The 477,839-nt window shown below is 38.2% G+C and overlaps 1 protein-coding gene, 2 long non-coding RNA genes and 1 pseudogene across 5 annotated transcripts in view; 2 read left to right on the top strand and 2 right to left on the bottom strand.

The window, feature by feature from the left end:
- The first annotated feature begins 23,709 nt into the window (after positions 1-23,709).
- On the top strand, positions 23,710-363,793 carry LOC141580838 (uncharacterized). Its single transcript, XR_012513211.1, has 4 exons — positions 23,710-23,783; positions 252,150-252,262; positions 312,240-312,389; positions 361,615-363,793. It is a non-coding gene; the product is annotated as an uncharacterized LOC141580838 (long non-coding RNA).
- Positions 72,451-73,708, bottom strand: LOC101038389 (lysophosphatidic acid receptor 1-like; annotated as a pseudogene).
- A 21,681-nt stretch (positions 363,794-385,474) lies between the features above and the next one.
- LOC141580948 (uncharacterized) lies at positions 385,475-391,262 on the bottom strand. The gene is made up of 3 exons (XR_012513374.1): positions 391,210-391,262; positions 387,014-387,047; positions 385,475-385,546 (listed from the first exon to the last, which is right to left on the bottom strand). It is a non-coding gene; the product is annotated as an uncharacterized LOC141580948 (long non-coding RNA).
- Positions 391,263-403,739: 12,477 nt separating this feature from the next.
- NRG1 (neuregulin 1) overlaps positions 403,740-477,839 on the top strand; it is a 1,133,076-nt gene continuing 1,058,976 nt past the window's right edge. For all 3 annotated transcript variants that reach the window (XM_039463389.2, XM_074383889.1, XM_074383887.1), the window contains exon 1: positions 403,740-403,945. In XM_039463389.2, the coding sequence (XP_039319323.2) occupies positions 403,825-403,945 (121 nt within the window). In that variant the 5' untranslated portion in view covers positions 403,740-403,824. The remainder of the gene's footprint in view (positions 403,946-477,839) is intronic.

Genomic DNA, 477,839 nt, shown 5'->3' with positions numbered 1-477,839 from the left:
CTTGGTCTGAAAGATGATCAAGTAATGGCTGCAGAGGTTACGGACAAGGCTTGATGTCCAGGCCCAGTGTCCATAGCCCCTTGGTGGTGCAGCATGAAGCCAGGGGAGGAGGAGTGGGTTGTGTCCATGGGCTGATCCTCCCCACACCAACAGCACAGAATCCTAAGGAAGCTGAGCATTTGAAATTCAAATCTGGTCTTCTAGGTTGTTACATATTTGTCTAGGTAGGAGGATAGACTGTATTTAAAGGTGTTAGCCTGACTTACGCATTTCATATTTGGGCTCCCATTTTGTTCCTTTGTCTTGGGTCCCAAAGATATATTAGAGCCGGGCCTGTCTGTTCTCTTGGACACAAGGACCTCAGCAAGCTTCCACTGTTCTCTGAATGTTTCCTTCCTAGTTTTCTTTGTACTGTTATATACAATTTTACTTCCACTTTGTAAACACTAACGTAGGATTTTTTTTAAGTCAACAGTGATATAGTGGACCAATATATTTTACCATTATTTTTGCTTACTGGTTTTTCATGCCCTCCTCATCTTCTCACTAAGTTTGTCTGACTACAGCCACACACCATTCATTCAATACCAACTCTTTTTTGGCGGGGAAGGGTGGGGAAGAGGGTCTCACTCTGTCACCCAGCTGGAGTGCAGTGTCATGATCATGGTTCACTACAGTCTCAAACTCCTGGACTCAAACATTCTTCCTGCCTCTCAGCCTTCTGAGTAGCTGGGACCACAGGTACACACCACTATGCCTGGCTAATTAAAAACAAAATAATTTTTTTTTTTTTTTTTTTAGAGATGGGGCCTCACTATGTTGCCCAGGCTGGTTTTGAACTCCTGGGCTCAAGTGAGCCAATACCAACTCAACAGTTGGTGAGACCCAGTGGTCTAGACAAGCAGCCACATAGCAATATGTTTTTCTCCATGATTAATATCTATGTTCGTTTGTTACAAAATCACAGGCGTGTATGTACATTTTCTTCTTCAGAGAGGGAGATCCCCACTTATCCATTAATTACTCATTTGGTATCCATTCCAAACTATTAAACTTTGCAAAAGCAGACATGAGGAAAGAAACTTCAGTCAATGTTTTTATCATGTGTTGGTGCCAGCCTCCGAGAGTGGTGCTAAATTTACGAAATTGCAACAAAACAAAAACCCAAACAACTCAACAACAAAAAGCTATTTAATGAACACTGTGACTAACAAGCTTATTAGAATTGCCTATCAAAGCCATGTGTGGATTTTGTAGGGGGAAAGATTTTCTTCCCTCCTAGCCATTTTGCAAAATAAAAGTAAAATATTAGCTTTATGTATGTGGTAGATAGAATTTCATAGGCTTCAAATTCAACATCTCAAAAATGTTGCTTTTGCTTTCTATATCTCAGGAGTCACTTTTATTTATTTTGTAGAGCTAGGGTCTCACTCTGCTGCCCAAGCTGGAGTTGTAGTGACGTGATCATAGCTCACTGCAGGCTTGAATTATCTCGGCCTCCTGAGTAGATGGGACTACAGGCACATACCACCACTCCTGGCTAATTTTTAAATTCTTTGTAGACATAGGATCTTGCTGTGTTGCCTAGGCTGGCCTTGAACTCTTGGCTTCAAGGGATCCTTCCATCTTGGCCTCCCAAAGTGCTGGGATTGCAGGGATGAGCCACCATACCTGCCCAGAAATCTCTAATTTAAACCCCAATTCCTCCTGATAGTAAAAAAAAATGTCATCATGGTTTATTTTGGGTAAACTCGATCCTTTCAAGGTTCCCCCTCCTCCTCCTTTTCCTGTGAGTAAAACCTGAAGCCCTGACAGGGGCCTGCAAGCCCTGCTGGGATCTATACTCAGTCCCTCTCTCACTAATCTACTGTCTTGCTCTCACTCCTTCTCCCTCCCCTTCTCTCTGCTCCAGCCATACCAGGTTCCATATTGTTCCTTGTTGATACTCACTCAGGATGGCTGGCAAAATATTAGGGAAACACTAGAGAAAGTTATAGATTATAGTCTCAAACCTTTTGGAAGGCTGAAAGGTTTTATTGGGTCAGGCCAAAGGTGGCTGGTCCATTATGTTAGGGAAAAGATAGGGATGATAAAAGGCTTTCCCAGTTTAAATCTGTTTACCCCACATTCCTTTGTCTCTAATTTGTTTGCTTATGGAAATTTTGTGCTGGATGGTCCTCTCTCGGGGAGGTCAAGGGAATTACCCATTAATAGTGTTTATTCTGGACCCCTGAACCTAAAGCTTTTATCATTCATAAAACCACTCTTTCAACCATGTTAATTAACCACAAGCATGTTGACTTAGAACCTCTGTTGTGAAATTTATACTGAATAAATGTGAGTATGTGGAGGGAGTCTTGGTCAATTGGCTGCAGTTGCCCTCTGAAAGCAGCCAACAACCATCCCTAGCCCACTTGAATCACTGAAATAGGTGTGAGAGTGCATTTATTCATCCGTCATTGAGTCAGGGTCTGCAGGACAGACCTCTGCGGGTGGTGATAGTCATCTTATTCCTGGAAGACACCAGGCATGCTATGTCTTAGGGGAGAATGTGATTTCACCAAGCAGTGGTCCCCCCAGTAACATGCGTTTGTCCTGATTGCTCTTTTCGCCTGCTATGCTGTTCTGCAGATAACCACAGTCAAACTCTGTCAACTCTTTTCAGTCTATTCAAATGGTACTATACTGTGAGTAATTTACTTAAAATCTCCGTGCCCTGTCCCATTCTCTCATATCTGTTCCAATACTTACATATTTGACCTCTCTCTGCCAGACTGTAAGCTCCTTGACAGCAGGGATTCTTGTCTGTTTTGTTTACTGCTATATCTTTAGCACCTGGAAAAAAATCCTGGCACACAGCAGGAACTCAGTAAATACCTGTTGAATAAATAAACACATGCATAGATAAATGAATGGTGATGCCTAAGTGCTCCAGGATTCCGGTCAAAGCTTTGGCATCTGGGGAGGCACGGGTACCCTCGTCATCTCTGTCTCCCATGCAGGTATCCACTGAGATCCACAATCCCATCTGGTCCTTGGACCCAGTTACCTTTCATGTTGCCCTCTGTTCAGATGTCCAAGTTATATCTGTTTTCCAGTCCTATGGACCATACAACATCCCTTTATTACTACCCCTGGACCTCAGCAGTCAGCCACACATTCAGTAAGGTCCCATCTCCTAGCTGGGTGACTTTGGACAAATTATTTAGACACTCTGAGCCTCGTTTGTAACATGCAGAGACGTTGCTGGAATTAGACATGATGCCTATAGACCGTTTAACAATGGCTGTCACACATGGTTGTATTCACTCAGCTGTCGCTATGGAAATAGTGGACAGAAAAGGCACAGCATCAGTGGCTGGGTGTCCAGAGGGAAGCAGTCTCTCTCTCTCTAGATAATACTTGGCAGGCAACTACTTGGCAAAATCACTACTTGTCAGTCTGTTGTGTGGCCCTTCATTGTCCTTGGTCAGAAATCTGGGGTGTCAGCACCCCAAAGTGGGATCCACTGATCTGATTATCCAAGTTGACAGAGATGGAAGTAAATATTCAACAAATATTTATTGAGCACTTACTATGTGCCAGGCACTGTTGTAGGTGCTGGAATACAGCAACAAACAAAACAAATGAAATATTCTTCCTTAGATGGTAATAAAGTGGTAGGAGGACACAGCAGGGGAGGGGACTTGCACTGTTTCCGTTTGGGACAGGAAACGCCTTGCTGAGAAAGTGAGGGTTGAGCTCTGGAATTAGCCCGAGTTTCACAACATGTAACTGCAACTTTGAGCAAGCAGATCCACTCTAAGTGTCTTTTGTTAACACCATTGTGTGGAAGAGGAAATAGATGCATAGCTAAAGCCGTTGGTGAATTGAATACGGTGCCGCATTTAGCACAGCTTAGGAATAATAAAAGCCAGCTGTTCTCATCCTTTGCCCATAGAAAAGCTATCGAGCACGGGGCTAGATTTCTTGAGGTGCCAGAGTAATGCTTGCTTTTCATTAACAACGGATTCAAGGTATAGGCATTCCAGAACCTTTAAAGAAAATAATTGGAATAATCAAATACCCGGAAGTTTATGCAATATTCTGGTTCATGAATTAGTTATCTGGTAAATCACAGTCTGGAAGTCACAGAATACAAATCACTTTAAATTTCCTCCAAGGCTTACTGAATAAGGGGAGGCACATTTAAGATGCGGAGGAAGCGCTGAACTTGCAAGCCAGGAACAGGGAGGAAGGCGGCTGCTGGAACTCTAACCCTTAGAGAAGAGGCGGGTGGGACTCGGCAGGCCCCCTAAACCTTCTTTGTTTTGGATCCTGATAAGGCCAGTCTATTATTTTTAGTGACTCACGTGAATTGTATACTGTTTTAAGCATTCACCAAAAGCCTATCGGCTTTTCCCCTCATTTGACTCATTCTCACATAGGGAGGAACCGAACGTTTTACCTCATTGGTTCACGAGCACCATCTACTGGTGAGATGTGGTATTTTCGGGTTTTATGGCCCTGGAAAATCAAAGACCATTTTTATTTGGTTGTGTTTGGTTTTGGTCCATCCACTTATCAATGCAGGATTTTTGGAGAACAAAATAATGTGAAAATCAGGGGGATCAGATGGGGCCATTGGATGTCTTTCTGTCATAGACAATGGGGATCTCAGTAGATTTTCAGCTTGTAACCTCAGCTGGTCTGGAGAAGAGCAAACCCGACAACCAGCACAAAGAAAAGTAGCTCTGCCTCGGCCTCTGTAGTGTGCTGGGTATTCTGGTTACATAGACGAGAAGACGAGGCCCTTTTCAACAAATATGCAAATCCCCCAAATCTCCAAATTTGGTAGTTCTGGGCCTTAGGGTAGCTTCTGGAAAGAGAACTCAGACCTAGCTTGCTGGAACAGGGAGGACTTCCGAGAAGATGATGTCTGGACCTTCTGTGGGATGTGAATAAGCCATCAGGCAAGGTGGCTCACGCCTGTAATCCCAGCACTTTGGGAGGCCGAGACGGGTGGGTCGCTTGGCAAAGTTAGGAGTTTGAGACCAGCTAGGGCAACATGATGAAACCCTGTTTCTACAAAAAATACAAAAATTAGCTGGGTGTGGTGATGTATACCTGCAGTCCCAGCTACTCTGGAGGCTGAGTTGGAAGGATCCCTTGAGCCTATGAGGTTGAGCCTGAGTGAATCGTGATGGCCTCACTCTACTCCAGCCCAGGTGACAGAGTGAGACCCTATCTTAGAAAAAATAAAAGAAAGAAAGAAAGAAAAAAGAAGAGGTCAGGAGTTTGATACCAGCCTGGCCAACATGATGAAACTCTGTCTCTACTAAAAAAAAAAAAAAAAGCCGGGTGTGGTGGCACACGCTTGTAATCCCAGCTACTGGGGAGGCTAAGGCACGAGAATCACTTGAACCTGGGAGGCAGAGGTTGCAGTGAGCCGAGATCACACCACTGCACTCCAGCCCGAGAATCCAGCTAAAAAATATATATATATATATATATATATATATATATATATGTATTTATATATATATATGTATTTATATATATATGTGTGTGTGTATATATATATATATGTATATATATACATATATATATATATATTTTGCAAGGTGGAGAACAGGTGAAGGGCATTTCTGATGCAGGGGCCAGAAGAGCAGGGGCATGGAATGGCATGTGGGGAGTAACAAGGTTTTTTTTTTTTTTTTTTTAAAAAAAAAAAAAAAAAAAAAAAAAAACAACAGAGTCTTGCTTTATTGCCCAGGCTGGAGTGCAGTGGTGCGATCTTGGCTCACTGCAAACTCCACCTCTTGGGTTCAAGTGATTCTCCTGCCTCCTGAGTAGCTGGGACTACAGGCATGTGCCACCACACCCAGGTAATTTTTGTATTTTTAGTAGAGATGGAGTTTCACCATGTTGGCCAGGCTGGTCTTGAACTCCTGACCTGAAGTCATCTGCCCATCTCAGCCTCCCAAAGTGCTGCGATTACGGGCGTGAACCACTGTGCCCAGCTAGTAGTAACAAGGTGTTGATTGAACCAGAGTGTGGTGTGCAGGGTGGGATGTGTCAAGATCGAGAATCAGTGAGCAGCACAGGGGATGTGCTGGGTGGGGGGTCAGGCCTTCCCATTATCCCGCTACTCACCTGCACACTTAATTAGTTTTCTTTCCCCTCATTCTTCTGCCTTGCCCAGACTTCAGGTCTACCAGCTCCACTTCGTGATTTCTTTGGCCTTCAAAATTCAGTTCAATAAGGAAAGTTTTAGCATTATTTTCATGTAGGTCCTTGACATTTCTTGCTAAGGTTGTCAGTAGATTTCTTTTTTAAATGGTGTAATCATTCAGGCCATTGCTCATATGTCATCTCTCTAGAGAAGCCTTCCTTGACTAACATACCAAAAACGGTTCCAGCGCCACTACCCTGTATCCCAGCCTGTCCTCTTGTGTCCTGTGGTCCTGATGTTCTGTGATAAAGCTATGTAATTGTCTGCTGTCCAATATGGTAGCCACAAGCCACATGTAGTCATACAGTCACTATTGAGCACTATATAATGTGGCTGGTGCAGCTGACACACTACCATTTTAGTTGAAGGAAATTTAAATGAATTTACATTGAAATAGCCACCTATGGCTGGTGGCTACAGTATTGGACAGCATGGCTCTGTTTCTCCACTAGAATGTGGAGGGTGCGGATTTGGACTTATCCACATCCAAATACGTAGAATGTTGGAAACAGGTTTATAACATTGGGAAAAGTCCACACCGAGGCAATGGATTACTCAGCAAGGCTAGTTTACTTCCCACAGGAAGGGTGCAGCTCACTGGCAGTCTTGCTCACTGGCAGTTCATACCTGAACAAGGGAGACAGGGACGTCTGTAACTTCCATAACCTGATGCACGCACCATACTGCTGTGTCCAGTTTCCATTTGCTGGAATGGAACCTCACATTCTATGCTTGACCCGCTTGGCTAAAAACTTGGAAATTTCCTGAGTAGATAAAGGGAAAGAAGACAAGGAAAGAGAGGAAGCCAGTCAGGAGAAGGTCAGGAGGGTTTCCAAATAAGGAATGGCGGGCACCAGGGTTTGGAGCTTGTCCAGTTCTGTTCAGACATGTCGGAGCCAGTCAAGGTAGCTGATTCAAGAAGTAGCTGATTTACAGAATATATATACATTTTAAGATACAAGGTCTCACTACTTTGCCCAAGCTGGTCTTGAACTCCTGTGCACAGGCAATCCTCCCACTTCAGCCTCCTGAGTTGCTGGGATTACAGGCAGGAGCCACTGTTCCTGGTTATTGCATATTTCAAAATAACTAAAAGACTGAAATTGGAAGTTCCTCACACAAAGAAATGATAAATGCTTGAGATAATAGTTATGTTAATTACCCTGATTAGATCATTACATCTTGTATGCTTATATCAAAACATCATATAAAGTATTTATATATTTTTAAATTGTTTCTATTTATGTGATATTTTGATATATTTTATAATGATCACTGTGCATATACATAAGAAATCATATGTATTTATATATATGTACATATGTACAAACCAAATAAACTAGGATATGGCTATCCCAGTTCTATTAAAAAACTGAGATGTTTTTTGTCTTTTTTCCCCTCAAGTATGCCCTACATATTTGCATTTTCTTCTTTATTGATATTTCCTACTGTTCTTTTGTTTTCGAAAATAATTTCTTCTTGAGTCAGTTGTGATGATTTATACCCGTATAGAGATTACTAGTTTGATCAAAATCATCTCATTTATTGTTAAAAATTGTTTGGTAGTATTATCTCCTAAATGAAGATTTTCCTCTCTCTGTGATTATATTCCATTTCTCATTCATTACTTGTTTTATTCCAGTTTTCGTTGGTTTGGTTTTCCTGTGATTTGTGTCTTTTACTTTCTTTACAAAGAACAGCCTTGGTATTTATTTATCAATTCTATTTCTTTTTAATTTCACAATTAATTGTTTTCTGCTTTTACCATAACTAATTCCCACTTCTGCTTCCATGGATTAATTCTGTGTTCTTTTTCTGGTTATTTCAATTAACTTATTTATTTTCATTTTTAAAAACTTAATAATAAAACTATGTAAAGTCTCAAATGTTTTTCTGACTACTGTGGGATTCTTTCCATGTGTTTTGGCATGTAGTATTACCACTGCCGTTGGTATAGATGATGTCACAGTTCTTACTTCCTCTTACATCCAGGGATTACTAAGGAGACTCATTTTAAATTTGCAGGAGGTTTGACTTCTAAAAGTGCTATGCTCCTTTTTGATGCATAGTCTTACCCATTTCTTCTGTTTTTCTCTAGGAACTGAACTCAGGTTTTGTGGAAGGTAGCAAACTGCCTAGCTAAAACTGCTCAATGTTTTCCAGCTAAAATTGCTCAGGTATTCCCTGCAGCTAGTTAGGGCATGTTACCCGGCTCTGACAAGAGAGATGGAGGTGCAGGTCCTTGAAGAGAGTCCCCTCGGAACAAAAAGGCAAAGACTTACCAGCAGAAAACCCATTTGCTCTTTCCTTCTCCTCCTCACTGAAATGCAGATAGTATGTCTGGAGGTATGGGAAAAAGAAAGCATAAAGATAAAAATCTAACAGGCTAAGAATGACAGGGCAGAAAGATAGAAAGGATCTGTGTCCCTGATGGCATCGTTGTACCAGCGAGACTCATGGTGATGTAAGTCAAATGAATACCCAGCTGCTACTGGCTGTTTTTTGTTATTTGCAGCTAAATGCATTGCTAATGTAAACATTACCCCATAGCGAGAGAATATGGCTTGTCAAAAGTCTACTTTTCTATATTAATCAGATATGCCAACCAGATGCATTGGCTTACACCTGTAATCCCAGCACTTTGGGAAGCCAAGGCGGGTGGATCACTTGAGGTCAGAAGTTCGAGACCAGCCTGACCAACATGACAAAACCCTGTCTATCCTAAAAACTAGCTGGGTGTGGTGGCTCCTGCCTGTAGTTCTAGCTACTTGGGAGGCTGAGGCAGGAGAATCTCCTGAACCCAGGAGGAGGAGGTTGCAGTGAGTTGAGATGGTGCCATTGCACTCCAGCCTGGGTGACAGAGCAAGACTCGATCAAAAAATCCCAAAAACAAAAAACGAAAAAAATTATGATGTGCCAATTGCTATAGCATCTAGACTGCAAATGTACATCACAGTAATCCAGTTCTCTGTTCTCTTTGTTTCGGAGTGGGCATGGAGCTTAATTCTGACCAATGAGACAACGAGAGAAGTCCATTGGGTTAGGAGTGCTTCTCGGCAAGGTTTCTTTGCTTCTAAAAGAGGAATGCGAGGAAAAAGTCCCAATCTTGGTGTAGATATTGGTGCGGGGGGATGTATATAAAGCCTATAGCTGTTGAAGCCATCTGGCAAGCTTGAGGGGAACAGCTGACTCTCTGATCTGACAGAATACAGAAATGGAAAGAATGTAGATCCTGATATGGTTGTGAGGCTGCCCTACCTTGGGACTTCTTTTTTTGTGAGCTAACAAGTTTGCTTATTGTTAAGTTGCTTTAGCGGGTTTGCTATTACTTGTAGCTAAACAATCTTCTTTATCACAGCACTATCTACTTCATTCTCTCATTCTGCTATCCTTATTACAAGTGTATTTACAAGCTCATTGTCACTCATACCATCAGTTTCATCGGCACCAGCAACAGCATCATTAGTAACATTTATTGAGTGTTCTGTTTTTCTCTCTTAAATCTGACATCAATCCCTAAGGCTCAGATGCTATTTTTAAAAAATTATTTTTTTTAAGGGACTGGGTCTTGCTGTGTCGCCCAGGCTGGAGCACAGTCGTGTCGTCATAGCTCACTGCAGCCTCAAACTCCTGGGCTCAAGTGATCCTCCTGCTTCAGTCTCCCCAAGTGCTGGGATTACAGGTGTGACCACTATGCCTTGCCCTATATTATTGATTCAGATTTACAGATGAAGAAAATAAGGCTTAGGAAGGATACATAATTTCCTAAATTGCTTATTTAGTAAGTGGCAGAGCCAGGATTGAAACCCAGATCTGAGTGACTCCTGTGATATGACCTTTCACATCTCCTCTTTCAGCCATCATCATGATATCTTTCTCTTCTGAGTTCCAGGGAAGTTTCTCAAGTTGGACTACCAATTGTCTACAGGATTTTCCTGTGATGTCCAGCTCCTTCATTTACTGCTTCCATTATATTTCATATCACCTGCAATTTCCCTTATATCTAAAACCAATTGCTCCTATATCTAAGATGCAACATCCTTCCGAATTATAGTGATAAAAATTCAGTAGGGTGTTTTGAAGGTTTCTGTATGTTTCCTGTAGAAAAGTTATCTCATAGGGGGATGTATACTTCCATTTCCCAGTAGTCTACTTTTAAGCCACAAGTATAGCACTTTCCCTTGTTAGTTCAATCTTACAGGTATATAATTTTCTGTATTTCCAGTGTTAGAATTTGAGATTCAGAGAGCTATGAGTGCCTTTTTTAATCTTTCAGTCCTAGGAAAAGGAGAAATAGGGCTGCCTGTCTTTTCTGTGGTTTTATTTTGCCAGTTTAATTTCTAATTGACTGTGGAACCATCAAGAGAGCTCTAGCTCAAGGCAGTTGAATGGCTAGAACTTCACAGCTGAGCCAAGTCACTTCTTTTCCATGTTTATTGTGGATGCCAAGGTCAGCAGAGGCCGTACCTCTTGCTCTAAGTGCCCAGACCACCCCCATTAGGAGCCTCCCACAGCAACGACTCCACTCAACCCACAATAAGTGAGGTTGGCACTGTGTCTCTCTCTTTGTACATTTTGCTTTCTGAAGTTGCTTGTAGGGCCAAGCTTTGAGTCCTTGTTACCATCAGCTTAAGCTCCGGCCTCTGAATTGGAGGATTTTGTTTGTGTTTGATTAGAGCCTGTTGCCAGAAGAAAGTGCCAAAGTCAGACATAAAATAGGGAACTTTGATGTGGTGTCAAGTCTTTTCCTGATGTTATTGATCCTCTTTTCCTTTTTTTTTTTTTTCTTTTTTGTTATTTTTGATCCCCTTTTCACTTCCCAAAGATTGACCTTTGCTGTCCTGCAGGGCAGTACAAAGATGGGGTCTTCCTGTCTCTGCCTCTCCTGCCCTCAGACTCCTATCCTGGGTCTTTTCTTTTTTTATAGAGATAGGACCTACTTTGTTTTTTCTGTTTTGTTTTGTTTTGTTTTGTTTTGTTTTGTTTTGTTTTGTGAGATGGGGTCTGGCTTTGTCACCCAGGCTGGAGTGCAGTGGTGCGATCTTGGCTCCCTGCAACCTCTGTCTCCTGGGTTCAAGTGATTATTTTGCCTCAGCCTCCTGAGTAGCTGGGATTACAAGTGTGCACCACCACACCCAGCTAATTTTTGTATTTTTAGTAGAGACAGGGTTTTGCTATGCTGACCAGCCTAGTCTTGAACTCCTGACTTCAGGTAGTCCACCTGCCTCGACCCCCCAAAATGCTGGGATTCCAGGCATGAGCCACCACACCCAGCAGGGGGTCTCACTTTGTTTCCCAGACTGGTCTTAAATTCGTGGCTTCAAGCAGTCCTCCTGCCTTGGCCTCCCAAAGTACTGGGATTACAGACATAAGCCACCATCATGCCTGGCTTACCCTAAGCCTTATATATGCCCTCTTTATAATTTGTATTTGGGTAACACCCTGTTCTCCCTCACAAAATCCATACCCATTCTACAAGAAGAGATCTTTCCTGGTTCCTACCTGAGTACATCTTGGATGTCCACGAGCCTACTGAAAAAGATGATGTTTGCTTTTGCAGAAGTTTTCAGGCTGGAGACTGGGCTGGAGTTCAGGGAAGGTAAGCAGTGGTTCACGTTTAGTATAGTTTTTCTTTATGGATAACTGCTAGGAAATCAACAAATCAACTGTCTATAGGGCAATTTTTTTTTCTTTTTTTCTTTCTTTTTTTTTTTTAGATAGAGTCTCACTCTTTCACCAGGCTGGAGTGCAGTGGCACCATCTCGGCTCACTGCAACCTCCACCTCTTGGGCTCAAGTGAGACTCCTGCCACAGCCTCCTGAGTGGCTGGGATTACAGGCTTGTGCCACCACACCCAGATAATTTTTATACTTTTAGTAGAGACAGGGTTTCGCCAAGTTGGCCAGGGTGATCTCCAACTCCTGACCTCAGGTGATCCACCCACCTTGGCCTCTCAAAGTGCTGGGATTCCAGGTGTGAGCCACTGCACCCAGCCTATAAAGCAATTTTCAAATAAACATTGCAGTCTAGTCCTATATAAAGAAAAAATATTTCTCTTATTAGCAGGACTCAGTCTCTGCTCTTATGAAAAATGATCTCTCTGTTGTGCTGAAATGTATTGGGCCATTTCTTGCTCTGTGTGAATGCTAGGACATTCAGCTGGGCCTCACCTAATTTTAATTTTTACTTTACTTATCAACAAACAGTATTCAATATGCTGATACTGCTAAATATGATTAATTCTTTTAATGCATAATCTCCTGAAGATGGAAAGATTTTTTGAATTTTTTCAAACTCCTCCCTTCACACAGTGTATCCCAGATGCTGGAGGATCACTACCCTCTCCTGCGTTTCCTCAGTGATCTCAGTGTAATTAACTTGTACTCTCTGCTGAGTGCATGCTGGAAAACTGGAGAACTCTCCTCATGACTTTTTTTTTTTTTTTTTTAAAGAAATCCCAGGATCTTGGGTGCCGTGACTCATGCCTGTAATTCCAGCACTTTGGGAGCCCGAGGCAGGTGGATCATTTGAGATCAGAAGTTCGAGACCAACTTGGCTGACATGGTGAGACCCTCTTCTACTAAAAATACAAAAATTAGCCAGAAGTTGAGCATGATGATGTATGACTGTAATCCCAGCTACTCGGGAGGCTGAGGCAGGAGAATCACTTGAACCCGGGAGGCGGAGGTTACAGTGAGCCCAGATTGCACCACTGTACTACAGCCTGGGTGACAGAGCAAGATTCTATCTCTAAATAAATAAATAAATAAATAAATAAATAAATAAACAAGCCAGACATGGTGGTGCACATCTATACTCTCAGTGACTTGGGAGTCTGAGGAGGGAGGATTGTTTGAGCCCAGGAATTCCAGGCTGTCATAAGCTATGATGGTGCCACTGCAGTCCAGTCCAGCCTGGGTGACAGAATAAGACATTGTCTCCAAAAAAAAGGGCATGAATCTTCTGTTCACCACATGCCCCACACATTAGTTTGAATGGAGAACTTACCATCCCTCAAGAGGATTTATTTGCACAGTAAGAATGTAAGAGCCACGTGGACTTTTCTAAAGATTTCTGCAGGGAGTGCGTATTCATGTGTATGGGTTTCCACTGCACGCTCCTTGCCAAGTAATCCCATCTCCTTGCTATTCCTGTTTTCCCCAGCATCTCCTTAGGCCGTCACATTCCCAGGGGTGTATGCGTATGCTGTGCCTTGCTTGAAGGCTCCTTTCCTTCTTCTTCTACCTTCATTTCTCCGGGGAACTTTAGGTTCTTCCCCTAAGTGCAATGGGCCCTTACTCTTTCTTTTTTCTTTTGAGTTGGAGTCTTGCTCTGTTGCCCAGGCTAGAATTCAGTAGCATGACCTGAGCTTACTGCAACTAAAAAGGGAGTTATTTTCTCAGCACCTCTGCTATCTGTTAACCTAGAAAGAGCTGCAGATGAATGCTATCTCTGCTGGCTGGAGCCCAGCACTGGTTCACGCCCTCATGTCTCCACAGACCAGTCTCTCTCCTGGAAACACCTCTGCCAACAAACAGCTTGTTGCTCTTGTCTTATTTCTGTAAGCCCCCTCTCCTGCTGGTCCCCACTCATGCTGCATATAAATTAGCAAATCAGTAAAGACAAAAGATTATAAGATCAAACATCCAGCAAATAAACAATAACATAGTTCCACCTCAGTTTCCCCTTTAGCATTGTAAGCCTATGAAAGGGGAGAGAAGCTGCAGCTCGGGGAGCTCGGTGAATGAGGCTGTAGCACCCATGCAGCTCCTGGCCAAGTAAAAAGCCACTTCCTTCTTCAGTTCCGTGTTCAAAAGGTTTGTTCCCTGCCGCTCCTACTTCACAGCCTCTGCCTCCTGGGTTTAAGCTTTTCTTGTGCCTCAGCCTCCTGAGTAGCTGGGACTACAGGTGCTCACCAGCACGCCCAGCTAATTTTTGTATTTTTTGTAGGGACAGGGTTTTGCCATGTTGGCCAGGCTTATTTGTGTATGTGTATGTGCATGTGTGTAGATTATATCTTCAGTTTTAGATGTGTTAAGGTTGATATGCCTGTGAAATAATTGAGTAAAAGCTGGAGATATGAGTATGGACTTTAGGGAAGAGGTGGGTTGGCAGGATAGAGAAAATTACAGGGTCATAAACATAAGGGTGATATCTACATACTGAGAAATAGATGGGATCACTCAGGCAGAGATTATCTGTAGAGAAGAGCTCTCTATACAGAAATGGGCTCTGAGATTTCCAGCACAGAGATGGTGAATAGAAGAGGAAGGGCCTAAAAAGGACACTGAGAAGAGCACCAGTGAGGCACAAAAAAACCTCGAGAGAACAATGGCAGGCAGGAGGAGCTTCAGGAGAAGCGGTCAGCTGAGAACTGCCGGAAGCACCCCCCAACCAAGAGCAGAATGCTATCTTCTTACACACACTAAGTATGTTTTTTAGAGGGTGTTAGTATTCTTGACCATAAGAGAGTATGAAAATAAGCTATCGGCCTCCCATTCTTTTCATGATTAGTGGTGATTTCATCTGGCTCCATTAGGATCAGGAAACATTACTAAAACTTATTTATAATATATATTTATTTTAGCAATTGTGGAGTTGAACCAAGTTGACTGTCCTTCACTGAGACCAGAATAACAGCCCCGTTAGAATTTCAGTGTGCCTAGGTTAGAAATTAAATGTTAATTTTTTATAGGCCAATATATAAGAATGGGTAACATCCCTCAGAAAAATGTTCCAAAAAACGTTTTATTAAAGTTTTACTTAAAAAAAAATTTTTTTTTGAGATGGAGTCTTGCTCTGTCACCAAGCTGGAGTGCAGTGGCACAATCTTGGCTCACTGAAACTTTCGCCTCCTGGGTTCGAGCAATTATCCTGCCTCAGCCTCCTGAGTAGTTGGGACTACATGTGTACATCACCATGCCCAGCTAATTTTTGTATTTTTAGTAGAGATGGCATTTCACCATGTTGGCCAGGATGGTCTCGATCTCTTGACCTCGTGATCTACCTGCCTTAGCCTCCCAAAGTGCTGGGATTAAGGATGTGAACCACCACACCCAGTCTGAACTTCTACTTTTAATACTATTGTATATTCAAATCTCGTGTCCTCTTTCACACAGTTTCCTGTAATGGGGGCATTTTACAAATATAATAACCAGGATATTGATATTGATACAGTCTAGTGACTTTTTCATCACCACAAAGAACCTGGTGTTACTCTTTCATAGCCACACCTGCCTCCTTCTCCCCACCCCCATCCCTCGCCCCTGGCAACCCATTAATTTGTTATCTATTTGCACAATTTTATCATTTCAAAAATGGTAGATAAATGGAATCATATGGTTTCTCATTTCTGAGATTGGCTCTTTCCTTTTTTTTTTTTTGAGATGGAGTCTTGCTTTTGTCACTCAGGCTGGCATGCAATGGCGCGATCTCGGCTCACTGCAACCTCCACATCCTGGTTGAAGCGATTCTCCTGTCTCAGCCTCCCAAGTAGCTGGGATTGCAGGTGCCCACCACCACACCCAGCTAATTTTTTTGTATTTTTAATAGAGCCAGGGTTTCACCAGGTTGGCAAGGCTGATCTTGAATTCTCGACTTCAGGTGATCCACCCGCCTCAGCCTCTCAAATTGCTGGGATTACAGGCGTGAGTCACTGCGCCCAGCTGGGATTGGCTCTTCCGCTCAGTATAATTCACTGGAGATTCATCCGAGTTGTTGCATGCATCAGTAGCTTGTTCCTTTTCATTGCCACCTAGTTTTCCATGGTATGAATGCCTCATTGTTTAATCAGTCACCTGCTGGAAAACATCAGGGTTGTTTTCAGTTTTTAACTATTATGAATAAAGCTGCTATGAACATTTCTGTACAGGTTTTTGTGTTCACTAGTGCTAATGATGTTGAACATCTTTCATGTACTTATTTGCCATTTGTATATCCACTTGGTGAAACACTTCATGTCTTTAAAGACATGGTGGGGCCAGGTGTGGTGGCTCACGCCTGTAATCCTAGCACTTTGGAGGCTGAGGCATGTGGATCACAAGGTCAGGAGTTTGAGACGAGCCTGGCCAACATGGTGAAACCCTGATTCTACTAAAAATACAAAAATTAGCAGAGTGTGGTGGCACACACCTGTAATCCCAACTACTTGGGAGGCTGAGGCCGGAAAATTACTTGAACCTGGGAGGCAGAGGTTGCAGTGAGCCAAGATAGCACCATTGCACTCCAGCAGTCTGGGCAACTCTGTCTCAAAAAAAAAAAAAAAAAAAAAACTGTTGAGTTTTGAGAGTCTTGAAAATATATTCTAGATAGTAGTACTTCATCAGATACATGGTTTGTAAATATTTTCTCCTAGTTTGTAGCTTCTCTTTTCATACGTGTTAAGGTTTGTCTGCCATTTTGTTATTTGTTTTCTCTTTATTTCTTTGTTTCTTATTTCTCTATTCTCACTTTGTATGGGTTATTTAAATATTTTTAAGGTTTCATCTTGATTTATTTATAGCATTTTGGATACATCTCTTTGTACAGTTTTCTTAGAGGTTGCTCTAGTGTTACCATATACACATGTCAAGAGTCACATTCTGCTGTTGTCAGTATTTTTCCTGTTGAAGGCAAGTGTGGAAAACTTACCTCCATTTAGATTCCTTTATCCTTCCCATTTTAAAACATGTGTCTCAAGTGTTTCCTCTACATTCATTGATTACCACACCAGAAAGTGTTATTTTGGCTTTAACCTTCAAATATAATTTAAGACACTCATTAAAATAGGATCGTCTGTTATGTTTACCCCTATCTTTACCTGTTTTGATGTTCTTCATTCTTTCCTAAAGTTTCAAGCATTCTTCTGTTATCATTTCCTTTCTGTTTGAAAAACTTCCTTTAGCCATTCTGTAAGGACAGATTTGCTAGCAACAGATTCTCAGTTTTTCTTCATCTGAGAATGTCCTTATTTCCCCTTCATTCCCAAAGGATATTTTCACTGGATATAGAATTTGTGAGTGATAGTTCTTTTTTCTCTAAGTACTTGAAAACTGTTATGCTACTTTCTGCTGTCTTTTATGGTTTCAGAAGAGAAATCCACTTTCATTCAAACTGGTATTTCCCTGTAAGTAATGCATGCTTTCTGTCAAGTTGCCTTCAAGACTCTGTCGTTACTTTTTACAAGTTTAATTTGATATGTCTTGGTGGTAATTTGTTTGAGTTTATCCTGCTTATGATAGTTCATGTAGCGTTTTGAAACTGTAGGTTTATGTGTTCCACCAAATTTTACTTAATTTTTTCAGTTCTATTGTCTTTCTCCTCTTCTAGAATTATTCCAGTGATATGATGCTCTCTTTGTTATTGTCTCACTAGTCTTTGAGATTCTCAGTTCATTTTATCTCGGTCTTTCTTTTCTCTGTTGTTCAGATTGGGTAAATTCCATTGATCTATCCTCAAGTCCCCTGATTCTGTCCTCTATAATCTCTACTATTGAGTTTAACCACACAGGTTTTATTTTGATTATTGTGTTTCTCAGTTTTCAAATTTCCATTTGGTTATTTTTCAATAACTTCCATTTTTGCTGAAATTTTCACTTGCATCAAGAGAATTTGTAATTTCTTGTTGAAGCATTTTTATAATATCTGCTTTAAAATACTTGTCAGATAATTCCATTATCTAATTCTTCTTGGTGTTGACATCTGCTTATTACTCATTTAAAAATAAAAAATTAAAAAACCCCAGACTTTATTTTTTTACAGCAGTTTTGGGTTCACAGCAAATTGAGAAGAAAGTAAAGAGTGTTCCCAGAAAAACAGTACCCCTATGCAGAATCTCCCAGATATGTTTTGGCTGTGTCCCCCACCAGTTCTCATCTTGAATTGTAGCTTCCACAATTCTTATGTGTTGTGGGAGGGACCTGGTGGAAGGTAATTGGATCATGGGGGCGAATCTTTCCCTTGCTGTTCTCATGACAATGAATAAGTCTCATGAGATCTGATGGTTTTATAAAGAGGGGCTTCCCTGCACAAGTCCTCTCTTGTCTGGTGTCATGTAAGAAGTCCCTTTGCTCTTACTTCATCTTCCGTTGTGATTGTGAGGTCTCCCCAGCCATGTGGAACCGTAAGTCCATTAAACTTCCTTTTCTTTATAAATTACCCAGTCTTGGGTATATCTTTATTAGCAGTGTGAGGATGGACTAGTACACTCCCTATCCCCCTCCAGAATGGTATGTTTGTTACAATCGATGAACCTGTGTCAACACAGCATTATTTCCCAAGCTCCATAGTTTACATGAGGATTCCCTCTTGGTGTTGTACATTCTGTGGGTATTGACAAATGTATGATGAGATATTGGCCATTACAGTGTCATACAGAATAGTTTCACTGCCCCCCAAAAATTCTCTGTGCTCTGTTATTCATCCCTCCCTCTGGTGTAAGTCCTGACTTCTTTCACTCAGTAATAGGGTTCTTCCATGTCTTTTCATGGCTTGATAGCTAATTTCTTGATAGTGCTGAATAGTATTACACTCACTTATAATTCCTCAAATCCAGTGTTTGGAATATCTTGCAGAGGATATGCTATTCCCTACCTTTACACATCTTCACTCACTCACAGGGTTGTTTTTTTCTCAGCAATGCTTATTTATATAAAAACCAAATCAACAACCAAATTTTACACATCAAAAATTTTCAGACTTCTGATGACTCCAAAGAAGGAATGACCCCATTCTTCTCAGGTCCTCCTTATGACTAAAAAACTCTGAACAAAGCACAGAAATTTATGGAAGTCTCTGAAATGTGAAAAAAGAAGGTAGACTACCTAGGGATCTCAGGAACTGGAAAACAACACAGTGGGCAGTTCCCTGGGTTTCCTTATCACTTCCCTTATATCCTGGACACAGAGCTGCAGAAGGCTCCAACCTGCAGTCTCCAACAGGCATAGAAGAAAAACTCTACAAGAAAGGCCTGTTCCTCCTAGCCAGATGACTGGGCAAGGGTGGCCTGACAGCAGAAATCCACAACTAGGAATTACATAACTCCAGAGAGGATCAGCTTGGGTGGTTTAACCAAGTACATGGAAAACAAACAAACAAAAAACAGCTTTTTTTTTTCTTTTTTTTTTTTTTTTGACTCAATCTTACTCTGTTGCCCAGGCTCGAGTGCAGTGGCATGATCTTGGCTCACTGTAACCTTTGCCTCCCAGGTTCAAGTTATTCTCATGTCTCAGCCTCCTGAGTAGCTGGGATTACAGGCATGAGCCACCATGCCTGGCCAATGATGTCCTTTAACTAAAGACTTCTGGTGTATGTTACCTTAAAAATCTAAAAGGATGAAGAAAATACAACTTCCATGATTTTTTTTTCCCAATGAATCTAGAAAAATACAAATTGAATCAAAATACACAATAGGGAAGCTGTAATAAAATGACTTGGGGATTCATCGAATTCATTTAAATATATATCTCTTACTAAAATCACTAAGAGCCATGATTTGAGAATATGAAGTGGCATAAATCTTAACAATATACCTAAAAAAACTGAAGTAATTTGGAGAGAGGGTATGGGAGGATGTATTCTTTCATAGTAGGGAGTTAGTTATTTATCCTTAAAATGGAAACATTTAAGAAAAAAGATCCTAATGACTGAAAATTCAGTTTTCCTCAACCTTTTTTGTTTTCCTTTGAAGGCTATTTTAAGAAATAAAATCTAAAGAACATTGATTTGATGTTCACAATTCCAGTTGATTTTCGTTCTGTGAAATTCAAATGAAATTAAATAAATATGTGTTGTTAAAAATTGTGTGATCCCATGTAAGTAAATATCCTTTATTTTACCTATCTATCAATGGATACATGTGCACAGATAAATGCCCCCTTTGGTGAAGGGCTGAGAGGGTATTGCTTTCCTTCCTTCCTTCTCTCTCTCTCTCTTTTTCTTTTCTTTCTTTCTCTCCTTCCTTCTTTCCTTCCTTTTGATGGAGCCCTGCTCTGTAGCCCAGGCTGGAGTGCAGTGGTACCATCTGGGCTCACTGCAACCTCCACCTCCCACTTCCCTGGTTCGAGCTATTCTTCTGCCTCAGTCTCCTGAGTAGCTGGGACTATAGGTGTGTGCTGCCATGCCCAGATAATTTTTGTATTTTTAGTAGAGACGGGGTTTCACCGTATTGGCCAGGCTGGTCTCGAGCTTTTGACCTTGTGATCCACCCACCTTGACCTCCCAAAGTGCTGGGATTACAGGATTGAGCCTGCGCCTGGTTTATGTTTTCTATTCCCAACCCGTGAGGACTTCCATGAGGCCAGTGGAATCATTGTGAAATGTGTTTACCACAACAGGGAGACACAGAAGATTGGGTCTCACGCCTGTGTGGGAACTCGAGAGGGCGAGAGAAGGGCCAATGAACTGCTCCTGTGACAGAGCACGGACGGGGCTGCTGTGCTGGGGGTGGCCTGCCTTCCTAGAGAATGTCAGGGAAAGGGATGTGGGGTCATTTCCTGTGGACACATTTAAGCCAAGTCAGGTAAAGGTCTGGTGTGGGGTCTTCTTGGGGCCTGTTGTACAAGGTTGACCAGCAGAGAGAGGAAGCCAAGGGTTGAAGGAGGAGTGGCTAAGAGGTTTCCTAGGTTGTGGGAACTTCTGAAGTTCCCGTGGAAAGCACCACCATAATCTACATGCAATGAACAGCCACACACACGTGGGAAATCTAGGCCAGCAAGAATCCCGTACTTCCTCACTTGCTGCCACGTGGCTCTGACCATGGAGGGGTCTAGAACTGTAGCTTCCCAGTGGGGGAAGAAGTAGGCTAGGAGAGAGGAGAGACAGAGGAACCACACACCTGCTTCCCCACCTCCAAACAGAAGCCAGTAAAAGTTAAAGGATGGAGAAAAATCTAGGGCTAAATTAAGTTTTGGAACTTTGGCACAATCAAGGCTCACTGCAGCCTCAACCCCTGGGCTCAAACAATCCTCCCTCCTCAGACTCCCAAGTAGCTGGGACTACAGGCACATAAAATCATGCTTGGCTATTGTGTGTGTATGTGTGTGTGTGTGTGTGTGTGTGTGTGTGTGTGTGTCTGTGTGTAGAGGTGAGGTATTGCTATGTTGCTCAGGGCTGGTCTCAAACTCCTGGGCTCAAGCAATTCTCCTGCCTCAGCCTCCAAAAGTGCTGGGATTATAGGTATGAGCCACCAGCCCTGCCAAGTTTGGGAACTTTTACTGTTATAAGAGACTAGATATTTCAATTATTATTATTATTATTATTTAGACAGAAGAGTCTTACTCCGTACCCAGGCTGGAGTGCATGACGCAGTCTTGGCTCACTGCAACCTCCACCTTCCGGGTTCAAGTGATTCTCCTGCCTCAGCCTTCTGAGTAGCTGGAATTAGTAGAGATGGAGTTTTGCCATGTTGCTAAGGCTGGTCTCAGACTCCTGACCTCAATTGATCCACCTGCCTTGGCCTCCTAAAGTGCTAGGATTAGATACTTTTTGAACAGAGGTGATTTTTTGTGACTAAAAGTGAATGAAGGATATTTTGTATCTTCCAGGAGTTTGGAAAGTCAAGTCCATCTGCACCCAGCCACGTGCTTGCCATGGTGCCTATGGTCTCTCACTTTCTGACCTTTGTTCATGCTGCTCTGTCTACCCAGAATGCTCTCATCTTGGGAAATCCTTCTCTCCCTTCAAGGCCAAATTCCAGCATCAACTCCACAATGAAGCCTTCATAGATTTACTCAAGTGGCAACTTCCTGACCCCTCTAAACTGTCTTAGCATCTTGGTTATAGTATTGATTTAGCATAGCACAAACTCTACCCAAAATTTCACTAAAGTCTATTCTAAGCAAATCTTGGATAATTCGCTAACACTAAAATTAAACCTGTTCTCTTTTTGTTTTTTTGCGAACAAAGAAACAAACCTGGTCTTACTCTTTCACACAGGCACACCTGGAGTACAGTGGTGTGATCATGGCTCACCACAGCCAGGAACTCCTGGACTCAAGGGACCATCCTACCTCAGCCTCCTGCATAGCTGGGACTACATGTGTGCATAACAATGCCTGGCTAGTTTTTAATTTTTTTGTAGGGACAGAGTTTTGCTATGTTGTCCAAGATGGTCTTGAACTCCTCACCTCAAGTGATCCTCCTACCTTGGCCTTTCACAGTGCTGGGACTACAGGTGAGAGCCACCACACCTAGCCCATTCTCTCTTTTGCATCTTAGTCTCTCTGTGCTCTTGGGAAAAGTGGACCAATATTATATCAAAACTTGATAAAAAAGAAAATTAAAATTTTATCCTTGGGAACTAAAATCACAAACCACCCAGCAAGGGTCCACACCTCTGAGATTGGCATTTAGAAAACAGGACCACAGCTAAAGCAACAGTTCTTTCTTTATCCTCCCTTCCTGTGACAAACTGCATGCACTGATCATCCCTGCATTTTCTGTGGAGCTTGCCTTCCTGGTGATGCAATACTTTATTTTATTTTCAGGGCCCCTTCCTGCCAGGGGATATCTGGCAGGGGATACATCATACTGCACAGAAAGGAATGAGTTATAGAAACAGGTCATATAAAATTTCAGGACATTGTTGAGATGGAGAAGTTGTTAAATTGGAGACACCAGGACGTGAAATCCCAGGGCCCTAGAATATTGATGGAACTAGTGTTTTTCTTATGTAATATTTTATGGTGTCTGGGAAATGGAGTTGCCTAAGTGAACCCATTTTTTATGTCTAGAGGAATAGCAACATAACTATCATGTAACACTAAATAAAGAGAAGCAAAACGTGCTACATTTAGAAAGTGATGGTATTATCCCCAGCTGAGGCAGACTTAGTGATGGTGTTAGAAATAAAGTAGGGTGGGAGGCTGAGGCAGGTGGATTGCTTGAGCTCAGGAGTTTGAGATCAGTCTGGGCAACATGATGAAATCCTGTCTACAAAAAATACAAAAATTAGCTAGGCATGGTGGTATGTGCCTGTAGTCCCAGCTAGTCAGGAGGCTGAGGTGGGAGGGTCACCTGAGCCTGGGAGGAGGAGGTTTCAGTGAGCAGTGATTGCACCACTGAACTCCAGCCTGGGCAACAAAGAAAGACTGTCTCAAGAAACAAAAAGGTATGGTGTGAAAAGGAAAAGGGATTACGAATTGTTGACATTTTTCCCCTTCATTGAAAACTTTGAGCCTATTCTTGGCTATATGCTTTAATCTTACAAATTTATTTAGTGAAATTTCTAGTTTATATATGTAAAGAACCCTTCAATGGCTTAATAAGAAATATCAAAGTTCCCCTGCAAAAAGGAAAGAGGGTCTTGATACGGTTTGGCTCTGTGTCTCCACCCAAATCTCATTTCAAATTGTAATTCCTGTAATACCCACATGTGGAGGGAGGGACCTGGTGGGAGGTAATTAGATCACGGGGCAGTTTCCCCCATGCTGTTCTCATTATAGTGAGTGAGTTCTCACGAGATCTGATGGTTTTATAAGGGGTTCTTTCCCCTTCTCTTTTTCTCTTGCTGCCTTGTGAAAAAGGTATCTGCTTCTCCTTTGCCTTCTGCCGTGAGTGTAAGTTTTCTGAGGCCTCCCCGACCACGTGGAACTGTAAGTCAATTAAAACTTTTTTCTTTATAAATTACTCAGTCTCGGGTAGTGTGTTTATAGCAGGGTGAAAATGAACAAATAGACTTCTAACACCAAAATAAAGGAAAACAGAAAACTTCCAGAGGTGACCACAATTAACAACTTGGAATAAGTAATATTTAATTGGTTGCCAAATCTTTGACATGTCTGAGTTACTTTTAATTGTTGTAGGGATTCATCATATATTCTAAGCTTTTATAAGCTGAACTCCAAACAATAATACTAAGAGGAAGAAATTATCCTGTTGCATAAAACGAGTTATAAACGGTTCTTCTATACTTCACAACATTGTTCCAATGTGTGTGAGTTTCAGGTTGTCTGAGTTTTAGCTAAATCTGTGTAAGAATGACATATTACAAATTAATATGGGATTAACTGTTTCGTAAGTGAAAAAAGCAAATTTCTGAAACCTGCCTTAGCATATAAAGGCTTCAGCTGTCTACTCCAGCAGGAGGCCAAGAGAACCTGAATGTTTTGCTAAAAGACCTGTAAGATTAGAAAAACTCCAATTTTAAAGTCGTGATTTTGGAAGAAACATATGCTTAACATTCTGAAAGCATCTTTCAGAAAATAGAAGGATTTTCTATTAGGATGTTTAAAAAATCTGAGGTGTATTTTTCAGGCTCTGCAACATTTGAAAAAAGCCTATTTTCTTCAACAAATGGTATACAGTTTTTATAATGTTTTGAGAAAATGAAAATACTCCTATGTGAACTTTCAAAGCTATTTTCTGAGCTGTTAACCATTTTTTTGGTGCATGTTTAACACTTTGTTAAAAAAGAGAAAATCACTTGAAAAGAGGATGAATCTTTTTCATAGTCTTACTACCAGTGTGGGTTGAAAAAGACCTTCAGCTTTCATTACTCAGTTCTTATGGGGTGTCACTCTTCCTGGCTTGTCACTTAGCCATTTTCTTATTCTTTGACTTTTTTTTTTTTTTTTTTTTTTTGACTTGGAGTGTCCTTCTGTCACCCAGGCTGGCTGGAGTGCAGCGGTGTGATCTCAGCTCACTGCAAACTCCACCTTCCAGGTTCAAATGATTCTCATGCCTTATCCTTCCAAGTAGCTAGGATTACAGGTGTGCACCACCATGCCCGGCTAATTTTTTGTGTGTTTTTAGTAGAGATGGGGTTTCATCATGTTGGCCAGGCTGGTCTGAACTCAGGTGATCTGCCTGCCTTGGCTTCTCAAAATGCTGGGATTGCAGGCATGAGCCACCATGCCTGGCCTATTTTTTAAATTATATGCAGAGAGGGTGAGTTAACAGTTTGTAATTTGTGTCTTTCTGCAGATTAGCTGCTAAAAGGAACAGAAAACAAGCATTATAATGCTTTGCTGTGTTCTTTAGTGGGAGGATGCTGGTGGGTAGAAACATGCTTTGTTTCCCAAATATACAACCGGCCTTGGTAGATAGGGAGAGAGGCGTGTGGTCTCTACTGGAAATTACTTGCAGAGCCAACTTATTGTTAGACTTACGAGGATGAAAGAATCTTGAAATGTCACCTAATCTGCCCCTGTGTTCAGGCAGAAAAGTGCCAAGCATCAGGTTTTAATGTCTTAATTTCCTTCTGTTCTCCTTTTCTCCTCTTAATCTCCCCACTCCCTTCTTCCTTCTGCCATTTCCTTGTCCCTCCTCCTTCCTCTCAGGGAGATTCTCAACCTGTTTTCAGATGGCCCCTGAGTTGGCCAGAGTTCAAGGGAGAGGACCCTGGCTCAGGGATCACAAGATTTAAAGCCAGTGCAGGTAGAAAAGTGGCTCTTTAATGAGATCACAGATAAGCTGCACAAATTACAAGATCATTGATTGGCTTATGCTCTGGTCTAATTTCAGTTTAGGAACAAAGTTTCATGCACTTGTGCTGGTCGTAAGGAAATCACTGTGTTTGTGGTGTGAGTGAGGATTAAACTGGTACCCAAAGCATCTTTGGAACAGGCTGGGGCAAGAAGCCAACTGGCCACTCGACCACGCCTGACGTTTTGGGGCTTATACTTCCCTTGGTTCACTCACCCCAAAGGGAACCACATCAGCACTCAGAGATTGCCTCTGTCTTAGTGCTGCCAAATACACCACCAGGAATTGGTACTTTCTTTTTATTAGTTGTAATTTATGAGGAGTAATTATAGTTTTTCTTTCTGAGAATAATATTTTCAGGACATAAACATAAACTCCACACCTGTTTCCTGCAGTGGGTGATACGATGCCGATTCCCTTGTAGGGTAGGAGCCCTGACTCCCCCTGCTGCTGAGAGTGTTGTCAGAAGACAGATTTCAGCTGGCAGCTCCCTCTGGAAATTGTCCGTGGCTGTTCTTGGTGGGGGCAGCCTGCATTAGTGACTAATTTAGGAGCAGTCTAAGGCCAGGCACTCCTGCTGCCATGCAGGACAATTGTGAAGGTCCATCTTAGCTTCACTGTGCCTTCACGCAAGGCAGGACAATAGGGTCTGGAGGCAGGGAAACTGAGGCCAATTCATGCTGACTTCCTAGAAACAAAAGGAAAACCCTGACTTTCCCCACCTAAGTACCAAAAGGGCCAGAAGTTACTCCCTTTGCAAACCTCCCCACCCACCTTTTCTGCGTGGCAGATTGAAAATTGAAAGTATCTCTGAGTGGTTGCTTTCTGCAATCAGACATTTGCATAGGAGTGTCACTTTGTAACTTCACTTTGGCCTCTGATTGGTAGCTTTCCACAACCAGTCAGACTCTTGATTAGGGTATAACCTTTGTAACTTCTCGTCAGCCTCTGATTGGTTGCAGAAAGCAACCAATTACACTGATTGCAGACCATTACTTCATTTTTACTTTACCCTAAAGTAAAGATTGGTTGCTTTCTGTGAACAATCAGGCTGATTGCTGGTCTCTACTGGAAAACTTTCAGAGCCAACTTATTGTTAGATTTAAGAGGATGAAAGAATCTTGAAATGTCTACTAATCTGCCTGTGTTCAGATAGAATATTGCATAAGCATCATCTTTTAATGTCTTATTTTCCTTCTTTTCTCCTTTTCTATGACTTCATTTTCTCGTTTTCTACTTCATTTACATAAGGTGCACACCAAGTAACCAATGGGAAACCTTTAGAGGGTAAACTCCAGAAAGTTCTGTAAGGAGGACTCTTGAGCTGCTATGCTTGGGCTGCTCCCACACAGTGGAGGGCACTTTGGTTTTCAGTACATCTCTGCTCTTGTTGCTTCATTCCTTCCTTGCTTTGTTTGTGCGTTTTGTCCAATTTTTTGTTCAAAATGCCAAGAACCTGGATGCCCTCCACTGGTATCACATGGAGGGGGCTGAGGCCTTTGTCGAGGCTGCATCCTGCTCGCTTCTCTCTCAGTCCTGGTCCCTTCTCCTTCCTTCCACAGGGCTTGATCCCACGAGCGTTCTCTAATAAACGTACTGCATGTGAATCCCTGTTTCCGAGTTTCTCCAGGGAACCCAACATCTGAAAATAATCTTTTCTTAATCTTGCCAGGGAAGACGATCATACACAAAATGAAAACAAAACCCCCCCAAACAGAAAAAGTCGCATAAATTACTGGCATTACAATACATTACTGATGCTAAAGGATGGGTAACATACAATACATTACATGCTAAAGGATGGCGCTTTAGCATGCCAAGGGAAAGTTCTCATCCTCTTTGGCTGGGCTATAAGAAGGGGTGGGTAGAACTCCAAACAGCTGGGTAGAAGAACAGAGATTCAGACTTTCTCATAAAAAAGAAATTTCCAGAACACACTCAATACCAACCCACACTGGAGGCACCTTCATGCAGGGGCTAAGGGGATAGACTCTGGACAGAATGCCTTAGTTTGGGTCGGCTGTGCTATTTCCTGTGTCTCTGTGCCACATTCCCCTCATTGAGAGACTGAATGTACAAATAGACAATGGCCAGACCATACACAGACATAGCACTCTTACAGTCTGCAGCAACCAGCCCAAATCTCAACCCACTAGGTCCATGAAGCTAGCCTGCCTACAAGTCAGCTTTGTATGAAATCAGAACACAGTCTCTTAACAAGCAGTCCAGGAAGTCAAACAATAACCCCTGTAACAATTGGCCCCAAGCAGCCAGGACTTGATTAATGACTGACAGGTTCCCCAATTTTTGTCCCTGCTTCTAACACGCAACCAGCCAGGGACAGCTACATATGTTCCCCACAGGATGCTCTGCTCCTAGTCAGTTCACTTGCAGCTTCCCCTTACCAACATCCTCCAACTGGAGCACACCAAAAGGTGTCCTTTCTTTCTACTATGAAGCTTTCCCATTTCTCTGCCTGCCTTTGAGTCTCTGCCAAAATACAAGTGATGGTGGTTGACTTCCTTGCTATAGCAAGCTTTGAATGAATAGCTGTCTTTTTTTTTTTTTTTTTTATCCGGATAGAGTCTTGCTCTGTTGCTCAGGCTGGAGTGCAGTGGCATCTTGGCTGTAACCTCCGACTCCTGGGTTCAAGCAATTCTCCTGCCTCAGCCTCCCAAGTAGCTGGGATTACAGGCATGCACCACCACACCCAGCTAATTTTTTAAAAAATTGGTTTTGGTAGATTTGGAGTTTCACCATGTTGGCCAAGCTGGTCTCGAACTCCTGACCTCAAGTGATCTGCCCGCCTTGGCCTCTCAAAGTGCTGAGATTACAGCTGTGAGCCACTGTGCCCAGCTAGTATGTGAATTCTTAATAGTCTAAGCAAAAGAGCATGTGGGTAACAAGTTTCTAATGAAAGGGACTAGAAAGAGGTAATTAGACATGGTTTAGAACAGTGATAGCGTGGCTTGAAAGCCATGGCATGCAGCTGGTAGCCCAGTGTTGCCAAGAACCATCATCTATTTGGAATCGAACCCTTTCTCAGAGAGACCTGTTGGAGTCTCCACCTATGTAGAATGTAGAATCAGCTTGTAGAGCTGATTCCTCAAAAGAAAGCTTTGCAATGAATCAGAAGGACCATTTGAAGAGAAAGATGCTCTGCTAGTGACAGCTGGCAGCAAAAAGGAGACCAAAGGACTATTTCTTTAATATAACAGGTGACTCTGAGTCATTAAGAAAAATAATAAATTATATTGTACAAGTTCTAAGAATACACCAGTGGGATGCACTTAGAAAAACTGGATGATTACAAAGAATTCAAGTAATGATAAGTTCAGTAACCTAGAGAATTCACTGACATGGAGCACCATCTCTAAGTATCACAGTCTGTTACAAGGACCATAATTCCATCAAACTAGTTCAGGTTGAAAGGGAAATCTCAGGGAATGCGAAAGTAGGTATGGGCCTCATAGCTGCTGAGATCAATAACTAGACGGTCAGAAAAGAAAGACGGTCAGCCAGATAGTCTCCCTTCTTTGCTTTTCTTAATCTCCCTCTTTTACGATCGGCATTTTCTTTTCTTTTTTCTTCTTTTCTTTTTTTTTCTTTTGAGACAGGATATTATTTTGTCACCCAGGCCAGAGTGCAGTGGCAAGATCATAGCTCATTGTAACCTAGAACTCCTGGACTAAAGCGATCCTCCTGCCTTAGCTCCTGAGGAGCTGAAACTACTACTCAGGCAGGTGCCACCACATCCCGCTGATTTTTGTTTGCTTGTTTGTTTAGACAGAGTCTTGCTCTGTTACCTAGGCTGGAATGCAGTGGCACAATCAGGGCTCACTGCAACCTCCACTTCTTGGGTTCAAGTGATTCTCCTGCCTCAGCCTCTTGAGTGGCTGGGATTATAGGCATATTCCACTGTCCCACTCATTTTTTTCTTTTTAAGTAGAGACAGGTTTCACTATGTGGGCCAGGCTGATCTTGAACTCCTGACCTCAGGTGATCTGCCCGCCTCGGCCTCCCAAAGTGCTGGGATGACAGGCTTGAACCATCACACCCGGGTCTTTTTTTTCCTATTTTTTTATGGAAACAGGGTCTTGTAATGTTGCTCAGCCTGTTCTATCTCTTGGCCTCAAGTGATCCTCTTGCTCTGGCCTCCCAAAGTGCTGAAATTACAGGCATGAGCCACTGCCAGGCCCTAGATCCGCATTTTCTACGTTAGCATGCACATGGCTGTCCCATCTGAACTGCATGCAGCCTTCTTCCATAAGACCTCAGTACCAGCTGTCTAGTCCTCCTGTCTTTTGCATCCAGTTCTCTCATGACATCATCTGCTGGGCTTATGGTATTGGTATTGGCAGGTATTGGTTCTTCTTGGGTCTGATCCCCAGCTCTGGTCCAGTCAGCTGTAGTCTTGGGGGCAAAATGACTCCAGGAGGAGTTTTATTTACTCATTAATTCAATAAATATTTATTGAACACTAAAAAATTTTGTTTTGGCCAGGTACTCTGCTAAGCAGCTGGAATTCAATCTTGAGCAAAGCATACATACATGGGTCTTGTTGTCATGGGCTTATAGTGTAACAGGGAAGACAGATATTAATAAAATATTTTAAAAATTATTTCTTTATTAGAGACAGTCACTCTGTTGCCTAGGCTGGAGTGCAGTGGTATGGGCATAGTTCATGCAGTCTGACCTCAAAGGGTCCTCCTGCCTCAGCCTCCTGGGTAGCTGGGACTTCTGCTGGGACCACTGCTGGAACCACTAGTTATTTAAATTTTTTTTTTGGTAGAGACAGGGTTTTGCTGTTTTGCCCAGGCTGGTCTCCAACTCCTGGCCTCAAGTGAACCTCCTTCCTCGGCCTCCCAAAGTGTTGGGATTATCAGTGTGAGCCACCAGGCCTGGCCAGGTATTAATGCAATGTTAACACACATGAATATGTAACAAGATGAAGCAGGGTGCTGAATGTGATCCTGTTTTCTCAGTTTGATTACTAAGGCTCACACTGAGGAAAAACCACAGCAAGCATTCTGTACTCTAAGTTGGCGGGACAATTAGGGCTCTGAAACAGCCACACCACTCAGGGCTTCCTGGGAAGCACTCAGTTAGAGAACAGACCCGACTGCCTACCACACTCCCTGACCCCACTCTGGATATGAGAAGAGGACCTGGCGGGGGAAGAGGAATGCTGCCTTTGGGAGGGCAGCAGTGTTTGAGATGTGAAGCTGTTTTTGTCCTCCTCCTCAAGCTGGAGGGAAAGTGGGTGCTTTTTCTTTCTGGAGCCAAGGCAGGGAAGCCCCCAAAAGAACCATTAGTGAAGGAGCTGCCTTACATTCTTACAAACAGTTCAATTAATAGCAAGTTAAGTAACCCAGAGTAGGGTCTCTAAGCTGGCATCTACTTATCTAGCAGACTGGCTGGGCTGCTGCTGTGCTAGTGGAACAGGACAAAGGCTTTTTGGGGAGAGATCTGCGGCAGGGGCCGAAGGTGGGAAGGAAGTCAGTGTTTGTCTGCCTCAAGCTTCAGGTTATTGCCAACTACAGAAGCTGGATACTACAAGGGCTTACTGGTGGGAATTGGCCATAAGGTTTGAAGAGATTGGGGTTACAGAGGCCCTGGGCTGCTGCATTATGGGACAAATGAATGCACATGCCAAAGCCAGCAGCGACTGACTCAATCTCTCTAATAGCCACCATCTGTTTGGGAATGAGCCCTCCCTCTGAGGAGCCTTGGGAGTGTCTACCCACCTATCTGACACTAAAGACCAGAGATCGAGGAGGGCACTTCTAGCCACTGGGAGGGAACATCAAGTTCACTCTAGTTCTTCTTTCCCCAAGCCAAACGAGCAAGTACAAGGAAGAGAAAGAGGGAAGGAGGGGTGAGTGAGAACAGACCCGGACTGTGCCTCCTACAACCCCCTCTCCCCACCACCACCCTCTCACCCTCAGCCACTGGAACCACAAAGGGCAGAGAGAGATCTCATTGAATATTGCCTGAGATTCTAAAGTGAACGGGACCAAGCCTTTAAGAAACATAATGCAATTGTTTTTGTCATGGAAACTGATCAACAAGATTATAAAGATAGTCAGTGAAAAGGGATTTTAAATAAGGGAATAACTAAGGGGTTCGGGGTTTGGGGAAGGTGAACAGAAAGCAGAAAGGTATTGCAACCATGTGATCAGCTCCACCTGGCCAAAAACCTAGAGGCAAGAAATCAGTGTGCAATGAGTACTTTCTAGAGAGACGTAAGGAATCTGCTGTCAGAATACAAAGAACTATTTGGGTGTGTGGCTACAAAAATTGTAGCCACATATTGAATTAGATCTTTGGTGCACCTTTCAATCTAAGGAGAGAAAAATAGGCCCAGGGAGAAGTCTTTCTGTGCTCACAGGAGGACTATGTTTTCCAGTTTTCCTTTTAGTTAGGCCAGTGGGGCACAGGCTGTTGGAATGTCATGGACGTGATGTAATCTGTTTTGATCTTCCAGCTTTCCCTTCCCCTTTGCATAGATCTTGGAAGGCAACTTTTTTTTTTTTTCTTTGAGATGGAGTCTTTCTCTCTGCTGCTCAGGCTGGAGTGCAGTGGTGCAATCTCAGCTCACTGCAACCTCTGCTTCCTGAGTTCAAGCGATTCTTCTGCCTCAGCTTCCTGAGTAGCTGGGATTACAGGCATGTGCCACCATAACTGGTCACTTTTTGTATTTTTAGTAGAGCCAGGGTTTCACCATATTGGCCAGGCTGGTCTTGAACTCCTGACCTCGTGATCCTCCTACTCTGGCCTCCCAAAGTGCTGTGATTACAGGCGTCAGCCACCGTGCCCATCTGGCATCAATTTTAAGTAGTGTGACCTCCGACAGACTTAGGACTTTTCATGAACAAGAAATAAATCATTAATTTATTCAATCACAAAGATTTTGGAGTTTATTACTGCAGCATATTTTAACCTTTCCTGATGAATAAGAGCCGTATTGTAAACCCATTTTAAAAATCAGCCAAACTGTTCATCATGCCTTCAGTCTTGTCACCCTTAATCCACTCTTCACACACTGTCTGGGTATCTGTCTTTTGGAGAGTAGTGGGAAATGAATTTTTTGAATTCGGTAGCACTAACCTGGTCAGTGGCAGACAGGATTATTACAACACAGTCTCTGTGGAGATGCGTTTTCCCTTCATCCTGTGCTGGCAATAGCTCATCGGGCTGCTTCAAATCTTCTGGAAGCCATGAAGTCATGACAAGTCTTGATTCTCTGCTTATGATTTTTGGTCCGTTCTATGGTAATGATTATAATTCGCTGCAGATGTGAAAGAACATCCAGCAACCTCTGATTATATATCAATCTTTCTATTTTTTTTTTCCTTTGGTCGTTGTTTCTTTGAAAGCACTTCAAGATGCAATGAAGTTTCCTTTTTTTCCACCGTAGACAATGTCTTTCTCTGTTGCAGTGCAGTGGTGTGAGCATAGCTCACTGCAGTTTCAAATTCTTGGGCTCAAGGGATTCTCTCACTTCAGCCTCCTGAGTAACTGGGACTACAGGCACATGCCACTGCATGTATATATATGTGCGCGTGTATGTGTGTGAATACATATTTTTTGAAGACATGGGGGTCTCACTATGTTGCCTAAGCTGGTCTTAAACTCCTGGCCTCAAGAAATCCTCCCACAGTGCTGGCATTACAGGCACAAGTCACCATGCCTGGCCTGAAATTGCTTCTTTTTTTTGAGACAGAGTCTTACTCTGTCACCCAGGCTGGAGTGTGGTGGCATGGTCTCAGCTCACTGCAACCACTGCCTCCTGGGTTCAAGCAATTCTGTCTCAGACTCCCGAGTAGCTGGGACTACAGGCACACACCACCACGCCCGGCTAATTTTGGTATTTTTAGTAGAGACAGGGTTTCACCATATTGGCCAGGCTGGTCTCAAACTCCTGATCTTGTGATCCACCTGTTTGTACCTCCCAAAGTGCTGGGATTACAAGCGTGAGCTACCGTGCCTGGCCTGAAATTGCCTCTTTAACATCCGCCATAATTGTCTTCCTTTGTTTCTTTCAGAAGTGTTGAGCATTGCCTCTTGCACTGCTTTTGTCAGGGTCAAAACTTCATTAGAACACAAAGTAGATGTGATAGCAATACAGAGAGGGTTCTCATTGACTAAAGGGTGCAGTGTGCTGTGCTAGAGCTCATTGGCTGAGAATGGACGGTACAGGGAATTGGGCCAACTCTTAATTGCCAAAGAATTTATCATAGCATGCAGAATGTTGGGAAAATACATGAACTGTATCCTAGAGCAAGTCATTTATACTTTTTTTTTTGAAAAATATTTCAGAATCAGGAGGTTTATAACACACGTGCTGATCAATAATTTGTTAAATGAATATTATAAGGAATTTTGTGTAGCTGCTTATTAGAGCTTTCAAAGCAAGTGGCTGGCACAATGCCACAGCACAATTGAGTGTTTGTCATTCTATGAGGATTAAAGGCGATGTGGTCCCGGTACCTCGTTCTCTGATTATCAGGAAATAATGGTTTATTTATCGTCAGCAATTACTCATGAAATCATGCTTTGAAACTGAGCTCGTGATCAATATTCTGGGTGGCAGAATAATCAGATTATACTCTTACAAATTCTCGATGGAGGGTGTTCTAAGTTTCCAATTTGGGCAGGATACATATACTTTATATTAGATTGTTGCAGTGGGCATAGCCAGATGTCATATTTAGAAAAGTCGTTGTCATAGATGAAGCACAGAGTTTATTCTGTTTTGATACAATGTTGTTATTCTTTATTTCTATAAAATAAAAAATACAGGTGCTTTTCCAACACAAAAACAAGTGGGACAATGAATTCCATGTTTCTATATAATACAGTATGATCATGATATCCTCTTTCCAATATAAGTAGGAAAAAAGAAGACACCTATCTTAAAGTAATAGTAGTTTTTGGTGAATCCTTGAAGGTAAAGTGATTGTACTAAATACTCCCCAGTAACTAAATAGACTCACAGTGTGGGGTTTTTAGCCACGGAACCAAAACCTCAGCTTTTGTTTCAGAATAGGTTATCCTGAGTAACACCTTCTGATAGCCATATATAGCAGGGCCAGGTATATATCATTGTCACTCCTGCTCTGTGGCATTGAAGCCATACAATTCACTAGAGGGAATTCCTTTTTCTTTTTTTTCCTATTGAAAAAAGACAAATGTTTGTGCTGATGTTTTAATATCTGAAAAAAAAAAAGGTAAACTTCTTGCTTATTTAAGTAAAAGAATCATCAGGACTCAAAGAGTTACTTTTTTTAGAAAATTGCCACCAACTGCTTTGTTCCTGTTAAAGAGAAAGGATTAGATTCTACCTTTAAAAATTGTTGTTTGATAATTCTGAAGGAAGATTCTCTTTCTTCGGTGCTCTGTTATAATTATTATTATATTTAAAAACAAAAAACCCAGAGTATGTTAATTAAAACATTTGACAAGGCCCTACGGCTTTCCACCTTACCTTCTCTTTTTCACTCTTTTAGCTTTTCTTTTTGCTGTTTACCCCAATTTCTAACATCACTGTTTCTTTGTCTTCCATCCCCTGCCAATTTCCATGATGGAAGGTGAGAATTTCACACTTTTCCACTTTCCCCTGCCCCTCCACTCATGTAACACCCTGTTCTACCAATATTACTACATGTTTGATAAATCAATATTATTATGGCTATGTAAATAGTGTCTGTCCACTGCTGTGCCTTGTAGTGTATTATAATTTCATTTATTTTTTAATACAACTTTTCCCTTTCTATAGATTAAGTATACTATTTGTTTTAAATGTTTTATCTTTTGCAAGCTCTGTCTCCTGGGTTCAGGCAATTGTTCTGCCTCAGCTTCCTGAGCAGCTGGGATTATAGGCATCTGCCACCACCCCCAGCTAATTTTTATATTTTTAGTAGAGATGGAGTTCCACCATGTTGGCCAGGCTGGTCTTGAACCCCTGACCTAAAGTGATCAGCCAACCTCAGCCTCCCAAAGTGCTGGGATTACAGGTGTGAGCCACCTTGCCTGGCCTTACCTATTTAGTTTAATCCCAAACTGTATCTGTCAAAATATAAATGTCCTCATAATACATTCAAATGTAGTAGGCCGGCCTTTGCTCCCTCCCTCCCTTCCTTCCTCTCTTCTTCTACCCTTACTCTTACCCTCCCTTTTTTCCTGTCTCCCTTCTCTCTTTTCCCTTCTACCCCCTGGTGACATTCTTTCTGTAGCCCCAGATTACCCTGCCCCAACCTGGATGAACTCTCTCCAAGAAGATGTCTAAGTACTGGTTTTCCTTTTACTGTCACCAGGGAGATTTCCTTCCCCATTCTTGGTTTACTGCTCTGCTTGGTCAAGCACATCCTCCTGAAACTTTTCGTAAAAGGGTACACAAAAGGTTATTTTTTTTGAGATTTTGCATGTTTGAACATATTTTCATTTTACTCTTAAACTTGAATGAATTTCAGCTCAGCATTAGTCAGCTTGGGATCCCTTAACAGAATACCACAGACTGGGTGTTTTAAACAACAGACCTTTATTTATTTTCTCACAGTTCTGGGGGCTGGAAGTCCAAGATCAAAGTTCCAGCTGATTGCATTTCTGGTGAGGGCTCTTTTCCTGGCTTGCAGATGGCTGCCTTCTTGCTGTGTCCTCATGTAGCCTTTCTTCTATGAGTGGGTGCAGGGACAGAGATAGCAAGAGTGAGCTCTCTGGTGTCTCTTCTTATAAGTATGCTAATCCTATCACATCAGTGCTCTATCTATATGACCTCATTTAACCTCAGTTAGAGGTTAAATCTTCTTAGAGGCTGAATCTCCAAATATAGCCACACTGGGGTTAGGTATTACAATTATTTTTTCCTCAGAATTTTGAAGGCCATTTTCCATTACCTTCTAGCATTCAATATTGTTGAGACATCTGAGACCATCCTCATTACTGATCCTGTGTATTGAACTGTTTTGTCCTTCTGGAGGCTTTTAGGATCTTCTCTTTATCCTCAGGCTTCTGAAATTTCATGATGATGTGACTTAGTGTGTGTTTTCCTAAAAAATACACTGTGTGGGTGAAAAATTGTGGATATTTTAAATTGAGAAATTCATGTTCTTTAATCTCTACATTAAAAATATTTTTAAAATTTATTTTCTATTTCCTTTTTTATAAAGAATTTCTATTTTTCTGATCTGATTGATCCTTTCATTTTTTTACTAAATTGTATCTGCTATATTTAATTTCCTTGTCTTTTTATCCCGTCTATTGAATGTTGACATCTATATATCTCTATAAATATATATAGCCCTGATGCAAGAGAGTAAAGGTATACTGTTCTTTCTACTATATAAAGGCAACTACGTCTGATTATATTGCTAATAAGGATGGAAAGAATTGCTAAGTGCCTGCTAATTTCCAGTAGCTATATTAATTTTCTCTAGTGAAGATACCACGCTTGAATTGCAGCTGTATTAATTTTCTCTAGTGAAGATACCACGCTTCAATTGCAGTAGTGGTCGGCGTCACCATCTGCTACTGTTTGTGACAGTCTGCAGTCATCTTTGTGCCCTTTCTGGCTTTGGCACTGGGAAAACAGATGCACTTAATGGTGTTACATTGAGAATTATCACCCTGGGTGACTAAAGTAGTCAAATTCACAGAAACCGAAAGTAGAATGGTGGTTTTCAGGGCCTGGAAGAGGGGCAGATAGGGGGTTTTTATTTAATGGGTATAGAGTTTAATGGGTATAGAGTTTAATGGGTATAGAGTTTGCAAGATGATAATGTTCTAGAGATCCATCACACATTGTGAACATACATAACAAGAATGATCTGTGTGCTTAAAATGCAGTAAGATGGTAAATAACGTGTTTTTTTAAATAATTTTTAAAAAATCAAAACAACAGTGAAAGACTTATCACTGCATTTCTGTAATATTTGATGGCGGAAATTATTGCTGCAATTATTATGAGGATGTAGCATTGTGTTTGGTTTACTATCTCAGTAAAGGCTGAAGCCGTTCCAGAAGTTTCCACTCTTCCCTTCTTACCCAAATAGCCCTCACTTTGCAGACCAGGGAACCAAAGTAGAGAGTCTACCAATTACTAAATGTATCTTTTCCTACGCTACATTCTGGGGTTAGGGAAATGACTGTACTTAGAATAGGTCGCTGGTCTTCAGAGCCAGTATCTAATAATGCAGAAGGTATGATATTTCACTTTCCCCAATATCCAGATAGTCTCTTAAATGGCAATAGGACCCTCTGGGAAAGCCCTGGGGAATGATTTAGGGTGAACATCTGTGGCTGCACTGCAGGATCCTTCCTCAAAGTTCTTTCTCAGTTAAAGGGTTTTGGGTCTATGTACTACATATTTGTTTTTTAGAGTCAGGGTCTCCCTCTGTTACTCAGGCTGGAGTGCAGTGATGCAATCAAAGCTCACAAGAGCCCGAAACTCCTGGGCTCAACTCATCTTACTGCTCCTTGGCCTCCCAAAGCATAGAGATTACAAGTGTGAGCCACCGGGCCAGCCAGGTGAACTAACTTAGGTGTGGAATCTAGTTAAGAGGCTGTGAATTCCTTGCTGCAGCAGCTTGAGTGAGATGTCTGCCCAGCAGACCTGGAATGTTTCCATCTATAAATACCAAGCATCATCATCATAGTCTGTACACCCCTTTCATTGACAGGGATTCCACAATCTATTAGACAACCCCAGAGTCCTGTGAGTCTAAACTCCCTGATAACAACTTAGTTCCTGTGGCTTTAGTGATCATTACCCCCCTGGCCTGTGGTGGTCAGGGCTGCTGCCTGCCCTCCAGTTCACTAAGGTTTCATTTTCCCCACTAAAGCTGGGGAACATTGGTTTTTCTGTAGCATTTCCCTCTATCATAATTAGCTTATGGAGAAGAGCTAGTGAAGGCCTTTAAAAGATACTGATTACTCCCTTTCCCACCAATAAATGTCTTCCCCTCTCATCAATGAATCACTTAATTTCCTAATATCTAGGTGCAGGCACTGTCCTGGGGTCCTTCTAGTGGATACGGGTAGGAGTAGCTACATAGGTCGCTCATAATAGATCTGTTTCAATATCTCCACCTCACTGAGCTTTTGGATTCCTTCTTCTACAGTAAACCAGAGGATTTTTAGCATGTTAACCTCATTGACAGCTCCTCACTGTTGAGTTCAGGCTTCAATTAACCAACCCAGTAGATTGGTAACAGCACTCCCTGGCACTGAAGCCAGTTTATTAAATTATAATTCTGGGTTACTTACATGCAGTCCAACCCAGCATTGTATATTTCAGTTTCTTGGTGCCACCGCCTTCAAATCACTCCCACACGTACCCTTCGGAATCCTGTAGGGGACATTGTACTTCTTTGTCTTGTCTCTTTTGGGATCAAACTCTCATCATTAACTTGGAGACAAGAATGGTTGAGAGTCTGGCCAGGTCCTGAGGAAAAGAAACATTCAGTTTTGAAGCAACTACCCCAGTACCATCATTGAAATTCCCCCCGCTCCCCACCAGGAAAAAGGCAGCAAAGCTCAGAGAGTGGGGCAGGAGGAATTGATTCCACTTTTAAGGAAAGTTCAGAAAGATCTGGGGATTCAAAGCATTCAACCTCATTTCTGATTGCTCAGATGACCTCCTCCCAATCTCAGGCTCCCTCTCCTTTGTCACCAACCAATACCTTTATCTTGGTGAACAGACATGATGGTGCTGAGCACTTAGTGGGATTTTTGACTCTGTCTCCTAAAATCAGGCTTGCTCTTGGGCCTCAGCTATTCATTCTGTTACTATATAAGACAAAGGACTCTTAAGCTCTGTCCTTGGCTGGCCTCCTGCCTTGCCCTGCCCTTCTTACCCCCTTCTTCCCTTCTTCCTTTCTTCCTTTCTTCCTTCCTTGACATTCTTGCTCTGTCACCCAGGCTGGAATGCAGTGGTACAATCATGGCTCACTGCAGCCTCAAACTTGGGCTCAAGCAATCCTTCCACCTCAGCCTCCCGTGTAGCTGGGACCATAGGTGTGTACAACCACCCCTGGCTAATTTAAAACTTCTTTTTCTTTCTTTCTTTCTTTTTTTTTTAATAGAGCCAGGGTCTATGTTGCCTAGGCTTGTCGCGAACTGCTGGGCTCAAGTGAACCTCCTTCTTTGGCTTCCCAAAGTGCTGGGATTACAGGTGTGAGTCACTGTGCCTGTCCTGGTTTTCTATGTTTGTTTTGAGTTGCGTGAACTCCAATTTCTTCTTTCCCCTAGGTATCCTCTCTAGGGAAATTAGAAAAAGCCAGCTGTCCCCATAATCTTTATAATCAGCCCTACACATTTTATAAGTACTGTTGTTGCCATAGCAATGATACATCCCAGACAGTTTTTCAGCAACTTGCCACCTACCTGCAGTTCATCCCATCCTGACCTGTGATAATCTGAGTAATCATGATGCCGGCACGTGCTATGGGTTACTAGTGCCCCACTTCCTTTAACAAGGAGGTAAACAAGGAGGTTATTTGCAAGCTTCTCGAATATATATGATAAGCTCAACTGAGAATCCTGTTTTGAAAGTCTTTTTTGTAGTTTCACTCCAGGCAATAATGACTCTATCAGCCAGGGTCCTGTTAAGAAACAAATGGCATACCCAAGGTAGTTATTTGGAAGAGGATTTAATAGGGTACTGTGTCTGGAGGTGCGGGTAAGGTTTGAGGAAGCCAGCAGAGGCTAATGTAGGACTGCAGGTTAGGAACTGTGGGGAGTTGACAGCACCAGGCTGGAAGAGGCAAGGGGAGGACAGTCCTGGATCTGGAGATGGAAACTCTGGGCAGACACCTGCCTGTCAAAGGCTGGCCTTTGGGAGAAGGAGGAAGCCACTCAAAGGAGGGAGTAGGGAAAATAAACGCTTTGACTTTCTTTTCTTTTCTCTTCTTTCCCTTCCCTTCCTCTCTGTCTCTTTCTGTTATATATTTCTTCTGTTTATTGGCAGTATGTGTTTTTTTTGTGCTGATTAACTGCGTAGGCCCTTTGATCCATCTTTTTAAAGTTTTTATTTAATTTTACTTTAAGTTCTGGGATACATGTGCTGAACGTGCAGGTTTGTTACATAGGTATGCCTGTGCTATCGTGGTATGCTGCACCTATCAACCCATCATCTAGGTTTTATTTATTTGTTTATTTTGCGACTGAGTCTCACTCTATTGCCCAGGCTGGAGTGCAATGGCATGATCTCAGCTCACTGCAATCTCTGCCTCTTGAGTTCAATAATTCCGCCTCAGCCTCCCAAGTAGCTGGGATTACAGGTGCTCACCACCAAGCCCAGCTAATTTTTGTATTTTTAGTCGAGATGGAGTTTCACCACATTGGCCAAGTTGGTCTTGAACTCCTGACCTCAAGTGATCCACCCGCCTTGGCCTCTCAAAGTGCTGGGATTGCAGGTGTGAGCCACCACACCCAGCCCCATGTGTTTTCATGGTGCAACTCCTACTTACGAGTGAGAACATGCGGTGACAAACCCCTTGACCTGATTCCTCTCCACTATTGCTCCCCAGGGCCGTCCATGGGTCACATCCTCTCATAAGCCTGAAGGCAAAGGATCCTATTGATTTTGTCTCACGCGGGTCAACCTCCTGAGCTCAGATTGGGATGGGGAATTGAGAGTAAATTCAAGGGGACAAGTGGAAGACATCCACCTGGACCCTGATTGCAACATGGTATCAAGTGCTGGCCTGCCTGGTAGAAATCAGTGCCAAATTTCCTCCAGACTCATGATTTGTGGTTGACCCTTGAACAGTGCAACTTTGAGCTGTGAGGGTCCACTCATACTTGAATTTCCTTCTGCCTCTGTCACCCTGAGACAGTAAGACCAACCCCTCTTCCTCCTCCTCCTCAATGTGAAGACAGTGAGGGTGAAGACCTTTGGGATGATCCACTTCCACTTAACGAATGGTAAATACATTTTCTCTTACGATTTTCTTACTAACATTTTCTTTCTTCTGGCTTGCTTTATTGTAAGAACACAGTATATAATACATATAACACACAAAATGTGTTAATGAACTGTTTATGCTATCTGTTAGGCTTCTAGTCATACTACTGCTAGTACTTCGGTTATTGGAGAGTCAAAAATTATATGTGGATTTTTAACTGCATGTGTGGTGATGCATGTCTGTAGTTTCAGTACTTTGGGAGGCCGAGGTGAATGATCGCTTGAGCCCAAGATTTCGAGGCCAGCCTGGGCAACATAGTGAGACCCCGTCTCTGCAACAAACAAAACAAAACAATCAAAACTCAACAATCCTCCCTGACCAAAAGAAATCCAGATAGCAATGTAGAAGAGACTGCCTTTGGAAACAGGAGAAATAATTGGGAATTCAGGAGAGTTCCAGGCTAGAGAAGGAGATTGGGACTGGAGCTGTTCTTGTAAAGTGCATAGAGGTAGAAGTTATGTCATATACATATATATATATATATATATATATATATATATATATATATTCCCCCCACCCCCAGAAATGTACTAGCAATAAAGCAAACTAGAAAAGCCCTGTATCTCAGGTGAGGTGAGCTACTGTTCTATTTCTGCTGAGGAGCCACAAGCAGGAGGGAAAGGGCACTTTGGGAAGATATGAGGGGCACATGTTGGTAACAGTTTGGTCTTAGGCTATTCCAGATAGTGCGGTTTCAGGGTCCCTGAGCTGCCTCCCAGGGCGGCTACAGCAGAGTGATTCACTTGTGTGATAGCCCAGTGCAGAGGCAGAGAGAGCTGCCTCCCTTCAGGGCTGTAATTAGCAGAGGCTTTCTTGCCGTTTGTCATGATGAACGTGCCTGCCATGACTTTCCTTGTGCTAAATGTATGAGAGAATTGAGTGACTCACTTCTCTTTCTGGGACCACTTTTAAGGCACTCAAGTTTTCTTAAGCAGATTTCAGGGGATCCCCTCGGGCTCTGTCTGAAAGTCATCTTTATTTCTCAGTGACTCACTTTCAAACCAGTTCCCTTTTCCTGGGGAGGAGCAGACTTCTGCCTTTTAATTCTTGTTTCTTGGGGTTTTTTGTGGATGTCTCCTATTTTCCAGGGTGTTTGTGTAGCATAGACTAATGTTCTCCTAGATTGTGGTAAGTCACTAACCTCCACATCTTTGAAACCCACCGATTGTTCAATAGCTTGTGTGTATCAATCCAGACTCCAAACACTCCTCTCGTAAGGTCATGAGGACAATGTGAAGAAAATCTGCAGAAAAAACATCTATTTTGGCACCCGCTCGGGTCACCGGAAGGTTCACTTCCCAAGAGCTTTGGAACTTAGGTTTCTTGAATGGACACTTTGGTCTCTGAACTGATGACTGGAACAGCCTTCACCAGTTGTGACATTGCCCAGACAATCTACCTGAAGGTTGAACAAGCCATGCCTTACAAAGCCAGAGCTGTGATCTCTAGCAACACACGGTTCTAGGTCGCCTTCAGCTACTCCTGCTTGTTGCTTCAGAACAGCAGTTGTGTTACAGGAAAGGGGTCCTGATCCAGATCCCAAGAGAGGGTTCTTGGATTTTGCGCAAGAAAGAATTCAGGGTGAGTCTGCAGTGCAAAGTAAAAGCAAGTTTATTAAGAAAGTAAAGTGGTAAAAGGACGGCTACCCCAAAAACAGAGCAGGAGGCTCCTGAAAGTAAAAGGAGGAACTATAGGCACAATAATCACATATATGGGAAGATGTGCTCTGCTACAAGGGTTTGTGATAAAGGATTAATTTTCTTAATGATTATATTTTGCAAGAATTGATAATATTATCTTTAAAGCAAAATGAGGAATGCCTTTGTTCTCCAGATACCGAAATATCTGGACACTTCCAAGTCTGGGTCTGTTGGAGTAAACATTATTAATTTGTTTCCTTTTTTTTTTTTTAAAGACAGGGTTTCACCATGTTGTTCAGGCTAGTCTTGAACTCCCGACTTCAGGTGATCTGCCCACCTTGGCCTCCAAAGTGCTTGGATTACAGGCGTGAGCCACCACACCCGGCAATTTGTTTCCATAACCATAAACATTGAGAGGCTAGGAATGCCTGATTTGCTGAGAATACAGCCCAGCAAGTTTCAGCCTCATTTTCCTAGCCCTGACTCAAAATGGAGTTGCTCTGGTTTGAACGCCTCTGAAAATTGCAGCAGTAAAACAGTAGACTATCAGTGCTATAAAATAGTTTATTATTACTCTTATTATCAGTTTATTTTTTTGAGACAGAATCTCACTCTGTGACCCAGGATGGAGTGCAATAGTGCCATCTTGGCTCACTGCAACCTCTTCCTCCTGAGTTCAAGTGGTTCTCCTGCCTGAGCCTCCTGAGTAGCTGGGATTACAGGTGTGTGTCACCGCACCTGGCTAATTTTTGTATTTTTAGTGGAGATGGGGTTTCACTATGTTGGCCAGGCTGGTCTTGAACTACTGACCTGGTGGTCCACCTGCCTCAGCCTCCCAAAGTGCTGGGATTGCAGGCGTGAACCAATGTGCCTGGTTTATTTTATTATTATATTTTTTTGAGATAGGGTCTTTCTCTGTTTCCCAGGCTGCAGTGCAGCCTCCTGAGTAGCTGGGACTATAGTTGCACGCCACCACACCTAGCTAATTAACAATTTTTTTTTCTTTGTGGAAACAAGGTCTTGCTATGTTGCCCAGGCTGGTCTCTAACTCCTGGCCTTAAGTGATCCTCCTTTGGCTTTTCTATATTTTCTTACACTTAAAATCCAACCAATTTTCTCTGAGATGACTGCCAGCAGTGGAGGATGAGAGAGATGGATTTTCTTTTGTTGTCTGAGGTCCTAGTTCATGATTAGTTCTTATTTTTTAGTCATACAAACAGGCTTCACTTTAATATCTTAGTAAATAAACATAGAAATTTATCAGTGGTATAAATTTAGGAACATCCTTGTATCACAAATTATAGGTCTTTGCTTTAAAAACAAAATCTTCTCGTGAGACCAACTAAAATGATTTAATTATTTGAAACTTGATTGACATGCATGCAGATATAACTAACATACAGCATAAGAATTAATTCTGTTCTACTCATTTTGTAAAAGGATAAGGTGTGTACTTACAAGCTAAAAGAAAAGAAATGGCTGGGCATGGTGGCTCACACCTATAATTCCAGCTCTTTGGGAAGCGGAGGTGGGTGGATCACGTGAGCCCAGAATTTGACACCAGCCTGGGCAATGTAGTGAGTCCTTGTAGTTGGGCATGGTGGTGTGTGCCTGTAGTCCTGGCTAGTTTGGATTATGAGTGGGAAGATTGCTTGAGGCCAGGGGTTCAAGGCTGTGGTGAGCTATGATTGTGCCATAGCACTCCAGCCTCTGCAACAGAGCAAGACTTTATTTCTTAAAAAAAAAAATAGTGATCAGCTTACTTATGATTGTAACACCATTAATATTTGAATATTAACTTCATTGTTTTATATCCAGTTCTATGATACATGTGTTAACCAGTTAATAAGTTGTAAAAGAAATTACTTTTCCTGGGTTCCTCAGCCAAGAATAGTTCAAACCATGGTGTTATTTTCATAAGCAGCCTTAAAGATCCTACCTCCAGCATTTGACTGACTTACCAGGGAGGGAGTGAAGTCAAGTCCTGAGTGTTTTGCACTGATGTGCACTGGTTGAGGGAGTTGCCTGCGAGTAGCTGACAGAGTCCCATGGATATCTGTGTGTTACTCATGGAAAGCATGGAAAGAACCCAGCTGTATGAAGGTACCAGGAGGAATCAATATCATAATTGTGTTTTCATACCAGATGGCAGTCACGTCTTTGCAGCTGGATGGGACACGAGGAAGGTGTTGAGGTTGTGGATGGATATGCAGTTGGGTAAGAGTTGGTGTGGGATTATTCCTGTGTGTATATTGGTTAGTTGCACATGACTGTGTGACTTTTTATGTTTAGAGGGTCTATTGCTTTGAGGGGCTCTTAGAGTGTTCTGTTTAGCATTTTTCCTTTTTCCTGTCTCACAGTGAAAGCCTTCATATGAAGAGTCTCATCTAACAGGTATTCCTTCCAAGTGACCCCATCTCCTATATGGAGAGAGATGGTTTTTATGTTTGTCTTGGAGTTTCCATCAGAGTTTTAGGAAAACTCTGTATGAAGTCTAAAGCTAATGGAAACCTCTTCTGTTGAGAAGTTTTTGGTTATGATAAGAAATAATCTAGGACACCAAGTTGAGAGATATTGGTTATATGGGAAAAATATAGTCTGATTTGTTGATGAAGATGAGGGACCTATGACTTGAGTATTCAGTGAGGTTTAAAAGAACACCATTCAGCTGGGTGCAGTGGCTCAAGCCCGTCATCCCAACACCTTGGGAAGCTGAGGTAGGAGGATTGCTTGAGCCCAGGAGTTCCGGACCAGCCTGGGCAGCAGAGTGAGGCCTCATCTCTATAAAAATAAAAAAAAAATTGCTGGGTATGGTGGTGCACTGGTAGTCCCAGTTACTCAGGAGGCTGAGGTGGGAGGATCACTTGAGCCTAGGAGGTCAAGGCTGCAGTAAGCTGTGATAGCTCCACTACACTCCAGTCTGAGTGACAGAGACCGTCTCACAAAACCCAACCAAAAACTAAAACACCATTCAGTGTCCTCAACGTTGCAATAAGAAATAGAATAATTAAAAAAAATTTGGAACACCATTTGGTGCATTTATCAGCAGCTAAAATGTTGACTGGTATAATCTAACTATGTAAGTGAAATTGGTGGGATTTAGATATTTTGTATTTGTGTGTGTATGTGAATGTTTGTGTCCATGTCTGTGTGTTTGTGCACGTTGAATATGGTGAGCAGAATTTGGGCCTATAGATTAAAAACTACTAGAGTTCCTCCCTGGGAAACTTTGTGAATGTGATTGAAGAATTGATTTATTGTTCACTTCTCAGTGATACCCAATTTTTCTTTAAGCCCGATCCGGTTTCTGTTTGCTCTTCTTATAGAGTATTAAGGTTTAATTCCTGATCTTGGCTGTTGGATAAATGTGCCATTAACCCTGCTGTTTTATAGACTCAGGCCCTCCAGCAGTCGCTAATAGCTTTTCTCCCCAGTAGCCCCTTTGATACCTGAACCAACAGTGTGCTATGTGTTTCCAGGACTTGTGTTTTGAAATGCAGTGACACCTAGTCCTTTGTTGGAAGAGAGGGCATTCTCACCAAGGTGGGGCATTTGAAAGTCCAAGGAAGCAGATATGCTCTGAGAAGCCCCATGGATATTAGTATGTCAATTTATAGAACACTTAGAGAGAACCCAGCTGTGTGAGGATGCCACCGTGGGCTGAATTATTAAAGGCAACAGTCGGATCCAATAAAGTGCAGGAACTCAAGACAGAAAAGCAGAGCTATGAAAGAATTACTGACCTACCTAAAGACAGAAGGAAGGGAATCTGCAAATGGTAGCTTCCTGGGTCATGCCAGAGGTAAATAATCAGTTTGACTTCCTCTTGTTTGCAAAACTGAGGCTGCCCCTTGGTAGACTTGTGCCAATGTGAGAATGGCCTAGGTCTCCATTTCACCTTCTCTGAGAGCCTCTGCCTCTTTGAATAAATCTTCTGAAGCCCTGAGGGACTCAGGCTGCCTGCTCTCTGCCCACAATTCTACTGAAGGGTACCCAGAGAGGCACAAGATTCATGCACCAATTTTCCCTACTTTAAACTCAGCATTTCCCTGTCTAATAACATAAGTACTTTTCGAACCTCTGCTAATTGCTCTATGGGAACAAACAGTAAGTTAGTTCTTCTGTGTGAATTTCACAATGACTTATATTCTTCCCATAGGTATAGTATCTTAGCTGTCAAAATGCACACTTCTGGCCGGGCGCAGTGGCTCATGCCTGTAATCTCAGCACTTTGGGAGGCCGAGGCGGGTGGATCACTTGAGGTCAGGGGTTTGAGACCAGCGTGGCCAACATGATGAAATCCCATCTCTACTAAAAATACAAAAGTTAAACAGGTGTGGTGGCACATACCTGTAGTCCCAGCTACTCAGGAGGCTGAGGCAGGAGAATCACTTGAACCCGGGAGGCGGAGGTTACAGTGAGCTAGCTCAGTACTGCACTCTAGCTTGGTAACAAAGCAAGACTCTGTCAAAAAAATAAAAAATTACACACTTCTTTAAAAGATGGAAGAGTATTTCTTATGGCAACACAGAGCTGGAAGAGATGTTGGAGACAGCTCAAGTTCCATCTGCTCTTCTTATAACTGAGGCAAGAGAGCCCTGCTGAAGTGAAAGTACCCTCAGAATCATGCGGCACTTACGGTCAGGGCAGAAAGCGGACCCTGCCGGCTCAGAGACATGTGCAGGGAGAACTGGTCACAGAATACGGGGCTCAGATTTTGTTGTTAGAAGGCCTAGGGGTGCTTCCCACAGAGTCCTTTCTTTTTTTCTTTTTATGTTTTTGAGACAGAGCCTAGCACTGTCAGCTCACTGCAGCCTCAACCTCCTGTGCTCAAGTAGTCCTCCTACCTCAGCCTCCCAAAGTGCTGTGGGCTGGCCATGGTGGCTCACACCTGTAGTCCTGCTGTGAGTTGCCATGCCTGGTCCACAGAGCATTTTTTTTTTTTTTTGAGACGGAGTCTCACTCTGTCGTCTAGTCCGCAGTGCAGTGGCACAGTCTTGGCTCACTTCAACTTCAGCCTTCTGTGTTCAAGCAATTCTCCTGTCTCAGTTTCCTAAGTAGCTGGGATTACAGGTGCCTGCCATCATGCCTGGGTAATTTTTGTATTTTTAGTAGAGACAAGGTGTTGCCTTGTTGGCCAGGCTAGTCTTGAACTCCTGAACTCAGGTGATCCACCTGCCTCAGCCTCCCAAAGTACTGGGATTACAGGTATGAGCCACTGCGCTTGACCCTACAGAGCCCTTTCTATATATAGGATCTTATGCTTAAAGCTGGAAATAAAAAAAGGGAAGATATTGTTTCAGGAGAGAGTATAAATATGCTTAAGAGATCCATCAATTTTAGAGGGAAAAAAATGCACAAACTGATTTGTAGGGCAAAGAACTACCTCTTAAAAAGCTAGGTCTCATGCAAACCACATACTTCCTTTCATTACTGTTACCATTGCATTTTACAATTGTTTTGTGTCAAATGTTATAAATTCAAGGGTCACTGAAGGCCATCGAAGTGTAGGGGTTACGTCACATTTTTATGCTAAACTTGAGAGTAAATATTTTAAAATTAAAATTACAATTTTTTCAAGAGGCAGAGTCTTGCTCTGTGGCCCAGGCTGGAGTGCAGTGGTGCCATCATAGGATATTGCAGCCTCAAACTCCTGGGCTCATGTGATCCTCCTACCTCAGCCTCTCAAGTAGCTAGGACTACAGGTGCGTGCCACCATGCCTGGCTAATTTTTTATTTTTTGTATAGACAGCATTTTGTTATGGTGCCCAGGCTGATCTTTAACTCCTGGCTTCAAACAGTCTTTTCTCCTCAGCCTCCCAAAGTGTTGAGATTATAGGCATGAGCCATGATGCCCTGAAGAGAATAAATTCATTAGAATTACTCTGAACTCTAAAACTTAGAAGGAAATGAAAGGAAATGAAACAACAGGTTTGTCTTGAAACACAGGGAGAAATAGAATGGTTTAAAAATCAAGTTGTGGGTTTGACTTAAAATGGAAATACTTAGGAAGTGAAAGGAAAACTATGGGAAGGTTGTTAATTGAGCTGGAGGAAGGAAAGAATTTCCTTAGGAGGCAAGTTGAGATCTGAAAAGTCAGGTCAGAGAGAGATGAAATATGTCATATCTGTTTCTTCACACCTGGGGCCTGGGAAGGGGGGGGGGGTCTCATAATGGTTAATAGATTGTTGTTTGAAGGGCATCCCGTTTATAAATATCATTGTTCCTTGTCTGAATTGTGAACCAGTTAGGCATGAAGACAGCTTGAACACAGGCTCAAAGGGAAACTGGACATTAAAAGGCTTTAAAATTGGCCAGGCATGGTGGCTCACATCTTTAATCTCAGCATGTTGGAAGGCTGATGCAGGCAGATCACCTGAGGTCAGAAGTTCAAGAGCAGCGTGGTCAACATGGCAAAACCCCATCTCTACTAAAAATACAAATATTAGCTGGGCATGGTGGTGGGTGCCTGTAATCCCAGCTATCCGAGAGGCTGAGGCAGGGAGAACTGCTTGAACCCAGAACGCAGAGGTTGTTTGCGCCACTGCACTCCAGCCCTGGTGACACAGCAAGGCTCTGTCTCAAAACAAACAAACAAACAAACAAACAAACAAACAAACAAAAGGCTTTACAATAGATAAGAAGGGCATTGCTGGGAGGGGAAGTCTCAGAGAAGACCTGGAAACTTTGGAGGCACCATCTTAAAAATTTCTGTGTTTTGCTAGAAGGTAGAGGTGTCTCAAATGTCCTTTTGGGAGAGGGTGCAGTATGTATGGGTGAATTATTTTTCCTAACAAAAGGTATGCATACCATCACAATTAGCTTTTTAAAAAGTTATTTTTTGTAGAGATGGGAACTCTCTATCTTGTTCAGGCTGGTCTTGAACTTCTGGGCTCAAGTCATCCTCCTGTTTCAGCCTCCCAAAGTGCTGGGATTACAGGCGTGAGCCACTGTACCTGGCCCCAGTTGACTTTTTATGGTATATTTCTTCTAATGTGATTCTGGATTGTGTTAAATACCGGATTTGGGGAGGATAATTTGTTTCGAGTAAATACGGTGGGACTTGGTTGATTGTGTTCTCTACAGTTTGTGCCTGGGGTGTTAATGCTTGCTGTCTTCTTTTTCTATTTACTTTGATTCTTTGGTTAAGTAGTGTAAGGGAGAGACTTGGGGAAGTGATAAAGGCTTTTGTTTCGTGAGATTTGAGGCTGTGACTCCTGAAGAGAGGCCTGACCCTCCCAGGCATCAACGTGAGACTCCTGGTCTAAGACCAAGCAGAATAAGAATTTTGGAGAGGGTGAAAATATTGGGATTAATTGTTTTCAGCTATAACATATAAGAGGACTTCATTTCTGGAGCCCGATTTCTCTCTCTCCACTTACTATTTGCAGGGCTTCATTTTGTTTCAATGTGGTGCATTTTGTTGCATAGTTGCTGAAGGATTTGGGGCTTTAAAAACGTCCTTTGTGTTCCTCACACACTTTTCGGTGAGGTAGATTAGATAATGCAGGAGGGCATGATTTGAGATGGGAAGGAAGCAGGGTGAGTTTTGGCTCAGGGTACAGTTTTGCCTTGAAGTTAATTTAGTAAACATTCAATGTGGCCCACTTCAGAGCCTTTAGTTAGACAAATCTCAGCCACAAGATCTCGACGAATCAGGGTGAGGTGTGGATGGAGAGGTCAGTTGAAAGAGGAAGCAGGAATTCCTTGACATGCTGTGAGCTTCCTCCTCTGAGACAGGCAGCCATATTGGATTTGGTTGTTAATGGTGCTGAGGTAACAGGGGAGAAGCTGTGTGTGTGTGTGTGTGTGAGAGAGAGAGAGAGAGAGAGAGAAAGAGAGAAGTTGGAGGTGCTATTGGTGTTCCCTGTGAAGGGAAGGCTTCTCCATTGTAATTTTTGCTGTTATGAGGGGAATTTTTCCTCCACCATTCCTGCTTGCAGGGAGGGGCTCATCTGGCTGGCATCAAGTGTTTCTGTCAGGAGAGGTTAAGTTAGCCAGAGGTCACTACTCAAGCCTGGCATGGTTTCCTCTCCTGCCTCCCCCGGAGCTTTTTACCAAGCTTTGTCTTCTCAGTTTGGTGTCGTAGGTTTCCCTGTTCTGGGCTGTCCTGTGTTTTAACTTCTCAGTGCTATGTCTGTGGGTGGTTAAGTCAGGTCAGGCCTCTGCTGGGGCCTTCAGGGCTCGTGGAGAGGTCGTTTTTCAAGCGAATAATTCGGTACTTGTGTGAGGAGACTCTTTCTGGAAAAATCCTGCATGACCAGGGCATGCAGGGTTGGCCTTTTACATTTCTTGGCCTTATTATACATTTGACAGCCTTTTTTCCCTGGAGAGAGTCTTCATAGGCTGTCATGTTTGTTCTCAGAGCAAGACCTGAACAGTTTCATTCTGAAAAGTCAATTTACTCAAGTTATAAGAGGAGAAAGGAACAGAACAATAAAATAGACTTCAAATTTCTAAAGTCTTTTGCTCTTTGTCTGAAGAATTATCACTCTATAATATCACTGTTAGAAAATTGAGTAGGCTCAGGTTTAAGTGAGCCCAGTAAGAAGAGCTATAATTTCATCTCATACTGCATTTCCACTTGAATCTGAAAGGGAGTTGGGTAACTTCACTGTTGGGTAAGAAGAAACCACTCTCATCCTTGGAGCTTGCGTGATGGACAATCCTCTCTATTGGTCTTAAGATGGGCGAAAGGAGATCCCTACCATTCTACGTATCAATGAAAAGAAGCAGCCCCCCTCAGCAGAAGTTTGAGAAAGCAGCTTTTGTGACACCTGACATTGCTTAATAATAATTTGAGTAGATATTCATCATTTGAGTACTAGATTTTGACTGATGCCTTTTGAAATTCTGATTTTTTTTCTTACTGCTGTATGTTTATGTTAAAATGTACCAAAGGAAAGGGAATATCTTTGATATTTGGCCAAGAAATCCCCCACATATTTTTATTTTATAATTTTTCTTTATTACAATTTAAAATTGGTCTGTAGTCAAGTTTATTAATCATTTCCTTATGGCCACTGTATTTGTATTATGTTAAGAAAGGTCTTTTCCACTCTGATACACTTATGTGTGAGTCTGTGTGTGCGTAGGTACAGCACATACACCCATGCATCTATGTCATTTACATTTTCACTTAGCTTTTGGTTAATCTCATACATATTATAAGACATATTTTGTTTCCCCCATTAAATTATGCCTAACTTCATTGTCTAATACAGTTCACCAAAAAAGTTGGGAAGGTACACATATTTGCACAGTTTACTAGATAGCAACCTAGAGAACAGAGGGAAGGATGCATATGGGAAAGCAATTAGGGACAGAAAGATCCTTTAGGGCTTTACCAATAGTGGCAAAAGAGAGGGATGGGGGAACTGGTGACAGTCAAGTGGTCCCCTGGGCTGGACTTGTGCTGGTCAGATGGGAGTGCTGTGGGGCAGGGAGATGTCTAGGTCATGGGCTGACCAGCTGTGGTGCCATTTGCTGAGAGAGCAAACCTTAGCGAATGAGTGAGTTTTGGGGAAAAGATAATGAGTTTGGGGGATTTCAGTTCTGTGTGCTTAAAAGGAACTGAGTGAGGGAATGATTGGGCAGCGTCGGCAGTGGTGGGTGGAGGTTGGTGGTGGGTGAAGTTTGGCAGCAGGTGGAAGGTTTTGGACAGAAAGGCATCTGCTGGCACCCTCGGTGCATGGAGATAACAGAAGTAAGGGAGGTGTATTATTAGTCTGTTCCCATGCTGCTAATAAAGATGTATTTGAGACTGGGTAATTTATAAAGAAAAAGAGGTTGAATGGACTCATAACTCCACATGGGAGGGGAGGCCTCACAGTCACGGCAGAAGCGGAAAGGCACAGCTTACATGGTGGCATGCAAGAGAGAATGAGAACCAACTGAAAGGGGTTTCCCCTTATAAAAATCAGATCCCATGAGACTTATTCACTACCATGAGAACATTATGGAGGAAACCACCCTCACGATTTATCTCCCACAGGGTTCCTCCCACCACACATGGGAATTATGGGAGCTACAATTCGAGATGAGATTTGGGTGGGGACACAGCCAAACCATATCAGGAAGGCTTAGGGCAGAAAGGGTAACCTACAGCGTGGCACTGACCGTCTATCCACCGACATCTCTACCCATTAAGCCCCAGTCTCCATCTCTTTCCTTTCTTCCTCTCAACAAAGTCAAAGGTGCATGCACTTGAGGATTAAATAAACTATTTTCCAGAAATGGTTTCTTGTCTTGGAGGTGGAAGTTGCAATTAGCAGAGACAAGGAGAAATGGCTCTGGGAAAAGCAAGCTTAACCTCTCATGCCCTAAGCATGTCCTATGCACTGTGCGTGTCTGCAGTTTCTATGTTCACCACTGGAGGGCAGGCTCAGTTCACAAACACGCAAACCGACTCAGCAGAGGTTTGCTTCTCTGACATTGTTATCAGAAGGAAGCAACATAGCAAGGAAACAGAATAGAAACATATGTTCTATAAAGATATGTATATATAATAGAATAGAAAAAGGAGGAAATAGAAGCAAAGATTAGCTTCTGTGCATAAATGAGTGGGATAGAAACGTAAAAAGAATTATCCTTTTTTTGAATAATCAGTTTGGGCATTTACTGTGTGATGTGTGTCTTCCACAAGCTTAGTGCCTTTTTATCCCCTCCTCCTCCAGGACACTTGATTTGAGCTAGCAATCAATAAAGATTCATTCAGACGACCAGGGCCAAATAACTACAGTGATCCGATTTTGTTTCTTCATTAGGCAAGTTGGTTTTTTCCTTGAGGCCCCCGTATCTAAAGTGCCCCTTAGCCTGCAGTGAGGTGAGGGAGAGAGGAAAGAGGGGGCAGGTTGTAGATGCAGGAGTCTCCGATTCTTTGTTATAAAATGATCTAATGCGTAATTCCTGAGGTGGTTCTGGCGCGTGAGGATGAAAGGTTGCGTGCATTGAATGCTTGAGTCTCAGTAAGGGCAAGTCATGCTGAAGGTGATGATGGTGATATCTCTAAGCAGAAGAAGAAGAGAAGATGCCAGTATTCTAGAAGGCCGATCTTTTCCACTGTAACTGAGAGCACCCAACATTTTTCTGTTTAGAAAAATTTCTAGACGTTGTAGCAGTGCAGAAAACGATACAGGCCAAAGTTGTGTCCAAGGGCAGAACAACAGGGTTTGTTTTGCTGAACATTTCAAGATTATTTCAAAGATACAGACTGGGGGAGTTGAAGAAATCCTACACAGAAGACTAGGTCATATATTTTTTTCTCATTATTCTCGATTGTCCTGAAAACAAACAAAAAATAAAACTTGTCATGAATATGTATTAAATATTGTTATTTAGAGAATTATTAGACATCTAATTGCAGAGAGCCAGAGAAATATGAGGTGATCATTGATGACAAAATGTCTGGAGTCTTTCCTGTCAATTTCTACATATCTTGGCCTAAAATTCCCTAACTAACTAGGAAAGAGGCTGTTTATTCCACAGTTTGGAATGAGCCTTAAAATTAAATATCCTAGAAACATATTAAGGTAAAGTATTTGGAATGAGCCTGAAAATTGAATATCCTAGAAACATATTAAGGTAAAGTATTCTCTTAAATGTATACCAAGGTGTAAAAGATGGATTTTTAAAAAATTTAAAATGTTAATTTTTTAGAGGTGGGGGTCTCACTTTGTTGCCCAGGCTAGAGTGCAGTGGTGCAATCATAGCTCACTGCGGCCTTGAACTCTTGAGCTCAAGTGGCTTTCTTGCCTCAGCTTTCTGAGTAAATAGGATTAGGTGAATTCTTTTGCATGTAGATGCTTCAAGGAAATGAATCTGGGTTGGGCTAAGAGAAAAGGATAAAGGTGAGGACAGATGTGGAGGGAGATATGAGGGTGAGCTCTCTCCGTGATTACTAAGTCCAGGTTTGCTTAGCCTCCAGATTTTGGTTTTTATTTTTTTCTCACTTACAAAAAAAAAAAAAAAAAAAGACTCTAAACATGGAAATAATTCAGACTTTGGCTTTAGGGAGATCAGAATTTGAGGTCTGATTTTGTCATTTACAGCTTTGGGGAAGGTGGTTTCTATCTTCTCGACTGTAACATTGCCCTTCTGTCTTCACATGGGGCTGTCTGGAGGCATGAATGAGATGATGCCGTCAAGCCTTTAGACTCATGAGGCACAGAGCTGGAGCTTGGGATTATTTGGTGGGGACTGGGCAGCAGATTTAAGAATGTAACCTCTGGGGTCAGACAAATGTAGCCTAAATCCAGCATAGTCACTTACTCGCTGGCATTTTTGGACAACTTACTTTATGAGTTTCCTCATCTACAAGCTACTGATGATCATAATTTACCTCCTGTTGTGGTTGGGAGGCTCTGACAGCTTGTATCAAGCTCTGTGCCCATTGTAGACTGCATAGTAGGAGCTCCATAACCAGTAGCTGATCCTGTTACCCAGTATGCCCTGGACACTGCTTGGCCTTAGGCAGGATATGGCGGATGGGCAGCTGCAGGAGCTCTCCTGAGCTCAGTCCTGTGCCCTTGCTTTGTTGTTATCCCCCTCTCACTTAGATTCGAGTGAGCATTGATGTATTTATGCGAAAATAGGAAATGCAGAATTTCTCAGTTTTTCCAAATCGTGACTCCTTTTGATTTTTTTTAAAAAAATACCTCATAATCTTTTCTAGAGTTTGATTCCCTGCCTCCCTGCTCATTTCCCACTTCCTGGGCATTGCCTGGAGGGGAACTTGTCCCATCCAAAGGCTAGTCATTGCCGAAAGCACGACTTCCCAGCCCTGTGACAGGGCACTTTGGGACTTTTGGTGGCTCTTAGGGGTGGAAAGAAAATGCTTCTGTCAGCAAACTCTGAGCAACTTGGTGGGGTCTGGGGAAGCTGGAGCAGCTTTCTCAGTCCTGTTACTCAAATGTTATTTTCTGTCTTTGTCACAGTGAGAAAAATGGTGGGGAATACTGGTCTAAATAACAAAGTCCAAGCTCTTTGGTCTGAAGGCAAAGTCCCCCATAACTCGGCTCTGGTTAAATTGTGTGCCCTCCCCTCCCCTCCACTGGAGTGCAGTGGTGAGATCTCTGTTCACTTCAACCTCTGCTTCCTGGGTTCAAGCGATTCTCCTGCCTCAGCCTCCTAAGCAGTTGGGACTACAGGCACATGTCACCGTGCCCAGACAATTCTTGTATTTTTAGTAGAGCCATGGTATCTCCATGTTGCCCAACTTTTTGCTGCTGTTTGAGAAAGGCATAGGGAAGACCTTTTCAAACTGTGTCTTCCTCTGCTCTCACACTGTCCACAACAATCATCAAAATAGAAGAATTCTGTGACCCAAATGTAGGGGAGTTTCTTCCCACACATCACACAGTGGACACCAGCTGGGTGTCCTCCAATTCAACACAGCTTGGGAGCTCACTGACTGGGATCTCAGTCACCAAGACTGCCCCCCACCACGTCCTGAGACACCTGTTACAAGTTCGGGCCTCCAGAACTTCTGACCAACTAGCTTAAAGTTAAGGTTCCCATGATCCTTCTTTGGGTTCAAGTAATTTGCTGACGTGGCTCACAGAACTCAGGGAAACACTTAAGTTTACCAGTTTATTAATGTGACAAAGGATATAGATGAAGAGATGCCTAGGGTGAGGTGTGGGGAAAGGAATATGGCGCTTCCATGCCCTCCCTTACCCTCCAGGGACCTACATGTGTTCAGTTTTCCAGAAGCTCTCCAAACCCAGTCCTTTTGGATTTTTATGAAAGCTTCATGATGTCAGCATTCTTTCCCCTAGGGTATGAGGAAGGACCCTCTCAGGGGAGGGTCTTAAGACCCACAATCAGAAAGGTGGGGAAAGATTAGAGTCCTGCCTTGGGGTAGGTGAAAAGAAGGCAGAAGGCCCAAGAGATTCTTGAGGTCTGCCCCTGAGGCCTGATACACTCAATGTTATAACAACAGACTGTAACAAGGGATATGGGAATTATGAACCAGGAACTGTGGACAAAAACCTCTCTCTGTTTCTCTGTCTTATAACACCTGTCTCCCCAATAGAATGCTTATTTTTCACCCACATTAAACTCTTCTGTTTCATAAGCAATAGAACCATATTTCTTTTTACCTTCTAGTATTTTAATTTGCTGTTATCTCTATCTACAGTCTTTCCCTTATTTTCTGGTTGTATTAGGGTTCTTCACAAAAGCAGAACCAATAGGATATGTGTCTTAGCACATTTGTGCTGCTATAACAAAACACCTAAAACTAGGTAATTCGTAAAAAACAGGCATTTATTTCTCACAGTTCTGGAGGTCCGGAAGTCCAAGGTCAAGGCACCAACAGATTTGATGTCTAGTGAGGACTGCTCTCTGCTCTCAAACTGATGCCTTGTTGCTGCATCCTCCTGAAGGGAAAATGGCCATGTCATCACATGGTGAAAAGGACAGAAAGGCAAAAGGACCAAACAGCTCCCTTGCACCTCTTTTATAAGATCATTAATCTCATTCCTGAGGGCTCTTTCCCACCTCGTAATACTATCACATTGGTGGTAAAGTTTCAACTTCTGAATTTTGGGAGGAAGCAATCAGGCTATAGCAACGTATGTATATGAAAGCTGTATTTTAAGGAATTGGCTCATGTGATTATGAAGCCTTACAAATCCAAAATCTGCAGCACAGTTTGGAGATCCAAGGAAGAGCTGATTTTGCCATCTGAAGGCCATCTGTTGCAGGATTCCCTCTTGTTTGGAGGAGTCAGTCTTGTTCTATTCAGGCCTTCAGCTGATTGGATAATGCCCATCCACATTAGGGAGGGTAGTCTCCTTTACTCAATGTCCACTGATTTATATGCTAATCACATCCAAAAAACTCTGCCCCAGAAACATCCAGAATAATGTGTGGCCATCGATAGACACTGTAGCCCAGCCAAGTTGACACACAAGTTAACCATCAGACTGGTGAAATCTCATATTCATCCTACAAATTTACCATAAAAAATCATTCCCTAGGAGGTCTTTCCCAGTCATGGCTCTTGTGGTTGGCAGCATTCCAAGGCAACTCCCAATTGAGGTCCCTAATCAGTTGACTTTGAGTTAATCAAAAGGGAGATTATTCTGAGTGAGTCTGGACTAATTAGGTAGCCTTTAAAAGAGACTAGTAGCAGCCAACACTGTCCCACTGACCTTGAAGAAACAAATAACCTAGTTGTGCAGTAAGAAATGTGGAGAGAAGAATGTGCAGTGGCTTTTAAAGAGTAAGATGCCATGACTTAACTGATTACATGGATATAGGGCAATGGTTTTTTAGTCCTGGTCTGTGAACAAAAAACCCATGATAGAAAGCATAGTCCTGGTGCAATTTGTCCTATTAACCCTGTAAGGGAGTGTTTGGTGGGAAAGAAAGACAAACAATTGAACTAAATAGAGTGGGTCTATGCAATCTAGCTGACTCTGGGAGATAGCAAGCTCTATTTCTTTAATCTCTCTTATAGGTGCAGGAGTTAAATATCTGTGAGAATCCAGGGTTGTATTGCCTTTTAAGATAGAAAACAGGTTTTGCAATGTATCTGTGTTGATCATCAAGGTGGGGAAGAGCCAGTTAACATCATCCAGAAATTTTTGATAATCACTTAAGACACGTAAGTTGCTAGTATTTAACTTAATTCTTTGAGTCCTTACTCATCAGTAAGTACGTATCCAAGATATTTCCAAGGAGGGGACATCTGTACTTTTTCAGGTGCAATGATTAAACCTCTTAGCTGTGTATTCTTTATGACAGAGGTATATAAATTTAAAAGTACTGGCTCTTTTGGGGCTGCCAGTAATATGTCAACCACAAAATGAATAATCTGACAATTGGGAAATTCCTTTCTACTGGGGAGCAAAGCCAGTATTATGATCTGCATGATACCGACACATGGCAGGACTGTTTGGCATTCCTTAAGGCAGCACTTTCCAATGAAAGCAGCAAGCTGGCCTTTCATTATTAATAGCTGGTAATGTAAATGCAAATATTTCTCGGTCCTGTTCTGCTAGGGGAATTGTATAAGCAATATTTTAAGTCAATAAAAATCATAGGCCAGTCTTGAGGAATCACCTTGGTGGAAGAGAGCCCCTACTGAAAAGGTCCCATAGGCTGTGGATTAGCATTAATAGCACCTAAGTCATGCAAAAGCCTCTGTTTACCAGACTTTTTGGGAATAATGAAACTGGGCAAATTCTGAGGACTATTACATGATTCTATATGTATGGGTTTTAATTGCTCTTCAGCTAATTCATGGGCCCTCTGTAATTTCTCTCCCTTCAGAGGCCACTGTTCCACCCAAATTGGATCTTGAGAGAGCCATGTCAGGAGTAGGGCAGGAATAATAATAGTGGCCATTATTAGAAAAAGGTCTTACAAATTCTTAAATTTTACTTAAATCTTAGCAGAGAATTATAACCTGGGACATTGCTTGTAAACAATGAACATACAAAATTTTGCCATGGGCCACCTTTGGAGCCAGAGGGCAGTGGCATGAGTCCCAGGGCGGTGACTGTGTTGTACTTGCCTAGGCACTGCCTTTTTACTGTGCCCTTTTTTGTTTGTGCTGTTCCCTCCTCCCACCACTGGGTGGCTGCTTCTGGCTCGAACGATTCTTCTTAGCCCAGGGTTCTGCGAGCTTCCCTGCCACTGAGCGTTTTCTTCCACCTAGTGCCCACTTGACCTCGTGGTTTCGACCTCTAATGCTTTTCTTCTTATCTTTTTATAGCCATACACCTGATTGCCTTGTTGATCTTGCATTATCAGGTGGGCCAAGAGCTCCCCTTCTAAAGCTGCTTGCCTAAGACAGGGTCCCATAGCTGCAGTGTATACCTTGTCGTTTTTCTTTTTCTTTTCTTTTCTTTTTTTTTTTTTTGAGACGGAGTTTCGCTCTTGTTACCCAGGCTGGAATGCAATGGCGCGATCTCGGCTCACCGCAACCTCCGCCTCCTGGGTTCAGGCAATTCTCCTGCCTCAGCCTCCTGAGTAGCTGGGATTACAGGCACGTGCCACCATGCCCAGCTAATTTTTTGCATTTTTAGTAGAGATGGGGTTTCACCATGTTGACCAGGATGGTCTCGATCTCTTGACCTCGTGATCCACCCGCCTCGGCCTCCCAAAGTGCTGGGATTACAAGCTTGAGCCACCGCGCCCGGCCTTAATTTTTTTTTTTTTTTTAAGATGGGGTTTCAGCATGATGGCCAGGCTGGTCTTGAACTCCTGAGCTCAGGTGATCCACCCACCTCAGCCTCCCGAAGTGCTAGAATTACCGGCGTGAGCCACCGCGCCCGGCCTGTTTTTCTTATTTATTGGAGGAGGGGCCTTAGGCAAAACCTCCATTTCCTCTTTGTTATTTTGGCCTGGTGATAGTGGGGCTGAGGGAGTTCCTGGCAATGTAGGTGACAATTCTCCCTCCTTCCCCTTTTTAGGCTCTTCTGTGTATAATGGGACCAACACTGCCCTTACTAGAGCCCATAGCATTAAAGATGATACTGGGACCCATTGCTCTTTCTCATGATGTTGTTTAATATTTTTTCCCACTTGTTCCCAGAGCTCTATGTTTAGCGTACCTTCTGCCGGGTACCATGGGCATTGGGAAATAACAGTTTGCATTAGGTCCCTTAATTGAGCCTGTGAAACCAAGGCTCCACTGGCTTTATTAAGCTGTTTCAATACTTTTACATACTGTTTCTGTCGAGCTGGTAACTGCTGTCCCATGATGAAACCCGAGCCTGAACAATCTCCTTCAAACTTGGCAATCCCAAGCAGGTACCAGTGACTTACTTGTTCACTGACTATGCAGTCCTTTTCACATTTATTTTTGGGTGTTCTGTCATGATCCATTGTAGCATTCCTTGTCACATTGGGGTCACCCCTGCTGGTGTCTGTCCTGCAGACTCCAGCTGTATCACAGATGAATACTGTACTCAAACACTGATATTCAGTGAAAGAGAGGGCTTAGGGGTCCATAGCCACTCACAGATACTGGAGGAGAGCACTGTCAAGAGTTAGCAGCTGCAGCCCTGACTTGCTGGCCCTCCTGGCATTTATTCATCACAAATTAAATGACAAAGTTTTGATTCAACACCATTAGAGAGTAGTTTCCCTGGTCAACCTCTCCCCAAGAGAGCCATCTGGCCCGTGAATGATTAAAAGTTAGTTTTAGGACCACATGAGTAAACAAGTTATTTAGATAAACTCCCTTACATTCCTCTTTATTTACCCTTGCTATTAGCTCAGAGAGGATTAGCTTGCGTTCAGCCACAGCTCTACTCCGAGGCTTTTGCAAAACCTTCCAGCTTTCCAAGAAGAGTTTTGACTATTTTCTATAACTCTCTTTATAATTGCACTTAAAACTCTTCCTGCCACTAAACCCCCACAATGTAACTACCACTCATATAAAGAAATAGAATGTTACTAGCACCCTGGAAATGCTTGCCATTCCCCTAACAAGTTGCTAATGCTCTTTAAAGTAACCATCACCTGACTTACAACACCATTGATTAATTTCACGTTTATGGGTGCTTTATTTGAATGATATAATATAATATGCACTCTTTACTGTTTCATTTCTTTTACTCAAGTTTGTGTTTTTGAGATTAATCTATGTCATTAGGTATAGAAATAATTCATTAATTTGCATTGCTATTTAGTGTTCCATCTAGCAATATACCACAACCTATTTTTCTTTTTTATTGTTGATAGACATTTGAGTTGCTTCCAGTTTAGGCTACCACTAATGAGATTGTTATATAAGCATGCTACATGTGTTTTGGTGCCCTTACAATAAATTTCTGTTGAATATAGGAGTAGAAATACTGAGCATTAGGTTGTGCATATGTTCAGATTTTATAAATTCCACATGGGAAGGAAAGAGTTGGCAGCAATTCCGCAATCAGTTTTCTCCCTTTATTGGGGAATGCCTGGGAAAAATGGATAAGTGATCCAGGTAAATCATCTAGTAAATGTACTAAGGAAAGACTTACTAGCAAATACATGAATAGTAATTACTAGTGTCAGAGTCCTTATCTAGAGAATGCTTTTTAGCCGGATATACTAGAACAGTTTATTTTGCTTTTTGTGAAGGTACCTGGAATGCATATCTTTACAGGTCATAGATCCTAGGAATACGTCAACAAAGCAATATAATTATTAGAATATAAGGATAGATGTTTCACAGATGAAGTAGCTTCCATTTGTAAACATGATCCTTCATATACATTGCTTATAGATCACCCTAATGTGACAAGAAAGAAACTGGAGAGAAGCATTGGTAATCAGCCATCTTGACTTGCTTTTCCTTTGTCTCACAATTACCTGTATCATTGTGATTATGTTGATGGTGGGGTAAGCTCTCTGAATTTTCAAAATGCAATTTTCAATTCTTTGTGTTACCGCACTACCAAACAATCTTCCACAGTGATTGTTCCAATTTATCCTTCCAACAGCAGTATATGAGGGCTCCACTAGCTTCCATTCTTGCTGATGCTTGTCAATGTCAATGTTTTTATTTTAGACATTGTGGAATGTGTGTAAGCTCTTTGACTTTTTCTTCTTTCAAATTGCCTTGATTATTCTTGGCTCTTTTATTTCCATATGAATTTTAGAATTATCTTGTCAATTTCCACAGCAAATCTGTCCCAATTTTGATTGAGAGAACATTGAATCTATACACAAATGTGATAGAAAGGCCATATTTTCAATTAAGTATTGTGAGTTTAATGGTGTTCCCCCAAAAGATATGTGAATGTTACCTTATTTGAAATAGGTTATTTGCAGATATAATTAAATCAAAATGAGGTGATATCAAATGAGGGTAGACCCACAGTCCAATGGCTGGTGTCCTTGTATGGATAAAATAATTCATTTTTGGTCTCTTTTATTTTCTGATATTTAAGACTAAAATTTTCCTTCTAATTATGGTTTCAGCTGTTTGTCACAATCTTTATTATGTTCACACTTTTGTGAACATAATTTAGCTAAATGTATTTTCTTTTTTTAAAAAAATTATAAATTGATCCCATATTTCTTGGAGCTAAAAGTATTTTCTAACTTTGTCATTTCTTCTTTGACTTGTGGGTGGCACTGATACATGTTAAGGCTGCAGAAATGTCAGTGCCTTTCCTACGCATTGGCACCTCTGAGAAGATCGAAAACATCTGTTCATCATTCTATGCATAATAGGCCATAGAATAATTTTGATTACCTAATTCCCACAAGACTCCAGTGAGATGGGTTCATCTTATCATGGTTGGATGTGTTTTGGGGGAACACAATTTGGTCTGTAACAAAAGAAGACCCTATATTCCTGGTGAGGAATGTAGGCGCCATCTAGGGGTCGAGGGTAGCCCCTGGCTGACAGTCAGCATAGAAACGGAACTTCAGTCTTAAAGCCACAAGGAACTGAATTCTGCCACAACTGTGTGAGCTTGAAAGATGTATTAGTCTGCTTGGGATGCCATACCAAGATACCACAGACTTGGTGGCCTGGACAACAGAAATTTGTTTATTCACAGTTCTGGAGGCTGAAAGTACAAAATCAAGGTGCTGGCAGTGTTGGTTTCTGGTTAGGCTTCTCTTCCTGGCTTTCAGTCAGACACCATCTTGCTATGCCCTCCTGAAGCCTTTCTTCTGCATACAGCATGTGGGGGTGAAGGAGGAGAGATTATTTTTGGTATTGACTCTCTTCTTTTTATTTTTATTTCTAAAAAGTATGAATATTTATTTTTTTTATTTAGAGGCAGGGTCTCACTCTGTCACCCAGGCAGAAGTGCAGTGGTGCAATCATAGGTCACTATAACCTCAAACTCCTCCTGGCCTCAAGTAATCCTCCTGCCTCAGCCTCCTGAAGTGCTGGGATTACAGACATCAGCTATCACATGCAGCCGCCTCCTGTTCTTATAAGGACATCAGTCCTCTTCATTAAAGTTCCTACCTCCCAATATAGTCACATTGGGAGCTGGGGTTCTAATGTATGGGTTTTGAGGGAACATAATTCAGTCCATAGCAAAAGACGACCAACCCTGAACTCTAGATTAGAATTCAGCTTGGCAGTCCAGGCTGACACCTTGATTTCAGCTCAGTGAGACTCTGAGCAGATAATCCAGCCTTGCCAAGCCTGGACTTCTGGCCACCAGAATCTGTGAGGTAATAAACTTTTGCTGTTTGAAGCTGATATGGTTTGGCTGTGTCCTCACCCAAATCTCATCTTGAATTGTAGCTCCATAATCCCCATGTGTCATGGGAGGGACCTGGTGGGAGTAATTGAATCATGGGTGATGGGTTTTCCTGTGCTTTTCTTGTGATAGTGAATAAGCTTCAGGAGATCTGATGGCTTTATAAAGGGCAGTTTCCCTGCACAAGCTCTCTTGCCTGCTGCCATGTAGGGCATGCCTTTGCTCCTGCTTCACCTTCTGCCATGATGGTGAGGCCTTCCCAGCCATGTGGAACTGTGAGTCCATTAAACTTCTTTTTCTTTATAAATTACACAGTCTTGGGTATGTCTTTACTAGCAGCATGAGAATGAAACTAATACGCAAGTCATTAATTTTATGGTAATCTGTTAGGCAGCAATAGAAAATGAACACAGGGCACCTAAAAATTGTAGGCCAATCTCATTTATTCATGGAGAACATCGTGTCCAAAGAAACACAAATGGTAAAGTGATTTGTTGAATTTTATTCTGTCAGTAAGAGTTGTTGGGAGACAAGAACTTCAGCAGCGTAGTTCTCACTCTAGACCTCTTTCCACTATGATTTTTACTTGGCCTCTTGCTGATGTAGCTAATTAGGTTTTATTCTAAAAAAAGAGCCACTTTGAGGCTGGGCGTAGGTGGCTCATGCCTGTAATCCCAGTGTTTTGGGAGGCCCAGGCAGGAAGATTGCGTCAGCTAGGGAGTTGAAGTCTGCAGTGAGCCGTGATGGTGCCATTGCACTCCAGCCTGAGCAATAGAGCCAGACCCTGTCTTAAACAAAAACAAAAACAAAAACACTGTGTCTCAAATCCCCTTCCTCGGCTTTCTAGACACTGTGCAGGTCACCAGGAAAGCTCCAGAGATGTAGCTCCTAACTTCTAGAAAGTTCTTCCTTCTGGTTCACTTATATGCAAATTTTATACAAACAGGATCCACAAATCACCTCTATTGGAGTCACCTATGGTGTCTGGCAAAACATGTGAACTCCTGGGCCCCACCCTGAGAGACTGACTCTGGGGGTGGTGCTGATGCACATTAAGTCTGCAGAAACGCAACTGCACGCTGTGTGTGCCCTTTCCTACAGGCTGGCTCCTCTGAAGAGATTGAAAACATCTGTTCATCATTCTATGCATAATAGGCCATAGCATAATTTTGATTACCTCATTCCCTCAAGACTCCAGTGTGATGACTTCATCTTATCATCATTGGAAAGTGTCCAACTTTGGGATCCTTCCTGGTTTCCCAGGGCATCATCACATGTCATGTTTCTCCTTGTTCTGCTTGCATTAGCCAAATCCATTATTACCAAAGAAACAATCATGTTTTATTGTGAGATTGATTGATTTTAACTTCAACAAATTCAGTTTTTAGAAAACACTCTGTATGCCACTCAAAATATCTCTGTGGATATCATGGTTATTAGGAAACACCTACCCGAGGAGAAAAACTTTACTAGTCACTGTTCGGGGTTTATATATAAAGATCCTGATGGCTTGTTTTTATTTTTTTCTTTTCTTTTTATTTATTTATTTTTAGAGACAGGGTCTCATTTTGTCACCCAGCCTGGATTACAGTGGCGTGATCATAGCTCACTGCAGCCTTGAACTCCTGGGCTCAAGCAATCCTCCTGTCTTAGTCTTCCCAGTAGCAAGGACTACAGGCACACACCACCATACCCTGCTAATTTTTAAAGATTTTTTTTATTATAGAGATAGGAATCTGCCTGTGTTTCCCTTGCTGATCTCAACTCCCAGTCTGAAACAATCTGATCTGGCCTCCTAAAGTGTTGGGATTACAGGTGTGTGGCACTTTGTTTTCTCAGCGCCAGAGATTAATTAATTTCAAGAGATTTGTGTTTCAGACCGTGGTCAAGGTTTTGAACTTTGTTCTTTTCTGTGATGAGGGAAGAAAATCCTATGCACTGTTAGGACTAAAAGTAACCACAATTTTCCCTGTCCACATTAAGGGGGCTGTTTCCTGATCCCAGTCTTAAATGATGGGAATCTCTGCTCACCATTTCTTATTTGGTTACCCTGTCATTTAAGTGTGATTGCTTTTAACATTTAAATTTCCTTTCGACAAGGTGCTTGCTGTCTGTTTGAGTACATGGTCACTCAAAATTCATTTGTCAACTGTATATATTATGCAACACAATTATGAATCTCAGGGATCTGAAGCCCATAGCATGCTTTGGGTCCAGTGGTAACCTTCCTTTGAGCAGGAGGATCGTCCTACTCCTCTTTTCATAAAGATGCTTACTTTAAAATGGAAAGGTTCTTACAAAACACCTTTTAATACTAAATGGTAGGGCGGGAGATAATTTCTGGGGGATATTAAAAAAACTCTGGTACAGAACCTAGCATTATGGATATAGCAAAGTTAATTTCTATATCTTACTACACTTAAAGGGGGATATTGCAGACTGTCCAGAAATGTGATCAGTTCTCTTTTAACCCCTGGCATGTTGCCACAGCCTCTGTCTGTTTACATGATTGGCCGTTAGAGATTAGAAGTTTTAAAGAATTAGATGGATCTAAGTGTTTGCAAATTCTATTAGTGATGTTTTTTAAGCCTAGGAAATAAAAAATATATATACTCCAGGCTCTTGGCTGCTCAGTGGTGCAAATTCACTGCAGCCTGAACCTCTGCCAACTCTGATCTGTTATGCCCTGGGAAGTCAAAAGAGCTTTCATGAGTAGGGACTGGCCAGCTTGTCTGGGTGCTAGCCATTGAGTATAACACTGGCGAGAGGGCAGCCTACTCCTGAAAATGTACTTTTGTTGGACCAGTGTTCTAGAGCTAACGTTTTTCAAGAGAAATCAACAATTATATTTTATTGTGAGGTTGATTGATCTTAACTGCAACATATTCAATTTTTAGAAAACACTCTTGTGTGCCAATCAAAATATCTCTGTGGACATCTTTGGACTTTTAAGGCACAAATGTGTAATCCAAATACCCGAATTCTTCATAAAACTGAAGTGAAAGTATATATTCAGAGAAGGTCCAGGAGACAGGAAAAACTAAACTGTTTTTGCTACTCTCACACTAAACATAACACAGAGCTGGATGTATGGAGTTTTTCTCCCACACCAACTGATTCTCTTTACCAACTGAATGTCCTACAATGTAATTCAGCTCTGACACTGTCTATCTGGAGAGTGAGACCCCACAGGTTAAGGGATTGGTTCCCATAATTCCTTCCTTGGATTTACATTTGCTAGAGTGGCTCATAAAACTCAGGAAGACACTCTACTTACTATTGCTGATTTATTACAAAGGATATTTTAAAGGATACAAAGGGACAGCCAGATGAAGAGATATACAGGAGAAGTTCAGAAAGGGTTTCTGTCCCCATGGAGCTGAGGTGCACTGTCCTCCTGCAATGTGTTCAGCAACCCAGGAGCTGCTCTCCTGGCCCTGCCCTTTTAGGTTTTAATGGAGGCTTCTTTGCATAGGCATGGTTGATTAAACCATTGACCGTTGGTGATCAACTCAGACTTCAGCCCCCTCTTCTCCCCAGGGGTCAGGGAGTGGGACTGAAAGTTTCAACCCTCTAATCACTTGGTTGGCTCCCCTGGCGTGTGAGGTGGCTCAAGCCTGTAATCCCAGCACTTTGGAAAGCTGAGGTGGGTGGATCATGAGGTCGGGAGTTCGAGACCAGCCTGGCCAACATAGTGAAACCCCACCTCTACTAAAAATACATAAATTGGCTGGATGCGGTGGCACGCACCTGTAGTCCCAGCTACTCTGGAGACGGAGGCAGGAGAATCACTTGAGCCCAGGAGGTGGAGGTTGCAGTGAGCCGAGATCACACCATTGCACTCCAGCCTGGGCGACAGAGTGACTGTGTCTCAGAAAAAAAAAAAGACAAACCAACCAACAAACAAAAAACCAGAAAAGAAAGCAGGATGAATGATCAGGAAGTCCCATACCAGTTAGCCCAATAAAATGTCACTATTCCTGCCCAATTTTTGGATGGAGTCACTTCCCAGACAGTGACTGAAAAAGGTCTTTGCTGTGAGCAAGCATGCTGAAGTCCCATGACAGGTGTATGTACTAATTAGTTTCCAAGTTCTTTTCCAAAAAGACTGTGGCTATTTACTCAGGTAATGCTGCACTGGGAAAATACTACACTGTGTAAAGGGGAATACCTCAACATTTTGAAGACTCTTGGACAAAGGGTCTTGACATTGGTATCTGGGGACCAAAAGCATTATTATGTCTCTCAGAATGATGGCATATGGGAACTAGGTAGTGAATGGAATCTCAGCCAAGTCCAGCTCAAAAAGCATTCACAAGCCCACTCAGTAGTCATTTCCCATTTCTCAAAATAATTAATTGGAATGGACACACTTTGAAGGAATTGATGCATTAAAACTGAAATTACAAGGAAAGTTAGGAAATGTTTTAAATGGAATAATAAAAAAAATGCAACATCAAATTGTAAGATGTAGTGCTTAGAGTGGAATTTGTAGCTTTAAATGCTTCTATTAGAAAGGAAGAAAAGTCTTAAAATGGACAGATAAGGAAGTTGGTAGCATCCTCATATTGGTTTCTTGGCCTCTGGGTTAAGAGTTGTTATAGGGAAAGGCAAACTGGAAGCCTGAGAAACTGTCCTACATCCTGGTCAAGAGAGTAAATGAATAAATAATATTGCAAGATCGGTATATTCCAGAGTTAATGCCCCTATGCAAAGACTGAAAAAAGGTAGAAGTGGTCACCCCCACTGTATTTCCATTTACTTCACCAGTTTTAATCTTTCAAAAACCAAGTCATTTCTGGTGGACTACCATCAATGTAATCACATAGTAGCATCATTTGTGGTTGCAATGCCAGATATACTTTTGCTAGAACACATTAACATAGTGTTGGATAAATGGTCTACAGCCACCAGTATGGTGAATGTATTCTTCCCATTATCAAGAATAAAGTTGAGAACCAGTTTTAATTTTTGTGGACTGAACAACAGTATGCATTTATGGTCTTTCATCTGGACTATGCTGTCTTTCCCTCTGTTGTAATACAGTCTGAATTACAGACTTGGATTATCTGGACATTGTTCAGAACTCCATATTGGTCTATTGCATTAATGAGATGTTAACCAGAGAAAATGAGAAGTACATGGTGATATAGTTTGGCTGTGTTTCCACCCAAATCTCCCCTTGAATTGTACTAATTCCCACATGTCAATGGTGGGTCAGGTGGAGATAACTGAATGATGGGGACAGTTTTCCCCCTACTGTTCTTGTGTTAGTGAGTGAATCTCACAAAATCTGATGTTTTTTTTTTAATTTTAATTTTTTTGATCTGATGGTTTTATAAATGGGAGTTCCCTACACAAGCCCTCTTGCCTGCCCCCATGTAAGATGTGACTTTGCTTCGCCTTTGCCTTCTGCCGTGATTGTGAGGCTTCCGTAGCCATGTGGAACTGTGAGTCCATTAAACCTCTTTCCTTTATAAATTACCCAGTCTCGAGTATATCTTCATTAGTGGCATGAGAACAGACTAATACACATGGCAAATATATGGGAAAACACATGAGTTTCAGGGTTAGAGATGAACTCTATTTATCTCCATTGGAGAGTGAAACCAATAAGGAAGAAGCATAAACAAGCAGAACCAGAAGGAAAAATGAGGAGGCAGATGAACCCGGAAGGGAGAGGGAGTCCTTGAGTGTGCCTTGCCTCCTGTTAGACTTCCCAGTGATTTGAGTCAAGAAATTGCTTTTTTTTTTTGTCTTAAGCTGGGTTGAGTTGAAATTTTGGCACATGTAACCACTGACAGTCATTGACAGATTGCCCAGATTAATTCATCATTTTCATGGGCAATGTTCCCTTACAAAAAGGACACATTCTAGCTTTTCTTCTGTATGGCACATGTTTCTTAGAGACTATACCACCTTCAAATAAGGTGGACAAACTGCCCTTTTCCCTGCTTTTCCCTCTTAGAGGGGAGAAAAAGTTAAGCATTCTTCCTATGCAGATTGCATGCTTTCTTACCACAGACTAGAAGAAATCCCAGTACACAGCTGGCTTTGCGATCTGATCATTGGCAAAAATTATGACCCCAGGTCAACCATTTTAACTAATAATGGTTGTTTTAGTAAGTAGTATAATTTATCCAAAAGTTTACAGCTTAAATAATCGAACAAATCAACTTATTTAATTACCTGGGGGATATAAAGTTTATTTTAGAGGATTCACCAGAAAAATACTATTCTTCTTTTTTTTTTTTTGATATGACAATCCTTTATTCACTCAGCACATTTGGTTTCTTTGCGTTTTCTTCAATTTTACATTGCAGGTGTGGTTACCAAGAGCTGGATAATGAATCTCTCAAACAAAATTTGAAATGCAAGACATGTTGGAGTACCTTGGTTCTTGAAACAGTTGAATGCTTCTAGTTGATCTCGTTATATTAAAAAGTCACTCTCCACTGAAGTAGCCGCTGTATTTCTTTGGTGAAAAGGTCATTTGACTGACTTTTACTCACAACTGCTACCCATGCAGTGTAAAAGCAGGAAATCCCTTTTTCTAAAAGGTTTTACAAGTACAAGATGACATTTCACATTTAAAAAAAAAAATCCTTCATGGGACTATGTACTAATAATTATATGAACGAAGTTTTATGTACACAAAATTTCTGCAACTTTATAATAATGAAAATTAGAAATAACCTAAATAGTTAACAATATGGGAATGATTAAATAAATGGAGTTGCATCCATTATGTGGGAATATAATATAGCCATTAAAATGTTTTTGTAAAATTTTTAATGTCATAAGAAAATGTGGCAATTTTGCAATGAAAAAGCTCTAGTTATAAAACTGTTTACAGTATGTTTCCAATTATGTAAAGAAAGTATACAATACACATATAGGCATACATGGGGATTGCTTTTTAAAGGTGGTTACTTCCGGGTTTGATATTATCAGTAATCATTTTTGCTTTTTTATACATTTCTGCATTTTTCAAGTCTTCTATGATGAGTTTATTATTTTACAAAGACTATGAACATTTTCCTGTGATATACTAGTAATTAGAATGTACTTGGGTATTTTAAATATGTGGGAACAATATTACAGTGCTTCATCTTTTATGACTTTTTTGGAATACACATCATTTTGGTAATAAACTTGCATTCCTGTTTTAGACTTGTTACAACACTTTAATTAAACAGTTAATATTGTGATCAGAGCATTGGTCGCTTCAGAACTTAAACAAATTCTGGCTCTGAAGTCTAGGTTCCATTTTCCACAGGACTTAAAATCAGTATCCTTTTAAGTAAGGCGTACTGCATACATACATTAAGTGCATACTCTCCAAACAAAAATAATTCTCATTTACAGTTTTCCTATGGAAGGAAAAAATGGAATTACAGTGGTTTAAAAACAGTCCATAGTGTCATCCATCACAAACATGCCGATAGCCATAAACATGTTTATTAAGTGAAATGTATCCTTTAAAAATAAAAAAGGGGAAGCCTGTATATAGATGAAGTTGTGGATTCAACTAGTCAGAAATTTTTTTCTGACTTGAACCGAACCACACAAAATCTTTTTAAAAGTCTAGTCAGTGTAGTCTAAATAGACAGTCCAGAGTCTGTTCTTGAATTCCATTGCAAGAGCTCCACTGGGTTGTCACATAAGCTAATTTTCTTTTTTCTTTTTTTTTTTTTTTGAGACGGAGTTTCGCTCTTGTTACCCAGGCTGGAATGCAATGGCGCGATCTCGGCTCACCGCAACCTCCGCCTCCTGGGTTCAGGCAATTCTCCTGCCTCAGCCTCCGGAGTAGTTGGGATTACAGGCATGCGCCACCACGCCCAGCTAGTTTTTTGCACCTTTAGTAGAGACGGGGTTTCACCATTTTGACCAGGATGGTCTCGATCTCTTGACCTCGTGATCCACCCGCCTAGGCCTCCCAAAGTGCTGGGATTACAGGCTTGAGCCACTGCGCCCGGCTGCTAATTTTCAATATATATCAATTCTTGTGGGGTCTAGAACAAATACTGTCATTGGTTAGTGTTTAAATATACGAGTTGACTTTTCTCCTCTCTCACACCCCACCTTGCCCTGGCAATTGGATAGGGGGAGGCTGTTTATCCTCCAAGAGAGAAGTGCTGGTTCTTATCTCAGTTTCTGTTTTAAACCACAGAGTGGTCTTTGCTGTGAACTCCAGCCAAGATGGTGTAGTTGAGGTAGGAAGCTGAGCAGTCTGAGCCTTCCGTGGGGCCGCTGGAGTTTTCACTGCATTGGCAGCAGAGGATCTACCTAAAGGTGGTACTCATTTCTTTGCCATGGTAGGAGTAAATGATGGGGTTCATGGCAGAGTTGAATTCAGCAAGGAGAAGGAATAATTTTTCATAGGCCAGCAGCATGCTGCACTGTGGATAGCACACGTCTAGAATGAACAAAACCAATCCAGAAGTCCAGCAGATGACAAAGGCCCCAAGCACAATCACCAGTCTTCAGAAGACTCATTATGGTATCCCGATTCCACTGGGGTCCAGAACTATGCTGAGACATTCTCATAGTCCTCTGACAAACATAGCCAGAGATGTGAGCACAGAGAACCACCATTACCACAAAGGTCACCAAGTTGAAAATGGCCCAGAAGACTAAGAGTGGCTGTAGAGAGGGGTGCCATGTTGGAACAGTTTTCAGTATCACAGATACAGTTCCAGTCCACACTGGGTATAGCACTCATAATGATGGCCATAGTTCAGATGACCACAATGACCACCACCACCTGCCAGTTGCTCATCCGATGGCCATATTTCAGATGACCGCAATGACCACCACCACCTGCCAGTTGCTCATCCACAGAGCTGCATGTGGAAAACCGTGATATGCCTGTTGATTGCAATAGCCAGTAAGTTGGCCAGAGATGCCATCAGGCTGTTGTCAATGAGGCCCTGATGAAGAACCCATGTGCTAACTTTCAGTCTCTGAGTATTGGGTCCAGTGTTGAACATGAGATAGAAGTAGGCCAACCCAGCAAAGAAGTCTGCAGCAGCCAGATTAGCCATTAGGTAGTAAATAGGAAAATGGAAGTGGCAGTTGACATAGATTGCCACCATGACCAGTAGGTTGGCCAACACGATGAAGATATAAACAGTGACTCCAAGTCTCATCACCAGCTTGCTGATTGTGTTCCATTCTGTGGCAAGATGCTTTCCACTTCTGTTATAAAAGAAGACAATGGACTGGTTATAGAAGCACTGTGGTTTGTTCATGGCTGTGAACTGGGGCTGTGAAATTACAGGTATGGAAGTAGAGATGGCAGCCATGACCACTCTGTGTTTGTAGATGGCGAATGGGCCCCAGAACTACAGGAGGCAAATTTTCTTGTTTGTGGATCAGATCGAAGTCATGCTAGGAGGAACTGTGTAACTGATGCTGTAGGAGTCAGTCATGAGAAGTCAGGTACTCAGACAGGTAGATGGGGAGCCCTTTCTTTCCTATTACTCACAGGGAGACTGAAATCCATGCTGAGTGCCCACAGCCCTAGGCAGAAGCTGTTTCCCTGGTGTGGCGCCCCCTGAGCCCCTGACCTCTCCGCTTCCTCCTCTATTCATTGGCTCAACAGCCCATGGTGGTGGCGGGGCAGGGTGGAGATGGCCTCAGCCTCCCATTCATTATCTCAGAAAAATAATGCTCTTAAAATTGGATGCATAATGAGGATTTTACAGAGATTTCTTTTACATGAGTGAGCATTTGCTAATACTTAAAAAAATTTTGTGGTTACAATTATTGTGGCTAATTTCTGTGGCACTAACTAGTTAGCAGTTAGAATAAAAAAAGATTCTATTTGTAATAGCAACAAAAAGAGAAAATGTCTATGAAAATAACACTTAAATGAAATATGTAAATCTTTACAGAGAAAAATGATGAAATTTATCTGAGAGACTGAAAAGAATTTGAATAAAGTAGACACATAAAATGTTTTTGAAGAGGAGTATGATTAATGTGGAAATGTCAATTCTTCCTACATTAAAGTTTTAATGTAATTACAATAAAAATTAGAATGGATTTCTTTTTGCTTTTGGAAATTGCCAAAATTTTTTTTGGCATCACTTAGAACAATAAACAGGTGAAATATAACAACACTAAGAAAACGCTGAAAAAAAATAAGAGGCAGAAATAAGCTTACTGGATTGTAATGAAAATATTATAAAGCATAGCAAATAATATCTGCACAGTACTGGCAGATAAGTAGATAAATAGATAATTCAGAAGATTTTGATACAAATAAAATGTAATACTTGATAAATGATATTAATAAGTAATAAAGGGTAGGATTATTTAATGATTACTTATAAAGTAATTAGAAAATAGTCTGTTTAGAAATTACTAAATACTTGCCTATTTTTTGATGGATTAAAAGACTGTGAAAAACAACAAAACATAAATGATGAATAGTCATCGGATCCAGAGATTGGACAGAATATCTAGTCCAAAGGCAATGAGAGAGAAGACTGATTTGATTTGATTTCTTACAAAGAAAATTAAAAATTCTTTTGAGTTAAAAATTTAAAACAAAACAATACAAAGTAAAAAACCGGTAACAAAGAAGGAAAGTATTTTTAACAGCTCTCTAAGGGAATATCATGTTTAGTGTATAAATAAATCATACAAATCAATAAAAATATATTGAGACTCAAGTTCAGTAAAAGAGAAAAACTTGTAAACAATTCAGAGAATTACCCAAGAAACATTACAAATTTTACTCTTGAGTGGTGACTCATCCCTGTAATCTCAGCACTTTGGGAAGCTGAGGCAGGAGGATCACTTGAGCCCAGGAGTTTGGGATCAACCTAGTCAAAATAGTGAGACGCCATCTCTACAAAAAAATTGGAAAACTTAGCTGAGCATGGTAGTCCCAGCTGCTCAGGAGGCTGAGGCAGGGGAATAACCTAAGACTAGGAGGTCCAGGCTGCAGTGAGCCCTGATTGCAGCACTGCACTACAGCTTGGGTGCATGAGTGAGACCTTATCCCCCATTAAAAAATAATCAGATGAATCTAAAATAAAACAATGAGATACCGTTTTAGGTATGCAATTATCAAACAGCAGAAGTCTAATGCTTGAGCACACTTGTTTAAATTTTAAATTGAGGTTACATGCTTATATTACACTTTGATTGTATATATTGAAAACTCTCAAACTGTTAATATTGTCTGATTTGGCCTTTCCAGTTCTCAGAATCTATCCTAAGGAAATGACCCAAAATGCAGATTTACACAAAATATATTAATTACAGCATCATTCATAGCTGTGAAAATAGAAACAATTTAAATGTTCACTGAACAGGAAATGATTAGGGTAAATTGTATTAGATCCATATAGAAGAGCCATTTAAAATTATGCTTAGAACTTTCATTGTTTGTGTTACAATGTTAAATGAAATTATTCATATTTAAATATGCATTTAGAATTAACATAAATGGTTAAATATATTCTGTTTATCTCCAAGTGCGGGGGGCATGTACACCCCTTGAGGACCTCACCATTTCTCCCCCCATCCTTCCACCTCCACACCCCGTGTCAACTCTTTAAGACTTCTCTATTTTCTTTTTATTTTTTTGGGACAGAGTCTCACTCTGTCACCCAGGCTGGAGTGCAGTGGTGCGATCTTGGATTACTGCAGCCTCTGTCTGCCAGGTTCAAGAGATTCTCCTGCCTCAGCCTCCCAAGTATCTGGGATCACAGACATGCGTCACCACGTCTGGCTAATTTTTGTATGTTTTGTAGAGACAGGGTTTCACCATGTTGGCCAGGCTGGTCTCAAACTCCTGACCTCAAGTGATCCACTACCTCGGCCGCCCAAAGTGCTGGGATTACAGGTATGAGCCACCATGCCCAGCAGCCTTTTCTATTTTCAACCATGCCTCAGAAAACCTGCTTTTGTTGTGGTGTTTTTTTTTTTTTTAAACAAATATCCCTTAGATCTACCATAGGGGTCATAAAAGCCCAGAACTCCCAAACAGAAAGGCCTTAGATAGGTATCTTGATGAGATGGCTACCTGATGAGTCCACGTCTAAGAAACCAAAATACAGCCAATTTCTCAGACAGATGCTGGTAATATATACAGATAAAATAACTTTAAAAAAATAATTGATAATTCGATAATGAAAAGATTACCAGAGCTAAAGTTTGCGGTACTGAGAGCTTGGTTTGGATTGTGTTAGGAGATAACCATTAGACAACCAAGTAGAACTGGAGAATAGATAGTCACATACACACACGTTGAGGCCAGTACTTTAGAAGTAACTGTGTCAGCTACCAGCGTAGAGGTGGCACGTAAAAGCATAAATGGGATGAGGGCACCTGTGATAATAGAGGAGATATGCATGCATGTGGGTATATTGTAGTATGTGCATCCAAGGACCCTTTTAGAGATTGGACCCTGATATATAATGGGATTAGTATAATGTTCCCAAATGAAAGTAATTTCAGTAAGAATTCCAGAAAAGTTTGCAGTCTTCAATACCCTGTTAAATGACAACAGAAAAAGAAGTGAGAACCCATGGGAATGGTTACCAGGGAGGTGTTAGCATTCCAGGAATGAGAATGAATTGCATGTCAGCTGGCTGGACCTAATTGTGACCTAGGAGCCCTGCCTGATGAAGGCATGGTGGGCAAGCTACTGAGCCTGACTTTTTCCTGAGGACATTGAGTAGGGAAGTGGCCTCACCTTGCGGGAAGGAGCCAGATGACTTTTCAGAGAAAAACCACCATATTCAAAATATTCTCAAGTTTCTTTTGTTTCTTCTTGTCTGCATCTGAGGTGCAGGACATTATTTCACAGGAAAAGGTTAATAGGAGATCAAGATTGGCCAGATGAGGGAAGAAAGGAAGTGGGAAGTTGACTACATGGGTTAGAAGGGGCACACACAGGTACATGGGTAGCTGAGAAAGGAACTGTACAGAAGAAAGGGTAACTTTGGTACACCTTGATTAAAAGGTAAGGAGAAGAGGGCTGTTAAATGATGGACTGAAGACTTTCTTGTGTCTTGCTGCCCTTCCCAATTCTTACTAAATTGATAGTAAAATAAAGTAAGTCAAACCATAAGATTTTAGAGAAAGAGAGAAGAGGCAATAATGGATGGGAGATGTAAACACATTTTTGTAACACTGAAGCAGAACTGAGGAAGATGGAAACCCAGGACTGCTGATGAGAATTGAGACCTTTTCAGGATTTGGTAGCAGCAGGCTCCATGAAGGATGAGATTAAGTCATGGGACTAAAAGCAGAGGGGGTTACCTGAAAGTTTCTGTTATATTTTCTGATTCTATCCACCACGCCCACCTCCCCACCTGAGAAGCCAGCCAACCACCTTTTTCCCCCTCAGGAGTCCAAAATCATTCCCTAACTACAGAGAATTTAAAATGGAGAGGCTTTGGTTTTAGAAACATAGATTATCTGATGCATTTGACCACATAGAAAATAGTTTTGATGAGGTTATGTGAACGTGTGGGAGACCCTGAGACTTTCTAATTAGAAAAAAAAGCAAGAGACATAATTTTTCCAAAACCCAGAAAACAGGACAAGAAAGAAATGTAATTACAAGACCTTGCTTAATGCACTCCTAATGATGGAAACACTATATCATGATTTAATTTACAGCTGGGCTAGAACTACACTGGGAGGTTGGTGGAGAAGAGTACAGACAGGTGGAGGAGAGATGCCTCTTTTCATGATTAGCTTTATATTATTTTATTTCATTATTATTTTTTTTTTGAGACAGAGTCTTGCTCTATAGCCCAGGCTAGAGTACAGTGGTGCAATCGTGGCTCACTGCAACCTCTGCCTCCAGGGTCCTGGTTCAAGCAATTCTCCTGCCTCAGCCTCCCAAGTAGCTGGGATTACAGGCACATGCCACCATACCCAGCTAATTTTTGTATTTTTAGTAGAGATGGGGTTTCACCATGTTGGCCAGGCTGGTCTTGAACTCCTGACCTCGTGATCCGCCCACTTCAGCCTCCCAAAGTGCTGAGATTACAGGTGTGAGCCACTGCACCTGGCCTGTTTGCATATTGTTGTGATAACAATAAAATTATAAACACTAACAAAATAATAAACTAGAACTACAAAACTGTAAAGAGGAAAAAGAATTGTGTGCTGTTTCTAGGCTCCTCCCATGCCACCTCAGTTTGCTCAGTATCTCTGTATTTACTTTGCATTGTAGCCATTTTTGGAATCTCCCACACCAAGTTTTGAGGAACTTCAAGATTTAAAGGTAGGAAGAAAAAGATGAGCATATCAAAGAGTCAGAGAAGTGGCCAGAAATGTTAAGAGGAAACCAGGAGACTGAAATTAAGGAGGAGGAAATTGTCAGCAGTGAAATGCTGCAGATGAGTCAAATGAGTAACTTTCTCTAAGTCTTAGCTTTTCCGTAAAGACTCTTTCTCCAAAGCCTCCCACATGCTGCTCACCTGCTTTCATCCCGGTGTCAGGCAGGTGCCACATCATGTACTTTCATGGCAGCTATAATCATTCTATATCTGAGTATGCCTCAGCGGCTCCTACAATTCTAAGCTACTTAAGAGAAGGTGCCGTATTCTCTATCTATTCATAACGAAGCTTTACATAGTTAATTTTTCTATGTATTCAATTTCACATTCTGCTTTTTCTTATACTTTTTTCTGATTTAAAAAGTAACACACCTTTAATTTTGAAATTTAAATACCATTTAAATATAAACTACAGCAGGTCAAAGTTCTCTTACCACTCTACTACCTGCCTATGACTGTTGTTAAAAGTTTATCTTAAAACTCCGTCTCAAAAAAAAAAAAAAAGTTTATCTTTTTCTCAGATAGTGTTAGGTAAAATACTTAGGTTAACATTTTTTCATAAACATTTTTAAAAGTTGTATATACATATGATCATTCACAATACCTAAAATTATGTATTGCTGAAAATTTAAAGCCAGGGACAGTAGTATACACCTGTGGACCCAGCTAATCAGAAGCTGTTACCTCTGGGAGAAGCACTTGAGCCCAGGAGTTCTGGTCCAGCTTGGATAACATAGTGAGACCTCCATCTCTAAAAAACAAAAATAAAAAGAGAAATTTATGTTACATCTATTTCTTGCCATTTTAAATGAAGTTAGAGGGATATTTTGTGTTATAGGCTTGTTCATATTTATGATTCTTTAGATTCCTAGAAATAAAATTCTTTGATCAAAATGTGTACTTTTAAGGCTTTTAATTTATAGTACTAAAGGGGTGGATAGTGTTTTTTAAATATTTGATACCTTTTGTGACATTTTGCCTAATCATTTGATTAATTACTATAAGAGGTATATTAAAATATTATTTTGAATTCTCCATTTATCCAATGTTTTGTTTTATTCCTTTCACATATATTCAGCTCTTTTATTAGCTGCATATACCTTACCATTTTTTATATCTCCCTGATTTATTAACCTTTTTATCATTATAAAATTACCTTTTGGGATCTAATAATTCTATTTGTCTTAAAATTTATTTTTGCTGGCTTTATTATGATTAGTATTTGTATGATATTATATCCTTTTACTTTCAATTTATGCCTTTGTGTTTAAAGTGTTTCCTGTAGACAGTAGACAGGTCTTTCTTTTTGAAATTAATCTGACAATTTCTGTCTTTAAAGATATCTAGACCATTTAAATTTGATGTGATCACTGATACAGTTATGTTTAGTTCCATCACTTTGCTGTTTTTCTGTTTGTCTTATTTATCTTATATCCTTTTGTTTTATGTTAATCAGGTATTATTTTAATTCCTTCATTAGCTTTTTAGCATATATATGTGGACAAAATATTGGCTATTTCCCAAGAAATGGGAAACAGTCACACTTCAGACCATTTTTTCTTTCTGAATAAAGTGGGCAACAACATGCTGTTGGAAATTCTGGTTTACTCTTGTATAATCCAGAGCTATCTGGTAGAGCAGGAAATATTTTCCTTCTCAATCAACTTAGTGTAGGGGCCTTTTTATGAAGTCATACAGATTTTTTTTTGTTAGCAACGTTACATTGCATTATGAGTATTCACGCTGGAAATAGAAAGCAAACTCATATTTTGTGCCTTAACATCTATTTGAATTCAATTTCATATACATATCTCTTCCACTTGATTATGAAGTCTTACTGGGCACTCTAGACTTATGGCTTAGTGAATCAGCTAATACCCAATCCAGGATTGATAACTCCACTTGCATGTTCCTTGGGTGTCCCACGTTGAAGCATGTACTCTCTACAAGGTCCGATAGCCACCCAAAAGTTTTAATCAAAAGAATAATTACAGCAAAATCCTCTAGGAGCACTCTACTGGGGCTTGCTATAATTTTCACACAGTATCCTGATTGTGCACATCTGAGAACTGCTGACTTTGCTGGGTCATAAAGTTCAAATGGCAGAGTTGCATGCTCTGCAGTGAACAACTAGAGAGCCTTCTCTTGCTCTGAGCCCATTCATGTTTGGCAGTCTTTTAGAATATGCAATAAATAGGTCAGCATATCACACCCAAGTATGGTACATGTTTTTCTTAAAATTAAAGTGAGCCACAAAAATTGATCAATATTCTGTTGGTGAGATTAATGTGCAGCAAATTGTCTTTCATATTGAAGGAGATATTCTAGTATGATTCAGACCATTGGACTTTGCAGAAACTTTACTGACCCAACCTCTACATTGAATTTATTTTTCATCTGTTGGCATGCATCTGGGTGTCTGCTATTTCCTGCTTATCAGGTCCAATTAGCAGGATACAGTAGACCAGTGCAATGTCATATGAAATGGTGAAGCCATTGGTTTTGGAGAGGTGAAATATCTGTGTGTCAAATTTTTGAAAAGTTGTGCTTCTGACCTTACCAAATGAAAACAGTATGCTAAGAGCTAAGACATGAAATCAACCTAAATGCCCATCAATGATAGACTAGATAAAGAATGTAGTACATATACACCATGAAATACTGTGCACCCATAAAAAATAATGACATGACATTTGCAGGGATATGGATGGAGCTGGAGGCCATTATTTTTTAGCAAAGTAACACAGGAACAGAAAGCCAAATATTACATATTCTCACTTAAAAGTGGGAGCTAAATGATAAGACCACATGGACATACAGAGAGGAACAACACACACTGGGGTCTATTGGAGCATGGAGGTTGGCACAAAGGAGAGTATCAAGAAAAATAACTAATGGGTACTTTGCTTAATATGTGGGTGATGAAATAATGTGTACAACAAACCCTCATGACACAAGCTTACCTATGCAACAAAGCTGCACATGTATCCCTGAACTTAAAAGGTTAAAAAAAGGTTGCTTTCTAAAAAAAGAAATAATAAATGAGAGGGATATACTAATTACCCTGATCTGATCACTACATATTATATGTCTCAAAACATCGCTATGTACCCCATGAATATATACAATTGTTATTTGTCAGTTAAAGATAAAAATTTTAAAAAGTTAAAAAAAAACCAAAAACCAAAAAACAAAAAACCCACATATGTGTGATAATTTTTGTTTCATGGGATAGAAAAAAAACATTTACCAGGATAATATCTGCCACTAAGTAATAGCATTTTTTTTTTCCTTTTTAAACTGTGATTTGATCACAATAAAGAGACCACATGTGGAATAGCAGCTCCAATTAAAGTTGTCACCTAATGGAGTTACCGGTGATCTAATGCTGTCTCCCAAACTCCTGTTGTCTTCTGGCATAGACCAAATGGTGATTCAACGGGGATTCTGACAGGAATCATCAATCCTGTATTTTTCAAATTATTCATGGTAGCATTAGAGTCAGAATTTTCCATGAAGATATGTTACTTTTGGTTTAATATTTTGATAGGAAGAGGGAGATACACCAGCTCTTCTTTGCAATAATAATTCTTAATGTATTAGGAAGCCAATGTGGATGTTTTGTCTGTTGCTGACTGTTTATTCCAACCACATACATAGAAACTAAAAAAAAAATTTGAGACATAGGTTCAGCATCCCATTGGGCCAACTATGTGGTGGACTTTGGTTGTAACTCCATTTGTCAGATGACTTCTGTAAACTTCCACTATGATCTGAAGATTGCACTAAGTGTCCTAGATTCACCAGGATTGGTATTAGGTCAGAACTGTAGATAAGAAGATTTAACATTATACAAATGTCAATGATGACTCACATATGTGGTCATTTGACTGGTGACCATATTGATGGTCAAAAGTTCTTCATTGCTAATAGTGTTGGTTCAATTGTATATCAATATAGAAAAGTGTCTCTTGACCCTTGATGCACAAAAATAAATTTCAGATGTATCATAGATCTTGATAGGCAATGTGAAACAATAAAGCTCTTGGAAAAAAAAATAGACTGTTTTCATCTGAAAGGGGGAAAACATTCTAAACAATTTGCCTAAGAAATCTAGGCAAAAATTTCTTATAGTATTCAAAATGGTACACAAAAGTTTCAATTATAAGGAAAAATTATTAATCTATTCATCAAAGTGATTAAAATGAAAAGGCTGCCTCAGTATGGGACTTGTATTCACAATATATAAAGAACTCCTACAAGTTAATAAGAAAAAGGTAGAAGGTCCAATAGAAAAACGAATAAAAAATGTGAACCCAAAATAGTGTATCCAAGGAGTAGGAAACATATAAAATGCTGTTCATATTTACTAGGCATCAAACAAATGTAACTTAAAACCAGAAATTGATACAAACACACACACATACACATCATAATTGTTACATTGAAAAAGTAGCAATTTTACTTTTTCAAAAGTAGCTACTGTAAAAGTCAAGTGTTATGAAAGATGGGGGTAATTGGAACTCTCTCATACACTGCTGATGGGAATGCAAATTAGTGCAGCCTCTTTGGAAATTGTTTGATAGTATTTACTAACATCAAATGTGTATATACCCTGTAACCCAGTGATTGGTTTATATACCAAATGTGCATATATATTTCCATCCAAAGACATGCAAATAATAAAAATAGTGAAAACTGATGAGTAGACATGTATGCCCCCGTGAATTATCAGAGTAGAATCCTAAACTCCTGCATATCCGTCTGCATCTCATGACATTTTTCATTTTCATTTCATCTAATTTTGTATACATTTTTACCATTTTTATCACATTTTAAATTTCTTGTTCTAGCCTGTTCTCTCCAGATAGCAGTACTCTATTATTTTATAGTAGAAAATTTAAAAATACATTTTATTGAGGATACTAAATAGTTCTCTGAAGTTTCCTGTTGGATCCCGTAGTAAATAACTTCCAGATATTTGCTCTTCATTTGATCTTTCAGAAAGACTGTATCTCTCACTGTCTTGCAATATTATCCCCTAAAGCTTCCATGCTATTTTTTTTCATTTCTATTGACTGTCAAATATTCTGAATCCTTTAAAATTCACTGTATGACATCATAACAGTATGTGGAGATTGTACTTGCCCCTGCTCTCTGCACTTGGTTTATGGTTAAATTCACCTCTAGAATCTAACATTCAGTGATCCTCCTCTACCAAGAAAGGGTTCAAAACCCACTGCTAAATTAATTGCTATTTTGGGCCAGTGTATATATGATACACTATAAGTCAGAGGAGATACAGTACCACAACTGGGCTGCTTTATATCCTTCCCTGCCCTGATACCTCACTTGACATGAGCGTGGGATATAGCTAACAGCACTTTGATATGCCTACATTTCTGACTATCACAATACAGCATGTAGCCAATAGCCTTTAATTTTATGGCTTTAGAAAGCTATCACTTTCTTAGCCTTTACTTTTTTTTTTTATTGCTTCTATCACTAGCACTAGCAGGTGGCTTTCCTTGGAGAACTATTTTTATAATCAATTTTTCAATGTTGCTTTATGTAGAAGGTGAACTGAGAACTATAAAGCTATTTTGAGGTGGAAGAACTGGGCTGTCAGATATGCTCATTCATTGCTTAAAGGACTAATTTCAGTTCACCGAGTCTATATGCAGTACTGATTTGTGCTTCAGTTAATTTTTAAATTTGAGAATTTCAGGGGTACTGTTTTGAAGGTAAAAATTCAGTCATTTCCTTAATCACCTGCCAATCTAAGTTGCTACTTTCTCAGTGAAATCCCAAAATCATTCAAGAATAAAAGGGACTGAAGTATTTTGAAATATAAGTGTTGAAGACTAGATTCTCAGTAGAAAATTATAACCGTCTTTTAGGATCTGGTTTATTTATTTTAAGTGCTGTCTCTTTAAGTCTTTTCTTCATCTCCTGCTTAGACCAAAGAATCAATCATATTTTCTGTTTCTTACTTTTAAGATCTGCTCTCAGCCCTCATAGAAGACTTATTTTACATGGTTTCTTTTTTTTTTCACAGCTTTTCAGTAGAAAAAAAGGCATACAAATTTACTTGATCATAGTTTTGTGTGTGTTTTTTATTATACTTTAAGTTCTGGGGTACATGTGCAGAACATGCAGGTTTGTTACATTGGTATACACACGCCATGGTGACTTGCTGCACCCATCAACCCATCATCTACATTAGATATTTCTCCTAATGCTATCTTTCCCCTTGTCTCCTACCCGCTGAAAGGCCCCAGTGTGTGATGTTCCCCTCCATGTGTCCATGTGTTCTCATTGTTCAACTCCCATTTATGAATAAGACGTGGTGTTTGGTTTTCTGTTCCTGTGTTTGCTAGGAATGATGGTTTCCAGCTTCATCTATGTCCCTGCAAAGGACATGAACTCATCCATTTTTATGGCTGCATAGTAGTCCATGATGTATATGTGCCACATGTTCTTTGTCCAATCTATCATTGGTGGGCATTTGGGTTGGTTCCAAGTCTTTACTTGATCATAGTTTTATGTGACATGGGAGCCTTCAGAATGAAACACCAAAGAGAGCCAGAAAAGTATCCATTTGAAAGCAAATTGATACAAAGTATTTTACATATTGATGGGCTAAATGTGAGTATTTGCTACATGCACAGAATATGTAGTGATCAAGACAGGGTATTTTGAATGTCCATCACCTTGAGTATTTATCATTTTTATGTATTGGTAACATAACATTTCAAGTCCTCTATTCTAGCTACTTTGAAATATACAATACACTGTTGCTAACTTTAGTCACCCTACTCTGCTATAGAATATTGGAGCTTATTTCTTCTATCTAGCTGTGTGTTTGCACCCACTAACAAACCTATTTAATCCCAGCCACATACCCTTCCTAGCTTCTAGTATAATTCTATTCTCTATCTCCATGAGATCAACTTTCTTTTAGTTCCCACATATAAATGAGAACATGTAATATATGTCCTTCTGTGCTTGGATTACTTCCCTTGATTATCTTCAGTTTCATCCATGTTACTGCAAAAGATGTGATTTTATTTTTTTATGTCAGAATAATGTTTAATTGTGTATACATACCATATTTTCTTTATCTGTTCATTGATTCTATATGTTTGCTACTGTGAATAGTGTTGTGATAAGCATGGGAGTGCAGGTATTTTTTTGATGTACTGATTTCTTTTCCTTTGGATAAATACCCAGTAGTGGGATCGCTAGATTATATGGCAGTTCTGTTTTAAAAAATTGTCCATTTTCATTCTTAGGTTCTACAAAGTATGGACAACCATGTAGAAATGTGATTGGACAGAAGGGGTATGATCTAATACTACTATACTACTGAGGGGAACACCCAGCAAGGCCTCCTGTTTCTTTAGGTTCTTCTTGCCCTCTCTATTTCCAGACACTTTTAAATAGAATTTCATGGACGGGCCTAGACATTGTGATAAGATAAATATGTCTCCAGTGCCCTCAGATGTGTCTTCTGTTATGCCTGGCACCCTTTCTTTCTTTCTCTTCCCTTCTTATGTCAATAAGTACAGTTTGTTATAGTGGAATACTTCTACTGGGAGTATTTAGGTGTTTGACAGTAGAGTTTGAAATTTTGTTCTTTGTTATGGGAGTGGCACTGTGACTATCTGTTAATAGAACTGATGCCATTTAGAACAGCTCATACTCTCCCTTTTCCTCTAGTTCAATATGTGAGTCTCCAGATATTTAGTTTGCAGTTTCTTAAATGAGATACAATGGGTAACCTCATCTGAGTATCTCTGCTTTTTTCCTTTAAAGATAAAATGATAAAAAATCTTATAAAAACTTCCAAAGAAATAAGTACATTGAGCCTTCCCATTCTCTATGCCTTAAGCCAGTGGTCACCAAACTTTTTATGTAAAGGGCCATATAATAAATATTTTAGGCTTTGCATATTATATAATCTCTGCCATAACTACTCAATTCTGCTGTGTCCTATGAAAACAGCCATACACCAACAAATGGATGTGGCTGAGTTCTAATAAATCTTTATTTACTAAAACAGGTGTCAGGCAGATTGGTCCACATACTATAGTTTGCAGACAGCCCTGATGTAAGCCTAAGATTCCCTACTTTTTTGGGTAGTTCTAGTTTCATCTTTCCCATGTGCTTCAGTTCCTCTAAAACGAAACACTATAAAAAAACGAGTGTTCCACTGTCCAGTGATATAAAATAGAACTCTGTGAAATTTTAGGCCTCTTAGGGAGTAAGTTACTCTCCTGCTATTGCATCTAAATCTTAACTTTTGAATTATTTAAAGCTATTTCTAAGGCAGCATTTCTAGTCCCTAAATATGTCTTCTGGAATTAGAGACAAGACATTCTCAAGAGAGGACAGATGCTCCCAAATTGTCCTCACCATCTGGTCAAACAGAGTGGGAATCAATTGTCTTTGAGGGCAAGGTGTGAACACCTGTTTTTTCTTTTGGATGGAGGATTTACTATTTCAGGTAAATCTCAAAATGTGTATTTGCCCACCACTATGGAATTAAGTCAATTTTTAAAGCTTGAGCAAATACATCCTCAAGTCGGGTCATGGTTGGTTGATTTATGACTCAGGAATGCTGAATTCTCACGTTTGAAGCTGACCAACAGTTACAATGTTTTGTGTGCTGCTGGCTGCCTCCCACACAGATAATTACCAGAGACTAATTTACAGATGCCAGTGGGAATGGAAATGGAGTGAATAGCTGCCTGCAGAGCTAGGAATTGGATTTTATCAGGAGTCATGGAGAAGCATGTTTGTTCTCAGAGAAAAAAAGTCCAGAAAAGTGACTCGTTGAGAAACTTGCCAGCAAACTGAGTTATTCAAAGGGCAGTGCAGTATTTAAAGCATTTAAAGTATTTAGAGTAAGACAAGCTGGGCTAAAATCCTTATTGCTTCACTTAATAAGTAGAAACCTTGAATCAGTTACTTAACCTATCTCCATTTCTCCCCTGCAACATCAACACAATATTAGAATCTATCTCAAAGCTGAATAGGTTAAATAAAAAAATGCATGTAGAGCATCTAACACCATAGTTGGAAAATAGTAAATGATCAATAAAAATTAGCTATTATTATATTCTAACTCACACTTCCAGTCTTGTGGTTATCACAAATTTTGTTCTCTATTCAGCAATCATGAATATATATTTTACCTTTCTCATTTGCTTAAGGTTATTTGAGATTTTGAGAGACTTTGATTATGTATTTTGTGGAATGGAAAACTGAGATTCACGAGTTTAAGTGAATTCCCCAGTGTTAGAGATGAATGAAACCAGAATTAAAACTCACCCAACTGATCTGCTTATTAATCTAGACTTTCCCAAATTTGAGCTTCTCCAGAAGCTACGCTGATCCTCTTCCACTCAGCTTACTTCTCATGTTATTCCAGTAACCTTAGCACCAAAAATTGATGCTATAAACAGAGTGACCTTTGGCAAATTATATCCCCCAATCTCAATTTTTCATTTATAAAATAAGCAGCTTGATATATAGAGATGATCCCTGTAATTTCTTCCAATTCTAGAATTCTCAACCTAAAAGTTTTATAGAGAAACTCATCACTCAGGTGAATAATCAGAGTAATGGAAGTTGGTAGGCCATCGTTGACCAATGCCACCATCTTCATGAGGATGGGTAATCAGAATTAAAGACAAACTCAGGATTGTGACTATTACCAAGACCAGGCTTCCTGCACCCACAAAAAATCATTGCTGTTTGTATTTGGTGACCAGTATGGGCCTGGAATTTGTATCATGCTGTCACAAGAAGGACCAGGGATTTTAGCATTTGAGGAAAACTTAAAGTAGGTAATAAATCAACTATGCACATAGCAAAGTATGCAAGTGTATTAGTCTGTTCTCATGCTGCTATTAAAGACATACCTGAGACTGGATAATTTACAAAGGAAAGAGGTTTAATTGACTTACAGTTCAGTATGGCTGGGGAGACCTCAGGAAACTTATAATTATGGTGGAAGGGAAAGCAAATACCTCCTTTTTCACATGGTGGCAGCAAGGAGAAGTGCTGAGCAACGGGAGGAAAAGCCCCTTATAAAACCATCAGATCTTGTGAGAACTCACTATCATGAGAACAGCATGAGGGTAATTGCCCCTTTCATTAAATTACCTCCCACTGGGTCCCTCTCATAACACATGGGGATTATGGGAACTACAAGATGAGATTTGAGTGGGGACATGGCCAAACCATATCAGCAAGTAAGTGCCTTTTTTCCCCACTGAACTTAGGCAAATTTATTTTTACCTTGAAAATTAAAGTCACATAGGTTCTTGAATTAACAATAAAATAATATAGTTTAGAATTTAATCACACACACACACACACACACACACACACACACACACAAACACACAGAGTCTACTTATTTTGCCTTTTACGTTTCTCAATGTGCAGGACTATTAAATTGAAGTACCTCATATTTTAGGAGGAATTAAGTAATGGAGCTAAAGAGGGCTACCTAATTTCCTAAATTCTGGTATGATACACGAACCTCTAAATTAAGATACTTTAAAAAACAGCGTGGGGAAAACAATACAAATATTTAGCAAGAATGTTACTATAGAGCTGTTTAGAATTGTTAATTGGAGCTGGGTGTTGTTGATGAATTTAAAACGTAATTAAATAATTTATAAGTGGTTCTACTATAGCATATAAGAGCAACCAAAGTTTATATTTGGAATAAACATTATCCTTAATATACACACTTCAACAGATTTTTAGATATTTATACTTTTCTTTTTAAAAAAGATGAATAATTATCTCAAAAGGTAGGTCATTCTTTTTAATGGGAGATGCACTATTCTACAAAAGAAGATGTATGAGTAGCCCGAATTAGGCAGTTGATACTGAAGCGATAATTTTCTATGATGGAGGCCATCACATTTGGGTAATATAGTGTTTTGGTTAGGAAAAGTAGACTTTGAAATTAGGCACACTTGCATTTGATTTTGTTCTTTGCCTCTTACTGTGTGACCTTGATAAAGTATTTAACCCATGTAAGCCTCAGTTTCTCCATTGTGAAATATAGAGGGTGACAGTAACTAGTACTTCACAGGTGACATTGAAATAATTGAGATAATTACATGTAACTTGCTAAGCCCAGCATTTGCCAAGTGCTTCATGCCTTTCTCACTGACTGCCTGGCTTCTGGAGAAACATCTCCAGCTTCTTTTTTACAGCAGCCTTCCTGCAGGGAGGGAAAGGGGGGCTTTGGGATGCTTCTGCCCACTTTGTCATTGATGGTCAGAAGCCAGTGAGCAGTTAGCAGGTGACTGTCGTAAGCAGGCAGGTGTGGTGGTCCTTTTGATGCACTGATCTGAGCTTGTCAAGTTTGTATTTGAAATGACATTTTTTTTTTAATGTGGGTGTAGAATTCATTTCTTGGGTTTTGTGGATATTTTAAACCATCTGTATTTGCCCACTTCTTTTTAATTTCTCTGAATCTCTGATTAATCTCAGTAGGGATATGTCTTAGAAAATTATATCTGATGGAAATTATGTTCTTGGAATTTTAGCTATGGAGTTCCTGATAGAGTTTCAATTTTTGGCAGAAAATATGATTACTAACTTGAACCATTAATTAGAAGTAGTATATGTTTTTATCTTTTTATATAAAGATAGCCATTCCTGAATTTTCTTTGAAAACTTAAATTCAGTAATTATATAATATTTTTAGCTCAATTAACCTACTTACTATGATGGTGATAAATTATACTTTTTAGTTAGTTGAGTTAGAGTTTCCCTCTGTTGCTCAGCCTGGAGTGAAGTGGGCAGTGGTGTGATCTTGGCTCACTGTAGCCTCTGCCTCTCAGGTTCAAGTGATTCTTATTCCTCAGGCTCCCAAGTAGCTGGGATTACAGGCATGCACCACCACACCTAGTTAATTTTTATAATTTTAGCAAAGGCAGGGTTTTACCATGTTGGCCAGGCTTGTCTCAAACTCCTGATCCACTCAACTTGGACCACCAAAGTGCTGGGACTATAGGTGTAAGCCACTGTGCCCACCCACTCTTTTAATTTTTATAGATAAAACTTGAAATAAACTTGGAGTTCTTTGGCGTTCTTGACATAAATATATGTCATTTCATTGTACTGGGGTGGAATGCTTTTTTTGTCAGTCAACCAACTTGACAGTTTATTCACAGATGATGAGGACATATGCTTAATTTGCCATTTTAAAATTGTAATCATGCAATCAAGCAAGTTCAGAAAAAAATCCAGTAGGCAATGAATGCATGCTAGGTTACAAAAATCATGGCTTTGGATAAGTGTTATTACTCTTGCAAAAAAAAAAAAATGGTCCCTTTTTATTGATGTCAGTGCCACTTAGCTTTCTATTACCTTTTGATACATTACCCTGTGACTTTATTTTTTCCAGCTTTATTGAAGTATAACTGATATTTAAAAATTGCATATAATTATGCCATTTGGTGAGTTTGGACATATGCATACACTCATGTTGCCATCTCCACAATCCAGGTGATAAACACATCTATCACCTCCAAAAGTTTCCTAGTAACTCCTCCCTTTATCCTTGTGTGTAAGAATACCTAACATGAGCTCTATGTTCTTAACAAAATTTTATTTTATTTTTAGTTCTGGGGTACATGTGCAGGATGTGCAGGTTTGTTACATAGGTAAATGTGTGCCATGGTGGTTTGCTGCACCTATCGACCCATTCACCTTGTTATTAAGCCCAGCATGTATTAATTATTTTTCCTAATACTCTCCCCAGAACCCTGCTTTCCCCAACAGGCCCTGGTGTGTGTTTTTTCCCTCTCTGTGTCCAAGTGTTTTCATTGTTCAGCTTGCAAGTACAAGAAAGAACATGTGGTGTTTGGTTTTCTGTTCCTGCATTAGTTTGCTGAAGAAAATGGTTTCCAGCTTCATCCATGTCCCTGCAAAGGACATGATCTCATTCCTTTTTATGGCTTCATAGTACTCTATGGCGTATATATACCATATTTTCTTTATCCAGTCTACCATTGATAGGCATTTGGGTTGATTCCATGTGCTCGCTATTGTGAATAGTGCTGCAATGAACATATGTGTGCATGTATCTTTGTAACAGAATGACTTACATTCCTTTGGGTGTATACCCAGTAATGAGATTGCTTGGTCCAATGGTATTTTGGGTTCTAGATCTTTGAGGAATTGCCACACTGTCTTCCACAATGGTTTAACTAATTTAGATTCCCACCAGTGTAAAAGTGTTTCTATTTCTCTGCAAACTCGCCAACATCTGTTGTTGCTTGACTTTTTAATAATGGCTGTTCTGACTGGTGTGAGATAGTATCTCATTGTGGTTTTGATTTGCACTTCTCTAATGATTGGTGATGTTGAACTTTTTTTTTCATATGTTTGTTGGCTACATAAATTTCTTCTTTTGAGAAGGGTCTGTTCATGTCCTTTGCCCACTTTTTAAAGGGGTTGTTTGTTTTCTTCTTGTAAATTTGTTTGAGTTTCTTGTAGATTCTGAGTATTAGACCTTTGTCAGATGGATAGATTGGAAACATTTTCTTCCATTCTGTAGGTTGCCTGTTCACTCTGATGGTAGCTCCTTTTGCTTTGCAGTAGCTCTTTAGTTTGATTAGATCCCATTTGTCAATTTTTGCTTTTGTTGCCATCACTTTTGGCAATTTCATCGTAAAATCTTTGCCCATGCCTATGTCCTAAATGGTGTCACCTAGATTTTCTTCTAGGTTTTTTTTTTTAGTTTTGGGTTTTACTTTTAAGTCTTTAACTCATCTTGAGTTAATTTTTGTATAAGATGTGAGGAAGGGATCCAGTTTCAGTTTACTGCAAATGAATAGCCAACAAAATTTTAAGTGCACAATACCTTATTGTTATCTATAGGTAGTCTGTCATACAGCAGATTTCAGGAACTTCCTCATCCAGTATAACTGTAACTTTATTGAGACAGAGTCTCTCTCTGTTGCCCAAGCTGTAGTGCAGTGATGTGAACACAGCTCATTGCATTCTGGATCTCCTGGGCTCAAGTATTCTTCCTGCCTCAGCTTCAAAAATAGTTGGAACCACAGATGTGTACTACCATGCCTGACTAATTTAAAAAATTTCTTTTGTAGTGGGAGAGTCTCTGTATGTTGCCTAGGCTGGTTCTGAATTCCTGGGCTCAAGTGATCCTCCCGCCTTGGTCTCTTGAAGTGTTGGGATTACAGGCATGGGCCACCATGTGTGGCCTATCTGTAACTTTATACCCATTGAACAGCAATTTCTCATATCCCGCTCCCCAATCCTCATGATTCTACTCTCTGCTTCTATATCTTTGATGATATTAGATGTCTCCTATGAGAGGAATCAAATGTTCATCCTTCAATCACTGACTGACTTTACTTACAATAATGCCTTCTAGATCCATCCATGTTGTCACCAGAGGTAAGATTTCTTTTTATAAGACTGAATAATATTTCATTGTATGGATATACCACATTTTCTTTCTTCATCCCTCAAATCTTGGCTATTGTGAATAATGTTCAGAATGAGAATGTAGATATCTTTTTAAGATCCTGATTTCAATTGTTTTGGATATACCTCAAAATGAGATTGCTGGATAGTATAGTAGTTATGTTTTTAACTATTTGAGCATCCTTCACACTGTTTTCCATAGTGGCTGCACCATTTTGTATTCCATCCAGCAGTGTACAAGGTCAATTTCTCCATGACCTCACCAACAACCAACACTTAATATTTTTTGCTTTTTTTTTTTTTGATAATAGCCATCCTACAAAGTATGAGGTAATATCTTATTGTCTTATTTATTTATTTATTTATTTATTTGGAATCTCACTCTGTTGCCCAGGCTGGAGTACAGTGGCATGATCTTGGCTCACTGCAGCCTCCACCTCCCAGATTCAAGTGATTCTCCCGACTCAGACTCCTGAGTAGTGGGGACTTCAGGCATGTGCCAATGGACCTGGCTAATATTTGTATTTTTAGTAGAAACAAGCTTTCGCCATGTTGGCCAGCCTGCTTTTGAACTCCTGACCTTAGGTGATCTGCCTGCCTTAGTCTCCTGAAGTGCGGGGATTAAGATATGAGCCACTACGCCTGGCTCTCATTGTCATTTTAACTTATACTTCCCTGATAATTAGCAGTGTTGAGCATCTTTCATATATCTTTTGGTCATTTGCATGTCCTTTTTGGAGAAATGTCTATTCAAGTTCTTTGCCCATGTTTTGATTTTTTTTATTGCTATTGAGGTTTAGGATTTCCTTATATATTTTAGAAACTAACCCCTTATCAGATATGTGGTTTGCAAATATTTTCCTTCATTTGGAAGGTTGCCTTTTCACTCAGCTGATTGTCTCCTTTGCTGAAAGAAACTCCCTTTTGATGGTAGGTGAAAACATTTCTCATTCACCCTCAGATATGGCAAAATTGTAGACAAAACAAAATATAAAGTCATAAAAAGAAAATTATTCCAAGTTAGCTAAAATAGGAAGTTGTTCACAGTATATACAATACAAGTGAGTTAATATGTGTGGAAACCTTTAAAGTTTTCTGACAATTTGTGCTTAGTATGTGCCAGGTGACCAGGTGATATGATCATGTCATAGGTGGATGCAATTGCTAGTAATGGATTAAGATAGGAGTGGGTCTTCCTATTTATTGAATAACATGACTTGCCTTTCAACTTGATCTTTGCTAATACTTAGCAAAGGATATTATTAGAATAACAAAATCAAGAGTCCTAAATTATTGTTAAGAATGCAAGAACTGGCTGGGCATAGTGGCTCACTTCTGTAATTCTAGCACTTTGAGAATCCGAGGCAGGAGGATTGCTTGAGCCCAGGAATTCAAGACCAGCCTGGAAAACATAGTGAAACCTTGTCTCTACAAAAAATAAACAAAATTAGTGGGGTGTGGTAGTATGTGCCTGTAGTCTCAGCTATTCAGAAGGCTGAGGTGGGAGGATCATTTGAGCCTAGGAAGTAGAGGTTGCAGTGAGCCAAGATCATGCCACTGCACTTCAGACTGGGTGAGAGTGAGGCCCTATCTCAAGGAAAAAAAAAAAGCAAGAGCTAGCATACTTAGGGGATTTGATATTTTTAAGTTGATAAAGAAAATGAATATGCATTCTTTTATTTTTAAGAAATTTAACCCCTAGGTTGTCCAAAAGGACAGCAAGTATATTCTACTTATGAATATGATAGACTATTTTTTTCAAATAAATGTAGTTGCAACTGATATGTTTATTGAATTCATACACTGTAAATTTTTCCATGTTTATGAATTTTGAGGTTTATGAATTACCAGAGGTTTAGGAATTTGACTTTTTATCTGGTATAAAACCAATACAAAATAGTCTTTCTCTACCATAACTTTATGCTTACTATTCAATTTTCAGGAAGGCAACAAACCTGTTGTCGTGATTCTTAACATTTAGATCAGGCTCTAGGTCCAAAAGGTGCCGTCCCGTCCATTACCCCATTTCTACATGAGATCGGCTGTGTGAAAGTGATTCTCATCTTAGCTGTGATTCAGAAGTTACTCATCCCCCATCTCTCTAGGGGCAAATCCCTGAGATCACTGCTCTTCGTACCATGTCACAGCTTCTTTCAAGCTACTGTGCTTGTATTTAGATGTATCATGGCAACACCTAAAAATAAGCAACAGCATCTAACAGACTTGTATCATTCAGCAACTTCAGCTAAGTGTACTTTTCTGTGCTTACTTGGCACTTGAGAGCACAGGCTGGATCCTTTCACTTTCTCCCCTCTAATAGTATTATCTGAGGGTGGAAGGATGAAGGCTTAGGGACATAAAGAACAGTGCCCTCCTTCCCCGGCTTTTTGAAAACAGAACTTGATTGCTCTCTTGTGGGAATATACACTGGCATTCAGGTAGACTGTGAGAAAATTAAGCAAGGAGCTGGGATGCTGTGACAGCAGCAGCACCCAGGAAGCTGGCATTGAGAAGGAAGACACTGTATTTCCTTTTTCTTTTCCTTTTTATTTGGAGATGGAGTTTTGCTTCAGTTGCCCAGGCTGAAGTGCAATGGCACAATCTTGGTTCACTGCAAACTCTGCCTTCTGGGTTCAAGCGATTCTCCTGCCTCAGACTCCTGAGTGGCAAGAACTACAGGCCACCATGCCTCCATGGCTGGCTAAGTTTTTGTGTTTTTAGTAGAGATGGGGTTTCATCAGTTTCTGCTGGCCAGGCTGGTCTTGAATGCTTGACCTCAAGTGATCCACCCACCTTGGCCTCCCAAGGTGCTGGGATTACAGGCATGAGCCACTGTACCTGGCCCACACTGTATTTTCTAGCAGGATGGTCAGCTGAGAGTGAAGTCTTAATTGTTTCTTCATTGCAATGCTCCTCTTCATTAGGGGAGTATCTTAGTCCATTTGGACTGCTATCACAGAATACCATATTCTGGGTGTCTCTTAAACATAGAAATTCATTTCTCACAGTTTTGGAGGTTGGGAAGTCCAAGATCAAGGTGCTGGCAGATTCAGTGTTTAGTGAGGGCCTACTTCCTGGTTCATAGACTGCTGTCTTTCTGTATCTTAACATGATGGAATAGGCCAGGGAGCATTTTGAGGTCTCCTTCAAGAAGGGAACCAATCTAATTCATAAAGGCTCCAACCTCATGACTTCCCAAAGGCCCCACCTTGTACTATCATTACATAGGAGGTTAGGATTTCAGCTGAATTTTGGGGGCACAAATATTCAGGCTAGAGTAGGTAGCAACTTTTTTTTTTTTTCTGAGTTCTTTGCATCTTCTAGTTTTGTTTGTTTTTATTATGTATGTATTTATTATTTTTGAGATTAGAACCTCACTCTGTTGTCCAGCCTGGATGTCAGTGGCATGATTGTGGCTCATTGCAGTCTTGAACCCCTGTGTTAAAGCAATCTTCCTACCTCAGCCTTGTAAGTAACTGGGACTACAGGAGTGTACCACAACACCCAGCTAATTTTTTGTTATGTTGCCCAGGCTGGCCTCAAATTCCTGGCATCAAGTGATCCTCCCTCCTTGGCCTCCCAAATTGTTGAGATTACAGGCATGAGCCACTGTGCCCAGCCCATTGGTTTTTAAGCTTCTCAGTCATATACAGTAACCAAGTGAGGAAAGTTAGGGGAGTCGTTCTGGGCTTCTTAACAGTGAATTAGGCCACTAGTTAATTTACTCTAATAGACTCTTATGCTACAGTTATCATCTGTTTTGGGAAAAGTCATTTAATCAGTTGGATACCTAATAACCCTGCTCTCCCCTTATTCTGCTAGCTAGACTAGTTCTTTGCTAAAGAACTATTGTTATAAACATGCCTCAAAGCCACCAGTTCAGATTACTCCAGAGGCTTATCTGTTCCTTTATTTTACTTGAATAAATATGTATTAAAAGCATATATATTCAGACAATATTCCAGGCCTCATGGGATACTTATGAAGATGAACAAATCAGTTTCTATCCCTCAAGATGCTTATAATTTACTAGGCATGCTGTATACAAAGTTGTTTTACTCTAGGTCCAATGGTGTTAGGTGCTGTGTCAGGGCTGCCGGAGAACAGTGGAAGGAGTTATTAACTTCTCACAGATAGGACAGTGAACTCCATAGGGGATGTGGCATTCAAGAAGATAAATGGGTTTCACTGTGTGGAAGAGGAAAGGAATTCTAGTTTGTGGATATGGTTTGAAGAAAATTCAGAAAGATTTTCAAGTGCATGTTTTAGCAATTTTTTTTTTTGAGACAGAGTTTTGCTCTTGTCACCCAGTCTAGAGTGCAGTGGCACAATCTTGGCTCACTGCAACCTCTGCCTCCTGGATTCAAGCAACTATCCTGCCTCAGCCTCCTGGGATTACAGGCACCCTCCACCATGTCCAGCTAATTTTTTTTGTATTTTTAGTGGAGACTGGATTCCACTATGTTGGCCAGGCTGGTCTCGAACTCCTGATGTCAGGCGATTCACCTGCCTCAGCCTCCCAGAGTGCTGGGATTATAGCCATGAGCCACTGTGCCTGGCCTCAAGCGCATGATGTTTTAAAGAAATGGTAGGAGGTAGGCAAACAGTGTATGGCAGTACATGGAAATGGAGCTTAAAAACGAGATAGGAACACTGCTTAAAAAAAAAAAAAAAAAAAAAAAAAAAAAAAAGGTAGAGGACCAGACCGGGAATAGTTTTAAAAGCCATGGCGAGGAGTTTTAGAATTTTTTTTTGTGTGTGGGTAATTGGAACCCTTTTTAGAAAGAAAATAAACACTATAAGATTTAGTATTTTATGAAAGGTAATTTTGTGGGTAGCCTAGAGAATCAATACCATCGGGTAGAAAATGACCCATTGGGGGCCACTTTAGATGTTGAATACTTTGAGACAGGAAAGTGAGATGTAGATTTTAGAGACATTTTAGAGATAGAATGAAAAGGCTTTGGTAGGCAATTGAATATGAATTAAAAGATTCCTTATTTGTTAGCACAAGGTAGATGGTTATGCCACTTAACTAAAACAGATAATTTAGGTGGATGAGCAATTTTGGTGAAGAAAGAAAGTGAGATGAATTTGAAACTGTTGAGCCTGAATTATCTGTGGCATTTTAATTTATTTAAAATTATTTGTTCATTTATTAACAAATGAATAAGTGACAGGCCCTCTTCTAGGTGCTGGGAATACAGAGGTGCTACAGTTTGGATATGGTTTATTTGCTCCCAACAAAGCTCATGTTGAATTTGATCCTCAGTGCGGGGAGTGGGCCTAGTAAGAGGTGTTTGGGTCATGGGGGTGGATCCCTCATAAACAGCTCTGTGCTGTTCTTGGGCTAGTAGTGAGTGAGATCTTGCCCTTGCAAAACTGGATTAGTTCTCTCAGGCACAAGTTAGTTTCCAGAATACTGGGTTGTTGTAAAGCCGAGTTGCCCCCTCAGGTTTCGCCTCTTCACACATATCTGTTTCACCTTTAACTCTCTGCCAGGCTGTGATACAGCATAAAAGCCTGCACCAGAAACTGGAGCAATACCCTTGAACTTCACAGCCTATAGAACCATGAGCTAAATAAACCTCTTTTCCTTTTAAATCATACAATCTCAGATATTCTTCTGTAGCAATATAAAATGAACTAAGTGGCTTAAAAAACACAGGTAAGGCCTAGCTCTCAAAGAGCATACTTGCTAAAAGAAGACCCAGGCAGAAAATAGATGATAATTTCAAATTTCAGATTCTAACAAGTGCCAAATATAAAATAAAACAGGAATGGAAAGAAAGGGACTAGGGTGGGGGAACTGTGAATTAGAATGGTCAGGAAAGGTCTCTCTCAAGACTGTCAAACAGAGACTTGAGTGATGGGAAGCAGTCAGTCACAAAAGGCACAGGAGCTCCACGCAGAGGAGATAACAGGTGGGAAGGCAGTAAGGTGGGAACCAGCCACGCATGTTCAGGAATCCCCCAGTCAGTAAACCTGAGGGTGACAGAGGGAGAGGATGCGTTCACACTGGGACAAGCAGAGATGTGAACTTGGGTTTTTTCAGTGCAAGTCAGTTTGAGCACATGGGAAGACACTGGAGAGTGGTAAGCAGGAGAAAGAGATTATCTAGTTTACATTTTTAAAAAGTTACTCTGGGCTGGGTGCAGTGGCTCACGTCTCTAATCCCAGCACTTTGGGAGGCCAAGGTGAGTGGATCACCTGAGGTTGGGAGTTTGAGACCAGCTGACCAACGTGGAGAAACCCTGTCTCTACTAAAAATACAAATTAGCCAGGTGTGGCGGCACATGCCTGTAATCCCAACTACTCTGGAGGCTACAGCAGTGAATCACTTGAACCTGAGAGGTGGAGGTTATGGTGAGCTGAGATTCTGCCATTGCACTCCAGCCTAGGCAACTTCTCAAAAAAAAAAAAAAAAAAAAAGTCACTCTGGTCACAGAAGAGGGTGGACTCAATGGAAATGAGAGTGGAAGTGTTAAGGCCAATGAGAAAACTCTTGGAAGTGATGGTGGTGGCTTGGGTTAGGGAGCTGGTGATGGTGGTGGCAAGAAATGGTGAAATTCTACATAAAGTTTTTGGTGTAGAGACAGTTGGATTAACTGACAGATTGGGTGTGGTAGTAGTAGAGATACATCAAAGGTTTGGTGTCTAAGCAACTGAGAAAAAAGTGGTACCGTTTGTTGAGAGAATGGAAACAAATGCAGTGGCATGATCTCAGCTCATTGCAACCCCTGCCTCCCAGATTCAAGTGATTCTCCTGCCTTAGCCTCACAAGTAGCTGGGATTACAGTCACCTGCCACCATGCCTGGCTGTTTTCTATTTTTAGTAGAGAGGGGGTTTCGTCATGTTGGCCAGGCTGGTCTCGAACTCCTGACCTCAGGTGATCCACCCACCTCTGCCTTTCAAAGTGCTGGGATTAGAGGCATTAGCCGCCATGCCTAGCCCATTTGTACATTTGAAAGAGTCCTGACAAAAAACATTTTCTCATGGCATGGCTGTTGCCTAATATAAATGAAAAAATTGCCATCTATCTAGAATAAAGTGCTTGCTGTCAGACAACAAAAATAAAAAGTTGAAAAACAAACAAAAAAATTGTCCCAAATGTTTACACTGTTAACAAAATTCTTGATTTGGATATGCCTTACATACCTTAAATCAACATGAATAAATTACATTCATGATTTTAATACCCTGTATCCTACTCCTCCTCTTATTCTTTCAGCTCAGTAGATGGCGCCATGCCGTTGCTCATGGTATAAACTTCACGGCCAACCTTACTTCCTTTTCTCCAGGGTCTTCCACATCCTTTCAGTCACTGATCCAGATGTGCCTCCCTCCCAAACACTCCTCTGTGTACCTGACTCAGCTCCATTCCTGCAGCCACCCCTGCAGCGAAGCCACCTACTGCAGCTACCGCATCAGTCACTGAGCTGGTTCAGGGCAGTGGTTCTCTGAAACCAGGGGATATTTGGCAAGATCTGGACATTTTTGATTGTCACGACTAGGGCAAGGTGCTACTGGCACCTCGTGGGTAGAGACCTGGGAGGCTGCTAAACATTGTACAGTGCTCAGGAAAGCCCTACACCAATGATCTGGCCCAAATCATGTCAACAGTGTGGCCCCTGGGAAATCCTGGCAAAGGAACGTCCTTTCCCATCTGCCTGATAAAATGTACCGAAAGCACTGTGCATCGTCTAGAAAATACAAAGATATAATTACCATTATTTAAAAATGAGAGAGATTTCTGCGTACCACTAAAACTCAAAGTGGGCACTCGTTTTATATGAGAATGACAAATCTTATTAAATGAATCCAACAGTTAATGATGATTTTAATAGTTAACATCAGGATAACATTGGTTATGTTAATGTATACAAGTAAATCGTTTTCTTTGCCTTAATCACTGTCATACGGTTGTGTGGCTGTTCTTGTTGATTGTCTTGTAATGATTATGTTCTTTACTTTTAAGAGTATGCTTACCACTGGAGCCCACACAGGATATTCAATGGTTAGCAATGAACTTAAAAAATCCCAACAAAACGGTAAATACCAAGGAAATAAAAGCAATGCAAACAATCACATTCACCAAAAAAAAGAAAAGGCATTGTGTAGGGAAGACCAAATGAAATTATCACTGTTATAAACTGTGCAACTAAAACTAGGTCAACATGAATACTGTGAAAGGACGTGGCAAGTTGTGCAATTGTGAGGTTAACTGCATCATGGCTTTGTTAGCTGCATCATGCAACTCTGAACAGTCAGTTTCTCCTCATGAAAATGGATCAAGTTAGGGCATGACTCTATTAAATTTATGTTGTTTTTACATTAAGCAACGACAATCCTAATCGTGCCATGTCTCTGCTTAACATCCTCTAATGGTTTTTTTTTTTTTTTTTTTTTTTTTTTTTTTTTTTTTTTTTTTGCAATTTGAATTAAGTCTAAGTTCTTGACTAAAGTTTAAAAAGCTGTGCAAGGTCTGAACTCAACACACACCCCTCTCTCCTACCTCTTCTCTCTCTACAATTGGCCTTCTTGAACATCTTTCAGATCCTTGTACGTGTGATGCTCACTAATCCTGTTACTTCCGCTACCTTTCGTGTGCTAATTTCTTGGTCTGAAACATCGGTTTCCCTATCCCCAACCTTCCTGCTGGGCTTCTCCATCCCACTGACCAAACTTGCTTTTTAGCTTTCCAGTGTCCATTTTGTTGTGTTGCTAGCAGTCCTAAATTCCCAGCTGTTTTTGTGAGGCTTATCAAAGTTTCCAAAAAAGTACAACCTCCCTTCCCCCACCAAATCAAACAAACAAACAAAGCTATTAGAAGCAGAGTATGGGTATTTCATCAGTTGTTAAATGTTGTGCTCCATTAACATTGACTTTTGGTCAGAATGCAATATTCTTCTGTTACTCATTGATCTTCATTTAGTTTGTGTTTTTCATAGCACAATGATGCTAGTTTACACCAGAATAGAGGCCCCACAAACTATCTTTAGTAGTAAAAGAAATGAAATCAATAAAAAAATGGGAACAGAAGAATGTATCTCTTGGAGGGGAGGGTTCAGAATATGAGTTTAAACTCCTTGAACACTTTATGTAATTTTTTTTTTTTGAGATGGAGTTTTACTCTTGTTTCCCAGGCTGGAGTGCAGTGGCGCAATCTCGACTCACTGCAACCTCTGCCTTCCAGGTTCAAGTGATTCTTCTGCCTCAGCCTCCTATGTAGCTGGGATTACAGGCATGTGCCACCATGCCCAGCTAATTTTGCATTTTTAGTAGAGACTGGGGTTTCTCCATGTTGGTCAGGCTGTTCTTGAACTCCCAACCTCAAGTGATTTGCATGCCTCGGCCTCCCAAAGTGCTGGGATTACAGGCATGAGCCACCGTGTTTGGCTTTTTTTTTTAAGACAGGGTCTCGCTCTGTCTCTAGGCTGAAATGCAGTGGAGCAATCTCAGCTCACTGAAACCGCTGCCTCCTGGGTTCAAGCCATTCTTGTGCCTCAGCCTCCTGAATAGCTGGGACTACAGGCACCCACCACTGTGTCTGGCTAATTTTTGTATTTTTAGTAGAGATGGGGTTTCATGTTGGCCAAGCTGTTCTTGAACTCCTGGCCTCAAGTGATCTGCCTGCCTCATCCTTCTAAAGTGCTGAGATTACAGACGGTGAGTCACTGCACCCAGTCTTGTGTAAAATTCTTGATCATCCCTGGAAGCTTCCATAAAATCACTTTCTATGTGTGGTATTAGATCCCATAGTTGAATAAATCTATTTGTGCTGTTATCTCTATGTTAATTACTCCTGTATCATTTTAAAAACTAGCTTTTCAGAGGTGAAATGTAATTTCAATCTTTAGGATAGTGCTTTGACCTTCTCTTTAGAAGAAAAATGTGTTAAAATCATCTTAACACTTAGTGATTGGGAGACTGTGTTGCAAACTCACCCTGTGAAGTCAGGAAGTCCATTTTGGCTCAGCTTGAATTCCAGTTTCCAACAAGGCTGTGCCCTTGCTTTCTAAGTCCTCTGAATCCTTAGCTGATACTATTAGGAAGTAAATATGATAATATGTCAAACTGTCACTGAATGCTTTCCTTAAATATAATAGGAGCTTTATGACTAAGGGCCAATACTGTTTGGATTTTATTTGACCCAAACAGCAAGTCTGCATTTATGCATAAGACATTATGCTGTATATATAAATTCTAGTGTCTAAATAGGTGCAGAAGCTTTCTAGAGGTTAGTAGCTTAGGAAGTCAAGTCTTAAAGTGTTTGGAGAGGAGCATTTTAAATGAGGATTCTGAAGGATGTAGATAGTTGAAAGGTTAAAAAGCATAGCATCAGAAATAGGGTAAGTAATTGTGTGGAAGCTAATTCTAACTGGAATATGGCCATAGTCATTAAGGATGTTCACCAATCATTCTGCCTGTCTTCCAGGCACTCAAGTTAGACATGGATCTGTGATTTGATTTGGCCAGTAGAAAGATAGCTGTAGTGATGAGAGTCTTTTCTGGCAGAAGGCTGTTGGAACGAAACTGGGAGTTTCTGAGTCTCTTAATCCCTGTTGCACCGATGGGCAATGTTCCAGATGGAGGAGGCCCCATCAGCCTGCATCCCGCAGTGAAGATGATGAAGGTGTGTTGAAGTAAGCCTCTATCATTTTGGGCCAAATGATTCTGGGGCTATTACAACAGCATAAACTAGACTATCATGACCAATGGAGTAGACTGTTGCCTCCTTATCTAGATTGAAAAAAATTCAGAATGTCAGGGTACATCTGATTCTCTGGAATTGTCACCACCTTATAGGAGGCCATGGGGAAAGTGTATGAAGGAACAGATAATGAAACATCACAGAGCTATGATTCTATATATGACACCTTATCCGATTAAGATGAATGGAAAGAGTTAAAATTAAATAGGTTTGCAATTTGCTCTACTAATTTGCTCTATTAATTTAATAATTGCTTAGCATAATTAATGATATATTTATTTATTTACAGACTGTAAAAATCATATCTCCCCCTGTGTTTGACTCATACATCTTGAAACTCCCAGGCTATTTGATTAAAAATATCCAAACTCAGGGTAGAGTATAAAATGACTATGGTGGGAATTTAAAAAAACAAACTATGAATCACCACGTTCTCTCTAATCTTAAAATATATGTTGTTTAAGAATTTTTTATGCTCTGATTTATATTATAGATAAATATACCTGGATACTCAATTAGACTTCATTGTTTTGAGAGTAAAACCTGTCTTATGTATTTAAGAGAGTTTCTGGTCCATAGAGTGAAATGTTTTGAATATTTGAATGTTTAGAATTAAATGAATTAGCAAGTGATAGCAATCATACCATGTGAATGGTGATCCACAAAACTGCATTGAAATTCATGTCAGGGAACAAATAATGTTGCTTTCTGGAATAAATTGAGGGATAGCATCAATCCATAGTTAGAAAGATAGTCACTGGGAGATCATTTGGAATAAGCTCTCATTTAGTCATAGAGAATACAATTCTGTCTAACAGCATGATTTTTTAACCTCAGAGAGGCATACAGTAGCTATGAAGGTTGGAGAGATGTCAGAATGGAACCTACCAGGATAATTGTCTTTCAACTGTGGCAGTTGCTTAACCCAATGGAAAGAAGAATATTTAGTCTGGAGCATGGGCCTTTGTATCATTAACATTAACATTAAGCAGATGGTGAGCCTGAGCAACATGCCCAGTTGTTAATAGTTTTGCCTTGTGAGATGAGCCAAAGCAAATTCTACTGTAACATTTTTTTTTTCTTGTTTTTGTGACCTAATCTTGCTCTGTTGTCCCAGCTGGAGAGCAGTGGCCTGGTGCAATCTTGGCTCACTGAAACCTCCACCTCTGGGGTTCAAGTGATTCTTCTGCCTCAGGCTCTCAAGTAGCTGGGATTAAGGCATCCATCAGCATGCCCAGCTAATTTTTATATTTTTAGTAGAGATGGGGTTTTACCATGTTGACCAGTCTGGTCTCAAACCCCTGACCTCAATTGATCCGCCCATCTGGGCCTCCCAAAGTGCTGGGATTACAGATGAGAGCCACTGTGCCCAGCGCTATGCCAATATATTTATGCATGAATACCATTAGTTTAGTGTACAATAGAGTTCAACACATAACTGGGTGCTTTATTTAAATTTTTTTTTTCAGATTTATGGAGGTATAATGAGCAAATAGGAATTGTATATATTTAAGGTATACAACTTGATGTTTTGATATGTGTACACATGATGAAATGATTACCGCAATCAAGTTAATTAAGATATCCATTACCTCATATAGTTACCATTGTCTTTGTGTGTGTGTGTGTGTGTGTGTGTGTGTTTGTTAAAAACACTTAAAATATACCCTCTTTGCAAATTTCAACATACAATACGGTATTGTTAATTATAGTCACCATGCTGTACATTAGATCTCCAAAACTCATTCATCTTGCATAACTGAAATTGTATGCCTGCTGATTAACATCTCCCCATTCCACAGTCACTGGCAACCACTGTTCTACTCCCTGATTCTATGAGTTTAACTATTTTAGATTCCACATATAAGGGAGATCCGGAAGTGTCTTTCTGTGTCTGGATTATTTCACTTAGCATAACAATCCTCCAAGTTCATGTTGTCACACATGACAGGATTTCATTCTTTTTAAAGGCAGAATAATATTACATTGTGTGCATGTGAGTGTGTGTACACACACACACACACACACACAAACACACACACACATACCACATTTGCTCTATCCACTCATCTGTCAACTGGCATTTAGGTGGTTTCCATATTTTGGCTTTTGAGAATAATGCCGTAGTGAACATGGGGTATAGATATCTCTTTGAGATCCTGATTTAATTTCCTTTGGATATATGAGGGGACTTCAAAAAGTTTGTGGAAAAAAGAAATTGGAAGATAAAAAAAATCATAAACTTTATTTCTCAACATAAGCACTATCAAGTTCAAAACATTTTTGTAAGTGATGATGCCATCTATTTAGTTCATCCCTAAAGAACTGAGGGTCCTGGGAATTTAACAATGTCCATGTGGTTTTTTAGATTATTAACTGAAGAAAAATAGATGCCTTTTATAGATTTGCTTTATAGATTTGCTAGGAGGCAAAAAGAATTCTGAAGAACTTTGGCTAAATCAGGACTGTAATGTAGCTGCCTAATATTTCTGACAAATGCTTATAAAATTGTCCTTGTTTGATGAGAGGAATGAGCAGGAGCATTGTCATAGTGGAGAAGGATGCTCTGGTGAAGTTTTCTGGGTGTTTTACTGTTAAAACTTTGGCTAGCTTTCTCAAAACACTCTCATAATAAGCAAGTGCTGCCATTCTTTGGCCCCCTAGAAAGTCAACTAGCAAAATGCTTTGGGCATCCCAAAAAACTGTTGTTATGACCTTTGCTCTTAAAGTTCTTGTGCTGTGTTTTCAGCTTCATCAAGTTGTTTATATTCTTCTCTAAGCTGTTTGTTCTAGTTAGCATTTCGTCTGACCTTTTTTCAAGGTTCTTAATTTCTTTGCATTGGGTTAGAACATGTTCTTTTAGCTCTGAGAATTTTGTTGTTACCCTCCTTCTGAAGCCTGTTTCGGTTAATTTGTTAGACTCGTTCTCCATCCAGTTTTGTTCCCTTGCTGGTTAGGAGTTGTGATCCCTTCGGGGCAAAGAGGTGTTCCAGTTTTTGGTGTTTTCATCCTTTTGTGCTGGTTTCTTCCCATCTTTGTGGATTTATCTACCTGTGGTCTTTGTAGTTGGTGACTTTTGGATAGGGTCTCTGAGTGCATATCCTTTTTGTTGATGTTGAAAGGTGTTTCTTTCTGTTTTTTCAGTTTTCCTTCTAACAGTCAGCCCCTCTGCTGCAGAACTGCTGAGGTCCACTCCAGACCCTGCTTGCCTGGGGATCACCTGCAGGGGCTGCAGAACAGTAAGGGTTGCTGCTGGTTTCTTCTTCTGCTATCTTTGTCCCAGAAGGATACCCGCCAGATGTCAGCCTGAGCTCTCCTTTATCAGGTATCTCTTTGGATATACGGAGGTTGGGGAGCTGCTTGAGGAGACAGTCTGTCCCTTATAGGAGCTCAAGTACTGTGCTAGGAGCTCTGTTGTTCTGTTCAGAGCTGCTGGGCAGGTACATTTAAGTCTGCTGCAGCAGAACTCATAACCTCCTGTTTTCCCAGGTGCTCTGTCCTGGGAAGGTGGGGCTTTATTTATAAGTTCCTTACATGCTGCTGCCTTTTTTGAGAGCTGTCCTCCCTAGCAAGGAGGTAGTGTAGTCACAGTCTGCCAGCAGAGGCATTGCTGAGTTGCCATGGGCTCCTCCCAGCTGCTGTGTGAACTTCCTTGCCATTTTAGTTTACAGAGGTACAGTTTAAACTTCCTTTGTAATGGTGGCCTGCCTCAGTAATGGAAGACTGCCTGGGTAATGGCAGACTGCCTTGAAAGTTGTAGACTGCCTTGGGTAGTTGGGGATGCCCTTCCTTCCACCGAGGTGGACTCTCCTGGGTCCAGCTGCGCTTGCTGCGAAACTCTCAATCCAGAGTGTTTCAGATTGCTGGTCTTTGTGGGGGAGGGACACCCCTAAGCCAGATCACCTGGCTTCCTGTCTCAGCTCCCTTTTTTTCAGTTGAATGGGTGGCTCTGTCTCCCAGGTGTTCCAGGCACCAGTTGAAATGGGCACCCAGATTTGTATAAGTTTTTGTGTGGAAACCCACAGCACAGGCTAAAACAGCCATGCTGGGAGCTCATGGTGCTTTTGGCCCTGGAATCTCCTGGTCTGTGGGCAGTAAAAACTCGTTTGGAAATGCTATGATCACTCACACTCCCCATCATTCCCTTTGGGAACTGCACTCCAGAGCTGTTCCTATTTCTTGGATCTTCCCATCCTGTTCAGATATCTTACAGTGAGTTAGTGCAAGTTTATTTTGGTTCAAAATAATTTTGAAATCCATGCATTTTTTTTTTCAAAATATGCATTTTCCATGAACTTTTTGAAGAATCCTTATATACCCAGAAGTGGGATTGCTGGATCATATGGTAGTTCTATTTTTAAATTTTTGAAGAATCTCCATACAGTTTTCCATAAGGGCTGAACTGATTTACGTTACCACCAACAATACGCAAGTGCTCTCTTTTCTCTACATCTCACTAACACTTCTTGTCTTCTCTCTCTCTCTTTTTTTTTTTTTTGATTAATAACCATTCTAACAGATGTGAGGTGCTATCTCACTGTCATTTTTATTTTCCTAATGACTAATGATTTTTAGCACCTTTTTGTGTAACTTGATTATTTGTATGTCTTCTTAGGAAAAATGTCTAGCTACATCATTTGCTCATTTAAATTCTTTTTTTTTGTTTTTTTACTATTGAATTGTATGAGTTTCTTACATATTTTGAATATTAACTCTTATCAGATATATCATTTGCAAGTACTTTTCTCCATTAAGTTGCCTTTAACTCTGTTAATTGTTTTCTTTGCTGTGCAGAAGCTTTCTAGTTTGATGGAATCCCACTTGTCTATTTTTGCTTTGCTGCCTATGCTTTGGTGTCATGGCCAAAAAATCTTTTTAAGACCAATGTCAAGAAGCTTTTTTCCTATTTTTTTCTTCTAGTAGTTTTATAGTTTCTGGTCTTAGACTTAAGTCTTATATACATGTTGAGCTGACTTTTGTGTGTGGTAAAAGATAAAGGTCCATTTTCATTCTTTGGCATGTGAATGCCCAGTTTCTCCAATACCATATATTGAGGAAACTACCCTTTCTCCATTGTGTGTTCTTGATACCTGATTGAAGATCAGTTGACCATAAATCCAGATTTATTTCTTGGCTTTCTATTCTGTTTTATTGGTCTATGTGTGTTTTTATGTAGTTGGGTACTTTTAAAAATAATATTTTGCTTGTTAATATTACAACTTGTCCTCAGTTAATTTTTATGTTTACATAATTTTTCTTAAATTCTAAAGCTTTATGGACTATGCACTCTGATTATTTCTTAAAAGCATCCAGAATAGTGTCATGTATACAACCAGACAGCCGATCTTTGAGTGAGTCTGTGTTCTAAGCACTGCATTTAGATATTTTACTAATGTTATCCCATTTAATAGTCTCAATAACCATATGATGTACATATTTATTCTTTCATTTAATAAATATTGATGAAATACCCATTACTGTTTACCCATGATATTCCCACTACTATGGGCACTGGTATGATTACTTCCATTTAACAGATAAGAAAACTGAGACTAGGAAACATTTATTTAACTCTTCTAAAGTTACTGTTGTAGGTTCTTACTAAAATGTCTACATCTTAATTTCCAGAGCCCGTGAATATGTTACCTTACAAGGAAAAAAGGATTTTGAGGAGGTGATTAAGGTTAAGGATTTTAAGATGGGGAGATTAGCTTGGCTTATCCATGTGGCCCCAATCTAATCATATGAGTCCTTAAAAGTGAAAACTTTTCCAGCTGCAGTTATAGAGAAAGATGTGAAGGTCAGAAATATGCAACACTGCTGGCTTTGAAAATAGAGAAAGAGGGCCATAAGCCAACGAATATGGGTTGTCCCTAGAGGTTGAAAAAGGCCAGGAAACAGCTTCTGCCCTAGGGCTTCCGGAGATGAATACAGCCCTGTGGACACCTTGAATTTAGCTCAGTGACACAAGAATTACATTTCTGACTTGCAGAACTTTAAGATAATAAATTTGTGTTGCTTTAAGCTACTAAGTATGATAATTTGTTATGGTAGCAATAGAAAATGAACGTAGTTACATAGATAGTGTTATAGGCCGAATTTTATACCAGGTCTATCTGACTCAAAAAATGTACTCATTTTATTATTGTACTAATGAATGTTATTACTGTCAAGGAACTACCTTTCATCTACCTCCTGTTTCTTTTTTTTTTTTTTTTTTTGACTGAATAGGCTTTATTTCCCCTTCTCCTCATGATAACTGCTGATATTGTTTTGAACATTTAACTCTTATTTATTGGATATGGTAGAATTGTTAATTAAAGGACCTCACTTTCTTCTGGGCAAGGAGTGGGCATACCACACAAACTAGGTCAATGGAGATTTTTTCCTGAGACTTTGAATCTTGGCTGGCATATCAGTTAGAATTGTATTTATATGGCAGCAAATTAGATGTCCATAGAACCGTTTACTAATAAAAATTTATGATGGATATAAAGAAAAACATTTTTGCATGTATATGCTGTCAGGAATGTAAAAGTTTTAATCTGAAGCAACAAATCAGGAGAAAGATGAATTGAAATGGCTAAGACGGCATTGGAGCCTACATTTGCTATAGGTTATTTGTTCATTCTGGGTGATCTAGAATGTGTGTTTAATAATCATACCTGTGGAGAACAAAATAAAAAGTTCAGTCCAGTGTATGAAGTCTGACTGGAGACACCTTCTTTGCCCCAAAGCAGAGTGTTTCTAGAAGTGGCAGTGTTAGCTGACAAATCAGAAAAACAAAACTCACCTCATCTAGGGAGATATAGTCAAAGCTATCTATCTATCTATCTATCTATCTATCTATCTTAGCTTTGGGTCTAGGAAAGCTAAAAAAGGAAAAATCCCCTGGGAGCATGAGGCTGAAATTCACACTGTATGTATGATCCCAAAAGCTCTAAGCCGAAAATGTAGTTTAAAGTGGTCCCAGGTTATTGGTGTTTAATGCACTTGTAAGAAATAAACACAAATCCTGCTTGAATAAATTTATCATCAGCCTAGACCTCAAAGAATTTCCACAAAAGGCATTTAAAGGAACATAAATTTATGATAAAAATAATAAATAAGATAGGAAACAAATCCTCATATCAGCAAAACAGAAGACCAAAGAAACAGGCATGCAATGATTGTTGATATTACAATTATAAAATGAATGTATTTAATATGTTTATGAAATTAAAAGAGTGTATGGAAGTATAATATGAGGAACAATACTATCAAACTTGACCAGGTAGATCAGAAAATAAATAAAACTTAGATACACAGAAAATATAATAACTGAAATGCAATGACTGGAATATATCGTAGATTAGATATAAAGAAAGTATTAGTAAATTGGAAGATAGAACTGAAGAAATTATATGAAAGCAGTTCAAAGTGGCAAAGAGATAGAAAATAAGACATGTTAAAAAAAATGCTGGGTGCAGTGGCTCATGCTTGTAATCCCAGCACTTTGGGAGGCCAATATGGGCAGATAACCTGAGGTCAGGGGGTTTGAGACCAGCCTGGAAAACATGGTGAAACACTATCTCTACTAAAAATACAAAAATTAGCTTGCATGGTGGTGGGTGCCTGTAATTCTAGCTACTTGGGAGGATGAGGCAGAAAAATAGCTAGAACCCAGAGGGCAGAGGTTGCGGTGAGCTGAGATCATGCCGTTGCGCTCCAGCCCTCCAGCCTGGGCAACAAGAGTGAAACTCCTTCTCAAAAAAAAAAAAAAAAAAAAAAAAAAAAGATGAATAGCATTAAAAAAGTCCAACATGGAATATAATTAGTTCCAGAAAAAAGATAGATAAGAGACTGGTAATACAAAAAGAAATATGGTAGAATTTTCAAAGACTTAGGTCCTTATATTCAGGAAGCCCTAACAATTTGAGCAGTAAAAATACAAAGAAAATAGTATCTGGATATATTTTAATAAATTGGAAGTATAATAGCAAAGACAAAGATAACATAAAAAGCAGCTAGAAAATAGTACTAGTTTACAAAGGAATAACAAGTAGATTGAGACAATAGAATCATAACTTCAAAATACTGAGAGAAAAAAACCGTTGACTTAGATTTCCATACCTATCAAAAATCTCTTTCAAGAAGAAGAGAGAAATAAAGACTAACAACAGACTTACTAGGAGAACTAAGGGATACTTTTTAGAAAGAAGAAAAATAATTTCAGATGAAAACTCTGAGATGCAAGGAAAGGTATGTGTATCATCTCAGATTCCCTTATGTCCACCTACTTCCCAGACCCTCAGTCACTTGCTCCACCTTCACAGCTGCTGTATCCTATGGACTTCTCTCTGGCTTGTGTGGTTTTACTGCTTGGAGACAGCTAATGACGTACCCTTCTTGGATGCTGTTGTACCACCAGAATAACCAGCTGTATTCCTGGTGTCTCTGGCTATTTCCACTACTTTCAGACTTGGATAAAATTCTGCATGGCAGGGTGTGGAATCTGCATCCTAAGGTGTTACTCAAAGGGCCAGATGAGAAACTTGGAAGTGCAGGGGGAATTAATTTCCATTAGGGTAAAGTTAAGCTACTATAAACAAGAGATATAAAACAGCTGAGTATGGCTGGGTGCTGTGGCTCACGCCTGTAGTCCCAGCACTTCGGGAGGCTGAAATGGGCAGATCACCTGAGGTCAGGAGTTCAAGACCAGCCTGCTTATCATGGGGAAACCCTGTCTCTACTAAAACTACAAAAAAATTAGCTGAGTGTGGTGGCAGGCACCTGTAATCCCAGCGACTTGGGAGGCTGAAGGAGGAGAATTAATTGAACTGGGGAATCAGAAGTTGCAGTGAGCCAAGATTGTGCCATTGCACTCCAGCCTGAGTGACAAGAGTGAGACACTGTCTCAAAAAAAAAAAAAAAAAAAAAAAAAAAAGAGAGAGAGAAAAAAAAACCCCTGCACACAAAAAAGAAAAACAGCTGAGTTTACAAATTTTCTCTTTTCCGCCTTTTCCATGCACTATTCCACAGGATGATCACTTCTTGAAGCCGTTTTTAAAATGGAAGTCAATCTGATACTATATCATTTTTGTATTTTCTCATATCCTTTCTTTCCTTAATTTCTTTTTTGTTCATCTTTGTTTTATGAAATGTTCACTTAAGAGACCATGCTAATACATGAGTGATTAAGATAATCGATGCAAAGCTTACACAAAATAATAATTATTAAAATAAGTTCTTAGAAAAGTTAGGCTCGATGAGGTTAAATAAATAAAATAGAACTAAAATCCTGGGCAACAATTGAGAAGATGGTGAGTGGAGTAAAAAATATTCTAAGGTTCTGGTTTTGTTTAAAATTAATTAACTTTAGACTTTGTAAATATAATCGAGAATACTAAAATCTCTAGAGCAACTAATAAAAAATTTGGTAAAATAAGGCCGGGCGCGGTGGCTCAAGCCTGTAATCCCAGCACTTTGAGAGGCCGAGGCGGGTGGATCACGAGGTCAAGAGATCGAGACCATCCTGGTCAACACGGTGAAACCCCGTCTCTACTAAAAATACAAAAAATTAGCTGGGCATGGTGGTGCGTGCCTATAATCCCAGCTACTCAGGAGGCTGAGGCAGGAGAATTGCCTCAACTCAGGAGGCAGAGGTTGCGGTGAGCCGAGATCGTGCCATTGCACTCCAGCCTGGGTAACAAGAGCGAAACTCCGTCTCAAAAAAAAAAAAAAAAAAAAAAAAAAAAAAAAAAAAAAAAATTTGGTAAAATAATTACAAAAGAAGTAGAGAAAAAATAAAACAAGAATAAAGGGTATTAAAGTCTATCCAAAAGAAGGCAAGAAGGAGTTGTGGAAAACATGACAAATAGTAAAATATAAGATGAGCTATTTATAATTACAAGTATTGTAAATGAAACTCTTAAAAGACAAAATCACAAGCTTGATAGTGTATAACCCAGTTATCAATGTTTCTATCTATGAAAAACATAGCCAAAATGTAAAAACACAGATTGTAGGTCAAAGATGGAAAAAATAATATCATTTAAATACTACCCCTTTGTCAAAGGTGGCATGAGTATATTAATGTCTGACAAAGTAAAATGTTAAGGCATAAAGCATTTCTAGAGACAGACTCAGCATTGATAAAAGTTTCAAGTAATCAGGAAGTTTTCATATTCTAATTTTGAATGCTCCTAATAACATGATTTTGAAATATATAAAATAAAAATTTATACACTATAAGGAGAAATTTAAAAAATCACAATCTTACAGAGGTTTTCACATATGCTTTTTGTAAATAGTAAGATAAGCAGACCATCAATAATAGATTTGAACAACATAATTGTTATAGATTTCAAAATTTCAATGGCTTAAAACAATCTAAGTTTATTTCTTGTTTAAATGAATAGTCTAACACAAATGTTCCTAATCGGTAGGAGAGGGTGTAGGTGGTATGTAGGGCTTCTGTGCACTGTGGTCATTCAGGGGCCCAGGCCAACAGATGGTCTCAGTGTACAATTTCCAAGATCATGCTGAGTATCAAACACTAGCTGGTAGACAGGGGAAAAAAGCATGAAAAATCACATGGGGAGTTTATCTGACATACAGTGAAGGTGGCTTTTTTCACTTCCATCCATATTTATTTTCTGGAACTTAAACATATGGCTACACCTAACTACAAGAAAGGCTGAGAAATAGCCTATCTAAATATAGGATCAATATTTTAAAAGTGGAATCCAATTTTATGTAGAGTATTAAGAGTTAGAAAATTCAATCAAAATTATGGTATCATTTACAATAGTAACAAGAATGTAAAACACTGGGAACAATTTTAACATCAGATGTGCAATTTTTTGGAAGAATTATTGAAGACCTGAATAAATTGATATATTATGTTCATGGATAGGAAGAGTCAGTATCATAAAAATGTCAGTTCTCCCCTAATTGACCTATAGATCAAAGAAACTAAGTTAAAATCCTAATAGAATTTTTTTAGAATTTGACAAGCTGACTCTAAAATTTGTATGAAAGAGCAAAGATTGATGAATAGTCAAGATGCTCCTTGAGAAGATGAAGCATGTGGTGGTGGAGGTGATGAACTGGTCTACTAAAGAGCAAGAATACTGATTCTTGCTCTCTAGTAGACAGCTACACCTAATGAAAATGGTGTGGTATTGGCATAGGCTATAGAACAGATAGATGGGACAGAATAAAAGTCCAGAAACAGATCCAAGTGTAGTTGAAAACCTGATGTATGGCAGAGCTATTCAATAAATGTTGCTGGAAGACTTAACTGTGGGAAAAAAGTGATGTAAATTCTTACATACTGCCATATACAAAGATCAGTCCCAGACAAAGCAAAGACATACTGTGAAAAACAAATACATATAATGTTTACAAGAAAATATAGGAGAATATTGCCAGAGCATGATCCCAGAGCATGAAAGGGCTTTTTAAAGCAATATATAAAAAGAACAGCATTTATATATATATATTTTTATATACTGCTTTAAAAAATTCTTTTCCTGCTCTGGGATCATAGAGAATTTTCCTATAACCATGTTAATTAACCATGTTAAAACATGGTTTTAAAAGCATCTCTGGTCATCAAAACATACCTAATGCAGATAAAAATTTAAGTAGTAAACTGGAAGAAGACAACTGATACACACATATTTGTTAATATTTATAAAATATAGATATTATCTGTGATTCAATAAGAAAAGATAAATGATCTGATACATAATTGGGTAAAAGATCTATATAGACATCTTACAGAAGTATAAATGTAGACCTATGAAAAAATTACAATCTTTTGAGACAGTTATACCAATAGTTAGAACTCAGGAGACAGTAAGGCTTTAAGACGTTAACTTTCTTTTCTTAAATAAGTTTTTTTTTTCACTGCTATACAGCATCATCCTTTCATTCTTTTTTATTAGCCATCTTCATCTTTCTCATCCAATGCTTAGTATGACAGGCTGGTAAGTGCAATGTAATTTTGAATGTCTCAAGTGGGTTTGCTGCCTTTCTTAGGGTAGAGTGCTGCTTCAGACACTATTTGGGTCAATTTCCTAATGGCTGCCTTTATCTCAATTGAATGAGTCATGCTTGTCAGTTCAGCAGAGAAAAAAGAGGAAATTGATCAATTTTCTTTGTTTAAAAAATCATCAGGTTTGTAATTGCATATCTTGAGCTATCTGATTTTTAGCAATAGAAAGGGTGACTTAGGTTAAGAGAATTATTTGGCTTAGTCAATTGATTCATGCCTCTGGCCTTTCATATACCCAGTTATGTTATTATTCCAGGAAACTAGTTTTCTGTGCCACCATTTGTCATTTTCTCTATGTGAGTTACCAGTTCACTTCTCCCAAGTACTTGAAGTTTCGACACAAACCTGACACCATGAAAGCCAGTTTGGTTTTATTGTCAAGGTAAAAAAAATTCCGACCTAGCAATGAGAAAATAATGTTTTCATATTAGCTTACTGGAAGAGTTCAAGTTCGCTGGAGTGCCTCCTCTTACTTGCTCAAAGCCCCTGGAATCGAGGAAACCCCTGACCTCCAGAGTTACTCATTAGCCGCAAAGAGTAAAGGTGTCTGTTGTCACCTACACGCTAGGGGGAATACTGTGAATGTTCAGTTATTTTGAAGGAGAAAGAGTAATGAGATCACAGATAAGTTCTAGAAAGAAGAAAAACATTGTAATGCAAGACCCATAGTCAAAAATCAAAATAGGCTGGTTTTCTTTGTCTTATGTGATGTGACTTCTGCCAGTTACAAGTTCTCTTTCTAGCTCTTTTTTTTCTGATTCACCAATCATTTTTCAACACATTTATTGAGCATCAATTGCATGCCAAGTCTCTCCCAGGTGTTTGCGATGCATGTATCAGCAAAACCAACAAAAATCTCTGCCTTCATGAAGCTTCCATTCTAATAGAGGAAGACCGATGATAAATAATAAGTGTAATCAATAAGTGAATTAAATGGAATGTTGTGAATTGATAAGTATTGTCCAGGAAAAGAACAGAGCAGGATGGGAGACACTGAATTGTTGACGTGGGGTGGTTGTAATCTGGAATGTATTTTTCAGGAAAAGCCTCCATAGGATGGTGACATCTGAGCAGAAATTAAGGCAGGAGAGGGAGCATGTCAGGCAAACCTCTGGAAAGAGCTCTAGAAAGAGGGCATAGCCAGTGGAAAGGCCCCAGGGCAGCAGCGTTCCTGGGGCACTTGGGGGACGGCAAAGAGACCTGAGTGGCTGGAGTGAAGTGAGCATAGGGAAAAGTAACAGGACAGGAATTCTGAGAGTTAATTGCAGGGAGTGGAGGGAAGGCCAAGGGTAAGGGAGAGGCAGGCTCTTGGAACTTAGTAGACCATCAGAATTAACATTAGCTTTTTGATCTGAGTTCAATGGGCACCTATGGTGAGATAGCCTACTAGGGAGTAAGTAAGCAAGAAGAGAGACCAGGTAGGATGCTATTGTGTCAAAAAGGTGAGAGCTATGATTAACTTTGGCCATGTGTGAACAGCAGAAGGGATTGCATTTCTTGACGGACTGAATGTAAAATTTAAGAGAAAGATGGAAGTCAAGCACGATCCCCAGGGTTTGGGTCCCAGCAGCAAAGTAATGTAACAGAAATGGGGTGATGTCTGCAATGGTGATGACTGCATGCAGAACAGGTGTTTAGAGGAAGGGGAAGACCAAAATTCGGTTTTGGATGTTTTAAACTTGTGATATGTATGAGAAATTTATATGGAGTTGAAGAGAGCGGTGTGGGCTGGAGTTATCAGTTTGAGAGCTGACACATACCGATTGCATTTACAGTTGTGAATCTAGTTGAGATGGCATAGGGAGTGATTAAAGATAGAAAAGAGGCTTTGAAGTGCCTGTGGTGTACCAGACTAAGGGAGATCAGAGTGAGGAGAAAGAGACTGAGAGGCCAAGGAATTAGGATGAAACCCAAGAGAAGGTGGGGATCTGGTAACCTAGTGCAGAAAGTGTACCTGGGAGGGAGAATTCAACTGGATTATACACGCTGAGAAAAGTCAAGTACAAAATCAGTTAATAGGGTAGCTAAAAAAAGAAAGCAGGGGACTGAGAATTGGCCTTTGCATTTAGCAGAGTGGGTGGTTCTGGTGACCTTTATACAGAAAAGCGATTTCATTTGCTTAATGGGTGAAACCGTAAAGATACAGGCATGTGTATGTTCATTGCAGTACTATTCACAATAACAGACATGAAATCAATCTAAATGCCTGTCAAGAGTAGACTGGATAAAGAAAACGTGGTCTGATATAACCCATAGAATATTATGCAGCCATGAATAGAAGCAAGATCATGTCCTTTGCAACAACATGGATGGAGCTGAAGACCATTATCCTAAGTGAACTAACACAGGAACAGAAAACCAAATACTGCATGTTCTCACTTATAAGTGGTAGCTAAACAAATAGAACACATAGATACGTGGAGGGGAACAACAAAGTCACTGGGGCCTACTTGAGGGTGGAGGATGGGAGGAGGAAGAGGATCAGAAGATATACCTATCGGGTACTAAGCTTATTACCCAGGTGACAAAATTATCTGTACACCAAACCCCATGACATGAGTTCACCTATATAACAAACTTGCATATGTACCCCTGAAACTAAAAAAAAAAAAAAAAAAGATTAAAAAGTAGGTTGAAAAGAGAGCGGGGGAGAGGGTTTATAGACAGTGAAATAGCATGTCAGACAACTCTTTTGAAGAGTTTTGCAAGTTAATATGGCTGTGGCTGGCAGGGGAAGGGTTTTTGGTCTATTTTTGTTTGCTTGTTATTAAGAGGAGAGAAATAAGCAGGCAAAAGGAATAATCCAACAGACAGGAAAAAATTGATGATGCAGGAGAGAGTTTTTAATTTCTGTTTCAGTTTGCTTTTCTGCTTCAGATTTCACTATTTCCTCAGGTCATTGTCCTTAAAATGCATTTGTTCCTCAGCCCACTGGACTGGATCTTCACCAATAGCATCTCTGTTCATAATAGAGCAAAAATGATTCAAAATGTAAAAAAGGAAATCTGTGGGAAACTGACAGCAGGTACTGGATGAAACAATTCAGATGTTGATAATCAAACTTTGATTAAACATAAAAGCCCAATTTTTAGAAGTTTAGGGAGTTTGTTTGTTACAATAAAATTCTAGAAAGAAAGCAGAGGAATAACTAGGTTATTTTCTCATCCAATGATCTAGGGAGGTTTGGAAGGGCCTGGAGGAGTTTACTTTCTTGGGTCAAATATAGAACAGTAATTTGCTGTAGTGTAGAATTCACCTGCCAATATTGGCGATTTCTGTGGTCATTAGTTACCAGACACTGTAGACAGGATTGACTGTCTATGGGAAATGCCAGAAGGTGGAAAAGTGGAGGCAGAAATGCCTAAAAGATTCTGATGCAGTCTCTGCTTTGTAGCCTTTTCTGTGACCTTCAACAAGTTAGTTAACCTTCATGCTGAAGAATCTATCAAGTTTACTCTTAGATTTGAGTTATCCAAGCTTTCACATCCCTGTTGTTTGATTTCCCACATTAATGGTGCATGACTGTCTGCTTTCCTTAGGACACCATGGCTTTATCATTATGACAGGCTTTTAGGTGTAGGATCTCTAGTGTTTGGGTCATCTGATAAAATGTAAAAATAAACTTCACAGATATTTTAAGAGCGTTTTGCATGGGTATAGGGATTTGCTGTCTTTTCTGTTTCTCTCCTCATGAGGAAAATAAAAAAAAAGTAAGTAGAGAACTCTACTATGAAAGAGTGGAAGTTCAGTTACTGTGCATGTAGGAGACACCTGGTAACAGGTATTTTGGAGTTTAAACCAAATCTCAATTTCCATACCTATTTACGTTTAAACATCTTAAACTTTTGGAATCTCAAAGTCTCAGAGAATTAGCCATTTCCTGATGCTATTTACTGTAAAAGTAAGGCCTGAAATCTTAAGCTTGAGGTTTGCAAGTACTGATTACAGAATAAAGATAAAAAGAATAGGAAGAAGTAAGAGTAACTCATGCTAATTGAACTATTGGTAATATTATTTTTGGGAAATAAGTTTAATGAAGCAGTATCTATTCCTCAGTGATTATTTTACTGTTCAGGTATGCTGGGAATATGGGACCCTTAATAACCTTCAGTGCTTACTGATTCAGATGCTTATAATTTGATGCCAGCAAAATACATCACTAGAGAACCCAGCAGCAAAGTCATAAAACCTCTGATTTACATTACTGGAGCTATCTGAAGTGAAATCGCTTTTCCTTTGTGGGCTGGCATTGAGAAAGAGACCTCATCATTGGTAGGAAAGAGATTTGAGCTTTGTCATTTGCAAGGTGGATCAATTTTCATTTATTAATAATATCTCATTATGTGGTACTTAAGTGGAGGATAAATAATTCCTTTTTGTATCATGGGCATTCTACGACACTTTAAAGTGCTTTTGTTAAGTGTTTTCTCATTTAGTTAGAGAAAGGAAAGTAGCTGCTGAAGAATCCTCGTTTTAAGACCGGACTATAAATTATTATTCCTCTGTAGCTTTTCTGGGCATATGCTCAGAGAAAAGGGGGTGGTTAAGGAAAAATGCAATTATGTTTTCTTTCCTTGGCTAGGAAGCACCAGTATGAAAATTTTCTTATAAGCCTGATTCTTAAAAAAACAAAAAAGCTTTGTGGCAAAGTAACTGATTAACAGGGAAAGTATTGAGGATGATGACCTTTCTAAAATGACAGAGAAGGATGAAATTGGTTCAAAGTTAAAAAAAAAATACAGAGATTCATTAGATAGTCTAAGGTTACTATGGAAGGTAACTTTTTCTTTTCTGAGAGAGGCTCCTTGGCCCTTCTACCATGTGGAGATACAGCCATCTATAAACTAGGAAACTGACCCTCACCAATTGCTGAATCTGCTGGTGCCTTGATCTTGGAATTCCCAGCCTCCAGAACTGTGAGAAATAAGTTTCTGTTCTTTATACATTTCTCAGTCTGTGGTATTATGTTATAGCAGACTGAATGGATTAAGATGGAAGAACAAAATGCTTCATTCTGGTTTTTCCCAGCTCAGTGATCTTGTTTAGAACATTAACCTAGGTAGACAGTATACTTAACTTTATAGAAAGATAAAAGAAATGGATAGTGAGAGAACAACCTCGATTTAATCTTTAGATTAAATTTAGAGGAATGGGCTTTCCTTTCTGTTGCCCCATATGACCCTAGAGTTTTAAAACTCCAGGTTGAAGGAGGCAACTTGGAGTGAATATTGGTGTCTGTCTACACTGGGAAAGATTCTGAACTCATAACAATTTCAGTGGAAAGACAGTCCATGGTTGATTAGTAATTTCAAGAGTAAAGGTCTACCAGTCAGATTCTAGACCAAAGTTGTCAAACTTTTTCTGTAAAAGGCCAGATAGTAAGCATTTTAGGCTTTGCTGGTCATACAGTCATTGTTGCAACTACTCAGCATGGGCATTGTAGTGTGAATGCACCAATATACATCACAAAAATACTGTCATTTGAAAACAAAATGAGTGGCTGTGTTCCAATAAAGCTTATTTACAAAAACAGGCAGAAGGCTGGATTCAGCCCATGAGCTGTACTGTGCCAACCTCTGTTCTGTAGACCGTTAACCAAATCCTACTCAAGTCAGAGTTCTTGGCTATCTGCTAATGCCATCATATTTTCCTCAGGCACTTTGATCTTGGTGGAGACACACTATAGAGTCGATGAGCTTTCACCAGGATTGCTTGACAACACACGGTCCCAGGGGTAAACACTGCAAAAGGAGGAAGGCTGTGTTAGAGTCAAAGATGATGCTTTGTCAAGAAAAATATTTAGGCATCAGGACTTGAAATTATATGTACAACTCTGGTTATGTTGGAAGCAGATTTCTGGGGGAATTGTCAGAGCATAAAATTAGGTCTAATTGAGAAGGAATGCAAGCCCCAAGGTATGGCTAAGCTGAGGCAGCAGGATGGAGGAAATTAACACTGGCATAACTTATGAGCTTCAAAAGGTCACTGTTTTTCATAGAAACCATGCCTCTTGAGAAAGATGTTTTATGTGTTTTATTCAATCTTTATTGCTTGAGTAGATTAGAAACCCATCCTCTACAATGTGAGTAAAATGACTCCAATTACAATGTCTCCCATTATTATGCCTCCCAAATCCTGCCAAGTCACACTTGCACAGACCTGACTCTGAACAGAGTGCCATTGTGAGCATACTTTCTAGAAAGAAGACTTTAATCCATTCTTAGTCAAAAGGAAATTCTATTTTACTGCCAAGGCAATAATACACTTTGGCCTAAGTACAAGCCAAGTTGATAAGTTCCCATGTTGCAAGATTTGAGTAATGGAATGGTCAACCTATTGAAAATCTTTTTCCTTTAAAATTTACATAAATGCCTGAGATTTCAAAAATTATGATGTCTTGAAAGTACTATATTGTAAATATGTGAAACAAAGATGTAGAAAAAAAGGAAAGCAAGAAAATATAATATAGGAAAAATATTGTTTTAGCCAGGAAAGAATGGTAAGTATAATGGGGCTATGAGTTAGGCATGCCAGTTACAAGACAGATGCCAAGAATCCTTTTGAAGGGGGGAAGGCTTCCAATTTTTATGATGACTCTGATAATTACAATCTTTGGTGTTACGTTTTTATGGCATGATCTTTCCAATCTCAGTAATTCACAGTTGTGAAACAGAAATCACTTCTTGATTGGAAGGCTATATTTAGTACTAATTCAGAGAACAATACATGGTAAAGAAGGTAGAATTGAACTTCATGAAATTGTGGCAGGGTTTAATATTTTTTTTTTATATTGCAACTCAAATGTGCACAAAAAGTAATGTCCTTTATTATAATTGGGAGTGGCAGGGAAAGGTAATCAGAACCCTTATTGTTTGTTGCTCCTGGGAAAATTAAACCCCAAAAATCCTATCCCTGAAGGGGACATGGTCTCCAGTCAATTTCAAGTCAATTTAATAGCCAGTTTCCTTATCAGGGCTATTTTTCTTCTCCAAAAAGTCTCCCCTCATCTTGCAGTCTTTGCAGTTTGGCGTTGTGTGCATGGGGAAACCTGTCAGCCTGGAGGGAGGGAGACAGCCACTTGGTACAAGTTCTCTTCCTCTCTCCTGGCTCCTGCTGATACATGGTTTATCTCTGGTCTCTGGGTGACTGTGACTATTTTTACTTGAGCTCTATACTCTCTGCATGGCTAGAGACAACTTTCTTTGCCCCACCCCAACTGCTAATGTGAGCTCATCTGGATTTTTTTTTAGTATCGAGCTTCCAAGTCTTACCCAGGTTCTCTCTCCAGGCCCTCAACTCACTGCCTCACTATGGGGTACAATCGCCAGGCCTCACTTGTGCCTACCACACTGCTGTTTCTGTTCTGATGCAGCTGCTCCACCTTAGCCCAGAGTTAATTTGAAAGGTGCTCTCTTCCCAAGGAACCAAATGGGAGGTAGGGTACAAGCTCATCTACTTTATTGGCCTCAACTCTCTAGGGCTTCTATATTCTTAAATACCCCCTCAATCCACATCTTAGCGCAGAGACTCTAATGTTAGGGATACTAGATACTGAGAGACCTTGACATAGTCCTAAACCTCATTTTCACTTCTAAATCTCTTTGTCTTCCTGAGGATAGGATTCTACTTTCCCTACTTTCCTGCTAGGGGCTGCCTTCGTCTCCTTTTCTTCAAGCAGACGTTTGTTGTTTTTGTTCTTATTGTGCAGGCCCTGTAGACTTAGAATGACCTGTGGACTTAGGATGACCAACTACCCTGGTTTGCCTTGGACCATCCTGGTTTTAGAACACAAAGTCCTGTCTCCTGGGAAACGCTTCTGTTCTGGGCAGACTGGGATGGTTGGTCATTCTACCTGCAATAAATTACCTCCATGGCTAAGCTTTAGTGTCCAAAATGCTTTAGGGGAAGAAAAAAAAAGAGATTACTTAGAAAGAAACATGGCAAAGTACAGAACTACAAAATATTTTCCTTCACTATAGAAATAATGGCAAATTTGTTTCTATTACACCTAGCAACTAATTTGTTGAAAGGAGCTGGTGTCACTGCAGAATTAAAAATAGGCCAGAAAATGACTTGTTGAAAGTAAAGTGGCTGCCACATTTATGGAAACTTTCCACTCATTGTAGAAGTTTTCAGTCCAGAAAACTAATCAAATTCAAAATTTTGTGCAACTTGAGTCATTTAAGAAACTATTTGACTACATAATAGCTTTTAAGCCATCTTGAAATAAATCTCAAACATGAACATACAAATCAATATTTTCATTGTGACAAAACAATATTAATTCAGTTTCTATTATGATAGTATTTGAAATTGAATTAAACAAACAAGGAGAAAAATGAAAGCTATTGGTAGATTCCCAAAACCACACTTGATTTTGGGCAGTCCAGGGAAGCCCAGAGGGTTTATCCTGGGTGTGGGCATGATGAGTCTACGTTAACCAGGGCAGCCAACCTGAAGAGTGTCAGGTAGGGACAGAGAGGCAGACAAGCTGGGTCAGCTTCTCAGGGTCTCCAGTGTCTTAAAGGCACATCTCAAGCTCAGGAATGATTTAGGCAACAGAACCTTAGAAGTTTCTAAGAGAAGGTAACAGCGTTCTGACAGGTGGGTGTGGAGGAAGCTCAGGTGAGAGGACATGGATATGGAGGAGAGGGATAACCGAGCAAGTGAACAGCTGTCACAACAACAAGGCTGCTCTCAGGGTACTGGGCAGGGTTGCAAACAGGAGAAGACCAGCAGGAGCAAGAAGAGATCATGTACCTCAATAGAAGTTTGATCCTACAAATGGGCATAAGAAAGCAGAAAATTGATAACCCAAGAGACCATGTGAAATCTCAGTGGCCTTTACTGGGTTGTGGGCACTGGGTATGAACAGGAGCTGTAAAGACTTAGGATGCAAAGTGGGTAGACCTGTGCTATAGCATAACGGGATATTAGGCTACCATGTTTAAATACAGTTTAGTCTTGACCCTGGGACTGGATAAACCTTCAGGAGGGAAGAACTTTAAAGAGCAAAGGAAGGTCCAGTCAGGTAAGTAGGATTAAGGGACACAGATATCCAAAGGTCTTTTCTTAAATTGGCTTAGATGCTGCTGCCTGCAACTACCAGAAGCCTGTTTTGCTGGTGTGATTGAAGTATGAATTTAAAAGCTGGAAGAAATCCATTCATTTGCTCATACATTTTAAATAAATAAATCATTTATTAAAGTTTATTTATTAAATAATTTAATAAATGCAAATAAATCTATTATTTAATAATTTATTCATTAAACAAATTAATAAATTTAGATAAATTTATTTTAAAATTTATTTTTTAAAATATTGAAAAATTTATTAAATACATATTTTAAAAGTTAAAATTTATTATTCTTAACAAATAAATATTAATTTATTCTCTATAATTGGCTTGTGTTGGATGCTGGGAATGCCTTGATGAGAAATTAGAGCAACCCAAAGAAGTCTTGTGTTCTTGAAAGAGGAATCAGGCAAATACACAGGTATGCACGTTTCCATGATAGAAGTGTCAGAAAGGGTGTCAGAGCACACTGGAGGGGCATCCAATTAATCTTGGCTGGGACACCACGGTGGGCTTTCAGCTTGTATAACCTTCTCATTTTATGGTGGAAGGACAGAAAGATTAAATTATTTCATGTCACATAAAACATCAAGGCTTAAGTCTTCTGTGGGGAGAGCATTGCCCTGGGGATGATCCCAGATTCCTGGTCAGGCAGTCAGCCGAAGTTGTAGAAGGAACCAGTGGCTACACTTCCTCTCTCTGCCTGGGAGGGGCTGCACATAGTCTGTTGCTTCTCAAGGCCTCCAAGTAATATAAGCACAGGCATGCAACTCTTGTGAATGGCTGGCATGAAAACTCATTATTATTTCTCTATTGCTTGCTTGCTTGTCATATATGAAATGGTGGAGTTTCAGAGGGGCAGGGGAACCCCTCCTGGAGCATAGCCCACAGTATGTCTCGACCCCCACACACCTCTCCATGGGTTACCCACAACATGGAGAACTGGGTATCTCTTTTTATACACTTCCTGCTTGTAAATTTCCCTAATAAAATCGCTTCCTGCCTGCCATGCCCAATGTGATGTTTGCTTTCATATATCAGGTTGCAACTCCATTTGCATCTGCCGTGCATTCGGCACACTGGCAAATTTTTGGGATACACCTCTGAATGTCTGTCTCAGCAAAGTAACACAAATCTAGGATTTGAGAAGCACTGCTCAGTATTAGGCACAGATTGGAGAGTAGAGGATCATGACACTACTTCCATATGGTAATATCCACTAGGAAATTAAATAACCTGCAGAGCACTGTGTGAAGTGTTCTGGTCACCTTAGGTGAGAGGACCAAGTAAAAGGTGTAACGCTCATTCTCTCAGAGTGCAAACTCTGTTTAGTGAAACAAGTATTCAAGCCTGGAAATAGGAGGCCTATGATGAAATTTCAATTCTGCCACTCTGAGTTTTAGCAACTCACTTTACCTTTTTACATCTTTAAAAATTGGTGAATCTTATGAGTATATTAAAGTTGTGATAAAAAAAACAAATGAACACAGTAGCATAACAGAGTCTGCAACAGAATGGTGCTTTGTAAACGTTTACTGAATTTGGTAATGCTAACACACATGCATTGATAGTAAAAAGCCTCAAACAGCACACAAGCAGCATGTAATCAAGCGCTAAATTGTGTGGAACGCAAAGGAGGAAGTCATGAAGGCTTATTCACAAGTGGGCTTGATGAAAAATTGGCTGTCACATTGGGGTAATGAATTTCACATGGACTCAGTCACAGGGTGCAGCCATTTGGATGCTGAATTCATAATTTTAGTTTTACATCAGATAAAACGTATGTTTTTTCTGATTTTAAAAGCAATATAGACACATTGTAGAAAATAGCAACAGAAATGGCTATAAAACTCATTTCTAGAGATAAATATTAATATGTACAAAATGTACATATATTCTATATGTATCCTGGTTTTTTATATGCTGTCTATTTTTAACTTACACTATGTAGTGAGAAATTTCTCATTGCTTTTTAAGCTTGTGGAAAATCATGTTTTTAATAGACGTGAAATATAGTATTTCATTTATGGATGTGATATGTTGTATTAATAAAGTTCTTGTTTTGTTGGAAATGTTTTTTTCTCTCTCTCTTTCTTTTTAAAACCATTTGGCATTTTTATTTTATATTCCAGTGTACATGTGCAGGATTTGCAGCTTTGTTACATAGGTAAACATGTGCTGTGGTGGTTTACTGCACCTGTCAACCCATCTCCTAGGTATTAAGCCCAGCATGCATTAACTATTGTTCCTGATGCTCTCCCTCTCCCTGTGTCCCTGTGTTCTTATTGTTCAGCTCCCACTAATAAGTAAGAGCATGCAGTGTTTAGTTTTTCATTTCTTTGTTAGTTTGCTGAGGATAATAGCTTCCAGCTCCATCCATGTCCCTGCAAAGGACATGATCTCATTCCTTTTTATGGCTGCATAGTATTCCAAGGTGTATATGTACCACAATTTTAAAATCCAATCTATCATTCACGGGCATTTGGGTTGGTTCCAAGTCTTTGCCATTGTGAATAGTGCTGCAGTGAACATATGTGTCAATGTGTCTTTATAATAGAATAATTTATATTTCTTAGGGTATATACCCAGTGATGGGATTACTGCGTCAAGTGGTTCTAGGTCTTTGAGGAATCACCACACTGTCTTTCACAATGAACTAATTTACATTCCCATCAGCAGTGTAAAAGTATTCCTATTTCTCCACAGCCTTGCCAGCATCTATTTCTTGACTTTAATAATGGCTATTATGAGATAGTAGCTCATTGTGGTTTTAGTTTTGATTTACATTGTAATAATCACCATTGTAAGATGGTAGCTCATTGTGGTTTTGATTTATATTTCTCCAATGATCGGTGATGTTGAGCTCTTTTTCCTGTGTTTGTTGCTCCATAAATGTCTTCTTTTGAGAAGTGTCTGTTCATGTCCTTTGCCCACTCTTTAATGTTTTTTTTTTCTTTTAAATTTGTTTGAGTTCCTTGTAGATTCTGGATATTAAACCTTTGTCAGATAGATTGCAAAAATTTTCTCCCAATCTGTAGATTGTCTGTTCTCTCTGATGATAGTTTATTTTGCTGTGCGGAAGCTCTTTAGCTTGTTTAGATCCTGATTGTCAAATTTTGCTTTTGATGCAGTTGTTTTTGACACTTTAATGAAATTTTTGTCCATACCTATGTCCTGAATGATATTGTTTAGATTTTCTTCTAGGGTTTTTATAGTTTTGGGTTTTACATTTAAGTCTTTAATCTATCTTGAGTCAATTTTTGAACAGGGTATGAGGAAGGGGTCCAGTTTCAATTTTCTGCACATGGCTAGTCACTTCTCCCAGCACCATTTATTAAATAGGGAATCCTTTCTTCATTGCTTCTTTTTGTCAGGTTTGCCAAAGATCAGATGGTTGTAGGTGTGCGGTCTTAATTCTGAGATCTCCATTCTGTTCCATTGGTCTATGTGTCTGTTTCTATACCAGTAACATGATATTTTGGTTACTGTAGCCTTGTAGTAAAGTTTGAAGTCAGGTAGAGTGATGCCTTCAGGTTTGTTCTTTTTGCTTAGGATTGTGTTGGTTATTCAGGCTCTTCTATAGTTCCATATGAATTTTGCTTTTGTATACATGCATGACAGGATCTCACTCTCTGACACAGGCTGGAGTGCAGGAGCGTGATCACAGCACACTGCAGCTTTGACCTCCCTGGGCTCAGGTGATCCTCCCACCTCAGCCTCCCCAGTAGCTGGGACTACAGGTGCACATCAACATGCCTAGTTAATTTTTGTATTTTTTGCCATGTTTCCCAGGCTGGTCTTGAACTTCTGGACTCAAGTGATCCTCCCACCTTGCCTCCCAAAGTGCTGGGATTACAGGTGTGAGCTGGCTTCCGTATGCATTTTAAAATAATATTTTTCTAATTCTGTGAAGAATGTGATCAGTACTTACGTAGAAATAACATTGAATCTGTAAATTGCTTTGGGCAATATGGTTATTTTAACACTATTAATTTTTCCTGTCCGTGAGCATGAAGTGTTTTTCTATTTGTTGTTTGTGACCTCTCTGATCTCTCTGAGTAGTGTTTTATAATTCTTGTTGTAGAGATCTTTTACCTTCCGGGTTAGCTGTATTTCTAGCTATTTTATTCTTTTTGTGGCTATTGTGAATGGGATTGTGCTCTTGATTTGGCTTTCAGCTTGGATGTTATTGGTGTATAGGAATGCTCCTGATTGTTTGCATATTGATTTTATATCCAAAAATTTTGCTGATACTGTTTTTCAGATCAAAGAGCTTTTGGGCAGAGACTATAGGGTTTTCTAGGTAAAGAATCATAGAGTTTGCCAACAGGGATGGTTTGACTTCCTTTCTTCCCATTTGGCTTTTATTTCTTTCTCTTGCCTGATTGCTCTGGCTAGGGCTTTCAGTACTATGTTGGATAAAATATTTGTCTTCACTTAATTTCAAAACCTTAAAAAACTGTTTTTTTTTTTTTTGTTATTGAGAAAGGACTTTTCAAATACCAAAGATATAATAATATAAATAATGTAATGTCAATAGAATATACACATAAATCTTACTATGTATAGAAGTTTAGTCTATAATAAAGTTGATGTTAGCCGGGCGCGGTGGCTCAAGCCTGTAATCCCAGCACTTTGGGAGGCTGAGGCGGGTGGATCACGAGGTCAAGAGATCGAGACCATCCTGGTCAACATGGTGAAACCCCATCTCTACTAAAAATACAAAACATTAGCTGGGCATGGTGGCACGTGCCTGTAGTCCCAGCTGCTCAGGAGGCTGAGGCAGGAGAATTGCCCAAACCCAGGAGGCGGAGGTTGCGGTGAGCCGAGATCACGCCATTGCAATCCAGCCTGGGTAACAAGAGCGAAACTCCATCTCAAAAAAAAAAAAAAAAAAAAAAAAAAATAAAGTTGATGTTTCAAATCAATTTTTTTTAGTACAATTTTCTTTGTTTCTGTCTTCTGTTTCAGTTATTTTCTTTTTGTATCTTATCCTATTTACTTGCTTCATTTTATCCATTTTTTGTTTATTTTTTCTTCTTAGTTTTTTTTGCTATTATTTTTTATGTTTCTGTATATTTTCATGAAAATTCTAAATTTCATTAGTGATAAATTTAGTGATTAATACACACAGTTAACATCATGCACACAGTTTATATTTTCATTAGTCACAAATGAAATTATCAATTTTAACTTTCAAAAGTATCCTTTTGTGAAATTAATAGTGACAAATTCAGTGATTGCTTTTAACTTTCAAAAGGATACTTTTCTCCATATTTTTTGTCAGTAAACTATAAAATATTATCTTTGGAGACCTCTCTATTCAAGACAAGAAAATTATACTACTTTTGTTTCCTTAAGCCAAATGTGGAATTTATTTTATAACATAAGGATTTGTCAAGTTTATTTTTATCATTTGTTACATTTTAGATATAGAAAATAAGTTAATATGTATATTTTTATAACATGTATATGTTTATATACTTATATACTTACTATGTATACATTATTGAAAATCTTCATTTCCAAACAAATTTTATGACCATTATTTATTTGTTCCATGTTTTTATTGTGTTAAAATGTACTTTACATAAACTTTAGCAGTTTAACCTTTTTTAGTGTACAGCTCAGTGGTTTTAAATACATTTGTAATGTTCGGCAATCATCATTACCTCCATCTCAGCACTGTTTTCATTTTGTAAAACTGAATTCTACCCATTAAATAACTTCTTTCCCTTTCATCCCAGGCTCTGACAATCACCATTCTTCTGTTTGTCTTTGTGATTTTGTCAACTCTAAGCACATACATAAGTGGAATCACAAAGTATTTTTTTTTGTCACTGGCTTATTTCACTTAGCATAATGTCCTCAAGGTTCATCCGTATTGTAATTCGCGTATTAGATTTAACAGTTGTTCTGTGAAATATTTAGGGTTTCTGTATATAAGACCACAGCATCTGTGAATAGAGGTCATTTTGCTTAATCTTTTCCAATATTGATGCATTTTATTTCTTTTTCTTACCTATTTGCTCTGCCTAGAACTTCCAGTATTATGTTGAATAGAAATGGAGAAGTAGAGCAAGCAGGCATCCCTGCCTTATTCCTGGTCTTAGAGAAAAAACTTTCAGTTTTTTATCATTGAGTACAGTGTTTGCTGTAGGCTTTTCAAATGTGAATTTTATTATGTTGAGGTAGTTTCCTCTATTCTTAGTTTATCCAGTGTATTTTTAAGTCATGAAAGGATATTTTGTCAAATGCCTTTTCTGCATTCACTGAGATGGTCATGTGTTTTTTTTTCCCTTTTCATTCTGTTAATGTGATGTATTATATTGATCTCTTTTTGTATATTGTGCATAAAAATTCCTTCCAGGAATAAGCATCTGCATTCCAGGAATAAACCACACCTGGTCATGGTATATAATCCTTTTGATATGCAGCTGAATTTGGTTTGCTAGTATTTTGTTGAGGATTTTTGCATTAAGGTTTATAAGGGATATTGGTTTGTAGTTTTATTGTAGTGTCTTTGGCATTGGTATCAGGGTAGTGCTGGCCTCATAGGATGAATTAGAAAGTGTTCTCTACTCTTCAATTTTTTGTGGAAGTTTGAGAAGGATTGGTGCTAGTTATTTTTTAAATGTTTGGTAGAATTCAACAGTGAAGCCATCAATACAGGGCTCTTATTTGTTTAGTCTTGGCAGGTTTTTTGTTTTTGGGAATTTGTCTGTTTCATCTAAGTTATTCCGTTGGTTGGTGTAAAATTGTTCATAATAATCCCAGTGCCCGACTCACATGTATGATTTTAGTTATTTGTGTCTTTCCTCTTTTTTTCTTAGTCCATGTAGCTAAAAGTTTGTCAGTTTTGTCAGTCCTCTCAAAGAAACAACTTTCGGTATCATCAACTTTATGTATTGTTTTTCTCTTCACTATTTTATTTATCTCTCCTTGAATCTTAATTATTTGCTTCCTTCTACTAGTTTTCGGTTTAGTTTGTTCTTCTTTTTCTAGTTTAAGTTTATAAAGTTAGGTTTATGATTTGAGATCTTCCTTGCTTTTTAATATAAACATTTATAGCTATACATTTCTGCCTTAGCACTGCTTTCATGGAATTTCATATATTTTGGTATGTTGCATTTTCATTTTCATTTATCTCTAATTTCTCAATTTCTCTTGTGTTTTATTCTTTGATCTATTGGTTGTTTATGAGTATATTGTTTAATTTTCCAAATAAGCCCATTCAAAAGTGGGCAAAGGATATGAACAGATACTTTACAAAAGAAGACATACATGAGGCCAACAAACATATGAAAAAATGCTCATCATCACTGGTCATCAGAGAAATGCAAATCAAAACTACATTGAGATACCATCTCACACCAGTTAGAATGGCGATCATTAAAAAATCTGGAGACAATAGATGCTGGAGAGGATGTGGAGAAATACGAACACTTTTACACTGTTGGTGGGAGTGTAAATTAGTTCAACCATTGTGGAAGACAGTGTGGCAATTCCTCAAGGACCTAGAAATAGAAATCCCATTTGACCCAGCAATCCCATTACTGGGTATATATCCAAAGGATTATAAATCGTTCTACTGTAAGGACACATGCACATGAATGTTCATTGCAGCACTGTTTACAATAGCAAAGACCTGGCACCAAGCCAAATGCCCATTGATGATAGACTGGACAGGGAAAATGTGGCACATATACACCGTGGAATATTATGCAGCCATCAAAAACTATGAGTTCGTGTCCTTTGTAGGGACATGGATGAACCTGGAAGCCATCATTCTCAGCAAACTGACACAAGAGCAGAAAATCAAACACGGCACGTTCTCACTCATAGGCGGGTGTTGAACAATGAGAACACATGGACACAGGGAGGGAGGGGAGCACTACACACTGGGGTCTGTTGGGGGGAAATACGGGAGAGACAGTAGGGGATAGGGAGTTGGGGAGAGATAGCATGGGGAGAAATGCCAGATATAGGTGATGGGGAGGAAGGAAGCAAATCACACTGCCATGTGTGTACCTATGCAACAACCTTGCATGATCTTCACATGTACCCTAAAACCTAAAATGTAATAAAAAAGAGTATATTGTTTAATTTTCAAATATTTGTGGATTTCCCAGTTTTCCTTCTGTTTTTCACTTTTAACTTCATCCTGTTGTGGTTGGAGAAGATATTTCATATATTTATCTTTTAAAATCTATTGAGACTTCATCTGTGACGTAACATGATAGCCTGGAAAATATCCATGTGCACATCCAGTAGCCATGTGTACTTGAGAAGAATGTGATACTGTTATCTTTGAGTATGGTGTTCTGATGTGTCTGTTAGATCTTATTGGCTTATTGTGTTGTTTAAGTTCTTTATTTTCTTACTTATCTTCTCTCTGATTGCTCTATCCATTATTGGGAATGGGCTGCTGAATTCTTCAACTATTATTGTAGACCTGTCTATTTCTCCCTTAAGGCTGTCAGTTTTTGCTTTATGTATTTGAATTTTTGACTTAAACATTACATAAGTGTTTATAATTGTTATATCTTCTTGCTGTAGTGAACTTTAAAAAGTGTATATAATGTCCTTCTTTGTTTCTTGTAGACTTTTTTGACTTAAAGTCTACTTTGTCTGATACTAGTATAGCCACCCCTGCTCTCTCTTGGTTACTATTTGAATAAGATGTCTTTTTATGTACTTTCACTTTCAATCTATGTGTGTCTTTAGATCTAAAATGAATCTCTTGTAGACAACATCTAGTTGGATGTATGTTTTTAGGGATTCTGCTGATTTCTGTCTTTTGATGGAATAGTTCAGTCTATTTACATTTAAAGTAATGAATAATAGGAAGAACTTCTGTCATTTTGCTATTTGCTTTCTATATGCCTTGTAGTTTTTTTGTCCCTCATTTTCTATTTAACTATCTTCTTTTGTATGTAGTTAATTTTTGATTTTAGTAAAATGCTTAAATTTCTTCCTCATTTCTTTTTTGTCTATATTCTATAGCTGTTTTCTTTGTGGCTACCATAGGGATTACATTTAATAGTCGAATGTTATAACATTCCATGTTGAATTTATACTATCTTAACTTCAATAACATATAAAAACTCTGCTCCTTTACAGCTCTGTGCCACCTTTTTTAGTTGTTGAAGTCACAGAATTACATCCTAATAGATTATACCACAAAACACAAAATAGTTCTTTAAAATGTATTGTCTCTTAAATTATGTAACAGTCAAAATGTGGAGTTATTAATACAAACCAAAGTTACAATAATATTTGATTTTAGACTAATAATTGTTTTTCTGAGAAAGTATTAGTCTCTCAAATCATGTAGAATGCAGAAAGAAGTTACAAACCAATGTTATAGTAATACTAGCTTTTACAGTTGCCCACATATTAATCTTTATTGATATCTACATTTCTTCATATGGCTTTGAGCCACTGTCCTTTCATTTTACCTTATATAACTCCATTTATAATTTTTTTTTTTGAAATAGAGTCTTGGTCTGTCACCAGGCTGGAGTGTGGTGGCATGATCTTAGTTCACTGCAACCTCTGTTTCCTAGGAATTCAAGCAATTCCCCTGCCTCAGCCTCCTGAGTACCTGGAACTACAGGCATATGCCACCAAGACTGGCTGATTTTTTTATACTTTAGTAGAGATGGGGTTTCACCATGGCCAGGATGGTCTCGATCTTCTGACCTCCTGATTCTCCTGCCTTGGTCTCCCAAAGTACTGGGGTTACAGGCATGAGCCACTGCTCCTGGCTCCTTTATAATTTCTTGCCAGGAAAGTCTACTGCTAATGAATTCCCTTAGCTTTTGTTTATCTGGGAACATCTTATTTTCTGTCTCACTTTTAAAGGACAGTTTTGCCAGACATAGTAATAGAATTCTTGGTTGACAGTACTTTGAGTATATGAGCCCACTGCCTTCTGGCTTCCAAAATTTCTAATGAGAAATCTGCTGTTAATTTTATTGAGTATCTCTTTTATGTGACAAGTAGCTTTTCTCTTGCTGCTCTCAAGGGTTTCTCTTAATGTGCCTTGGTGTAATTCTGTTTGAATTTATCTTTCTTGAAGTTCATTAAGCTTCTCTGATATTCGTATCTTTCATCAGGTTTGAGAAGTTTTCAATCATTATTTCTTCAAATATTTTCTTTACCTCTTTCTCTCTCCTTGTGAAATTCTCATAATGCATATGTTGGTCTTTTTGATGGTGTCACATATATCCCTTGGGTTCTATTCAATTTCTTCAACCTTTTTTCTTTCTGTTCTTCATGCTCAATAATTTCCATTGTCCTATGTTGAAGTTCACTGATTCTTTTTTATGCCCTCTAAAATCTACCTTTTAATTGCTTTAGTGAGTTTTTTTATTTTAGTTGTACTTTTCAGCTCCAGAATTTCTTTTTAGATTTTCTACATCTTTATTGATATTTCGATCTTGTTAATAACATGATTTTCTGGACTTTCTCCATATATTCCTTAAGTTCTTTGAGCATCTTTGTGTAGTGAATCTGTCATCAGGTCTTTTCAAGGCCAATTTCTGCTGATTATTTTTTTTTCTCCTTTGAATGTGCCATACATTGTTGTTTCTTTGTATGTCTTGTTATTTTTCTGGTTAAAAATGATATTTGAATCTCATAATATAAAATCTTTGGAAATCAGATTCTCCTCTTTGTCCAGGGTCTGCTGTCTTTTGTTTGTTTGTTTATTGTTTTTGTTCTTTGATTGTTGTAGGCTATCTCTGTGCCAGTTTAACTTAAGGTCTTCTCAAGCCTTTTCTGAACCTGTGCCTTTCCATGGGCATGTGAGATCGTTTTATATTTTTTCCTGTTTTTTGATATCCTAGTTCCTAATATCTGGTTGTCTAAAGGGGAAAAATGAAGGGAGGAAACAAAAAAGGTGTTAGCCCTTTGAATCCTCTGGAAGTCACTTCAGCCAGATGGGAAGGAGCCTGCAACAATTCAGGGAGGTACAACAACAAAGTCTGCCTACCTTCTTGTCTGCACCTCCGTGATCAGAAGTAGCAATCAGTGATCGAATGCAGATCTCTGATATTTGGAAGACAACATCCTTTTTGCCCACCCTGGATCCTGTAAGCTTCATGCACGTTGCTCCAAGAACTAGGTGATGGGTAACTGCTACTGTTCTAAGAGCTGAAATTAAAATTAATTGTGCTTTAACCATTCGTGCCTTCCCCTGGAATTTGCGAGCATAGAGTAGATGCTAGAGTTGCAAAAATAGTTACACTAGACAGATTCAGCCTGCACAATTGTTGTCTAGGACCAGTGCTGGGCTTCTGGTGCTTTCTACTCTCCCATCTTCCTCAACTGCTAGTTATTGAAACTTACTTTAATACAGGCATGTAGACAGTTTACTTTGTGTCTTTTCATTTTCATCACTTAGGAATAACTCAGCTAGTGAAATACTTCTTAGATTAAATCATTTTTCTGCCAAAATAGTGGTGACTTTGCTTTGTTGAAATCCAGTGTTTATTTCAGAGAAGTCTGAGGCCAGTTTGATTTTTATTTCTTTTCAGATTATCTATCTCTAAAGATCTGGATGCTTTAAATACTTTTTCCTTTTAATCAATAACCATGAAATATCTGGGTGCGGATCTTTTCTCATTAATCTTTTTTATTCTGTGATGGGCTGTTTTCATCTATATGCTTTGTATTGCAGATATTTTTCCTCCATGCTTTTTAAAATACCTGTTATTGGCTTACAGGATGGCTAGAATTCCTTCTGATATCTCTAAATCTCACTTTTAGCAAATAGTTTCCAGAAGTTTGTGTGCTAGGATTATAGATACCTAGTTAGGTCTCCTTGTTTGGACGGAAGATTTCACCTCAGAGAGTCAGGCCTGTGTCCTCATCAGGATAGGTCAGGTGCCTGGGCAGAGAAGGAAACTGAGGCAAAGGCTGGTGGAAATCTCTAGCCTTGAGTTGTCTGTGAATTACTATCTAACCTTCCTCTACTCAGTTGATAATAGGCAGACAGTGATGGCAAGGACACTTGGTCTCTGTGTACAATTGGGCAGGGCATAAACAGGGAAAATGGTGTTAGTTTCCTGGGTAGAGGCTGATCAAGGAGCTGGGAAGATTTGAAATGGCTAGTTGAAAAGAATCACTGTAGAGACAAAATAAGATCCAAAGAAAATGGGCTGGGCATGGTGGCTCACACCTATAATCCCAGCACTTTGGGAGGCTGAGGAGGGCAGATCACCTGGGGTCAGGAATTCGAGACCAGCCTGGCCAACATAGTGAAACTTCATCTCTACTAAAAATACAAAAACTAGCTGGGTGTGTGCCTGTAGTCCCAGCTACTCAGGAGGCTGAGGCAGGAGAACTGCTTGAACCTGGAAGGTGGAAGGTTGCAGTGAGCTGAGATCACACCACTGCACTCTAGCCTGGGCAACAGAGCGAGAATCCATCTCAAAAAGAAAAAAAGAATTAGCTTGGTGTGGTGACAGGCACCTGTAGTCCTGGCTACTCAGAAGGCTAAGGTAGGAGAATCACTTGAACCTGGGAGGCAGAGGTTTCAGTGAGCCAAGATCATGCCACTATACTCCAGCCTGGGTGACAGAAGGAGATTCCATCTCAAAATAAATGAATAACTAACTAAATAACAAAAAAACAAAAACAAAATGTTTTGCATATGGCATATACAAAAAGGAGTGATCAGGATTGAAAGGTAGAACTCACCCAGATCCTGTTCTGAAAGTATGGCTGGGTAATAGAGCCTCAGGTGATTATGGACATGTTTTATATCTGTGCTGTTGAATGCGACTTCCACTAGCCACTGTGGATATCTAGTACTGAAGAACTTAACTTTTAATTTTATTTAATTTTAGTCACTTTAAATTAGAATTTAAAATGCCACAGGTGACTATTGGGTACTGTATTAGACAGTGGCTTTCTCTGAAGAGGGGAGCCATTGAAGCTGCAGGGTTGGCTCTGGCACCATTAGCTTCCTAGACAGTGAAAGTGACTCCCATAGTTGGCAATACGTTGACAATCAGCCTCATTATTTGATATTGGTAAGTTTTATCTTTTTCTGTGTCTTTTTAGGTACTTTGGTGGAAATTTGGAAGGAACTAAGTGAAGGAATGATAAACACCATTTGAGAACCTGTGATGATTAATTTTAGGGGACAACTTGACTAGGTTGAGGGATGCCTCCATGGCTGATGAAGCATTGTTTCTGGGTATGTCTGTTTCAGACAGTGCTTTCAGGGGAGATGACTGTGTGAGTCAGTGGCCTGAGAGGAATTCCAGCTCTTAATGTGGGGGCATCACCCAACCGGCTGGGGACCCTAGTTGGGAGAAACATGGAGGAGAAGGGGAATAATCATTGTGTGCTCTCGCCCTCTCCCTTCCCTGCTTTTTTCTCCTCCTGCCTTTGGACATCCGACTCTAGGTTCTTCTGCTTTTGGACTCTGGGACTTGCACTTGCAGCCTCCCAGGGGCTTCTGGACCTTCAGGCACAGACTGAGGGCTTCACCGTTGGCTTCTCTATTTCTGAGTCTTCTAGACTTGGACTGAGACTTGCTACTGGCTTCTCTGGTTTTCCAGCTTGCAGATAGCCTATCATGATCCTTCTCCACCTCTGTGTTTGTGTGAGGCAATTCCCTGATAACCCCCGTCTTTCATATCTTGTTGGTTCTGTCTCTCTGAAGAAAGCTGACTAACTCAGAGCAGAAGTCTAGCATGTTCTTCTCCCTTTCTTCTCCTATCCTTTCCTTCCTTCTTTCTTTATGTTTGTAAACAATAGTACCTATCTTTTGGCAAACTTTTATAATCATGTATCTTTCCACTTTGGCCCCTTTGGGAGTCCATTTATGTTGTTTAGGAAAATGGGTGTTGAGTTTGTCGTAGCAGGTGAATAGCAGATTGCATAGAGAAGTACTACTCAAGAGGCTGAGACAGAGTCGCTTCAACCTGGGAGGTGGAAGTTGCAGTAAGCCAAGATCACATCAAATTTTCCAAACTTTCAGTCCAGAGGTTGTCTTCTTAGCCATTTTACAGCATTATTTTCTTCCTTACGGGTATTTTAAAATGAAAGAATATTTGAGGGTTCTAATTAAAGAGCTTCTATACAGCAAAAGAAACTATAATCAGAGTGAACTGACAACCTACAAAATGGGAGAAAATGTTTGCAATCTATCCATCTGACAAAGGTCTATATCCAAAATCTACAAAAAACTTAAATTTATGAGAAAAAACAACCCTATCAAAAAGTGGGCAAAAGATAGGAACAGACACTTCTCAGAAGGTGACATTTATGCAGCCAACAAACATATGAAAAAAATCTCATCACTGGTCACTAGAGAAATGCAAATCAAAACCAAATTGAGATACCATCTCATGCCAGTTCGAATGGTGATCATTAAAAGTCAGGAAACAACAGCTGCTGGAGAGGCTGTGGAGAAATAGGAATACTTTTACACTGTTGGTGGGAGTGTAAATTAGTTCAATCATTATGCAAGACAATGTGGCAATTCCTCAAGGATCTAGAACCAGAAATACAATTTGACCCAGAAATCCCATTACTGGGTATATACCCAAAGGATTATAAATATTTCTATTATAAAGACACATGCACATGTATGTTCATTGCAGCACTATTTACAATAGCAACGGCTTGGAACCAACCCAAATGCTCATCAATGATATACTGGATAAAGAAAATGTGGCACATATTCACCATGGAATACTGTGCAGCCATAAAAAAGAATGAGTTCATGTCCTTTGCAGACACATGGATGTAGCTGGAAACCATCATTCTCAGCAAACTGATGCAGGAACAGAAAACCAAACACCACATGTTCTCACTCATAAGTGGGAGTTGAACAATGAGAACACATGGACAAAAGGAAGGGAATATCACACACAGAGATCTGTCAGGGGGTTGAGGGCAAGGGAAGGGTGAGCTTTGGGGCAAATACCTAATGCAGGCGTCCCCAAACTACGGCCTGTGGGCCGCATGCGGCCCCCTGAGGCCATTTATCTGGCCCCCCGCCACACTTCAGGGAGGGGTACCTCTTTCATTGGTGGTCTGTGAGAGGAGCACAGTATGTGGCGGCCCTCCAGCAGTCTGAGGGATAATGAACTGGCCCCCTGTGTAAAAAGTTTGAGGATGCCTGACCTAATGCATGCAGGGGTAAAACCTAAGTGATGGGTTGATGAGTGCAGCAAACCACCATGGCACATATATGTATACAGATGTAACAAACCTGCACATTGTGCACTTGTATTCCAGAACTTTAAATAAATAAATAATTTTGATTTATGCTTTTTAAAGATGGGAATGAGTTTTTAGGGAAGTCATCTTATAACACATCTATCTACGGATTGGTTAATTGGTCAATTAGGTAATCAATAAACATGGAAAACTGTTCTTTGCAGGTCTCTGTGCTGTATACTCTGGAAGAGAAAAAGGGGATAAAGTTGTAGAGTCTGAACGATAAGATATTTTTTTAGCCTGATTTTTAAAATAAAGATCTAAGAGAGATAAAAATTAAGTAACCCAGCGTTAAGCATAATGATGTTATGGAAAAGAATGCAAGTGTATGAAATCTGGACAGCCCTGGGAATCTGGAGCACATGGTTGTTATGAGCATTGAAACAATTCTTGTCTTAAAGAAGTTGATACACAAGCTGATGAAATAAAAATGATGCACAGAAACATAGGTGGCCTATCCAAGGAGAAATGCTGAGTGCTAGTGGATTAAAGTGATTTACTTTTATTTTAAAAACTGTTAATTTTCACTGGGCGTGGTGTCTCACACCTGTAATCCTGGCACTTTGGGAGGCTGAGGCTGGTGGATAGCTTGAGGTCAGGAGTTCAAGACCAGCGTGGCCAACGTGGTGAAATCCTGTCTCTACTAAAAATGCAAAAACTAGCTGGGCATGGTGGCAGGTGCCTGTAATCCTAGCTACTTGGGAAACTAAGGCACGAGAATAATTTGAATCCCAGAGGCAGAGGTTGCAGTGAGCCGAGATAGCACCACTGCACTCCAGTCTGGATGATAGAGCGAGACTCAGTCTCAAAATAAAAAAAGAAAAAACTGTTAGTTTCATGTTATTTGTTAGACCAACTTTAGCTAAACAAATAAATAACTAAACAAAAAAACTTATTTGGTACCCCTTCACCTTCTCTTCCTTATAATTAACTCACATTTGTACCCTTACTATTTTCTTAATGAAAGTAAAGATGGAGAGTAAATCAGAATTAATGCTATGTTGAATTCTTTCATTTCATACATACTTATTGTATCCAGTACATGCTAGTCACTGGGCCAGGTCCTGGTTGAGGGAAGAGATGCCCTTCAATTGGACAATACTGCAAAAGCTGAGAATGGATTTACACTTAATAAAAGTGGTTTCTGCTTCAGAGAGAAAAGAAAGTGTGAGTGGGAATTGAGAGGGACTAGCTGTCGCAAGACTAATGTATTATTCTGAAGTAGAATGGGAAAGTTTTGGTGTCATTTAAGTTCTTAAAATACTTCTATTTTGTCTGCTTTTGCCTTGGTAAGCCTTAGTGTCAAAGTGAGGCAATTTTATGTTTTGAGAAAGGAGTGAATGGAGGGGAAAGAGATGCTTCAAGGTCAATCACACCAATTCTGCTTCTCCAACCTCTGTGGTAAGGGCTGTCAATTATTAAATGTTTGAAAAGGTTTGCTCTTGACTGTAGCTTGCTTTCTCTGTGTTGCTAGTCAGTGGTACTTCTAAAGCTCTTGGGAAACAATTTGATACAATATGGTGTTTTTTACTTTTTTTTCCCTGAAAAGGGGGAACTAACAATCTAACTAATACATTTTTTAAAATTGCCATTATTGATTTGTCAATGGATCTATGTGTCAGCTCTTCAGTATCCCCTAGGGAGAGTCCACGTTATTTCTAAGGAGACAGGAGAGAAGTAGGGACGAAAAAACATGCAGATCAAAAGGCCTCAGAGAAATACAAGGTGGGATGAAATACTGGGCTTTATTCTGTACAACCTCAGCATTTTCTATCCTTGATTAGTCGAGTTGTCCTTATTTCTTTATTTTATGGTTAGTGATGATGAAGAGAATAATACAAATGGCTGGCTTGTTTCTACAGAAAGAGGAGTGTAATTCAAAGTGGATTACAGTGGGAAGTTTAGGGTCACCATGTGGCAGGACTGGTGGATGCTAGGGTGGGCAGTGGTTGGAGGATGACCCCTAATGCATCAAAGACTGAGAAAGATTTAAAAACATGAATTAATTACAAAGGTTCTGGAAGGCAAGTTGAGACTTGGATTTTATTGTCGGTCCTAGCCTTATTTTTGCCAGTCTGGTCTAAATCACAGTAACTGTCATGTGTGTGGTGTATTAGACTATGAAACAGAGTTTTTGAATATGTCACTCCATTTTCCTGTTACACTTGATTTTTCCTTACGGCTTTAGGGGCCTCACTCAAAGTCTTCTGCTCTCCAAAACGATGGTGGATGTTCTTTCCTCTAGAGTGGCCACTGATTTAATCACTCAGGGGTGGCCTAACCATAGGCTAAACAGTGAACTGTGATTGGCTTTCAGCTGGAGGAATCTTCCCAGAGATGGTAATCGTTGGCAGAGACAAATAGGCTTGATCTCTCACAAATTTGAATGAATATGTCCACAGGGACATTGTTAATTGATGATGGTTGCTGAAGCTAAATGTCTTGTAGACCTGGTTGGTGTGGTCTTTCCTTGAGCTGGTTGTTTGCAACCAAGTGAACCTGAGCAATAGAAAGACTTTGTAAAAATTTATTTGATTTCTTCTCCTTTCGTTCCTACCTTAGTCAATGAAAGTTGTTTACTCACTTGTTCCCCTTTATGAAAATTTTATTAGAACAGAATTTCTCAAAGTTTTGAATCTCAAGAACTCTTTACACTCTTAAAAATTGAAGATCTCAAAGAACTTTTGTTTATATGCATTATATCTATCCATATTTACTATATTAAAATTAAAACTGATAATTAAAAATATTTTTGTATTAATTTATTTAAAAATAACATTATATGTTAATATAAAACTATGTTCTTTAAGCAAACAAAACGCTGTCTAGCAAAACAATAGTGAATAGGGTAGCATTGCTTTATTTTTGCAAATATTTTAAATATTTGTACTGATAAAAGACAGCAGAATTCTCACATGCATAGTTAGTCTGTTGTAATATGTCCTATTGATTGAAGAAATCCTATATTGATTCTTCAATCCTATATGAAGAAAGTTCAGGTTAACACAGGCTAAAGGGGGAAAAAAGGAGAATTTTAATAGACTTTTCAGACAGTTGTGGGTATTTTCCTTTGGTATTACACCAAAATTTGACAAGTTATAGTTTCTTAAAGATTAGTTACAAAATAAACTCTAAAATTATATCAATGAGCTGTTTGTATTCTGTCATGTAAAAACTCATACGTCTACACTACACTTTGGTCTTTTTACCCACACATGACTTTGTAATATTATGTCTTGATCATTTGGAAAATACCGATTCAACAAGTTATACAGATTTTCAAAATGTTGACATAATTCATTAAAAAATATGAAAAAGTCACTTTCATTGATAACAACACTGATACCAGAAAAATCTCTAAATCTTAGGAGTTGTCAAACTCATTATGGCAGGCAATGTTTTCCATAATACCAACTTTTGATAGAAATTTCAAGTATTTTCATTAGCAACAAATGCAATTGGTTTTCCTCAAAGTAACAGGTTTCTTTCACTTTTTTTTTTTTGAGAAAATGTTTTGCAAAAATCCAGGTCCAAATAATCATTATTTGTCTGTCATCATTCTTTCTGATAAAATTGGTATTCCAAGAAGAAATAGGTAGTTCATGTTAAAAATCAATTGCACAACAGTTTCCCTCAGGACTACCATTGAACTTACAAATGCGTACTTCGCATTTTGGTACACAAACTATTAAAGAGTGTACTCAAGGGTTGAGATTTAATAATATTAAAAGTCTTGCTTCATCAAGGACATTCTTTTTTTCTTTTTCCTTTTTTACAAATGCATGGTGATGAAGAATACAATGACACTAGTGCTGCCTTTCTTCTGTAAGGTACTGGCAGGTTTGTCCACCATTACTTTTGCATCATCAATGCAAATATCAATATAATGAAAAGGAAAATAATGTCTTAGTATTATTATGAAAGTAATTTTGACCCTGTGGACCCTCTGAAAGTGTTTCTGCAGAGTCCCTGAAAGTTTCCTGGGGACCCTTGGGCTCTGTGTGCCACACTTTGAGGACAGCTACCCTAGAGGGTAAGTATAGGTTTTATAGCACACTGGTCCTTAAGCTTTTGTGTCTATATCATACTTTCAATTATTGGAGTTTAGATGATATAAACGATGGGATTAAATAAAGCAAACACTAGATTTTACAAAAGCACATTACTGAAAAGTTAAAAGAGATGCTAAGAGGCCAAAGGGACTTCCTTGAGGATTCTGTTTTGATCTTTGCTAAACCACTCTGTAATTTTAAGTCAATATCATGTCAAGTGCTCCATTAACAGAGAATATGGCCCCACAAACTTAGGAGTAAGATTGCCTGCCAGTGGGAGAAAAGAATTAGTGTAAAACAGACACACATATTTCAGATTCATGTAGTTTATGCTTTGGGGGTTTGGGGAAAAAAGAGCTGTAGAATTTAAAAAAAAATGTGATTTTTGTGCTATGGAAGTATTACTAGAGAAAGCAAATGATTAAGCAAGTAGGGAAATAATCACAGTGTAGTCAAAAGAAAAAAGTTTTCTAAATTCTAGGAGGGCTTAAAGCCTAGGAATGAACTCTGAAAGATTGAATGGATAGTTAAGGTTTGGAGGGAAAGGAAGATCAACTTGAGCTCATTAATTAGCTCATGCTGGCTAAATTTACAATGTTAGAAAAAAGAGCCCTTAAAATAACACTTTATAAGAAAATGCCAGTACAACAGTGTATTCATTAGAGAAAAATGTCAAGCATGTGGGTGGATATTAACATTTTATTTAAAAGAATGATTTACTTTAATGTATGTAATTGTATCTAGACTACAGAAATGGTGATTTTTTTGTTTTTAAAAATAAATATCCTTGAAGTGACATTCATCCTATTAAAACTGTTAAATTTAGTTTTAATAGGATGAATGTCACTTCAAGGATCTGTGAAAACCACAGAATGTGGCATTCATACAAAATTAGTTCTATCCTCACTCTGGAAATAGAAGATATTTTTGAGAAATCTTACTTCATAATAATATTTTATATGAGAAATAAAGCTATAGCCTATTTGTATACTTTGTTCCATTGTAAAGTACAACTTTCTAATAGTTTTCCTACTATAGCTGTATAAAATTTTCCTATCTTTCCTATCCAAAAGAACTGCCACATTCCACAGTGGCTTCAATATCCAAAGAATTTCTGACACCATTAGTGATAATGGCATACATTATAGTCATTAAAAAGAATAATGTAGAATATACTTGTAGACTGAAAAAATTAAATTGTATGCATTCTCACTTAAACAAATTATATGTGTATGTATATGTTAGTAATGCATTAAAATATATATTTATACTAAATGTTAATTGTGGTTATCTCTGATCGTTAGCAAATATGATAGGATACAATTGCAGATAACTTTCACTTTTTACTCTTTATTTCTTTGATATTTGATTTCTTCCAAGTATGCATTCCTTAAAAATTCAGGAAAAAAACATGGAAAAAAATAAAAGTTACACTGTATTTCGCTTATAGTAGAAAATTTGAAAAGCCAGAAGTTTTTTGAGAAGAAAATAAAAACCTTTATCAAGTTAGAAAAATAAGTTATATAAAAATAACTAGAATTTAGAATAGATGCATACATTTATTAGAATTTCAGTGACACACTTTGGTATCCGAAACTATTTCTGACTGCAAGAGTAGAAATAACCTTATACCACCTTGGAATCATAGTGCCAGGACAAAATTCCACTCCAAAATTATTTGTTGTCCTTATGAATGAATAAGGGTATAAAGTAGGGATAGAACAGTTAAATGCTCAGGTAAGTTTCCATTTATGCTACTGGTAAACTTCTTGTTTGTCTTTCAGGAGAAACTCACTCTGAAGGCAGTCAGGTGGGGAGACACCACCCTCATTTTCTGTAAATGACACAAATGTCTAATTTCTGGAATCTCTTTGTCTTGTGGAGCACTGTCATCTTCATTGACACAGGCAGGATGACAGCTAAATGAAAGGCAAGGACAATATGTACTCTAAAGGCTTTATCTGCATAAAAACTAGAGGAGAAAGGGCCTCTGAGCATTATTTGCCAGATAGTCTGTTATCATTAGGATATGTGTCCCCTCAAAATCTCACGTTGAAATTTGATCTCCAATGTTGGAGGTGAGGCCTAGTGGTAGGTATTTGGGGCCTCCCATTCATCAGAGAGGATCCCTCATGAATGGCTTCCTGCCATTCTCATAGAATCCAGTGAATTCTCCCTCTTAGTTCTTGGGAGATATGGTTGGTTAAGAGTCAGACACCTCCCTTCCCTCAGTCTCTTTCATTCTTTCCAGCCATGTGATGCTGCTTTCCTTCTCCTTCTACCATGAGTGGAAGCTCCATGAAGCCCTCACCAGATGTGGATGCTGGTGCCATGCTTCTTGTATAGCTGGCAGAACCCTGAGCCCAACCAATCTGTTTTCTTTATAAATTACCCAGCCGTAGGTATTTCCTTTTTAGGAACACAAATGGACTAAGACATGGTCATAACAAAGGCTCCCATAGAAAAGTGGTCTGGCCTTCTCCCAAACTGAGGGCAGGTGGAGGCATAAACAGAAAAGGACATTGGATAATACTGGGTTCAGCTTGAGAGACACTCCTCACTAGAGAAGCAGATTTTCATTTGTCCGATCAAGCTGTTAAAGAAAGAGGGGCTCATTTCTCAGATTATTTTGTCTATGACTAGGGTAGCCATATATGCCAGTTTCCTCAGGGCAGTCCTGGTTAGCCTCTGTTTTTTGGCACAATTCTGAACAGTCCCCTCTTTTATTCTAAAATGCGTTCTGAAATAAAAATGATTCTTGTGGCTGAACTGTTCTTCTTCTGTTCTTATGGCTGAACTGTTCCGTTCTTCTTACGGCTGAACTGCTGAGGAAAACATCCTGGACATGGCAGACTCTTGACTGTGTTGGCAAAAGAGTCATTCCCAACCAGCTTGTCTTTTGTCACCTTTCATGACAGAGGCCAGGAAAGTAAAATACTTTTGCAGCCACCCTTGAAGCTAGGATTGGCTATGCTAAGTACTTTTGGCCAGAGAGTAGTTTCTGGGGAAGTTTAAAAATATTTTAATACTGACTTCTCTTCTTCCTCTTTTGTGTAAGACATGATACTTGGAGTTGTAACAGTCACCTTGACACTCTGAGTGAAGGGCCAAGACAGTTTCAAAGACCGAAGTCCTAATAGTATTGAGCCGCTAATCCTTTGCTAGCAGTCAACTAATCCAAGAACAGATTACGACCTTATTGGTTAAAGTTTCTTTTAGGTTGGTTTTCTGTTACTTGCAGCTAACATAATTCCCAATGTACACAATGAGTTATTTTCTTTCCTTACTTTAGATTATTCAGTTGGTTGATTTAGGCTTGGAAATCAACCTCTCTATTTGGCATGCAGCTCACTGCCTTTGGGGACATGAAATCTATTCTGTGGCTATCTCCCATTCACAGGTACTGTATACAAATACTGAAACATTAAACAATGGAAAAAGCAAAGAGGAAGTAGAGTAAAAATGAGGGGAACTGAGGGGAAGCCACAAGTTTATCTTTAGATAGTTCTTATTTTGGAGACACGATATTTATTTCCTGCAAGCTCTAAGGACTGTGCATTTAGCAAGGACTGTTCATTTTTCATCTTCCTCACTAATATCTCAAGGGAGGGAAAGATAAATTTGAATGTCATCAGGATACATATGGAGCTGAGGGCCACAGTTGCTAATTAAGTCCTCTTCAAAGACCTATTTGGATGCCTCAGCATAGGTGATAAAGATACCTATGCAACAATCTTGCATGTTCATCACATGTACCCCAAAACCTAAAATGCAATAAAAAAAAAGAAAAAAAAAAAAAAAGAGATTACTCAATGATGTGTTTTTTTCCAAGCACCAAAAGACTCCAAATTACCTTGTGTCAACAAGAGTGGTTTGAGAGAGCTGAGATACCACTACAATCTCCCCTTACCCTCTACCTAGTGCTAGCTAAGTGGTATGGTCTTGGTTTTTGATAATTACTACTTTAAGGAAATAGGCATTTCGTTGCAGTGTCACCGAGGAAACAGAATTCCAATCATAACAAGCCCTGAAGCAATTTAAGTGCTGCAAACTAAACCCAAATAGAATTCATTTAAACCTTACCAGAAATAGGAATATCACTTTCTTGAAGCTTAAGGGGAGAGAAAAGTAATTCGGGAAACCAACAGTACATTACAATGTTCTCCTTTGCCTTCCTGATATTCATATGTTCACTGACTCTGACTGGCAATTTAAAGAAATCTGTTTATTTTATTCTGTGTTTTTCCAAAGGATTTCCTCCCATTTTTTCTAGCTCCATTTCTTAACCTACATGGAGAATCTGGCAGGAAATTATCAGTGCTCTTTCTTAGTCTGGTTCTGTTCCCACAACATTCCCTGCCAAAATCAAGCCAAAGTGACACCAGAATCCTTCTATGAGATGAAGTAAGAGTGTCTTTCAGTTCACTTTCTGGCAGCTGGATTCCAGCTTTAATGGCTGGTGAGCCAGCAGAACAGATAGAACTATTTTGTTTGTTAGTTTCAGACAAGGTCTCTGTCACTCAGGCTGGAGCACAGTAGTGTAATCATAGCTCATTGCAGCCTTGACCTCCTGAGCTCAAGCCATCCTCCCACCTCAGCCTCTCAACATGCTGGGATTACAGGCATAAACCACCATGCATAGTCTTTAGGGTTATCTTTTTAACCTGAAAGCTAGATGTACACTAACAAAGATTGTCCTGTGTTTCTTTTGTGTGTTTGTGTGTGTGTGGTGGGGGGAGTACTTTCATTTAGATACACAGATTATTTCCCCCAAGAAAGGATATCAGATCAGCAAATGGCCTGTTTCTTTGAAATTTACTTTTAAGAAATGGATGTAAGTACCTAAAAGTTTTCCAAATCTGGTCATGGAAGATGTAGCCAATTTAGCCCAAAGTTTCTATCACCCCATCTTCTACTAGTTAACTTTGTTTTTCAGGAAAAGTTAATAATCAGTCAATTTTCTACGCTGATTTACAGGTCTAAGGATTCTCACATTCCTATGAGATCCGCCTTTCTGCTTGGTTAAAAGTAAAGCATTTACAATTTTGGATAGTCCTTGCTTAGACTAGAGGGTAGTAGAATTGTTCTGTGTTACTGGAGGCTGCTAGCCCATGAAGATTAAAAATGAAATTCACTTAGCAATATCTGACTAAATACCAGAATGGAACAGGCTGCTAATCACAAGGGTAAAATCGAGTCCTGTTTTAGCAGCAGATCAAATAGAGACAAGAAAGTAAATTATTTCAATATTGCCCCAGGATAAAAGCAAACATTTATTTCATTGATTTTTTGCAGGGCTCAGGTGGTATTCCACACTTTTTTCAGTTTCTACAGCAAATTTCTAATACTAGCTGTATATCTATAAAATCATCAGATCATTGGAAGGTAATTACTTTCTATGTGGCTGGTGGAGTTCTATTAGGTTTTTGTTGAGGTTTCAATAAATAATGACACAATTTCTCAATAAAAAGAACTCATTAGGTAAATTTTCCAAGACAGCTATTTTCTTGCTCACTGAAGACATGACAAGCAATATAAGTTGAAATAGAAACTAAATTTGTCTTAATTGTATCTAGGAATTCTAGGAGCTTATCTCCCAAAGTGTTTGCCATTATTTCTTGTCCTTCATCTGAATTACTAATGGAAACTAGGAATAGGTAGAATATGGAAGTTGAGTTACTTAAGATAATAAAAGTTAAGATTTACTGGCAGGTGTTGAAGGAAGGTGATTTTGTTTGGATCTGTGTCCTTACCAAAATCTCATGTTCAAATGCAATCCCTTATCTGGAGGTGGGACCTGGTGGGAGGTGACTGGATCATCCAGGGCCGGGGAAGAGTGCAGAGAGGGGGCGGTTTCTCATGAATGGTTATCACCATCCCCCCAGTGCTGTTCTTGTGTTAGAGTTCTGTGAGATATGGTTATTTAAAAGTGTGTAGCCTCTCCACAACCTCTCTCTCTTTCTTCTGCTCCAGCCATGTAAGATGTGCCTGCTATCCCTTCATCTTCTGCCATGATTGTAAGATTCCTCAGGCCTCCCAAGAAACAGAAGCCACTATGCTTCTTATACAGCCAGCAGAACCATGAGCCATTTAAACCTCTTTTCTTTATAAATTACCCAGTCTCAGGTATTTCTTTATAGCATTGCAAGAACAGATTAAATACAGAAAGAATAAAAAGATTCAGGAAAGTGGGAATAGGATAGTGAGTACACCACTTAGAGCTAGAAAATCCAACAGTTTTTTGTGGGAGAACCCAGAAGACACTCCACTCAGTTTAATCAAGTAATAAGAATGTGTTGCTGGGAGGAGCACTGGAACCACTGAGAAGCTCAGATGCTATTTTAGAGCTGGGCTCCTAAAAGCAATGAGTTGATAAAAATCTGAAATATTAGAGACCAGGTGGCATTTTAATCCTTGGAAGAAAGATACAAACAATATCGTAGTAAGTGACAAAACCAGAGTTGCAGCCAGGGGTCTCAATCTGCAGAAAGCTTGGAGATACGGAATGGCACACTGTATTCCTAGAGGCAGCAGAGTCAGGCAGCCAAAAGGGCACTAGTTAATTTATGCAATCAAAACAAACCAAGGATGGATGATCAGGAAACTAAGGGCAATCACCCCAATAAAAGTCACGATCTATTGTTCAGTTTTTGAACTTGAGCTAGTTCTCAGACTGTAAACCCATTGGTTGAAGGAGAGGTCAGGACCCTATAAGAACGCACCCTGTAATGCCATGTAATCCTCTGTGTCTTTCCCCAAATAGACCTAGGACATTTACTAGGAAAATACGCACTGGGGAAAGGTGAACACCCGGATTTGTGAGGACTGCTGGGCACAGGGTCTGACTTTATTAGTACCTGGAGACTCAAAGTGGCACCCTGACCCCCAGTGGGTGGTAGATGGAGTCTTGACTCAGGATTGGCTAACTGTGAGTCCATCTAGCCCATGGACCTATGAAGATGCTATTTCTTTGGTCCCCTAAAGTATAATTGAAAGTGTCAGACTTAGTAGTTAGAGAATACTCACATTGGTTCCTTGACCTGTGGGGTAAGAGATCTCATAGAAGTGAAGGCAAAGTGAAAGGCCCTGAATCTGACCCCTCTTCTCAATTTATCCCTGGCCCAGATAATGAATCAAAGTAAATACCATGTCCTGCAAGCTTGGACATTTTTAATGCAGAGGAAAGATTAATGGCACTCTTTAAAATACTTAATGCAGGGATGGTGGTCTCTGTCAAAACTAGGGAAATTGCATTTTTCCTTGATTGCATGACAATCAAGACCCTGAAACCTACAGAGATTGCAGAGGCAGGAAATAGAAATTTCCCAAGCAAATCACTGGGGAAGTCCACTAGTCTGATCCCTGCAGAAACCAGACGGTTCAACTGCTGCAAACAAGCAAGTAGTAATCTCAATTGCAGCTGCTATGCTGGATGCAATACTTTTATTGGAGCAGATTAACACAGCCTCTGGCATATGATATGCACACATTCACCTAGCTTATATATTACTTTTTGTCTCTCTTAAAAAGGAGACTCAGGAGCAGTTTTCATTCATATGAGACAGAGGAGAATATATTTTCATAGTTTTTCCCCACATCTATGTTAACCTTTCCACCTTCAGTCATGGTATAGTCCAAAGGGATCTGTAATCATCTATAAATTCTGTAGCACATCAGATTCATTCACCAGGTTGATGACATAGTCATTGAGCCAGATGACAAGAAGTGACAAGTGCTTGGTAAGACACATGTGCTCCCAAGGTTGGGTGATAAACTTAGGGAAATTCAGGGATCTACCATCCCAGTGAAGTTTTTAGGGGTCTAGGTCTGCTGCCTTGACACAGTGACAGAAAGATTTCTCAGAGACACAGCTGAGATACCAGCTTGGAGATGACCTCCTTAGAGGACGGGGCACCATTTTCCAGGATATGTCTGGTCATTAGACCATCCATCTGGTGGTAAAGGCCAGGAGTTCAAGACCAGCCTAAGCAACATAGTGAGACCCTGTCTGTACAAAAAATTTTCAAAAAAAGGCATGGTGGTGTGCTACAATGGTGCCAGCTACTCAGGAGGCTGAGGTGGGAGGATCACTTGAGCTCAGGAGTCCAAGGTTGCAGTGAGCTATGATTGCTCTGCTACACTCCAACCTGGGTGACAGAGTGAGGCCCTGTTTCTAAAATACATAATTAAAAAAGAAGTAAATAATAGTGGTATAAGTGTGCATTGTAATAGATAGTGGGGTGCTCTGCCCATATCCCCTCTTCAGGACTGAGATATCCATCCTTCAACTGCTGGAAATATCAGTTGCTGATATACCACTCATAGCTCATGTCTTGATGGGAATTGTACTCAGCCACAAGTAACTGCCTCATCCAGTTTTATTCCTCATACACCATCAGATGTTGACCAGTAACAAATTACTGGTGGTTGTAGGATTACAAAATCACTTGTCTGTTTGGGACACATCTGTAGGGCCATGCTAGTTCTGGATCTCAGTGTAAGATCAACCATAGCACTAGCTGCATTCACACTGCAGTTCAGCCTCTCCCCTCTGCCCATTCCTGCCTTCCTGACTTCCTCACAGGTTTAACTCTCCTGAAATCACTTCCCAGTAAAACTACACATATGTCTCAATCCCAGGTTTTGTTTTCCAGGGAAACCCATGTAACACATGTTAATTCTGTGCATTCATTATCTCCTACTATAGAAAAAAGATTCAAAATTGTCCCTGACTGCCCCTGATGTCCAGATTCTCAAAATTCATTAGTTATTTGGTGAATAGTGAGAGATTACAATTGCCCTGGGCTTAGAAGAAATACTGCTACTGCAGTCATTTGCTCAAAACTGCTGCAGGATTGTCTTTCTGGGGAAGATCAAAATTTCTCTTGGTTGATCATTTGAGAAAAGGCTGATTCAGCAAAGGTTTTATTACTAAAATGAGAGGGAGGGATCTGCTTACAATGGTTAAACTAATGTTCAGTATGACTTACAGGCAATAACAAGGTGTGCTGATGTCATCAAGCAGGGGACTTTTTTTTTCCTGTTTCTGAGGTCTGATAGAAGCCTGTAATCATCGGAGCTTTAAATGTGATCTTCCCCAACTCACTTACCCACTTATTTGCAGATTGGGGATATGTTGGTAGAAAACCTTTTTTGAATCACATATTAGGGACAGAGTTTCAGCTATTACTGCTGTAACAACTAACCCCAAACTTAGTTGGGTAAAACCTCATGCTCATAGATTTTGTGGATCAGTAATTTGGACAGAGCGCAGTTAGGATAGCTTGCTTCTGCTCTACATTTTCTGGTGCCTAAACTGAGTCATTCAAAATGTTACAGAACAAGGCTGGATGCGGTGGCTTAGCCTGTAATCCCAGTACTGTGGGAGGCTGAGGTGGGTGGATCACCTGAGGACAGGAGTTTGAGACCAGCCTGACCAATATGGTGAAACCCCATCTCTGTTAAAAATAGAAAAATTAGCTGGGTGTGGTGGCGTATGCCTGTAATCCTAGCTACTCAGGAGGCTGGAATTGAATCCAGAAGGCAGAGGTTGCAGTGAGCCGAGTTTGCACCAATGCACTCCAGCCTGGGTGACAGAGTGAGACTCTCTAAAACAAAAACAACAAACAAACAAAACAACAAAAAACAGTTGCAGAACCAAACTGGGGTCTGCTTGCCTGTTACAGTAAGATCATATATCTACACTGAGGTTTGCGTTGGTAGAAAGGAAGGTATTTATTTGCAGAGCTCCAAGAAGGAAGAACCAGACAGTTAATGGTTAAATCCTGACCTCCCCAGTGACTGACAGATAAGGGTTTTTAAAGACGGGTAAATTTCAGGAAAGCAGAAATTACAGGCAAAATTGTAAATCAATACGTGGAGAGTACACATTGGTTTTGGCTTAAAAAGGTGGGATATCTTGAAGTGGGGGCTTACAGGTCATAGTTAGATTCAGAAATTTTCCGATTTGCAATTGGTATAGGATGATAAGCTTTGTTTAAACATTTGGAGTCAGCAGGAAAGAATATTAGCTCTAGCTCACAGGTGTGACTTTCTCCAGTCCCCTCAGGAAGAACAAAGAATCGCAGAGTTCAGTCCCCAAATTCTCTTTCCTGAGGTCTCCCTGCAGATGGATCCATTTGTTGGGGGTCCACATTTCTGAAATACAACTCAGGTACATACATTAAGATGGCAAACCACACTGCCATGTGTGTACCTATGCAACAATCTTGCATGTTCATCACATGTACCCCAAAACCTAAAATGCAATAAATAAAAAAAAAAGAAAGAAAATTCAGATAAAAAAAAAAGATGTGTTTTAGTTTCTATATAGGAATCAAACATCCTGTGACTCTACCTTCCTTGGTTATTGACTTAAGCTACTATTACCTTTTTTCTTATCAGGTGGCTTATTTACTTTTCAAGGCTAGCTAGGTGCTTGGAATTTTCCTCGAAAGAACTCAAGATTTCCCTTTATTTCCATGATTGAAGTGGGGAGCTGTAGGCCCCTAAGAAGGGTCTCTGTTTCATCTCTAAAGTTGGGAGTGACTCAGTAGATGGAGGTTAGAAACATCTAAAGCGTGTTACTCATGTGTCTGGTGGTTGATGTTCATGTTTACCTGAGATCTCAGCTGGGCTGTCTGACCAGAGTACGTACATGCGGTGTCTCCACTGAGTCTCTCTGTGTGGTAGTGTGTGCTTCCTCATAGCATGGAGACGATTTTGCGAATGAGTGCCCCAGGAGAACAAGGTAAATGTGATGGCATTTTAATGATCTAGCAGATAGGTTTATTTTTGTTGTACCCAATTGGTAAAAACTATTGTAAAGTTTCACCCATATTCAACTGAATGGGAACCAGCAGACCCACCACTTAATGTGATGATTCCATAGTAAGAAGGGAGATGAGATAGGAGACACTGTTGTGGTCATCTTTGGAAAATACTATTTGCCACAGGTGGCTTACAAATGATATTAGTCCTTGATATCTCCTCTCTTCCTCATATTCCTGTTCAGTGTGACTGACAGGTTGGCTGTTAGGATGAAAGACTAAATTCTCCTTATATATATGTTGAAATGAACCAAATTGAATCTGTGGGATTCCCAAAGGCCCTGCACAAAGCAAATGCTTGTGGTGAGGAAAAATGACATGATATTTCACTCCTCAGTCCTGTTATAATTTGTGTTGCTCTGGGCTCCAGTCCAGACTCTGGGGAATAAAAGAGACCTGGAAAACGGGAACCCTAGTGCTGAAGTATATCTGGGAGGGCAGAGTCTCTTCTGTGGAGGGTCGCAGGGAGGTCACATGTACTAAATCCCCTCCATCTGAACTCAAGCCTGATTGAATGTTACAGCACTTCCTGGGATAATGGAAGGTGCTTTCCCTTTATAAAGGAGACACAACGGCTTGAAATTACTGGGCCAGTAGTTAGGAGAGCTGAATTCTAGCTCTTGATCTTTTGTTTTAACAATTGCAATGATATGAAACCAACCTTGATAGTTTAAGAGACCTAGTTGCTACCACCTGAAAATGGGCTTAGTGATCTCTAATGTGAGATTTTATAGGATTATTGTGAAGCACAAACAAAATGTACTCATATAGAGTCCTAACAGTTGTAAGGCACTGTATAAGTGAAGGTATCAAGAAAGGTTTACTTACTAGTTTTTATCCAGGGTTAAAGTCTTCATTGGGTAGTGGTTCCTCAACATGCTGTCTTGTAATACACGTGCTTTTTGGGGTATAATCAAGCTTAGTGAAGCTCTTCCTAACTACCGAGTGGTTGATCTTGAGCCTGCTGTTAGCCTGCCTAATACCCACAGTACCAAAATAAGATTAATCCTTGCCAACCCTGTGCTGTATCCAGCTAAGCTCTCCTCACTGTGTGCCCAGGTTTTCCTACTTAATATGACCAGGATGAATTCATATTCATTTCCTGCTTGGGCTGATTTCTCACTGTGACTAGGACATTGCCTTGATGTGAGTCTTTAATTTTACATGTAGGCATTTAGTATTTTAAGAAGATTCCAAAGACAGTTGTTGTCAGTGGATTATCCCAAATAACTTTAAACTTTGATCTTGAGGGCAATGAGAAGGAGGACAGGAGTTGGGGCTGATTTTCATGAGTCAACATAGCAACTTCATAAATTTAGTTATGCCCTGTGAATATCACTACCGCACCAAAATAGAGAAAGAAAGAAAACACTACCATGTCATCTGCCTCTCTTGTGCTAAGCACCCTCCTCTGTCTCTCCTTCTGCCAAATGGAACAAAACCAGCATCTGGGAATGAGTAAACATTCTTAAGAAAATCAAGAACTAAATGTTCAGTCTGTAGACAGAAAAGAGAAACTGGGTGCTGGAGAATGATCTTCCCAAAATCTCAGTATGAATAAAATCTACACTTGGCAACAATACTGGTCTGTTGCTTTGGTTCAAAGAGGCAGTGCACATTCCTGGGCAGGATGTGATCATAGGTAAGTTTTGTGCCGTGAGCTTTTCTTGTGATTCAGGAAGACTTCTGAAGCTTTGGTCACCTTGAGTGTGGCGTTTGGGGCCTGCTCTTGCTCATAGGCAATAATTTTTGTTTGTAAGTGAAAGAGAGAAAATGCTTTAGTTTTTGTCCCCAAGATAATTTTGTCTTGAGATAAAAGCAAGATAACAAACCTTGTCATCCTTGCCTAAGTAGAAATATCTCTGCCACCTATGAGGTACACCACTGCAAAGTTATAAATTCTGACTCTTAAGTATTTTAAAATGATTTATTGTTTTGCTCTACTTAGAACATCTGTAAACCAACATTTATCTTTATATAAACTGTTTCAAATTCTCTTCCACTAGACAGCGTGGAGGTTTCTCAAAGAGCTTAAAGCAGATTACTACTGCACTCCAGCCTGGGTAACAAGAGCGAGACTCTATCTTAAAAAAATAAAACAAAATATTCTCTTTTAGCTCCTTTGAAATATACATTATTATTAACTATAGCACTGTGATGTGCAGTAGAACACCAGAACTACTTTCTTTTAACTGTAACTTTGTATTTGTTGACCAGTGTCTCTTCTTTGCCTGTCCCACCCCTATCCCCAGCCTCTGGTACACTATTTTATTCTCTACTTTCATGAGTCTGACTTTTTTCAGTTCTGCATATAAATGAGATCATATGGTATTTATCTCTCTGTGCCTGATTTATTTCATTTAAAATAATGTCCTCTAGGTTCATCCATGTTGTTGCAAATGACAGAATTTCCTGTTTATTTCAAGGCTGGATAGTACTCCATTGTATATATATAACACATTTTAAACTCCACTCATCTACTCATAGATACCTAGGTTGATTCCATATCTTGGCTATTGTGAATAATGGTGTAATGAACATGGAAATGCAGGCATGTCTTTGGCATATTGATTTCAATTCCTTTGAGTCTATACCCAGTAGTGGGATTGCTGAATCATATGATAATTCTAATTTCAGCTTTTTGAGGAAACTTCATACTGTTTTACATAATGCCTATACTAATTTACAACATCACCAAGTGTTCCCTTTTCTCCTTGTCCTGGCCAACATTTGTTATCTTTCCTCTTTTTGATAATAGCGATTTTAACATATATGCGATGGTATATCATTGTGGTTTTAATTTGAATCTCTCTGATGATTACTAATATGCATTTTAAAATATATCTATTAGCCATTTTAATGTCTTCTTTTGAGAAGTGTTTATTCAAGTCATTTGCCCATCTTTTCACTGGGGAATTTGTTTTCTGGTTATTGACCAAATGGATTTCCTTATATATTTTGGATATTAGTCCATTTTGCAATGTATGATTTGCAAATAGTTTCTCCCAACCTGTGGATTGTCTCCTCTTCCTATTAATTGTTTCCTGTGCTGTGCAGAAACCTTTTAGTTTAATGCAAGGTCATTTGTCATTACCTGTGCTTTTGGGGTCCTAGCCAAGAAATCTCTGCCCAGACCAATGTTAGGGAGCTTTCCCCTACGTTTTCTTCTAGTTTTGGGTTTTACATTTAAGTCTTCAGTCAATTTTGAGTTGATTTTTGTCTGTGGTGAGAGGTAGAGATGTAGTTTTATTCTTCATATGAATATCCAGTTTTCCTATCATTATTTATGGAAGAGACTGCCCTTTCTCCATTGTGTGTTCTTGTCACCAGTGTTGAAAAATCTAAAAATTTTGTATAAATAAGGAAAGTAAAAGTGATATCAGGTTGTACTCCTGATTCTTGAAAAAATTCTTCCTGTAATTCTGATGTAAACAGTAGCTTGTATTTTTGGAGCATTTACATTGTGGCAAGTACTTAGTTAAACTCTTAAATACAGTGTTTCACTTACTTTTCATTATAGGTCTACAAGTAGGTGCTATAGTATCATTTTACGGATGAGAAAATCAAGTTTCAGAGAGGTTAATAAAATCGATCCAGGTCACATATATAGTAAGTGGCTGAGCCTAGATTTAAGTCTAGGTCTGTCTGATGTCAAAGGCTCTTTCCACTGTAAGATATTGCTTCTCAAATCATGAAGTTATAACGTTCATTCCAAATCCATGAATCTCCATATCATTGACAAAGGTGAGAGATTCTTTAAATATGGCTCTTTTTCCTTCTGGGCCATGGCCAGACTATACTTCTAAACCTGCCAAGAAGTTAATTATGGCCAGGTAATGGAGTTCTTACTTATAGACTATATAGAGATAAACTATGCATATAATCAGATCTGGTCCATAAAATCTTCTTCATAATCCTCCATGTTTTCTTCCCAATATTCCAATATTCTAGGGGATGACGATACCCAGGACCATCTTGGAAACCGTGCAAGCTGTATATACGTAGAAGAGGGCAGGACCTTTTTCTATCTGGGCCTCGAATGACTCTATGGAATGGAGTTTCCTCCTAGCAACAAGTACATTTTATGTGACTGAGAAATAAGCTTTGGTAGCAAGATTTTGGAATTTACAGGTTAGAGCAGCTGGTGTTGATTTTGAGTTAAATTCTTATATTATTTAAGTGACATACTTTTGTAACAAAAACCTGTAATATATGGCATTGGCTTAGCAGTTGGGTTGTGAGAAAATTGATGTCACAGGCAGAAAAACTGGAGTTCCGTCATATTCAGTGACAATATTTTCGCTAGAACCATCAACCTGAGAAAACTTGAAGTCAGTCTTGTGCTTATTGAGCCTGTAGTAAAGCAGTATATTAGGAGAGTGAATTGGTTGTTACTCACTGTCATTAGTAAGATATGCAAGAGAGAGATGAGTTCAGGAAAGAGTTGGAGAAAGTGGTGATAAAAAAGCCCTTAGAGGAGTGGAAACATTTTTTACTCTGCTAAACAGTAAAAGACAGAAATGTTTGAGTGACAAAGATTCATTAAAGTTCAGCCTTAGGTAAGAACTCTTTCCATAACAGCCATCATTTGCATATCTAAAAACTCACTAATGTGCTGTGCTAAATTTAACTAAATTGACTATTAGCCCTGAGTTACCATTAATAGTATAAAGAACAGCCAGAAACTATGAAATATGAGTTTTATAAAAACATGTCCTGGATCAAATTGTTAGGAAGAGTCCTCAGTTTAACTGAAGCAAGCCACAGTGGTGATTGGGGGTAGCAATGATGACGACTTTTCCCCCTGCTTAACCAAAAAGCAATACATGGGTTAATATACCCAGCTATTGAGTAACTACTACAAGCACAGTGTTGGGTATGTCAACTGTAATAAGAATCAAATCAGCTGTAGAAAAGGAGAAGTCATATACCAAGAGTTAAAATACTGTAGCCCCCCCCTTATCTAAAGGAGGTAAGTACCAAGATCCCCATTAGATGTCTGAAACTGTGCAGGTTGTATAAACACAATTATATAGTTCTTTATGACGAAGATACAAATCAGGGTTTAGTCACCAACTTGTGTGGCCTTTAATAAGTAATTTCATTTCTGTGGGCTTCATTGGTAACTGGAGGGGTTTTTGTTATATGATCTCAGAGGCTAAAACAAATACCTCTGTATCAACTAAGATGGACCCTAAGGTTAAAGAAACAAAAGTTAGCTCTGAGTGGAAAGTAGAAGATTCAGGGATTGACTTGCATGGCAACTTCCTAAATTCCTTTGGCCAGAATAAAAACTATACTCTTGCTAAACTCCCTAGCAATGGAAGCTATCAGGCCAGTCGATTATCAGATTCCTCCTAACTCTAATTTTCAACACAGACCCACTAAAGAGGAGTGGCCTTACAAACATTCTTTCCTAATAAGCAACTGTAGCCCTTAAGCCAGGTCTGGCCAGCTTGCAGAGGCTATGCCAGAAACTGTATTTCTGTCCTTTAGTAAGCCTTTTGACATACAGAGCCAAGTTCCACCTCATTTTAATGGTAAAACCCTGCCCAGGTGAACATGGGATGTATGCTGTACATATGTTTGCCCATTGGACATATGCTCAATTCCTTTCATAAAAGTGTGTAACTTTTCCCCAAACCTGCTGAATATGTATGTCTCTGTTGTGTATTACAGGCCCTGTGAGGCATAAAATCTAGTCTACCCTTTCTCTCCTTGAGGAGAGAGTGTCTTCTGTATACACTGGAGATTCTCTCTTCTTGGTTTGCAAACTGATATCACCAATAAAGCTCTCCTTTCTACTACCTAGCCATCCTCGTGGTCTTTTGGATGACAGGTAAAGGATTTCTAAAGTTATTTCCAGTTTTATTTAATGTGACTATGTTCACTGGACTACCTGCTCTATCAAAGCAAAAATCGTGACTATTTTATTTGCCATTATTTCTAAAATCTAGCACTGTACTCTGCATTTTGCAGGCTATCGAGAAATATTTATTGCAAGAATATTGAATAGTGTAGTTGCACTAATGCTATCTAATGAAGGGACTCATCAATTAGATTATCATTTTTGTTACAAAGTGGACTGTTATGACTTGGGTTTATGCCTTATGAGTTCTTTATTTCCTTTTACAAAAGAGAAAAAGGTAATGGTACCCTCATAACACCACAGAGTAGGCACGGGGTGAAAATTAATCAGTGTATTGTAATTGACTATTTAGGTAAAAATGGTAGATCAAGGTGAATAACTATCAGGGGTATTTTTCAGATAATGGTTATGGGATTAGCAGTTATTGGTGTCTGCGCCTGTTAGCCAAGAAGAGGCAAAAGACCCCAGACTGCAATGCTGCAAGACAAGACATTTTTTTTCAAAAGATTAAAACATCATGATTAAAAGCAGATTAGTTATCTAGGCTTCTCAGATTTAGAAACCAAACAATTGAGCAATCATCCCAAAAGGTAGCTTTGTGGTACCTCTGCTGACCCCACATGTGACCTGGGCTGTCCCTGTCCCTGCCCTGTCCCTGCTGCAGCCTGGGAGAGTCCAGCACTACAGGGCCCAGCCCTGACAGCCAGGCCTTTGGCTGGGACTTGAAAGAGGTGACTGCCACGCCTTTGGTGGGGCTTGAAAGAGCAGTGGTGTTGGTGGCCCTGGCTGAAGCTGCTATTTCCACAGGTAGCGCTGTGCCAGGATGGCCGTGTCCAAGGAGGTCATGGGCTGTATGTTGTGGCCCAGCCATTGCATTGGTGGCATGCTACCAAACTGCTGCTTGGGCACCCAGCTTAGTCTTTCTTAAGGCATTTATTGGTGTCTTAGGAATTGCAATTTGGGAGACACAGATTCAGCTAAAGGCCAAATTGTGTTTCAAAGGGAGGAAAAGGAGTAGGGATTTTTAAAAGGAAGCTAAGGGTGATTACACAAGTTGTTCTGAAAGAATTATCATTGGTGGAGGTGACTGGCTTAGTACATGAGTCCGTAGTTCACGGTCATTCGGGAATTGCAGTGCTGGTAAAGTTTAGTCATTTCTCAAGGTGTGATCATGGAAGTTTGGCCCAGTGAAAAAGTTCATGGCAAGTTCTGATTCTTTTTATTTTTTTTGCAAGGTTTTTAAATTCAAATGAATTTTTTTATTACTTGCATGGTTGTAGGTCATGCATATAGTCATTTTTAGAATGGAGTCCTTCCCATCTCCATTTCAGAGCTCTCTGAACCAGAGTGATGGGATTTTGCACATCACATTTTACACATATGAGAATATGTTCACATTCTCAGCAAACCGACCCAAGAATAGAAAACGAAACACCGCATGTTATCACTCATAGGTGGGTGTTGAACAATTAGAACAGGTGGACACAGGGAGGGGAGCATCACACACTGTGGTCAGTAGAGGGGGCTAGGGGAGGGACAGCAGTGGGGTGGGGAGGGATAATGAAGGGAGAAATACCAGATATAGGTGATGGGGGGATGAAGGCAGGAAACCTCCTTGCCATGTATGTACCTATGAAATAATTCTGCATGATCTGCACACGTACCCCAGAACCTAAAGTACAATAAAAATAAATAAATAAAAGAATATATTCATAAATATTCTTAATTTAAAACTTGAATAGAAGTTTATTATACACAACAGCCTCATGTTAGAGTTTCGTGGCAATGAAAGAGAAGGGGATGTTTTCATGCTTGGATGAAGGGTGAAGGCTGTAGGAAAGAACATTAACTATGGAAAGTGAAGAAGAGGGAAGTGGTCAAGAGGAAGCTTGGAGCTAGCGAAGCTGCATCCTTTGTCTAGGGTAAATACCCAAGGTTCGTTGTCTTACGCCAAGGGAGTCAAGGATGTGGACATACAAGAAGTGAGTTTGAATGGAGGTTTAATAGGCAAAAGAAAGAGAAAAGAGAATTGCTCTCTCTCCGCAGGAGAGAGAGGAGTTCCTGCGTGAGTTTTCAGGTTTCAAGGTGAAATGCATGGAGTTTTACAGACGAGCTTGAGGAGGCTGTGTCTAATTTACATAGGGCCCGAGAGATTGGTCAGACCAGGCGTGATAGCGCAGGAAGAAACTGGCCATCCCACTGTAATCTTTTATTATGCAGATGGATTCTCTACCTGGCTGACACCATAATTTCTGTTCCTTACTGTACCTGTGGTTGACAAAGAAAAGGGAAGATGGAGCTGCCATGTTGAACATGCCTGGCCCCCAGGTAGCCTTTTCTATTGGCACAGCTGCCGACATTTACCTTTGCAAGCTTTTAGCTTGTCTATGCCTGCAGCTTGATTTTTCAGGCTTCTTTTTGTTAGATAAGCAATGATTTTGGGCTGCTTTTTATTAAAAGGGAAATCTTGCCCAGAACTTTCTTACCCTGACTAACTGCCTAAATAATTTCTCTTTAGCTCCTGTATCACTAGCATTCAAGAAAATGGACTGCAGTTAGCAACAAAGGAAATGAAAGGCCTTGCCACTAGGGAATCGTCAGAAATACTTGATATGGGTCTGGGCCTACAATAGTTACGTGGAATGGAAACTTGAGTCCTTTTGTTTGAATAACAAAGTAACAAGTGATCCCAAAACACTGGAGGACATAAGACATACAAAATTTCTATGAATTTCAATATAGTGAATCTTCACTTTTGGACAGCAACTTTATATAGTATAGTTTGAATACTTAACACTGCAAATCAGGCATTATTTTGTACTTTTTGTGATGAGAAAATTGTAGTTCTGAGTTGAACAACTAAATGTATTTTAAAAAGCAAAGGACCTAATTTTGAACTTATTTCTGTTTTGTCTTTTTAAAAGAAAAACTTCAGTCAAATTACATTTAAAGGAGTTTAATTGAGCAATGAATGATTTATGAATTGGGCAGCCCCCAGAATCACAGCAGATTGAGGGAGACTCCAGGGAAGCCCTCATGGTTAAAACAAATTTCTAGACAAAAAAGGAGTGACGTACAGAAATCAGAAGTGAGGTACAGAAACAGTTGGATTGGTTATAACTCAGTGTTTGCCTTATTTGAACACACTTTAAACATTTGGCAGTGTATATCTGGTTGAAGTATGGGTGCTGGGATTGGCCATGACTCAGCTGTTGTTACAGAGGCGTATTCCTAAATTAGGTTTTCAATCTTGTCTGCATGTTAAGTTAGGTTGAAGTTCATCCGCAAGGACTCCGATGTAGAAGAATGGAGTCCTTCTTAGGCCATATTTAGTTTGCTTTTACAGTCTAATGCCGAATTCTAAAATGTTCCCTTTGTAGAATAGCATGGGTTATCTTAGATTCTCTTTGTTGTGACAGAGCAGCTCAGTGGGAGACATATCTAGGCTTACTATGGAAAGGTCACAAACTATCTCTAAATTCAATATTTCAAATTTCAATTGTATTTTCAGGGGGGTAATGACTATTAAGATTTGGAACACCGTAACACTGAAAAATAGCAGATAATATATTGTTGTTAAGGATTTTCTAACATAATCTAGAACTATTTTGCCTTATCTACACCATTTTTTTTAAACCTAGGAATTATAGTTTGGCTATCATTTTTGCTGATACGTTTGTGTCCATTTGGATGCTAGAAAAAGTTGGGGAGACAGAATTTAAAATGTGGAAAGGTTTGGATGGTTTGTGAATGAAGTAGAAAAGAGTATTTGAAATAAGGACAACTGTAAAATCGATGACTTTTGTTCCCAATTGAAACAAAATTTTTCTGAAACAGTATACTTGGTGATGATAAATATGCTCCCTCTCTTTCCCCCCCATCCCCTATCAATGTTTTTTTCTTCACTTAAACATGAAAATGGAAGTTAACTTCTAGGAGTTCTGGATTTGGATTTTTGAAGCTAACATTTTCTTTCCTAATGACTGCCTGCCTATCTAATCGATTGCTACAATAATGTCCTCAATAATTAGCTAATGGTGGCTCATTCCGATGCTTGCGTGGCAATTGAGACACTTCTCTCTCATTTTGACAATGAAATATGCTTACTGCACTTTTTTTTTTTTTTTTTTTTTTTTTTTTTTTTTTTTTTCTGTGACAGAGTCTTGCTCTGTCACCAGGCTGAAGTACAGTGGCACAATCACGGACCACAACCTCCACCTCCCGGGTTCAAGTGATTCTCCTGCCTTAGCCTCCTGAGTAGCTGGGACTACAATCACACGCCACCGTGCCCAGCTAATTTTTGTATTTTTAGTAGAGACGGGATTTTACCATGTTGGACAAAATGGTTTCGATTTCCTGACCTTGTGATCCATCCACCTCAGCCTCCCAAACTGCTGGGATTACAGGCATGAGCCACTGTACCCGGCCGCTTACTGCACTTCTAATTAATCAGTTAAAGGTGAATTCTCATCGACCATTTTTTAGCTCACTAGGAATTTTATTTCCAAATGCTAAATGAGAAATGAGTACGACTCTACAGTCTCCCTGTTCGTCCACTGTACCTTATGGTCAGTTTGTTTTCTAAGTTCTCGCTTAAATTCTATTACGGGGGCAGGGCACGGTTGGCTCACGCTTGTAATCCCAGCACTTTGGGAGGCCAAGGCGGGTGGATCACTAGGTCACGAGATCGAGACCATTCTGGTCAACATGGTGAAACCCCGTCTCTACTAAAAATAAACGCTGGGCATGGCGGCACGCGCCTGTAATCTCAGCTACTCAGGAGGCTGAGGCAGGAGAATTACCTGAACCCAGGAGGCGGAGGTTGCCGTGAGCGGAGATCGCGCCATAGCACTCCAGCCTGGGTAACAAGAGCGAAACTCCGTCTCAAAAAATAAATAAATAAATAAATAAATAAAATTTTGAGCAAACAATTATTTTTTAAAAATCAAGTCATAATAAACGTTGCTCTTAAGTATGACAAAGAACTATTTTAGCATAGAAGCAGAATAATAGGTTTCCAGAATGTATCATTTTCTTGTTGGTTTTCTTTTGTGTGCATAGAAGTGCTTGTAATAGTCTCTAAGGGTTTTTTTGTGTTTCTTTGGGGTCAGTGGTAAAGTCTCCTTTGTCATTTCTGATTGAGTTTATTTGGATCTTCTCTCTTTGTTTTTCCTTATTGGTTTAGTTAGTGACCTCTCAATCTCATTCTTTCAAAGAATTACCTCCTGAATTTATTAATCTTTTGCATGGTTTTCTGCATGCCAATTTCATTCAGTTCAGCTGATTTCAGTTATTTCATGTCTTTTTGCAAGGCTTGAGGTTGATTTGCTTTCATTTTTCTAGTTCCTATAGGTGTAATGTTAGGTTGTTAATTTGAGATTTTTCTTTTCTTTTCTTTCTTTCTTTCTTTCTTTCTTTCTTTCTTTTCTTTTTTTTTTTTTTTTTTTTTTGAGATGAAGTCTCGCTCTGTTGCCCAGGCTGGAGTGCAATGGCACGATCAGTTTGAGATTTTTCTAACTTTTGGATGTGGACATTTAGCATTATAAATTTCCGTCTTAACTGTTTTAGATTTGTCTCAGAGATTCTGGTATGTTTTATCTTTATTCTTATTGATTTCAAAGAATTTCTTGATTTCTGCCTTTTATTATTTATTCAAAAGTCATTCAAGAGCAGGTTGTGTAATTTCCATGTAACTATATGGTTTTGAGTGATCTTCTTAGTATTAATTTATATTTTTATTGTGCTCTGGTCCAAGAGTATGGTTGGCATGAATATTTTGAATTTGCTAAGGATTGTTTTATGGCCAATTCCATGGTCTATTTTAGAGTATGTGCCATGTGCAGATGAGAAGAATATATATTTTATTATTTTTTCAGTGGAGAGTACTATAGATGTCTGGAAGGTCCATTTGGTCAAGTGTTGAGTTCAAGTCCTAAATATGTTTATTAGTTTTCTGCCTTCATGATCTGTCTAATAGTGTCAGTGGGGTGTGCGAGTCTCCCACTATTATTTTGTGGCTACATGTCCTCTTTGTGGGTCTCTTAGAACTTTATGAATCTGGGTGGTCCTGTTTTGGGTGTATATATATTTAGGATAGTTAAGTCTTACCGAGCCCTTTACTGTTACGTCATTAAGGCCCTTCTTTGTCTTTTTTGATCATTGTTGGTTTAAAGTTTGTTTTGTCTGAAATAAAAATAGCAACCCCATGTTTTTTCTGTTTTCTGTTTGCTTGGCAGATTTTTCTGTATCTTTTAACTTTGAACCCATGGGTGTCATTACATGTGAGATGGGCCTCTGGAACAAAGCATATAGTTGGGTCTTTCTTCTTTATCCAATGTGTCACTCTGTGCCTTTTATTTGGAGCAATTAGCCCATTTATTGTTAAAGTTAATACTGATACCTGTGAATTTGGTACTGTCATTATGCTCTTAGCCAGGCGTCCCCAAACTTTTGACACAGGGGGCCAGTTCACTGTCCCTCAGACTGTTGGAGGGCCGCCACATACTGTGCTCCTCTCACTGACCACCAATGAAAGAGGTACCCCTTCCTGAAGTGCAGCGGGAGGCCGGATAAATGGCCCCAGGGATAGTCTGGGGACGCCTGCTCTTAGCTGATTATTATGCAGACTTCATTGGGTAGTTGCTTTATAGAGTCAATGGTCTTTGTACTCATGTGTTTTTGTGGTAGCCATGATGGTCTTTTGTTTCCCTATTTAGCACCACCTTAAGGATGTCTTGTAAGGTTGGTCTGGTGGTCATAAATTCCCTTAGCATCTGCTTGTCTTAAAGTGATCTTATTTCTCCTTCACTTACGAAGCTTAATTTGGCTGGATATGAAATTATGTATAGAATTTCCTTTCTTTAAGAATGTTGACTCTACCGCCCTAATCTCTTCTGGCTTGTAGGGTTTCTGATGAAAGGTCTGCCATTAACCTTAGGGGGTTTCCTGTATAGGTGACTTTCCCCATCTCTCTAGCTGCCTTTAATATTATTTCTTTCATTGGAGAATCTGATGACTATGTGTCTTGGTGATAGTCATCTTGTATAGTATCTCACAGTGTTCTTGGCATTTCTTGAATTTGAATGTTGGTCTCTGCAGTAAAGTGGGGGAAATCTACATGGATGTTATCCTTGAATATGTTTTCCAAGTTGCTTGCATTCTTCCTCTCTTTCAGGGACACCAGTGGGTCTTAGACTTGGTCTCCTTATATAATCCCATATTTCTTAGATGTTTTGTTTATTCTTTTTAATTCTTTTTTCTTTATTTTTATCTGACTGAGTTAATTTGAAGAACCTGTCTTTGGGCTCTGAGATTCTTGCCTCAGCTTGATCTATTCTGCTGTTAATACTCTGCGATTGTGTAATAAATTCCTGTAGTGAGTTTTTCAGCTCTATTTTTATCAGTTTAGTTCTTTCCTAAAATCACAATTTTTGTCTTTCAGCTCCTGTATCATTTTATTGTATTCCTTAGATTCTTTGGATTGGGTTTAGACTTTCTCCTGAGTATTGATGATCTTTGTTCTTGTCCACATTCTAAATTCTATATCTGTTATTTCAGTCTCTCTAAAAACAATTACTGGGGAACTGGTGGAGAGGTAACCATGATCTCATTTGGAGGTAAGAAGACACTGACTTTCTGAGTTGCCAGAGTTCTTGGTTCTTTCTCATCTGTGTGGGTTAATGTTCCTTTAATCTTAAAAGTTGCTTGTCCTTTGGATGGGGTATTTTGATTTTATCTTCTTTAATGCCCTTGGGAGTTTGATTGTGATGTAAGGTGGGTTCAGTCAACTGTCTTCATTTCTGGAAGATTTCAGGGGACCTAGTCTGAGCTCAGCACTCCCTTGCTGCATGCTGTCACTCTGGGGCAATGGTACCAGGCCCCTTGCTTTTTTTCTCTGGCCCCTCAAGGTTAGGAACCTGCTCTACTGTAGGGGCTGAGGTGTTCCTGGTCCACTACCACGTTTTGATGAGGGGAATGGTTATGAGGAACCAGAGACAGCTGTGATTCTAGCTATAACTGTAGGAAAATGCTTCATGACAGGAAACTGAGGCCTTCATTTCTGGCCTTTACTTCTGAACTCCAGTAGAGGAAACCAGCTACTGTCAACCTGTGGCAGAGCAGAAAGGAAGTCGGGGAATAAACACTGTTACTTTCCTCTTCTCCTGCCCTGCATTTTTTTCCCTATTATCTCTCATTGACTCAATCCAACTGGAAACCATAGGACAAAGAAAATCCATTTATATGAGCTAAGGAGGTCAACTGCCTGGGTGCATAACATGGTAGAGAAGGGTGAAGAATGGATTTGGAGAGGAATGTAAATATTCAGAACAATATGACTTTTAGCAAATCACTTACTGAGTATTTGCTCTTCCTATCTATATAGTTATAAAATATTAGGATAATAATATTATATTGGAGAAGAGCAAGAGACAAAGTTGAGGATTAAAAAGTTTAACCACATCCTATTTTTCAAGAGCATAAAACATCTAATAGGTCTATGAGATATTTTATATAAAGTTTCATTTATGTTTTATATGCTTATTTCTTGAATTTAAAGGTATTTAGTGCACGATGAAACTTATTTTATTTCTTCTAAAGTCTGTGTCAGTTATCCAGGGGTAAATCATTCCTTTGTCAATTAATTTGGTTAAAAAAGGCATATGCTGCCTTGGTGAAAATTTTGGAAAAATGTGTATTTGAGTATGCTAAGTGTTTAGAACTATGCACTTAACCAAATTATGCTACTTTACACATATTGCAAGCTACCTTGGCATGGCTCCCCTCTCTTATAATGCAGTCCCTTCTGAGCGTGCAGGAACACCTGTGGCTGTGGGTATGTGCCGTAAATGAGGACAAGCTGCATGGAAAAGTAGAGACTCAAAGAGAATGTGCAGGTAGCACTGCCTTTGCCAGTGGGTGATATGACTATTTTAAAAGCTAGGAACTTCTGGGCAATTTTTCTGGCCAAGTAATTTATATGATATTTAGTTTTTATAATTTTTTTTGTTCCATTAAGTGTATCTGAAAGCGCATTTTATGAGTGCTGGATATAAATTAAATTCAGTTTGAATCTTATTTTAAAATTGTTTTTTTGTTGGTTGTGATTTTTCTTCTCTACGTGACCACCCTGCCTTCTCCACGTTACCTAGGACAAGTCATTTCCACTTAATGTTTCTTGATAAAATAGGGACTTTTATTCTGAAATCTCAAGTGGTTTAGTAGGAAGGAGATGATCTTTGTTAAACTGTGTAGCTTCCTACAGAGACAGTAAATGTAAAGCAAATTATATAGGTTTCAAAATTTGCTTATAAAGTTAAACCTGTCAGTAGACATCAGGCAAAATTATTCTTGAATGTTATTGAATTGAGTGGTGAAATTAGCAACAAAGGAATTGACTGTAACAGATGGATTTAAAAATTAAGGTAAAAACTTTTAGTGCTATTAGCTATGCCTCAATATTTGAATTCCTGACAATTTCATAAAAACTTCCAGTCCATTTAATTGACCAAAGATATAAAATACTGCTTACACCATAAAGGTGGACTATAAAGTACTGAAGGCAGCCTTAAAAAGATCTTATGACTTCAAAGAATTAAACTGTTTTGGAAATGACTTTCTGACTCAAAGCAGTCTCTTGCTTCTAAATGCTTGTGAATAATTCAATTTTTTTTTCTTTTGCAAAGGAAAAAAAGGCTAAAAATTTGAAACTATACGGACATTGAACAGTAAAAAATAATTTGGGTCTCTACATTTCCTAAGAACTCAGATAGAATATCAATTTAATGTATTTACTTAAAAATATATTGAATCCTCACAGTGCTAATGTTCTTAGGAACACGCACATTTGCTCAGTGCCAACTGAGTAAGTAATTTGTGCCAGGAAAGAAGCAGCCCCTGACAAACTGGTTGACTAACCTTGATTACTCTATTGCATTTGTTGATTGACATTCTTTTTTTTTTTTTTTTAATCTTCAAACTCTAAATGCAATTGTTGTACCTTTAGATATGACTAAGGCAAAAAAAAAAAATGCAGCCACACATTTAACACTTCCACTGGAGTCTTTAATAGTGTTTGAATAAAGGATAATTGATTTCAAGGTCTGATTTTTTTTCTTTCTTTTCTGTGTCTCTCTGTTTATAGAAGAAGGAGGCTTACATGGTCATTCTTTTTTTTTTTTCTTTTCTTTTTTTTTTATTGCATTTTAGGTTTTGGGGTACATGTGAAGAACATGCAAGATTGTTGCATAGGTACACACATGGCAGTGTGGTTTGCTGTCTTCCATCCCCTCACCTGTATCTGTCATTTCTCCCCATGCTATCTCTTCCCACCTCCCCACCCCCCGTCCCTCCTCCATTTCCCCCCAACGGACCCCAGTGTGTAGTGCTCCCCTCCCTGTGTCCATGTGTTCTCATTGTTCAACACCCGCCTATGAGTGAGAATATACGGTGTTTGATTTTCTGCTCTTGTGTCAGCTTGCTGAGAATGATGGTTTCCAGGTTCATCCATGTCCCTATAAAGGACGTGAACTCATCGTTTTTGATGGCTGCGTAATATTCCATGGTGTATATGTACCACATTTTCCCTATCCAGTCTATCATCGTTGGGCATTTGGGTTGGTTCCAGGTCTTTGCTATTGTAAACAGTGCTGCAATGAACATTCGTGTGCGCGTGTTGGTCATTCTTACAGTTGTTAGTGTTTTTGTTTTTATCCAGAGGCCTCTGGCTTTGGAACATTGTGCAAATCAGAGATTTTTTTTTTAAATCTTTGGACCAGGATATACTTTAATGAGTCATTTAAAAATCACAAAATAGGTGGTAGTCTAAGCCTAGGTTCCCTAGACTCACATCCAAATTAAGGATGCATGTAAAAAAGGAATTAGGAAGTGTTCCTGGGGTGGTGGCTGCAGAGAGAGACTCCTGCTTAAGAAAAAGAGAGGGAAGAGTCAAGGGAACTTTGTCTTGTACCTTAGGTACCAGCTCAACCACAGTGGAGTAGAGCACCAAGTGGTTGGGTCCTTGTGATTCCTGATTCCAGGCTTTATCTCTTGGATGGCATTTTTGGACCTGCCCTGGACCAGAGGGGAGCTCATTTTCCTGAAGAGAGAGAGCTAGGCCTTGCAGTATTCACTACAGCTGACTGAAGAGCCCTTGAGCCTTGTGTGAATGTTAACAGTAGCCAGGAGGTACTTCCTGTGGACCTGGGACAGTGGTGGCCAGGAGAGACTCTTCTACTTTAGAAAGGGCAGGGAAGACTGGGAAAGATTTTGTCCTCTGGCTTTGGTGCTAGCTCAGCTACAGTAGAATAGAGGACCAAGTAGAGTCCCAAAGTTCTCCAGGCTCTTGTTCCTGGACAGCATCTCTAGACCCCCCCCTCCAGGGCCGGGGGCATGGGGAGGGAACTTGCTGCCCTAAAGGGAAAGAGACAAGCCTGGCTAGCTTTACTGCCTGCTGATTGTAGAACACTAGAACCGTGATCAAACATAGATGATAGCCAGAGAGTGAATACTGCAGGCCTTGGGCAAGACCCAGTACTATGCAGGCTTTAGGTCTGACCCAACACAGTGGTGGTGACCACAAGGGTGCTTGTGTCACCCCTCCCCAAGCTCCAGGTAGCTCAGCATAGAGACTCAATTTCTTTGGGAGAAAGTAAGGAAAGAGAACAAGAGTCTCTGCCTGGTAATCCAGAGAATTCTTCTAGATCTTACCCAAGGCCACCAAGGCAGTACCTCTATGAGTCTGCAAGAGGCCTGGGGTGCCCCCCAATGCAGATATTGTTCAGTGATTAAAAACTTAGATCAAAACACCCAAGTCTCTTCAAATATCTGGAAAGACTTCCAAGGAAAGATGGGTATACAAACCCAGACTGAAGACTATATCAAATACCTCTTCAATGCCCAGTTACGAACAAACATCCAAAAGCATCAAGACCATCCAGGAAAATATGACCTCACTGACAAAACTAAATAAGGCACCAGGGAACGATCCAGAGACAGAGATATGTACCCTTTCAGATGAAAAATTCAAAATAGCTGTTTTTAGGAAACTCAACAAAATTCAAGATAACACAGGAAGGATTTTAGAATCCTGTCAGATAAATTTAACAAAGAGATTAAAATAATAAAAAAGATTCAAGTGGAATTTCTGGCATTGAAAACTGCAGTTGCAATACTAAAAAATGCATTAGAATCTCTTACCAGCAGAATTGATCAAGCAGAAGAAAGAATTAGTTGCCTTGAAGACAGGCTATTTGAAAATATACAATCAGAGAAGACAAAAGAAAAGAGAATAAAAAAGAATGAAGCATGCCTACAGAAAATAGCCTCAACAGGACAAATCTAAGAGCTATTGGCCTTAAAGGAGAGGCAGAGGGAGAGACAGGGATAGAAAGTTTATTCAAAGGGATAATATTAGAGAACTTCCCAAACCTAGAGAAGGATATAAATATTCAAGTACAAGAAGGTTATAGAAGATCAAGCAGATTTAACCCAAATAAGACTACCTCAAGACATTAATAATCAAACCCCAAATGTTAAGGATAACACAAAGGTTCTAAAAGCAGCAAGAAGAAAGACACAAGTAACATCCAATGGAGCCCCAATATGCCTGGCAGCAGACTTTCAGTGGAAATCTACAGGTCAGGAGAGAGTGGCATGACATATGTAAAGTGATAAAGATCAAAAACCTTTTATCCTGGAAGAGTCTATCTAATATGCAAATATCCTTGAAACACAAATGAGACTTTCCCAAACAAATAAAAGCCAAGGGACTTTGATCAATACCACACCTGTCATACAAGAAATGCTAAAGAGAGTTCCTCAATGTGAAAGAAAAGAATGTTAATGAGCAATAAGAAATCATGTAAAGGTGCAAAGCTTACTGGTAATAACAAGTACACAGAAAAACACAGACTATTATAACACTGTACCTGTGGAGTATAAAGTACTCCTATTTTGAGTAGAAAGACTAAAGAATGAACCAATCAAGAATAATAACTAACAACTGTTCAAGATGTAGACAGTAGAGTAAGATAACTAGAAAAAACAAAAAGTTAAAAAGCAGGGGGATAATGTTAAAGTGTAGAATTTTTGTTAGTTTTCTCTTTGCTGCTTTGTTTTTTTTTTTTTTGTTTTTTTTGTTTTTTTTTTTTGAGACGGAGTTTCGCTCTTGTTACCCAGGCTGGAGTGCAATGGCACGATCTCGGCTCACCGCAACCTCCGCCTCCTGGGTTCAGGCAATTCTCCTGCCTCAGCCTCCTGAGTAGCTGGGATTATAGGCACGCGCCACCATGCCCAGCTAATTTTTTGTATATTTTTAGTAGAGACGGGGTTTCACCATGTTGACCAGGTTGGTCTCGATCTCTCGACCTTGTGATCCACCCGCCTCAGCCTCCCAAAGTGCTGGTGCTGCTTTGTTATATGTGTATGCAATCACTGGTTATCAGGACTTCAAACTTATGGGTTACAAGATATTTGTGAGCCTACTGGTAACCTCAAATAAAAAAATATACAACAAATACACAAAAATAAATGCAAAAATTAAAACATATGACCAGAGAAAATCACCTTCATTGAAAGCAAGACAGAAATGAAGAAAATAAAGAAGAAAAGACCACAAAACACCCAGGAAACAACAAAATGGCAGGAGTAAGTCCTTACTTATCAAGAATAACAATGAAAGTAAACAGACTAAACTCTCCAATGAAAAGATGTAGAGTGGTTGAATGAATTTTTAAAAAGACCCGATGATCTGTTGCTCACAAGAAACACACTCCACCTATAAGGACACTCATAGACTGAAAACGAAGGAATGGAAGAAGATATTCCATGCAGATGGAAACCAAAAAAGAGCAGAAGTAGCTATACTTGTATCAGACAAAATAATTATAAGACAACAACTATAAAAGTGACAGAAGGTCATAATATGAAAAAGGGGTCAATTCAGTAAGAAGATATAAAAAGTTTAAATATATATGTAACCAACACTGATACACCCAGATATGTGAAGCAAATATTTTTAGAGCTAAGGAGAGAGAGAGAGAGAGAGAGAGAGAGAGAGAGAGAGAGACCACAGTACAATAATAGCTGGACACTTCAGTACCCCACTTTCAAAATCAGACAGATCTTCCAAGCAGAAAATCAACAAAGAAACATGGGACATAATCTGTACTGTAGACCAAATAGACCTAACAGGTATTTGTAGAATATATTTTGTAATGGCTACAGAATACATTACATGAGTAATGTATTCTTCTCCTAAACATGAGTCATTCTCATGAACAGACCATTTTTTAGGCCACAAAACAAGCCTAAATTGAAATTATATCAAGTAACTTCCCTGATCACAATGGAATAAAACTAAAAATCAATAAGACAAATTTTGGAAACTATACAAACACGTGGAATTTAAACAATGTGTTCCTGAATGACCAGTGGGACAATGAAGAGACTAAGAAGGAAAATTTAAGATTTCTTGAAACAAATGATAATGGAAACACCACATACCAAAACCTATGGGATACACAAAATGCCAAAACCTATGGGATGAAACCAGTGTATCATTTTTTAGTCTTTCTACTCAAGCTAAGAGTAATTTATACTTCACAGGTATAATGTTACACTATTCTGTATTTTTCTGTGTACTTGCTGTTTCCAGTAAGCTTCGCACCTTCAGATGATTTCTTTATTTTTTTTTTAATTGTACTTTATGTTCTGGGGTACATGTTCAGATCATGCAGGATTTTTGCATAGCTACGTACATGGCAAGGTGGTTTGCTGCCTCCATCCCCCATCAGCTATACCTGGCATTTCTCCCCACATTATCACTCCCCAACCTCCCCTCACAATGTCCCTTCCCTAATCCCCCCAACAGACCCCAGTGTGTGATGTTCCCCTCTCTGTGTCCAAGTGTTCTCATTGTTCAACAACTGCCTATGAATGAGTGAGAACATGTGGTGTTTGATTTTCTGCTCTTGTGTCAGTTTGCTGAGAATGATGGTTTCCAGAATCATCCATGTTTCTACAAAGGACACAAACTCATCATTTTTTATGGCTGCATAGTATTCCATGGTGTATATGTGCCACAGTTTCTTTGTCCAGTCTATCATTGATGGGCATTTGGCTTGGTTCCAGGTCTTTGCTATTATAAACAGTGCCGCAGTGAACATACATTTGCATGTGTCTTTATAATAGAATGGTTTATAGTCCTTTGAGTATATACCCAGTAATGGGATTTCTGGGTCAAATGCAATTTCTATTTCTAGATCCTTGAGGAATCGCTATACTGTCTTCCACAATAACTAATTTACACTCCCAACAGTGTAAAAGTGTTCCTATTTCTCCACATCCTCTCCAGCATCTGTTGTCTCCAGATTTTTTAATGATCGCTGTTCTAACTGGTATGAGATGGTATCTCAATGTGGTTTTGATTTGCATTTCTCTAATGACCAGTGATGATGAGCATTTTTTCATATGTTTGATGGCTTTATATATGTCTTCTTTTGAAAAGTGTTCATATCCTTCATCCACTTTTGTATGGGTTTGTTTGTTTTTCTTGTAAATCTGTTTTAGTTCTTTGTAGATTCTGGAAATTAGCCCTTTGTCAGATGGGTAGATTGCAGTATGTTTTTTCCCATTCTGTTGGTTGCCAGTTCACTATAATGATTGTTTCTTTTGCTGTGCAGAAGTTCTGAAGTTTAATTAGATTCCATTTGTCTATCTTGGCTTTTGTTGCCATTGCTTTTGGTGTTTTAGTTATGAAGTCCTTGCCTATGCCTATGTCCTGAATGGTTTTGCCTAGATTTTTTCGAGGATTTTTATGGTGTTAGGTCTTATGTTTAAGTCCTTAATCCATTAATCCATCTTAATCCACCTTACACTAATTAATTTTAGTGTAAGTTGTCAGGAAGGGGTCCAGTTTCTGCTTTCTGCACATTGCTAGCCAATTTTCTTAGCACCATTTATGAAACAGAAGATCCTTTCCCCATTGCTTGTTTTTGTCAGGATTGTCAAAGATCACATGATTGTATATGTGTGGTATTGCTTCCAAGGCCTTTGTTCTGTTCCATTGGTCTATGTCTGTTTTGGTACCAGTATCATGCTGTTTTGATTACTGTTGCCTTGTAGTATAGTTTGAAGTCCGGCAGCATGATGCCTCCAGCTTTGTTCTTTTTGCTTAGGATTGTCTTGGCTATACGGGCTCTCTTTTGTTTCCATATGAAGTTTAAAGTGTTTTTTTTTTTCCCTAATTCTGTGAAGAAGATCATTGGTAATTTGATGGGGATGGCATTGAATCTATAAATTACTTTGGGCAGTATGGCCATTTTCATGATATTGATTCTTCTTAACCATAAGCATAGAATGTTTTTCCATCTGTTTGTGTTTTCTCTTATTTCTTTGAGCAGTAGTTTGTAGTTCTCCTTTAAGAGGTCCTTTACCTCCTTTGTTAGTTGTATTCTTAGGTATTTTATTCTCCTTGCAGCAGTTGTGAATGGGAGTGTGCTCTTGATTTGGCTTTCTGTCTGTTATTGGTGTATAGGAGTGCTTGTGATTTCCTGAGACTTTGCTAAAGTTGCTTATCATTTTAAGGATATTTTGGGCTGAGATGATGGGGTCTTCTAAATATACAATCATGTCATCTGCAAATAGAGACAATTTGACTTCCTCCTTTCCTAATTGAATACTCTATTTCTTTTTCTTTCCTGATTGCTCTGGCTAGAACTTCCGGTACTATGTTGAATAAGAGTGTGAGGGAGGGCATCCTTGCCTAGTGTTGGCTTTCAAAGGGGACGCTTCCAGTTTTTGCCCATTCACTATGACATTGGCTGTGGGTTTGTTGTAATTAGCTTTTGTTATTTTGTGATACGTTCCATCCATACTTACTTTATTGAGAGTTTTTAGCATAAAGGGCTGATGAATTTTGTCAAAGGCCTTTTCTGCATCAGTTGAGATAATCATGTGGTTTTTGTCTTTGGTTCTATTTATGTGATGGATTACATTTATAGACTTGTGTATGTTGAAATAGCCTTGCATCCCTGGGATGAAGCCTACCTGATTGTGGTGGATAAGCTTTTTGATGTGCTCTTACAATTGGTTTGCTAGTATTTTATTGAAGATTTTTGCATCTTTGTTTATCATGGAGATTGGACTGAAGTTTTCTTCTTTTGTTGAGTCTCTGCCTGGTTTTGGTATCACAATGATGTTGGTTTCATACAATGAGCTGGGGAGGATTCCCTCTTTTTGTATTGTATAGAATAATTTTTGAAGAAATAATACCAGCTCCTCTTTGTACATCTGGTAGAATCTGGCTTTGAACCCACATGGACCTGGGTGTTTTTTTTGGTTGGTAGGCTATTAATTGCTGCCTCAACTTCAGCCCTTGTTATTGGTCTATTCAGGGTTTCAACCTCTTCCTGGTTTAGTATTGGGAGGGTGCAAGTGTCCAGGAATTTATTCATTTCTTGCAGGTTTACTGGTTTATGTGCATATAGTTGTTTGTAGTAATCTGATGGTAGTTTGTGTTTTTGTGAGATTGATAGTAATATCCCCTTTATTGTTTTTTATTGCATCTATTTGATTCTTCTCTCTTTTCTTTTTTATTAATCTTGCTAGTGGTCTACTTTGTTGATCTTTTCAAAAAACCAGCTCCTGGATTTACTGATTTTTTGAAGGGTTTTTGTGTGTGTGTGTGTGTGTGTGTGTGTGTGTGTGTGTCTCTATCGCCTTCATTTCTGCTTTTATCCATTTCTTGTCTTCTGCTAGCTCTTGAGTTTTCTTGATCTTGTTCTTCTAGCTCCTTCAATTTGATGATAGGGTGTCAATTTTAGGTCTTTCCTTGCCTCTCATGTGGGCATTTATTGGTATTAATTTCCCTCTAGACACTGCTTTGTATGTGTCCCAGAGATTTTGGTACATTGTGTCCTCGCTCTCATTGGTTTCAAAGAACATCTTTATTTTTGCCTTCATTTCATTGTTTATTTAGTTGACATTCAGGAACCACTTGTTCTGTTTCCATGAAGTTCTACAGTTTTGAGTTAGTTTCTTAATTCTGAGATCTATTGTGCTGTGGTCTGAGAGACTGTTATGATTTCCGTTCTTTTGCATTTGGTGAGGAGTAATTTACTTTCAATAATGTGGTCAATTTTAGAGTAGATGCAATGTGGTGCTGAGAAGAATGTAGATTCTGTGGCATTGGAGTGAAAAGTTCTGTAGACGTCTATTATGTTTGCTTGTTCCAGATCTCCTTTCAACTCCAGGATATCCTTATTGGTTTTCTGTCTCATTGATCTCTCTAATATTGACAATGGGGTTTAAAGTCTCCCACTACTGTTGTGTGGGAGTCTAAGTCTCTTGGTAGGTCATTACGAACTTCTTTATGCATCTGGGTGCTCCTGTATTGGTTGCATACTGTACTGGAAGTCCTAGCTAGACCAATTAGACAAAAGAAAGAAAAAAAGGAAATCTAAATTGGAAAGGAAGGCTTTAAATTATCCTTGTTTGCAGATGCTATGATGTTCTATTTTGAAAAACCTAGAGATTCCACAAGAAAACTGTTAGAACTGATAAACAAATTCAGTAAATTTGAAGGATACAAAATCAACATACAAAAATCAGTAGCATTTCTATATGACAACAGGGAGTCTCAAAAAGAAATCAGGAGATTAATCACATTTACAATGTCTAAAAACAAAATAAAACACCTAAGAATTAACCAAAGAAGTGAAAGATGTCCACAATGAAAACTATAAAACAGTGATGCAAAAAACTGAAGAGGACATAAAAATAGTGGAAAGAATCCATGTTCATAGATTGGAACAATCAATATTGTTAAAATATTTATGCTGCCTAAAGCAATCTATAGATTCAATAAAACCCCTATCAAAATACCAATAACATTCTTCATAGAAATAGAGAAAAACAATCCTAAAATGTATATGGAAACATAAAAAACCCAGAATAGCCAAAGCTATCCTCAGCCAAAAGAACAAAACTGGAGGAATCACATTATCTGACTTCAAATTATTCTACAGAGCTATAGTAACCAAAACAGCATGGTTTGGTTACTAAACATCATTTACCCTGATGTGATTATTATGTGTTGCATGCTTGTGTCAAAATATCTCATGTACCCTATAAATATATGTATCTACTATGTACCCACAAAAATTAAAAATTGAAAAAAGATTAATTATAATAAGAGATTGCCTACTAAGAGGCAAAGAGAACTCCAAGGAATATAGGAATAGCAGATATAATGAACAGCTACTAAACCTAGGACTGAGGCAGAATACCCAAGGAAAGAAAAACCCCGCAGTCATCAGAGTCCACTTTCAACCCCCTACCTGCATCCAGACCTCATTGGAGAGGGTGTGGGTGTGGCCTGTTTGATGGAAGACAAATTTTCTCAGATGACGTTCTGGCAAAAGTCACTGGGAGGCTGCCCTCTACGGAGCTGGGGGATGCTCCCTGTGGGGAGGTGCTGTGCTGCTAAGCTATGCTCTGGTGGACATGGAGAAGTCATTTCCAGGGAGATGCCATACTATGGAGCTTATGCTAAAACTGCCCATGGGGTAATGTACTGGGAGGTAGCTCTGGTTTATCAAGAGGTGATGCCACTGAACCTTGCTGAGGGTAAGCACTGGGAGTCCCACATGCCCCTGGCTACTGAATGCTAGAGGTGCAAGCGCAGAACAAGCCTATGTGATTCTTCCTCCCATCTCCTTTCCCTCCCTCCTCCTCTCCCTCTCTCCTTCCCCTTCCCTCTCCCTCTCCGCTTTCCCCCTCCCTCTCCTTCTTTTCCCCTTCCCCCTCCCTTTCTCCCCTCCATTCCCTTCCCTTCCTTCATCTCCCCACTCTGTTTCTGTCCCTGACTTTGTCTTTGTCTCTTTCTTTCTCTCTCTCAGCCTGACTCCTCTAGACTCCTTTAACCAAAGTCAGTTTCCTTAGAAGACTCAGAACACTTCTTGTGAGTCTGGTCATGGCAATTTGTTCATCATTTTCCTACGAGTATATTAAAACATTAGTTACAAGTATGAAAATGTAGAGTTGATGTGTAGTTAGCCCTTATACCATATCGGCTGATGGGAAGTAAGACTGAAAAAAAAAATAGAATAATGTCTTTCATTAGGAGATTAGATTGTCTCTGCTGTGTGCATTTTGTATCATGTTTTCTTCTTTGCTTTTACATATAAAAGGCAGTATTTCTACATGAGATTTGCATGAGTGAAAAGAACAAAAGGTTAGGAGACATTATCCTGGTTCTGTCCCCAAGTAGCATTATGTCCCTAAGTAAATAACACTTTCTTTGATTTCAGATTTCTCATCTTTCTTTCTTTTTTCTTTTTTTTTTTTTTTTGAGACGGAGTTTTGCTCTTGTTACCCAGGCTGGAGTGCAATGGCTCGATCTCGGCTCACCGCAACCTCCGCCTCCTGGGTTCAAGCAATTCTCCTACCTCAGCCTCCTGAGTAGCTGGGATTACAGGCATGTGCCACCATGCCCAGCTAATTTTTTTGTATTTTTAGTAGAGATGGGGTTTCACCATGTTGACCAGGATGGTCTCGATCTCTTGACCTTGTGATCCACCCGCCTCAGCCTCCCAAAGTGCTGGGATTACAGGCTTAAGCCACCTCGCCCGGCTTAGATTTCTCATCTTTCAAATAGGAATAACAATTATTCATTCATGTATTTGTTAATCTTGTCTGTAAACATTTTTTGGGTGCTTACTTTTTGTCAGCTGTTTTGCTAGCACTGGAGATTTGTAGCTTACTAAGTCATTACCCATCTCCTCAGGGAGCCACCTCATAGTCCTGAAAATAAAATATAATGTCCCATTGTAGAGAGTTCTCATAAAAATCCAATGAGATGATGGATTGTAAGCACTTTGAAAAAGATAAAAAATCACTGTTCAAATGTAAGAGGTTGTACTCATATTAATATCACAGTCATCACAACCCCAGAATGGCAATTAACTTACCGTATTTTTTATTTCATTGGCATTAGGGCTAAGAGGAAGATTGTAAGTGATTCAGGTAAGGACCAAAGCATCTATATTCCCAAAGAATATTTCCCATAAATTAACAATCATTAAAATTAACCTGTGAAGTTAATTACAGTGTGTGACATGGATGGCTTTTGACTTTATGCAGTTATGTTCTTGACCAGTTGAGGTCTTCCTTTTATTAGTTTATGAGTCACAGGGCAAGTGTGATGGTGTGCTAGGAATACTTAATCAGGATCAAGGAGCTAGAGTTGCTTCTGGCATTGGGGAAAATAAACCTTTTCGGCCTATTCATTTTTGCTGTTTATTGTGAATAAAGGCACTCTTTAATGCTGCTCAGGATGCAATAAACCTCTCAAATACTTGGGCCCTGGATCTCGTGTGACCTGCCCTTTCATCTCTGATGCTTTTGCTTCTGGAGTTTTGACAGAGTGTCGGATCTCCTTCATGCGCTCTTGCTCCTCTTTGCTCTCTCTCTTTTCCATTATCAAGGTCTCACTAGCTCTCTGGGAGGAGGATTGCGTCATCCCAACCACAGACTACCCAGAGCTTTGGGTACTCTGTAGCTGCTCATGTCCTTTCCAGTCCCTGCAACCAAGGAGAAGAATGACAGATTGCTGGCTGAGAGTATCAGAATGGCTGTTGGCTAATGATTGCTATAAATTCTGATAATAATAATAGCAATCATAAATAATATAAAACAGTAGCACTGCAGCAGCTGGTATTCATGCTGCTCAGACTCTTATTTAAAGAGTTTAAAATTTTTTTTGGAGGAGACTTACAAGAATCTTGGGTCACATGGTGCCAGTTGGCTGCAAGGACTTGACAAGTGGTAATGAGCAGGGTTTCTTGAAGGGCAGACAGAAAGATAGGGACAGCTGCCCTGGAGAGTCACTCATCCTGCATCAGAACCGAATAAGTGAGAAATAAACCTTGGTTGTGTTAAGCCACAGAGGTTTTGAGTTTTGTTCGGTACATTAGTGTAGCATGACCTATCTATACTACAGTCACTCATGTCTCTGCCGTTATGTTTTTTAATAAGCTAAGTGCTGGAGACCTCATGACCGAGTTAACTCTACTTAAAAATATGTGTCATTCATTGTGTTTTTTTAAAAACAAATTCAAGATAGGATTTGTGTTTTGAGATATTTGCAGTAATACAGTCACTCTTAGAAGCTTATACTATGAGCTTCAGGGCACTTGCACATATTGTAATTCTACATTCCTAAGAGAAGGTTGTGGTACTGAAAGAGCTAAGCAGCTTCCCACCTCCCATGCAAAGCTGACTCCCAGGGAGTTAATCCTACATAAGAAAAATCTTGTTCCTCTGTTGCATTTCAGAAGCAAAGCTTATTTGATCATGAAGCATGACAGTGAAAGAATTTCCTGAAAATGGAAGGAGGAGATGGCTTCACAGCAAAGCTACTAACCTGAAACAGTAAAAACTACCAACAAATGCCCACTCCCCTTAGGTAACCAGAACACAATTCTTGTGAAGTATGAAGACAATTAGGTATATGTAACACAGGAGTTTGTACGATAAGAAGATACACTGTTATTCAAACTTAACGTTAGCCATGGGGTTATTACTTTTTTGTGTGACAAATTTCTTTGTGGGACTGATAGATCAATAGCATTGGTGAAGTGAAGCAGGCATGGGCACCGAGAATTCTGCTGCTTCATACTGCCCCTATCCAGATCCCAGTGGCCAGGAGATGCCCCATCAGAGATTCGGGGCTCTCAGATCATTGTTTGAAAACTACTCATCAGATGCCTCTTTGAATCAGAACTTGGATTTCTGATGCATCGAACATTGAAACTCTCCCCTGTTTTGCTACCTCACAATGAATTAACCTAAAGCATAAAGGGAAAAAACAACAATAAAAAGTCAAAAAAGACCTAACAATCAAAAAAGGAATGCCAAAACCTGTGTCCTCACCTATTCAGTGTCAGGGGACCAAAAGAGGTAAAAGAATAAATCCTAAGCAAAAGCAACTTTCCATCGAGATGACAAGTAAGATAGCTTCCTCTCTTTATGTGAATTGCAATTTGGATTTATGATCTGTGACATGATAATCAATCAGTCTTAACTGCATTTTTGCAGATAGTAGCAGCTGTGGATATGGGTGCTGAAGTTAACGTTGCCCAGTGATTATGTCATTTCTGGCAAACTCCACTCAAATGTGCTTTGAATGATGTGGTTGTTCTTTCCTTTGCTAAGCTGACGTGTACTTAACCCCAGTCAGGAATCATGGTCAAGTCCATTTAGGGGTCAGATCCTCTGCAGCCGTGGAAAGCTGGAGATTCTCAATCCTGTCATCCCTTGATTTTGCTTTTCTGGAGGCTAAGTAAAAAAAAAAAAAATGAGAGGAGAAGGAAGGGAAGCAAGGGACAGGAGTAGAGGAGAGACTGCTGGTGTCAAGGACAACAGGGTGGAAGGCCACATGGAATATCACAGTTATCTTGAGTACCACTGCATGTAAGGACAGCTACCTGAAAGTCAATGATGCATTTAAGATTTTTCTTCCTTGTTCTTAATTCTTGTTTAGTCGAGAGTACAGCTGCATTAAGTACTTGGTAAATATGCTGCAGGTGGCCCAGACAACCTCCCCAGTGCTGACAATCAGTTACCTCTCAGGACAGAAGCTGCTTCCTATGCAGGGAATAGGAGATCTCTGCTCAGTGACAGAGGCTCAAGAATTTCTTAGGACCTATGGATCTTCCAGTCCAACCGAGTGCAGGAAACTCGAGGTTTTATCTTCCTCCTTCTCTGCACCCAAAAATGTGAGACCAGGACACAGTGTAGGTGCTTCAGTTGGGTGATGATGCCAAGAGCCGCAAGTGAGGAAATGGTAATGTGGGTCAGAAGAGAGAGAAAAGCCAGTAAGGGTCTATTCATCAGTGGGTTACCACCAGGAGCAGTTGTGGCTCAGTCCCTCTGGGGCCCTCACAAAACTGTGTATCTCATGAAAGGACATGGAAGCTGGGATATTTGTCCAATCATTTCCTTCTCTAATGTGGTGAAGTGTGCCTCAAGTGGCATTAACCCCCACACTTCTGTTACAACAGTGTAGCAGGGAGTTCTCTTGGTGTCAGAGAAAGCCCAGTGACTAAGAAGAGAGACCCAGCAGCTACACAGAGGTGGGATGCTATTTAAAACCCAGGAATTGTTTACACCGGCGTTCAGTTAAACTCATCTGGGTCAAAGTGACAGGAGGCTGTGGTATCATCAGTGGCTGCCATGGCCTTATACTTAGAGTAGGGCCTAGGACCTAAAAAGGACTCAAATAATATAAGTACATAACATTCATAGTTTTGCATTATTTTTACACAGTAAGAACAAATAAAAAAATATTTATTGTAATCTAAAGTAGTTTACAACTAGGCGATCAGTCCAAAGTGGACAGAGGCTGCTAAAGTGAAAAATATAGAGGCAAGCATAGAAAAATAGGAAAAGAAAATAAACATCTATAGATTTAAAAAGGTTGGCTCATTGAGAGTGTCATTATTGAGCATGACTTATGTGCAGGAGTCTGCTCTAAGTTGAAGGTAATAGAGCAGTGAATAAAAATCACTAAGTTCTGTGTCCTCATGAAGTTTATATTCCAACTGGAAGTAGACTGATCATTAGTTAGATGAGTAAGTTTACAGAATGGTTGATGGTCATGAGTGCTAAGAAGAAAAACAGCAGAAACTGGGACTAGGAGGTGTGGGCTGGGGGAGAGTGTTAAAATCTTAAATGGGGCTGGGTGCTGTGGCTCATGCCTGTAATCCAAGCACTTTGGGAGGCTGAGGCAAGTGGATCACTTGAGCCTAGGAGTTTGAGACCAGCCTGGCCAACATGGTGAAACCCTGTCTCTATTAAAAATACAAATAACCAGCTGGGTGTGATGGCATGTGCCTGTAATCCCAGCTACTAGGGAGGCTGAGGCAGGAGAATGGCTTGAACCTAGGACACAGAGGTTGCAGTGAACAAGATTGTACCATCACACTCCAGCCTGGGTGACAAAGTAAGACTCATTCTCAAAAAAAAAAAAAAAAAAAAGTAAATGGGCTGGGCAAGGAAGGCCCACTCCTCCTAGGTAAGGAGGACTGAAGTGGGGAGGGTGGGAGGGAACTCTGAGGGTACCTAGGGAGGAGCATTCAAGGTGGAGGAACAGTAGGTACAAGACCCTGAGACTCTGGCCTGTGGGTGTGACTTCTTCCAGCACCCCCCAGGATGAAATCAGAACAAAGAATGGCAGGGTTCAGTCTTCAGTTCTTCCTTATCTGAGGTCTACATACCAGCAGACAGCATTTATTATTTGGTTGAGGTCTGGGTTTCTGCAAAACAATTCAGGGACATGAGATAAGATATTATTTGTAATTTATGTAGGGACCCTACGGAGAGTCTCTGTTTCCTGAGGCAGGAACATGCCTAGCAAAGTTGGGAAGCATCAGAGGCGGCTTACATCGCTGTAGCAGCACAATCCCAGTGCAAGCAGGAGGGCTTGGATCCAGAGAGAAAATTGCAGATTAGTAACGTAAGCGATTCCCAAGTACAGGGCCTTGTGTACCTTTTTAAGGATTTATGTTTTTACTTTATGTGAGATTGTTACCAAACAGAACTTGGTTTTGCCCAGCACAGCAAGGTCAAGCACTTGGAAAGTGGGGCCTTTACTGCAAAGTGCCAAGCAAGGGGAATTGGGCAGCTCATGCTTAGGGTAGGGAGGCAGAGGTTACAGGCAAAGTCATAAATCAGTACATGGAGACTATACATTGGCTTGACCTGAAAAGGCAGAACATCTCAAAGTGACAATCCACAAGTCATAAATGGATTCGGGGATTTTCTGATTTGCAGTTGGTGAAGGAGGCACAGCTTTGTCTAAAAGTTTGGGATCAGCAGAAAAGAATATCAGCTCTGGCCTTTGGGTGTGACTTCCCCCAGTCCCTCAGGGTGAAATTAGAACAAAGAATGGCAGGTTTAGTCCTCAGTTCTCCCTTACCTGAGGTCCACATGTCAGCAGACAGCATTTGTTACTTGGGGTCTGGGTTTCTGCAAAACAACTCAGGGATGTGAGTTAAAATATGATTTTAATTTCTATAGGGGCCCTATGGAGGGTCTCTGCTCCATCTCACCCCGAGGAAAACATTTTGTACAGGGGCTTGATTTCTAACCAATTCCTGGCCAGCTGGAAGATCTGGAGTAACCTGGGCATGGATCACTCCCACCAGCTTCTCTAAACATTTATACTCTATGAGTATTTTTCAGATTCAAAGATAAAATTAGCACGTTAAATTTCCATTTAGACACAGTAGAATAATTCTAGAGATTTCTCACCCTCAAAGAATCCTGGAAGACCTGTGAAACGTGCTCTATGCATTCATGTGACATCTGCTTTGAAAGCACTAATATTTTGGTATTATATTGTTGTCATACCTATTTGTTAGGCTATTTTGTTGTAAGCAATGGGAACTAATTTAATAGACGAAATGTGAGTGGCCTATAGATAAGCAATTATTGAAGAACTGGGCTTTGAGAGGGTTGGGAACTAGGGAAGTCCAAGAGATCCAGGTAATGGGAGTATGAATTAAGAGTCTCAGGCCAGGTGTGGTGGCTCACGCCTGTAATCCCAGCCAAGGTGGGTGGATCACGAGGTCAAGAGATCGACTATCCTGGCCAACATGGTGAAACCCTGTCTCTACTAAAAATACAAAAATGATCTGGGCATAGTGACGAGTGCCTGTAGTCCCAGCTACTTGGGAGGCTGAGGCAGGAGAATTACTTGAACCCAGGAGGCGGAGGTTGCAGTGACCTGAGATTGAGCCACTGCAGTCCAGCCTGGCGCCTAGCAATGGAACGAGACTCTGCCTCAAAAAAAAAAAAAAAAAAAAAAAAAAAAAAGTCTCAGACGTACAACCCTTTCTGGGTTGAATCAGTTCCAATCACTTTCTGTTTTTTTCCTGTTTCTGAAAAATATGACTCAAAATTCAAAATCTTGGCAGAGGGTCTCTAGACTCATTGAGGACCCATGTTCACTGGGCTAGAGCAATGAATGATGGTCCTTCAAAGACTGCACTCAATGAATGAGAGATAATTCCTTCATGTGGAACCTGAGTTCTGTCACCAGAGAAATACAGAATAGGTGCTAAGCAGATCCATACAATAAATGTCCCCTGGTATATATTTGTGCTATCTAATACAGTAGCCACTAGCTAAATACAGCTATTAAAATTAAGTCATGTAAAAGAAAATACAAATTCAGTTTCTCAGTTGTATCAGTCACATTTCAGTTGCTCATTGGCAACCTGTGGGTTAATGGATTCTGTGTTAGACAGCATATATATAGAATATTTCTATTGCCATAGAAAGTTCTTTTGGACTACACTGGTATATGTAGTAATAAATCTGCACACATATTTCTAATTGTCCAAGCACTGTATGCCACTTTTTATAAAATAAGCTCTCACTTTCATTACATTATTTAACTCATATTTCTGCCTTGTGTTGTAGGTAGAAAGTATATTATTATTTCGACTTAATAGCTGAAGAAACTGAGTCCAAAACAGGTTGACTAACTGGCACTAAAGGTCACCTAGCCAGTCTGAGATCACATAGCCAGTATTAGGACTGAGGCCATGTGTCTTCCCGTGCAGGGTCCCTCACACCAGTCATGGCATAGAAGCCCAGATAACACATGACTTGATATAAAAACAACCATTTTTGTTGGCCCTGTTTGAGTCCTTATAAATTTCCCCCATCAAAGAAATAAACATGCAACTCTCACAAATTATCTTTTATGGAGCTTTTAAAGGCCACTTTGCCAAAGGGAGCTATAATACCCATGACATAAATATGAAGATGAATTGACAGAAAATACGCTTTCACAAGTTGCAGGAAATATTGAGGGAAAGAAATTTTCTCAGATTGCCCTTCTGACGTGGCATGGATCATGGAGGTCAGCTTTTCCAACGTGTGCATAGAGATCTGTCTACCTCAGCTGTGTCTCGTGATTGGCAGGAGGATAGTTTCCCAGGGTGTGATTTAAGGTGGAGCTTATAGGTTCACAAAGCTCAAGCTCTTATCATCAAGCTACTAAGGCATTATGATACAATTATAAAGAAAGTAGACTTGTTTCTTTAAGCTATGTATAAAATCAGGCCCCCCCCTCTAACATTTCTGGCACCTAGGCCAAGAGTGTAGGTAGAGTCTCATATACCATATATCTAAATATGTCAAAGTTATTAACCAAGAAAGGCCTATGTCCCAAACTGTATTCCCACCCTGGGCCTGGTAGGGACTCCTCTCAGATGTCCTTGGACTCCCTCCAGGACTAGCCCTGCTGCCTGCCAGTCTCCATGATCACCCGGATGTGCTGAGTCAAAGGCTGGTGGGGCTGCGCAAAAGCTTGTGGTTTTTGGTGAGGACTGGACATTTGCAGATCTGGGATTGGAAACGGACTCGGTCAAGCACTCGAGGAGCCAGGGTGCTCCTTGAGTAGGTTCCCCTCTTCCTCATCTCAATTTTCTGATTAAGAACTTCCAGACAGTTTAAAGCACCTTTCATACAACATGCCTCCTTAGTAAATGGGAGGGAGAAAACTCGGTCATGTTGGGAATAGTCCTGCTCAGACACACACTTCAGAGCCATCTGGAGTGGCCGGTCCCAAAGCACCGGCTGTAATTTCTTGCTTCCCTGTGTCTCCCTGACCCCCATACCCACTCATCAGCTCTTAGTCCAGCACACTCTGGCCTGCGGGTCCAAGTGTGTCCCATGTCCCTTTCCTATAAACTCTTTTTGCTTAATAAATTACTGAATCTTCCAAAAACACTTTTTAAAAATAAGACCAAAACCACAAAACAAAGCAAACAACAGTGGCCTGGTGTCTTGGCGTTTGTTCTGTGTGGAGTCCTCCTCTAAAGCAAAGAGTCCTGGAGGAGCCTCTTCAGTCCAGTGGCTGCATTACTCAAAAGCTCTTTCATTGCTTTATAACCGCATGGCAGGACATCTCAGTTCACCTATGACCTGTGGTTTTAAAGTAAATTCTGTTTAAATTTATCTATAGAATAGATTTGTTTTTGTTAAAATAGAGCCAGATCTTCATCTGAGGGAAATCATACTGACTCCATTATAAGCTACATTCTGGAAAATAATCAGTGCACTGCTGATTGCTACTTGTGAGTAGCTCATCCAACCTATAGGCAAAGTAGCAAAGAGAGAGGCATAGCAACCCCCAAGGTGAGGGGATTGTAGACAACCCACGGTTCTGCAAATGTCAGTGCAGTGGGGCAAATTTCATTTCCCTTACAGCTTGACTCTGGGAACCATTGGACACATCTCTTTCCAATGGATAATTAGAAGTCCAGCTGTTCAAATAGAGTTGATCTTAGAGACCATGGTGTCTACTGCTAAATTTTTCAGATAAAGTTAGTAAAATCTGAAGTTCACACAGATGGTTAGTGGTAATATAAACTCTGTGTTAGATTGTCTGATGTCAAGGATCTTAGTCATCAGCACAGGCTGCCATAACAGAACACCAAAGACCAGGTGGTTTAAACAGCAGATATTTACCTGTCCCAGCTCTGGAAGCTGGGAAGTCTGGGATTAAGCTGCCAGTATCATCAGGTTCTGGTGAGGGGCCTCCTTTTGGCTTGCGGGTGTCTGCCTTCTTGCTGTGTGCTCACACGGTGGAGAGATCTCTTCTTACAAGGGCCCTTAATCCCATCATGACCTCATCTAACCATGATTAACTCCCAGAAGCCCCACCTCCAAATACTAACCCATTGGGGGTCAATGTTTCAACATAGGAATTTTAAGAGGACACAGACATTCAGTCCATAACACCAAATCTGTATTCATTCTAGTTCACTAGAGAGCAGAACACCTACCCAATATCCTTTGAATACTATTTCTGACCCTAGTCTTTGTAATTTAAAAGCTCTACAGTCATGTTTTGAATTACATATGCAATTCATACTTTTACTAGACAATAGGAAAAAAAATTAAACTTATCCTTAATTATGCCAATTGGAGACTAACACTTTGTTTCTTTTCTTCCAGACACATATGTGTATATAAATATATGCATATATACTTCCATAGACAACATAATTTTTAAAATGAAATTTAAGTCACACTATGGAGGTTTTTTTAGATTAAAAAAAATCTACTTCTTTCAACATGCTTTAAATAGTAAGCTTTTCCCCTTGTCATAAAAATACTTTTTTATTTCCTCATCTTCAATGTTTTGGCTATATGGACCATAAATTATCTGCATTTATATCTTACATTATTTAGAAAATATATATCTGGTCTTAATCTCCTAGTTTTTAACTTTTAATTTTTCAAATGGATTTTGAAAGCTGTGTTTTTCCTGAGTATCAAGTCAAGAAGGAAATGTTCTCTCTTCAGTTCTACCTGTGCTAGATGAAGAATGTGGCCCACCTCTCCTCTCACCACCCCTTTATGTCAAGGCCTTGGGTTTGAAGGGTTTTGGATGTTGTGATTATTATTTGTTGAAATAAAAATAAATGAATAATTTCCTGTATATATTTTTCCTCTATATAGAAAATTATTATGAATATAAACCATGCATTTTCATCACAAAGGATTTAAGTTGGCAGTTTTTCTGGATTATATTAGTTATTTTCACAAGGTGGAAATACAGAGGATTGATGGACTTGAATCCTGAATCCCTACATTCTTAATCAGCACCCAGGGTTCTTGCAGGTTTTCAAAGAAGCTCTCCCTGCTATTAGGCTAAAGCTTTAGATTCAAATACCCATAGAGAATCTCAGCCCAGTCTTCTTTAGTTCTGATTTCTGGCCAACATCATGGAAAGATGAATCCTTTAGGAAATGCTGTAGAGAAGGAGCACTTTTGCTAATGCCTAGAGCTCCTCATCCCCACCAACCACCCCAAGTTTGTCTCTCTCTCCTTTTTAATTTTTTTGCTGGGCCCAACCCTTGTTTCTGTTTGAGCAAAATGCATGAACTTAAAACAGGCATTCTTAAGCCATGTGCTGCATTACACTGTTGTACCATGAGCATCTGACTTATTTTTGCTGTAACCATGAATATGTCTTGAAAGTTTGTTGCGTGAAACACTGAGCTAAGCAGAACATACAATGGGCTGTAGAGTAGGAGCTCCAAACTGGAACTAAGGGGCATAAAAGGTGGCACCATATCCACTGGTGTCAAAGAAGAACTAAGCATTCAGTGGAACATGTGAAGGCTTTGCCTTCTGACAGTGTGGCTCTGGCCATACAGGTATTTTTTAAAGTGACATGATAGAAGAGTGAACTCATGGACAGTGTAGTAACTATATGCTTCCAAAGAGTATGAGATGCTGCTGTTCTCTATTAGTATTTGTGTTATAATTATTTATGGCTTATTGACCTTTAGTATTTTTTGAGTGCCAAAAATTATAGCCTTCAAAAACTGTGCCACAAAACAACAAAGTTGACAATACTGATCTGGAACCTTTCTAAATGTGACCAGTCAGAGACCACGGCTAATGTTTTCTATTGTTGATAGAATGGGATGAGCAGAGAAAACAGCCAACAAAAAAGGAAAAAAAAAAAAAAAAGCAAAATGTTTCATGGTTTCGGCTTTGCTAGCATACCAGTCAATACATGCCAATTGTTCTGGTTCCATCACCTTTGAATCCTGTGAGGGTGAACTCTCCCATCAGTAGGTTCATGGTGATGCCAAACTTTCCATATTTTGGAAAAACATTTACTCACCAGGCAAGCTGCCTCCTCTCTTAGAGTTCATGGTAGGGAACTACAAGCATAAGAACCTTTCTGAGGAAGTTTTCCTTTTTTTATTGACTGTCTCATATATTTACAACTTCCCAATTTACTTTTTCAGACTGTTAACTCCTGTGTTCCCTGATTCCAAGTTTTCAGTTGATTGTGGACTCTTTCTAGGGATACAGATTTAATTTCCACCAGAGTAGTGGAGTGTTCCACGTCATGACCCTGTACATTCTAACTCTAAACACTCTTTATTTCTGTATGTCTCCAGACCAGCAAACTTACACAGTCTTCTTGGTATTGATTTTTGCTCTTTGTGTGTTCCAAGAGTATGTCATCCCCCCAGTGTAAGATTTTGGGATCTTTATTTTTAATTATTTACATTATGCATCGTCACATAGATAACCATTTGTTTTGCTGATTTCATTGCTCACTTAGAATTCTGGACATAACTCTTTCTTGGAGTGTGGGAAATCACAGATTGATATTCTTAGTTTTTGATGTAGTGCTTTTTATTTTTAACCTTCTTGGACAACTTGTGAGTGAGAAAGTCAGGAACTGCAAGCCACCTGCCATCTTAATTTGACATCTAGTCTCACTACTTTCAAACTCCTCCACTTCAAAATACTCTTACAAGTGAATCACTATTGTTAAATGGATCCTTGAAAGGCATTTAGACAACTAGACTGAAAGCAATCTAGACATCTAAGATATTTGTGACTTCACAGAAAACAAAATAAAAACAACTCTTTTCAGCATCAAGTTATATTTTCCATAGCTTAAGAATCTGGTGAATAACTGTGTAACCCATTCATCTAGGTAGTTTGATACTACCTACTCATATGGGAGTGGAGAAGGGAAGTGCTGGGAAGGCAAGAACATGGTCCCTGGCTAGGGCTCCACCCCTGGACCTGTGCCAGGGACCTAGGTGTGGACAGGCATTTCTGTTTTGGCCCAAATGTTGCATTTCCCAAGACCACCCTGGCCCACCAGGCCCCATCCTGTGCCCGTAAAATCTCCCGATACCCTAGCAGGCACGCACACAGCAACTAAATGTTGAGAGGAACTCAACAGCAGAAGGAAACACAAGTGGCTGGAAATCGAGAGGACTGCTCTGGCATAAGAGCACACTGACAGATGCCAGCAGGCCAGCAGACCATCGACCAGCAGAATGAGGTAGAGTTCAGCTGAGGCAGTGGAAGGAGAGCTCCATGGCTGAGTGGCCAATTCCAGGGAAAAACCACTTTCCTACTCCCTCTCCCTTCTGACTCCCTATCTGCTGAGAACTACTTCCACTCACTAAAAATCTTTACACTCATTCTCCAAGCCCACATGTGATCTGATTCTTCTGGTACACAAAGGCAAGAACCCTGGGATACAGAAAGCCCTCTGTCCTTGTGATAAGGCAGAGGGTCTAGTTGAGCTGACTCATGTGCTGCCTGCAGACAGCTAAACTGGAAGAGCACACTGTAACACATTCCCACTGGGGCTTCAAGAGCTGTAAACATTCACCCCTAGACACTGCTGTGGGGTTGGAGCCCCACGACCTGCCCATCTGCATGCTTCCCCTCGAGGTTTGAGCAGTGGGGCACTAGAGAAGCGAGCTACTCTCCCTGTGGCACACTCCGCGAGGGGACAAGGGAATTTTTCCCATTTCACTACCAAGGCAAGTGACAGGAATAATCAAATAATAACCAGCTACATTTTATTCAGTTTAAAATTTCTTTTAGTAGTCAGAAGATTTTATTAACTATAAGCCAGGGAATGGACTGACTGATTTCATCCTGCAAATCAATGAAAACAAACAAACAAACAAACAAACAAACAAACAAAAAACAACAACAACAAACAAACTCTTTTAGAAGGACACACACCCCTCCACCCCACACACGCACACACAGTTGTTTGTTGAGAGGCAGGTCAGAACCTTGGAGAGCTCAAGATAAAGGAGGGGCAGAACCACAATCAAAAGTTTCCAAGGCTGTCCTCCACATGGATGCATTTTATTTAATTTTTTCCTTCAACTTTTATTATAAGCTCAGGGGTACATGTGCAGGATGTGCAGGTTTGTGACATAGGTAAATGTGTGCCACGGTGGTTTGCTGCACAGATAATCCCATCACCTAGGTATTTAGCCCAGCATCCATTAGCTATTCTTCCTGATGCTCTCAACCAGCTACATTTTAAATCCTATTTTCTCTAAAGATATATCAAGAGATTAGCTGCTTGTTCAGTCCTGGATCTAATATAATTTCTACACTAAAGTGAAGATAAAGTTTATTCAGATTATTTGTACAAGTGCTTTTTCATCAAAGTGCAGCAGTCTACTTTTTGTTTCCTTTTGGTAATAGGAGATAGGGTTAATGAAACAGCAGTAATTTGGAGACCAGTTTTAGCTGCATATTGTAATCTTTCTTTAGAACTATCCTAAAAGCTGTCTGTTGCTTTGAAATGAATCTTACTTCCATTTCCTCCTCTTCTTTTGGACCTGCTCAGGAGCAATAAAATGGAGCAAATGTAAACAGCAGAAATGAGATAGAAGGGGACTTGGAGATAAAAGAAATCTGTTTCTTCTGCATTCTTTACAATGCAGAGTGGTTCCTGGCAGAGAGTAGATGCTCAATTAATGTTTGTCTAATTAACTGTATAACCCAAATATTCAGGATAGAAATCTAGACATTTTTTACTTGCCTGAACACAGGGGCGTTACTCCTAGAAAATTTGGCTGGCTAGCAGAAACAACTTTAATTGCCTTGAAAAAATAAGTAACAGATGATAGGTTGCTTCTAACTAGAGGTTGGTGCAAGACAATATCACGTTAGGACTAGGGGAGGGATATTACTTGGAAAGGTCAGCTTGAGTCAGTGATGGGTTGAGAGGATGCAGTAGTAACCCAACAGGTCAGCCAAGACAGCAGCCATCGGGGTGGAGCCAAGTCAAACTTCAAGCAGACAACACTGGATACAAACCATGTCTACCTTCTCAGATTGCCTCCCACCTGCCTTTCTCTTTGTGGATTGGTGTAATAGCTATGCTGAGTAGCCTGTCTCCTTCTGGATGTGGGTGAAAGACCACATTCTAGAGTTTAGGAACTGATTTTTTAAGTGGCACCTGAGATTAAATGACACAACCCGGAAGTGTGAGGAGAGTGATTAGCTCCCCGCATGTAAAACTTGATCAAAGAAAAATGAAAGACAGGCATCCTCTCTTCCTTCTCCCTTCCAAGGACCACTCCAAGGTGAGATTTCACTTTGCACATTTTCTTGAGATGTCCTGAGAGCTGAGCGGAGATGGTTACTTCCTGACCCTTGTGTTACTCCTTTCTCCTCTTACCCCCATTCTTCCAGCATTTCCCTTCCCAACTAAAGGTCAGCCCCTTTATTCTTTTTTCAGGTTTTGCTTTCTAAGAAACCAGGAGTGAGGTATTAACTACCCCAGAGCTGTCTCACCTGGAGCTTTTTCCCTCATGCTTTTCTTTTTAGTGTTTTGTGTTTGTCATTCAAGGACATAAAGAGAGAAGAGTCCTTTCTCAAAAACCATGCCCTCAGTCTTTTACATTATGCCTTTTAAAATTCTGTATAATATTTCATGCTATAATAAATATTAGCTATACTTGCTACCATATAGGTGCAGAGGAGGATGAGGAGGTTCAAACAGTATTACCAACATCATAACTTTCTGTTAGATCCAAGAGCTGTTGGAGAATATCAAGTTTCCCAACATATGTGTGATTGGAATACAAAGAGGAGAAGAAAAGGAAACAGTTCAGAAAATAATATTTCTAGAAATAATGGCTGGGAATTTTCAGAAATTAATGACACAAACTAAACGACAGATCAAGGAGTCTCAGAGAACAGCAAAAATGAAAAAACAAAACCACTCACTCCTTTCCCTTCATACACATGCTGTGACACAGCATACTGAAACTACTGAAACCAAAAAACAAAGACAAAATTTTAAAGGTAGAGAAAATAAAACATTACACAAAGACAAACAAAGGTACAGTGGTGCAAAGAATTAGGGTAAACTTTTTGTCAGAAACTATGCAAGCCAAAGGACAATGGAGTAACAACTCTAAAGTGCTGAAAGAAAAATATTGTTCACCCAAAATTCCATACCTTGTGAAAATACCTTTAAAAACTCAAGATAAATAAAGATATTCTCAGACACATAAAAATTGTGAGAATTCATTTGCAGCAGACCTACTGTACAAGAAATGTTAAAAGATGTTCTTCAGGCAGAAAAATAAGATATCAGACTGCAATGTAGACATATATGAAGAAATAAATTTCATTCTTTCAGATATGAACCACCCTAAGGTTGTCTCACCTAGAGCCCTTTTCCTCAACCCTTCCTCCCTCCCTCCCTCCCTCCCTCCCTCCCATCCTTCCTTCCTTCCTTCCTTCCTTCCTTCCTTCCTTCCTTCCTTCCTTCCTTCCTTCCTTCCTTCTTTCCTTTTTTCCTTCCTTCCTTTGACAAAGTCTCACTCTGTCTCCCGGGCTGGAGTACAGTAGTGTGATCTCAGCTCACTCCAACCTCTGCCTCCAGGGTTCAAGCAATTCTTGTGCCTCAGCATCCTGAATAGCTGGAATTAGAGGCACATGCCACCACGCCTGGCTAATTTTTATATTTTTAGTAAAGTTGGGATTTCACCATGTTGGCCAGGCTGGTCTCAAACTCTTGACCCCAAGTGATCTACCTGCTTTGGCCTCCCAAAGTGCTGGGATTACTGGTGTGAGCCATTGTACCCGGCACTCCCTCAACCATTTCTATTTAGTGTTTTATGTTTTAATTCAAGGATCTAACAAGAGAAGCGGTCTTCCTCAAAAACTATACCTTCAGTCCCCTTTGTTATTCCTTATTTAGTTCTCTTACTCTGTATAATTGTTTCACACTATAATAAATATTAGCTATACTTGCCTAGGTATAGGGTGTAACAAGGGATGAGAATGAAACAATAAAGGCAAAATTAAATCTATTATCTGAAAATTCTTAATCACTCTAAAACAATAGTTCTCAACTCGGGGAAAGCCCTTTCCATGACCATTCTTCCCCCTAGGAACACTGGCAATGTCTGGGGACATTTTTGATTGTCACAGCTGGGGTGATGCTACTAATGTCTAGTGGGTAAAGGTCTGGGATACTGCTAAACATCCAACTATACATGGGAAAGACTCAATCAAATAGCATTCTCCAGTTCAAAATATTAATATTGACGAGGTTTAGAAAATCTGCTCTAAAAGGTAACTTCTGAAGCAAAATCAGCAACACTGTATTGTGTATTTACAGCATATGTAAAAGTAGAGGATATGAAAGCAATAGTACAATTAATGGGAGGGAGGAATTGGGACTAACTATTGTAATGTGCTGACATAGCACAAGAAACAATGTTATTTGAAGGTAGATTCTTGTTAATTAAAGATGTATATTTTAAAACCTAGGACAACCGATAAAAAATAATGACGATAAAATGGAATAATAAAATACATTCAATTAACAAAAGAGGAGGCTGGAAAGGAGAGCAGAAACTAAAGGATAGAACAAATATAAAACAGCTAGCAAGATGGTAGATTTTAAGTGAATAATTTAAATAACCACATAAAGCTCATTTAATGAGACCTGAATTCCCTTAAAACCAAATCGAAGGCATGATAAAAGAAAAATGTCTGTCACTATCACTCATAAAAATATCTACCCTCAGCAAAATACACTTATTGATGGGGGATATTTTTCAGGACCGTCAGTGGATTTCTGAAACTGTGAATGATACCAACCCTATGTATACTGTACATAAATTTCTTTTTCCTTCTTCACAGAAGATAAAGTCACAGATGGAAAATTCATTTTCATCATGGATCTTAGTAATTTCAGCGTACAGTTTTTCTTTTCTTTCCATGTTAAGTCAAGCATTTTCACCTTTTCACTTAAAGGAGGCACTGATGGCTTCTTTCTTGGCAGATCTCAATGGCCAGCATCACTGCTGTTGTGCTTTAGGGCCGTTGCAAAATAAAATGAGACTGACTTGAAAACAAGCATCACAGTACCAGCTACTATGACAGTTGGTCTGATAGACAAGACAACTCCTAAGTGACTAACAGGTAAGGGGTACAGACACCTGGATCCCCTAGACAAAGGGAGGATTCATGTCCCCAGTGGGACAGAGTCAGGCAGTACGAGATTTTAGCATGCTATCCAGAGTGGTGTGCAATTTAAAACACATGAATTGGTTCTTTGTGGAATATTGCATTTAATATTTCCAGACCATGGTTGACCACAGATAACTGAAACTGTAGAAAGTGAAACCATGAATAAGAGGAGACTACTGTATTGGCAAGTTGAATATAGTAATATATTAAAAAACTGCTAGGCTAGGCACAGTGGCTCATGCCTGTAATCCCAGCACTTTAGGAGGCCGAGGTGAGCAGATTGCTTGAGGCCAGCAGTTGAGACCAGCCTGACCAACATGGTGAAACCCTGTCTTTACTAAAAATATAAAAATTAGCTGGGTGTGGTGATGCGTGCTGTAAACCCAGCTACCTGGGAAGCTGAGGCAGGAGAATCACTTGAACCTGGGAGACAAAGGTTGCAGTGAGCTGAGATTGCACCACTGCCCTTCAGCCTGGTGAGAGAGTGAGACTCTGTCTCAAAACAAAAACATAAACATAAAACAGTAAAATACTGCACAGTGAAGTGAGGCTTATCCTGGGCACAGTGATGTGAGGCTTATTCTGGTTCAATACTAAAACAAATTTAGTTTTTGAGAGGCTGATGCTGGTGGGACTCGAGGTCTGGAGTTTGAGACCAGCATGACCAACATGGCGAAACTCTGTCTCTACTAAAATGCAAAAATATTAGCCAGGTATGGTGGCATGTGGCTGTAATCCCAGCTACTCAGGAGGCTGAGGCAAGATAATTGCTTGAACCCAGTAAGTGGAGGTTGGAGTGAGCAGAGATCGTGCCACCGCATGCCAGTCTGGCCAACAGAGTGAGACTCCATCTCACACACAAAAAAGAAAAATTCAGTCGATGTAACTGAATGATGCAAAGAAGAAAAGCCACTTGATCATATTGACAGATGCAGAAAAAGCATTTGAAAAATTCACCAGCCATTCATGATGAAAAGTCTCAGCAAACTACTACAAGAAGGAACTTCCTCAGCCTGATAAACAGCGTATAAAAAAACTGTTCAGCTAACATCATTTTTAATGATGAAAGACTGAATTCTTACTCTCTAAAATCAAGATCAAAGCGGAAACCCCACTCTCCCCACTCCTATAATTTACAGTATGAGATGTCTTAATCAGTTCACTGAAGCAATAAGAAGAAATAAAAGGCATAGAGGTTGAAAGAAGAAAAAAATACTTCCCCTATTTACCGACAACATGAACATTTATAAAATCTAGGAATTTATAAAAAAGCTCCTAGAATGAAAAGTAGGTTTATTAAAATTGCAGGACACAGGCCAACACCCAAAACCAAATGTTTCATAAACCAGTAGCAATCAATTGGAAATCACAATTTGAAAAAGATATCATTTACAGCTCCAAAAAATGAAATACCTAGGTATAAGTCTAAGAAAACATGCATAAGATCTGTATGCTGAAACCCACAAAATGTGATGAAAGAAATCAAAGAAGGCAAATAAATGAAGCGACACATAGTATTTATGGATTGGAAGACTCAACATAGCAAAGATGTCAGTTCTTTTTCAACTGATCTATAGATTTAATGCAACACCAATCAAAATACCAGTGAGTTTTTTCCTGTAAGCAAAGACAAGCTGATTCTAAAGTTTATATGCAAAAGCAATGGCACTATAATAGCTAAAACAACTTAGAAAAAATTCAGTTAGAGGAATCTCATTACTAGATTTTAAGACTTACTATAAAGCAACAGTAATCAAGGCAATGGGATAGATGCATAGATCAATGGGACAGAAGAGATTCTCCAGAAATAGACTTCCACAAATATGATAAGTTGATTTTTGGTAAAAGTGTAAAGTAATTCAATAGAGAAAGGATGGTCTTTTCAACACATGGTGTTGGAACAATCTGTCATGTAAAAAGAAAGATGCAACCTCAACTTTATTCCTCATGCCAAAAATTAACTCAATTCACCCATAGCTCTAAATATTCACTGTAAGACTATAAAATTTTTAGGAGAAAACAGGACCCCAGGGACCTCTTTGCTTTGTTACTTGAGTCAGAGAGAAGTACTTTCAGTTTCATGCTCAATATTGCTGGGCGCCTAGTGCTGTGTCTGTCTGTTTTGCTGCCTTGAGAATGCAGCTTCATGACTGGGACTTGCTTCAGTGTGGGGCAGGGAGAATAAAAAGAAAAACAGTGAGGATTTGCCCCCACATTCTCCATCCCACAGGGACCCTTCTTTCAGGTTTCCTGGTTAGAAACAGTGAATTTCTCTGGGAACTTTTTCTGCCCACAATTGCCATACAGTTCCTGGATTTGCATTGTCTTGCAATCTAAGCTGGAAAATATGGAATGAAAAGATGTCGGGAAATTCACTGCCCTCTGGGTTACTTTCAGGATTTGATTTTCCTCCCAAATATGCCTGCTATTATTTACTAATCAGTCTCCAGATGCTCACTTTATATATTGTGTCCACGGATTTTTACTATAATTTGTGAGGGCAGTAGGGTGGAGTGCACTTATACCATCTTAGTAGAACTGAAGCCACTAATTCTTTTCTCTTATCCATTTTTTTTTAAAAAATCAAATTCTCACTCTGTTATCCAGGCTGGTGTGCTGTGGTACAGTGATAGCTCACTGAAGCCTCACTTCGAGGACTCATGTGATCCTCCCAATTTGGTTTCCTGTGTAGCTCGGACTGCAGGCATAAGCCACCATGCCTGGCTAAGTTTGCTACTTTTTGTATAGATGAGATCCTGCTATATTGCCCAGGCTGGTCTTGAACTCCTGGGCTCAAGTGATCCTCCCACTTTGGCTTCCCAAAGTGCTGGGACTACAGGAATGAGCCACCATGCCTGGTTAAGTTTTTCTACTGTTTGTAGAGACAAGATCCTTCTATATTGGGCAGGCTGGTCTTGAACTCCTGGGCTCAAGTGATTCTCCCCCTTTGGCCTCCCAAAATGCTGGCATTACAGGCTTGAGCCACTGTGTCTGGCCCCACCAACTTTTGGACAGAAGAAGTCAGTTTTCTCTTATGGATGATTGAGTAGAAACAGCATCAGGTTCTAGCCAACAATACATAAGGGGGCCTTCTGGGAGAACTATTTTGTCCTAACAGAGAGATCTGTGGAAAAATTCTACCTCCCTTTCTGCCATTGGGTGTTATTGTATTAGGACATGATGTTCGGAAGTGTGGCTGTCATCTTGTATCCCGAAAGAAAAGCAAAAGCATCATAGGGAAGCAAAACTGGAGCCCAGGTGTGTTGAGCAGTCAGTTAGACAAACTTGAGCCACTTGCCTTTAGACTCTGACTTGTGTGGGATCGTAAATTTTCAATATTTAAACCATTTTTAGTGAGTACTTTTAAAATTGTGACCCAGGTCATTTTAAATGATAAACTAATATTATGGGGATTCAGCCATTCACCAAAATAACTGGGATGGAACTGATGAATATTTCTCAATAATTAAATTTGGTTTTAAAAATATGGTTGAGTTTCTAGTTTATTCACGGGTTTGACATATGAGTGAAGATCATTTTGATATGTTAGAACAATAAAGCTAAAGAGGATATATAGCCTCAAAGTAAATATGGATTACAATAGAATTATTCTTGATTTCTTTGTGGAGTTGGAGATGTTATAATTCTGTTCATTTAAAAAAATTGTTTAAATGTTAGGGTACAAATGCAATTTTGTTACATGTATAGATTGTGTAGTGGTCAAGTCAGGGCTTGAGGAAATCATATAATTATATTATTTATTTTCCTTTATTCACCCTTAAGAAATCTTAATTGGGTATCCATTATGTACTGGAAACTCATTCTAGTTACTTGCGGCACTAAGAAGAATTAGAAAAAGTTGATGTTTTTAAAGAGCTAAGTGTATAATAGGAAATATAGACATAAAAACAAATGCTGTAGTTAAAATGCAGAGCCATACAAACTAATACATGGACATGTATAAAATTATTACAGGAATATGAAGAAAAAACTTTCTGAGATATAGTGTTTCTTTTCTATGATCATGGATTTATATATCTTATACATGAGTACAGTCCATTTTGTTTGCTTCTAGATTACTGGGCAGTATCATATGCTTCAAGTTTCATAATGTAAGACTTTGAAAGGAATATTTGTTACAGAAATGAGCAAAAGATGGCCCCTGTATATTGGCTCCTACATTGTTTGCTTATTCACAGCATGGTAGGATGGTTAGCTCAGAACCGGACAGAGCCAAACAAATTCTTTCACAGCCAATTGCTTAAAGGTAGCCCAAATAAGCATATTTTCAGCCACTCAGCAAACCTGCTTTGCATCCTCTGCACAATTGTATTTAACATCTGCTAGCCACAGAGAAGATAAACCTTGTAGCTTTAAAAGACTATAAACTGCTGCAGTTATTTGGAGCTCCCTGACCCAGAGACTCCCCGTATTGCTTCTGAGCAATATCACCTGGACGCATGTGCCCCCTCACCAATCCCCATCTCCCCTGGGATTTCCCTTGCCCTCTTCTTCTTCTGGGTGTCTGGAAAGTCTGCTGCTGTGAGGGACTTTCCTTTTTCTGCTATCCTGCCCAATAAAGCTTGCAATTGTGCAATATTGCCTTCTTGTTCTTTGATAAGCCCCCAAATCCGCAACTCACCATTGTTCTCTGCTATTATTTTTCTTTTAGTGCTCATTAATATATATATGTATATACTCACATGTCCTTCAACTGTCTGCCCAAACTTTGCCTTCTCAATGATTTCTTCCTTGACCACCCTTTCTGATACTGTAACTGGCCCTCTGTTTTACCTCCTTGCATTTCCGAATTCCTCTTCTCTTGCTCTATTCCTTCTTATTTCTCTGCTACTTGTCATCTATTAACATACTGTACACTTAACTCATATATATTTATTGTTTATTGTATGTCACTACCTACTAGGATATTATTTCTTCAGAGCTTGAAGATACTGCTCCATGGCCTCATCACATTCAGTGTTGCTAATGACAAATCAAGATAAGAATATTCCCTTAGATAGCCTTGAATGTTCTCCCTAGAAACTTTTAAGTTCTCTTGTTTATCTGTGTAGTTCTGAGCTGCACCAACTTTTTAAGAGAGCAGTCTTGTTCTTTCCTACCATTTGATACTTAGTAAGCATTTAATCCTGAAGATGTGGGTCTTTTTTCAGTTCTGGAAGTTTTCCTGTGTGTATACCCAAACACACACACATACACAGAGAACTCTCTATAAACATAATACACATACACATAGAATTCTCTGTGTGTAAATATAATACGCATCACACACACATAGATGGAGACATAAACACACAATTTTATATCTTTGTGTATTTATTTCTTTTCTGCTATTGTAGAACTTGTGGATCTATTTTTTATGCAACTGAAGGTTTATTTCATATTTTCCACCTTTTGTGATTTTTAATGTTTTATTAAGAATTATTTAGTTCAATTTGATTTTAACCTCTCCATTTTCCCCTTCAGCTACCAGTTGAGTTTTTAAATATAACCATATGTTTAATTTCTAAGATCTTCATTTGTCATATTTTTATAGAAGTCTTTTTTTCTTTCTCTGAGGGTATTAACTGTTCTTATTTTAAAACTTTCTTTTCCCTTGTCTTCTAGGTTATTTGTTGAGTTTGGCTCCTGTCTTTTGTGGGTATTAATTTTCCTCAAATATTGTGTGATTCTTGTTTGGTTGCCCATATTTTTATTGGAGATTCTCCTTTTGCCTCTTGGTGGTCTGAGTACAGAACCCTGTCTCAGGGGGTCTAGCGGGAGGTGGGGATGGTTGCCAAGCAGGTTGTGTGAGACCATAATCTTCTGGGAGTAAATCGCTCTTGGGGATTGTGAAGCTGGAATCATTCTCATTGATAGGCTTTTCTTACACTAGTTATCCCTGAGTTCTAGGGGTCAAATCTCCCCCTTCTGAGAGCTGTGATTCTTGCTTTTACTTAGGGACTAAAGCCAGAGCCTCTCTTCCCTTTCAATATTTTTGTTCCTTTGTTGTCCACGTGGAAGTTGAACAGTACTTCGGTCTTTGCTCTTCTGTTTTCAGCCCCAACATTTCTACAGAGGCTATGGCTCTAAACTTCGTTTGCTCATTGCAATCAACTGGGAAGCTTGAGAAACTATTGAAGCCTTGCTCTTACCTCCACCCCACCCCGAGATCTTAATTTATTTGGTTTGGGGAGCAGCCTGGACACTGGCATTTTTCTAAATTTTCTAGTTGATTTTAATTTACAGCCAAGATTGCTAACTACAGTGCTAGGAAATGGTCTCAGACAGATCTTTCCTCTAAATGTAGAAAAAGTTTCTGGAGTTTATCATAGGGCAGAAGACTTCTTTATCTGCTGCTCACAGTAACAAGCCGATAGGAAGGAAGGGGGGCTGCCTATGCAGCCTTTGGTGACACAGTTCTTTAATTAATCATCTTCTTGCTTGACCAATAGCCTTTCCTTCTTTTGTATCTCTTAACCTTAATAACTGAACTTGAAATACTTAGAATTGCCTTTACTTCCATATTTGTTTTTTTTTTTTTAGTTGTTTTAGGTTGAAATTTCTCTTTCCATTTTTTTTTTTTCCCATCACTCTCCGCTTAGTGATGTACCCTTTGCCAAGATTATTTAAAATTTCTGGTGCACTGATTGGTGCTATCACTTACTTTTCAGCACGGTAGTACATTTATGTTTATTTATTTTTCTTGTAAGATTATTTAAAATTTCTGGTGCACTGATTGGTGCTATCACTTTTCAGCACGGTGGTACATTTATGTTTAATTATTTATTTTTCTCGTTATTTGCATGGTTTTGAAGAGGAATGGATGGACACATCTGTGATCATACTACCAAATTTATTCCATTTCCTAGTTCTATCTCCATTTGTCTTTCTCTGCTAATAGATCTATAAAATGTGGAAAGAGATGTTTTACAATCTCTCATAGCAATCCTATTTGTTTTACATAATTTCATGTATTTACATAAAGCATAAAGGTTCATGGCTATTATAAATTTTAAGTAGATTTTGCCTTTCATTAATATAAAATGACCTTCTTTTCTTAGGAAACCATTTTTTGCCTTATATTAAGTTTTAATCAAAGGGGCCATCTTTTCCTGTTTTTAAAATTTCATTTGTCTGATAGGCCTTTGCTTATTCTTTCAAAACATTTCTCATTTTAATGTGTCTCTTTAAGCTTAAACAGCATATGCCTAGATTTTTAAAATCTTCTTTTAAATGGGAAGTTGAAATAACTTAAATTTATTATCATAGCTTATACACTTGGCCTAGTCTTTGTTATCTTGTTTTATATTTTTAAGTTTTATGCTTTCTTGTAGTTTTCTGGATTTACGTTTTTTACTGTGTGTAAGATGCTTTATTTGCTTTTACCTTTTCCAGTGTTCCGAAAGGTAAACATTCCTTTTAAAATTTTAGTCTTTTGGTTTTTGGAAAATGATACTTAACCTATTATTAAATAAAATTAAAATTTCCATCAGAATTCTTACTTGCAAACAATAGAAAGTGGCTTTGGCTCGATTAAGGAAAAAGGAATCTTATTTCCTAATAAATAATTAAAAATAAATGTACCACCATGCTAAAAAGTAAGTGATAGCGCCAATCGGTGCACCAGAAGGATAAGGAGATGTTCACAGAATTGATAGGAAGGAAGGTTTTACATGGGGAGAAGCCACTGGTGGCTGCATGGCAGGGCCGGCTTGGCCACCCCCAGGAACGGCAGGTCTCTGATTGCATCTGTTCCTCTGTGGTCTTTGTGTTTCCTGGACACAGCTACCAGACACTTCCTCAGCCACCTTCCCCACTCCTGCTCTGGACACCGACCTCCACAGCTGCCACTGCCAGACTTCTGAAGAGTCTCTGCTACTGAGTATCATTTATTTCACATGAATGTCCCAAATAAGACCACATGATGGGCTCAGCTTAAGCCTCCAGCCCATGGCAGAGCCGAAAGGGGTTTGAGAGGGCCAGCTTCCGGCTTCTCAGCTTGAAAGTGTGCCAAGTTCTTGCTTGGATCCTTCCCCAAGTCCAAGATCTCTGCCCAATATTTATTCCTCCTCTAATTTTATTGCAATCTCTTGTCAACATTTTATAAATGATGACAAAACTGGAAAGCGAGATACCTCCCATAAACGATATATACCAGTGGTCCCCAGTCTTTTTGGTAGCAGGGACCAGTTTTGTGGAAGACAGTTTTTTCATGAATGTGGGTGAGAGGGGATTCAAGTTTATTACATTTGTTGTGTGCTTTATTTCTATTATTATTGTGTCATAATATATAATGAAATAATTATACAACTCACCATAATGTGGAAACAGTAGGAGTCCTGAGCTTGTTTTCCTGCAACTAGATGGTCCCATCTGGGGGTAATGGAAGACAGTGACAGATCATCAGGCATTAGATTCTCATAAGGAGCTCGCAACCTGGATCCCTTGCATGTGCAGTTCACAATAGGGTTCGTGCTCCTATGAGCATCTAATGCTGCTGCTGATCTGACAGGACGCGGGGCTCAGGCAGTAATGTCAGTGATGGAGAGAGGCTGAAATACAGATGAAGCTTGGCTCACTAGCCCAGCACTCACCTCCTGCTTTGCAGCTCAGTTCCTCACAGGCCCTGGACTGGTATCAGTCTGTGGCCCAGGGGTTGGGGACCCTTGCTATATATAATACAGGGGTAAAAAAGGAGGGAAAAAGAGGGAAATTGGTTAAAATATCTTCATAGAAGGAAGGAAGTGTGAAGAGAAGTCATGGCCCCCATTGCTTCCATAGGTTATGTGGTTGCAGTTCCATGCTGCCCAGTGAAAGTTCCTGTAATGATGCAAATGGTTTGTACCTGCACTGTTCAAGCCACATGTGGCCAGTAAACACTCAAAATGTGACTGGTGAAATGAGAAACTAATATTTTAATTGTATTGAATTGTAAATAATTTACATTTGGATTTAAATAGCCACATATGGCTGGTGGATACAATGTTGTACAGGATAGCTGTGAATAGAATGATAACCCCTTGTCTTCAGCCATACTTCAGTGAACCGGGGTCTCTCCCAGTCTAATTCTTTGCTCAGTTTTAGGACAACCCTGAAACACAGCTCATTTTGCCTCTATGGGACGTCAATAGTCATTCAGTCAAAACTCATCATTGAACATGTTAAGAAAGGGTCTAGGCTGGGCGCGGTGGCTCAAGCCTGTAATCCTAGCACTTTGGGAGGCCGAGGTGGGCAGATTATGAGATCAAGAGATTGAGACCATCCTGACAGGTGAAACCCTGTCTCTACTAAAAATACAAAAAAAATTAGCTGGGCGTGGTGGCATGCGACTGTAGTCCCAGCTACTCAGGAGGCTGAGGCAGGAGAATTGCCTGAACCTGGGAGGCAGAGGTTGCTGTGAGCCGAGATTGTGCCACTGCACTCCAGCCTGGCACCTCGTGACAGAGTGAGATTCTGTCTCAAAAAAAAAAAAAAAAAAAAAAAAAAAAAAAAAAAGAGTCTAACCATATTTTTCTTTTTGGAGAAAGAGCAACCTTATTTCCTTTTTGATAATTCATGTCAATTACTAGGCAATCCTGTAACACTGCATTTTTATCTTTTCACTTGACAGCAAAGGGAATACAGACAGTCCAGGGTAATTCACTGGGATGGTTACCTCCTTCCTTGCAAATAAAACTTCAAAACTAGTGGGTGACAGCTATAAGAATGTGTAAAGTTTTTTATAAATATATTATCAGGTTTAATTCTTAGAGGTATCACATCCCCTTCTGCTCCATTGTTTCCTAGACCCATATTCTTGACTGCAGAAGAAACATAACATACCTAGAATCCTTCAGGGCTGCAATCTGACCTGTCTCTTAGCTGGAGTGACTCATTTTTCCACAGCTCATTGCAATGTTCTATAAGTCCAGCTCCAGCTGCTTTTAGATGATAGGATACATAATAAAACTAGTGGCTGGTTTATTCATTTTTTTCTTATCACTGTAAAGTAAGTTCCTAGGTCAGAAACAATATCCTTTGGGGGCACTATGCCTGTCATGACTATATATAAGGTATTCAGCAATCATTGCACTTGTAGAAGCATAGTTGAAAAGGAAAGCATATCGAATCCAAATAATAAGTAAAGATAAATTGCACCTTTATCAGGAAGGAAGGTTGCCAATGCAATTAACCTTGTGCTAGGTAGCTGGCTGCTAGGTAGCTATCCCCCAAAGGCATGGTATTATTTTGGGGGCTCCAGATTGGTCTTTTAACAGGGAAGTTGAGCAAACAGCAGATGTATTAGCTAGGGAAGAGGGGTTTGGCTGACAATAGAGAAGGTCATTTTGTCTACCTGATTATTAAAAGCATCCTGCACTGGGTATTCACGTTTTATACAAATATTTTCTTCCTTTGGGCCCCTTCTGAAGGCCCTCTAGAATAGGTGGAAATTGAAGTTAAAAGCTGCTTAAGTTTCAATAGTCTGCTTTAATTCTCTCAATACCAGACATCTTCACCAGGTTATTCCTTTGATCTTGTGTCCTGATGTTATGACCATGCCTCTGGCGTTTATGTGCCCCGTGTGGCCTCTGTCACCCTCAGATCTTCCCATATTCTTTAAAATCAAAGAAACAATTCACTGCATCATGTTCTGCTGGTCTCCCTGTCCCATAGGGAACTGCTCAAGCTGTTACAAAGAATACAGAGTGTCAGTAGCGAAGTCTATATCAATAAATACGGTCTTATGTGATGTCTTTTCCCCTCCTTGTCCAAAACTATCTGAATACATTCCCATATATATTCACCGTATGTTTTGCCAGCATAAACAAGTGAGGCCCTGCAGTGTGTGTGTGCGTGTGTGTGTGTGTGTGTGTGCATGCATGTGTGTGCATGTGTGCATGCGTGTGTGTTTGTGTGTGTGTAAGTTTCTCCTGGGCTCGATTTTGATTTAGTGTAATAGTGTAATAGTGTCCCTGGAGCATGCATCATTATTATTAAAAAATAATAAGATATGCTTCTTATTAAAGGTTTAGGGACATTGAGGCAGGGAATTCTCTCATTTTAAAAATGGTGTATGTAGAGTCACATCACACTGGGAATCAGGGATTTTTTGGCCAGCAGAAAGTCTTACTGGAAATTGAGGGTTGAAGGTATAGAATGCTACACACACACACACACACACACACACACCCCTCCCAAGAGAATCAGTTAAAAAAAAATTAGTTAAATTACAGGACAAATGTATAATTGTTCCCTTTTGTTATCTTACCTAACTTAAAAAGCAATCGTTAAAAAAATGTAGATAATGTATTACTTAGCCTATAACGTATAGGAATGTGTTATATCTGTCAATAACAGCAAAAGTAGGTGAGTGGCAACAATGCTATGCTAGGAAAGTGATTCCAGATGGTTACTTGATCAAAGTACAAATGAAGGAAACCAGAAATAATAAATAGGAAGGTTAATACAACAAAGGCTACAAATAAACATTTGCTTTCTTTTCTTTACTCTGCTCTTTAAAAATACGTAAAATCATATAAAGAAAGAATTTTAAGAAAGTATTATTGGGTTTGTGATATTGCCAGATGTACAACAATAATACTGCAATAAGTAGGAAAAGGAAATAGAGCTATATAGGAATAACATTTCTGTATTTCACTGGAATTAAAATGGTATCAATCTGAAGTTGATTCTGATAAGTTAAGATGTGTCAGTAGGTCCTACAAAAGACATTAACAAAATGACTCAAAAGTAAAAAAATTATTAAAGAAATTTAAATGCATTCATAGAAAATATTCAGTCAATACAAAAGAAAACAGTAAGAAAGGATTAGAGGAATAAAAATACATAAAATTCATAGAAAAGTGTGATGGTGAATGTAAATCTATACATAATATTAATGTTAATAGAATATACAATCAAAATGCACAAATGATCAGACTGGATAAAACAATAAGATCCAATTATATGCTGTCTAAAGGAATACTTTTGATTCAAAAACACAAATAGAATGAAAGCAAACAAAGGGAAAACATATAAAGCAAATGGCAACCATAAGAAAGAAGAGCTGTACTAATAGACAAAAATAGACTTTAAAACAAAAAAGTTACTAGAGACAAAGAGAGGGACTTTATAGTGACAAAAGGGTCCATTTGTCAGGATATTCACCACCACAATCAAGATAAGGAGGATTTCTACTCTCCAAAAAGTTTTCTATACTTTTTTTTGTAGTCAGTGACCCCAACATCATTCTCATGCAACTACTGATACGATTTCTGTCATTATAGATTAGTTTTGGCTGTTCAACAATTTTATAAAACCAGAACCATCTGGTATGTACTTTTCTTCCTAGCTTCTTTTGCTCAGCTTAACATTATTAAAATTTACTAGTATTGTTATGCCTATCAGTAGTTTGCTTCTTTTTGTCACTTAGTAATATCCCATTGTATAAATATAACATACTGTGTGTATCCATTCTTGTATGGACTGAATGTTGTACAGACAAAATTTATAGCCTAATCCCTAATCCCCATTATGATGGTATTTGGAGGTGAGGCCTTTGGGAGGTGATTAGGTTTAGATGAGACAATGAGGATGGGGCCCCCATGGTGAGGTTTGGTGTGCTTCTAAGAACAGGAAGAGAGCAGAGCACTCTCAATCTCTCTCCCTCTCTCCAATGCCTATTCCCCCAAAACAGGCACTGTGGCTGTCTGCAAGTCAGGAAGAGGACCCTTGTCAAAAACCTGACCATGCTGGCACCCTGATCTTAGACTTCCCTGCCTCCATAAATGTCTATGTTTTTGTCACTCAATCTATAATATTTTGTTTTATCAGTCTGAGCGATTTAAGACAATTCTCCTGTTGATCGGACTCTTGGGTTGTTTCTAGTTGCAACAATCATGAATAAAACTGCCATGAACATTTATGTATCAGCCTCGTTTTCTTCTTGTGTATGCTTAACTATATATCCTTGTATATAGTTACAGTAACTGTTATAAAGACCCTGCTTGTGAATTCAATCATTTCCGTGTTTTCTTTGTTTATTCCAATTAACTGATATTTCTCTTGGATATCAGAGACATTTTTCTGCCTTTTGTATGTGGCATAATCTTCATTTGAATGCTGGTTGTTTCCGAGTGTTTTTTTTCCTCCCTGCCTTTAAAGATTTTGGAGTTTTTCTGTGTGAGGTTAATTTATTTTCTGGATCATTTTCATACTTTCAAGATTTGTTTGTAAGTTTCTTTTGAGTGGATCCAGAGTACCTTCACTCCATAGCTATTATGCCTTACTCCGAAGGTGTGGACGTTTTAGGGTCTCTCTATGACTGTTCCAATGTTCAGTGGTACCTCTCCATTCTAGGTTGTCGGAACTCAGATACTTCCTGTGCTGCCTTAGGAAGTTGCTCAGCTTCCAGCTTCCCAGTAGTTTTTTCCTGGAAGCCATTCTTTGCCTGATTGCTCCTATGTTGCCTGTTGTTCAATGTCTAAAAATAGTTGTTACATATATTTTGTCTAGATTTCTAGATGTTTATGGTAGGAAGCCTAGCCTGGTACTAGTATATCATCATGGCTAGAAGCAAATCATATTGTATTATTTTCTTTTTAAATTTTTATTTTTTGAGACAGGGTCAGGGTTTCACTCTGTCACCTAGGCTATAATACAGTGGTGCAATCGTAACTCACTGTAACCTCAAAATCCTGGGCTTAAGTGATCCTTCTTCCCCAGCCTGCTGAGTACTAGGACTACAGGCACTCACCATCAGGTCCAGCTAACTAATTTTTGTTGTTGTTGTTAGAGATGGGGTCTCATTATGTTATCTAAGCTGGTCTTTAACTCTTGGCCTCAAACAATTCTCCCACTTTGGCTTCCAAAAGTGCTGGGATTACAGGCATGAGCCATCACACTTGGTCATTATTGCATTATTTTCAAGAGTTATTTTAAAATTCATTTTTCTATTTGATTATTTAAAGATGAGAAGAAATTATCTGTATTCACTATCTTCTTAGAGTCTGTGTGAATGGTATGCTTTGTAACACCTTTGTCCTTTTGGAGGTGATTGAAATCTCTTTTCAAATATATAGCTAAGACAAAAAATTAATTTCTTCCTATTCTTAGTGGAATTCTCAGTGATTACTTGTACGTCAGCTAATGTTGCTGAGTTTGACTACATGGAATACTTCAATCAACAGGTCCAGATCTTTGACACTGTGAATAAATCTGCTGTGAAAGTTCGTGACACCTTGTATGCCCTATAATCAGAGATCTTCATCTTTTCATTCAGAGGATACATTTGTTGCTTTTCTTTGAGAGTTAAGAAATAAGACTCTCCCTTTCTCTCTTTCTGGATAGTGTAGTCCAAAGATGTTACATCTAATATTGCTTCAGCAAGTTTAACAGCATGACTGTAGGTAGAAGGATGGTTGTTCAAGGAGAAAATGGGATCCTACTTTAATTTATACAAAAATATTTATTTAATATCTATTGTGCATCAGACACTCTTCTATGAGCTAGAGATACAAAAATACCTGAAGCTTCCATTCCATTGAATCAAATCATGGCATTACCTAACCTTGAAATGCATACTACCTTTAGCTTTTTGACGTTACGTAGTCATTTTCCCATCTTTATTGTTTAAAGCCATTTAAGTTTTATGTACTTGCAAACAAAGGCATTCTAACTGAAACAGAATATTTCACTGGATGCATGCTCACACTGTAGTCTACCACTGCCAATTCCCCCTCCTCTTCTAACAAAACTCTTGGCTGGTGATATTTTTGATAAGAATGGCAGCCAACATTAATTGGGCCTTTACTATGTATTGGACACTTTTCTAACCACTGTACATGCATTGTATCATTTAGTCTTCCAAACAACCGATGAAGTAAGTTCTACTATTATCCCCCTTTTACTACCATGGAACTGTAAACTTTTTCAAAGCTACATTGCCAGTAAGCATGGAGGATTTGAACTTAACTTGTCTGGTTGGAAAGTCTGAGCTCTCAACCACAACACTCTTCTACTAAACACTTGCTGGTTTTTTTTGAGATAAAGTCTCTCTCTGTTGCCCCGGCTGGTTGGAGTACAGTGGCATGATCTCTGCTCACTGCAATCTTTGCCTCTTGGGTTCGAGTGCTTCTCCTGCCTTAGTCTCCTGAGTAGCTGAGATTACAGGCACACAGCACCATGCCCAGCTAAGTTTTGTATTTTTTAGTAGAGATGGGGTTTTGCCATGTTGATCAGGCTGTTCTTGACCCCCTGACCTCATGATCTGCCCGCCTTGGCCTCCCAGAAGTGCTAGGATTACGGGCGTGAGCCACCGTGGCCCAGCCAACACTTGCTTTTATTCACTGCCTGTATTGTGAATGTGTTTGCGTGCATTTAAATATCCTCTTACAACTGTATTACCATTTTGCTCCAACATATTCAATTATATAAGTACCCTATTGTACTTGGCCTACATCTCCTTTTACAGCATTATGTTTTTCTAATATTTCACTTGAATAATGACATTACTATATATATATCCTTGCATTATTCTTTTTAGAAAAGCACTCTATTTATTTCTTTTCTTTTTTTTTTGAGACAGAGTCTCTCTCTCTCATCCCAACTGGAGTGAAGTGGTACAATCACCACTCCCTGCAGCTGTGCCCTCCTGGGCTCAAGTGATCCTCTCATCTAAGACTCCTCAGTAGGTGGGACCACAGGTGTACACCACTATGCCTGGCTAATTACAAAAAAAAAATGTATAGATGGGATTTCCCGGTGTTGCCTAGGCTGGTCTTGAACTCCTGGGATCAAGCAATCCTCTCACCTTAGCCTCCCGAATTGTTGGAATCACAGGCCTGAACCACTGTGCCAGGCTACTCTAATTAATTTCTTTAGAAAAATTCCTAGAAGCAGAAAATCTGGAACCTGACTTAATGCAAGGCACCCTTTCTTGCTCTGGGCCTTTCATTCTATTTTAAGTTTCTGATGGAATATGCAATGTTGCCCTCCAGAAAATGTTAGTCTCTACTTCTACCGAAAGTGTGTCTGTCTCAGTATTTTAGTAAGAAATGTGGTAAGCATTAAAATTTAAACCAAACATTCTCTGTATTCCTTTTTAGCCCAGATTTGTCTGTTCTGATCACTTTATTTCTCAAGGCTATCAGTGCTTATCTTTTTTTCCTCTTGGGCAGTATCTACTTGAATTCTGTATTTTTACCATGTGTTTTGACTCCTCATGTTCCCTAGATTTAAAGAATTAGTCTGTGAACTTGCTGTGTGTTTTTTCCTGAGATTCTGAGACCTCACTGAGATTTTTACTTGACAGGGTTAAAGGGTCAAATAAATACTTGTATATTGTGGCTGGAAATGCTGTTTGGAAAGTGAAGAGGAGGCTGGGTGCAGTGGTTCAGGCCTATAATCCCAGCACTTAGGGAGGCTGAGGTGAGTGGATCTCTTGAGCTCAGGAGTTCAAGACCAGCCAGGACAAGGTAGTGAGACCTAATCTCTGCTAAAAATCCAAAATGTTAGCTGGGTGTGGTGGCACATACCTGTGGTCTCAGCAACTCAGGAGGCTAAAAATGAGGCAGAAGGATTGCTTGAGCCTGGGAGGTTGAGGCTGCAGTGAGCTGAGATCCTGCCACTGTATTGCAAGCTGGGCAACAGAGCAAGATTTTTTCTCAAAAAACAAAACAAACAAAAAACAAAGAAGGAAGTTGGCTTGGAATCACTTAATTTGATAACTCATTTATATCTCATTAACTAGTTTCCTGTTTTTATTTTATTAAAATCTAGATATCACAGTGAAATTTAAACTTATATTCATAAAGGAAAACAGTTTACAAAATCCAATCTAGTTTATATCATTAGTAAAAATAATAGTATGGTTTAAATAAGATCTATATATTTTTTTACTAATATTTGTTCTGCTTTCACAGATACATTGTTATGTATGGACTTCTCCTTCATACCAGGAGTTCAGTTGGCACCATGAATAGTTAAAAAAACTAATACTTGTGATCACAGTATTGGTTCTTAATTAAACCTACAATTTCCCCCCACACACTATTTATGGATTGCTAAAACAATATTTTCACCTTTATCTTTGGCTGTCAGAAAGTAAGTTGGAGAGTGAAGTAGAACTGACAGAAACAAAGGTAACTACAAAGTTAACATTGATTCTCCCCTTCCCCCCTCTGTCTTTTGAGATTGTTTCTTCGCATTTCTCATATCTTTTCTTCTGACTCATGCAAGGCACCCTTTCTTGCTCTAGGCCTTTCATTGTTTTGAAACATAAAAAGGAACATCAAAGACTTTCATCATGTGAGTTTTAGATCTCACTCTACATTGACAATATGGAGAGGTTCACCTTTATACCAAGCCTGTGGGTTCAGTTCAGCAGTGCTCCCCATTTGTCTCTACTGACCGTAACGTTTCAACCCTTCTTGAATCTTTGAAGATGGTTGCTGAGTGACTTTAGAATCATCCTCAGAGTTAGAAAACCCCAGAAAGCAAGTTTACTGGTGGTGTTTTATTCTACTTCTTGAAAATATTCAGAACAAATGCTCTTCTCTGGGTATATAATGACTGGGAATGGAGACTATACTAGGAAAATTGACAGGAAGAGCAAAAAGATCCACTCAAATTGTTCTTTTGCACTATATGATGTGCTACAGGTTGTTTTCTTCTTAAAGTTAAGAAGAAAGCTAGTCAAAATATAGTGTTGTGTCTCAGATAGCTGGACTTCAGAAATTGAGACAATCTGGTCACCTATCTGGCTTCAGAAGGTGTTGTTTATATCCTAATTAATTCATCTATTATTTACTATTGTATATATTTCAGGTTTTAGAAATAAAAAAGTGTTATAAGAATTCACTGTATACAAACATTGATTCAAATGTTTTTACAGGCTTAGTCAAAGCCTGACTTCTTTACAATATTAGTTCTAAATTAAAATAGCAAGAGTTTTTGAACTCCTCCCAAGGGAGTATTCCCAGGTAACATTATTCATTTACTTTTCCTTATAAAAGGTTTTCTCTGCTTATAATTTGTGGTTTATGTTTTCATAATTGCAGAGATAGGAAAATAGTCCACAAAATCACTTCTGATACCAACTGCAAGTTTGGGGGTTCCCAAGACCTCCCTCCCTTCTGACACCAACTGCAAGAATGAGTGTCTATAAGACCACTCTTGGGCTTGATAATTGGCTAGACTCACTCACAGAACTCACTAATAGTGATTATCCTCATGGTTACAGTTTATTGCAGCAAAAAAATACATATATATCAAAATTAGCCAAAGGAAGAGATGCATGGGGCAGATAATAGGAGAATTCAAAACACTGAGCTTCCAGTTGTCCTCACCCAGTGTAAACTCCACCTGGAATGATGTGTAACAATACTCACTTAGTATTGCCAACTATGTGTGTTGTCACATGGCACTACTTAATACAGAGCTGGGTGACTAGAGTTCTCAGTTGGGTTTCAGACACATAGAATGGTTGGCTAACTCAATCTCCAGCCCCTCTGGAGACAGAGCTGATACTGTGTAACCCAAAGCTTCTACCATAAAGCACATTACTAGATGATCTGGGATGGCCCAAGGCTCCTGAGTAAACTAAGACACTCCTATCAGACAGAACATTCTGAGGGCTCAGATATTGTCTCCCAGGATCCAAGGACAAAGGCCATACCTTTCTCTGAGCAAGATTAAATTCTGTGTTACACAATACCAGATGAGCATCTGCCTTTTGATGGCTGTAAATGGATAGTGAAGGATATCTTCAATATATTTTGGGTAGGAGTAGTGATTTATCATTACAGGAAGGTTATAGGAGTGTAGATTTGTGTCCGTCAGGATGAGAAAGCTGCTGTTTGAACCTGTAGATAATTCTGAGACCACCGATAGGAAGCATTTATTCTTTGGCCAATATTAGGTTGGCTGCCATCAAGCATTAGCAGCATACAACAAGCTTAGATTTTCTAAAATACAAAAAGATCTTTACTGAGAGCATATTAGAGGAAACTAATTCTGTGGAAGGAGAAGTATATTTGCTTCAGGATTACAGAAAAAGCAGCATCAGTTCTATATTCTACTTAAGTATATTTCCATTTTCTTGAGAAAACACATGCATTATTTAGTTGGGAATCAATTTTTGAGTGAAGCAGTGAAGAAAGACTTAGACAACAGTCTTTCTGAGAGCTTTTATGGGTAGAATTCTACAATAGACACTTGATTGTTCCTCATTGTCCCCTCCAGTTCCATGTGGATTTTATGTCATCTCTCCTAAAGTTCCCTTTTATCTCCTCCGTTAGATGAGAAAATGTATACCAGGCCATCTCCTGCACTCTTCCCCATCTTGGCTAATCTTCACTCCATCCATCGATTTGCTCAGGACAAAACCTATGTAGACAGCTGTATTAGTTATTACAGTTGTGTAACAAACTACTGCAGGTTTAGAAGTTTAAAACGACACCCCTTTATTAGCTCACAGTTCTGTAGTTCAGAAGCCTAGACATGGCCTATCTTGACTCTCTGCTCAGGAACTCATAAGGCCAAAATCAGGGTGCTATTCTGCTGCCTTCTTACCCAGAGCTCGGGGTTTTCTTCCAAGTTCATCCAGACTGGCAGAATTTAATTGCTTGTGCTTATAGAATTGAATTTTCCATTTTCTTACTGGATATGGGCTGAAGTTTACTCTGAGCTTTTTGAGGCTTTTCTCAGATCCTGGTTGTGTGGATTTCTCAAAACTTGGCAGCTTCCTTTTCTGAGCAGGCAGGATGATCTTTCTCCAGTTGGCCAAAACAGACTTTTATATCCTACTACCTTTGTCAGTTACACAACCTAATCAAGGGAGCCACTAACCCTTCATGGTTACAGGTCCTATCCATTCCCATGGGGAGTGATTAAGCAGGAGTTGGGGATCTGGGGACATCTCAGAATTCTGCTTACCGCCATGTCTTTGTATTGTATTACATTCTTCTTCTTATTGTTTCATAGAGACAGGGTTTTGCCAGGTTGTCCAGACTGGTCTTGAATTCTTGAACTCAAGCGATCCACTCACCTTGACCTCCCCAAATGCTTGTATTTTAGGTGTGTGTCACCACAACCAGGCTACGTCATATTATTTAATAAAATAATTGTGTATTTTTTGTCATATTAAAAAAGGCTTTAAATGAATAAAATCTAGAAAGAAAAAAAATAAACCAGAGACTTTAAACATCCAAAGAAGTGGAGGAAAACAAAGAAGGTTTACAAGTTTAATACATGCAAAGTGTTAAGGAAACAGAAAAAGAGAAGGAAAGGAATTACATGATTAAAAAATAAAATAAGATGGTAGAAATAAATCAGAATTTATCAATAATGCAATAAATCTCAATTGATTAAACATGCTGTCAATAAAGATTCTTTCGTTGGATGAAAAAATATAATCCAACTACATGCAGTTTAAAGTGCCCCTTAAATATGGTGAAACACAAGTTTTATCCACTAGATGATTTAACTGATATTGTTTTTGTTTCTAAGGGGTCTTCCGGGAGAAAATAAAAGTCTCTGTGCTCATGAAGCTCACATTGTAGCATGGGATGTTGATAATAAATAAAAAGCTATGTAATGTTGTAGAGAATGATCAATGCTACTAAGAATGGAGCAGGAAAAAAGGGTAGAGAGTAGTTTGGTGGGTGGGAAGGCCTGGATCTTTTAGATGGGCTGTTCAGGTAGTAGAGATCTGTATAGTGTGATCTGAGAGACCAAAATGTGATTTAATAGATGCTCCTTTATCAACTAAGATGGTCCCTAAGGTTAAGAAAGCAAAAGTTGCCTTAACCTTAGGGCTCATCTTAGTTGATAAAGATCAAGGTTCAGAGATTGGCTAATATGACAAATTTCTAAATTCTTAAGTCTACAAGAAAAAACCCATACTCTTGCTAAATTCCCTAAAAACAGGAGCTATCAGGCTCCTCCTAACTCTGATTTACAACCCAGACCACTCCAACTCTGAATGGACAGAGGACCGGCCTTACAAACATTCTTTCCTGATAAGCAACTGTAGACCTTAAGCCAGCTTCAGCCAGCTATAGAGGTTGTGCACAAACTGTCTTTGTGTCCTGTAGTTCGCCTTTTTGAGACAGCCAGGTGGGAAGGGCTCCCCAGCAGAACTTCCCATGGACCAGTGCACTGGGAAGAATGCACACAGGGTGGAATCTTGGGAAGTGTGCCCTTTGCAGTGGGGAGGAGCCTGGCCCCTCTCTTCCTGGGTGTAACCTAGGATTTCATCTGGCGGGTGAGGGAAGCATGCTAGCAGGACTCTGGCCTTGGGGAGGGTCCCTGTTTCCCTTTTTTTCCTTTTTGGCCCAATAAATTTCATTTTTCTCACCCTTCAAAGTGTCTGTGAGCCTAATCTCTGATGGCCATGTGACAAGAACCCAGCTCTTAGCTGAACTAAGGAAAATGTTCTACAACATTTTGACATAAACAGCCAAATTCCATCTGATTTTAGTACTAAAATCCTGCCCAAAGTGAACATGAGTTGTATATTACATATATGTTTATCCATTGCACATGTGCTCAGCTCCACTTGGACATACGTATGGCTTTTCTCCAAAACCCGCTGAATATGTATGACTCTACTGAGTAATATGTACCCTGTGAGGCATATAAAACCCAACCTGCCCCTTCCCTCCTTGAAGCAAGAACACCTTCATTCCACACCAGAGACTCTTCCTGGTTTGCAAACTGATAATCACAATAAAGCTCTCCTTTCTGTTATTTAGCCCTCCTGGTGGTCTTTTGGACCAGAATGGATTGAGGGAATGAGCCACGTGGGTATCTGCATGCAGAATAAGTGTGAAGACCCTGAGTTGGGATGTGCTTGGCAGGCTTGAGTAGCAGCAGGCTGGTAAAAAAGCCACTAAAGCAGAGTGTGCAAGGGAGGAGAGGTGGGGAAAGGAAGTAGCAAGGGGCAAGTGATGTAGGTCTTTAACAATTATGCTAAGTGAAATAATCCAGACATAGAAAAAAAAAAAAAAACAACAACAGCATGTGGTCTGTCTTATATGGTGGAATTTAAAGAAGGTGAATTTGTAGATGGAGTTAAAAGGTGCTTGCCAGGCACTTGGTAGCAGGGTGGTTTAGAGGGAATTGGATAGCTGTTGGTCAAAGGGTTCAGGCTTTCAGTTATTAGAGGAACAAGTTCTGGGGATCTAATGTGCCATATGGGTGGTGATGAATGTGCTAATTAATTAGATTATAACTATTCACAATGTATATGTATATCAACTCATTATGTTATACACCTTAAGCATATTCAATCTTTGTCAATTAAATATTTTAAAATAAAGAAATAGGTGGGGAAAGATATTTATTGAACACTTATTTTGTACTTGGTACCTAGGTTTGCAAACACAGGATGGACAAAACAGATATGAGTCTTGCCACCTTGAATCTTTTGCTAAATCATGTTCCCCATGAAATATTACTGTCATGACACTGACCGAGGCTCTTTCCTTGTCCTGACTCTGATCAGGCTCCGTTCATCCTTTGTGGTCTCAACCTTGGGCTCTGGTGTCTATTCTTGTAGGTTTCAGTTGCAGCAAGAATTCTGCTTAAAGTCAGTTTAGTTAGAACTCCAACTCTTGATACCTAGTCACCCTCAGTCTTCAATTAAATTCCTCATCTCTCGCCACCCCCCAGATAATATCTGATCATCTTAGCCTGGTCTCAGCAAGAATCTTGCCAAATTGGTTTAGTCAGAATCTTATCTGATGTTTCCTGTTACTTATTTTGCATCCACTGACCCCTGCCCTGCTCCTTGGCTATAAATCCCTACTTTTCCTTGTATTCTGAATTGAGCCCAGTTCCATACTCAGGTCTCTTTTCCCCTGTTGCAATCATTCCTAAGTAAAATACATTTTTATGATTTAACTCCTGACAGCTCTGGTATTCTTTGACATCACAAATACATAAACAGCAACAACAACTTGCTCTTCTTGAAAATGAGATCACTCAAACCCATCTAAGACCATGAAAATAGCTTATTTCCTTATATCCTTCCCTTCACCTTCTTTAAAAGCTATGATCTTTCAAGAGTTACATTTAGAATCTTACATGGCTGGGGAAATTTTGGTCTATCTTTTGGTGAATGAATCACTGACTATTTAACCGTATAACAGCTTCTGGCTGCATTGCTACCCAGTAGCGAGAGTTTGCCAAACAGCACTTTGCATGACAAACTACACTGTATCTGTCCATATCCCAGCTTTCCAAGTAATCTTTGGAAAGCATTTATTATATCACAAAGTTTCCAAATGTTTATTTCAATTGCTTAGGGGAAGAAGGATTGGTTTTGAGGGCAGTGAAATTGGTTGTTTTCCTACCCATTTTCCATGTGTTTCACTCCATTAGATCTGGGCTTGCAAAGTTTAGGAAGCGGTTTATCTGTCACAATTCAACTGCTAATACAACATAGAAAATTCTCTTGTGAGTGTTTTGGAAAATGTATGGTGATCTTTTCGATGCGTCATCAGGCTGTGTAGAGAATGTGAAACCCCACAGCTTTCAGAGTTTTGCAGTCAGAAGAAAGCCTCTTTTGTTTCTATTACTGAGCATTTAAAACTCGTAAGAAAAAATGGAAGCCCTAGACTGAAAGTGTGTTGAGAGAAGCCTAAAGGTAGCAGCGAGAATGGCTGTCCCGATTTTGGGTCAAGACAGTGACAACTAACAAGACAGAGAACATATGTATGCTTGTGACTTTAATGCTTGGTCTCATTATCATATTAGATATATTGAATGATATTTGTAAATAGGTAGGGAAAATTGAAACTTTGTGTATGTATGTGTGTGTATGTGCATATGTGTGTCTATTTTATTACAGGTAGCTTTTATAGCATGAGATTTCTTTTCTGTATAAAGAGTTATTAGGGTAACTCTGCCCCTTATCTCATTTGTCCTGGTTATATGTATGAAATAATATCCAATTTGCTAATTAGATGAATAGGAATTAGTGATTAGATTAATTGTGTGTGTTTCACTCCTTCCTGGGCATCTTCCTCCTAGGAGGAAGGCTGCCCTTGGAGGGAAAATGTTCCCTCTGTTCCTTTCATCAGAGAGCGTGACACTTCTTTCTGCCTGGCTCAGAAGTGAGCCAAATGCTGGTATTCATCAAATGTGTCTTCCTACCCAGCTATATCTTTGTAAATGTTGATCTTTTAGTTTCTATCTTTAATCTTTTATTTTTATTTTTCAAATTGTTCAGAAGCTTATTTGGGAAGAAGGATATTTATTGGGGCCAACTCGGAGACCTCAACTGTAACCCAAAGATCAGTTCTTTGAATACAGAATACAGAAATTCAATCATCATTGCAGGAGAGAGTGCCAAGTTCAAGCCAACTAAAAGGCAAATCTCAATGTTTTGTCTCTCCAAACAATCTCTGCATAAAGACCTTGGAAACATTAACCAATAGAAAAGCTGGTCAGGGCCAGGCATAGTGGCTCAGCCTGTAATCCCAGCACTTTGGGAGGCCCACGTGGGAGGATTGCTTGAGGCCAGAAGTTCAAGACTGGTCAAGGCAACATGGCAAGACCCTGTCTCTACAATAAATTAAATAAAAAATTAGTAGGGCATGGTGGCATGCACCTGCCATCTCAGCTAGTCAGGAGGCTAAGATGAGAGCATTACTTGATCCCAGGAGGTTGAGGCTGCTGTGAGCTGTGATCGTGCCACTGCACACTCTAGCCTGAGTGACAGAGCAAGACCTGATCTCAATTAAAAAAAAAAAAAAAAAAAAAGAAAGAAAAGAAAAGCTAATCGGCATTAAACCTACAGAAAGGAATCTGAGTAGAAGAAGCCGGTGGTCAACAATAGGGAATTCTGATTGTTTACTGAGACCCAAAACACTAATCAATCTCTTAATTGTGTACGAGTTGCTGTTACCTTGCCCAGCAGCGAGCAGTTCTGTATGGCAATTGCTCACTTAGCTCTCAACTTCCTGAACAGCAGTTGCAGTTATTCAGCCTTTCTCTTAAGTGTTATTCTGCACGCTGAGTTTTAGACTAGCTATAACTGCTATAAGAGGTGGATGCTGAGACCTGCAGAGTGAAGTCCTCATGATATAGATGCATGTGTCTCAAAAACTGTCCCAATATGTAGTCTCCAGAGATATTCTCTGCCTGGCTTGGCTCTGGGGTGAAGGAGGCTGGTGGTGTTCAATTAAATGCTTGTAAAATATTTTAGAAGAAACAGGGGCAGACTGTAAATCACAAAAATGACCACAGAAGTATTTCCAGTCCCATCTGCTCTTCTAGAACCTTGCCACTCCCCATCAAAAGGTAGATTTTATGTGGGTAGGGCTCTACTGCCTTGAGGCAAAGATGTGGTTCTGAAAGTGATACTGGGACATAAAAGACCGTAAGATACTTCTCTGCCTGTTCCTTGGGATGCAGTTCCCTGGAAACAGAGCCACTGTGTGGTAAGGAAGCTGTGAAATAAGAAATATATATATATACTTTTAGCTCCACATCTTATAATTACGTATTATATGTGATATATATATGGCGATGTACGGTGGCTTGTAACTGAGCAGCGTGGCTTCAAACCGCATTTTAAGACTTTTGTTTTCTATCCTCCTTTCTCCCTAATCTCAAGATATAACTTTGAGACAATTGCATGTGTGTTACCTCCCGTCTTGAAATTCAGTCTTGGAATGTGCTGTGAGCATCCATTCCTTTTCTTTTCCCATCCTATGCTCCCATGTACATTTATTTACCTATATGCTTGTTAAACACACACCATACTTACTTATTTGGTCATATATTTCCTTAGAAGCTTCAGGGGCTGGATCCTGCTATGGACCAGACACCTCCAGCCACAATGGCCCTGGGCCTTTGACCAGATAAAACGATAATTTAAGACAAGCCATCAGATTGGTCATGCCACCTGATACCTCCTAGGCCTCCTACCTCTTCTGCATTTCAAACCTTCTCTTTAAAATCCACCCCCATGTTCTCTCTACAAATTGAAGAATGGAGATTAAAAAAAAAAATTACACTTTCTCCTCCCCTTGCTAGCATGGATAATAAAATCTCACTCTCTTTTTGTCACACTTCACTCTTGTTATTTATACTGGCTTTTTTTTTTACAAGTGAAGAGCAACCACTTTTGCCAATTATATGCCCATTACCAGTTTATGGAAAATGCTGTGATTAAAGGAGTGCCTTTTCCATGGGCATCCCACGTGTACTTCTGCAAAATACAACAATAGCTTGAGAAGCTGTAAGAGATTTGCTGTCTCCGCTACCCCTTATGGGTCTTATTGATACCAAGGACATTAAAGTAATTAAAAAGAAACAGGAGAGAGAAAGAAGAGAGTCAATGGACTTGTCCCAGCAGGGCAGAAATCTTTAGATGGTTATTGAGAAACTGGATGAATGTTGTGGATGTTGATGGTGTCGAAACACAAGTATTGATGTAGCATTATTGAAGGTTAGATAAACCAATGGGACTTTCTGTTTGTCTCTCAACATTGAAAGGCCCCAAACAAGTTTGCTCCTTTTACCCCAGTTTGAAGAAACTTTAAAAGCCAGAGATTACTCAGAACTGCTTGGGATAATGGTTAAGCAGATTAATCAAGATTGATGAGGGGCCAGAGTCTCGTGGTCAGACCTCCAGCTAGCTGGGGTCTCAAGGACACGTGCACAGGTGTGGATAAACTGTTCAGTGAAAGGAAAAGAGACCTTTCTAGGACTCTTTGATATAAGGGGTCAATGGATTGTAATTCCAAAATCTGTTGGCGAAGACTTAACACGAACTAAAATTAGACTGGGGGAGTATATGGAGCGTCAGTGGTTGGTGAGATTAAGATGGAGGTTCGGAGGACAACTGGGATTCTTGAAAAAAGTTTTATCTAAGTTGGTTGTGTCACCTTTACCTGAATGTATTCTTGGGATGGATATTATGCCTGACTGTGGATTGCTTCCCCTACCTAATATTGTTGTCAAAAGTTATGTAAGTCTTCCCTCTGGCCAGTTTTCTTTGAATATGCTAAATGAGAACCATTAGAACTGCCTGAATCCACACAGGTAGTTAATTTAAAACAATATAGAGTACCTTAGGGGGAGGCAAAAGGAGATTCACTCTCTAATTAATGACATGCTCGAAGCTGGAGTTCTGATACAAAAGAATTATCTCAACAACAGCCCTGCGAGGCCCTTAAAAAAGGAGAATGGTGATCATGGTATCTCCCCTGCCAGGAGGCGGAGGTTGCGCGGTGAGCCAAGATCGCGCCATTGCACTCCAGCCTGGGTAACAAGAGCGAAACTCCGTCTAAAAAAAAAAAAAAGGAGATTGGTGGCCGGGCTCGGTGGCTCAGGCCTATAATCCCAGCACTTTGGGAGGCCGAGGCCGGTGGATCACGAGGTTAAGAGATCGAGACCATCCTGGTCGACAAGGTGAAACCCTGTCTCTACTAAAAATACAAAAATTAACTGGGTGTGGTGGCGCACGCCTGTAGTTCAAGCTACTAGGAAGGCTGAGGCAGGGGAATTGCTGAACCCAGGAGGCAGAGGTTGCGGTAAGCCAAGATCACACCATTGCACTCCAGCCTGGGTAACAAGAGCGAAACTCCATCTCAAAAAAAAAAAAAAAAAAAAAGAGAGAATGTCTCATGGAGAACAGCAGTAGACTATTGAGGCTTAAAGAGACTGCTACTCAGTGATCGATCTTGCAGACATTCTTCTTTATCTCAATCTCAGAATGTGCCAAACACTGTTTGTTCTTTTATGGGAAGGATCCCAGTTTACATATCCTATGCTACCATGGGGTCATTTGAACTCACTGGTTTACTGTCGTAATTTGGTCAGAAGAGATTTGGACTTGATGCAGGTCTCAAGTGTAATAATACACTATGTTGAAGATGAGATGATAAAATTGGAAACTAAAGAACCAGATTAAGACTAAGTTGAATGCAGTGATGACTCACATGACCAACCAAGGCTGGTTAGTAAATCCAGCAAAGATCCAAGGACTTACCCACATGGTAAAATTCTTAGGAATAACATAGGCAGGAGCCACCCAGTTCTATCAGTGACTAAAGATAAGCTGCTCTTGTTAATCACCCCTAAGATCAAACAAGACACCCTAGCATTTGGTTGTTGTATTTGGAGTTTAGAGAATGCATCTTCGACATCTGGAAATATTGCTAGCTTCCACACATAGGACTGCCTGAAAGAAAACCATGCTGAGTGGGGTCCTGAATAAAACCAGACCGTGTCTGAATTACAAAAATCAATAGCTCTCTCAACACCTCTGGGTCCTTATGATCTCAATTTAGATGATTTTGGAAGTATCTGCTACCAGGGCTCATGCAGACTGCAGCTTATGGTAAAAGCCTGAACACCTGGGATTCCAGATGCTGCTGCCCCAGACATATAATTTGACAGGCAATTACTAGCTTACCATTGGACTTTAATTGAGACGACCTCAATGACTGAAGGCCATAAAGTAATCATGAAACCTGAGATACCAATAATGTTTTGGGTGATGTCAGAGAAACACTCTAACAAGGAAGGCAGTGCCCAGAAGAGCTCCATGATAAAGTGGAAATGGTTCATACAGAAGCATGCTACTGGTGGAATGCGAGCAGGCACCTACTGTATCCGTAAGTAGCAACCCTCATGTCCCTTAGGACTGACTTGAGAACCACTGGAAGAACTGCCATTTAGACAGTGCCCTGTGAAGAGCTCTTGATGAGCTGACAAAGAACTGCTTGGTTTATGGATGGCCGTTCCAAGATGAATGGGCATAATGCTGTCTGGAGATCTGCTGCATTAACACCGGAAGATAGAAAGACCCTAGCTGAAGAAATTAAGAACAAATAGGCTTAATGGGTTGAATTACATGTTGTTTTTCTAGCAGTGCTTAAAGAGTTTGATAATGGCAAAAGCCCTTATATTTAGGTTTTTATAAATTCATTGGCAATAGCCAATGTTCTGGCTTTGTGGTTAGATAGACAATGGAAAACTAGGCTATTGAAGGGATGGTTATGTGGATGTGACTTATGGAAATTATTATGGGAAATTAAGGGGAGCATTAAAATAAGACATGTTGATGCCTATCAGAAGAACCCCTTACAGGTTCAGAAGGTGATTAAAACCACCCTATTGACTTATTGATGCTCTCCCTTGAGGTGGTTACCTGAGTCCATGAAATGAGTGAACATGGTGGGGGGCCTGCTGCCATGCAGAAGTGGGCTAGATGTAGACATATTCCTCTTACCCTCTCTGAGGCACAGAATATCACCAAGAACTGTTTTGTCTGTCAACAAGAGAGACAGAGAGTGCGATGGCTACAGAGAAGATTCTCCATAGGGAAGGCCCCCATACATAGCTGGTAAGTGGATTATCTTAGACCAATGTCAGTAGCCCTTGGGAGCTACAGATGGATCCCAGCAGGAATAGACACTTGCTCTGGACTGGTAGTAAAGACAAATGCTGAAAATACGATTAAAACATTGGAGCAGACAATACTATTCCAATTGGGGTCATCAAACTACATTTCTCCAGTCCAAGGGATGCACTTTACAACCCATAGTGTCCAACAGTGAGCAAAGAAATACCACATCAAATGGACATATGTTGCATATCACCCTCAGGGTAATGGTTTAATAGAGAACTGGAATAGGCAATAAAACAGGAGAAGATAAAGGCATGAGGGACTTGCCTTCATGAGTGTGTGCTCACAGTCAACATGGGGGGAGGTAAAGGAGGATGCCCCGAGATAGTTTTCTCACTTTTCTGGGGGATCTGGTAAAGATGGGGTGGGAATCTCCCTCCCGCCAGTGTGATTATATGATTTTTCACATATAATCTCACTTTTTTTGGTCCCAGTAAGGAGCAGTGGAGCACTGCCTGATGCCAGGGGTCCTAGGACCAAGGTTGCGACTAGGCAAGAAAGTATAACTAACTTTTAAACATTTATGCCAGAACCTGATAGCATGAATTCACATCTAGAAATAGTGCTGTGTCGCCTAGGGATTGGGCTAGCCCTGATATCCATGATAGGACAGTTCTGTACCCAGGTAACCTGACCCTATGTGAATGGGAATAGACTGAAGGGAAAACACTTGTTAGACTAGCATTGCTGTCAGCAATCTGGACCAGCACCGTGGCTGAACCTTATGGCCCTCTCAAAGATGGAAAAGTTGGGGTCAAAATAAATGACAAATAGTGAGAAGGAGTAATAGTAGCTGTGGGTAAAGAAATATAGTGCATACGTGAGATATGCAACAAGGGAAATCCAACATTGAATTAATACCTTAGGAGAGGCTCAGATCAGGATATTATTTCTTAGCACAATTACCAACAAATGCCTGGAAGTGTGAGGCTGTATGTTTGCTGAGACCACCTCTGCTTTTGGAACCTGACAAAGTTGAAAGACAGCCTGCAAACCTGAATGGCATAGTTCTGGGAGCCATTCTGGTCATATGGTATGATGATGAATTAGACTGTTAATGACTAAATGCAACTCTAGCAATGTACCAGTAGTATCTTTTGACTTCTATTTTTCAGGCTACACAACTATAAAGGATATCCTTTGGGGAGGAAGTTCTGAGGCCTGCTTTCCACTGAGACTTCAGTCTATGTGGTGTATGGCTTCTGACAGACTGATCACTGTGGTAACTAGAAACACTGATGGTCAAATGCTTAGAAAGGTCCCTGTTAATAATGGGAAAAATATGAAGGTAACATGCCCAACATAGCATGCATTTAGGCTATGCATAAATACATATTGCTCTTGCTTTTGTGGATAGAAAGCTATTAAGCAGAATAGAGAAAAACGGTGGGTCTCTGGTGGGATTAAAGCAGTTGGCATCACATTGTAGATGCAAGTTCTCTGGGAATGGCCTCACCTGAAACAAGAAAGGCTGTGGGAGGCCTTATGACACACTCATATTAAATTATATCTACCTGTGAAAACCAATCATCTAACTCTAGTGTGGGGACCCAATAGTTTTTGCAAAACATTTATCATAACTGCATTTGGGCAATTAGTACACAACAGCAATGACATGCATGGTAGATTAAACAACACTGGCTCATAAGACAGAAAAGGGCCTCAGGAGAGATAGGTGCAGGTCTAGATATCCTGGGACAAGCTGAGTTTACTCTTAATGAGGAACAGCATTCGGAGGAAAACGATTTATTAAGTAGAAGAGACAGAATAGAGGGAATTCTCTTCTAGGAGAAAGGCAAAGGATGGGAGTCAGGGAGAAAATATAACAAGGCTTTAGCAAAGTGGATCAGGCCAACTCAACAAATGGTGGGGACTGTTAACATTCAGCCCAGGGGAAAGGGCTTGTACCCTGTCCCAGCAAGGCCTCTTGACTATTTAATACACATGGAAGCTGGAGTGGCCGTGGGGCAGTGACCTGCTATTTTGGCTGCTGAGGCCCAAGAGGACCCACCCATGGGAGTCTTATGGCTTTCTAAACTTATGGAAGTTCTCTGAGGGCACTTTTAATTTTACACTGATAGACTATGACCCTCTCACCCACAGAAATAAGCCAAAATGAAATATATCCTGCAGTACAGTTGGTAGAAATTGGAATCATTCTAAATGCCACCTGTATCCTCCCTGCAGGAAGGAGGTCGGCCTTGCTATATAATAATACACAATGGAAACCAGCCTCTGTACAAGCTGTGAAATGAGATGGGGTGATTCTTTTTGTCTTCAATTAACTAGAAACCCAAAAATAACCAAGCCATGGCCAATTGTGATAATGCCTTTCCTTAATAATATATGACAAATGACCAAGAGTAGGTTCCATTGGGAAGACAAGACAGATTCCTCTGTAATTCCCTCTGAATTGTTCTTTTAAGAAACTAAGTTGTTCCATGATCATACTGTCATATGGTGCCATATTGGTCTAGTAAGTAAGATGCAATTAGCTAGTATAAATAAATCTTATGATACTACTGATACTAGAGATTCAGTGTATGGGGAAATTGAGTTAAAGTCTCTCCAGGATGTAATACCTGTGGAAAATGACTGACTTGAAGAGAAGCTGGATCTAGCTAACCATCAGCTGATTTCTGTGCTAACTAGTTCTGCAAAGCTTATCACAAGATACAATTAGCAATAGAATGCACAAATTAGTACAAGAATATAAAAATGTTTGTAATGGTTTTATAGGATAAATTACCTTTTTCTTTAAGTCTATCTCTACTTCACCCTGAGGGTTCAGAGAGCCTCTGAGTAGTAAATGCATCTGTGTGCTGAGCAAGGGAGGCACACCTTTATTCCATGGGGACAGAAACGTCCATGCTGAGGACCCTGCTAGACCTTCCCCTGTGTATCCCTCCGTTTGGCTTTTCATTTATATCCTTTAAAATGAGCTTCGTATAAGCCTTCGTAATAAATGATAATAGTAAGTAAACCATGTGAGCTACTTTAGCAAATTGTTTAACTCAAGGAGGGGATTATGGGAACCTGTGATCTGTAGTTAAGCTAGACTAAAGTTGTGGGGAGCCTGAGCACCTTCCACTTGTGACTGCATCTGAAGGAGGATGCAGTGTGGTGGGGCTATGTCCTCAACCTGTGCAGATACTAATTCCAGTTAGTGTCAGAATTGAATTGAATTGTAGGTCATCTAGCTGGTATAGGAGAATTGTTAAATGTGGAAGAAAAAACCCATATCTGACTACTGTAGTGTTGAGTGCAGTGAATCACGAAGTTATTCCTCCTGTCTAGCTTAAATTTTGTACCTTTTAATCAATATCTTCCCTTTCCCTATTCATCCCCCTCCCCTAGACTCTGGTAACCACCTATTTACTTTCTAATTCTATGGGTTCAACTTTTTCAAATTTCACATATAAATGAGATCAGGTGGTATTTATCTTTCTGTACCTGGTTTATTTCACTTGGCATACTGTTATCCAGGTTCATCACGGTGTCACCAGTGACACCAATTTCTGATTTCTGGCCTCCAAAAGAGTGAGAACATAAATCTCTGCTGTTTTAAATCACTAAGTTGGCGGTAATGTTACAACAGCCACCAGAAACTAACACAATCGCTGAAACTTTCACCAGAGAAAAAGTTTTTCCTCAAACACAGTTGTTCTAACAAGACCTCATTTCTTGTTGGAACATTTATAGAGAAAAACAGTTTTTTCTATGTTTTATGTGAGAAGTGAAGCATGTACTGAGAATGTTGTGAGTATAGAAGGAAAAGCAGTTTGTGTTTCTCTATATACAAACCCAGGTCACATGCAGAGATCATGTGCAGGTATTCCAGCAGACAACCCCAGCCAAGGTCTCAGCTGATAGAATCAACCTCTAACTATAAGTGAGTAAGTCTTCAAATGCTTCCAGACCCCGGCCTTTGAACCCCAGCCAATACTAAGTGGAACAGAGATGAGCTAAACCTACCAAGCCTGCTGAAATTGCAGATTATGAAAAAACTAAATATAGTCATATTTTAAACCACTGCATTATGAGGTAATTATTATGCAGCCACACTAACAGGAATGGAACCCATTTTATTCAATGACAGCTTCTGCCACTTTGCTGAAGCCTGAATAATGAATTACATGGCAAGAGGTAGATTTGCATCTATGAACAGATAAAGAGGAAAGAAAGGAAGTCTTGTTAGAAAACTGTGTTTGAGGAAAGAGAAACAACTGTGTTTGTTTCTCTGGTGAAAGTTTCAGCGATTGTGTTAGTTTCTGGTGGCTGTTGTAACATTACCGCCAACTTAGTGATTTAAAACAGCAGAGATTTATGTTCTCACTGTTCTGGAGGCCAGAAATCAGAAATTGGTATCACTGGTGACACTGTGATGAACCTGGATAACATTATGCCAAGTGAAATAATCCAGGCACAGAAACATAAATACTGCCTGATCTCATTTATATGTGAAATCTGAAAAAGTTGAACCCATAGAATTAGAGAGTAAAATGGTGGTTACCAGAGTCTAGGGGAGGGGGGTGAATAGGGAAAGAGAAATATTGATTAAAAGGTGCAAAATTTCAGCTAGACAGAAGGAATAAACTTACTGATTCACTGCACAGAATGGTGACTATAATAAATAATAATGCATTGTATATTTTAAAATTGCCAAAAGAATAGATTCTAAATGTTTCTTTACTGCAAAAAGGATAACTATAGTAATTAGCTTGATTTGGTTATTAGACAATACAAACATTCAAAACATCACATTGTAACACATATATACAATTATTTGTCAACTCAAAATAAAATGAAATAAAATTTAAAAATAAATCAGTATGACTGGGATGAAAGTAAGGTGCTGGCAGGGCTGTGCTTTTGCTGGAAATTCTAGAAGAGAATCCATTCTTTGCCTTTCAACTTCTGTCTGTGGATGCCAGAATTCCTTGGCTCGCATCTATAGAGCACTCTAATCTTTAATTGCAGCATCTTCAAACCTCTGTTTCCTCCTCTTCATATCATCTTTTTTTTTTTTCTGTGTGTCAAACCTTCCTCTGCCAGTCTCTTATATGAGTATATATGACTGCATTTAGGGCCTGCTGGATAATTCAGGATAATCACTCTGTATGAAGATCCTTAATTTAATCACGTCTTCAAAGATCCTGTTTCTCTGTAAGGTGGAATGCACAGGTGCCTGAGATTAAGACCAAAATAACTTTTGAAAACCATTTTTCAGCTGAACATTGCAAATATTTTTCCCTTAGTATTATTCACCTTTCTAACTTTTATTGTTAAAATGTCAAACATTCCTGCACACATACGTCATTAAGAATATATTTTAGGAAATATTATGAACATTATTAAGAATAATACCATAACTCAGATTTATTAATATTTTAAGATTTTGCCGTATTTGCTTCAGAATTTTTCTTAAATTAGTAACACTTTATAGAGAGAGCTGGAGCTCTATGTGTACCTCCGTCTTCCTCCTCAGAGGTAGCCATTGTTCTAACTTTGTCATTTATAATTCCTATACATGTTTATAGGCTATTTCTACATAGAAGAGGAGGGATTACTCTAGATATCAAGCCTAAACAGAGATATCATAAGGAAAGAAAACTAAAGATCAATATGTTATAAATAGAAACACAAAAGTCCTCAAAAAAATACTAGCAAACAAATTCTAGCAACATAGACACCATGGCTAAGGAGGATTTATTCCAGGAATGCGAGATTGGTTTGGCATCTGAAAATTAATTAGTATAATATATTGTATCAATAGAATTAAAAGGAAACATTATATGATCTTTTCAATAGATGCAATAAAAGCATTTGTCATAATCTAATACTTTCCAATAATTTATACAGCAACAACAACTTGTTAACCTAGGAATAAAAGAGAACTTCCTCAATCTGATAAACAGCATTTATAAAAATCCCACAGCTAACATTGTACTTAATGGTGAAAGACTAGATTATTTCTCTTAAGATCAGAAACAAGACTCTTGGACTGCTTCTATTTGACATTGTACTGGTGGTTCTAGTAGGGGGAATTAGGCAAGAAGAAGAAATAAAATGCTCCAAGATTGAAAGGGAAGAAATAAAACTATCTCTACTTGCAGATGACATGATGTTATGTATAGAAAAATCTTAGCAGATCCACTAAAACCTATTAAAGTAAGTTCAGTAAGCTTGCAGGATACGAGATAAAAATAAAAACATCAATTGTATTTTTATATGCCTGCAATAAATAAGCTGAAAATGAAATTCAGGAAACAATTTTATTTGCAGTAGCACCAAAAATAAAATACTTAAAGCAAATTTAACAAAAGTAGTCTGAAACATATTATCTGAAAACTATAAAACATAGTTGTTAAAGAGGATCTAAAGAAATGGAAAAATTTTCCATGTTCATGATTCAGAGGGCTTAACATGGTTAAGAATGTACTGATCTCCAAACTGACCTACAGATTCAGTAATATCCCTATAATAATCCCAGCTGAATTTACCAGAGGAATTTAACAGGCAGCAATCCTTTCAGTTCTGCAGCCCCTGTGGGTGATTCCCAGGCAAGCAGGGTCTAGAGTGGACCTCCAGCAGTCCTGCAGCAGAGGGGCCGGTTAGAAGGAAAACTAAGAAACAGAAAGAAATAACTTTATCATTAACAAAAAGGACATCCACTCAGAGACCCCATCTGAAAGTCACCAACTACAAAGACCATAGGTAGATAAAGCCACTAAGATGGGAAGGAACCAGTGCTAAGAGGATGAAAACACCAAAAACCAGAAAGCCTTTCCTCCTACAAAGGATCACAACTCCTCACCAGCTATGGATCTAAGATGGATGGAGAATGAATCAGATTAAGTGACAGAAACAGGCTTCAGAAGGTGGGTAATTACAAACTTCTCAGAGCTAAAAGAATATGTTCTAACCCAATGCAAAGAAACTAAGAACCTAGAAAAAAGGGCAAATGAGATGCTAACTAGAACAAACAGCTTAGAGAAGAATATAAACGACTTGATGGAGCAAACAAACAAACAAACAAAAAAAAACAAAAACAAAACAAAACAAAACAAAAAACCCACGAGACCTTCATCGAAGCATACACAAGTTTCAATAGCCGAATCGACCAAGCAGAAGAAAGGATATCAGAGATCGAAGATCAACTCAATGAAATAAAATGACAAGGAAAGAATAGAGAAAAAAGAGTGAAAAGAAATGAACAAAACCTCCAAGAAATATGGGATTATGTGAAAATACCTAATCTACATTTGATAGATGTACCTGAATGTGACAGAGAGAATGAATCCAAGCTGGAAAACACTCTTCAGGATATTATCCAGGAGAACTTCACCAGCCTAGCAAGCCAAGCCACCATTCAAGTCCAGGAAATATGGAGAACACCACAAAGATATTCCTCAAAAAGAGCAACCCCAAGGCACATAACTGTCAGGTTCACCAGGGTTGAAATGAAGGAAAAAATGCTAAGGGCAGCCAGAGAGAAAGGTCGGGTTACCCACAAAGGGAAGCCCATCAGACTCATAGCGGCTCTCTCAGCAGAAACCCTACAAGCCAGAAGAGAGTGGGGGCCAATATTCAACATCCTTAAAGAAAAGAACTTTCAACCTAGAATTTCATATCCGGCCAAACTAAACTTCATAAGCGAAAGAGAAAGAAAATCCTTTATGGATAAGCAATTGCTGAGAGATTTCGTCAACACCAAGCCTGCCTTACAAGAGCTCCTGAAAGAAGCACTAAACATAGAAAGGAACAAGTACCAGCCACTCCAAAAATGTACCAAATGGTAAAGACCATCGACACAATGAAAAAATGCTTCAACTCACGGGCAAAACATCCAGCTAGCATCAAAATGGCAGGATCAAATTCACACATAATAGTATTACCCTTAAATGTAAGTGGGCTAAATGTCCCAATCAAAGACACGGACTGGCAAATTGGATAAAAAGCCAAGACTCGTTGGTGTGCTGTATTCAGGAAACCCATCTCACATGTAAGGACACACATAGGCTAAAAATAAAGGGATGGAGGAGGATTCATCAAGCAAATGGACAGAAAAAAAAAAAAAAAAAAGCAGGAGTTGCAATCCTAGTCTCTGATAAAATGGACTTTAAAGCAACAAAGATTAAAAGAAACAAAGAAGGGCATAACATGATGGTAAAATGATCAATGCATCAAGAAGAGCTAACGATCCTAAATATATACACACCCAATACAGGAGCACCCAGGTACATAAGCAAGTTCTTAACACCTACAAAGAAACTTAGACTCCCACACAATAATAGTGGGAGACTTTAATGCTCCACTGTCAATATTAGACAGATCAATGAGACAGAAAATTAACAAGTATATACAGGACTTGAACTCAGATCTGGACCAAGCGGACTTAATGGACATCTACAGAAATCTCCACCCCAAATCCACAGAATATACATTCTTCTCAGCACTGCATGTCACCTCCTCTAAAATTGACCCCATCATTGGAAGTAAATCACTCCTCAGCAAATTCAAAAGAACTGAAATCATAATAGTCTCTCAGACCACAGGGCAATCAAATTATATCTCAGGATTAAGAAACTAACTCAAAACTGTGGAACTTCATGGAAACTGAACAATTGGCTCCTGAATATTAACTAAATAAACAATGAAATGAAGGCAGAAACAAAGATGTTCTTTGAAACCAGCAAGAATGAAGACACAACGTATCAGAATCTCTGGGACACATTAAAGCAGTGTCTAGAGGGAAATTTATAGCAATAAATGCCCACATGAGAAGTGAGAAAAGATCTAAAATTGACATCCTATCATCAAAATTGAAAGAGCTAGAGGAGCAAGATAAAAAAAAAAAAACAACTCAAAAGCTAGCAGAAGACAAGGAATAACTAAGACCAGAGCAGAACTGAAGGAGATAGAGACACAAAAAAACCCTTCAAAAAATCCAGTAACGCATGTATTATCAGTGTGAACATTTTGGAGCATTTGTTATTCTTGAAAATGATTTAGATAGTAAACTTTTGAATACAATGAGCCCATGTCCCATTATGTGTTTTAAATGGGAAAATAATGTGTTCTCAGCTTATGTGAAAGTCCCCAATCATTTCTCAAATATTACTATAATATTCTTAAGCATCTATAGAAAAAGTGATTGGAATTTCTGCAAACTTAAAGACATTTTAAACACTATTTAGTTAACAAATTTGATAAAATCATAAGGGGCTATATTTGTATGTTTTATGAAGCAATGTTGCATAACATTAGAAATGAAAATTGTCTTCTATGTTGCAAAGAACATGTATTATAATGCAAATCAAATTATTAAATATGATTAGGTTGCATAAGAAATGCAAATAATATTTAGCAAATGAAATAAGTCAAAACAATTTTTAAATAAAATATTTAATTTTCAACTGAATAGCTGCCTGAATATGGTGGGTAAAGAAAAATGGGGGACATAGTCTGTTGCTGTTTGGGGGTGAAGTGTTGGTTGGTGGTGGCTTAAGAGATATGTGAGTGAACTGGAGATGGGATGAGTAAAACAATGAATATATGATGTTTGTTCAGATTTAAATTCAAGAAATGAGGTGTTTAGTCTTCTCTTGTTGCACTCAAGACACCAGAAGTTGGTGTCTATTTTCCATAATTTGTTAAAGAGAAATGCACACCCTCACTCTTAGATTTGCAGTATCTTTATTCCAGAGAATTTCTCTTTCCTTCATGGAGACCCACACAATTTCTATTTTGTTCATTCTATGAAATTAAGGTAAACCAGTTGATTCAGCATAACTTAATTTGCTTCTTATAAAGTAGCATTAAGGGAAATGAATGCTTAGCTTTTCATTTTATGCAGGGCAGATGCTGGCTAATCTTTCCTGTAAATAACAGTTTATCCATAAACTCCAGCATATTCTGTTTAGAACTACAGAGTAAACAACTATTAAATACAGTTAAAAATCTTAATAGACATTAACTCTAGGGAGGTTCTTAATTTTTAGCCTGATACAAATTTTAGCTATATGTTAGTGATTTGGTAGAATTACATGCAGATATTGAGAACTTGCATTGATTTATAAAATGCCTGGACTGCATGTAGTGGCTCAGGTCTGTAACCCAGCACTTTGGTAGGCTGAGGCAGGCAGATAAATTGAGCCTAGGAGTTCAAGACCAGCCAGGACAACATGACAAAACCCCATCTCTACTAAAAATACAAAAATTAGCCAGCGGTGTTGGCATGCACCTATAATTCCAGCTACCTGGGAGGTTGAGGCACAAGAATCACTTGAACCTGGAAGTGGAGGTTGCAGTGAGCTGAGATCATGCCCCTGCATTCCAGCCTGGACAACAGAACTAGACTCTGGCTCAAAAAGAAAATGCTAAATATGCTTTATAAAAATGGACATTCCATAAAATGTTCTGATTCGCTGAACACAACCTTTTTAGCATAAAACATAAAGACTTGGGAGCATTATACCAGGTTTGTTTTTTTAAGCAAGATTTATAGTAAAGAGATACAAAATAAATGGATCTATATCTAGGTTGTGTGGTAATGGTCTGATTCCTGCTTACTCTTGGACTGGGTTCCTGTTGAATTCTGAAGTGTTGGTGGGGAGATGGCATTGAGGCCATGCAGAAGGAACAGGTGCAGTAAAAGTTTTAATGGGATAGACTCCATTCCTCTTTCTATAAAAACATACCCCCAGGAAAAGGGATCAAGGTCCATTAACCTAATCACCATTTCCACACTGTGAGAAGAAAATAGGCTATTATTTTTTATTTTTTGCCACAGTGATTAGTTTAAGCTCTCACACTCTGGGTTTCTGAGATCTAATGTCTGTTTCCATGGGAACGGTAGTGGCAGGCAGCTGCTAAGTTGTCAGACACATCTAATAATCTGGGGAAGCTCCTGACTGAAAGCAGGCCAAGTTCCTCTAGCATCTTGGGTCATTTAGCCACAAGTGGTTCTGCAGCCTGTAGAGACATCTTGGGATATAGGGAGTCAAAATACTTGCTATATTGAAATTATATATGTAATTTTATTTATTTTTATTCATTTAATGGAGAAAGCATTGAGTAAAAAGTGATTTGAGGCCAGGCTCATCGTGCCTGTCATCCCAGCACTTGGGGAAACCAAGGAGGATGGATCACTTGAGATCAGGAGTTAGATACAGGCCTGGCCCACACGGTAAAACCTTGTCTCTACTAAAAATACAAAAATTAGTTAGGCGTGGTGGTGTGCACCTGAAGTCCCTGCTGTTTGGGAGGCTGAGGCTTGAGAATCACTTGAACCTGGGCAGAGGCAGAGGTTGCAGTGAGCTGAGATCATGCACTCCAGCCTGGGCAACAGAGAGAGACTCTATCTTAAAAAACAAAACAAAACAACCAAAAACAAAGTTATAAAAAGAAGTGATTTGAAAAAGAGAAAAGGACTTTAGGAAGGACAGAGAGTATAAACAAATCTCCTGCCCTCATAACACTTAAGATTTATTTGGATACCCAAGTCTCCTATACTGCATACTCGAAATGCAGCATCCTAAGATTTATAGTAAATATTACAACCAAATGCACTTCATTCCTGACTTGAGCTTCTGCACTGACTCCTCGCCTCTTTCCCTATTCTGTGAGCTGGGATGTATAAACCAAAAAGAAATGTAAATATCCTGGCTGCTAATTCCGTATGTCTTAAGTGTAGAAAGTGGTTAGGTATTTATTTGACTTGTCTCCTCTGGTCCTTACCCTGGCCACTCTTGTTGCTAAGAAGGAACAATGTCTAGGAACGATGTCTCCTGCAAAGAGCCCATCAAACACATTTCTACCCTAAGTAGCCTTCTCAAATCTCATCAAAAGCCCCACTAAGATGTTTTGCTGCACTGAACATTTTCATATTATGGTTTCCTCATTTAGAATCCCCTTTGACACGTCCATTCATTCATTCAACAAATATTGAGGGTCTGCTATGTGCCAGGCCTGGTGCTAAGACTTTGGTATAGACTTAATCTCCTTTCAAGAAGCTTAGAGTTAAGCCAGGCACCATGGCTCACGCTTGTAATCCCAGCACTTTGGGAGGCCAAGGTGGGTGGATCACTTGAGCCCAGGAGTTCGAGACCAGCCTGGGCATCATCATGAGACTCTGTCTCTATAAAAAATAAAACAATTAGCTGGATGTGGTGGCACATGCCTGTGATTCAGGAGGTTGAAGAGGATTACTTGAGCCTAGGGAGCCAGAGGTTGCAATGAGTCAGGATTGCAACATTGCACTATAGCCTGGAGTAGAGCCAGACCCCTTTGACCAAAAAAAAAAAAAAAAAAAAAAAGCAGCTTAGAGCTTGGTGGGAAAAAGCTATTACAGAAGTAAATGCACAACTTGTACAATAACAGGCCACGTTACATATGAAATTTCTGTGGAAAAAGAATAAGGATATAAACACATTTCTATTGGGGTATGGGTTCATAGAGGATATTTTCTACAGCCCAAATCCAGATACAGAGTCTGAAATATGTGGAGTGGGTTGGACAAGAGAAAGAAAGTCTCCTGAATTGGGTCTTTCCCCCATCATTTTGCATCTCTTTTTGCCTTTGTTGTTACATTTATTGAGCATCTTTATGGTGGCCCGTTTGTGTTCTTTCGTTAGTGTATGTCTTCAGTTACTTAACAGATTCCTCTTTGAGGAAGCTGAGATTATGGGGGAGGGTTTGAGAGCAGCAATATAAGCACTTAGCAAGAAAATAACAACCTATGGGAGCCTGTGCATTATAGGAGCCTTACAGACAGCAAGGGTACATGAGGTCCACTTTGAGATGGCCAAGGTGAGCTTCATGGAGAAGAAAGGGCATAGGCTTGGCTGAGAAATTTCTTCTGTATCCACTGTTATGTTCTGAGTCAGCAGCTGTCAGGTCCAGAGGTTTTGTAGCTGTACCCTCTTCTCTCCCCTGTGGCAGGGCAGATGTGTATCCCGGGTGACCAGGCTTCAGGTCACCAATTTAGAACTCATATGATGGTCCTTGGAAGGTGCATGACAATGTAATCCATTCAATCACATTGCACGGTGATAAGTCACTGCATGTGCTACAGCAGAGAATGAGCTCCACCTGGGAATTAGCCTGTATTTCTCTGCTTATCCGGACTGATTAACAATTTATGCTGTGTGAGTGGAAATAATTTTGATCTCATTCACTTTATTGCTTGCAAAATCATAGCAGTGACTGTGGGCTTTTTGCTTAAACATTTATATTGGTAGGCATTTTTGTGTTTTCACATGGCTGCATGAAATGAACAGGCACTTTTCTAATGTTAACATACAGTGGATAAACAATTGTATGTTTCTAAGAGCCAAATTTCTGTTAGAATTAGCCATATAAGGCCCATGACTAATGAATTCAGACATTTAATATTGAAGTTTGGGAAACTGTCATTTCCGCTGGGCTGAGAATTAGAGTCAGGAGCAAACCTTCCTATCCCCCTCTCCTACACATTCATTTACTCAGCATTGTGTGCCTATTATATGCCAAGATAGTATAATGTATATATTTTATATTATATGTAGTATAGTATAATACATATTGGCACATAAATATGTTATATATATTTTGTCATCAGTACTAACAGGTTTATAGGCAACAGCAATTCAGTGTGGCAAGTTTTATGACAGGCCCATACACAGGATGCTATGGAGCATGAAAAGGAAGGAGTCCCTGAGAACATGCCATTGAAGCTGAGTTCAAATGGAGATGTAGGTATGAGCCGGTTGTTATAAACTGAATGTTTGTGTCACCCCAAAATTCATGTGTTGAAACCCTAAGTAGCCTTCTCGAAACTCTTCAAAAGCCCCTGTGTGGCTATATTTAGAGATGGGATATCTAAAGAAGTAATTAAGTTTAAGTGAGGTCATGGGAGTGGGGCCCCAATTCAACTGGATTAGTGCCCTCATAAGATGAGACAGAGAGCCAGCTCTCTCCCTCTCTGAACACAAACACAAACATGAGGCCATGTGAGGACATAGCAAGAAGGCAGCTGTCTATAAGCGGGGAAGAGAGCCCTCACCAGAAACTAAATTGCCAGAATCTTGGACTTTTAGCCTCCAAACTGGAAGGAGATAAATGTCTGCTGCTTACGCCACCAAGCCTGGAGTATTTTGTTATGGTAGCCTCAGCAGACTCCTGTAGTGGTAAACTCTGCATATGGAGGAGTTGAAAAAGAGAGAGAGAGTAGATGGCAATTTGGGCAGAGGGAGAATTACCTGTAAATTCAAGGCAAAGTAAATAATTCTTCTTTAACTGTTTGTCAATCAGGAGATAAGCTCATACTAAATATTTTAAACAGAGGATAATTAGCCCAGAGAACTGGTTTCTGGTAAATGTCTTAAGGGCGAGGTAGATCATAAAATACCCACTGGTGGTATTTTATAATCTGAAAACTATTTTAATCTACCTTTTACAACCTGGATGCTCCAGACTTCTGTGCTGCCTCAGAATTTAAGAACTGACCCATGAGACAAAAACTGATCTTTTGTCTAGAATCCTCTAGATTCCAGTACAGCTGAGCAGCTGTGAAGCCTCTAAATTTGCAACTTGGTTTCTTTTTAACTCAGTAGAGTGCCTCAGCCAGAACCAATCCTCAGGTAGATTTTAGAACTGTTCAGTGTTCCCAAGAAAAGAAAATGGCTGGTGATTGTCAACTCTCCCAGGAAAGGCTCTTTGTTTTTTTTTGAGATGGTGTCTCGTTCTGTCACCCAGGCTGGAGTGCAGTGACACGATCTCACCTCACTGCAACCTCTGCCTCCTGGGTTCAAGTAATTCTCCTGCCTCAGCCTCTTGAGTAGCTGGGATTACAAGTATGTGCCACCATGCCCAGCTAATTTGTGTATACACACACACACACACACACACACACACACACACACACACATATGTATATACATATACATAATGTGTATTTGAGATGGACTCTTGCTCTGTAGCCCAGGCTGGAGTGCAGTGGCATGATCTCGGCTCACTACAACCTCCACCTCCTGGGTCCTGGTTCAAGCAATTCTCCTACCTCAGCCTCCCAAGTAGCTGGGATTACAGGCATGAGGCACCATGCTCAGCTAATATTTGTATTTTTTAGTAGAGACAGGGTTGCACCATGTTGGCCAGTCTGGTCTTGAACTCCTGACTTCCTGATCCGCCTGCCTCAGCCTCCCAAAGCGCTGGGATTACAGGCGTGAGCCACCACGCCTAGCATAATTTTTGTATATTTAGAGAGGTGGAATTTCACCATGTTGGCCAGGCTGGTCTCGAACTCCTCAAGTGACCTCAAGTGATCCACCCACCTCAGCCTCCTGAAGTGCTGGGATTACAGTCGTGAGCTACCACACCCATCTGAAAAGGCTCTTTTGACTCTGAAATTTTAGTTCATCTTAGTCTTCATTGACTTCACAGCTCTCTGGTATCTTTAAGTATATTATTTTTGTAATTCATATGCTTTTTTCACTATTTCCTAGCAGGAACATTGATCTACCATAACCAATTTTATGTTTCTGAGAAGTGAAGTTCATTTTCTGTTAAAGAGAAAGAGGAAAGTGAATTCTGAAACAGATAAAGGTGACTATAAACTAGTAAGTTTATTTTAGATACGAAGCAAAATTCTAGAACTTATTATTTATAAGGCAGATAAGGAGAGTTATTATAAAGGGCACAGTAAAAAAGTCTCATATAGGATTATCGAGAATGTATCATCACTAAATATTTCTATGTTTTTTGACAAGGCTATAGGAAAATAGGTAATGTCTATCTGAAATTCAAAAAGACATTTGACAAAGTTTTTCATAATATCCTTATTGTTGATATAATGGGATATGAGGTTAATACTAACACATCGAGATGGATTTAAAGAGCAAAAGATTTTAGTCTATAATTTTTTAAAGAGAATGGTGTGAATTTGAAGACATGTTTCTGTGAGTAGAGTACAAAGCTTGTTATCAAGGACACTGGGTGGATTTTAATCTATGAATTTGCTAGAGACAGAGAGAGCACACAGATCACGTAAAGTTGGAGAGAATGCCAGTAAATTGAAAGACAGAATCAAAAACCAAGATATTTTCAGTAAGCTGCAACAAATAACAATTAATGGGTATATATAATACTTAATGTCATATCTTACATTTGGATAAAAGAAAAACTGTTAAAAAAACAGGCTGAGAAAGACATGGCTTAATAAGAATACATGTTTAAAAAAGCCTTAGGAATTATTGTTGGCTTGAGCTCAGAATGAGTCAACAGGGTGACATGGCCAGCAAGAAGGCCAGTGGGATTTGCAGAAATTCTGAGAAGGGCACAGGGTGCAGGTTGAGTATATTGCACTGGTGAGTGCATCATACTACATGGGCACGTGCTGTTGCATTCTGTTCTGAGCATCATACCCTAGGAAGAAGGACCATATATGAAGCTTTCCAGAGGAGAGTAACTAGGATATAAAGCATGGGAGGATGTAAAGACGTGTCAGGAAAAGAGCTGAGAGGGTGTCTAACTTGGGTAACAGAGGTTTTGGAAGATGGGAGATATCTTCCACTGCATAAAGGATTACTTTGTTATTGAGGTCACAGTTAGGACAGAAATAAAGAGAAAAAGCTTATATTTCTAAAATGCAGAGGAACATTTTTGAAATAGTGATAGGTGTGTGAATTTTGAATTTTGAATGAGACCACTTAGTGTAGTAAAAAAGATCTAGGAATTTTAAATCAGGAAAACATTTAATATTGGACCCTTTTGCCACTTAGAAGCTCTATGATGGTACCTAAACTTTTGAACTCTCAGCTTTTTAAATCTCTAAAATAAGGAGAATAGTACTGTTTTTTAAGGATCATTAGTTGATCAAAGGAAATAATTCATGTAAAGTGCTTGTCATGGGGTATCATACATTTCTATATGCTTAATACGTGTGAACTGTGTTTAAGTTACTGAGATGTGGTAAGAAAAAAAAGCAAGCACTTGGCTGGGCATGGTGGCCCACGTTTGTAATCTCAGCACTTTGGGAGGCTAAAGGGAGAAGATCACTTGAGGCTAGGAATTTGAGAGCAGCGTGGGGGACATAGCAAGACCCCATGTCTAAAAAATAAAAATAAAAAAGAAAAGCACTTGCCCCTTACTTTGGCCATAGTTTAATTTCATTAAGTAGGAAACTAAACTCCAACTTAAAATTTAGACTTGCTGCCAGAAAGGTAGGTGCCAGGAGAGCTGATGTAATCAAGTGTCACCAATTAGATTCCACAGATCATGAAAGGTGATTCTAGGAAATGCCATTTTTATCTAGATCTGCTTGGATGAACTCATACTACGAGTTTAGGAATCATCAGTTCATTTATTCCTTCTAGGCGGCCAGTGTTTTAACAAAATTATACATGTGTATGCAAGCATGCATCCTGGATTTGGTGAGCACACATAATTTAAAATATTCTATTCTTTGTTCCTAAACATATATATATTATCTTTGTGAGATTTGGTTGGAAAATACAACCACAGTTTATGTATGTCACATTCTGTGGTACTAAGATTGCCAAAATTCTTTTCTGTTAAGAAGCATGGTTCAAAACTACTGTGAGGTACTATTTTGCACTCACAAATTCTACAAAGATTTGATATGATATATGGAAAGGATATAGGGCAATGGTAACTTGAAACTGCTGTTGGGAGAGTAGATTGGAATATCTATTGTTTTACTGTTCTAAATGTTCTCATCACAAAAAAAAAAAGTATGTAAGATGATGGATATGGTAATTATTGTGATTTAATTGTTCTACAACATATACATATATCAACGCTTTGCACACCATAAATATATACAATGCACATTTGTCAATTAATTATAAAAGAAAAATATTGGCAGGAAATAGTTTTTAAAATGATATATTAAAAATCATATTGTATGATTAAAATCATACAATATGATTCTACTTATATAAAGATACAGCTGTGAATCAATACTTACGTCTATGGGTTTTAAAATATGGAGGCAAGACTTATCTCTTGTCATTTTGTAATTGACATCCTATTAGATGGAAGGTGATAGCTCATTATGATTTTGATTTAAATTTTCCTGATGAATCATGATGCTGGGCATTTTTCCATATACCAGTGGGCCATTGGTATGTCTTGTTTTTGAGAAAGGACTCAGCTCCTCTGTTCATTTTTTAATCAGTTTATTTAATTTTTGCTATTAATTCTATGCATTTTATGAGTTTCTTTTATATTTTGGATATTAACTTCTTATCAGACATATGGCTTAGAAATATTTTCTCTCATTAGTAAGTTGACTCTTCACTCTGTTGGTTGCTTCCTTTGCTTTTCAGAAGCTTTTTAGTTTGATGTAGTCCCACTTGTTTATTTTTGTTTTTGTTGCCTGTGCTATTGGGGTTATATCCAAAAAAGTCATAACCCAGACCAACATCAGAAAGGCTCTTTTCTTCTTGGAGTTTTATGGTTTCAGGTCTTACATTTACATCTTTAATTTATTTTGTGCTAATTTTTGGGTATGGTGTAACGTAAGGATCCAATTTAATTTTTTTTGCATGTGGATATCCAGTTTTCCTAGTGCCATTTATTGTAGCGATTATACTTGTTCCATTGTGTATTCTTGCTAGTGTTGTCAAAGATTGGTTGACTGTCATATATGAGTTTATTTCTGGGCTCTCACTTTTCTAAAAATGGGTATGATAAGACTTCGGTAACTATGACAGTTGAGCGGGCCTGAAGGAAGGGAAAGATTGCTTCTAGGTTAGGCCTTATAGCTTAACAGGCAAAAGGAAGTCTCAAGTCTCCTGTTTGCTTCAGCCCATTAACTGGATTTGGAGATCATACAGAAAATTAAGGCTTAAGTGCTAGCTAGCAGTGAAACATATTTTTAAAAACCCCTTATAACTCTACTGTGATTTTAAATAGGCAAATGAGATTGTGAGTTCAAAGATTCAGAAATGCTGATACTGTTCACATTGAGAGATTTAACCAAAGATAAGTTTCTGCTGGAGAAGAGAATGAAAGGTAAGTACAGAGGAAGACAAGGTACAAAGGAGATTTTCTGAGGCCAGTGAGGGTCAGTGTGGAGACCTGTGTACTTGGGGAAATGGTAAAAGGTGGCATTAAAGTGCAAATTGCAGATTGAAGCCATAAGGCCCAAACTGGTAATGTCATACTTTTGCTTGCAGTAGGCTGGTAATGATTTCCCCAGGAAACCCAACTATGCAAATAAGAAAGCTTGGAAATATGACTTAATGATTAATGAAGCTCCCACTACTTTGTTCAATGGAAAAATTGTCCTTGTCTAAATGTCCAAATAGTAACTTGGTTCTTTCTCTCCGGGGTCCTGCAGAACAGAGGAGATGCTTCTCTGCCAGCTGGAAGAGGTAGCAGGTGGGGTAATGGATTCCCAGCTTGCCAGAGGCTGAGGTTCTAATTAGAATCTTCCTTCTGGCTTTTAGCAAGCAGCTTTCACTTCATAGTGTCCTTAGAGAAGAAAGTTCCATATTCAGCAAGAAATTACCCTATTTTAAATGTATAAAATCTTTTTGTATTTGGGCTATAAAGCAAGTGGTCTTCAAGGTTCATGACAAGTATATCTTGTAATATAAAAGCCTCATTCACTCATGAAAATGCTATTTAAAAATGCCTTAGGTAATAATGTTGAAGAAAGAAGTCAGGAAATTTAAGGCAGAATTGGAAAACTTTAAAATTTAGATTTTTTAGTTTATATATTGGATGGATTTTAATATATACAATGAATGGTGAAGTTGGTAGAAGGAGAAAGAAAAGAGAGAGATGGAGTTAAATGAGAGTTAAAATGTGCTATAGATGATGACAGTGTTGGAGAAGGCAGAGGTTTTTGCCATAAAGGATCACCAGCCAGGATCACTTGAGGCCAGGAGTTTGAGACCAGCTTGGGCAACAAAGTAAGACTCCATCTCAATCAATCAATTAATCAATCAGTATATCAGCTGGGCATGGTGGTGTGCATAGGTCATCCCAGCTACTGAGGAGGCTGAGTGAGGCAGAAGGCTCTCTTGAGCCCAGAAGTTCAAGGCTGCAGTGAGCTATGATGCATCACTGCACTCCAGCCTGGGGAACAGAGAAAGATCCTATCTTTTAAAAAGGGAGAGAGAGAGAGAGAGAGAGAGAGAGAGAGAGAGAGAGAGAGAGAGAGAGGAAGAGAGGAGAAGAGAGGAGAGGAGACGGTAGGAGAGGAGAGGGGAGAGGAGGGGAGGGGAGGGAAGGGTCTCTATTAGGCTTTTTCTTACACTTTTACGTAAAATTTAAAGGTTTAGTTGTTTAGCCTGTACTGCCTTCTCCTGGTTGGTCTTGGATTAGCAGCTCAGATATAACAAAAGGGAACTATGTGAATGAACCCAAGTGTAATACAGATGTTATGTGTCAGATTATGGTGCCTGCCTATTGGGGTTTACCATGGTGCTTGTAATATATCCAGGTCCCAGTGGGCTGGCTTCAGGAGGTGATGATTTTTTTTTTCGTGATCCTTGCTATTATGATACTATGCATATATTAATAAAATATCAAAGCAGAATACTTATTTCAAAATTGAATGAGGCACATGTGTGCAGACTTAGGTGCATGTGAGTTGTTTACTTCTAAAAATACTTATTTCTAAAACATAGAGGTTACACAAAATCTGCAGCCCTTGTAATGTACTTAATCTTGTAAATGTTCTATGTGAGTATTCCTTACAGGCCTCCAGAGTTGACTTTAATTTTTCTTTTATGACCTCCCAGGAGTAGTGTGGAGAGGTTAGACTATAGTTTCCAGAATCACAAACAAACGTGAGTTCAAAGAAAAGATAATTGGTTCTTTTTCAGTGAGAATCCACTTGCTTAATAGAGAGATTTTGGGAAATTCTGAGAATTATGCCTATAAAGTGAAAGAAAAGGATGAGACTGAGAAAAGGAAACAGAAAAGCAAAGTTACTAATTTTTGAGCAGATGAAACCAAAAAACTCATTCTATCAGTTATCTACCAATCATCTATCTGTCTACGTATCTATCATATATCTATCTATCTTCTATCTCCTACCTATCATTTAACTATCCATCATCTATCAATGATCTATGGCTCTCTCTAAACTATACCTATCTCTAGTATGTCTGTCTATTGTCTGTCATTTATCCATCCATCATCTATCAATAATCTATCTCATTATATTGCTGGAAATTGTGCAATGTAGGAACCTATCTTTAAGGAACTTGAAAAGATGGAAAAGAATTAGGAAATGCTGATACAGAAAAAAATAAATGGAAAATTAATAGCAGAGCTAGACCCTGGCTCTGGCCTTCTGTCAGAGTGTCCATGCATTCAGAAGTGCTGGAGCAGGAAGGGGTTCATAGATATGGCTGGGTCGTAAGTAAAAGTCTATGTCCAAATGGTGGAAACTTGAAAGGTCAAACCAGTCAAGAATTATAAGCAGCCTGTAGGAAATAATACAAGGGAAGACAAAATAAGAGCTAAGTAAAAACGTGGGAAAAGAGCCTGTGATCTTAGCACTTTGGGAGGCTAAAATGGGCAGATCATGAAGGCAAGAGATAGAGATCATCCTGGCCAACATGGTGAAACCTTGTTTCTACCAAAAATACAAAAATTAATTGGGTGTGGTAGTGGGCGTCTATAGTCTTAGCTACTCAGGAGGCTGAGGCAGGAGAATCACTTGAACCCGGGAGGTGGAGGTTGCAGTGAACCGAGATCGCACCACTGCACTCCAGCCTGGCAACAGAGTGAGACTCTGTCTAAATAACAAAAACAAAAACAAAAACAAAAACCTGGGGGGAAAAAAAAAAGAAGAGGGAATCACAAACTCAATGTTGGATCATATAGGGAAGCGGCCAGAGAAGCAGCAAGGAAACCAATCTGGGTTGAATCTGGCAAAAAATGCATACAGAGACAGAACTCAGTGTGGAGTTTCTTTTATTTTCAAATGACTTCTAATTCCTGGTCACTCCATGTACAGAGGTTACACTCCAGGAGAGCTTAAAGGTGGCAGATAGTTTCGATGAAATGTGGGTGGAAATGGTTTGTGCTGGAAATAATAATAAATAATTATTTTATTTTCAAAATTTTAAGAAAGTATTCCACTTATATTCTTTTAAAGAAAAAAACCAATATTGACTGAGGTAAACTTGGAGTAAGTATAGGCATAATCAAATAGTGTCCCCTGGATCAAAGCTCAAGGCTGTTGGTCTATCAGTGAGATGTCTTTGTTTAAAAGTTGATTTTGGATCAGGGACTATATCCATTTAATAAATTACAAGCACAAAACGATCACAGAGATACCATAAAGTCATCTGACTGTTTAATTTTTAGAATATAAAGATATGGAGGAGACTTGTCTGTTGTTTGTTAAAACAGAGCTTAGATTTGAATAAGTATCAACTTATGATGGCAGTGTGAAAATCTTGATCACTGCAGAGATTTAAAAAAACTCCAAATCTCATAGCTTTACCCAGAGACTTAATAAGAGCTAAAATAACAATTGAAAAATGAATAAAAGCGAAGCCAAACCACGAGAGGATGATCTAAGTTAAAGTACGTGACCAGGCAGGTTGCTTCAGTTGCAGTTGAAATATTTTAATAAGCTAGGAGCAAGATGAAAATGGAGTATTAGTAATTGTAATTTTCCCTCATAGTTAGGATATCAGAAAGCAATGAGATATCTCAGAGCCTGTAAAAGCAGAGCCTCTAATTTTAAGAGTCAATTTATTTTACTTTAATTGGAGATGCTGGAAAGACTTTTGAAATGGTTATTTAAATACCTTTTGCTATTAAACTGTGTTAGAAAATCTGCTCAGTCAAAATGACACTGAAAGAGCATTAAGTTTATGAGTCACGACAGCCAGAATGAGTCCAATTAGTTTCCCGAACTTCAGTACAATAGAGATGTTTAATATGCAATGGGATGCTGCTTTAAAATTGTTACAAGACAGGTGATTAGAGTCTTGGCTTCCCTCCCCACCTTGATTATCAGCCAAGTAAAGGTTAGGTGCCATATTGTGTGGATTCATCTTAAAGATTCCTCTTCTGCAGAATGGGGTTAATGATGGGAACATTTGAGTATTGTGGCACATGGAGTGGGTTCTTGTGTCTCTTCAGAGCAAAATCCTCTTATAAATAGTCATGAACCTCATAATGATGTTCCAGTCAATGACGACTGCATATATGATGGTGGTTCCCTAAGATTACAATGGAATGAGAATGCATAGCTGAAGAAGAGGCAAGAGAAAAAGAAATTGCAGGAGAAGAAAAAGAAGAGCTCCCAAGAAACTTCACAGTGAAGGGTTTAGCAGAAGCTTTTGCAGACGTCAACAAGCTTCTTAAAAAAATTGAAAATATGGACTCCAACACCAAAAGGTTTTCATTAGCAGAGAGACATGTTCATGATGCATTATCTGCTCCCAGGCAGATAATCTATGATGAAAAAAGGAAACAAACTAAGAAACCATGATGAACATATTATTTCTAGAAAGAGTGACACCTTTTCAAGAAAAGCCTCAGGTAGGTCCTTCAGGCGTATCCAGAAGAAGGTGTTGTATCCAGAAGGCATATCCAGAAGAAGTACAGTAACATGCTGTACCAGTTTGTAGCCTAGAAGCGATAGGCTCTACCACATAGCCTACTTGTGCAGTAGGCTACACTATCTAGGTTTGTGTAAGTTCACTCTATGATGTTCACCCAATGACGAAATCACCTGAGACACATTTCTCTGAACATGTTCCTGTTGTTAAGTGAAACATGACTATAGTTAAGATGAGATTATAATGGATTAGAATGGGCCCTAAATCCAATGACTGATGTCTTTTTAATAGGCCAGTGAAAACAGAGAGAGACACAGAGGCCCATATAGATAGAAACACAATGTGAAGATGGTGGAAGAGATTGGAATGACTCATCTACAAGCCAAGGAACGCCAAGACTGACGGTGATTATATTATTATTAGAATCATTTTTCCTTATTATATTATTATTATAATATATACTAGTATTATAATTGGTTGTATTTCATATAGTATTTATTGATCTGATATTAATATTTGACCAGTTTAATATTTTTTCTTTCACTGAAAAACCTAAGTCCATTCTTCTTTTCTTCAAGCATCATTTTGTATCAGTATATTTTAGTTGCTTCTATTGTAAATGTAAGACTTGACTCCCCAAGAAATAGAAACACTTTTACACTGTTGGTGAGAGTTTAAATTAGTTCAACCATTGTGGAAGACAGTGTAGTGATTCCTTACGGATCTAGAACCAGAAATACCATTTGACCCAGCAATCCCATTACTGGATATATTATACCCAAAGGATTACAAATTTTACTATGAAGACACATGCTCACGTATGTTTACTGCAGCAGTATTCACAATAACAAAGACTTGAAACCAACCCAAATGCCCATCAGTGATAGACTGGGTAAAGAAAATGTGGCACATATATACCATGGAATACTATGCAGCTATAAAAAAGAATGAATTCATATCCTTTGCAGGGACGGAGATGAAGCTGGAAGCCATCATTTTCAGCAAAGTAACACAGCAACAGAAACCCAAATACCACATGCTCTCACTCATAAGTGGGAGTCAAACAATAAGAACACATGGACACAGGGAGAGGAACATCACATACAGGGGCCTGTTGTGGGGTGGGAGGAAAGGGGAAGGAGGGCATTAGAACAAATACCTAATGCATATGGGACTTAAAACTTAAACAGTGGGTTGATAGGTGCAGCAAACCACCATGGTACATGTAGACTTATGTAAAAAACCTGTGCATTCTGCACATGTTTCCCAGAACTCAAAGTAAAACAAAAAAAAGACTTGACTCCTCATTCTCCTAATTTTGTAATCAAATAAGAGAGTATTTGCCTCTTTATTGGGAAATATATATAATGCCTATTTTTCTAATATCAAAGTTGTAGCTTAAATATATATGCAATATATGTAATACATATATTTATATTAGAAATATGTATAGTTGTAGTTTCACACACACACACACACACACACACACACACACACACACATATTGGAGATAAAGTCTTCATTAGGCTGGATTCAAGTACTCCAGCACTCAAGTTATCCTCCTGCCTCAGCCTCCTGAGTAGTTGGGACTATAGGCATGCACCACTGCACCCTGCTTATATCTGATAATTTAATATGAATTTGTCTTAGCTTATCATATCTGCAGAGATCCTCTTTCTAAATAAGGTCACATTCTGATGTTTGGGATAGACAAACATTTTTTATATTTGCTATAGTGCTAATTCTGTATTTTTTATTTATATTAATTAAATATTTCTGTTTTGAAGCATTTATATTAAATGAATACTATTTATTATTTATAAAATAAATTTATGTATTAAGTAAATACCTCCTTAAAGTTTCTTTATGTCCTTCTAGCTTCTTTGCTGTTGTATTGCTAAACTTGTTTAGGAAACATATTTTGTTTCCATTCCACGGGTGGCTACTCAAAAGTTTTCAACTATGTTTAACATGACGCTCCAAGGTTTTTCTGAGGGGGTGTTCCCCCTTGACATAAGAAGTTTAGGATACTTTTATTTTTCTTTCTCCAGCACCACATCATTCATTCCCTTCTCTGAATTCTGTCTTTTACACTGATACTCTTTTGTAATTTAGATACTGATAATTTTACTCATGATATTATTTTTATATTATATATCTTCTCTTTGGGGACATATTTTGCTTTGCATTCAATTTTATATTCAGACATGAATTTTTTTTTTAGGTTTAATATGTATTTTTAACTGGTCTTAAGGTACTCTGTTAGTTCTATTCCCTCAGTCCATTGGAGTATGTTGTTGAGTAATTTCTTTAAAGAGAAGTATGTTTTCTGAACTGTTGCACAGCTAACATTTTTTTTTTAAACTTTGAACTTGAAAAATAGCTGGATTTTTGCTCTATTTAATTCTGAGGTTTTGTTTTTTATTTTTATTTTTTTAGAGACAGAGTCTTGCTGTGTTGCCCAGGCTGGAGTATAGTGGTGTCATCACAGCTCACTGTATCCTTGAACTCCCAGATTCAAGTGTCCCTCCTGCCTCAGCCTCCTGAGTACATCCAGCCAATTAATTTTGTTTTTTGTAGAGGTAGGGTCTCACTCTGTTTCCCAGGCTGGTTTTGAACTTCTGACCTCAAGTAATCCTTCCATCTCCACTTCCCTAAGTGATGGGATTATAGTCTTGAGCCACCATGCCAGGCCAATTTCCAGGAAGTAATTTTGCAGAAGGCAAGTTAAGAGTTCAAGCTGGTTTTTATTTCTTCAAAGGCAACCATTTGGGTAGTGGGATGGAGGTGGCTAAATAAAGAATTCTATCATTATCATTGTTATTACTATTCAAAAATGTTATCACAATATCATTAGGAATAACATTTCTTCTTCTTGGTTATTCTTGGGATAGAAATCTTTTTTTATTTGTATATACTGAATTTCTGTAAATTTAGATTTTCTTCTAATGATTCACTTATTATATTCTTTTTCATTGGCTTTTTCAAAACAACTCTAATCCATATGATGTCTCCTTTTTCTTCATCTTCTATATTGTCCATATTCCTCCAATTATTTTAATCTGTTAATACATTTTTTGGTATGCTGACATATCTTCTTGAGTTTGATTTTCACTGTTTTGATTTGAATTTCTTCTATTTTTTCCCATTACCCTCAGTGTAGATTACATTAAATTAAGAGATTATTTATTTCATGTTTAGTTTTCTTGGGTTCCTTGTTTTTATGTTTTTTAATCTGAACTAATCTGTCTGATTGCTTATAAAAATCTTGTTCCATTATCATCTTATTCATAAAAAAGCTCATAATTCTGTGTTCTTTAAAGAATAGCATGTAGTTTCCTAAAATTTCCTTCTGAAAACTTTTGGAGATCTACTTTATTTACTTTTTTTGGAAGCGACTATATTTAACTTACCCCATTGTATTTCTCATTTGTTATGATTTTATATTTTTCCAATCAAAGATCAGCAAAATATATTTTTGACAAGCAAAGATTCTTTATACTTATTTTTCACTGGAATGGGTGAGTGTGTGGCCCTTGGTCACATTCTGTCTATTGATGTGATCTTGGAATTTGTACTTTAAATCTGTAATAGAAAGGCTGGTTGATTTGCATAGCTCCCAGTTTAATTCTCATTTGTAAGCAAAACTTCTCCTAGTGCTCTCTTGTTTTACTGCAGTTTTATCTTCTTAGTGCTGGAAAACCTCTACTTCTTGAGAATGTGTGTTGTTATTAGAATGTTGTTTTTTCCCCTCTGCATATATTGCTATCTTCTTAAAGGAAAGTATGCCCCTCTCTGAAAGCTCTATTCTCTATTTTCTAGACTTCACAGAACCTTATTCTATGTGGAAAGATATGGGAAATAAATCATGCAATGGTTTACATGAAAAACTACACTTTTTGCCTAACACAGCAACATCTAAGATGTGGAGAAAAATAATTAACCTGTTTTCTGACTAGTACAGGCATTGGATCCTTGAGTATGGGGACATATTTACATTTTTTATTCATCTGTTTTTATTTCACGTAGTGATGCTGTGTGAAGCCAGGAATATAATTCTAAGTAGGATTTTCCTCAACTTAACTACTACTGTCTTACGATTAATTTCCAATTGTTCTGCATTTTGGCTTTGGATTATCTGTCAGTGTTAGATTTCAGAGTTTTTGAGAGCTTCATTTTTTTTTTTTTTCTCATGGGTGTGCCTTTGTGAGTCCTTAATGGTTAGTTGGAAAAAATGATTTGGAGAATGCTACCCAGATGCTATCTGGAATTGTAAGTCTCTCTACTGATTCAAAATGCCATTTCAGTGATCTCAGTTGTAAATGTTTGCTACTTATTTAGAGACAAGGTCTTGCTCTGTCATTCAGGCTGGAGTTTAAAGATGTGATCATAGCTCATTGCACCCTTGAACTTTTGGACTTAGTGATCATCCTGCCTCAGCCTCCCAAGTAACTAGGACTATAGGTGTGCACCAGGAATTGTGGCTAATTTTGTTTATTTTATTTTATTTATAGAGATAGGGTCTCTGTCACCCAGACTGGTATGCAATGGCACAGTCATAGTTCACTGCAGCTTTAAACTTCAGGCCTCAAGCTACCCTCCCACCCTAGCCTCCTTAGTAGTTGTTACTATAGTGCACACCACCATGCACAGCTAAGTTTTTCTACTTTTTTGTACAGACAGACTTTCACCAGGTTGCTCAGGTTGATCTCAAAATCCTAGGCTCAAGTGATCCTCTTGCCTTGGCCTCCCAAAGTGCTGGGATTACAGGCATGAGACATAGTACCCATCTTATTCTTTTACTGTTGAGGAAAATATCTTCAAGAAGCTCATTTAGGAATGACACATAGTGTGAAAATTCATTTTTGAGTTCTAGCATGTCTAAGAACACCATTTTTGCTGCTTTTGCACATGAATTACGACAAAAATAGGTATGGAATTTTTGGATAGCATATTTTTTTTCTGCAGAGTTGTACTACTCCTGTGTCTTCTAGTGTTTGTCATTAGAGAAAACAAATGCATGGCTATGCTGATTTTTTTTAAATCTTTTGTGAATCATCTAATATTTTTCATGCTGACTTTTATTCCTTTGTGAAGAATTAATATTTTTCAGGGTACTTGTGGGATTCTTTCATCTCTGAAATTTGATTTTTTACCTGATTAAGCTTGTATAAGTCTAGTTGTCTAGTTTCTTTTCATGAAGTTTTTCCTAAGTATTCAAAAATTTGCTCAAAATTCTATGCCAGTATAAATTTCATATTGGAAACTTTTTTTTTGTTATTTCTCTGATTATTGATTATATTATTTCGTTTTCTGATGCATACTCTTATAATAACACCTTCTAAAATTATACTTATGTATCTTATCATCTACCTCCTTTTGTTCATGTCTTTATCTTCTGTTAATTCTGGGAGAACTTGTTGAGTTTATCTTCTCCATCACTCATTCATTTTCTGCATATATTTCTTACTGACATCATCCACTTGTTAGTCTGGCATTATGTTTGTTGACCTCACTTGGACCTTTTTTGATTTAAGTCTTTCTTTGTGAGTATTTCCCAGCTACAGAGATGCCATGGCTTCTTGAACCCTTTTGGAAGATAATCTAATATTTTCTAAAATTTTTTTCTGATTTTTGGAGTAACCCTATTTTAATAGGAGATATTCCATCATTTTTTTAAAACAATAATTCACTTATTTTGGACACCACTATTTTCTCCTAGACTTTGGATTTGCTCTTTTTAAGAGAAGGAGGCTCAATACTGTTATTAATCAAGTAGAAATTGAGGTGGGCTAATGTTTATATGTGTATCTCTCAGTCATTTTTAGGGGGCTCTTTAGCTTCAGAGTCCCAGAGTTTTGAACGAGGTGAGAAGTGGAAATTTGGAAGGTTGGAATGCCCTATACAGTCACCACATAAAGTTTTAACAATACTGCACAGTTATAGATGAATTACTCAGGAAATTCATTCTCCTCTCTATACTGCCTCATATATTTTTACTCCATGTCTTCCTCTGCTTATCTTGACTCCCATTCCAGAAAGAAATCTCAGGCAGAGTTTCTAATTTTTATATTTCTCCCTGCTTTGGGGATGCCAATTTCAGGAAGGTATCCCAGAGTCTTTCAGTATTGCAAGTGGAATGTAACTAGAAAAACTCAAAGGACACTTCATAGCTATCTCCCCAGTGTTTGATAGCCTGTTCCAAATGCCATTCCCAACTCTTCTAAATTCGTCTGGGACTGGGGCTTAATAGACTCTCCCTCTCATAGTCTTACATGATAAGCTGCTCTGTTTCACAGTAGGGAAGGAGTACACAGGCCCTTTCTTTAATCTCATCCTGCCCTCCCTGTATAGCAGAAATTTCTAGCCAATGAGAGCATCCATTTCTAGTGTCATCCCATAATGTTGGTTCTCATAATGTTGGCTTTAAATGTAATTATCCATTACAAAGGATTTGTGCAGGAGTAGAGAGGAATGGGTGCTTATAATAAACAAAAGCATGGCTTTTTAATATATCAAAACTATACAGAACCAAAGGAAAAGATAGAGATAACTCTTGAAGAAGACAAAACATCTCTCTGTGCCCCATTTCCCTGTTTTGAAGTGTGGGTCTTCAATTCCTACAATAGATTTCAAATAGAGTATTTGATAATGAAGGTGATGATAACAATGATATTGATGATAAGAGGTAAGTATGGTGATACTAATGAGCATGCTTGAATGCTTAATTTATGATAATAATCATTGCTAACATTCATTAGCCTTATTGTATATCAGGCACTGTGCTGGCTGTTTTACTCACATGATCCCGGTGAATCTCTATAACAGGCCTATAAGAGAAATAAATAAATTTATCCTCATTTTATGTATGAGAAAACCAAGGAGCAGACTAGTTAAGTAGGATACCAGGGGTCACACAGATTGTAACCAACAGAGCTGGAACTTGAATTCAGATCAGTCTGGCTGTAGAGCTCATGTTTTCATCTACTGTCTGATTAAAAATAGTATGACACATGACAGGTACAAGCTACATGAGAATTCCTTTGACGTGTGAATGTGTGGTTCTTTGAAGACAGAGTGAGGTAAATTCTGGTCTATAAAAGAGTTTTTTGAATAATATGTTGATCAAACTTGTGTGTCCAGGGCAGAAGGAGGGTACAAATGGACAGAACATGCAAGATAGAGAAATGCTGGAGTTAAGTCTCAAATATCTTTGAAGCAAGGGTTTCATTCTTAATTTACTTGGTGGGCATATGTTTCTTACATATAAGATTTTTATGCTTCTGAAGCCCAGACGACAAGATTTGGTTCAGCTCAGGGTTGGCCTCAGGAGGTGAACTAGCAAGAAAGGAAAAGTTCCCATAAGACACCCTAGGAAGAACCAGCCTACTGAGGAAGGTTAAGACTGATGAATATTATGTTTAATGAATACAGAACTGAGTCATTCTGTGCCTAGAGTTTATTTCTTTTGTACTTAAAGATTCCCAGTGTTTTGTAGCAAAAATAACATGTCTGTACTAAAAGGATAGATCAGCAGGAGAAATCAAATGGCAAAGATCATTAATGGGAGATGGCAGATGATCCTGGACTATCTGTGTGTGTCTCTGTCGAGTTGTGGCAGGAATCCAGAATGAAGGCTTCATGTTTGTGCAGATTTTTTATTTTGACTTATTCTCTGTATTAAGAAATATAGAGAAGACTACAGACATATTTTATCTTATAGGTAAAAACAATGTAAATGGCTTTAGAATGACTTGTGTGATAAGCACTAAAAAAAAAAAAAGAAATATTTAATCTCTTTGAACCCCTGATGTGATTAGATCTAACTGTGCTATCAGTCAGTATAAATATGAACAATCATGCCATTCGAAGCTGTAATTGCCTAATTGTGATTTGCACTGATGGGATGATTTTTGTTTGATCTGAATCTTTTTTTTTTTTTTTTTTTTTTTTTGACATGAAAATGAACTTTATTGAACCCTACAGAGTACTAGCTATTATAAAATTCAGAATAGGAAAGAAATGGAGAATATGTTTCTTCCTTATTTTGTATTTTACTCTTCTTCTTTTTTTTTTTTTATTGCATTTTAGGTTTTGGGGTACATGTGAAGAACATGCAAGATTGTTGCATAGGTACACACATGGCAGCGTGGTTTGCTGCCTTCTGTCCCCTCACCTGTATCTGTCATTTCTCCCCATGCTATCTCTTCCCACCTCCCCACCCCACCCCCAACGGACCCCAGTGTGTAGTGCTCCCCTCCCTGTGTCCATGTGTTCTCATTGTTCAACACCCGCCTATGAGCGAGAATATACGGTGTTTGATTTTCTGCTCTTGTGTCAGTTTGCTAAGAATGATGGTTTCCAGGTTCATCCATGTCCCTACAAAGGACGTGAACTCATCGTTTTTGATGGCTGCATAATATTCCATGGTGTATATGTACCACATTTTCCCTATCCAGTCTATCATCGTTGGGCATTTGGGTTGGTTCCAGGTCTTTGCAATTGTAAACAGTGCTGCAATGAACATTCGTGTGCACGTGTCCTTGTAGTAGAATGATTTATAATCCTTTGGATATATACCCAGTAATGGGATTGCTGGGTCAAATGGGATCTCTATTTTTAGGTCCTTGAGGAATCGCCACACTGTCTTCCACAATGGTTGAATTAATTTACATTCCCACCAACAGTGTAAAAGTGTTCCTATTTCTCCACATCCTCTCCAGCATCTGATCTGAATCTTAACCAATAGAACTAGTTTGCCAAATCTGAATCAGAAATAAAAGTCAAATAAAGTATTATTTTGTGTCCCTGGGTAAATTCACTAGCACAATTTCTCCCTGAACTGGGGACCCTGAACTTTTGACTTTTCTCTGCTATGTATCTTATGCCATCCCATTCAGAATGTGGGCACTTGATTTAAGTCATTGATGGATGACTACTAAAGGAAAATGACAGTAAAGGTAGTGAATTAGTGTGGATTTTTATTACCATAATATTTTATTATTGTTTAATATTTTCATAATAGCTGGTTAAAAGAAACGCTTTGCAGATTGAACTCAATCCCCTCATCAAGTAACCAACATAAAAAAAGTCAGTGTGTTCCTAAGGAATCACATATAAAACTGACAGACGTATGAAGTGTCCTGCCCACTTTATAGCATGTTCCTTATGATCACGCTGCCTTCCTCCATACCTCTTTTATCCCACTTGCCTATGTTTATTTGTTTCCTGGAGGAAAGTCTTAGAAAGCGCACTCCCCAAATATTATTTGAAAGGCCAGATGTACAGAAACATTTATTTCTCAGCACATGAGTTGTCCAGTAGTGCAAGAAGCAGAGGCAATAGTTCATTTCTCTCTGTCTTTGGAAAATTTGGTGACTAGCAGTCAACACTCATAGAGAGAAAACAACAATGTATAGGAAGTCCAGCGTGGAGGACTATATTTCCTTCACTTCCCTGGTCTATTTGTGATATTTTAGTTGCTTCCACAATGATTGAAATAAGACTGGTTATACACAAGGCTGACTGCTTGGAAGCATTCTTTGTTCCTGGGTTTTAGGTTGAGTGAGTGTAATAGAAGACTCCTCAGAGATCCTTCATAGTAAGTCCATTTGGATGACAAATAGGATGACCTGTACAACAAATTTGGAATTATAATGGGTAAAAGGAAAGCAAACTCCAGAGTATTTCTTTTCATGTCCTTCAGCATTCATTATTTTGTCTGGTAGCCACAAAGGTAAGATCCAATCTCGTTTCAGTCTAATAAATTAAACAAAGCTGTTTTTGCAGTTAATTAGCATGCTGCATGTTTCAACTTCCACATGCTGCACTCTCTTTCTTTCCTACAGTTTGTAAACTGCCTGAGGGGTGTGTTACCATTTCATTTCAAAGTCACAATGAGAGGAAGTTGTGATAATGGAAGGCAGGGGCAGGATGTGTTGCTTTCTCAATACGTTTTTTTTTTTTTTTTTTTTTTTTTTTTTTTTTTTTTTAAAGAGGTGGGATCTTTAAACAGATGAGTATTAGCTCTAAGTAAAATATAGTTCTAAGTATCAAAATTCTGTGCTTAAATTTTATTAGGTTGTTGGTGTTTCCTAGGGCAGCTCTAAAGGTATCACAAGTTGAGTGGCTTAAAATAACATAAATTTATTCTCTCACAGTTCTAGAGGTTAGAAGTCTGAAATCAAGGTGTTGGTAGGGCCATGCTCTATCTGAAGGCTCTAGGGCAGGTGTCCCCAAACTATGGCCCACGGTCTGCATGCGGCCCCCTGAGGCCATTTATCCGGCCCCCCACCGCACTTCAGGAAGGGGCACCTTTTTCATTGGTGGTCAGTGAGAGGAGCACAGTATGTGGCGGCCCTCCAATGGTCTGAGGGACAGTGAACTGGCCCCCTGTGTAAAAAGTTTGGGGACGCCTGCTCTAGGGAAATTCATCCATTGCCTCTTTCTAGTTTCTGGTAGTTGCAGGCCATAGTTGATGTTCCTTGGCTTATAGATGCCTTGTTCCAATTTCTGCCTCCATTTTTATGTGGTTATATTCCTAGTGTCTCTGTGTCTAAATTTCCCTCTTCTTAGAGGAATACCCAATGTTGGATTCAGGTTGACCCTAATTCAGTATGACCTCATCTTAACTTTATTACATTCTCAATGACTCTATTTGTAAATAAGGTCACATTCTGAGATACTGGGGGTTAGAACTTTAACATGCCTTTTTTGGGGGAACAAAATTCAATCTGTAACAAATGAAAAAAGGGATAGTTTCATTCTTACATTTGCTCAGAGAAGGGTCCCTAAGGGAGTAGTTACCCATCAGATTTAGCAATTTTTTTCCTACAAGCCTCGTGAGAGAGGTCAGGATGAACACACCTGTTCTACACATAAGGTAGGCAGCCACCCTCCAAGATCATCAAATTCAACACTTTATAGTTAAAAAAATGTATTAGCCCAGAATCTTAAATAAGTTACAAAGTTCACAAACAGTGAATGGTGAAGAGGCTAAGAACGGATTCCACTGTTGCTTGATTTCTGGCCTGGAGTTCTTCCTGCTCACACTGTGTGGCAGGTTGAGGTGCACAATGCTTCTGTGGTTACCCAGTAGGACAGTGACAGCTTGGGATATCTCTGGTCACACTGTGAAACTTGTGAAGTTCCTTTTAGGCCACCTTGTGACTAGCCACTTCAGTCTCTAAAAGACAGGAGGTATACATGAAATGAATAAAACAAGAGCTTAATCTATTATCTCTCCTCTGGGGCATTTGCATTTTAATGGAGCAGCCTGGGCCCTATCCCAGACCTATTGATTCATTATCTCCAAGAGAGACTTCTGGGAGAATCTGTGTTTTAGAGAGCATACCAGGTGATAGTTGGGCATGTTTAGGAAACACTGGTAAAGAGAAATTCTGATTTCAGAAATAGTAAGAAATAAACATTTACTGGAAGGACTTTAGATAAGAGCCATGTGGGGATGGTGGAGAAGAAAGGGAAGGTAATGACTACTTGATGGCCTCCAAAGAACACAAGCCAGATGCATAATTCTCTACTCTTTGATCAAAGTCTGAGGCCTGGTTTCTGCCCCAGGAGGAATTCAGAGAGATCTGGGCTTGGAGTGTAGTATTCCTCTTAGGAAAAGCAAGAGAGATTTAGAATTGCTTATTTATTACAGAGTCCACATCCGCTTGCAGATTGCAATTCTGAAACTACCTTTGTAAAAATTAAAACAGTGAGAAAATTAGGACAGTGAGGAGATCTATCTAACTAACTCCCATCTTCCCTTTTTACCTTCCAACTGCCCTTAATCTAATTCCTGGGCTTGGGCCAAGCTAACTTTGGAAGACAGTTATTTTATAGTTTAAATGATAATAGCCCTTCCCCCAAACTAAACCACCTTTGTACAGCTGATAAAAGACAACCAGGTTAGGAGGATGAGCAACCTGAATTCTGCTAAGGTGTTGACCTAAAGGATTACCCGCCATTATTCTAGAAGTCACAAGATTTGCAGCTTCCCCAATTACTTACTGTAGATAATATCTCCATTGTAGGAACTAAGATTGGTCTTTACAGGTTTGCATTTCTGAGGACCAACAGCTTCACCTGGACCTCCCCACTCCCTCTCACCAGTCCAGTGGCCCCGCCCTGAGACTCCCTGGCTCACCAAACTTCTTGAAAAACCATAGTCTCTGAATTTTTTGGGAGATTGGTTTGAGTAATAACTCTGTCACCCACATGGTGTGTCTAGCCTTGTCTCAAACTCTTCATTGCAATGCCGTGGTCTCCGTGAGTTGGTTCTGTCTGCGCAGTGGCCAGGAAGAACCTGTTGGCTGGTTACAATTTTGTATTAAGGGAGGGTACCCAAGAGAAAATTCTAACCCAATTTTGTTGCCTCCTTTTTTACATTGCATGCAGTTAGTGGTGATGTACTTTAACACTCTCCCTTTTCAGAGAGTTCTTCGTTATTTGTTTTGAACCTGAAGTTATAATCTAGTGTGTGTGACAGCACATTTGATTGCTTTTAAATGAAGGTGATAGAAAAGGCAGAGGAATGACTAGGGAAGAAAATCTGGAGAACAGATAACAAGATGACATTGATTTTGAGTCTCTCCAGACAAGCATGGCATTGAAAAAATGATTCCAAATCGTTTGAGCACCACAGTTACTTTTGAGTAATATTTTTGTGAGATACTTTTAAATTTATTTTTTTGAAGTCTGGTGCTCTGAAATTGAATTTGAAGTGAGCTTAATACCAAAGTGTGACACATTCTCTTTCAGCAGGCTTTACTGAATCTCACCTCCATTTAGTTTTTACAAATTTAGTTTTCGCGATTTCTGCATCTTGGAATACAAATCCTGGCCAGGCGCGGTGGCTCACGCCTGTAATCCCAGCACTTTGGGAGGCCAACGTGGGTGGATCACGAGGTCAAGAGATCGAGACCATCCTGGTCAACATGGTGAAACCCTATCTCTACTTTTTAGTAAAAAAAAAAATAAAAAATTAGCTGGGCGTGGTGGCGTGTACCTGCAGTCCCAGCTACTAGGGAGGCTGAGGCAGGAGAATTGCTTGAACCCGGGAGGCGGAGATTACAGTGAGCCAAGATTGCGCCACTGTACTCCAGCCTGGCGCCTGGTGACAGAGCAAGACTCTGTCTCAAAAAAAAAAAAAAAAAAAGAAAAAAGAAAAAAAAAAAATACTCTGATAGTTTCTATCTGAAGGAGTCTTCAGTGAAAGGTGACACCTTTTGATTTTTTTTTCTGTTTCTTTACAGCGTCTGTATTGCTTAATTTTCTTCCTCTTTAGTAACATCTGTTGTCTCTTATGGACCAACCTTGTGCTAGGGCTGAGGCACAAGGAGCAGTGCTAAGAACCAAGCAGTGAGTGCGGAGGACCTGGAAAGGCAGTTAGGGGCGGCGACCGTAAGGGCCTGCAGCAACCTCAACTCTTGTGCCGTCAGAAGTATCCGATGGAGGAGGCGTGAGGCAGAGGGAGGGACTGAGGCAAGTTTTATAGCAGAAGTGAAAGTTTATTTAAAAGCTTTAGAGAGCAGGAATGAAAGGAAGGAAAGCACATTTGGAAGAGGGCCAAGCAGGTGACTTGACAGACCAAATGTGCTGTTTGACCTTGCCTTAGGCTTTAATACGTTGGCACACTTCTGGGGTCTTGTGTCCCTTCTCTCCTGATTCTTCCCTTGGGGTGGGCTGTCCGCATGCGCAGTGGCCTACTAGCGCTTGGGAGGGGCCGCAGGCTCAGTGTGTTTACTGGAGTTGTGTGCATGCTCCCTTGAGGTGTTCTTCCTTTACCAGTCTAGCATTCCTGCGGGAGGGTTATGTACCAGTTAAACCCTGCCATTTTGTCTCTTCGTGCTCACGCTCGAGCCCCCTCTCCCAGCTCCTGAAATCTTAGGGGGAAGCGGCTGATCACCAGTTCCAGGTTTTTCCTATGTATTGTGAGACTGCCTTTCCCTGGTGCAGGCTGCAAGCAATTATTATTTAGAGATTAAGTAAACAACCACCGGGTGCTGGCTGCAACTAATCATTACTTTAAAGAGACAGGAATAACCACCTGATCATGACCTGATGGTCACCTGACATTCCTGTTGTGTTTATGGGGGGTGGGGTTAAGGGGACCCTCTCCTGCCCTGCCTCATGTGTGACTAGCTACCCACTGTAATAAGACCGTGTTACTGCATCATTAAAAGTGAAGTATTATGGCCTTATGTCAGGAGGGCAGAGGTGCACAGATAAAGTTAGTGGACTCCAGTTAGGAGGTCAGGGAACACTTCCTGGAATAAATTACATTTGAGTTGAAACTTGAAGGATGTACTTAAATGACGTAGACAAGTGGTTGGAGCAGAGATCTCTTATGCACCCATAAGTTGAGGGCTTGTCTCATCCTCTGATATTTTCAAGGAGCTCATTCTGCAGTTGACTGTTCATCTTTTAGTGGCAATTTTTACTATTTAGATGGCCTTTTGCATAAGCATGCAGTATTTTCTTTCTTTGAAAACAAAACAAAACTCCCATAATCCACATCCACCTCCAATAAATGTCTCATTTTTCTGCTACTCTTTATAACCAAACTTCTTGAAATTGTTACTTATATTCACGTCTCCATTTCTTTGCATTGCGTACTTCCTGAAGTTCATTGCGATTATATTTTAATCCTTGCCATTTCACTGAAATCACTCTTGTCACCTGCCTCTCATATGCAAGTGGTCAATTTTTAGTATCAGCTTCCTTGAGGATCAGCAGCTTTTGATATGGTCGATCACATCTCCTTTATATACACTGTTCTCTCGTCTTCCGGACATCATGTTTACTCCTGATTTTTCTCCTACCCCTTTGGCACTAATACTGTCTCTTTTTTTCTTATTCTTCCCCTCTTCCAACATATAAATGTTGCAGCTCAGGCCTTTTCTTCTCTATTTAGACTAATTCTAGTAATGTGGTTTAAATACCATTTCTGATTACTCCCAAATGTATGTCTCTAGCCATTGGTGTGCTAGTAAATGCTTAATAATAAACTCTGGGGGGTGGGGGTGGGGCGGGAACAAAGCCCTGATTTGAAGCATTTGCCAATTTCCATGGTGTAAAGACTCACATCATGGCAGATTTCAAGTTACCCATGTGATGTCAATGAATGGTAAATTGGGAAGAGGAGTGCAGTGGCATACCATTATATAGTATTTTTTATCATATAGACAAAGTAGTTGTAAATTACCTCAGGAGATTAGGTAATAGTCAAATGTACTAAAATAATTAGGAAATGACATGTTTTTGAGTATTATCTTTGTTTTAGTATGATTAATTATAAGTATCTCATTTGATTTTTAATAATGGTGTGTTTAACAATTGGATTACAAAATTCCTTATGAGTAAAGAAGAACCGGTTTCTGTACATGACAGGAGTATAAGGAAATATAGAATTCAAAGAATTACATCAAATGAGAAAATGAAAATTACAATGAAGATGATTGGGAAGTGCTACTTAACTATAGAACAGCAAGGTTTTGTGAGTTAAGATTGAAAATTGGGCCAGTCCCAGTGGCTCATGCCTGTAATCCCAGAACTTTGGGAGGGTGAGGTGGGCGGATCGCTTGAGGCCAGGCATTTGAGACCAGCTTGGCCAACCTGGTGAAACCCCATCTCTACTAAAAATATGAAGATTAGCAGGGCATGGTGGTGCATGCCTGTATTCCCAGCTACTCAAGAGGCTGAGGCAGGGGAATTGCTTGAACCTGGGAAGCAGAGGTTACTCTGAGCCAAAATTGCACCACGTGCTCTAGTCTGGGCGACAGAGTGAGACTCCATCTTAGAAAACATAAAACAAAACAAAACAAAACAAAACAAAAAAAGAAAAAAGGAAAAAGAAAATAACACATAAAAAATAAATAAATAAAATGGAGTGCCTCCTTTTTATTCACCACCTTCTCACTTTGCTTCATTGCCGTCACAATATCATTATTGTAAAATATGCTAATATCATCTGAAATTATATTACTTTAACATTTACTTATTTACTTGTATACTTAAGTTTTTAAAATCTTCTCCCCTAATAGATTGTAAATGTGAAGTCAGATATTTTGTTTTCCATCAATCTTTAAATAATATATTACTGCACAGACTACCTAAAAACAATGTACTTATATTTAGTTTCTTCTCACCTCTTGTGACCTTCATTTTTATATTTTACTTCTACAAATGCAATAAATGTCACAATATATGGGTATTATAATTTTTGAAACACTTGTCTTTTAAAGCAATGAATATATGTTAGTGAAGTCTTAAGCTTTGATGACATGTGTTTCAGGTTTACAGAAAATAAGTCAACATTTCAAAGGTTATTTACAAATTTAAAATATCAATAATATTTTTAATTAACATTCAACATAATCAACATCTTTTGTTTAGTTTTATTTTTTGGACACAGTCTTGCCCTGGCACCCAGGTTGGAGAGTAGCAGTACAACCATGGCTCACTATATACTTAACCTGCCAGGCTTCAATGATCATCCTGCCTCAGCCTCCCAAGTACCTGGCAGTACAGATATGCACCACTGCACTCAGCTAATTGTTTTGTATTTTTTGTAGAGAAGGGATTTTGTCATTTTGCCCAGGCTGGTTTCTGGTCTCAAACTCCTGGGCTCAAGCAATCTTCCTGCCTTAGCCTCCCAAAGTGCTAGGATTACAGGTGTGAGCCACCACACCGTAATCAACATCTTATGACATAAATTGTTATAGTCAAATTTGAATTTTGCAAAATTCTCATCAGCTGCTGCTCAGTGACCAGAATTGTCAGGACAATTTGTAATGCTAAGACTCAAGCTCATCTAAGTTACAATGTTTTGATGTTTATATGATATCTATATAAAGTTATGGTTATGGAGTGACTCAAAGAAAAATGTGTTTTCTTTGAAAATATGGCACATATACACCATGGAATGCTATGCAGCCATAAAAAAGGATGAGTTCATATCTGTTGTAGGGACATGGATGAATCTGGAAACCATTATTCTCAGCAAACTGACACAAGAACAGAAAACCAAACACCACATGTTCTCCCTCATAAGTGGGTGTTGAACAATAAGAACACATGGACACAGGGAGGGGAACATCACACACTGGGGTCTGTTGCGGGGTGGGGGCCTAGAGGAGCAATAGCAGGTTGTAGGGAGGTTGGGGATGGATAACATTAGGAGAAATACCTAACGTAGGTGAAAGGGGGATGGAGGCAGCAAACCACCATGGCATGTGTATACCTGTATAAGAATCCTGCAAGATCTGCACATGTACCCCAGAACTTAAAGTATAATAATAAAAAAAAAAAAAGAAAAATGCGTTAATGACCCTATTTCCATAGTGTGCAATATATAAAAGGTAACTTAAAGTATCCCCTGGAAATAACTGTAACCATGTGCTTAGAGAGTCAAGGATTTGGGTGACCAAATATTTGCCATCATGGGCAGGAATAGTTAACATGCGCCCGAAGAAACAAAATCAAGGGGCTTATAATAATGCTGCTATAATTAAGAATGGAGGATTAATATTCTTTTCTATTCTCATCAATGGAATAGAACAGAAAGTTCAGAAACTGACATGTAAATTTAGGGAAATTTAATATTTTGGAAAGGTAGTATTGAATATTAGTGAGCAAATAATTCTTTTATTAAGTCACCAGGTACAATGATTATTTATATAGAAAATTTATAATTGGATCACTACTTCACATCATATATGAAATTCAATTCCAGGCAGATTTAGGATTTAGATGTGAAAAACAAAACTTTAAAATATTTGGAAAATAAACATTTAAGAATATGTTACAGGGTAAGGGAAACTTTTTTAAGCAATCACATGTAGCATAAGGTCAAAATGAAAAGGCTGATGAATTAGATCAAAAAAATTAAGACCTTTTCTTCATCCAAATATACCTCAAATCATGTAAAAAATAGCACAAGTTGAAAGAAATTTGCAATACTTTTAACCAACAAAAAATTCATGTTCAGAATATATTCATAACTCCTATGTTTAAATAGAAAAAAAAAGAGCATACAGAGGATATGACAGAAACTTTAGTTTTTTTTTTAAAAATTAGATGTTGTTTGAACCACATATACATTTGTTTTGTTTCTTTATAAAAAAGTAACAGCTTTGAGATATAATCCACACTCCATGGAATCTACTCCTTTAAAATGTATAATTTAATGGTTTTTAGTATATTTACAGTTATATAACATACACTCTTTGTGTTCCTTAGCTCAGCTAGGTCCAAGCTTTTGTTAAATGACCAGGAAGAATTAGGCACACAGACACCAGAGAATGAGTGGAGTTGAATTTATTAAGTGAAATGAAAACTCTAAGCGGAGAGAGGTCATGGGGAGGAGTGTGGTTGCCATACTCAAAGGTGGGAAGGCCTCCCCATGCACTGTGCCATGTGGCTGGGTCCAGGCCTTTTATGAACTCAGCATTGGACGTGCATGCTGATTGGTTTGTGAGTATGCAAAAAAGATTAAAGCGAAGACACCACTCAAACATGGGCATGACAGTGCAGAAAACCAATTAGGAAAGGGTAGGTATATGTAAAATAGGTGAAGGGCGGGGATCAATCAGAGAAAGCATGCCAAACGGGAAGACAAGTTCTCAAGTCAGTCTGAGGATTTAACTTGTAGCCTGACTTTCAGGCTTAAACTGTCTTTGGCTTGGAAGTGGGGTTTCACCATGGACCCACCCCTATCTGCCTAGGTATTGGACTGCCTTCTGCTGCTCTTACAGCCACCACTACAGTATTTTAGAACATTTTTAACACTCTAATAAAGAAATGTGGAATTCATTAGCCGTCAATCCCAATCTCCTCATCCCTAACATCTCCAGCCTTAGGAAACCACTATTCTACTTGCTGTCTCTATAGATTTGCCTATGCTGGACATTTCATATAAATAGCACCATGTAATATGTGGTTTTTGTGTCTGGTTCCTCTCACTTAGCATAATATTTTCAAGGTTCCTCCCGGTTCTAGTGCGTATGAGTACTTCATTTCTTTTTGTTGGTGAATAATATTCCATTGTATGGATATAACACATTTCTTTTTCACTCATCACTTGATAAATATTTAATGGTTTCCACTCTTTGTCTGTTACAAACAGTGCTGTAATGTACATTCATGTGCCAAGTTTTTATGTGGACATATATTAATAATTTCATTTCTGCTGCATATGTAACCAGGAGTAGAATTGCTGCATCATAAGGTAACTCTATATTTAATCTGAGGGACTATTAGAACTGTTTTCCAAAGTGATGGCACCATTTTATATTCCCACAAGTGTCCTCAGGGACACCTGTTATTATCTGTTTTTTTAAAGTGTGGTCATCCTACTACACGTGAAGTGGTATCCCATTATGATTCTGTTTGGCATTTCTCTAGTGGCTAAACTTGATGAGAATGTTTTCATGGGTTTAATGGCCATTTGAATACTGTCTTTGATGAAATATACATTGTTTTTAAGTAGACATTGTTTTATAATAACACAACTCTTAAGATAAACTGAATAAGTATGAGGAGAAAATGGAAAAAAAGTAAGTGTAGATAATTCTTTAGATAAGCTTTGTTGTCAGTTGAAGCAGTGAAAGGAGATAATTCAAAGGACATGTGAGTTGAAGAAAGGCTTGCAAATGTTCTGGTTCAGCAATATTTTTTTATGCCACAGTGATAATTGTAGCCCATAGTCAGAGCCTCGGTGGGCACAAAGTGAGGGAGGCAAAATGAGGGACAGAAATGGGGAAGGAAGAGGAACACAGGAGGGAACTGAGTTTATTGCAAAATGGAAAAGAACAGTTGAATAATAGAAGAGTCACCTTGTCTGGCAGAAGTGTTGAAAATGGGCTCTTTTAGGGGCAGAAGAAAAACGCTCAGGCCATTGGGTAAGCGGATTTTTTCTCTTGAGAATCCATGACTCTTGCCACTCTTTGCTTCCCTCTTGGTGACTTTACCACTTCACAGCAACAATAACCAGCTAAAATAACTGCAACAATAACAACAAACCCAAACTTTACCAGCCCCCCTCCAAAAAAAAATCCATACAAAAACAGTATTTAAAAATTACACAATTCACAAAAATCTTCTCAAGGTTATGTTAATGTAAATACCATCTGTATTAAACTCTTACCTTATTTAAACATACACATAGAGCGTGACTTTAAGAAACCCATGCATGAATTATTTGAATAACTGAATTGATGAAGGGTGAAATTAAAATAAATGTATTCAAATAATGATAAGTAGTCTAAGTGAAGGAAAATATGGTTTAAATTCTGAATTTTGTAAAAATAATATGTACCTATAGTACTACAATTAAAATGATCTAAATTGGGTTATTCTTGTTTCTTAATATTTTTGTGTGTAATGCTTAAAAAAGGTAAAAGAAATAAAAGCTATTTGATTTGGATCTCTAGAGAAAAATCTAAGCTATGGGAAGTACAATGTGAACTCCCAGGTATATACGTATGTACCTAGGCTGGGGTTAAGCTATTGCCTTATTTCAGCTCCATCCTTATACACTCTGTGATGCTGCCTGGGATTCTACAAATCACGTTTCCCTTTTGCCAGAGCTCTCCGTTAGGCTCTACCAATTAGCGGACGCTAGGGACGGACTACAAGCCTGAGGGAGAAGAAGGAGTCACACTTCCTGTTTGCTTCCTGTTCTGTTTAATGACATCAAAACAATTACTTTTCGTTTTAGCAGTTATAGTTTTTTTCAGCAGCAGTTATAGTTTTTTTCAGTATGCTGAGAATGATGGTTTCCAGGTTCATCCATGTCCCTACAAAGGACGTGAACTCATCATTTTTGATGGCTGCGTATGTTAAATTTTATTGTGTCTCTTTTTTCAATTATACTTGCTGAAATTTTGAAAATGGTCTTTCTTTCTTTCTTTTTTTTTAGCATTCTTTTTTTTTTAATTGCATTTTTGGTTTTGGGGTACATGTGAAGAACATGCAAGATTGTTGCATAGGTACACACATGGCAGTGTGGTTTTCTGCCTTCCGTCCCCTCGCCTTTATCTGTCATTTCTCCCCATGCTATCTCTTCCCACCTCCGCACCCCCCATCCCTTCCCCATTGCCCCCCAACGGACCCCAGTGTGTAGTGCTCCCCTCCCTGTGTCCATGTGTTCTCATTGTTCAACACCTTAGGTGTTATTGATAAACTTCTTTTCTTGTTTTCTAAGTTTATCAATTTCTTTAAAAAATCTTCAATAATTCTACCCTGATTTTCTGAGCATTTTCTTAGCTAAATGAAAGCTTAGTTCAACAATCTTCAATCTGTTTTGTTTTTTAAATACTACTTTGGCATAACACTAAGGTTATATTCTTATTTTCTCATTCTCACACTCTCAATAGTTCTACATAGTTTGTAATTTTCATTTGGCTGCTCCCTTGACCTAAGAGTAATTTTGAATGTGGTGAACACTTTCCAGTTATTTAATTTTTAAAATAAATTTTATTGGGTACATTTAAGGTATATAGCGTTATGTTATGGAATATACATAGGTAGTAAAAATTTATTACAGTGAAGAAAATTAGCATATACATTATCTCATATAGGAAGAAAATTTTTTTGTGTGTGTAGAAAAAGCAGCTAAAATCTATTGATTTGGCATAAAATCTGTATACAGTACAATTTTATTACCTGTAGTCCTCATCTTATACATTAGATCTCTAGATTTGTTTAGCCTATATATCTGCTACTTTAAAAAAATTATTTTAATTTTGGGTATATATTTATGGGGTACATGAGGTGTTTTGACATGGGCATGTAATATGAAATAAGCACATTGTGGAGAATGGAGTATTCATCCCTTCAAGCATTTAGTTATAAACAATCCAATTATATTCTTTTAGTTATTTAAAAATGTACAAATACATTGTTATTGACTATAGTCTCCCTGTTGTGCTACCTACTAATTAATAGTAAGTCTTATTTATACCTTCTATTTTTTTTGTACCTATTAAGCATCTCCACCTTCTCCCCACCCACGTCCCCGCTCCACACTCCCACTGTCCTTTTCAGCCTCTAGTAATAATCCTTCTACTTTCTATGTCCATGAGTTTAATTGTTTTCATTTTTAGATCCCACAATAAGTGAGAACATGTGATGTTTGTCTTTCTGTGCCTAGTTTATTTCACTCTACATGATCTCTAGTTCCATCCATACAAGTTGTTACAAATGACTAGATCTCATTGTTTTTATGACTGGGTGGTACTTCATTATGAATATATACCACATTTTCTTTATCCATTTATCTGTTGATAGGCACTTAGATTGATTCCAAATCTTAGCTATTGTAAACAGTGCTGCAGGAAACTTAGGAGTGCAGCTATTTCTTGGATATATTAATTTCCTTTCTTTTGGGTGTATACCCAGCAATGAAATAGCTAGATCATATGGTGGCTCAATTTTTAGTTTTTTGAGGAACCTCCAAATTGTTCTCCATAGTTGTTTTGCTAATTTACATTCCCACCAACAGTGTACAAGGGTTTCCTTTTCTCTGCATCCTAACCAGCATTTGTTACTACCTGTCTTTTGGATATAAGCCGTTTCAACTGGGGTGAGATGATATTTCACTGCAGTTTTGAGTTGCATTTTTCTGATCAATGAAGTACCTATGGTTGTTTATCATTTTAATTGTTGTACCTATAGTACTGGGTTGTACTTCAGTACTTTGCATATGTCTGTTTGCCATTTGTATGTCTTCGTTTCAGAAATGTCTATTCAAATCTTTTGCCCATTTTTAATCAGATTATTAGAATTTTTCCCTATAAAGTTATTTGAACTCCTTATATATTCTGGTTATTAATCCCTTGTCAGATAGGTAGTTTGCAAATATTTGATTTCACTCTGTGGATTGTCTCTCCACTTTGTTGATTGTATCCTCTGTTGTGCAGAAGCTTTGTAACTAGATGTGATCTCATTTATCCATTTTTGTTTGGTTGCCTGTGCTTGTGGTGTATTGTTCAAGATTTTTTTTTTACCCAGACCAAGATCTTGAAGATTTTCCCCAAAGTTTTCTTGTAGTAGTTTTATAGTTTGAGCTATTAGATTCAAGTTTTTGATGTGTTTTGATTTAATTTTTGAATATGATTAAAGATAGGGGACTATTTTCATTCTTCTGCATATGAATACCCAAGTGCCCCCACATCATTTACTATTTCTTTGCACCTTTGTTGAAAATGACTGTAGCTGTGTGGGTTTGTTTCTGGATTCTCTATACTGTTCCATTGGTCTGCCCATTGTACTGTCTATGTCTTGAAAAGCTATAGTGATTGTTTTAGATTGGTTCATTATTTCATCTTTTCACTTAAGAGAAATGTACACACCACAGTTACAGTGTCATAGTATTCTGTGTTTTTCTGTGTACTATTTCTAATGAGTTTTATACTTAGAGATAATTTCTTATTGCTCATTAACATTCTTTCCTTTCTGATTGAAGTACTCTCTTTATAAGTACTCCTTTTACAAGTTCTCCCTTTACAAGCATTTCTTGTAGGACAGGTCTGGTATTGATGAACACCACCTTTTGTTTGTCTGTGAAAATTATTATTTCTGCTGAATGTTTAATGAATATTTTTTGTCAAATACACTGTTCTATCATTAAAGTTATTTTCCTTCAGCACTTTAAATATGTCATACCACTCTCTCCTGGCCTCCTTATCACTGAAAAGTCTGCAGCTAGGCATATTAGAGCTCCATTGTATGTTATTTGTTTCTTTCATTCTTCTTCTTCTTCTTCTTCTTTTTTTTTTTTTTTTGCTACTTTTAGGATCCCTGCTTTATTCTTGACCTCTGGCAGTTTGATTATTAAATGCTTTGAGGTAGTCTTCTTTGGGTTAAATCAGCTTGGTGTTCTACAAACTTCCTGTACTTAGATATTGATATCTTTCTCTAGGTTTGGGAAGTTCTTTGTTAATATCTGTTTGAATAAACTTTCTACTTCTGTCTCTTTCTCTACCTCCTCTTTAAGGTCAATAGCTCCTAGACCTGCTATTTTGAGACTATTTTCTAGATCATGTAGATGTGCTTCATTTTTTAAAAAAAATTAGTTTTTCTCTCATCTCCTCTGTGTATTTTTAAATAGCTTGTCTTCAAGCTCACATATTCTTTCTTCTGCTTGATTAATTCTATTAAAGGACTCTGATGCATTTTTCAGTATGCCAATTGCATTTTTCAGCTTCAGAGTCTCTGCTTCATTTTTCAGTCTCTGTTAAATTTATCTGATAGGATTCCTAATTCCTTCTCTATATTATCGTAAATGTCTTTGAGATTCCTTAACACAGCTATTTCAAATTCCCTGTCTGAAATTTCACATATCTCTGTTTCTCTAGGATTGGTCCTTGCTGCCTTATTTAATTCATTTGGTGAGGTCATGTTTTCCTGGATGGTGTTGATGCTAGCAGATGTTCTTCAGTGACTGGGCATTGAAGAGTTAGATATTTGTTGTAGTCTTCACTGTCTAGGCATATTTGTAGCCATCCTTCTTGAAAGAACTTGGATGTTGTGATCTAAGCCGTATCTACTTGAGGCAGCACCCCAAGTCCAGTAATGCTGTAGTTCTTGCAGGCTTGTAAAGGTATCACTTTGATGGACTTTGACAAGATCCAGGAGAATTTTCTGGATTACCAGGCAGAGACTCTTCCTCTTCCCTTACTTCCTCTTCCCTCCCAAACAAACAGAATCTCTCTGTTCTGAGTCACCCAAAGCTGGCGATGGAGTGACACAAGCACCCTTTGACCACCTCCAGTATGATTGTGCTGAGTCAGACCTGAGCCAGCACAGCACTGGGTCTCATCCAAGGCCTGCTGTAACCACTCCCTGGCTACTGCCTATGTTCACACAAAGCCCTGAGATTCTACAATCAGCTTGTTGCAAAGCCAATCAGGTCTGTATTTTTCCCTTCAGGGCAGCAAGGTTCCCTAGGCCCAGGTGGATCCAGAAGTGCTATCTAGCATTTAGGGACTAGAGTTAAAAACCTAGCAGCCTATCTGGTGTTCTATTGTACTGTGGAGGAGATGGCACTCAAACCACAGATGCAATTATTCTCACTCTTTCCTCCTCTTTCCAAAGGCAGAGGAGCCTGACCCATAGCCACTGCAACCCCAGACCATAAGTAGTACTGTTACACTGACTACCTCCAATATTCCTTTAAAGCCCAAGAGCTCTTAAGTCAACCTGTGGTGAATGTTGCCTGGCCTGGGACTCATCCTTCAGAGCTGTGGACTCTACTCTGGCCCAGGGCAGAACCAGAAATGTCACCCAAGAGTCAAGTCCTGGAACAGGGGAGCCCAAGAGCTTTCTTAGTGCTCTATATACCCTGTGGCTGTTCTGGTACCTGAAGCCAACAAGTCTCAATGGCCTACCCAGGGTCCTTGATGTGGTACCTGGGTATCACTTCTGGTTTTCCAGGGATCAAAGGCTCTTCAGTTAGCAGAAGATGAATGCTGCCAGGATTGGGTTATTTCCATTAAGGCAATGGGTTCCTTTCCGGCGCAGGGTGTGTCTGAAAATTTCATCTGGGCGATATGTCCTGGAACAGGGCCTCGTGACTCTGATGACTGCCCTATCCTGCTGTGGCTGAGCCGATATCCAAGATCCAAGACAAAGCCCTCCCAACTCTTCCCTCCCCTCTTCTCAAGTAGAAGGAAGGGTTCTCTTTTGGGGCTGTGAGCTGTGAAGCCTGGAGTTAGGAAAGGGGTAATGCCGGGACTCCTTTATCCACCCCAGCTGGTGTCTCAGTATGTCATGTGCCCTCCAGTCCACTGTTTTCAGGGCCCAGTACAGCACTAGGACTCACCTCATTGTTGCAGTCTTTATGACCTACATTGCCTTTCAAGTACAGAGCACTTTGGCCCTCGGTGATGAGGTTTGCAGGAACTCAAGGTCTGACCTCTGGGATCTGTGATATCCCCACCTGAGTAGTGCTGGTTTAAATGTTGCCCTTGTAAGCAGGTGTCAGCGGAGTTTGGTCCAGTTTACTTGTCTGCTCCAAGAGGACAGCACTAAGTTTAATGCTTCACAGTTGCTGTGTTCTCCCTCCTCTAATGCCCAGAGATGCTCTCTGCACCATGCCGTGCCTGCCAGAGGGTAAAGAACAGGTGATGCCAGGAGTTCAGGACTTTTTTTTTTTTCCTATCTCTTCAGTGCCTTTTTCAGTGATACGAAGTCAAAACCAGGTACTATGAGTGCTCATTTGATTTTTGGTTCTTATGAAACTGCTTTTTTCTGTGTAAATAGTTGTTAAATTGGTGTCATTGCAAGGAAGGCAGTCAGTGGAGCCTTCTCTTCTGCCATCTTGGTCCCTATATCTGCTATTTTGTATTGTCTGATCTATGTCTCTTTATTTCCCCACTCCTCTGTCCCAACCAACCCTGGAAACCAAGGTTATCTTCTCTATTTTTGTATATTTATTTATTTATTTTAGAATCTACTTATAAATGAGATCATGCAGTATTTTCTTTCTGTATCTAGCTTATTTCACTTGGCATAATGTTCTCCAGGCCTATTTATGTTTTAGCAAATGGCAAGATCTCATTCTTTTTTAGGGCTGAAGAATATGCCACTGTATATATGTATTACAGTTTCTTTATCCATTTATCCATCAATGGCCACTGAGGTTAGGTTGTTTTCATATCTTGGCTATTGTAGAACATGCTGCAATGAACATGGAAGTACAGTTATCTTTATAAGGTGTTGCTTTCATTTCTTTTGGGGATGCCTAGAAGAGATATTACTGGGACATGTGGTAGTTCTGTTTTTAACTTCTTTAGAAACCACCATACTGTTTTCTATAATGACCACATCAATGCACATTCCCACCAATATTGTAAACGAGTTCCCTTTACTTCATATTCTTACTAATATTTGTTATCTTCAGTTACTTAACTTTTATTGGTGGGAGGGGAGCTTTATTAACATTCTTTTGTTAAGGTTTTTCATTTCTAATTTTTTTGCACTATTATTGGTGCTTGCTACTATTTCCAGTTTTTGTTTTGTTTTGACTTTTAGATTCAGGGAATACACGTACAAGTTTGTTACTTGGGTATATTGTGTGATGCTGAGATGTGGGGTATGGTGGATTTTGTCACCCAGGTACTAAGCATAGTACTCAATACTTAGTTTTTCAACCCTCATTCCCCTCTCTACCTCCTCTGCTGTAGTCCCAAGTGTCTATTGTTGCTATCTTTATGTCCATGAGTACCCATTGTTTAGCTTCCACTTATAAGTGAGAATATGTTATATGTGGTTTTTTGTTTCTAGGTTAATTTGCTTAGAACAATGGACTCAGACTGCATTCATGTAGCTGCAAAGGATATGATTTTGTTATTTTTAATGGCTGCATACTATTTCATGGTATGTATGTATCACATTTTCTTTATCTAATCCACCATTGATGGGCACCTAGATTGATTCCATATCTTTTCTATTGTGAATAGTGCTGTAATAAACATATGAGTGTATGTGTCTTTTGGGTAGAATAATTTATTTTCTTTTGGATGTATACCCAATAATGGGAATATTGGGTTGAATGGTAGTTTTGTTTTAAGTTCTTTGAGAAATCTCCAAACCCACTTTCCACAGTGTATAAACTAATTTACATTCCCACCAACAGGGTATAACATTCCCTTTCTCAATAGCCTTGCCAACATCTGTTGTTTTTGACTTTCCATCGTAGTCAAAATGACTGGTGTGAGATGGTGTCTCATTGTGGTTTTGATTTCATTTATTTGATGATTATTGGTGTTTAGCATATTTTCGTGTTTGTTGGCTGCTTGCATGTCTTCTATTGAAAAGTATCTGTTCATGTCTTTTGCCCATTTTTAATGGTTTTTTTTTGCTTATTCAATTGTTTAAGTTCCTTATAGATTATGGATATTAGACCTTTGTCAGATTCAGTTTGCTAATACTTTGTCCCATTCTTAAGGTTGTCTGTTTTCTTTGTTGACAGTTTCTTTTGTTGTGCAGAAGCTCCTTGGTTTAATTAGGTCTTACTTGTCAATTTTTGTTTTTGTTGCGATTGTTTTTAAAGACTTAGTCATAAATCTTTCTCAAGGCTGATATCCACTATGGTGTTTCTCAGTTTTTCTTCTAGGATTCTTATAGTTTGAACTTTTACATTTAAATATTTAATTTATTTTGAGTTAATTTTTATAAATGATGAAAGGTGAGGGTTCAGTTTTATTATTCTGCACATCCAGCTATTCTAACACTGTTTGTGGAATAGGGACCCTTTTCTCCATTTCTTATTTTTGTTGACCTTGTCAAAGATCGGATAGCTGTAGAAATGCAGCTTTATTTCTGGGTTCTCTGTTCTGTTCCATTGGTCTATGTGTCTGTTTTTGTACCAATACCATGCTGTTTTGGTTACTGTAGCTGTGTAGTATAGTTTGAAGTCAGGTAATATGATGCCTCCAGCTTTGTTCTTTCTGCTTAGGATTGGTTTGGCTATTCAGGCTCTTTTTTTTTAGTTCTTTATGAATTTTAGAATAGTTTCTTTTCTAGTTCTGTGAAAAATAACATTGGTAGCTTGACAAGAATAGCATTGAATCTGTAGTTTGGGCAGTATGGCCATTTGAATGACATTGATTCTTCTAATCCATGAGCATGGAATGTTTTTTCATTAGTTTGTGTCATCTATGATTTCTTTCAGCAGTGTTTAATAGTTCTCTTTGTAGAGATCTTTTACCTCCTTGGTTAGAGGTATTCCTAGATACTTTGTGGTTTTTTACAGCAGTTGTAAATAGGATTCCTTCCTTGATTTGGCTCTCAGTTTGAGTGTTATTAGTGTGTGGAAATGAAAATAATTTTTGTACATTAATTTTGTATCCTGAAAGGTTATGGAAGTTGCTTATTTGTTCTAGTAGTCTTTTGAAGGAGTCTTTAGGGCTCACTCAGTATCATATCAGCAAAGAGACATAATTTGATTTCTTTACCTATGTGGCTGCCTCTTATTTCTTTCTCTTGCCTGATTCCTCTGGCAAGGACTCCCAGTAATCTGTTGAATAGGAGTGATTAGAGTTGGCAGTCTTGTCTTGTTCCAGTTCTTAAAGAGAATGCTCCCAGTTTTTGCCTGTTCACTAAGATGGTGCCTGTGGATTTGTCATAGATGGCTCTTATTATTTTGATATCTATTCCTTCAGTGCCTAGTTTTTTGAGGACTTTTATCAAGAAGTGATGTTGGATTTTATCGAAAGCTTTTTGTTCATCTATTGAGATCATAATTTTGTTCTTAATTATCTTTATGTTGTGAATTACATTTGTTGATTTGCATATGTTGAAACAACTTTGTATCCCAGAAGTGAGGCCTGTTGATCATAGTGAATGAACTTTTTGATCTTCTGCTGTATTCAATTTGCTAGTATTTTGTTGAGGATTTTTATATCTATGTTCATCAGGGATATTGGCCTATAATTTTCTTTTTAAGTAGTGTCTCTGCCAGGTTTTGGTATCAGAGTATGATGACTTCATAGAATGAGTTAAGGAAGAGTCCCTCCTCCTCAGTTTCAGTAGGGTTGGTGACAGCTCTTCTTTGTACATCTGGTAGAATTTGGCTGATGTGTATCCATCTGGTCTGGGCACTTTTTTTTTTTTTTTTCTGTAGCGTTTTGTGTTACTGATTCAATTTTGGAACTTCATATTTGTCTCTTCAGGGTTTCAATCTTTTCCTGATTCAATCTTGAATTGAATCATGTTCAATTCGAATTCATGAGATTCCGTGTTTCCGATGATTTATCCGTTTCCTCCAGCTTTTCTAGTTTGTGTGCATAGAGGTGTTATAATAGTCACTAAGGATCATTCATATTTTTGTGAATTGGTTGTAATGTCACCTTTCTGTTTCTGATTGTGCTTATTTGGATCTTCTATTTTATTCTTTTTGTTAACCTAGCTGGTGGTCTATTTATCTCATCTATCCTTTCAAAGAAACAACTTCTGATTTCACTGATTGTATGGATATTTGTTCTCCATTTTGTTCAGTTCTTCCCTCATTTCAGTTGTTTTTCTTTTCTTAGCTTTGGGGTTAGTTTGTTTTTATATTTTTAGTGTGATGTTAAATTATTAAATTGAGATATTTCTACATTTTTGATGTAGGTATTTAGCACTATAAACTTTCCTCTTAACACTGCTTTTGTGGCATCCCAGAGATTTTTGGTATGTTGTGTCTCTGTTTTTATTTATTTTAAACAATTTTTTGATTTCTACCTTAATTCTATTGTTTACTCCCAACTCATTCAGGACAATCTGTTTAAATCCCATGTAATTGTGTGGTTTTGAGATATCTGTTGGTATTAATTTCCATTTTTATTCCACTGTAGTCCAAAAGTATGGCTAGTATGGATTTCAGGTTTTTTGAATTTAGAGACTTGCTTTATGGCTGAGCATTTGGTTGATCTTTAAGTATATTCTGTGTGCAGATGAGAAGACTATATATTCTGTCATTGTTGGATAGAGTATTCTGTAGATGTGTATTAGGTCCAAATGATCAAGTGTTAAATTTAAGTCCAGAATTTCTTTGTTAGTTTTCTGCCTTGATCTGTCTAAGGTGATCTGTGGGGTTTGAAGTCCTCTGCTATTATTATGAGGTTGTGTAAGTCTTTTCTAGGTCAAAAAGTACTTGTTTTATGAATCTGGGTGCTCCCATGTTGGGTGCATACATATTTAGTATAGTTAAGTCTTTTTGTTGAATTGAACCCTTTATTGTTATGTAACATCCTTCTTTGTCCTTTTTTTTTTTTCCTGTTGCTTATTTAAAGTCTGTTTTTTTCATGAGAATAGCAACCCCTGCTCTTTTTTGTGTTCCATTTGCATGATAGATCTTTTCCAGTCCTTTACTTTGAGCCTATGGGTGTCATTAACATGTGAGATGGGTCTCTCGAAGGCAACAGACAAATGGGTCTTGTTTCTTTATACAGCTTGCCACTCTGCCTTGTAAGTGGGGGCATTTAGACCATTTACATTCAAGGTTGAGTATTGATATGTGAGGCTTTGATCCTGTTAGGTGGTGCTTTGCAGTTTCTATTGTTTGGTTGCTTTATACCAGGGGTCCCCAAACTACGCCCCTGGGCCACATGCGGCCCCCTGAGGCCATTTATCCAGCCCCCACCGCACTTTAGGAAGGGGCACCTCTTTCATTGGTGGTCAGTGAGAGGAGCACAGAACGCATCCGCATCCTGTGCTCCTGGAGCACTGTATATGGCAGCACCGCAAAGCGCGGCATCGCTTACATACAGTACTACTTCCAGTGATGTGGGATGCACATGTCATGGCTCCGGAAGTGCGTCATATGATGCACATCTGGTCTGTGGCTGTGGCGCCCCACATCACCGGAAGCAGTGTGAAATAACAGCAGAAGTAGGAAGAAAGGCAAAGCACTATAATCATTACTACACAGTACAATGGCCCCCATACTCCCCCAAATGTACAACAACATAATGGCCCTATAACCTCCCTTTGCCCAAAAGTCTCCCCCCAAATTACTACACACCGTGTTTCCCCTATTATAAGACCCTGTCTTATATAAATTTTACCCCCAAAAGATGGGGGCTGTCTTATTTTTAGGAGGTGTCTATAATAGGGGAAACCTGCAGCAGTGGGCTTCCCACAGAAGAGACCCACCACTGCTGCAGATGTCCAGGACGCTGTATACACAGTGTCACAGGCTGATCACCGCCATCCCTGTATACAGCACTGGAGGTGGTCCTGGGCCTGTGACACTGTATACCGCTGTATGGGATAGTGGAGGCAGCAGTGCTGGCTGTTAAGGGTGTCACATCTTGCATAGTCCAGCCCTCCAACGGTCTAAGGGACAGTGAACTGACCCCCTTTGTAAAAAGTTTGGGGACCCCTGCTTTATACGGTCTGTGGGCTATGTACTTAAGTGTTTTGTTTTTTGTTGTTGTTTTGTTTTGTTTTTGATGGAGCAGGTATTGTTCTTTCATTTCCATTTTGATATCTTCCTTGAGGATCTCTTATAAGGGTTGGTCTAGTATAATAGTGCTTGGTTGTCTGAAAAATATTTTATTTTTTCTTTGCTTATGAATTTTAGTTTGGCAGGATAGGAAATTCTTGGTTAGAATTTCTTTTCTATAGCAATGCTAAAAATAGACACCAGTCTGTCCTGGCTTATAAGATTTCTGTTGATAAGTTCACTGTTAGACTGATGAATTTCCCTTTGTGAGTGATTTGACCTTTTTCCTCTAGCTGTCTTTAAGATTTTTCCTTTAGCATTGACCTTGGGCAGTTCGGTGACAATCTGCCTGAGTGATGTTCATTTTGTATTGTATGTCATGGGTGTTTTCTGTATTTCTTTTGCTTGGATGTCTACCTCTCCAGGAAGATTAGATAACTTTTCTTGAATTATTCCCTCAAATGTTTTCTAGATTGTTTTCTTTTTCTTTCTCTCAAGAGTGCCAATAATTCAGAGGTTTGGTTGCTTCATATAATCCCATATTTCTTGAAGACTTAATTTTTGAAATTCCTTTTTCATACTTTTGTTGTCTAACTGGGCTAGTTTGAAAGATTGATCCTTAGGCTCTAAAATTTTTTCTTCTGCTTGGTCCAGAGAGAAGCGATCTTACTTTTTTTGCACAGTCTGCTCTTGAACTCCTGGCTTCAAGTGATCCTCCTGCCTGAACCACCCAAAGTACTGAAATTACAGGTGTAATCCACTGTGCCTGGCCTTTGGCTTACACTTTTGTTATAATTTATGTAGGATGTCTTTTCATATTGTTATTTTTAGTTTTCTTGTGTGCTTTCATGTTAAGGATACCACTTATAAATAATTCATAGCAAAATTTTTTTTTAACCTAATCCATGAATTTCTATCTTTTAATAGATAGTTTAGCCCTAACATATATATTATAGCTAATGATGAATTTAACTTTTTTTCTGAGATTTTATTTTGTTTTCTATTATTTTCCTCACTTGCTATAGATCGCTCTTTACCTCCTTTCCAGTTTTTTATTAGATTGATTTTTTTTTCTCATTCTAATGATTTGGAAAATAATGCTATTCTAAGTAATTATCACTAAATTTCTATCATACAAACTTATGTTTGTTTGATTGATTTTTTAAAATAAAGTTTAGTTATTCAGTATCCCAGCCTTCCTCATTATTTAGATAGGTACTTCTGAACTTTCTCATTTTCATATAATTTGAAATTTGAGTTTGATAACTGCTATGGTTTTATTGTTCTAGCCTGTCAACATGCTTAGACAACTTTAAATAGTCTTCTTTTCTTATCATTACCTTTTTAACTCTACTTTTTCTTCTTGTAGTTTAATTTTTTTTTGTTTTTTTTTCTTCTGTTTCTCTTCTCATTCCCCTGCTTATTGCATCCTCTAATAATTCTTTTCAGACAGCATTTCCAAGTGGTAAATGATGTCAATCTTTTTCCCTCTTTCTGTAGTTTTTATATATTAGAAATTATGTATTTATGTAACTGTCCTATATTTACCAGGTTAGGGAAAACTAATCTGGGTAATTTTTATTTCTATAGTAAAAATTTTAATTTTTTCAGTCTCTTATTGATTTTATTTAGGGATGAAATATTTTATACGTTTTGGAGATGATTAACTATGATAAAAAGTCTTGAACAAATAAAATCTTAAAAAAAAAAAAAAGTCTTGTCCTACTACTGTAAATTTCTTGCTTTGCATATAAATTTCTTTTCTTCGTTGAGTTACATATTGTTCATTCGTGGTATTGGCTTTCTCTAAATATTTGATGATACTTGTACATCTTCATAACTGAAATTCCCTATTAAACTCAGAGAAGGCTGTTATCTCTTTTAAGCCTGCTTGATAGGAGAAAGAGGACCAATTTTTGAATGGGAAAACAAGTAGATAAAATTCTGTGCCCAGGGCTCACCATTTCTACTGAAAGTTGACAGCTGGAGGCACAACTTTGTTTCTCTGACCCAGTGTTTTGCCACTCTCCTCCACCTGAAGAAGATTTTCTAGTTTCTGTTGTTTGGCTCTTGGGCAGGTTGAGGAGAGAAGAGAGGAGATGAAGGGTGTGCAGGTTACTCCTGCTGTGGTACTCCAAGTTCCACCTTGTTTTGCTTGTGCCCTGTCTATTTCTAGTTTCTGCTACTTTCAGACATGAGGTCACTGGTGCTTTTTCTGCCTTTTGTAGCTTCCATTCTCTTATGTGCATTTTTGGCTATGGTTCCCATCTCCAGTCTTCTGCTTTCTGCCTTTTAGAGTGCTATGGGCGTATCCATTTTTTGTTTTCTATTGTTGATATTGTAGAGATAGATTTATTTATTAGGTTGGTACAAAAGTAATTGTGGTTTTGGCAATTTTAATTGAAAAAAAAAAAAAAAAAAAAAAAAAAAAAACAAAGCCCGCAATTACTTTTGCACTAACATATTTTTTGTTTTTCTTTTCCTTTTTTTTTTTTTTTTTTTAGCCTGTAAAGGAACTTGTACCAGAAGTAGAGGCTGCCCTGAGTGCTCAGCCTATCATCTTGAACTGGAACCACCCTTTACTTCTGATCATAATTTTCTTCATGTAAAAAGCAAAATTCAGTAGTCTGTTCAACATCTTATATGTATTATTTTGGTTTTGGCTGTGTTTTTGTTTTTTAACCACACTCATGAAGAATAAGAATGGCAACCAGAATTAATATTAAGCAACTAGCAGCTACTTTGGGCTACCGTTTTTATTTATGTTTATACAGTATATGTTTCCATCCTATGTTCTTATACTCTAGAAAATGTAAGGTAAATCTAGGGCTATCCCTGTGTAATTTTAGCCTCATAGAATATTAAAATGAAGAATAGGTGTTGGCCAACGTTTTTAGAAGCAGAGTGTGTGGGAGGGTCTTGTTCTGTCATCAAGGCTGGAGTGCAGTGGTCTGATCATAGCTCACTACAGCCTTGACCTCCTGGGCTCAAGCCATCTTCCCATCTCCTGAGTAATTGGGATTAGAGTCATGAACCACCATGCTTGGCTCCAATTTTCTTATTTGTTTGCCAAGTGGATTGTCTTCTTTTCTGCTATTCAAACAAATAAAGATGCCCAAAAGCAAAAAAATTTTGCAGAGAAGGTGGAATATCCAAGGAGTGTTTTTAAAGTATGGGGTTCAAGTTGTATTTTACTACCTTCTGAATATGCCATAATTAATATTAAAATTGATCAGTTGATCAGAGACATTTGTTAATGATCACAAAATAATTTTGCTGATTAGGATCAAATACAAGTTCTCCTTGTAATGATTTGGAAGACCATTCGATGAAAGCTGCAGTATTATCTACATTGTTTTCCTGGACTTTACCAGAAGCATCTTTGACTTAATGGAGATTTATTATTATATTCAATGGTCTAGCAGGACAAATTCAGAAAAAATTTTTTGGGCTGATCCTCTGATGTTTCAACATTTAAATAGTCTAGGAAGTATTGGTGGGTGTGTGATTTTATTCCCAGAGCCTTAATAGACTGTTAAGTAGGTGGCTCCACACACCTCCTTACATTTTCCTTGTCACATGTGACTCATTTTTACTCCACCTTTAAAAATCCTTCTGAGAAAAAATTAGATAATATTCATTTCAAAGTCTAATAATACATGTGGCTGACATTATTTTCAGTGTCTCATCTCTATATTATATGCTACAGAATAAATTTATTTATTTTTACTCTTAGTGGACATAATAATAATTACTACTACTTATTGATCATTACTTCTCTGTTCATGATATGGCTCCCATGAGTGGAGGAACACCAGGGCTCTTGTCTCACGTTGAATTAGATAAAACAACACGGACACATGGAGTGGTTTTTTTTCTTTTTTTTTTTTTTACATTTTGAAAGTTAACTTTAATGCATCATCATAGGAGTGGTTTTAAGGAGCAGAGAGTTTAATAGGCAAGAAAAAAGGAAGAAGAAAGAAGGAAGAAACTACCCTGTACAGAGACAGAGGGAGGAGGGCTCCAAAGCCTAGAGAGGGAACCCCAAGTGAAGGGAAACCAGCCAGGTATATATAGAGGCTGGAGGAGGTGATGTCTGATTTGCATAGGGCTCAGGGGATTGGTTTGGCCAGGCATGTAATTCATCACATAGCCTGTGAAATACTGGCTCTCCCACCCTTGTCTTTTAATATGCAAATGCAGGGCACCATGATGTTCTACACATGTGGGGATATGTGGGGGTGGCCATGTTGCCAGGCACATGTGGGGCAAATGTGAGAAGGCAACTCCTACAACACTTGTAAATATACATGTAAATATAATAATGCATATGAAAATTATTACCAAACTGTAAAGTACTATTCAAAAATATTAACATTTATGCTAATATTGTTAGCATAGTATCATATTACCATATCATTGATTTTGAGAACTTTGGATAATAAAAATAATGAGAAAGCTTCTCTCTCTGTCTCTCAACCTCTGTCTTTTGGTGAGCAACATGAGTCTTCCCAATATCAGAAACTAAAATAGAATTTCTTAAACTTTCCAACTAAGTGAAACCTTTCAACAAACAAACATGATGGTTTCATATACCAGTTGGCATGAAGATAAGGTATTGCTATGGCATTTTAAAGAGGAAGTTTGAGAAATATGAGGAAAGTAACTTCACTAGAATCAATTATAATAGGCTGGTTATTTTCAAATACACTTTTCAGAGGATTTTGGAGCATCTCAAAGAAAGCCAGGAGTTTAGCAGAGTGTTCTGCCTTTTCTTTCTGCTGTGATAGACATGGGACTAAACCTTTCATGCCTCTTTTTCATTACCTGTGAAACTGGGGTCATAGCAGCTCTACCTTTCTTAAAACTTGTTATAAAATGCTACCTGTACCCTAAAAACTTATGGAAAAATAAAATTAAAAAAATTATAAAATCACAAGACAACAAGGAACTTCTAATGCCTTATTTTTTTCTCAAAAGGAAACTATCTTAAGTGAATAAGTGATTTGTCCCAAGTCAGAAAACCTAGTTGGGCTGTAATAGACTGGAAGCTTTTTGAGTTGGAATAGATATTTTAGTTATATAGTTTTTAAATCCTTTTACTGAATTAGAAATTCTCCACAATCTCTCTGGCATTCCTTACGAGATCACTCCTTGTTAAGAAATTGGCTGCATTTTAGGGTGGAACATTATGTTATCAGACCACTTTAATTGTCAGATCATTGTTTATAATGTCAAGTCAAGTTCCTGTGACTTCTGTACCTTGACTCTTATCACAAGTGCAATTCCCTAGAAAGCAGACACTTAGAAATTAGGAAGTTTATCAGGGAATGCTTTTGGTATCCAGTCTGTATAAAGGAAGAGAAAACAAACAAATAAACAAACAGGATTTGACAGAGAAAGAAGCCACTCTGTAGTGCAGTTCAAATAGAATGCCTCAATGGATGCTGCAGGGAGTTTAGATGGAATAACCTTCAAGTTATCTTGAGCTGGGATGACACAGCCAGGGCTTTAAACCTCTGTGTCTATCACTTACTGAATATAGGCTGCCCTGGGAAGGGGGCATGACCTTAGGTAAAGTAGCTTTCTTCAGCTGAGGCAGTTCCCAAATGGAGCTCACATCCTAGGGCTGTTTGTAGGCAGCTAAAGCTTTAATTCCTTTATTTCTGAAAAATAATAAAGGTGGTACCTCATAGCATTCACTACATATAAGACATTTTAGAATTAATTTGTAAATTTTACTAAAAACTTCCCTGCTGTCTTTAATTGGGATTGTGTTGTATCTATAGATAAATTTAGGAAGAGCTGATATATTAACAATGTTGAATCCTCAGTCCATTAGTATGTTCTACCTATTTATTTGAGTCTTGTTTAATTTCTATTTGTGATATTTTGCAGTTTGCAATATAAGCCATAAATATGTTTGGATACATTTGTCTCTTGATGCTATTTTGAATGGCATATTCAAGTTTCCATTTAAAAATATTTATCATTGGTATATAGAAGTGTAATTACTGTTTTTTTGTACACTGGTTTTATATTCTAAAATCTTGTTATGCTCACTTATTAGTCATAGTAGATTTTTAAGTAGATTCCTTAGAATTTTCTATGTCCATGATCATATTGACTGTGAAAAAAATTTTGTTTGTTTCCAGTCTGTATGCCTTTTATTTGTTTTTATTGCCATGTTGAAATAGTTAGGGCCTATAGTCCAATATAGAATGGAAGAGCTGAGAGCAAGTATTCTTCTCTTGATCCTAGTCTAGTTCAATAACATTTAATCTTTTATTGAGTATGATATTAGTAAATTATAGCAGGTGAATTAAAATTCCAGGGTAGCAACATGAAAGGATGCGTTAAGGGTCCATTGCTTAGTAAAGTCTTTTACTGTACTCAATTTAACTGCATTAATACTGGATACAACAGTAGCTGGAACAAGTTGTAAATAATTATCTACTGCCTAGCTTTGAAAGAGAGCGCATTTTACATCCTTATGGAAGCAACCAATTCTGTAGCATATAGAAAATACATAATGTCCTACAAAAATAACTGTGTAGTGGAATATTATCTCTTTCAGATATTCATCACTTACTGTTTGCTGATTTTCATGGTGAGAGCTTCATTCTTAGACTACTCATCAGACAAGTTTATCTGGGTTAAAGTTTTTTGCCTGGCTCCCTTTGGACAGGAAGTTGACATTTTAATATGAAATTCATAAACATATCTTGTAATTATATAATATTCAAGAGCCAGCCACAACTGCAGGAAAAACATGGCCTCATTCTTTTACCACTTCCTCTTAATCACCACCTTGTCTACATAGAAGCTCAACTTCCTCTTAAAATCCCTTTCAGAGAATCCTAGAAATTTTCAGGACGTTTTGCTTAGGAACAAGGCTGCTTATGTTGTACTGATTCTGGATTCTCATTTCCATCTCTTACTTCTCCTTCTGTGGGAGTTGCCCTCCCTGAAAATGTGTGTTTCTGCAGTGGGATATGATCCACTGATGTTCCTGAAGGAAGAGCAGTTATTTAGGTGCCTGACTCGGTGAGGATCTTGTCATTTATGCCTTAAAGTATCAATAGTCATAATCAGAACCTTACTTAGTCTTTCATGAAGTTAGCTCCTTCACCTGTCATCATCCCACTTTTCCCTCAGCAGGTGTCATGTGAGGAGGAGAGATGTAAGTTCCTTGCCATCCCAGTCTTTATCATCTTTACCAATTCTTTGACCTTCTTCAACCAGTCATATCACAAACAAGCAAGCAACCAAGCAAAACTCAAATATTTTCTTCTTTTAGTCAAAACACTAAAACTAATGTGCATATTAATTCATGTAAATGAAAACCTGCATTCATCACCTACAAACCAGTTACAAGTAAACAAATTTGGCCTCAGTTGGAAACCTGGCTACACAGCAATGCCTCTGTTGACTAGAGTCTGTCAGTTGCATGTTTCTATTTTACAATATCAATCCAACAGTCATTTACTGAAGGCTCATAGAGTGTTGCTGTGGGGGATACTGAAATGAATATAGATAAAAAACAAAAATGTAATCTTCTTAATGTCTTCTGTTTGGAATAGCTTCTGCCTCACAGGGCCTTTTTGTTTTGTTATTTATTTTCAAATTAATTAAAATGCAGCTCATTATTTTCCAGGCACAAATATTTGCTCACTATATTTAAACACATAAATATTGAAACACATAAATGTCCACTGCTAATTGCCAGGCAATTAGCAGTGGACATTTGACTACAAATGGAGTAGAGCTGATTGTAATATTATATGCAGATGAGGAGTGCTGAATCTAATCATGCATTGAGTTTTCCAGACAGTCAAAACTTACACCCTCTCTAAAAACTCAAAGCTGTACATTCAAAGATCTACCCAGGAATAAAGGCAGTGCTGGATGTCACTACTTATAGTTATTTAATCACCAATGCCAAAAATAATATTTAGATGATGATTGAGAACATTAGCATCTTGTAAATATCAAATGTGATTATTTCCTGTATGGTTTTAGAGCCCCTCAGTCTTAAGTCAAATATTTTCTTATTTATCATGTTTAATAAATCAGAACAATAAAAGCTGAAATGAAGACATCATCTTATTTCATCATTAAAAAAAATAAACAACAGTTATAACTGTTACACTTAATAATAGCCGGAGTATAATCATACATACTTCTAGAGAGACAGATTTTGATCCATAAGATGGTTTTCTGAAATCCTCTTCTCATTTGTCAAACTTGAAGGATTGGTTAACAAAGCAATAAAAATTAAAAAAAAAAATTTTAGTTTGCTTGAACTCTTTGTTTTAATTTAATGACCTCATCTGGCTTATAACATATATAAACATGAATGTGTTTCATTCTTCCACAGAATTTTGGAAGTAATATAGACATAAAAGGTTTCATTCATCATTTCTTTGCCACCTCGATTAGAGGTTTTAAGCCTATGCCTTCAAGCTGTATGAGTCATATCCAAAAATATGAGAAATCAGCATCCTGAAATAGCTTGAATTGAGGTTTGGTTAATGGTAGGATGGAGTAGTATCTCACAAAATGAAAGCTTTTTATTAGCTCTGAAGAAAATGAAACCATTATCAGGCAAGATTTTCATGGAGCTTGAGAAGGATAACTTTGGCTGTGGATGTTTCCATGCTGAGAAAAAATGTCTTTGCCCTGATCAGGTGCTAGTGACTTGCTCATTTCCTGTATTTGCTATCACCAACACTTTGGTCCAAATTTCATACCTACTGATTGGTTTCATATCTTCCTCCCTCTTCTCTTCTTGTCAAAATTGGAGCCACTTTTCAAGGTCCAGCTCAGGATTTTGCTCTGAAACACTTCTTGATCCTCCCAGTTTGATTTAACTGCTTCTTCCTCTTCTTCTTAACAGCACTTCTAATCTGTACCAGTCCTTTGGCCCCTAATCATATGCTACTTTATATGGTTCATTGCATTTTCAAGCCTATCTGTCTGATCTCCTTAGATAGATTAAAAAGTCTTTGGCTGTTTGTTTTTGTGCTTATATGATTTGATGGCTATATAGGGGGAACAGTAACATGTTGATGACCTCGACTAATCTTTTGGCTCCAGGATACATGGCTTCATCAAGACATCCCGTGCATATGTGAGGTTTATTTTAATTCATGGCATTTTAGATATGGCTCCAGGATCAGATAAACCTAAGTTTGAATCTAGGATCCACGACTTGCTAAATGTGGTTTTGGGTACATTTCTTAATTTCTGTAAGCATTCATGTACTCCTCTGGAAATACAGGGAATAATAAAGTTGTGAAGGTGAAATTAGATCATGGCTAACCATCACCTGGCATGGATCCTGGCTCACAATTAGCACAAAATAGTGGCAATTATTATCACTATGGGTGTTGAAGCATGGTGGACACTCAAGTGGCTCTGGTCGGTGAGGGAGGAGGATTGCTTGGGGAGTGCACAGAGTGCTGGACCCCATCAGCCAGTCATCAAAATCACAGGGCCAAACACAATGCAGTGAGCTCATACTTAATGTAGGGCAGTGTCAGGAGAGAGGCAAAGTATGAATGAGAATCATACCAGTGTGAGTCCCTAATGGTAATAATACTAGAAATTAGGCATCTGGCAAGTACTGGTTCGAGGTAGTCTTTTTAGTTTGGTTGAAGACATTGAACAGTATCTAAGATTTCTGAAAACAGAACCAGTTTTTCTGAAAAGGAGGATAGGGAAAGGGTAAGCAGGGTTTTAGGTGCTTAGTCAAGCAGATGAGAGTTTGTTTTGTTTCATGTTAATGCTTTTTCTTCCAGCAACTGCCCAAAGTCCCTCTTTCTCATGTTGGGGCTCAGAAGCTGATTCCCCAATATATGGTGCTTTGACAGGCTGAGTTGAAGGAGAAGTCTCAGGTCTCTTTGACCTTCCCCTTCACTCCCGATCCTCCGTCTTCCTCAAAGCACAGGGTGAAGTTATTCTCTGAAGTTCCTTGATCTGCCTAAAATCTTGACCTTCTCTGAGTTTTTATTAACTGAAATCACTTTTAAGGAAGAAAGACTGAAATCTGTTAACACACCTGGACAGACTTTTGTCATAAACCATTGTCTTCTGCTTCAGTCCCATTCAGTATTACATAGAATCATTTACCAGCCATTTTCTGCTCTATGGGCCCAACAGACTTTGTCCCAGGCCACTGTATATTCTTAAAGTCCATTGAATTCCCCTAAAAATAATGTACTGCCCCTCCCCATAAAATCATCCATATTTCCTCATCTCCAGTTATCCTAAGAAGAAGGGTAGATAACAACTTGTACCCCATTGTGTGTTGGGGTAATCACTCTGTGATTTCTCCCATGCATGTAGACTTTGTCTCTTTCTCTGTCTTACACACACACACACACACACACACACACACACGCACGCACAGTAGTAAGCACTCAGGAGTTCAATAACCACCTTTATGTTGATGGCTTCTAAATCTCTGATGTAAGTCCAGATATTTTTCCTGACTGAACTACAGGGCCAACTAAGTACTAGATTTCTCAAACACTATTAAAACGGAACTCTTCACCTCTCCCAATTTTCCAAATTTGTTTTTCCTTTCTATGTTCCTTCTCTCAGGGAGTGACACCATTATCCATCCTGTTGCTATTCAAGTAAAATAGACTCACATCTTCCTTGAAATTTTATTTTTAAAAATATTCAATTAATCACCAAATTTCTACTCAAGCTTCCTGAATCCATTTTCTTCATCTGGATAGATATGTCATTGTTTGATATTTCATCTGCAAATATATGGACTACAGTGCTTACTTAAAAACTGCTCTCTCGTTTTTCTTTTCATCCACCTGTTACCATGTGGCTTAATCAGTTTTGCCACATCTCTTTAAGTGGGAACTTAGAAACTATACTACAAGTCTACAGTAATCAAAACAGCATGATACTGGTAGCAAAACAGAGATATAGATCAATGGAACAGAACAGAGGCCTCAGAGGCAATACCACACTTCTACAACCATCTGATCTTTGACAAACCTGACAAAAACAAGCAATGGGGAAAAGATTCCCTGTTTAATAAACGGTGTTGGAAAAACTGGGTAGCCATGTGCAGAAAGCAGAAACTGGACCCCTTTCTGACACCTTATACTAAAATTAACTCCAGATGGATTAAAGACTTAAACATAAGACCTAATACTATAAAAACCCTAGGCAAAAACCATTCAGAACATAGGCATAGGCAAGGACTTCATGATAAAAACACAAAAAGCAATAGCAACAAAAGCCAAAATAGATAAATGGGATCTAATTAAACTCCAGAGCTTCTGTACAGCAAAATAAATAATAATTAGAGTGAACTGGAAACCAACAGAATGGGATAACATTTTTGTAATCTACTCATCTGACAAAGGTCTAATATCCAGAATCTACAATGAACTAATGCAGATTTACAAGAAAAAACAACACCATTAAAAAGTAGGTGAATGATGTGAACAGACACTTTTCAAAAGAAGACATATATTAGGCCATCAAACATATGAAAAAATGCTTATCATCACTGGTCATTAGAGAAATGCAAATCAAAACCACGTTGAGATACCATCTCACACCAGTTAGAATGGTGATCATCAAAAAATCTGGAGACAACAGATGCTGGAGAGGATGTGGAGAAATAGGAACACTTTTACACTGCTGGTGGGAGTGCAAATTAGTTCAATTGTGGAAGACAATGTAGTGATTCCTCAAATATCTAGAAATAGAAATTCCATTTGACCCAGCAATACCATTACTGGGTATATACCCAAAGGATTATAAATCATTCTGTTATAAAGACACATGCAACGTATGTTCATTGTGGCACTGTTTACAATAGCAAAGACCTTGAACCAACCCAAATGTCCATTGATGATAGACTGGACAAGGAAAATGTGGCACATATACACCATAGAATACTATGCAGCCATAAAAAACAATGAGTTCATGCCCTTTGTAGGTATATGGATGAATCTGGAAACCATTATTCTCAGCAAACTGACACAAAACAAAATCAAACACTGCATGTTTTCACTCATAGGCAGGTGTTGAACTATGGAACACATGGACACAGGGAGGGGAGCATCACACACTGGGGTCTGTTGTCGCAGAGGGGAAGTTGGGGAGAGATAATATGGGGAGAATGCCAGATATAGGTGTTGGGGGGATGGAGGCAGCAAACCACCTTACCATGTATGTACGTATGCAACAATCCTGCATGATCTGCACATGTACCCCAGAACCTAAAGTGCAATAAAAAATAAATAAATTGCAGTAATCATATCCCTGAAAAACAAAAAACAAAAACAAACAAAAAATGGAAATGTACCCACAAAAAAACTTCAGTTTTTATTAGCTGGGCATGGTGGCATGCACCTGTAATCCCAGCTACTTGGGAGGCTGAGGCATGAGAATTGCTTGAGCTTAGGAGGTGGAGGTTGCAGCGAGCCAAGACTGGTGCACTGAGGCCTGGGTGACAGAGTGAGACTTTGTGAAAACAAAAACAAAAACACACTTTTTTTTAAAACTCAGTTTTTTTGAAATTTTAAAATCAGAGATTCTGATTTGTTTTCCTATGGTAGGCCAAATATAATGTTTATTAATAATGGTAAATATTATCCATAATAAGCTAAGCATAATTTACTTTATAGAAATGAATGTGCATATGATTACAATCCTAATATCAGTGGAGCTTATGCCAGTACTACTACTTGAAATAATGCTCACGATAAATGTTATGCTTATTAAATATTAATTATACATAATGTAGAAAGTAAAATAGGGTTACAAAACTTCTAATAAATAACACTCATTAACTTGACGCCCTTTTATACCTGATTTCTTACCTCTCCAAGGCCACTGCTTTCAATTCTTTCAGTTACGCTTTTAACACTTCTATTGTTGCCTCCTGATTTCTAAACAAAATGCTTATATTATGACTTCTTGACTTTAAACATTAGGTATTATTCACTGATTTCCTGTTATGAGAGTTTTGCTCTCTTATACTACTCCTGTCGCTCATTGCCCCCATTATTTCCTTCTCCATCTTCCTAATAGGTTTACATACAATTTCTATTTAAGTTTAGAATTTATGTTACCCTTACTATGGCTACAGCTGAGCCCTGTAGTGTACTACATGTAATAACATTTTTGTTTTACTACAAATGCTTTTACTTTTCCTGGAGTTAAAATATTCTTATTTTAATGTATTTTCTTAAATTTCTTTTTGCCTATTACTAAATCAGTCATATAATTTGCATAAGCACTCTAAAAATCTTCTCAGTATGGTCAGGTTTTTTTCTTGATGAATTCCTCCTAGAAATCTCTATATTACTACTCTAATCTTAACTGGTTACATTCTAAGCCTGCTCCACAGCTATTGTTTTAGACATTTAAATTCACTCTTTTTGGAAATTCCCTCTACCGTTCTCCTTGGTTCTTTGGAAGATTACTGGATTTCCTGAATACCGTTTCTTAGATTATATCTTATTTGGTTGACCACATTCTCCACCATGCCTAGCTAGCTTTTATACTTTTTGTAGAGACAGGGTTTCATCATGTTTTCCCAGCTGGTCTCATGAGCTCAAGTGGGCCACCTGCCTCAGCCTCCCAACATGCTGAGATTACAGGCCTGAGCCACTATGCCCAGTCAATATGTAGATCATTTCTTAGTTACCTTGGTTCTACTTGAACCCTCAGTTGTGATTTCTATCCCTAAGGCAAGAGCTTCTTCACCTCTATTTCTCCTGAGATTGAATCCCTTCTTTTATTCCACAATAGGGAGGGAGCAGCTATTTGAATATCTGGATTTGGGAAGAAGACACAGATGTATAACTGATTTTTATACATATACTGACATTTGACCGGTCTTCTTATTGTCAGCTCTGACCCACACCCATTTGGAGAGTTACAGTTACCTGGTGGCTCTGCTCTCTGAACTCTCCAGGGTTCTGAATCATGATAGGCATTGCTTCCCTCTGACAACCATCATTTCCCTTCAAAGCTGATAGTAGGCTTTTAGGTTTCTCTTTTCTGTTAACTACTGCTCATCTATCCACACTTCATCTTACAAAATTTTCTCAACACCTGTCACCCACTAGTATCTCTGAACTGATGTCTTTTGTTTTCATGGGTTTATACCTATTTCCTTTGCTTTTATTTTAGTGGAGTTTGGGAGGAGATAAACCTGCCCTATTTAACAAGAAGTCCAAAATAAATGACTTAATCCAAATTACTTGAAGACCTTTTTCAATATATTAAGTAAAATTTTCATTATTGCAATGAGAATAATCTTTCATTCTGTATGAATTCTCCAAGTAATTTAGTGATTAGAAAGTAGATCAATTTCTTTAATATTTCATAAGCCTTTTGGTTAGATGCTGAAACAATGTATTAATATTCTGATAGGCTAATAATATTTGAGTTGATTCATTAAACTTTATTTTAACATTCTGAGTAATTCAGTATTCTCTTATTATAAAGTCCTTTGAATTGTAAGGTATGAGGAATTTTTTAGTTTGTGACTCCTAGGTCTAACATTTAAAAAAATTCAAAACAGACTGTCTTATCAGTGTTATTATAATTAATCAAACACTAAAATTTTGTAAGCTTGACTCCATGAACTGTAAAATACTGGAAAGATCACTTGATATGAAGTCAATTAACTTGAAATTTAATCTCAATTATACCACTGGCTACATGACTTTGAATAAAACAAACACTTTTGACCACAAGTTCTTAATCTTTAAAATGGGTCTTAAACTAGTTGGCCTAATAAAAATATTGAATTATTCTTTGATAGTTATGTAGAAATAGATTGGATGTAGGAGTAGACAGAGATATGAATACATGGTGATTGCTCACTAGAATGTGGAAAACTGCAAAGGAAGCATGAATATTGCGACAATGTTACAATAGCAAAGACTTGGAACCAATCGAAATGCCTATCAGTGATAGACTGGATAAAGAAAATGTGGCACATATATACCATGGAATACTATGTAGCCATAAAAAGGAATGAGTTCATGTCCTTTGCAGGGACATGGATGAATCTGGAAACCATCATTCTCAGCAAACTGACAGAAAAACAGAAAACCAAACACTGCATGTTCTCATTCATCAGTGGTTGTTGAAAAATGAGAACACACAGACACAGGGAGGGGGACATCTGGGGCCTGTTGTGGAGGGGGTAGGGGAGGGATAGCAGGGGGTAGGGGGCTGGGAGGAAAGCATTAAGAGAAATACCTAATGTAGATGCAGGGGCAATGAATGCAGCAAACCACCACCATGGCACATATATACCTATGTAACAAACCTACACAATCTGCACGTGTACCCCAGAATTTAAAGTGTCATAAAAAAATCTAAAAGGAAAAAAAAGAGACAGTTTAGCTGCCACCAGGCCATCACCTCATAGTTGCCTGACATTTCTGGTAGTTGGGGGGACCCTCACCTGCTCTGCTTCTGTCTTCCTAACTGACTACTGTAACAGGGCCAGGTTATTTTCTTGCTTAAAAATCATACTACAGTCCATAGGACAAAGATCATCACTCCTACTCATGACGTATGCACAGTCATTACCAGTGGTTTCACATTCCTCAAAAGTCTTACACATCACAAAGGCTTTATTGATTTGAACTGAGCAGTAAATAGATCAAGATGGTAGCACTGCCTTTTAGTGCTCATAGCCATTGTTCGAAAACATTATTCCCCTGGTCTATTTTTTTGTCTGGCTGTAATGTTGCACAAGTTTCTAAAAAAATAAAAAAACCGTGGTTTTCTGGCTCAGGAAGACACTTTACTGGTGGGTCAGAGTATGGAGATCACTGAGAATGAAGATTTTACTAGTAAAATGATTTAAATAATCTAAATATGTGCCCTTCTACTGCTAAATCAATTAGAGTCATTTCTCAATCCTTAGAGGGAAAAAAGTTAATAGATTTGCTGAATTTTAACTATTTCTCTTCTCTGTTTTTCACATCCTTTTGATATTTACTTGACTGCCAGGATTCAAGCAAATGATTCTCAATGTATTGCAAAATTACATTTTTCATTGTTTAGATTCTTTATTTCATGCTGCTTTCTGTGCAGTTACTCCAGGAATAAAGTCATGAGTAGAAGCCAGGGAGGCATGAAAGAAAAAGTACTCTGGCACCCACGCTGAGAAGATGCTAAGCAGAGAAGTGAGGAAACAAAATTGAGGAGAATCGAGGGACCATCCAAGGGAAAGAGGTAGACAGGGAAATGGGTTCTCCAGACCTGGAAAAGACAAGTCACCACAGAAAAATATCTGGCTCCAGAGAACAAATTATTTATTTATTTTTAATTTTTAATTAATTTAATTTATGTATTTATTTATTTTGAGGTGGAGTCTTATTCTGTCACCCAGGCTGGAATGCAGTGGTGCGATCTTGGCTCACTGCAACTCCGCCTCCCTGGTTCAAGCAATTCTCCTGCCTCAGCCTCCTGAGTAGTTGGGTTTACAGGTGAATGCCACCACACCCAACTAATTTTTATATTTTTAGTAGAGATGGAGTTTCACCATGTTGGTCATGGTGGTCTTGAACTCCTGATCTTGTGATCCACCTGCCTTGGCCTGCCAAGAACAAGTTATTTTAATATGCCTCATTTTGCTATTTTGTTAATTCAGAAATACTGCTTGGTCTTTTTTCTTTTCTTTTCTTCTTTTTTTGAGACGGAGTATCACACTGTCCCTGGGGATGGAGTGCCGTGGTGAGATCTCGACTCACTGCAACCTCCGCCTCCCTGGTTCAAGCCATTCTCCTGCCTCAGTCTTGCAAGTAGCTGGGATTACAGGTACCCTCTACCACACCCAGCTAATTTTTTGTATTTTTAGAAGAGACAGGGTTTCACTATGTTGGCCAGGCTGGTCTCAAACTCCTGACCATGTGATCTGCCCACCCCAGCCTCCCAAAGTGCTGGGGTTACAGGCGTGAGCCACTGCGTCTGGCCTACTTGGCCTTTTTTTCTACTGTTACTATGGAGGCATAATAAGAAATGTAAACATACTGGTGCAAAACAAGAAACAACTTATTTATATGGCAGGAAGACTAGAAAAAAATCACAGACATTTTGTTCTTCTTACTATAAGCTCTTGTTTTCCATGATACTGCTCTATGTACAGGATCTTTATTAAGAAAAAACTGAGGTGATGATATTATGTTGTCACATCGACATTTGAAATTAAATGATCAATGGATGGCATAAAAACGGCCAGCACATGGTACACTTTGTAATACTTTAAGTCACATCGTTGAGATTTTTGATAAGGATATGATTTGCTTTTGATCTGGCACCATCGTTTGTTTTGGGTAAAGCTAGAAAACAAATAACATAATTTGCATAATGAAACAATTGAGAGAAAATCACTGTCATTCGTCAGAGGTATCTGTACCATTTTGACTTACAGTTTAAATTCATTCACGTTTATTTCTTTCCTCACCCCAACTAAACAATGTTTTTGATTTATTCTTGCCATTTAGTGTCATATAAAATAAAGTGTTCCACTAGGAGGAGAAACAATTTGTCAACTATATTAAATGAAACATTCTCTCTGATATGTTTTTAATTTGTTTTATTCCCATTTTGCTATTGTAATTTTCCCACCTGCCAGCGGAGATAAGGGGTTGTTTTATTCTTACTCTTTTGGCTTACTAAGGCCACATGCTCATTTAGTAAAGGAGGGCTCACCTATCACCAGGAGGGACAGAAGTCAGCTCAGGAAGGAGTCACTGCTGGGGGATTCAGCCACGAGGTATGGCCAGCAATGAGTCAGATGACAAGTATTCCTGAGCACCTGACGGCTATTTATCAAACATTGTTCTAGGGACTGTGGGGAATTGTAAGAGAAGAACAAGACAATGTTCTTGTCTGGGCTGATGAAACCTAATCCTAATTCAGGCTACAATAAATATTTTATGTGCATTCTGAATGTTTCTATCCTTTCCTTCTATATGGCAGGAATTTTTAATACTGGGTCCATGGACCCACAAGAGGTCCTTGGATAGAATGCAAGTGATAAGATTCCATCTTTTAAATAATTAACTGCTAACTGAAATTTAGCCATTTCTTCAATTATATATGTCAGTACAAACCACAGTAGTATTAAAAGTGTCTCTGACCTTGTCAGCAGTAGAAAACCCTGATATTTTTATGTAACATTGCAATTGTTGCAGGTATCTTGAAACACCATTTATGCTTTATCACTATTTTTGAAAAGTATAGTAGTTATTAGACCTGCAGCCAGAGTTTGTTACTTAATCCGTTAATATAGAAGACATCATTAAATCACAATATTCTGGATACTGTTTTTTTTTTTTTTTTTGAAATGGAGTCTCGCTCTGTTGCCCAGGCTGGAATGCAATGGCATGATCTTGGCTCACTGCAACCTCCACCTTCTGGTTTCTAGCAATTTTCCCGCCTCAGCCTCCTGAGTAGCTGGGATTAAAGGTGTGCACCACCATGCCTGGCTAATTTTTGCATTTTTAGTAGAGACGGGGTTTCACCACATTGGCCAGGCTGGTCTTGAACTCCTGATCTCATGATCCACCTGCCTCTGTCTCCCAAACGGCTGGTTCTGAATACTTTTATAATTGTATTTCAGAGTAATTGGTATCTTTTGTAATCCTATGTATTTTCTTTTACACATTCAAACACTCATCTGAGGAGTGGTCCACAGACCTTAACAGTTGGCCAAAGGTGTCAGCAACACAACAAAGGTGACCAATCACTATCTATGATTATTAGATGAGGTAATTTCTTTATTCACTTATACTTCTAATAGAAAAGGAAGAGAAAAAAATGAAAAAAAAGTAAAGTAAAATTAGGGGTTTAATTTCAAATGTTTGGTGTGGTGAAGTTGTAGAAGCGGTTAACAGCATTGAGGCTTCTGAGTTAGTAGAGGCTTAAAATTTTTCCTTTATGTATTCATTATTTCTGATAATTGAGTTATTCAGTATCTGACCTTTACCATCTTGGTAGTATTTCTGTCTGCTGTTTCTTGCTAACCTTTTCTCAAATCTGTCAGCTTGTGACCTTGGAATGTTACTTTACACCCCTTGCCTTACTTTTCATCATTTGCTGGTTGGAGCTAATAATGCTTCGATTTGATGTTGTACTTTTGTGTGCAAGATCTTTTGTTTGTAAGATCCTAAAAGATATTGAGAGTTTAATTAAATAAGAATATATTTGTAGGCATTTGAAACTCTTATGCCTTATACATATGTATGAATGCAATGATTTACTATTACACATGTTGTGCCATAGCATGTTGGGCTGCTGACAATTTTTTATTTTTTTTTTGAGATGGAGTTTTGCTCTTGTTACCCAGGCTGGAGTGCAGTGGCACGATCTTGGCTCACTGCAATCTCTGCCTCCTGGGTTCAAGTGATTCTCCTGCTTCAGCCTTCCAAGTAGCTGGGATTATAGGCATACCATATCATGCCCAGCTAATTTTTGTGTTAATTTTTATTATTAATTTTGTATTTTACCATGTTGTCCAGGCTGGTCTTGAACTCTTGATTTCAGGTGATTTGTATTAAATTTATATTATTATAAATAAATTTATTATTATAAATTTCTATATATTTATTATAATATTTACATGTTATAATAAATTTATTATATAGTGATCATGCCTGGCTGACAAATATTTATTTATTTTATTTATTTATTATTTTTGAGACAGAGTCTTGCTCTATCACACAGGCTGAAGTGCAGTGATGTTATCCTGGCTCACTGCAGCCTCAACCTCTTGGGCTCAATCCATCCTTCTGCCTCCACCTCCTGAGTAACCTGGACAATTGTCATGTGCCACTGTGCCTGGCTAATTTACTTTTTGTAGAGACAGGGTCTCACTATGTGCCCCAGGTTGATCTCAAACTTAGCCTGAGCCTCCTGCCTCAGCCTCCCAAAGTCTTGAGATTACAGATGTGACCCACCACACTCAGCCAACAATATTTATAAAGAAACTCTAATCCCTCTTCTAAAACATGCTATATCATTGTTGTGTAAGGCATAAAGCCAAAATAACATCAAAAGGGGGCACCCTGTGATTATTTCATATGGGAACATGGTGCCTGGAAATGTTACACCTCCTGATTTTCCAGGATATGATGTTCTGTCATCGTTTTTTTTCTTAAACATGCCTTTCATGTGGTTAATAGCACAGTGCATTTCCACAGAGTTAGGGGTGGATGGTGGAGTGATGGAGACTGCTAACATCATTTGGTGTACCCATAGTGATGCTCCATTGACCATGGTTTCTTCTTAGTAGTTGAGGGAATTGCAATCATTTCCCCTTGCAGAGCTGAGGATATGTTATGCTGGTAGTGTTAAGGAATGCATTGGTTCACCCATCATCTTTGTTTTTGCAGACAGCATGTTTTCAGTATAACTGACAGTCCAAAGTATTTCAGCAAGTAACACATGTAAACTTTTCTAACACCTTATGTTACATACTGTGGCCAAAATACATTGAACAAGCACAGTACAAATTTTGAAAAGTTGGTTGTAATGGAGTACCTCCCCTGTCATTTAAATCAACATTGCAGCCAATATATATTAACTTTAGGTTGATGGTGATAAACCCAGCATTGTCCATGTGCCAGGTGTTTTATCCTGGCTTTTATTAGTTACTGCTTACCAACATCCCTTGGTGGCACTACTATTCCCATCTTGACTTATTTTGAAAGCCTTGAATATGAGAAACAGCCTTTCCAACCTGCTTTCTCTTATAAAGTCAGCAGGCTTGGGGAGCAATATTTAAAGAACAAAAAAGCTTCGATGCAGACAGTAAATATTTCCTTCACTTCAAGAAATATCATAGCCAGGATCCTTATTTTTTTTGTTAGCATCAACTGTGGCATTAATGTAGCATCCCAGCTCCTTGTCAGCGTTCAGAGATCAATTGAACAACAGAGTAGGTGGAATGGGCTGTGATTTATGTGTATCAATAAGCTCCCATGCCCCACCCTTGCTTAGTCAAAACCCTATAATTAGTAACTGATGTGGTTTTGCTGTGTCCCCACCCAAATCTCATCTTGAATTGTAGCTCCCATAATCTCCACATGTTGTAGTAGGGAGCTAGTGGGAGGTAATTGAATCACAGTGATGGGTTTTTCCCATGTTGTTCTCTTGATAGTGAATAAGCCTCACAAGATCTGATGGTTTTTATAAGGGGCAGTTTCCCTGCACACACTCTCTTGCCTGCCACCATCTAAGACATGCCTTTGTTCCTTCTTTGTTTTCTGCCATGATTGTGAGGCCTCCCAGCCATGTGGAACTGTGAGTCCATTAAACCTCTTTTTCTTTATGTATTGCCCAGTCTTGGGTATTTCTTCATAATAGTATGAAAATGGACTAATATAGTTACCATCTCTGGTGACACCATTATTATAGCCTTTGCAAGTATAAGCTATTCTTTAAACCAAAGAAAGAAATGAAGGAAGGGAGAGAGGAAGACACAAAGAAAACAATTCTGGCTTAGTGTAGTGACCTCATGCATTGAAGACAGGAATATGTTTTTATTGTAAAGCTATCTAAGACCCAGGAATTGGAAATAGGGCATGGTTAATAATAGTTAACACTAGGGAGGCAGCTGACAACTTTGGCATTTAGGGGCTCACAGAAAGAAGAAAGCTCAAAATCATAGTGTGTTAGCTTAAAAGATTTGGGTTTTAACCTCTCACTGATTCAGTCCAATTTAGTGGCAAGATTCAGAACCACTACCACTATCTTTGACATTCATGGAACGATAAAAAGTAAACAAAACTCCAGAAGGTAACAAGCCTTGGAGACATTAACCCAGGGACCCCATGGTTTCTCACTTTCCCATTCTTCCATGAAGTCACCATTTCACATAGCTTGGAGTCTGTGAACCATGCCAATATATCTGTCTTTTTAACATGGTTCATTTTTAAGTACAATATTGGTTTGGAGAGATAAGAATGAGAAGATGAGTTAACTTTCATTGGGAGGTACTGTATGGTTTAGGTTTTCACTGCAACTTTGTCATAGGTGAACAATATGCCCTTCATTTCACAGACTCTGTGGGCTGTCCGTCAGGACATGAGTAAAGATCTTCATTTGGAGAGAAACCACTTTGTGACATTAACTCTGTCTTGATGGAGAACACAGCATATGAGTTATGAGTTTTGGCCTGTGAGCTGTGAAAGATGACTCAGAAAATATAGCCTTGGAGAACTAACTGAGAAGACTCCTTTGGCAGCACTAAGCCATAAACAGACTCAGCTCATTTCTATTTTTGACTCCTCTTCAGATGTCCAGAATGACACAAGCCAGCCGTCAAGCCCATTTCTAATTGCTCCTGTTGCAATGTGTTGACATCTCTTGTCTTCTTTGTGAAAACGTGTGGGATCATTTAGATGAGAGTAGAGATAGGAAAGGAAAAGGACTAGTTTGGGGCAAGCTCTGTGGTAATGACCAGAAAGACAAGCAAATTGAATGGAGTGGAGCAGGAAGGTAGTTGAGAAAGGGTATCAGTAGAAGGAAAGAATTTGGTGAAACTTGACAATATTTCTGAAGAACTCTAGTAGTAAACACTTGATGAATATAGAAAAAGAAAACCAAGGTAGAAAGTCCCCACAATACAATAGAGATGGTAAAAAAAGGAGAAAAAGCAGAAAAGATGAAGTGTTTAAGATTAAGCTAAGAGTTTTATATCAATGCTATACTCATGTTGTTTTCCCATTATTTGCACATCTTTCTAGGAATAGGAAAAAAAAAGTACATATCTAAGAAGGATTTTAAAATGTCAAAAAAAAAAAAAAGGAACAAAGAGATAAAGAATAAAGTCAGAGATGAGCATCAAGACTTAAAATTTTTTTTCTTGACAACAAGGTTATTCATAAAATGGAAAAATGTCCTCTTAAATGCTATGTTACAGAAATAATGATTGTGGGATTTATATATTTAGACCCACAGGCTATTAGAGCTGGAAAGAGCACTAAAAATCATTTAGTCTACTTCTCATTTTACAGTTAGGACAAAAGGCTTGGATTGTTATTCTCAAGGTCAGAAAACCAATTAACAGCCACTCAGGAACTTAAGTACAGGTATTCTGTACTTAGTCCTAGGCTAAGAACCACAGCAATTTCTTTCCTTTCTCAGTAAATGTGATGAGTCCTAGACTAAGAACCACAGCAATTTCTTTCCTTTCTCAGTAAATGTGATGATTAAAAATAAAGGTTGTGTAGTTTATTGACTTGCCTGGGGGAAATCAACACATTAAAAGCAAACATATGACTAGAACAAGAGTCTCTTGATTTTTGGCTCAGAGCATGAATTTACTTGACATGACACCATCAGTGGTTTCATAGATTAGGTCCCCTGAAATAACATAAATATTAGTGAGCAGAAAGCTTATTAGGGAATTCTCTTGGAAACAGTACTTATAGAATGGAAGAGAAGGAAGCAGAATTGGGAAGAGGGGGAAAGTGGGCTGTGATGCAGTCTAACCAAAGTCATAGATATTCCCTGAGGAAAGTCTGAGACTGGATGGCTCTTGGGGATTGTCATGACTTGGGGCAAAGTGGTCCATCCTTTATAACCCCAAGATATCAGTCTTTATTTGCTGTACCCAGAGAGAAGCCGTGACCTTGAGCAAGGATGTGCTTTTCAGCCAAGACACAACAAAAAGGGCTGACAGCTAAGGGCTGACAGCTGTCAGCACTTCCAGAAGCTGGTAAAATAAGACCTTCATTCTTAAAGGGACATTTTGGCAGAATACCAGTGAATATTCTAGTCTACTGCTTATAACACTCTGATACATATCTTCATATATATACTGAAAATCTTCATATACATACTGAAAATCAATCTTCCAGGATCCTCACAGGTTTCTTTTGCTGGCAGAATCCTGTAAGAATAAGGTTGATGGGTTAAACTAGTACCCCTGCTGAAATAGCTAGTTGCAAGGTCTAAAATTATGTTTATCATCTTGCTTCTTCACTATCCACTATAGATTTTCCTCATCATCTCCTGGTCTTGGTGGCTTTCCCAAGTGGCCTGGCTGTGACCATCCTGAGCCTCTGGTCACCATGACCTCTTCAAGCCATAGCTACACTTGTCCATTTATCATCAGACTTAGACAAATAGACCACATGGGTGCCAAACGTATTTCTTTCTGCCCGCCCCCCTTATATATAAGGATCCCTGCTTTCTTTCAGGGTTAGTTGCCACCACCAAGATTGTGACCCTTTTTATTTTAAGGTGGTCACTTTCTATGAGGAACCTGAAATGCCTAAGTGTCAGCCAAAGCTTATATGACAACTAGAATTTTCCCATATTCCCTGGTGGAAGCATTTTTTCTTTGGGAAACAGAACTTCAAGCTATGCAGCTCCAAGAGTTGCAGGTATGAGAAGCACAAATTACCTAAGTGGGTCACTGGGAGTGGTGATAAGTGGGACCACTCTTGTTTCCACATATCAGTTCAAGCACTTGGGATACAACACCATATAAAAATAATTGATTTAGAGGGTACAGTGCATTTGGGAGGTTAGAGCCCCGCATTGACAATGTCATCTTCAAGCTGGCACTTCAGCTGTGCCTTCGACAGGCCATTCCATTGCTCCCTCAGGTCAGCAGATTTTGGTTTGTGTGATATGTGGATATAATCTGTGATCCAGTGGTCAGGTACCAGCTAGCTACTCTCTAACCTCCTTTCTTTAATGTGAATCCCTTGATTTGATGCTCTATCATGTAGGATCCCACACTGGTAAATCATACCTCTGTAAGTCTTCAAGTCGTGGTGCTGACTGAAGGGCTAGCAGAAAAGCCAAATCTGCACCTAGAACATGTGTCTATTCTTATAAAAATGAATTACTGCCTCTTCCAAGATGAAAGGTCCAATCACCAAGAGACTGTTTGATCTCCTGTAGAGATGGTGCAATTCCAGAGAATTTGTATCGTTTTCTATTTATAGCAGATTGCATATTTGATTGAACCAGTCACTTACTAGCCTCGGTAAGTGGAGGGCTATCCTGTTGAGCTCATGCAAAACTTCTACTCCTGAAAATATAGCTATTTTACCTTTATGTATGTTGTGCTAGCACTAGGGAGGCCAATGAGAAAGACTGGCTGGTGTGAAGTGGCCAACTCATATTGCCTAGCTTGGTATTTGATGCCTCTTCCATGGTAGGTGCTCTCTGATAGATGTTAACATTTGATACAAAAATCTTTGTATTTCACTCCCATTACTATAGGTCCATGCAAATCCCTCTACCCCAGACCTTATATTTCTGACCTTTCAATTTTTTTTTCCTACCCTTAACCTCCCAGTCAAGCTGTTTGCCACTGCTCACGAACCCATGCATATTCTAACCACAGGACACTTCCTTTTCTACATAGAGAGCTCCATAAAGAGCTCACCACATGCACTGCCATAGCTTTACCTATTAAGAGGATTTCTCCTAGTCACTGTTGTTAAGGGCCAACTCAAAGTCAGCCTATAATATGGCCTTCATCCATTTCTGACTTGCACACACATACCAAGCCAGCCCATCTTTAATCCAAATGATTTTTGTTTTCAAAATCGATACATAATAATTATATGTATTTATGGAACACTTATGATATTTTCATTCATGCATGCAATGTGTAATGATTAAATCAGGATAATTAGAATATCCATAACCTTAAACATTTATCTTTTTTTGTGTTGGAAACATTCCAAAATTTCTCTTCTAACTATTCTCAAATATACAATAAATTATTTTTAAGTATCCTACTGTCCTATTGAACACTAGAACCTGTCCTTCTAACTGTATATTTTTACCCATTTATCAATCACTTTTTATGTCCCCTTTCCCAATTTTTTCCAGGTTCTGGTCTGTTATTCTTCTCCCTACCTTCATGAGATCAACATTTTTAATTCCCATGTATGTGTGAGAGCATTTGGTATTTGCCTTTCTGTACCTGTCTTATTTCATTTAACATAATGTCCTCCAGATCAATCCATGTTGCTGCAAATGACAGAATTTTATTATTTTTATGGCTGAATAATACACCATTGCATATGTTCCATTTTTTACTGATCATTTTATTATAAATCTTTATTTTAAATTTAGCACATTGTGCTTTAACATTACATACAAGTAAAACCATATATTCAGCTCATTGTTGTTTCTATATAGAAGTGTAAATACATTACTTTTTGTGGCTAAGTTGCTTTAGTAAGTCTGAAAGGAAGAGAAATATTGAATGAAAAGAGATGGCTTAACTCATATGTGGCAGGCCTGTAAAACCATGCAATGAATATGGTGTGCATGTGTGTATATGCTATATATATGTGTGTGTATAAATTGTGTGTGTGTGTGTGTGTGTGTGTAGCATTTTCTTTGTCCATTCATCTGTTGATGGACCCTCATGTTGATTCTATATCTTGGCTATTATGAATAGTGCTGCAGTAAACACAAAGTGCAGATATCTCTTCAATATACTGATTTCCTTTCTTTTGGGGATATATAAATATATATATATTTAGTGAATTGGTGAATCATATGGTAGATACAATTTTAGCTTTTTGAGTAACCTCCATGTTGTTCTCCATAGTTTCTATACTAATATGCATTCTCACCCACAGTGCACTAGTGTTCCCCTTTCTCCGCATCCTCGTCAGTATCTGTTATCTTTTTGTCTTTTTGTTAATAGTCATTTTAATTGTAGTGAGATATCTAATTGTGTCTTGATTTGCATTTCCGTGGTGATTAGTGATCTTGTGCACCTTTTCATATACCTGTTGGACATTTGTATGTCTTCTGTTGAGAATGTCTATTCGGATTATTTGCCCACTTTTTAATCAAATTATTACTATTTGCTGTTGGGTTGTTTGAGTTACTTGTATATTCTGGATGTTAGTCCCTGGTCACATGGATAGTTTGCAAACATTTTGTATTATTCTACAGGTTATATTTTCACTTTCTTGATTGTTTCCTCTGCTACGCAGATCCTCTTTAGCTTGATGTAATCCCATTTGTCTATTGCCTATGCTTTGAGGTCTTACTAAAAAAAATAACCCTTGTCAAAACCAATGTCCTAAAGCACCAAATTTGGATTTTTATCCTCTTCTGTTTATTGGATAGAAGGGGTTCCCCCTTTTTTGATAGTTATGAGATGATAGTCAAGAGCTATAGCATTAATAGCTACGACTTCAGGATCTAAGCTACCTGCTTGTGTTGTCTGCTGCTGTTAATGCTTAATCTTGAATGTACTACTTTCATCTCAGGCTGTATAGATCCTGCACCCATCTTGTTGTCTGATATTACCCAGCTCATAATGAGCAGTTCAGGCTTCATGATTACTTGGTGTTCATAATCAGGCACTGCACTTTTACCAGGACCCAGTAGCAAAACAGGACCTGTTTTTCAAAAGATGTATCTGCTGTAGATGGCATAGCTTTACTCCACAACCCTAGGCATCTGCATTGTGATTCTTCCATTGGGCTTTCAATAAATACCACATGCCACTTTTTCCCATCATAGATTAATGCTATGTCATACTGGCAGTTTATATTAATCAAGGAAGGACCACTTGCACCACAGTCTGAATTTCTGTAAATTCTTTTATTGCTTTGGTCTTTACTTAAAATTAGCAGCCTTTCATGCTACCTGGCATGTAATTTGGTGCTGTACTACTGGCAGTGGACTATACTGCCTCTAGAACATGGAAACACTATTAGGCAAGGTGCTCCCTTCATGATAGAAAGTACAAATTGCAATAATTTGTCTTTTCTTTGGAAGGGATATCCCAAAATACTCAAGGCCATGGGACTTCTGAAAATGTTGCTAATATGTCAGGCCCTGAATCTCTATAGAGTTTATTTCCCATCCTCTAGTGTGCATATATTTTACCTAGGTCTGCAATGTACTTGCCTCTTTTTTTCTTGTTAGTCCAATTGCCATGACATCTTAGATATGGAGGACTAATGGAGTTTTCTGTGATATCCTAGTCATCAAGATCTCTTAGACTATATAGTGACAGAACAGAAGAGTTAACATAGCCCTTAGACAAGATTGCAAATGTATACTATTGTCCATTTCAAGTGAATGAAAGTTCTTTCTGATTGCTTTTGGTGTGGTTAGAAATAATGTATTTGACAGATGAATGGTCACATACCAGGTGCCTGAGGTCATTGTCATATATGCTAGCAAAGGTGCCATATTTGAGCTAGTAGTGCTTGATTGAGTTTGTGGTATCCATTGTTATTCTCCAGGATACATTTTTTTTTTTTTGTGAGGGGTGCATGGTTGAATTAAGTGGAGATACGAGGGGACTCACCCTCCTGCATCCATTAGGTCTTTAATGGAAGCCATTAAATTTATTTTCTTTCTTTTTTTTTTTCAAAGCTTCAGGTTTTTCTTTATTTAAAATGTGTTTTTATTAACAGAAATCCCTGCTACTGAACCCCCACAACTGCCTGGCAGGTGTCCGGAGTCAGATCACACAGCATGGATTCCTTTCCATGGTCACTGTTACTATATCGAGTCCTCATATACAGGGAACTGGGGCCAAGCTTCTCTGGATTGTCTTCGAATGGGTGAGTGCCACATTTTCTGAAGGAAAACTCCATAAAGCTATGTTCAGCAAATTGCTCTTTTCTACCTGAATCCTCCAAAATTTGAGGCTACAAACTTAGAGATTATATTTGGGAAGCATGATATTGGCCACTCTGTTAGAAAATCATTAAAAACATAAACAGTTCTTTGCTTCCACCTAGGCTACTACCTATACAGCAAAGAAGTCATTTGGTTGTTGTCTACTTGGCCAGAGAGCTTTGAAACAGTCATTATATTCTGTCACTCATCTGCTCAAACTCTCCAGAGGATACCCATCTCACTCAGAGTTATCCTGAGCTAGGCGAGGAGACTGGGCCTTGATAGTATTGTATTTACCAATTCCTAGATGCAAGAAGTTCAGGGAAAGGGCATTACCTTGGGAAAGGCAGTTAGTTCTCTTCAACCAAGGCACTTCCAAAAGAGATTGATAGCTGAGGACTCTGCTGGAAGCACTTCCAGCACGATTTAGCTGGGAGAAAAGCTCTTGCATTCTTGAAGATGAATCTGGACAATGTGTCCACTACCAAATGAAATATGGGATCTTTTATATAATGTGATAGGACTCTCAAAATTAGAATCATATATGTTATTTTTTTTTCAAAGTAGAGGCTTTTAGGAGCTTTTAGTATATTTGAAATGAAGGATAACAAAAAAGTGGGTGGGGAAGAGAAAAAGAAATGGCCTGCCATACTCTAATTACAGAAGAGTACTTCTAACCATTAGCATATTGAACAGACACCAAACTCAGAGGAGAAGGGTATTTGTAGACTGATAAATGAGTCTGGAATAAACTACTTCCCAGAAATTGCCTAAATGTAGCTCAGGTTAGTGTAAACTAGTTGCCTCAGGCTGGCTTCCTTGTTTCACCGAAAAACAAGTGGTACTTCATATTACAGAACTAATTACAATTGGAGTGTATTCCAATATATTCTTGAAAACCCTAGGTATACCTGTGAACTGGAATTCATCCATAATCAATAATTATGCTCTTCTATTTAAATATTTGATCTTGGGCAAGATTTAATGCAATTAAAGGTATGAGTTTGGTGTATATTGTTACACTTAATGTCCTATGTTATTTAAAATATGAGAAAATGAATTTAATCAGAAATTTCAAAAATGATACCTTATCTGAGAGGCCTTCTCTGATGTCATTTAAATAGCAGCTTCCTTATTATTCTCTATCTCCTTACTCTTTTGTCTTTGCTTTTGAAACTAATATATAATATACAGTGTATTTTTAATGGAATGACTATGTCTCCCATCTCTGTTGGAGTTTGTTTCATGAGAGCATGGAATTTAACCACTTTATTTATTGCAATGTTGATAACATCTAGAAGAGTACCTGGTACATAGTAGGTGCTCAATAGATGGTGCCTAAAAGGATGGATCAAGTGATACACAAGTCATATTATATTTGGTTAATACATTTCTCCACTTCTGAGAAACATATGATTGTTAAAGTTAAGGTAAATTAATTAGGTTAAGAATGAATGGGCTGGACATGGTGGCTCACGCCTGTAATCCCAGCACTTTGGGAGGCTCAGGCAGTCGGATCAGCTGAAGTCAGGAGTTTGAGACCTGTTTGGCCAACATGGCAAAACCCTGTCTCTACTAAAAATACAAAAATTAGCTGGGCATGGTGTCACATACCTGTAGTCCCAGCTGCTCAGGAGGCTAAGGCAGGAAAAGGACTTGAACTCAGGAGGTGGAGGTTGCAGTGAGCAGAGACTGTGCCACTGCACTCTAGCCTGAGCAACAGAGCAAGATTCTGTCTAAAAAAAAAAAAAAAAAAAGAAATTAATGGATGCTTTTGGTGAATTCAGTGCTAAAAATTATTGTGACTTTTCCTTCATGAGAGTTTCTGAAATTTTGGTCATAAGAGTTAAATATGGTTAATACTTCATTAAGTAATCTTTAACTTTAGCAACCAAGACATTGCACATCATCAGTTGTTCTGACTTTGTGGCACCTGACAGCTACTATGCTTCTGTGACATTGATGATGTTGATGGTGATGATAGTGATGATAATTATGATGATGATAATGGTAATGGTGGTGGTGGTATTAGCAGGTTAATATTCACTTAGTGGTTTTTCACTAATTGTCATGCTAAATTTTGCATTCATTAACTTACATAATGCTCACTAAGACACTATGAATACAGTTTACCATTTTAATGGTAAGAAAACAGAGACCCAGAGAATGTAATATTGAAAGCCTGGCTGGTTTTGGAGCCAGCATTTGAAGTGGGGTAAGACTTATACCAAAACCTGCAGATCTTAACTCTTGTGATATTATGAGAAGTGGCAAGCAGAGAGAAGGGAGAGGGAGGCTATATAATTTGAAGTAAAATAAATCCCACACTCCCTTTCAAAACTATGAGTGGGGAATAGGGGGAATGTTTGAGAGCAGTCTAGAAACATCATTTGAAAGCAGGTAAGTATAAGGCAGACATAAAAATGGCAATGTCAGAGCGTAATACAAAGATTTATGGTAGCAGAAGAGAAGGAGACCCAGCCTTCTGGGGAAGACAGTATAGGATTGGAGAGGAGGTTCTATTTCAGCTGAGACTGAGGAGGGGAGGAAAGACCTACCAGAAAGAAGTACCAACAATGCAAACATATTATCGGAAGTATGGTGTGTAATGTACGCAATGCAGTAAAAAAGTAATGTGGTTAAATAAATTTTACTCTCCTAGGATACTGTAGTATATTTTATATTTGCTATATATAGTACATAGTAATATACATAATGTGTATATGTATATGTTACTACAGAATATATATATTACTCTCCAAATAGTATACTGTAGTACACTGGAAAAAGTAATACAACTTATGAGCCTAAAACAACATTTCTTTAAGGGATTTGCCAGTCAAAAGTAGTGAAACAATAGTAGTACTTCATTCCTCTCAACAACCCACATTCCTTATTTCTGTATATCCTTTGTATATCCTTTATGTACGTAGATTCACCAACTATTTACACTTTCCACATTTGTTTTATCATATATATATATATATATATAATTATAATTCTAGCTAAATCACTAAAACATTTGAGAGTAAGTTTCAGACTTAAAGACTCTTTACCACAGAATACTTCACTGTGCATTTCCCAAGAACAAGGACATTCTTTTACCTAGCCACCACGTAACTATTAAATTCATATAATTTAGCATTTATAAAATATTATCTTTGAACATATAATCTATATTCAGATTTTACCAGCTATCCCAATAACATTCTTTATAACAATTTCTCTTAGTCCAGGATCCAAGCCAGTATCGCACATTGCATTGAATTCGTATCACTTTAATATTCTTTAATTTAGAAGATTTCCCTAGCTGCTTTTGCTTTTATACATTAACATTTTTAATTGTATAGGCCAGTTGTTTCGTGAAATGAATCTCAATTTTGATTTGCCTGTTTCCTCACGTAAATTCAGGTTGTTTGTTTTTGTTAGGAAATATGTATATGATTTATGTCCACTGGTGATGTTAATTTTGCTCACTAGATTAAGGTGTCAGGATTCTCCATTGTAAAGATGCCATTTTCTTTTTAAAACCAAATAAATGATCGAGCACTACATTGAAAGTATTTAAGTGTCCCAAGAAGTCTTCATACAATTATTTCAGCATCCATTAATGATTTTTGTCTGAATCTATTATGACTATATGATTGAAAGTTTTTGTACTTTTTCATTCAATCCTTTCCTATATTTTAGTTGGCATTTCTCTCATTGTTTTGTGAGCAATTTCTGACTTTTTGGCACAGTAAAATATTCCAGGTTCCACTTGTAATTTCTTTCTCCATCCATAGAATCAGTCAATTCTTTAAATAGCCCTGCTTCTTTTATTGGGTAACAGTATCTTGAAACCAAGACTTGGGTGTTGGGTGTGCTCTTTGCTACTGGAGTGTCATTGCACACATGATATTCCTTCCTTAGCCATGAGGCATACATTCCAAGGTCCTCAGTAGATGCCTGAAACCACAGATAGTACTGAACCTGATGTAATAGGTTGGAACATGTTCCTGTTTATGTCTTCCACCAACAAACAATTTTTTAATTAATTTCCATCTTAATTAGGCACTAATCATGTACTGCACCCATTACTTATGCAATCTGAGGTGTGACAGCAAAACAGGCATAAATTTATTTTTCCTTTTTCACAATTTCATAGGTAGAAGATTCATATTGTACTGTAAATCTTGACAACCTCAGCATAAGATTTCTTTCTTTCCTTATTAAGTTGAGAACTTTCATGTTTTCACTGAAAGGAAGCACTTAATGGCTTCTCTTTGGCAGATCCAAATTACCAGCATCACTACTCTTGTATTTTGACGCTATTATTAAGGAAAATAAGAGTGACTTTAACAGAAGCATAGTGCTAATGCAACAGCTGACCTGATAACTGAGATGGTTCATAAGTGACTCATGGGCAGCGAGTGTCCTGGGCAAAAGGAGGATTCACAACCTGGGCAGGATGCAGCAGGATGGCGTGAGATTTCATTATGCTACTTAGAGTGACATGCAGTTTAAAACTTATGACTTGTTTATTTCTGGAATTTTTCACTTAATATTCTTGTACTGTAGTTGGCTATAGGTAACTGAAGCCACAAAAAGTGAAACTCCACATTAGAGGAGAACTCTGAATATACGTAATAGGATTTGGCTTTGTGTCCCCACCCAAATCTCACCTTGAACTGTAATAATCACCATGTGTCCTGGGAGGGGCCTGGTGGAAAGTAATTGAATCATGGGGTTGGGTTTTTCCTGTGCTGTTCTCATGATAGTGAATAAGTCTCATGAGATCTGATGGTTGTATGAGGGGAACTTGCCCTGATATGCCTTCTTGCTTGATGCCAGGTAAGACATCCTTTTTTTCCTCCTTGGTCTTCTGCTATAATTGTGAGGCTTCCCCAGCCATGTGGAACTGTGAGTCCATTAAACCTCTTTTCTTTATAAATTATCTAGCCTCAGGTATGTCTTTACTAACAGCATGAGAATAGACTAATACATTTGAATGCTGCTTAATGGGACATTTGTTATTGAACAGCAAGCAAGTGAACCTTTTGGGTACATCATTTTGGGAGTAGCCATCAGTTATAAAGAGCTAACATCTAGTTGAAATCATAGTTTTAAGAATTATTGTTGTAACTATGACAATAAAAGACTGCCTCATCTTTAAAAATCTTCTTGAGATTAACAATCAAGTCTCATGATCGATTGGTTGGTAACACAGATTCTATAACCATGGATTTCTGAGCTTGTGTTCTTTATTCTTTTGATTTGATAAGAATCCTGTAACTCTGTGATGGCACCAAGATTAACATTACCTTAACACTAGAAATATGTGAAGATATATAGAAGAATTTAAAAAAGTTAAACATGTGTTATTAATCTTCTAGAACAAGCTTAAGTCTGGATATAGAAATACATTTTCAAAACATTGTGTTTTTCTATATTTTGTTTACTAATGAAGGTGTTTGAGGCATTCAAAGGAATCATTAAATTCATTCTAAATCAGTAAGTCTATTCTAAACTGTTTAAACAGATTTAATTAGTTAAGTTTATAGTAAGTGTTAAAATATCAAAGAAAAATTCACTGAAAATTTTACTGGCAATAATTTAATAAATAGAACTTTCAAAAAATATGGCAAAGGATGATGTTTTCCATGCACAGAAGCCCCTTGATATTCAAAAGCTATGGGGAGGATGGACGGGCTCTGAGGTAGGATCTGGGCAGAGCATCACTGTATCCACAAAAATTGTCATTTTATTTGATCTTCCCCTTGTAAAGTCAAATAAAATATTAGAATACATAGATTCATAGACTATCAGCTCTTAGAGGGACCTTAAATAACACATACTTTATTATTGGACACTTAGCACAGACAAATTCAAACAATCACTCAGTGTCACTTCATCGAAGTATCAAAAGATAGGTTAAGCCACTTTACTATGTTTCAGCTGCTCACACTCTTTCTTCACCGTTTCATATTGAAGACTAAGGGGTTGTGTTTTGTTTAGTGTATGTTGTGCTGTAAGTGTGCTACTAAATTCCATACCAGATACTGCCTCTGAGAAGCCTCAGAAGAAGTAATGAATTACAAAAAATGTGAATACATAGTAACTAGAGGTTATGGGTGGGAACATCACAGTTACTACCTAGGATAGTTGAAATTCCTAGAGACAGGGAATTGAAGCAGAGACCAGACAAGGTCCCTATCAGCTCTTTAGCTCTGGACTGAGTTGAGAAAGTATTATTGTTTTTAATTGGTTCCCATTTGGCCTTATTAAGAATTTAAGTGTACTTTTACTCTAACCTTTTATCCTCTTGACATTTCTTTCCTTGATTTTATAGGTCTTTTGTCTCCCTTTATTATAATTTTCTTCTTATATTATGCTATGTTTCCTTCTGGAAAAAGAAGTCTCTGCCATTTTATTTTCAACAGAAAAATATTCCTAAGAATAGAAATTGCCTTTATTAGCTGAGTTGGTGAAAGAATTATATGAGGCAATTATTTTCCACTTCTCTGAGATCTTGGCCATGGATTTTAACAATAATTGCTTGCAAGTGTATTTGCCTTTATATTGTATTTAATTTGAGAAGAAAGATACTTCTTTACATCTTTGTTTCCCCAATACCTGGTATAGGTCCTGACACATAGTAAACTCTCAATAAATGTTTTTTAAATGAATTAATAATTAGTAACATGTTATAATTGTATTTTCAAATATTTATGTCGTTTACTAGACTGAATGTAAAGAATGGGACAAAATCTTATTAACTTTTGTACTACTGCTAGTGTCTGCATTAACTGTTTCCGTAGTAGGTACTTAATACATTGCAATGAATGAAGGAGTGAAAAAAGAACTGAGATGGACTAGGAGGAACTCTGCATCTTTATTTTAGGGTTGTGGAGATTCCCCCTGTAAAATTACTTTTCTTCCATGCCTCTCATTGATGCGGGCAATTCCATGGTATACTTATGTACTGCCTTCTGCTAAAAGAGCCTCTTGATGAAGTAAATCCAGAATTTAGTAAGAAATCAAGGTAATTTTTAGAAATGCAATTACTTTTTCACAGAATGAGAGCACTGGCTACCTGAAGTGAAAGGAAATGATTATGGTAGTCAAAGAACACTGAAAGGAGAAAGCTTTTCTACTCTCATAATGTTTCCCTGGGTCAGCCTCAGGTACTATGGAAAGACCTCGAGACAGTCTAGCCTAGTAGGTAAGTACTAAAATCAGAAAGCAAAGCATATGCAGCAGAATTTATATAAGACTAAAGAGGAAAGCAAATAAAACAAGGCAAATGTACAAATGAAAAGCTTCAATAATTCATTTAAGAAACAATCAAAAATAGTTTTTTAAGTGCCTACTGTGTCTAAGGATTTGTGATAGGTACTGTAGATATAGCAATAAATAGCAAATGTTTTCTCTATGCTAAAGAGTTTAGCAGCTTGTAGGGGAGGGTGATATTGAATGAATATCCTTTTTGTTCTTCATATCACTATTTCAACTGTAAATATATAATGAAAAATTATATAATTATATAATTATATAATTTTTCATTATATATTTACAGTTGAAATAGTGATATGAAGAACAAAATTTCTGGTTCCCTGTTGCATATAACAATGTGACTACCTTAATCTGAAAGTCAGCGACAACATTCCTGAGGAGCGACCTCATAACACTAGAGGGACAAAAAAGGCATAACAATGCAGAGAGAGAAGAAAAGGTATTCTAGATACAAGTCAGAGTACATGCAAAGGCTCCAAGACAGAACAAGCTTGAGCTTTCTTAGAACTAAAAGAAGATTGTTATGGTTGGAGCTTAGTGAGAAGGGAAAGAATGGAGCAAATTGCAGTTGGAGAGCAAAACAAAAGCATGAGATAAATTACATAATGCCTGAAGGCCAAGGAGCTAGGGCCTTACTTTAATAGGAAGACACTGACTAATTTAATTGAATTTATGGAGGCATGTCACCCAATTTATGTTTTTGTAAAGAATCAATGTGGAAATGGCAACTAGGAAGCTCCAGACTCTCCAACTCCTTCAGAAATGCCAAGTAAACAACAACATACCAATCAAAGTAGCTTTGTGAGAACTCTAGAAGCCATTAAGGATCTGCAGCAATCTAACAAGTGCCCAACCAAGAAAAATCCATAGTCGAAATAGTAGGAATTTTGTTTTTTTTTCTTCAGATTTTACCTACTGTTTTCCTGATGTGGCAAGGAAGAAAAGCCAACCAATGATTGATTATTCTTTCAGGATGAAAAATAAAAAGAGTAAACCTTGTTTGCAACATTCTGGTTTGGATAGGGGGCTTCCCAGGGGATTTGTTTCTATCTTGCCTGACTTGGAACATTGACAGAAATAGTGGCAAAGTTTGGATGTCAAGTTGAAGGTTGCTAAAAACAGTGGTAGTCCAAATGGCGTGAGAGGGCTTTGGAACAGCTTCAGACCCATTGGTGCTGAGGGCAATAGATTACAGGCAGAGGAAAGCAGTAGAACATCTAAGGCCCCGAGAAAGAGCAGCTGTTAGACTCTTATGGATTTTAAAAGCAAGGGAATTGGATAAAAAGCACATGCATAGGACCAGTAAAGGTGAATTCCAAGAAAAGACCTGAGAAAACTTTAAGCTTTTACACTGGGTCAATTTGTGAAGGTCTTCCCCTGCACTGAGCCAGTTTCCAAAGACTATCTGTGGTGGCTATTTTATTCAAATGCCAAATTTTCAACAGAAGATTGTAAGGCATGTAAAGAAACAGAGAAACATGGCCTCTTCAAATTAACCAAGTAAATATCCCAAAACTGACCTGAAAGAAACAGGCTTCAGACTTACTTGACAAAGATTCAAAAACAACTGTCTTAAATATGCTCAGTGAGGTAAAAGAAGTACAAGGGCAGCAAACTAAAGGAAGTCAGGAAAATAATATATGAAACAATGAAGATTTTAAGAAACATATACAAATTATGAAAAAGAACCAAACAATTCTTGACCTGAAAGTACAATGACTAAATTTAAAAATTCATGAGGCCTTCAACAGCAGACTTGACTAGACAGAAAAAAAGAATCAGCAAAAATGAAGCTAGATCATTTGAAATCATGAAGTCTGAGGACCATAAAAGAAAAATATGAATAAAAATAAACAGAGCCTAAGAGACTTATGGAATAACAGTAAGTGGACCAATATACATATTACTTGAATCTTCGAAGGAGAAGAGAGAGAGAAAGGGGAAGAAAGTCTATTTGAAAAAATAATAGCTGAAAGAAAATCTCAAATTTGAGGAAAAACATGAAAATATCTTTCAAGAGGCCCAATACATTCTAGAATAAACCCAAAAGGACCCACACTAAGGCACATTAAAATAACACTGGAAAGTGAGAGACAAAGAATCTTGAAAGCAATAAGAGAAAAGCAACTTTTCATGTACACAGGATACTAAATAAGATTATAGGAAGATTTCTCCCCAGAAACCTTACAGGCCTTAAAGTGGAGGAATGAAATATTTAAAGTGCTGGAAAAAAAAAAATCCTGTCCACTGAAAATTTGGTAGTTGGCAAAACTCCTTCAAGAATGAGAACAAATTAAGACATTTCCAGATAAACAATAATGGAAAGGGTGAAATGCCATTATGTCTGCCTACAAGAAATGCTAAAGAAAGTTCTTCAATTTGGAATGAATGGACACTAGACAGAAACTCAAAACCAAAGGAAAATATAAAGTTCCCCAGTAAAGGTGAACACATGAACAATTTAAAAACTGTTACTGCTTTTTCCCATCTTGCAAGATGGTGGGTGAAAAAGTTGAGACGCTGGATGCTAAAGAGAAGAAACCTGAAGCCAAGAAGGCTGATGATGGTGGCAAGGTGAAAAAGGGTAACCTCAAGGCTAAAAAGCCCAACAAGGGGAAGCCCCATTGCAGCTGCAGTCCTGTCCTTGTAAGAGGAATTGGCAGGTATTCCTGATCTGCTATGTATTCTACAAGAGGAGGTACTCACCAGCTAAATCCAAGGTTGAAAAGAAAAAGAAGGAGAATCTTGCAACTGTTACAAAACCAGTTAGTGGTGACAAGAACGGCGGCACCCGGGTGGTTAAACTTCGCAAAGTGCCCAGATATTATCCTACTGAAGACGTGCCTCAAAAGCTGTTGAGCCATGGCAAAAAAACCCTTCAGTCAGCATGTGAGAAAACTGTGACCCAGCATTACCCCAGGACCATTGTGATCATCCTCACTGGACACCACAGGGGCAAGAGGGTAGTTTTCCTGAAGCAGCTGGCTAGTGGCTTGTTCTTTGTGACTGGACCACTGGTCCTCAACCAAGCTCCTCTATGAAGAACACACCAGAAATTTGTCATTGCCACCTCAACCAAAATTGATATGCGCAATGTAAAAATCCCAAAACATCTTACTGATGTTTACTTCAAGAAGAAGCAGCTGTGACAGCCCAGACACCAGAAAGGTGAGATCTTCAACACAGAAAAAGAGAAATATGAGATTACAGAGCAATGCAAGATTGATCAGAAAGCTGGGGACTCACAAATTTTACCAAAAATCAGAACTAATCCTCAGCTCCAGGGCTACCTGTGATTTGTGTTTGCCCTGATGAATGGACTTTATCCTCACAAATTGGTGTTCTAAATGTCTTAAGAACCTGATTAAATAACTGATTATCTTTAAAAAAAATATCGTAATTATGATCCATAACTCCATCTTTTATTATTTTATAGGATTTGAAAGACAAAATAAAAAATTATAAATCTATGTTAATGAAGACACAATATATAAAGGTTTACTTTGTAACATCAACAAACAACATAAAGTGGGGGATAGGCAGAGCAGTAAAGGAGTATCTTTTTTCTTTTGGTATTTGGTTAAAGTTGTCCTTATTTTAAAATAGAGTATTAAAGCTTTAGGGCATTATATTTTCTATAAAAGGAAATGAGAAGAAAATCAAGAGATATCATTATAAAAATGCAATCAAACACAAAAGAAAGCAGTAAGGGAGGAAAAGAGGGATAACAAAGCCACAAGACATACAAATAGTAAATAAAAAATGGTAATAGTAAATACTTTCATATCAGTAATTACTTTCAAATCATGTAAATGGATTAAATTCCCCATTCAAAAGACATAGATTGATAGGTTGGCAGGATGGATTAAAAAAAATAAACTACCCAACTCTATACTGTGTACAAGAGCATATAGTTAGAAGTGAAAGATTAAAAAATATATATTTTGAGCAAACAGTGGTCATAAAGGAGCAGAGGTGGCTATACTAATATTATACAAAATAGACTTTAAATTAAAAACTATTACAAGAGACAAAGAAAGACATCATAGAATGATAAAAACGTCAATTCATCAAGAAGATATAATAATCATAAACATATATGAATCAAACATCAGAACGAACTCCTAAATACAGAAATAAAAAATGGACAGAATTGAAGGAAGAAGTTGACAGTGCTGCAATGAATAGAAAATCCAGACAGATCAATAAGGAAATCGAAAACTTGAACAGCACTATAAACAAATTTGACACAACAGATACAGAACACTACACCCAATAGTAGTAGAATACATGTTTTCTTAAGTATGCATGGAACATTCTCTAGAATAAACCACGTTAAAATACAAAACAAGACTTAATAAGTTTTAAAAGATTAAGATTACAGAATGTGCCTTTTTTATTATAATGGGATGAAACTAGAAATCAATAGCAGAAGGAAAACTGGAAATTCTACAAATATGTGAATTAGACAACACAATATTCAACAATGAATGGGTCAGAAGAGAAGTCACAAAGGAAATTGTAAAATTATCCTGAGGCAAATGAAAATAAAAATACCATGTATCCAAATTTGTAGGATGTAAGAAAAACAGTGTTAAGATAGTTTATAGTTATAAATGCTTACATTTAAAAAATGCAAATAAATAACCTGAATTCACATCTTAAGAAAACAGAGGGGGAAGAAGCTAAGATGGCTGACTAGATGCAGCCAAAAAACACCTATCCCATAAAGAGAACTCAAAATATTGAGTAAATAATCAGACTTCAAACAGATCTTTTGAGAGAAAACACTTAAAAGTCAATGTACACAGAGTTACTGAGGTTGAAGAGGGAGGAAACTGGGAAGCCTGCACAGAGTAATCTAGTAGTAGGACTTGCTTCTGGGTCCTGAAGAGTTCTGAAGGAAGTGGTGAATGAAGGAACTATGGGGCACCACACCCCTCCCTCGGACCTCTGGGATCCTAGCTACAAGAGAGTCCACAACCCCAACAGACATTTGAATTGGCAGGGAAAAATGCCTGAAGAGTAGGCAGAGGTAGAGATCAAACCTGCATGGAGCCCAGAAGGTTTTGCAATGCCATCTTTTCTGCTGGCCCCATGCTCCTTTGAAAGGATACATACAGCACAGCCTCTACTAACTTACCTGAGTGTTTTGCCAGCTTCCTGGGAGCAGTTCATATCCACAGCACTGCTGGTGCTTGACCCCAGGGAGCCAGATGATAAAACTGCAGGCTGGTCCCAACCCCTCAGGGTCCAATCATACTCCCTCAGTGTATTGAGCTGAAATCTGTGGCCAGAGCTCAAGCAGGAAGGAGCCCTACTCTCAAAACACAGAGAAGAATGAGGCACAGGTTCTGGTGTCAATGTGGGAGCTAGATGTCCCTCCCTCTGCAAATGGTCTGGGAAGGGTGTAGTCTGTTGGCTAGTCACAGTTTCTGTCTGAGGAAGCCCTGCAGCCTGGAACGCCTGGAAGAGCTCAGTGATCTGGGTACAGAAGATTTTGGACAAATTTAGCTGGTCAGGCCTGCTCCTGGGGCAGACACTGGAGGGAGACCTGTTAAGGAGATGGTGAGCTGGGTGGACTCCACAGCTATTTGCTGGGCTAAAAAATCCCGAGGCATGGGCACCACACCAACTGCACACCTGTGGCACCACAGCCCTGCCTAGGGATCCTCCACTCTTGACTCACTGCATCACCAGACCTCCACCGGATATATTCAACAACCTGGTGTTACTATTCCAGATTCAGAGGACTAGTAGGTTCACAGACAGTTGAAACTCTCCACATGACCTAACCTTTGGCATGGGCCACCCCTAGTGGAGGGCTGACTATAGCCTACAAGGGCCCCTCTTGGGGCTAAGGAGAGGTAGCTGTGGTGCCAGTGATTGAAGGGGACTTCTTCAAGATCTGACAACAAACTTACTGAGAGGGTCATCTTTTGTCTCATCTCTCCTCAGAGCATGACTGCATAACCACTGAGCCCGTAGCTCAGTAACAGCCTGTCTGCTGGGCCTTATTCTTAAGTGCTACTACTGTATCACAGCTTAAATTATACTACCAAACAAAAGTAAATTTCTTCAGTGTGGAAAGCCTGTGAAACCCAATGCAGGAAACTAGCCACAACTAGGCAACTCACACAGAACTTTGGCCCTCTGAAAGCATCCAGAACTGAGGCCAATAGATTATGCACTAGAAATACCACAGTCAAATCCTCAAGGGAAAAAATATAAAACCAAAAGGCTCCATTCACACAACAGAAACTACAAAAAGAAAAAGAAACATCAGCACCGCCCTCCCTCAGATAAAAAGTAATCAGGGTAAGAACTCCAGCAATTCAAACAGTGTTTTCTTACTTCTGAAGGATGGCAATAGCTCCCCAGAAATGGATCTTAACCAGAATGAAATGAAATGACAGACATAGAATTCAAAATCTGGATGGAACGAAGCTCAGTGATATTCAAGAGAAACTTGAAATCCAATTCAAGAAATCCAGAAAATGATCCAAAAAGATGACATGGCAATTTTAAGAAGGAATCAAAATGAACTTCTGGAATTAAAAAATTCATTACAGAAATTTCAAAATGCAATTTGAAGCATTAACAACAGACTAGAGCAAGGTGAAGAAAGAATTTCAGAGCTTGAGGACCAATCCTTTGTATCAACCAAGTTAGACAAAAATAAATAAAAAAAAGAATTTTAAAAAATGAATAAAGTCTTTAAGAAATACAGAATAATGTAAAGAGACTAAACAAAACTGTGAGTCACTGACATTTTTAAGAGAGAAGGAAAGAGAGTAAGGAATGTGAAAAATACATGTGAGAATACAGTCAATGAAAATTTCCCCATCTCTACAGAGAGGTTGATATGCAAATCTGAGAAATACAGAGAAATTGTAATAGACATGTAAAATGACCATCTCCAAGGCTGTCATCATTCTAAGAGAAACTGCATTAGATATTTTACGAGATGACCATCTCCAAGGCATATAATCATCATTCTTTCCAAAGTCAACACAAAAGAAAGAAAGCTTAAAGGCAGCTAGAAAGTAGGGACAAATCACTTACAAAAGAAACCCATCTGGCTAACAACGGACTTCTCAGGAGAAAACTTACAAACTAGGAGAGGATGGGGGCCCATTTTTAGTGTTCTTAATATAAAAGAAATTCCAACCTAGAATTTTATATGTCACCAAACTAAGCTTCATAAGCAAAGAAGAAATCAAATCTTTTCCAGACAATCAATTGCTAAAGGAATGTGTTACCACTAGATCAGCCTTACAAGATATCTGTAAGGGAGTTCTAAACATCAAAACAAAAGAACAATACCTGCTACCACAAAAACACACCTAAGAATGTAGCTCACGGCACCTATAAAGCAAGAACACAATTGAGACTACAAAGAAACCAGCTAACAACATTATGACAAAATCAAAACCTCACATATCAATATTAACTTTGAATGTAAGTGGTCTAGGTGCCACACTTAAAAGGCACAGAGTGGCAAGTTGTTAAAAAAAAAAAACAAAAAACTCAGCTATATGGTATCTGCTGTTTTCAAGAGACCCTTCTCACATGTAATGATTCCCAAAGACTTAAAGCAAAGGAATGGAGGAAGATCTGCTATTCAAATATAGAAGAGCAGGGGTAGCTATTCTTATATCAGATAAAACAGACTTTAAACCAACAATGGTAGAAAGGGCAAAGAAGAGTATTGTATAACGTTAAAGGATTCAATTTAACAGGAAGACTTAACTATCCTAAGTATATATGCACCCAACATGGGAGAACCAAGATTCATTTAAAAAGTACTTCTAGTATTATGAAGACTTAGTCACACAATAGTATTGGGAGCTTCAACACTCTGCTGACAGCATTAGACAAATTGTTGAGTCAGAAAATTAACAGATATTCTGGATTTAAACTTGACACTTGACCAATGAACCTAATAAGTAACTACAGAATACCCCACCTAACAACCACAGAATATATATTCTTCTAATCTGCACATGAAACATACTGCAAGATTAATCATATGCTTGACCATAAAGAAAGTTTTAATAAATTAAAAAAGATGAAATTATACCCACCATAGTCTTGGGTCATAGTAGAATAAAAATAGAAATGAATATGAAGAAGATATCTCAAAGTCACACAATTACATGTAAACTAAACAACTTGCTCTGAAATGACTTTTGAGTAAACAACAAAATTAAGGCAGAAATTTAAAAATTTTTTGAAATAAATGAAAATAGAGACATGTCATACCAAAATCTCTGGAATGCAGCAAAAGCAGTGGTAAGAGGAAAGTTTATAGTGCTAAATACTTACATCAAGAAATTGGAAAGATCTCAAATTAACAATCTAACATTACAACTATAGAAACTAGAAAAATAAGAGCAAACTCCCTCAAAGATAGCAGAAGAAAAGAATAACTAAAATGAGAGCAAAACTGAATGAAATCAACACCCCCAAAATCCATAGAAACGATTAACAAAACCCAAAAGGAATTATTTGAAAGGATAAACGAGTAATAAACTGCTAGCTGTATTAGCAATGATAAAAGGAGATCTAAATAAGCACAATCATAAATGACAAAGGTGATGTTACAGCTGGCCTCACAGAAATACAAAAAATGATCAGAGTCTATTATGAGCAGCTCTATGGACACAAACTAGCACATTTAGAGGAAATGGAAAATTTCCTGGAGAAATACAACCTTCCAAGTTTGAATCAGGAAAAAATTGAAACCCAGAATAATGAGTTCTGAAATTGAATCAGTAATAAAGAATCTACTAATCAAAAAGAGCCCTGACCAGATGGATTCACAACCAAATTCTACCAGAAGTACAAAAGACCTGGTAATTTTACTGAAACTATTCCAAAAAATCAAAGAGGTGGGATTTCTCCCTAACTCATTCTACAAAGTTAGCATTGTTCTGATACCAAAACCTGGCCAAAACACAATGAGAAAAGAAAACTATAGGCCAATATCCTAGACGGAAATATATGCCAAAATCCTTAAAAAATTACAAGCAAACTGAATTCAGCTATATTAAAATGATAATTCACCACAATCAAGTAGACTTTATTCCTCACATGCAAGGATAATTGAACATATATAAATAATAAACATCATTCACCACATAAACAGAATTAAAAACAAAAACCTTATGACTGCCTCAATAGATGCAGAAAAAGCTTTTGATAGACTCCAATACACCTTTATTATAAAAACCCTTAAGAATCTAGACATTGAAGAAACATACTCAAAATAATGAGACATCTCTCGTAAACCCACAGTGAACATCATACAGATTGGGCAAATGCTGGAAGCATTCTTCCTAATAAATGGAACAAGACAAGAATGTCCTCTCTCATTGCTCCTTTTCAGTATAAAACTGGAAGTCTCTTCCCAGAATATTCAGGAAAGAGAAAGAAAGAAAAGACATCCAAATAGGAAAAGAAATCAAACTATCTTTTCACTGATGATATGATTCTATACCTATAAAACCATAAAGTCTTTGCCAGAAAGCTTCCACAACTGATAAAAGAGTTTAACGTTTCAGAATACAAAATCAATGTACAAAACTCAATAACATTTCTATATATCAGCAATGTTCAAGCTGAGAGTCAAATAAATGTGATTCCATTTACAATAGCCATAAAAAATGAAATAAAAATACATCCGACCAAAGAGGTGAAAAATCTGTACAAAGATAATTTAAAAAACTACCAAAAGAAATCAGAAATGACGCAAACGAATGTAAAAATATTCCACATTCATGGACTAGAAGGAATCAGTATTGTTAAAATGGACATAGTGCTCAAAGCAATATACCAATTCAATGCCATAATTGGCAGTTTCCTATAAAACTACCAATGTCATGTTTCATAGCATTAGAGAAAACTATTATAAAATTTTTCTGGAAAAAAGAGTTCATATAGCTAAAGCAATCCTAAGCACAATAACAACAACAACAACAAACAAAGCTAGAGGCATCATGTTACCTAATTTTAAACCATACTACAATGTTACTCTAAGCATAGCAACATGGTACTGGTACAAAACTATACACATAGACCAATGGGAAAAAATAAGGAACCTAGAAATAAAGCCACATACCTACAACCAATCTTCAACAAAGTCAACAAAAATAAGCAGTGGGAAACAGGCTACCTATTCAATAAATAGTGCTGTGATAACAGGCTAGTTATCTGGACCCCAATCTATCACCATATATAAAAGTTAAGGTGGATTTGAACACTTAAGTGTAGCACCTTAATATAAAAATTCTAGAAGAAAACCTAGGATATATCCTTCTGAACATTGGTCTTGGAAAATAATTTATGACTAAGGCTTTAAAAGCAATTTGGCGAAACTAAAAATCAACAAGTGAAACCTGATTAAACTAAAGGGCTTCTGTACAGCAAAATAAACTATCAAATGAATAAAGAGATAACCTAAAGAATGGGAGAAAATATTCATAAACTATACATCTGACAAAGATCTAATATCTAGAATTTATAACAAACTAAAATAATTCAACAAGTAAAACCAAATAATCCTATTTTTTAAAATGGGCAAAAGACAAACACATCTCAAAAGAAAACATAAGCATCCAACAGATATATTTAAAAATTCTTCACATCACTAATAATAAATGAAATGCATATCAAAACTACAGTGAGAACCGTATTCTCTCATGCTGCTAATAAAGACATACTCAAGACTGGATAATTTAGAAAGGAAAGAAATTTAATAGATTCACAGTGCAGCATGATTGGGGAGCCTCAGGAAACTTACAATTGTAGCAGAAGGGGAAGCAAACATGTCCTCCTATACATGATAGCGGCAAGGAGAAGTTCTGAGCAAAAAAGGGAAAAGCCCCTTATAAAATCATTAGATCTCGTGAGAATTCACTCATTATCATGAGAACAGCATGAGTATAACCACCTCCATGATTAAATTACCTCCCACCAGGTGCTTCCACGTCATGTGGGGATTATGGGAAGTATAATTTAAGATGAGATTTGGGTGGGGACACCACCAAACCTTATCAAATACCATCTCACACCAGTCAGAATGGCTATCATTTAAAAATCCAAAACAATAAATATTGGTGAGGCTGCAGAGAAAAGAGAATTTTTATGCACCATTGATAGGAATGTAAATTAGTTCAACCATTGTTGGAGACAGTTTGGAGTTTTCTCAAAGAACTAAAAAAGAACTGCATTAGACTCAGCAATCCCATGACTTAATATATGCCCAAAGAAAAATAAATTGTTTTTCACAAAATATAGATGCACTCATATGTTCATTACAGCACTATTCACAATAGCAAAGATATGGGATCAACCTAAGTTCCCATCAACAGGATTGGATAAAGAAAATATGATATATATCACAATGAAATACTATGCATCCATAAGCAAGAATGAAATTATGTCATTTGTATTATCATGGATGCAGCTGGAGGCCATTATCTTAAGCAAATTAACACAGAAACAATAAAGCAAATACTACATGTTCTCACTTATAAGCAGGAGATAAGTATTGGGTACTTATGGACAGAAAGATGGGAACAATAGACACTGGGCGCTACTAGAGGAGGAGAAAGAAAGAAGGGCAAAATTTGAAAAACTATTGTGTGCTACACTTACTATCTGTCAGACAGGATCAATCATACACCAAACCTCAGCATTAGGCAATATACCTATGTAGCAAACCTGTATGTGTACCCCCAAATCTAAAATAAAAGTAGAAAAAAAGGAAAATAGAAAAAGAGAAATGAACTAAACACAAATCAGAAGAAAATAGAAAACAATACAGAAAATCAATGAAATAAAGAGTTGTTCCTTCCAAAAGAGCAAAAAAATTGACAAAACTTTAGGTAGATTGACTAAGGAAAAAGGAGATACTACTCAAATAGCTAAAATCAGAAATGAAAGCAGAAACATTCCAACCAATTTTATGGAAATGAAAATAATTTTGAATACTATGAACCTATAACCTAGGTAAAATGGAAACATTCCTAGAAAAAACAACTCATCAAGTCTGAATCTTGAAGAAACAAAAACAATTTCAACAGTTTATAACTATTAAGGAGATTGAATTAATAACCTAAAACTTCCCCACAAAGAAAAACCAAGCCATATATGACTTTACTGGTGAATTCTCACAAGTATTAAAAAAAAATTAACATCAGTCCCCCTCAAACTCTTCCAAGAAACATAAAAGTAGGAAACACTTTCAAGCTTATTCTATGAGACCAACATTATCCTGAGGTCAAAGGCAGACAAAAACGTTGCAAGAGTAATATCCCTGATGAATATTGATCCAAAAGTCCTCAACAATATACTGGCAAACCAAATTCAACAGTAAATAAAAAGGTTTCAAAACCTATGTTCAGAATATGAATATTGATCAATGTACCATATTAACAGAGTGGAGAAAAAACTCACATAATTATCTCAGTTGATGCAGAAGAAACATTGACAAAATTAACACACTTTTCATGATAATAACACTCAACAAACTAGGAATAAGAGGAAACTACCTCAACATAATTAAAAAAATATGAAAAGCCCATAACTAATATCATCCTCACTGTTGAAAGATTGAAATCTTTTCCTTTAAGATTATGAACAAGAGAAGAATGCCCACTGTCACCATTTATATTCAGCACAGTGCTTGAAGTCCTAATCAGAGCATTAGGCAAGAAAGTAAAATAAAAGACATTCAATTGTTCTCTCTCTTTTCTGATGACATAATCATATATGTAGAAAACCCTGAAGATGAACACACATACACACAAACCTGTTAGAACTACTAAATGAATTCAACAAAGTTGAAGGATACAAAATCAGCACATCAAATTATTTTGGTTTTTATACACTGGCAATGAACAACCTCAAAAGGAAATTAAGAAAACAAATTCCATTTAAAATACTATCAAGTATAATAAGATACTTATTAATTAACTTAGCCATGAAGATGAAAGGCATATAGAGTGAAAATTACAAAATATTTCTGAAAACAAATAAACAGGAAATCATCCTGTCTTCATAGATTGGAAGACGTATTACTGTTAAGGTGTTGATACAAAGCTAGAGTAGTCTACAGATTCAATGCAATCCATATCAAAACCCCAAAACATTTTGGCAGACATAGAAACAACCTGTTGGGTGAGAGAAAATATTTGCAAACTACTCATCCAACAAGGGACTATTACCCAGATTATACAAGAACTCAAACAATTCAACACTTAAAAAAGACACCCAAATAATTCCATTAAAAAGTTGGCAAAGGACATGCACAGACATTTCTCAAAAGAAGGCATACAAATGACCAACAGGTATATAAAGCAATGGTCATCATGACTAATCATTGGGAAAATACAAATCAAAACCATATGAAATACTATCTTACTCTTGTTACAATGGTTATTACTAAAAAGACAAAAACAAACAAACAAACAAAAAACAAAAAAAAACCACAAAAAAACAGATTCTGGGGATGATGCAGAGAAAAGGGAACTCTTACACACTGTTGGTGTGAATGTAAATTAGGGCAGCCACTATGAAAAACTGTATGGAGTTTTTTTTCTCAAAAAACTAAAAATGGAATTACCATATGATCCAACAATCCCACTGCCAAATATTTCTCCAAAGAAAAAGAAGTCAGAATGTCAAAGACGTACTTGTATGTTTATTGCAGCACTATTCATAATAGCAAAGGTATGGAGTCAACCTAAATGTCCACCAGTGAATGAATGGATAAAGAAAATGTGATATGTGTACACACACACACACACACACACACACACACACACACACACAATGGAATACTATCTAGACATAAAAAAGAATAAAATCATACCATTTGCAGCAACATGGATGGATAAATAAAGTGAAAAGACAAAAAAAAAAAAAAAGGAAAGAAAAACCTATCCTAAAATTAATATAGAATCTTACATGATCTGGATAAACAAAATCATCTTGAAAAAGAAGAGCAAAGTATGAGGTCTCCCACTTTCTGTTATCAAAAGTTGTTACAAAGCTCTAGCATTCAAAACAGAGTGGCATAATGATAGATATATAAACCAATAGAGGGGAAGGGAGGAACAAGAAATAACATCTCATATACGTGGTCAATTGTGCCAAGACCATTCAGTGGGGTAAAGGACAGTCTTTTTTAACAAATGATGGTGGTGATGGGAGTTCTGAATATCCACATGCAAAAGAAAAAAGTTTGATACTTCCCTTACACCATATGCAAAAATTAACTAAAATTGGATCCAAGTTCTAAATGTAAGACCTAGAACTATAAATCTTTTAAAAGAAAACAGAAGAAAAGCATTACAACATTGGATTTGGCAATGATTTCTTAAATAAGACACCGAAAGGCAGGGAACAAAAGAAAAAAAGTAGATGAACTACACCAAAATTAAAAACTGTGTATCAAAGAACATTCAACAGAGTGCAAAGGTGCAAAGGCAACCCACAGAATGGGAGAAACTATTTGCAAATCATCTATCTCATTAGGTTAATATCTAGAATATATAAAGTAAGTCCTATAACTCAACAACAAAAAGTGACCCAATTCAAAAATGGGCAAAACACTTGAATAGATATTTCTTTAAAGAAAATATTCATGTCTAGCAAGCATATGAAAAGATGTTCAACATGACTAACATTAGGGAAATGGAAATCAAAACCACAATGAGAAAGCACCTCATACTCATAAGGTATGGCTGCTATTCAAAACAAACAAAACTGAACAGAAAATAATAAGTATGGGCTAGCACGTGGAGAAATTAGAACTCTCTTTCACTGTTGGTGTGAGTGTAAAATGGTACAGCCGTTATGGAAAACAGTATGATGAGTCCTCAAAAAATTAGAAAATGATTTTTATATGATCCAGCAAGTCTATCTCTGGGTATGTACCCCAAAGAATTGAAAATAGGATCTCGAGGAGATAGTTGTACACCTACATTCATATTAACATTATTCACAATAGCCAAAAGGTGAAAGTAACTTAAATGTCCATTGGTGGATGAATGGATAAGCAAAATGTGATATATGTCTGTGATGTATTATTATTCAGCCTTAGAAAGGAAGGAAATCCTGATGCATGCTACAAATATGGATGAGCCTTGAAGGCACTATGCTAATTGAAATTGGCCAGTCAGAAACAGAACTACTGTATGATTCTAGTTATATGAGATACCAGAGTACTCAAATTTATAGAGACAGAAAGTAGAATGGTGGTTTCTAGGGGCTGGAGGGAGAGGGAATGGGCAGTTAATGTTTAATGAGTACAGGATTTCAGTTTTGTAAGACGATGAGTTCTGAAGATGGCTGGTAGTGCTGGTTGTACAATACTAATGTAGTCAATTCAATACCACTTAACTGTATACTTAAAAATGATTAAGGTGGTGATATGGTTTGGCTGTGTCCCCACCCAAACCTCATCTTAAATTATAGCTCCCTTGATTCCCATGTGTCATAAGAGGGGCTTGATGGGTAATTAAATAATGGGGGTGGGATTTTCCCATGCTATTCTCATGATTGTGAATAAGTCTCATGAAATCTGATGGTTTTATAAAGGGGAGCTCCCCTCCACACACCCTCTTGCCTGTCACCATGTAAGACATGACTTGGCTCCTCCTTTGCTTTCTGCTATGATTGTGAGGCCTCCTCAGCCATGTGGAACTATGAATCCATTAAACCACTTTTTCTTTATAAATTAACCAGTCTTGAGTGTGTCTTTACTAGCAGCATGAAGGTGGTAAATTTCATGCTATGTGCATTTTACCACAATTAAAAATTATAATAGTTGACTTATTCCATTCCTTCTCCAAATTATAATCTTACTGTAAAAAAAACACAAATGAGATTTAAACTGCCAAGAACAAGGGCAAGGTGAGGGTCCTTGGGCCTTGTAATTGATGAATATCTTGCGAAAGTAACATTATTTAGAATTTCAAATTGCTGAATCATGACCAATAAACTTGAGAGGTGGAGGGGGATGAAAAAGCACGGTGTCAGGGAGCTAGTTCTTCTATGTTTTATGGAAGGATGTTAATAGATTTTCCTTCAAATTAATAAAATTAGGACAAGTAGTATATATTTTAATTTATTAAGATAACTATAGAAGAACTAAAATACATTTGATTGGAAGTGATACTTTCAGCAAGCTAACCTGGGATAGTAGAAATAGATTAGGAAGCCCTAAATTTTCATATTTTACCCTTTGTTATCATTTAATGCATTTTTCTGTGTATATATTGCTTTACTTTTAATAATTCTAAAATTCTTACATAACACAGCAGAGTATAATGAGAAATATCATAAACACCTTTGTTCTTAATAGCTAGATTTATCAAATCAGAACATTTTACCATCTGTGCTTCAGATATTTGCTAAGACACAGTATATTACAGTTACATTTGAAGTTTCTATCTAATAATTCCTCTCCTTCCCCAGGGGATGTTGGTGTTTGCATTTTATATTATATTTATGATACACACACACTTTGAATAAGTATATGTATCATATATAATATGAACAGTAAAGCACTAAATAATTTTTTTATTTTAAACTTTATGAAAATGGCATTATACTTTCTACATTGTTCTGCAGTTTTCTTTTATTGTTCAATGTTCTGTTTGAGAGAAGAGGTTTTGAGGCCTTGAAGTAAAAATTATGATTTATTGCTATTGTTTTTTATTTATGGGGATATATAATTATGTAATAATATAATCCATAAGTTTTCCTGCTATGTAACTCATGTAGATAATACTTCATAATCAAAGACACTTATAAACTTTGTATCAAAATGATCATTGGAGTCCTGTTTAGAGGACAAAGTAGGAAAAACATTGGCTTAAAAGAGAAGCCTCTGTTTTTGACAAATGATTTTGTTTCTGCTTTAAATTGGGTAAGTTTTTCTGGACCATATCTAATGTCAATTTTCATAATAATATACTGGTTGCATAACCCATTTGCCAATTTGTCTTGGCTGAAGAAGTTACTGAAGGTGAATAAAATTAGAAGTTTTTCTCTCCTTGGGAATAGTTTCTGAATTATTTAGAGAAAAGAAGCCTAAGTACCTTAGTGATTGGGTTCTGGTGACCCCACACAATGTTATAGGAGCTGAGCTTTCGTTAGAAATAGTGTTTGTCCCAGAATATTCAATGTGTCATTTTATTTAGTCTCTTCTACAGACCTCAGAAATAGACATTATTTTCTCATTATTCAAATGAGGTAATTAGAGCACAGAGGTTTGCAAATCACCCAAGGTCACCCAGGTACATGGTGGAATTGGGACTTTAAGCCAGTTCTTTTTTCCTCCAGTGTTCTTTCTATTCCTGCCAATGCAGATAAACCTTTGAAAAAATGTAAAAGTCTGACTTGGGAAAAGGAATTTAGTTTATTTTACTGTCCAATTTCTCCATCTGATTTTCACAAAGAGAGCTTTTGTTGTTGCTTGTGAATAGGTATCCACATATTTTTGTTGGCCCTAGCTATGTGACTCTTCTCAAAGCCTAAAAACCTGAATGTATTTTCAAACAGTAATAGTCACTTCTACCCAACATTATGAGCTTTGTTAATATGTTTTCCTCATCTTCTGTCATACGCATGCATGCTTATTTTATTTTTTACATGTTTATTTCTTGTTTTCTTCCTACCATCCCTACCTCCCTAATTGTCCAAATTCAATACAGCTATGGTATTAACAATATTTACTTTGCTTCTTATGATGTGGTTATTTGTATCAAATGAGAAAACGAATGCAGAAAGGGTTTCAAAGTGTGATGAACTATACAAGTGAAAGAGACCTAGAAACTGTATTTTAGTCTGAAGCTTAAGGCCGCTCTCACTTATGCAAGGATTACCAGTGATGTCAGTGAACAGAAAAACATACATTTTCTCACAGATTTATTCTTTGAAAAACTATGTTGATTTTGTTCTCTGTAAATAAAGGGGAAAGAATGATTGTATATATAATGCTTTTGTTTGCATGTAAGACAGCAAAATTCCATGGTCCTATTACATTCATGCATTTTTATTGTGGCAAAGTTTTTTCTTGCAATTTAAAATTCATAAATTTTATTGTTTATAAAGTTATACATCAATGAAGTCGCTTTTAGAAAGCTTTAAGAGTTAAAAAAGAAAAGCCCAAAGAATGTCACTATTTGCAACCATTTAAGATCTAAGTATTAAGTGTCAGTGGCTGCTAACATCACAAAAAAGAGAGACAACTAGATACAGACACTATGTGCCTTCTGCTGAAAGATTGTACCACTACCTAGGGTCATACCCAAAACAGACACTTGCGTCTGATGAACCATCTGGATCCAGCAACTAATTTACAAGTTTTATAGCAGTCAGAAGATATATGAAACTACTCTGTGGGACTTCGGTCAGCAAAACCCAGACTGTGAGAACATTTGTAGAAAAACAACTGTCATCAAGTAAATTTTGGGATAAAATAGAAGAAATAGAAGGAAAAATAGAAGAGATAGAGGGAAAACTCATAAATTAAATGAGATTTAGGTATCTATCACATTGAAGAGATGATAATTCCTCATCTTGTTGATATTCATGCCTTTTGCTGCCTAATGTTACGGTGCTCTTCTACCATAGGAGGGCTCTATCCCTTGACACTGGGCTCAGACACACCCAGTTTCTCCTGTTATTAATATCTTATATTCGTATATGGTATATTTTTGTGATTAGCCAAGTATTTATGTATTATTTTTAACTAAAGTCTGTCATTCATTCAGATTTCCTTAGTTTTTACCTCATGTCCCCCTTTTTTGTTGTTCCAGGATTCCATCCAGGAAACCACATTACATGTATCCATCATTTCCTTGGATTCCTCTTGGCTGTGGTACTTTCTCAGACTTTCCTTGTTTTTGATAACCTTGATAGTTTTGAGGAATACTGGTTATGTGTTTTGGAGAATGTTTCTTAATTGGGATTTGTTTGATGTTTTTATCATTAGACTAGGTATAAGGATTTTTGGAAAGAAGACCTCATACTATCAACATGACATCACTGTTGATATTGATCTTGCTCCCCTGACTAAGGTGATGTGGGTCAGGTTTCTCCACTGATGAGTTACTCCCTCCCTGCTTTTTCTACTGAACTCTTTAGAAAGAAATAACTATGCAAAGCTAACATTTAAGAAGTAGGGAGTTATGCTCCCTGTGCTTGAAGGCAGAATGTCTATATAAATTCTGTATGGGAAATGTGTCTCTTTTTCTTCATTTATTTATTTAATCATGGATTTATATTAGTATGGACTCATACATATACTTTGGATTACAATTCAATACTGATTAATTTTCTTGTTCAAACTCTTCCCTCTGGTGATAGTTTCTTTTGCTGTGCAGAAGTTCTTCAGTTTAATTGGATCCCATTGGTCAGTTTTTGCTTTTGTTGCAATTGCTTTTGGTGTTTTCATCATGAAATCTTTGCCCACGCTCATGTCCTGAATGGTACTACCTAGATTTTCTTCTAGGGTTTTACATTTAAGTTTTGGGTTTTACATTTAAGAGTGTCATCCACCTTGAGTTGATTTTTGAGTATAGTTTAGGAAGGGGTACAGTTTCAATTTTCTGCATATGACTAGTCAGTACCAGTTATTAAGTAAGGAATTCTTTCCCCATTGCTTAGTTTTGTCAGAGTTGTTGAGATCAGATGGTTGTAGGTGTGTAGTCTTATTTCTGAGTTCTCTATTCTAATCCATTGGTCTATTTGTTTATTCTTGTACCAGTACCATGCTGTTTTGATTACTGTAGCTTTGTAGTATAGTTTGAAGTTGTGTAGTGTAATAGCTCTAGCTTTGTTCTTTTTGTTAGGGTTGTCTTGGCTATTGAGGATCATTTTTGGTTCCATATTAATTTTAAAATAGTTTTTTCTAATTCTGTGAAGAATTCCAATGGTAGTTTCATGGAAATATCGTTGAATCTAGAAATTACTTTGGGAAGTTGGCTATTTTCACAATATTGATTCTTTCTATCCATGAGTATGGAATGTTTTTTCCATTTGTTCTCTCTCTTATTTCTTTAATCAGTGGTTTGTAGTTCTCCCTGAAGAGGTCATTTGCTTCCCTTCTTAGCTATATTCCTGGGTAAACACAATTAGAATTAATAAGGGGGATATCACACTGACTCCACAGAAATACAGACAACCATCAGAAAATACTGTAAGTACCTCTATATCTATAAACTAGAAAATCTAGAGGAAATGGATAAATTCCTGGACATATACACCTTCCCAAGACTGAACTGAGAAAAAATTGGATCCCTGAATAGACCAATAACAAGTTATGAAATTGAGGCAGCAATACCTAGTGTATCAACTGAAAAAAGCCCAAGATCAGATGGATTCACAGCTGAATCCTACCAAAGGTGCAAAGAAGAGTTGGTAACATTTCTATTGAAACTATTCCAAAAACTGAAAGGGAGGGACTCCTCCCTAACTCATTCCATGAGGCCAGCATTATTTTAATACCAAAACCTGGCAGAGATACAACAACAATAATAACAACAACAATGAAACCTTCGAGCCAATATCCTTGATGAACACTGATGCAAAAATCCTCAATTAAATATTGGCAAACCAAATCCAGCAGCACATCAAAAAGCTTGGTCATCACGCTCAAGTTGGCCTCATCCCTGGGATGCAAGGTTGGTTCAACATATGCAAATCAATATGTTATTCATCACATAAATAGAACTTGAGGCAAAAACTACATTATTTTCTCAATAGATTCAGAAAAAACCTTTGGTAAAATTCACCATCTCTTTATGTTAAAAACTCTTAGTAAACTAGGCATTGAAGAAACATACCTCAAAATAATAAGAGCCATATATGACAAACCCACAGCCAATATTATACTGAATAGGTGAAAGCTGGAAGCATTTTCCTTGGAAACCAGCACAAGACAAGGATGCCCTCTCTTACCATTTGTATTCAACATAGTATTGAAAGTTCTGGCCAGGACAAGCAGGCAAGAGAAAGAAATAAAGAGTATTCAAATAGGAAAAGTGGAAGACAAACCGTCCCTGTTAGCAGATGACATAATCCTGTATCTAGAAACTGTCCCCCCATCGTTTCAGCCCCAAAGCTTCTAAACTTGATAAGCAATTTCAGCGAAGTCCCAGAATACAAAGTTAATTTGCAAAACTTGCTAACATTCCTATATACCACCAACAGGCAAGTAGAGAGCCAAATCCTAAATGAACCTCCATTCACAATTGCTACAAAAACAATAAACTTACCAGTTTTCTTTCTTTCATAGATTTTGGTTTTGGTGTTGTATCTAAAAACTTATTTCCAAACTCAAGGTCTATAGATTTTCTCCTGTTTCATTCTAGAAATTTTATAGTTTTACACCTTACACTTAGGTCTAGGCTTTACTTTCAGATAATTTTTGTAAAAAGTATAAGGTCTGTATCTAGTTTAATTTTTTCACATGTGAACATTAATTTTTTCAGTATTTTTGTTTTAAAACTTTTTTGAATTTTTTTTTTTTTTGACAAAACTCAGTTGACGATATTTGTGTGTGTCTTTTTCTGGGGTCTCCATTCTGTTCAATTCATCTATATGTCTATTCTTCTGTTAGTATGATCCGGCCTTGATTATGGTAGCTTTGTAGTAAGTCTTGAAATTTAGTAATGTGTCATGTAACTTGTTACACTTCTTTAGAATTATGTTGGCTATTGCAGACTTTTTGTCTTTCCATATAGACTTTAGGATTAGTTTGTTGGCATCTACAAAATAGATTCCTGGGGATTTGATTGGATACCCTTGGCTCTATAGATAAAGTTGGGAAAAATTCACATCTTGACAATATGGGACCTTGCTTTCTAGGTCTGTTTCAGTTTCTGTCATTTTTGGAAAGTTTTCAGCCATTATTACATCTAATATTTCTTCTGCTTCATTCTTTCTTCTTCTACTGATGTTATACCTTTTGAACTTGTCCCACATTTCTTGGCTGTCCTGTTTTGTTGGGTTTATTTCCCTCTTTCATTTTTTTTCTCATTGCATTTCAGTTTGAGAAGTTTCTATTGCTGTATCATCAAGCTCACTGATTTTTTCCTCGGCTGTGGCCAGCCTACTGATGACCTCATCAATGGTATCCTTTACTTCTAATACGGTTTTTGATTTATAGCACCTCCTTCTGAGTCTTTCTTAGCATTTCCATCTATCTCTTTACATTACCTATATTTATATGTTGTCTTTTTCTGTTAGAGTCCTTAACATATTAATCATAGTTATATTAAATTCCCCATCTGATAATTCCAACATCTGTGTCACATCTGAGTCTGACTCTGATAATTGCTTTGTCTCTTCAGACTGTTTTTCTTGTCTTATGGTATTCCTCATAGGATTGTGTGGAAAGCCAGACATTGTATTGTGTACTAGGGGCTGAGATAAATATGTTTTCAGTGAGAAATTTATGTTAATATGGGGTTAATGTTTGCTGTAGCTATAGCTTCCAGAGATTTCAGAACCCTTCAGTGTCCTTGTTTTTGCCTCTACCCTTGAGGGATTCATACATTCTCTTCTTCAGAGAAAGTCAGTGTCTTGTAGCTCTTTCATATGTAATCAATTATTACTATACTGGAGCTCTGATGGCATGGTAGTAAAAGGTAGGGAAGGAGAGTAGTCTATGTAAAACGCTAAGATTAAATCTTAGTGTTTTGGTAAGGGGGAATGGTCTGTGTCTTTTGGCTATGACCATCAACACTGTCTTCCCAGTGGTGTAGTTTTTTTTTTTTCTTTCTTTCTGCTCCCTTCTTCCTTTCTTGGAGGAGTGTTCCTAGTCCATTTCCTTGAAGTCTTGACTCCTGTTGACTATTTTTTTTCTCTTAGGTGAGACAGGAAAGCTAGAAGGGTTTGGAGTGGGCAGAATGACCTTACCCCATGTAACATAAGCTCAAAAATGCCTCTTCTCTTAAACAGTAGGCCCTTATTTTAAAGAAGGCTGAGATTACTTTACAATTATTACTTTTCCCCTCTCTCTGCAGAGGCATGATGGGATGAGTACCTGTTGGGTTTCCCGGAGATAAAGCCTCTGAAAACTTAGGGGTCCCCCTCAGCCCTAAGCCTCAAGGAATTTTCTCACTCTCATGGTAGTCCGCACTCAGTCTCAGCAATTTGCCAAAATAATTACTTAAGCGTTCCTATCAATTTATGGCTCAAAAAGCTTAAGTTTCAGTGCTGACAGGACCAGGTAAGCAGATCTTAGCCGTGCCTCTCTGTAAATGTACGTCTCTCTGGATTTCAGAGTGTTGATTTATGCTGCAACTTCAGTTTTCTTACGGGTCCAGGAAGTCATTGACTTACAAATTTTTCTTGCTGCAGACAGAAGTGATAATATCCAAGCCCTTTACATCCAGCTGAACCTGGAAGTTTTTATGTTTTGAGGTTCTTCATGCAGATTTCACATATGATATACTAAGTTTTTTCCTATATGTTTAGTTTCCTTATTGCTATTGCAAATGAAATTTTCTTTACCATTATAATCTTTAACAGGTTTGCTCGTTTAAATGAGGTTGCTGATTTCACCGTATTATTTTTATATCCTGGAACTTCGCTGAATTATTTTATGGGTAATGCTTCTTTTATCATTAATTCTTTGAAGTTTTTTAGGCATACAACTAGGTTTGTGCAAAAATAATTGTGGATTTCGCTGTTACTGTCAATTTAAAAAAACCGCAATTATTTTTGCACCAATCAAATATTGCAAATAGCAATAACTTTTCTTGTTTTTAAAAAATCCAATTTCTATACCTTTAATTGATTTCTCTTCTCTAATTGGATTAGGTAATACCTCTGATACAATGGTGAATAGTCATAAGGATGGTGGTCATCCTTGTCTTGTTTATAATCTTAATGAAAATGGTTCTGGTATTTTCTAATTTGGTAAGATACTGTCTTAGGATATCTATCTATCTTATCATGCTAAGAAAGAAATTTTAAATTGTTTTCTTTTTGAGTGTTTTTACCAGGAATCAGTATTGTATTTTGTCAGGGTATTGTTTTATTATCAATGGAGATACATACATTTTTTCTTAGATTTAATAATGTGGATTATAATAACAATGGATTATCTAATATTGAACCAACTTTGCATTCTGAAATAAATCCCTCTTAGTTGTGTTGTATTAATTTCTTCATGTATAGGATTCTGTTTTCTAATATTTACTTAGTATTTTTACATCAATATCCATAAACATATTGCTCTGTAAATTTTTTTTTTTGGTATTTAAAAAAATTTAGATTTAGGTATTAGTGTAGTACTTGCCTCTTAAAAATTAGGAGCTTTTTCTTCATCTTCATTGTTCTAGAACACTCTATAAAACATTGGAATATCAGATCTTTGTAGATTTGGTAGAATTTCCTTCCAAAATTATCTGGGCAAGGCGTTTTTTTGGTAATGTAGTTTATTAATATCTTACTTTTTATCTTCTATGGAAAATGTTGTCTATCTATAATTGAGTCAAATTTCATTTATTTTATTGCCCCAAGAAATTATCCATTACCTGTGTTTTCAAAGCTATTTGCAAAGAGGTCTGTAAAATAGTCACTTACGATGTTTTAAATTTTTGTTTCAGTGATTGTTTCCCTGTGTTATCTTCTATTTTCTATTTTATAATTTCTCCCCTATTTTATTAATTTCTTTAAAATAAACCTACAGGAATTTTATTTCAATGGCAAAAGATTTATAAAATCTGAAGAGAAACTAGAGTATAGGAATTTAATAAGTCTACTGTTTTTCTATTTTTAGTTGATTATTTTCTACTTTTATCTTTATTTTATGCTTTTTATGCTTTCTTTTGACTTTTTAATTTTTTTCAGCTTGGTTTTTAATTTATTTCATTAAAAACTTTTTGGAATCAGAAATATTTAGTTTATTTAGTTCTATGAATTTTTCTCTAAATACTAATTTCAATGCATCTTTTCATTATTATTATTTTTCAGAAATTTTGTCACATAAGTTTGTATTTTCCCTTTAGGTAGGGTGTTTTCCAATAAAAATTTTTTCTTAAAATTTGCATGAAAGAATTTTTTTGCTCTTTGATTCCGTTAACAATTTCTAGTTTTTATTGCATTATGATATTTGTTGTGATATTTCTACTTTATGAAAATTATTGGTATTTTCTTTGTGACTTAATATTTGATTGTTTTGTAAATGTTTTATTGCACTTGAGGTGTATTATTACTGCATGGCTGTAGAGTTTGGTATATACTTATAAAGTTTGGTATACGATTTTTGGTATTATTTCCCGCATGGCTGTAAAGTTTGGTATATACTTATAAAGTTTGGTAGAATTGTAAAATCTACCTTGTACATGTTGTTTAGATCTTATAACTCTTTATTATTAAGTTGTGACTTTAGAATTTTTGTTATATTTATTTTTTTGGCTTGAATTCTAGTTTGGCTGATAGCACATCACATTTCCTGATTTCATATTGTTTCCACTGACTTTAATTTTTTGTTTGTCTCTTAAATTTAGATTTTCTGATTCACCTTGTTTTATGTATGAAATTGTATGTAGCATATAGTTACATCATGCTCTGTGTACCAAACTGAAAATCCTTTCCTTTTAATAGGTGAGTTTAGCCCATTTATATTTATATTGATACAATTATAACTTTTATTTTCAACTCTGACACAGTAGTTTATGGTTATATATATTTTAAATTATTTGCTATGTTTCTCTCTCTCTCTGCATGATGTATCTTTTTTGCCTTTTAATGTTTTTCTAGGTGTGTTTTTGCTTACCACAAACTGGCCAGCAGGCTAAGACCTCTGTATGAGAAACCATGCATAGTGATTTGGTGTTTATTCTTTTTGTTACTTACAGTTATCATGAAGTTTGGGTATTCTCTATGTTCAGGTTATGCAGAGGGCATAATTTGTGTAGTTTTGTTTTCCTTATTATTTCTCTTTATCACTTCTTAGTTAGAGGCAGGGACCTAGACAGTTGCCATTTTCCTCAGTGATCTATAATTCTGGCTTCTAGAAATTATAAGAATATTTCCCACTGTAGTCTGACATGTCAAATGTAGTAGTGATTAAATTTGTGGGGGATTGTTTGTAATTGGGTTTATTGCTTTTGGGAAATGGCATGGGTTGTATTAAAGACCATAGAAAACCCAGAAAGTTTTTATGATGCTATACTAGTCAAACTGCCATTAATGTGGGCTGTTCAGAATGCTGAAAGACATATGAAACCTCAACTTGCTACAGGGAAGAAGCAGACTGAGAAAGTTGCTTAAAGGGTATATTTTCTCATGTTCTCTTCAAAAATGGCCAAAGGTGATGGAAAAAGAAGGATTCCAAGAACATGGAGCCAAGGGCTGTGGAAAACAACTGACTGCAGAACCATTCCCATGAAACCAAACTGGGGCATTATCAAAAAATATTATTCGTCCTAAAAATAGACTTGGCATCCCGTGGGATTGCAAAATTGCTATGTACCAGTGAGTTCAATGTGACTCCTATCTTCCCCTTTTGTGAATGGCAGTGTTTATTATGACCATTTTGCCTGATTTTACCACTATATAATGATTTGTCTTTTAACTCATAGGGCTCTAGAGCGAGATAAGCCATATCTATACCTGTAATGGATAGTGTGTTGTTCTGTCTAGATACCCCTCAGCAATGAAGGACTTACTTAGCACTCTCAGCTGCTGGGTGTGCTTGTGAAACATAGGCCTTAGCTGTTGCCCTTCTTTGGGCATTTCCAATAGCTCATTGCCCAAGGTCATATGTTCTTACAGGTACAGCTCTGATTCATGTTGGGCATAAAGTTCCAGCCCTTTATACCCAACTTGAGGGGCCACCGCAAGCTGTGAAATTTATTTTGGGTTACCTGGGGCTTTTCTGGGAACTGAACCACAGATCAATACCTCCTTCTGTCTAATCTTTCTTTTATTGTTTTCTATGAGTGTTTATCTCAAGAGTACTCCCAAATAATTATAGTGTGTGCTAATTTCTTTCTCAGAATATACCTTCCAGGGAACCTAATCTGCATCAAGTCCTGATATATGTCTACCACAAGTTTCTGAATTTTAAACTTGATGCTCAATGGGATGAGATGTTTTGGAGAGTCTTGTGAGTGGTGAACATATGTCTGCATGCATGGGGGAATGAATAATTGTAGTCCTGGGTAAAGACTATGGTAGATGGTAAAGATGACTCCATTTTTTTCATTGCTCCCTATATTCATGTCTTTTGCCATGTTACTTTGCAGGGTTCCTCCATTCTGACTCAGTACATGGCCATGTAACTCGCTTTGTCCTAGGAGGAAGTAGAAGTGTCAGTGTGCTAATACAAACCTAAGCTTCAGAATGTCTTATATATTTGCTTTTTTTTTTTCTTTTTCATTTTTGCACTTTAGCCTACTGGGAACTGGGAAGTATGAGGAATATAGCAAAGCCATCAAGATCATCCAAGCTGAGGCCAGCATCAAGGAGCTAGAAGCCTATAAATGCAGATATATGAGCAAGCTCTGCTAAGATCAGTAGAGCTTCCAACTGACCACTCCAGATATTAGAATTTACTGTTGTGTACCACTGTAGTTCATTTTGTGGTTGTTTGTTGTGCAACATTATTACAGTAATAGACATGGAATACAAGGAAAGACAAAACTATGATGTGCGTGGATGCACCCTTGGACTATAAAGGTTTAAAGATACATAGGTGTGTACTATAAAGATCAGAGGAGAGGGAGAGGTAATATTGAGGAGAGGGAGAGGATTGTGTCTGGAACAGCTGCTCAAGTGGCTGAAAATGTTACATTTCTTAAACTGGTTGGTCCTTACAAGGGTGGTAATTATTCATTTAGCTACAAATTTTTAAATGGAGATTTTCACTCCTTATTTTATAATAAAAAGGTTAAAATAATTTTTTAACCTTTAACTTTATAGCAAGAGAAATATATATATACCCTAGAGAGGTTAAGAGGAACAAAAAATGAAAGCAACAGAACAAGGATTAGCATGCAGACCAAACATTATGTGAATAAATAGGAAAAATAATATCAATGAAAGGGAGTGATATTTTCATAGAGAAGGATACAGGACTGGTTGCAGTGGCTGACATTTGTAATCTCAGTGCTTTAGGAGGTTGAGGTGGGAGGATCACTTGAAGCCAAGAGTTTGAGACTAGCTTGGGTCACATAGTGAGACTCTCTCTACAAAAACATTTTTACAAAGTAGCCGGGTGTGGTGGCATGCAACTGTAGTCTCAGCTACTTGGGAGGCTAAGATAAGAGAATTGCTTGAACACAGGAATTTGAGGTTGTAGTAAGCTGTGATTGTGCCTCTACACTTCAGCCTGGGCAACAGAATGAGTTCTTATATCTACCAAAAGAGAAACAGAAGGACACAAAAATAATGAGCTACGGAAAATTGCAGACTAATGGTGCTAATTTTTTTTTTTTTTAATCAAAGGAGGATATGAAATATTTTTCTGATTTTTTTTTTTTTGTGCAACTCTATTTTGTTCATCACACGGTTTTTCTTTTCTTTTTTTCTTTTTCTCTTTTTTATTGCAATTTAGGTTTTGGGGTACATGTGAAGAACATGCAAGATTGTTGCATAGTTACACACATGGCAGTGTGCTTTGCTGCCTTCCGTCCCCTCACCTGTATCTGTCATTTCTCCCCATGCTATCTCTTCCCACCTCCCCACCCACCCATCCGTCCCCATTTCCCCCCAATGGACCCCAGTGTGTAGTGCTCCCCTCCCTGTGTCCATGTGTTCTCATTGTTCAACACCCGCCTATGAGTGAGAATATATGGTGTTTGATTTTCTGCTCTTGTGTCAGTTTGCTGAGAATGATGGTTTCCAGGTTCATCCGTGTCCCTACAAAGGACGTGAACTCATCGTTTTTGATGGCTGCGTAATATTCCATGGTGTATATGTACCACATTTTCCCTATCCAGTCTATCATCGTTGGGCATTTGGGTTGGTTCCAGGTCTTTGCTATTGTAAACAGTGCTGCAATGAACATTCGTGTGCACGTGTCCTTGTAGTAGAATGATTTATAATCCTTTGGATATATACCCAGTAATGGGATTGCTGGGTCAAATGGGATTTCTATTTTTAGGTCCTTGAGGAATCGCCACACTGTCTTCCATAATGGTTGAATTAATTTACATTCCCACCAACAGTGTAAAAGTGTTCCTATTTCTCCACATCCTCTCCAGCATTTGTTGTTTCCAGATTTCTTAATGATCAGCATTCTAACTGGTGTGAGATAGTATCTCAATGTGGTTTTGATTTGCATTTCTCTGATGACCAGTGATGATGAGCATTTTTTCGTATGTTTGTTGGCCTCCTGTATGTCTTCTTTTGTAAAGTATCTGTTCATATCCTTTGCCCATTTTTGAATGGGCTTGTTTGTTTTTTTCTTGTAGATCTGCTTTAGTTCTTTGTAAATTCTGGATATCAGCCCCTTGTCAGATGGGTAGACTGCAAAATTTTTTTCCCATTCTGTTGGTTGCCGATTCACTCTACCGACTGTTTCTTTTGCCGTGCAGAAGCTGTGGAGTTTGATTAGGTCCCATTTGTCTATTTTGGCTTTTGTTGCCATTGCTTTTGGCGTTTTGGTCATGAAGTCCTTGCCTACACCTATGTCCTGAATGGTTTTGCCTAGATTTTCTTCTAGGGTTTTTATGGTGTTAGGTCTGATGTTTAAGTCTTTAATCCATCTGGAGTTAATTTTGGTGTAAGGTGTCAGGAAAGGGTCCTGTTTCTGCTTTCTGCACATGGCTAGTCAGTTTTCCCAACACCATTTATTAAACAGGGAGTCCTTTCCCCATTGCTTGTTTTTGTCAGGTTTGTTGAAGATCAGATGGTTGTGGGTATGTTGTATTTCCTCTGAGGCCTCTGTTCTGTTCCATTGGTCTATATCTCTGTTTTGGTACCAGTACCATGCTGTTTTGATTACTGTAGCCTTGTAGTATAGTTTGAAGTCCGGTAGTGTGATGCCTCCTGCTTTGTTCTTTTTGCTTAGAATTGACATGGCTATGTGGGCTCTCTTTTGGTTCCATATGAAGTTTAAGGTGTTTTTTTTCCAGTTCTGTGAAGAAGGTCATTGGTAGCTTGATGGGAATAGCGTTGAATCTGTAAATTACTTTGGGCAGTATGGCCATTTTCACGATGTTGATTCTTCCTAACCATGAACATGGAATGTTTCTCCATCTGTTTGTATCCTCTTTTATTTCGTTGAGCAATGGCTTGTAGTTCTCCTGGAAGAGGTCCTTTACGTTCCTTGTTTGTTGTATTCCTAGGTATTTTATTCTCTTTGTAGCAATTGTGAATGGCAGTTTGTTCTTGATTTGGCTCTCTTTAAGTCTATTACTGGTGTATAGGAATGCTTGTGATTTTTGCAGGTTGATTTTGTATCCTGAGACTTTGCTGAAGTTGTTTATCAGTTTCAGGAGACTTTGGGCTGAGATGATGGGGTCTTCCAGATATACAATCATGTCATCTGCAAATAGAGACAATTTGATTTCCTCCTTTCCAATTTGGATACCCTCTATTTCTTTTTCTTGCCTGATTGCTCTGGCTAGAACTTCCAGTACTATATTGAATAGGAGTGGTAAGAGAGGGCATCCTTGTCCAGTGCCAGATTTCAAAGGGAATGCTTCCAGTTTTTGCCCATTCAGTATGATATTGGCTGTTGGTTTGTCGTAAATAGCTTTTATTGTTTTGAGGTACGTTCTGTCAATACCTAGTTTATTGAGGGTTTTTAGCATAAAGGGTTGTTGAATTCTGTCAAAAGCCTTCTCTGCATCAATTGAGATAATCATGTGGTTTTTGTCTTTGGTTCTGTTTATGTGGTGATTTACGTTTATGGACTTGCATATGTTGAACCAGCCTTGCATCCCCGGGATGAATCCTACTTGATCATGGTGGATGAGCTTTTTGATATGCTGTTGCAATCAGTTTGCCAGTATTTTATTGAAGATTTTTGCATCTATGTTCATCATGGATATTGGCCTGAAATTTTCTTTTCTTGTTGAGTCTCTGCCGGGTTTTGGTATCAGGATGATGTTTGTCTCATAAAATGATTTGGGAAGGATTCCCTCTTTTTGCATTGTCTGGAATAGTTTCAGTAGGAATGGTATCAGCTCCTCTTTGTATGTCTGGTAGAATTCAGCTGTGAACTCATCTGGACCTGGGCTTTTTTTGGGTGGTAGGCTCTTTATTGCTGCCTCGACTTCAGACCATGTTATTGGTCTATTCAGGCTTTCGGCTTCTTCCAGGTTTAGGCTTGGGAGGATGCAGGTGTCCAGGAATTTATCCATTTCTTCCAGATTTACTAGTTTATGTGCATAGAGTTGTTTGTAATAATCTCTGATGATAGTTTGGATTTCTGTGGAATCTGTGGTGATATTCCCTTTATCGTTTTTTATTGCATCAATTTGGTTATTCTCTCTTTTCGTTTTTTATTAATCTGGCTAGTGGTCTGTCTATTTTGTTGATCTTTTCAAAAAACCAGCTCCTGGATTTATTGATTTTTTGAAGAGTTTTTTGTGTCTCTATTTCCTTCAGTTCTGCTCTGATCTTAGTTATTTCCTGTCTTCTGCTAGGTTTTGAGTTTTTTTGATCTTGCTCCTCTAGCTCTTTCAATTTTGATGATAGGGTGTCAATTTTAGATCTCTCCTTTCTTCTCATGTGGGCACTCATTGCTATATATTTTCCTCTAGAGACTGCTTTAAATGTGTCCCAGAGATTCTGGTATGTTGTGTCTTCGTTCTTATTGGTTTCAAAGAACATCTTTATTTCTGCCTTCATTTCATTGTTTATCCAGTCAACATTCAAGAGCAAGTTGTTCAGTTTCCATGAAGGGGTGCGGTTATGAGTTAGTTTCTGCATTCTGAGTTGTAACTTGATTGCACTGTGGTCTGAGAGACTGTTTGTTATGATTTCTATTCTTTTGCATTTGCTGAGGAGTAATTTATTGCCAATTATGTGGTCAATTTTAGAGTAGGTGTGATGTGGTGCTGAGAAGAATGTATATTCTGTGGATTTGGGGTTGAGAGTTCTGTAAATGTCTATTAGGTTTGCTTGCTCCAGGTCTGAGTTCAGGTCCTGGATATCCTTGTTGATTTTCTGTCTGGTTGATCTGTCTAATATTGACAATGGGGTGTTAAAGTCTCCCACTATTATTGTGTGGGAGTCTAAGTCTCTTTGTAAGTCATTAAGAACTTGCCTTATGTATCTGGGTGCTCCTGTATTGGGTGCGTATATATTTAGGATCGTTAGCTCTTCTTGTTGCAGTGATCCTTTTACCATTATGTAGTGTCCTTCTTTGTCTCTTTTGATCTTTGTTGCTTTAAAGTCTATTTTATCAGAGATGAGAATTGCAACTCCTGCTTTTTTTTGCTCTCCATTTGCTTGGTAGAGCTTCCTCCATCCCTTTATTTCGAGCCTTTGTGTATCCTTGCATGTAAGATGGGTTTCCTGGATACAGCACACTGATGGGTTTTGGCTTTTTATCCAATTTGCCAGTCTGTGTCTTTTGATTGGGGCATTTAGTCCATTGACATTTAGGGATAGTATTGTTATGTGTGAATTTGATACTGTCATTTTGATGCTACCTGGCTGTTTTGTTGGTTAGTTGATGCAGCTTCTTGATTGTGTTGATGCTCTTTTACCATTTGGTGTGTTTTTCGAGTGGCTGGTACTGGTTGTTCCTTTATACGTGTAGAGCCTCTTTCAGGAGTTCTTGTAGAGCAGGTTTGGTGGTGATGAAATCTCTGAGTGCTTGCTTGTTCACAAAGGCTTTTATTTTTCCTTCACTTATGAAGCTTAGTTTGGCTGGATAGGAGATTCTGGGTTGAAAGTTCTTTTCTTTAAGGATGTTGAATATTGGCCCCCAGTCTCTTCTGGCTTGTAGGGTTTCTGCTGAGAGATCTGCTGTGAGTCTAATGGGCTTCCCTTTGTGGGTAACCCGACCTTTCTCTCTGGCTGCCCTTAGCATTTTCTCTTTCATTTCAACCCTGGTGAATCTGATGATTATGTGCCTTGGTGTTGCTCTTCTTGAGGAATATCTTTGTGGTGTTCTCTGTATTTCTTGTATTTGAATATTGGTCTGCCTTGCTAGGTTGGGGAAGTTTTCCTGGATAATATCCTGAAGAGTATTTTCCAGCTTGGATTCATTCTCTTCATCACATTCAGGTACACCTATCAGACGTAGATTAGGTCTTTTCACATAGTCCTACATTTCTTGAAGATTTTGTTCATTCCTTTTTGCGCTATTTTCTCTGTTCTTGCCTTCTCTTTTTATTTCTTTGAGTTGATCTTCGACCTCTGATATCCTTTCTTCTGCTTGGTCAATTTGGCTGTTGAAGCTTGTGCATGCTTCACGAAGTTCTCGTGTTGTGTTTTTCAGCTCCATCAATTCACTTATATTCCTCTCTATGCTGTCCATTCTTGTTAGCATTTCGTCCAATCTTTTTTCAAGGTTCCTATTTTCTTTGCGTTGGGTTAGAACATGTTCTTTTAGCTCACTGTAGTTTCTTACTACCCACCTTCTAAAGTCTGATTCTGTCATTTCATCACCCTCCTTCTCCATCCGGTCTGGTTCCCTTGCTGGTGAGGAGTTGTGATCCCTTTTAGGAGGAGAGGTGTTCTGGTTTCGGGAGTTTTCATCCTTTTTGCGCTGGTTTCTTCCCATTTTTTTGGGTTTATCCACCTGTTCGTGGATGCTGAAGTTACTTCTTTTTTTTTTTTTTTTTTTTTTTTTTTTTTTTTTTTTTTTTAAGCTTTCCTTCTAACAGTCTGGCCCCTCTGCTGTAGGACTGCTGAGGTCCTTTCCAGGCCCTGCTTGTCTGGGGGTCACCTGCAGCAGCTGCAGAACAGTAAGGGTTGCTACCAGTTTCCTCTTCTGCTATCTTTGTCCCAGAAGGATGCTCACCTACTGTCAGTCCGTTCTCTCCTTTATGAGGTGAGTCTTTGGATCAATGGGGGTCAGGGAGCTACTTGAGGAGACAGTCTATCTTTATTGGGGCTTAAGTCCTGAGTTGTGAGCTCTGTTGTTCGTTCAGAGCTGCTGGGCAGGTATGTTTAGGTCTGCTGCAGCTGAACTCATAAAACACTTTTTGTTCCCAGGTGCTCTGTCCCAGGGAGTTGGAGCTTTATGAGTTTCTGTTGCACTACTGTCTTTTTTGATTTTTCTTTCAGGTCTGACCCACCCAGCTAGCAGCATGCCTAGCCACTGCCTGCCCGCAGGGGCTTTGCTGAGCTGCTGTGGGCTCCGCCCAGCTGCCCTGAGCGCTTCCCTGCAGTCCTGTTTATATGGGCATAGTTTGAACTGTCTGGGCAATGGTGGCCCCGCCTCTGTTATCCCGGACTCTCTCTGTTGTGGCAGGTTGCCTCGGCAACAGCGGGTTGCCTCGGCAACGGCAGCCTGCCTCCATAGTGGTGGAGAGTCTCAGTAATGGCGGAAGCCCCTCCCCCACGGAGCCGGACCGTCCAGGTTCAGCTGTGCTTGGTTTGAAGGGCTCAACCCAGAGGGTTTCCAGTTACTGTTTTTGTTTTCATTGTTGTTGGGGGTGGAAGGGTGGGACCAACCGAGCCTGATCACCTGGCTCCCTGACTCAGAGTCTTTTCTTTTAAGTTGAACGACTGCGCGTTCCAGTCGCTTTTTGAAAAGGCGCGGGGATCTCCCGTGCTGCGACTCACTGAGTTGGCTTGAACTGCGGCACCGGCTCCTGGCGGATTTTTTTGCCTAGGAATCTCCTGGCCTGGCTCGCTATTTCAGATGAATGGGCAACTCTGCCATCTCAGGGCTCTGATCGCCAGCTAAGAGGGCTCCCAGACCAGTGGCTTTTGTAAGGAGAACCGCAGCAATAGGGCGTGGTCACAGCAGCCGCCCAGGCGGAATCAGCCCCGGGGGGGCCAAAACAGCTGCACCAGCTGGGACTGCAACCCTGGCGACCCCTCTGCCTGGGTATCTCCTGGTCTGTGGGCAATAAGAGTTCATCTGGAAATGCGGCGTCCACTCACCCTCTGCACTTTCACCGGGAGCTGAAGTCCTGAGCTGTTCTTAGGCGGCCATCTTCCCAGCATTCCTTTTTCTGAAATTTTAAAGAAAATAATATTTTGGAAATGCATAAATGGTATCCCTATCGAGAGGTGAGAGTTTCTATTAGGAAATGGTTTTTAAGCATCATAGTTCTGTGTCTCCCGATCTAAACACTTTTTATACTCCCTGAAGTAGGTAGATTCATAGGATCCATGGGTGCAGAGTCTTATTAACAGAAATGAACTTTGACCTAGAAAATTTTCCATCCTCTTTACTCAGGCTTCCAGGGTCTGGACACCATGAATGACTCTTTTAGTCTTAGAGGATGCATTCAGAAACCTCTGTTTTACTTTATAAATACATGGCTCACATTAGAAAAATCCTTTTAGTAAGGAGTAGGTTCTACCAAAACATGTATATCTTATTTGCTAAGTGCAAATTGTACACTAGATAGTTATTACCAGTGATGTTCTCAAGTCTGTCTGGTGAAGACCACAAATACATTGTATTGACAAATATCAGAAGTTACTGCACAAAATTACAAAGCCATTTTTGGTAGAATCTTTAAGATTCTTCTTTGGTAGAATCAAATATTTTATTTAAATTGTCCCTACCTTCTATTCCCTTTCCATATGTTTTTATATTTTGTTTGTATAAGGGTTGAATGATATCAATCAGGAGTATCTACTAAAATTAATAGTAATCCTAAATAATTAGTGTGAATACATAAATTCAGAAGGTTCAGTTGGTATTTTTACAGTTTACCGTGACTCACGTTAAACATCAAAAAGTGTGGACTCTTAGAGTGTATGTACCTGGTTCATTTGTCCTATCTTAAAATGAGGGAAACAACTGGTACCCCCAAAATGTGGTAGTACTTGCCCAAGCTTGTTAGGGGTTCATTCAAACCTGGAAAGAGGCTACCTTTTGAGAGGCCAGTCCTCTTTTCAACTTAGTAGTCAGGCTCTCATTAACTTTGAGAGAGACAATAAGAAAGTTTATCTTTAAAATTAAAATAGGGTCTTAATAAAAACTGCGTGTCTCTGGAATTTCTTTTAGGGGAGGGTTAGAAGCTAGGCTATGGCTGGAGAATATGGCAATGGAGGTGGCTCAGGTGCTTGTTTCCAAATTGCACTTGCAAAGTAAAATAAGGTTTTTACTTAGATTGGGGGTGCTATGGGATGGAGTAGCAAAACACGTCTTGTCTTCTGCACTGATTAAGATTAATTATTATTATTATATAATATATTATATATAATAATTGTATTATTATATTAAGATTAATTATTATTATTATTAAGATAGGGTCTTAATCTGCTTCCTAAGCTGAGTGCAATGGCACAATCAGGGCTCACTGCAGCCTCAAACTCCTGGGCTCAAGCAATTCTCCTGCCTCAGATACCCAAGTAGCTGGGACTACAGGTGTGTCCCATCAAACTCAACTAATATTTTTATTTTTTGCAGAGACAAGGTCTCACTATGTTGTCCAGGCTGGTCTTGAACTCCTAAACTCAAGCAATCCTTCTGCCTCAGCCTCCCAAAGTGCTGGGATTATAGGCATGAGCCACCAGGCCTATTTTTGGAATCTGTTTCAAAATGTATTGGCATTTTCAATAATGTTTAGAATAATTGTGTAGATTGTACATAAGATTCAAAACATTTCTTTTTTCTTTTATTTTGAGATGGAGTCTCTCCTCTCTCTCTCTCTCTCTCTCTCTCTCTCTCTCTCTCTCTCTCTCTCTCTCTCTGTCTCTGTCACTCAGGCTGGAGTGCAGTGGTGCAATCTTGGCTCACTGCAACCTCCACCTCCCGGGTTCAAGCAATTCTCCTGCCTAGCTCTTGAGTAGCTAGGACTACAGGCACATTCTATTTTTAGCCCGTTTGCATTTAAGTACTTTAAAAGGGGGGCATTGCAACAGAGATAATATTAGCTATATTTACCTTACTATATCCATGGCTCTAGGTTTTCCAACACTGTGTAATTTACTCTCTTCTAATAGTATAGAAGGAGATTATGACTCTTAAGTAGGCAGTTTGAGAAAAGTATCTAAATGCTGCTCTTTAGGGATAAACTGATAATAACACCAAAGTTTTATTAAAGAAACCCAAAGATGTTACATATACACCTGTTTTTTTCTTTTTTCTTTTTCTTTTTTTTTTTTTTTGAGATGGAATTTCCCTCTGTCACCCAGGCTGGAGTGCAGTGGCATGATGTTGGCTCACAGCAACCTCCACATCCCGGGTTCAAGTGATTCTCCTGCCTCAGCCTCTCAGTATCTGGGATTACAGGTGCATGCCACCATGCCCAGCTAATTTTTGTATTTTTAGTAGAGATGGGGTTTCACCATGTTGGTCAGGCTGGTCTCGATCTCCTGATCTCATGATCTGCCTGCCTCGGCCTCCCAAAGTGCTGGGATTACAGGTGTGAGCCACTGCACCTGGCCCCATATACCCCTGTTTTAAATCAACGTCTCTCTCTGTGGATAAGATAGCAATTCAGTGTGTATTCTCCGTGAAGCACATAAAAGGACACGTCTTCAATTTAAAGGATCTAATAGCCTTTGAGTCTCTTGAGAATCTAGATTAATGGAGGTTACTCAGAAAATTGCAGAACGTAGGAAATCCAGCTAGTGAACCTGTAACCCTTGGATCCAAAAGCTAAAATCCTATCTCATGAGGCAAAGCAAACAAAGACAAATATCCACAGATGTAATAGAATACCAATGACGTAAGTTTTTCCTGTTGTGTTTTTGGCTTCACAAATACAGTATGGGTTTATATATCTATCAATTATATCAGCTTAAAGCATAGATTATGGAAAAAGCTAACATTAATTATCACTGTCCAATAGTTTCCACACTCCTTCATGATCCTGCTACCTATAAGCATCAAAATGCTAAGCTGCCGCCCACCTGTGGAAAGTCGTCCCTGAGAGTCATTATTTTCCTTTTAGCATTGAAATCATACACTTTGACCTAAAATTATGAATTAAGACACTATCAGAGCAATTGTTGAAATTTTGTAAGGTAAACTTCAGTTTACTCTTAAGAGGGTCAGGAATACTCATGTAGCCTCCATTTAGAGAAAAAGAAATCCAAGGTGCAGGAAGCAGGGTGAGGTGCCAGACATTGCCCAGCAATAAGTGGAAGATTCTGATGAGGACCAGTGCTTCTCTGAGTAAGCTGAGGCTGAAGAATTGAGGAGGTGTCTCTGCCATCCCCAGTTCACTCACTTGTTTGAATTCTACCGATGGAGATTGGTCTGGGAATTTCTGAGATGAAATTTATCTTTGCAATAGCTGTTATTTTTAAGGAAAATTTCATGAACAAACAACAGTAAGTACAAGATGTTGGAGACTAAGATAATGGGTGATTATTATAGCTACTTAAGCTAACAAACTTTTAAATAGAACAACTGTTTTGCATATAAATATTAAATCAAGTGTTTTCAATTCAATCCCTAATGTGGAAGCTTTCCTACTGGCCATAGCAGATACCTAATGTCACTTACTAGCTGTTTTGTTACTTAACATGGTGGGGGTGGGGAGGGAGTGGGTCATGAGACTGCTTGCTTTCAGAAAGTTCTGCCTTTCGGATTTCATATAACAGCAAAAGTTTACAGGACTTGGAAGTTCATATAGTATTTATTGTGCCAAGCAGGGCCCCTAACAAGCAATTACTGCATACAATCACCTTAATTTTTTTTAAAATGAGAATTTTAGATGAGAGTCATGGGTATCATTTCTTAAAGATAACCTATAAGGAGTCAAAGAAGTTTCTCTAATTGGCCGACATCAGAACAGGTGATGAATAAATATGTTTAAGAGGAGAAACTGGTAGAAAAATAAAATACCAGCGTTTTTTAAAAGCAATGATGGAGGTGAGCAAATCCTAATCTTAAATGGGACATATAAAGGGCAAATCAATTCAATCATTTGTCATTTAATTAGAGATAATTCTCAGCAAAAGGAGATTAATTTTTTCAAAATAAATGGTTCAATTTATGATAAGCCCTAGAGGCTTTATGCTAATTACAAGTTATTTTAAGACATGTGTCTGTAAGCAGTTTACAGTTACCTCTGTGAGAGCTATTTGGATCATGAGAGCTGTACTTTATGTCTTGTAGCTGCTTGAAATGAGATTTTGTTGGCAGTTGCGGGAACACTAATATAAAAAGCAGGATTTGTATGTTTTGTTGGTACATATAGATCATAACTGTGGGCCATGAGAATTGTGCAGCTGTTCTTTCATTGCACTAGGAAGGCAAATGTTTTTGCTGTGTTCCAAGTCTATGTGCTTATACCTTCCTAACTTACTCCTTTCAGAATAATTTCCCCAGAGTCAAATCCCAGCCAAGTGCAGCCTTTACGTATTGAGGTAGGCATAAATGCTAGCTCGAGGCTTTTTCTGAAGTTGTGAAAGGCTGATGGTACTTTATTGGTTGGCTCAAGTAAGAAATTATGGATGTTTTCATATCAAAACAGCTGCACTTAAATTTTCCATCCAAAACACTTCCCAATTTATTCAAAATTAGGGGATAATTGAAAAGCAGTTTCATAAGATTCTGGCTTTCTGAAAGAAAATAAAATTGTTCTAAAACATGCAAATTATATTGTTAATTGCTGAGTGATTTTTTTTTTCCCTCTCATAGTAGTGGTTGTGCATTCTGTCATGCCTGCTTGGATGTTTATGTTGAGTATCTACATTTGTTTTGTTTCAGTTATAAAATGTTCTTTTACTCAAGTAAGAGCAAATTCTTCCCTTATTTATTGTTCCAGAGATGTCATGGGGAACCTTCATTATATATGCATTTGTGTGTAACTACAACAGAACAAAATGGATTTTTATAAATAAAATTTACATAGCTGGAAAGAGCACATTTTATCTCCAAGATAAACATTGCCATCTTTTATCTGATTGTTGCTCTGTAATTCTTCTGAACAATAAAATGAAAATAAGTCAAAGTGAGAAATCAATTGTCTCTTTATAAAATGTCAAATACATATGTCAAATTCCCTAAGAACTGTAAATGACTCTTAGTAATTTTAAAAATCCCAGATGTAATTAGATTAAGTAATTTGTTTTCCAGAGGAGTTTGAATAATTAAAAAGCACCTGCTGATTTTCTTCACTAGACTAAAAAAGTATTTTAATAATGCACAAGTAGTGGAAACTGAAAAAAGAAAACACTTAAATGGAAGGATCATTTTAACTAACAAATTTATGAATTGTCAAATTTCAAGCTTATGGTGTTTATATCAAGACATGCTATGTATTAGTTACAGACAGATGACATTAGTGAGAAATCAGTTATACTGTTAGGTTTTTAAAATATAACTTAATTCTAACAGATTCCTTCTCTCTTTACATGGCTGTTCAATAACCATATGGGAGACATGAACTCCAGTTGACTCTGGATTACCTATGGAATTGGGGTGAGGGTTAGTATGGATAAATGAAATCCACAGTTAATCTGAAGACATTTTAGCTTTCATCTCCCCAATCTCCCCTGCCTCCAAATTGTTTCAGCCACTGAGATTCAGCAAAATGTACTACGTCTTTTTTGTTTTTTTCCTCTTATGTTTCCTAGTTTGCTTGATTACTTTAACAGAAGTTTAGGGAAAACTGAGTGGTTTGCTTGTAGGCCTAAGGCAAAAGGCATTGAATTTAGATCCTTATCCTTAAATAAGCATGGTTGTATAAGCCATGCGCTTTTCTTGCAAACCACTTTTTTTTTTTTTTTCTTGTCCCTGACAAATTCTAACCTGCTTTCACTGGTGAAAGTGGTCCTGACCCTTCTCCATTTCTAATAACTGCTTGGAATCTGACTAAGAGAAAGGGTCCTGCTGCTGCAGATGCCAGCTTACAGGGCACAATCAGGGCTAGCATTGATTGTCAATGGTTCATTACCCATGGGGTTAGGATGATGAACAGAGCATCCTTTTTTAGACCCAGTGTTTTTTGCTTTTTCACCCATTCAGTGGCAGAACTGAGGCTGGAGGAGGATGTGCTTTGGTTCATCTTACCAGCTGAAAAAAATGAAAACATGACCAAACACCTGAAAGTTTGCCACCTGGCCACACAGGACTTTAATGAGACCGGCTCTCATCTCCCTCTGGGACTACGGTCATGACAAGACTCTATTTTTTTTTTAAATGCAATAATCAGTTATTTTGATGAAAAGTACTCTATGTAGGGTTAGGGGTAGCTGGATGGCTAAAAACAAACTGTTTTTTACAAAAATTCTGATGTAACTGCTGCTAAAAACCAAGGTGTTCATTATTTTTTAAAGTCAGGACTATCATGTAAGTAGGCATTGCTTTTATTTCTTTTGAAAAAGAAGGGCTGATTCAAACCAAGAATCTCTCAGTTTCTTTGTAATAATTTATACATTCATAAATTCATTCATTTTTGTATCCTTACTGTCAAGAATAATTCTAATTTATCTGGCTTTAGAGAAAAACAAGGACTTGGGTATTCAAGATTTAAACCTTCAGTTTCTAAACACCAGGAGGTGCTCTAAGATAACATGAAAGAACACATTTCTCTGAGATTTACAGATTCTAGTTACGTGAAGTTCACTAAAAAAACTGTTTGTTCTAAGAGTCCCTAAACGTTCAGATTCTAAGGTATGCAGTGTAGTAGACCATCTTCTGGATCTAAAGGACTCTTTCAAGGGAGGACAGTAACCCTGTCACGATTTCAGGAAATCAGTAAAAATTTGCAGAGAGATGTTTTCTAAACGCCTATGACCTGGAACTATTAGTGAAAGGACAGTAAATGAAGAATGTTAACACTGAGTCTGTTTTGTGTTACACAGTTTAAAATGCAATGAGAAAGCCAAGTGAGACTGCAAGATGAAATTCTGGAGCTGGTGTATTACCTTGTGCATGGGTAAGTACTGCATTTGCTTTTCCAAACCAGATATCAGAGAAAATTAGGAAGACAACCTTTTCAGTTATTATATAGTGAGAAATCAAAGAGAAATTTATTTGTATTTTTCTGGTTAACTAATAGTATCCTATCCTGGAGAAAGCATTCTAATAAGTAATTTTTTTTTAAACCAAGCTCCATTGAGGTACCATTTACGAAAAACAAAATGAATACAATGAATTTTACAATTTGAAATGCATAATCTGATGAATTTTGGCAAATGTGTGTAGTCATGTAACCACCACCTAAGTCATAATGTAGAACATTTCTATCCAAAAAGAGCTCTTCCATGTTCCAGTTCAATTAATATCATTGCCCCACACCTTGTACCCTGGTAACTACTGATCTGTTTTCTTTGGTTATAATTTTGCCTTTTCTGGAATTTTATATTCATTTTCTTGTGGCCAGCTTTTTAAACCTGTCATAATACTTTTGAGATTCATCTATGTTGTATGTATTAATAGCTTATTCCTTTTTATGACAGAGTAGTATTCCATTATATGGATGCATCACAGTGTGATTAAACATTCACAATTTGATGAATATTTGAGTTTTTTTCAGTATTTGGATATGTTGAATGAAGCTGCAATGAAGATCTACAGCAAGTCTTTGTATAGACAAGTGCTTTTCATTTTCTCTTTGGAAAATACCTGGGAATGGGTTGGCTAGAACATGTAGTGAGTATATTTTTAACTTTTTCAAGATACTATTATTTTTCAGAGTGGTTGTACCATCTTGCATTACCACCAGTAGGATATGAAATTTCCAAATTCTCTGTACCTCATCAACACTTTGTATGGTCAGTCTTTATAACTTTAGCCATTCATAATGGTTATAACTTGCATTTCCCTAGTATTGATAACACTCAGCATGTTTTGTATGTGTTTGTTTTACATGCATACATTTTCTTTGAAAGAGTTTTATTCAAATAGTTTGCAAATTTTAATTGGGCTGTGTTTTTATATTATTGAAATTTGGGGGTTCTTTATATACAAAAATACAGATGCTTTATCCATTGTATGCTGTGCAAATATTTTCTTCTAGTTCATGGCTTGTCTTCTAATTCATTTTTTTTTTCAAAGAACATACGTTTTTAGTTTCGATGACATCTTTATTATTGTCTTTTATGAATCATGCTTTCTGTGTTGTTGCTAAGAAATCTTGGCGTTATCCAAGTTACAAAGGTTTTCTCTGAAGTTTTGATCTAGAGGTTTTGTAATTTTAGTTTTTACTTTAGGCTTATGGGTATTTGTGTTAATTTTATATATGGTATAAGATAGAATTAAAGCTCATTTTTTTGCATGTTAATATCAAATGTTTTCAGCATCATTTGTTAAAAAAGAGAATAGCTTCCTCACTGAATTGCTTTTGCACATTTGTAAAAAACCAGTTGTCCGTATGTGTGTGCATTTATTTCTGGACACTGCATTTAATCTAATCATCCATTTCTTCCATCCAAATATTAGCCAAGCCTGACTCTGCTTAGCTTCTTAGGTCACATGAGAACAAGTACATTTAGGGTGGTATGGCTGTAGACTATTTACCTATTTGTTTATCTTTACACCAGTACCACTTGTCTTGAATCCTGTAGCCTGGGCCAACTACCTACCTAATTTTTGGGTCACAGGATAAAATCAAATAAAAATATAGGTTCCTTTGTTAAAAGTTAAGAATGTCAAGACCGTGATAAAGAGCATTAAACCAAGCACAGAGTTCTTATGACAGTGGGACCTTGTGCAACCACACAGCCTGCACACTTATGAAGCCAGCTCTGATCGTAGTATTATAAGATGTCTTGAAATAAAAATCAGGCAGGGTTAGCATTTCCACTTTATTCTTCCTTTTCAAAGTTATTTTGACTAGTCTGAGATTTTTGTATTTTCATATGAATTTTAGACACAGCTAGTCTATTTCTTTTTTAAAAAAATCTACTGGAATTTTTATTAGAACTGCAATTAATGTATAGACCAACTTGAGGTGAATAGATATCTTTATAAATATGTGTCATCAGACCGAGCTATGTGGGTTATTTATCTCTTTTGAGTGAGTTTTGTAGTTGGTGTATATCAAGGAACTGGGCCATGTTATCAATGTTGCCAAATTTCTTAGCATAAGATTGTACCCTTCCTTATTCTTTTTTTTTCACATATGTAGAATCTCTGTTAATAGCACATCTCTCATTACTGATATTGGTGATTTGTATCTTCTCTTTCCCTGATAAATTTGACTAGAGTTTTATTAATGTTATTGATTTTCTCATAGAATCATTTTTGGTTTCACGATTTTTATGTTTTTTTTTTAATTTTATTGATGTCTGCTCCTGTTTGTATTATTTCCTACTTACTTTTTATTTGTCTTTTTTCTAGTTTCTTAAAGTAGAAACTGAGGTTGACTTGAATCCTTTCTTAGTTTCTAATATAGATGTTTAGTGCTACAATTTCTCCACTAGTTACTGTTTTAGTGGGATCCACAAATTTTGATGTGTTATGTTTGTTTTTATATTCCATTAAAATGGTTTCTAATTTTTAGATTTCTTCTTTAACCTATGAGTTACTCAGAAGTGTGTTATTTAGTCTCTAAATATTTCAGGATTTTCCAAAGATTTTTCCATTATTTCTAATTTAATTCTATTGTGGTCAGATAACATTTGTATAACTTAAATTCTTTTACTCTCATGGGGTTTTGTTTTATCACCAAGACTCTCGTTTATTTTGGTAAATATTCCAGGTACACATGAGAAGAATGTACATTCTGCTATTCTTGGATGGAGTGTTTTGTCAGTTTCATTTTGGGCAAGCTAGTTAATGTAAGTCAATGTTGTCAAAAACTTCTACAACTTCTATGTCTTCACTGATACTCTGTTTCAACACACTTTTGAGAGAGGGGTATTGAAACATCCAACTGTAATTATAGATTTGTCTGTTTCTTATAATTCTATCAGTTTTTTCCTTGTATATATTGAAGTTGTGTTATTATATACAAAAACCTTAGAATTGTCATGTCCCTCTGATATATGTTGAACTCTTTAACGATATATGATGATTTACTCTATTGTCAGTAATATTCTTTGCTCTAAAATATACTTTGTCTTATATTCATTCTGGTTTTTCTTTGATTAGTATTAGAATGTTTTATGTTTTTTTCCATCGTTTTACTTTTAACTTGCTTATGTTTTACATTTAAAATGTATTTCTTCTGGGCTGCATATAGTTGTGCCTTGTTTTTGAATCCAATTTGATGATTTATTTTAATTGAGGATGTTTAGGCCATTTATATTGAATGTGATTATTGATACATTAAATTTCAGTCTTTTTCCTTGTCATTTGTTTTCTAGTCCTCTGTACTTTGTTTACCCTTTGCAAATTTCCTGTCTGTGTTGGGATTTATTTAACATTTCTTATGAACATTTCATTTTCTTTGCTAGTTTACTAGCTATAACTTTTTGTTTTATTGTTTTAGTGGTTGCTTTAAAGTTTATTTTATACGTATTCAAGTTATCACAGTCTACCTTCAAGTGGTATTGTATCACTTAATGTGTAGTACAAGAATCTTACAATAGTATTATTTCTATTTCTTTCCTTCTATTGATATTGTTAATGTCATGTATTTTATTATGCATATGTTATAGGTATTATAATTCATTGTTATAGGTATATATGCATATGTTATAGGTATTATAATTCATTGTTATTATTTTTGTTTAAATAGTCAATTATCTTTTTGTTTTTTTTTTTTCCAAGGCAGAGCCTCTCTGTGTTACCCAAGCTGGGGTACAGTCGCATGATCTTGGCTCACTACACACTTGGCCTCCCAGGTTCAGGTGATTCTTGTGCCTCAGCCTCCCAAGTACCTGGGATTATAGGCACATGCCACCACACCCAGCTAATTTTTACGTTTTTAGTAGAGATGGGGTTTTGCCATATTGGCCAGGCTGGTTTCAAACTCCTGGTTTCAAGTGATCTGCCTGCCTTGGCTTCCCAAAGTACTGTGATTATAGGCATCACTGTGCCTGGCCAGTCAATTATCTTTTAAAGATATTTAAGCAAGAAAAATATCTCATACATTTACCCAGACAGTTACCATTTCAAGTGTTCTTCCTTTAAAATAGATTCATATTTCCATCTGGCATTATTTTCCTTTTGCCTGAAGGACTTTCTTTAATTTAAGGAATGTTTAAATATGTTTAACATATCTGTACCGTGGGTTTGCTGGTGATAAATTTTCTATGCTTTTATGTGTCTACAATCACCATTATTTGTCTTTATTTTTAAAATTTATTTTTTCTGTATATAGAATTCTAGGTTTACAATTTGATGTTTTCTCATTCATTACTAGCATATCAATGGCATTACTTACCATAAGAAATTTGCTACTATTATTGTCTTTGTTCCTATTTATATACCATGTTATTTTATTTTGCTGCTTCAAGATTTTGTCTTTATCATTACTTTTGATAAATTTAATTATAATGTGCCTTCATTTAGTTTACTTCATGTTTTTTGTTCTTATAGGTGCTGAGCTTCTTGAATCTGTGGAATTATAATTTTCATTAAGTTCAGAAAAATTTCAGCCATTTTTTTATGTCCCATCCTACCTCTTCACCCTTTTGGAAAATTCAGTTACCTATACATTAGCTATTTGAAGTTGTCCCACAGCACAATACTATTTTTTTATTCATTTCTTTCTCTGTGTCTTTCATTTTAGATAGCTTCTACTGTGATGTATTTAAGTTCATTAATCTTTTCTTCTGCACTGTCAAATTTGTTGTGAATACCAATGAATGTCTATTTTATCTTAGACACTCTATTTTCATCCAGAAATTTTACTGGGATTATTTTTGTATCTTCCATAGCTTTGACTATTTGTATAGTTGATACTGTTATATTATCTGTGTTAATGTTCTTATCTACAAATTCTAACATCTGGGTGAGTTTGGGTCTGACTTTGAATAATTTTTCTTATCATCATGGTGCATATTTTTCTGCTTCTTTGCATGACTGGTCATCTTTGATTAAATTCTTGACATTGTAATTTTGTATTACTGGGTGCTAGATATTTTTATATTTCTATCACTATTTTTGAGGTTTGTTGTGGGATGCAGGTAAGTTACTTAGAAAGAGTGACATCTTTTTGTATCTTGCTTTTCAGATGTATAATGCACGAATAGTTGAGCAGTTTAGTCTAGAGCTACTTATTTCTTACCAATGAGACAAAATCCTCCTGTGAACTCTATTTAATGTCCCTGAATTAGGATGTTTTCAAGTCAGGCTGGTGGTAACAAGAAATATTCCAAGCACTGTGTACATGTCAGATTTCCTCTAATTTTTTTGAATGGTTCTCTGGACTCAGTTTCCTCACATGTATGTTCTGAACAGTACACAAGGGAGACTCTCTATAGACCTCTGTGATCTCTCTCTGGTCAACATTTTCTTCTCCAGTACTCTTTCCTGCAAAATCTAGCCACCTTAAGTATCCTTAGAGTTTTAGTTCCACCTCAACTCAAGGAGGCCACCACGCTTTGCATGGGTTCTCCCATTCTGTTCTGTGGTCTGGAAATTCTCCTGAGGCAATATATCTGGAATCATCATATGGCTTACCTAGTTTGTTTCTTGTTTCTCTGGCATTGCTGACCTTCATTGTCTGATGGTCAGTATCTTGAAAACAATTGTAACATATATTCTTGTCTGTTTTGTTTCATTTCTTGTGATTTCAGAAATCTGGCCCCTTCTTGACTAGAAGAAGAAGCAATTCCCTTACTCTCTTTAATTTTTTGATATTATTTATCAGTCTTTGGCTTTGTTTAGAGATATATCTATTTTTTCTTTCACTGAAGATCAGGCACGCTGTTTTGTTCACTTTTTCATGAATGTTAGTAAGTGAATAAATGAATGAAGGATATGATCTAAAATGACTATGAACATAGAAATCTTGAAACTTTCTGTAATCACCTATCAATTTATATTGCCTTATAATTGTTTTATGTTGATAATCGGTAGCCCTTTTCTAAAGAACTTGCAACTTTTTATTCATGATTATCCATTATTTCTAGTGGTAAGAAAAGAGTCCTTTCTCCTCAGTTTGTGAAATAAAAAGTAGAACATTTAAGACTTTTTTAGAGTGTCAAGCAAAGGTTGTTTGCATTATAAAAATCAATGAAATTACTGAAGCTTTTTAATCTCTGAAAAATATTGAAAATGTAAATTAGAGCACAATTTTAATTTGCTCTTATGTTGTTTGATGATAATTATGAGAATTATATTATTTAAATCTAAGCTCTTGAGATTTCTTTCTTTTTTGTATTTCTAAGAGAACCCAACTTTATGTTAATGTACAAATTCTTTTTGAGTATTGGTGAATGAGTAATTTTCACAAATTACCTAACTCCTCATTATCCTCACTTTCCAGTATAAGAAATCTCATTTAATTCATAATATGACAATATCTGTTACTGTAATAAATCAGTTCTGACAAATTTTAATTTTATTTTAAAATACTGGTACAAGGTAAAATCTCAAATATGAAATTCTCCTTTTGACTCTATCTATCTATCTATCTTTCATTCTTTTGGAACTCATGATTTTGCATTTTTTCATTAACATATCTTGAAAATTTTTCTATATTAACTTTTATAAGTTTAACTTTTTCTTTTAATTGATGCAGAGTATTTCTCATGTATGTGTATTATAATTTACATAATTAGTCTTCCATTAAAATTTTAAATGGAATTCTTTGTGCAACTTAAAATAGTATCAACCACACATTTTTTATGTTTGCTATGAAACATCTGTGAATCTTTTAGGATTTGTATTTAATTTACTGAATTTTCTGGAATTTTTGGACCATTCCAATGGGGACATTTAGATAATTTCTGGCCAAGATAAACTGTGAAGGCTTTGAAAAAGCAGCCTTTACAAAAGCTTTTCTTTGCAAAGCACAGCCTAGAACCAAGCCAATAGGGATTTTCAGCTTCACTGTACTCATGGTCTTTGAGGCCATGAGGTATCAGTATTCTTTCTGTAGATGTTTCAGAAGAATGCCTCAATTCATATTTGACTTGTGAGATTTGACAGTTTGTCATAAATGAACACTACAAATGGGCTCTAGTTTGGTGACCATACATTACAAGAATGTTTGGATTCATATTTATGTATATTTGTGAACTTCAGGTTTTTTGAAATTGATATCCAAGCCTGTGAAATAATGTGTAATGTTTTCAAAAGCAAGGTATAGGATTACTAATAAATTTCAAATACTATTTTATAATATGTTTATATATTAGTTTCTTCTCATGCTGCTATAAAGCACTGCCTGAGACTGGGCAATATATAAAGTAAAAAGGTTTAATTGACTTATAGCTCCACATGGCTAGGGAGGCCTCAGGAAACTTACAATCATGGCAGAATGGGAAGCAAACACATCCTTCTTAACATAATGGCAGGAAGGAGAAGAATGAGAGCCAAGTGAAGGGGAAAGCCCCCTACAAATCAGATCTTCTGAAAACTTACTATCATGAAAATAGCATGGGGAAAGCCACCCCAATGGTTCAATTACCTCCACCTGGTCCCTCCTATGACAGGTAGGGATTATGGGAACTATAGTTCAGGATGAGATCTGTGTGGAGGCAAAGCCAAACCATATCATTCCATCCGTGGCACCTCCCAAATTTCACGTCCTTACAATTCAAAACACAGTCATGCTCTTCCAGTGTTAACTAATTCTAGCATAACTCAAAAGTCCAAGTCCAAACTCTCATCTGAGGCAAGGAAAGTCCCTTCCGTCGATGGAATCAAAAGCTAGTTCATTACTTCCTAGACACAATGAAGGTACAGGCTTTGCATAAATACACCCATTCCAAATGGGAGAAATTGGTGAAAACAAAGGGGCTACAGGCCCTATGCAAATCCAAAATCCAGTAGGGCAGTCATTAAATCTCAGAGTTCCAAAATGATCTCCTTTGACTCCATGTCTCACATCCAGGGCACTCTGATGCAAGAGGTGGTGGCCTTGGGCAGCTCCACCCCTGTGGCTTTGCAGGGTACAGCCCACTCCCTCGCTGCTTTCATGGGCTGGCATTGAGTGTTTGTGGCATTGCCAGGTGCATGGTGCAAGCTGTAAGTGGCTGTACCATTCTTGGGTGTGGAGGATGGTGGCACTCCTCTCACAGTTCCACTAGGCATTGCCCCAGTAGGACTCTACGTGGGGACTCTGGCTCCACATTTCTCTTCTATACTGCCTAGCAGAGGTTCTTGATGAAGGCTCTGTCCCTGCAGCAAAATTCTGCCTAGACATCCAGGCATTTCCATATATCCTCTGAAATCTAGGTGGAGGTTTCCCAACCTCAATTTTTGAGTTCTGTAAACTTGCAGACTCAACATCACATGGAAGCTGCCAAGGATTGGGGATTGCATTCTCTGAAACCACAGCCTGAGCTGTACCTTGACCCATTTTCACCACTGCTGGAGTGGCTGGGATGCAAGGCACCATGTCCTGAGGCTGCACACAGAAGGGGGGCCCTGGACCTGGCTCAGGAAACCATTTTTTCCTCCTTGGCCTTCAGCCCTGTGATGGGAGGGGCTGCCACAAAGGTCTCTGACATGCCCTGGAGACACATTCTCCATTGTCTTGGTGATTAATATTTGGCTTCTTGTTACTTATGTAAACTTCTGCAGCAGGCTTGAATTTCTTCTTCCCAGAAAATGGGATTTTCTTTCCTATTGCATCATCAGGCTGCAAATTTTCCAAACTTTGCTACCTCCTGAATGCTTTGCTGCTTAGAAATTTCTTCTATCAGATACCCTAAATCATCTTTCTCAAGTTCAAAGTTCCACGTATCTCTAGGGCAGGGGTTAAATGCCACCAGTTTCTTTGCTAAAGCATAACAAAAGTCACTGTTACTCCACTAATACTCCAGTTCCAACAAGTTCCTCATCTCCATCTGAGACCATCTCAGCCTGAACTTCATTGTCCTTATTACTATCAGCATTTTGGTCAAAGCCATTTAACATGTGTTTAGAAAGTTCCACACTTTCCCACATCTTCTTGTTTTCTGAACCTTCCAAGTCTCTAAGAAGTTCCAAACCTTCCCACATTTTTCTGTCTTCTTCTGAGCCCTCCAAACTTTTCCAACCTCTGCCTGTTATCCAGTTCTAAACTCACTTCCACATTTTCAGGTGTACTTCTAGCACCCCACTTCTGGCACCAATTTACTATATTAGTCCATTCTCGCACTACTATAAAGTACTGCCTGAGACTGGGTAATTTGTAAAGGAAAAAGGGCCAATTTACTCACAGTTCAGCATGGCTGTAGAGGCCTCAGGAAACTTACAGTCATGGTGGAAGGGGAAGCAAACATGCCCTTCTTCACATGATGGTAGAAAGGAGAAGATTGAGAGCTGATCCAAGGGGGAAGCCCCTTAGAAAATGATCAGATCTAATGAGAACCTACTGGCTATCATGAGAATAACATGGGGGAAATGGAAACCACCCCCATGATTCAATTATTTCCACCTGGTTCCTCCTGTGACATGTGGGGACTATGGAAACTACAAGATGAGATTTGAGTTGGAACACAGCCACACCATATAAGCTTGATCAAAGAAACCTTTTGGGAAAAAATAAAGAAGAAAGATCATTTTGAAAATAACACAAATGTGTGAGACATTTATTGCTTTTTCTTCTAAAAACTTTAGATGCTTCCTTAGATATTATCAAATTATATGTTACTACAGTCCTGGAAGAAAGATCAATGATAGGAATTGTCGGCATCTATCTATGGGCTTCCAAGTTTTGTCCAAGATAAAAGTAGGAACCACTATTTATTGCTCAAATACTTCAGAAAAGTGTCTTACCATACATTGTCTCTTATTCATCTCAAAGTAACAAGGTAAGGAAGGTATTACTAGCCCTGATGTTCAATGACATTAAGAGTTTAAACAACGCCATAGAGCTAGAAGGTGAAAGTGAGAGTTTGAACTCAGGTCTATCTTTTTTCAAACTTTGTACTTTTTCCTCCAAAAGGAATTTTGTTTCCTACTATGGGATATTTTTTTGTGTGTATGTGCACATGTATACGTGTGTGTATGGAGAATAGCTCCAGAATTCTCAAGCATTTCTATATCCTAATGTAAAGGGAAAAAAATCCATGTAGCCTGTATTTGTTTTGAACAGGAAAGAAAATAAATTTTAAGGTGGGATTGGGCCCACTACTTTGTACTTTCCATTATTTTATTTGCAAACATTGATAGGGGATGGAGTCCTTACTAAGAATTTGATTTTTGACAATTTAAAGAAAACTACATTTAAAAAATACATATTCTTTCTTCAGTTGTCACTGGAATTAGAGTAAAGAGAATAAAGTTCTCATGAGAGAAGGTCTCTAGCATAGTAAAAACAAAGCCTTAGAAGGAATTGTTTAGTAAGAGATTTCCTGTGGATAGGACTGGAGGCAATTTTTTTTTAACAGTACTGTCTTACATATATCAAAGTTGTTTACTATTGTATGTGATCATTATCCTCTTTGTCATTAAATCTTCAAATTGATTACATATAATATCCTTGTGTTGGTTTTAATTTGGGTAATGAGTGAGGAGATGATGGCCATAGTGAGCAAAATAAGAAAGAGCCTAGCAGTACAGAAGGCTAAACAGCAATCAAGGATTAAGCAGGGACAGCAACTTAAAGTAGGAGGGAGAGGAGATTTCATTTCTCTTTCAGATTTCCATCCTGTTCTTCTCAGAGAATCTTCAACAATATTAGAACACTAGACCTCTCATAGTAAGTGAAATGGAGACTAAAACCTAAAAGACTTGGGGATTTTGGGGAGGAGGCTGGAAGACTTGGGGATATTTGATTTAAATAACTTTCATCATCATTAGGCTTTCTTGTTTTACCATTTTTGTAGCTATAAGATGCCCCACAAAAATATTTCAGTAGTTACTCTCAATATCTTTGAAGTGATAACTTATTAATAAATTTATCATTAGTACCCTCATGAGACATAGAAATGCTTGGTTGTGTTCTCTCTTCCTTTCTTTTCTTCTTCTTTTTTCATATTTTGGGGGTATGTGTCTACCTACAGATTCATAGAATTTTTTAAATATAGCAAGTGGCTTTCTAACAAGGTGTTTATATTCATAACAAATATGTTATAGGTTTTAGAAACAACCTTATTGTTAGTAAGACTAAGAAATTGAGGCACAAATAAAGTAACTCATTTTAGCAGAATGTAGAATATATGCACAACAGCACGAGCTAAAACAACCTGCAGTATTTGCTAGATTACATAGGCAGTCAATGCCACTGCCTTCATGTAATTTAATTCTTAGTTTTGATTTTCTGTTGAAGTAATGGATGGAAAATCAACATAAAATTAAAGAATATTTTCATTTTCTCTTAAAGATAAGTAATACAACTCTATTTTGAAAAATATTTAAAATATTTATTTTAATGTACTGTGCTTATTTAGTTATCTATTTCTTTGAGTTTTCCTAAATTAAGTTTTGCTATTAAAAAGCCTTAACTATATAAGCATCTTTTCCTTTTGCATGGTTGGAGTCTACCCTTTTCCTAAGAATAAACTCATTTCAGTTATTTTTCCATAATAAAGCCTGCTCTAGGACTGCCATTATGGTTCTCAATTTAAGTGACCTTTTCTCAATGCCTGCGATTTAAGTACGTAATATTTTATATTATTTTTTCCTGCTTATTCAAGTAAATTACTGCAGTTGTCCCCTGATCTACCTACTGTAAAATCTAAATTGACAATACAAAACAATTTGAATATATGGAACAATTTTTATCCTCTAACATAGGTCAGATATTAATAAATTCTTACAGAATCTCCCTTAAGAGGGGTAGCTGTGTCACAGATAAGAGCAAGGACTTTGATATGAAATGTCTGGATTTTAATCCAAGCTTCACCACTTACAGCTGTGTGAAATTGGACAAGTTGTAAAATCTCTCTGTATATGGTTACCACATCTGGAAAATGTCAATGAAATAGCTTATTCCTTATCTTGTAGTTGTGAGAAAGTATATATATATATTGTCTAATATATATATTCTCTTATATATCTTCTCTAATACATATTTTATTATATCTTATATAAATATATATATGTTATAATATATATTGAAGATATATTAGAATATTAATATAGAGAATATAAGAATATTAATATATATTATTATATATTATCATATATATATACATATACATATTAGAATAATGTTTGGGATGCATTTATTATTTCAGGTTGGCAAATAATATTTTAAAGCCAAACTCCATCAAAATCTATCCCATGGTATTCAATGTATTTCACATTAAAAAAGGACACTAAGAAGCAAATTCATTTAATAGTCAAAATACCAACTAAAATCATCTCTAATGCAGTGGTATGTTGATTCAAATCATCCTTATGTTATCCGCATTATCTCAGTTGTTATAGGAGATTATTTAATCCATGAATAACAATATATTATTGAGAGCACAAGTATTTTGGCATTTGTCTTAGTCAGTTCTGGCTGCTGTAACAGAATACCATAGACTGGGTAGCTTAAACAACATCTTTTCCTCAGGTTCGGGGCTGGGAAGTCCAAGTTCAAAGCATTATCAAATCTCTAACTCTTAGTGCACACCAATACAACCAAGTCTCCTCTCCTTAGGTGTAAACAGAAACTGTGGTTTGTTTCTTAACCAACAGAATATGGTTAAGGTGACAGGATGTATGTGATTATGTGCATGTGATTATATAAGATGGTAATGTGCATCTTGTGAGAAGTCTTTCTCTTTTATTGGCTTTGTAGAGGAAAGCTGCTATGTTGTAAGTTCACAGGGAAAGAAACTTAGGCCTAAGTTTCTTGCCCCTCAGTCTGGCAGCCCACAAGATACTGAATATTACTAGTAGTTATGTGGCAAGGAAGTGGTTCATTCTCCTCTCAAGCTTTAGAGAAACGACTAGGCTAGCACCTTGATTGTAGCCTTGTGAAATACTCAGCTAAGTTGTACTCACACTCCTGACTCACAGAAACTGTGAGATAATAAAACCATTTTTATGGTACTAAGTTTGTAGTAATAGATAGGTAGGTCATTAATACAGATTTTGTACCAGGAGTTGGGTGATACTATAGCATATACCTAAAAAATGTAAGACTGACTTTGGAACTGAGCAGTAGGAGGAGGGAATATGTTACTAGAAACTAGAAAAAGAAGAATCTTTGCTCTGTAGTTGCAGAAAGCTTAGCAAAATTGTCTCCTGCAATTCATATGGAAAGAAGAATTTGTAAGTGTATCATGAACATAGTTATCTAGCTAAGGAGATTTTTGAGGAAAGTATTGAATATGTTGCATAATTTCTTCTTGGTGCTTATGGTAAGATGCAAGAGGAGAGTCATAAATTGAGAGAACTATTAAACAAAAACAAACAAGGGCTGATGACTTGGGAAGTTCTTGGCATCTCCAGAGACCAAAAAACCCCCATGATATTTGAGAAATGACTCCAATCCCTGCCACAAATGAAAATCTAAAGAAAAACATGAGGTTGTGATTGTACAACCTTTTGTTAAAAACTCAGAAAAATCAAAGGACTAGAGTAGTCTTTAGTTACGTAAAGTGCCCTTTCAAGAGATTGAAGTTGTGCGTCATGGAACTTTTTTATTAAATGATAGGGTCTCTAAGAAGTTAAGGGTATTGTCCTTTTTTTTCTAATGGAGTGAATCTCAGTGAAATTCACAGGAGTCCCACAGAGTATTTGAGAAAATTGTTACAGCAAAAACAATGTAAACTTGAACTGAAAGGGGCAGAGAACGAAATGTCAAAGAGGCTTCTGTACCCTCAACATTTTACAGGCAGGAGCAGGCTGTTAAATTTACTCAGCTGCAAACATGCACTACTTTTCTCTCTCTGTCCCTTACACACACACACACACACACACACACACGCACACAGACAGACAGACACAAAGGATGATCCAGAGAGCAAAGCTGAGAGCCGTGAAAAATTATCCTATGCTGACAAATGTACTTAATAAAATCTTAACATTTGCCAGTTTGGACTTCAGAATTGCTATTGACTAGTGACCTTTTCTGTACCCTCTATTTCCCCTGCTTTGAACAAAAGTGTCCCTATGTCTATAGATGTTTTCTTACGCCTGTTCGATCATTATATGTTGGGTGTTTGGGTGGACAAATAACTTGTTTTTTTTTTCATTTGACAGATGGACAGATCAATTTAAACTGCCTTCATCAATGTCTGGACCTGATTTAGATAGTACAATTCTGGATATTGTGCAGATGCTACAATAGGATGGGACTCTGGGGGACTGTGGGGAAGGATGAGTCTATTTTTCACATGAGAAGAATATGAATCACTGGAGGCTAGAGGGTGAACTATGGCAGATAGATTGTGGGGTGCTCTCATGGTCTCTACCTCCCAGTATTCATGCCTTTATGCAGCCACTTCTCTTTAGTGTGAGTGGGACCCATGGCTCACTTCTAACCAATGGCAAAAGGGATGTATGTATGTAATTATATGAATGTGATTAAGTCACATGATTGCAATTCCATCTTGCAAGGTGACTCTCTCCTTTGCTGGCTTTGAAGAAGCAAGCTATCATTTTATAAGATATCCATGAAGAGGGTTCCATGGCAAGAAACTGAGAGCAGCCTCTGGTCAATAGCCAATAAGGAACCAAGACCTTCAGTCCAGTAGCCTACAAGGAACTGAATGCTGCCAGCAATCACAGGAGTGAGAAAGTAGATCCTTTCCTAATTGAGCCTTTGATAGGAAGCCCTGGCCTATACCTTGATTGTAGCCTTGCAGAAGAGCCAGCTAAGTTGTGCTTAGACTCCTAACCAATAGAAACTATGAAATAATAACCAAAATTTACTAAAATGTAAATTTCATGGTTGCAAATAATTTTGTCATATACCTAGAAATGTGTCTGAAATTTGGAGGTGTTCAGTAAATATTGGTAGGAAATGAAGAAGAAAGGAAAGAAGGAAGAAAGCAGAGACGGACAGCCACTGAGATATCAGTGTGATCTGGTGAGCAGACTACTGAAGTGTCATGTGAATTGCTAGTACAAATTAAGTCTAGTAGGATGTGCTGGAAAAGTATTTTTCTAGATATTTTTGTATCTGTGTCAAATGAATATGGTTATGTATATACACCGAATTGAGGGATTTACATGTAGGTGTTTGGTCAGGAGGAAGAAATTACATGGATGTCAAGTCTACAATGTCTCAGTACTACCCTATTCCCTAATATTGTGATGAGAACTAGTTATAGCAGTCCCATCTCAAGAAATAGGTCCACCACTTCTTACTTCTGAGAATATAATACATCATAATTATGTCTGTATTATAAATATATAATATGTATTATATATTATATGTAATTATAATATACATCATTACATATATAACATATAATTATATATAATACATATATAATGTAATATTCTCAGAGGTGATAAGTGGTTATTATATATTATAGTTATATAACATAATATATAATTACATATATATGTGTATATATATACACACTATATATACATGTAGTATATATAGGTACATAGAGTATATGTATATATACTGGGTAACTAATTCTTTTTGAATGATTACCATATGCTATAATACCTTTCAAGTAAATAGAATCATACAGTGTATGATCTTTTGCATATGGCTTTTTCACTTAGCGTATTTTTGAGCTTCATTTATATTGTACTGTGTATCGGCAACTTACTTTTTATTGCTAAATAATGTGTTGTTGTATAGGTTGTGGCACATTTTGTTTAACAACTCACCAGTTGATGAACATTTGAACTGTTTCAACTTTTTGTTTAATAAAAATGATGCTGCCATAAATATGGCTCATAACACATGAAAATCTTTGTATGGATATATATTTGCATTTCTCTTGGGTAAATTCCTAGGTGTAGAATTGCCAGGTTATATGATAAATTTAAGTTAACTTTTGTCATGCTATCTTCAGAAAAAGATTTAGAAAAACAAAAACTTGTAGTGCTTAACAATGCTCTTTATAAATAATATTTCTTAAAGCTTTTTTGACTTGATTTGTACGTTTGAAGAAAAAAGGTGAAGTATGGGCTGCTTATTTTATATAATAAGGAATATTAAACATATAAAAAAGCATACCTTTAAGTTGAAAGGATATGTAGTACTGTAGTCAACTAGTGATATAAAGTATATATACGTAGAGAGAGAGCAGACGTTACTTTAGAATCCCAATATTACCCAAAATTATTGACTTAGAGGAACATATATTAAATGAAGATAATTTTTAAAAATTCAGATGCATGGATCTAATTATCACAAATTTTAGGGAAGGAAATATAAGAAGCCATTTCATATACTTATTTATATAACATCTCTCAAGCACAGAAACATAAAGCTAATTAATGTAATCAATGTACAAATAGAGAATTCATAGCAAATAAAATGAGAAACTATGCTTAGAAATAATTGCTTCTATTATAGTGAACTGCATAAGCCTTAGCATTTTCATTGGTTTGATAAAAAGTTCATTGATTAGAATAAGGGGAATCATGAGTGTAACTGTTTTTTCTTTCCCCAGAAACAAGCATTAGATGGGTTTTATAAGATTAGGTAAAATTTTCTAGGAATTAAGTACAAAATGTCCAGATTGGCTTTCAACTCATATGTTATGTATATGACTCTTCTTTTCTTTTCACTTTAATGTTTATTTATTTGTGGAATTCTAGAACAAAAAGGCACTTGGTGAAGATTAAAAGTGTAATCTTTGGAATAAAGATAAAAGGAAAATAACATCAATTTAGTTTGTTTTCCTCAAGGGTACAAGACATTAAAAAATGTAATATGATTGGAAAGGTATATGAGATGGTTGTATACATGCCTAAGTGTTTTGGTTTGGTTATATGGAGGTATCAATATTATCCCTGGAGACTTAATGTAGGTACCATTTTCAGCTAGAGAATGATCAGCTACAGAGGCCATGGGTGCAACACAGTGTGACATTTCTTCTGTTCTAAGCTCTAGGTATGAAAGGCTGGGCTGTTCAAGAGACCAGTACTAAGTAGGTCACGATTCTTTACAATACCAATCTTTTTAAAAGGTCACCTTATTACTATTATTATTTTTTGTCGTCCAGATGTTATACACACATTTTGCAATGGTAGGAAACTTAAAAAAAAAAAAAAAAAAGCATAATGTTTTACACATAAAAGACTGCATCGGTGTCTAAACTAGGACTAAAATTTGGGGAATTTGTAAATCAACTTCAGCATGGGAAAATTAACTGGCAACTGGGTAACTAATGCTTTTTGAGGGATTACCATGTGCTAGGCACTGTTGTAATTGCTGTATACATGTTAACACATTTAGTCTTCATAACAATGCTATGACATGGGTATAATTATTGTCATTTCCATTTATTGGATGAGGAACCCTGAGGCACTGGGAGTTAGGTAAATGGTTCAAGGTTACACAGCTTGGAAGTGGTGAGGTCAAGATTTGAACTCAGACAAGCTGGCCCCAGATCCTACATTCTAGACTAATATGCCGTATCATCCTCTTTAATGATTACACAGAGTAACTTCTTTGTAGAAAGTAAGACATACCTATCTGAGTATTGCCCTCTTATCCTAAAATACATACTACCATAAAAATCTTTCATATTTGTCCTTTACTAATTATTTGTAATCATTAAAAAATGTAATAAAGTTCCATGCTGTTAATAATTATGTTAAGAAGAAACGATTTTATAACCTTTTTGAAAACAAAGTACTTTTCTGCTTAATATATCTTTTAAATGGAAAATACTTTCTATAGTCATGATTATAAACTTTCATGTAGTTTTAATTCTGCCTCAGGATTTGTTGGTGGTGAACTTGCCTGATTGAAAGTTTTGGGCAAGTTTGGGATATTCTCCCTCTGACTTAAGAGTTCACAATGCATTTGAATTCCTGTTTTGGGAAATGTCAGGATTGGTTCAAGTAATTATTCATAAGATATAAACTGTAATGAGAAGAAACATTATAGGCAAATAGTCTATTAGAATCTTGCTTTAAATTAAAACATGGTTTTAATTTACTTGGGCATTTTAATTAATGCTTAGGCATTTTGATGACATAATTGATAGGAGCATTAACCAAATGAAAAACCATAATATATATGTCTTTCAGATAACTAAGAAGAGGTGGAAAAGTCTAGCAATTGATATCACAAAGATATTAAACTGTCGTTTAGCTGAATAGAGGATATATTTTCTGGGAGTGGAATAAGTTGCTTTTGGAGTATGGGTTTATAAACCTCAAAACAAGACTAGTGACAAGCTTTGCTTTAATATGTCTAAGTTAATATATAAAATAAGATTGCTGGTGGAGAGGTTTATAGATTTTTCAGTGAACAAATTGTTTTTAAATGTCTTTAAGCTGGAAAAGAAGCAACTGCCTACCTGTAAGTAATTGGTATGCTGACTATTGGTAATTATTTTCTAGGCATTAGCCAAACCTCATAAAAACCACTATCATGGTAGTTATTTCATTAGTTTTAATTGTCTCGGGCACTTGAAATTTTTTGAAACATTGTATTTCTCTGAAAATACCCTGTAACTTAACATTTTCACTATTTTGGCTGTTCTTTGCCTGGTTACTTCAAGGGGTTTCTCTCAAGTACTGCCATAACTTACAGGATGATGTGTTCTTATTCCTATCTGTAATTCTGTGAAAATAAAGCAATTGTTCAGTGGGTAGTAATATGAATGCAAAAATATGTCTCCACGGAAGCGTTAGTATAATTTACTGTATATTCAATGAAATTAAGGCAGCCAGTAAGGAATATAATTCTTATTTATTTTGAAATGATGGTAACAAATGGCTTTGTTACTTTCAAGCTCCATACTGACTTAAGCTCTTTTAAAATTCTATGGACTATATAAACTACTCAATTTTAAGTTTTCATTTCTGAATTCAAGCTTCTTTGGTTAGGCAAAGAATAAAAATAACTACCGTAAAGAAGAAAATATAGTCATCTAATTTTTCCTGAACTCTGTATAAGATTGGCCATTAATCTACATCAATATATGGTGAAGATATGTAAGCAGGATGTACAATGTATAAGACATGCATATATCAGTGTAAAGTAGGTAGTAATGTTTATTTTAAATTCCACAGTTCCATTTAGATTCCTTTGGTTTTATATTTGGTCTATTTTGTGACTGCCTCTATAATTCAGCTTATTTATTTCAAGTGTTACAACATCTACTTCTCCTTTGAGAAAATGTAGACAACTGATATTGGGATAGAGTTTAAATTGTGAGAAATGTTCAATTACAGTAAAAGAAATACATTAGAACTAGAATTTGGGCAATTTTAAATTTTATTAGAAATAGGTGTCAAGTTAGCTAACATGTCCGAGAGAGCTGATGTGTTATGAATTAAATTTTAGATTCTACTTATCATTTTTTAGAAATCGATTTAAGACATCAGTTTTCAACAGCTTTTTTATGTATAACTAAAACAGAGATATATGATATTTGATAAAATAAAGATACATGGCTTCTAGTCTCTTGAGACATCTGTCTTGATGAAAGTGATGAAGAGTTCCCATTTCTACTTACAAGAATGGGTAGATGTCATAATAGAGACCAGCTATCATTTGTTATATACAAAATATGTGGTTCTTTGACTATTTTCTGGATCTAGACAACCACAGATGACATTTATGAGAAATGAACTGCACCGAATTCAACTGAGAAAGTAAAAGATTCTGTATCTCCATTAGCTTGTGAGAGGCTCATCATTCCAAACCTTCTCTAGACAGCCCAGTGATCTTCACGTTCTTTCAACTCCGTGGTCTATGATAGTCATTTGTCAATTAATTCACAGTGAATTCATGTAGAGTCTGTGTATGTTTCAGTATATATGTAGGAATATCTAGGGAGTTATTGTTGTTCTGGATTCTTTGGAAACATACTCTGAGACCCTGAGATTTACGTGAGGAAAGTTTATTGAGGAATACTTTTGAGAACTTGAATGAGGAAAGCAGGGATGGGAAGAGGGAGAAGTTGAATTGTGATGCAGTTGCAAAGAATCCCTACCAATCCCACAGGAAGGGAGCCTAACTTTGGAGGAGGCAGCTCTTTCTGCCTGAGGGTGATTCCCAAGGAGGAACTAAGCTCTGAACCACTGGCAACCAATGCTGCTGATAGCTGATGAAATGAGAGCCTCAGTCCCTAAGAGCGAAACTTCATCTCAAAAAAAAAAAAAAAAAAAAAAGGAAATGAGAGGGTCAGTCCAGAAGCTGGGATCTAGTAGGTACACTATAGCGTCCACTACGGTAGGTAATGTAATTAATAGCACGGTCCAAGAGACAGATGCCTCGGCTTGAAACTTGCTTCTATTGTATACTGGCCATGTAGCCTTGGGCAAGTTACTTAAGCTTTCTGTCCCTATGAAGTGGGGAGAAAGAAACTGTGGTTATCTCACTGAGTTATTGTGAAAATGGATGAGTTGACACATGTAAAGCTTATAGCAGTTCTTGGAATGTGGTGAATGCTCCACACTCATCAGCCATTATTATTAGAGGCTGCTATAAAATAACAGAACTGGTTTTCAAATGAACTTGCCTGTGTGAATATTCGTTCTTGTTCAGGTCAGGTAGTCTAGCAACAAATATCCTCCAAGTATCTAGTTGCTTCAAACAATGAGGATTTATTTCTTGGCCATGCCACATGTATATCACGTGTTAACTGGTGTTTTCCTCACTTTAGGACCCAAGCTGACAGAGCAGCCACTGGCTAGAACATTGCCACTGCTGTGGCAGAGAAAAATATAGCACTTGAAATGCATGCTGATTCTTAAAACTTCTACCTGGCAATAAAACATGCAATTTCTACTCACATTTTATTGGTCAAAATAAATCACGTAGGTATATATAACTCTTAAGGGTGGGAAAGAAAATGCAATCCCACCCTCTTCCTGGAAGGAAAACAAGAAATACTTCAGGAACAGCACTAAGATTATGGCAATTTAATTTTTAAAAGTTATCTGGGAAGATATATACTCAGTAATGAAATCTAACTTTTCCTGAGCACTTAGTATGAGCCAGGCACTGTGACAAAGAGCAATACTATGAAATAGATTCTATTGCAGTAATATCCCAATATTGAACATTTAAAAAAAAATCTGAGACTAGGTGTGGTGTCATGCCTGTAATCACAGCACTTTGGGAGGCCAAGGTGGGCGGATCACTCGAATTCAGAAGTGTGAGACCAGCCTGTCCAACATGGTGAAAAATCTCATTTCTACTAAAAATACAAAAATTAGCTGAGTGTGGTGGTTTGCACCTGTAATCCCAGCTATTTGTGAGGCTGAGGCAGGAGAATCGCTTGAACCCAAGAGGCAGAGGTTGCAGTGAGCCGAGATCATGCTACTGCACTCCAGCCTTGGAGACAGAGCAAGACTCTGTCTCAAAAAAAAACAAAAACAAAAACAAACAAAAAAAAAAACAGCAACAACAACCAAAAAAAAATCTGACACTTGCAGAAACTTGATCAATACCACACATCTAGAAGGTGGCGAACACAGGCTCTTACTCAGGCCTATCTACTAATTGCAAAGCTCATAGTCATAACTGCCACTCAACTGTCCCCCAAGAACTTCAGTGATGCCAGCATGACTTGCAATTTTTTCAACATGCTCTAAGTCCTTTTTTTTTTTTTTCCAGGAACTGCTTTTAGAGGGATCGAATTCCCAAAATGTATGATGGCTCATATGTAGTAGAAACTTCTTTCTTGCTCCCATGATGGTATCACATGGGTAGATAGATCAGTAGAGTGGTCCTTTTCCATGGAGTGACAGACTGATGGGAACTCCATCTTCTTCAGCACAAGGTATTCAGGGGTTATTTCTTCCATACAGCCGGAAGGATGCCAGTGGGCCAGGCCTGAAAGTGATGCACATAACTTCTGCTTACATTCTGTTGGTTTGAAACTCAGTTATAGTGCTATATCTGACTATAAGGAAGGCTGGGAAATGTAGTTTAGCTGTGTTCCTAGTGAGTCTCACCCGTGAGGCATGGACTGTGCTTTGTATTTATTTTCATGGGATTAATAGAACTTAAAATTGGATAAATATATTTGAGGACAGCAGGGAATATCTTAAAGTGACCTTATTGTTTGGCCTTCAGTCCTCTCTCAATTCAATATTCTAGAATATTGTCTATTTGAGTTTATTCCCCTCTGTAACGTTTAGTATCCTGCACTTCTTAACATGTTTTATAGTTTGGCTTTGTGCTAATGGAAAAGTTATGATTACAATTCCTTTCCTTAATTTTTTTTTTTTTTAGCATGAATACAGGATAATACAGAGGACACTCTGATAATAATCAGTAAATAACCCTGCGTTCTGACCCGAGAGGAGGGTTTCACATGCTCCTTGGCCAGCACTGCATGCTTCAGGCCCACAAGGCCACCAGATAACTCTGAGGTCTGGTGGTAAAGCAACATTTTTAGACTTAGCCCCCAGAGGGCTCCTAACAAACTATGGAGTGGAAGCGTGGATTGTTGAACTGGAAGGGAATTTTGAAAGCTATTGCAATGAAATGTAAAGCTTAGCCTTTATTAATGTTTTAGAAACTTTCCCTTGTAAGTTGGGCTGGAGCTGTTTTATTGCCTACTCCTATAATTAATCATAAGGCTACTAAAGGACGGGTTCTGTATCACACCATGATTCTAGTGTGCTTATCGTTACTGAAAACATGAAGAGTACAATAATGTATATCACTAAAAAATTTTTAATGCTTTCACTGACACTATATATATATATGTATTTTTGTTCACTAGGGAGAGTCAGGGTCTATTCTCTTCTTCCTCTACTTTGTATTTCTAGGCTAATCTGGGGTTTTTATATTTTGTTACATGGAGCATGTATGCATAATGTCTCTAAAAGTTAATAAGACAGTTACCTGCATCATTATTTGGTATAAGGAAAACAGGTTCAGCAAGGTTCTGGTACTCTCCTAGGGTCATGTAGTTGGTAATAACATGTCACATTTTGAAGCAAGTTCTTCTGAGTTCCTTTCTGTTGTTCTTTTCCCCAACTATGTTGCTTATCATATTTATTAGAATGCACTCAAGAGAAGCAAATATTCGTTCTTTGAGGATTCATTCCAGTTTTGAGAATAGGCAAAATTTGTCCAGTATTAAAAGTTGGTGACTAGGTTAGCTAACATTATTTTGGATAAATAATGAGGTACATTTATAAATATTTTTGAGGCTCATAAACTGGCACATAATAGATATCCTCAAAATACTTGTTAGTTTCAATTAATGAAAATGCACAAATATTTGAAAAATGCATAAGCTGACTATGTAGCCATGTGACTATTATTTTAAGATCAGAACCAGATCTAAGGAAATTAAAAACAGAAACTAGCTGAAAGGAAAACATGCAGAGTTCAAACAATGGCCACACTTACAAACTGAACTTTTTTTTTCAGCGATTTTTTAATGAAGTCTAGTATGCAGCACTCAGTATGTGATTTGGCCTTTGAGAGGGGTTATTTATAAAGGTGGAGGGGAAATGAGCAGTTATTCCTATCCACTATGTGTTAGGTAATTTATTTTATTTAATCTTTATATATGTCTATGAAACAGATAATACTTCTATTTTAATGATGAGGGAAAGGCTCCTGGTTTTACCGTAACTGATCAAGGGTCACACAGCTAGACTCACAGTCACCATAGGAGGCAGAGCCTGAATTGGAATCCACGTCCATCTGTTCCAAAGTCAAGGTCTTTCTTCCAAACAATGGTGCTTCTTTTCAAAGGGATAAGAAAGGATGGGGATGAAGTAGGCTGAATGGTAGTTTCATTCATGAATGGTTGTTCTGAGGGTCTTAGTCATTACAATAAAGAACAAAAAAAGAATAAAAATTATAAAAAAGAGGAGGTAGAACTGTTCCCTGTTATAGACTAGTCCCAAAGGAAATATGCAAGTCTCCAAATCAAGTACACGAACTAACAAATGAATTCAGTAAAGGCACAGGAAACAGAGTTAATATAAAAGAATCAACTGTTGCCTTATATAACAGCAGCAACAAGTGAAAAGTAAAATTATATAAAATCCCATTTACAGGAGCACCAAAAATATTAACTATTTATAAATAAATGTAGCCAAAAAAGTCCAAGACCACTATATTGAAAACTATGAAGCATTGCTGAGAAAAAATAAAGAGGGCCAAAATAAAAGTTAGTGGATTAGGACACTCAATATTGATAAGATAACAATTCTCCCCCAGTTGGTCATAGAGTAAATATGATCTGAATAAAAATTTCAGCACACATTTTTATAGAAATTGAGAAGTTGATTATAAAATTTATATGAAACTATATCACCAAAGAAATTTATAAAAATAAGAATGGAATTGGGAGACTTATCTTACTTGATTTTAATACTTACAACAAAGCTACAGTAACAAAGACAGTATGGTTTTGGTGAAAGCAGGCATATATAGTTTAGACTAGAACAGAGTTCAGAAATAGAGCCATGAATACTTGGCCAACGAATTTGTGACACAAGTACTAAGCCAATATAATGGGAGAAATAAAAGTCTTCAAAAAAAGTCCCAAGATCAACTAAATACTTGTATGGAAACAAAATGAACATCTATCATTACATCACCCTACACTCAAAAATTAAAATCAATCATAGACTTAAATGCAAAATCTGAGATTGTACATTTCTAGAATAAAATATAGAAAAATATCTTTGCAAACTAGAGACAGGAAATATTTTAAAAGAAAAGATGCATGAAACATAAACAACTGACAAATTGGATTTCATCAAAATAAAAAAAAATTGATTTTTGAAAGATACCACAAATAAGGTTTAAAGTCAAGCCACAGACTGGGAGAAATGATTTACAACACATATTTCAAGAAACTAACATATGTAGAATATGTAAGGAATGTTCATGACTCAATAATAAGACAAACACTAAATAACAAAATAGACAACAGATATGAATAGACCTCTCTGGAGAAGAGAGATGGATGACAAATAAGCACATTAAAAAAGTCACAAGGAAAATATTATGATCACAGTGAAATGCCACTCTATACATATATACTAAAATGGCTTAAAATGGTAAAAAATGACCATTCCAAATGTTGGCAAGGAACTGGATGAAACTGAACTTTCATACACTGCTAATTTGAATGAACAATTGTACAATCACTTTGGAAAACACTTTTTTGGCAGTTTCTTAAAAAGTTTTATACATACCCTATAACCCAGCCATTCCACTCCTAGGCATTTGCTTAAGGGAAACAAAAGCATATGTTCACCTAAATATAAGATACACATGTCTATAGAATTTTACTTATAACATCCCCAAGCTGCAAACAACCCAAATGTCTATCAGTGGATGCATGAATAAACAACTTGTGATATATCCATGCGATGGAATACTACTCAGCAGTAAAAAGAAATGAGCTGTTGACATGTGGAGCAACATGTACAAATCTCAGTTATGCTGAGTAAACAAAGCCAGGTAAAACCAATGCACATATTGCGTGATTTCATTTTAATATTGTTAAATGTAAATTTATATATAGGGATAGAAAGAAGATCAGCAATTCCTCAGGGAAGAGGTCAAGGAATGCATGGTTTAACAATAGGAACAAATAAACCTTTAAGAGTGATGGACGTGTTTGCTGTTTGTATCATGGTGATATGTGTATACATGTTCAAATTGCATGCCTTAAATATGTACATTTTCAAGTACTTCAGTTATACCTTAATAAGGTTGAAAAAAATTTGCACTGATAGACAGGTCTACAGATTTTTCAGCTGTGGAGCAAGTGAGCATCCATTCTTAAACCCTAGGTTAAATTCATGATTAAGATGGCATTTTATTCACTTTTGATACCCAACGAAATCTAAATAAAGGAATTTTTAAAAAGGCACAATCCTGTAACAAACAAAAATGGAGAAATGACAACAATATAATTTTGAACACTTGAATTAGATTGAAAAATAGTAAATTACCTGAGAATACCAAATTTTCGCCTGGGAATGAGTAAAGTCAACATTTGCTAATGTTGCAAAAGGCTCAGGATTTATCAGTACTTTGGACTCTTGGAAGTGGGAATGAAAGGGTGAAGGTAAATAAGAACTGTTTGCAATCTGATTTAGAAGCATTAGATTCCTAGATTCCCCCCTACCTCTCTATGATCCTCTGCACTGCCCTTCTCTGTCCAGACATGGAACTGGAAGTTTATTCCTTGGATTGAGTAAAACAGTCTCTCTGAACTGGGGATGCCTGGTTAATTGAGAATAGTGGTATTATACTGAAAATAGGGAGAGAATATGTACACAATGAATGCTGAGGCTCCTCGTATACTTCCCTCATGGGCTTGAGAAACAATAGTAGGCAGACTTTTCTTTCTGGGCAGTAGACTGAAGACTCTATGGAATCTGACCAGCTCAAAAGGAAAACATTTAAGGAAACTGACAATGAAGGTTCCAAATGAACAGGCCACTGAGTTCTGTTGACTGTGAAACTCTTGGTACGAAAAGATACTCTTGGTGCCTTTGGACTTACAGCTTCCATCAACTTTTTATCTCCCTTTCCTAAATATGAGAATACAACAAAGCATATTAGGTAGCTGATGAAAGTTTCTAAATAAGAGATAACTAAAAAAGAAAAATGAAATTTGGTTGAAAGAACATTTTTCAAAAATTCTCATTAATATCTCCAGAAACAGAAGAAAAAAATGATCTACATGTAAGGAACAGGGTGCTTCAAAATGAATATCCAGTAAAACCTTGGAAGTTAAAGTAGAAAAAGAAATAAAATACTCAAAAAAGAGAGATAAAATTAAAGAAATTTCTTTCTGTGACTACTGCAAAATAAAACAGAAAACAAATGGAAACTAAGAAAAAATAAGAAAATCAGAAGACCAGCCCAAAGTCCAGGAGCTTCAGAAAGATGCTCCAGAGAAGTAAAGGGGAGGAATTCATTAGCAAAAATAATTCAAGAATTATTCTCAAAAACAGAAAGATGTGATTTTCTGGAATGAAAAGATGCTGCAAAGTCATTAAAAATTGAACTACTACCTAGGCTCATCATAATGTTGCAGAGCACTGGGGATAAAGAGAAGATCCCATAAGCTTCCAGAGGATGGGAAAACCAGGTTATAAAAAAAGGAAAAGAGATTAGACCAGCTTCAGATTTCATAAAAGTAATACTGAAAACTATAAAACAATGGAGCAATATCTTCTGCATTCTAAGGGAAAATAATTTCCAACCTAGAAATCTATACTCAGCCAAATAGTCAATAAAATCCAAGGATAGTCTCAAAACATTTACTCCCATGTACCCTTTCTTGGGAAGCTACTGAGGATACACTTTATTAAAACGAGTTTGTGAACCAACAAAAAGAGAGAGATTGGATCTAGGAAACAGGAGCTCCAACTCAGGAGACAAGCAAGCTTCCCTTGTTTGATTGTCAAAGGAAATCTTTGAATGAGAATTAGCAGGCATAAAGGGGAATCACTGCATTGTAAAGCAGGTCATAATTTCAGGGAGAGATGTCTTCAAAAACACAAAGTTGATAGAATAGTTAAGGTAAAGAAGTGTATTGAGAATGTATTTAGAGACATAGGGAAGAACTTGAGGCTGATTTAGGGATAAGTACATATGAAGTTAAACAAATAGGAGAAAACCAAAAACAATTATTAGCTCCAGGGTAAGTAGGATATTGAGCAGGGAAGATATTTTAATCATAATTTATATTATGGCTCATTTTTGAATTATATACATGGATTTAATAATGAAAATACTGAATAACCAAAATTTTGATTTAGCTCTACTAGGAAGGAATGGGGTTTGGGAAGTGAACATTTACTTGGAGAGAAAAAGAACTAAACTCTTGCCTTCTATAGTTAATAGATAACACCTAAAACCGAAAGAAATCTAGAAATAGCAATATGATCATGTTCTTGGGGTAAATACCAAGACTCAGCTAAGAGTTGAAAGTGATCACTTTATGGAAGGAGAAATGGAAAGTGGGGGTGTCTTGAGATTCCTGTTTGTATTAACAAGTCTAATAGAAGTAGCTTACTCTTGAACTATGTACATGTGCCACTTTGATAAAAAAACAAAAATTTTAAAAAAAATTGTCCTCAGTTATAGAATTTTTGACCTCTAGAAATTTCTGTTTACTCTGGTGTAAAACTTGAGAACCTTCCTCCCAAATATGTGATGAGGTCATGGATCTCATAAGCTCTTTGCTCTAGGGCAGTTTCAAGCACGGCTTACATCTGACACAGCCAACCTCCTGGTGAATGGTAGACAAGTGAGAACATCCAGGTAATATTAGCCCTTAGAAAGGTGGAAGGTAACTAAATTTTGTTACACTGTGGGTAGAGACAAGAGGAGGGTGGTTTCACCATCAGCTAGCTTGTTAGCAGAATCCTCATGTTTGAGGCAGAAATATTAACAGAAAAAAATGCACCATTAGGTACCTGAGTGCTGTGGTCTGAACGTATGTATGTTCCCAAAATTCATGTTTTAAAACATAACCCCCAAGGTGATGGTATTAAAAGGTGGGGCCTTTGGGAGGTGATTAGGTCATGAGGCTAAAGCTCTCATGAATGTGATGAGTAACTTGTAAAGGGGCTTGAAGGAGCCTGCTTGCTCCTCCCACCATGTAAGGACCCATAGAAAATTCCATCTTTGGAGAAGAGAAAAGGCCCTCAGCAGACATCAAACCTGCTGATGACTGGATCTTAGGCTTCCCAGACTCCAGAACTGTGAGAAATAAGTTTCTGTTGTTTAAAAGTTACCCAGTCTAAGATATTTGTTATGGCAGCCTGAATGGACTAAGATCATGGGGAAAGTAAAGATGGTAAGAACAGATAAGTTCAGAGCAGATTCATTTATTGGATCACAAAGAGAGATCTTATTCTTCATTTGGACCCATAATTAATTTCAAGAGAAGTTTGCTGCTTTATATAAAATGGAAAATTCTGAAAATACTTCTAGATGAGGCACTATGGCAATATTTCTCGTGCAAAAAGGTTGAACTTTACAGAGTTTTTTCTTCTTTGATTTTATGTTATTTATAAAGAATTTAATGTCTCTCTTAGTGTTTCATGTCCTTTGTTTGGAATTCTGGACATGATTTCCTATGGAAACACTTGCAGGTGTTTGGGTCTACAATGCCAACCCTCTAATGACTCATTCATTTCTGGTTGCCACAGCAGCACTGAACTAATTTTTCTGTGGAAAAAATCAAATACGCTTTCACATTGGGCAGTCAGGAATACTTTTGACCTTATTTTGTAATGGAAATTAAAAAGGACTGATGAGGAGGTGGGATCAGGAATAGAGATGCTCTTTAAGGACAGGAGAGTATTACTGTTGGGAAAGGTACACTTATAGCAGTGAAAATTAACAACTCTTCTTCCAGTACCTCTTGGTAGAAAATACTGTGGTCTCCAGCCCCCATTCTGAATCTGATTTGATTTATTTCTTCGGCTAGAAGAGAATAAACACATAGTTAGGAGCATTTCTAGGCAATAATAGGTTGAAGAGACAGGTAGAGTGGAATCTCAAGAAGAAAGAGGGAAGGAAAGAGATTTCTTTGGTCACATAATATTCTAGTTCTGGCTCAAGATATTTTATTTACATATATATATCTTCTGAGTTGGATGAGTGCACATATATGTTGAGCTAGTATAAATCAAAAGCGGTACATCATTTTGGTATCTTGTCAACCTCACAAAAACTCTTATCAATGAATGTTGTGAAATTTCACAATTCATTAGAGAATAACAAAGTTTAAATGGTAAGAATTTAAGCTCTTAAGTTAGTATGCTTAATAATTAAGAACTTTTACCTTCGGGCAGAGAAAGAAACCCCAAAATTATATAATAATGAAGAGAAAAATATCTGTTTAAAGAACTGAACATTTTTTAAAAAAATTCCAGAACAACAGTGCACATTATTAGATGCTCATAACAACACAGCAAATGACAGTCTATAAAATTCAGTTTCAATCAGTTTTGTATTTTTTTTTTTTTTTGAGACGGAGTTTCACTCTTGTTACCCAGGCTGGAGTGCAATGGCACGATCTCGGCTCACCACAACCTCCGCCTCCTGGGTTCAGGCAATTCTCCTGCCTCAGCCTCCTGAGTAGCTGGGACTACAGGCACGTGCCACCATGCCCAGCTAATTTTTGTATTTTAGTAGAGACGGGGTTTCACTATGTTGACCAGGATGGCCTCAATCTCTTGACCTCGTGATCCACCCGCCTCGGCCTCCCAAAGTGCTGGGATTACAGGCGTGAGCCACCGCGCCCGGCTAATCAGTTTTGTATTTTATCTGCATCTGTAATATCAGGATAAATATTAGAACTTAATGCTTTGGTATTTTCCTGAATATTTCCTTTGGGAGATGAAAGTTTTTTCATAGATAAAAGGGTGATATGCAGACATGTTCAATCCTATTTACCAGAATGAGTTTTTGGCTCATCTTTCATACTGTTTTACTGACATCTATGAAGAATTGTCCTCCTCCTCTTTTATTTCATAGAACATTTCTTTTCTCTTTCTTCTCTTTTTCTTCTCCTCTTTCTCGTTTTCCTCTTCCTCCCCTTCCCCTCCCCCACTTCTTCTCCTCCTCCCCTCCCCACCTACTTCTCCTTTTTCCTCTTCCGCCTCTCCTCCCCTTCCCCTTCCTTCTCCTTCCCCTTCCCCTTCCCCTTCCCCCTCTCCCTCCTCCTTCCCTTTCTCCTCCTCCTCCTCTTCTTTGTCCTTCTTCTTTCTTCTGAAATGGCCTGACTCTGTCACCCAGGCAGCAGTGCAGTAGCACAATCATAGCTCACTGCAGCCTTGAGGTCCTAGGCTCAGGGATTCTCCCACCTCAGCCTCCTGAGTAGCTGAGATCACAGGTGTGTACCTCTGCATCTGGCTCCTATTACATAGCCAATTTTACTTAGTTTTCTCACTGATTTCGTGATGTTGCCCTAATTCCATGCCTGGCACAAAGACTGTATAAGCAGTAGGGTACTTTGTGGACTCACTCATGTGTGGCCAGGTTTGTCCTGTGATTGTCACTCTTTCATTTCCTTACTTGTGACTCACTCCTAGCCTATACAGAGGGAAGAAACTGAGGTGGAGTTGAAAGGGTACCTAAGGTAATGAGCCCTTGGATTCCTGGGGAGGGCTGTGGCAACAACCCCCACCCCCATCACCTCAGGTAAAGGAAGTAGAGGTGAGAGGGGCTCTTCTAACACCTCCTTTAAGCCAACCAAGGAGTTGGCTGCAAAGGGATTACGAGGAGATCTCGAGGGTACATAGAATAAGAGGAAACTGGGCTTTTGTCCCCAGTTGGAGACTTTCAGAAGTACCAGAAGCCCTTTGCTTTTCCTAGGTCTGCCAGGGGAGTATAGAATGGGGAGTGAAACTGATCCTGAGCGAGTGCACAGTGCTCCTTGATGATAACTCATCCATAAATTCAGAGACTGGGGCTGACTGCCTGTCTGAGGAATTCTGAAGGCAACAGGGCAGCTGGAACGGCCATAATGACAGCAAAATGAGGGAATGTCCAAGAGTAGCCTGCATTTTTTAAATCCTTTGGCATGGAAAGGATGTTTGAGTTTCCCACAGCTCAAGAGGATGCTGTGAAAGGCACAAGCTACCTTAAAAGTTCCTTGCTGCAAAGGTGGCTTGCTAAGGCAAGAGAACACCCTAGTAATAGTTTGGTATGAAAGGAGATATACCATTAGGAATAGGTAAGGAAGAATGTCAAGAGGCGAGCACAAGTGTGGGCTTGTAAAGCTTCTAAAGAAACTTCCTCGGTACCTGACTGAAGTGCTAGGATTTGGATGTCTGACCAACCCAGAGATCACTGATGGCCAGCCAGTACTAACCAAGGGAGAACTAAAATGCAGAATAATTTAAGCCAAAAACGAAACATGCACCTTTCCTTTTCTCTTCCTCTGTTTTGATGTTAGAGAAGCCAGAAGAGCAGGGGAAGGACAGGAAGGAAAAGAGAACAGGCCAAGTTCCTTCTCCACCACTGCAGCCTTGAGTTAGTGTAGCAGAAGAGAAGCTTTGAATTGGATATAAAATTAAGTTTTGATTTAAACTGGACCAGACACCTTTAATCCCTGCATAGATGCCATCATTGATGGACTGAGGCTTCTTTGTACACCTGAAAGAATGCAGCAGCTATAGGATCTGTCCGAGACAAAGACTGAGAGATGTGTATCCAACAGAGCATGCTTAAAAGCAGTGATTGGAGAGAAGTAAAGCTATTTCCCACTGAGTTCAGACTGTCCAATTGATGATACTGGGAGAGATTATGCAGCAAGGTTATATTGCTGACTGTTACAGAGTCTCTTTGGGGATGATATGCCCAGTGCACGAGGATAAGGAGTTGGTAGGTTTCTTCTCTGAGTAACATCAATATTTGGGGCTCAGTCTATGGGGGATGACTAATTACTAGTACTAAAATCTGTGTGTGTGATTTAAAAAGTCTTTAATATGGTCTTCATTTGTTGCTTCATGTATTCAAATGTTTATTAATTGCCTCTGTCTTACACATAGAACAAAGTGATGCTAAGGCAGTTGTCACTGTGCTCAAGAGGAAGAATACAATAACAGTAATTTATACCTGCTGGTGTGTGCTAGGAACTATTCTAAGTGTGTTATGCACATTGATCTAATGTAATTAATCCAAAAGGTTGTTGCTCTTATAATTATTTAATAATGAATGAAACTGAAGGTGAAAAAAGGTTAAGTAATTTGCTTAAGATTATGTAGCTGGACTTGAGGCTAGGATTTGAACCCAGGAACTCATGCTATGCTGCTTCTCATAAGATAAGGTATTTTCTCTAATATAGAATTTAATTTAGACTATGACTAAATTTAAAGACAAGACTACAAGGAGAAGGATTAATATGATTTGTAAACATTGGAGAAGGCTCCAGACTCACATGTTCCAATGCTCCTGGAAGGCCAACCATAAATGGAAGGTGTATCTTCAGGACCTGGACTAAAAGGGCACATTAGTGCCATTTCAGAGATTCAGCTGTTTGTAAAATTTATTATAGTATCTTTTCTGGTCTTATCACCCAGAGACATGTTCTTATAGATAGCTTAATGGATTTCTTTAATATTATTTTGGAGCAGACATCATAATTTCATTTAGTTTTGAAGCCTTAGGAGATATCTATATATGTATCTATATCATCTGTGTCTATATTATCTATAGCATCTGTATCTATTTATATTTATATCTGATAATTTTGGTGGGTCATTTGTAGAGTTGTCCCTGAGTTCTGGAACAAAACTCTTCTGATGCATTCTGTAAAATATGATGTAAAAGCTTTTAACTCTTTCATGCCCTAATTTGTGCCAAGGGAAGTCATAGCTACAGAAAAATGACACGCTCCGTAAATAGGAACAATTAGAAAGCTATTGCTTGCTGTATTTTGGGAACAGCTTTTGAATGCTGTCTTTGTGGTACCTCTTACCTCAGAGTAATGTGTAATTATCTTATACATGAATAATTTAGCATTCTAACTGCTGAGAACTCAACATATCTAAGGTGCTGAGATTATGTATCCTATCACTTCCAGAAATGGTTTTTGGAAAAAGGAATCTAGGAGTGCAGCTTATTAGGAAGAAAGGCTGAATACAGGGATTTTAGTTAAACTATTGCGGCTCCTAGGCAAAGTGCAGAAATGAGAGAGCCAATGCCTGAGTTCTAAACCTCCTTCTGACAACAATCTGCTTTATGATCCTGGAAAAGGCAATCCACTTTCTTGAACTTGTTTTGTATCATTTATGAAATTAAGGGGTTTGGAGTAGATATCTAGGATTCTTTCCTGGTCTAACCTTTGTTGTGTTTCTCTATGGTTCAAAGCATAACCTAACGGGGAAGTTTATGACATTCTAACATGGCATGCTGGGTTAGGAGTGGATGATAATATATTTATTTAAACCCCTGTTTCATTAGTAGATACAGAAAAAACTGGTGTGAAACTTACCACTAGGGCAGGAATTTGGTTACTTCTCTTGTTTCGATCTCTTTTGTTACACGTCTTTGTTTTTCAGGCTTCTATACTTCATTGTCCCCTTGACCTAGTAACAAACTCTCCTCCCTGCTGAAGCTTTCATCGAAAACTTCAGAATATAAATTGGCATAAAGTATAGTAATCATGGCCTTCATAGAGTGATGTGTATACTAAGGACTTGAAAGCATCCTACTATTCACATATGCGGACTGTTCTAAAGTAGAAGAATCTATAAAACCAAAGGAAAACGAAAGTGACAAAACTAGAGGAGTTTTGTTTTTATGGAGACAGATGAGCAAAGCAAGGTAGGTTGCAATGCCACTTCAGTTCTAAAAGTCTATTTATTTTCTCTTAGTCTGACTGGAAGGGCCATCTATATAGCCCAACACTTTCAAGGGAAGGATGACGTTGAAAGCTTCCATGGCAAAATAATCAGAAAATCATCAAATTTTCAAAAATCGAGCTTTAAGATTCAACCTCTGAGACTCATGATTCATGGTTGCTTTCTTCGCCTTCTTTCTTTACTTAGCAGTGCTGTATGTTACTTTAAATGTTTAGAAAATAATTCGATTGTAAATATCACCATTTAATTTCCTACAAGTTTTTCAAAAGTTTCTTCTTGGATTCATTCCTAGGGAAAATTCCTTAGAGAATTTTAAGAATCTTCAGTGAATACTTTTGGAATAAATGGAAAGAAAACAAAAATTCTGTTTACTTTTATCATTGAGAAAAATGAAACTCAAAATAAGCTTAAACATCAAACCTCTTCTTTATTCCAATTTGGCATATTTGTAATAGCAACAAAAATCTCCATGATGTGTTCTCAGACATAAATAAAATGCATATTTCTTACTCCTAAACACCAATGTAAAATGAGATTTCCAAGTCAATTTTTTTGGGGTAAATGGTGTAACTTCAGTATAATGTATTTAGGATCTTAAGTAGAACATTTCTGTTGAATGGCTTATATTTTATCTACAGATAGCACCTCACTACTAAGGCATAAGGAAGAAACTTGTGCTCAAGGAGGAGGGATACAATAAAAATAGAATTTTATTTCAACAAGTGGATTTGATCATTTGCAAAATGGTGATAACAATCCCTTCTCTTCCTCACAGCATTGTTATATTAGTAGTTAATTATAATGTTAATAGTATTAATAGTCATCATTTCAGTGTTCCCAAGAGGGCCCCAAGGAGATTGTATTAACATCAAGTCTTAAATTTTCCAGTTTATTAGCTTACAAGGTGTAACTGCAGAGTCTTAGCTTGATATTCACCTTCCCCCACCAGCTCTCCTCAGGTGTGCCCTAGTGGGGAATTATGTCCGCTATTATTTTTATCTTCTTCCTTAAGGGGTGCTGCTGTGAGAACACAGGTCTCCTACTTCTCTGAAAAGAACAGTGACATTCCCACTGCTGTGTTGTTCCCCTTTAGTTTCTTCAGGACACATCTGCAATGTTCCTTCCTCCCAGAACTGGGAGAAGGTCTTTTTCTTCACATGGACTTTTACTTTTTCACCTGAGTTTGAAAGCATCATGCATGGTGTGTGCCTTTAAGTTTCACAATGTTCTTCATAAAAATGATCTGAACTCAGCTTTTACCTATAGTCCCCCATCTCTCTGTGATAATAAGCCCTTGTTTTGTTAAGCTAGCTTGGGGAATACATCCCATTCCATCCTCCATTTTTCATCTTTCTTCTTCCTTTGTTTCTTCCTCAGGTGTCTCTTTTCTCCTTTAGAAAACACACACACACACACACACACACACACACACACACACACACGGACAAGAGCAACAAACCCACTCTGCCCACACCTCCCCGCAAAAAAAGAAAAAGGAAAAAACTCCAAACATCATTAATTTGTGCAAATAGATGGGAGGGATGGGAGAGACAAGACTGGCAGCCCCACACCAGCAATCACTGACTCAGTCTAAACAAAGAGTAACATTATGGTACACAACAGAGCATCACCATTTGCATTTTATGACCAGGTCTTTAATAAGTATCTTGCAGTCTGTTACAGAAAAGCACTTTCAAATAGCGAGATATGTTTCATAATGGGAAAAGCATCCCCTGGAAGTAGTGAGCTTCCATCAATAAAGGCATTTAAGTTGATATTATATGATCAACTTTAAGGCAGTTTCCAAAATGTTTTCTTCCTTGCTGGATTGGAAGAAACCTGGGGGCAATGTATCATTTATTTAGGTTGTATTTTGCATAACACTAGAGTTTCTGAAGAATTTTCGTATATACGAAGCTACTTTAATCCTTGCAAGCACCCTGTGAAGTAAAGCAAGGACTGTGCTTATTTAATAAATAAGGAAAGAGGCTCAGCATGATTCATAAATTTTCCTGGAGTTTCAGGGGCTGCAAGTAGCAGAATTGGAGTCTGATGACAGCCAATTATGTCCTTAAACCTTAAATATATTGTCCAGTGTAAAAGTTCAATGAATGCTCAGTTCTTTGTTGTCTGGAAAAGGCTGTTGAAAAAGCAAACCTAAGTGAGACTTTTTGATCGTCCATATCTACTCCAAGGTTCCAAGAAGTTTTGAAATACGTAAAAGAATCAGAAAACCCTGTTGTTTTTATTCCTTTTTTTCCCTCCCTCCCAGCTGGACTAAAATATGTAAAATCTATGGGATTTCATGTCATACCAACTGTACAAGTTAGTGGCACAATAGATTGTTTCTTCAGGGAAGGAAACTTTCATGTTTATGTTTCCCTGTTATGCTGCACAGTAGTGACTTAAATACATGCACACACACAGAGATATGATTAAAGAAATAGATGGAGAGATGGTTGGATAGGTGGATGGGTGGAGGTGACCAGGAACCCTAGAGTCTGTGACTCGAGGAACTAGGACCAATTCTTAAAGACTCATATTGCAACTGACCTTTTAAGAATCTCCTTAACTTTCTAGCTACCATTTGACAGAGAGAAAGACATTCTGCTACATTTTTTTTTTCTCCTGGGTGGCCTCCAAGTGTTCACATTCACCAGTTCTTTTAACTTGTTTTTCACTCATGCCTAGCTTGCTGTTAATCTGCTGTATCTAAATAGTCATGTCTCCTGCACCTGCTCTAAGATTGGCTGTTAAGTGAGGCTTCTTTCAGAGACTGCGAATTCAGGACCCCAGGACCCGCAGAATGGTTGTTTCATGATTTATAGCTGGAGGTGTGTACTTCTGTGTGCTATTGGGCAATGATGATAAAGTAGACATCGGTGCCTCTGTGGATTTTCTGTTGCCCTTTCAATAGCCACCATTTAGGAGCATTTAATCAGGTATGAAGTGCTAGGGGTGGGAAAACCATTTCAGGTTGCCATTGCACTGTGGAACCAATTGTGGGCTTTTTCTTCATATTACCTAAACTATTAAAAATGGCATTTCGCATTTACCTGCATAATTTTATGTCTGTGCTTTCCCTGCCTGAGCAGATAACATGATGACAGCTGCTCTGATCCCTAATTTTCCCTTTATTTTCAACTTTGACCATGGAAGCACATTAAGCTCCAAGGAAGCACTCATTTTTACTATCAACAGGTATAGTTGCCCCCTTAACTGGTCATAATGTTTGCTAAATAGCATCAGGTTCTAGTAATCCAGGAGGCAATTCATATTCCCTTACTGAAATAGGGATAGGGAAGATCATGATGGAGGAGATATTGAATGCCTAAGTATGCTTACACATGTTTACAGGTTAGTATGTTGTGGATATTGATGCTTATAAATCTCATATATTTGGCCCGCAGTTCTCAAAATACAGTCTCTATCACCAGCAGTATCAGTATCACCTGTGAACTTGTTAGAAATGCAAATTTGTGTCCACCCCCATCCCCAATCTACTGAATCAGAAAATCTGGGGGCAGGACAAGCAATCTGTGCTTTTGCACAGATGATTCTAATGCACACTAAAAATTGAGAACCACTGGTTTTAGGATGTTTAAAAAAGACTGAGGCTTTTTTCTTTCTTTTAAAAACAATGGTGTGGACAAATTGTCCCTTTTCTGAACAGCATTTAATCATACTGAACAATTTATTTATACCTTTTCTCAAGCGTATGTTAATCACATTAGAAATGCCATTCCCTTCTCATGCAAAAGGGCAAAACAGGCAACATCCTTCCAGTGTGGGTGGTAAATGAAGACTCTGATACAAGAATTGAAATGAAATATGTGTGCAAACAGTTTTTAGTACTGAACTGTTTAAAGAAGGCCTACCTTTGCACAGAAAATATCCATAAGAATTATTAATGTCACTTAACAGAGAGAGGAAGAATAGGAGATAATGTGGGGATAGGGTCATTTTAAAAAATATTGTTTTAAATAAGAGAGGCTTATGTTTGATCATAGACAAAATGCTTTGTAAAGTACTAAGAGGAGCACATCTATGCCTTTCATAGATACTCTAAGCCAGTGCTTTAAAATTTTATTTTATTTTTCCTGGAATTCCATCTCTCTGTGATAGTGTTGGGGTAAGCACATTGCCACATCAGTCCATGATTAATTAGCTGACATTTATTGAATGCTTAATATTTTCCCCAAACTGTATCAAAATGGAAGAATATTGAAACTATTGTCTCTGCTTTCTAGCAGGTTTGCAATCTAGTTGGATAGATGGAAGTAAAACTCCTGAAAAACTTGGGCTCAATAAGATAATATGATCACAATTGAGGAGACTTGATGTAGACCACGAATGCAGGGAAAGTGCACTTTGGGGAGCGGTCACTCCAGTGTTAAATATGTCGGAATGGAGGCTTCACAGGGCAGATGGCTCTCAAAGAATGCCTAGGATCAGCAGTATACTGCAGAAATGGCCTAATTCTTCCCCTGCCTGTATCTCTGCTCTTTGGCAATGCAACTTTTCAGTTCCTTATGTGAAGAGGAAGAGTCTTCTCCTCCACCCCTGGAATCTGAGCTGGCCTTGTAATGGTGGCAGTGTTGATGTGCTCATTCTGAGCCTAGACCTCAAGAGACCTTGGCCGCTCTCTTGAAACACAACTAGCTACCATGAACAGGCCCAGGCTAAGTCTCGGGGAGGAAAAGAGACCACATTTTTTTATGAGATGAGATGTCTCAGCTGAAGCCAAGGGAGACTAGAGAGTCTCCAGCAAATCCATCAATGAGCTCAACAGAAGAACACCCTGGCTGAGCCCAGTCCAAATTGCCAACTTGCAGAATCTTGGGCTAAATGAACAGACAGGTCACCACATTTTGAAGTGGTTTGTCATATAGTGTTAGATAACTGATACAAATCTGAAAGGTAGAGAGGATGAAAGTATTCTAGACTAGAGTCATACCTCCATAAAAGTCGAGTCATATGCAAGGCCAGGCCAAAGGAAAGTGGAGAAACTAGTAGGACTGGATGTCTGAACCACTTTCAGTAAATCACTAGAAGCACCAGGCAGGGTTCAAGTGAACATATACTGGAGGCCAGACCTGCCCAACTATGCTGCTAAATGGTGATGTTCTCCTGAAGCACTCCATCAGGGTATGAGAAACAGGAATCTCCCCTTGCCAAGATGCACATGGAGCATGATGACTCTGTCCCTCCAAACTGCACTTTGAGAGAATGAAGCCTTATTTTGTAGCCATCTATATTATACCAAGAACAAAAAGATCTTTGTAGCTTATCATGTTTTTATTTTTTATACAAAAAAATCTAAAGCTTCTATGACATGCTTTCAAGAAACTGCTAGAGGCAACGTGTAGAATCCCAGAGTAAAGATATTATGAAGTTAGAGTGCTTTAAAATTCTTCAGTTCTCACAACGTGGATCTATCGCCTATTGAACAACAACTTTAGCTGTTTTGAGGTCACTGAATATATTTCCCACCATAAAAGAGCATAAGAGGAAATATTTACCTTGAAATGCAAAAAACGTGTTCTCTTTCTGTGGAATCGTATTTGTTTGAAAAGAATATCCCCGGAGAGGATGGATTCTTGTTTTAGAAGTAGCTCTTTAAATTTGGCAGGACAGGTTGGGGGGCTAAGGGGCCAGATGGGAATGGAGTTGGGGGAGCTTGGTATTCAGGTGGCACAATACCAGGTGGAGGTTAAATACCTACAACTCCTGTGTTTGGGATATTTTGTTCCAGTAGCCATAGAAGCTTCTTTGATTTCATTTTTTATTTTTATTTTTTGCAAAACCCATTAGTTGACAAAGTGCCATAAACTTTATAGAAAATGGCCTAGCTGAGCAAGTATTTTATTCAAACTGTGCTCCTACCAGCAGTACCACACATGTCATAAAGTCATGGTGAAGCAGGCATTTCAATAAAAGAAAAGGCGGGGTCCTGAAGACCGAAGGATCAAAGGAGCATGGAGCAGAGGAGGCGTCATACCTGAAGTGCACACTGTGTGTGCGCGTTGCAAGGAGAGAGCAAGTTATAAAGTTGTTGTTTTAATCACTGCCTGTCGCCTGCGAACATGTTGCTCCCTTTTAAGTGTCAGGCAAGCGGTCCATCCAAAACTTTTCTGCACCGAGGACCCGCACGCCCGGGGTTCCACCTGCCCCTCTCTGCCTGCCTCCCACGGCGCCTGGACATCCAGCGCCGGCTACAGGTCCCCGCTCGCTGAAGCGTCACCTCTCACTCCCCAGTAAATCTCCGCAGCCCACTCGGACTGCAGCCTGTTTGCCGCCCGTCCTCCCATTGCAGCACTCGGGGCGACAGAAAGGGAGGAGGCGCTCGGGGACGGGGACGCCCAGGAGGACCCACTCGCGGACCCGGCTCCGCTCCGGCAGCAGCATGGGGAAGGGACGCGCGGGCCGAGTTGGCACCACAGGTAAACAGGCTGGCGAGGCGCAGGACGCTGTCGCCGCCGCGGCCACCCAGCGATTTCCAGGCACGCAACTCCGCCTCCAGGGCTCTCTCCCTCGCGCTCTCTCCCAGCCGCTCGCTCGCAGCCCCAGCCGCCGCCGCAGCATCACTTCACACAAAGGACTGTCACCCGCGGAGCAGCTCCTCCACCTCCACGTCCTCCTCCGGTGACAGCAGCCCCGACAGCAGGGCTCGGGCGCGGCGGCGGCGGCGGCGGCGGCGCGGGGGGTGGGGGGACCTGTCACTCCCTGCAACCGAGGCATTGGCAGCGGCTTTTTTGCCTTTTCTATTTTGCATTTTATTTTTTGTTTTTTCTTTAGCCTTATACCTTTTCGCCTTTCTGTGGTTCCATCCACTTCTAACCCCCTCCTCCTCCCATAAACAACTCTCCTACCCCCGCACCCCCAATAAATAAATAAAAGGAGGAGGGCAAGGGGGGAGGAGGAGGAGTGGTGTTGCCGGGGGAAGGAAAAGGGAGGCAGCGCGAGAGAGCCGGGGAGAGTCCGAACCGACAGCCAGGAGCCCGCACGCACCTCGCACCATGAGATGGCGACGCGCCCCGCGCCGCTCCGGGCGTCCCGGCCCCCGGGCCCCGCGCCCCGGCCCCGCCGCCCGCTCGCCGCCGCCGCCGCCGCCGCCGCCGCTGCTGCCGCTGCTGCTGCTGCTGCTGGGGACCGCGGCCCTGGCGCCGGGGCCGGCGGCCGGCGACGAGGCGGCTCCCGCGGGGGCCTCGGTGTGCTACTCGTCCCCGCCCAGCGTGGGCTCGGTGCAGGAGCTGGCTCAGCGCGCCGCGGTGGTGATCGAGGGAAAGGTGCACCCACCGCGGCGGCAGCAGGGGGCACTCGACAGGAAGGCGGCGGCGGCGGCGGCGGCGGGCGAGGCAGGGGCGTGGGGCGGCAATCGCGAGCAGTCAGCCGCGGGCCCACGGGCGCTGGGGCCGCCCGCCGAGGAGCCGCTGCCCGCCGCCAACGGGACCGTGCTCTCCTGGCCCACCGCGCCGGTGCCCAGCGCGGGCGAGCCCGGGGAGGAGGCGCCCTATCTGGTGAAGGTGCACCAGGTGTGGGCGGTGAAAGCTGGGGGCTTGAAGAAGGACTCGCTGCTCACCGTGCGCCTGGGGACCTGGGGCCACCCCGCCTTCCCCTCCTGCGGGAGGCTCAAGGAGGACAGCAGGTACATCTTCTTCATGGAGCCCGACGCCAACAGCACCAGCCGCGCGCCGGTCGCCTTCCGAGCCTCTTTCCCCCCTCTCGAGACGGGCCGGAACCTCAAGAAGGAGGTCAGCCGGGTGCTGTGCAAGCGGTGCGGTAAGTTCCTCGCCCCTGGGGGCGCGAACCCGCGGTGGGGAGGGCGCATCTGGGGCGCGCGGGCACCGGGGCTCGACGGCCGCCCGAACAGAGCAGACGCGCTCCGGGCCCCAGGAGTTGTTGATTTCAGGGTGGTGGGCTCTCAGCGATCCTCTGAGAGGGAGATTTCGCCGCCTTCTCCCGCTTCCCTTGTCTTAGGCTTTGCCATTGGGGAAAGCCCAAGTTTGGTCCTCGGTTGGGGCCGGCTGAAACTTTTTAATCCTTTGAGGTTTGGCTCACCAAGTAGATCTGAAATGTGCCGGCTGCTTTCTTGCATGTAGGTGATTTGAATTTGGCTTTGGTCAGGAGCTGCTGATTCTGGGCCTCCTTTGAAGGAGGAAGGGTGAGTCCCGCAGGATTTTAACGCCTTCTCTTCACTTGGAGTCCAGAGTGTGGAGACTGTTAGGGGTTTGCTTGTGTGTCTGTGAAGGCTGCAAGGAAGGGTTAGTGCACTGACATTCCCTGGCAGTTATGGCAGAGTTTTTTTGGCGAACTCAATGACCAACAGATAAGTACAGTCTGTACCTTGTGAATATGTGTAATATGTGAGAAGTATAACATTGTTATTGGTGTTTTTTTGGGCCAAATCATCTCAAGAAATTTTGTTTTCACAATGTTTTGGCTTGGAGAGTGTTTTTGCACGTCAGTGAATCAGAACAGCTGAATGAAATTATGGAGTATCACAGGTGGGCCCTGTAGAAGAATTTTGGAAGTTTAGCAATCGATTTGACACACCTTTTCCCATTTACCACTGAAAAGCATTCTTCCTGGCTCTGCTTCAGATGATCAGGTTTGAGAAATTAGCTGATTATCTCATTGCATTATGTTTATGCCATTCATAAACGAATTTCTATGAAGTAAATATCTGTGTAATTTCCTGATTACCATATAATCACTAACACATAGCAGGGTTTCTTCTCAAACCATAAATTAACACGATTACACATCACAAATTCCAACATGCATAATAGCTTTTCCCCTTGGTCTTTATGTATCCATCTAATAGACGTTTGGGTTAATTGAATTTTTATAAAACTCAGCACCACGACATCCTCAGTCTGCCTGTGATGCAGAGTATGTCAGTTCTTTTAAATTTGTGTCTGGTGGGGCCAATTATTTAACTTTCTAGTTGGCATTTGTGGTGCTTATGTCCTGCAGTTAATTGATACCTGATGATTTGATGTTAATGACACCCACCGTTCCCTTATCTGAACAATTTACTTTGTATGCCAGAGACCTGTTAAGATTGCACCACTCAGTGGACAGAAGCTGTTCAGAGTGGTGATGAAGAAAGCTGAGTGGCATTGGGATTCCCCAAGACCCACTGATAGATGTCACTCTAAAGCATGGGAAAAGCTCTGCTGGGAGCTGTCTTATTAGGGAATAGGAAAGCTCAACATCGTTGTACTGCAGCAGATGTGATTCTGTTACAGAATCTGACAAAACCTTTTAAGCAACACCACTGTTGGGTTTCCACCTTTTATTGTATGTAATTCAGGAAGGATTTTTGCCTTTATTTCAAGCCATATGAGTTTTGAATCATTAACTCTGCAAAGTGGGAAGTTAATGTAAAGGGGATTGTAGTTAACTGTGGTGCTAGGATGGGGGATGCATTGCTAGATTATCAATGGTGTTAGTTATGCCCTTTAACTAGAAATAAATGTAAGACTTGAGAGGTAAAGTTCTTATAAGCATCCAGAGAATGTTTGGAAATGGAAAACTTATGTTGTTAGGGGGAATAATATTCTAATTTTGTGCTTCTAAGGGGAAAAAACTGCATGGAAGGTAGTTTTGTCCTTCAGTTTGCCAGTCAAAAGAAATAGAATACATAGTTGTAAGTTTTGTTATGTTTTTAAAAAGTGGCTTTTCAATGGGCTGGAAATCTCTTTGCATGTAATCGAGTATATTAAGAAATCATACAGTTACTGCTCTGCGTTTCTATAGTTATTGTGTGTGTTTGACAATTTTAGTGTTATATGATTTAAAATAGGATATTGCTTGTAACCTCAACTAATAGATTTAGCTAAGTTTTAACTGAAATCACGCTAAAAGTTTCTCCTTGCATTTTTACAAACAGTATTTCTTGTAATATAGGAGGATGAAAGTAAATAGTATCAGCTATTATACTTGACGTAAATTTAGTAAATCTGTTATTGGAATATTGAGTGTAAAAGTGTGTGTGTGTGTGTGTGTGTGTGTGTGTGTGTGTGTGAGAGAGAGAGAGAGAGAGAGAGAGAGAGAGAGAGAGATTGATTGAGAATGTGTGAATTCATCCAGTTGTGTGGTCTCAGATAATGCTATTCAGAATCTGCCAGGCAAAGAAACACAGAAAAGTGGAAGAGCAAGTGAGAGAGAGAAAGAGAAGGACAGAAGGAAGGAGAGAAGGAGAATGAGGGCTAATTTGTCCTGGTTGAGCTCCTTCTGGTCAGAAGATTTCAGGAAGAGTGATGGAGCAGAAGGTCCTTACCTAACATGAAGCTGCCCTGGGGGCATGATGGTTGTGTGCAGGCTGGAGCCATAATGCTAGGCTGGAGAAGGAATAGAGCAAAGTCATTTTGTGATATCATACCCAGGGGAACAGTTTCCGACTCTCCTTCTCTCAGCTGCAGGGTTGTTGCCTACAAGTTGTTTGCTAGTGCAGAAACTACACATGCAACAGATTAACCTTAGGGTTGAGCTAATAAAAATCTCTCCTCTAGAAATTCCTTTTTCTCTTTCCCCCTTTGTCTAATATAAACTCCCGAATAATGTCAATAAAACAAGAAGGTCTTTGAAAAAGGGACCTTTGGAATCAGAAACTATTAGTGTATTTTAGAAGACAGCATAGAAATTCATAGCTTGTTTGCTTTATAGTTGAAGTTTGTATAAATTACACTTCCTTTACAGTTACTTAAATATTTTGTGTCTTCGCTTTTTCTGTTGCTCACTGAAGGACCTAAGAAATATTCCTGGGTTTTATGTTCATTGGAATGCAAGTTAATTTGCTGTTCAATTATATCTCTATTATTCAAACAAGTCATTGATGTGCTACACTTTTAGCTTCCAAAGCTTTGTGGATATACGAGGCAGAAACTGATTTCTAAAAAGGAGTACAAACATTGAGTTTGAATAACATCTACAATTGGGTCATGCCAGATTTGTACATCAATCCTGATGTTACAAGCCAATCTATATTTTATATCATATAATGGTGGAATGAAGAGGTATGCATGTATAGATAATGTAAATATCTTTATCAAATATTTATGATACATAGCACTTACTCTTTTTAATATCTTCAATCACTGTTTAATGAAGTGTGCTAACCTTATGTTGTTTTGAAAATGAAAAAAAAAAGTTGCAGAGATTTTCCAGTCAGTATTGAAGAAAACTATTCTTAATAAAAGCTGTATTAAGGAAATAGAAATAATAGCAGATAGAGCCTGACTGCTTGCATGTTGTAAATACAAATGTAAATTTAATTTTCCAAGTGTTTGTGACTGTTCTTTTTAAACCTTGTAAATCTTGCTGTCAAACATCTATACTGGATTTAAAATAGTTCCTTCTATTGAGTAGAGAAACTGTATATGTATTTATTTATATTTATGTTAAAAATGAAACCAACATATGTCATTTGGGAAAAGAACTCCTTAGGATAAAAATACTTTAATAAGTGAATTTAAATATCTGAGTTAGAATACTTCACTAGCACTAGGGGATAGTTCTCATCATCTGTGGGGTATCTATAACTCCTCTGAATCTAGGGAAAGTCTTACCATATGTCTTGATGTATTAAGTACTGCTAGGAGATTTACACAGCAGAGAATTAAAAGAGTGAGCTGTACTTCCTCTAGCCTGTATATTTATAGCAAATGAGCGCAAAAGACGTGATTGGGAGGGTTATTGCCCTTGTCAAATATAATCTATTCATTGTTCAGGAAATCTCCTTTGCTTTAATACCTATTTTTTCCTGTTTTTTTTTTCTTAATTATAAACATAATGTATTTTAAAACCCTCTTGTACATTTCAATGACAATTTATGAACTACTTAGATATTCAAAGTCCTCATAGCAATACTTAGCCTTTTATTTGTTTTTAATATGCTTGAATGATCTGAAAAGATAATCTCTTTTGATAGCTCTTAATGAATATTTTGATTAGTTTTATATACATAAATGATAGTGAAAACAAAAAGTATACAATTAGGGTTTTTACTGATTCAAGCAATTTGCTACCAACCCAAAATAGTGTAACATGGCTTAGTAAAAATCTTCATAAGAAAGTAAAAACTGATTTGTAATGTTTTTCTAAATCACAGAAATGGGCATTGTGGACAGTTTTTAACCCACATATGAATGCTCTAAATTTGTGCATGCATATTTATTGTTACTCTGCTTTTACGTTTTGATAACATGTAAGTTAAAATTACTGTTAATGAAAGAATATATGACCTGGGCTGTTTACCCTCAGCCTGTCCAGATTATCAGTCGCTTTATAATACTTAAACAGCGACTTAGTGACACATTCTGTTTCAATCTAATGCTGAGTTATTTGTGGATTTACAGAATCTACAAATCCACAAATAATTGTATGACCAAGACAAAACTTTGTCTTCTTAAGTTGAGGGATTGTCCTAGTTGAGAGATTGTGCTTTCATATTGCCTGAGTTGTTGAGTACTGTAGTGCACTTGAAGTAAATCTGTTTCTGAAGACTTGCCCCCTGGATTTTCATCCCTAAATGATTCATACAGGTTGAAGCAGATAAAATACAAGACATTTTGGTAAGTTGAAGTCTAAAAATAGGTGGACACATCTCTTCTTGGCATAGATCCAGTTATTAGGAAACAGTTGTCCCTAATATAGACTTGACATCCAGGCATCGTAGAGAGAAAGATTTGTATGTGGTAATTTACATTAATTTTTGGTCGTCTTCAGGAGAACCAGGATGTTTTTCCCTATGGAAAATAGCTTCTTAGAAAGTTCTTTCCTGGCTCTGGATTCATCTCATTTGGACCTAGTAAAATTTGTACATTGTTTTCATTGTAACTAAAAAACCAAGAAGAAGAAATTTTACCTACAGTCTGGATGGACCGTGGGAGACTGTCCTACTAATTCCTAACCCAGACTTCCTGTGCTTTTTTTCTTAATCTCTATTTCTCCTATGAAGATACTATGGGGGAAGCCTTAGGTAAATGATGGGGCCCAGGAGTGGATTTTAGTGTATGGATTCCTAGTCCTTATCACATGGATTAGCCTTCTTTTAAAACCTTGAAATTCCACTGTCTGGGGCCAAGTAATGTTGGAAAATAAAGGTTTTCGATCACAAGACTGTGAATGCAAATGTTCTTTCTGTTTCTGATGGGTTCTTTGTCCATCTCATGAGGAAGGGAATGGCAATTTCCATTGCATCTCTAGTTTAGAGGTTTTCTCTCCAAAGCCCAAGGCTCTGTCTTTGGACATCTGCCCTGGCTTGCTGGGAACAAGAAAACAGCTCCGAGTGGTGCATGAATCTGGAGCCGGTAGCCATATTTAGGAGGTAACAACAATGGGCCAAGAGAATCTAGAGGACAGAATTGTTTCCTCTCTTTTTGCTCTGCTGTGCTAGAATATGTGAGCTGAATCAAACCCAGCACTAGGGAATATGCCTGATGAGGGCACTAGAGTCTTGGTAGTGGGTACACCCAGGAGCCCAGGGGATAGACGAGGGATAAGAGATGGTGAAGTACTGTCAGCTTCGCTAAATTTGGAAAACCCATAGCAGTAATCCTGTCATCCCAAATGGTTGTCTTTTATCTGGGGATTGCCATTAAGGCAAAGAGGTAGCTAAAAAATTGAGGGCATACTAAAACCACATCGTTGTAGCTACCACTCATGGAGTTGGTATTTTTTTTTTCTGCCTCTTTGATAGACACACGGAGTTTGATTTTTATGTGTAGATTAAATTCCTGTTAAATAATTAATGAATAAATGACTGAAGCACCCCAGCTGGTTGGATAGTGGAAATCACCGTTCTAGCCTAAATTTAGAAAGATAAAAACATATTTTTGATTTTTTTCTCTTCTGGTTTCTGATTTGGTGAGTTTTAGATACCAGGACACTGTTTCCTCCTCTTCCCATCCAGAGCCTTACTGTAATCTGGATTGACCTTCGGGGCTTCAGAGAAAGGTCATTTAATTTCCCAAAACTTTTTCCTCACTTATTTTTAGAACAGTATTTGTTCTGTGTAGCTTATAGCCCAGGAGGGGGAAAAAAGAATCCGGTGTCGTAAATACTTAAAAGTACAGAAGCGTTTTGCAACAGTCTATGAACGCTTACCACTGTTTTCAGCAGAACCATTTGTAAATCATACCAACTTATTTTGGGTGCCATAACTCAGTATTCCGAAATTTTATGTTCTCCCTGGATCTCTCCTCACAGGTGTTTAACCATCTCAGTACTGTAAGTGATACTTTATGTTGAAATGCATTCTCATAACCGAGGATGGAAAAACACAGCTAATCTCCCTAAGAAGTAATACAAAGAGATTTTAGATGAGTTCCTCTTCATTTCTTTTTCTTGTTTCGAATATCATAACAGCTCTTGGTTAGCCTGCAGGTGGGGTGGCACATGCCCATTTGGGCTCTGATGAATAATGAGGTCCTTTGCCTTCACTTCCTCAGTCGGCCCTGGAGGCACTGTGGGAGACGATGTATTATTGGTGAAGCAGCAGGTGTGGTGGCAGCCTTTTCCTCCACTGCAGGGAGTATCCCGGCTGTACCTCTGTACGGAGCAGGGGAGCTGTCTACTGAGAGGGAAATGGATGGCTGTGTTTGCTTCACATAGGATTTCTTGTTAGCCTTGGGAACTGGTTCTGGCAGTTGGGGCCCCTTGGTGATTACCAGGTTCGAGAGGTTCTGCTCAGAGTGGGTGTGCTCATTGTCCTGTCATCAGCACAAAGGGTCACAGCATTGAGATTACCTAGGCGCACTGCTGCTTTGCAAGCCCAGACACCTCCAGATGATCCAGTCCTCTGCTGTCTTCATTCCCATCCATAGAGATGGGTGGCATCTTGTCCTCAGGAACCCCAGCCCCTTTCTTTTCGTTGCAGCAGAAATTTTATAAAATATCCTAGCATTTTAAAATACAGTTTCATTCCAATGAGCAGTTTAGAAAAATTTCTAGTAACATAAAATTTACCATTTTCACCATTTTTAGGTGTGTGGTTCCATGGCATCAAGTATTCACACCGTTGTGCAACCCTCACTGAATTCTCTCTCCAGACTTTTTCATCTTCCTAAAACGAAACTCTGTACTCATGAAACACTGACTCCCCATTCTCCTTCCTCCTTTCCCCAACTGCCATTCTACTTTCTTTCTTTACAAAGTTGACTACCCTAAGTACCTTTTGTAAAGTGTAGAGTTCAGTAATATTAAATACATTCATAACGTACAACCATTACCACCATCCATTGCCTTACTTTTTACCCCGTAAAACCGAGACTCTGTACCCATTAAACTCCAGCTTCTCATTTTCTCCTCCCCTGGTAGCTGACAAACACTATTCTACTGTTTGCCTGTATGATTTTTACTAAGTATATAATGTAAGTGGAATCATAAGGTATTTGTCTATTTGTGACTGGCTTATTTCACTTACTATAATGTCCTCAAGGTTCATTGTGTTGTAGTGTACATCAGAATTTCTGTCTTTTGAAAGACTTACTAGTATGCCATTGTATGTAAATACCACACTTTTGTTTATCCATTCATGCATCAGTGGACACTTGGTTTACTTTCGCATTTTGGCTATTGTAAACAATGCTGCTATGAAATGTCATCTCAATTCCCTGCATTCAGTTTTTTGGGTATATACGCAGAAGCGGAATTGCTGAATCATATAGTAATGTTTTTCTTTTCTTTTCTTTTCTTTTTTTTTTTCTTTTTTCTTTTTTTTTTTTTTTGAGATGGAGTCTTACTCTGTTGCACAAGCTGGAGTGCAGTGGCATGATCTTGACTTACTGCAACCTCCACCTCCCAGGGTCAAGCAGTTCTTCTGCCTTAGACTCCTGAGTAGCTGGGATTACAGGTGCATGCCGCCATGCCCGACTAATTTTTTATTTTTAGTAGAAACAGTTCGCTACATTGGCCAGTCTGGTCTTGAACTCCTGACCTCAAGTGATCTTCCCACCTGGTCCTCTCAAAATGCTGGTATTACAGGAGTGAGCCACTGCGCCCAGCCTCATACGGTAATTTTAGGTTTGCTTTTTGGAGGAACTATCATACTGTTTTCCCCAGCAACTGTACCATTTTACATTCCCATCAACAGTGCACAAGGGTTCCAGTTTCTCTACATCCTCACGCACACATGTTCTTTTCTGCTGTTTTGATACTAGCCTTCCTAATGCATGTGGAGTAGTGGTGAGCAGTTTTTGTATTATTGTTGTGTTCTATACAAAGTTAGGGTCTCTAATTACGCTGTCATTAATAAGAAGCAAAAGTTATCTGAAAAGAGAGGTCTTCATCTATTCAACTCTTAGTTTAAACAGCATGTAAGAACCTGAATCTGAAGCTACAAAATAAGGAAATTGCAATAGATAACAGCTTAATAAAAACAATGATTTAAAGAGGGGGCTTAGAAATAAAAAAATGAATAAGCTTAGATTTAAAGAATAAGCTTAGAAATAAAAACAATGAAAGATGTAAAGAATAAGCTTAGAAAACAGACTTAGAAAGAGAAAACAGTCTTCCAAGGTCATCATATTATTGTATTTTTATTCATATTGCTATCAGTGCAGTCCAGGAAGGAACCTTGTCATACTTAGTTTCAGAATCTTTTAATTGATTTCATGTATTCATTAATTGCCCCCACCTCAGCAATTTCCCTGTCTATATTCCTGTCCATTGCTCCAATCCCCTTCTAATCAGTACTGTACCAGAGGCTGAGTCATTCTGAAATGTTACCTTTTTTTTTTTTTTTCTTGAGACAGGGTCTTTTTCTGTCATTCAGGCAGGAGTGCAGTGGCACGATCTTGGCTTACTGGAGTCTCAGCCTCGTGGGCTCAAACAGTCCCCCCAACTTCAGCTTCCTGAGTAGCTAGTATCACAGGTCCATGCCACCATGCCCGGCTAATTTTTATAGTTTTTGTAGAGATGGGGTTTCACCGTGTTGCCTAGGCTGGTCTCAGATTCCTCAGCTCAAGTGATTCCCCACCTCAGTTTCCCAAAGTGCTGGAATTACAGGCATGAACCACTTTATTTGGCCTGAAATACTACGTTTCTTAACCCTTGTTCCCTATTCAAAAAGTTTTAATGGATATACCATAGTTAACATTCAATGTCCTCAACATTCAATGTCCTCTTTAGTCTCTTTATCTTTCTTTCTCACCTTCCAATATGGACACTTTATCCAGTCTGCTCCATAAACAGGCCAGGCACTTTCCTAGCCCTCTTGTTTCACATACACCATTTCCTCTGCCTCGATCTCCTTCCACCCTCATTTCTACCCACAGAATTTCTGTCCTTTCTTCTTGGGACAGCTCAAATCCCACTGCTTCCATAATGAAACTAGTAATGATTCCTACCAGAAATGGGCACTCTAGAATTTGAACATGGAGCTCCTCTTTCCTGTGTACTTTACCCAGGTGCTGTTACAAGTTTTCCTTCTGTCATTTTGTGTTTGTTACAATGTATGTATTTTAAAATTTGTCTCTATTCTTGTGTGTCTTGCCTCCCAGGCAGCCAACACTGTTCTTGCATTTGGACACTTGCAGGGTCTTCAGCTTACTTGCCAGTGGAAAGTATCCCGGCTTCAGCATCAGGAGGATCCTTTCCACTTTCAGCTTTGTAGTTAGTTCCTGTGTGATTGGGGGTCACTGACTTCATTTACCTGTTTGGTTCTCAGTTTCCTAATATGCAAAATGAGAAGGTAAAATGCCTTTTGAAGTCCATTTAAATTGTATTTGGTCCTCAGAAATGACCCAAATATACAAACCTCCTTTCCCTGGAGCTTTTCTCTTCCTCTCTTCTTGTGTTCTCAGGAGAGTAAATTTTGGAAAACAAGTGTGAAACTCTCAGACACTCTAAGAGAGGAGAAATAGAGCTTAATGAGAGGGAATCTTCGAGGAAAGGTGTTTCCTTCTTCCTCCATATCTTATCTCCATTGCCTTTTTGTGTCATTTTGAAAAATATGAACGGTTATTTGTATTCACTGGTATCGTCTTTTCAAAAAGCGAATACCATTGCCTCTGCAAGCCTGTCTTTGAAAAGATAAAGTATGATTAATCTACAACTGTATACTTTAAAATGAGAAAGTTCAGTCATTTGTGGTGCTAAAATGAAAAATAAACATTTGAACTGTTTTATTATTTACTATGGATGTATTTTTACAATATAGATGGGGCATTGTTTTAGGTTCTAATAATTAGCACTGTTGCTGAAATAGACAAGGCTGGCACAGAGAGTGTGGAGAGCTTGGTTTTCAGGAGGATGGCACCAGTTCTCAGGGACAGGCTTCTTGCTGAGATGCCAGGTTGGGTTCTTTCTCAAATTATGATTTTTAAGCACTTAAAAATCATAATTTATTTATGCATCGAAGCCATTTTACACATAAAAGGAGCAATGTTGAAACAGTTTTCAAAGGGGAATAATTTGATCTGACTTTTAAAATTTCTGCATGAACAGGTATTGGCAGCTCGATGGTATTGGGGCAGGTTGGGCAGGGCTTAGCTGGGCTAGGTCCATTTTTTTCTTTCAGTTTGATGTCTCCGACCCCTGGTGGATTCACCTACTGCAGAAGAGTCAATGCTGCTTATAAAGTATGGTTCCTTAATCTATATCTCTAGCTCAGACTTTTCTTTTTGGCTCTTGATCTGTACATTAACGACTTACCTGATAACCTATGTCCTACGAACACTTCGTGTGAAACATTTTAACCAGTGCCTCATCTCCACTGGCAGTCCCTCTGCACATTTGTATCCTAATAATGACCCTACCTTGCTGCTAGTATGATCACCACAGTTATTCCCAGGGACTTCCTTGGTCCACAATTATTTTATGCCAGAGTAGTAGATGCCAAGATAAATTCAGTTAACACCTCAACATATGGCAGCATTAATATTCTTTTAGTTACCCCAAACCGGAAACCTCTCCTGCCCCATATCAGATTAGTGACCAGATCCCATTGGCTCTACCTCCTTAACAAATCTCAGATTTGTCCCTTCTTCCCTCACTCCAACTTTGCTGTAATAGATTCGAACAGCAACTGTAACAGCCTCTTTATGCACGGATTATCTTCCTCTTAAATCCACTTTCTGTACCATTGCTAGAGTGGTCTTTCTAAAGCAGAAAAGATGGTACTGTGCTTTCACCTAAAGCTTTTTGGTTGACATCAGGATAAAACTCAGACCCCTTTGAATGGTATGTAAAGCCTTTTAGTTTTGTCCTGAGTGTACTTATCTAGTTCTTTCTCCTGTCTGGAACCTTGTGCTGCACTGACGGCATTCTCTACATGGGCCAGGCAGCTTTAGGGCTTCATGGATTTGCACATATTGTTCTCTTTTCCGAGAATGGTCTGCTTCTTTTTCTACCTGTTGTACCATCACTACCTATAATTTCAGATTGACTGTCCTTTCGTGGTTAAATAACACTGTATAGCCCTATAATGGATTGTGCTATAGTCTTTACAAATCTTGTAAACATGATAACTTAGAGATATGTTTATAGGACATTGTCAAGTGAAAAAAGTGTTACGTATTTGTGATTGGCTTTTCCCTCCCACCTGCCCTCCCTCTCTTCCTTCCTTTCTTCCTCTTTCTTTGTCTCTTTTCTCTTTTTTCTTTCTCTTTTCTCTCTCCTTCCTTTTTTCCCTCTCTTTCTTCCTCCCTTCTCTTGCTCTGCTCTGCTCTCCTCTCCTCTCCTTTCTCCCTCCCCCCTCCCCTCCCTCCTTTCCCCTCCTCCTTCCCCTTTCCCTTCCCTCTCCCTTCTTCTCCCCTCCTCCTCTCCCTCTCCCTCTCCCCCTCCCCTCCCCTCCCCTTCCCTTCCCTCCTCCCATGCCCCTCCCCTCCCCTCTCCTCCCTGTCCCCTTTCTACCTCCCTGTCCCCTATCTCTCCCTTCCCCTTCCCATCCCCTCCCCCTCCACTCCCTTTCCCTCCCCTCTCCCTCCCTCTCTCCTTTCTACCTCCCCTCCCCGTCCCGTCCTTCTCTGCTCCCCTTTCCTCCTCTCTCCCTCTCCTTCCCCCTTCTACCTCCCCCTCCCCTTTCTACCTCTCCCCTTCTCTAGCCCTCTCCTCCCCTCTCCTTTTCTTTTTCTTTTCTTACTATCAATCTTTCAATAAAAATAAAAGCCTAGAACTCTATATATGTAAATGTTAACAGTGTTTATCTCTGGATATTGGGATTATTGATCTTTAGAATTATCTTCATTTTGCATTTTCTAAAGTTTTTATAATGAATGCACATTACTTCTTAAGAAGGAAAATAGTAAATGCTATTTTTAACAGAAAATACTGACTTGTGGCAAGTACTATATCTTACTTACCTTTGTCTTTTTAGAACATTGCCTTCCTCATGGAGGATGTATTAGTTAGGGTAGGCTAACTGCTGTAACAAATGATACCCTTAATATATAACAAATAAAATGCAATAATTTATTTCTACCTAGTGAATGGACAGAACACAAGATGTTCTGGTCCTGAATTTCCCCTGAAGAAAACCTGCACTAACACCTGAGGCAAAGACAAAACTCACCTCCAGACCAAATTGGTTGAAATAGACAGGGTTCCAATTTATGGTCATTTATTTTTAATGGCTTTTCTATTTCCTGAAATGTAGACAAATTTGTCTTTTGCTGCCTCATTGTGGTGGAAGAGCACCATACCTATATGCAGAGCAGATGATAAAATGCATCAATGTGTGTTGTAGATAAATAGTGTATTAACTATGTGTAATTCCTTATGTTCAACTTAGCATTTTATGAGTAAGTTTTGTAATAAATCTTTAGTTTAATGCTCACTATGTCTGGTTTTGTTTGATACCACTGAAAATGCACAGGTTCAGGCCACATTCACTCTTTCCCTCCCTGGCATGTCAGGATGCCTTCTAGAGCTCTGTTTTACAAATCATCTTGATATAGAGACTGTGGAGAATTATTCTCAGGCTTTATCACTGCTGACTTAATTGAGTTTCATGATGCACATTTTTTTTCTTAGTAGGATAAATTTAAAATGGCTGATAAAGCTGCCTGTAAAAGCAAAATTGTTAGGTTAAACCTGCCTGGTTTATTAAATGTATTGATGAGTAATTTGGCCACCATTTTTAATCACTTTTATTAACTCTCAAGTAGTTTTATTTCCAGTAACTTGTTAAATAACTGTCATTATGGACTCAGTCATATTTCTCTTTAAAATACTATTGAAAAGTCCATGAAAATGATTAAAGTGCCAGTATCATCCACCTGCTTCCTGTTTGTAAGAATTGTTGGTGATTTTATAATTAGCTGGTTATATGGTTGTGCTTTCTTTGTGCAACCCAGGAGGACAGGGAACCAGTTCATTCTGGGTGAATAGAGATAATGATTGGGTTTGAAGCCATCTCAAAGGAGTAGTCTTTTGTGCATCTGTATCATGTATGTTATTGTTATGCTCTCTTTAAAGCAGTTTAGTAAGTATTGAGAAAACAGGATACTTGAGAATTACGTGTAAAGTATAAAGAATCATGATACATGTATTGTGCCTTTCAGTCTCATCTTTGTCATTGGCCGCTTGGCTTTGTAAGGATCTTGAGAACAAGGTGACTGAAGAACAGTTTAATGCATTGTCTTGCTCGCAGGTCAATACGGGATATAGCTCTTCATTAAAATAGATTAGAAATTTGTTATTACTTTACTCCTCCTTGGCTAGATATGGTGACTCATGTCTATAATCCTAGTGCCTTCGGAGGCTGAAGCAGGAGAATGACCTGAGGCCAGGAGTTTGAGACCAGCTTGAGCAATATAGTGAGACCCTGTGTGTACCAAAAAAAAAAAAAAAAAAAAAAAAAAATTAGCCAGGCTTTGGTGGTGTGTTCTTTCAGTCCTAGCTACTCTGGAAGCTGAGGCAGGAGGATCCCTTGAGCCCAGGAATCTGAGGTTACAGTGAGCTATGATTGCACCACTGCATTCCAGCCTGGGTAACAGAATAAAACCTGTCTTTAAAAATAAAAATATAAAAAATACCATATCCAATCTATTTATATAGCCTCCAAATCCTATTCCTTTCCATTCAGATGTAGGCATTCCCACCCTAAGGGAGAAGTCATTATAGGTGCCATTCTTAGCATGTTGCCTAAATGAATCACAAGAATCTGGAGATTGCTAAACTAATGTAGGTAGCTAATAGACAAAAAGAAGCAGCAAGCCTACTTTTTTCATTTACTTATTCAAGAAATGTTTATCAGACATCTATTATTTGATAGGCTTTGTTCTGATTTCTGGCATGATAATGATGAAGAAATTAGACATGTCCCTTTCTGAGCTAAGAAGATAGAATTGTGCTAAGCCTCAAAAGGGAGAATTACAAGGTCCTAGCCAGGTGAACGTATAACAGAAGAGTCTGAAAGATACAAGAAGGTCTTCTTGAGAAAGAAGCATTTCTGATAGAGTGGGGAGGAGGAGGGGAAAGGAGAGGAAAGATTTGTATTCCCAATCTTGGGGCAGTGGGGTGAGGAATAGCAGAAAAGACACTTAGCACAAAGGAAGCAAGAGTGGGGTCTGAGAGGTAAGGAAAGACCAGCCATTCTAGACTTTTCAGGATTCTGGACTTTGTCCTAAAAACATGGGAATCCGCTGACGGATTCTTAAGAATGGGAGTTATACGATCTTCATTTTAAAAACAGCACAACTGATGGTTGTGTGGAGAATGGACTGAAAGGGAATAAGAGTGCATGCAGGGAGCTGAGGTAGGGCTCCAACTAAAACTGGATATGCCCTCGGACTAGAGTGGGAGCCACAGAGGTGAAGAGAAGTGAAAGACTTGAGATGATTTTTGGAAGCTTCTTTTAGCCTAGGCTGTGATGGACAATGCCTGCAGAGGGTGGTATAGAAGATAGGCCCCCAGTGTTCTGGTTTGAGCAAATTGTATGCACAGTAGGTAATATGATGGCGAATACTGCAGGAGAAGAAGGCTTTGTTTGGTGGATTATTGACATATCCACGTGGAAATATCAAGTAAGTATGTGAATGTTTGGAGCTGGAGGTCAGGAGAAAATTCCAGGTTGACTTTTTGAGTTTGGTGGTTTTGGACAAGGATGTGATATTTCTGTCTCCATGAAATTGCTAAGATTGCTTAGGGAAGGTGGGAGAGTTTAAGGAAAAGTGAAGAGAGAAGGAAGCATAAGGAACAGACACCTTTAAAGATGAAGCAGAAGAGGGGGCAGAGTGATGGGAAAGAAGGAATTAGAAGAGTGAGAGGAAGACCCAAAAAGGAGTCAGGAGGGAAGAAGTGGCTTCTGCATCTGAGTCCCTCAAACATTTTGTTGGAAGAGGAGGGAGCGAGAGCCCAAACCAGGGCTTTCTGAGTGCTATTGCCACACATTTTAAATGTAAAAGTGCATGTTGCAGTTAGGACCTGTGAGGAGTTAGAAGGCAGTTCTGGCCAATGCCAGAGGTGTAGCCCAGACCCAGAGCAGACTGAAACACTATTCTCCAACTTCTAGGTTGTTAAGATTGGGTTTTGGTAATATTTTTATTTATCTGGATGTAAGTAGCTCAGAGCTGTTTCAAGTACTCTGAGGCTTTTTTTTTTTTTTTCTCTTTGGCTGTGGGGATAAGATTGGGAAGAATGACTAACTTGAGAGATCTAATGGATAGTTTGTATAAAGAGGATTTAAAAAAAATCATCAAAATTGATTAAGTGTTACTAAAGTGGGCCGAAGGTCACTCTTTTATGTGTTTTTTCCCTGAGCTAAGAATTCTTTCCTATGTACTACATAAGCTCCTTCAGTGACAAATTATTGTTCAAATTTTTCTTGGCACCCTGACTTGAGAATTAACTACTATTCATACTTGGTACCCAGGTCTTATGAGAATACAATGCATTGTCACATAAATACTTGTGAAGTGACATCGATCAATCGAATTTAGAAAAGTATTTGAGTCAAAAGGTCCTTGAACTATGTATTAGGTTGACACAGGAGCTCTCTTTATCTGAAGCTGTGACTGAGCATTTTAATGAATGGCAGTCAAAGAATTCAAAGTTATTATCCTGATAGTAACTGCATGCATTTTTCCTACCTATCTATATGCAGCCTTCTTACTGTCTAGGAAGCTGCTGATTTGATGCATTAATAGCTATTATTTGCATAGGGAGTCTGAACCACTGTGGGAAGAATGATTTTGAATTTCCTTTTTTCGTTTATTTACTTTGGGTGCAATAATAGTATTTTCATGGAAATTTTTTAAATATTGGGTTTTCCCTAATTTTAATACAGAGTAAATAAGCTAAGTGTTATATTTCTGAAAACCACACATTATAAATTTTTTAAAGTGGGGGAAAAGATGAAAATGAAATAAAAAATGGGAAGATAAGTTCTGAAACCTCTGACTCTACCTGCGGGCTCCTCCATCTAGCTGACCATGAAGAACCATAGATAACTTATTGGACCAGCTATTCTGATCTGGGACAGACGAATGGTTTGTAAAATGAGTTGCACATTAGAATGTGGAGACTCCTGGGCTAGACTCCCAGAGATAATAATTCATGTGGCCCAGGGTTTGTCCTGAGAATCTGTATTTTTGAAAAGCTCTCCAGGTGATTTTTAGCATGCACTTAAGTCTGGGAGCTCTTGTACTTGTTTATTTTTTCAACTAATAAAGTTGAAGTTTCTCTGCACAGGATCAGAAGATGGATAAGAAAAGAGAGAATTAGAATTTACTGAGTTTCTATTATGGGCTGAACATGTTTACATATCTCACCTCATTTATTCCTTAACACCATCTTGCAAGGTCTATCATTTTATTCCAATTTTAACCAGAGATTCAGAGAGGTTTACAAAACTTTAAAGGTCACGCAGCTGCTGGGAGGCAGAACCTTTATTTGCCTTCAGGTCATCTGATCTGTTTTGTTAGAACCACGACACGGCTGGGAACAAGAAGGTCTGGATAGAATTCTAGTCTTGAGTGAGGTCCTCTTGCCCTCTCTGCCATGGGTACCTATTGCTAAAGGTAGACCTTCATATTTATTTTCCGAGAGTGCATAAGGGTAGACGAGTTGGGAGGACTGCATATGTTTTGAGAGTAGTAAAATCAGATCCACTTGGACAAAACTATGTCTTCAATAGTTTACAGTGAACATGCCATGTTATTGTAACTAGAATTGACATGGTACCTCTAAAAGGCCTACGCTGACAAGTTCATTGAATGAGGAAACAGCACACATCACACATCACAAAGTTGTATTTCTTCAGGAAGGAAATGAGCCATGGTGGCATCTAGTCGGGGAAACCTGGCTTCAGGGTGGACTTGGGACATGAATTAAGGCTCAGGCCTTGGCTCCTACCTCTAACTCTGTCACTCATGACCTTGGGAACTCCATATTTCTAAACTTTGTTTTTAGTTTTCTCTTTGTAAAATGAGAATGATGTGTCTTTCTTGGATCAGTGAGTGCCAGCTGAGGTCATGTCTGTAGAGCACTTAGGCTCTGGTAAGTGCCTTTGTTGTTTGTTTGTTTTGAGACAGATTCTTGCTCTGTCGTTCAGGCTGGAGTGCAGTGGCATGATCACGGCTCACTGTAACCTCCACCTCCCTGGTTCAAGCAAATCTCATGCCTCAGCCTCCTGAGCAGCTTGGATTACAGGCATGCACTACCATGCCTGGATAATTTTTGTATTTTTGTAGAGACAGTGTTTCACTATGTTGGCCAGGCTGGTCTCGAACTCCTAACCTCAATCAATCTGCATGCCTTGGTCTCCCAAAGTGCTGGATGACAGATGTGAGCCACTGCACCCAGCCACAGTAAGCGCCTTTTTAATGTTAATCAGGAGAGGGAAGGGAGGGTGACTCTGCAGCAGGATTCAGTGGAGCCAGAGATACGGTTTAGCAATAGAAGCAGAATCAAAGATGAATCTCGACTACTTGATTGCCTTGCTCTTCATTCTCTTAGGAATCCAGCGGTTCTCCTAACGTGTTCTGAAGGTCCTTTGTCCGACTGCTGCTGCAGATGTGGTTTGTGGGTCAGCAGTGTTGTACCACCCCAGTGCTCATTAGGACTACAAATTGCCAGGTCACCTGCAGAGCTACCGCTCTCCAAGAGTCTCATGTTCACTGCAGTTTGGGAAGCACTAGTTTAACAGGCAACCTCCTTCAGGGTGAATCATGTCTAGATAAGTTGCTTGGTCAGAGTCCAGGCTCAGCCGTGCTGGCTCTGCAGCTGACGGTTCCTTCACCAGAACACCATGCATCTGTGGTGGGACCAGCAGCAGGTGGAAGACACTGAGTGAAAATAAGAGGAGCTAGAGAGGGAGAGAGAGAAAAAAACTTTCCCACAAAAGTTAAATGATAGCATGACCTTTCCAAATGGACTTTGGGAGATGGCACCACAAATGAGCAATAATGAAATACCACTGAAGGAGGCTCCTTAGAAAAGCATCTGGGAACCAGGCACCTCGCGACAAGAGGTGATACAGGGAAGAGGGTGAGAGTGTGAACTGAGGCTCCCCAAGGCAGGACAGGGGATACCTCCTCTCTGAACTTCATGCTGAGCCTGACCCTCACCAGCAACAGATTGGGTAGGAGCTTTTGGGGCAGGTAATTTAAATGACCTTGTTAGCAGAATGACTCTGAAGGGAACCTTCCAGCAAACAGGAAAAAAAAAATCTGCCCGATTCCACTTGCTTAACTGGAGGGTACTGTGATTGCCTAACCATTTTGGGCTCAGGGTTTTGGAAAGATTTCTTGTCTTGCTGCATGCTCTGTAGAACCAGGCTAAGGGCAGAATTTTTGCATTTAGAATATCTTAGGGGAACTGGGCAAGATGAAAACCAACTTTTTGTACCTACCAAAAAGTGGACACACTCCTGCTTTCTGTCTTCTCCCTACGGACTTGGGTGTATTTGGTGTGATTGCTCTGTGCTAAGCCCTTCCTGTCTGTTGCCTCACTAAATCTTGACAGTAACCCCAGAGACTGGCATCATTATACTCATTTTACAGATGTAACTGTCTCAGCAGTTGTAGAATTTGCCCAAGACACATAGCTAACTGAGTGGTGAAGCTGGAATTCAGAACCAAGTTCGGTTTTATTAGAAAGTTTCCTTATATACTACATGCAGAAATGAAATACAATATATGTGACAACTATTATAATATAAATAGTAAAAGTAATAGGACTTTCTCCTTGCCCTCTCTAATTCAGTAAGTACTTGTTGATTATTTACTGCTTCTGGTATGCTATGATTGATTGCTGTTCTGTGGGTTACGGGGAAGTTTGAGGAATTTATAATACAGCTGGGGAGAGAAGACATATTCATGCTTGACCAGGATTAAGCCCTCACATCTCACAGGTGTTTAGACAAAGGCAGAGGCACTTCTGTTGGGGCACATCAGGGAAATCTCTAGGGAAGATATTGATTTGACATAGCACTTCCTGGGTAGATAGGATTGTGTTTCATTTTGTTTGCAGTGTGTGTTAAAACTGCAGGGCGTGTTAAGACCATTTGCAGAAGCAGGTTGCATATGTTACTCGTTTTGATGTGGAAAAACAATTGAAACAGGGAGGGTCTTATCATTTGCAGCATCTTTGGACAACGTCTGTATTAACAAAAGCTTGGAGATAATAAAATTCTCACTAAAGAAATTCACTAAATGGAAGAGAATTTATTTCCGGTTTTCTTTTGGATGTAGACACGTGTATCAACATTTTTCCTTGAAAGAAGTGTAATTTCTTTTTTAGCAGGAAAAAATAGAATTACATTCTGGCTTAAATTCTATTATTAGAAACACTTGTTTTTATCTTGAGGTTTTCTTGTATACTGTTGGTTGTCTGTAGTGATATAGTCATCTTCTATATTATTTGGTCCTTTATTTTAAATTCACATTTCTGGTCTCATTTATAGTTGTTTTTGCATTTTTTATTGCTAACATTTAATGGTGACCACCATTAAAGCTATTGTAGTACCTAAGTATATTATAAATTTTTCTGACATGTTATTGCTTCTGGATTATAAACTGGAAAATAATTAAGATTCTTGTTCTTCTTGTAATGCTATTATGGTGATGATTTAGTATTTCTCCAAACAGTTTATGAAACATGATCTTTTTCCATATTTTTATGTTTCCTTATTTGCTGGACAGGATATTTTAATGGTTACCTCTAAATGGAATAAACTCGTGGAGCTGTTGCTTTGAGAAATCCTTCTACAATGCCTTATTAATCTATTTAGCTCCCAGACATTTCTTAGCAGATCAAAGGAATTTCCCAGCCACTCCCAGAGGTCTGACCGCCTTTTATCTGTCTTAATGAAGGTAATTAAAATTCCTCAGCTTATAAGGGTCTGGTCCTGGACCTAGGTGAATTAGTCCCTAGCAGAATCTGAAAGAGGACTGCAAACAAGCCACATTTATTTCTAAATCTTTAACCTTATATTTCAGTAGATGCTGATTAAGGTAGTTCCTGCAATGTGAGGGCAAACTTAGCTTGCCAATATTTTAGGGAAATAAAGGTTCTTCTTTTATAAACTCTGATGATTATTCTGATTCTTGTGTTATTCATTTGAAATGAATCTGCAATACACATACTTTGTGTGTATATAGGAATGAAGCAAATACGTCTCTAACCAATTAACCAGTTGTGTCCTTGATTTTTACTGATAGTTTTATAGCAAATTACTTTATACAAAGTTATTAATTAAATGCTCTGTAATGATATCGTCTAAACAATGTCCTCTGATGTCTACAGTTTAAATCCTCAACAAAATGTTAAAAGTGACCGAAAAAGTCTTTGATAGAGCATCACTTAGGATCTCCACATATGTAGTTGTTTATTGAATAAATATGCTTTGAGCACTTATTATGAGCCAAACACTGGTCTAGGTGTTACAGAGACAATGCTGAACAAGGACCTTGCCAGTATGCTGCATATTCCCATGTACAATCTGTCAGCTTAGCTAGTCTCTTAAAGGCCATCTTTTCCTCAAAGTAGTTTCTGAAATGAAAAGGAAGAGTCATTTAGGGATTTAATCTGAGTTCTAGTCTTTTCCCTGACCACACAATGGGCCTCAGGGAGAAAAAGGAACAATAACAACAATACCTTACTAGAGCAAAATAACTTCCCATTATAGGACATGGTCTGACACTTCCAAGATAAATGAAGCTGTAAAGTTAAGCTGTGCAATTAATGGACAGAGACAGGTAATTTGTGGGCATGGAGGAGGTTTCCAAATATTCACAGCAGTGAGTGATCAAGAGCTCTAAGTACCATTTATGCACTTTTTCCCCGTGCATTTTACATTAAGAAAAAAACCATATAGTTTGATGTTAAGCAGCTAACTGAAAATGAACTGTCCTTAAAACAAAACAAACAAACAAAAACCACAGCACTTTTCCTGATGAATGAAGGACTGTGAGAAAGCTATAATGGATTTAGCCAATGGAGTTTGCAGCATTGTTTAAAAAGATGAAGAAAAGAACGTTGAAGCCTTTGTATTTCCAAAGCCTACCAGGTGCACCTGCCATTCCCGCGTTTCTGGGTTTCGCTTTTGTCCATTGCTAGCTCTCATTTAGTCTGCAAATGTCTCAGTATATTCCATGTTCCAGGACCCGTTTATACAAAATCGATGTAATGGTAAATAAGTCAAGGTCCTCATCTTTCTGGCCTCATCCTACCAACTGAAAAGGTGCTAGTGGATCCTCGCTGTGTGTTTTGTATAGGATAACTGAGTGAAAGTCCTCTTCAGGTAGATTTCATCATCTCCACTTGGATGGAATACACTTATGAATGTTAGAAGTATTTGTAGATCTGAGAAAAAAAAATACCAAGATACTATTGTTGGATGAGGAAGAGAAAATAGGGAAATAGGGAAATTCCTCTTATCCTCATCCTCCTTACAACTCCTTCCACTGATAAGATATTTAGTCCTATGGTTGACCAGGCTATCATTTTTTGGGCCCTTCTTTCCATGCCTGTGGCCAAGCCCTGCCTGGGCTTGTATTACCAGGGATGGCCCTACATGCTCTTTGCCTACTGTTCACAGAAGGCCCTCTTGTCTTCCCTACTCACTATGTGGATGGAACACCCAGGCAATGGAACACCAGCGCTCTGTGCGTGTTGCCTGTGACAGTGTTCCGAGAAGCTCCATGAGACTGGTTTAGTGTAAGGGCTGTTGGTCTGCTCCACAAACCCAGAATATATTGGATTGGAAAAGTAGGAAACCTCACGTAGCTTTCATGACTAAACTTTGTATGCCCAAGCGCTGTTTACCAAAGAAGTTCTGGATTTGGAAGTAGTTAAATATTCAAAACATATCCATCTATTTATAAAAATGATGCTTATTGTTCTGTGTTTATTTCTCTCAGCTGGGAAGCCCAGAGAGTAGGAAAGATGAGGAGTAGATTGTGGAATCAACACCCTTCCCCTGCTTCCAAACCAGCAATACTGCTCAAGGAGGGTCCAGTCTTTGTTGGGTGCCCATTATGCATTTAGCTGTGGATGAGGGCATATGTGTGTCTTATATTCCTGTTTACATTATGGATAGAAAGCTGAAAGTCACACTTCTTTGGGTGTCTCACTGTACCCCAAAGTGTATTTTACAAAAAGCATTAATAATTGTGCTTTTTTCTCCAAATGGGGAAATTGTCCAAATGGGGGAAAGCTATAATATAATAGTCCAAATGGGGGAAAGCTATAACCAAGGGCACTAATCATGGGTTTCTTCGATTGCACACATTTGGGCATTTTCTCTTTTGCTCTTCTGCCTCTTTTCTGGAGGATGTTCTCACCATCTTGTAGAGTTAGGAATCAGGCTGCTGTGGGGCAGAGGGCTGAGTTATGTTCAGTTAATGGGCAGGCATGTAGATTTTACCTTGCTTTCGAGTAGGTGAGGGATTTTCCCAAGTATTATTCTACTTCCTCTGTGGTTAGTTTTCTTCTCCCATTCTTCTATTGTTTTCTATCTTTGGAGCTATGAATTAGGGGAGGAGGATACTGCAGGTTGCTATTACAATGGCAAAAAAATTAGAGAGAAAGCAAAGAGAGTAGGTAGGTGTACTCAACACTTACCTACCATCTAGTACCAAACTTTTCACCAACTACATGCCCTCTTCATTATTCCCCTCCTTCCTTTTGCAACAGGGAGAGGCAGGCACCGGTAGATTCCTTTATAGTCAAGACTTAACATAATTAGAAATTCTTCCTAAAGGAAGGAGCTATCAATTAGCTAATTATACTTTTCCTATTTCAAATTTGTTGAACTTCTTTGAAGACTAGATGATGTAAATGAGTAAGGAAGGGCTTACATGGGTGGAGGGAAGCAGGCAGTAGCTTAGAGTGGGAGGAAGGTTGGAAATATGAGCGAGAGAAGATGTCATCGATAGTGAAAGGTTGCAGAGAAGTTGCCCAAGAACTTATTAAGAGCCAGTTGGAGGAATTGTTCTACTGATTCTCAAGAAGAATTGAGAGTTCTGGTAGCAATTGTTGTTAACTGCTTTTGTAACTTCTCTACAGCCTCTCGTAAGGGTAATCAGTGTACCTGATACTTGAATTCCACTTACCATTATAATAAGAAAATAAATTGTTTTATTAGATTCTTTGAACCAAGGGGCAAGACAAGAAAGGAGGATAGAACAGTGTGTAGAGGAGAATGGTGGTTGATTTGCAAAATCAGGCATGGCAATTCTGAACTTTTATTGCAGAGAAAAAAGGAACGAGCCATGGTTAACTGGCAAAACTCAATCATATTACAGGTTAATCAAGGTCATAGACTGTGTGCTTGGTACTGTGGAAGGTAAAGTGTTATGGAAAGCATGGTCAATGACCAGTCAGCTTGTAAGCTAAGTGTGGAGGCACCTGGACCATAGAAAATAACTATTCCACAGGATTATTTTTGGTAAAATGTCAAATGAACAGGCTATAGATATAAATGACTTAAAGATTCAAGGGAGGTAGAGCTCACTTCTACTGGAAGTGTGAGAATAAGTTTTTGTTAAGGGGAATGGGTTGGATGTGGGCTTCCAAGGGTGGATAGGACAGAGAGTTGTCAGCAGACATGAGTATGTGGTGCTGGGTTGGGCACTTTACACATCACAGTGTAGATACAACATTCTGGAAAAACTGTCACTCCCATTTTATAGTAAGGAAACATAGGCATAGAACATATATAACCCAAACTTCCTCAACCATTGACAGGACACATCATGGCTGGATTTCAAACTTAAGGCCTCTGGCTCCAAACCCATCCTATTCCAGTACCATTTTGCCTTTATGACTTTCTCTGCACAGAAATGCTCTGAGAATAAGAAAGCAAGTATTTTGCACCCAGGATGGAAACCACATCATTTTGGTGATGGTACAGGTCATTTGGGAAAAGACAGTTGATGAGTTTGGAAAAGTGATCTAGGGTTGGAAAAATAGTCTAGAGCCATGGAAGGGAATCCAGGCAGAGAAGGAGGTCAGCTGAACTATATTTTAGAGAGAACAACTACAAAAGGAATGATTTTGTAGATATGGCAAAAAGGTTTATTTAACTTGTAGCATTTTAAACTTGATGACTTTTAGCTTAGATCTGCTTCTGAAAATCAGTGATTTATGTAGTCAACCTTTATGAAAGTTTTCTTTGATTAGTCATCCTAGAAAAGCATAGGCTTTACTTTTTAAACTTTTTATTTCTCCTGGTTGTGTTTTGTTGCATTGTGTTTGTCCTGGATGCATTAATGAAGTGGCATGATATGACCCAGGGCTCTCATCTGTTTAATTTTGCTAATTTGCTTCATTTTCGAATGAGTTTCCTTGGCTGCAGGGGCAGCAACCGAGCATGAACACTGCTGAAAGGAATTTCAGTTACACCTCTAGTGCCACCTCTGGGGCCCCCGGATAATTTTCTTATTGTCTTTTTGCCATTTGGGAACACGGCCACATTGTTTACAATTGAAATACCATTTTTAAATGTGCCTCCTACCGTGTTTTTACAGAAAGAGAGCCTCTTTTCCTGGAAAATAAAACACCATTGATTGAACCAACAGCCCTTCAAAAGGACTTTAATTATTGCATTAATTACAAACTTCAGAATAAACCAGGGCCCAGTAGTAGTGAACCATGAGCAGATTTCTGACCTGCTTTAAAGAAAATGTTAAAAGCCTTTTAGATTTAAGAGGCTGGAATTGAGAGATGGAGGTGGACACATGGGAGACTTACTTTCTTCAAGCTATAAGTTTTGCATTAAAAGAATCCCCTCCCCTCTCTGATTCATGTTTCTTGGGAAAACTCCAATGACTGATTGCTCCAAGGCCTCAATATTTTCTACCTTGACATTGGAGAGAGAGGAAAGTGGGGAGGTGGTCTAAATGTCGTAGAGGAGAACTCCAAAAAATAGGTCACCAGGAAAAAAAAAATACTCTTGAAATAATCCTTTAACATGATCATCTTCAAAATGCTCTTTTTATTCTGAAGAAAAAGAAGAAAGAAAAAGGCAAGCGATTTCTTTCTCTGGCAAAACATTCACTGTTGTGTTTTCATTCAGTTACTTCAGTAGTTGGTTACTAGGCACATTATCACAATGTGAGTATGGGTTTGGGAACTGTTAGAAGATTCTTCAAGTCACTATTTATGATATCTTTCCCAGAGAAAATAACTCATTAAATACTGAAGTGACAAGATGGAAATTGAATGCTCCATCTCAGTGGTTTATTCATAATGGGGTCTTCCATCTGGCATGCTTTTGACAGGTTTCTGCTACATGTGGCATTTCTGGCAGGTCTGAGGGTGGGTTTCACATTCTAAAATGAAACTGGCAGTTGCACATGTTTCCCTGGTTTACAACTTTTTAGCACCTATTATGTGCCTAATAGTGCTCTAAAACCATTAACATGTTAACTTATTTAATCCTCACAACCACTTCATGAGGCAGGAACCATTATAACTATTTAGCAGGTAAGGAAACTGAGCCTAAGCAAGGGCCTGATGGAGAGCAGGCTGTCTGGCTCCACTGTCTATTTAATTCTAACCAAGCGCTGGAGAAGACAAAGACATTCCTCTCAATTCACATCACCTTGAATATTCATTGACAGTTGATGATTGTTAGTCTTCCCTCTCGGCACAGACTCAATCAGTCAATCAATTAATCAATCAAATGCTGAATTACCAGTGTTCTGGGCACAAGCTTAGGCATTAGGATATGAGAAAAGATCCCTGTCCTACATTAAGAGTTCCCAATCTAATATGGAAGACGGATAAGCAAATAGGGTGCCAGAGGTTGGAGCTTCTGGCTCAGATTTGGGAGGGTTCATTTATCAATTCACTATTATTATTACTATTTTTGAGGCATAGTATAGCCCTGTTGCCCAGGCTGGAGTGCAGTGGCACAGTCTTGGCTCACTGCAACCTCTACCTCCAGGGTTCAAGTGATTCTCCTGCCTCAGCCTCCTGAGTAGCTGGGATTACAGGTGTGGGCCACCACGCCAGGATAATTTTTGTATTTTTAGTAGAGACAGGATTTCACCATGTTGGTCAGGCTGGTCTTGAACTCCTAACCTTGTGATGAATCCACCTCAGCCTCCCAAAGTGCTGGGATTACAGGTGTGAGCCACCGTGCCTGGCTCAATTCTTTATTTTAACAAAGTATAGTGTTAGTATGTGTCAAGCACTGTGAGTGATTCCCCCATCCCCCTCCTTTCGTGGTTACAGTCTGATTAGAAGAGATGGACAAGCAAGCACCATCTTGCATTTTGGTGTGATAATTACTATGATTATGGGCAAGTACATGCAGAGATACCACATCTGTAAATGTACCAAGGGAGGTAGTGGCCTATTCAGGGAACTGCACTGTGACTTAGTATGGCTGGAGGGTCCAGTATGAGCAGAGAGAAGGTAAGAAGTGAGGCTGCGAAGGCCCCAGAAAGGGTTGGGAATCGAGGGCATTGTTTGCCATTTCAGAGACCCTAGACTCTCTTAAGACATGGAGAGTGTTACCTTGTACCCAACGTTAAGAGTTCCTTTTCCTCCAAGCTCTTAGGTCACTTTAATTGAAAAGTGGAAAATCAGAATGAAAGAGTAACCTAAAAGTAAGCAATGATAGGACACTGCAAATTTCAGAAGATTGGAAATGGCTGCTTTCATTTAGAGCTCGTAGCTGTTTTCTTGCTGGAGATAGACTAAAGAAGAGAGGTCCATATCTGTGTCTATTTTTGGGATATTGGCTCAGCAATAAAGATATTAGAAAAAAATAAAGAAAATGATGGGATTAAAAATCAACACATGTCACATTAATTTCTGATTCTTCTATTGGAAGGATGATCATATTTCAAGGTCAAAATATGAAGCAGTGAGATTTATAGAGAGAAAATTTATGAGTGGATATTTGAAAATTTTCTATAAGCAAGCACTGAGAACATTAAAAAGCTACCAGATTTGTAATTTTCAAAATTACAAGGAATGTAGTAGAATTGGATAATGGGTTGTGGAACCTCTTATTCTTGGATCATTGGTTTAGATGATCCCAGATTGGTAATAATGGAAATTTATTTCAATTTTATGTCTGCTCAGTGGCTGAAATGAAGTGGGTTAATAGGTGCAGTTTTGCTTTTTGTGGAGGAATGCCCCAGTCACAGAAATCCCTAAAGCGACTGGCCTTCTTTATATCTCCCTAGATGTTTTTCCAGGATAAGTAGTCACAGAGACATCTCTTTGTCTTAGATTTTCTTTTTATTGTGTGTCAAAATGGACAGTGTACCAAGAGTCCTATTCAAAAGTGTGATACTAATCTCATTTTATTGTGAAATTCAATGGATTGCAAAGTATCGTGTTCCCAAACAAAAATAGATGACTGGAAAATTGAAGACTAGATATTTGAAACTGTCCAAGTGCTGGAGGAAGCTCTGGGAAGGGGTGGAGTCCTGGCTTTCTGCCATGTTACCCTAAAGTCCTTTTTGTCTTTAGTCTTATATTCCACCTGAGTAGTAGGTATATTAGAAAGTATTTTTTTTACAAGTTTGTATATACAGTTCCTGGCATAATGCATGGCATATAGCAGGAAATCAGTAATTATTGAAGGAGTTAACGAATGATATCATCAGCACAGAATAGTTTGGCTGCTTTATGTATCATCAGGCTCCTACAGAGTGGGCATCTCTTATGGGAAGTGCTTAGGACCAGAAGTGTTTTTGATTTTTGGTGGAATATTTGTTTATACATAATGAGATATAGAGGGGATGTGACCTGAGTCTAATCATGAAGTTCAGTTATGTTTCATATACACCTCTACACATAGCCTGAAGGTAATTTTATGTAATATATTTTTTTCTTTTTTTGAGATAAAGTCTTGCCCTGTGACCCCAGGCTGGAGTATAGTGGTGCAATCATGGCTCACTGCAGACTTAAACTTCTGGGCATAAGCAATCCTCCCACACCAGCCTCCTTAGTAGATGGGTCTACAGGTCTGCACTACCACACCCAGCTAATTTTTGTGTATATGTATTTTGAAACAGAGTCTTGATCTATTGCCCAGGCTGGAGTGCAGTGGCACAGTCTCGGCTTACAGGTTCAAGTGATTCTTCTGCCTCAGCCTCCTGAGTGGCTGAGATTACAGATGGGTGCCACCATGGCTAATTTTTATAATTTTTGTACATATGGGGTTTTGCCATGTTACCCAGGCTGGTCTCAAACTCCTGGGCTCAAGCAATCTTTCTGCCTTGGCCTCCCAAAGTTCTGGGATTATAGGTGTGAGCAATGCACTCAGTCTTATACAGTATTTTTAATAATTTTGTGCATGAAATAAGGTTTGTGTACATTGAACTATCAGGAAAAAAAGTATCACTGTCTCAGCCTCCCATGTAGACAATCTGTGGTTTTCCTGGCAACACCATTATTCTTGACTCAGAATTTCTATGCTTCTAATAAGCTTTGTGTTCTTATACTTACCCACACATAAATACTTAATAGCAAAAAATAAGACATGCATATCCGGTATGCACAGAAAAGATACATCACAGCTGAAGGAGGCTGGGAGGGCCCTTTTTCCCTTGGGGACACTGAATAAGTTGTGTGTGTGCACCTGTGTTTTGATTGCGACTGGCCACATGAGGGTTGGGTGTAGAATTTTCCCCTTGTGGCATCATGTTGGTACTCAGAATTGTCATATGCTGGAGTATCTCAGGTTTCCGTTTTTCAGATGAGGGATACTCAACCCATATAGAGATAAGGAGTCTTGGTATAACATGTGCTTTATCGAAAGGAAAATTTTATGTCTCCGTGGTAGATTTGGAGACATTCAGGACTAAGACATTTCTGTGTGTTTAGTTCCTTTTCATTTTTACTTTCCTACCACCCTCCCTAAGGCAGCTTTCATCTTTTTTTTTCTCAAAGCTCTGCAAGTCATTGCAAAAAATTTTCCATATTATTTTTTGGAAAAAAAATTACTAAAAGCCACCCATCCAGCACTGAGTCCTTGCTCACAGGGGTCACCACTGCTGTGTTCTGGTTCCTTTCCTTTTGTTTTGTTCACTGGCCCATCCTGTCCAATCCCTGAGCTCCTACCCTGCAAGCCTTTCTTTTTATTTTATGTTTTACCCTCTCCCAACCTGACTTTATCCCTTCAACCAAAGATCGTTAATAAAACTTGCATTGCCATTACCTCATAGGTATTTCATTCAAATCATATTATCTGTGTATCTGAAATCAGGAAGATATCAAAAGGTGGTAAACAGGAAATGGGATTATTGGCACAAATGTATGACTGTACAGCTGAGAATTGTAATTCTTTTTGATTTATTTTAATTTTTTTTTTGTAGAAAATATACCTTCTGACAGAGATGGTCAGAGAGAGGGATCTTAAGTGGTTTCATATGAATATCAAGATTGACTCCCATTGTATTTTGGCACTCAGTGTTAAATTAGCATCTGTCTGATCCTGACGGGAGGTGGTACTAGGTGGGCAGTGTCTTGAAAACCAAGAGAACCAGGGCCTTACATTCTTTCTTTTTTTTTTTTTTTTTGGCAACTTTTATTTTAGGTTCAAGGGGGTACATGTGCACGTTTGTTACATAGGAAAATTGCATATTGCAGGGGTTTGGCGTACAGATAAATTTTATCACCCAGGTAATGAACATAACACTGGATAGGTACTTTTTCAGTTCTCACCCTCCTCTCACCCTCAGTCCACAAATAGGCCCCAATGTCTATTGTTCCCATCTTTATATATAAGTGCACTGAATGTTTAGTTTCCACTTGTAAATAAGAACATGCAGTATTTGGTTTTCTGTTCCTGTGTTAATTTGCCTAGGATTATGGCCTCTGCCTCCATCTGTGTTGCTGCAAAGGCCAGGATCTCAGTCTTTTAATCACTGCTAGGAACTCAAATACACAAAGCAAAAATAACTTGAGTTTTGAGAGGTGTCTTCTACTAGACACTTTCCTTTGAACTTTTTATGTGAATTCTTAAAGTGTGTTGAGGAAGTTCAGTAGCCGATTCTGTGGTAAGAGAAGAAGACAGGCTACCAGGGAAAAAATAGATAAAAACAGTTCGATTTATTTCTCTATTTGTTTTTAAAGTATCTGTTTTCTATAAAAACACATGGTGGCATGTGCCTGTAATCCCAGCCACTCAGGAGGCTGAGACAGGAGAATCACTTGAATCCAGGAGGTGGAGGTTGCAGTTAGCTGAGATTGCAACACTGCACTCCAGCCTGGGCGACAGAGCAAGACTCTGTCTCAGAAAATAATAAATAAATAAAAATTAAGTATCTGTTTCCATATATATACTACCAATACATACAATCAGTTGAGGGTAGAGGCTTTTTATGTAGCTGGCAAACTTACCAGGGAGAAGCGAATCATCATGTATACTTCAGCAGCAATTTGTGAATTGGTTTGTTTCTAAAGGATGCACATGTATTTTGGGTTTCACTCTTAGTTTCACTCTGGTTAAAATGCTTAATAAGTCTTCTTCCTTCTTAAAGACAGAGCAGAGGCAAACACAAGTCAAGCTTTTGTTCTAACCAGTAGCTTTATAATTAATGACTTCTGTTGATTTGAGAAGCTTTCTGAACAATTCTTGGAATGCAATGGTGGCATCATGAAAGGAGCATAGGGAACATTTTTGTGAGACAGAAGTAAGATTTCAGGAGATGGAGGAGTTCACAGACTATCATTAATTTTACAGGAAGAGAAAATCAGTGTCAGTAGGAAAAAAGATACGTACAAGAAGATGACTTCTGGATTTGATGAACTGTTCTCAATAGCAGAAAATAGAGTTGTTCTCAAAACATAGGTTAGGTCTCTCACAATTTATCAGAAATAAAAAAGATAGTAATATAGAGATGAAAAGAGGAAGAAAGAAGGAGGATTAAGATTGGCTGTCAAAATGTTACATACAAGAATCTATTGAATGTCACTATTAGAAGAGATCTTACTGTAATTAAATTTTCTGTTTGGATTTGCTCATCTTAAACCTTTTTCAGTTGTCAGTGTGAGAAATGTTTCCTATGTAGGTGTTTTTTCCATCCTGTTAAGTATCAGCAGTGTAATTCACCATAGTTGGATAGGGTCGTACTGAGAATGTTTCCTACCTCAGCAAGCCTGATGTATGATTGCTTTTAGGGCCGATTTTCTTTTCCATTTCTACCATTAACAATGTGTTAGACACTTAGCTTGGTGGTAGACAAGCCATTAGATCAATATTCCCAGAAGGCAGGCATTATTTATTCCATTAAAAAATGACATATTCATTTAACAAAGATGGAATGCAGATAGTTTCACCGAAGCCGTGAGTGTGATAAAGTCTATGGACAAAAGATTCCTGTGAAGTAACCATCTGGACCAGTTTAGGTATTAGGATTTCTGAGGTTCTTAACAAGAGCTGTGCCTGCTAGCTCATATTTTAGAACCCATGTGCAGGAAAATTGAGGTTGGATTTTAAAAAGATGGCTTATAGAACAGGAAATATGTGTCTTTAGAGCAAATGATGACAATATTAGCTCAATAATTTGTAAGAATACTGATTTTTTTGGTCAAATAATCTGCGTATTTTCTTGAGGAAGATGGGTTTGTAAGAAAAAATTGCAATAATTAAACTGAATATACCAACAAGAAAAAATAATTTAACTATTATGATGACTCATTTAGTTGGCATCCTCAGGTAATGAGGTGCTCTAGATTAATTTTCCTGAGAGCAGAAATACATCCCTTTAAATGATTAAGCATTTTATCTTAATCTTTGAAGAATATATTTCCAAGATACGTTTTACATTCTCTTGTGTCAAAAGTATGCTTTACAATTTATGAGGCTAGAATCAGTTTTTTTGTTTTTTTTTTTTTTAAGAGTTAAAAAAAATCCTGGGAGATCTTGGAAAATAATATTACCACATTGGTGTGCAACATTCTTGTCTCTGATATATGAGGTTTTGATTAGATGATAATCAAGTTTCCTTCTTGCTCTAACATTCTCTAAATAAAAAGTCATTTATGTTTTAAATTGTAGTATATACAAGAATCAGCTAGGGTTCTTGTTAAACCTGCAGATACTCAGACATCATCCCTAGAGGTTCTGATTTAGTAGATTTGGAGGGAGACAAGAGAATCCATATCATAAATAATCACCTAGAGGCATTCTGATGATCTCATTTCGAGAAACACTGATTCTCTTTCCACTTTTATATAACAAACGCCATTACTTTGCTGGCCAAGTGGTCCTTGAAAAGATCATTGCTGCTTTACTGTCAGTGGCATTAAGTTGTGAGGGGCTGATGAGACCCTAATAACTATACTTTGGTAGTCTTTTCTTCTGAATCTTTTCTCAGTATTACCTGCCACTTTGTTAATGTTAGCTACTGAGGAAAACTAGATCATCAAGCTTATTAAATCAGACGCCCTGTACGTGTACATTTAACAAGTCATTGAGTTCTAATTTTAGGCCTGGGTAGAGGCAAGGGAAGGACTTTCTATTTTCTCTCGTAGACTAAAGTGCATGCATTTAGCCGTGACCATTATATTCCCTGTTCGGAGGTCTTTCACTCCTTTATCATGTTCAGGTTGTTTTAAGATAGTCAAGTTTTCTAGAAGCACGACACCAGAATAAGTGACGCATTACTCTATAAATACCTTAATTTTCATGGTGAGATTTATAGTCAGGGTTGTCTATGATTTTAAAACATTTTAAAAAAATTTAAATATACCATAAAATTCTCCTTTAAAAGTATACAATTCAAGGTTTTTTTGGTAAAATCTGTAAATTTAGAGTCGTGTGAAACTATCACTATAATCTAATTTTAGAATAGTTCCATCACCCCTCAAAAGAAATCAGGTAACTTCTGTTCCCACTCTCAAATCCATTCAATCGATAATTTACTTCTTATCTCTATGGATTTACCTTTTCTAGACATTTCATATGAATAAGATCATGCAGCATGTGTCCTTTTGTGTCTGATGTCTTTCAGTTAGGATAAAGTTACTGAGGTTCATTCATGTTTTAGCATGAATTACATTGGCAAATAATATTCTGTTGTATGGATTCACTACATTTTATTTATCCATTTACCAGTCAATGGACATTTGGATTGTTTCTACTTTTTTATTATTATGGCTAGTGTGTTCAAATCTTTGCACAGACATATATTTTAATTCTTGAATAGTTTTACCTAGGAGTAGAAGTTCTGGGCCATATGGTAAAGCTGTGTTTCAAGATAGTAGTTTCAAATGTTACAGTTCTACCTGCAATGCTTAAGGGTTTCACTTTCTCTGCATCCTTGCCAATACTTATTATCATTGGATACAAGTCTCTTATTGGATATATGATTTTCAAATACTTTCTTCTAGTCAGTGGCTTGCCATTTACTTTCTGAATTGTGTCCTCTGAAACACAGTATATTTTATTTTGATGAAGCCGAATTTATCTTTCATCAATTCATTTTAGTTCTTTTTAATAAAAAGAATCTTTAACCCAATACTCATACCTTCTTGAGGCTTACTCAAGATCATGTACGGTTCGTTTAGTATGAAGTCCCTAATGATACCTAGCATATAGTACCTAATTTAAACAGATTAAAGGTGAATATTCAAACTTTTTGATATGAATTTACTGTAAAGAAAATCTGTCGACAGTTACCCTAAAGTCTTAAAGGTTACCAAAGCCGTGATAGACTCAGCCACCGTCAGGCAGTGGCTATGTCCTTCCTAGCATCCTTTCTTCATGTTCATCCTTGCTCTCAGCGGGTGAAGGGGAATGTAGGTCTTTAATTTGCCTTGTACTGCGGGGTAGCGTTATCTTTTCCTGACTCCATTTTCAGGGTCTTGGGTGCAGGACCCTTCTCTGAGGCTTCACAACACTGAGGGCACAGCCTGAACTTTTACAGGTTTTAGAGTAAGATGTCAGGATAGCCGTTAACACTCAGCTACATCTCCATTAAAAGATATAAAAAAGTGAGTACCATAGCTCACACCTGTAATTACAGCACTTTGGGAGGCTGAGGCAGGTGGATCACTTAAGGTCAGGAGTTTAAGACCAGCTTGATCAACATGGTGAAACCCCATCTATACTAAAAACACAAAATTAGCTGGGCATGGTGATGCATGCCTGTAATCCCCGCTAATCGGGAGGCTGAGGCAGGAGAAGCACATGAACCCTGGAGGTGGAGGTTGCAATGAGCCAAGATCACGCCATTGCCCTTCAGCCTGGGCGACAAGAGTGAAGCTCCATCTCGGAGGAAAAAAAAAAAAAAAAAAAAAAAAATTTAATGCCTCAAAGTTTTGTCGTAAGAGCATGCTGTTTGCAGGATCCATACGCAAAGATGAGGTTTACTGAGGGCTAATATACTTAATACTTCTGCCCAGTCCACTTGAGTTTGCATTTGCATATCTGGTAACAGTTTATAGGCAGTGTATTATTCTGAAATGTAGTAATAGCACCTTACAATTGGAAAAAAATGAGTTATAGATGACAAAATACTTCCAAAATATGATTGCATTTGATCCTCCCATCTCTGTGAAGAATTATTATTCCTCTTTTATAAGTGAAGAAAATGACTTGTCAGAAATCATTTATTTCCAAATATAAGATTTCTGATACCAAATTTTGTGCCTTTTCTATAGTGCCATGCTTCCTCTCCAAGGTAATAAAGCTGAATTTCTGCATTTTTAAGAAAACCACATATGATGTGTTATATTAGACCTGGGGCTAATCTCTAAATAGTCACATATTTTAAATAAAATCCATTAATGATATATTCACTTTCTAGGCTTATTTCCATCTCAGGCTTCCATTTCTGGTTGTAATGTGAATTGTTGCATTTCCTGTGAAAGGAATTCCAGGCATTGGATTATAGATGAGTAAGATTAGTGGTAGGTCTTAGAGAGTGGGGAGATCCTGAGCATGAGAACAGCCTTTTGCCACTAAGTTTATACTGTGCTCAAAGCTAGTCTGAATAGTTTTAGGCTGCCTGGGGGCCCAAGAAGACTTTATGCCTCCCCACAGTAAATTTTGGGTCCCTAAAGACCCAAGAATATTTCCATGTGATCACAGCTTGACCCCAATTTCCAGATGCTTCCTTCCTTTCTGCTTTAATCCTTGCCAACTTTCTTCACCAAGATTTCCTCTTGTCAGGGACACAGAGGCCATTCTTACTATGATCTCTTTCTTTCCCAATTCATTCCTGTGGGCTTAGACCATTTAGGGTGGACAGTGGTTCTCACAGTGTGAACCACTCATCAGCAGCAACAGCTTGTTAAAAATGCAAATTCAGGGCCCACCACATATCTGCTTAATCAGAAAGGCCTGGGAGGTTGGGCCCTTCAGTCTGTGTTTGATATGCCTTCCTGGGGTGTTGGTGCATGTTCACATGTGAGATCCACTTGTGCAGTGGTTAAGAGCAAGGATTCTGGAATCAGCAGCCAGGTTTCAAATTTTAGTTGTACCATTTAGCAGCTACCACTTCCTGCCACCCATTTGCCTATATGGTCTTTGGGGAAGTTACTTTCCTCTGTAGACTTTAATTCCCTTATCTGTAAACTTGTGGAATAAAATGATAACTACTTAAATGGGAAGTTGTGAAAATCAGATGAGGTGATGCATTCGAAGTGCCTCAGGTGGTGTCTGTCACCCTGCAAGCATCCCTGAATGGGAACCTTGGTGGTTGATATGGACTTTGACCTGAGTCATTGCCTGCACAGTGCTGGATGACCTTCCCTCCCTTATCTCTAGCAGCTTGGTATTTGACTACTCATTTCTAAACCTGAATGGTTTGCCGTGTGCTCCATTTTCAGTAGTTTGAAAATGAGACAATTTTCACACTAAAATTCCTAGATGAAATATAGTTGAAATTTTGCTTAGGTCTTGTTTCTGTTTTCTGCCACCCAGCCAGTTTCCTATCTGAGATAAGACATCTCTTTTGATAATAATTTAATATTTAAAACCTTGTTTAAGAATGTCTCTTAAGACATGTTTAAAACTCTAAATAAACATTACATCCGGTCTCAATTTATCTACCACTTCAAATAATTTCAAGTGTTTTATATCTATGTCTATCTATGGATATAGCATCTATGTATAGATTTAGAATCTGTGGATTCTATATAGATATTGATAGGCTCAATATCCAAATCTGTGGCTTTTCTTCTGTAACATTATTCTCAGTTTCTTGTCAGAATCTATTCTTTATTACAAAATCCACTGATGTAGGAGGACCACTTGAGCCTGAGAAGTTGAGGCTGCAGTGAGCTGAGATCATGCTATTGCACTCTGCCTTGAGTGACAGAGAGAGACCATGTCTCAAAGCAAAGCAAAACAAACAAACTCCATCAACATATACTATACTTCCAACAAATCCACAGTAATTTTAATTTACTGGATTATTTTCAGAGTCACAGGAGCCAGTCCTTGGGCTATTTGTATGAGTTTATGGAACTTTGACTACAAATTCGAAGTTGTCCTCAAATCCACTAGACTCATGGTTGGATACCATTCAATCCTGGTGATTTATTTTACTTTTATTTGTCAATTAGGCCCTTGCATTTATTTCTCATCGATTTAGCATATATAGACGGCTTACTTCAGAAGAGAATTTGTTTCCAAACACCCTCTTTGTTAAAAGACACCTCAGAAATTTATGCTCTTTTCTATATTTTATTCATCTATGTGCTGCACTCATTTTTATAAGTTCGTCTGATTTTTTAGTTGGCTTTCTGCCAATGATAAAAGAAAAAAATAAACACAAAGAAACAAAACCAACAACCAGAAAACCCTTTTAACTTGTTATTCCTTTATTTATTTTTTTAGTAACCTTTAAACTCTTTGAATTATTTCATGAATTTCCTCTGACCTATGAGCTCACAGGGCAGCATTCTCTAATAGTGTTTTGTTTTTGCCTGAAATAAAAGGTTCCATGGTCAAGTTAGCATAGGAAAGGCTATATACTTATGCATACTTATTCTATGCCCCTTTATACACTACCCTCTGAAATAGTTTAGTAATTCATAATTCACAGTAGCATTTGAAAGACTCTGAGATGTCCTGCATAAACAAACCAGATTAACTTTGTTTGACCTGATTTCCCCCACATAAACACTTATTAGCATTCCATGAACTAGAGTTTCGTAGACCACCTTTGTGTCCATTGAATTTAGAAGTTTTCTTATTCTCATTTGGTGAATCTTAATGTTTTTAGATATGCTTTAGTTTTTCCTCTTGACCTGTTTGTTTCTCTTTGGTTTCTTCCCTTATGCTTTTCCTTAAGCATACAAATATATGCTTATATGTATTTTTGACAACTCTGTGTGACCCAGTTTAAACCTTTCTGATGACATTTTTTGAATTAAAAATGTTTTATTACTTATCTTCCTATATTCTATTTTAAAATGGCTAATATTTAAGGTATCATATTAAATTATTAAATAATATATTAAATTTTTAAAAAATAAATTATTAAGTAGTATTAATATTATTAATTAAATGATGTTTAATTCTTAAAATTAATGAATAACTATTAATATTGATAAGGATATTACTTTGGTAGTACCAGTGGTTATAATGTTTTTAACTGTTTTATTTTCATTTTTTGAGATGGAGTGTCACCCTTTTGCCCAGGCTGGTGTGCAATGGTATGATCTCAGCTCACTGCAACCTTCACTTCCTGGGTTCAAGTGATTCTCCTGCCTCAGCCTCCCAAGTAGCTGGGATTACAGGCATGTGCCACCATGCCTGGCTAATTTTTTTTTTTTTTTTTATCTTTAGTAGAGATGGGGTTTCACCATGTTGTCCAGGCTGGTCTCGAACTCCTGACCTGATGATCCACCCACCTCGACCTTCTAAAGTGCTGGGATTACAGGCATGAGCCACCATGCCCAGCCTGTTTCTCTTATTCACTGAAGAATGTTAAATGGGAGGTTTTTAAGCTTTCCTTAGGGAATAAATGACTAAAACTATATATTAACATTTACATTTCTAAGTTAATCTGCTCAGTAGGTAATTTTTCCTTTTTAAAATTTGTTGCAGTGCTTTATATTGTCTTGCAATATTTACTCTCTTTGCACTTGCTGCTTAAAGGCTCTTTTTGCATGAAGGCTCTTGTCCCAGATACTCACATGTTGGTTTCCTTTCCTCCCTCAGTTCTCTTCTCACCTGCTGTCTTCTCAGTGAGGCCCATTTTGCCATTAAATTTGTTTTTAGATGTATTTGTAAACATCTGAACACTCTATTCCCCTTCTTGACTTCATTTTTTAGTTTTTGTGTTGATCAATTTGTAAGATATATGTGTTTCATGCATTCGTTGCATTTGTTCTTTCTTAAAAGAAAGTAAACTTCCCAAGATTAAGGGTTTTTGCCTGTTTTGTTACTGCTTTATCTCTGCTGTCTAGAACAGTGGGGCACATTTTAGGTGCTCAATAAATTTTCAGTTGAATGAATAAATACAATAATCTAAGTAGATATAAAAACTACATTCCATAAAATTCAAAATTCATTCATGGTACAAAATCAGTGAACTATGATTAAAAGATAAAAACATCGAGGAAACATGATATTTAATGGTGAAACATTGAAAGTATTCTTTCTTAAGATTACAAACAAGTTAATACATTTTTAATCAACAAGATAACATTTCTTTGCAGCGTTATTATATAGGAAATCCTAGCTAAAACAATAAAAAAAAAAAAGTAAGAATTCTTAGTATTGAAGAGGAAGAAACAGTGCTATCACTAGTCAAAGAAGATATTTTTTCTGCCTAGTAAATCCCCTGAAAAAAATTTACAAAGTATTAGAATGAATAAAAGAAGTTATCAAATATGCCACAAACAAAATCAATGTACAAAATTAATTGTATTTCTGCACTTTGCTACAAATACTTGGAAAATACAATAAAATACCATTTATAGTAGTATAACAAATATAAAGTACCTAGGAAATACTCTTACAAAAACAGAAAAGACCTATGTGGAGAAAATGATAAAACGAAGATCCTTGAGAAAACCTAAATGAATGGTAAAATAAATCATATTTCTGAGTAGAAAAATATCAATCCACAAAAGACATAATTCTCACCAACTGTTTTAGAAATTTGATGGAATAAAAATATAAAAATTCCTGCAGCTTTCTTCCCACCATGGAAAACGCAAGCTGATTCCTGACTGCACATAGAACAGGGAATGGGGAGTCTTGTCCTCCCAGATATTAAAACTGTGTACTATTATAAAACTAGCAATTAAGACAGTATGGCATTGAGTAGAAACAGTAAATAATAGATTATTTAGAGAGACTAGAGGGCCCAGGAGGAGACCCACACATTTATGTAAAATTCTTTATAAAGACTTGGCTCTTAAGATAGGTAAATGCAATAAATGCTACATGACAATTGGTTAACTATGTGGAGAAAAAATGGATACCACCTCACATCACGCGTTTAAAAAATCAATTCTGGTTGTAAGACAAATCCAGGAAATTGTTAGAAAAAAATATATATATAGGAAGATAGCTTTATGATCTCAGATAAAGAAGAATTTTAAAAACAAGATACAAAATGCATGAGCTATATAGGAAAAGATTTAGTTTTTCTACTTCACTACTCTATCCATGTTAAAGTATTCAGTAGTTTCAAATACAGTGGAAAAAAGAGTGGGACCAGTATCTCGCAAAAGAGAAAACACAAATGGCTAAAACTAATATGAGAGGATGTACAACCTCATTAGCATTTAAAGAAGCTTACATTTAAAGGACTATGACATGCCATGTTCCAGCCAGTGTATTGGAGAAGCTAAAATGAGTAACAGGAAGAGCTGCAGAGGTGTGGGAGAAACAGAGCACTGTTAGAACGGAAGTAGGTTGTTAGAATGAATTTGGAACGTCCTTTGGCTTTATTTTGACAAGTTTAAGATACCCCTTGACCCATCAATTCCATTCCAACCTACAGACTCTGGAGAATCTTTATATATATAATATAATACATAATAAACATATTTATATATAGATACTTATATATTTATTATATATAATAAATTATATATACATATATATGCACATGCACACACATACACACATGAGATGACCATAATATTTACAAAATACTTGTTTGGAAAATTTTAGTAGATTATTTTTAGAGCAGGTTTAGATTCACAGCAATATAGAGCAGAAAATAGAGTTCCCATATAGCCCTCATCCCCACAAATGGACAACCTCTCCCATATCCACATCCTGAACCACAATGATGTGCTTGTTGCAATTAATGAACCTATACTGCTGCATCAGAATTACCCAAAGTCCATAGTCTACATTAGGATCTGCTTTTAGTGTTGTGCATTCTATGAGTTTTGACAAATGTTTAGTGACATGTATCTGTCACTGTAGAATCCTATAGAAGAGTTTCACTTCCCCAAAGAGCTTATGTGCTCTGCCTATTCATCCCTCCCTTCCCACTAAATTCTCGGAACCACTAATCTTTTCAATGACTTCATAGTTTTGCCTTTTCCAGAATGTCACATTAGTAGCAATTGTACAGTAGGTAACCTTTTCAGACTGGCTTCTTTCACTTAGTAATATACGTCTAAGGTTCCCACCAGCACTGAATTCCCACCAGCAATGAATGAGAGTTTCTGTTGCTCCACATCCTTGCCCTTATGTGGTATTGTCACTGTTTGAATTTTCACCTTTCCAATCTGTAGAATCATTGTTATTAATTGGGGGAAAGACAACCAACAAATAAAGGAAATAACTCAGAAGTTCATTAACAGAATGATTTTTAAAATTGAGGGCTGTGCATATAATAAGTGACATAAAACTATACACACACTTTGTTCCAAAGTCAGTTTGCTATTTTGATATTGTACTGTAATTAGGTAAGATGCAAGCACTGGGTAAACTGGGTGAATGGTACATGGAGCCTCTCCATAATATTTCCTCACTTTCTGTATGCCTATAATTTTTTCAAACCAAAAAGTTAAGAAAAAAAAAAACAATTTGAGTGTTGTTTTCTCAGATAAAATAGTATCCAGCTATGGAAGCAATGAACCACTGATAAAAACCACAGGGCTACATCTCAAAAATGTTACATGGAATAAAAAAATGCAATTGAGTAAAAACAGATACAGTATGATGCTGAAAACACACAAACTAAGCAATATATTACTTTGACATACAACTGTGATAAAACTCAAGAAAAACAAGTGAATGATAAGAAAGAATTGATGATAATGCTTATCTCAGGGAACCCCCATGCTTTTGTGAGTTTTATATCCAAGAGACTATCAGGTTCTCATAGTGAATATCAGAGAATAATTCAGGGGGATTGGAAAAGGAACCATTTTGAAATATACCAGAACATTCTGTGTATTCTTATTAACTAGACCTGCTGTCAGAAGAAATGATCTTGAGACTAATCTAGAGATTAGTCTGCTGGGGTTTTATTAGAGCCTATAGCTTACCTGGGCTAAGAGGAAGGAGATTTTATACAAAATGAAGCATTCTCACATAGACACAGAGAGGGTAGCATCACACACTGGGGTCTGTTGGCGGGGACTAGGGGAAGGACACCATGGGGTAGGGAGGTTAGGGAGGGATAACATGGGGAGAAATGCCAGATATAGGTGACAGAGGGATGGAGGCAGCAAACCACATTGCCATGTATGTTCCTATGCAACAGTCCTGCATGATCTGCACATGTACCTCAGAACCTAAAGTATAATAAAAAATATTTTTTAAAAAATGAAGCATTCTCTTACCATGTGATCCAACAATCACACTCCTTAGTATTTCCCCGAATGAGTTGAAATGTCCCCACAAACATGCACATGGATGTTTATAGCAGTTTTATTTATGATTGTCAAAACTTGGATACAACCAAGATGTCCATCAGTAAAGGCATAGAGAAACAAATCGTGGTACTCAGATAATGGAATACTATTCAGTGCTAAGAAGAAATAAGCCATCATTCCATGAAAAGACACATAGGAATCTTAAATGCATATTATTAAGTGAAAGAAGCTAATCTGCAAAGGTTACCTACCGTATGATTGCAATTAAGTGATGTTCTGGAAAAGACAAAACTATGGAGTCATTACATTAGTGGTTTAGTGGGGAGGAAGGGGTGGGTAGGCAGAGCATGTAGGATCTTTAGGGTGGTGAAACTATTCTTTATGATTCCAAAATGATGGATGCCTGCCATTATACATTTGTCAACACCTATAAAATGTACCCCCCTGAGACTGAATCCTAATATGAGCTATGGACTTTGGGTTATAATAATGCATCAGTGTAGGTTCACTGATTGCAACAAAGGCACCACTGTGCTGGGGGATGTTCCATAGTGAGGGAGGCTGTGTTTGTGGGTGGGAGCAAGGACCGTATGGGAACTCTCACTACTTTCTACTCTATGTTGCTGTGAACCTGAAACTGCTCTAAAGTATAAAGTTTATAAATTAAAAAAAATTTTTGATCTTTAGTTTAGCATTTAACAATCTATTTTATTGAAACAAACAAAAGTTAGGATTTAGCAGAAACATTTTTCATAGAGCATATAAATATAGAGCATCTAAGAGATGATTTGGTTCTCATTTAAGTTCTGATCTGTCTCTGACTTTGGCTAAGCTGATTTCAATTGATGGTTTTTGCAGGATGGTGTCCAGACCAGCAGCATCAGTACTACTTGCATATTTGTTAGAAATGTACATTCTCAGACCTCACCCTGGAGCTATTGAATCAGAAACTCTGGGAGAGGGACTACTATGGCTTGAATGTTTGTGTTGCCTCCAAAATTCATGTTGAAGCTTAATCTCTAATGTAACAGTATTAAGAGGTGGGGCCTTTAGAAGGCAGTGATTAGGCAGTGAGGTTTCTGACTTTACAAATGGGGCTAGCACCTTACAAAAAGGCTGGAAGGAACTAGATTGGCCTCTTCTGCCTATCAATCTCTTCTGTCATGTAAAAACATAGCAACAAGTTGCCATCTTGGAAGCAGCACTCATCAGACATTGATTTTACTGGGACCTTGATCTTGGACTCTCAGCTTCCAGGATGGCAAGAAATATATTTCTATTGTTGTAACTGCCAACTCTCAGGTGTTTTGTTATGCAGAAGGAACAGAATACTACAGGGATTCAGCAGTTTGTTTTAGCACAAGCCTTCCAGGTGATTCTGATGTGCATAGAGTTTTGAGAACCACTATTAGTTTCAACCTTTTCTTCTATAAAATTAGTAGATAACAGTAGATTACTTCTTTTCGATGTGTGATGAATATATTACTGATCGTGTGCAAGATGGTTTTAGGTGGCACAAATAAGAACATTTTAACTTTTACCAACTATGTATTTATTTTAAAGCTTATTAGAAAAATATAAATAGCTTACAAATATATAAGTTCACTAATGTTATTGCTTCGTATATGGCTAAGTTGAAAAAAAAAAAAAACAAAAAGACAATCGATGGAATCAGTTTGAACTTGATGTAAATAGAAATAGCCAAAATAGTAAGGTTTTAGGAAAATATCACAAGATGCAGGGAGTTATTTCTCAAATTTTGAGGCCTTAGTAACCTTGCACAGGATTAACCTCCAATTTATTTTCATTCTAAAACTATGAGTTTTCATATGCTTATTTTTCTTACAGATTTGCCTCTTTAATTTTCTTTTTAAAATTCAAGCTAATATATTAAAAATGTAGCCCATGCTGCTTGAGATTGGAGGGGAAATGGCCGATTAGTGTGCTTTTTACTGGGGGATACTTATCTGAGTTTTGTATTTAACCATGGTTAATGGACACGTGGATAATTCACATGCAAATCATCAAAATTAAATATATTAAGAAGAAATCTGTTCTGAAAACACCATTTAATTTTAGAAACATTTTCTTCTTTTCACTACTAGAAGTATTTATAGTGGCATAGGCAGATGTTTTTATAAAAAGTAAATGAAATGACATTTGGGGACAGTAATAAACATATTTTGGTTAATTAGGGATTTATACGCCATAAAAGTTTTCACATTATAAATGGCTACAACATAGCTGGCCTTTTTAAGTGGCATTTTTAATAGCTTTATTGCAATATAATTTACATTGCCATAGAGTTTACTTACGTAAAGTGCACAATTTAGTGGGTGTGTATATTCACAGAGTTATGCAGCCATCACCTTGAGCAATTTTAGGACATGTTCATTATTCCAAAAAGGAACCCCATATTCATTATCAGTTACTTCCCATCCCCCATCTAGTTCAAGCCCTAGGCAACTACTGGTGTACTTTTTATTTCTATGATTTTTCTCATGCTGGACATTACATAGAAATGGAATCTTATGTGAAGTGGCCATTTGTGACTGGATTCTTTGACTTAGCATGTTTAGATTCATCCATATTGCAGTGCATGTGTGTTAGTATTTTATTCTTGAGTAATATTCCATGGTGTTGATATACCATGTTTGTCTGTCCATTCCTCAGGTGATGAACATTTGGGTCGTTTCTACTTTTTGCTATATAAAGAATGGTGCTATGAACTTTCATGTACAAGTTTCTGTGTGAACATATGTTTTTATTTCTCTTGGGTATATACCTAGGAGTGGAATTGCTGAGTCAGATGGTAACTCTATTTAACAATTCAAGAAACTGATTGGATATAAAGCCCTCTTATTCAAAATAAAATCATGATTTTATTTAAAACTAACTACACTTCTGTTTTAATGAGGTGTGAATTTTGTTTGACAAGGATTTTACATAAAATCTGTCTCCAAAATGGTGTTTGGCAAAAATCATTATTAAAATACATGTTTTTGAAGACAGCAGCTTACAAACTGCTATGCTACAACATAATTATTTATAATTATTTATAATTATAAATATTATATATAGTATTTATAATTATTTATGAAAATTGTCATGTCCTCTGTGACATGTTTCTTTCTCTGAATATTTTATTGTTGCCTGTGTCATTAAGCATTTAGAAAGAAATATCCTGGAATTTTCTTCCTGAACTGATGAAATTCATGATTTTTGTGTATAGACATTTACAAATAAATTATATGTTGTTAAGAAACCAATGGTAGCTTCTTTCTTTAAAAATTCTCTTTTCGACATCAATAAAAAAAGTTTCTAAAATGGAAATATACCATTATGATGTCTAGCTACATCTGACACTTTAAGTTTTGCTGTCCTACTTATTAAAGTTTTGGGAAGGGCTACTTTTTATAGAATAAGATTTTATATTCCATAAATTATTAATATTTGACTTTGTTTTACTTTGTCACAATGTTCCTACAAAGCTTTTCTGCCAAAATGACTGCCTTTATTTAGATTCTTTCTAAGGAAAGGTCTTCAAAATGGTCCTTTTTTTTTTTTTTTTTCCTTTGGGATGGAGTCTTACTCTGTCACCCAGGCTGAAATGTAGTGGCACAATCTCTGCTCACTGCAACCTCGGGCTCCTGGGTTCAAGTGATTCCTCTGCCTCAGCCTTCTGAGTAGCTGGGATTATAGGAGTCCACCACCACACCTGGCCAATTTTTTTTTGTTTGTTTGTTTTTAGTAGAGACGGGATTTCATTATGTTGGCCAGGCTGGTCTCGAACTCCTGACCTCAAATGATCTGCCAGCCTCGGCCTCCCAAAGTGCTGGGATTACGGGCATGAGCTCCTGCGCCTGGCCCAGGATGATCTCTTTTTATAGCTACTTAAAATATTAGTTTTTGGTACATTGTTGTTAGAAAGGGATATTCCTGAAAAAAGAAAACAACGAAATTCATAGACTACCTGGGATAATAGAAAAAGAAGCAACAGCATAGGAAAACAGGGAAGAGAAAGAAATAAATACCAATTAGACTTGAATGGATTCGATTTCTTTATTGATGAAGACTGTTAAAGGCACACTTAACTTTCCTTGCTGCACTAAAAGCAAACAAACAAAAAACCCAAAAGAATCCTCAGGCAGCTTGAGACATGCAGTGCCCTTGTAAACAAAACAAGACATATTCTTATTATTGGAATATAGAATTGTATGATTCTGCAGACAGATCAACTGAAATCATTCTTGATTTCATTTCTGGTAGGGAGAAACTGTCTTACACATACCATGACAGAGTAGTGGGTGTTTATAACGAAGGTGCAAAGCTTCATAGTTTGAGTCATATAATAGGAAGTAACTCTGAGACAGTGCTTAGAGTGTTTATTAGTGAGTGCTGTTGAAAACAACACAATGGAAGAGAAAAGAATCAGGATTCAACAGAGGGAAGAGTCAAGGTGTTTCTTTGGCCAACAACATGGAAGCTTTAGAATCGAAATGGTTAATCAGTTTAGTGTCATGTTTGGCCAAAATGGCCAGGTCACCGTGAACCACCTCCATTAGTAAATGGATGAGGCTGACAACTCCCATCCACCAGGGCATGACCTTAGGTCTGGCATTCTCTGCAGCTCAGACTATTCCAGCTCTGAAAGGAGCTCACAGCTGGGATTGTCCTCTGACAGCATTCCCTGCACCTGGGCTGAGACTTTCTTCCTTGAGGATGGGTCCTGGTGGTCTTTCTCCCATGTCTACAGCACTACATAAGTCATTGTCCCCTTAATCTTCACAAAAGTGAAAATATTGATATTTTTTGTTTATAAAGTATTACAATTAGACACAAATCTGCATTCAGGAGAGCACTGGTTAAATCCATTATTTTTCAAACTGTGTGCTCTGGTTTGAATGTTTCTGTCTCCTCCAGATTTGTATGTTGAAATCTGATCCCCAAGGTGATGCTATTAAGAGGTAGGACCTTTGGAAGATGATTACTAGATCATGAGGGGAAGGCTCTCATGAATCGATTAGTGCCATTGTATAAAAGGGGAAAGGGAGCTTGTTTGCTTCTTCCAGGACATGAGGACATGGTAAGAAGGAATGATCTATGAAAAGTGGGCCCTTGCTGAATCTGCTGGTACCTTGATCTTGGACCTCTCAGTATCCAGAGCCATGAGAATTGAATTTCTGTTGTTCATAAGTTACTTGTCTATGATATTTTCTTAGATTTGCCCAAATGGACTAAGACAATTTAACACTGAAATAATGAGGAAATCTATGTGTACTAATAAGAAAATATGTCCATCATGTCATAGATTGAAAAATACTAGTTTGCTGACTATACACACATATGTGCGAAAATTCTGTTTTGTTTGCAAAAGCTATACAAGTATGTAAAATGCACAGACACATGTAGATTCACTAAGGTTTTCACCTTCTGAAGACTGGCTTGGGGGTAAACAAGAAGAGAGGAATGATAGTTTTCAATTTTTATTTTTCTGAATTGTTTGAAATGATAATGAATCTGGTGATGTATGCTCATTTGATATGTTCATTTTTTTTGTTGTTGCTGATGTAACAAATTACCACACATTTGGCTTAAAACAGCACAAATTGTTTCTTACAGTTCCGGATGTCAGAAGTCTAAAGTGTGTCTTACTGGACTAGAATAAAGATATCAGGAGGGCTGTCTTCCTTTCTGGAGGTTCAGGGGACAGACTGCTTTCTTGCCTTTTCCAGATTCTAGAGGCTACCTTCATTCTTTTGCTTGTGGCTTCTTCCTCCATCTTCAAAGCCAGTGGAATCACATCTTCAAATCTCTGTCTAACTCTCTGTTCTGCCTCCATCTCCACTTCCAAGAATCCTTGTGATTTCACTGGGCCAACCCAGATAATCCAGGATAATTTCCTTATTTTAAGGTCGGATGATTAACAATCTGAATTCCATCTGTACCTTACTTCCCACTTGCCATGTAACATAACACATTCATAGGTTCCAGGGATTTGGATGTGAACGTCTTTGGTGGGGTGTTACTCTGGGTACCACAGTAGGTAAGGGAAACAACAGCTTTCTCATAACCTATATGCTAGCTGTTTATGCTTCCTGTTCAGTTAATACCAGGTAAATGAGAAAAGAGAAATATCTGTGAGTAAATAATTAGAATTTAATACATTATTATTATTCTTTAATTTACATAGTATTTATAATAAAGTTCAAAAACAATTTGTCTGTGAGGAAGTGGGTTTTCTAAACAAGGATAAAGCCACCCTGTTTAGGAAAAATGTCAGAGAGGCTGCATACTTTCTATTCTTGCCTGCTTTTCCCATGGCTGCCTCTGTTGTAGCTCTTACTTTTAAAATATAATCATTGCTTTATTGATCTTTTTTCTAATTTTCTTGGAGATTCTTTAAGATGGAGGCTATGTACTTTAACTTACCAACCCATTTAATGAATATTCATTAGGTACCTGTTTTGTGCTACCTATTTTTCTGAACATTTGGGATATATCAATTGATAAAAACCAACAAAAGTTTCAATATTTTTTAATGGAGGGAACACATCCTATATAGAGGGTGATGAATGGAAAGAAACTAGAATAGGTCAAGAAGAATCAGAAGTGCCAGGGTTAGGGGCTGTTTGTAACTTTAAATAGGTTATTGGAATAGGCCTCATTAGCATCGTGATATTTGAGTAAATGTTTTGATATGGTTTGGCTGTGTTCACCCCCCCGAATCTCATCTTGGATTGTAGTTCCATAATCCCCACATACAGTGGGAGGGACCCGGTGGGAGCTAATGGAATCATGGGGCAGTTACCTCCAGGCTGTTCTCTTGATAATGAGTTAGTTCTTGAGATCTGATGATTTTATAAGGGGCATTTCCCCTTTTTGGTCTGCACTTCTTCCTGCTGCAAGGTGAATAAGGATGTGTTGCTTCTTCTTCCACCATAATTGTAAGTTTCCTGAAGCCTACCCAGCCATGCTGAACTGTGAGTCATTTAAACTTCTTTCCTCTATAAATTACCCAGTCTCAAGAATTTCTTCATAGCAGCATGAGAATGGACTAATACAGACTTAGAGGACTTTAAGGAGTTAGTCACAGGGTGTCGGAGTGGGCTTCATTAGGAAGATGCTATTTGAGTAAAGACTTTGAGGATTTTAAGGAGTTAGTCATGTGGGTAACTACACAACTGTGTTGGAGGCAGAGGGAGTATTTACTACAAAGTCCTTAAGGCAGGAAAATTCCAAGACTGATCAAGTAACAGCAGGAGAGTGTGTGCGGATGCCTTGGGCCAAGATATTACATACAGACTGAAGGGAGCCCAGGGTGGGGGGTGATCCGAGAGAGTGATTTTTCTGGCTTGGATCAGGGTGGTAGCAAAGAACATGATGGGAAGTCATCAGATTCTGGATGTGCTATGCTTGGAAAATAGGGCCAGTAAGCCTTGTGGACAGCTTGGTTGTGGGATATGACAGAAAGCGGTGTCAAGGATGATTTCAGGGCTTATAGTTTCACTAATTGGAAGGACGAAGTTGCCATCAACTGAGATAAGGAAGGCTCTGGGGAGCAGGTTTGGTAGAGAAGATCCAGAGTTTATGTTGGGCATTTTATAAAGTTGAGATTCTATAAGACTTCCAAGAGTAGATGATAAAAAGGCAATCTCCAGATATATGAGTCTGGAGTTTAGGAAAGAGATCTGGAATATGTGTATGTATGGGAGCCATCAGCACATAGTAGATGCTGACTGAATGAAGAGACTAAGATTACCAAATAGGGCATGGGCTTGAGGATGAGAATGAGAATGGAGTCCTGCGTCACTCCAGCAGAGATTAGGGCAAGAAGGGAAACCAGCCAACCAAAGAGACTAAGCTGGAGCCATCAGCACCCTTTTTGACAGCAGTAGGTAGTAGATATTTATTTAGTGGATAAATACACAACTAGGACGTAAAGTAGCAAAGGACAATGGAGAAATTTATCTCTCAATGCAGAAGAAATTAAAAGATGAAAAATAGGATCAATTGTATTTATCCTATCAGTTAATAGGTGGGAAGCAAGTCACGGAAATTAACATAAACATAGATCTGTTTCTTTTTACTCTGTAAATATATTTGTTTGTAATAAAACAAATAAGAACCATTAATTTTAATAAGTTAGATTTTTTTTCTTGATGCAATTACTTCTTTTTAATCTTCATGGTACTTAATGTGCTGGTGTGGCTAATTCTTTGAAAAAGTATGTAAAACCCCCCTTTCTCTATAGAGATGAATCTAGTTCTTCAGATTGGCTTTTCTATACTTTTTATTTGTTTTTGTTTCAGAGACAGGGTCTTGCTCTGTTGCCCAGGCTGGGGTGTAATTATGGCTCAGTGAAGCCTCGACTTCCTGGGCTCAAGGAATCCTCCTCCCTCAGTCTCCTGAATAGCCAGGACTACAGGGGCACACCACACTCAGCTAATTTATTTATTTTTTGTAGAGATGAGGTCTTGCTATGTTGCCCAGGCTGGTCTCGAACTTCTAGATGCAAGCAAATCTCTCTGCCTATGCTTCCCAAATTGTTGGGATTACAGGTGTGAGCCACCATGCTTGGTCATGTGAATATGCTTTAGAATTTAGAATGGCAACACTAAGTAGTTGAAACTCATTTTAGAAATTATCCCAGGAACATATCTAAATTTTTCATAAGGAATTATAGGAGAATTTCTAAAGTCAACTTGGTAAAACTTACTGATGCTTTTCTTTGAAAAAGCAAGGTTTTGCTTCCATATATTTGATAATTTGCAGTAGAACTTTCAACTTTCACTGTATTCCTAACTTGTATTAAAGGTGATTTGGAAGTTGTGTTGAGCATGTATCTTGCTATAGTATAAAACAGGCGTCCCCAAACTACGGCCCAAGGGCCGCATGCGGCCCCCTGAGGTCATTTATCTGGCCCCCTGCTGCACTTCAGAAAGGGACATCTCTTTCATTGGTGGTCAGTGAGAGGAGCATAGTATGTGGCAGTCCTCCAATGGTCTGAGGGACAGTGAACTGGCCCCCTGTGTAAAAAGTTTGGGGACGCCTGGTATAAAAGAAGTAGACATTTTCCTTAAGGACTTTATATTCTAGGTTTAACAGTTAAAGCACTTATATAAATGTACATACAAACAATTTAGTTGAGAAAATATAAGATGATGTAATTGCAGTTCTGTTTAACTATCTACCTCTTTGGAGAGAGGAATTTATAAAAGAATAGATTGAAAAAGTGGCAATAACTATAAACTTGCATTTTGACAGAAAGGAAGAATACAAAAGGCAATGGTATCAGCTGACTTGACACAGATACAAGTTGTACAAGTAGGATAGCCTATGCTTGAATAGTAGGTCACATATTTGACAAAGTAAATTAAATTTGGATATATTTGGCCTGACCTGTTGGTGGGAAGTGGATGTCTCAGTGTGGGGAGATGTGTGAGCTTTCTCAGGAGCAAAGAGAGCCCTAGGTATTGAAATCTTTGTGAAGGATTGGAATCTGAATAGGAAGTAGCAGTTTAACAATGCACATCTTAAACCATACCTCAGTTTTTTAATGAGGGTTTTAAGAGTCTCTAAAGATACAACCTGGGATGGACAATTACCCAAGATCGGTTACATATTTAACATTAGGGAAGTTATACAAAGTATGTTACTGCTTTTTGTGTTTATTTTTGGTGAAGACCTTCAGAAAGGCCTTAGCTGATCTCCAGGTCAAAGCCTATAGTGACCGCCTTTGCTGCCCCTGCATGCCACACCTTCCACTCTGTGCTTCCTTGTTGCATTCAGGGATTTTGCTGTCCTACTTCCTCTCTTACTGCAGAGGGATTCCAGAGCTCTTGGAAAATAGGAAGTAGCTCATCCTTTTCTATGGGCTGAGGGGAACAGTTCTTGATTCATGATAAGAAAATTCTATAATCTTTAGACCTTTGGAAGAGGTGACAAATACAGAGATCTTTCTTGGAATGGGATTTGTCCCAAACTATTTTGAGAAAGCACACAAAGCATTAACATTTACATTTTCAATTAAAGCATAGGGAAACTGTTTACAACAAGGGGACAGAAGTTGATGCTGTTGTTTATTATGTTATGTGCTGGTTATAGACCCTCATTTTATAGTTATTTCTCTAAAATGCAGTAAAAAAAAAGAATGCCTAGCACCATAGCAACCTCTATGAAATGAGGCATATGCTGTTTCTAAGACTCACAATATGTTTTTCTGAACTGTTTGCTCATAAACATGTTTATTGTAGGTGCTGTCTGAGCAGGGGCTGCTTTCCTGTAGAAATCCTCTCTTGAACACACTAGGTTCTGGTTCCTCTTGTGGAAGAATGAACTACCTTGGAGAATTTGATACTTTTAGATATTTGTGACATAATCAATGGCTGATATATGTCTTCAGGATTTGTGACTGGCCTGTCATAAATTGCCCTAGTTGCAGAATGCATAGCACATCACTGTCTTTTTATTACTGTTGTTATTGGAGACAGGCTCTAACTCTGTTGCTCAGGCTGGAGGGCAGTGTTGAGATCTTGGCTCATTGTAACCTCCGTCTCACCAGCTCAAGCCATCCTCCCATCTTAGACCCTGGAGTAGCTGGGACTATAGGGGTGTGCCTCATGCCTTGCTAATTTTTAAAAAATATTCCATAGAGATGAAGTTTTACCATGTTGCTCAGGCTGGTCTTGAAGTCCTGAGCTCAAGGGACCCACCCACCTCAGCCTTCCAAAGTACTGGGATTACGGGTATAAACCATTATGCCCAGCCCACTCTGTCTTTTGAGATGGGGGAAGTAGAGATGTAGTGACACAGATATTCTGTGTAATATAGTGATACGTTATTTGTGAATCATCTTGTTCTCGCTCTTAAAGTCTCACTATGCTAGAAACATCGTTTGATGTGGTAGCTGATATGAGTTCACCTTCTGGTTTTGTCACTAAATGCTTTATGCCATCGATCCCAACACTTCTCTGTATCTAGAAAATTGTTTAATTACTAAATTAAAATGAATTTATGAGAGTCTTTTGATGTCACAAAACGTAATAGCTGCTGAGTGCCCAAATATATATCCATTTTTCATTAGTGAAGAAGACCCATAAATGGTAAGGGAGAGGCTGCTTTTGGAGAGGGCAGAGCGAGAGGAGATGGTAGTTTGAAAACATGTCTTTTAAGGAAGGCTAATGAGGAGGCAATCATTCTGTAACATGTACTTGTGATCTAGTAAAGCTTGTATTTTGTATAGAAGGCTATGTAGCATTTATGACTAGGTTAATGTGTGAAAATAATGACCTAGAGTCAATGGGGCCAAGGGACATTTGTGGCATCTAACCCAGGTCTTTTTCGTTCCCAGGCTAGAGGGCTACAGTTCTCTTCTGGAAGTTGCTTGACATGATTGTCTTGCTGCTCTTAAAGCAAAATAGCTGAAATTTTGTTTAAGAAATGTTTTAGAAGAATGATTGCCTCATGTTTCTAACACCACTCTTGATTATTTGTGTATTAAATAGCTTCTTATTTGGGGAAAAGTATACGGAAATTTAAGCTGGGGAATTACTTGGGAGCACTTCTTTATTATTGGTTTGCTATTGCACTGCTATAAAGAATTACTTGAGACTGAGTAATTTATGAAGCAAAGAGGTTTAATTGACTCACAGTTCTGCAGGTTGTGCAGGAAGCATGGTTGGGGAGCCCTCAGGAAACCTACAATCATGGCAAAAGGGTGAAGAGGAAGCAAGTACCTTCTTTGCATGGCACAACAGGAGGAAGAGAGCAAAGGGGAAAGTGCTACACACTTTTATATATTTATTTTTTTGAGGCAGTCTTACCCTGTAGCCCAGACTGGAGTATAGTGATGTGATCTTGGCTCGCTGCAACCTCTGCCTCCTGGATTCAGGTGATTCTTATGCCTCAGCCTCCAGAGTAGGTGGGATTGTAGGCATGTACCACCATGCCAGGCTGATGTTTATATTTTTAGTAGACATGGGGTTGGCCTTATTGGTCAGGCTGATCTTGAACTGCTGGCTCAAGTGATCTGCCTGCCACAGCCTCCCAAAATACTGGGATTACAGGCATGATCCACTGTGCTCGGCCTTAATACTTTTAAACAACCAGAACTTGGGAGAACTCACTCACTATCACAAGGACAGCAAGGAGGAAATCCACTCCCATGATCCAATCACCTCCCACCAGGTCCGTCTCCCAAGATTGGGGATTACAATTCAACATGAGATTTGGGTGGGAACACAGAGCCAAACCATATCACTGAGGAATAACTTAATTTAGTTAGTTCCTGTGTATGTGTAAGAATAAAGTTTTCTTATAAACTATTCTATTTTTTAAGTTCAACTATTTTTTTCTTCCTTAAAGATAGGGAGGTTGAAAGTTGACTTTATAGTTCGATCTCTTGTTGTTCAACCATTAGCCAATAAATATGAAAGTTGACTTTATAGTTTGATCTCTTGTTATTCAACCATTAGCCAGTAAATATAAGTGGTAATTATTTAAGAAGAATAGCATAATAATAAAATATTGGGAAATATAAGAAGCTTAGCATTGTGGAGTTGGAAGGGACAAGTCACCGGAATTTATAGTCAGCATTTATTTTTCTGACCCCCTTAAGTGTAAAATGACAAAAGTAATATTTGATACATAGATTTAGTTTAAAGATTAAAATATAATGTATTCATTCAAAAATATTATTAAGTTTTTTTTTTTTTTTTTTTTTTTTTTACACAATAAGTCTTACTCTGTTGCCCAGGCTGGAGTGCAGTGGTGCATTCTTGGCTCACTGCAACCTCCACCTCACTGGTTCAATCATTCTCCTATCTCAGCCTCCTGAATAGCTGAAATTACAGGCATGCACCATCATGTCCAGCTAATTTTTGTATTTTTAGTAGAGACAGGGTTTTGCCATGTTGGCCAGGCTGGTTTCGAACTCCTGACCTCAAGTGATCTGCCCACCTCATCCTCCTGAAGTGTTGAGATTACAGGTGTGAGCCACAGTGCTCAGCCCATTGAGTATTTAGTATGTGCCAAGGCATATGCTGGTTCAGAGCATATATCTGTGTACTAGAAAGAAGATCCTGGCTTTACCAATTAGGAGAGGAAAAACTTTACCCAGAGATGACAAAAGTGATAAGTACTTTCACAGTGTTCATTGTGACAAAGTGTCAGACCTTACACAGTACCTGATACTAGGGGAGAAAGAGGGATGGAACTGATGTGTCTTAGGTGTAAAGTATACCCATTAGTTAATCCTGACAGCAATTCTATAAATTTGGTCTAATTTTCCTTTATCTTATAGCTGAGCAAACTTGTGTTCTTGTAGGTCAGTGTCAAGTAATGTTTGCTACATAAGTTAATGCGTAAAAGGAAACCTGAAGCAGTTGTGTAGTTAACCCAAATTCTTCAGCAAGTTAGCAATAACTGGGACCAGAGCTGTTTCTGACTTCAACCCAGGGGTCCTTTCATTATTCCACACTGCCTCTTGGAGTATGCATAGGGGTGTGTGTGTAAATATATACATATATATATGCATGGGAGATAGGAAAGGTTCACAGTCTTATATATGCTACCCTTATCAATATAAAAATTATTTCACAAAACACAAATAATAGTGAAGTCAGGGCTCCTAGTATAATCCATTTTAATTCCTATCACTAGTTATAGGTATATTCAGTTATGCAGATAGATTGACTTTATGCTGTGGATTTAGTGCATAAATTACAAGATCCAAATCTATGAAGTTTTGTTTTTCTGGAAAACTACTGGCTGTGAAGCAATTTAAGCCAGAATTCAAGGCCATTCATCCAAAATTTAAGGTGTTCTGAAATAGAAGGTGTATATATCACTTCATCTAATGTGTGGGTTGTGTGGGAGACTTTTCTTTGCAAATTGAATCATTGGAGACCAATGATCCTCTAACTGCATTTGAAATCCTTCAGCTGGCAAACCTTTGGTAGTTTTAATTTCTTTCTCAAAGAAAACATCTGTTATAGGTGTCTGTAGTCGAGTTGTGTGTGGGCTACACATTTTAATTAGTAAAGCTATAATGACTGTCTTGGGATTTTGTAGAAACCATAATAGTTAGAAGTGAACATTTCTAATCCTTTATTGTGATCCCATTATCAATTTCAAGTCAGTTTCTACCCTATACCATCTATCCACCAACTCCCAGAGAATGAGTATTGAAAGAATATATATAATATTTTTCTAACTTGATTTGTAGGGAATTGCTTTGAGTTCGAAACCTCTTACTTTTTGCCTGGAAGGGAAGCTGGGTCAGGAAAGCAGAGCGATTAGTTTTAGAGGGCTCGTCTTTTGTGCATCATACAGTTGCAGATCTAAGCAATGTCTTTAAGCCCAAGAAAATGATATAGTACTCCCAGAGTCTTCCTGGGTTTTCAGAAGGTGAGTATTAGCTAACAGTACCTAACTATGCCCTTTCTCTAATTTCTGTGGACTCTGAACATTCCTGTAATGTACTATTAGAGAAATACAAGACTTATCCTTTTTTCTTTTCTTCTTTTCTTTCTTTCTTTTTTTTGGGGGATGGAATTTTGCTCTTTGTTGCCCAGGCTGGAGTGCAGTGGTGCTTAAACATCAACCTGAATTCCATTTCTCTCCAGTCTGCAGTAGTCTGCCCAAATAATTAGAGTTTTAAGGCTTTTAAATGGTTACTAGTCCTTCTAGTAGAGAAAGGTGATACAGCCCCAGGTAATGTGTATGTTGGTACTATCACTACAGTGCTTTGGGTAGACCAGTCTCATCATGACTTCCAATCTGGAGTCTATTGTTATAGAAAGGTATAATATATTTATAATTTTTCTTCCCCAATATTTCTTTGCTTCTCCGTGGCAGTATTTCTTCCCTAAACACTTAGATATCTGTTTGATTTTACCCTTGCTGCTGTGTTATAAGGCAGACAAGCTCAAGCTGACACACACAGTTTCTCTCATGACAAGAACCAATTGTGATTTACGACCATTTACAGGATGCTAGTGATGTGGGGAAGGGTGCATTTTTAGCCAGCAAGGCTATGTCCTTTCACTTGGCAATAAAGCACATGTTAAAAATACATATCAGGGTTAAAAAGAGGAAACTTCACTGTAATTTTCTTTTTAGTGAAGAGCCCTTAGGCTAACTTTCTCTAATGTTCAGCTAATGTGTTTGTATCTTCAAATCATCATAACAAATATTTATTGACTGCTTGCTTCTTGCAAGGTGTTATGCTGGCTGAAGTGAATGTTTTCATGAAAATTCTAATGTATAGGACTGGGAAATTTAAAAAGGGGTTTTATTAGCATGGGTCTTTGTCTGCTTTAGTTGAATAGAACCTATTATGAAGCAATACATTTTCCTCCAAAAATCTGACATATTTAGCAAGCAGCATATCAACTAAAGATGAAGAAAAGAAGTGGAAACATTTATTCACTTGTAATGGTACTATGAATCTTTGTTTTCACCAGAAATTCTTGAAAACCTAGATTATAATATGTTACAGTACAACCTTGGGTTTGGCTTTGAGCACCAAGGATAGACAAAGATTTATGAATACAAAAGGTGCTGTGAATGTGCAGATTCCTGCTAAAACCTGAATGTCCTCTAGTCTTCTACACTGTCCTAAATGTGGAAAAATCAGTCTTCTCATTGGTTAGAACCTGGTGACTTCCATCATTGTAATTACTGTGATATAGCCTGTAGGGTATGAGTGATTAAATAATTTAATATTGCTGGGAAAGCTACTTATTATTTGTTTAATTTGTATATTTGCAAGCAGTTCTTCATATCTCATGACAATCTTTGCATTCATCACTTACTGAAATGGGGTTCTGACTTAATAAGATTTTTTTCCTCATTATAAAAATTCTCAGAACAAGTCAAGATCTAATTAGACATCTTCATTTCATTTCTAAAAAGGCTCTTTACAGAGCCTTTTTAGAAGCCCAGCAAACACTTGTTTTTATATATCATTGGACCAAACATAGTCACATGACTATGCCTTGATGCAAAGAAGACGGTGAAGATGTAATTTTTTAGCCTTGGCGTATTAAAAAAATCAGAATTCTGATAGTAAGAAAAGTGTACTGTTTAGTTGTCCAAGATGTGCCTTTTTTTTTTCTACCTCTGATTTCTTTTGAGTACTTTGATGAAGTACTCTGATGAAGTACTCCCCATACTCTGGCAGTTTTCTTTTTCTGGCCTGCTATAAAGTGTGGTGTTTGCACTTCATGTCTGAGTCTTTCTGAGAAGAGACTCCTGCAAGTCTTGAAGCTTTCAACTACATTAATATTACAAGTGCAACCTTGAAGCAAAACTTTAAAAAGGTATTTTACGTTTTTTTCCCTTTTTAAAAAACATTTTAGTGTTTTGTTGTCAATTCTAATTATCTGTGCAAACTGATTCATGCAGAAACACACAATTCTGAGAGAAAAAGGGGCCATGGGACTGACAGCTTAGATTTACTGACTGAGAGAAAATGGTGGTTCCCAAATAAAAACTCTGCAGTTGCAGACATTTTGGAAGCAGCTTTCATTCTCTAGGTCATATTTTAATTCCTGATCCTGATGTGGAAGGGAATCCTCATGTTAGTGTCTGGGTAGTCTTCCTGATAGACTTTTAGTTGAATAAGTAAGGAAGGATGCTCACAATAACAAACCTTATTCAGTGTCCCAGTTCCTGGGCAGCCCAGGGCGTTAAGACCTAACCTAGGATGAGAATGGTTTGTGTGGAGCTACTGAAACTACAGCTCCTGATCTCATCCAAGATTGTTGTTTTTTATTTGCTGCTGACTGGCTGTTTCTTTGGCCTTCCAGCAGCAGGGATAGCCCACGTAATTACAGATTTCTAGATAATGAGGCATCTTAATGAGAATATGGCTTGATTTTTGGAAGGACTAGAATGAAGGAGACCAAGTGAATTGCTTCAGGGTACCTGGCAGAAGAACTGGCATTAGAACCTTAATTCTGTGCTCATTGTACAGTGACTTCCTCCAGTACATGAAATTTGTCAGAAAATGAGATGAAGCTCCATGTTTTCTTATGCCCTCCCTCTTTGTTCCTGGTATTTAACCAACCTGAAATCTACTCATGGATCTGTCGAGTTTTAGATTTAGTAACAGGCTCATTGACTATGGAAATAATTGGTGAGGTGAGGTCTCTGTGGCAGATTGAAGTAACTAAAGCAAAGGGAGGTGGGTTTTTGTGGTGGAATGAGGGACAGTTTGCTACTTCAAAGAACATTTCTGCAGTTTACGGTCGGCCTTGGGGTTCTTTTGTCTCTGTAACTTATTAGCAGAGGAACAAAAAGCTACCTACAGCAGTGTGAATCAGCAAGTAGGAAGGATTGTTAGTCATGTGAACTCAGATATTTCCTATTGCCAAAGGCTTGATATATTCTTATCTTACATTTTATCTTCTCTGTGATGATTTATTACATGTAGTGATAGCATAGTCTTCTGTGTGGCTGAATTGGGGGCACACTTGGTCTAATCCAAGTAATTACCTGTACATAAGATTACATACAGCACAATCAGCGAAGAGGCTGTCCTTTCTTCCCCTGTCACTAAGATTTAGGGTGACTCTGGAATGTCACCGTGTAAGAACATCTCTTACTCTTGTTGTAAGCATGTTTCTAAATCCCAAGTCAATCTGCTAAAGGATTTTCTGTGAATTTCTTATTAATTTCTTGATGTAAAAGCTCTTATGAACATATATAATCCAAACTTAATTCTTCATTTGAATCAAAATCATTTTTATTGAGGAGGGTGCAATTATACAAATCTAGATTTTCCCAGGAAATCTGTGACATATGGACTTGAAGTCCAAATGGAACTCTAGGTAATGTGAGCCCCGGGTAAGGTATAGCAAGGATGGGGAGGTACGTAAAGAAAGGAGAAAATGAATCATTTATTGAGAAAGGGGGGCAAGGTGGCCAAATAGATTTGCTTTTCAAAAAAGGGTGTAATTTAAGCACTTAGTTTTGGTTTCTTTTGAAGCTGCCTTCCCTTTCCCCTCTCCCTATTCCAATATAATAGAGTAAGATGGAAAAAAAAAACAAAACAACTATTTACTTATTTCCTAGCGTAATACTTCTCAAATTTTAACAATGTGCATGTAAATCACCTGGAAATCTTGTAAAAATGCAGATTCTGATTCAGTAGTGGTCAGTGATTCTTGAAAGAGTGTTCCTCCGAGTAGCCATGTTGGAACCACTTGTGAGCTTATTAGAACTGTACATTTATGAGCCCCACCTAAACTATTGAATTAAAATTTCATTACATGGACCCAGAAACTGTTTTAGGAATCTTGCCAGGTGATTCTTATTTACCTTAAAGTTTGAGAATCACTGACATATGTAATATTCTCTGGAGTTTTTCTCAGAATTCGGGTATTTTCTACTGTCATTGGGCTCACAGTATACAGTTGATCTTCAGCAATGGAAACAGTTGGACAGAGACCTTTATTTAGGCTCCTGAATGGCTATTAGCATATTAAAAGTTGACTGGGTTCACTAAAGTCTGTATTTCTTGGTCCTTTGACATCTGTTATTATAACCCTAATACTTTCTAAAGCAGACTTGCCACTTCATAGAATCACACAGTTCATGGAATTATATGTACTTCATGGATTCATGCACATTAGCATAGCTAGAGACCTTTATATGACAATTGAGTAACACTGACCTCAGAAGATAGAATGAAGGAAAAAACTACCTAAAATTCCCTGTAGCAATTTTTTTTGCAGAGTTTTAGGGGATATGGATGCTATATGAGCTTTATATCTTTATATTAGCTTAGTCCTAGTTCATTTCTGGTTTCAATCATTCTAATGGCCGCTGGTCATTGTTACTCAGAGTCTATGACTGGCTCATTCTAATGGCTACAAGCATGCTTAGCAGTGCCCTCATGAATGTTGCCATCATTGTTGAAGGAAGACAACATTTTAATAATAAGAATTGGATTGTCTCAGTATTCAGTTTTTGCAAAAGGTGGATGTAATTGTTTACAACATCTCAACAGCTATTTTATTTATTTGTTTATTTATTTATATTGAGACAGAGTCTTGCTCTGTTGCCCAGGCTGGAGTGCAATGGCGCCATCTCAGCTCACTTCAACCTCTGCCTCCCAGATTCAAGTGACTCTCCTGCCTCAGCCTCTGTAGTAGCTGGGATTATGAGCCTGTGCCACCATGCCTGAATAATTTTTGTATTTTTAGTAGAGACAGTGTTTTACCATGTTAGTCAGGTGGGTCTCAAACTCTTGACCTCGTGATCTGCCTGCCTTGGCCTCCCAAAGTGCCGGGATTACAGCTGTGAGCTACCGCACTCGGCCTATTTTTAAATTCACTTTAAAAAAAGTTTTCACACCCCATGATTATGCAACAGCTATAATTTTAATTTCTAAAAGTTTTGATGATTTCCTCCAAGGCTATAGCTGGAGAAATGCACATTGTCTATTATTAGTAGCATTTCTCAAATTGTTTACAAGACCTGCAATATAGATGGGCTGATACTATGTTTATGCTTTTTCATTGAGAAATTTTGGTCTTGCAGAAAGAATCCATTTGTTTTGTGAATCTCTATAAAGCAAGAAGAGTTCGAAATTTATGAGGGCACTCAACAAGTGTTCCAAAGAAGGCTATTTAGGTACAACATTTGGGTGCTTATATAGTATGTTCTTTTTATCAGTACATAGCTTAAATATAAATAGATCTAAGAACCTTAGTTAAGATGATAGGGTAGTGCACACCATGCTAATCTCTCATATGGAATTCACATAAAGTGTCTGCTGCAATTTTGTAATCTTTCCAAAAGCAATATAGTGTGTCTACAGCCTTCATTTACAACTTATAGAAATTTACTCATTTTATGCAGAAAATTGGAAAGGAGCAGATGTTTATTCCTAAGCTAGAATTTTGAAGTCCAACAATTAAAATAAACATGTCTCTGCCAAAACTTGAACTAAATTAAAAAATTTAGCATATAAATTAAAGCTCACTTAAAACTAAATTTATCAAGGAAATACATTTGTTTTGCATTGCTGGTTTCAATTATTCTGAAAAGGCTTTTATTTTTATGGAACACTGAAGATTTTGAAAAGTTTCAAACAATTTATTGGACAATTGCACCATTTAAAATGAGTTATGTATGTCTTGCTTAAATGTATGAGCTATTAGCACATAGTTGATGACATTATAGGGAGACATTAAAGCAACCATATCTCCTAGTTTATGTCTATCTTCCCAGGGGGGTTCAAGAAACTGGTCTGTAGACCTGAAATAGACAAAGTTATGGGCTGAGGATGAATGCAGCATTCTCTTTTATTCATTTGTTCTTTTGGTCAGGAATCTGAATTTGGAGACATCTTCAATAAATTATTCATAGTCAAATATTTGTGCTCTTAGCTTATTGCCACAGAGCAAAAGAGATTTTGTTACTTTTTAATATCTCTCTGCTTTTGTCTGATTTGTACAATGTTGACTAATTAATTTTTCTTAAACACTTTGCCCTCCACACGTAATTTTGCCTAAAACCTTCATTGACTCTTGTTATATGTGCTAGCATTCTAGGGTCTCAGTTTACTGTTGCTACCCTACTTAAATGAATCTCCAATACTTCCTAATTGTCACTCCTTGGCTTCAACCAGTTCAATGACTTTCTTTTCTCTGACACACATCAGGATTATGCAAAGTAGTTTCTTGGCTTAAGTTACCCTGTATTTCTACAAAGGTCCAGATAGATCCTCAGATGTGACTATCTCTACATACAGGGCAAGGCAGAGCATCTGAAATCTAGTTTAGGAATTCTATGTTGTTAATGTTTTAGCTTAAAAACTCTTAAATTTAACCATTTTTTGGAATTCTCTTTATTATATTACATGCTTCTGAAATTAAAAAAAAAATCTAAACATAATTAAATCCTTTCTTGAAAATGTAGGGTGATGTTATACACAATATAATTAAGTTGTAAGATGGTGATTTCTACTAAACAGTTAAGGTATTAAAGACTATCCTTGTGTTAAATGGATTCAGGCTGTCTTTCTAGTGTTTTTGTATATTCTGACTTTTTAGTGGTTTTTATGTTTTCATAATTGTTTTAAGTGTCTGTCTTTTCTGCTACACCTGTATCCAAATAGAAGTACTTATCTTTCTAATGTATTTTTTCAGTTTGTTGTATGTTGGTAAAGCCTAGAATTTTTAACTTAAGCAAAAATAAATAAACTTTGAATAAGATCTCTCTTATAAATGAAGTGCTTGACTTGTTGGTATTTTTTTTTCTTTTGTCTACTTGGATACCTTTATTATTTGCTTACTTCTGAATTCTTACCTATGATTTGTATAATACAGAATGTTATTAAATAACCTACAAGCAAGTAATTACTGTAGTTGAAATGGCAAGGGTATGGGAAGCTGGGTGGCGTTTGGTATTTTCAAGTAATGCATACTTAAATATTGATCTATTGGCCTTTCACTCAAAGTGTCCATCAAATCTCAGATCTTTTTTTTTTTTTTGAGACGGAGTCCTCTGTCACCGAGGCTGGAGTTCAGTGGTGTGATCTTGGCTCACTATAACCTCTGCCTCCTGGGTTCATGAGATTCTCCCAACTCAGCCTCCCGAATAGCTGGAATGCTGAAATTACAGGTGCATGCCACCACACAAGGCTAATTTTAGTACTTTTAGTAGAAGTAGGGTTTCACCACGTTGACCAGGCTGGTCTCCAACTCTTGACGTTAAGTGATCCACCTGCCTTGGTTTCCCAAAGTGCTAAGATTATAGGCGTGAGTCGCCACACCTGGCCTTCCATCAAATTTTGAAAGCTATTAAGATGTTTTTATTGGTTAGAAAAATTAAATCTATGATTCTGTCTCTCAAATAAAATTCTGGTGACTTTTCCCTAACTCACCAAAAGTAGATACATATTTCTGCTTCATTGTTTTGAGAAAAAGGCTTAAGACATTTTGAAATAAAATTCTATACATATTGCATGGAACTTCTGGCTATGTAAAATGGCCTTCTCCACTCTGAAAATCTCTCTTTTGATCTTTTATCTGTCATGTCTTCCCCACTCCCATCCCCCCAACCCCCCCCCCCCCCCCCCCCGCCCACCGCACTCCTTACCCAGTCTTGACACTGCAGAACAAGAGATGGGATGAAAGTTGGAAAATAATAATTTATGGAGAAAGCCTGTGTTCTGTGCTTTATGAAAGTAAATTGTAGAAAATTAATGTTGTGACAAGATGATTCTATTTTGATGAATAAAATCATTGAAAAGCTATCAAACCCCACTGTTTTCTCTGCTGAGAGAACTTTTTTCCTCTCTATTCTGCATTCATATTCCTGGCTGTCTTCCCAATTAGTATTTGCTAAAGAGTGATAATTAGGGAGACAGGATTTTCACCTACCTTATGAACAGTAAAAATACCCATTTTTCCACCAGTGAATCTATGTGTATTAATATTTTATGCTTTCAGAAAGAAAATCACACACTGCTGTGATTCCTGCTTAAAAAAGGAGATAATCTAATGCCAAAATAAAAACAATTTTATGGTAGTTTTACGAGCTCCGGAGAACAATGGCCACATGATGTTCAGTTGCTTGTTTCGTGTCTAATGACTGTGTTCAAGTACATCTCAAAGGCTAAATTTGGTTTAAAATGTCTTACATCTTCTCAAATTCCTTAGAACAAGAGCAGTAAATTAAAATTTCGGCCTTGGATTGCCTGTTTTGCATAGGTAATCTATTCATATGGCTCAAAAATCTGAAAGAGTAAATGAGTACATAGTAAGAAATTTCCTTCCTACATCCTCGTCTTCCCAGCTCCTTTCACTCCTCCTTCCTTCTCCATGAAAACTACTGATTCTAGGTTTTTACGTGTCCTTCCAGAGATTTTTATGTATATACAAACCTAAAATAAACATAGATTCTTATTCTCCTACTTTTTACAAAAAATAGCACATTTTATAAATATTTTGCCTCTTGATGTTTTTTTTCTTGCTTAACATAATATAGAGTTATTTCTATATACGTACATAGGAACTTTTCTTATTTTTTTATAGCTGCATATCATTTCCTTGCACTGAAGTACCATAATATATGCATATTTCACAATTCCCTTATTCATATATATTTGACTAGTTTCCAATCTTTTGATATTATGAACAATACTGCAAATAATACTGTATATGCATAATTTTATACAGTAGGATAATTTCCCAGTATTGGAATTGCTAGGTTAGAGTATAGGTATTTGAATGTTGATTGGCATTGTCAAACTGCCCTCATGTAGGGATTGTGCTTATTTATGTTCTTACCAGGCTTATATGAGATTGTACCGTTTTCCTCAGCCCTATCAAGAGAGCATGTTATCAGGCTTTGACATTTTGCCAGTGTGATAAATACAAAATAATACATTAGTAAATTTTTAACCTGTGTTTTTCTTATGAGTGAAGTGGAATATATTTTCATATATTTAAGTAATGTTTCTCTTTCTATAAATCATATCTTTTTCTTTTTATCAACATTCACATCATTTATTGTTAATCATTTTGTTATTTATTTCTATAGGCTTTTAATAAATTGTAGCTTTTCCTGTGATATAAAGTAAAAAATGTTTCATGATTACATCATTTGCATTTGACTCTGGGTATCAGCTTTTTTTTTTTTTTTCTATTTTTGTTTGTTATTTTCTGAAGAATTGGTTGAATTTCTCTAGTTTAATATGTTGGTTTCTCTTTGTGGCTTCTGGATTTTTAGTCAGAATTAGAAAGGGCTTCCCCATTCTGCAATTACAAAGGAAATCTGGAATTTTTTGTACTTTTATATTATCTTTAGTAGCAAATAAATCTCTGATTCATCTGGAATTGGCCTGTAGTAAGATTATTTTTTCTTTATATGACTTAGTTATTGAATGGATTATCTTTTTCCCACTGATGTAAGATATTACCTTTATTATACACTTCTTTATATTGTGTGATAGTTTTGGATTTTCTATTCAATCTTATTGATCAGTCTGTTTATGTGCTAGTACTCAGGGACTATATGTTTTAACTTCTAGAATTTCTATACTACCTTTAATAACTAAATTGCTAAGCTGTTTTCCCATTTAAAAGTTTTTCTTAATGTTCTTATTTTCTTCTTTTTTCTTTACAAACTTCTAGATTGACTTATTTTATTCAAACAGCTGGTATTTGAAAAATAGGATTGCATTACAGTTTTAAAGCAACTTGTTTTTATGATGTTGAAATTTATTCTCAAAATCATAATGTTTTTAGTTGTATAATTCCTTTTGTTTCCTCTAATGGTGCTTTAAATCATACAAATCTTGCACATTTTTAAAATAAACTTTAGCTCTTGGTATTCTATGTTTTTCATCACCATTGTTAGTGAGTTCTATATGCTGATTTTGAATTCTACTATTTTAGTCATCCTTTATTGCTTGTAGTTGTTTATCAGTTAATTATCTTCTATTTTCCAGGTATACAATCATAGCTTCTATAGTAAATAATTCCTTTGTTTTCCCCTTTCCAAATTTGCATAGATCTAATTTGGTTGTGACTTGTCTAATTGCTTTGGATTTTACCTAGGGATCAGCTTTAAATATTGTCAGTGATCATCTTTTTCTTGTTTCTCACTTCTGGGATTCTAAAATTTTGTCATAAAGCATGGTGATGGTTTTTGCTCTGAGTTAGACATATTTTACTATGTTAATGAAGTATCCATCTGTATAGTCCTAGAGTTGTAGCTGGACATGTGAACACTTCCTTAAGACATGTATTTCTCAGCCCAGCTTGCATTTAAGCATGACCTTGTGATTCATGTGTGCCCATGTTCTTGCCGTTGTAATGTAAGTGAAACTGATATATGTCAATTCTTCCATATCCTTTCTTTTCCCTTCTTGCTGGCAGAAAAACAGAAGTGCTGGCAACCCAGCCTCAACTATGCAGAGGACAACAAGGCCCACAGGGATGGCAAACCACAAGATGGAACCAACCTGGGTCTCAGAATCACTTTGTGGAACAGACCGCTACTCTGGAACACCAACTTCCAATTATTACTTGAGAAAGAAAAAGAAACATAATTGTTTTTAAAGTCATTTTATTGTTGAGTCTCTTGTTACACTTAGCCCTTTATTACCATGACTCCACGTTTACAGTTGACCCTTGATCAGTGGGGTTGGAGGGTTAAGGGCATTGATCTCTAGTGTATTAGAAAATCTGCATATAACTTTGACTCACCAAAAACTTAACTACTAATAGTCTACTGTTGGCTGGAAGCCTTACTGATAACCTAAATAGCCAATCAACACATATATTTCATGTATTCATGACACATGTTTTTCTTATTTTTTTCTGTATGTCTAGTCTGCACAGCAAGTCTCAAACAAATTTTCTATATATTTATTTCTTAAAATCTGCATATAAGTGGATTTTTAGATTTCAGACCTATGTTGTTCAAAGTATTGTTCAAGGTTCAATTGTAGTCCTTTCTTTTTTAGGTGATTTTTGTTTTTAATAAAATAACTTTTTTTTTGGTGAAAGGCCATATTTATCTATGGAAAGTATCATATGCTATATATTTATGGATATATGAATAGAAGTTATTTTAATAGTTTTACAATATTTGACCATTCTTGCTTTCCCCAGAATAAGTCACATTTCATATAATGAATTATTTGTTCAAGTGCTTCTGGGAATGTTTCATTGATATTCATACCTAAGCTTTGTCAGGTATTTTTGTTTTATGCAATCTTCATAAAGTTTTGATATTAGTGTTATTATTCTTTGTAAAGGGAAGAAGAGGTTTTCTTATTTTTTCTAATACAGGGCTATTGTAAACACTGGAACTCATTGTTCTTTAAAAATGTGATAGAATTTTCCTACAAAACTTCCAAGGCCTAGAGATTTTGGAGTATTCATAATTGGCACATTTCTGTAATTCATTTGTTGAAATCAGATTATTTAAATTTTTTATATCTTCTGGGATCAGTTTTGGTGAATTATATATTACCAGAAAATTACATATCTCATTCAGATTAACTTTATTTTGGTATAGAGTTGAATAAAATGGTCTCTTTTGGTTCTTTTATTTTTCTTTGTTTTTGTGGCTTTTAAACGTATTTTCATTTTTGTAGTTTGTTCATATTTCCTAGAATACGCTAACTCTTCTTCATATATTGAATGTTTTCTTAAAAATAATTTAAAAATGTATTTATTCTACTTTTTCATAACTCCATAAATACTACCATTTTCTCCTTTTCCATTGATTCTTTTTGTTCTTTTCTATAAATTTGATTCAGAAGCTCAGTTCCTTCTTTTCATTATTCTTTTAAATTCTTTAAATAAAAATTAAATGCTGAGTTTTCCTTTGAGCAATGATTTAGCTACAGCTCATGAATTCAGGTATGATGTTTCTATTAATATTATATATTCACGTATGTCAGTTTGTATAACTCTTTGAAGAGGAAATTGTTTTAGAGGGGTTTTAAAAATTTCTGTATGAGGAAATTTAAATTTTCTCCAATTTCATCAATTTCTGTATTTAGGATATTATGTTACCAGTATATTTTTTCCATTATTTCTAGAATTTACCTGTTTCTGAAATTTTTTATGGCTTCATATGTTATCAATTTTAATTAATATTTCATATATTCACAAATATGGATTGTCAAAAAGATGATAGGTCTTTTCTATTTCTAATAGAAAGTATTTTTGGTATATCAAACATCCATAACTTGTTAATAATGCTACTCTGTTCTCATAGATTCAGAGAAGATAATTATACTCCAATCACTAGTGTGTTTCCGTCTTTTATTTCCTGTAACTTCTGGTTTGTAAATATTTTGCTATGTTATAGTTATTCATAACAGTTAATTTTTTTGTGAATTACTCCCTCTTGAGTTATACAGTTTTGTTTTTTGTATCATTTTGGGCCTAAATTCTTCCTTGTCTAATATGAATATCAAGACCATCTACTTAGATTCTCTTCCATTTTTCCAGTGTATCTTTGTCCACATTTTAATATTAATTATTGTGAATCAGTTTGTTCTAGGTATTCTTTTAAACAGTATTGAGTTTGGTTTTACTTTCTCAATCTAAATATCTTTGATTTTTAACAAGTCAATTTAATCTATTGATATTAATATAGTTGATATATTTGTTTTGAATGCTGCCATATGTTACATTTTTTGTTTTCATGTTTGCTTTATGTTCTCTAATAGTCTTTCATTATATTGTCTGTGTAATTCCCTTTAAGTATACTTCTTATGTTTATGAAGGTTACATATTTATCTATTGGCTATTTTTATAATTTTGCTTTTATGTTATACTCTTAGATCTCTTTTTCTTTATTATATCAATTTTCTATGAAGCACAGTGATACATAAAAATACCTTCATCTTCTCCCTTTTATTCTTTCTTTCTCTACTATCCAGTAATAGCCAATAAAATGATCTTGGTTTTTAATATTTTGTAAAATAAGTTTGTACTTCTATCAATTTTTTTGATTTGCTTTAATGCTATTACTTGATTTCCAGGAATTTTAGTAAAATAATCAACAAACTGTTCCAACTGCCTGATTTCTTTCCCCTTCTTTCCTAAATTTTTTAATTGTGCCAGTTCTGCTTGTCAGAGCACATTAATATTCACGTTCTTTTTTGGTCATCTCAACCTTAAAGTCTTTTTTTAAATCATTTCCTCAGTCATATTTATGTGGCTGAAGACCACCTACTATTGTTCTCAAGAAAGATTAATTCATTTTTGTATGTAAAAGCTATTTGTTGCCTTTATTCCTAAAGGACAACTGGACTCAAACTTTCTTTTCCTGAGGACCTTGTAGATGGTGCTGTTAATACATGTTTTATAGTGTTAAATTCAACTGTAGATAAATTTGATTTTCATCCTTATAAATAATTTGCTATTTTTGCTGGGTTTTCTTAGATATTCTTTGTTCATCATTTAAAGTTCAATAACTGTCTGGGTTGTCTATACTGGGATAGTTTTTCCTTGCCTCCAGTGTACCTTTCAATATGTATAGTATGCTTTTATTTCAAAGAATTTTGGAGAGCTTATATCTTTAAATTGTCTTTATGTCCCTATGTTTTTCTTTTTTAAGTACTCTGTTTTATATGTTTGAGCTGCTGTGATAAATTATCATAAATTAAGTGGCTTATGAACAACAGAAATTTATTTCTTACAGTTTTGGAGGATCAAGTCACTGGCAGATTCTGTATTTGGTGAAGGCCTGCTTCCTGGTTCATAGATTCTGTCTTTTCACTATATCCTCTCATAATGGAAGGAGCAAGGAAACTTTCAGGTTCCCTTTTATGAGGGCAGTAGTCCCATTCGTAAAGGTTCTGCCCATATGACCTAATCATCTCCCAAAGGCCCCATCTTCTAATAACATCACCTTGAAAGTTAGGATTTAACATAAGAATTTTGGAGAGAAATAAATGTTCAGTCCATAACATACTCCAAATACATTTGTTGTATCTACTTTGCCTGTCTTCTGTATCTGTCATCTAGTCTCTCATTCTTTCATTCTTTTCAAATCTTTATTTTCATTGAATTTTGTTCTCCTTTTTTATTAGCCTTTATGTTCCTTATTCTATTTTCTGTAGATTTTTAAAATTATTTCTGCTGTTTCACCCTATTTATTTCTTGAGCTCTGATAGCTTCTATTTGAGCACTTCCTGTTGATTTCCTGTTTCTTCTTCATGATCGTCCTTTTAAAAGCAGTTGCTTCATTTATTTTATAAAGCTAATGACATCTTTAGTTAGACTTTTAATTCTGTCATTGAAGAAATTCTTGTGCTCTTTGTCTATTGGCCAGTTTTACTGCTCTTTCTCCATTTTTTTCCTTATGGTAACTTTGTATCAATGCTGTTCTGTCTCCTTTGCTGATATCCATTACTGAATGAATTGTATCTTCATGCCTTACCTATATTAGTAGAGGTATTTGTGAGGTGGGAAGATTCAGGCAGCCTTTTAAATTTCACACCTTAAAGGTGCTTTCATTAGGTGCTTCCACAGAGACGTTGTACTTGCTGCTAATATGGTCCCTTTGTTCAGTTGTTCAATCTGTTTATTATCCATCTATCAATCAGTCAATCGTTCATCTGTCTTTCTGTCCATCCATCCATCTTTCTTTCTTTTCTGCTTCTCTAAACTGTATTCAGGAGTCTTCAGCAGCCAACCCTACTCACTGCCATACTGCTTCTAATTTTTACACATGATGAGTTGTTGCATGTTAGTATCTTCTACTGCTGCTATAATTTATTTTCCATGGTGGTGTATTTTTGTTGGTATTTTCTGGGAACTGTCACTGTTAAGCTACTTAATCTCAATCTTCATTTTATCTTTATTTCTTTTTGCTTCTATCAGACCTCTGCCCTATTGACAGGATAGTATAGTATACCAAAAATATAGTTTTGGCATTTCAGGGTGCCACACATGTTGAGAAAATATTTTTGGCAGTATCTTTGGAAATCTGCCCTTGAATAACTATTCTCTGTATCTTTATAATGGTTTTTCTGTAAGGTTTATGTACAGTATCAGTTGCTTTTGAGAGCCTCTGCATGGTGGGAAGTATGAACATTATATCTGTTGTAAATTTTATGACTAACGAGTTTATTTTTTCTCATTTTTTATTTTCTTTGTTGCTTTTGTATAATACCCAGCAAATGGAAGTTTCTTTTTTCTGATGGCTTGTTCATACAGGAATATGAAAACTGACATTTTGGGGTTGCTTTTGTCTATTTTATTAGGATTTTTTTTGTTATTGGTGGCCATGTATGTAGTTTGAAATGAAGTGTGCATTTTTAGGGTATAAAATTAGCCAGGGTTTACAATGGCATGATGGGTAAAGCACGTTTATTTTTTACTCCATTTTTCCTTTTTAATCCTGATGATGTTGTCTTGTTCTCATTTTTGGTAAGTTTTCCATATTCATGGACTGCTTTGTTACTTTGTGACCATGAAATGCTTGAATTTAGAGTTCTGTGTGAGAAAAGTGATCCTTGCTGTGCTGTTATGACTAAGCATATTGTGTACCACAGTTAGGAAGTAAAAAGCACTTTGCATCCTGAGATAAATGATCTATATGGATCCATCTATACATCTATCAATTCATCTTTCTTTCTTTCTTTTCTTTCCTTCCTTCCTTCTCTCCTTTTGTCTCTCTTTCTCTTTCTTTCTCTCTCTCTCTTTCTTTCTTTCTCTATCATCACCTTATCTAGCACTATTCCCTCAAATTAAGGAAGGCTTAAGCTCCTTCTTATAAGTTGGTAACTCTCATTGAAATAATTCGTTCCCTGAATTTTGCAAAACTAACATCTATAAATTTGTGATGACCCTTGAAGATAAGATTTAAAAATAAAGAAACTGTTCTATCATGAATAGGCTTACTGTAACTTTGATAGCCTTGTGTTTTTTTTTTCCTTGAAATATCAAAAATATCTGAAATGTCCATTTGTCAGTGATTCTTGCAAATATTTAAATTTTGTAAATAAGAATACCTTTTAAAGAATATTTTTATCTCTGCATTTTTCTTTTATTTACCATAGAAACACTACCCAGCGTTATTGTTATTTTTATAAAAAGATGAATATGTAATTAAGAAGATCTACTTAATATAATGCTTATAATTAGGGTCATGAAAAAGTCTTGAATTGTGAATATTGTATTTATTGAATATAAAAATTATAGAATAAAGCCCATAAAATATAATATTAGATGTGGAAACAAGGTAATATTTCTTTGACAAAAAGGTACATGTACATATTTAGGTCAGAGATTGACTAATGCTTAAAAATGAAGAAAATAATGAATCAATCTCATTGAGACAAGTGATCCATGATTGGGTTAAGAGAAAATCTAGCTATTCAATTCAGAGTTCACTTGAATGCATGGGCTGCTGTCAAGTTTTTAATAAAAGTACAGAGCAGCTTCCTAACAGAGGTGTGAATAATGGAAAAGTTTATATAAGTCTCTGAAACAATTTTAATATAATTGAATCAAGGAAATAATTAAAGTGTATAATAGGCTTCTATTTAAATTTGTTCTTAACAGTGCAATTTCTTATTTAACTTCTGTATTATGAATTTAATTATTTTTGTCAAGATTTTAAAAAATCATTATTATAACCAGTTGGCACCATAATTACTTCTAGGAAAGGAACTGTGGTTGGCCAGGGGGTGGGGGTTGGGGGAAACAAAACTTGATAAGTCACTTGGGATCAAAAGTGAGGGAATTGGATGATGAGCCTCTGTAGCAGGGTAAATTATTCTACATGAGAAGATGGGAAGTATTTATTTTGAACTACTGTAAGGGTTGGGATTGGAGGCTCAGGGCAATCTTGTTGATATCGACAGGCAGGGAGGTTTTACCTGACATACGAGATATGAGTTATTATTTTATGTAAATATAGTTGAAAGTCATATATATTTAGAAATTTAAATATATAATTTTAAGACAGTGGTTTTAATTTTTTAAGAAAACACGTAATTTTCTCC

The sequence above is a fragment of the Saimiri boliviensis genome, chromosome 13, assembly GCF_048565385.1.
Source record: "Saimiri boliviensis isolate mSaiBol1 chromosome 13, mSaiBol1.pri, whole genome shotgun sequence".
In the NCBI taxonomy this organism is placed as follows: domain Eukaryota; kingdom Metazoa; phylum Chordata; class Mammalia; order Primates; family Cebidae; genus Saimiri; species Saimiri boliviensis.
Note: the sequence above shows the minus strand (reverse complement) of the source record. Positions and strands in the feature narration are given on the sequence as shown.